General features: G+C 38.4%; 17 protein-coding genes, 5 long non-coding RNA genes and 2 other non-coding genes across 44 annotated transcripts in view; 12 read left to right on the top strand and 12 right to left on the bottom strand.

The window, feature by feature from the left end:
* The first annotated feature begins 6,020 nt into the window (after window positions 1-6,020).
* LOC110376175 (uncharacterized) lies at window positions 6,021-36,038 on the top strand. Of its 11 annotated transcripts, none has more exons than XR_010277850.1 (31): window positions 6,021-6,174; window positions 7,119-9,715; window positions 10,046-10,945; window positions 11,327-11,389; window positions 11,898-13,046; window positions 13,650-13,775; window positions 14,475-14,509; window positions 15,059-15,151; window positions 15,219-16,326; window positions 16,661-16,741; window positions 17,128-17,208; window positions 17,844-18,032; window positions 18,807-18,998; window positions 19,778-19,900; window positions 21,002-21,144; window positions 21,584-21,877; window positions 22,425-25,837; window positions 26,201-26,417; window positions 27,103-27,196; window positions 27,515-27,628; window positions 28,375-28,805; window positions 29,350-29,550; window positions 30,047-30,151; window positions 30,598-30,702; window positions 31,182-31,329; window positions 31,695-31,784; window positions 32,252-32,368; window positions 33,024-33,141; window positions 33,755-33,911; window positions 34,691-34,962; window positions 35,379-35,395. XR_010277850.1 is itself a non-coding variant. In XM_064042018.1 (31 exons), the coding sequence occupies exons 1-31, from the start codon at window positions 6,152-6,154 to the stop codon at window positions 35,456-35,458; spliced, it is 12,705 nt and encodes a 4,234-aa protein (XP_063898088.1). In that variant the 5' UTR covers window positions 6,021-6,151; the 3' UTR covers window positions 35,459-36,038. The 11 variants fall into 11 exon arrangements, 8 of the variants coding, with proteins under 8 accessions (XP_063898088.1, XP_063898087.1, XP_063898089.1 ...); XR_010277848.1 differs by having other exon boundaries at window positions 33,024-33,148; XM_064042018.1 differs by having other exon boundaries at window positions 10,067-10,945; window positions 33,024-33,148; window positions 34,831-34,962; window positions 35,379-36,038.
* A 3,714-nt stretch (window positions 36,039-39,752) lies between these two features.
* Window positions 39,753-56,394, bottom strand: LOC110376192 (BTB/POZ domain-containing protein 10). Its single transcript, XM_064042024.1, has 5 exons — window positions 55,863-56,394; window positions 44,940-45,136; window positions 44,173-44,426; window positions 43,487-43,802; window positions 39,753-42,900 (listed from the first exon to the last, which is right to left on the bottom strand). Exons 1-5 carry the CDS (start codon window positions 56,221-56,223, stop codon window positions 42,883-42,885), a joined length of 1,146 nt encoding a protein of 381 aa, XP_063898094.1. The 5' UTR covers window positions 56,224-56,394; the 3' UTR covers window positions 39,753-42,882.
* Window positions 56,395-56,585: 191 nt separating this feature from the next.
* On the top strand, window positions 56,586-64,017 carry LOC110376198 (uncharacterized). The gene is made up of 10 exons (XM_049845080.2): window positions 56,586-57,232; window positions 58,321-58,462; window positions 58,927-59,061; window positions 59,458-59,668; window positions 60,143-60,311; window positions 60,823-60,971; window positions 61,336-62,267; window positions 62,599-63,104; window positions 63,506-63,616; window positions 63,885-64,017. Exons 1-10 carry the CDS (start codon window positions 57,054-57,056, stop codon window positions 64,003-64,005), a joined length of 2,655 nt encoding a protein of 884 aa, XP_049701037.2. The 5' UTR covers window positions 56,586-57,053; the 3' UTR covers window positions 64,006-64,017.
* A 1,586-nt stretch (window positions 64,018-65,603) lies between these two features.
* On the bottom strand, window positions 65,604-72,854 carry LOC110376195 (uncharacterized). The gene is made up of 4 exons (XM_021334596.3): window positions 72,588-72,854; window positions 70,939-71,173; window positions 70,337-70,438; window positions 65,604-69,952 (listed from the first exon to the last, which is right to left on the bottom strand). Exons 2-4 carry the CDS (start codon window positions 71,171-71,173, stop codon window positions 68,637-68,639), a joined length of 1,653 nt encoding a protein of 550 aa, XP_021190271.3. The 5' UTR covers window positions 72,588-72,854; the 3' UTR covers window positions 65,604-68,636.
* A 6,213-nt stretch (window positions 72,855-79,067) lies between these two features.
* On the bottom strand, window positions 79,068-99,586 carry LOC110376179 (ATP-dependent zinc metalloprotease YME1L). The gene is made up of 17 exons (XM_064042016.1): window positions 99,381-99,586; window positions 99,102-99,280; window positions 96,174-96,350; window positions 95,514-95,653; window positions 94,565-94,711; window positions 93,309-93,441; window positions 92,592-92,694; window positions 91,801-92,011; window positions 91,077-91,177; window positions 90,384-90,512; window positions 89,310-89,473; window positions 88,185-88,350; window positions 87,776-87,858; window positions 87,021-87,121; window positions 81,918-82,069; window positions 80,975-81,081; window positions 79,068-80,480 (listed from the first exon to the last, which is right to left on the bottom strand). The coding sequence occupies exons 1-17, from the start codon at window positions 99,414-99,416 to the stop codon at window positions 80,318-80,320; spliced, it is 2,292 nt and encodes a 763-aa protein (XP_063898086.1). The 5' UTR covers window positions 99,417-99,586; the 3' UTR covers window positions 79,068-80,317.
* Window positions 99,587-100,253: 667 nt separating this feature from the next.
* On the top strand, window positions 100,254-237,113 carry Da (daughterless). 9 transcript variants are annotated; one of them, XM_021334589.3, is made up of 15 exons: window positions 100,254-100,383; window positions 132,585-132,637; window positions 144,163-144,270; window positions 219,653-219,821; window positions 220,293-220,429; window positions 220,926-221,111; window positions 221,822-221,950; window positions 224,155-224,220; window positions 225,334-225,454; window positions 225,960-226,046; window positions 226,416-226,524; window positions 227,510-227,623; window positions 231,129-231,274; window positions 232,004-232,113; window positions 232,622-237,113. In XM_021334589.3, the coding sequence occupies exons 1-15, from the start codon at window positions 100,302-100,304 to the stop codon at window positions 232,670-232,672; spliced, it is 1,668 nt and encodes a 555-aa protein (XP_021190264.3). In that variant the 5' UTR covers window positions 100,254-100,301; the 3' UTR covers window positions 232,673-237,113. The 9 variants fall into 9 exon arrangements, with proteins under 9 accessions (XP_021190264.3, XP_021190265.3, XP_021190257.3 ...); XM_021334590.3 differs by lacking the exon at window positions 144,163-144,270; XM_021334582.3 differs by lacking the exons at window positions 100,254-100,383; window positions 132,585-132,637; window positions 144,163-144,270 and adding exons at window positions 194,637-194,824; window positions 213,104-213,688.
* Window positions 118,135-122,794, top strand: LOC135118917 (uncharacterized). Of its 2 annotated transcripts, XR_010277862.1 has the most exons (4): window positions 118,135-118,730; window positions 120,098-120,177; window positions 120,246-120,345; window positions 120,446-122,794. It is a non-coding gene; the product is annotated as an uncharacterized LOC135118917 (long non-coding RNA). The 2 variants fall into 2 exon arrangements; XR_010277861.1 differs by lacking the exon at window positions 118,135-118,730 and having other exon boundaries at window positions 119,608-120,345.
* Window positions 203,893-207,606, top strand: LOC135118964 (uncharacterized). Its single transcript, XR_010277890.1, has 2 exons — window positions 203,893-204,630; window positions 205,094-207,606. It is a non-coding gene; the product is annotated as an uncharacterized LOC135118964 (long non-coding RNA).
* Window positions 237,114-240,184: 3,071 nt separating the features above from the next.
* On the bottom strand, window positions 240,185-253,945 carry LOC110376182 (nucleolar GTP-binding protein 1). Its single transcript, XM_021334575.3, has 15 exons — window positions 253,786-253,945; window positions 253,537-253,689; window positions 252,918-253,039; window positions 252,345-252,480; window positions 251,760-251,861; window positions 250,648-250,740; window positions 249,793-249,942; window positions 248,535-248,692; window positions 247,857-247,998; window positions 247,123-247,303; window positions 246,499-246,608; window positions 243,632-243,750; window positions 243,036-243,169; window positions 242,104-242,252; window positions 240,185-241,158 (listed from the first exon to the last, which is right to left on the bottom strand). The coding sequence occupies exons 1-15, from the start codon at window positions 253,831-253,833 to the stop codon at window positions 241,003-241,005; spliced, it is 1,953 nt and encodes a 650-aa protein (XP_021190250.3). The 5' UTR covers window positions 253,834-253,945; the 3' UTR covers window positions 240,185-241,002.
* Window positions 242,643-242,773, bottom strand: LOC135118986 (small nucleolar RNA SNORA16B/SNORA16A family). The gene has a single exon (XR_010277908.1). It is a non-coding gene; the product is annotated as a small nucleolar RNA SNORA16B/SNORA16A family (small nucleolar RNA).
* Window positions 244,218-244,348, bottom strand: LOC135118985 (small nucleolar RNA SNORA16B/SNORA16A family). The gene has a single exon (XR_010277907.1). It is a non-coding gene; the product is annotated as a small nucleolar RNA SNORA16B/SNORA16A family (small nucleolar RNA).
* Window positions 253,946-254,156: 211 nt separating the features above from the next.
* LOC110376207 (presequence protease, mitochondrial) lies at window positions 254,157-258,167 on the top strand. The gene is made up of 2 exons (XM_021334610.3): window positions 254,157-254,337; window positions 254,696-258,167. Exon 2 carries the CDS (start codon window positions 254,732-254,734, stop codon window positions 257,777-257,779), a length of 3,048 nt encoding a protein of 1,015 aa, XP_021190285.3. The 5' UTR covers window positions 254,157-254,337; window positions 254,696-254,731; the 3' UTR covers window positions 257,780-258,167.
* Window positions 258,168-264,581: 6,414 nt separating this feature from the next.
* Window positions 264,582-267,344, bottom strand: LOC110376196 (gastrula zinc finger protein XlCGF26.1-like). Its single transcript, XM_064042013.1, has one exon. It carries the CDS (start codon window positions 267,241-267,243, stop codon window positions 265,753-265,755), a length of 1,491 nt encoding a protein of 496 aa, XP_063898083.1. The 5' UTR covers window positions 267,244-267,344; the 3' UTR covers window positions 264,582-265,752.
* A 1,327-nt stretch (window positions 267,345-268,671) lies between these two features.
* Window positions 268,672-270,839, top strand: LOC110376181 (gastrula zinc finger protein XlCGF57.1). The gene is made up of 2 exons (XM_021334574.3): window positions 268,672-270,316; window positions 270,400-270,839. The coding sequence occupies exons 1-2, from the start codon at window positions 268,804-268,806 to the stop codon at window positions 270,447-270,449; spliced, it is 1,563 nt and encodes a 520-aa protein (XP_021190249.3). The 5' UTR covers window positions 268,672-268,803; the 3' UTR covers window positions 270,450-270,839.
* Window positions 270,840-271,164: 325 nt separating this feature from the next.
* LOC110376180 (gastrula zinc finger protein XlCGF26.1) lies at window positions 271,165-275,463 on the top strand. The gene is made up of 2 exons (XM_021334573.3): window positions 271,165-272,072; window positions 272,216-275,463. The coding sequence occupies exons 1-2, from the start codon at window positions 271,309-271,311 to the stop codon at window positions 273,102-273,104; spliced, it is 1,653 nt and encodes a 550-aa protein (XP_021190248.3). The 5' UTR covers window positions 271,165-271,308; the 3' UTR covers window positions 273,105-275,463.
* Window positions 275,464-287,872: 12,409 nt separating this feature from the next.
* LOC110376185 (uncharacterized) lies at window positions 287,873-297,990 on the bottom strand. Its single transcript, XM_064042211.1, has 5 exons — window positions 297,915-297,990; window positions 293,875-294,157; window positions 290,222-290,371; window positions 289,341-289,439; window positions 287,873-288,706 (listed from the first exon to the last, which is right to left on the bottom strand). Exons 2-5 carry the CDS (start codon window positions 294,155-294,157, stop codon window positions 288,546-288,548), a joined length of 693 nt encoding a protein of 230 aa, XP_063898281.1. The 5' UTR covers window positions 297,915-297,990; the 3' UTR covers window positions 287,873-288,545.
* A 6,891-nt stretch (window positions 297,991-304,881) lies between these two features.
* On the top strand, window positions 304,882-343,968 carry LOC110376183 (glutamate decarboxylase). 2 transcript variants are annotated; one of them, XM_064042123.1, is made up of 14 exons: window positions 304,882-305,108; window positions 305,376-305,462; window positions 306,180-306,255; window positions 319,458-319,567; window positions 320,266-320,392; window positions 328,753-328,950; window positions 329,436-329,554; window positions 330,513-330,653; window positions 331,236-331,346; window positions 331,980-332,047; window positions 336,316-336,394; window positions 339,429-339,578; window positions 340,020-340,214; window positions 340,689-343,968. In XM_064042123.1, exons 2-14 carry the CDS (start codon window positions 305,397-305,399, stop codon window positions 340,869-340,871), a joined length of 1,623 nt encoding a protein of 540 aa, XP_063898193.1. In that variant the 5' UTR covers window positions 304,882-305,108; window positions 305,376-305,396; the 3' UTR covers window positions 340,872-343,968. The 2 variants fall into 2 exon arrangements, with proteins under 2 accessions (XP_063898193.1, XP_063898194.1); XM_064042124.1 differs by lacking the exon at window positions 305,376-305,462.
* Window positions 343,969-346,826: 2,858 nt separating this feature from the next.
* Window positions 346,827-362,115, bottom strand: LOC110376174 (DAZ-associated protein 2). The gene is made up of 6 exons (XM_049845525.2): window positions 361,938-362,115; window positions 354,448-354,540; window positions 353,799-353,929; window positions 353,085-353,225; window positions 352,460-352,578; window positions 346,827-351,780 (listed from the first exon to the last, which is right to left on the bottom strand). Exons 1-6 carry the CDS (start codon window positions 361,951-361,953, stop codon window positions 351,771-351,773), a joined length of 510 nt encoding a protein of 169 aa, XP_049701482.1. The 5' UTR covers window positions 361,954-362,115; the 3' UTR covers window positions 346,827-351,770.
* A 1,033-nt stretch (window positions 362,116-363,148) lies between these two features.
* On the bottom strand, window positions 363,149-379,029 carry LOC110376200 (mediator of RNA polymerase II transcription subunit 16). Its single transcript, XM_064042136.1, has 20 exons — window positions 378,865-379,029; window positions 378,367-378,544; window positions 377,677-377,809; window positions 377,003-377,132; window positions 376,104-376,249; window positions 375,144-375,293; window positions 374,641-374,757; window positions 373,973-374,040; window positions 372,923-373,066; window positions 372,272-372,367; window positions 371,730-371,853; window positions 371,114-371,246; window positions 370,551-370,637; window positions 370,041-370,188; window positions 369,424-369,575; window positions 368,929-369,086; window positions 365,124-365,227; window positions 364,118-364,218; window positions 363,522-363,662; window positions 363,149-363,264 (listed from the first exon to the last, which is right to left on the bottom strand). The coding sequence occupies exons 1-20, from the start codon at window positions 378,924-378,926 to the stop codon at window positions 363,228-363,230; spliced, it is 2,409 nt and encodes an 802-aa protein (XP_063898206.1). The 5' UTR covers window positions 378,927-379,029; the 3' UTR covers window positions 363,149-363,227.
* A 316-nt stretch (window positions 379,030-379,345) lies between these two features.
* On the top strand, window positions 379,346-547,411 carry LOC110376201 (neogenin). The gene is made up of 36 exons (XM_064041912.1): window positions 379,346-379,664; window positions 498,679-498,868; window positions 499,401-499,531; window positions 502,677-502,858; window positions 503,092-503,246; window positions 504,142-504,242; window positions 505,016-505,103; window positions 505,463-505,604; window positions 506,223-506,389; window positions 507,040-507,161; window positions 507,560-507,896; window positions 508,183-508,306; window positions 508,646-508,798; window positions 509,625-510,215; window positions 510,497-510,709; window positions 516,133-516,253; window positions 516,638-516,793; window positions 517,135-517,319; window positions 517,480-517,545; window positions 517,866-518,010; window positions 518,496-518,666; window positions 518,984-519,326; window positions 529,775-529,890; window positions 530,426-530,674; window positions 531,027-531,254; window positions 531,382-532,058; window positions 532,187-532,412; window positions 533,546-533,695; window positions 534,123-534,205; window positions 535,283-535,373; window positions 535,704-535,760; window positions 535,866-535,971; window positions 540,731-540,927; window positions 541,269-541,346; window positions 543,311-543,498; window positions 543,878-547,411. Exons 1-35 carry the CDS (start codon window positions 379,580-379,582, stop codon window positions 543,451-543,453), a joined length of 6,369 nt encoding a protein of 2,122 aa, XP_063897982.1. The 5' UTR covers window positions 379,346-379,579; the 3' UTR covers window positions 543,454-543,498; window positions 543,878-547,411.
* LOC126056754 (uncharacterized) lies at window positions 436,211-442,184 on the bottom strand. The gene is made up of 2 exons (XR_010277831.1): window positions 441,282-442,184; window positions 436,211-436,672 (listed from the first exon to the last, which is right to left on the bottom strand). It is a non-coding gene; the product is annotated as an uncharacterized LOC126056754 (long non-coding RNA).
* LOC135118889 (uncharacterized) lies at window positions 467,420-483,902 on the top strand. Its single transcript, XR_010277834.1, has 3 exons — window positions 467,420-467,589; window positions 482,793-482,878; window positions 483,521-483,902. It is a non-coding gene; the product is annotated as an uncharacterized LOC135118889 (long non-coding RNA).
* LOC126056007 (uncharacterized) lies at window positions 468,035-474,129 on the bottom strand. Its single transcript, XR_010277833.1, has 2 exons — window positions 469,956-474,129; window positions 468,035-469,893 (listed from the first exon to the last, which is right to left on the bottom strand). It is a non-coding gene; the product is annotated as an uncharacterized LOC126056007 (long non-coding RNA).
* Window positions 547,412-560,959: 13,548 nt separating the features above from the next.
* Window positions 560,960-565,254, top strand: part of LOC126055285 (uncharacterized) — a 7,712-nt gene continuing 3,417 nt past the window's right edge. Inside the window, exon 1 of the mRNA XM_064041949.1 lies at window positions 560,960-561,050. The gene's annotated coding sequence lies outside the window, so the exon portion shown is untranslated. The remainder of the gene's footprint in view (window positions 561,051-565,254) is intronic.

Genomic DNA, 565,254 nt, shown 5'->3' with positions numbered 1-565,254 from the left:
ATTTTATTGTTTGAAAGGGCAAATAGTTCGCTGTTCATCGAAAGCTGGTCCAAGAAGGAAAGATGGCCGCCGCCGACTTATTTTTAACCGACTTCCCAAAAAGCGGAGGTTCTCAATTCGACCATTTTTTCGTATGTTTGTTACGCGATTACTCAGCCATTTATTTATCGATTTTGATGATTCTTTTTTTGTTTGATAGCGTATACTTCCGAGGTGGTCCCATTATCATCAGGTCAGGATCTGATGATGGAACCTTGAGAAATCGAGGGCGACTTTCGAAAGTTGCAGAAATACATAGGTTGAAATCTTATCACTCAGGTGTTTGCCTGGTAGCACTATTCAACAGTGAAGGCTTTGAGCTGACCTGATGATGGAGACCAGTGAAGGTCGAGGGAACTCGACAACTGAATATTTAAACTTTCTCGTGTTTGTGCTTATATTATTCGTATTTACGAGGCCTCTGCAACAGTGAAGGAGATGTAGACGAGAGAAGTTCGGTTGTCGAGTTCCCTCGACCTTCTCTGGTCTCCATCATCAGGTCAGCTCCAAACCTTTACTGTTTCATAGTGTTATCAGACATACATCTGAGTGTCAAGTTATAACCTTATCTATGCTTACAATTTTCGAGAGTTGCCCTCGATTTCTCAAGGTTTCCATCATCAGATCCTGGACCTAATAACAAATATGGGGAATATACCCTTTCGACCAAAAACAAACATCCAAATTGAGAACCACCTCCTTTTTGGGATTCGGTTAAAAATATTTGGTGACTTTAAAATCAATCAATTATTATTATTGTTTCTCATCATCAAATAAGTACATTACTTTGGTAGTTACAAATTGCATTATATTTCAGAACACCAGGCTTACCCTCCGCCGAAACAAAAATCTTAGAATTGTTGAGAAATAATATAAGAATAAATTAAAATTCCGTAATAGGTAATAAAAATTCAATTAAAGTTAAAAATTATTACAAATGACGCAACACCAAAATAAATAATACATATAAAAATTTAATGCTAAAAACTTTCATAAAACTTAAATATCTTTTTTCTTATAGTTCGGCCGTTCAGAGAATGCGTTCCTGACACCTATCAGTTAGTCAGGACTAGTGATGGGCACAACATAACACTGAGTTCGTTACCGTTCCCCCAAAATAAACCGCCGCATTATTTTAAGATTATTTTCGTTTTAAATTGGCGGAATCATTTAAAATTTATATTTTAGTTATTTAAGTGGAAACCAAAAAAAGGTAATATTCATATAATAAAATCGTTTTATTTATTCTTTGTTACAAAGTTACAATCTGTATTTCTATGCAATAAAGTAAGTACATTGAATTGAATGTGCGTACAGAATGTTAATCAGACTCCGATTCGCTTGAGGAGGTGGTGTCTTCATCATCATCTTCGCCTACGTGTATATTAGGTATTATCAATAACAGAATCAATCCTGATATCTCGGTCAAAATCTTCCAAAATCAGGTTTTTAGAGCTCTACCTCACTGGGACGCCATGGCGACGTCGCCAGCGGCACAGGTCTGGCTACTTCTGGCATCCAAATGTCGCCAAGTCGAGTGGCCATGGCGTCTCGACAGTCAATTGTTTACGTCGTCGCTCAAGAAATTGCAAGCTGACTGGCGACCACATTGGCGACTGTGTGAGGGAGGTGCGCTTTACCGTGTACATTATAGTGGCTACTGTGGCCACGTCGCCAAGTTGCCACGGTAGCCAGAAGCCACATAGGGAACTGTAGCTCGTGGCCACGCCTCCAATTTGGCGACGTTACCAAACCGTCGCCAAGTGAGTTAGGTTCCATACATTTCAATACTAACTGCTTGGATACGTAGCCGGCGACGTCGCCATTGGCGTCCTAATGAGGCAGGGCACTTAGTCTTAGCGCACGAAACGACAACAAATGACTATTTAGCGTCACAAAATGACGGCCCATGATGCCATTTGGGGTTACCATTTTCAACCTAAATATAAAAATGCTACTTTCTTTCGCGCGTTTAGTTTGATCATAGTTTTATTTTTATATTTCATAAAAAGTTATATTTTCAAATTCTTAAAAAGAAAAACCAAACGTATTATTTTATATTATAGGTATAACTGTATAAGAACCAGAACAGATTACGATACTTGCCTGTTATTTTTAGCACAGCACTACAAATATAAAGCGCTGACATAACCTTGTAATAGCGCAGTATAGATTTAGAAAAATATTGTTTACCAAGTTATTTGACACTCAATTTGGCACAAAATTACAACATTCATTGATTATTATTGATATAACAATGTTGTTTTAATGCTCAACAATTGTTAAAACGATAAACAACCAGCAAAAATATTTTTATCGTACTGCAACGCCATTACAAAGTTACGTCGTCAGTTCAATCGCGATGTGTCAGAAACGCATTCTCTGAGCGGCCGAACTATAACAACAAAAACAAATTGAACCTATAATTTAAAATTAATAAATAAAATTGAAATAAGTTGCTATTAAAAAATAGGTATGTATATATAAAATTGGTATTCGATTATTTATAATAAATATCCGATTTAGGTATCGAATGCACACCGCTGATTGAAAAAAAAAATACATACTCCATTCCAAAGTCTACTTCTCTTTGATCTTGTAAATTGTTCATTTTTATTGTGTATTTTATGTGCTGATTTTTTAGTTACTGAACATAAATAAGTGCACGAAATGTATTGCAACGGATTGAAAATGTTATAAATATGACGTTTGTGTTGTGTTTGAGAAAGTGATGCGATTATTTATTGGTAAGTTTTCACCAAATTTGAAATGCCTAACTTTTCGATAGACTTAAAAACACCGTAATTATTATCTTTTTCTGAATTAACTGACCCCATTTGACCTTTGCACGTTGTTGTCAAATAAGTGAGCTCTAAAGTTATAGTTAAAATACTTCTGATCAGGCATTACGGACTTAGAATTAATGTGTTGAAAGTTAGTACAAATTTTTGACTTCCATGTCGCGATTCAAAATATCCCGCCGAATCAACGGTAAAGTCATATGTCAAAATCTTGTCGAGCAGAGGGGTTAAAAAGTCGAAAATCGCCAGTATTTGTGGAGCCAGCGTGCCAGCTCATCTTCATTCTCTGTATGAGAAGAGGCCACAACTTCATGTCATCTCAGGAGCCTTTTTCCAACTATGTTGGGGTCAGCTACTAGTCTAACCGGATACAGCTGAATACTAGTGTGCCACAAGGAGCGACTGCCTATGTGATCTCCTAAACCCAGTTTAGGAGATTACCAGTTACCCAAGCAACCCGATACCCCTCGGTACCTAAGTCTGAGTGCCAATCTTATGGCTTCTGACTACCAGTAACGATCGTCAAAGATGTTTAATGACAGCCGCGACCTGTCAGTTTATCGTGCACAATCCGAAACACAGTCATTGGTGTCCAAGATATGTTGGGCTTTTGGATAATTAACTTGAGTTACCGCGGCGCTGGTACATAAAGGGATCCAGAAAGAACAGGGTTTAAGTCAGTAAGAGTCTGAGACTCGGGTTGGTCGGGCCGTAGTCGCAAGTCCAGACAATATCATAATATGAAATGCAGTCAGCGACATAATACCTCATATATTTTACCTACTTACAGGAAATGTGACTCAATCTTGTCTTTCAATATAATGTTAAAGTTCAACAAGGAGTGCTAATAAAAATAACAAGATCAACAAATAAACTGGTGTTTTGTCCTTCACAAGTTCTTTGATATACATAAATACTTTTTATGACAACATATCGAGTAAAATAATGTACCTATACTATATGTTATGGTCTATGTAGGTATCCTACTTATATTTACACTAGCTTCTGCCAGCGGTTTCACCCGCATCCCGTGGGAACTACTTCCCGTACCGGGATAAAAAGTATAGCCTATAGCCTTCCTCGATAAATGAGCTATCTGACACTGAAAGAAATTTTCAAATTGGACCAGCAGTTCCTGAGATTACCGCGTTCAAACAAACAAACAAACAAACTCTTCAGCTTTATAATATGAGTATAGATACCTACTAATATTATTAACTTAACGCGAGTTTGTATGTAGGTATGGATGTTTGTTACTCTTTCATGCAAAAAATTCTTAATGAATTTTGATGAGACTTGACAGTACACAAAAAGGCTACTTTTTGTCCATGTGCAGGTAGTATTTTCCTCGGGTCTTGGGTGAAACCGCGGACGTAACTTATAAGAGTAACTTATAATTCTGACACGAACTTCGCCATTCTTTAAAATGACAAAAAATCAAACTCGGACCACTACATGAGCCAGCAATTGTTTAAATTAATCTTATGAGACAACAGCATGCCAAACTGAACCATATTCCTTCAAAAATAAAGTTTAATTTCGACTAAATAGATTATATACCGATAGTACGTCATTTGTATCAAAGGTTTGGCTTATTTTCATAATAATTATTATGCATTAGTATTGTTAACAATTAGTGTTGACTAAAACCTGATGACCCAAATATGTTTAGAAACAGGAGCTGTGTAACTCATCGATATCAGCCATTTATTGTCCCGTTGCAGTGTACAAGCAAGCTGACAGGTTGCCCGGGTAACTGGGCTGAGGAGGTCAGATAGGCAGTCGCTTCTTGTAAAGCACTGGTACCTACTCAGCTAAATCCGGTTAGACTGGAAGCCGACCCCAACATAGTTGGGAAAAAGGCTCGAAGGATGATGATGCAGTGTACAAGCTTCTTCTCATGCAGAGAAGGGATGAGCATAAATCACCACTTGCGCTCCACGCAGATTTCAGAATTTTAAGTCCAGGTTTCCTCATGATATTTTCCTTGACTTTTACTCAGTTGGTGTCCAAGGTAATAGGTACGTAAAAAGTACATATCCTCGAAAAGCTACATTGGTACTCGAGAGGCTAATGATATATTGTAAAAAAGTGCTTTCATTCCATTCCACATCATCATCTGACTTGCCTCTTCCCAACTATGTTGGGGTTAGCTTCCAGTCTAACCGGATGAGAATCAGTGTTTGATGTAGTTCGACTGCCTATCTGACCTCTATCCAGTTACCCAGACTGCAAAAGATGTTCAAATGACATCCGGGACCCACCGATTTGTGGTGCCGTGTTTCGGAATACGGAGGAACTCATGACAAGATGGTCACCCAACCACGGACCTTATGATATGAGTTAAATCTTAAGTAATATAACTTATAAATAAGTTATATTACTATACTACTTATATATAAGTAATATAACTCATAAATAAGTTATATTATTTAACTCTTAAAACTCTTAAATGTAAGTAGATTATTATCATTTACTCCGTTTTCTTATCAATTCTTATAAAGGGTTCAAAGGCCACTCATTCTAGCTAGTAAATTATGAGTCATTCATGATTATCTGCTGAGCAGTTTCTCAAAACAATTGCGTTTCAAGGAATTCCCTTGAATGTGGAACTGAAAATAAACATGAGAAATCAAAGCATCATACCTAATTACGATTGTAGGCGTCATAGAATCTGTTTATTTTTCAAGATACGGGACTTTCTGTAATCCGAACAAATGTATGTTCCAAGTATTTTCCCCCTTAGAACATTACTTGAGACATGAGACTTGAGCTCTGCTTGTTCCAAGTTGCCTACGAGAAGTCAAAAGTCATAATGTATCTACATACATATATGCAAAATGTGCTTAGAAAATCCTACTGCTTACGCGAGAGGAAATATTGGCTAACTTAGAGAATGCAAAGTTATTTCACATTATATAATATGCTCTTTATATAGCCTTTAATATAATCAGTTTGAACGCCATTAAATTTATCCTAAAACAATCATTTCGAAATATATTTATATTCGTAATCACCATTCTGTATGTCTTCGAACGGCCAAAGGCCTTTATAAACACACATTACACAAACAAGGTGTAACCAAAAGTCCAAAAGTTCGAAAAACCTGACAACCTCTTTACCTTTCTAACCCAGCAACCATAGACCCGACATTCAAAGAAGTAAAACTTAGAACTGACATGCGAGAATGACAGAAAGAAAAACAATAGCAAATCGCACAGCGAACTTGGTTGTTATATTAAGTTTTATTTGTTAGTTCATCGACATTTACATGGTATCATGCAAGGAGCGAATTTTTTAATTAGTAGCCAATGTTATTTATCAATTTTTTATGGTAAGTTGTGACTTGGTATTTTCTTAGCTAGACAGACGTCGAGTCGGCCTTAGACGGTCGTCTCGCCGTTAGAGGCAGCTGCCCAGTGAATATTGCCCAAGAAAAACGCCAAAAAGACTGAGTTTTCTAAGACTGTTTTGTGGTAGATTTTGATGAAACTTTGCTGGACTTAGAAGGTATGTTTTGAGCAGTTAGACAGCTGTGGAGGATGGTGCATTTAGCTAGAAATTGAGTAAAGGTGAACAGTGGTGTGGTGTCAAACTGACAAGTCTTAGGAACCGCTTTGAAAATGACAGTGTGATAACATCAAATGTGATCCTACTAGGGCTAGGCCAATGTGTTTAGCAGTAGTATTATCTGGATAGTTAAAGCCAATATTTGATATGAGTATGTAAAAGATTTTAGTAGTTTTATTCTGCTGTACATTTGATGCGAAATAATTTTGTAAGAGTGTTGCTGAAAGATGATTGTCGCTGCAAGTTTTTAATTCCATTTTTTTTGGAACTTGCTGCTTATGAAATGGCAATTTTAACAAAGCTCCTAACTATAGACATGCCTAAAGAAATATCAACGAGAAGATAAATGTTTAGGATGTTACGTATTTCAAAGTTAAGCTTTTAGAACAGATTCTTCAAAACATTACTATCGTGGCAGGAAGTGTATTGTTTGACCCACAAATATTAGACCAGTTTGTCTGTTTGTTTTCGTAGTTTATGTCAATATATCTGAAGAAATACCACTTATCAAATGAAACCAGTTTTTGACTCACCATAATGACCATGTAACACTTTTGGCCATCTTATATTTTTAAGAAACTAAGGCACTTCAAATTCCATTTAATGATAAAGAGATATTTTCCCCTAAATAAATTATGCGAGAGCTTTCAACAGTTTCAACCAATTATAATAATATTCAGTTTAATATAAGTACAGTATTTGTTTCAGTTTATTATATCTGATGGTGCTTATCGACAGCCATACTATATCTAAAAGTATTGATAACGACGAAAAGGTAGATGACGTATTTGACTCCATTACCGATTTAGACCACACAAGGAACCCCAAGCTGAGGCGAGATAGGAACTTACACAAGTACAGGGCTGACTACAAGGACGAATATGTGAGACCAGAATCCTTCAAGATAACAAAACTATACGAGGAGCCTGAAAGATCGTCAGAAAGAACAACAGCCAAAGCGACAACCGAACATGGAAAACATCACAAGTCAGCCAAGAGAAGAGTCGGCAGTTTCTGGAAAAAAATCAGAGGTAAAGAAAAAAAGAACAAACTCGATGAAACTCAGAGGAAACGAAGAATACCAAAAAACAAGGAAATTGCAACGAAAGCTCCCTCTACCAAGGAATTTCGGAATCCCAGCCCAAGGAACAAAAGTAGACGAAAAAATGCAAATCCAGTACATAGAGGACAATCCAAAGCTAGGTTTGTTAAGAGAGATGTTAGCGCAACCTACGGAGTACTCTTCACGCCCAGAAGAGCCCACGATCACACAACCACTTACAAACTCGAAATTGGAATCACATCTGAGGTAGATGATCAGACTAAAAAATCTACTAAATTAACCCTCAAACCTATACCAGCAACAGCACCAGCATCACCAACATCACCAGCAGCCATAAGAGAGAAAGAGAAATCAGAAAAAAAAATGATAGATAAAATCACTGAAAGAGTAAATGTTAAACAGGATAATCTAACAGGAATGATAGATAGCATGACTACTCAGATTGGTCGTCTCAAACAAATATACGGACTCGAGAAATTCGGTTCAACTACTGAGAAGACGAGAAAATTTGACAACGATAGATTTGATACGAGTCATTTGTTTAATCCTTCTTCTACCGCGCAACCGACTGAAGCTGACTTTCCAGGCACAGCGCAAATAGAGCATTTACTAAATGATATAAAATCAAAGGCAATACAGATGGTTTCAGAGCAGAATCCATTAGTAACCGATATAATAACAAACACAGTCACCGAGGCTACTTTTGAAGCCGATCCCCTCCTTACACATATTGCGATGACCGTACCAGGGTATTACTTGAACACTTTTGTATCAATAAATGAGATTCTTAATGCAAATGAGAAAAGAACAGTCGGGACTACTGGAACTCCTTTAACGAGCGAGGTCTACCTTAATAGGTCAAAACCAGTTACAAATACAGAGTCACATTACATGGCCGCACGGTCGATCAAAGAGGACACGATGACCATCGCTCACAACGTTGAGGATATGCTACAGAGAGAGCTCAAGAACATTTACAACAAAGTGAAGCATAAAGTATCGGCTGACTTTCGTAAAGAAGTACATAGAGCCAAGTCTACTATAAAGGAAGGGCTTTGTAAAATAAGTAGCAGGACTTGTTCGCCTAACACGACTACAACTAGTGTTACAACTAAACCTACGACGACGACGAAGACTACGACTACAACTACAACGACGAAGCCATGCCATTGTAAAAACAACAGTTCGGACAAACCGAAATACAAAGAAGTAGAAACTACAGGACCAAGACACAATAGAGGAGATAATAAAGAAATAAAAGTGACCAACGACCTTTATACAGCAGAACCAACGAACCCTACCCCAACATATGACGACTACATGATGTTGACGCTATATGAGGAAATGCTAGCAAAAACTCACGAAAACAATGTAAGGAAACTACTTGCAACGTCCGAAACACCACTGAATTTGAAAAAAAGGAGAGAACATTACAGGTTATCGAAAAGAAACCCTGAGACTTTAACAGACGTGAAACTTAAAGAAGAAATTGCGAAGTTATATGATGATAATATGCCTGATTATGATTACATTGAACCTTCAGCGAACGTGAACTCGACGGCGCAGTCTTCTGCAGGACCTATGGATGTGAACATCGACAACCCTACTAGTAATATGGGCAACCTGCAACCAACGGAACCATCAGAACCGCCTTTCAAAGTAAGTGCTCCACCAACCACGGACAACCAAAACCTTGGAGACACCAGTTTCGAAGGTTTAAGCAACAAGATATCGTACAACGACTTCGTGAACGGCTACAGACATTACTTGAAGTTCCAAAAGGAGCAGAACAATCAGAATTTTTCTGCTCTCGTCAAATATCAAGCACATAGACACCACAGTGTTGATGATATTGGCAAATATATACTTAATAAGATCCCTCCACTGCCTTCTAATAATAGAATGAAGAGGTTTTTCGATGATACAGATATAGATTACCAAGAGATTACGACGAAGAGTGACGATTCTTGGTTTCGGAAGCACTTTTACCTGTTTATCGACAATGGGCCTCCTAAGAAGTTTCATACATCTCAGACTGTTGAACTAAAGTCCGCGGCGGGTGAAACCACGGCATTTGTCACGGAACCCATGCCTAAGATTGTTCCTAAAAGTAATTTATTTATAAAGCTTGGTACTGAACCACCGCCTAGAGCCAAAGATACCTCTGAGATGAGTTTGGATGATCTAGCGAAGATTCTAGACTCGATTAAGACTAAACAGTCGGCCAGTCCATTTTATCGAGGTATGTCTATTATTCTGAATTATTATTATTTATTTTTAAGCCTTTTTTTTATAGAATTTGATACAATTTTCCATAGCTCCGCGGAGTAAACGAACCAACATATACTTTTTTCATGTAATATTAGTGTAGATTTATTTATTATTCCGCTTTGATTCACCTCTTTTTTCATTTTATTCTTAATATAATGAAACATTATGAACTTATTTAGAGAAAACACTTCAATATCTCTGCAACCAAACTATTATCATGTAACATTATGACGATAGCCATCCTATCTGAACAAAAAAAAACCATTAAAACAGAGAAGGGCAGCTACAATTTCCTAAACAGACTCTTGGTTATTACTTCTAGGACCTACAAAGGGGCAAAAAGATTCACTGGTGTCAGCCCCACCCATCATCGGTACTGAAGATATACCTAAAAACCTACCACACAGCTTCATAGGAAAACTGTTCGGAGGGAAACGTCGACAAGCACCAAGGAAGGCACCAACTACAGTATTCTACGATATATTCAACGAGAACACTGAAGAAAGAATGAAAAGAACGGTCACAAAGGATGACCTTGATGTCACTTTAATAGACGATTATATTACCAAACCTTTAGAAGATAAAGTGTCTACAGTTGCCACGGAAGTGTTTGCTGAACCACCCAGTCTTCAACCTCCAGTGAGAACAAGTCGCAGAGAAACAAATAAATATGGCTACGTAGATATAGATCTAGTTCCAAGACAAACGGCCGTCGTGAAACTTCGAGACGACACCCGAAGGAGTAGATTCAAAAACTTTCTAAAAAAGTTTTCTTTAAAAAGGTTCAAACACAAGAAGAAACATGTGAAACGATCTTATTACGACACGAATATAATGTACACCAGAAAAACGAGGTTCAATCCTATTAAAAAGCTCAAAGATATATTTAAAGTTAAGGCAGATGAGAAAGAGGAAAAGTCAGGTGGTTTCCGCTTGCCAACTCTAATGCCAGATTATGATATGATGACTTCTCACATAGATACGTTTAAGCCAGTGAAGTATGATAAGCCAATGACCATTGATGAGATGCAGAGACAGATACCGAATATCAGTGATGTTATCTACGATGCGATGACTTCTAAGACTAAGAAAACGACCCATGTTTCTTCGTATATGTATCGTTTAGACGAAAATGATAGGAATCTGCTGTACAATTATCATGTGCCGACGTCTGCGGGGCAACTCGGTCAATCTATACTCGGTGAGTTTGATAGACCATTCATTTTTGTGTTATTACCACTTATACACCTATATATATTTAGGTATGCTCTTGCATAAGTTTTATTGCTTTAAGAAACGTCGGACCTGCATTGTTTATTCATTATTTGCAACAAGAATTGTGTCGCTGGGGAGTTTGTTCCACCACTTCTTCCTCCCAGTAAAAACGCATAGGAAGTGGTGAAGGGCGGGCGTTTTGGAGGCTGTCCTTTATAAATTTGACCTTCAAAAAGTGCTGATTTTCAGCCTACTTTGAATAAATGACTTTTATCTTTTTATTCAGCTTTCAAAAAGTAGGTTAGTCCCAATTAAAGCGCAGACATTTTTGGTAAAATTTTCTCAGTTTTTAATTATCATTCGGTAGGCGTCCGACCGGTCTGGCTGGCAGGAGGCATTCCGTTCACAGGATTGAGCGGCTTCCAAAAAGGTAAAATTATACTCAAAATCTTTGAACGAACAACATTTAGAAGTAGTTGCAAAATACCTTGGGGAAACGTCTCCTATTGACCAGACCGTTCGTAGCTTCATGGTGCCCTATATTTATGGTAAACTTTAGTACTTATAAACATAATTGAACCTGTGCTGAATTGCCAATAACAATGACTGTTACAGAGTTGATAATGCCAGTTGAAAAGTTCTTGCTCGACGCAACAATCTGGTCTTCAACAATGATGCTCAACTGTTGCTGTTGCATGTTCAAATGTTTACCATGAATACAGGGCTTTAGAGTTACTTCCTCCTACTCTTATAGATCCTGGTGACTGTATATTCATACCTTCATTCTTGTCACCCATCCTTTAATTTCGCATTTTGATTGCCCAATACCAAAATAATTAAAAAAATTGCGTCATGTAAAACCCTCAAATCAGACCTATAGAAAAAAGCATTTAGAATTTTAAAACTCCCAAGAATGACATAACATTTTCGTTCAACAGGCAAAGAAACAACATCTTTTAATACCGAAGCCACTACTACCACAACTTTAACCCCCACCACTACTGTATTCAGAAAACCGGCTTACACCACTTCAACTCCCTACAAAACTATTACGAGACACAAGTGCCCTCCCAGCAACGTCATGACAGTCAATGTGAAAACGTTGAAGAAAGGACGCCCCACGTCATTCCGCACGACCACGAAGCGAAAACCCGACGATACCACGACCTTAATGACTCTAGACGACATGAATTTCATCCTCAACAGAATACAGTCGAAATTACTGAAAACTATGAAACCATACCAAAAAGTTCCCACGCCATGCTACAAGAGAGGAACGTTGAATTTCAAGAAGAATCAGTACCACGTGAAACAACCCTTTGAGGAACTGACTATCAAGAGCAAACTGACGAGGATTGCCAAATTCCCAATTTCAAAACGACATTTCAAAACACGACACGCTAATGCCGAACCTATAGTCAACGTAGCCAATGACTATGCGAGTTTCCATGATGAAACAGGATTCAGAGAACATGTACATCCATTGAATAGCAGGAACGCCCCTGCTGATAGAAGAAAACCACAAAATAATAGAAAAGTTACCCCAGCTGGTATGCAAAAATATCATTTCAACGAAAAGTGGAGATACACTGATTATTTCAATGATTTGCTTATGTGGCATAACGATATACTCAATATGGATAAAGTTCCCAGTCCGCTTTGGAAGAATATACTGAATAATATACAGCCTGATAGTCACGATATGTACACGACTCCTAACATGAACAATCTATTGAAAGAACTCAATGATTTATCAGAGTTCTTGGGCAATGAACCACTAGATGCAAATAATCCTAACAATAAGAATATCGGTACGAATATTTCAATTAATTTAATGTCTAAAGAACCAAGAAATAATATACGAAGTTTACCTGATTTTGGTAAACAAGGGATTGCTAGAAGCGTGGCCATGAATGATAATACTTTGATGACAGGTAAAAACTACGTGATCCAAGGAGAGGCTAAATATTATCAATATAATCAACCGAAGTCCTCTGGGCAACTAAACTCTAATCATCTTCTTAATAACCTGAATAAAGTGGATGTCTATAATAATAATAAATACAAAGCATCTATGAAAAAGCTTGGTAAGAAATTTATAAAGTTATTTATTAATATCATGACTAGGTGTTTGATTAGTTTAAGAGGTTGCTCTTAGGACGGCTATTTTACATACAATTTTACCCATCTAAGACCCAGTTGCAACATTTACCTATAACGATAACCAACCTTGAACCAGCCGTGTACTTACCGCACATTGGTCAAACCAGCGATTTGTCAACTAACAATGTTTCTATTATCGTTAATAGTCAAATGGTGAAACTTACCGTAAGTATTTCCTTCTACCAAAATCACAATACCGCCAGTCAAACCCTGTCCGTATGTGCATCCTTGCTAGATGCTTTCAGTTTTGACCGTCACTTTGAAAAACCTCTAAATCAGTTTCATCTTCAAATAAGAAGATCTTTTATACTAAATATCTAGTATTAAGTCCATCACCTTATTTATTTATTTAGCTTATTAATTTTATATATCTTTATACCTCATTGCAAATACACTTTTGCAAAGATATATATTTTGGAAACTCGAGCTTAACCGAGAGTTGGATCATGTAACGGCAAAACGAAAGTAGGGATTTGATAGAGAAACAAATAAAATAGTGTAAAATATTAATGCTACTCTCATTTTAGGTGGCAACCGTCGCTCAAAACCATACTTTGAGAAGGAAGAGCCAGCTATCATCGTGGACACCACACTCTTCGCGTACGATGATGAGGCCGACAGCATCACTGAGGGAATGGCAATTAAGAAGCAGTGTAAGTACTAGATAATGTTATAAATGAGAATGTACCTCTATCTGTCGCCAAAACTGTAGAACCGATTCCAGTGAAAGGACAATGCTCATGAAGTATAAGAAAAAAACCCAGGCCCGGCGCAAAAGAAATGTAACTCAAAATATAGGTAATAATAAGTAATTAAATATTACATAGGGGGCATTATCGAAATCAGTGGCTATATGTGTGAAATTGCTATTCAAATGTTAACATTTGCGGTACATTGCTACTCAAGATTTTAGAGATAATATGTCATAATGTATTAGTAAAAAGAACAGCAAACAGATACAGTTGTGGTTTAAGAGTGTAGGTACATAATGACATGTTTCACTATTCTACCTACTTTTAAGGTAGAATTCCGTGGATAGCGGCTACGACAGCCGCGCGCGGCTTACGACAGTCGTCGGCCGCGCGCGACAATAGTCAACATATGAAAATGTATATTACCTATAATTTGAGTTACTTTTCGTTTGCGCCGGGCTTGGGTTTTTTTTGAGCATTGTCCTTTGGTTCAAATATACTCTAGAGATTGAGAAAGGACAAGGGCTATATTTTATCCGGATTCGGGATTGGGATGCTGGTGAAACCGTGGATGGAAGCTAGTTGGCAATAAAATTAAGTAATCTTAATATATAACTTCTTAAAATTTTTTTTCATAACTGTTACCTTTTCTGTTTGCAGCCAGAAACTCTCAGAAAATCGACACGGAAAAGCCTGTAAGTTTTATTAATTAGAAAATCATCATCATCTACCTAGTCTTTTCCCAACTATGTTGGGGTCGGCTCCCAGTCTAACTGTATGCAGATAAGTACCAGTGTTTTACAAGGAGCGACTGCCTGTCTGGCCTCCTCAACCCAGTTACCCGAACCCAATACTCCTTGGTAAGACTGATTGTAGGACTTACTGGCATCTGCCCAAGATGTTCAAAAGACAGCTGAGAGACCTACAGATTATCGTGTCCTCTGAAATATGATAATTAAATTAAAATGATGATGAATGAAATTATTTTTAAATAACCCCTCGTCTTATGGTGATTGGATGATGATAAACAAAGTTAAGACAAGGTTACAGTATAGAAATAATATCCAAGTACCTACTTATTTTTAAATGCTCTAAATAATGGTAGTGTATAATTTGCTTGAACTGGTAAATATACCTATGGCATAAAAAATGGCAATTTGTAATCTAATTAGACCATAATGAGACTAGTTTGTAAGATCTTTGTTCTCTTAATTACAAAATAATCGTTGTCATTGATGTGTCAGCCGAAAGACGTCCAGAGCTGGACTGCTGCCTCCCCCAAGGTTCGCCACTTCGCTCGATATTCAACATCCCGCATCCACTTGCCGGCAACCTTGGTGAGATCGTCCGTCCATACAGTAGGGGAACAAATCTAAATTGAATGTAACTTTATATGTATTTCAGCATTCAATACTAAAGACGAACAAACCTCCTCTGCAGTACTACACGACTCCTCTGCCGATGAAGTCGCAAGACTTCAACAACTTCCTCAAAGAAAATAAGATGGACGTCGAGTCTGTCACTTCCCCCATGATAGAACTACCGAGGATCTTAGAAAAATGGACCTCAACACATTCAAGGCACTTCGAACAAGAAGCGATCCCTGTTCATACCACCAAAGCGAATACCACATTATCAACGAAAAGAGTTCAACTGACTCAGAAACTTGCAAAACTTGCAAAAATACATGATACGAAGACAATAGATAAATCCATGAAATTCACTGACAAACTCATGGTGAAACCAATGTCGGTTTCACCCCAAAAGTTCCCAACGACACGTAAAAAGGCTAAAAACCCTTACTTCGACGATTTTGATAGATGCAAGAGGTATAGTCAGCTAAATAAGTTTGTGCGCTTCGCAACGACAACACCAGAATTCAACTACTATAATATTATTAAAAAGAAGATGAGAGGGCGATTGTTCGAGAAAAAGGCTCCGGATGCAATAGAAAAACCGACAACAGACATGTTTACAGTAGACCCACACAGCAAAGAAGTTGAAATCACAATAATAAACTTTGATGATATCGACAAAATAACGCCTGCTCAAATGTACGAGAATTTTGCAATTGCATCTAAGAAAGAGGAAGATGTGGCCGTAGAATATCCAGAACGGACAGAAGTTAGCAGTGAAATCCCACTTAAGGAGCTAACTTACGGAATTAAAGACTTTATACCGAAAGAGGAGATGCATAACGAACTTCTGTACAAAGATATATTTAAAGAACAAACGAGTAGTACGACCACAGAGTTCACTGCTAGAGATTGCTCTAAAAGTACTGAGTACATTGATCATTCTCTCAATGATATGCCTAGCGCTGCACAACACAAGCTTCGATACCCTTTTGATAAGATGCCACAGATTTACCCAAACATTTTAGGAAAGATCCCACATCATCCAAAAAACTTCAATGTACCCAAACGAGTTCATATAAGCAGCCACCACTATAAGTACGATATCTTCTACGACGACAATAGCAAAAAAACTATGAAGGGTGGAATTGAACAATGTAAGTTAAGAATATATTTTTTCTATCCAACCGACAGTTGCACAAAGCTCCATTAAAACTAAAGCTTCATTTTAATCTATTGCTGACACTTATCTTGTTGACAAAGAAAGAGTCAGCAATAGATTTAAAGAAGCTTTAACTTTAATGGAGCTTTGTGCAACTGACGGTGAATCAGTGACTTTTGTAATGTTACCTAAGATTTTGATTTTGAATTCATTACTATTCAAGACATGTGTTAGAATATTCTTATTCTTATCTCAGAGGATTTCCAAATGTTTAGTATAGATAATGTAAAAAGATGTGCAATCAATAATGAACCTTATTTCTTTGCCAGCACGGCCGAAACAGTCTATAGATCATAGAAAAAACCCTCCAGATTTGTTGGTGAAGATGAAAGTCATCAGAAACCCTACTAGTGAGTTCGTTGTACATTTATAATCATATTAATTGACATTTTTAGGTAAAATCCTGGTTCATTTGATAGCAAGCAATTATTTTATGCTACAGAAAAGTTTACCTAACTAAAGTCATCATTATCGACATCTGCCAAGCCTTTTCCCAACCATGACCGCATGCAGCTGGGTACCAGAATGCCACATGAAGCGACTGCCTATCTGACCTTCTCAACCCAGTCACCCGGGCCACCCAATACCCCTTAGTAAGATTGGCTTACCTGGTTACCTGATTACCCTGGGTATTACTTACCCTCAAACAGTTACCCCCAGAAATAACTTGTGTGTCCGTTAATTGTAAATGTGTTCTGAATAGTTCTGATATCACTTATAAGTAACTCATGTAAAGTTTTTAGAAAAGGCGAAACAAAAATGGAGATGATAAGGAAGATCGATAGAACTGCGAAGAGGTACAGACATGCGAGATCCGGTGAGTGTTTGTTCTACCACAAACTTTTAGAGTCCGTTCAGACAGACCGGCTCGGTGAGCTTCGGCTCGCATTTTTCTTTTAACACAGTCCCAAAACCGGCTCCGATTGGCTCTGATCGGCTGCGTGAGATGCAATCGGAGCTAAACGTCTGCAAGACCGAGAAAAAGATCGGAGCCGGTCGGCTCCCCTTATAATTTCACACCGAGCGCCTTCGAGAATTCTTAATGACGAAAGCAGTGCACATACAAAAATAAACCTTACTTCAAATACTAAGCCGATTTTCAACGTGTTAGGAATTTGCTTTCCTCTCCGAGCCGGTCTGTTTGAACGGACCCTTAGCCTAAATACTAATTCTACCTAGTGTACATAACTCGAGCATTAAAAAAATCATCGAAATCAATGTGTAACTGATTAAGAACTGCCTCGTTGGTCTAGCTGCTGCAAACGGCTGCTGTGCACGAAGTCGCTTGTTCAATTCCCGGGTCGGGCCGAATTCGCGGAATAGTGAGTGCACCTGAATCTTCGCAAATGCTTGTGCACAATAACATATCCTGCGCAGTTGGGTAGTCTCCTATATTTCCAAAACCCCTATGATTTACACGACTTCAAAAGTCAACTTCAAAATTTCCCGTAGTTTCAGCATCAGAAGACTCCCACGGTTCAACGCACAAGCGTCGTCTCTTCACATGGCGCGGCTGCAAGCCCAAGCCTGAAGGAGGGTTATCAGCTCCTGGCGAGGACCTGGACAGTCCTGGCGCTACTCCGGTCGACACCACCAGAGTCACAAGACATGCTGGATCTATAGAAACTACGGAAATTTCGGGTAAGGTCACAGATCCTCTTAAGGCTTAACAAAACCTATCCATGTTTTTTCCTTACTACTACTGTTCAATAATCAACCTTAAAATAGGCTAACTCTGGGTGTAAATCGTGGGTTTTAAGAAGCTCACAAAAACAGCTTAGAGTCTGGAAGTTGGTGATTGATACACCCGTGCATCGGAGAGCACGTTAATGTCGTTCCTGCGCCTGATCTCTCTCCGGTCGTGTCGAATTGTCGTCCCATCGGACTATGAAAGTGAAGGAATAGAGAGTCCACCTGTGTTTGAGCAAATGCTTATGCACTATTATATGTCCTGCAACTGGTTGCTCCCCTTGCGAAGAACAGCTACCATAATGAATATTCGCCTCTAAATGCCAATATACTTTAATCAGAGACCCATCAGAATTAACATAACACAGATTTATGTTTTATTTACTAGCAAATGTTGTATTATATAACGTACTAGCCGTATTCCCGCGGTTTCACCCGCGTCCTGTGGGAGCTACTGCCCGCACCAGGATAAAATATAGCCTATGTTACTCGCAGATAATATAGCTTTCTAATAGTGAAAGAATATTTAAAATCGGTCCAGTAGTTTTTGAGTTTATCCATTACAACCAAACAAACAAAGTTTCCCTCTTTATAATATTAGTATAGAAGTATAGACAAGTTTTGTATTATTTAAGGTAGGTGTATATCTATGGGCCATTGCTGCCTTTATGTTAAAGATTAAATAAATAAATAAAATTACATTTACCCCTCCTTAACTTGTCACAGCTAGTACGACATCGTCGCCTTCTTCAATAGCAGAGCCGACCCCCCAGCCGGGTTCACTCGTCTACGACTTAAAGCATATGAGGCGAACTACTTCTGCCGCTCCCGAGAGAGAGGAAGACAAGCAGAAAGACAAGGAGAAAGACAAAGACAAAGAATGTGAGAGACATAGGAGATTGTTCAAGATCTCTGCTTGTGAGTCTGTTTATATCATCCTACTAGCTTCCACCAGCGGTTTCATCCGCGTCACGTTTGAATTACTCGATGAGGGTCCGTTCAGATAGACGGGGTCGGAGAGCAGAGCAAATTCTTAACACATTGAAAATTGAGTACTTAGTATTTGAAGTAAGTAAGTTTATTTTTGCATGCGCACTGCTTTTGTCATTGAGAATGCTCGAATGCGCTCGGTGTGAAATAATAAGAGGAGCCGACCGGCTCCGATCGTGTATTTTTTCTTGACGTTTGGCTCCGTTTGCATGCTCTTTAATGCTCGCGCAGCCGATCAGCTCGTCTGTGTGAAAAGAAAATGCGCGCCGATGCTCTCCGACCCGGTCTATCTGAACGGACTCTGAGAAGTAGCTAATAGCTTGTAGCGAATACTGAAAGATTTTTTCAAATCCGGTCCAATTATTCCAGAAATTGGCGCATTCGAACAAAGACACTCTTCTTATCAATGCTTTTATCCACGTTTTCGTAAAAAAGCTTTTAATATCTTTGATAAATTTACTATTTAACAGGGAAATATTTTTTTAAATATACTCTAGGTAGTTAATGCTTAATCCTTCTCCATGTGAGAGGAGGCCTGTGCCCAGCAGTGGGACGATAAAAAGGCTGTAACAGTTCATAGCGTTAAAAAAAATTGGCATTCTTATGCAATAAATACCAAATTAGAGTATAAATGTATATAAGTCCATAATAAATAAAAAAAGGAACATACGAATACTAAAATAATAGCCAAACATTGAAATTTTCAGTGATACAGGACAGATTTAAGAGCTTGATGAAGAATTTGACAACGGTCAGGCGGTCGTCAGTGAACTCGACGAAACGCGCGGCGATCACTCCGCCCACATCGAAACGTACTTGCAATTGTACGCGTAAGTACCTACACTACATAATTACTATTCTTTATTGTACATAACAATATTTTAACTACATACATACATATATATACGCTACATAGAAACACACTGCTTGGTCAAACAAAAAACTGCATGCGAACTTCGCAAATCTATTGAGTATGTTTAAGATCACCAACCACGTGCTTTATCCCAATTTTTTAATTGTTTTCTTCCATACTCTTATGTCTGCCGTCATTTCACAAGTAACATTCTTTCTAGACAAGTCGACTTTCACACAATCCAACCATCGTTTCTTTGGACGGCCCCTTTCTCTATATTGGTCGACATCTATGTATGTTCATCACCTTGACTATGCATCATATGTCAGCACCATGACAGCCGGTTTCCACATAGCATTTCGGTTACCGGTGCCACTTTCAAACTTCCTCTTATATACTCATTCCTCACTCTATCCATTACCGTGCGAAATACTGCCCGTATCTGGATAAAATATAGTCTATGTTACTCTGGGATAATGTAGCTTCCCGACAAAGAAATATTTTTCCAAATTGGTTAAGTAGCTTCGGAACCTCCAGAGTACATACAGGTTAACAACATAATATAAAACTTTAAAATAACTTAGCTAAACATTTGAATATTATTTAAATCAGAGTAGGCAAATACTTGCAATCAGTATGTACAATCCTTGCAATGAAAACTTAAAATTAGCGATAATGATGATGATGATGTCCTCCCAGCCGATTATCGGCTATGGCGGCTGTTCTCATTTAAGGAGATCAGCCAATTGCGCAGGACATATTATAGTGCACAAGCATTTGCGCAGACACAGGTGCACTCCCTATTCCTTCACTCTCATAGCCCGATGGGACGGCAATCCGACACGACCGGAGAGAGATCAGGCGCAGGACCGACATTTACGTGCTCTCCGATGCACGGGTGTATCAATCACCAAATTCCAGGCTCCGGGCTGCTTTGTGAAAGTCTTCTAAAACCCACAAAGCGATTTCGGCCCGACTCGGGAATCGAACCCGAGACCCCGTGCTCAGCAGCCGCACTTGCGACAGCTAGACCAACGAGGTATTAGCGATAATATAAAGATATTAATTAAAATTACAGACTCTACAACATCTGCGATAACTAGTCGAACTAAACCAGAGAGCGACGAAGACGATGATGATGACACTCCCAGTGTACCAATCAGGGAAGACCTGAAACCTGAAGGATTTCGAATAACTTACGGGCCAGATCCAACAGAAAATGTAAGTTAATATTACATATCTTACGTAGAATTTAGGAAAATAGAGGAAGGACAACAAGTAGAGGAAAAATGGAGGAAGATGTCCTGGATAGAGCGAAGTGGAAGAAGAAGATACGGAAAGCGGACCCCGTCACAAGACGGGATAAACGTTAAGAAGAAGAAGAGGAAGGACAACAAGAAATACTGTTGATAAAGTAAGGTGAGTGCAGTAGTCAGTAGAAGTCGTTACAAGTTAGTGGAAGTCAGGAGAAGCCAAAAGCAGCCAGCAGAATTCAAGGCGACCTCCAATGATACAGGTGACCCCATCTCTTTAAAGGCCAATGATCGGAATTAGGTGAGCGCTTTTATTGTATTCGTACGACATTTTACAAAAAGAGATTATCAACTTGTCAATTCCATTACTAAAAGACCAGCTCACTAATTCCGATCATTGTTGATAGGTCAAGAAGTCCAAGCCTAAAACGACGAAATCGAAGAAAAAACATCGAAAGCATCATCATAAGAAGAAGCCGGTTGTCCACGACGATGTAGAAGCTGTCATTGAGGATTATGAGAATGAGAAGGGGAAAGAGGAAGAGGCAGAAGAAGAGAACGTGGAGGCACAGGAGAAACAGGAGATGACAACGCTGAAACATCGATGTCAAAGCCCCGGCATCAATCATAAAGGGAAGCAAATTTTTCAGGAGATGCCGGCTGAAGCCCTTTATGTTGAACCTAACACATACAATGATCAGGTAACGTAGAAATCATTTAATATTTTATTAAAGCTTGTTTAAATAACCTTCTTATGTAACACAAACGTTTTAATGTTAACTGGAAGAAATTGATAAATCTTTTCCGAAGGCCCTAGTACATAAAAGGCCTACGACGGAACACGAAGGTTTTTAGTCAGTAAGACTCTGACACTCCCGCACCGCTCTGCTAACCCACAGCGGGAGGGGTCATTTGAAAGTCCCAGTCTCCATCATATCAAAGCGGAAATAGTGGTTTAAACAGTCAAATGAATTAGTTAGATATTTTTTCTCCACCTACTAAATACGATCCCTGACCGAAGAAAATCTAAAGTTTATTGGTTATGTCAAAAGTACCCACTTCGTGTAAACTGTAGCACCCAGCTTCATCAAGGTAAATTGTAAGTTAATGATCTTCTTCCTCCGGCCCTGTCCCCAATTTTATTTGTAAGTTAATGATGTTAGGGAAAAAATAAGCAGTGTTAAATAAAGCACACGATGGTTTAAAAAAACTCATGATACCATTATTGATGATATTATTATTTCGCAGTCATACTACGAACTAGGAGCTCAAAAAAAGCCGCCAAGAACTACAATAACTGAAGACCCGGACTACTATGGAAAACATTACGAAATCAAGAGGGACCTACAAAATCAAAACACTTTTACAGCCAAAGATGTAGCCGCTCTCGAAGTAATCGTAGATCTCATGAAGAACACGCTCAGCTATGAAGAGAAAGATATAGCTAGTGTCTTCCAAAATAACAATTACATGGTCCAAAATCATGCAACGAAGTCAGTCATTAATCGTAATGACACCACGAATTCCATCCAGGTCCACATCGCTATACCTTTCGATTTCCAAAATGGAAAGAAACGATCACCTCTTGACCCTATCAGAGTAAGGAAAGTATTCTCAGCTAAAATGTCAACGCCAGTTGATTTGGAGTATCAAGTCCATTCGTTTGAAGGCACTATTCCACCGACCACGACAATTAAACCAACACAATCTAGTTCTAGTTTAAGCCCGAGCTCTAGCCCTGGCCTTAGCCCAAACGCTAGCTCAACCACCAGCCCTAACAATAATCCAACAATTAGCACTACCATTTGCCCTAATCTTAACTCTAACGCAAGCCTTTGTCCAACTACTAGTGCTAGCCTGGAAGATGGATTATCACCGGGAATGTACCTCCTCGTTGATAAACCAAAAAGCGGTTATGCTCTAAGACCAGTGAAAACTAAGGCAGACAATATGAAAACGAGGCAAGTTTCGGTAGCCAGTACAACTTCAATGCCAGACTCGACCAAACCAACAGAAACAAGGGATGAAACCACAAGCATAAAGAGTCTTGCTAAAGTGACGCTGAGCAAGGAATTCATAGCCGCTGTAAACAAACACTTGATAGAAATGTATGAGAACATGACGAGGGTTAACAAAGAGGTGAATAATAAAACAAGAAAAGGAAGGTCGGTTCGGAAGATACATAAGATTAGGGGTGGCGAGGAAGGGAGGGAAAGCGGGAAGAGATCTTCTGAAAGATACACGATCAAAAGACATATCGACTGGGAAGCTGTCAAGAAATACTTTGGACACGACAGAGTTTGCAATTGTAAATGTAGGTCTAACAAAGCTATGTGTAGAGCTTGTGCAGCCAGCGATGCAGTCATAGAAGAACTAATATTTGAATTCGATAACTTAGGACGCTACATGAGAGACCATTGTACAGAAATACAAACATTCTTTTGGATGAATCCTTTGGGTGGACAGAAATTGAGGGAATCCGTTAGCAGAATAGACAAGAGCTTAGGAGATTATTACAAACGAGTTAAAGGAAAATGCCAAGGCAGAACTTGCAAGACTTTTACGACTTACATAGATAAGAGACAGATAGTAAAATCATCGAAAGTGCCTAAAAAGGATGTGTTCTCCCATCTCGTTACCGATCTAACTAACATCGCGGAAGATTTGAACAGAACGATATCTCTTAAGACTTGCTTCAACGAGAAGTTGCTAGCTGAAGGAGAGAGATTCGTGAACGCTCTCAACAACTGTCTTTCACAAAAAACATTCGATAAACGCGCCACTTCTAACTCAACAAAGAAGAAGATGATAAAAAACGTCTATTCGCTAGATAATATAAATGTTAATATCATTTGTAATCCAGAAGTTTCTTCTTCTCCGTCAACGGAGGACTTTTACCGCACCACGGCAGCATTAGCGACCCATCTAGAGAGTTCGCACATGGTTACCGAACCAAACTTATTCGATTATGAAGTCACAGAACCGAAATTAAAAAAGCGTAAAGGATTTAAAAAGCTCTTTCCACGCAAAAACAAGAAAAAACTCTTTACTTATTGCACCTCAAGCTATGGGCGGAGGCAAAAGATTAATTTTAAACGTGAAATAGACGCTGAGTCGTATAACTTCGTCCCACCTTTGATATCAGACGGCGGTGGTTCATTTTGGCTCAACTATCTAAAAATTAGCACCAATGAGCCTCGCATTGTAAGAGAATCTCGTAAAAACAAGCCGAATATTGAAATAGCAGTCGTTCAAAAAGCACAAGATGGGACGTCGATGGTCCAAAAGATAACTGAACCATTAACTAAAGGAGAAAGGGAAAAAGAAAGAGATAAAGATGGAAAAAAGAAGGGTGCGACTCCAAACTCCATTTATATGACTATTAAAACTTCTCCAAAGAGAAAATATTATCGAGATACTGAATCCACAACAGACTACCTTACTCATAACATTAACCAGTTACTGCAATTATTTGGAAGTTTACAAGACATTGAAGCGATGAACCAACACTCGAACAGATCTACAATGTTTCTGAACCGTCCCACAACAAACAACGATGAGAGCAGTATACTGGATGAGGCGGAATCCAAACCAAGACCCAAAACTCCAAAGCCGGTCAAGAAACTCAAATGCAAGGATAAGGCACCTGATAAGAATGGTACTACCACCACCACACCAGCTCCCAAATTCCCAAAGAAGAAATTAAAGCCAAAAGAACCTGAGGATTCTTGTGACAACATAATAATACGTGGTACAACGGAGGACCCAAATCCTCGTACTTCTCTGAGTACTATTCGAAATATAACAAGCACTGAAAAGGCTGAATCTGAGATGAGTGAAACCCCCACTGAGGCGACAACGACTGCTCCCACGTCAGCCCTCGTTGACGTATCATTGACGAACGCCTTCGACACGTGGTCAAGCGGCACCATAGACTCGTCACTAGGAAATGAAAATGACCCAACGACAGCCAGCAATGCCAAAGACCTCAGTGACTCCGCTATAGCCCACACTGAAATTTCCACAGCACCTACGACAGCAAGAATAGTATCAAAAGGCGGTGAACTTAAGGAATCTTTGAAACCAATAATCACTACAAAGCCAGTGTCGACAAAGTCACCGAAGAAGCCACCGAAAGTGACAAAATCATCACCAAAACCGCAAGCAGAGTCTGACGATCCTAATAGACCGATATACCAAGACGACGAAGATGTGGTAACGACGACTACACAATCATCAGGCTTTTTCCACAAACTCAAAACTGCGACGCTGAGGTTTTTCGATGCCGTTGCGAAGTCGAGCATCGAGATACCAGAGCCTACGAGCTCGACTGCTGAAGCTCAGACAATGATGCCAAGTATAAGAGATAAATTGAGCACAGGGACTGATACTGCTGACTTAAAAGAACCTTCTCAGGTGACCACACGTCCGAGTCCTACTATTGTTATAATTAATGAATACGATAATCAAATTAGCAGTGATATATTGAATGATCCGAATAAAGATGCGGCTGGGTATAGGAATTTGCTACTTTCTATAATACAGTATGAAACAAATAAGTTGAATGATGAATGGCACCGGATAGCTTACGGTGGTGATAAGGACAAAGATGAGGGCAATGTTAGAAGAAGCGTCATTGAGTTTAGAAGGCCTGATATGAAGTAAGTATCTAATACAAATATAAACAGATCTTAGAATATTATAAGATTTCTGACAGCTTAATGCCAGTGGCAGTCATTAATAGCTTCAGGGCAAAAACCCAAGTTTCTATATTTTCCAAAACCTATCTATCCGGATTTCTAAAATCTATTTATCCGTTGGTTTGCGATTAGGCAGATGTTTTAAAAGAACATTTGCTATAATTTGCTCCTGTTCTATAAGGCTAATTGCTTATCCTTATACTTATTTTTCATCACGGACCCATTAGGGATTAATTGATTATGTACAAATGAATATAGATTTATAGGTACCAAGTATCCAAACCCTAACTCAGATCTTAAATAAATTCAGTCCACGATTTTCAGAGGTACCGCAAAACCAAGGAAAAATGCGTATAAACTGAAAGATGAGGCCGAAGAAGAATACGATATATTTCAAGGGATGAAATCATTGAAGAATCTTGAGATGCCCGAACCGTTACCTCTGCCGTGTCCGTGTACGAAATCGAAAAAAAAACAGCCGAGTTTGCTGGATAGGATAGCTAGCAAAATAGGCATCAAAGTCATTCCAGGAAAGAAAAAGGTAAATAATATTAACTATAATAATGTCGAAAAGTGCTGGAGTGTGGTCTCCACTCCACTGTGGACTAGCAAGCGCAGCGTAGGACGTTCACCAAGGTGGACAGACAACCTTATAAAGGTCGCCGGAAGACGCTGGATGCAGGTCGCCTCCAACAGGTATCTGTGGAGATCTAAGGGGGAGGGCTATGTTCAGCAGTGGACGTCCTATGGCTGAGATGATGATGATGATAATAATAAAACGGTGCTAAAAAAACTGTAAACTGTTGAACGCTTACCTCTTATTGTTATAAGTCAGAATCCACGGACTAAGGAAAGATATCGGAGATATCATAACGTATCATACGCTAACTTGACCTACAAGAACCTACCTGGTTCTTGTAGGTCAAGTTAGCGTAATCAATTATTAATACTAACGAACGAACTTCGAACGAATCTTTGACGGAATGAATTTCCGTCAAAGATTCGTTCGAAGTTCGTTAGATTAATTGATGATTATGTTTTGAAAATTGAAAATAATGGACGGGTTTCATATGCGGAGTTAGTAACGTTCCTCGTCCCCCCAAACACCGCTACTTTCTTAGGAGATTTTGCGTTATGACATTTCCGCTAGTCATTTTGTTCTCATGTATTGTATCATGGTTCTTGCTTGTTTGCTTTGCCAATTTAATGTCTTTTTTTGTCATCAGGATTCCAAGTCCTCTTTAACATCGACAATGCACACGACGGCATCGCCGCAGTTTCTGCAGCTACATATACGTTCTGATCTGCCTGAAATAGTAGGTATCCCTTTTCAGAAATAGTAGGTATCCCTTCCCAGAAATAGTAGGTATCTCATTCCAGAAATAGCAGGTATTCCTTTCCAGAAATAGTAGTATCCCTTTCAAGAAATAGTAGGTATCCTTTTCTTTTCTTCTGGATAAGAATTGCTACGTTTAAGTTTTTGGCTAGGCAGTTTTACGTTCTACACGTACGTTTTTTTAAAACTTAAACGTAGAACGTTAACCTTTATTCATGGCTGTAAGAGTGAAATAAAGTTAAAGATGATGTTAGACATAACAATAATGTAGGTATTTAATAACTTCTATTATCCAAAGGTAGGAAAAAAGCCGAGCGTCAGGGAAACATCCAAGAAGAAGAATTCGAAAAGAAGGAGAAAGCTAAGACTCAACAGTTTGAAGGCATCCCGCACGGCGACGGCGGCAGACAACCCAAGTAAGGAAAGCTAGTAATATTTCATGAAGGTGCGTCCTGCGTAGGCGAATCTATGATGAACGAATGCAAAGCGATCCCAAACGAATTCAAGGATGTAAGCTACGAAATGAAAAAGACGATTAAACGTTAGGATACGAAAAAAAGTTGGTTGATTTCGCATTCGCATAGGTCGTTCACGTAGGACGCGCCGTAAGTAGTGTGAATACTTTTCCTGTTGCGCTAAGGCTGGAAACAGTGCTCGGCCGACGGTCAGTGCAGACCGAATCACATACTAAATCACGCGCGTATCGTCAGCGTAGCTGTGTGCGCGTTCATAGACTTGCACAGATATAGCTACGTCGACTGACCGACGGTCAGCGCTGACCGTCGGCCGAGCACTGTTTCCAGCCTAAATCTTCTTCAACTAATCACTTGGTAGAATATTGCCTTAGTTCAGACCCTCTTAATACCTGGAACTCCTTTTTAATAGCTTGGCAAATTCTAGAAGCAAAGTATTTATTTATACAGACAAATATGTGTTTATAGTAGAAAGACAGTGTCTGACAAAACTATGTCGTCGAATAATAGTTCCATTTCAAGAATTTAAATCTAAAGAGTTGTCTGCTGTCTTTCTACTAGTTCTCAGTCGATTCTCAGGACGAGAAGCAACTGAACATTAACTAAACAGTTGTTTTTCTTCCCCAGATCGGCAAAGAAAAGTAGTGGTATTATATTTCCCGAATTTAACACACGTGCTTTGTTTCAAGAGGCCAGTGATTCTCGTCGGTCAACCGAATCAAGTCAAATTTGTGACATACAGGCCACACTTGACTACATCACGAATCTTCAAGGGAAGGTCCCGAAAGAAGATTTCGAGGCCCTAGTGAAAAACATCTCTTGTTACAAGTACAAACCTGTGGATACTAAGTTCTTTGTGCCTTATAAGAGAGAAGGCAAAAGATGGGACTGGATCAGAAACAAAAGATGTCTGAAATATCGTTTTGCGAGAGTAGAAGAATCAGATTTTGATGATGATGATGATGATGCCGTGGAATTTGATGATGAGAGTGATTCGTTCGAGAAATACGTTAAAGGAGAAGATGGTATTTATAAGATTGTTACGAGGAAGAAAAGGACTGCGGGATTAGATAATTTGGATATTGGCTTGAGGAATATACCGACTTTGATGCCTGGGCAGGTGAGTTTGTCACCGTAGTAAGAGCGTTCTCCACTTTTGAATCCATTAACGTCACAACTTTTGAAGATCGTGACCCTATCTATAAACATTAGAAAAGGGACGGATGTGAAGCAGAAGGGAGTGGATGTAAGTATGACGTCTGACAGAGAGGAATGGAAGAAAATGAATTGTTGCGCCGACCCCAAACGACTTGGGAACAGGGCAGGAAGATGATGATGTCCCATCTATACTAATTGTAAAAATGATGGAAAGGAAACATTTTCTTTATGTGTACCCTGAAGACTCATCTACCTAGCCTTTTTCTCAACTATGTTGGGGTCGGCTTCCAGTCTTACCGGACTCAGCTGAGTACCAGATCAGCGACTGCCTATCTGATCTCCTCAACCCAGTTACGCGGGCAAATCCTGAATACTACTGAACCTAAACTGAAGCTGCACTATCCCTGGATGACAGAGGCTATATTTCATCCAAGTTCGGAAAGTTATTCCCATCGTTAGACAGCCAGTAATAAATAACTTATTATAAGCGTAGTTTTTTCTTCTAGGATGAACTATACGTCATGGTTGGTGATACCGTGACTCTAGACTGTATACCGTATCCAAGTTTCCCTGATGCTGACGGCAAGTACAGTTGGAAGACTGACAGAAAACGGATGCTGAAGCAGGATAATGTTCAAGTCGAAGGCGTTAAAGTTACCATTCATAATGTTGAGCCGAGGAATGTTGGCAGTTATACTTGTAGTTTGGTGAGTTGGGATATTATGGAAATGGTATTTTGCTTAGTCGAAAGAATTATTTTAAATGACCTAACCTGAAATAGACAAAACGAATAAGACTCCTTAGGACGAGATACACTATTTAACTAAGTATAACGATACGATAATGTCGAACCGTTTTCAACCATCTTTACGTAAGCAATTTTACGGCTGGTCATCGTTTGGTTATCGTTATAGTGTAAACCACGATTTTATATACCCTAGTAGAATATGTTATAAAGTAATATGGAGTAGGTATAAATCTTGTCCAGATACATCAAAAATATCGCTCTGGATGCAAATAAAATGGCATAAAATAGCTAGTATTACGCAGGAAAATCATCAGGGAATATAAAAGGTTAATCACACACAATGAGCAATCCATTGGATGTAAATAGGTTTTAGTCAGCAAGAGTCCCATTGGCACATCAAAGAGTTATCGATGACGATATTAAAAAGTCCTTAATCTTAACTCCTACATCAACAGGACCAGACAGTGCAGAGGAACGTGAGGCTGGCCGTGATGACGGTGCCTGCCTTCGACGTGGTCTTCCTGCCCATCTACAAGACTGAAGAGACTTGTGCTTATGATGTGAGTATCAAAAAGCTGATGAATAATAGAGAAGACAGTAAGATGAAGTCTTTAGGGAGTAGATAGAAGAGAAAACCAGTTAGTTGAAGATAGAACCAGCTTAGACTGGTAAAGAAATTAATATACTTGGTGATACTGATTGTCAATTCTAAAATTGAGATCCAATCTGTTTTCAGCATGTACGCAAACGTTTCTTCTGGTCTACTCACTCTAGCAAACTGTAACCAATTGCGAGCGAGTATTTCTAAAAAGTCCCGATTTTCAAAACTTTTCGTGTAGACTGGTGAAGACGCATACATACATACTCATTTTTTGTTCACGAACAATTTTGGTGGAATCTCACAAAAGACCTTATTCTCTCCTGTCAATATGCATATATACGTACATCACACTCTAAATAATCGCTTTCTCCAGCATAATATTGGTATGATCTATTACATATTCAGGACCTCAAAGCTATCCAGAGCCTGGGTGGCATGATGTCTGAAGAAACTCGCTGCGGCAAAGCTTGCTCCGTAAGGATTGATGAGCCAGTCTGCCAGAGAGACCGGGTGAGTGTCTAGATGTTTAAGAACGCTGTCCTATCGAAGGAAAATACATTGCCAGAAGTTAGAGTTATTAGGCCTGAGATCTGGCAAAGAATAGGCAACGATCCGTCAATGGATCTTGGTGACTATCGATGTGACGCATTTCTCAGTGTTTCTCGATTGATGGCACGCCGTAGTTACTAAGCCAAAAAGTCTGACAACCGATCTTAACAAGGGGCATCGGATTACCCGGGTAATAGAGTTGAGGAGGTCAGATAGATAGTCGCTCTATGCGGCACCCTGTTACGCAGCTGTACCCGGCTAGAATGGGGGCCGACCTCAACATAGTTGGGAAAAGGATAGGCAGATGATGATGATCAAATTTTTTTCTAAGGTCCGTTCACGGCCATTCACGTCATCCACACCTACCTCCGTCAATGTTTCCAAGACCCTATTGTACCAATATCCTGATCTATTCCCCTAATCTTATTGTTTTCTTCCAGGGCACCAACAGCTCTCTGCTGAGGACGACGGCGGTGCTCTCCATGTCTCCCCTGAACGTGAACTGCAGCCTGCACTGCCGGAGGGACATCGTGTCCTCTCTCGTCATGCTGTCTGCCTTGAACACTCCCGCTTTGTCCAATATAGGAAGTTAGATAATCGCTTTTTTCCTATACTCTTACTAGCTTTTTATTCTTACAAATTTTTGATTGATCAACATTGTTGATGAGCAGCCAGACTGTTGCATCAAACTTGTCAACTGCCATTATCAAATCTGTAACACGCAATGTTTCAGAACCTTAATCTTTTTCTAGATTTTGTAACTGGTTATAATGTGTAATGGTTCTACTACATAATACTATGATGTGCACCCGGATAAAAAGTAGCTCAAACCTTCATGGATAGAACCTCAAACAATCAAGCAAACTTTTCTGCTTGATGACCTGTATTTTTAGAAGCATCTTATACTGTCCCTTCTGATTCTTCTGATTTCAAAGTTTTTATAATTATTTCAGTTGTGATGTCAAAGGATGGAGTTAATGAAACCCTGACGCCGTGGACAACGCTTGTCAGACCCGTTATCACTCATTCGCTAAGGAAAAAAGGTACTTTTACACAATATTGGGTTTACAGTTTTCTTTGTTTACCAATGTAGAACAATTGAAACGAGTTACATAAAATGTGATGTTATAGTGATAGGAAACTGTTACGGCAAAGTTCTTTTCCTTATGTATTCATTTATATACTCTCTCTATGTACTCGGTTATATACTGACCCTATACACCCCCTTTTATACTCAACTCTTAAGTACTTCCTTCTTTATTCCCCTGATGTATTCCCCTTTATACTTTCTCATGTATTTCTATGTACTCCCTCTATAGACGCCCCTATTTACTTCCTTATGTACTGTATATCCGTACGTACTGCTCCGATGTACTCCCTTTATGTATTCCCCTCATGTACTTCCCCTATATACTCCCTTATGTTCTTCCCTATATTTTCCCGTATGTACTCCCCCGATGTATTCTCCTTATGTAGTCGCACTATATACTCCATTATGTACATGTTACAGACACGAACGGTCACAAGGAGTACCACAAGTTGGTGAGCTCGCTGACACCCGGCAAGGTGGACGTGGTGCTCAACTGCCCCGCCGGCTACTACCTGCTGCCAGACTACAAGCTTTGTTGTGAGTACTTCTTTTATTATATACTGATAATTACTAATGATATTGGTTTAATCTAACAACAAAAACGGCCAGTGACCGATTACATTTGTTTGAAATAAAGTGCATCCATTTGCTCTTCCTACAGTACTCCAATTATACCGACAGTACTTATCATTTTCCAAGCGATAGAAGCATGATCTATGATTTTATAATTAAAGTGATCATAGCACAGCATAATACTGAAATTGAGAACTATTCCATCAAAAGGTAGGCCCAAAAATAGTACCTTGTGGGAAAACGTTAGTTGAAGCTATTTGCATTTGAGTTATGTCTAACCTCTTAGGATTGGGAACCTGGTAAATTATCCTAATTATTTAGGATAATGAAAATTAAGGTAAATACAATTATTAGCATGAATATGAAATAATTTTATTCTTGCGATATCAGGACTAGGAAGCACAACCAAAAGCTTCGGTAATATCCCTGCTCATTGCTTAAGGATAGCTTTCTTTGAGCAACCTTCTTAACTTTAAAGCGTTCTGATAATGTAGATGGATTAATTATTGAATACCTGATACATGCTAGGATGCCCTTACAGTTATATGTTTATATGTTTTGCTCACGTAAGTTACGTTACAAGAGTAAAGTCGTACCTGATTACAAAATCTCTCTACAGCGTCATGCCCAGCGAACACGCGTTCCCTCCGCGGCGACAACACGTGCACGCGGTGTCCGCGCGGAACGCACGCGCCGCCCGGCGCCACCGAGTGCCTGGCAGCAACACCCCCGCGCAGGTATGATGTACGTACTCTATCTTATCACTACCGACGTTTAGGGTAGATGACAGTAATTTAAGGAGGAAGTCAGATAGGGCAGTCGCTCCTTGTAAAACACTGGTACTCAGCTACATCCGGTTAGACTGGAAGCCGACCCCAACATAGTTGGGAAAAGGCTCGGAGGATGATGATGAGTAAGGAGGTAAACGAGTCTGTAGAAGTAAGGTTGCTGAAATGAGAAGATGAGATATGATGATAAGAAACACAGGGATGAAACACATCCTACAAGGAATGTGTTAACTATGCACGTAGATAGATAGGGAGAGCCATACCGGAAAAAAAATGATAGGCTGTCTGAAAGAGAACATGAATGAAAACATATTGCGCCGACTACATAAATTAGGAATAGGGCTGCTAGAAGAAGAGGAAGTATTAAGATTCAGAATTTCTCCAGTTTCAAACAAGTCTTAAAAACTGAAAGCAGTAGTATAATATAATAGGCATATGCTAATTAATAGGCAGTCGCTCTATATAAAACTAAGTAGTACCTACTTACCTGGTTAGACCGGAGACCTATCTCAAACCTCAAGGCTACTAGATGACGATGACTAATCTAGCATCCCACTTGCAGTGGTGGTGGTACCCCCCCTGTGGTTACCTGGTGGCTTGTGTTGGCCTCGTGTTGGGCTGCACGGTCTGTCTGGTGCTCTCCGTCATAGTACACTTCGTCTCCAAGGAGCATAAGCCCAAGAAAAAGAAGTCCGTCGAACGGGAGCTCGCGAATACACGTAAGTGTTAATTCAAACTCAAATTTTATTCAAACATTTATTCAAATGAGGCTGATAAATCAGCACTTTTCGAACGTCAAAAACAAAAGACAGCCCCCAAAACGTCCCCCCTTCACCACTTCCTATGTGTTTTTGCTGGGAAGAAGAAGTGGCGCAACAAACTCCCCAGCAACACAGACATGTCTGACTGGTTAGGTTGGAACAACCAGAACAAGTCAAATTAAAACTAGCTTCTGCTAGTTTCACCCGCAACCCGTGGGAACCTCTGCATGAACGGGTAAATGGCTTCCTCGATAAATGGGCTATCTGAAGCTGGAAGAATTTTTCAAATCGGATTAGTGGATCCTGAGATTAAGGCGTTCAAGTAAACAAACTCTTTAGCTTTATAATATGAAGTATAGATTTTGTTTCACTTTCGTGAAAGCAGACCGGATGGACTTAAAATATTTTTTTATATACTGAGTGCGGGAAGAAGTATATAGGTATTATGAGTACATAGGTGAAACAGTTGGTTCATCAGTAAGAAATGATTTTTAAGGAATTGAACAGTGTTTCCAAAGACAGAATTAGAAACTTGTTTCGCTCTAGAAGTATTGAGTAAGACTTATTCAGTGTTTAAGTATAATGTTTGATTTACATGTCATGGCCAGGCCCCGTCACCACATTATGAAAGTTAACAAGGCAATACCCCAAAATATCTTTCTATTTTTTGCTGGGACAAGTGGCCCAACCACCCAGCAGGATTTCAGCTTTTTGATGGCTTTTCCTTTTCTTTTTAGATTACGCGATAACGATCGGGTCACTGCATTCTAAATGGGGCAAGAAATTACGAAAGCCGCTGAAACAGATCAGGAAACAGTCCCGCCGTTTATGAGGCTTTAGATAGAAAAAGAGAAATAGTTGGTCAACTCGTTTGCAGCAAAGACGGGGACGAGCGTGACGGCTGCGTTTGCGCACGCCGCGCTGGCGCCTCACTCGCGGCCGCTGTCGCCGTCGCGTGTCATACTGCCGAGGTTCTTCAAGCCGTCGCTTACGTCTTCGAGAGCTACTGGTGAGTTTGGTTTCCGTAGTCCAGAAAAGCTTGCATACTTAATATTTAAGATTAATACCAATGGCTGATAAAAGGTGAAGGAAAACGTCGGACTATAAAGTCTGATATCACTTGCATGCGCACGCGGTGATGAACGCTCAAGCCTCTGTGTTGGTGTATGCCTAGCAGTGGGATGATAAAAAAAGCTGATGATGATTTTACATTATAAATGCGAAAGTAACTCTGTCTTTCTGTACGGCTTTCACGCACGACAAAACTACTGACTCGACTGAAATAAAATACTACTACTTTTCATCCGGGTGGGAAAAGTAGATCCCTAGGGACGTAGGTGGAACCGCGGATAACAGCTAGTATCTACCTTATACGGGTGCAAACTTGCCTAACTATGTATTGACACCTTGACCTCTTCATTACAGATTCTCAAGAAACCAAGTTTGAACTGTGGAAAGAAAGGAACAAACCACCGCCGTTGCCGCCAATTGATTTTGACTTTTGAAACCGTCGCCATTTTGTATGGCTTGTGCTTGATTGACACTGACAGTTTGAAACGTCAGAATAACTTACCGAGGCATTTGAAAATTGCATTGAATTGCAAGATGGATTAATTAGTTCTAGATTTAGGTATTCGATCAATTTTATTGAGTCGACTGGAGTGATAGTTTTTTTCCGGAATGCACGGAGCATTCTTGGAAAAATATTTTCGAAACCTACCTTTTAAACATTTTTATTTCGCAAGCAATCTACGGTGATTTGATTGTCTTGTATTTCCAAAACCAAGCAACATTTCGCCTTGTAGATTGTATGTGAAAATGCACCTTCATCGTATGTTTTTTTTAAACAAATGTCAGTATTATTTCAAAGATTATTTTGTTAGACTGTCCGCCGTAAGTTCGCCCGTATTCTGCCTAAACCTTCTATTTATATATCTGTGTACAAAACTCTTTTGTATTTAAGTGTATTGTTATTGTAATACTTTTAGATATAGTATTTTAAGAAAGCGCTATAGTTATGGTATATTTTATAAGTATTATTTTGTTCTCCGCACTGGTGCTTTTGGTAAGTTGTAATAAAGTTCAGTGGTGTTACTTTGCTGTTTTATTTTGACACTTTTTTAAAATAATAATCTGGTGGTTTGTCTAATCCTGGCTCTTCCCGTGCCCCTGCAAGGCTGCAACCCACGGAGGATGCGGATGAATTGACGTCATTGATACATGCGTGGCTTGCTCGAATAGGTGGTTACATTGCTCGACGTTGTCGACGTGGTCTACGTCTCCACTGGAGTAAGTACATGCATGAATATGAATGTGAAGCCCGTGTGCCGTGGATTGCTGTGGCACGTGCATAGCCTTTCCGTGCGCCGTGCCACGCTATACATAGTCGAGGGTCATATTCATGTACTCCAGTGGAAACCTAGACCCACGTTGTAGTACACGCAGCTAAAATGCGCCGCGGTGGGCCGCACGGAGGAGGGAAGGATAGGTATAGGTACGTGACAAGTACTCCCTTATGTATAGCTCTCCCACCTATGTACTCCCTAACCGACTTGTTAATAGAGTACCTACATATGCACTCCCTATGTAATCCATTTTAGACTGTTCAAGTGAGACTTTGTAGGACTTTTTGACCAAGTTTTTGTTATCAATGTGTTCTATTTTTTTTCCTTCCAAATCGGTTACCGATTATACCGGACATGGGTGGGGAGCCTTATGGACTCTTTAAAGATGCTCCCCGGACATCGGGATGTCAACCGTTGGGACACCCAGGCGTCCCTAGGTATTTATGTAGCTTCTCACACTACCGAACATCTACTTTCTTCAATCACTCACCTTCCAAATAAAACGAACGTACTCCTCAAAATAACTTTATTGGCGAATTAAATACAACATTAGTCCTTCTTGAATTCGTCCTTCACATCCTTCCATAGCTTCCGTTTGTTAAGTCTCTCGAATATCACTAACGAGACGGCATCCACTGCTCTTTCGAAGAAAAACGTGCAAAGGGATGCGGCTAGAAAATACGTCGATGTACGCTTGAATATTGAGCGGTTTAAAGACGCCCAGATCGACATTTTAAAATCTTATTTTACGTCTTCTTTCTTGTGCAAGAAATCGCCTCATATGGTTTTTTTAAAAAGACGCTTTGGCTGTCAGATTACTTGTCATTGTAAATGTGTCAAACTATGGAGGCTAAATAGATACTCCTTGGACTTTTTTCAGGAAGAAGCATGAAGGTTTTATCACGAAATTACAACAAAGGCTTTATTGATGCCTGAATATTTATACATAGATTTGTCATTTTCTATAATAACTTGTTTTAATTATTTCGTCATATGGGTACCGTTTAAATTTTTTGTACAAGTTGTCACGGTTTCTCATGCAGCGCAATAGCCCCACAGTGATCCACGGTTTTGTGATAAGTTGCCTTGATTTGGTTTTAATTGTTTGCGAGTTCTTTGCAATGGCATTTGAGAGGTACGTCATCATCAAATTAGTAGCCAAATTTGCATCCTGACAATCCAAGATTGGCTGGAAGTTAATGTTAAGCACGTCCCTGTCTAAGTTTTCCATGTTAACTTTACAATATGTTTTGTTGAGATAACTTAGTCGAGTTCTTCTTTTACAACTCAGACCCACACATTCATGGTCTGTGGTCGCCAATTCAAACACAAAACATTTGGCATCCATTTTAGTTTTAATGACCATGTGATCCAAACATGTTAAACCATGTCGTGTGGGCAGGGTATGTCCGGGGAGCATACCGTGGCTTGCTAGCATATTAAGGTAGTTTAATGAGCGTGGGTCGCGATTGGTAGGAACTATATCTATGTTGATATCGCCACAAAGAAAAATATTTTGAAAGATTTTCAGGTTTGTAAGCAGTTGATCTAAGGAGTTGAGGAAATCGGAAGTATTTTGTTGACTAGGGGGGCGATAAATAGCAACGATACAAGTGTCTTGCTCCAGTTTTAGGACAAGACAGTTAGCAACAGAAACCGTGACTTCTTCGCAAAAGGTATTAGGGTGAATTTCCCGGGACCAAAAATTGCGTGGCATCGATGAAATCGGTACTAAAAATCATTGTTATAATATTCTTATATTTTTTTCTAAGTAGGTTAAATAGTAATCTATGTGTAGCACTAAATATTTTGATAATAGGATTAATTGGTCCTCCAAAAAAAAAAAAAACTCAAAATCTTTCATTGCCGTGTTTGTCCACACGTCACCTTGATATGTTCTAGACCTTATTGATGAAAATGTATTAGTTATTTATATTAAAACCTACTTTTATTTGATTCGTGAATAGTTAAAGTATTGTTACGGAATACATTTATTCAAATATTTAAACAATACAACAAATGGTAAATAAAAAATAGTTTGTCCCAGAACTATTATTCATCGCCATGTCCTAAACATATTTGAGAATATTGCTTTTCCTAAGGGTTTGCGTCCCTCCCGCTGTGCGCTAAATGTTGCATATTAGTGGTCGTCAAGTGTTCGACGTGGAATGACGCGTGCACGTGCAAGCTGGGGTCCTTTCTTTTCTCTTTTGAGCTTAGTGTAGGATTTGAGGGCGGAGATTAGAGAATCCTTACGTTTTGTTGATACAAAGTCAACAACTAAGGTTTCAGACTTAGCGCGGTATACATCTCTTATCTCCGATTCTAAGATTGGTGGTTCCAGTTCCAAGGTTGAACCAATATTAAAGAGAATATCGGTGAGTAAGTTCTTATTTTCGCCTTCTTGTTTAGGTATGTTTCGAATTTGAACAGTTGTTGAACGTATATTTCTTTCTTGCTGGTCTAGCTGATTTTCTATCAATGTTAATCTATTTCTATATAATCCTTGTTTTCTAGTTCTAGGTTTTTAATTTTCAGCAATAAATCATTGTGTTGTGAGGAAAGTGCATCAACAGATTTTTGGATATCTTGATTTTGGTTAGTTATAGTTTTCAATGTTTCGTTTAGTTGTTCGAACTTTTTATCTTGTTGTGCTTGAAAGTCGTCAAATAAATCTCTAATCTCGGAGTTAGTAAATGGAGAAGATGGAGAAGAGGGTGGCGTGATATCTCCAAAATTACGCTTAAAGCGTTTTGCATTAAAATAATTTCCATGCTGAGAAGTTGAGTCTTCGTTAATTGCTGAGTCAGAGTTGTAATGTATAATAGGATTCGGAGATTGCAATTTGATAAGTTGCGTGGAAGGCGGTGAGCGCTGCACTGACATCTTGAATTTGTCGATTAATAGCCTCTATGGTACCAGGGCCGCAGCGGCGGACAGAGCTTGCGAACACGCAGTCCGATCAAGCGTTGGTTTTGTGGCTGTGTGCGTGAGGGGTGTGTCCTTGACCGAGTGGGAGGAGCGTCAGGTGTTAGATGAACTCACAAAATATGGCCGTCTTTTTCGCACGCAGACTGGTCTCGCTCTGCCGTCGATAAGTGTCCTCGAAGCTATGCACTCCTAGTACTTCGACGTATTTAAATGGTTTTATTTTGAAATAAAACTGCGAAAGGATTTCTTCCAACACGTCTTTACTGGCCAGAGTCCGAGGGGGAAGGAGGGGGGGGGAAATCTATTTTTTCTACTAGCTTCTGACTAGATCCTTTACCTGGTACTAAGTAAAAAAAACTGCAAAATTCATTCAGCCGTTCTTGAGTTATAAGTAGTGTTGCTGACAAGACTTTCTTTTATAGATATTTATTTATATAAAAAAATATATCATATTTAATTGTATTGGCGCTGTTAAAAACCTAGCCATAAATAAATAGGAAAAATTCAAAATAAAACACAAATATCAGCAGATATGTATAATTTTAATACAAAATCTAACATATGTTCCGTACAAATTACTTTCTAGTTGTTTTACAAAATCTAAATACAAGTAATAGTCTTACGAATAATAATCAATTCGTTATTATTATTATATTTTAATGTTGCGGTGTTTAGATTCAGAAATATTGTTCTAGATTAAGTACAATCGACAAAAAATAATTCCTCAGACGAATAGCTCCATTTCTGAGTAAAAAATAAGTTTTTCAATGAAAAAAATATGTGAAAATGATCTTGTTATTAAAACACAATTTTACAAAAACAAAAATACAAAAATTACAGATATTTAATTGTTTTGTCGAATGTACTTACACAAGTACAAAAAGCTTAGTAAGACGAATAATAGTATTAGTTATGTTTAACCAAATACGACACGGCTAGGCTAATAGCTTAATTGGCGATTGAAAGTTTACAGATAACACTGATTATTTTTCTTAAATCGGACCAGTAGTTTCTGAGATTACTGTGTACAAAAAAAGAATATATTCAGCTATATTAGTGTACCTAGATTTACCATTAAGATGTTTGCAAAAGCTCAATTAAAAAATAAATAAAGCAAAATGAAACCCTTCTACTAAAATATTAGCTAAGCCGTGCGTAGTCGCAACAATTTTGATGCTGAACACATAGGTTGGGCATCTATAGCTCAACTGAGCTAAAATGACACTACATTTACACACACATAATATAAACGCAATACATATAAAAATTGGTCATTCGGTCACCTCTCAAGTATGAGTGTGTGTTCAATTCCAGGTCAGGCAAGTACCAATGCAACTTTTCTAAGTTTGTATGTACTTTCTAAGTATATCTTAGACACCAATGACTGTGTTTCAGAGGGCACGTTAAATTGGAGGTCCCGGCTGTCATTGAACATCCTTGGCAGTCGTTACGGGTAGCCCGAAGCCAGTAAGCCTGGCAACCAGTCTTACCAAGGGTTTACCCGAGCAACCCTTGGTAACACTGGGTTGAGGAGGTCAGATAGGACAGTCGCTCTTTGTAAAACACTGGTACTCAGCTGCATCCGGTTAGACTGGAAGCCGACCCCAACATAGTTGGGAAAAGGCTCGGGAGACGATGATTCAGTGGTTGGTTTGACCATAGATATAGAAGAATATAGTTTTTGTTAGTAAATACCAATCGAATGATTTCTTGAGTGTGTGTAAATGTGTCATTTCAGCTTAGACGAGCATAACAATATTTGAAACTTACACTGCCGTGCAAAATAATTAGCCCAGTTTTCTATAGGAATGTTTCAGTACATTTTGTTTTTAATTTTAATTAAAACAGCGAATTATTTTGCACGATAGTTTCTTGGAAATTTTATTTTTTTTTTATAGTAAGATTTTTCTAGCAAACTTAAGACATGATAGCCCCCATAAGACTAGGTTAATGCACCACTTATGTAAAATTTCAAGTGTATTTATATTAAAAAAACATTTAAACAAAAACTTTTAAACGTCTGTTGAACACTTGTCTAAAATATGCCAGACTATGACGTTGAAATAAGGTCCGTTTTGCAGCCACACTTTTTTATTTAGATAAGTGTTCAAAAGGTGTTTAAGTTTTTGTAGAAAGGCTGTATATTTTTGTTTTAATGTAATATCGACCAAAAATAAACACAATAAGGTCGAAATTCGATTTGCACCGTAAAAGAGTAATGTTTGACAGTTTCCAACGATATTTTCGACAAATTGGATCATACATGTCATTGGTCGATAGTACATAATTGTAAAAAAAAATCAACATCTGTAATTTTTCGAGAATTTCAGAATAAAATGCTTAAAAGATATTTTTCGACATGTTTGAACCAGTGAGTGTCGTATATGAAATCACTGAAGTACTCATTAAAGTACACTATTTTTCGTTTCCAAAAAATCATAAAAAGTGGTGCATTACCAACAAAGACATTATTTACTCAAAATGATTGAACATGTTTTTTTTTTCCATTTCCATCCATTTTATTTAACCAAAAAAACGAGTAAAGACATAGAATAAAACTATATCGTAAAATAAAATGTTCTTCTAAACACGTAAGTATATTTCGGTTAACTAGGTTTTTTTTTTCAAAGTACAGTTTACACTGGCTTGCATAAAAAATGGGCACTTGGACATATTATCACAGAATCAACTTTACGTCACATTTTAGACTGCAATTTAAGTAATAATACAGTACCTATCCATTAATTTTCAAAAATGAGTCACCACCCAATGGAATAGATTTACATATTATTGTTATTTGTATTTTCCATAAGTACATTCAGACCATCTTTCTAGGCTAATAAGTTCACAAAAATACTTTTTGAACTAGCCTGCCTTTACAAATCGCTCCATTACAAAAAACTCGCAACAATCCCAAATAACCCATTTTATTTGCACGCCAGTGTAAAACTGTACCTATTTCAATGCACGCCACTGTACCAAAGCATACCGTACAATATGTGCGTATAAGTACAAAAGTCTCTCACCTCCTAAACGCGACACTTTTCCACTTTATTTTGACGTTTATCTATGTATGAGTGGGTTACATTTTCCAATAGTTGAATTTCAATTTCGAAATCGCCACATAAGACTCCGAACTTCGAATTCCAATTAAAATCGGAGATCTTCTCTCCAAAAAACCATTATTCCAATCTCAAACTCCGAATTCCAAAAACAAAATTAAATTCCAACCTTCCAAACCCCAAATTCGAATCACAAATCGGAGTTTCAAACTTAAACAGACACAATTCCAATTTCAAACTCCGAGTTTCATATAAAATTCGAAGCTCAAACAAATCGGAGTTTCAACCCTCGCAAACACAATTCCAATTTCAAACTTCGTATTGTGGTAAAATTCGAAGTTCAAACTCGGAATCCCAATTACAAATCCGAGTTTCAACTCCCCAAAACACAGAATTCCAATTTCAAACTCCGAATTCCAATTACAAATCGCCGTTTCAACTCCGGCTTCTAATAAAATTCGAAATTCAAACTCGATTCAAACTAGCGTTCCGTTCAGAAATGCGCCCACATCACACATAGAGGTACCCTCAGAGCCAACAAAGTAATCCTGTTAGAACCCGCGCTACCGCTCTCGAGGAGCGGCCTGATGATCACTGAGCCTCTTCCACCTGGAAGGGAGAAAATATACATTTAGATTTTATGAAAATAAATATTTGTTTGTACCTTAAAGGGGCCAATATTAATGAACCGTTGTCACACTTAACTAATATAATAAAGAAGATTTTTTATTTGTTTGTTTGAACTCCAAAAGCTGTGAAAGTACTGAACCGATTTGTTTTTTTTTTCACTTATGGGAAGCTACACTGTACCTGTAGCACCGCCCAGGATGGAATAACACAATTTTACCAGTAAAACGTCACCATAGGCTACATTTTATCCGAAAAGAAGATTGTTCACCATTTATAACTGCTGAGCTAAAAGGAGTATACATCGGTGACCGATTTTTTGCAGGAAAAAATAGTACACACTGATAGCAATAGTGCATCCCACACAAAAAGTTGGTCAGAAAATCATAGTTAGAACGTCCGACAAAAAATCGCTCAGATTATTATCTGTTCTACTAAAAGTCCGACGGAGATAGTTTAGCATCAGTTAAGTTCTGCCATTACACATGCCACATTACTCATGTCGAAATTCTATCTCTTATCTGTAATGAAGAGATATATTATAGAAACCCCGTTAACCATCACTCACCTCAGGTTCGGGAACAGGCTCAGGTACCTCCTCATCCCTGACCCTATTAGCGTCCAATTCAATCACAGGGTCCGCGGTCGCCTCCGCCAAATTAGTCACCGACTTCGACTTAAAACATTGGAAGTCGACATGACGCGACTTCGCCTCCTCCTTTTCCCAGGACATGTGTATGAAGGGGCGTTGGACATAGTTGTAGATGACTTCGGCTCGTCCCCCGGGGCGTTTCCGCACCTTTTCTTTGTAAGTCGGGTAACCTTCGACGCCGAGACGGATTTTCTTTAGACCACGCTCTTTCATTACCTGTTTGGCTACGTCCCTGGAAACAAAAGTAGTAATTAATACCCCACCGCACCTGGATAAAAAATGACAATTTCTGACATGAAAATACATATAGTCGATCAAAAAAATAACAAACGCACATACTCAACCAGTTTCTATGAATTTTGAACCGACTTAAAAAAAATGAGGTTCTAAGGTTGATCGGCATATATGTATCGTGCATGATTTAACCTGTCGTTTGGCTGAACCGATTTTGATGGGGTTTTCAGCATAGTATTAGTCAGACTTAGAAAAAGGTTTTAGGTATACTGTTGAAGTCAGTTTTATAGTTAAATTTTTCAGTAAAAAGTTCAAATTAAACAGTTGTTTTAAGAAAAAGGGACGTTCATATTGTCGGTGTCACTCACCTATTCTCAATATACTTGAAGAACCTATACAGAGGAGTAGACAGCACGGTTTGGGAGTACTCGTCCCCCATCTGCGGGGGGTACTGCTCGTCCCACTCCACTGAATCGTCATCCAGTAACACTACTACATGACACTCCCTGTCCCCTCGCTGTGCTGACTCCACCATGAGGGGAAGTATCAGTCTCTCGAGGAAGGACTCGAACTGACGGCGGGCACCCTCGTTTGATAGCTCGTGGAGGAGCCCTCGAAGGTTCTAGAAGAAAGATAAATAAAATATTAGTATAAAATAGGCCAGAAAGACTGACTAGGCAGCCAGTTGTACTAAGCGGTAAATAATAATAATGGCGTCCACGGCAGATTTCGGCCACGGCGGCTGTTCTCATTTTTAAGGAGATCAGCCAGCTGCGCAGGACATGTTATAGTGCACGAGCGTTTGCTTGGGCACAGGTGCACTCACTATTCCTTCACACTCATAGCGCGATGGGACGATAATCCGACACGACCGGAAAGTGATCAGGCGCAGGACCGACATTTACGTGCTCTCCGATGCACGGGTGAATCAATCACCAACTTCCAGACTACGGGCTGCTTTGTGAAAATTTAAGAAAACCAACAAAGCGATCGAACCCGAGACCTCGAGCACAGCAGCCGCGCTGGCGACCATTAGACCAACGAGGCAGTCAAATAATAATAAAAATGAAGACTTTGACTTGCTTCATCATCATCATCGTCATCGTCTTCGTCGTCATCATCATCAAAAACTCACCTGGCACCTAACAGTATTAGCATCGAAAGGCACGAGCAGATAGTCACAGGCCTCCCTCAACTCCTGCACGGAGACAGTGGGGGGGCACCTGATGCTGCCCAGCCTGTAGTACTCCAGGATGGCTCGGAAGACGGTCGCTGATATACCTTCGGCGACCTCGTATTCGCCGCGCTCGTTGGGGTGCGTGAATTCTAGGCCTGGAAGAGAAGAGATAAATTTTTCGTTAGGATTTTTTTTGAATAGTTGAAATGCTGTTGTATTTCGTGTTAAAAATGTTATCGAGTTATATTTGAATAATAACCCATTTAATAAATAATTAAACAAATAAATTGTATAAGCCAAGTTAAACAAAAACATCAAAAATTGCTTTGATGTATATTGTTACCGCGAATCTAACAAGTCAAATAAAATTAACTTAACACTTGTCGATTATATTTCGCATTGCCCGCTAACAGTCGAAACATTCAACTTAAAAAAAAAACAAGTGTGTCCTTATGAAACTACTAGCTTCGCACATCCGTATAAGAAGTAGCCTTAATTCTTCCTTGATAAGTAGACTAATAGATTTATGGATGTTAGAACATTAAGAGATTTTTTTTATCAGTCTAATAATTTCCTGAAATTAGCGCATTCTAACAAACTCTTTAACTTCATAATACTACATCAAATTATTTTAATAACCGAAAACCTAATTCCCAAATCAAAACCAAAATCAAATTCATAAACTGTAAAGGCACCCTAAAACTTCAAGGGTTCATTCAATCGTTCAATCGTCCCGTCTGGTCCCGACCGGAGTGAATGACCCCAGCTGGGAATCCGAGAACGGTATTGCTACTCATGAAGAGGTCAGGGTATAAGTTAGGGTTCTTTGACCAAGAGATGCAAAAAAAGTCTTATGTGTCTGCATAGTGTCTCGTCTCGTCGGTCAGGGGTTTTTTAGGACCTTAATGAGTCAATTTGTAAAAAAAAAACTTTCGAATTTAAGGTGTCAAAGTCAAAAATGTTTATTTAAACTAGTTTCTTTCACTTTTTCACGTCAAATTCACAAAAGGACAGCACCCCCAAAACGAACCCTAGTAGTTCACCACTTCCTAGTGTTATGGCTGGGAAGAAGTGGTGAAGAACAAACTTCCCAGCAACACAGCTGTCTATTGTAAAGAAAACTAAGTATATTATTTTCAAAAAACTTCCGATCGGCCAAAACACTCAATCGAAAGAAATACCCTTCACTTTGATAAGAAAATAAAGAATAATAGGAGGTTACAGACAAAAGAAAAAATATCTGTTATAGTTGAAATTGAAGGTCCCCTTTTTTAAGTAGGTCAGTAGCTTTCAAAGATTTATTGCAACTTTGCAAGGAGACTAGAATCTCTCTAGGGCAATAGTCTTATAACCTAAAATAGGACTCAAAGGACATAATTTCAGTTTTGAGTTACATAAATATTCAGTGGTTTTCGTTATAAGCAAAATTTTATGGTACGTATCATGGATAGCGCAGCGTAGGACGTCCACCAACGAGGTGGATAGACGACCTTATAAAGGTCGAAGTCGACGCTGGATGCAGGTCGCCTCCAACAGGTATCTGTGGAGATCAAAGGGGGAGCCTATGTTCAGCAGTGGACGTCCTATGGCTGAGATGATGATGATCATGGATTACGTATATGGACGATTTCCTTCGTGTTTCGGAAGGCTGGGTACTGGCTGTCATTTGACATCGTCACTCTTTCAGGCAGTCTTTACGGGTAGTCAGCAGCCAGTAAGTCTGACAACCACTTCTTCCAAGGACTATCAGGTTGCCCGGGTAAAATGGGAGATCATTACATACACATAGGGGAGGAACATTGGTTCATAGTTCTACATCCAGTTAGCCCAGACTTCGGCATATTAAGGCTAAGAAAAAAAATTGAAATATTTTCTACAACCCAACCCAAATCAATTTTCTTTTTCAAACAACCCACATTACGTTATATTCTTGAACTCTTGACCTGCAATGAATTCCCTAAAGGCTGGCATAGCCTCACCTACATAAATGTGTTACCTACAAGCGATCGATCTGCCTGCAAGGCTGGTTGGAGGTCGGCTGCAATTGCAGACGTACTTTGCAAACATATGTATTTCAAATGACACGTTATAGAGCCCCATGTAGTAGGATCCACGATGTCTACATATCTAGTCAAAAGGCTTTATACTCTTAAGGCTCCAAAGAGAACCGATTTGAAAAAATATTTTACTGTTAGGCTAAATTATAGTACGCGAGTAACATAGGCTACATTATATCCAGGTACGGGCAGTAGTTCCCACGGGATGCGGGTGCAATCGCTTAAAATAGGTAGAACACTAATATTTTAAAGGTTAATACGTTTCAACAACGATATTCCGTCACAGAAAAAAATGTCAAAATTACGAATGTCAATTTGCAAAATCCCAAATTAAACCTAGGATGACAATAAATTCAAAAATCTACGATCTACGTGAATAATTTCATACACAGGATTTCTATCTACTAATTTAATCTACATGTCTACTAATATTATAAACTGGAAGTAACTTTATCTGTCGCTCATCTATGTAACTTCTTAAAATATATTTTAGAGAACCTAAGAAAATATACTCTTTAAAAATAAACTTTTTATCCGGCAGCGACGAAGCTTTGTTGAACTGCGACAATTAGCTCTCTCGATACACGGGTAAAACCTCAAGAAACATCCAAGTATCTCAATGAAACAATGCCCTCTAAATAACAAAAGGTTTCTTAAAGACTTTCCCAATATACCCCGGGCCCGAACCCTAAGGTTATCGACCTGGACTCCATTCAGGGTTCAGCAGGGTGAACGCCCAGACTTCGCGCGTAACTTGAGAACGATTTTATACCTAATAAATGGGGTGTGAGGGAGCGCCCTAATTGCGGGTGTTGCAATTTCTAGAATATTATGGAATTGTAGATATATATCTTTTAAAGTAAATCTATACTAACATTATAAAGATCTACCGTCGTACAACAAAAACTTTTAAACTTCTGTTGAACACTTCTACATATCGCATCTAAAAAAATGACAAATTATGACGTAGAAATAAGTGGCTGCAATATCCATTTTGATTGGCGTGCACTTGGAGAGGCCTATGTCCAGCAGTGGACTGCGATAGGCTGATGATGATGATATCCATTTTGCAGCCATATTTTTTTAGACAAGTGTTCAACACATGTTTACATTTTTGTAGGAAGACTGCTATGTTTACCATTAGATGATCATTGAGAAATTCTGGTTTCGTTGGAAAAAGCAGGTTTTATGAGGTTTTACGAGTTAATCTCCGTACCTACTAAACCGATTTTGAAAATTCTTTTCTGAATAGGAAGCTACATTATTATTACTAAAAGCTACATTATTATTTTGCGATGCGACCAAAACGCAAACACACGGTATAAACCGCGCGACGAAGCTAGTAATTATTTAAAAAAAAATGATTATTTATGATTTAAAACTAAAAAAATCAAGACCAATACACGAGCATCTTTTTATGACACCACCAATCATAAATATTTTGCAACTGTCAAAATATCGTAGCGTTGAAATCGCTCGTACAATGGTTATGCAATTAGACCGACGCTTACTACATTCGCATACAATTAGCAATGCTAATAGCTATTATGTAATTAACTTGATATGCGTGGTGACAAACCATTATTTGAGATAAACTGTTTAAAATAATATCAAGATCTATCTTGTGTTCGGGTTCACCCGCGTACCGAGGGAACTATTTCGTGCAGCCGGGCAAAAAGTCTATGGCTATAAATGCAATCAAAATAATAAAGGAATTCTTTACTACTGACATAATTTTTCAAAGGTCTGAAGATTAGCGCGTTAAAGCAAGACTTTTCAGGTTTTTACTAACACCAAATATTAGTCTTTACCCTAAAGGCTCCAAAGCAAAAAATGCTTTGCAGCTTTATAATCTGAGACCAAATACATATTTGATTGTTTGTTAAAAGGGTTCAAAAGCACTGAACTGATTTGGAAAATTCTTTCACTGTTGGGAAGCTACCCTATCCCCGGATGACATACGCCATATTTTATTCAGATTTTTGAAGAAGTTCCCCCGAAACGCAAGTATTAGTACAGATTGATAAATTCAAAGGTAATCTTAAAATTCGACTATTTATTATAAATACAAGCTATGCAGACTTTTTCACACCAGACTTATAATATTATAACCAAGCGTTGAAAAAAAGTCCTTCGCTCCCAATCCCCTAAGGTCAGTGGAACTCAGACCTTACTCCTAACAGTTTAGAGTTCAAAGTTACAGTTCATTCCCACAGGTTGTCTGGGACGATGCAGTCAGACAGATCAGTTGTTTTATATACGTATTCCAGACGCGTTTTATATAATATATATGTATAAAGAGGTATTATAGCATCTGTCTGCGGGGTGGTGTCTAGATCGTTACGAAAATGAAATGTAAAATGCATCTGGGGTAGCATTTGACTTTAAAGTCGCGACCAACGGGGCTGCGGGATTGTTCGCGCGAGTTGCCGCGGCGCTGGTACATAAAGGGCTTAAGAAGGAACATGATGGGTTTTAGTCAGTAAGAGTCTGACACTCCCTCATGCTGCTAACCCACAACGGCAGGGGTAATTTGATGATTTCCCATAAAAAAAAAAAACAGAACCCGAAAGACACCAAAGAGGAGACGAGACGAGCGGAGAGATTTTTTTAAAGCAAGTAATAGAATTGTTTTATTGACAAATCTCCTCTCCGTTCAGCAAGAGTAGAGACAGCGATGCAGAGCGGAGGAAGCGATGGTAAGTAATTTCCGCAGCTAGATAAAAAAGTAGCCCATGCCCTTTTTCAGGCACTACCTATATCCCTTCCATTTAAATCAGTAAAGGAGTTTTGAGGTGACCGCGAATCAAACAGACAGAGTTACTTTTGCCTATCAGTGAAGATTTTCGTAAGTTTAAATTCAGTTTTGTCAAAAAAATCAACATACGACTTTTTCCAAAAATTACTTAGCTCAGAATCACATTGGATTTTCGATAATCCCAATCCGATTGGTTACAAATAGACCTTTAGGCTTCAGGTCTCTCAAGACGAACCTTTAGACATAATTGAAACCTTCTAGGGTTACAATGTTACAAGCTATTATTAGAAGCGAAGGAAAAAGTCCAAAAGCTAAATGGAAATGTGCGAGGGCGGACAATTTGACGTGGGGTTGGAGCGGGTTAATCCAGGGGTGGTTAGGTAGTCAATTTTGTTTAGTCACTTCTGCTAGTGGTTTCCCCCGTCGTGTGAGAACCTTTGTACAGAGATGATGTGGGATACATAACATGGGCATTACTGCTGCGTTTTCAGCGCAGTCAAACCTTGAGAAACCGCTAGTCTATACTAATTGTACGCTAAGAATCAGACACTACTGAACCGATTTGAAAAAATATTTGACTGTTGGGAAGCTACTAGCTAAAAAAAAATATATTCGAGTGATATAGGCTAAATTTTATCCAAGTACGGAAAGCAGTTTCGCGCGGGTGAAACCGCGGGAAAGGGCAAGTTCCATAAATGTATTCATTAACCTGCAATTTGAAGCCGAACCACGAAATAGGGTTGGCGATCATTAACCCTGCCATTTACCTCCCTAAATGGTGCTATTTTGAGCGACGACTGAAAGACGCCTTTGATTTATCTATATGCAAAAACTTAATAGTGTTACTACAGAAAAAACTTGCACTTGTTTAAGAAAATTCTTATTAATGGGAATTTTCTCCGATAAGACAATGTGCATGTACATTTACACACACATGTAAGGCTCATCCGCTTTCGTAAGATAAAACATCTATACAATCTAATGCATCGGGACGACCAGTCTAGGCATTAATGTCAAAAAAAATATCATTTGTGACTACATCTATTAGTACAAACAAGTATATCACGACTATCTCTACATAAATTTTAACATACATAACTACTAATTACACAATCAAACAAAACACAACACATTTCCACTGTGACGTCTTAACGTCATGTTGACAGTTTGACATACGTCATTACGTCAAACGTCAGTCGTGCGTCACTTGTGCATGTAATTCCACGTGCATGTCAGAGGTCATGCATGTAAGCAATGCATGTTATCTTGCGTTTTATTTTTGTTACATATAGATGTTAGGATTTGCACTGAGAGAAAATAATAAGACAAGTCATGGTGGCCTAGTCTGTAAAGAACCAACCTCTCAAGTATGAGAGTGGGTTCGCTACCAATGCTGCAAGATCTAAGTATGCATGTAATCTCTAAGCATATGTATGTGTATTTTGGACACCAGTAACCGTATTTCGGAGGGCAAGAAAAACTGTGGGTCGCGGCTGTCATTTGAACATCTTTGGCAGTCGTTACGGGTAGTCAGAAGCCAGAAAGTCTGACAACCAGTCTTAGGGTGCTTACATAAAGAAACAGGTTTCCGGTACAGACAAACCTGTACGGGTAGGTACCGATCAGTGCAGGTGTAATATTTCACTACTATTCACTCACTTATAAAGAAACAGATAAACTACACTGGGTTGCCCGGAAAACTGGGTTGAAAAGGTCAGATATGCAGTCGCTCCTTGTAAAACACTGGTACTCAGCTGCATCGAGTTAGACTGGAAGCCGACCCCAACATAGTTAGGAAAAGGCTTGGCAGATGAATTAAGGGGGCTATCATACAACAAACGAGATGGCGTTTTACAAAAAATATGTCCCATTTTTGCATGAGATAAACAATGCATAAGAAAGTATGTAAGTATATTAGATATTATTAGGCGCTTATCTTTGACTGTCTTTTTCAAAGATAACCAGGTAATCTTTTCCTCAATACCAGTAATCGATAAGGGAATCTGTGTCAGTGTTCTACTGATAACAGATAAATAAGATTGATTGTTCCGTTTCTTATTAATGCTATTGTTTACAATGATGTTATTTTGAGGTACAATAATAGGACCCGTTTCTGTCAGGGCTGCGGGATTGTTCGCGCGAGTTACCGCGGCGCTGGTACATAAAGGGCTTAAGAAGGAACGTGGTGGGTTTAGTCAGTAAGTGTCTGACACTCCCTCACGCTGCAGTGCACCCACAGCGGGAGCCGTCATTTGATGATGACAAAATAATGGGACCCATTAACTACGGGTCTTGCAATAATTACTGTAAATATGATAAAGAACAAAATTAGTAAACATACAGATAAAGTATTTATGAGTTACTAGCTGTTCCCTGTGATTCCACCTGCGTCCCAAGAAAACTACTTTTCGCAGCAGCGGGATAAATAGTAACCCTCGTCGTTTCTTTCTATCTTAGAACCAAATGTCATTTGAATCGGTTTAGTAGTTTGGCGTGAAAGCGAGACAGGCAGATACTTTCGCATTGATAATAATGATTTATTTAGATCTTCCGAATGTAAATATAAATCCCATTTCAGTCTCTTATCTTACCAAAATAAGATTACTGTTAAAGGTTAACATAAAGACATACTTTCCTATAACATTTGTAAGTATTTCTCTGAAATAGATATAATATAATGATTGATACATAATGATCGATCTATTCTAGATTTATCTAACCGCATGATATAACGAGACGTCTATTTTTAACCTACAATGTCAAAAAGTACACAAAATAATTCGTGACAGAACATTTAACGTTATTTTTATTACGTACATACATACTAATATAATAAAGAGGAATCATATTTTTGTTTGTCCCCTAAAGGCTCCGAAATTACAGAAACATTTGACAAATTCTTTCACAGTTAGAAAGCTACACTCTTCAAGAGTAACATAGGCTATATTTTATCCCGGTACGGGCAGTAGTTGCCACGAGACGCGGGTAAAACCGCGGGAAAACTGCTAGTATACAATAATAATAAACATGTATATTTATATACCTGCTAATTGAAGCTAAAAAAATTGTTTGTTTAAACGCATATATTACTGGAATTGTCAAATCTAAATAATTTTATTGAATAGGACTATTGTATTGGTTGGCTGTTTCACCGGTTTCGAAAGTGAGAACTATTCTGCCCACCTGGATGAAAAGTAGCCTATAGCCTTACTTGATAAATGGGCTATTTATCTTTGAAAGAAGTTTCTATATAGGTCCTGTATTTCCTGAGACTAGCGCGATCAAACGAAATTCTCAGCTGTATAATACTCGTAAGTATACATTTATGGGGTTGAGGGGATTGGTCGAAAGAGTTACCGCGGCCCTGGTACATAAAGGGCTTAAGAAGGAACATGGTGGGTTCCAGTCAATGAGAGTCTGACACTCCCTCACGCTACACCCACAGCGGGAGCCGTCATTTGATGAATTCCCATAAAAAAAGTATAAGTACGGTAGACTGCACATCAGTGGTAACTCTCATGCAACTTAACTCAGTAGTAATAAGTACGATTTTCCTATAAAACTGTTACCACTGACCTGAAGTTGACTGTACATTTATGTACCAAAATAGCAAATAAAAAAATATACTACCAGCTTTATACCAAGAAATCCATCAATTAAAAACAAAAAAGTAAATATTTACAAAACACTAAAACTGTGTAAAAAACATATTTTTCTTGCAATCCGTGGCAGAGTCAACAATAATTTCTATGACCATTGACCCTTCTGACCTAGAAATATGCTGACTCACACCTGACTCAAATCTTCATAGAGAAATTGAGCAATATAGTTGGAAGTTGCGGAAATGAACCTTATTACTGGTAATTATGATTGATTTTCTGTTGAGATGCTTGTGAGTTGTGATGTTTTGGTACCGGTAAAGTATGTATTGGTGGTTTAAGATGTGAAGGTGGGTATTGCTAATTGAAAATTTATGACTTTATAACTATGGTTTTAATATTTATAATATTTTATCTCATTTGTTTAAGACTATTAAATTTGGGAGTCATATTGTAGCTTACTGTGGAAACTGCATGAAATACCGTTCAGCAATTTTGCGGCTTAAACTTAGAGAAAACAGACCAACAGAATTAAAAAATTATAAGTAAATATTGCTGAGTTTTGCTTTATTTAATAACTGATTTCTACATTAAACAAGATCGGAACAAAGTAAATAAATGCTAATAAGAATCCCTACTAATATTATACATAAATGCGAATGTACCTCTGTCTGTCTGTCTGTTACGCTTTCACGTCTAAACCACTGAACTGATTTTAATAAAATTTGGTACAGAGATAGAATTGACCTTGAGAAAGAACATAGGATAGTTTTTATCCCGGACTTTTGAAGAATTCTCTTGGAAACGCGATATAATCGAACTCTAAGCGAGCGAAGCCGCGGGCGGAAGCTAGTAATGAAATAATTTGAAAGTATGTCTGAAAGTTTAAATAACCAAGTGCATTTCTGAAGATAGCAAAATCTATAAATGCTTAATACTAATTTTCAATTCCATCTCAATTCCTGAGTGATTATTCATAGAATTAAACATGTTGATTCTTGGAACGTATGACTAATGATGAGTGAAAGTATTTTGCATGTTTCTAACAACCATTTCCCAGTATTCATGGTAATTACAATGATTCTACAGTAGGTAATTGCTATAATTAGCATTCATAATGGGATTGGAAAATATTGGTATTGTGTTGCCCGGGTAACTGGGTTGAGGCGGTCAGATAGGGCAGTCGCTCCTTGTAAAGCACCGACCAAAATATAGTGGGGAAAAAGGCTCTGAGAAAACTTGTTGACTTGCTGAATTTTTAACCAACTTCAAAAAAAGGAGTTTCTCAGTTTAACCTCCTTAAAGGATGGTTGTTTATAAGTTTGTGTGTGATTATCTCATGTTTGGCTTAGAGTGGAATGAAAAAGTACCCATATATTTATAAGATTTTTCTAAGTCCCAAATCTCATGTACACTGTTTGCTTCACTTTGACCCATGTTTGGCTGATCCGATTTTGGCGAGTATTTGTGACTTTAGACTTTAGAAATATTGAAGAAGTGGGATTTATTTTTTTCTAAAAAGATAATTAGCAGGATTAAGAATAGAACTAAAGTACCCAATTAATAAAACAGAATTGTAAGCACAAAATGGTAAATAAAGAATTGTTTTGGTCCGAACTTGCTGGGATTTTCCATACAATTGTTAGAAAACAATTACTAATTCATTAATTGTACATTTTACTATCATTTGTTTTTCCTAATATTTCTATTTCTCTAATTGGTCTTTAATTTAATTGACCATTTCCATTTTAACTCTCATTAAAGTGTATTGTTATGATTTTAATAGAACAACTCAGAATATAATATTTTTAACCAACTTCCCAAAAGAAAGTTCTCAATTAAGATGTTTGTTTTATACTTAATACTGTTGAAATTGTCTTTTAAGTTCAAATGTTTTTGAATTGCAATTATTAAAAGTAGTCAAAATTCACTAGCATTAGAAAATTTGTATTTGAATTACCTACAATCTACTATAAAACATATTTTGACAAATGTGCAGATGGCTAACAATCCCTTTACCTACATAGAAATATGTTACATAGGGATTTTGATAAATAAACTAGATAAACACTAGAAATAACAAAAACAGGATCTAGAAGATAATCATGTTATTTCTATTTACTATTTATTGCAATTATTGTGCAATTGGAATGTACTTTGTCATTGTTTTTCTTTTTAAATAAGATTTACTTACACATAAGTATATATGTGGCTTATGTATAACTGTTGCAATCTATAAAGTTTATTTGCAAGAAACTCATTGCATTGCAACTAGTTTAAATAATGAATCTTTACAAGAAATAAACCAAAACAAGAAAACATAAAAAAGTTTTACAACAAAAAGTTTTGATTTGCTTTTAAGACCAAAGTGGCTTTATAAACTGTTGCCTTTGCCTAAGAACACTCCACAGTAAAAAAGCAACTTGAAAACTGGAAAATCCCACAAAAAAAGTAAAATAGAACTTACCAGAACTAAACATTCTGCCCAACATAGTGTTAGGATGAGCTGTGAACTGCGCCGGATCCACCACGAACCGCGTATTATCCACCACGAGCGTTATCCTGTCTTCTCCAAGCTGGTTTTGACTCTTCGGACCATTTCTTGGCGGTTCCTGAGCAGTAGACGTCGAAGGTGTAGGATTATTCGCGCTCAAATTCTTCGGCGGCATCGTAGGACGCGTTCGGATATTCGGGCCAGTGCGCTTCGATAATCGCTTGCGACGTTCCTCGTCTCTTCTGTACTCCTCCGTATCACTGCTGCTGTCTGGGTAGAAGAACGGACGTCTTTCTGTCATGGCCTCAGGGCCCTGTGTCTGGGAGTCTGACATAGGCGAGTGCTCGTCACCGCGAGCCCTTACATCACGGTCGACGCTCCGCTGTACTCGCGACGGTGACCCGTTACCGGAGGCCGTTGTAAAGTTTATTATAATTCCACTAAAATAAAGAAAGGATTTTCGCAAAAACGTCAACGTAACAAGTTTGACAGATTTGTAGGTTTATTGCTAGCTCGAAAAATTATGTTCAGGGCATCAGTGTTGCCAGTTTTTGTTGTTATAAAATAAATAAACTTTTTTGGATAAATGTTGAAAACGTTATTATTCTGCTATGTTATCGACCTAATATAATTCCTATGTTTTATATTACGATGTCTTATTTTTATAGTTTGCGAAAGTTTATTGTTTCGTAAATAACAACTCGCACGTGCGCTAGCCATGTGCAAACAAATTCTACGACCTTTTATTCAGTTATGGAATATTTCAACAATTTACTTCTATTGTTAAGATAATTTCAAGTCCGTGGAATACAAGAAAGCTGTTTAACTTTTAACCACCTCAAAACCGGACCAAATTAACGTCACAAAAATACCACCTGGGACAATCCGACCTATCTCTTGCTTGTATGCATTTAAAAAAAAAAGTTAAAAACTTGAATGAATCGGCTGTTGACCTTTCCTCTGTCAAATGCGGAAATTGGTTAAATACTACAATAGTTTTTTACTTAATATTGTTATTTATAACATCCCACCAAACCGAGCTGTGAATAATTGTGATAAACAACCAAAAACAAAAGTGCCGTGACTCCTACATTAGTGATAATAAGTGTAATTTTAAGACGACGCTTGGGCGTTACTCCTTTTTAACTGTAAAAATAGCTGGAAATGGATCTAAAAGAAGAATACCATGATCCTGATTACCCGGAGGCTCCTGTGTGCGTCAAGGAGGAGCCCCAGGCTGTCTCAGACGAGGAGAAAGTCGAGAAAATCAAAGATATTATCAGGCGGGAATTTTTGAATGAACTTGAGATTAGAGAAAATGAAGTAATGCTTATAGATCAAAGGTTTGTTGTGTTTTCTTAGTTTATTTATGTGCTTAACGACATAATTTTGAGGTTAATTAAACACTCACTTTTTAACACATAACGTATTTTTTGGAAAAACCATGTGGTGTTTTGTGAATCTGGTTTTTTCCCCCCGAACTTCAATGTGTCATTCATGTTATTATTAGTAGTTGGTTTTTTAAATATTTACCAATACAGTAAATAGGTATTTAGCCAAGTAAAGAATATATTCTATGAAGTTTTACACTTTAAAATCTTAAAACTGGTATTAACCTGAATCACACACAATACAGGTTTCAAACTATATTGAATACAGTCTATGTGGCCTGTACTTACCTTTATTCTTTACCACCGGTTTCCTGCGATTTCAGAAATGTCCCATGTGAACTTCAGATACCTGGATAAAATATATATAGCCTATGTTACTCGAGGATATTGTATCTTCCCAACAGTGAAATAATTTTTCAAATCGGTTCAGTAGTTGTGGAGTCTTTAAACTTGAAACAAACAAAATAAATCTGCTCCCTGTAAGATATTAAGTTTATTTCTACGTTAATCTTGTCCAAGTGCAGAGTAGAAATGTCTTCTTGTACGGAAAAGGCATGAGCTTCAATATCATAAAAATACTTAAATCAGAATCAATTTCAGAATTTTGACCATATTTACCCTGAACTCACAAAATTTTTCTGTCACCATGTATGTCGTGCTTCTAAGTAGAAACCTTGGAAACTTGTGTTGCTTATAGACGGTTGATTTTTTAATGTTAGAGACATATGTTAATGGACTAATAGTTTGAAATACAGGCAATTTTTTAACCAATTTCCCAAAAAAATAGTATACATTTATAAGGAAGGAGTAGGTAATTTGACTGCATATAATGTACTTATACCTTTATCCACATGTGAAAAGTGCTTCCCACAAAAAGCGAAAGACACAGAAAGCAAATATGTCTTTACATTTTTTTAAGAAACATCACACTATTTACATGGTTTCAAAACCTTGGTCTCATGGAAAAGAACACACAAAACTCCATGGACACTCTTTTTTAAATGGAAGCTGGTCTAACATATTCTCCACTCATATTCCAGGATGACAACATCCCGCCGTCTCCTGCACCGTCTCCGGTATGCGTTGGTGAACAGCTACTACAAGGATCAGAAGCTGTTACTCACCAATGGACAGATACAGGACGAGATCGCTGCACAGCCTGAGCCTAGGGCTAGGAATGAGGTGATTATCGCTTATTTATTCGCAATTTATTTTATATGGTAGAAGATCTTCATGGAACTGGAAAGGTGTGCTGGACTCTTACTCTACCAGCAAAAAATCTTGCCACCAAGTACCTTTTGACCAAGGCACTCCTATAATGGAACCACAGAAATCTATTTTTAAATATACATATTATGAAAGTGTGGAAAATAAACTTAAAAAATATTACTTTCGATTTGTGTTTTTAACCCATGTCTGGGAAAGCACATAAAGCCGGTGTCCCTGAATGCTACTATGTAGCAGTTGTTACAAGTTCACGTCATAGGCCGGCAGGGCTTTTTCAGTGATTAAACCTACAGCTCCCTCAATACGAAGAAGAAAAGGTGGTTTAGACTAAATTATGGCAATAATGGCATCCAGACGATTAAACCATGTGCATCATCTACACACAAGTATGGCTAACCAGCTTATAATTTTTCCACCAGGTATCAACAATCCTCCGTGAGGGCCAGCGGCGGCTTCACCCCTCAGTGCGCAAACTCCTCGGCAAGCAGACAGTAGACTTGGACGAGATCTTCAGGACCAGAGGACCCAGGAATAAGACCAGGAAGGATTACTCTGTGAGTACCAGGGTTGATATACTTCGTCGTGGTGGCCTAGTGGGTAAAGAGCAGTATGAGTGAGTGGGTTCAACTCCAGGTCAGGCGAGTACAAATGCAACTTTTCTAAGTTTGTATGTACTTTCTAGGTATATCTTGGACACCAATGACTGTGTTTCGGATGGCAAGTTAAACTGTAGTCTGACACCAGTCTAACCAAGGGGTATTGGGTGGCCCGGGTAACTGGGTTGAGGAGGTCATATAGGCAGTCGCTTCTTGTAAAGCACTGGTACTCAGCTGAATCCGGTTGGACTGGAAGCCAACCCCAACATAGCTGGGAAAAGGCTCAGAGGATGATGATGATGATGATGATGATGATAATAATAATACACGAATTTTCTTCTATTTTTCTCCCAGGCCATGCTCCAAAAACGCAACTACACCATCTCAGCAGACACGACAAAGACCCTCAGACCTGACCGGAAGCCGGATGAGATGGAACTCGAAGAAGCTTGCAGCAGCCGGCCTAAGAAGGTGCCTCGACATCTGGAGCCGAGGGTTCAGAATGTGGTGACGTTAGACGAGGTGACGAGGAATAAGATGAAGTATCGATATAGGATTGTTATTGGTAAGTGCTAGTTTGGTTATTGGGTTTAAGTTTTGGTTGGGTATAAGTTAAAGTGAATCTTTAAAGGAGTTTTTTACACTAATACATATTAGAGAAATAAACTATTGTTGTAAATGGTTGTTCAATTTATTAAATAATTGGTGTTATTGTTTTAACAATATTTTCAGATGAATTTAATTAAACTATGCATTTTTTTTTTATAAAATATCATGTATATATTATGTCTTTAGTTAAATACTTAACCAATTCGAATAAAGTAGTTGTTAGGGACATTGTGTAAGTTATATTGTTGTCAAGTTTAAACAAAATCTGTTCAGCTGTTTGGACGTAAAGAAGTATCAAAGTTACCTACACATATACTCAAAAGCCCTTATAATATTAGTGTTAAAGTGTGATTTACCGCAATAAATGCCGTTTATATCACAAACCTAAAAAAACATACATACTTACATAATAAAAATTAATATTTTTCAGGTAACACATCAAAATACGCGCCGGCAGCGTCTCGCGCGGACCGGTCTACCCACAAGTGGTTGCTATACATCCGCGGCCCCCCGGCGGCGCCCGACCTGTCCGCCATCGTCACCGCCGTGCGCGTGCGCCTGCATCACTCGTATGCGCCGCATCATACTGTGCATATACAGTGAGTATTGGTAATATAAAAGGAAAAAAAAACGAAAAAAAACTCGGAAAGATCTCGAAATAATCGAAATAAAAACTCGATAACATGGACTTCATGAAAATCTCAAAAAATACTAAAATACTTGTAAACATCTGTAGTATGACTTTAAAACTTAATTACATGTTTATTAGCCATTTATTTGTATTTTCGCCATAAATTACATTATCTAATGATTGTGTAAGGAAATAAGAACGCATCCAATTATTGTTTTGTAGTTAGCGTCTATTATTTTAGTGTGAACTTTGATAAAAATTAATAAATGATTTGATTTGATAAATCAATAAATGATTTGATATATTTTAATTTGCTTTATGCTTTCTTTTACCTTTTACTGACCCTTTTTTAAAATGATCTTATTGTATTATCTTCTCAAGTTCTACGTTATTTTATTCTCTCCAATATACCATCATTATATCAACATACTGTATCAAGTTTTAAACGGTTTATTTATACACTCTTAACCAAATTCCAGCAAACCCCCTTACCACGTGTCTCGTCGCGGCTGGGGCGAGTTCCCCGCTAAAGTGGAGCTCCACTTCGCGTTACCCGAGCGCAACAGGCCGGCCGCCGTAGAGCATACCATCAAGCTGGATAGGAACTATACTGGCTTGCAGACTTTGGGTAAGTCGGAAATAGAGGAAAATTCGGAAAAATTGGGAAATGTCGAAAAGTACAGAAAAATTACTGTATTGTGGCAATTAATAAAAAAAATGTAGAGAAAGCTGGGGAATAAACCCCCCTTATCATACTTGCCCTTATCATGCTTATCATACTAGCTATTTGCCCCAGTATTATAAAAATAAAAGATTTTAATTCTGACAGCATCCTTGGCCCCAGATAAAAAGACATATTCAGGACTCCACCTATTTCCGTCGCAAATTTCATCACAATCGGGTTGGCCGATTATCTGTAGTAAAGCGAAACGAAAGATACTGTTTACCCAATATTTCAACACAAAGTAACATTAAATTAAACCATTTTTCAGGTGCCGAAACAATAATAGATGTCTGGCTCTACAGTACACAAGAAATGTTACAATACGAGTTCAAAGAAACCAACCAACCAGAAATCACAAACTTACAAACAAACCCACAAACAGTTGAAGAACAGAAGGAAACGGAAATAGTACCAGAGACAATAGAAAATAATGAACCACATACAGATAATTGGATGGAATTCTTCTCCAAAGGTCCTACTGAAGTAGATGTCGATGAAATGATCATAAAACCTATTAAAAAAGAACCGGATGAACAGAAATCTGAGATTATTAATAATGCTGATAATATCACAGAAAATGTACAAGAATGTACACAGGAAGTTAGCATTAAGACTGAAAAAGATTGGGATAAAACGGACACAGATCTGCCGAATGAAATTTTGAACCAACCGGCTTCACCTAAGAAAAGAATTATGAAGTATATTGATCCTACCACAGGCAAAATTTATTACCTAGAAATGGATAGAGCTTTAGACTTAAGTAAAGTTCAAGAAATTGTCATTAATAATACAAAAACGGCTAAAATAAGTCCTGTTAAGTCAAATGGTATAAAAACAGTCAAGAAAAAAAAAGGTGTGTCTTTACTAAAACCAGAAGTTAAAAATATGTTGAAAAATGAAAGTGTGAAGACTCATAATTTTGCCCATATTGAGAATGATCATTGTTACCTGGCAACACCGAGGAAGTATGACAGTGTTGCCAGCGTGGAGGTGAAGAAAGAAAAGAGTTTGTTTAATACCCTGTGTGATAATGTTGCCAGATTAAATACTGTGAGATGTGGTGTAAATTATTTAATTAAGAAGATACCGTTGATTACCGATCAGGCGAGGGATCCGGATTTTGTGAAACATTTTCCGTTTGTTGTTGAGACGGAAGAAAAGTACTGGAAACTGGATTTTGCTAAGAGAAGAAATATTGAAGTAAGTAGTTTGATTTTTATTCTAATTTTTTCCAGTGGTTTTATTTTACCCGCTCATGGAAGGAAATTCTTCCCGCACCGGGATAAAAAGTACCTAATGTTTTTCTGATGTATAAGTTATATTTTTGTTTCATCAAAATCCAATCAGCGGTTTACGCGTGAACAAACATATGAACATACATAAAAATATAATTTATAGAAACTAAAGTGTGCCAAAAGTATTTTTGTCTACAGAAAATCTTGTACAAATAGTTTTAAATTATTTATATTTTTAAACACATATTCCTTTACATAACAAATCGAAACTAATTTACCAAAAACTTTAATTTCAGTGGTCCCGAGCAAAACTAATAAACAGAATACTAACAGACCATCTACCCACATCAGAACCAATATGGCGGACAAAACAGATTCTAACATACTGCAGACTTCACGGCTACTTCCCAATCAGAACAGACACCATGAATATAAAGTCAGAACCCGAAGAATGGTCATCATACACCGACCTTGATGCTATTAGAAATATGGAAACCAGTATCAAAGAATCTTACTCCAATCCGTCTGATATCAACACATTATCTGTCTTTGACAGTTCTGAGTATTCAGACCACAATGACAGTGTGTCAGACCAGATTTCTGACGATGAGGAAGTGGATGTGGTGTCTACAGGGGTCAGAAAGAGGATGCAGACGGATGATGGGGTGGATGTGGGAGTTCTGACTCCCCTGCCGGTGGAAGATGAGGATGATAGGATGCGGTTTCTGTATGTTGAGAGGAAATGTGCTGATATTGGGATCGAGTTGCGGAATGAGGATGTTGGTAATGGATATTCTTATAGGTGAGTTAATTAATCTTTATTTTTTCTAGTAGTTTGTATGTAATTATTTTCGTGGATAGACAAAGCCACGCTTGATCGATAAATACCCAGTAATTTGATACTCCTTGGTAGGACTGGTTATCAGAATTTCTGGCTTCTGACTATGTGTAACGACTGCCAAAGATGTTCAAAAGATAGCAGTGATCCACTAATTCTGTATCCATTAATTGTCATCATCATCTCCCGAGCCTATTCCCAACTATGTTGGGGTCGGCTTCCAATCTAACCAGATGTAGCTGAGTACCAGTGTGCCACAAGGAGCGACTGCCTATCTGACCTCCTCAACCCAGTTACCCGGGCAACCCAATACCCGTTGGTTAGACTGGTGTTCTAAATACCTATATCTGTGTTTATTCTTCCAGTGCTGCTCATGCAGTGATGGTATCAGCAATGCGTAGCTTCGCGGAGGAGCTGGTTCGTGGCGCATTAGCTGAGCGACTGCGGGAAGGTGGCCACCTATCTGTGTGGGCTGGGTAAGAATATATTCACTTGTTCATTTACTGTCTCTTTTTATAATAAAGAAGCTACTAAATTGATAGTTGCATTTTAATACTTAAGCACTGTCAGCTTAGGAATTTTTATATCAAAATGAGGTACAATGGTAAACGCGTTGTTTTATGGTGTCAATTTTGGAATGTTCGAAACTTTTTGTATGTTTAAAATATTTTGTAAATTATCGCTTTTTGCCCCATTTTCAGGGCTACAGAAAAAATGCTAACTACCCAAATTTTTTCCCCGCAGTTCGTCAGTTTCCCCAGTGGCGGTGTCCGCTTTGCACGTGCGGGGCGCGTGCTGCGGCCGTGCCCGCGTGCTCACCGCGGCGGGCTGCGGCGCTGCACCCACGCACATACACAATATATAACTGACACATTATGTATCATGTGTTTTATTTCTTATACCTGCGAGAATCATCCTCCGAGCCTTTTTCCCAACTATGTTGAGGTCGGCTTCCAATCTAACCGGATGTCCTTCCCCCTCGGACTCTGGCCAGTACAGACGTGTTGGAAGAAATCCTTTCGCAGTTTTATTTCTTAAACTAGCTGTTGCCCGCAACTTCGTCTGCGTGGGCAAGTTTCATACAAACTTTCATCCCCTATTTTATCCCCTTGGGGGTAGAATTGATCAAAATCCTTTCTTAGCGGATGCCTACGTCATAACATCTACCTGCATGCCAAATTTCAGCCCGATCCGTCCAGTGGTTTCAGCTGTGCGCTGATAGATCACTATGTCAGTCAGTCACCTTTGAGTTTTATATATTTAGATAATACAAAAATAAAATCATTTAAATTCGTCGAAGTACTAGGAGTGCATAGCTTCGAGGACACTTATCGACGGCAGAGCGAGACCAGTCTGCGTGCGAAAAAGACGGCCATATTTTGTGAGTTCATCTAACACCTGACGCTCCTCCCACTCGGTCAAGGACACACCCCTCACGCACACAGCCACAAAACCAACGCTTGATCGGACTGCGTGTTCGCAAGCTCTGTCCGCCGCTGCGGTCCTGGTACCATAGAGGCTATTAATCGACAAATTCAAGATGTCAGTGCAGCGCTCACCGCCTTCCACGCAACTTATCAAATTGCAATCTCCGAATCCTATTATACATTACAACTCTGACTCAGCAATTAACGAAGATTCAACTTCTCAGCATGGAAATTATTTTAATGCAACGCTTTAAGCGTAATTTTGGAGATATCACGCCACCCTCTTCTCCATCTTCTCCATTTACTAACTCCGAGATTAGAGATTTATTTGACGACTTTCAAGCACAACAAGATAAAAAGTTCGAACAACTAAACGAAACATTGAAAACTATAACCAACCAAAATCAAGATATCCAAAAATCTGTTGATGCACTTTCCTCACAACACAATGATTTATTGCTGAAAATTAAAAACCTAGAACTAGAAAACAAGGATTATATAGAAATAGATTAACATTGATAGAAAATCAGCTAGACCAGCAAGAAAGAAATATACGTTCAACAACTGTTCAAATTCGAAACATACCTAAACGAGAAGGCGAAAATAAGAACTTACTCACCGATATTCTCTTTAATATTGGTTCAACATTGGAACTGGAAGCACCAATCTTAGAATCGGAGATAAGAGATGTATACCGCGCATAGTCTGAAACCTTAGTTGTTGACTTTGTAACAACAAAACGTAAGGATTCTCTAATCTCCGCCCTCAAATCCTACACTAAGCTCAAAAGAGAAAAGAAAGAACCCCAGCTTAACTTATCATTCTTTACGAAGGAAAATGGTGGGTTTTAGTTAGTGAGTCTGACACTTTTTCAGAAGTCATTTGATGATTTAATACCAAAAAAAAGGGTAAGTATTGGGTGGTGAGAGGCTCCGTCGGTTAGACAGACAACAGGCCCGTGTCTACACGCGTTGTTCCACGCGTTCCTCAAAGAAAGTCATCAAACCCCAATAGGTAGTATTTGAAATAAAACAACTTTAATTAACATCAAAAATACTAGATTTTAATCTATATTTAAAAATTCACCATTTTTATTAAATAGCACATCGGATAAGTCATTAAAATAATAAAAATATACACCATTTGATAGGTACCTACTTAACTAAAGATAAACAAAATTAATATCTCTTATTAGGTATTTAAAAATAAAATTCGAGTTATGATCAAACTGCCGGGGCTGTGGGATTGTTCGAAAGAGATACCGCGGCCCTGGTACATAAAAGGCCTACGACGGAACACGACGGTTTTTAGTCAGTAAGAGTCTGACACTCCCTCTCCGCTGCTAACCCACAGCGGGAGGGGTCATTTGATGATTTTTGACATCGTTAAAAAAAAGGTTATGTTCAGATCTAAAAACATTAATTACAATAACTTAATCAATTGAAAAATTTTTTAAGCAGTAATTTAGTAGGTATGTATGAGTGTAAAATGTCCTATATAGATTGTTTACCCTTAGTTAAGTACCTAACAAATTGATATAGTAAATAAGTATGAAAAAGCAACATATAATACAAACAAAATTATTGATAAATCAGTAGGAAACCTACATATGGGAAAATCTAATAATCGAATAATATCAATATTGATAAATAGTGCCAAAGTTCAAAAAAAACAATCTGTATAGAAAAATAAATAAAACATAATTATGTCTATTTTATCTGAAGCACTGGGCTCAGGGCTAATTAGAAAAAGTATTTTAATTGTAGGTAGCCCATTACTAAAGAGGTATTTATGGTTCTTTTTATCTAGATATGCCTACCCGTTCACACTAGACGCAGATAATTAATAATAACAATTTTTTTTCGGTTACATTTCCTTTAAAATCTGTCCAGCCATTTCGGCAATAAAGCTCAAAAACTGTCATACATATTTGCCATTAAAGAGTTTTTATATACATACATAATGTATTTTTAATAAATAACAAAAAATGCATAATTTATAATATAATCTTAAATCTAGACACAATTAGTAACCCTGTTTGGGCACATAAAAACTTATAATTAGTTAAAACACTACCTATAATATTATAGAAGAGGTAACTTGGACTATTTTTAATTTTAAATTTAATTTTTTACACATACTTGTATATGTATAAATTCTAAAAATAACTTTTAAAGTCACGGTTACACCGCATAAATTTAATTTGAGAGCATAAAAAATACGAAACACATTTTAACATCGCCAAAATTTTGAATAATTTTTAATTTTACCAAAATTCTTCCAACAGAAATTCTTAAAACTAAAAAACTTAAAATTAAATGTCAAAAAAATATTGCTCGCCAGTGTACTATTACAAAATATGGCACATAGCTTAAAAATAACACTAGAAGTAACCTATAGTTACATATATGTAATAGTTTATTCATCATCATCTCCCGAGCCTTATCCCAACCATGTTGGGGTCGGCTTCCAGTCTAACCGGATGCAGCTGAGTACCAGTGCTTTACAAGGAGCGACTGCCTATCTGACCTCCTCAACCCAGTTATCCAGGCCACCCCTGGATAAGACTGGCTTCTGACTACCCGTAACGACTGCCAAAGATGTTCAAATGAGTCGGGACCTAAATTTCAAAGTGCCCTAGAAAACACAGTCACATTGTTTGACACCAATTTGTTTTCAATTCCCGCTCTATTCCGTTGCTATCTTTCATATTAGTCATACTGTAAAACCACGAAAACATATTAGTCACAAATCGGACTTCCCGTTTTCAATATAATATGGCAAACAAAAGGTTATCAGCCTTGACATTGATTAAGATAAAATTAATTTGTGCGTGTTTGAGACTCACATATTTTATATTATTAACTTACTAAGCTAGATATTAAATTCTTTAACAAAAATCAGCTTAGTAACTCAAGTTGTTAATTTAAAACCCAAATTCTAAATCTGTACTTAGATTTTTCAATTTACCTCATTATCATAAGCCAGTCATTTCAAAAGTTGGGTTTGGCTTCCAGACTGCCTATCTGACCTCCTTAACCCACTAGATTATTCTGTCACTAATAGCAAAAATAATACAAAAACAAAATTATGATAGGAATAACATTTTATCGATTAATTATTTAAGGCGGTTTGAAGTTCGCCGGGTCAAATTCAAGTAGATTAGACTTTTATCCCGGACTGATGCAATATTGCACACTTACTTATTTAACGAGGTAATCAAACTTAGTACCCGCAGACTAAACAGTCGGCCGACAGTTGCCCGATAGATGGCAAAAATTTTAAAAGAAAATCTTGATTCCAATCAAAGTTTTCAGTCGGTCTGATACCGGCTAAATACCTGATCTTTGTAATGTGCGTACTACTATTCATCTTCATACTGAGCCCGAACAAACTTTCGGCCGACTAAAAGTTTGCAGTGTGCGATGTATTCTGAAACTTACATCTTAAATATTATATGTACTTACCTAACATTAATTGCAGTAAAAAATTAGAAAAATATTGTCAAAGTTTTAAAATAAAAATGCCATATTGGTACCGGCCCTAGAGAGGTATCTTGTACCTATGTAGTTTATACCTATCTTATATAATGGAAGAATGGGACTTATTTCAGAAAGTTTTTGGCTAATAAATGCTTTTGTGTGAAGTAATTAGTAAGTATCAAAAATAATATTTTTTTACTACAAAGTCTTGTTTTAATTCGTTGCTATTTTAATAAAAAGTAATGTTTATAAAACACCTGTATGTTTGTAGAAAAATATTCAATAAAGAGCTATGTTGAAATACACCCGTATTAAAAAATGGTTTTCTTTTTCAATAAAGCAGCTTTTACGGATTTTATCGCGGTTATATTAATATTATTTAAATGTAGTCTGCCCGTGACCGTGGATACTGTAAAGGATCCGAAACGTCGGGATTAACTTATATTAATATAGGTACCTAATCGCGATAAAATCCGTAAAATTGTTTAAATGTTTAAAATTCACATAAGTGTCAGAAATCAACAAATGGTTTTCTGTAAATTATTCTTACATTATGCAAAGATTATTTATATAAAAATCGTTGAAATTCACTGTTTAAGTAAACAACAAGTACAATGCTGATCATTATTACCACAAATCTCTGGATAATCTAAATCATCATGCAAAACATCTCTTAAACTATGCAATATCAACTCAAACTCCATTTCTTTCCAACCAACTTGCTGTCCGTAGTCTATGGCAAAATTAACCAAAGCTATCTTAGCAGGAAAATACATCGGAGGCCTCATAATCTTACCTTCAATTTCAGCAGTATTATCTTCAGTAAAAACTTCAGACAACAAAGATTTGGCAAAAGATTCAACACTGTCCGATTTCTCTTTGCATTTTTTCAAACCGTCCGCACTAACATAGACACCAGCGTGTTTACCTAACTCTATTAAGTCTTTCCCAGGATCGGGGTGCTTGAGGATCCAGTTAATCTTTTCTCTTTTTCCATTCTCTTCTTTATCAGTGTTCGGTTCTCCTGTAGTTGAAGTTGGCAGCATCGGTGCATCTTCCCCTGTATTTTGTGTACTTGAAACCGGTATATTAGGATCGGCAGGCATTTCAACGTCTTGAGTGTTCCCAACATTTGATGTTCCTGGTTGCTGTTGGTCACCTGTGTCTGTTTCTATAGGCCCATAGGCCTCGATCATCTTGCCTAATGTATTCTTATTCTGAAGCACATTTTTGCACAGAATTTTGACAAACTCCACCAGAAGTCTGATGTTGTATACAGTTTTTGTATGTTCCGATTCCAAATTTATGATACATGCTCGGTCTTCAGGGGTCAATTTTGGAAAAGCTAGGTTCGCAGCTTTAGAGTTGTTTTCTACTTGCATTGCTAGGAGCTTAGCTATTTCTTCATTGTTAGTGTTCATTGGTATTTGTTGTAGTGTAGTGTCAGGCATAAGACTTTGTATTATTTCGTTCATTTTAACTTCAAATGGGGTTTTTTGTGGCACTGTGGTACTTTGGTTAACCGTACTTGAAGGAGTACTGGTGGAGGATGAGGAGAATTCAGTAGTCATGTTAGAGGTTTCAGCTGGCTGTGAGGAGATTTCTGTGGTCATGTTAGAGGTTTCAGGTGGCTGTGGAGAGATTTCTGTGGTCATGTTAGAGGTTTCAGGTGGCTGTGGAGAGATTTCTGTGGTCATGTTAAAGCTTTCCGCTGGCTGTGGGGAGATATTTTCTTCTCCATCAACAATATCCTCACTTACCGGTTCTTCTTCACTGCAAGCCGTAGGTTCGGTAATGATTGCATAGTCGGATGATCTTGATTTTTTCCTCTTTTTTTCTGAGCTTGGTTTGAGCAGCTTTATCCGAACTTTCAGTGATTCCTTTCGTTCTACATGTGGTTGTTCTGTAAAAATAGAAGAATAATATAACATTTTAGTATATTACTTAAAAAATGTGTGATTCAATTACTTTCTATACTTATATGGTAGACTGCACATCAGTGGTAACTGTCATGCCCCTTAACTCAATACTGATAAGTACGATTTTCCTATAAAACTGTTACCACTGACCTGAAGTTGACTGTACATACATATAGGTATACAGAAACTAATTCTAATATCCAAATAAAAAATAACAAGAATTTTTCAAATCAGATCAGTAGTTCCTAAGATTAGCATTGAATCAAACAAATAATGTCTTCAGTTTTATAATATTAATAAAGATTTTATAATTGTTGTAAATTATTTCATTCTTTCCTCTATATTTTTATGTATGTATATGTACTTACCTTCAGATTCCCTTTCCTTTCGTTTCCTATCGTTATCTTGGTTGTTAGTCTGTTTACAACCTGACTCTCTTTTAACGTAAGCAGAACAATACTCGTATGTGTCTGAAATAAACAGAATTCATTATTTTCAGTTGTTATTGTACACCTAGCTTAGCTGTTCATGGTATAGTCCTTTCCATCCTAAGGTTGTCTGGAAGAGATCGCTCTTAGCGATAAGAGCACCTATTATGTTTACTTTAATTTAGTTCTTAGATAAAAATTAAAATTGAGGTGCATAAAAAGAGATTTCTATTTAGATTATATATAGCTGTTTCCCTGCGGTGACACTCTTGTCTCAGAGGAATTTCTTCCAGTACCAGGAAAAGTACAGTAGTAGTAGTAATTATATATTATATACAGAGAGAGATAGAGCATCCCATCTAGCTATGAGAGTGAAGGAATAGTGAGTGCACTTGTGTCTGAGTATGAAGTAGTCTCCTTATTGAAAACAGTAGGTACCTGGTGAAATATAGTGGAGTATACTTTTAGAAAATTAATAAGGTGTCAAATGTCTTTAGGCAAACAAAGAAAGAAATTTCAAAATAAGAAATCAAATTACAAACTTTCTGCTTTTATATCTCCAATATAGAAGTCCCAGTCTTTATCAGCTGGCTCCATGTTCCTCACTCTGAGTTCCGTGCAAGTCTTGTCTTCACTAGGATACACTATTGAAACTCTATTGCCATGCATTTTCAATTGAACCCATGACTTTGGTACACAAACATGTCTGTTTTTTCTTCCATTTGGCGTCTTTTGGCATTCAACCACAATATGTGTGGCTTCAATAGGCTGCGGCATCTTAAAATCGAATAAAGACACTTATTTTTAATCAAAAATATGTATTATGCAAATTTTGTACATGTCTCAAGTCTCAGCAAGTTGTTAGCAATTTGAGTGGCGAATTTGACAATCCTAAATAGATTTTGACAACTTGCCAAGGTCATGTATTACTTTTTGTCTATGGACGGGGGAAACCTTGACCATAGATCGGAGCAAAATAATGTTGCCATATTACGTGATACATTACGATATACTACAAATAAAAGCATAGATTTGTTTGTATTTATTTGTTAGCTAGCCTAATGGTTAAACACAACTATATTTTTAAATAAATGGAGGAAATAAAACGAACAAAAGTTACCGGATATCGTAGTATTCGAGCAAATAATAATGCGCAAACCTATCACTGACGTTGTATTGTCTATCGCCATTTGTGAAAATAGAATACATTAATTCAAAGTCTAACCTTGAATTTGGTAAGGCAATGATGTTCCGCAATAATATTGCTCAGTAATAATCATTATTTCTATGTTAATCATAGAAATATCCCTGTTTATTCCGTCCCATCGCGCTATGAGAGTGAATTAATGGTGACTGAACCTCTGTCTGCGCAAATATTGTGAACTATAATATGTCCTGCGCAGCTGGATGAACTCATAATATGAGAACAGCTTCAATATCATCATCATCATCCTACTAAATAGTAACAGTAAGTACCTAAATTGCCACAAACTCGACAAATCATTGAATTATCTGAAGTCTAGGTTATATTCGCACTTCGGATGTTTAAAAGGAAGCGCTATTCCGCCATTTATATAACCTTAAGCATACAGCATCATTAAAATTGACAAGCATTACAATCTTTCAATAGCTCAGTATTATATCTTCACACAAATTCATTAAAAATAACTTCGATCCACCTTACGTATAGGATAGGCGTGGTTCAGGATTAGACACAAAGTCACAACCTTCATAGGTCATTTGGTCTACAATGTTTTCTACATGAAAGCACTGCTAATATTTGCATTAATTGAATATAATGAACTATCTAAAATACATTTCCTATACCTATTTAGTTAATTTCTCTAGAAATTCTTTCAAAAATATATTTATCATCATAAAGGGATGCATTGATCGCACGTTCGGTAACTGCGCATAAAATTCAAGTAAGTTTCGCCATTTGTTTTCGTTCAAAAGCTCGAAACCCTAATATATACAAAGATTTTTGTCTATTTTCCTAACCAGTATAGATTTTCCAAAAAAAAATATACCCTAGTCGCTAGGATTCTACAATAATAGGCTCGATAAACAATAGAAGCAAGAGGTTCAGTGACCCTAACCAATTAATTACTGAAACTAATGACCTACACAATAAAAATGATTTCAATATTATATAACCTTAAACATATAAATGAAAATAAAAGGTACTCACATTGCCACAATCAAGAACTAAGTCTATTTTTCACAGGAATAAAAATGGATCGATCACTTGGAAACGACTTTTCGCGCCGAATGATGTACTCAAAATGATGTTTTGATTCCGATCCACCCAATTTGTTTGCTGCCGATGTTATATATTTGTCTCTAGGTACAATAACATATATAATATGTCTAGTACATAAGCACATAATATAGGGATATCTACTTCCCGACGTTTTTAAGAAAACTGACCTCGAAAATGTTGCAGTTACATATTACAAGAGGTCAGTGATATGGTGATGCGAATTCTTCGACGTAAAAATTCCAGTTTTTTTTTTATTTTGCTGTCTGTTCGTCTACAGACCTACATTATGTTATTATAGGTATACTATGGGAACACTTACGTAAGATATGTGAGTCACAATTAGAATATTTTGACGTGAAAAGGGTCTAACAGTGTATGGTTTGTCTGGAGTTGAATCATCAATAGTATTTTGAACCGGTTTTTTTGCGTTGTAACTTAACCCTTCCCGAGGTCAAAATTCTGTTGAATGAACCAACATAATCCTTACGAAATAATGCAACTTTAGGTATTAATATTTTCTATAAGTACCTATTTTTTACCTACGCTTTTGCGATAAATGGCTGTATCAATTATTTATATTCATTTATTTATTTTACAACGTATTTTTTACATTTTTAAACATTGTATACCAAAAAATGTAAGTAAATAGGTGTCCTCAGATGTCGGACACATTGTCTTAGGTAGCGGTGGTTAGGGCCCCCGAGACAGAAACCTCTTCACAATACGCGCCGTATCTAGTAGTACCTTCTGTGTTCTGGGGCCCGATTCTCCTAAGTTAATAATGTCAAAATTTAATAAAAATTGAATCGCAATATGGTCGCAATAGCAGTTTTAACCATATCGGGCATTCTGCTACTCTAATATCTTCTAATGACATTCGATTGGTTTGCGATTGGTCTGCTATTTTGGTGATGTTGGCCTTTACTACCTATACGGTAGTTTGCTCTACAATCATATTGCAATCGTTAACCATTTGCAGACAAAATGATTCATTATTGAATCACAGGAACTGATAAAACGTTTATTTAAAGGAAAAAAATAGCGGAATGCCACATACGCTTCAATCGTAATCGAGTCGTGATTGGATCACAGTCGAATGTGAATCGTAGGTCGCTTAAGTAAAATCAGGAGAATCGGGCCCCTGTATTCTGGATCAATTTATTATTATAATATTAGTAGGCGCCTATCGAAATTTGAATAAGTAGCTGTAATGGGTAAGATGACTATTTATCCTTGACCTAACGATGTCAATTACAATTTATGTAGCTGGCCAAACCCAAGCCCATTGTCGGCCTTTCTTAATATGCTAGTTTTTGTCTACTGTTTTCCTTGTTGGGGACAGGAAGTTGACGTTGCTTATTAAATATGGCGCGGTGCGGGACTAAAGTCAAAATTATATCTCAAGTATGCAATCCAATAGATACATATATAGATTATTTATTTATTTCAATCAGGCAACAAAGGCCCATAGAAAATACTATAGGTACATAAATATTATAACATTAAATCATATAGGTACTATAGATGTAGATTATTGATACCCACGTTAAGAAGAAGGTTCCTTCCTTTTTTGTCAGAGCCTCCAAGGAGATTTAAGGTGGGTAAGGAAGGCTGACGCCTGACCAAAAGTCTGATGATGATCACTGAAAAATACGTATCCAGCTAAACATGTATCTTACGTCCAAGGCTAAAGCCATGGATAGTCATGGTAAACTTTAACAAAGTTGTCTCAACATGTTGCTGAGTTGCTGCGTTTTGCAGATTAAATAATAATAGGAAAAGTATTGAATTTTCTTTTCAACAACATTTTTCCATGTTACCCATCAAGAACGTTGCTAAAGAAATGTTTACAATGAATACGAAACTTTACAAGTTAAAGTTCTAATAATTTACTTCGCAATAGAAGCCTACAGAACCAATTTCATCATCAACGTCATCTCTGCCATAGGACGTCCACTGCCGAACATAGGCCTCCCCCTTAGATCTCCACAGATACCTGTTGGAAGCGACCTGCATCCAGCGTCTTCCGGCAATTTATTTGCAACAAAATTTAAATACTGTCTAGACGCATTTGTACCTAGACTTTTATTTTCGGACTGCTATAGTCAACCATCTTTGTTTTTTATGTGTTTAGCCTTGGCAATGATCTACGCTTAACCTTTTTTTTGTAGATTAGTCAAGTTGAATGACCCGAGCTGCATAGTGCATGCTTATGCGACTGTGCACGAATATAATAAAAACTTGCAGCAGTCTGGCCTTGTATTTTTATTTCCCTCTAGTTTGTTACGTAATTTCACTCATTTTTTGAGGGAATTGCTATACCTACGTATCGGGGTAAGATGTAGGTATATGACACTAGCAAAATGCGTAAATATACCTAGTCTCCTTATGATAAAAAGCTTTTTCAAAGTCCAGAACATTAAATGGTTGCCAACTTTACTTCTTTGTAATATTAGTAGAAAGTATAGACCAAAGTCATTTTTTTTAATCATATAGCCTATAAATGCTGTTTTGAAACGTCAATCTAGTTGCACAAATAAACAAAATCTCAATAAGGTAGCCTGTATAGTTAATTTAGTTAAATCAGAATAGGCTACAAAATAGTACTTAAGTATAAACTCGTAGACTTCTAGAATATCTGCTCTTCACAAAATACGCATATACCAAAGTGCCTTTAAGTACTATTTAGTAGATAAATAATCTAGTACTTCTGAAGGTGTCCTTAGTTTGCCCTAGGCCCTTGATAGAGCTCCTTACGTCACGCCCTGTTGAAATTATGGTGCTATTTCAAACTGCTTAGATCTAGCAACACAGCGGTGTATTTTAGGATCGATAAATATAAGAAACTGCGCATGCAAAAAAAATTGTTACCTTATTTTAAATTGTAATACACAATTTGTTATTTTTCACACCATGTTATTAATTCAAAAGTTTGAAAGTGTGTATGTTTGTTACTCTCAGGAAACTTGGCTTAAGATAATGCTATTAATATACCTACACACAAATTAGCATTAGAATATACCTAGGCACTTATTATCGGGTGCGAGAAGCACTTACCTCGAGTACTCTATTAAAGCCAAGTGTAACAGATACCTATTATAATAAAAATAGGAATGACAGTGTATGGAAAATAATGTAGTACCCTAAGTAAGCAGGTAAAATTGGATTTATTGAAGGACGCGAGTGAAACTGCTAGAGGCGTTTTTTATCAAAATAAACGCGATTATCATAAATATTGAATCTTTTAGTCTAGGTGGGAAATCCACAATGTTACGAAAACATATTCGTTTTCCATTTATTGAGTTGAATGATTTATGAACTGAAAGCTTTATATTATTCACACTACATAATACATAATGTATTAACTTATTTATATTTTATGGATTTCGGAAAAATTATGTTGAGGAAAATTGGGTGTTTTCTAAATTTTGTGTTCGTGTGTTGCCATTCAAAAAAATTGACTGAAAAGTACGGAATTTCTGGACAAATTGTTTTCAAAACCTTTTGGGACATTCGGATAATAACCTGTCTGACTTTTTTTCTCCTTTTATTCCCTATTTTCATCTTCTTTTTGTTGATGACAAATGTTTCGTTTGACGTTCCTAGGTCAGCGCCATCTAGTCATCAACTAGGAAAAGAATAAATAAAACCTTCATTTTGGCGGGAATTCTTTATTAGTGTCTGGTTAATTCTAATTTGGGCGGGAATGGTTTATTAGGCTGAATAATTTCATTTTAAGAACTTGCGAGTGTTCTAGCACAATAATTAAAGTCCAGACTAATTTACAATATGTACCTATCTTCTATCTTCTTCTATCTTCTATATCTTCTATATATATAAAAATGAATTGCTGTTCGTTAGTCTCGCTAAGGTGATCTTCACACTGCCCCGCATCACGCTGCATCTTGCGTGTCGACGCACCTACGCGCGTTCTTGCGGGAGTGCAGATCTGCATCATCGTGCGGGTTTTTCACGCACTCACGCGCGTAGGTGCGTTTTGTGAATTCACGCACAGCGGCTCTCATTGAGTTCCATTTTCAAATATACGCGTCACGCCCATTCAAAATCACGCGCGTCACTGCGGGATCAGTGTGCCATACCTTGCGTTTCGCCCCGCACCTACGCGCGGGGGTGCGTGTTTCTCCGCATGTATGTGCGTGATCCGCATGAACGCGCGTGGATGCATTGTCAGTGTGGTGGACTATGCGTGTTTTCCATACAAACGGAGATATTTACAAGCAACGGAAAAAAACGCATCCACGCACTACGCTGCATCATGCGGGGCAGTGTGATAATCGCCTAAAACTCGAGAACGGCTGGGCCGATTGAGCTGATTTTAGTTTTAAAATGTTTGTTGTAGTCCAGGGCCCCGATTCTCCTAAGTTAATAATGTCAAAATCTAATAGAAATCGAATCGCAATATGATCGTAATAGCAGTTTTAACCATATCGGGCATTCTGCTACTAATAAAAGACCAATCGTATTCGATTGACATTTGATTGGTGTGCGATTGGTCTGCTATTTTGATGATTTTAGTCTATACGGTAGTTTGCTGTACAATCATTTTGCAATCGTAAATCATTTGCAGACAAAATGATTCATTTTTGAATGACAGAAAAGGATAAAAACGTTTATTTCAAAGAAAAAATAGCGGAATGCCACATACGCTTCAATAGTAATCGAGTCGGGATTGGATCTCAGTCGAATCGAGTCGAACGTCAATCGAAGGTCGCTTAAGTAAAATTAGGAGAATCGGGCCCCAGGGTAGGTCTAAACGGTGAGCAAATAAGGAAAAAAAAATTGCGAGTAAGATTCCCGGGACGGGAGTGATTAGACAAAAACCAACTTACGGACACTTACGGAATGCCGCAGAACCACAAAAGTAAAGTACTAGGATAGCATAATTCACCGGAGTATAAGTATACCAATAACGAAATTTCGATGCAACTGCTTGTAGCATCTAAGCGAGATGCTCATAAGCGTACTACGCAGGCCTGAATAGGACTGTGTTTAATAAAAATGCTTCATCCCGATTGTAAAAGTATTGTAATCTGTCAGACTATTTTGAAGGAGAAAAATTAATAAAATATAAATCAAAACACACACACAAAAAGTTCCGACTATACAGGTTTTAGTCCGCCACATGCTCACCATGTACCAGGGTAGCATAACTTATATGAGTATAGCAATACCAAGTGTTTGCTCACCATGTACAACCCGTGCCGATAAAGAATGGGATTAGAAATCGCGACAGCTGTATTCAACTCTCGCTCATGTGCTATAGTGTATGAGCGAGAGGTAAATACAGCTGTCGCGATTTCTAATCCCATTCTTTATCGGCACGGGTAGTACCAGGGCGGAAAAAAATACACCGGGACGCGGGTAAAACCGCGGGGAACGGCTAGTTACAAATAATTATGTCGTTGTTTTGTTTGTGGATTATTCTTGTTACTATGGAAGTATATTATTTAGTAATACTTCGGGATTTTGACCAAGGTCTGCTAAGACGTGGTTTAGAACAATTTTTAAGACTCAGTGATGGTAAAAAGAGAATTGAAGGAAGCAGACAACGTTAGTATTATTGAATGGTAAGTCCGGTCAACTATATTTTATCCTCCTACCTAATTTGTTTTTATTCAGAGTAACGACTTTAAGCTTTCCTATTCATATATCTAAATAATTCAAGAATATAGGCTACTACTAGGCTTATTCTGTTGCGGGAAATAGTTCGCTCTGGATGCGGGTGGAAACACGGGGTAAGTTCACCTAGTTCTACTATATGTGTAGAATGATCCTGAAAAATACATGTACCTACTTAAAACGTACTTACTTGGTATGAAGGCTTTATACGACGAAGGCCTTAGGACGTCTCACCGAATAAAAGATCTTTTCATATTAAACAATTTATTGGTCACTAAAACAATAAAATCTTGCAATTTATAGACATTTTGAAATGAAACTTTTAATTTTATTTTGACAATTATTGCAGCTTTGGATTTTTGTTTTTTTTCTTATTAGAAATTAAGATTGATTTTGTATGCTAAAAATAATGTTGGATTCTTTGAGGTAAATGTAGGTATACTAATATAATAAAGAGGAATCATTTTTTGTTTGTACCCTGCCTTAAGGCTCCGGAACTACGGAACCGATTTGAAACTTTCATTATCCCCTAATAAGTAATAACATATTTTATTCAGGTACGAAAATTTAGAATATTTACGAGAAAAACGAAGTGAAACCGCGGGATGACAGTTACCTCACTATCAAAACGTATTCTCACGGTATTCGTACGTTTTTCTCATTCATAGTTCATTTATCAGTTTAAGATTTTTTTTGACCCTGTTATTGTAAACATTGATTTTTTGAGTCCATATTCGGTTCAAACCAAAAGAGGGTAAATAAATAACATTTACCAGTTTTAATTTTTTATTGATATTCCTCTTTACAAATACACAAAATATCTATTTAGACTATATATTTATCATATTGCTTCTTCCGTGTTTCTCAAATAAAAATAAAACTGGAAAATAATATTAAAGGTATAACCCATATATTATCTTGGGGATATTTTTTTTATCTTACTTATTAATTCTTAAGTCTTATTTAAGTAATAATCTGATTTTTGTAACTATTATTTTACACCAAGGAAATGAGCAAAAAAAATTTTTTTTGGCAAATCATTTTATAAGGAATGATTATTTTTGTAAGAAATATTACAAAAAGTCAGCAGAGTAGAGCCTGGGCGAAGATTTTTTAAAGAATAACATCAACATAAATATTAAATAGAAATGAAATGGAAACCCGAAAACGTCTGAACCGATTTCGACGATATTAACACAAATGATGCAAAGGTCTAGTTAATTTGTGCAAAAGTGATGATACTATACTTTCTATAGCTTTATCTCACTTTAACATTGGCACTTTTATTTATTTATTTTTCTGTTAGTATTGGTCAGTTAACTAAAATTATAACCGAACCATTTTCAGTTGTCAGATCGCCAATTTCAAATCAAAACAGTTTATTTTTCATCTCCACAAATTACAACAAGTTATAGAGTTGACAAGACAAATTGACGGAAAATTAGTAATTTGACCAATGGGCGGGAAGTATACGGCTGGTTATAGTTTGGTTTTTATTAAAATTAATCCCTCGTACCACAAAAACGTTTAAACGTCCGTTGAACACTTGTCTAAAAAAATAAGGCCCGTTTTGCAGCCATATTTTCTTTAGCTAGGTGTTCAACAGGTGTCTAAGATTTTGTAGTAAGGCCAAAAGAGTCTAAGGATGAAACTATTTTGTAAAACATAATTAATCCATATGTAGTGCTTCAAAATTAATAACAAATTCATATTTAAAGCACTTGAAAAATCTCATACACTCAGAAAAATAATGTTTTGGGAACTTTTTTCTTTACATAATTACTTTATACATATTTAAAGATCGTACATGAGTTATACCTCGACTGAACAGAACGTCTTAAAATTACAACTATTTTGTAACGGTCTCACTTCTCATTACCTGAAGGCATAAATTACAATATCTAGCTACAATCAAACTCTGACTAATCATAGCATGTTTTACTTATTTTTATTTTCAAATCTTTTACAGATGGTGCCTGCAAAATTTTCAATTTGCACATGTGGGGGTTGTGGGGTGGCTAGGCGGGGGCGGGGTGGGGGCTGCCGAGGAGCCCGGCCCCCGAGGGCGCGGAGGGGGCGGAGCTGGGGGAGGGCTCCTTGTTGGGCCGCCCATGACGTTCTACTTTGATTTTCTCGCCGTTCATTATGGCTTTTATGTCGTCTGCGTCTAGAGTTTCGTATCTGTGGATGAATTGAGATTATCGTTAATGTTACTACATAAGAAAAATTAAAAGAAATGAGGCTCGTGGCTGGTTTAATGGTACCACCAGAATGTTTGACACGGTTTGGTCCTAGATTAAAAAGTTGCCTTTATAAGCTGTTTCGAAGAGTAATATGTTACTAAATAGCTGGGTTCTGGCAGTTTACAGACAATCTTGATATGTCAAAATATTATCCTTAAAGTATCTATCTCTGCGTCTTCCGCGCTATTACGCCCAAAACTACTGAACCGATTTAAATAAAATTGGAATACAGGTAGAACATTTTACCCGTTTACTGGCAGTCATTTTCCACGAAACCACGGGGAACAGCTAGTTTGCAATTAATTAAAAAAAACTAAATTGTTTCCCTAAAATCAAGTAGTAGTATCAGTACTAAATGCTATCCCTGAAGTTGCCCTCTTTTATAGTTCCACAATCACAATATCAATTTATTAGTAGGAGCATAATCCGTACTTGAGTAGCGCCTCAGCTAGCGCCTTGTGCTCCTTGGCGTGGTTGCGCAGGATGGCCTTGGCGCGGTCGTAGCTGTCCGACAGGATCTTCTTGATTTCACCGTCCACCTGCACACACACAACACACTTATATAATAAAAAGATAATAAATTCATTATACCAAATAGTATATAGGCTATTTTTAACCAAGTGGGGAAATTTATATGTAAGCAGCTCTTTCTTTTAAAAATGTGCACCTATTCGTAGCGTGCATTAGCAGAAGCCATGCATATGTGGTGACTGACAACTAATTTTACCAAGGGGTATCGGGCTGCCCGGGTTGAGTGGTGATAGGTGTCGTAGTGGCCTAGTGGGTAAAGATCCAATCTTAGGCAAGTAGCAGTAAGTATAACTTGGACGATGACTGTGTTTAGGATGGCACGTTAAACTGTAGGTCCCCGCTTTCACATGAACACCATTGGCAGTCGTTACGGGTAGTCAGAAGACATACATTCTGGAAACCAGTTTCACCAAGGGGTATTGGGTTGCTTGGGTAACTGGGTTGAGTAGTCCTGATATTGCAGTCACTCCTTGTAAGACATTGGTACTCAGCTGCATTAGGTAAGTCTGGAAGCCAACCCCAACTTAGTTGGCAAAAAGGCTCGGATGAGATGATGACAGTGGGATACTACTCGTAAATGCCTTACTCCGAGATGGGCAGCAGCATCACCACAACTTAGCATATTCCACACTGCATTTACCAACAAAATCCTCAGCGTGGGGCAGGGAGAAGTCCAGCAACGGACAAGTTTGACCTGATGACCGTGTCTGATGATGAGGTATACTGCCTCGTTGGTCTAGTTGTCTCATAGTACGACTACTGTCCACGAGGTCCTGGGTCCGCAGCCCCACCTCCTCGCTCATGTGGCAGATGCTGCTGCAGGCTGATGCTGAGGTATACTGACCAGCTCGTTGGTGTAGGGGCCGAGCTGCTCGCTCTGCTGCAGCGCGGTGCGGGAGGACTCCATGGTCCGCAGCCCCACCTTCTCGCTCATGCCCCACTCACGCACCATGTGACATGCTATTGACGTCGCCTGCTTTAAGTCTGATGATGCGCCTGGAACACCGAAGACAGAAATATAAAAACGTGTTCAAAAAAATACTGAAGGAATTTCGCATAAGTAGGTATTTCCTCGAAAGACTCGTGGCTAGGTCAAAACCACCTGAATCGATCGATCATAAAGGTAAGAGGAGGCAGTCGCTTCTTGTAGAACACTGGATCCGGTTAGACTGAAAGCCGCCCGCAACGGAGTGGGTAGACCCCAAAAGGCTGAGCAGATAAGATGATTCGCGTACTTCTTCAGTATCCAGAACGCGGAATTACAAAAGCTATACTATTTGAATCACAAGTCAAACTGAAATTGGGGAGCTTTTTTACGCATATTAAATAACGACACATTTTGTTCTTTATATTAATGCCTTTGTGCTTTTACGGTTGTGAAAATACGATCCATTTCAGCCAGTTTTTTAAAGCGCAGCGAGTGCAACTTTTTTGTCTTATGTACAACTCTTCTATGAATACCTGCCTACCTACGCATTCAAGATAAAAATTCAGTCTTCGCGCTCGCGCACTAATGAGCGGTCGCTGCGAAATAAAGTTATGACAATGTCCGAGAATAGTGTAAATACACTTAAGTGTGTTAATTGTAACGTAGTAATCTGTGAGGTGCTAGCGTTTATTCGCAATAAACTCGATGTGATGGACAATGAAAGTTTAATAAGAGTTTGTGTATCGGCATTCTCTGAAGAAGATATTGACAATGCAAAAAAGTTACTGTTTTCGTCGTCTAAAACAAAACATAAGCTTGTGACGAGACGTAAACAGAAAAAGGAAAAGGATCTTGAAGATATGCTGATGGTGTTAAAAACAGCTGAGCCTGATCAATTACCGATTTTTGTGGCCTACAACTTAGAGAAATTACCTCCCGTTTGTTTCGATCATATCGACGTGACTAAGTTATTAAAAGATTTAGTGCTACTGCGTGAAGAAATAAATCAGATAAAAGTAAATTATGTGAAGAAAGAGGAATTAGAAATTCAACAAAAGAAGGATAAACCCTCCATAAATAGCCCCGTGTCATATATTAATTCGAATATTAATATGCGTAATAGAGGAGGGTATCTGTTAGACAGCGGACCGTTTGGACTGTCGCATGTTTCTGAGTCATCGCCACCGTCGCCGCCGTGTGAAGTAAACACCGTACCGCTGCAGTCGGCTCCGTTATCAAACACTCGTAGCGCTCGCACAGATAACAGCTTGCCAGACTTAAACAATACGATGCAATATCGTTCTCTCTGTCATGCAAGCGTGGCTGCGGATAGCTCTGTTGCACAAGCTCCCGTAAACTCAACTTTGTTGAATAGTAATGATGTGAATGTTACCGATATTGTGAGTAAACAATTAACTATGGCCGAAGTAGCAAGCAGGGGGGAATGGAAAGAAAGGGGACAGGATGTCCAATGGACAGTTGTTCAAAATAAAAGATTAAGGAATCGATTCACTGATAAGACCGGCAAGGCTCAGTCTACTCCAGCGGCAAATTTTAAAGCAGCGGAAACGTTTTTACCGCTTTTTATTTCGAATGTTGATAAACACACAAAAGATACTGACATTTGTGATTACATTAAAACTAAGACTGGGTTAAACGTAAAGCTGGAGAAAATAAACATGAAGACAGAAAGGACATATAATGCTTTTAAGGTATTTGTCTCCAAAAACAAACTAGACACCTTTTTAGACGACAGTCTTTGGCCTGAAGGAATACGTTTCAGTCGATTTGTGTTTTTTAAAAAGAATAATGATTCCGATAAGTCTCGGCTCCCATCTACAATAAAGACACCTTCAAAGAATGGCTGTGAATGATAGAAGTAGAATAATAATATCCACTTTTAATTGTAAAGGTGTGAATAGATCAGCAGATTGTGTAAGAACCCTATGCAAGAGTGCCGACATCATTGCACTCCAAGAGACCTGGATCTGGCCGCATGATGTAGGATTCCTAGGAAACCTAGACGACAACTTCGCGTACAACGGCAAGTCGGCTATCGACACGTCTGTCAAAGTGATTACAGGCAGACCTCACGGCGGCGTGGCACTGCTATGGAGAAAATCAGTGTTTTCATCAGTATCGATAGTGAAGTGCTTAAGTGACCGATTAGTGGCCATAAAAGTTGAATACGAAAACCGTGCTATGTTGATATTTTCAGTATATATGCCCTATGATAACGGTAAGAGTGAACATTTAACTTTATTCACACAAACACTCAGTGAGATCATAGCCATAATTGAAAGTAGTGGTATTGAGTGTGTAGTTATATTGGGAGACTTTAATGCTAACCCCGGCTCGCGATTTTTTTTGTGAACTTATGTCTGTATGTAATGAGCAGACGTGGTTTTGCGCCGACTATGAGCTTCTACCTAAGAATACGCATACGTTTGTTTGTCAGGCTAGCGGCTCGCGGCGTTGGCTAGATCATTGTTTGATAACAAGTGCAGCCAAAGACTTGGTGACTAATGCATCAGTCGCATATGGGGTGTACCAATCAGATCATTATCCTGTTTTGTTTGAATGTAACTTAACTAAAGTCAACCAGAAGTCAGTTTCAGCTCAAAATTCTTTTAGTAATAAAGTACGTTGGGGTGAAAGACGTAGTGAACAAATTAATAAATATTATAAGTATTGCAATGATAAATTAAAATTAATAGATTTCCCCAGTCAATGTATAGAGTGTTCTCGTAAAACATGTAATGATGAAGACCATTTTAAATTAATAGATAATTTGTATTTTGATATTGTATCGACCCTCCAAGACAGTGCCGTGTATACATATGTTGGCAGTGATCGCATTAGAAGGCACAAATATATCACAGGTTGGAACAAATATGTCAGCAGCGCTCATAGGGAGGCTCGTACACATTATCAGACTTGGCTATTGCATGGTTCCCCTACACAGGGGACTATATATCAGAAAATGCGTGAAACACGAAGAATATTTAAGACTAAATTAAAATGTGTTCAAAGCAATCAACGACAGATTAAATTAGATATTTTGGCAAATAGTCATACTAAAAAAGATTTTTCAACATTTTGGAAATCAACAAATAAATTAAAGCCCAAGCCGAGTCTCCCTGCGAGTGTGGGGGGTCTGAGTGAACCTAAAGAAATTGCCAACCTTTTTCAAAATCATTTTAGAGTTCAGTCTCTCTTGCAAACAGGGCGGCGGGTGTCCGATGGAGGGGGGTGTTCGGGTTCTGGTGAACTTGCCATAAGGTTTACAGCTAAACAGGTTGCGGCCGTTATAAAAAGCATGACAAGAGGTAAGTCGCCAGGCCACGACGGCCTTAGCATCGAGCACCTTAAACATGCTGGGCTACATCTGTATAGGGTTCTGGCTTTGCTTTTTAATTTGTGCCTAAGTCATCATTATTTACCTCAGGACCTTATGCAAACGGTGGTAGTGCCGGTTATTAAGGACAGGACGGGGGACGCCTCTGACGTGTCCAATTACAGGCCTATTTCGTTGGCCACGATAGTTGCGAAGATCTTGGACAGTTTGCTTGATCAACAGTTGGCTAAACACATTGAACTCCATGATGCGCAGTTTGGGTTCAAACCCGGTCTATCTACGGAGAGTGCCATTCTGTGCCTTAAGCAAACTGTCCAATATTATACTTCCCGAAAAACACCTGTTTTTGCTTGTTTTTTGGACCTGTCAAAGGCGTTTGACCTTGTGTCCTATGACGTACTGTGGGATAAATTGCAGAGCGATACTGAACTTCCGAATGAAGTAACATCCTTGTTTCGTTACTGGTATGATAACCAGAGAAACAGTGTTAGATGGGCGGAGGCTCATTCGGATGTGTACCGGCTGGAGTGCGGCGTGAGGCAGGGGGGGTTGAGCTCACCCCGCCTCTTTAACTTGTACATAAACCGACTGATCGGTGAGCTCAGCAGTACCAGAGTTGGATGTCATATTGATGACATTTGTATGAATAATATTAGTTATGCAGATGACATGGTGCTGCTGAGCCCATCGATTGGTGCTTTGAGGACACTTGTTGCGATCTGTGAGTCGTATGCAGTGGCCCATGGGCTCAAGTACAATGTGAAGAAGAGCGAGCTTATGATGTTTAAGGCGAGTGCCATTAATTATTCTGATGTCCCCGGTGTGCCACTCTGTGGCGCTTCCTTAGCTTGGGTTTCGAGGTTCAAGTACTTGGGTCACTGGGTCACTGAGGACCTCAGGGATAACGTAGATATAGAGAGGGAACGCAGATCGCTGGCCGTTCGATGTAATATGCTGGTTCGAAGATTTGCACGTTGTACTAATGACGTCAAAATAACTCTATTCAAAGCCTTCTGCCAGTCTTTTTACACGTGCAGTCTTTGGACCAGTTTTACGCAGAGGACATACAGTGATCTGCGTGTCCAATATAATAATGCGTTCAGGATACTGTTGGGGCGGGCGTGGCGTTGTAGTGCGTCCGGTATGTTTGCGGAGGCCCACACAGACGATTTCTACGCGATTATAAGAAAAAGAGCTGCCTCCATGAAAAGCCGGCTTCGCGCCGCCACCAACAGTCTCCTGAACGTGTTTTCTGATCGGTGGGACTCCCCTCTGCTGCGTCATTGGGTGAGGATCCACACAAATTATCGTCTTTAGTTGCTATTAATTATGTATTACTAACACTAGTCTTTAAGTTATTTTGTATACTAACACTATGGACACATGTCTGAAATAAATTATTTGAATTTGAATTTGAAAAAACAAACTATGGATGATTTTGACCAATTCATCTCAATATGTGTTTGCTGATAACATAAAATAATGAAGAAAAAACACTAAAAAGCAAAAAAAAAACCTTGAAGTTGGTGGCAAAATAAAGTTGATTGCATCCACCAGAAATTAACGTCTAGACCGAGGCACCTAAGTAGTTTTTCTTAATGACAATATTGAAAATAGTTTGTAGTACTGCCAATATTATAAAACTAGTATATCCCACTAACCGGATGTGATCTTCTCAGGTCCGAAGACGAGTTCCTCAGCGGCCCGGCCTCCCATCATGGTGTCCATCATCGCAAGCAGCTGCTGCTTCGTCACGTGGTATCTGACACACAAGCGCTACGGTTTTACTAAATAAAATTATATCTTTGTTTTTTTCTTGGTGTCTCTTCTTTAAGGTCTAAGGCTGCCTGTCCACCGGAGCGGAGCTAGGCTGCGGAGTGGAGAAACTGAGAAATATTCACAATATTTTGTGCAATCCTATTGGTTAATATTTCTCAGTTTCTCCACTCCGCAGCCTAGCTCCGCTCCGTGGACAGACAGCCTTATGTCCCGTGGAGGGTGTCCACAGTGCGGTTCTTGATGTATTATTCTACATATTTTTTTCTTAACAAAACATTTAAAAAGAAAGAAGTAAATCGAGACAGAAGAATTAAATGGATGCAAAAAAAAAAGACAGCTTGAAAAAAAAAGACCTTGGTTACTTCAAGTATTTAAAGGAACAAATGAAATTAACAAAGAATATGTGAACAGCCAACGTGCCTAAATGGTAATTCATTCATTCAAACGACTTGTATTAAACATTTGACATGACTTTGAGTTTAACATTCAACTAGACGACTCGTACTGAAATCGAAACTAGCTGATTAATTGATCCTGTTATCTAGGAGAAATACACAATTTAACTTGAGGAAGAATCTATAATACTTTCCATCTGAATATGTTCTAAATCTGTGAGTAACAAGTAAGTAATATTTACCTTTCTTTAGCAGGTATGTATGCGGTGTGTCCAAGTGAGGGGCCGCGCGGTATGATCGTCACCTTGTGTAGTGGATGTGAGTCCTACAACAAACAATTATTATTACTTTTTTAGTTATTGAAAGAAGACATGGATAGTGTTGATGTCTTCCAAGCAGATTACCGGCTACGGCGGCTGTTCTCATATAAGGAAATCAGCCAGCTGCGCAAGACATATTATAGTGCACAAGCATTTGCGCAGACACAAGAACCAATCCCGAGTGACGTCTATGACGCGATGCACTGCGGGCCAATCACCGCTTTAGCCCGCCCCCGCGCCTCACTTCATACCACAAAAGGGACCCAATAAATTACTTGACGTGAAGGTCAGAGCTCAAGATTCGTGCCGATAACTATATACTGCTGTATACCTTAGTGAAGTACGCCACAATAGCATGTCCGCCCTCGTGGTAGGCGGTGATAGTATTAGCTTCCTCGTCGGGCAGCCGCGAGCGTCGCTCGGGGCCCATCAGCACTTTATCCCGGGCGTCTTCTAAGTACTTCATCGTGACTGTCTTAGCGCCGTCTATTGCTGCCCTGGGGGAATAGCGGACTGTTTTATATGTGCAAACTAGCTTTTGCCCGCAACTTCGTTCGCGTGGAATAGTGACTACCAGCAGACTTTTGATTTGACCAATAGATGGCGCTATATGTCCGGAATAATTTTATTTTTATTTTATTTTTGTAATAAAAACTATCCTATGTCCTTTCTCAAGTTTCAAACTATGTCTGTACCAAATTTCACACAAATCGGTTCAGTAGTTTAGGCGTGAAGAAAAGACAGACAGACAGACAGAGTTACTTTCGCATTTATAATATTAGTTTGGATTTAAAAAAATATATCTGTATAGGTATGTTAAGGATCAAAAATAAAAGAATATTTTTTCAAACAAAGTTAAAAGAATAAAAATTTGCGAAAATTAGAACACCATATAAGAGTCAGTCAGTACCTACAGTCAACGGAAATTCTCCATTGAAAACTGACAGCTGTCAACTGGTCAAACATTCGATACTCCTAACCTATGTACTCCCTCATGTACTACCCCTATGTACTTCATTATATAGTACCCGTATGTACTCTATTATGTACTACCCCTATGTACTTCATTATGTACTCTATTATGTACTACCGATATGTACTCCATTATGTACTTCATTATTTACTACCCCTATGTACTCCATTATATGTATACTACACCTATGTACTTTTATCTCTGCCTTACACATGATGTTGTAAATTATGATAAAAACGATAAAGTGACTCCTGTGGCTAAACCACTAATTGCATTAGGTATTTTTTTACAATTCGCCATAGACTCTCATAGAGTATATGTGATAGGATTTTATGTGATTCGGTACGAAACACCCGATATAGTATACTAGCTTATTTCCCGTGGTTTCAATCGCGGCGAGTGGGAAAAACTGTATTCTTGTCTGTGTTTTGTATGTAACTGTGTACATAAACTGTTAAATAAATAGATGAGTAATATACTTACTTTAGCGCAGCCTGATTGACCATATTCTCCAAGTCGGCGCCAGTGAAGCCAGTGGTCCCTCTCGCCAGCACGTCGCAGTCCACCTCCGGATGTGCTCGAACCCGAGCGAGGTACAGTTCTAAGATCTCGCGACGACCTCCGTAGTCTGGGGTTGGTACGTTTACCTGGGAAGAAACGAATATATTTTAGTCTGCAAATACTTTATTAGCTATTAGAAAGCGGACCCCGTCACAAGACGGGATAAACGCTGAGAAGAAGAAGAAGAAGAAATACTTTATTAGCTTAACTTGTAACTATGTATGTTAGAAAATCTTGGAATCTAGATTAGACCCACTTCCTGGTCTTCGATTAGGATGAAATGCACACACACATGAATAGCTAAGAAACGTAATTACAAACCCAATATGGCGGCCTGCCCAAGATGGTGGACTGGCTGTTTGAAATCCACCCCGATGATATGGGCATCAAATTAAAGGGTTTGTTGTCAGAAATACGAAAAAAATGTCACGTGACTTAAATCCAACATTGCGGACATCCAAAATGTATAAAATAAAAATAATATACCCAATATTCTATCGATCTGTTGTTTTTTGCTTATCAAAGATAGAAATTTGGTATTAATTGGTCCAGGTCGTCGCGGCGGTGTTACACTGGCAACTATACAACATGGTAAGAGCTCTGCCTCATTAGGACGCCAATGGCGACGTCGCCGGCTACATATCGAAGCAGTTAATATTGAAATTTATGGAACCTAACTCACTTGGCGACGATTAAAATTTGGCGTTGTCGCCAAATTGGAAGCATGGCCATGAGCTACAGATCTCTACGTGGCTTCTGGATACTCTGGCAGCTATAATGTACACGGTAAAGTGCACCTCGCTTACTCAGTCGCCAGTGTGGTCGCCAGTCAGCGTGCGATTTCTTCAGCGACAACGTAAACAATGGACTGTCGAGACGCCATGGTCACTCGACTTGGCGACCTTCGAAGCCAGACGTGCGTCGCTGGCGACGTCGCCATGGCGTCTCAATGAGGCAGAGCTCTGAGGGCTAGCCGGCTGTTCAACTGGACAGTACCTCAACGTCGAAGCGTCCGGGCCGCAGCAGCGCCTGGTCCAGGTCGTCGCGGCGGTTGGTGGCGCCGAGCACTATGACGCCCTCGTTCTGGTGGAAGCCGTCCATCTCTGATAGTAGCTGGTTTATTGTCTGTAAAGAAATATATGGAAAATTATGTAAAGAAAATATTATATACAAGATGTTACGTAAAGTGGTCAAACAACATTTTTTTCAGAAGGAATCAACGGTACGTTTTAACTTTAAGAACACACAAATCAACCGGTTTGCTTGGACGTCCTCTTTCAATATAATATCCATCCACGTTCATACTCATCATCACTCACAGTTATTAATGAACATACTCTTTTTTCACATCAATTACATTTATCCCCCTATGTTACTATGGAGAACAAAATGATTAGCGGAGGTGCCATAACGGAAAACCTAAGAAAGTAGCGCGAGAACATGCGAGAGTGCAGGGGACGAGAAACGTTACCGTCTCCACCCGTAGACGCCTTCTTTCAACGCTATCATTTTTGTACAAAAAGCGTTGACAGATGTCTCGAATAACCCGAACGTCTTATTAGTTCATGTAACCGATCGTTTTGATCACCATATCCGCTCATCTTTCCTTACTCCGTTGACGGGTTTTAGTCCCATGAACCCATTGGCACCCTCTCCATCTTCAAAAAGCTCCCTTTCACCAACTCTTACCTGGTTAGCATATGGGTGTAGTACACTGTTGGTCCGCTTGGCACCGACGGAGTCTATCTCGTCTATGAATATCACGCACGGAGCACGTTCTTTGGCCGCTTCTACAAACAAAATATATTTACAAATAATTAGTATATATGCACTCGTATAGTAAATCTGAAAAGTTCATTTGTTGCTCATTTCAGGAATTATAGGAGCCTTTTCTTTGTGTGTTTTTCTAGTTTTTGTTGTTCTAGTTTAATTGAATGGAGTGATGACAAAACATATATTATGGCTTTAGTTTAATAACTTTTCTGATGAATTTGAAGTCAGTTGTTTTAGCGGGATCTATCAGGGCAAAAGCCTGCCGGGGCTGCGGGATTGTTTGAAAGAGTTAACGCGGCTCTGATGCATATAGGGCTTTCGAAGGAGCATGAACGTGGACGGGTATAGGGGAAGAGGAAGACCAAAGAAACGATGGATGGAGTGTGTAAAGTTAGAAAGAATGTTACTTGCGAGATGACGGCAGATAGAAGAGTATGGAAAGAGAAAACAAGCTGCGGGGACCCCAAATAAAATTGGGATAAGGGCAGGAGTATGATTTATGTTCTACACTTTACATTTTTACATGACTTTTGAGATGTATTATTAGTTAGTATTGTGCTTTTTTCGCCTGAAACGCAGGACTACCTAGTTCAGGCAATTACCTTATATAAGATATGTGAATTTAAGTAATTTGACTTACTGAACAAATCCCTAACACGCCTCGCCCCCTGGCCGACCAGTATCTCATCAAACTCAGGTCCTGCAGCGTGGAAGAAGGGCACCCTGGCCTCTCCAGCGACGGCCCGCGCCAGCAGCGTCTTGCCGGTGCCGGGGGGGCCCACCAGTAGCACCCCCTTGGGTAACTTGCCGCCGAGGGTCGAGAACTTTTCTGGAGACTTTAGGAATTCCACCTGGGGGAGATTGGAGTATGTATTAGTGTGTAATTCAGTGTTATAACATTTACCCTTAGGTGTTTGGGACAAATAAATAATTAAAAAAATAAAATAAATATGTTGAAGCAATATTGAGTCTGATTGTTGAGAAGCTTGTACATTTCAATTGATACTAAATACTATGATAAATGGTATTGAGACTAAATATTTAGCCAATTTTAACTTCAAAAGCTGCTTAAATAGTTATAATTCTATATCTTTCTTATATTTCAGAATAATTGCAACAGAAAGACTTTTAAGTAACACATCAGGTGATGCTTGGACTGTAAGCAAATTAAAATATAACGTCTATTTTTTTTACGTATGTTAACAGATGCGGCCTGATCTTTATAACTTCCGTCAAAAACAAACTAGTTTTTAACATATTTATTTTACTTTTAAAAGTTTATCAGGTTATATTTAAATTGTAAGAACTTTCTCACTGTACTGAGGCTTCACTAACCCACAATGTCATAGCCTATATTTCATCCGGGTGCACAAAATAATACCCACATAACACAGGTCAAATCGCAGTAAAACTTTAACTACATATACATACAACATCCTTAAGCTCCTGTTTAGCTTCGTCAGCGCCCTTGACGTCCTCGAAGGTGACGGAGATGTCCTCAGGGTCAACCTCCACCTGGTTGCCCAGCTGGATCCTGCACAAGTATCGAGAAATATTAAGTTATCAAAGAGACAACGGGATATAGGGACAGAGAACCGACTTTGTTTTATACCACCATGTAGTGATTAACTGTTTTACTCAACGAGTTTATTCCACCATATCTTTATTGGCAAAAACACATAGGAAGGGGTGAAGAGTGGACGGTTTTGGACTGTTTCTTGGTAATTTTGACGTTGAAAAAGTGCTGATTCAGTCTACTTAGAATGAATGGCTTTTTTACTATTTTTTTTTTATCTTGAGGCATCAAATAGCTACTTACTACAGCAGTACAAAATTACTTGATGTGAACTGTACTACAATTGTAAAGCATTTTCTATTATTTCCTATATCTGTGTTTCATCAAAAAAATAAATAAACTGTAGGTCCCGGCTGTCATTGACCATCCTTGGCAGTCGGTACGGGTAGTCAGAAGCTAGTCAGTCCGACGCTAGTCTAACCAAGGGGTATTGGGTTGTCCGGGTAACTGGGTTGAAGAGATCAGATAGGCAGTCGCTCCATGTGGCACACTGGTACTCAGCTGCATCCAGTTAGACTGGAAGCCGACCCCAACATAGTTGGGAAGGCTCAGAGCATGATGATGAGGTATACCTGAAGACAGTGCCGCTGACGGACGCCATGAGGCTGACGAAGATGGCTAGGAACAGCACGATGGTGAGGAGTTGCTGCACCAGCTTCAGGTATTTTGAGGCTTTAGTGCCGCGGACGTTGTCGGGGTGGGAACCTGGGGGAGACAAACAAAGTTCATGTAAAATTTTTTAATGAAAAACATAGTAACAAATAAATTAGGAAAATTATTTTATTTACTTCTTTCGCAATATAGATAATGCCAGCGTTTTCACCGGCATCCCGTGGGAACCTCGGCACGAACCCGGATAAAAAGTAGCCTATAGCTTTCCTCGATAAATGGGCTAGCTAATACTGAAAGAATTTTTCAAATCGGACCAGTAGTTCCTGAGATTAGCGCGTTCAAACAAACTCTTCAGCTTTATAATATTAGTATAGATGTCACTGCCAGGGATCATAATTTACAGTAATATAATAGCCAAAAAATAGGAATGGTCAAATCGCCAATTTGACTAATAAGCGGTAAGTATACGGCTGGATTTGATTTAGTTATTGTTATAGTTAAATAGTGAAACATATACATAATTGAGCCAATATACTAAGCAGCTGTCGTTTGAACATCTTCGGCAGTCATTACGTGTAGTCAGCAGCCAGTAAGTCTGACGTCAGTCTAACCAAGGGGTATCGGGTTGCCCGGGTAACTGGGTTGAGTAGTCCTGATATTGCAGTCACTCCTTGTAAAACACTGGTACACAGCTGAATCCAGTTAGACTGGAAACCCACCCCAACATAGTTGAGAAAAAAGGCTCGGAAGATGATGATGAAGTACATACCTGCAAGATACCCCTCAGCGAAGGCGATCTTGATCTTGTCCTTCTGCTGGTGCGTGAGATGTGAAGAGTCCTCGTTGAGCAGCTTGTCTAAGCGAGGAGCCACCTCCGGGCATTGCTGCTGCTTGTCAACTGGCTTGTTCACTACATACCTGCAAGATACCCCTCAGCGAAGGCGATCTTGATCTTGTCCTTCTGCTGGTGCGTGAGATGTGAAGAGTCCTCGTTGAGCAGCTTGTCTAAGCGAGGAGCCACCTCCGGGCATTGCTGCTGCTTGTCAACTGGCTTGTTCACTACATACCTGCAAGATACCCCTCAGCGAAGGCGATCTTGATCTTGTCCTTCTGCTGGTGCGTGAGATGTGAAGAGTCCTCGTTGAGCAGCTTGTCTAAGCGAGGAGCCACCTCCGGGCATTGCTGCTGCTTGTCAACTGGCTTGTTCACTACATACCTGCAAGATACCCCTCAGCGAAGGCGATCTTGATCTTGTCCTTCTGCTGGTGCGTGAGATGTGAAGAGTCCTCGTTGAGCAGCTTGTCTAAGCGAGGAGCCACCTCCGGGCATTGCTGCTGCTTGTCTGGCTCCTGGGCGCTCAGGCCTGGAAGTAAACGACAAATTAGATAAGGTAGGCTATGATAATTATTTCTGTTAGACTATGATAATTATTTCTGTTGGAACACTTTGTCCCATACAAAGCTGTAAGTCTCTACTAGACAGAAGGAACGCATTTCAACTGCTATCCAACCACAAATTGCAGTTCAAGTGCAGTTGTCACGTCTGCAATAGAACTGCAACCCAAACTTGCTGATTGCAGTTGAATTGCGGTCTAGAGCCTTAGGTGTATTCATGCTTCAGTGCAGTTTCAATTCTGTTTTATATATAAAACAGCATGTATGCCAAAAAATTCGACAGTAAAATCTTGGCTAGTATGTAATCTGTTAGTCAATTGACATAAAGTTAATTTCGCTACATTCTAGAAGAACGATTACATTATATTGCGCGCCAGTATCAATAAGCATTATAATTTCACAGCATAATTACAGTTTTCAGTCAACGTTTTTACACCGACTCCTAAAAAACGCTCAATTTATAACATACTAGGCGGTTTCTAGCGGTTGAATGTTCAGCATAAATAGTGTAGATCTTCCTAACAATGGAAGATATTTTCAAATCGGTTCATTATTTTTCGGAGCCTTTACGGTTCAAACAAAAAAACATTTCCTCTTTATTACGTACCGGTACCTACTACCAGTTTTGCTGCGGTTGCACCCGCGTCCCGTGGAAAGAATTTTGGAAATCCGACCAGCGGTTCCAAAGATTATTCCCGACATCACATCACCCGACAAACTTAAAAAGTTACCATTTCTTAATATGAATATAGATGCTAAATATAAACTCACGTAGCCTATTAATGAGGTTAGGGTTCCGCTTGAGGTCGGCGTGTATGCCGCGCTCGGTCTTGAACCCGCGCGTCTGCACGGCGAACTGGAACGTACCCCCGCCTAGTAGCAGGCGGCTGAAGTTCTCGTGTATGTTTAGTCTGTGGATTGAATTAATAAAAATGTTAAAAGAAATTAACAGTAACTATACACTTTTCTCTTGGGTTAGAATCTAGGATTGGACCAAATTAGCTCTGTAGGTATGAGAAACTTTCACGAAGCAATCTGGAAAGCCTAGAAGTTGGTGATTACCACACCCGTGCATTGGAAAGCACGTTCTCTCTCATCTCTCGTCCCATCAGGCTAAGAGTGAAGAAATAGTGACCACAGGTGCGCTCTCTCTTTCTGACTGGAAGCCGACATATTGGGAAGGAGGCTCGGAGGATGATGGTCCTGCGAAGTCAGCTAATCTTTTAAGGAAAAATTGTGGTAGCCCAGAAATTCTGTCAGTCCTTACAGATCACCCAGAAAGTCGGACAAATCCTACCAAGGATTAGGTACCTGGGTAACTGAGTTTAGGAGGTCAGATGGAATATGCTTTAGCTTTAATTATCTGTCTCCAGTTAAGACATTTTTGAGTTCTGAAAAGGCTAGGCCGATTATCAAACATATCAAACTCACCTCGTGCGTTTGCCAGTAAAGTCCACAGTGACCGCAGGCACATGTTGCCACCCATTCTTGTTCTGCTCGAAGCTGTCCGCGGATATGTGGGACACCTTCCGCGCGGACGCCAGGTCTCGCAGCCGCGGACGACACGCCCGAGTCGCCAGGGTACGAAACTCTATGGTTTTCATCTCACTAGAATATAAAAAAAAAATAAGTACATCAGCATCATGATTGACTGCCGGCCACTGCTAAACGTAGGCCTGAAAATCCCTACTAATATTATAAATGCGAAAGTAACTCTGTCTGTTACGCTTTCACCTCTAAACCACTGAACTGATTTTAATGAAATTTGGTACAGAGATAGAGTTGACCTTGAGAAAGAACATAGGATAGTTGTTATCCCGGACTTTAGAAGAGTTCTATTGGAAACACGATGTAACCGAACTCGATGCGGGCGAAGCCGCGGGCGGAAGCTAGTGAAGTTATCAGATTACATATGATCAACATCAATATTTTTGTGTATAGGAGGATTTGTACAATTAATAAACTTGTGTGTCCAAAGTGAATCATTTAACATCTTGCGTATGGTCAGTACTAGCTATCTATCTTTCCGACCGTGTACCACCAAGGTGTAGTTTTCACAAACGATGTATTACTATTGTTGAAACAAATACTAAAAACATGAATAAAATATTTTAAGAGGATATTCCCATACAAAGAACAATTTTTTGCCTCGTTTTGTTAATTAACATAAAATTATGAAATAAAAAACGCCAGTCATTGTTAATAATTGTATACACAATGTAATTTTATGTAAGTAAATTGAGACTCTAGAAAGTAAATAAGCAATACATAATTAGAACCATTACATTATCTCTCTCACTTTATGAGGTCACATAAACAAATAAGATACATAATACTATTATAATTATATGTATACAAAAATTGATGCAGAAAGAAAAAGAAAATCGATTTTGACTGCCCATCTGACCTCCACAACCCAGTTACAGATTACACTTAGGTAAAACTGATTATGAATTTAAAAAAGTTGCAAATCGCAGTAGTTTTCTTTTGAATTTGGAAAAAAACTGTCAATTTGATGATTATTTTATTTTGAAAATATAATCTAAAATAATATTTATGTGTAGTTGTTTTTGTTTCTTTATGTGTACCTACTAACAATAGTTTAATAAGTTTTAATGTATTTACTAACACTATGGACCTCGGTCTGCAAATAAATGAGTAATAATAATAAAATAATAATCAGTTTTTATGCAATATTTGTTAGTGTAGGTAGCTAGTATGTATGTATCAGGTCAATAACCTTTTCACCTTTCGTTGAATCAATATTTAAATGGTTGCTGGCATTCTTAATATCAATGACAGCATAAAATGTTAATTTCGACAATAAAAGACAATGACAACAAATGACTCATTGCTAGGTAACTGTATGTAAAGATACATTTTGAATATTAGCTACTGACTACAGCAACTGAACGCACAAGCAGCAACTGCATGAAAACAATTGACATCCAAAACTGTTACAGCGTCCCACTGCTGGGCAGAGGCCTCCTCTCACACGGAGAAGGATTGAGCATTAATCTCCACGCTTGCTCAATGCGGGTTGGTAATTTCAGACTTAATTTTCCAGGTTTCCTCAAGATGTTTTCCTTCACCTTTTTATCAGCCATTGGTGTCTAAGATATACTTAGAAAGTACATACAGACTTAGAAAAGTTCCATTGGTACTTGCCTGACCAATGCAACTTTGACCTGAATCGAACCCACACCCTCATACTCGAAAGGTTGGTTCTTTACCCACTAGGCCACCATGACTTCATCCAAAACAGTTTCATGTAATTACATACAAACCAGTAGTGCAGATATAACATACCTATTTACTAACAGTTCACCCAACTCTCAGATTCAACAGTTGTCATAAGATATTATAAATATACAATGACTTAGCTAAATAAAGTAACATTTTAGAATTAATATAGTAGTAAAAGTAGGATAGAACGTATTTTCAACCTTTAGTAGCCAAAGTTAAAGTCCAAAATAAATAAACTTTACTACACGAGAGGTCAATATACAGACAGAATTAAATATTCTCAAATTATTCAAATTTCAACCTTATTTCAATGTAAACAGCATTGACATTCATTTGTCTGGCCTCTTGTATTATTGTTGGCAAACATACATGTTTTTATATTATATTGTTTTACTGTGGTTTCACCTGCGTCTCTTGGGAACTACTGCCCGTAACGGGATAAAATATAGCCTGTGTTACTCGGGAAGAGTGTAGCTTTCTGATTGCGACCGAAGGTTTTGAAATCCGTTTGTTAGTTTCGGAGCCACAAACAAACTAAAAATGATTCCTCTTTATTATATTAGCATAGAAAATAGATTCAAATATAAACATCTCATAGTATCAATATAAGCATGAATAGATTGACTTATTTTCATCTAAAAACTTTATTTATACTAAGTCTTATTTACGTGTGCATGAAAGACATTAAAATTGAAACAATAAACAAGAACTATAATCACTCACTTTCATTGATTTTCAAGTACATTTTAAATGGTGTTACTATCACCTCTATACTATTTAAACGACTATTTGCAGCTATTTTAAAAGTCTATTCTGCTAAGGACAAAGTCAGTGTTGTAATAGAGAACATAGGCTAACAATAGACTCTGTTTACACACTAATGCCATCTCAAATGAAAACATTTGACTCTTTATGCTAATAACAAACCTACCTTACATAATACTAAGGCTATTCTTTCATTTCTAGCAAAATTTAATGCGAAATTATCATTTTAAAATGGTGCAACGTTTAAATTAGGATTGTTTTCATACGCCATCAACAATAATCTACAGTTGGTTTACATAACAAGCAAAAGCATAGCCTTATTCAGCCTTGTCGGTCACCCGTACGTACCTTAAGACATTCTTATCAAAGTTCCTGATAGTTTCCTCGAGACTTTCCTGACAAACTATTGCGTCATGTGCGACTGAACCCTCTTGCCCCCTCACATTTTTATTTTTCCCGCTGTTTTGCTTACGATGTCGAAAAACACTTGAATATCTTGAAGATAATTGGCTAAAACTAACTAAAATCTGCAATGACAAAAGGTTATATTTAGTGACAAAACAGTTTTGGTTTTTGCACAAGAAATTATTGTTTTACGACGTTAGACGGCTGCTAATGATTGTTTACCTGGTTTTGGGTGTTTAAAGAATTCAATGAGAACATGTTACATGTAGATGGTTATTGAGTGTTTTTTTCTATATTGAAGTGCACTCGAAAATTTTGTAGGCTCTCACGTCAAACTTAATTTTCGCAGAGAAAAAAAAATGGCTTTAGTGATGTGTTCGTGACTAACATAACGAAACTAATAAAATTACTAATTGGAAATTATCAAATGTCAAAATTCCCATTGAACTCTGTATTGCTTTTGGACAATAGGGTAGTTACAAAAAATACTTATTGAAATATAGATAATTAACAGATCTTTACGAACATAAAATCTTTGGATCTCTGTTCTGTGTGTAAGCTCAAAGTTATAAGCAAAATCTTGAAGTATAGTTTCTCATAAATTCACTTTTTAGAAGCTACAGCAAAGGTACGATAAATTAATTTAATAGTAGATTATTGTATCTGAAACAACACGTTGAGAATACATAAGTCAATCGACTTGAAATGATAAGTGCATCACTAAATAGCTGTCTATGGTTATTTTTATGAATGAGGTCACTCATCAAAAATAAAATTATTTTTAAAACTTTTGAATATCATATTTTTAATGCTTTTTGTTACTAATACTTACGAAAACATAAAAATGGATATTTATTTAATCAATAATAAACATATGTTTATTTTATTACATTATATTATAATTACGGTCGCGTAGCCTTATTTAGTCGAAGTAACGATGAATTCCACTTTGGGTAGTATTTCTTATAGTTGAAGTCTATTGTATTTAAATAGAAAAGAGCTACATTTTATTATAAGTTTCTAATTTCAAACTATGTAATAATAAAATATACTTTTTGATTATCTTCTATAGTTTTCGAACAGTCCGTCATTTAATTAGTGCTCTATATTGTCAATGCTTTATTTTGGACAGTAGAATCCAAAATGGCGACGAGCGATGACGAGCCTATGCATTTATATGAAGTTTTTCAAAACTGTTTCAATAAAATAGCTAATAAACAACAAGGTGAGTGAGAAAATGCATACCGTGGCTCGTCTCGCGTTCCTCGAACAAACTTTCGCGGTTCAGTGAATTGTTTCATTGTGAAAATCAGTCATAGTGTTTGCGTGTTATGCCATTACTGTGTTGAAAAGCAACAGCATTTTTTCAAAATACTTCCGAAAAATCCAACCTACGCGTACCAAAAGCAGTTGTTAACCTTCTGCAATCATTAACGTATGCGTTTTAATTATGTAGGATGCCTTAAGAACGCGTTTTAGGCGTATAGAGGCTATGTTTTGATCGTATACGACGACATCAAATGTGCCTGTACCATTGTGCTACAACGATTTCAGTGCGAATCTGAATTGTTTCACGGGATTTATTTACATTGGGGCCTTTATCCACGCTCCGGTAAGGTAATACTATCGTGTTTGATACGAAAAAGGGTAATTTTCGCATATATTTCTTAAGAAAAAGGTGGTCTTGGTGCGTGCAAGTGGCTTGATGCATTTTTTTTTTCTCGACCGTAAGTATCAATGGAGACAACGTTGTCAGCCTGTCCCGTAGAGGTGTTCACGGGTATTTAGTTCGCGAATCGTTGTTTTTATGTTCTCTTTGTGCCAGTGTTTACAGCGTAATTTTTTTGTTTATTTACACACATTAGGCGCGGGCATCGAGCGTCTATGGAATCGACTATGCGTGCTATGCATGCACTATTTTAAAAAAGATTTGCCTTGATGAATATAATGTTAGGAATTTTCTGCAATATAGAAATAAATGTTGATGGATGAATATATCTGCTTAATATGTCAGTCACATTATTTTTCTAATACATTTGATATTGATCTAGATACATAATGCAATGATTCAGTTTTACATTGTTGCAATATATTGAAATGAATCATTATGTACTTTGTATTTACTACTACTACACTTTTGTTATAATTTCAATAATTTCTTGTGTTCTAATATGATATCATGCTTGGCTATTTACTTCATGTACTGTAATAACCACTTCTTAATCAAATAATTATTCTATTTTTATTATATTTATCATTGATAATTAATTACCCAAATAAAAGAAGTATGAGCCCGTAGGTCTGTCAACCAGTTTTACCTAGGGGTATTGGGTTGCCCAAGTAACTGGGTCGAGGAGGTCAGATAGGCAGTCTCTCCTTGTAAAACACTGGTACTCAGCTGCATCCGGTTAGACTGAAAGCCGACCCCAACATAGTTGGGAAAAGGCTAAGCAGATGATGAGTTAATTACCCAGATATTTCAAGAACAACTATATTTTTAAGACATCATTAACATATAAACCTGACATAATTTCCTAGTTCTATGTCATCAACTATTTGTTTTTATGCAGCAAAGTGCAAAATTAGCACATTTTGCATTATAATTGAATTTTTTAAGACTTGAATAATAGCTTTTATAGTTTTTGAAGACATAATTGCTATTTTAAATGCACTGATTTACCTAATTCAGTGAGCTTTAAGCTCAGCCTTTTAAATACTTAATTATTACTTAATGGATTTCATTATTATTAGTTCTTCTATTTATATGCTTAGCCTTACCCAACTATGTTTAAGTTGGCTTCCAGTCTAAATTGATGCACCTGTATAAGTATGCTATGTGGAAAGACGTGTCTTCCTGATCCTCAACCCAGTTACCTGGGCAACTCAACACCTTGGTAAGAATAACTGGCTTTATAGTGCCCATAACAACTGCAGAAGATTTTGAATTACATGTATGTATATGTATAATCATGTCCGGTTGTCCCTCATCAGGGTCATAGGGTTCACTGACAATTTTTCAACTCTTTTCGACCTTGATCAGCAAGATTACATAATTTTAGTTTTTTTCAACATTTCAATGCCATTTCATACATTTTCCAATTGCGAATTTGACAAAAATCCCATTGAAAGTCCAAAGACATTGTTTGCCTACAATCTAGAGTCTTGATTGTACTCCTGTATCTGACCATTGTTTCGACAATATTTGTAAACATTCATTCATTATGCATAAGTAGTAACTAGTCAGTAAAATAATGTACAATGAAGATTAAGACTTGGTTGCACCAATAAACCATAACCAGCCGTTTAATTGCCGGCCATTGGTCAAGACAGCATTTTGACAGCGGAAAATGGTTCAGTTAAAGGTGGTTCACCATATAGGTGCAACTTGCCGTGAATGTCGAATTTATGTGACTACTAGCTTTCCGCCCGCGGCTTCGCCCGCGTGGAATTCGGTTATATTGCGGTATAAATCACAACTATAAGAAAACTTCTCATTCCCACGGAAAAATCTAAGAAGCGCGATGTAACGCTGGATACGATTAGTTGTTAAACCAAAACTGAATGGTACATTATATTATACGTTTTCCCTTGTGGAGCAAAAACATGCAGATTTTGGGCACTGGAAACCCGGGAACACGCTACATAGAGCTGACCATGCGAAAAACAATGTTTTTCAAAGTGTACTCCAGCAACCCTTAGAGTTTGGCCTTTAAGTTTGGCCAAAAACTCTCCATGCATCATGTTTCAAAACACCTTTTTTTTTTTAGCGACTTAAAATCATCAAATGACCCCTCCCGCTGTGGGTTAGCAGCGGTGAGGGAGTGTCAGACTCTTACTGACTAAAATCGTCGTGTTCCGTCCTAGGCCTTTTATATACCAGGGCCGCGGTATCTCTTTCGAACAACCCGCAGCCCCGGCTGGCCCTGGCTCTACTGGGCCCCACTGATTTCAAAACACCTTAACGGCCGGTTCACACATGTCTCCGTTTTACTGTTCTGTTTTATCGTGTACGTTTGTTTTCGTCGATGGCGTATGTTACAGGTTAAAGCGCGAGATATCATTGCACTTCTTACGTATCTTAAAAAAAACAACGTCACCACGTTTTAAAAAGCTATCATTCCACTTCTTACGTATTTTAAAAACCCATCGTTACCACGTTTTAAAAACAGCGCCATCTATCGCATACCTCAAGAACTAAATAACTTAACTAATACTTATACCAATTAGTAATTCGTTGAATTATAGTTATTTCAGGATAAGTAGATGTAAAAAAAACAGTTAAGACGATAAAACAAATTGTACGTCATCCCTCGGGAATTCCTCATTTTCGAGGATTCATTATCGTATCATTTAGCTTCTAAATTTAAATGTTCATATTCGTTTGCAATACATAAGTAGATGTAAAAAAAAACAGTTTAGACGATTAAACAAATTGTACATCATCCCTCGGGAATTCCTCATTTTCGGGGATTAATTATCGTATCATTTAGCTTCTAAATTTACATGTTTATATTCGTTTGCAATATATTACCTTGTTTTAAACGACACACAGCGCCATCTACAATCCATCCATCAAGCAAACAATATTTTTGTTTTCCCTCGGGAATATCTATTTTTTTCGGGATAAAAAGTACCCTATTATTTAATCCGGACTTCTAACTTTACGTCTGCAAAATTTCAAAGCAATCGGTTCAGTAGTTACGGCGTGAAAGCGGAACAAACAAACAAACAAACAAACAAACAAACAAACTCACTTTCCGATTTATAATATTAGTAAGGATGCCATAGATATTCTGTTGTGGTTAAAGATGCGCCATCTTGTGTCTAATTCGCGCCAATTTCGACTTCCTAGTTTTTAGGCTTTTTGGTTAAAGGAAACATACATTTTTTTACTTAGTCAAATTGCTGAATGGCAGATCAGTTTTTGTAACGTCATTTTCTGAAAATTCTTAATTGGAATGCTAACCGATAGTGTTCTCTTCCTTACTTATTAAAAATATAAACAAAAAGAATAATCCGAAAACCATAAAAACCAATATGCTTTTGTACGCATTACGAATTCATGTAATAAAACCTACTTACAGAAAATTGAGACTATTTAAAAGTAATAAATATCTAGAGAAAAATTCACTACACCCATCTATTTCATACCATAGAGAAGTTTCTCTTTATATGGGCCAAATACATATAAAAGTCCATGTGTAAATCATTGTGGATTTTGAATTTGTTATTAGCATGAAACACTTGAATAAATAATAATTCTTAGTACAATATAAATAAGTAGACTATGTTATATGAATTTGTGTATTAAAGCAATCAACGGAAGGTTGAAAATTGAGTGCAGGTTAGATAGGGTATTCTAGCTGGCTTTGCCTAGGTACAGTTTTGTCAGAAAGATAGTTGTTAGATTATAAGGATATCATGTTGAATATTCCCATCAAAGTAGGTATAAAATTTGCATTAAAACTTCTCAAAAAATAGTGCCTGTAATGTTTTCCAATGCCTTCTAAAAGTCATATTCTGTATCAACCCCAAACAGCTTCGAAAAATGAAACTACATTGATATCAGTCTTAGCTGAATACTCCTCCACCCAGTTACCCGACACCTCTTTCTAAGATTGGTTATCAGACTTTCCGCCTTGAGAGACGACTCCCGGCCACCGTAAGCCCGGGTGGTGAGGTTCGGGTGGCTCATCGTCTATCTGTCACCTAGGAGACAACATGCCCATGTCGGCGCGCGTTGTTCCACGCGAGAGTCAGAGTGTCAGCAAACCACAGAGGGGCCCACAAGGGCTAAAGCCTGCCGGGGCTGCGGAATTGTACGAAAGAGTTACCACTGCCCTGGTACTTAGAAGGAACATGGTCGGTTTGAGACAGTAAGAGACTGATTCCGTCACGCTGCTAACCACAGCATGCTGTCATTTGAAGATTAAAAAAAAAAATACTCCACCTTCTGACTGCCCATAACAACTGCTAAAGCTGTTCTAATAATGAAGAACTAACGACAAAATCATGTAGGTAGGTACATGTCCCATCAGTTCGCGAGATTTGTTTGTGCTCACAAACACATCGATAGCAATAAAATGTTTGAATCGTCCGAGCGACCTAGAAACGCCTATTAGCTATATTTTTAGTGTGACTGATGCGTCAACTATCATATTATATCAATTAATACGATTCTCACAGTTATGGCTGTCTATTGGGGAATAAGGATTTGAGAACATGTAACTTTATTTTGGCAGAAAATATACATACCTACTTATCATCATCTTTCTGCACTTCAAAATCCAAAAAAAAAAAAGAGATTTCCGCAGAAAAGTCGTTACGCATTAAAGATAGTATTAAAATCATTAGTATTGTAAAACTGAAGAGTTTGTGCCTGTGTTTGTATATTTGCTTGCTTAACGCGTTAATCTCAGCAACTACGGCTGATCAGAATTGCAAGATTCTTTCAGTGTTAGATAGCCCATTTATCGAGGAACGATGTAGGCTACTTACTTAGTTCCCTCGAAACCGCGGGAAACTAGTTACCTATTAGTTCTAGTAAGAAAATATATCAATAGTTTTGCGTTTCCATGTAAAATTGCAAATGCAAAAGTACCCACGAAACAGGAGAAATTGAACCATGAACCAAAAATGAAAGGTTTTCTACGTCAATGTCCGTCAATTATCTACCTCGCATGTTACCTTCTTTCTTTATCCTCAAGAAAACCGGTTCAGACAAAAGGCTGGTTATAAAAAAAAGTTATAATTTATGGCCATAACCAGGTTAGTCGATTTTCAAATTGAAATCGACTTCCTGCGCTCGAGCAGATGTTATTGTTTACCGTTTAGCACTTTATAATCTGTTGTATCCTGATTCAGTTATAAGTTTATAAGTAATACTGGTTTTGTTTTTGTAAAATTAGCGGTCTTTGTATTTGTATGGTTTATGCTACTTCGATTTTGTTTAGTGTGTATGTGACTGCCGTGACTGGTCTCTAACTTCTACATAATCGATAATTCCAATTGAAAATTAACTTACTCTTTATCAAAGTTCTTATAAAAGTTTGAAACCTTATATCTTATAAAGTTATACGATTATCGATCCAGGTTATTCAGTTCGAATACTGAGTATAAATTGAGCTAAAATGCATACTCTATTGCATTGCAAAATGCATGTTACTAATTCTTCAAAATCTTAATAACAATCGTGGATTATTTTTCTCAAAAGTATTTGTAAAAAAAATAGTGTTGTATTAAACGATATTGCATAATCGCCAAATCGATAGCACCTTAGTCGATTCGATGTATCGATATATTTATATTTTTTCTGCCGGCACAATTTTACGTGCGCCGTGTCCCGTTAAATTGATTTACTATCTTCAGACTACATCTATTTTGGTTCGGCATAATATTGGCTTTTTGTATTTTTGTAAAATGTAACTTTTTCCTATACAATATGTTTGAGATATTATGGTATGTTTGACGGTTCTTGTGTTTCTTTAGTCGTAATTAGTATTTATGTAAAACACGAGTATTTAGGTGCATTCGGTGAAAATTTAAGCCGGCCCTGAGGTAGTTTGGTAAAGGCTAGAAAGATGAGTATCTTTTGCTGTGATAACCGACTTATTTCACTTAAGACCCTAGTTCACAGTGTTACCGCGGCCCTGGGACATAAAAGGCCTAAGGAACATGGATTTTTAGTCAGTAGAAGTCTGACACTTCCTCATCGCTCTTAACCCACAGCTCAGCGGGATTATTTTTTTCATTTGATTTTTTGCCATCGCTAAAAAAGACCCTAGTTCACATGAACGTGCGATTTTCTTATTCTTAAAACACTCCTTTCCGTTACGTTCACCTACTTCAAAAATTTTGCGTGGAAATTCATTGTTTGTCAGTCGTGTTAAGAAAGCTGACGTTGATATTATCGGTGTACTTGGTTCTTACAACGTTTTACAGACTAGGCTTAGCACATTCGAAGCCTTACCTTACAATATAAGAGTGGATTTTCCTCAAAAATTCTTACTCAATTCCCACGGCTTATAAAGCTTGCTATAGATAGAACATACAGTAATGTTTACTCGGTCCAATCAATCAAATGGCTGGACAATCGTCATTGAACTATCTCGCCGTATTAGGCGTAAGATTATGATTGTACCCGTTACGTTATGTGGGTTAAGGTGTAAGAGATAGCGGGAGCGATTAGCGGGGGAAAGAGGGTTAAGCGGGCAAGGCCGCGGTTTCAAATGAAACCTAGCCTACGATTTTACTACTAAATGGTAGCTTGTATCCTTTTTCAGGCTTTAAAGCCTAAGAATACTGATAATTCTACCTAATATTATAAATGTGAAAGCTACTCTGTCGGTCTATCACCGCAAAAGTACTGAGCTGAGTTAAATGTGGTCACAGATAGTCTAAGCGTCAGACTGACTATAGGCTACATTTTATGACTGAAGTTTTGAGCGCGTCTTTCAAGTATAAGAACTATCGATTTTACACACAGTTATTGTCTAACTATTCTTATTGCATTCTCATCAAGATCAAAGGATGCTTGTTATTTTCACCAGTTTCTAGGAATCGCTTCGGCTTATAACTTAAGCCAGATAACTTTGTATAATGCAGTATTCAGTACCTGTATGAATTAATGTACCGCATTACTATGTTACATTGAGTTAGTTGTGTACCACTCATGAGATATATAGGGTGTTCACTATACATACGACATCACTTCATAGCATGATATCTAGTTTTGATTAAGGTATACATAGAAGACATGCACATTCGCCACCTCTCTTGCTCAAACGAATAAACAATGATTTTAAAAGTCCAAAAGATGAAAAGCTTATAGCCATGCCTCGAAAATAGGCTATGTACCACGGAAATAACTCTTCAAATTGGACCCGTAAGTTCCTGACATTAGATAGATAGAGCTTTCAAGCAAGCCAGAAAACTAACTCTTCAGATTTACAATATTGGTAAGATTCCTCACGACTCCGATAAAGTCGAATTTAATCTTCTTCTTCTTAGCGTTTATCCCGTCTTGTGACGAGGTCCGCTTTCCGTATCTTCTTCTTCCACTTCGCTCTATCCAGGACATCTTCCTCTTCGACTTCGCAGATCTTCATGTCTTTCTCGAAGTCGAATTTAACAATGATAGAAATAACATTCTCTTATTTAAATTAGTTCTCAGCCAAATTTCTAAGCCTTTTTATTCTTTGAATCTTATCAACTACCTACAGAATCTACATTGAGTCATCTTCAGCATACATACCTAAGTCTAGTAGCTGACGATTAGAAGAATTCAAGTCATGCGCTCGCTATACCTAATGAATATGCTAGTTTAACATTTACATATTATTATATGCCCATGTATTTGTCTGCGCAGTAGTTATCGTATTTTTCCATGTTTAAAAGGAAAATTGATGTCCTATGTGGTGGCTGAATTGCATCAGACTATGTGGTTTGGTGGTGTATGGGGATGAATGGTTTTTCAATGGGAAAGTCGTTTGTCCCTTTGCCTTAATACAGTACAGTAGTCGCGCTTTCTTAACCGAAAACAAAATCCTCTCTCAATGTTCGCACATTTGCTCGGTCTTCAGCAACTGGCATCCTCTGTTTCCCGGCGACCACAGCTAGCTTGTATATCTATTTAGTAGGGGGCCTGCTCACGAACTTTTCTACCCCATCATGGCCATCTGATCTCCTAGCTATGTGCCTTATCCATTGCCAGTTCAGCTTTGCAATTCTTCTAAAGGCGCAATTCTCTCAGTCAGGAACTACTGGACCGATTTGAAAAATTCTTTCAGTGGTATATGCCCACTTATCGATAGACTACTTTTTGAAGCAGATGAAACCCCTGGTGGAAGCCAGTATATGGCATATACGGTAGACAAGTATTTTGGAAACTGGTATTACATCCCATGTAGGCCGTATGACCTTATGACCATTTCTATGTTATTGTCTCACGTGAAAGCTGTTTTTATTGCACACATCATAAAGCATATCAGTTACTCGAAGGTTGCTCGCTCTATATTTTATCTGTGTTCGGGAAGAAGATCCCCCGTGTCTCAAACAGCTAGTGAATTAATAAATAAGTCTTACAACCACAGTTAAACGGTTTTCTAGAAGACATCATCCTATAGAATAACCCGACCAAATAAGGAGTGTCACGTATAATACGGCAAAGTGTTACATGGAGGGTATTAATCATTTTTGGACGGCTGTCGTGCGTTCAGCTTGAGCTTTGGTCAGGTTATTGAAGCCTCTATGGTCTGATTGTAAATGAGGGTATATTCTTTGGCGCAATAAGCCGAAAGCGACCAATGTGGTAATAGCAGAAAGTAAGACTTAGTAGTAAAAGGTATGTCTGCCATTTTTGTCACTGTGAGTGAAAATTTCAAGAGTGAGCAACTTCAACATTTTTGTTTGAAAGTGATGGTCACATCAACGAACTGACCGCAAGAGCTTGGGAATGTACCCCGCAGTAGCCATTTATTATTTTCAAACATTCTTAATCAGCAATCAACTCCTATTTATCTCTTTACCCGACTGCATAGAAGGTTTATCAAACCTTTTTATACTTGTCATAACTTCCAGAAGTTTCTGGTTTCCTCTAGTCATTTCTTACTCAAATTCAGCAATGAGTATTGCTGTAACTTTTGCGACGAATATGCCCAAAATTCCGTCCCACAATTATCATTGTTTTTAATAAACAAAATGTCAAGTTCGTAATTAAACGTAATCACGATAAAATTGAATAAAGTGTTGTGTAATTGAATTGTTATCGAGCGAGCTTCGAACCCGCTATCTCTCATTTACGAGTGACACTTGACTTTGTATTGTTTTGTTGTTTAAATACGCTCGCTAATTTGTTTTCTTAATCTACGTCTTAGTCAGATTTTTGCACTACTGTGAGATAAAAGGTTCCAGATGCATTTTCATTTATACTCCAAAATACTCTATATAGATCATCATATCTAAACGCTCTGTATTTTAGCTTATGAGGGTCCCAAGAGGTAAGGAAAACCATTTTGAGAATTTTACAATGATCAAAAATGTTGGCTCAGGTTGTCCCATTTTGACGAAGCGTGACACTATACAATTTCCTCTGGGGATTGCCACACTTGCTTCCTGTCAGACAGTGACTGTGTTTTTTAAAAAACTACATCTTGTTCAAAGCTCATCACATAGCCCTAATATAATAGTAAGCTCACTTGCTCACTGTAGTATTTTTCTACTTTTAAGAATCACTATCTGTCATCTGTTTAGCTCGATTTCAGGTGGAACTACTTTCCTTTCCTGAATGAAATATAACCGGGAATAATGTAATTGCCCAAAATTTAAAGAATCACACAAAAAGTCCTCTTCTAATGTCAGCCCTAAACTTAATCAAACACCAATATGAAATCCTGTAAATAGTACCCAAAGTCTTCCCAAAAACAAGCACATTAAATTATCAAACATCTAAAAATAAATTCGCCAAACAACCTTATCGCAGTTCAAAAACTATCCTTAGATTGGCAAAGACAAAGGAAACTACCACGCGTTCCTTATCTCATGACTTCTGACTCCTGACTCGCTGCGTGGTCAGGTTATCAAATGCGTGTAAGTAAGCAGTAATTATGATTTATAACCACAACCAACTGATATTGGTTATTGTTTTAGAACGAAACACGCCAGTTTGTCTGAGTATGTCTTGTGCGGATTTTAATAAGCTATCCATGTGTTGTTTTGTTTACTAGAATTTTACATTGCATGCTTGAATGTGGCTAATGTCAATATTGAATCTCTAATCGGAAATTAATTTATAGATACGTTATAGAACTTCAGCAGTAAGGTGAATTAGAAAATCATCTATCTAGCCTTTTCCCAACTATGTTGAGGCACAAAATACATAGGTACAGAAGTCAATCTACATACAAAGCGCGTTCGAGTCACGCAGACAAAGGTGTCTATGTGTGCGTGTTCACAGACGCGCTGTCTCAAAACAACTCAAAACAGTGCGAGCGCGGCTGCCGCTTTCTTGAGATAAGCGCGTCACACAAAGGTAGATAAATGTGCACGCGTTGTGATACCTACCTAACTGTAATTTGACTGTAATATTTTTAATTTTAATAACAAAAGAAAAAGTAATAATGGAGCAACAAAATTCGTATTATAATTGAACAAGTTGACGGTTGTTTTATACAACAATAAACAGTGAATTGTCGTTTTTTTAGCCTGCCGTATTACCTATGGTATGTACCTACTTATTTTCTCATATTTCGATGGTTCGTTTAATAAACGCAGTAGGTAGGTACAGTTAGGTGGGTAGGTAAGCGCCCCGGCGGCGGCCTCTGGCCCAATGCCGTAATAAGTTTTGCTAGTGTCGACCCAGGCGAACCTGCCTACCTACCCGCAAAGATTATTGCTAGTAGGAGTTGATAATTTTTGTGATCATGGCGAGACTATGTTGTAAGGTAGACGAAATAAAACTCGCACATCAAGTTTTCTGTAGGTAGAAGCAAGCTTAGATCAGGGACTGTACCAACCCATTACATACAAAAATATTTTTTTCACAAGTAAAGAGTAGGGTAAGTATATATGTATGAATAACAAAATTATAAATTGCGGTTTCTGAAAAACGGTATCTCGTTCAAACGAATTTCCGTTGAAAGTGTTTATTAACCTCTTGTATGCCACATTAAATATTTTATTATTATTGGTTTATATTTCATTTTTCCTGTTTTATTCTCAACAATACATCAAATAATTAGATACGAGTACCACTACCACGTTAGTTTTAGCGCATAAAACAGTTGACAACCCTAGCGCGACGGTCGAGTTTAGGCATGAAAAGTGAAGTACATACATCAGATTGACTTCTGTACCTATGTATTTTGTGGTTGAGGTCGGCTGAAATTCCAAGCGGAAACAGCTACCATTGTTTTATATGGAGCAATTTGCTATAAACTGAAAAACCCCTCTAGTGCAGTCATTGAAGCGAAAAATACGGTCTAACCTCCGAATTTTTTTACTGTGAACCGATTTGCATGAAATTTTGGAATTAGGTTCATCTTACCCTTAACTTCAAAAGTGAATATGATTTGAACTCCGCCACCCCCCCTGGGGGTGGTTAACACCCCTTCTTTGGGGTGAATATTTTTTTTGCAAAATAACCTCGGATATCGATAGAAGACCTAATTTTAAGCTAAAGTTGTCTTTGAAGTTTAAAAAAAAATCCAATACTTTTCAAGTTATTGGCAATTGAAAATTCGCAATTTTTTCACGTTTTTCATCGGTTTTTTGCAAATATCTCCAAAAATATAGGTTTTATCGAAAATTTATAAAGAACAAAATTGTAGCAGGTAAAACAACGAACAATTTGTTTTTTTTTAGAAGGTCCTAAGTGCAATATTAAGCTAGATATTAAAGATCAAAGCCGTTTTTTATTTTGTCTGAAATTTAATCGACGTAGTTTATGCCATCTATTATTTTAGTAAGTTGATCAATTTACCAGTTTTATTATTTTCCGGTGACATATATAGACATTACAATAGTTGTGACTCTTTATTATACTGCCTACTTTCACATTGCTCCAAATATTGACACTCCGAAGTTTTCAGTTACTAAGTAGAAAAAAATATGACAAGTTTTTGGGCCGTAACTCCTTCAATTTTCATGCTATCATAATTTATAAAAAACCACTGTAAAAGTAATTAAGAGAGCTACAACATCCATCATTGCAATATATAGTGAAGAACTTTTTTCTAAAACGGTGAAGGGTTAAAGGGCTTAAGAGAGGCTGTGATTGCGCTGCCACGCGCTCTTTAAACAATCATATCTCCGTCAATTTTTGTTCGACAGAAAAAACAAACAAACCAAATTGTTTGTCAGAAAAATACCTAATTTTTTTATCAGTACACTTTTATACGTATCTGTCGTAATTTTTGAGATATTATGAAAAACAAATGGGTTTTTCTTTAATTTGAAATTTTGTTCTTTTCGTTAATCGTGACTTTTTTGAAAAATATCTGTCCTGAAGCAGCCAAACTGATACTATCTATCAAACTCTTCATATTAAAGTTATTCCTAGGCGGAATACGATTAATTTTAATTTTGGTGGAAATGGCACTTATGAAACCCATTGATTTAAAAGAAAAAATATAAGATGCTCCCCTTATTTGCAATACAGCTCACTTATTTTACGCGCAAAAGACTTTTAATAGTGCTCATCTTAAAGCTTATTTCAAGCACTACAAAACCTATTTGTATTAGAATGTATAAAATGCATCTACTCGCCGCTACATGGCATTGACCACAACGATTAAATTTCAGACAAAATAAAAAACGGCTTTGATCTTTAATATCTAGCTTAATATTGCACTTAGGACCTTCTATAAAAAAACAAATTGTTCGTTGTTTTACCTGCTACAATTTTGTTCTTATAAATTTTCGATAAAACCTATATTTTTGGAGATATTTGCAAAAAACCGATGAAAAACGTGAAAAAATTGCGAATTTTCAATTGCCAATAACTTGAAAAGTATTGGATTTTTTTTAAAACTTTAATGACAACTTTAGCTTAAAATTAGGTCTTCTATCGATATTCGAGGTTATTTTGCAAAAAAAATATTCACCCCAAAGAAGGGGTGTTAACCACCCCCAGGGGGGGTGGCGGAGTTCAAGTCATATTGACTTTTGAAGTTAAGGGTAAGATGAACCTAATTCCAAAATTTCATGCAAATCGGTTCACAGTAAAAAAAATCGTAGCAATAATGCTTCAATGACTGCACTACTCGGTTGTCAGACTTTCTGGCTTTTGACTATCCTTATCGAGTGCCACAATATTGTTATCCTAATCCTGCTTATTTTATCTGTTTTGACAATTCAATCATCAATTTATATTGAATTAAATACTTCTATAAACTGAAGAGTTCCTGTCTTCATAATAAATAACATTACACGCTCAATCCAATTTTCTTCATTAATCAAAATTGAAATTTCGAAATTCGAACGTTCCACGATTGGCAGTGGCGCGGGCCAATAGGGGCTCGGCGCAGACGCAGCTGAGCAAATACACGTACGCGATATGAATTAGGTTGTAATGACGCGAGAAATGTATGTAGTATTTGTTATTGGGAATTTTTATATGTATTGTATATTTTTTTGTTTTGTATTTTAATTGGAGCAGAGGATCTTGTAGTCTTTGGTTATTGTCGTGAAAGGAATTTTTTACTATTTTGTCGAATGATATTCAGGACTGAAACTATCTACTTTAGCTTTTTCGCACTATTTTTCTATTTAAGAAGAATTAAATCTCAAATACGTAAATAAATTAATATCTTCATGTTTACTCGTTATGTCACATTATGTCTTCCATATAATAATTTCAGTCCAATGCCTGTCATACTTTTTGTAAAAAAATACATTTATTAGATTTTATTTTTCGAACTAGCGGTTTTCCACGGTGTCATCTACATCACGCGAAAATACTTAACCAAAAAAGTAGCTTATGTCCTTTCTCAAGCTATTGGCTATTCATTTACTTATCAAACTTTATTTAAATCGCTGCAGTAGTTTTGGAGAGAAAACATGACCGTCAGATTTACTTTCGCATTTGCAATATTAATAAAAATTCTTTTTATCACAGAAAGTTGCGAATTTTCACGGATAAGATACAAAATAAATGATCGATTTACAAATATTGATCAATAGAGCTACATCATGATGACATCCATATATGTGGGTAGTTATCAGGAATACCGGATCAATGACAAAGTTGTAACTCGATACAAATGATTGGGCGTCCCCTTTCGATAAATTAATGTGTTTGTTTATGATCGATTTCGTGACGTCATCGATAATCGGTCGTGATTTAGAATTTAGTCTTACTCTTACCTAGGGGTATTGGGTTGCCCGGGTAACTGGGTTGAGGAGGTCAGATAGGCAGTCGCTCCTTGTAAAACACTGGTACTCAGCTGCATTCGATTAGACTGGAAGCCGACCCCAACATAGTTGGGAAAAGGCTAGGCAAATAGGGCCTTACTACAAAAACTTTAAACCCTGTTTTACACTTGTCTAATAAAATTTTGGCTGCAAAATGAACCATATGTCAACGTCATAATTTGACATTTTTTTAGACAAGGCATAAACTGACGTTTAAAAGTTTTTGTGGTAAGACGGATAATGTTTAAGAGTTAAGTTGAGAAGGCCGAGTTTTTTTTTAATGTTTTGTTTTCTATTGGTGATAATAGATGGCGCTGCTTGTGATAAAAATGAAAAATAAAACGAGTTTTTTTAATGAATGAATGTTGTCACTTTTACATGCAAAGCATATAATGTGATATTATGAAAAAAAAACAAATATAAAAAATGACAAACCATTTTAAAAAAAGATATAAGTACAGTCGCTTAGAGAAGTGTTACGTTTGCTAGTAATGTAAAAAAAATCATAGTAAGTACATGTACATAATTGACATAAAAATAAGTATTTATATTTTTGTAATAACAAAATAAATCCTGCAGCATACAGCAGGAGATCTGTCTAATGACTGGTCATTTCATATACGCTCACTAACAAGCTTCAAGCTAATATATTATGAAAACGTCAAAGGTTTTTTCTACTCGACAATTAACTACGATGGCCCGATATGGTGAACGTCACTCGTTTTCGCACATACGATTAATTACGTCTAAATCTAAGGTCTTAGGCATGGCGTGTTCTTTATAGATCTTTGCGATGTGACAGCTTATATGTGTCTATCTTCTGCCAGCGTTTACACTCGTATCCCGTGGGAACTACTGCTTGTACCGTGATAAAAGTAGCCACCTTAGTATCGTATGCTTAGTTTAGTTACCTACTAGGTACTCTTGACGTTTTGTAAGAACCTATAATGAATCTATATGAAATAAAAACTTTTGACTTGTAGTCTTCCTCAGTAAATGGGACATCTGGCACTGAAAGATTTTAGCAAATAGGATAGTAGATAGTGAGATTAACGGCATCAAACAAACTCTTGAGTTCAATATAGTAGTAATAGTTGAAATTCAATATAAGGTTTTCAGGACTATTCGACTTAATAATTATGTCACTCAAGAAGACGATTCTTGATCAATTCACAAGAAGACTTTAAAAATATTAGTCTCTTTTAAACACAAACTATTAACAAGAGCATATAGGAATAAACTACACCATTTAAAAACCCACAAACATTCGCCCTCTAAAATCTACCTTATTGCCATATCAACAAGATTCAAAATTACATAAAAATAATATCCCATTATGGATACCAAACACAGCCTTTCGCACGTCGCTACAAGATGCGCAAGCGACGATTTTTTACCCATTAACATAGAAGTTTGGCTTGAAACTAATACTTATTTACTTGATCCTACTGTTTAATGGCATATTAAAGTAAATTATTGTCCTTTTTAATGAGAATTGTAAGTGATACTGAGTTATACAGGTTCTTGACAATTTTGCGTTGTTTTGAGGGGTCTGAACTTTTGAGAATTGTGGTAATATTGAGTATTGAATTGCACATTATTCATACTTAGAGGTACATATCTTAAGACCTCCTTTGCCATGCCATTTCTGATTGTTTTTTTTACTGTGTATGTATACATATTTGCTTGGAAACGCTAATCTCAGATAATACTGATCTGATTCGAAAAATGTTTTCAGTGTTACATAACCTATTTACAGCAGAAGGCTATAAGCTACTTTTATCCAGGTGCGCAAGGGATTACCTACGGGATGCTCGTGAAACTGCTGGTAAAAGCCAGAAAGCTTTAATGTGAACCTGAGTTCTTATTCCTTCAGATAAACAAAATTTTAACCCTGAACCACTTGATTTTCCCCTTATTCTAGTAGTCAAATTTCAAATTCTGGACACCCTACTCTAATCAAACAAAAAAAAAACCCAATCAGACCCCACTCGTAAAACCTAAAGCAACCACCAACGGGCCGTATTTAAAACGCCTCGTCTCAGTAAATAGAGTGAGCCACTGAAAGCCAGCCCTCTGTTTGTTCCTCAAACATGCTACCCCACCAGTGTTTTTTTTGACACATAGAGGGCTTAATTGAGCAATGGGCAGTATTTACTTTGAGGTACCTACTTGATGAATCTATCTTAGGGGTAGTTGTATTTTTTGTCGCTTGAATTTGTTTTGGTAAAGGTATACCGAATTTAAGCTTGAATTATTTATTTTTCGCAGAATTACTGTCAAATAACTTAACCGTTATGAAGTTGGCAACGGGTGACGTCAAGATAGTTTAGACTGTACGAATATAACTAGGTATAATTCTCGCCACATAGCTTTGCCGCTCTGAACTCAGCCACTTGGTCACTTACGCGTACGCTATGTACTAGTAACCCCACCAGTGTTTGCTTGACACATAGAGGGCTTAATTGAGCAATGGGCAGTATTTACTTTGAGGTACCTACGTGATGAATCTATCTTAGGGGTAGTTGTATTTTTTTGTTGTTGCCACTGGTTTAATTTGTTTTGGTAAAGGAATTTTCAGGTTTCCATTTATCGCTGACTTGGACCTATTACAGTTTCCTCAAATAACTTAATCGTTGTAGAGTTTGCTTCTAGTGACTTAAATGTATGTTGTTCAAAATGTACAAATAATAGATTCTCAGTATATAACTTTACCGCGTACCATTTGATGACTTGCGTATACGCAAGTATTACGTTGATCGTTTCACGTTACACATTAACTATGAACAGTATTTAAGTAACTTGAGAGCCATATGACACAGTAATTTCATGCCCGTTTCAAAGATATTAGGGTTTTCCTAAAAATGCCTTGTATTCATTTTTCTTTGGGATCTACATACCTACGTTCAAATCTGTCAATGAAAATAGAATTTAACATTGTACATTGCCGTCGACAAGTGTTAATCCATACGCTATAATAATTCCATAAAAATCCCCCACTATGCATTACTAAAAAAATAATTTCATAAAAACACTTGAGCGTTTGAGTGTACTGCCAAACAAAAGTGCATTAAGGACGCGTTTGCAGTTTGAGCAAAATTAAGCTGTTTTTCGGTACATTTTGCGACTAAACCAAGCCAAATCAAATATGACAAATAACTCCTAGTTATAGCTTGGGTCTTCAACTATAAACGCGAGGAAGGTTTTTTTTGAAAAAATAAATTTTTGATATCATAAAAAAGTTATTTCGTAACCCCTTTCTACAAAATTCATGATTCCGGGTCAAGTTTAGGTACAATTTTCTACTAAGAATAAAGTAATTTAATATTGATTTATTTTTTGTAAATAGGCAAACATAGTCAAGATTAAATGTGAGGAAAAAAAATACAGTATTGTGCTATGAATAAGGTTAGAAAAAATAAAAACAAAACCAATTTTTTTCACATATTTTGCTACTAACGATGAGTCTTAACAGCTTGAAATAGGGGTTATTTTATTTGTATTCCTTCCGACCCACGATTGTGCGAAAGCCTCATTCTGAGTCAGTCTGCGCTCGGCCGCCGTCGTGAGAGGACACTGTATCGCTCGTTTCCAGCTGCTCGTGTTGAAAAGATCGCTGTATAAATACAAAATATTCGACTAACCAAATTTGATCCTTCTAAGGTAAGATTATTGATTTTATCATTACACCAAAATATTATGCAATATTGTAAATATTTCACTAAAAAATAACGTTTCATCGCACGTGATCATGAAGTACTTTGGTGACTGCTAACGTGGAGTGACCTGAAGGTATATCCTCGGTGTCTGCTACTGGAACTCCGCGACGAATTGAGTCAGATGTACCGAGTTTGGACTCGTTTTGTGTGTTATGAAGAGACTTTACCACCGGACTTGATGGAGTAACCTGAAGGTATACCCTCGGTGTCTGCTACTGGAACTCCGCGACGAATAGATCTAGGTGTACCGAGTTTGGGCTCGTTTTGTTAGCTATGATGAGACCTTACCACCGGACTTGGTGAAGTGACCTGAAGGTATACCCTCGGTGTCTGCTACTGGAACTCCGCGACGAATAGATCTAGGTGTACCGAGTTTGGGCTCGTTTTGTTAGCTATGATGAGACCTTACCACCGGACTTGATGAAGTGACCTGAAGGTATACCCTCGGTGTCTGCTACTGGAACTCCGCGACGAATTGAGTCAGATGTACCGAGTTTGGACTCGTTTTGTGTGTTATGAAGAGACTTTACCACCGGACTTGATGGAGTAACCTGAAGGTATACCCTCGGTGTCTGCTACTGGAACTCCGCGACGAATAGATCTAGGTGTACCGAGTTTGGGCTCGTTTTGTTAGCTATGATGAGACCTTACCACCGGACTTGGTGAAGTGACCTGAAGGTATACCCTCGGTGTCTGCTACTGGAACTCCGCGACGAATAGATCTAGGTGTACCGAGTTTGGGCTCGTTTTGTTAGCTATGATGAGACCTTACCACCGGACTTGATGAAGTGACCTGAAGGTATACCCTCGGTGTCTGCTACTGGAACTCCGTGACGAATAGATCTAGGTGTACCGAGTTTGGGCTCGTTTTGTTAGCTATGATGAGACCTTACCACCGGACTTGATGAAGTGACCTGAAGGTATACCCTCGGTGTCTGCTACTGGAACTCCGCGACGAATAGATCTAGGTGTACCGAGTTTGGGCTCGTTTTGTTAGCTATGATGAGACCTTACCACCGGACTTGATGGAGTGACCTGAAGGTATACCCTCGGTGTCTGCTACTGGAACTCCGCGACGAATAGATCTAGGTGTACCGAGTTTGGGCTCGTTTTGTTAGCTATGATGAGACCTTACCACCGGACTAGATGAAGTGACCTGAAGGTATACCCTCGGTGTCTGCTACTGAAACTCTGCGACGAATAGAGTTAGGTGTACCGAGTTTGGACTCGTTTTTTTATTATTTTTTTTTTTTTTTTTATAATAAAATGTTTGAGTACATAATAACTATGAATATTCAATTGTTGTTATAGATGCCGAGAAGTCGAACGTTTGGCAAAAGCTCTCGTAAACAAGTGCTTTCCAGAAAAAATGCATTGGAAAATATAAGACGGTAATCATTTGTTTATGGAATGCTCATCATAATTGAGAACTGTCAAATTAATTCGTTTGTTTTCACAGACTTCGAGAAGTGAGTCGCAATTCTAGTGACATAAGTGAGGTGCATTCAGAAGAAACAGATTGTAGTACTTCCAATAACAATGACTTGGAGACATCTTACGTAAGTTATCATATTTCTTTACTACGACTTGTACATGTACTATTATTGTGTTTTGCTAACGTCCTTTGGTACAAATGACAAATTAAATATTTTTTTCTAGACCGCTGTGGATGAAGAAAAAGTAACCTATCAGATTTCAGGAAGAAGGCTTATTGAAATGGCTTATTTTATGGAGCAATTACAAGGAATCAGCAATCATAAGTCTATGTTTAATTGTAATTTGAGTACAATTGAACTATTGAGTGAAAAAAGGTCTGGGCTTCACTCGACCTTTTCAATTAAATGCAAAATGTGTGGTGCTGAATTCACGTTAGAATCATCCAAAAAAACTGAAAATAAAATGGACGTGAATGAAGAAATTGTCGCTGGTATAATGACGATTGGTGCTGGGGTTACACTACTGTTTTGTGTCATGTAAATATGCCACCAATGTCAGTACGATTGTACCAAGCTAAGCATGACATAATAAGTCGGTGGTGGAAAAAGGCTGCGCAGCACTACATGATCGAGGCGGGTAAAGAGGAGAAAGACAATGCTTTAGCTATTGGAAGTGTAAATACAGATGGGTTAGCTATGATACCTGTATCGGGTGATGCATGTTGGTCCAAGCGCTCTTATGGAACCAATTACAGTGCTTCCTCCGGTGTTGGTGCAATCGTAGGCATGCACTCAAAAAAAGTATTATATTATGGTGTCAAAAATAAATTCTGCAATATCTGTGCACGAGCAGAAAATAAAGGGGCATTACCTAGGAAACATGCTTGTTTTAAAAATTTTCAAGGTCCTTCTACCGCTATAGAAGCAGTTGTAATAACAGAGGGCTTCAAAAAGTCCATTGGTATGCATGGACTTATCTACCACCAGTTTATAGCAGATGGTGATTCAAGCACTTATGCTAGCATTAGGAACGCAAGGCCTTATGATAACATAACTGTGGGTAAAATCGAATGTAAAAATCATTTACTAAGAAATTACTGCAAAGGCCTGCTAGCAATTTGTAGTAATACTTCTTTCCACATAAGGGGCCGAAAGATTCTGAAAGAAAATTATTTGCGTATACGTTGGGGCATTGATAGTAGCGTCAAATATTGGTCCAATAAAAACGTTGCTTTCGAAGAAAAGGCAAGAGGTATCAAAAATGATATAATAAATGGTCCCTATCATATATTTGGTGATCACTCCAACTGCGCAACTTATTTTTGTAGTGATGACGTCAAAAAACGCAACGTGAATAATATGGTGCCAGAACTGACAGCTTACGGGTCTTTCAAAAGTTGAAGATTTGGCCCAACGTCTTTCACTGCATTCCTGTAGTTTTGTTTACAATGAAACAAATAATGCAGTGGAAAGTTTTAATGCACGAGTTGCAAAATTTATAGGAGGCAAAAGAGTGAACTTTACCCAGCGGGGGTCCTATCTTGCTCGTTGTGCTGCAGCCGTGGTGTCCTATAACACGGGTGTCCTTCAGTCGGCAGTACACAAATATATTTTGGCACAGATGCCAATCCCGAAATTGTTCGGCTAGAAAAATTACGCCAAAATTTAAATCAAAAAAGGCACAACAGAAAAATTAAAAAGAAAAAGAATCCAAAGCCATCTGCATCTAAAGATGCCTATTATGGTGAAAGTTGCCAAAAGGTGGACATGAACGAGGAAGAATTTGAAGAGGCCAAAAATAAATTTTTAAATGCATTAGAACTTTCGGAGACTGAAAAGGTAAATTTAGAAAGGGACACAGTTTTGCAGAGTGGCAGTACATTATGGCTAGAAACTAGAAGGAAACTGCTGACAGCGTCGTGGTTCGCAGCAGTCTGTAAACGTCGCATAACCACTGAGTGTGGACCACTAATAAAACAAATATTGTATCAGAAAGACTTAAGCAATATCCCGTCAATAAAACATGGCAGAAGCAATGAAGCGACTGCCATCCGCGAACTTGCAGCGATCTTGAATATGCCCATTGAAAAGTGCGGGTTGTTCATAGACCGAGAATTTCCCTTTCTTGGAGCAACCCCCGACGGAAAGTGTGAGATTGGAATAATAGAAATAAAATGTCCATCTTCGGCATATGGTTTGGAGCCAGACGATGCCATTAAACTCAAAAAAGTTGATTTTTGGTTGCCTAGTGATAATTTATTTACGGTAAACAAAAAACATAAATGGTATTACCAAATACAAGGACAGCTACGCATTACTAGGCAAGACACTTGCGTGTTTGCTATTTGGACGGGCCCTGGCAAAGTCAAATATGAGTACATACAAAGAGATGAACAATTTTGGAAGGAAAAAATGGAGATAAATTTAATTAGTTTTTACCAAAATTGTCTTCTTCCAGAATTGATTGACCCAAGAATGTCACGGAATATGAAGCTGAGGGTACATTCCTCGCACTTAAAAAAAAATATTCTAGGGCTGAAAAATTTGTGAATAAATTAAAATGAATCCAAAACCTTCTTTTATTTCACATGAAACCATCACTTGTATTAAATAAAATATATATTTATTCATTCTCATCATAACTTACAAAACGAGCCCAAACTCGGTATACCTAGATCTATTCGTCGCGGAGTTCCAGTAGCAGACACCGAGGGTATACCTTCAGGTTACTCCATAAGTCCGCCGGTAAAGTCTCTTCATAACACACAAAACGAGTCCAAACTCGGTACACCTGACTCTATTCGTCACGGAGTTCCAGTAGCAGACACCGAGGGTATACCTTCAGGTCACTTCATCAAGTCCGGTGGTAAGGTCTCATCATAGCTAACAAAACGAGCCCAAACTCGGTACACCTAGATCTATTCGTCGCGGAGTTCCAGTAGCAGACACCGAGGGTATACCTTCAGGTTACTCCATCAAGTCCGGTGGTAAAGTCTCTTCATAACACACAAAACGAGTCCAAACTCGGTACATCTGACTCTATTCGTCGCGGAGTTCCAGTAGCAGACACCGAGGGTATACCTTCAGGTTACTCCATCAAGTCCGGTGGTAAAGTCTCTTCATAACACACAAAACGAGTCCAAACTCGGTACATCTGACTCTATTCGTCGCGGAGTTCCAGTAGCAGACACCGAGGGTATACCTTCAGGTTACTCCATCAAGTCCGGTGGTAAAGTCTCTTCATAACACACAAAACGAGTCCAAACTCGGTACATCTGAATCTATTCGTCGCGGAGTTCCAGTAGCAGACACCGAGGGTATACCTTCAGGTTACTCCATCAAGTCCGGTGGTAAGGTCTCATCATAGCTAACAAAACGAGCCCAAACTCGGTACACCTAGATCTATTCGTCGCGGAGTTCCAGTAGCAGACACCGAGGGTATACCTTCAGGTCACTTCATCAAGTCCGGTGGTAAGGTCTCATCATAGCTAACAAAACGTGCCCAAACTCGGTACACCTAGATCTATTCGTAGCGGAGTTCCAGTAGCAGACACCGAGGATATACCTTCAGGTCACTGCATCAAGTCCGGTGGTCAGGTCTCATCATAGCTAACAAAACGAGCCCAAACTCGGTACACCTAACTCTATTCGTCGCGGAGTTCCAGTAGCAGACACCGACGATATACATTCAGGTCACTCCATCAAGACCGGAGGTAAAGTTTCATCATAGTCATCATACATAACCAACAAAACCAGTAAAATTTTTATGGTTATCTAAACGCAGATAAGTACTTGAGTACATAAAAAACAAAATAAATTATCCAAGTTTCAAAATTTGTTTATTTGACTATATTCTTGCAGCTAACAATGCCTACATTTGTGTGAGTGGGCCGTGTCAATGTAGTAGTTCGATTTCATGCCTATCAATTTTGCAAACGCGTCCTTAAAAATCCGAGCATGGTCCTCTGTAAGTACAGTGGAGTACGAAAGCGTTAAATTTTAGCGATTAATCATATTAGACTCGCGAGGGTACTAGTGGGGGTCGTATTCATAGTCGGGGTCATTTAATTTTGGAGTACCATATTGTATTTTTAATTTCGTAAAAAAAATACCTCGTTCAATATGCAATATTTAAACTTAGGTATTTACTTACATTTTAAATCTGTTTACACAAAAAATTTACAGTTTTGTCCTTTTGAGTTTTCAAAAATATGTCAACGTATTTGTGTAGTAGAAAAGTTATCAGTCTCTTCTAAATACATATTCTACATTTCACGTGGTATTTATAATCCCACCCAAAACAAAAATGTGAAAGACTGCCAAGTTCGATAATATGGGGATGCTTCGCCTGTAAAAGAAGTGAGATCTGAATAAGTACCAAGTTCCATACACATACCTCAGTTAAAAATAGTTACTTTTTAATGATGTTACATGGCAAGTTTTCATACATCTTGTTATTAACCTACTAAACGCAATGAATCAAGTATTTAATTTTCTATTAAAACTTGCCAAGTAACATCATTAAAAAGTAACTATTTTTAACTGAGGTATGTGTATGGAACTTGGTACTTATTCAGATCTCACTTCTTTTACAGGCGAAGCATCCCCATATTATCGAACTTGGCAGTCTTTCACATTTTTGTTTTGGGTGGGATTTCATTTATTTTTGTAAGGTTGTTTATTTTATTTTTTTCTTATGATGAAGTTAGTTAAAGAAATGTCTCATTTATACTATCTTTTAGATTTTTTAATATGCACTATGTTTCTTACAAAGAAATGAAGTAGATTAACTAAATGGACTAGATTTACCAACTGACTGACATGACATGTTATCACATATTATGTTCGTGGATCAAAGTTACACATTCGTTATTTTCGAAAGAGATTCACACTTGGCCGTTTTCAGATTTTTACTTTACTTTGACTAAATACAAACCTTTGTACCTTTCGAAGATATATTATATAAATATAGATAAATTTAGTTCGTTTTAGTTCCTTAGTGTTATAAATTTACACCGGGTATAAAACACCTTCATTATTTTGAAACCGACTCACACTTGGCCATTTTCAGATTTTTCCCTTTACCTTGACATAAAGACCTACCTCCATGCCAAATTTCAAGTCAATACGACCATTGGAAGTGGTCTAGGTTTTTGATGAGTGAGTCAGTCAGTCAGTCAGTCAGTCAATCAGTGAGTGTATAGTAAAAATAGCGATTTTCTGACGTCAATATCTCAAGACCTACAATAGGTATATTAGTGAAATTTTGTATTTTAGATAAGTGAGGGGGTCTCAACAGATACTAGAAATTTGATATGCGTGAATAAAATAGATTTTGAGTTACAGGGGGGTCGAATTTGGCCCGAAATGGTTCGTGTAATATAACCCACGGCCGGTGTGTCGCTTTTTTTGCTCGAACTTGGCGGACACACTGCCGTGTGTCTAGATAACGTAAGTTTTACTTAGGTACTCATATTTCAACAGGCTTTCTAAAATGATCTAGACTGCAGGCCAGTTTTATTTATAGTAAAAAAAAAGGATCTGAAATAAAAAAAGTCATAAATTATTTTTCATCAACCGTTTACTCTTTGTAATTATAATAATCATTGTTTTTAATTGCTATAGGCATAGGCTGAGGTGATGTAGCCATAAATTATGTACACATTCCTGAGTCATAATAGTTTCTATCTTTATAGAAAAAGTTAATTTCAATAATCATTACTTTATTCTAGAAAATAAGTCATCAGAACTAACCCTATCATTACAATTAAGTTAGTAGTTAAGAACCTAGGATTTTTTTGCCTTTGTTAAGTATCTGTTATAAATGTTTTTTTTTTTTTCAAAGATGTTGATGATTTTTTAAACTACTATTATCTTATGCTTGCGTTTGTCTTGTGCATGGGTACTGAAAATGCATAGGAAACGCAACCTCATCCCACTGCCAGCCAAAGAAATATGATTTATTTTTATCAATAGACTCCAAAAATCCGCACTACGAATACGGGTCCCTACACCCTCTAAATTCGCTCAGTTCACGGTCGACAATATTTGTAACATTAACGACAAAAACACGCCGACCGTACGGCGAGGGGACATTGGCTTTTTACTATTACCCCTATTTATAAGGCAGAGAAGGCAGAAGTCCCACTGGGTAGAACTTTTGATTCTAGTAACCCGCTGCTGGAAAATTAATTTACAAAATAATACCTGCCTCGCGTAGGCTCAATCCTTAGTGTTTTGTTCGTATTTCAGTAGAACTAAAATAAAATCTGATGAATTGACAGTCTCCTCTTTTTTGAAGTCGGTTAAAATCGGATAGCGCTTGTAGATCGGCGCTGGCTACCAGCTTTCTTACTGCAAACGGTCGTATTGACTGCTTGAATGCTCGCCGTGTAACATGTTGCAATATATCGCGTAACTGTGGTCAGTTTTACGTGTGTTTTATCCAACTTACAAAGCCATTAGTAGATATCATATATTATTTCCAGTAAAATGAGCTCCTAGTAAACTCCATACCTGGATTTTACCACTTGATGTTCGTTTCAAAATTCACCTTCTGAAATATCTTGATAGCTCTGACCGTAACACGCGTGACACGGCGTGAGTTAAACGCACTCGAAGCGTTGCACCCTCGTTGCACATTGATTTGTGTGTAGTGCGCGTTTATTGCAATATGTATTTTTGATAATTACTGGTCTTCCGAGGAGCTTTTGGTTAACAGTCCCACGAGAAGATCAATTAAGGGTAAAAGCAACGCTTCCATCTGACCATTTAGTGAGTTTGTGATTGCTATGTTGCGTTTCACTGTGTTTCAGAAGGCTTATTAAATGACTGGGTCCCGGTTGTAATTCAATCTCTTTCCCTCGTGTTAGCAAACACTAAGTAAAGTTAATCTAAGTCTAAACCAATAAAAAATCGTATTCCTTGATGTAAGAATCTAAGTATCTGTAATCTGTGTTAGATCTTTTTGTGAATGAGAGGGGGAGAGTTGGTTAATCAGAAGCCAGGATGATTGACAGCCAGTCTCACGGTGGTAGTCTGAAAGCCCAATATAGTTGGAAAAAACCTAGGCAGAACACAGGATTGTTTTTTAGATCTTTCACTAACTTCATAACCTATTACACTATATACCCTCGATTCACCATAAAATGTAATATCATTGCCCTAAAGCAATAAATAAAAGGGTGGCTTGTAATAAACCAGAGTCTTGCCTGACCAATCCACCGTGAAACTATGGGGATGAGGGATGGTGTATACTCGCTATAGATTCATATCTGTTCTCAGGGGATGATTTAGCGTTGGGGTTGAATGGGTGAATACTTACGTGTTTTTATTGAGTTATTTTTGGATTTTAATTACATACTGTGATTTTTTATGTCGTTTTGATGTGTGATTTTAGCCGATACAAGTGGTTAGGTTCAAGTTACATTTGAGATCTGTTTGAGTGCGGAAACAGCTAAGTAGTTAATTTCATATAGAAAGAAATGCAGTTGGATACGATATGGTTAGGTAGTCATTATTTGCAGTTCGCGCCAAATAAGTATGCCATTCTGAAGTTAGGCGTTTGACTCCTTGTAAACTTCCTAAAGATATTGTCGAGAACCTGCGCTTGTGCGAAAAATATGCGTGAAGCTACAATAGGCTAGTTTCCTAAAAAATAATAATTAGTCCGTCTTGTAGATTGTCCAAAATTAAGCGATACGTATTTTTTCTTTTTTAAATTGGATCAGAACTTGTTAAGATATAGCGTGTTAAAGTTGAGTGTGACGTCACAAGTTGCTACAATTCAGGACACTGTGTAAAAGGCCCCCACTCCTGATTTTTGAAGTGTATTATCTTTGTCATTTTATGTTTAATTAAAAAAAGAAAAAAATACGTATCCAATATTTTTTGATTATCTAAAAAGCGGACTAAATATTATTTCATTATTTCGACCCTGGAAACTACCCTATTAAGTGGCTAACTTCACAATTGCAAAGATATTTGGCGCGCACTAAACTTAAATGACTATACCTACATATAAATTGAAATCAAAAAGTACCTAGCATACTATTATACCAATTGAAGTTATTGACATAAAAGACTTGGAAATAATTATTCACATGGAATCAACAATTGAATCTTCGTTAACGAGTCTGTTTCACTCGCTATCAAAGTTTAAATTCCTAATACAATTCAATTATAATCCGCTTTGAAGTTAAACAATTATATTTCGGCTTTCGTTCACAAATTATACCAAGATTAACTGTTAATTAATTTCGATAAATAGGTAAAGTTGTACGTCATACAAAACCACCAAATTAAGTAGTACGTATCTCTTAGGTAACGATGTTATTTCAAGATTTAAGTATTTATTCACAATTCAAGAAAAACTTATTAGCCCCAGAATATGTACTAGCTTAGAAGTCACACAGAGGAAGAAAGGAACCTCAAATTTTTATATAAATAAGGTTTGGTCGAAATAAGTATCGTAATTTGTAAGGTTGAATTGTCTTGAAAGTGTCTACGATAAATGCTTTGACTTACACAAATACACAATGACAATACCGATCCATCTGTTAGTTTTCGATTAAATGACATTAGCTTCATATTATAAATTATGTCAAATTAATATAAAAAAAAACAATCTCTAATCGAAAAACAAAGGATCGATCGCTTATTGTAATCCGCAGTTGATCGCTACCCAAAGGCATAGATAGTTGAACATCTAATGTGACATATTGTCAATTAGGACCGTCTACATACAAACCGCGGCCACGCGTCAGTCGCGCGCCGTTCCAAGTGCGCGTATGTCACATTAATTTGTTAAGTAGCCCTAATTCTGAGGGTACTTCACAATTTGTTCGATGTTGTGTGAATTTTGGCGGCTATTTGTCAAAAAGGATCTCATTTATTTTTGCTACATTGATTGTTAGCGGGTTTTTCGACAGTAATAGGATAGTTTTTATTACAAAAATATATAAAAATAAAAAATAAAATTATTCCGGACATGTAGCGCCATCTAAACGTCAAACCAAAAATCTGCCGGAAGTCACTATTCCACGCGAACAAAGTCGCGGGCGAAAGCTAGTACACTAATATATTCACATAATCATACATGGGAAATCTCCTTGAAGAAAATGTATAGAACACTCACGCTTGACAAAAATTAGTACACTTTTTATAGAAAATCATCAATTGACGGGTCCCGCTGTGGGTGCAGCCTGAGGGAGTATCAGACTCTTACTGACCAACCCCACCATGTTCCTTCTTAAGCCCTTTATGTACCAGAGCCGTGGCGAAACTAAACATTAATTTCTTACTTTAACTTCATCCCTATAGTCCAAAATATAATAATTAGCGTGTCGTCAGTCGCCCTACCCTACATTTAGCACCGTATAATTTGTACGCGCAGAATACGGAACCCCCTAGCTTCAGCCAAGCGTAAAGATGGCACGACTGACGGGTACTAAGTTAGTATTATTTATTTGCGAATTGTAGCTTATGTTTTACAGTTTTTGTCTAATAATTTTGCGGCTCTGAAGTTAGACATTTGATGACTCGGACAAGCGCAATCAATAGCAGCAAAGTAAATACTTTATTTTCTGGGTGGTTACATTAGTACCAAGAAAATAATAACTGATTCATTTCATCATCATCATCATCATCTCAGCCATAGGAGGTCCACTGCTGAACATAGACCTGTTGATACAGATACCTGTTGGAGGCGACCTGCATCTAGCGTCTTCCGGCGACCTTTATAAGGTCGTCTGCCCACCTCGTTGGTGGACGTCCTACGCTGCGCTTGCTAGTCCGTGGACTCCACGATACGAAGGACGATATATTTACTCAAAACGAATTCTGTGCTCCATGTACTTTAACTAAATATACGATTAATAAAATTATTTACTAGGAAAAATATTTCATTCATTAATGAATTAAGTGGTCCAAATAGGACAATAAGTATGTTTTCAAAGCTTAAATCCGCAAATAAACATTATGCTTTCAAAATAAATTTTATCTACTGCTTATTGATTATCTTATCTCTCATCTTCTGTGCCAGATTAATTAATTGTGATATACCAGTTATTTTCTAAATAAAGCTAAATACATTATTCAAAGACTCCCCTCTATCTAGAAAGATCGATAAACTAAAAAAAACTGGTCAAGTAAGATTGGCATCGCGCACAGAGGGTTCCGTACCATTATCTGTGTATAAAAAGCTAAAAAAAAACATTTAGCCCTCTATAAATAATATCAACGTCTATTTCAGTAATTCTTGCAGAACCTGCAACAATAACACATCATCTATAAAAAATATAAATGTCTTAACTGTCACAGTTCATGAGATACAACCAGGAAAGACGGACATCGTCAAAAGTCCAAGTAATAGGGTCCCTTTTTCCCTTTACTTAATACTTTTATTGCTTTAGATACGGAACCCTAAAAACAACGTCAAACAATGACTGACAATCGTCGCACTCGTTCTGCCTACCCTCTGTTCGGTCACTGTATAATTTGGATTAAGCATTCGCTTTGTAGCTTGGGGTACTATTGTGTAGCAGAAATTACGTCGCGGGGGTAGGTGACAGCTATTCAAAATGATACGTGTAGAAAAATATGGGGGTCCAAAAAAGAAATTGTTTTTGGATTTTGTTTTGTGACTGGTGCTGGAGAAAATTGATCACCGTAATGATGAAGCGAAGAATAATATTAGCTATCCTAATTTTATTTCAATGTATGCCATATAGGTCCTCATTTTTGGAACAAGTAAGAAAATGCGTAAAAACGAGTTACTATTTCCTCTGACGCAGGCAGAATTGGTATTTGTATCCAAAAATCTAGTCTCCACTCACTCGTAGGAAGATCACTGAGCGGATAAATTCAGCGGTGGTTTAAAATCTTCTGCATTCTGCTCCGCTTTGGTAGAATCAAGGGTCTTAGACCTATTCTCTTAGCAATGTCATGTTATAAGTCGCTTGAAATCAAGCTGTTCGATTTTTTTTCTGGGGGGTTCGAATCTTTTTCTTTCTTTACACACCCATGTACATTCTTTACGCCACATGCCATTTACTTATTGGCTTACTAAAATATTGTATCTCCAAATAATTCACTTGAAACATTACCAAAACCTCTCTTACTTCAAATTTCTTCAGCATCAACACCATTCAGCTTCAAAATTGTCATTATACGCAAAGCTTTACTCAACCAAACAAAGGCTGATGATCGCAATTACTGTAATTAATGAGTTTTGTTAATAATATCTACCCCCAGTAGGCGTGAACTTCACAATTATAGAATTAATTTGAATAATTTTGAGCAACGACTTTGCTTAATTTTGAGGGTAGACTGAAACTGGGTTGTTTTTTAGGGTTAATTTTTTTCTGGATTAATTAGTTTGCTTTAGGATTGTTTAGCATAGTGCTGCTTCTAGTGTCTTCCAAAATTAATACTTCTTATTTTAAGTAAAAGGTAGGTAGACCACCACTTTTTTTTTGTCATGGGGAAATCCTCATGGACTGTACTCCACCTAGCAAATTAGGTTTCAGTATACAATATGAAATGTTAGTCGTTTTAAAATAAGATATAATTAATAATCTGAAGTTTTGTTTAAATAAGAATGCTTAGGTATATTATATCGAAATAATAAACCCGCACACAACAATATATCATTGACCAAAGAGCCAGTTCTAAAGCTTAACCCTTTTTTAACCAACTCACAACACAAATTCGGTACCCCATTAAAACAGAATCTACAAAAGATTTTTTTAATGGGTTTATCAAAATGGTGCGATTTTTAATTCACATTTTATTGTGTAAGGATTAGGGAAGAGTTTTTATTATTATAATGTTATTGTTGTGTTTGAAGTAATACGATTATATCGGTGAAATTGCTTTCCGAACTATTAAATTTCAATAGGTGTCGAAAATCTGCGGTCCCACGTTGGGCGCCAAAAATGTTTTTTTTTTATCCCTACTAATATTATAAATGCGAAAGTAACTCTGTCTGTCTGTTACGCTTTCACGTCTAAACCACTGTACTGATTTAAACAAAATTTGGTACAGAGATAAAGTTGACCTTGAGAGAGAACAGGATAGTTTTTATCCCGGACTTTTGAAGAATTCTCTTGAAAACGCGATATAACCGAACTCTACGCGGGCAAAGCCGCGGGCGGAACCTAGTTTTTTATAAAACGTAATAAAGTGTTGGATTTTTCAAAGTAAATGCTGAATTTAAGTTTTATTTCTATTAAAAATGGCATAATACGTATACAGAAACACTTTACTGTGTTTGTTCGAGGAACGCAGTGGCTACGATTTTGTAGTAACTTTAAATTAAATTATTATGAGTATGTAAAATAACTTAATAAATGTTTTTGCAGTCACAGAAAAGGCGGGATACCAATCGCCATATGGGGGAATGGACAATGGAATGGTAAGTCATTTTCTTTTTTTTTACTCTTTGCAAACTTGTCATTATTTGTGTGCAGAACTTTTTGGTGCTTTCATTTTGGACATATTTTGTATGTTGTTTTATGTTAAAAGGATTTTTATTTTGTAATTTTTATGTTATCGATTTTTTTTTAATGTTTTTTAATAAACATATAATATCATAAACATGACTGTACTTACCAGCTGATAAGTAGGTAGTATTTACAAAATCAAATGCTAAGGTCTCAGTTTCTGATTTATTAAAAAAAATACAATGCATCTGAACTGTTTCATACTATGTAATAAAACCCCATTAGATAAGCCTAATATTATGGTTAGTACTGTAATTTACTTTAATACTTATGTTAGTTATGCAAAAACTTTCAGCTGCTTATCGCATCCATTGAAGACTTGTATTCATTGCTTTAGGCGATATCCCATTACCACTAGGATAGTTGATCTTGTACACGTTTTAAAAAACCAATTAGTAATTGAGTCTAAACTGGTGACTATTGAACGGTGTCTTTCTTGTACTTGTGTTAAATTATCGTATATAACTACGTACCTAATATGATGAAGCTGAAGAGTACGGTTGTCTGATTGAATGCGCTATCTTTGGAACTACTAGCTTACAATTATTTCAGTGTCAGATTACCCATTTATCGAAAAAGGCTATAAGCTTTTTCCGGGTAGGCGAAGTCCCCACTTAATTAGTAATTTATAAAACTATAAATAGAATCTTTTAGTTATCAATTTGATTTAAAATGACTTTTATACCACGAATTATTACATACCTAAGTTAAAAAAACGCATAAAAATATATCGATGTCATTAAATGGTAATTTCTTTTACAACCGACCACCTGTTTGTATATTAAATAATAATAAACTTCAAATATGTAATGTACTGACTGGTATTTGTAAATCTAGTTCATGTATTTTAAATGCATAAAAAAAACTCGCTAATAGTCTAATAGTCTCGTTTTTTTATTTAAATATGCAATTAAAATTTAAATACCACCTAAAAAAAGAAACATGAGCAATGATATAAATAAACTATTTATTCAGTAGTATGAAAAAAACGGCCAAGTGCGACTTGGATTCGTTCTCGAATGATTCCGTACCATTATCTATAAAAAATCACGTTTTTCATATAGAAGCCTCATACAATATTGAATTTTAAGATAACAATTTCAAATAATTATATACTGGCGTATATTTAAACTGGTAAATGAATTATAACTTTGTGGAGATGATTAAATAAAAAACCAAGTCCGAGTCGGACTCGCTCACGAAGGGTTCCGTACCAGAGCAAAAATTAGCAAAAAAAATCCCAAATATTTATTTTATTCTAGTTTTCAGTATTTGTTGTTATGGCGGCAACAGAAATACATCATCTGTGAAAATTTCAGCTCTCTAACTATCACGGTTAATGAGATACAGCCTGGTGACAGACGGGCGGACGGACGGACGGACGGACAGAGGGGCGAAAGCAATAGGGTCCCTTTGGGTACGGAACCCTAAAAACAACTAGTTTTTAGTATTTTTGGTTGTTATAGTGGATACATTATCTGTGAAAATTTCAACTGTCTAGCTATCACGGTTCTTAAGATAAAGCTTGGTAACAGAGGGACAGCGAAGTCTTTCTAATATCTTTGACTACCGTTTGACTTTAGCTATGAAACCCTAAAAACTAACAAAAATACATAATATATTTATAACTTCACATACGTCAGCAAAAAAAGGATACGAATGCAAATCCAAGATGTGGTTACGCTCGGTTTTGCTGATGAAACAACAAAAAGGGCTCCAAGCGGGAATCGAATAAATCAGATACTGTGTACGTTTCAGGCTCTGTATTTATATTTTGAGGGTTGCTGTTAGAATTGTAGAATCCGTTTGTTTGTTTGGGTAGTGTTTGAATTTATAATAATACTAGCTAACGTCCGCGGTTTCACCTGCATTCCGAGATAACTGCTTCCAGTAGCCGAATGGTGACAAAAACTATCTTATATCCTTCTCTCGTGTTAAGCCATTCTTGAGTTAAAAGTAGTTTAACTAATATGACTTTACTGGCACTTGATGATGCCAATGATATTATGTTTTCAGTCCTCACTATCCTTTATGAATACGAAAGTAACTCTGTCTATCTGCTTGTCTGTTTTTCTCGCCAAAACTATTGAACCGATTGAAATGAATCTTGTAAGACTAAAAAAGGAAATAAGCCACCTTTTACCCGGTTGCATAAAGTGAGATATTGATGAAACCGCAGAGAATATCCAGTTCTTTATAAGATAATTCTAATAAGAAAATAAACTTTTTAACTATTTTTTTAGAACAGGTGTGTATAGAAAAGAAATATGATACTCTAATTTAATATTCAGTTAATATGACTAATCGGATGACTCAGTCGCCATTTTGAATGAAATCCGAAACTTTTCGATGTCGTCTCGAGAACTTCCCATACGAACAATACTGATAATGATATACTAATTAATTCCAAAACTATAATCGCCTATATTTAACTTGGTAAGTTTAATATAATAAACATGTCAATATTTTTTCGGTGTCGTCTGCTTAACGGAGTTGGTAGTAAATGGAGTGCTGATGTCGTTAGAATTTTGTAAGTCTTATGTCTTGGATGTAACTGTACAAGGGTTCAAAAAAGGGAGAAGATATTTTAGATATTACATTCTAAAATGTTTTATTTTATTCATTCTAAATTGGACTGATTTAATTAATACTGTTAATGCTTGATTTTGACTTTGTTACATTTAAAACATGGTATACATTTGACTCGGTTGAAATCTGGTCTGTTCTGGAGTCCCTGCAGCGTTGTCAAGTAGATTGGCGATACATCCAAGTGATGAGATGTCTCTACGAAGCCGCTACAATGTTCGTCCAAGTACAGAATCAGCAAACAAGGCCCATACCGTTGCATCGAGGAGTGAGACAAGGGGATGTTATTTCCCCGAAACTGTTCACTAATGCAATGGAGGATATGTTCAAGACGCTGAACTGGAAAGGGCGAGGCATCAACATCAATGGCGAACACATCTCTCACTTGCGATTTGCTGACGATATCGTCATCATGGCGGAAACACTGCAGGACCTACAACAGATGCTGAACGACCTGGCTGAATCTTCTCTACGCATCGGCCTACGGATGAACTTGGACAAAACCAAGGTCATGTTCAATGAACATGTTCTACCGGAACCGATAGCGATCGAAGAATATGTTTACCTCGGGCAGACATTGCAGTTAGGTAGAAACAACTTTGAGGACGAGGTGAATAGGAGAATTCAGTTGGGTTGGGCTGCATTTGGGAAGCTACGTCGAGTCCTAACATCGTCGATCCCACAGTGCCTAAAGACAAAAGTCTTCAATCAGTGCGTCCTACCTGTCATGACTTACGGAGCCGAAACGTGGACACTGTCGGTGCGGCCGGTTCACAAGTTTAAAGTCGCTCAGCGGGCTATGGAAAGGGCTATGCTCGGCATTTCTCTGAGGGATCGCATCAGAAATGAGGTAATCCGTCAGAGAACCAAGGTCATCGACATAGCCCACCGAATCAGCAAGCTGAAGTGGCAGTGGGCTGGCCATATTAGCCGAAGAACCGATAACCGTTGGGGTAAACGAGTTCTGGAGTGGAGACCACGCCTCGGCAAACGTAGTGTAGGACGTCCTCAGGCACGGTGGAGTGATGACTTGCGCAAGGCGGCTGGCAGGAGCTGGATGCGAGAAGCCGAAAATCGATCTCAGTGGCGTGCACTTGGAGAGGCCTATGTCCAGCAGTGGACTGCGATAGGCTGATGATGATGATGATGATGATACATTTGATCAAGATAAGTTTTGCTTAAAGTAAAGCACACGAGATGTTTCACATGGTTTATTTTCCAGGCATTGAATTCATATGGTAACAATTATTACCTTTAACCATTTTTCCATTTTGATTTAAGAACTTCAACATGTCACTAATTTTCTCATTTAAAAGTGGAATTGCTCTAGATTATTCTGACGTGAACTCAAAATTAAATCCTTGGCAACAAATACTAGCATTAACAGACCTTGGGCTTGACTTAATTAGCAAAATTCCTAGCAACCTATTTATAGATATTATAGAAATTCAAATTTTACGAAATCAACATAAACACCTACTAGGCTTTTGACCTCCATTGCAAAAATTTTAAATATTCAATCCGGGTTCACATTCGCACTCCATTTGCTACATACTCCGTCGAGTTTCAGAACCGGTCTGGCAATTGTCCGGACGATCGGACAGGTGGTCTGAAGATGTACCTATTGTGACGTACAAATAAACGAGTATTTTTATTTTACTATATGTATGACATTAGAAGACAGGTCTTCTGATCTACGGAATATAATGGCTTAGTCTAGTTTTGGGGTCGTGACTTTCAGAGGTGAGGGGTATTTTCCATTATTAATTTTTATAATAAGTAACTAATAACTAAGATGATGATAGAATCAATTAAAGATAGTGTTTGTAAAGTTTGTAAGCTGAACCCAGAATTGTTTTCCAATATTCAAAAGTTAAATGGTTTGCTTAAATAGGTACGCTAAGATAGGAACTGATCTGATTTGAAATAAATTATTTCAATTGCAGTTAACCAGTAGACCTATTGGCTTCTTTTTATCCATGTGCACTTGCAAAGTACCTACTACTTAATATTGGAAAGCTTTGTTTTTTTCTCGGGGGCTGATTTCAGTTAAAACCATTTTTCATGGTAACGCGGACGAAACCTCGGAATATATCTTCTAGTGTAGATGTATTTAATAAAGGCGATATACTTGATGATCAAACAAACTCTTCTTTAGTTAGCTTTATATTATTTATTTATAACCTTTGTATCCTATTTTTTATAAAAAAAATCGTCCGGGGAAAGACCGGGCGAGTTGAAAAAACGGACTTTAACCAGATGAGTTACTATAAGGTCTAAAATACAATAAATTATTCAGCAAATAAAATAAAAATTATCACACAGACATCATTATATTCTCATTTGTTTTTAAATCACTTTGCATACAGGAAAATACCAGTGTATGTCAAATGTTACATTTAAAAATTAGTTTTTAATCAGCATACTTATCTTATAGTAAAAAAAAACACGTCTTTTCAAGTTTTTTTTTTCTTATCGTTAAATTCAGGATTTGTTAAATTAATTCCAGGCTAATTAATATGTTGGTTGACGCTAAAATGTCTAGGACATATGGACCGGCTAGACTGATAGACGGCATTTGTGTTAAGCTTTGGTTTCCTAGGAAAGCGGTGCCGTCATATAGCGACCGTAATACAGCGGTGAAAGACATCACCAGAACGTTGTCTATGTAAACAAAATGGGGCGGTTTCCTAGAGAGCGGTAACTGACGCCGTAACTTCAAAAAGCGGTGCCGCCATTTGCATGACGGCCGTCTTGACGGTGTCAGATAGTTTGGTGAACGTTTTATTGAAAGCGGTGAAGCTTTTTTAATACGTATTTGTGTTTTTTGTTTCGAAACAACGTCAAAAATTTGTTACAACTCTTGGAGCAGCAAGAACGACGAAATTTTAATAGATTTCGTTCGAAACCATGAAGGCAATATCTAACATAAAAAGTAAAGATTATAGAAAAGTCAACTAAAACAGAATTGGTGTTGTGAAATTTGAGAAATATTAAATAAAACAGGTTAGTAAGTATGATACAACTAACAAAAAGTTCATGACGGTGTGTTAAAACGGCCGTGGAACTTTCCACATGTAATCACCGTAAAGACGACCGTCTATTTGCGTCCGTAATAAGACGGCCGCTATATGACGGCACCGCTTTCCTAGGAAACCCAAGCTTTAGGAAGTGCTGAAACTTAGTTCCGTTTGTTGCTCATAGATGGCGTTGTTTTCAATTAGCAGGTTAATAGACAAAATTGAATTGTTTTTATAATAAAGTTAACATCTTAAAGAGACTACTTGGAGTTTTTCAGGCAAGATTTTTATTTATTTGTTGAATTTATTTATCTAGTCTTAGATAAAAAGAGATTACCTATAGATAACTTGCATGAATCAAAAGTTTTTCTTTCACAAATATAAAATTCTAATTGATTCTGTTTCATACTTTTTTTTTAATTCAACAAAAAAAATATATATATTTATTAATAAAATTGGTACTAAAAATATGACACATATCATGACATACAAGTATATAAATGATTTTCACCTTGATACCTACCCCCCGCCAGTTTCTAGCGCGAATATACAACTGATTAACATATTCTACCAACTTAAGTATTAATTAAGTAAGGTTATTAATAGCTATTTAACGCTAATAAGCATATTTTATAGTTTTCTGGTCGGATCATTATGAATTTTGCATACTAGCTACTGTTTTTGGCTATGCTTGGGGCATTTTCCGAATTTAATAGAGAAATATAATGTTAATAAATATTAGAGGCTTAATTATTTTTGGAGGCTACTTTCGTAATAAAGGACGTTACTAGAGTTTTAATTTAAAAGCCATTTTCAAATAAAATGTGGCTAGATATACATACATAAGGAAGCCGACCCCAACATAGTTGGGAAAAAGGCACGGAGGATGATGATGAGATATACATACATACATATAGACCTACTCAATAGCTACTGATCCGATTTCTATGATATATTGGTAGACATATGTAAATAGGTACAAATTCGAGGAAGAACATAAGTTTTCACACGATTCTACAAAGTACATAGCTGCTTTAAATAAAAATATGCTTACTTGGATACTTAAATTTATTTGTAACGCTTTGACGCTAAAACTTCTGAATCAAAAGTCATGGATGTGGGTACTACCCTAGCCCCGTTGATTGGTTATTTCTTTATCCAGGTTTGGAATGTAGTTCCCTCAGGATGCGAAAGATGTGACGGTCTAAAACATGTATTTTTAACCGACATCAAAAAAGTAGATTACACATGCACAGTCTAACCATGGGGTACTGGGTTGCCCGGGAAACTAGGTTGATTAGGTCAGGCAATCGCAACTCGTAAAGCGCTGGTACTGAGCTGCATCCGGTTAGACTGGAAGCCGACCCCAACATAGTTGGGAAAAGGCTCGGGAGATGATGATGACGATGATCATATCAGGAGATTCTCAATTTTACCTGTGTGTTTGTTTGTGCGAGTTTATCTCACGCGTTGCTCAATGCGGGTTGCTGATTTCTATACTATAAGAGCCCAGGTTTCCTCAAGATGTTTTCCTTTTTATCAGCCATTGGTGTCCAAGATATACTTAGAAAGTACATACAAACTTAGAAAAGTTGCATTGGTACTCGCCTGAACTGGAACCGAACACATACCCTCATACTCGAGGGCTTGGTTCTTTGCCCACTAGGTCACCGCGACTTATCATAGTATAAAATTAGGTTAAAAAGGCTCAAAAGCAGTATATATCTCAATCCCGTCATGAGATCAGAAAGCGTACCAAACATTTGTAAGGTTGTAAGCAAATGTAGTGCTTACGGCAAACATCTGCTTGTCACACGACATTCTTACAACAGGTTGTGTTGTGTACTTGTGTAGTATGCTATAGTATGTATATTGTAGTGAGTACGTCATAATTATATGGTATTTCTGGGTCTTAAATGGTCCCGTTTGGGGGGAGTATATACTAAGTATATGTCCATATTTTTCCATGATACTATCACACCACAATAATATAATAAACGTGAAAGTTTGTTAGTGCGTAAGTTTGTAACTCCTTCACAGACAAACGGCCGCACAGATTATGATGAAACTTGTCTTTAATATATGTAAATTACATTAGGTAACCATGAAGAGTGCTTTTTGACCGAGTGCGGGAAGTAGTTTCCTTAGACAGCGGGTGCAACCGCTAGTGCAAGCTAGTAGATTATAAAGCTGAGGTTTCGTTTGCTCTTTTGCTTGAAGTCTTCAGGGACTGATGACTACTTTACCGATTTGTGAATTTTTTCAGTTTTAGACAGTTCATTTATCGATTATATCCGTGTGCACGGAGTAGTGTAATAGCCAAGGAATACAAGTAAAACCGCCGACGAAAGCCAGTTACAGCATAGACTTAAACTTTCAATTTTCATTACAATTTCCCTTTCGTACCCAGTCTGCTTACCCCCTAAACACTCGAGCTACAGCCTCCATACATAACAGGACGTATCTATTTATATCCTCGGCGAAAGGCAATAAAAGGGGATGGCTCGGAGTATGGGGGGTGGGGGTAAACACGAGGGGAGGGGGGTAAGTTGCTTTTAATTCGCCACATTGTCTTTGTTGCCTCTTAGTTTGAAGACGTACTGGTGGGGACAGAAGTGATAGGATTTTGTTTTTTTTACCCATTTTTTTTAGTATACCACCTAACTTGGTTGAAGTCTTATGAAGGGGTATTGGGTTGCCTGGGTATCTGGGTTGAGGAGGTCAGATAGACAGTCGCTCCGTGTGAAACACTAGTTCTCAGCTGCAGGCGGTTAGACTGGAAATTGATTCCAATGTAGTTGGGAAAAGGCTAGGCAGATGATGTCTTTAGGTGCGTAGGTTTGTAAAACGTTGCAAATGATTGAACAGATTTATATATTTTGTCAATTGAAAGCTAGTGAAATCTGGATTGTTTTAGAACTCCCTAAGCTAAAAGCGGGGTGTTATAATTTTGTTTGTCTATGGCACTGCATTTCTTGTGTATCTACCCGTATAACTTGACTGCAGTTATCAATTTTCTTAGTTATGTTTTCGCTTCTGTTTCTTTCAATTTGAAGTTATCAAAAGCGACAAGGATCTTGCATGCGTCTTAAATTACCCTTTCCACGAAAATGTACAAGATATACATATGTTGTTTATATTTTTTATCGATAACGATATAGTTTTTTATTTTTTGAGATAAAGGACAATGGGCGATTCCGGTCCAAATGTCCACCACGAACGAGACTTATATGGCTAGATAGCCCGTTAAATATAGAACATTTTTTGTTATGAAAGTAAAAAAAAATATAATGCCAGAAAAAAGTTATAGCAAAATCAAATAAAACATTTTATAGATTTTTTCAATTAAGTACTTTTCATGATGTTCGATTTTCGTACTTTCTGTAACTTCTGACAAAATAGCATTTGTTAATTATTAGAGAGAAGACAGCACCAGTTACATCTAACTTTCTTAGATCCAGGAACCGCTGAGTATATTCAAGCACTTCTGGCGCCTCAATTGGTTAGTGATTCGTACATCCATCGGGCAAAAAAATATGGGCTGTTTATATGCAAATGTGTCTTACTCATCTTAGTTTTCTTTAGATAAAGTGCGGAAATGGAAGTGGAATAAAATAAAATAAAAAATAATAATGATACCATACAAAAACTACTGAAAATTAAAAATACATTTTTGGCTATAACTTTTTTTTGGCATTGTTTTTTTTTACTTTCTTAGTAAAAGTTACTCTAAATTAAGTGGACTATTTAATTATATAGGTCTCGTTCGTGGTGGACATTTGGACCAAACTTTATACATTCTTGCCCAATCTCCTTTATAAAAAAAATGAAAGTCATTGTAAAATGCTGTCATCACGGAAATAAATTGAGTCAGTATAACAGGTGACTGCAAATCTTAACTTATCGGTTTTTACTAGACTTTTTTCTGTAGGTATTTCCCAAATAATTGTTTAAGTATAATTTGTTATCAAAGATAATTGGTTGATTGATTTATTTTCCTACTTATCCTAATAATTTTCTCTGTATTGATAAGTATATCTCAGTGTTGTAATGACCCTGGACGACTTAAACAAATAAGAAGGTTTAATCATGTAGTAGTTTTATATTAAGAAAAACCGAACCCCATCCAAGAGGACGAACTGAAAGTGTCAGACTTCTAGATTTTTCTTTACTCGTAACTAACATTCAAACGATTTTCCAGTATGTAGGTACCTAGTTTTTGATAATAGCGCGTTCAATTAAACAAGCTAATTTTCATACTTCCTACTTCCGCTGTGAAAAAAAATATCTCATGACTTTTTTGTCCTCGATTGTACAGTAAGACAGTCGTAGTGCTATAAAAGTGAAGCGAGTCGGCCGAGTGGCTCGCTAGTCGCTGCTACATATGTTTGTAGACGTAGGAGTATATGTAGTGCTACCTGATAGCCATATTCGAAAATACGGAATTTGTGACAATTTTGCGTATTTTTTGGAGGAAGTTGGTGTATAGCAATCTCACTAAGGCGTTCTTCATCAGCCTTTTTACTGCCCTACACTAAGGCTGTGGCCTCTTCTCACACAGAGAAGGAAAGAGTCTGGCTCCAGTCAGATTGGCGATTTGAGACTTTTACTTCCGCTTTGAAGATAAAGCATGGAACACAGAATTTGTGACAATTTTGCGCTTTTTTGGGAGGAAGTTGGAAGGAACTGATAATAGGTAAGATCACGTATTGCAATCTTTCTATCTCATTACTATTCCGTTATCAGCTTCCGGTGGGAAATACTTCGCGCACTCGGACAAAAAGTACAGTCAACTTCAGGTCAGTGGTAACAGTTTCATAGGAAAATCGTACTTATTACTATTGAGTTAAGGTGCATGACAGTTACCACTGATGTGCAGCCTACCGTACTCTATACTTAACATGTCTCGATAAATGGTCTATTTAACACTGATATACCCACTTCTACAAATCGTACCAGTAGTTCCTGACAAACACGTTTAAGCCAAAAATCTTCAGCTTTTAAACAACAAAGAAACGTTTAACGTTATAGTAAAGTTCTTAAGGGGTTGGATGAGGGTGAACAATTACATCGCTTGATAGTCCCCCTGCGATATTAGGCAGTAATAGTGAGGAGTTTAGGAGATCTGCCCTTTGAGGTAAATTGGGGGTGTATGTCGTTGATGAAGATTCAATTGGCTTGGGTGTTTAAAATTCAGATTAGGAACAAAATAAAGATGTGTAGTTTATATTAGGAAAAGAGAAATACATTTTAATTAATTACTACTTTCCGCTAGAGGTTTCATGTACGGCCAGTAGAATACTAATCTTCGCACTTGGATATAAAGTAGAATTATCACTTATGTTAAGTCATTTCTAGTTTTTCTTTTTGTAATTATTTTCATAATTTGGTTTGTTTTAATTTTATTTGTAACTATTGTACATTGTATTCATCACTTTTCAAAGTTGCAATATCTGTAACTGTTTGTATACTATGTCCAATTTACCTCTCAATGTATTTTTGTCATCACCAAATGTATTTTGTTTCTGTCTCATTTTTGTAAACACCTCAAATTCTCTTCAGCCATAAGCAGCCCAAAAGCAGGAATCTATTAACTCAACGAAACGATTCTTATATAAAAAAGAGCAGAGACTTATAGTTACTTTGGAGAATTTCCATCTGAAGTAATTTTTGCCGAAATATGTAGGTATCTGTCTAAAAAGCTTCGCAAATATTGCCGTAATTGTCGTTTCGTTGAGTTAAACTACACCTGTTTCTTTCAACATATCTTCGTCCACTTCACCCGTTCCTTTCAACCTATCGTCCACTTCACCCCACAATTTCTGCACCAGTACGGTGTGGCGGCGACGTCGTGCGCGGCGTCGAACGGCCACCACCAGCCAGACAGACGTCACCACCATCATCAGCACCATCAGCACGCAGATGTGCCCCCACAATGGGTGAGACGATAGCTGTGTTGTGAGCTTTTGTATTTGTTGTTAGGATTGGCCCTTTCACTGACAACATAAGGTCGGCAATACACAGACCGATTGAAACAGTCAGGGGCGACTGCTTCAAGCTGCGACTGCAGAGTTCTATGGACGCCCTTACGCGAACCGCTCGAGCAGTTGTGTGATTCGGCTCTTAGCTGTCGCCCCTGACTGTTTCAAGCGGTCCGTGTATTGCCGGCCTAAGATTGCCCACGGCAGATTTTTTGTAAGACTGATAATCGGATCGATTTTTTGTAGGACCTATGTGTTGCACTATTGCTATTAGTGTGATCTATTTTTCTCCTACGAAAAATTGGTCTCCGATTTATCTGACGTGGGATGGTCTAAACGTCAGCTTTATTAAAACAACTGTTTAGGTACTGAGTTTAGGTCAATTTTCAAAGTAAACAGTTGTTTTAATAAAAGCTGGTGTTTGTGTTGTATGTGGAAATGGGTCTTGAAGGGCCACAGACTGCTGACTTAACTGTTGGGCTATCGGCACATATTTAAGTTACCCTTCGAAGAGAGACTGCTCAACCATTTCTATACTGTAAAGCATTGGTCGTGAGTGGTTATTCGCAAGCCTCTACGAAGTGTAGCTTGAGTCTTATAAAATTCGAGTCGACTGATATCTTATTGTTGTAATGTGCATCTCCATACTGATTAAGAGCGATCCGATCACCCAGCTATAAGTTTGCAGTCTGTGTATCTCTATGTCCAGTTTCTATGAACTTGAAAGAAATCGTTCTGGTTACTGATACTTTTGCAAAAGACGAAGCCAAACGGATTGTTTCTTGTTTCTAAGGATTGACTTTAGTCATTGCACATCTTTTGTTTTAGTGTTGTTTTGGGTTAATAGTTGTTTTAATGCTTTTTGTCCTTTGACCATTGCACCGTCTACTCAAAATCTATTTTTATATTTTTGATCTGTTTGCACAATTTTTTTATATGTGACGTCTTTTGGTCAAATGGTTTTTTATTTTTGTTGTGTGTAATCTAATTTGTGTTTATTCTTTAGATTAGTTGTTTAAGTGTTTAGATCTAGTTGTGATATAATCATTTGTATTTTTGTCATTAACAAGTAATGTAGTAATAAGTGTGTTTGTTGATTTAAAGCACGCGTGCAGTTTTATGGCTTTTACACTGTTTTTGTTTGCTCACTGTTGGTTTTGTCTTTGTTTTGTTGTATGTAGTATTTTAGTTTAGTTAGTAAGTAACTTACTTTTTCTGTGATTTATGTATCGTAACTTATATGTGTTAAACCATTCTTGACGACTAAGGATGACGCTGATGAGTTTGCATCTGAATAACAGTCATACTGACCAGGTTTTTTTAATATGCCAGTAATGCAGATAACAATAGTTAACTTCTTATCATCATCAAGCTTACCTTCAGCGTAAGGCGTTCTGTAGCTTAGATAGATGCAGAGGTAGGGACGACCAAAGAAATGGATGGATTGTGTGAATGTCGATGTGGCTGGAAATAATGTTACTTGTGAGATGATAGCAGATAGAAGGGTATGGTAGAAGAAAACTTGCTATACCACAAATAAAGGCAAGACTCAGAATGATGATGATTGCTCTTCATCTTCCGAGCCTTTTTCCCAACTATGTTGGGGTCGGCTTCCAGTCTAACCGGATGTAGCTGAGTACCAGTGCTTTACAAGGAGCGACTGCCCTACCTGACCCCCTCAACCCAGTTACCCGGGCAACCCAATAAATACCCTTTGGTTAGACTGGTGTCAGACTTAATCGTTCAATTTCTTCATATTAAGAGGAATTCTGCTGTTTTTGCCGCGGTCATTGCTTCCATAGGAGACAATATAAATACGTCTAGTAAACGTCTTCCCGGATATACAAACCGGATTGCCCATCAATATTCCAGTCCAAGCTAAAGTTATCAGTATGCCAAATATTTAGCTATTTAATAGTGTTTTTGACTGCTTTTAGACTAAATTAAAACGTTTTGGTCACGACCCGGAGATAGACAACCAGTCTTAACAAGGATATGCTGAAATCAAATAAATTTTCCGTTCTGAAGTAGACAATCTGTAGGCTGCGGGAATGTTGGAAAAAGTTATTACTTCGCGAGATGACTTCCAGTCACCGTAGGCGTGGGTCTGGTGGCGGTGAGTTCGGGTGGCTCATCGTTGCTCCGACTGTATAGACAACAGACCCGTGTTGGCGGCGCGCGTTGTTCCACGCGCTCCTAAAAGAGACGTCAGCAACCCCAGCGGGGCCCAGCAGGGCCAAAGCCTGCCGGGGCTGCGGAATTGTTAGAAAGAGTAACCGCGGACCTGGTACATAAAAGGCGTATGACGGAACACGACGGTATTTAGACAATAAGAGTCTGACACTCCCTCACCGCTGTTAACCAACAGCGGTAGGGGTCATTTGATGATTTTTAACGTCGTTGTCGATTTATGCTGCTGGCTACAAATAGAAGTTGTGTGCAAGGTGAGGACTTTGAAGCAGGTTCAAATTCGCTTTATGAAAATGATAATGATTTCTTTTATATATCGTGGGTTTGTACGTGTAAGCACGTGTTTTGAAAAGGTGTGTTGTACCGTATTTTCCAATAATATTGTTTATTGTTTTATCAAACTCGGTTTGACGTAAGAGCTCTATCTTTACTTGTTTTGCATTGATTTATTAATCAGGTTTTATTGTAGTTTTGTTCATTTGGTTTTTAGATTTTGGTCTTGAGATGCCCCTGGAATTTTTATGTATAAATAATAGTTTGTTGCTGGGGAGATCACATAGTGCCGGTTTTTCTCTGTTTATATCCAGGTTCGGATTTCCTTGAATGCATTGCCAGTCGCTACGAGTGTACTAAAAGATAAGAGCCACAAAGAGTGTGTAGAGGTAGATACATTATTTGTATTTGGATTTATGGAGAGGGAGAGGAAGACCTAGAAAAAGATGGATGACTTGACATAAATACATAACATGACACACATAAAACAACAGAAAGAAATTCAACTTGGTGCAGAACGAAACAAAGATGGAGTCTTTGTCGTTCATGATTTACCGCGTAAACCTGATCAAACGTGCCAAAACATATTTCGCAGCAAGGGAAATCCTCCAAAACGGCTGTAGCACGAAGGTCAAGAGTCACACGTGTAAAATATTAATCACGGTTCACACAAAGTGCATTAATTAATATAAATAAAAACATGATACACTCATGTCATATGTACGTGCCTTATCGGGGACAGAAGTGTTGCTAAACTGATGGATAACATTTTTATGTAGTGTCTGAAGAGGAATTATTGTGATGTTTTGGGTATTATGTAGGTCGATGGTTAGATTCCAAGGGGCATCGGGTTGCCCGGGTAACTGGGTTGAGGAGGTCAGATAGGCAGTCGCTCCTTGTAAAGCACTGGTACTCAGCTGAATCCGGTTAGACTGGAAGCCGACCCCAACATAGTTGGGGAAAAGGCTCGGAGGATGATGATAGGTCGATGGTTAGATGGGCAGTCGGTGGATGTTCTAAGATCGTTAGTAGTTGGATTGAGGAAGCTGTAGGTACCTCAAGGGAGACTGATGGATCATGGGTGTTGAAGCGAGTCCATTGCTAGCATGTGGTTCGCCCCCAAAGGTTGCAATTTTGCAGACATTTTACAAATGTTCGCTCGCAATTTGTTACTGTTTGCTAGAGCGAGTAGATCAGAAGAAACATTTGTGTGGATTCTGTCCTTTATACACATTAAGTAACATTTTGAAACATGCGTTACTCAAATAATTATTATTTAAAGTTACTTAAATTCTCGTAGTAAATACGTGTTCCTGTGTACCCTAAAACGCAGATTGAGAACGTGTGACTGTCCTCCAACAGCAATCAATGAATTTCGTGTCGTTACCTCCTATTGGTGCAATATTTCGCAATATGTGATGACAAACGTGTGGTCAGCATGTAGGGTAACACGTGACTTTGTAAATATTTGTTGAAATGTCTTTCTTTAGTGTTACTATTGAAAGTAAAGATGGGGTTAGGGTTGGTGTCGCTTTGGGATTGTTACTGGAATATGAAGAAGTAGAACAGAACTATACAGGAAGTTGAGTGGGTCTTATATTATCGTGGTCTTCCTAATAACTTCAGTGTCCCATGAGACATATGTGAACATATCGATTGTTTTACTACTGTGTCTGCAAAAGTTCCGAAACTACTGAATCGATTTGAAAAAATCTTCCGCTTTTGAGAAGCTGCTACGCTATCTTCAGGGGACATTGGCTATATGCTATATTTCATTCGGTTACTCAAAGTAGTTTCCACGGGACGCTAGAGAAACCGCGGGAAACAGCAAGTTTTCAATAAACTTATAGTAACCACGTGTTCTTACTTACACCGTTACCGGCAAACACTGTGAGCGTCATAATTCTATAGAAATGCCGATAATAATCTATATCCACCTATTTTTGTCATCTATACCTGTGGCTATGGGCACGTACCATTTTTTTTGTAGCGCTAGGGATGGGGGTAGTATCGATGAACTTTGATGTCGATAAACTTATATTCAAAAGTCGTGGTGGCTTAATGGGCAAAGAACCAATCTCTCAAGTATGAGTGCGTGGGTTCGATTGCAGGTCATTCAAGTATCAATGCAACTTTTCTAAGTTTGTATGTACTTTCTAAGTATATCTTGGACCCCAATGACTGTGTTTCGGATGGCACGTTAAACTGTAGGTCCCGGCTGTCATTGAACATTTTTGGCAGTCGTTTGGTAGATGATTATAAACTTACAGATTCAATGGAATGTGTCAAAGCTGAATTTGTTATAGTTAATGGACTTTAGAACTTTGGGTCTGCTTATCTTATCTAACACTTAAATCAGTATGTATGGTAATTTTCTCACAAAACCAGGTGTTGTTGTTCTTGTATATTTAAATTAATCTACATATTAAGTTATATTGCATTTTTTGTTTCAAACAGCCGTGATGAATTACAAATTGATAATTTATTAAATGGATATTGATTTAAAGTAATTAGTATGCTAAAATCTAGATTTGAAGGATCCTGTATTAAATCTTTTCCACGGCTTCAGCCCAGCTGTGAAGTAGTTGCGACAGCATATTTTTTATTGAATTTTCTAGTTAATCTTGAGAAATAATTTATAAATATGCATGAGGGAGTCGTATTTTATATATTTAATATAATAGTCCTTCTGTGTGGTCTAATTCTGACGTAGTGAAATATGTTTTGTTTGTTTTGAACTTAATAATCACGAAATAATGTTTTTTTTGTCATATTCTGAGTCTATAATCATATATCTCATTTATTTCAACTATTAAGATTGCTAAAACACCTTAACACTTATGTATCTATCTGTCTGGATCTGTATTTCTCAAATAGATTTAAATTATTAAATTGTAAAACCAACAATACTTCTCTAAGTTGGTTTTAAACCACTGCAAGTTGTGTCCCAGTTTCCCTACAGTCGCGAATCCTCGCATTGTCTATTTTTAGCTTATTTCAAGCCAAGTAGTACTTGCATCAATTGATAATTGAACTGTCCGTCAATAAATAGGACACGTTAAGTTGATATGACCTCGGTGAACATTTAAATCATGTGTAATAAGTGTTATTTGGCCTAGGAAGCTGAAACTCAAATCACGGAAATTTTAGACACATATTACATTAAAACTGCAGTATTTACGATTAATAGAAAAATCCACTCTTTTCGCAAGCTCTTATAAAATTTTGTTATTTTAAAATGACACTTAATTTCTATCGATAATTTATTTTTTATCGATAACTTCCTCAAAAACAGTGCACCCCATCCCTAACTCTCGTAAAATCCCATTTCCCCCTACGCGGGGGTGCAGGGGTCGGGGTGTTGGCCCGAGCGACTCCCGCGCACCTGGCGCGTGCGGCGCCAATCGCGTGCGCCCGCGTTATAACCACGCTTGCATGTGTGCGTGTGAGTACAACTTATAATGCTATAGATATGGGAATGTTGAGTTAATCCGTAATAATTATTTTAAAAGGAAATGATAGAAGTAAAGTTTTGTTATTTTAGTTAAGCGTTTAATGTTGGTTTTGCTATGAGGAAGGAGCACATGTCTTCTTTTTACTATCGTTGTGTGTGTAATTCTGTTGTTTGTATAGATTCTATTCTTTCAAGTTAGTGATGATTGTGATGACTGATCAACAAAATTGTAAGGTTTACAATCGATGATTTATCAGCAGCTGTACGATTACGTCGTTTGTTTGTTACATTTTAAGATAACTTGTTCAAATTACAGTACAAGATATGCCTTGAAAGGTCATAATGGTCGATGGAGGTGATCTGCCAATACATAGCGTCTTTTCTCGTCTGTGTAGGCAAACTCAGGCTCCTATGCTTTTCAGCTTCTTACATGGGAATGAGAAGTGAATATTTAGTACATAGAAATCTGTTGATAATGTTGCTAAGTTCATATTTCTCTGACTTCTAAATAGGTGACTTATTTTTTGGAATCCGACCAGTAGTTCGTTCCGACAAACTCTTTCCATCTTACTTTAAAACGTGGTTTTAAGAAGTAATAAGTTTAGTCGCTTTAGTAATAAGTTCTCTATTCGGGATGATGGTTTAAACCTGGTACTTTTTTAAACCACCAAAAGCTGGTACTTTTTTAATCCGCGTTTCATTATAAAGTGGCTAAGCTTTATAAGATGCAAAGATAGAACTGTATCCTTCAACACCTATACCAAATACTATCTAACGAGTTCCTCAACCCCCCACCAGACCAATTACAAGTCTTCAATCAGCTGTAAATAGCATCCTGCAATAAAAGGACGTTACTCATTGTATTCAGAGCTTATCTTTAGATTACAGACAGGTGCTAGCCGAGCTAGTTTTATTCTATTCATCGTCAGAACATCAGACTAATTGTTTTTATAATCTAGTTTTGAAGCAATTCATTAATGTTTGTGGTCTTTGATAGATTTGGTGGCCTTTTTTGTTTTGGGAAGTTGATTGTTGTTAATTGTTTTTATGAGGTTGTCGATGACAGTTTAAATTGAAGAGACCTTTGGCTTTCTTTTTCCATTGCTAGGCTTTATAATGGACTTTTGTCTTTCACATCCTTTGCCTAGTGTCCTGAAAGTTAATCTTTACAAATGTTTGCCTTTGTCAAAACTTAAACATTAAAATCGCCATTTTCGTAACGTTTCGAATATTAATGTCATACAATGTCCGAGGTTCTTCAACCGAACTTCTCCTTGTTAAACATCAATATCGCCTAAGTTCCTAAATATCTTTATCCTGACTTCAAGCGACTAACGGCCGTTCCCAATATTCTATCTATCTGTTCTTTCGCTTTCCAGAGACAGTATTTGATATCACTTATTCGGGGCTGCTGTATGTCAAAAAATCTATCTCTACTAAGCAAATCAACAGATTCGATATTGGAAACAGCCATAACAGTTCTGCTCATACCACAAAATCCATAACAGTTAAACCAAAAAAAAAGAACATTACTTGCACCTAACGCCATGCACAAGCGAGATAGCGCTATACAATACCTTCGAAAGATAGAGAGAGATGGATGCGAGGGTGCGCCTGCGACCCTTTCCGTTGCAGGGTAATGCACCGTGGCTGGGGTGCAATGCATGCAGCCCCGGATCTAGGGGGGGGCAAGCCGGGGCCCATGCCCCGGGCGGCAAATTCAGGGGGCGGCAAAATCAGGCGGCTGCCTGATTTTAAATCCTACATCACAGATTACCATAATAGTTACCTACAGGGCCGTCTTAACCTATGGTGCAGTTTGGTGCAGTTGTGCGAACAGTAGTGGTTTTAGGGTAGGGCGCGGTTGGGCGACGGCCCAGGGCGCCGGATATAGGGGGCGCCACAGGCGCCCCCAACCATTCATTGATCACAATGTTACTCCTATTTTTGTTTTAAAGGACAATGGGCACAAATATATGGGACCTGGTATACCCCACCAATAGGAATGTCATATACATATATCATTGGATAGGCCTTTTTATGTAGAACAATATTTACTATGACAGCTTGCTGAAATGTTTGTCCGTTCTGAGATATAGATCAAAAACTGTGCAAAAGTTAGAACTAAGTAATCTATTGATACCTCAAGTTTTTAAAGGAAAATCTAAGTACTAATAACTTTAAGTCTTGTAAGTACTACTGTGCCCGTTAGGATCCATAATTGTTACTATTATGTAGCATTTCAACCTTTTATTGTACCAACTGGATGTTGGGCGTAGTGAGAAACCGCACCAATAGGAAAGTCATACATATCATTGGACAGGTCTTTTTAACTGGAACAACATTTACTATGACAGCTTTGTTCTATTGTTTGTCCGTTCTGAGATATAGATAACAAACAATCTTAAAACGGATGCTAATCAATACTGTACTGATTTTCTTTCATACAAGACTTACACTTAGTAGTTCTTAGATTTTCCTTCTTGAACTTGAGTTATCAATAGATTACTTAGTTCTAACTTTTGCACAGTTTTTGATCTATATCTCAGAACGGACAAACATTTCAGCAAAGCTGTCATAGTAAATATTGTTCTACATAAAAAGGCCTATCCAATGATATATATGACATTGCTATTGGTGGGGTATACCAATCTGCCCATTGTCCTTTCATCAAAGATCGCAACTTATAAGAACTGTATCCAAATGTATGGATAGCACCAGGGCTGTCTTAACCTTGGTGCAGGGTGTGCGAATAACACGGGCGCCACGGGCTCAGGTGCGCCGAAGCGAATTTGTGTTAAATTCCGCGTTAAATTTGAGAAATTCTCGAACAAACACTACTTTTATGTCCCAAAACTCAAAAATTTTCGCGCTCGCTTCGCTCGCGGCTTCTTTACACTTACATTTTTTATCACATACAGCTACTTTTAATGTCCCAATACTCAAAAAAATTCGCGCTCCCTTCGCTCGCGGCTTCTTCACGTCATAGTCTAGTCTCCTTTTATTATATACTAGCTGTTGCCCGCAACTTCGTCTGCGTGGGCAATATAGAATAGTCAAAATACTACTTATCCCGTAGGTGCATTCTTTCACGTGACAGTATAATTAGGATTAGCACTTAGCAGTCGCATAGATTCATTGATCAAGGTTGTGTTGTGGATGTGACCATTTATCTAAACAAAAGAAGTAAAGTTTGTGACGTTGTGGAAATCTCTGGATCTAGTCAGCCAATTTGGAAAATTATTACGTAAGTAATTTTCACAGGAAACAGCTATAATCTATGTCTATATGCTTTGAATCTGACAAAGCTGTCATTTGTACATTTTCTGCAGCTGCTGCGACTAATCAGAAGCCAGAAAGTCTGTCAGTCTTACCAGGGATATCGTCTTGTGTAGTTGACTGGATTGAAGATAGGTAGATAGGTAGTCGCTCCAAGCAAAATATTGGTACTCAAAAAGATTCTATAACTGGAAGCCAACACCAACATAGTTGGGGAATAGCTGGATGGATGATAAAATGAGTCATCATCATCAGCAGGCGCATAGGGTAGGATAGTTTCACTACTGGGGAGAAACACTTGTATGACTTGGGGATTTTCTGTGCAGACAAAAAACGCACGTGTGTGTGTGTGGCTGTGTGACAGAAAATTAGGCGTGCGACATTAGGCGTGCGTGATCCTCGGGCGTGTGAGTAGCGCGGGCGTCGCGAGCGCGCTGCGTGAACGTCGCGTTTTGTTGCCCTGCGGCATGTGTGAAGCGTGCAAGCGACGCGCTCGCGGCGAGCACGCGGCGCTCGAGTTGCGTTCTCACTCCTTCGCTCGCTATCCCCGCCGCCCGCTAAACGCCTTAGCAGTTAAACGTCAAGGAGAGCGGTGCGTGCGCGTCGCGAGCGCGCTGCAAATGCCGCAGGGCAGCAAAACGCGACGCTCACGCAACGCGCTCGCGACGCACGCGCGGCGCCCGCGCTACTCACACGCCCGAGGATCGCGCATGCCTAATGTGGTGGCCTAAGCCGGGACTCCACCGAAATGTTTGCATTAGTTCACGAATAGGCAAAATGTACGTATCTGTGAGAGTCCACTTCATGTGTTCGTACTTGAAACCTGCAGTTTTGCCAAGATTTTCAAAATGTACGTTCGCATTTTGTCATTTCTTGGTGGAGCCAGCAAATCAAAAGAAACATAAGTGTTGTATACTGTGCGTCACTGCCGCACACCGGGAAAATTTCGCTCTTGCGGAGGACGTTTATATACCATATTTTGTGTCACACGTAAACAGGACGACAGTAGTATCCACCGAAACACTTTCAAAGATCTGATGAACGAACAAATCAGACCTGACTTGGTCACCTGGGGCCAATCAGAGCTCTATGAAGCGATAATACGCTTTGGCTCCTACTGTTATTGTGGTTTCTGAAAATTTATTCACCTCATTCAACGATGAATGTAATTCTGATGGTACTATTAAGAACACTTGCTTAGCGCAGAAGCTGACGTTGGCAGGTCAACTCTTTTGACTTCTCGAATAGGATACCATTGGTTTTTGTGCAATGCACACCTGCAATGCATTCTGGATTAGGATAGGATATAGGTGGATAGGATTTGCAACAGAGAACGATTCTGTCTTTGTGATTAAATGACATCAAACGTAGTTTTATATAAAAGGTGTTTTTTTAGACTTGGCTCGGGTCTTACTGAGACTGTTCGTAATCGTGAACAGTGTATTTGCGATCAGAAGTTGAAAGTAAGCATGTCTCTGGTATGCGGCGCGTAATTTGTACGTTTTCAGACGCATAAAGCATTTTACGTGTGTATGGTATTAAATCTAGAAAGCTCCCATTTCTTATCTGCACTTTGTATCTGGGCTTGTTCTTAAAGCTACAGAATCCTACATTACCTACCTCACGCTTAGCAGCGCTTGCGAGAGATAGATCCTCATTTTTTCTAGGATTAAGTTTACATATTTTGCATCAGAAAAAATAATTAAGGTCTACTTAATACTACTCACTCAAAGTAATTTGTTTTAAGGCCACCAAATTAGTGGAAGATAAGCTAAACTATGTTTATGAAAAAATCCTGATATGAACTCCATCTGTAAGTTTAAATGATAATTAATTGTTCCACTAAAGTCATCATTTTTGACATAATGTTCAAAAAATAATTTAGATGGCACCGTTTTAAAATTGGCTGAGAACTATTAATTTTCCTTTCATCAAGGTAATAATTATAATTGGATTTTGATGTGGCACGGCAAACTGACAAACACTATTGAAATGTCTATCGAAAAATTACACTACGTGTTAAAATATGGTGAATTACGGAAAATACACAACTCCATCTGTTGAAATAATAATCCTCTATAAAGAATGTATGGTAATTAATTGTCATTTACCACCTCGCTCCTTTGACAAATTTTATGTATTTTATTTAACACAGATTACCACAGATGGAGCTACTTTAACCTTGGCTAAACAAAATTTTCATTTTTTTTTTTCTTCCGAAGTTCTTATGAAGGTGTGATTTTCTGTGTAAAGGTTAATAATAGGCCGATCAACTAATATAAGTACAACATTCAAATGCTCAGTTTTGACGAACAGATTGCTTGTCGTAATATTTTACATCTTGAATTCACAAAATTAATCATATCTTTTGATAGAGTGAATCGATTTCGATGAAACAAAAACTAAGTAATACCCCAAGTTACGTAGAATTTTTGTATATAAGCATTGTCTGCATTGAATTCGTAGATTTTACGTGAATCCCGAACGAACAAACAGACAAACAGACAAAAATGACAAAAATGATGGAAATGGGTTCTGTTAGTTATCCTTTAACATGCTGGCTATTTTTCTTGTCAATTTCTTCAATGTACAAAAATTACTTTTCTACAGATTTATTATATGTATAGATGTTTAGGAATTTTAGTGATCCAAAACTCAAAAATTTTCGGGCTTGCTTCACTTTACAGTTGTTTTTATTTTTCAAAAAGGTAGCGTCGTTTTTAAGTTATTTTATTAATAAGAAAGTAACTTCTAGTTTCCTTATTTACGGTACTACTTTAAGTCCCAAAATTTTAATACATAGGCGCCAGCACCAACAAAGAGTTATGTACGTTTGGGCTACATTTTAAGTAATTTTGTTTTGAGTTCTAAAATATAACAAAAAATTTCGCGCTCGCTTCGCTCGCGCAATCTAAAGCCATGTCCCCATGTTTTTGCATTCACCAACAAGCAATAACTTATGTACGATTGGGTTACATTTTACGTATTTTGACTTGGTAACAATATAAAAAATTCGCGCTCGCTTCGCTCGCGCAATCGACAACTACATATGTGTCTCGCCCAGGGCACTGGTAAAGTTAAAACCGGCACTGTGTGCGAATAACCCGGGCGCCTCGGTCTCAGGGGCGCCGCGGGACGCCCCATCTCCAGGAAATTTCGATGAAATTACACCCGTTTGATAAGGAAGTTCCATCGTATCACGATACTTTTTAATTGATCATTTAGATTATTTTTCACTTTTAACATCCTCGAACTAAATGAAAAAATTCTCGCTCGCTACGCTCGCGGCTAAATGATGATGTGTGTGCTATTTTTCTGATGGTTTATTATTTTTTTGACACCCGAATCAACGAACACAAATGGCATTCGCTCTAATCACGGTTTATTTTTATTTGTACATAATTCCCAGTTTAATTTGTAAGTAAACAAATATCTTTAAAAAATTCGTTACTTGACAATGTACTTGATCAGGTAATTTTGTGTCATAGGCTCAAAAAATTTCGCGCTCGCTTCGCTAGCGCAATGTTAAATGCGCTTCCGACTGCTTGTTACTTTACAGCGCTTTTTAAAACTTATTAACTTTTTGTGTACATTCATCCGTCTCGACTTTCATAACTTGGCCAACAGTTTGAGCCTACAATGATTTGGACACATTTTTTTAAGTCCTTTACCTACAAAAAAAAGTGACTTTCATTGGTGAAAATAAACATAAGTAGGTATGCGGGGCGGCATTTTTCAGTTTTTGCCCCGCCTAAAAAAAATTGAAGATCCGGGGCTGAATGCATGGTGCATTCTATGGTGTATGCGACGGTGTTATTGTCATGACCTTGCTGACTTGTTAGAGATGGGTAACGTACTCTGTTTCTACCAACTCATGCGCGTTTGGATCCTGAAATGAATTATCTAGTCTGGATAATTGAATTTGTTGTGGGGCTAGCTGTTTCCTGCGGTTTAAGTCGTAACTTATCATTCTATCTTAGTGAAATGTGGATTTACGTACAAGAGATAGGAATTGGACGTAACCCAAATGAATAGACAAATCACACATCGAATGATTCACTTTTCTATTCTGTGTGTCTTCATCTTTCAAATCCACGTGGCTTTACTAGTTTTGGTTACTAAATAAAAGATGCTGTCAAATCGAGAACCTCCTCCTTTTATTGAAGTCGGTTGAAAATTAATAAATATACTAGGAAATTATTAAAATTATCTCCACACATCGCCTGTACCAGTAACCCAATGATCTTTGAAACCTGGACATGACTCTCGCGAAATTCAGGTTGTCTACCTGCCAACTTAGAGAGAGAGATAGCTATACATGTGTGTCTGATGTCAGAGAGGGATGGAACACGCCCCCTATACTGACAGATGTTCAGAAAGTATTCGCTTTGTATGCGGGAGAGTTTTTTTTTTAGCGGGGGCGTTAGTGTGAGCGTGTGGTACGCTTGTGGAGGAAGCGAGTTGGTTATTAACGGATTGATATAGAATTGGGTGATGAGATAGGCAGAATATTCTTTGTTGCACACTAAAAAGAAGACATACATAAAAGTACGATATTATCGTCTGCTGCGCCTTTTCCCCAAACTTTGTTGGGGTAGCATAAGTTAATCGCATTTTTCTGAGTAGGTACTAGTGTTTCACATGGATTAACTGCCTGTCTGATCTACACAACCCAGTGGGCAACTCGATATCCCTTGTTACGACCCGTATCGACTGGCAAAATGTTCAAAAGACAGCCGTGACCCACCAATTTAACGTCCCCTTCGAATCGTGGTAGGATCTTGGTCTCGTCATGATAAAATTGACACCCACGGACCGACCGCGCCAAGAGTCACTTGTTGAAAAACTACTTACGTCTAATTTTTGGCAATTTCATGTAAAGTTGTCACCGCTTCTATAACCAAGCTACCATACCACCACCACTTCCCCGCTGTCACTAGGACCTCGCCTTACACTCTCTACCCATCACTTCCTGCTCGTGGGAACTATCTCCTCGTTATGGCTCCGTGACGCTCCTCCTAGCACTATTTATGGAATATCATGCTGGTGGAAGACCCATAGGTCATGGTTTCACCTTCTTACTGACTTTAATATGTCCTGGGCAGCTGGCTGATCTACTTAAATGAGAACAGGCGCCGTGTTCGACAATCGGCTCGGGTCATTATTAGTTCCTCCTAATACGCTTGTATAATCACTAGATCTTTATTCCATATATCAAAACGAAGATAATCATTATTTGTTTAGTGTTCACCTGAAAAGATAACTTGCATTTTTCATCTGAAAAGAATCGAGATCATGAAATTCTCTGAGTGCTATCCAAGCTCAACATATATTCTTACCTGCTGACTAAATTTCTCTTTGCTTGATTGAACTTTTCTGCTTCTTCAACTGCTAACTCTTTTAACAATGCATATGAGACTGCACAATCAAAGCTATATTTTCGCATCTCATCATCTGCCTAGCCTATTCCCGACTATGTTGGGGTCGGCTTCCAGTCAAGGTCCAATAAAAATTTCTCACCTATCCACCTGATAATACAGCATCATAAAATGTCACATTGCCGTGGGAATACACCCCCTAACAATAAGTTTATTGTTTATTTACATTTAGCGTTAAACAATAGCAACAGATGTTTAGACCTTATTGTTTTATTGTCGGCCATTACCGTTTAAAGGTAAAGGTATAGATATGGCAGGTCTTTCTTTTAAGTTATTAGTGAAATTGGCTTTAGTTATATTTTAATTGTTTGTTAGAGAATTGAAGAATGCAGTTATTGCTATGTGACAATAGTTTTATATTTTATCTTTAAATATCTGTGGAGGTCACTCCATGTGAGACTGGCACTCAGTTGCATCTGGGAAGACTGGAAGCCGATCCCAACATAATTTGGAAAAAAACTAGGCTGATGATGAAATAATTTTAGAAACTTCACTTTGAGTGCAATGCACATGCAATATTCTTTTTTATTACATAAAATATGTATCTGCCAAAAACTCTGCCACTAATCGTTTCACTCAGTAGAAATGTTTCCTTTAAAGGTATAAATTGCGATACTATAAAGAAAGTCCCAAAACTACATATAAAAACTCCGAACTCATTACCCAAAGCAGAAATACAAAATCTAAAAATCAAATAGCAGCCGAACGAAAAAAATAGAATATTTCGCCTATCAATTCATACCTGTTCCACGACCATATGCTCAAATCTCAAGCTCGCCTCCATTGTTGTACCCTTCAAGAAAAAAAAACAAGAATCTTCGAAACATCTGGCGTTGAACACCCTCTATACACCCCCGATATGAAACAGGTATATGGAGAATGTCCAAGAGAGAAAAGGACGCAACACAAAGAGCCCTATTGGGGAAAAAAAATCAAATGCGCCCGCGCCGTTTTCGTTCCGTTTCCGAATTCAAATTTTTGATTTTGAAGATGGTTGTAGTCTTGTATAATCGTTTGTAATAAAAAAATTGAGTCGTATGATGGTTTTTCTATACGTTTGTAGTCAGATTTAGCGTTGAATCGAGTAGGTATAATTTCTAAGTTATAGTCCGAAGGTTTACTTCTAGTTGTCCTAATTCGACGGCAGTATCACAAATATCGTAAATCTCTACTATTAAGTATCATAAAGCTGAAGAGTTTGTTAGCTTGAACGCGCTTATCTTGGAACCTATTGGTTTTTAGTGTTAGATAGTTCATTTATCAAGAAAAGACATAGGTTACATTTTATCTGATAGCGGAAAGTAGTTCCTTAGGGAGGCAGATGGAACCGCGTGGAACAGCGAGTTATTTTATACACAGAAAAAACACTGAACCTGAGATTTAGCATCAATAGAAAGCTGATCACGAATAAGACAGGTTAGACAAAAGAAATTCAATCGAGACTACAGCAATTTAACAATTAGGGTATCAAGCTAAACTCTGAACACGCGATGTCTGCTATTAACATTCTTGAACAAACAACGGGAGATTTCGGAGAACAAACTATGTATTGTAAGAGAGAAATTAGCAGTAGACCTTAAACTAAACTCTATATAACTACAACTCTTAAAAGACAGGTGTGATAACATGGTTAAAAATTATGTAAAAATAAATATTGTGTACATATATATGAATGAGTTCATAGTGTTTTGCATGAGACATTTTAGAAATACATTAGCTTTTGAAATGACTACACGTAGGGATATGAGTGTTGTCGACTATTAGAGACGAAGGATGGATTGTGTGAAATGAAACTGGAAAATATGTTGCTTGTGAGATGATGTCTGAAAGAGAAGTATAGAAGAAGATATGCTGCACCGACCACAAACAAATATTTAAGATTAGATCAGAAGGGTGAGATTTAAAAAGACGCTCCTCATTTGACGTTTGAAAACTGCTGTTTTTCAGTGTATTTTAAATGAATGCATTTTGATTTAATTTTGTGTAGTAGTTTTAGAGAAAATTCCCGTACAACGCTGTTAACTAATAACCATTTATTTTCAGTATAAATGAACATGTTACTAACCCAACTCTTTTCATTTTTCAGGTAAGTTTGAAACGCAAATTCCTTGAGGTATAGTATCATCGCGCTTCGCTCGTAAGGATACGGGCAGACATCGCGATATACTGTTAACACGTCCGGTGATCATGTGTAAGTTATAAGAGGTAGCGGGTTTTTGAAAAGGGGGACATCTTGTGGCCGGTTCAGGGCCAATTTTTTGAGGTCGGTTATCCCTTTATTTTAAAGGAAAATAGATAAACTGATGACTAGTATGCTCGGGAACCAGGTATGGACATGTAAATGAGGAATCTTACATACTTGCTGTGCGATTATATCTCATTCACATTTTTTTTTATATGTTTACTCTCCTCCCTGGTGTACTACATATATTTTTTTTTCGTGTATATCGCGTTATCAATTACTTGAGTTTTCTTTAATTGCCGGGAACATTGCTATAATTATCAACAATGACTAGAGATATAATTCAGTTTGACCAACTGCTTAAAACTTCATGCAAATAACGCTCATCATTCAAACTTTTCACGACGTTACTAAACTACAGTAACTAGTCCTTGAAATCGGTACAAAAAACTTCTTACAGCCACTTATTTCATAAAATTAACGACCTTAAAAGAACCCTCTTTATCGCATACTCCTCTCAATATACCCTAAGTTGGTGTTTATTGGTAATTGGCAATAGACGCGAACAGATGTCCTATGACTTAAACTTTGGTGTACTTAACATATCCGGTGCGTGTCTACAAGGTAGAAGCGGTAGCGATTTGTATTTTTGTGGTAATAGTTTTTGCTGTGTATTATGTTTGTATTTTCTATTTTCTTTAACAGTCAAATGGGACCTTCACTACACATTACGCAATAATAGTTAGCATTGGTTTGAATTATTACTCGAATGGTTTTTTGGGGTAACTTGTAAACATGAACATATTGTAAGGGTTTGTAAGGTGAAAAATCTTACAAGCTGTTGTGGTTGAAGGAATCTTTTCTCCCAAAATGTGTATCTTTATAGGATAATATAACTAAGATTCTACAGAGGTATAATAAATGTTTTCTAATCATTATTTGCGATAAAAGAAAACACAATAAATAAATGATCCAAGTAGTAAATATATGTGTGACACCCAAGTAAAACTAAAGCTTCTATTTATTAGAGGATTCAAACTCAGATAAATAAACCAGCAAAATTAAGATACTCTCCATATTAACTTTTAACACTGACCCGCTCACACTCATACCTTGCACCCCAATTCCAATACACGCTGACGCTCGAAGCGATAAAACGCCGTTTCGATTCCCAGTGCCGGAAATAGCTTCGGTCAAGAACCTGCGCGAAAAATTCGCTCGCTCGCTGCGTGTGCGCACGTTGCGGTAGTGTGCGTGAGCGCTTTGTTGTGCCTTTGTGAGTGGAGTAAAAGTAGTCCTGTTTGATGATTGTGCCGTGATAGGCTTGATTTGAGAGTGGTAGTTATGATTTTTATATTGGAGTCCTTATATTGGGCAATTGCACTCAGAATTAGTTCTTGCTAAGGTACAGTTTTATTTGTGAGTACATACTTCTTAGGTATGGCTTGATGGTGTATAGCTAGCGGTTTTTATATTGGAGTCCTTCTATTTTATCAACACATAAGAAACATAATTCAATCTTGCCAGTGTCCAAGGGCTGCAGAATTGTTCAAAAGAGTGACGGAACTCTGGAACACGAAAGGTTTATTGACATCAGACTTTGAGAAGACTCCAACACTAGGGCTCGTTAGGTGGTTAAATCTACACCTCACTCGATAAGAAGAAGTCCGCAAAATTCTGAAACTCTCACAATCCGTCCATAGCGAGTATTAGGTCTCAGTACCTACTTTATCTAATGAAATGTTCTTTGCCTAATCTTTCTTCTCCATAATTTACGATTTGAAGCTACTAATTAGCTACAACTTTCTAATAGCACCACTTTTTGACCATTAAAAATATCTGCCCGATGTTTAATTAAAATAGATAATTAAGAGGCTATATCATAATTAAAACTTGTATTACTTAACTGTATTTAATCATCAAGCCTCAGTATCAGAGTCAGGCTGGTTCTCAACCAAACAGCTGGATATTTATTCAAATCTGACAATACATCCACATAGAGAAAAAGGGACCTTGAAATTGAGATGTTCAGATCAGTTATAGACAATCTTCTTCCTCCTGCCCCGTTCCCAATTTTACTTGGGGTCGGCGCAATATGTCATTCTCTTCCATTTTCCCCTGTCACTCGTCATACTGACGCTCACTACCTTCCTATTCATGTCATCTTTCAGGCAATCCATCCATCTTTTCTTAGGTCTTCCTCTTCCTCTCCATCCATCTACATTCATACTTAGCACACACTTTGTTGCATGCGTATTATCCCTCATCAGTTATAGACAATCATAGCATCTAGATGGTAACCTTTTCAGTTCCTTACGATGAGTGAAAGAAGATGATGGTTTCTTACTATAGCAGGGTTAGGAAAAGGCTAGCCTGATGATTAAACTTAATTGTAACCTGATTTTTCAGCTGCTTGACATTTATTCAAATCCGGCAATACATTTAGGCCTTTGGGCATAAGGGTCTTTGTAATCGGGATCTTAAGAGGTCAGGTCGGTCTTTTTAAAATTGAGATGTTCAGATCAGTTATAGACAATCATAGCATCTAAATGGTAACCTCTTCAGTTCCTTACAATGAGTATAGGACGATGATGGTTTCTTTCTACTTTCTATATCCTCCGAGCCTTTTCCCAACTATGTTGGGGTCGGCTCAGTCACCGGATTTAGCTGAGTGCCTTACAAGAAGCGACTGCCTTTCTGACCTCCTCAACTCAGTTACCCGGGCATCCCAATACCCAATAAGACTGGTACCAGACTTACTGGCTTCTGACTACCCGTAACGACTGCCAAGGATGTTCAATGACAGCCGGGACCTACAGTTTAAAGTGCCATCTGAAACACAGCTAAGGTTCGTTTCTACAACAGGGTCAGGAAATGGCTAGCCCGATGATAAAACTGTATTGCAACCAGATTTTTCAGCTGCATCAAAAACTCGAAACTATAACTGTTGCAACACCTTTCTTTCGACACTACAAACTTGATTGTTTACGAAACGACCCACTTGCGTGTGTGCGTGAGGTACACTTGTACGCACACTTGCGCACGCGCTTCGAATGAATGGCGAGATCTCTTTGTTTTTAGTGCGCCGGAGTCGAATGCGTGGTGCTTATGTAAAGTTATTGTGGGGTATTGTTAATGACTAGTCGAAGGATTCTTTAGATCGAAGTAACCCCTAAGTTACACATTAAACCCTAAATTATGGACTTCAAAAAAGTACTCAAAATATATAACATTGCGGATTTTTGGTTCCATGCTCTAATAGCTATCTAGTTTCATTTATAGAATCTGGTATTCTTCTCCATTTTGAGTTTAAGCTTTTTGAATCATTTTATCCAATTATGCTGAAGTGTGAATCAGTGACACACCAAGGGATTTATTTTCCGTATCATAAGGTTATTCACTAGACCAACATTAAAATGAGTTTTTCCCTACTTAACCAAAACCCTTTTGATATGAAACCCCATGGTAAAGTTATGTAGCTGTGAGTAATATATAGATACAAACAAGAAGCCCAAATATTGACTGTGACTCAGTCGGCACGTGTTGGATAAGATTAACGTTTATCGCTAACCAGGAGTTACTTATTTATTTAATTTTTGTCGCGAAATATCGATATTTTTTCATCTAAATATACTTATGTAAAATCATTTTTTTGTTAGTTTGTTTGTACCCTTAAAAGCTCCGAAATTACTGAGCAGATTTGAAAAATTATGTCACTGTTAGAAAGCTGCACTCTTCCCGAGTAACGTAGGTTCTATTTTATCCCGTATTTAGTCAGTAGTTCCCAAGAAACGCGGGTGAAACTGCGATAAATGGCTAGTATAATATGAACCTTCGTATACATATCAGTATTGCTGTATCGATCTATCTTTTTTCTATCATGGGTAAAGTTTTTTTTGCATCAGAAACTGACTTTTTAGCTTTTGACTTATACATACTTATAAATCCGAAGAATTTGTTTGTTTGATCGCGAACATTCAGTCTTAAGTAATGGTAAGCCCATTTATCGAAGGTTTCAGACATCTAATCTTACATCCGGGTTTTCTCAAGATGTTATCGTTAAACCATTTATTATTTAATTAGATAAGAAAATATAATAATTTTCCCGCGATAAGTTATAACTTTACTTATTCTGCAATTGCAGTTCACTCTTCTTCCTACAGTTTTTATCAGAATAAATTGGCCTTTAGCTACTACTGCCGATATCATTCTCTCTACTACTTAATTTTTTACAAGGACTTAATTTTCTGTTGTCTTTACTTCTTCTATATCATCATTCATGTAACCTACCTCTCTTTCTTTCTTTTTTTCTCTCTTTAATAATCTGTTGTCACAAAATTATTCTCTATCATTATGACCCAACATTTTTGGAATTATTGGACAACATTTTTATTTGGAATATTTAAAATCGATATTTATAAGATTAAATACTTAAATATAAGTCATCATAATGTGCATGAATTTGTAGGAAGCACAGTCCTATAAAATGTTTATGCTGTCCACTGCTGCCTCTAGTTGTAGTAGATTCCTCTCGCCCTATCTAATATTCAAAGTATTTTTCAAATCGGAGTGGTATTTTCATTATATTCATTAGCATAAATGCATGAATTCACTAAGAATTTTGGATGCAAGAAACGCGTAAAACAGGTAGCTAGCTTACTCTAAAATGAAAATAAACTACTTAAGAAAAGAGCGCAAATAGAGATGACACCTTGAACTTCAAAAACGAAATTCAAATAAGTATATAACAGCGATTACATAATGTGACACGCACCGCCAACTTGTAACATGATACCCCGATACCTGGAGACGGAATATAAATGCCCCATTATAATGGCTGACCGAATAAATTGCTTGACAATGATGAGACTGCCTTACTAGCGATTCTCGATAGTCATGCAGAGGTTGAAAATGAGAAATTACACGTTTTACTCAATATTTTAATTTTTATGTCTTTTTCAAGTTTAGCTATCGCTAAAGAGTCTATAGGTGAGCCTACTGCGAGATGAAATATAGATGGAAATAGTTATGATGAAATGAAGAACATGTTGTTCTTTAGATAGTTCTGAAATAAAGTCACCTTCCGCATAAAAAACTTCATGCTTTCTCGTCTAGAGGATAGGACCTATGCCTTCCATAACGAAAGCACGCTATGCTCTCCCTATCAATAGGATACCCAAAAGAAAAGTATTCAATCCAACGATGATAATTTCACAGTGACAGTTTTCTTGTCTTTCATGGAAGTATATTTTTGTAATAAAACACCATAATAAACTCACAAAAACATATGGTAGCGTCGAAAAGCACGAAATAGTGTGGACAACGGTATCGATATGCAAATATTTCGGCCAGGTGTCTCCGTGACTGGCGGCCCGGCTAATTATACCGGTCACGTGGATACGAGTCTTCTGTGCGCAGGGTAAGCAGAGTTTTGCTAAATTGAGAGAAATTTTGGATGAGGGTTGTATGTAGACGATATATAGCTAACTATGAAAGTATGTGTGTAAGTATATCTTAGCCACCAATGACTGTGTTTCGGACGGCACGTTAAACTGTAGGTCCCGGATGTCATTGAACATGTAGCAGCAATGCAGGTAAAGTTGAAATAAAACAGCGATGATGGTGTAAAGTAGAAGAGTATAGTATATCGTATATATTCATTAAATGTAAATACAGAACGAGCTTAAGTATAAAATCACAGGGGCCGAAGTAGTGCTAACGCTCAGGCGAGAGCGTCGCGCGATCGTCCAATAAGAACGTTCTGATAAGACTCTGTGAGTACCTAAAAGAAACGAGACAGATGCGCGCGCGAGCGAGATAGCACACACGTAAATATAACGCGTTCGGCGCGAGCGGTCTTCAGTCCCATGTTGTGGGAGGTGTAGCGTAGCGTACCTCACAGTACCCCCCCCTTAGCGAAGCGTACGTTTGGCTTGCATACTCTGCCGGTCCTGGTGATGTAGGGTTGCTGTGAAGGTACAGGATCCACGATGCTCGGTGTACTTGCTGTGTTCGTAGGACACGTAGTGTTTGGCGAATCATTTTCGTTGCAGATGTATGCCGGTTTCAGTCTATCCAGCGATACAACTGTCTCTCGATTCGGTAGCTGAATTCTGAAGAATTTTTCGTGTCTCTGAAGTACTGGATACGGTCCATCGTAGGGTGGAGTCAGCGGCGCTCGCACGGTATCGTTCCTCACAAAGACGTGTGTGCACGTACCGAGGTCCTTATGTATGAAGGGACTGGCTGTTGTTCTCGCGGTAGTGCACGAAGGTGAGAGTGACGTCATCGTTTGTGTGAGACAGCGTACGTAATCTTCGTCCGACATGTTGGTCGTAGTAGTCGGCGCGAAGAAATCCGATGGCACACGTAGCGTAGAACCGTAGGTCATTAGCGCGGGACTTAAGTTGTTGTCTTCACGCAGCGCTGTTCGGAGGCCAAGTAGTACGGTGGGAAGTTCGTCACTCCAGTTGGTAGTTGCGCCTCTAGCCATTAACGCAGCTTTTAGCGTACGATGCCAGCGCTCTATTTGTCCATTTGATTGTGGATGGTAAGCGGTTGTACGTATGCGTGTAATGCCGAGTTTCTTCATTAGCGCGCTGAACAACGACGATTCAAACTGCCTGCCTTGATCGGTTGATATACGTAGTGGGCAGCCGAATCTAGCAATCCAGTTTTCATATAGTGCTTTTGCTACGATTTCAGCTGTTATTTCGCGCACTGGTACAGCTTCTGGCCATTTTGTGAATCTGTCCATGATAGTCACACAATATCGATAATCGTAAGATAGTCGAAGTGGGCCGACTATATCGATATGTATGTGTTCGAAGCGTTGAGATGGCGGGAAACTTCCTAGCGGCGTGACGACGTGTCGATGTACTTTTGCTCGCTGACAGCCGACGCAGTTTCTTGTCCACGTTGTTACGTCTTTGTTCATGGATGACCAGAAGAACTTCGATGTTACTTGCTTCCTAGTCGCCTTGATACCAGAGTGGCAGAGATCATGTTGCGCTTTGAATGCAGCAAAACGATGTGCCGGTGGTAGATATGGGCGAAGCGTGGACGTTGACATCTCGCACGTGATTGGTCGTTGCGTGCCAGGCAAAGTAACTGATATGAATTTTAAGTTCGGCTGCAGCTTCAATTGTTTCAGTTCGTCGTCTTGTTCTTGATCACGTGATAACTTGTCGTAGTCAATGTTTGACGGGCACTGAATTTCGTCAATACGAGACAAGGCGTCAGCGACTGAGTTCTCTTCTCCTTTTACGTACACGATGTTCTTGACGAATTGACTGATAAAGTGGAGTTGTCGTTCCCGTCGCTGAGTGTCGCTGCTACTTTGCGGCCTTGAGAGCGCATAGGACAGCGGTTTGTGATCAGTGTGGACGGTGACGTCACAGCCTTCGATGAGTCTTCGGAAATGTTTCACAGCCGCGTAGATCGCTAGTAGTTCGCGATCATACGTGCTGTATCGAGATTGCGTAGCACTCAATGCTTTGGAAAAGAATGCTAGCGGTTTCCAGGCTGCGTTGTCACGTTGTTGTAGCACAGCTCCAATGCCGTGGTCAGAAGCGTCCGTCATGATGCAGAGTGGGGTGCCGGCGATAGGGTGCGATAGTGTTGCACATTCCAGTATGCTTTGGCGGCATTTTTGAAATGCTTGTTCGGCGGCCGGCGTCCAAGTGATAGGCGTTTTGTCATTCTTTTTCCCATTGTGCAGATATTTGTTGAGTTCGCTCTGCATGTCGGCTTGATTTGGTAAACAATCTCGATAGAAGTTCAGCATGCCCAGGAAACGACGAAGCTCGATGATAGTTTTAGGTTGAGGATAACTGGATATGACTTTTATCCGTTCTTCAGTTGGTTTTATGCCGTCCGCTGTTACTTCAAAGCCGAGAAAGTTGATTTTCGTCTGTGCAAATTCACATTTGTTTACGTTGAGTGATACGCCGTATTGGTTCAGGCGATCAAGAACTCGATGCAGTAATTCCTTGTGTTCTTGTTCGTTATCTGAGTACAACAAGATATCGTCGATGTATGAGAAACAGCCTTCGATGCCGCGCAGAACCTCGTGCATGAATCGTTGAAAGGTTTGACTTGCGTTACGTAGGCCAAACGGCATGCAGGTGAATTCAAACAACCCGAAGGGTGTGATGATTGCCGTTTTCTGTGCATCTTCTTTGTTTATTGGTATTTTGTAATAGGCCATTTTCATGTCGAGTTTTGAAAAGATCTTCTTATTGTGTAGTTGATAGGTGAAGTCTTGTATGCGCGGAATCGGGTATTTATCTGGTAGCGTGACTGAGTTTAGACGTCTGTAGTCGCCGCACACTCGTAGACTGCCATCTTTCTTCTTAACCACATGGAGTGGGCTGGCCCACGGGCTCTTGGAAGGTTGACATATGCCCATTTCCATCATGCGTTCGAATTCGTCCTTAGCCGCTTTGTATTTGTCGGGCGGTAGGGGGCGAGCACGGGCGAAAACAGGTTGTCCCGTAGCCTCGATGTGATGCACGACGTTGTGTTTAGCGGGCGTTTTCAAGGACATAGGTCGCAGTAGATCTGGATACTGCTTGAGTATGTCTTGATATGTCTGCTTGTTACTAAGTACGTAAACGGCTTGTTGCATTGACGAGATTTCTACGGCGTTTATCGAGAGTTGTGTCACCTTGTCGATTAGCTTCTTTTGATGCAAGTCAACGAGGAGTTTGAAGTGGCGAAGGAAGTCAGCTCCGAGTATGGATGTTTTGACATCTGCGACTACAAATGACCAGCGAAATCGTCTTCTGAGGCCTAGGTCGATTTGTAGTTCTTTCTCGCCGTAGGTATTGATTGGTGAACTGTTCGCGGCGTATAATTTGTATGAAGTTGGCGAACATTTCTTCTTATGTAACGGGGTGGCGGCAAGGACAGAGATATCCGCACCGGTGTCAACGAGGAAACGGTGATTCGTGTTGCGATCGAAGACACATAGGCGGTTACTTGCCGTAGTTACACCGACGTCCGCCACGGTCGGTGCCGCTTCTAGTTTTCCGACTTCTTTTGAGTTCGCCTAGCGCACGGTGACACGCAGCGTCTCGCCTGATCTCCGAATCGGTAGTGGTAGTAACATACTCGATTGGGATCGTGTTGATGCCTTGCAGTGGACTTTGATCTTGAGCGAGAGCGCTGATGACGACGGTTTGATCTTCCACGGCTACAAAGTTCGGAGATTTCGAGCGTCAGATTCTCAAGTTGTTTTGAGAGAACTTGTATCTGCGCGGACATAATTTGTTGATTGACTGCCGCAGAATCTGGTTGAGATGAAGAGACAGCTGCGATATTTGCCGACTCGGAATATTCCATCATCTTGTCTGCCATTGCCGCGAGCATATCGAGTGATGAATCTGTGTTCACAGACAGCACAACTCGCATTTGCGGCGGAAGGTGGTTCATCCACTCTATCTTGATGCCATCTTCGGTGATCATGTTGCCGCCGAGTTCGCGCATACGTCGTAGCAACTGAGACGGTTTTTGGTTGCCAAGCTCCAATCCGCTGATGAGGTTCTTGAAATTTTTCACCTCGGACTGCTCGTACACGGAGAGAAGGCGTTGTTTGATGGCCTCGTACTTCTTAGTTTCTGGCGGCTTGATCACGATGTCTGTGACATGTTGAAGATCAGTCGGTTGTAGTTGGCCCAGGACGTAACGATATTTGTTTTCGTCACTGGACTTCTGCGGCTCGACGACGGCTTCAAATTGGATGAACCACATGCGTGGATATTCACGCCAGAAGGGAAGGAGACGCGACTGCACGGAGATGGCAGCGAGGTCTGTAGGCTCACTGACTTCTTGCTTGTGTTCCATCATTTTTCTCTCGGGGTCACCAAAATGTAGCAGCAATGCAGGTAAAGTTGAAATAAAACAGCGATGATGGTGTAAAGTAGAAGAGTATAGTATATCGTATATATTCATTAAATGTAAATACAGAACGAGCTTAAGTATAAAATCACAGGGGCCGAAGTAGTGCTAACGCTCAGGCGAGAGCGTCGCGCGATCGTCCAATAAGAACGTTCTGATAAGACTCTGTGAGTACCTAAAAGAAACGAGACAGATGCGCGCGCGAGCGAGATAGCACACACGTAAATATAACGCGTTCGGCGCGAGCGGTCTTCAGTCCCATGTTGTGGGAGGTGTAGCGTAGCGTACCTCACAAACATCCTTGGCAGTCGTTGCGGGTAGCCAGAGGCCAGTAAGTCTGACACCAGTCTAATCAAGAGTATTAGGTGCCCGGGTAACTGGGTTGAGGGTGTCAGATAGGGAAGTCGCTCCTTGTAAAGCACTAGTACTCAGCTTCAGCCGGTTAGACTGGAAGCCGACCCCAACATAGTTGGGAAAAAGGCTCGGAGGAAGAAGAGCGAAATTTTGGATAGGAGGGTGTATGTAGACGGTATCTATACAATTAACTATGATGGGTCCTGGTAAAGATTTTTTTTCCGCGACTTGTATCATCTTCACGTATTTATACACAAGTGGGACTTAATAGCAATGATATTATTCGTAAGGTACGATACCTTTTGTTTAGGTACATAAGACTTCTGTGTACGGGGTAAGCAGAGTACAAGCTTTTGCGGAAATTTTGGGCGAAATTTTGGATGGGAGATTATTTGTGGACGTTGTACATTTAAGTACGATAGCCTCTGGTAAAGGGTTTTAAACTTCGCGACTTGTCCCTACGGGTATTTATTATGACTCAATCGTGATTACTCTAAAGGCACGATACCTTTTTCTTTACACGAGATTTCGTCGGAATTGCACCGACCATGGTTACTAGTAATACATCGCGTTCCAGTTCTGAATGTGTATATATATAGCTCATGGCTAGTAAATGATATCGCAAAGTATAGTATACCTAGGATATTAACCAAAAAGACGTCGATTGGATATATGGCATAAAACGCCTTCTTAAGTTGAAGACCCGGATCTACGTTTCACAAATGTTGCTGAAGATATTTGGCATAAAACATCAACTAAACTGAATTTTAAGACCCGGATCTTCTTATTGCTGAAATCAGAAAACTGTTTCTTTCGCAACACCTTAAGTAAACACATTAATATTAATTAAAAATCAAAGTAATTAACAGATACATAATATTGACCTCGAATCTAGGCCGTGGCTTGCTTCAGATGTCAAAATTAAAATAATTTACGAGTTAGAAAATCAGCACTTTTCAAATGTCAGTTGAGATAAGACAGCCCCCAAACGCCCCCTTCACTGCTTTCGATGATTTTGATTGGACGAAGAAATTGTGTAACTTCTGAATATCTTATATCAGTCCGCAATCTTACAAAAACTCACCACTGGCCTTATGCATTTATTTATCAACCTCAATTTTTATCTATGTATCTGCAGATTTAACGCCCGCCATTTTATATTTTTGATCGACGCTTTCAAGTCGTAGATAGACAGAGATCTGTTAATATGCTTAGAAATTTGACATTACATATATAGGCTAAATGTCAGAATTATACCAGGCTATCTGTAGTTTGCAAAACAGTAGATGCATATCTACTATTCATTATAAGTCTACTAAGATCTACAAATAACAGTCTAGACCAGCGGTTCCCGAATTCTTTTGGCTTCGGAACCCTTTTCGTTTCAACATTTTTCGGCGGAACCCTAGCTTAAGTAAGAAGTAAACTAAAGACGAAAATACACTTAGGTACGGCACGTGGCGTGTGGTAGCGCACCAAATGGTTACATGGTTAGAGACATACTTAGGCGTAGCATGGCTATCTGCCGCAAGGGGCAGAAAACAATTTAGACGACCTTGACTTTATATATTATGTAAATAGTTTTCACTTTGAAGTAAACTCAAAAAGAAATAGTTTGGGTATTGTACAGGTGCGAGGTGAGCGAGCGCGATTTTGTTTTTAAAAGAAGTTCCAACCACCCGCTAGTATTGAAAGACATCCAGCGGTAGCCGTTATCGCGAGCGAAGCGAGCGCGAATTTTTTTTAGTTTGAGAACCTACACAAAATAAATAAAACCACTGTAAATTAATAAGGTCTCAAAAAGAACAATATCCACACGAAAAAGCAAATGCAAATGAATAAGAAGCAGCTAGCGAAGAAAGCGCTATTGCTTTTTCTGAACCAGAGAAATAAAAATAAACATATCAAAGGAAAATTGAATAAAAAACCTCGACGGAGGAGCGCGAAATTTTTTTGGAGTTGTGGAACGAACATAAAAGCATCACATAACATGGAGTCGCGAGCGAAGCGAGCGCGAAATTTTCTTAGTTTGGAGGGGCAAAAATTGGAATAAATGTCATACTTTCATTTATGGTAAAAATAGCATCTGGACATACTCGTATGCCGTGTCATGTCACGTCCTGTCAAATGTATGAAAACGTATAATCCTGGCGATGAAATAAGCCCAAAAAATGCAGTGATTTTTGGCCGACTTGCTACCTTCTTTTGCCGATTGCCGAAGACCTGGAGGTATTGAGTTAATCTACAATTTGTAAAAAAACGGAATTAAATTATCTGATGCCGTGGCCGTCCCCCGCCACTTGTCGCGAACTCGTACTTACACTCACGAGTGGTACCCACCTACATGGCACCTAAATGGATTTTTGGAATGCAATATTTTAAAACAATTTAATTTAAAATGAATAATAATTTAATATTGTCAAAAGTATATAGAAATCTTTCCGCGGAACCCCTGAGGGCCTGTCACGGAACCTCAGGGTTCCGCGGAACACCATTTGGGAACGGCTGGTCTAGACCACCAGTTCCGGTTTAAAGAAGTTTATTTTCTTATAAAAACTGTACAGTTCATTTAAAATAAGATGTGCATAACGAATTCAATTATTGTATATAGTATCTCTAGTTTCGATAAGGATCCTTAAAATCTCAACGTGATTTGAAACAGCCTCAACATTTGCAATATCAAATACAAAATCTTACGGGTCTCCAAAATTAGCACAATCCATTAAGCAATCCTTATCTTCGCAGATAAGGTTTATAGATTTACCAATAGATATTGACGATACATAACTTAAATTCTATCGTAGCAGATGTTAAAATACTTGATAAGCTCGATTGAGATGTAGTTTTGTATTGAAACAATGTGCTCAGCAACTGACTCAAGAATGTTGATTACCTGTGGTATGTGACTGGTCTCCATAGAAGGTGGAAAGCAATTACTGAGGGCAGTTTTCACGTAGTTGCTAGGCAAATGTTGTTTGATGAATGAGTAGCCTTTAAAGACTTTGGGTTCGATGTAAGTTTTAAGAAGATCATTACGAAAAAGGAAATGCTCTCAAAGAGTATAGATTTTTACCATCGCTCATGTTTTTGAGCTAAGTTCCAGAATATGGAAGTATTTTTGAATTAACGCTATGTCAAGAAAAGTTGTAAGAAATACCTTGTTAGAAGTTACTGGTATTCAGATGCATATAGTCAAAGTAGGAAATGTAACAAATGATTCAGGAAATCCTGTAACAAAAATAACAGCTGGTTCGATAAGACATCTTGGACAAAAGACATGTTTTTCAAAAATTGAGGAGACTTGCAAATACGTAGCTGTAATCTATAGTCAAACTCCAGATGCGCAGGAGTTGACAAAAAAATAATCTAAATGCATCTTTTTTCGCGTCTAATCATTTAAATTTTATTCAGAATCGGAGATTTGCACTTTAGAGCCATTTGTTTCGGGTTTTCTTGCGTCGACCTCTGTTCGGAAATGTCGAACTGGACAGGTTGACCGTTCGTTTTATACTTTTTAATTTCTGTGGGTATTTTGACATCTAGTTTATTGATGCTGTTTTTTTTCTTCGTTCTAGAATGATCTACTGTTTTTGTCTTATTTTTTGAGATCGTGTGACTTTTGGATGGTACTTTTTTGATGTGGAGTTTGGATTTTTGGACTTTGGTTTTTGTTATTATCTGTTTTTTGGAAATTAATTAGGTAGGTAGGAAAACCTTAGTTGTGATGTTGGATTTAAATTACCTGTCCTATTATTCTAAAGCTGAAGGAAGAGGTATGCTTGAACGCACTAATCTCAAGAACTACTGGTCCGATTTGTAAAATTATTACTGTGTAAGATAGCCCATTTATCGAGCCACGCTTCTCATTATCCTGGTGCGCATAATACATATTGACTATCACGCCCTCACTGGTAACCAAATTCCCACCAGCAAACTTATCTACCAATACCTAAACATCTATTTATTATTTTTTCCTTCCCCCACCTCAAAGCTTACAATAACATGTAAAACTTGCGTCTTAATCCACTCCCGCGCAGCTACGGAACAGGATTCGTCGCGCACCTGCCGTCGTGACCAATCAGGGTGCTCCTTTTATTTAGTTTCACTTAGTATTACGCTTGTTGGATTTTGTGGGGGTGGTAGGGTGCTGGGGTGCATTGGTTATTTCCAGGTTTTAAAGTATTAGCAATGAGTCCTAGCCTCGTACGCATATCTATACGTTCTATCATATATTATTCAAATGTGTAGATTATGTAATGCCTTCTTTTGCTGTGCCCCAACAGGGTCCATAATTGCACCTAGCTTTAAGCCTCTTTAACATCTATTGTAACGTTATGGAATTTTCATGCTTATTAATATATGAATGAGAATATTTTAATGTAATAATAAGTAACCTAAAGGCTCTGAAACTACTTAAGCAATTTGTTATATTCTTTCACTATTGGGAAACTACACTATCCCTTTTGGTGACAGGCTGTTTGGGTGCATCCAGGGTAAAAAGTAGCCTGCCTCAGACTATCTATGTACAAACATTAAATAAGTTCAGTAGTTTTGGCTTGATAGCCGAACTGACAAGAGTTACCTGCCCCTCTAAAACATAAGTAAGGATTCGATAGAGCATATGAGTATGAGGTACTTCATATTCAAATTGAAAGTATACAAAGAAAACTCTAGTGCAAGTAAAAATTGTCCTTAAAAATATGGGGTTAAAGTTCATATTATATTAACTTCAGAATTTAATTTAGATTCGTAATCCAACCCTTTTCAATTTCAGTTTAATTGTAATTGGTTCCGTATAGTCAGTTTTAAAGGGAATATATTATTTTTAATGAGTAGTTTAAAATGTTTAAACAAATCTATTCTTTTGACGTTTGTTTAGAGTTTTAAACCTTGTTTGATTTGATCATTGATATTTTCTTTATCAACTTTATTTATGTATAGAGAAAAAAATACTTTTAGAAGAAATAATCGCCTTATCAACAGAATATATTTATATTGAAATAAAACGATTTTAATTTTGTGGGCAATTCCTATCTTTATGGGAAAATCTATTAACGTCACAGAATTTCTAGTTTATTATAATCAATATCAGGTATAGTCTTATTAATCACATTTGCAAAAAATACAGTAAAAAATTAAGAACTATTCCACTAAAAAAAAAAACAAAACAAATTAAGAAGCGTCAAAATGGTCTGTAAGGTCTGCTAGTTTAATACATACATATCATCAATTTATTTATTTACTAGCTGTTCCCGCGAACTTCGTATCGTTTAAACCTTCCCTGGAACTCTACAAACATTTTAAAACCAAAAAAAGCCAAATCTGTCCAGCCATTCTCGAGTTTTAGTGAGACTAACGAATAGCTATTTATTTTTATATATAAGAAGATTTTTATTTATCATTAATATCACCTAAGGTCTATACCACCAACCCCACGGGTCCCCAACACCACATTAATGTAAATCCCATCAAAAGCCCAGGTTGAACGACCGTCACACAAAAAGGCGCGAGGGTCCGTTTGTATGGCGAATAGCACCGAACTCTGCTCAGGCGCAGGCGACCCGCTTTGTAGGGGGGTCGCCTATTGGTGGTACAGCCATTCAGTGGTAACAGTTTTATAGGAAAATCGTACTTATTACTATTGAGTTAAGGTGCATGACAGTTACCACTGTGACATTACCAATGTGCAGGCTACCGTACGTATTTGAAGAGGCACTGTAAAGTGCTGTCTGTTCTATTGAAGTTGATGTGTGCTTGCTGCGGTCTGATAATGGATGGGTGGCCATATTTTTTTATGGTAAATAGTAGTACTAGTTTCCGCCCGCGTAGAGTTCGGTTATATCGCGTTTCCAAGAGAATTCTTCAAAAGTCCGGGATAAGAACTATCCTATATTCTTTCTCAAGGTCAACTCTATCTCTGTACCAAATTTTATTAAAATCAGATCAGTGGGTTTGACGTGAAAGCGTAACAGACAGACAGATAGACAAAGTTACTTTCGCATTTATAATATTAATAGGGATTATTATGTGAGTTGACCAATAAACAGATGTAGGTAAAATAATGATGTGGAATGGTATGTAACAAGGAATGTTCAAGTTTTTTTTTTCAGGGGTTTAAAGCACATAACTGAGTGTATCTAATATTGCTTATATCTACATAATTATATTGAGTAGTTTCCTAATGTAACATATTTCACTGAAACAGGTTTGTCAGCCTCCCACGTAATTCGTATGTTAGTCTATTTATAATTTACGCAATGTCACATGTCAATTTACATGCACATACAATCAAATTAAATTCTAATTATCTCATTTAGATAAATCTACATATTCTTGCAAAAAATAGAACGACGCAAAAAAATATTTGTGTTCCGTTTGGTAAAAGAATTAGATAGGCTCTCGAACAAGCTGAGATTGTCGCCAAAATTAGGGTGATTCATTCGCATTATTTTTTCCTTAATAAATCAATCACCCTATTGCTATATAATTTTGCAAAACCTTATAAATAAACACAGTACACCAATTAATCCTTCGAAATAACTGCCCCACTTTAAACCACAACTTTCGAATAAAAACACCCTTAAATTCCTATAATGGCGAACCCGACGCCACCCGAAGCTTTCCGAAGATACCCGAACGCGCACATCTGTCGTTCCGTCGGCGCGTGCGTCGGGTAACCTGTATGTCCGAAGATTTGTACAGGTGGTGATCAGGGTAGCTAAAGAGGGGATATGTAATGGAATTTTATACATGTATATGTATGTTTGTGTATGTCGATGACCTTACGAACTGTTGCTACGATTGTGATAAGATTTTTTTTGAGTGTCAACAACGGTATTTTTGTGTTTTTGAGCTTTTTAAGTTGAAGGGTTGTTCAACTTTTGGTGTCTCCTTGATTTAGGTCGTGAATATTTTTTTATATATTTTGGCTTATGCAAATTCTTACCACGTGTTTACTTGAAATTATAACGAAGGGTGTTTTTCCATATTTCCTTCCTTCGTAGTTACCTCTCAATATATTTTTTGAGAACATTATAAAGCTGTAAAGTAATTAGAAGGTTTCTAAAACTATCTGTCTGAGACCTTTCAGCAATGTTATAGTGTCTACGTTATCAATTGTCGTCTTCCTGCCCTTTTCCTATTTTATTGTACACATTTCGCCATTGCACATCTCACAAGTAACATTCTTTCCATATACATATCGTCTTTCACTACGGCCGTTTGGGCATTGTTTTCCTCTATATGTGCTCAAAGATGGGCTTTCAACATGATTCTCATTCCTGTCAACTTGTAGCCTACTTTTCATGATAATAAAAGTGATAGCTTGAAGCAAGTATTGCAAAAAAACAATGTACGATTACAAGTTTTTTTCCAATACTTACGACAATTTGAAAGCAATCACCCCCCTTCCCCCACTTACAGGCCATATAGCCTGAAATAGGCATAACAGCCCATTGATAGATATAAAACTTAGTTAGCCGTGCGTGTTCCAGCCATTTCCTTTGAATGAAATTGTTAAACTATAGCCTAGGACTGAATTGATGTGGTGCTCAAAGAATTTTATACAATTCTTTGCATTTTGCAAATGGGTCATATTCAAAAAAATTGTATATTAAAACGTCCAACACAGTTATTCTTTTTTAAAAAATAGCTACTGGCCAATTACTCTTAAAAACAGAATAAACATTTATTTCAGCATTATGAAAAACAAAAATAACGCTCCATAATCCTCAATGAATGATTAATTAAAAGAAAACTACAACGTAGAACATTTGTTTTCATATAAGCAATGCGTGTCCACATTCTTGGCGCGACATTTAAAAAACATTTTATTATTCAATATTAGTATTTTAACTGACAAATAATTTATTTCTTAGCAGAGCATTGTGGAACCTGAAGGAATTTGCTAAAATTATCATGAATTATAGCACGCAGGATTCAGGAATAATTAATTAAAGCATGTCTTGATTTCACTTCATTTCTGTTATTCCTGTCTGTTACGTTAGTAATTTTAATCTTTTTGTAGTAGTTATCAAAATTATTTTACCTAAAACATTAGCAACTGAACTGTCAAAAGAATCGACGAATCAAAAATGTTCGGTAATTTTGTTAAGCGCAACAAGCACGAAATATTGTGGTGCAGTGATTATTCGACAGTTAAGTTACTTATTACTGTGAGACTTTTAAAGTATCGGTAAGTACTTTTACTGTTTTATAACTCAGCTTAGAATAAATGTATATTGATACTATCACTGTACTATACAAGTTTCGTATAAAGTAAGAATTAGCATTGAAAAAGAGTTTTTTTTTAGATTAGACACAAGCAATTTATTCATATCGGTTATCATATCGATTACTTTTTTCTGTGACGTAACAGATATGAGCGGTTAAGGTTTGCTCACAGTGTACGTACCGAGATAAAAACGTATTTAATCAAACCTACCACTTTTCTTTTTATTTTATAATTTTGTAAAGGTATCTTTACGAAAAGTCGACATGGACAAATTAAATAAAAATCAATCCACAAATAAAATTTAAAACTTGAACATGTATTCTATCGTTATACATTTTTACAATCGATATTTGCATGTATTATCGTGGGATAAGTTTGAGATAGTTGAGAAAAATAATTTTACCTACGTACTTCCTAGGGACGGCTTTAGTTCGGGTATAAGAATTACTGTGGGGTTTGTTGTAAAATATTTAATATTTACGTATTAAGGTTTTTTTTCTTCACAGGCAAAATGCTACTAACACCAGCTGAACGACAGCGAAATTATAGAGAACGATTACTACCTACTTATTTTCTTTTAAAATTATGTCGTTGTATACTAACCCTAATAATTCATCTCCGTTACTTTTCTGTTATAATAATATAGCTTTCCTATCTGTTTCATATCCGTTATTTACAATTATTTTGAAAACGACCCAAATACTTGAGTGTTATATGTATGTACCTATAGATATGATCTTTTTTATGGGAAATTATCTTATAATACCTCTCGCCTTGGGTACAGCGTGAGGGAGTGTCAGACTCTTATTAACTAAAACCCACCATGTTCCTTCTTAAGTCCCTTATGTAGTAGGGCCGCGGTAACTCTTTCGAACAATTCCGCAGCCTCGGCAGGTAGAAATCACGAAAGCGGTTGAGCCAAGCTTGTGTGTGTAAATATACATGCACATTGTCTTTGTATGCGTAAGCTCAGAAGCGCTCAGTAGTGGCCAACTCACACTAAGACAATGTGTAGATTCTACACACACAAGTAAAGTTCACCCGCTTTCATGAGATAAAACATCTATAGGTATACTTTTTATGAGTGGGCTTATAATGCCCAAGTGTAGGGATATTGTTTATTTAAAAGATGAATCAGTCTGATGGTATTTGTTCTTTAAGTAGATCGCGCATGTTTTCTCCTTATGCGTGGGTGTAAAAGGCACGTAGGTACCGAATTTTGCCGATAACCTTTTTATTTAAGTTGATGTAATTTGACTTCCTCGTAATATCCTGAAGTAACTGATCAGCAACGGTAGACTTCGTAGGAATCAAATTATAATAGCATCTTACCCTGAACATGCAACTAATAATCTACTTACTATCATACTAACAATAGAAACAAGAAAATTTTGTTTCTATTGTTAGTTCCTCTTTCACAGAAAAGCTGCCAATATAGCTTACATATCAGAATAGCATATAGGCTACTCTTCATACGAGTACGCGAAAGGGAAGAAGTTTCCTCGACGATGATGCAAGATTCCTTAGCAAGAATGAATTCACTGAAAACAAACCTTTTCCTACATCAATTTCACTTGAGAATTTTCGCTTTTACAATACTTTGAGAACCCCAGTTCTTCAATAACAGAATAACAGATAATTAGTAGCCAGAGCCGACCTTGGTGCACTTATAAACTTTGAGTTGACACGCTAGCTTGATACTATGAATAAAATGCAAGCTCTTTTTATTGGAAACGCTTAGAATTGCTGATTGGGCTTTGTAAATGAAATTATTGATCGTAGAAATTTTATAGTCACTCAATTTAAAGTAATTTTTTAAAGGGTTCGGGATTGTTCAGAAGAGTTACCGCGGCCCTGGTACATAAAGGGCTTAAGAAAGAACATGATGGGTTTTACTCAGTAAGAGTTAGACATTCGGAGGGGTCATTTCATGATTGCATATAAAAAAGTCAATTGATAAACCTACTTTAGCAAAGTTTTTGGGGCTAGGAAAGCTTCTTGGTTTTGTTTGTTAGATCCTTTTGTTGATGTGACAAAATTATTTCAGCCTAGTTCAAAAACTTGGGATCGTAGCAATCTGCCGTACAATCGTAGGTATCTAATTACCTGTATGTTAAAATCCAATCGTTTTCCTTGATTAAGTAATTTAAGAATCCTCCATCATCGTCAGCCTTTTTACTGTACCACTTTAGGGCAGATACCTCTTCTCATACAGAGAAATTATGAGCGACAATTCAATATAAGCTAACTTCGACATAATTTCTACTATGTACTCCTATAAAACCTTCAACATCTAAAACAAAAATACATTACCAATCACTTAATTCACATTAGCCTCTTCCTCCGACTTCATCCCCATCATTATATTATCTAAATCGCTCCATAGATCACTGGTCATAATGGCTGGACCCTCTGTAACGTCACCCATCCCCTCTGTAGGTACCACGGTAACGGTGGCTTCCAATAATGTATCTGTCTCTTGTTTTTGCTACTAGAGATACTAAATTTTGTACCTGGTCTTCTTGATAGGAAGCTACTTTTGGAATAGGTGACTAAAATCGAAATTTATTTATGTTTTTGACATTCATAAGTGCTTGTGAAGTCCTAAATGTGGTAAATAATTTGACTTTGATAGGAATTGGATCTTTTATAGACTTGGATTGGATCATAAAGACTTACACAGTTCAATATTTTTAGGATTGAATTAATAATTAAAATTCGTTTTAATTACTGAACATTTCTTTTATGAAGCTGAAGTCAAAGTTCTCTTAAATTATTTAACCAATAACCAACCACAAATTAAGCCAAAAAGTCTGCCAATTTGCTATCAAAAGCTCTATAAAGTTTCCTATCTAAGTGGAATGCCTTAAAGTAAATATGAAAATAACAGACAAACCGATTTTCTTTGTAGGAGAGCTTACTAATCGAATTCCGATCGGCTTAGGAGCCAATCAAAGAACTAAATATCACGGTGCATCGTTAATTTTGTAGCGGGTTCACACTGGTATAGTGTTATAATGTAGGGAGCTCGTGGCTGTGCGACAGCCACACGGATCGATCATGAGGTTAAGTAGCTTGGCACGGTCTGTGCATGTGTGACCGTCTTAGCATGTCGAGCCCTTCCGTGTTTCGCAAGGTACGTTAAATTGGTGGGTCCCAGATTTCATTTGAACATCTTTGGCAGTCGTTACATTAAGTCAGAAAGTCCGACTACTAGTCCTACTAAAAAGTACCGGATTGTCCAGGTATATGGGTTGCTGAGGACATATAAGCAGTCGCAGTCCATGTACAACACTGGTACTCACTTGCATCAAAACTGGAAGCCGACACCAATATAGCTTGGGAAAAGGCTAGGTTGTAGATATAGATGTACAGAGCCTGTGCAGTCCCAATTTTTTATATTCCCAACTATTGAATACTGTTCTCGTGTAAACTAGGCCTTACCCATATCGTGGAATGGCTAATACAGTTGGAATGGCGCTGTAATTGTTACCTGAATGTTTCATTCCGCTGAAGGGTTTTTAGACCAACGAACTCTGAAACTAACATTGTTGGGAACCAAAAGGAAATGGATTTTAGGAACATCCTGTAATACTGCTGCTATCCTTCTTAGATAAATAGGCTATTTAAGATTTCAAGAATTTGTAAAAGTACGCCAGAAGTTCAGGATACTAACGCGTCAAAAACAAGCTTTTCAACTTTGTAATATGACTTTGTTTGTTTTCTCAGGAACAGGTACGATTTGAAAAAATCTTTCAGTGTTAGATAGCCCGTTTATCGAGGAAGGTAATACACGACTTTTTATTATCCGGGTTCGTCCAGAGGTTCCTACGGATGAAACCGCTGACAGAAGCTAGTAACTAAATACACATAGAATTTTAGAGCGTATTTTTTTTCATGAAAACTGCAATTTTGAGACAAGTTGCTAAGTACCTAGGTTGTTTCATTAAACCTATTCAAATCTTCCCAATTTTCAAAACACACGAAGAGCCTACTAAATGAAAAGTAATAAAAGTCGTATAGCACGACGCTGAGGCAGTTTGGAACTCAGTTACACCACTTAGGGAGTTCAATCGGTGTTACCAACTACGGGCAGTTGTTACGTGTCGCGATAGAGATTGCTTATGTCACTTTAAATGTGGTAGCTTTTGTAATTGGTTTGAGAGTATCAATTATGTAGCTTCTGTAAACAGTGTCCCTTGGAAACTACATACTTCGCGCACTCGGATAAAAAGTAGCTTATAGCCTTAATCGATAAATGGGCTAACAAATCATGTTTTGTTTTGAATATTACGAAAATATACTTGACTGGCAGTTTCGAGGTTTCACCCGCGTCCCGGGAAGGGGGGGGGGGGTAATTTCTTCCCGCTTCCGGACCTAATATTGCCTATGCTAGTATTTTTCATATCGGTTTAGTAAGACGAAAAATATGAAAGTGTAAGAGTAGACATATGTAATTTTTCGATTTTCCTGTAATTTATTAAATTGTCTGTAATCATATCTATTAACATGAGTTCAGATTATCTTGTCAGTAATTGTAACTTTATGGAAAAAGGTGTTTAATCTATACTATCTTTTTGTGAATGATGTTATGTTGAAATTAGCGAGAGCAAAGTCCACCGTTATCTTATAAATATTGGTTTGATTGATAATTTCCGATCCAAAGCGTTGAATCATCCTTTTAATTGAGTAAAAGTCATATTTCTTTTAGGTAGTAACTGCTGGTCTGGTTATGGTTACAATATATCCAGTTTAAGTAAGCTTTTGGTTGTAGTTTTTCAATGTTATTATACTACTAGCCAAGCAGTAAGGTTTCACCCGCGTCCCGTGGGAACTACTGCCCGTACCGGGATAAAATACGGCCACTGTTACTCGGGAAGAGCGTAGCTTTCCAGCAGTAACATAATTTTTCGAATATGTTCAATTGTTCAGTAGTTTCGGAGCCATTAGGGTACAAAAAAAATTCCTCCATTGTATATGTAGGTGAAATTAATTAAATATTTGTTAATGTTATTATAAAAATTATACATAATTTACCTCAGGTAACAATAGCAATTCCCCAATAGCATCCACTTGCGATCGCCACACGTAATACCGCTCTCTTAGCTTCATATGTTACGAAGTTGTACGCGAAAGTTTCCCAAGTCGCCGAGCCCTATGCAGCGTGATAGCTTCTGCATTTTTTATTACCACCTAACGTTCACGACATGTTATATTCTTGGGGTAAGCAGAGGTATTAGGGCCAAGAGATTATTGAAGCCAGTTTCATCGGCTACTGATACTCTGATAGCCTGTCATTTAACATCCTTGGCAATCGTTACGGATAATCAGAAGCCAGTAAGTTTGAGTCCAGTGTTACCAATGGTGGCCCGGGTAACTGGGTTGAGGAGATCAGATAGGGCAGTGGCTCCATGTCAAAGACTGGTACTCAACTGCATCCGGATAGACTGGAAGCCGACCCCAAAAAAGTTGGGAAAAACCTAGGAAAATAATGTAATTAGTTAAAATTTATCTTATATTCTTGCGGTTTCACCCGCGTTCTAGGAGCCCCAAATTGAACTACTGCCGAACCAGGATACAAGGTAGTCAGTCTATTCTATATCTATCTACATATACTAAACAAAATTCGTTCAATAGGTTTTGCCTGATAAACTAACTAACATACATACCCACACATACATATACATTATTTCACGTTTACGTAAAATTATAACACGAGTATTATACATGTGTATTAGTTATTAATATGATAGTGTGATGTCACCAACCATGTATTTTATATTGATAGCATATTGTTTATCTCTTGCCTATCTATATCTTGTCTGCTTTCTTCACTTAATGAATTATACAAACGATAAGTTTTTTTTATTTTCTTTATCAATTCTGAACATACCACTTAAAACAAGTTTACAAAAATTCCCAACTTGCTTTCAGTAAGTAATTTGACATTTAAAAGTCACAGTAAGTTGGGTATTTGATTTGACGTCATAAGCTGATGTTAATCAACTAGCTTCTGCCAGCGGTTTCACCCGCATCCCGTGGGAACTACTTCCCGTACCGGGATAAAAAGCATATAACCTTCCTCGATAAATGGGCTATCTAACACTGAAAGAAATGTTCTAATCGGACCAGTAGTTCCTGAGATTAGCGCGTTCAAAGAAACAAACAAACAAACTCTTCAGCTTTATAATATTAGTATAGATTACAATTAAGACATATTATTCAATTTTAATAATATTATTTTTATGTAGAGCCACTTCCAAGCACATAAAAGTATGCTCATCAATTTACGGTCAAAACTTTTTCTTACATTATCCTCAATAATCGTAAGCTCCCTTACTCCTTGCGCTATCTCTTTCTAATCTATCTCTGTCTCTGTCTACAAAGCGGGGGGAGAAGTCTGGCAACGTCGCATTGTGACTCAAGCTCGTAATACGCGATTAAGTTCAGAAGTCATTCAGCCGTTGTGAGCTACGCACGTTTGTTGCGTTCTCAATTTGTCCGCGTTAACTTTTATATAGACAATAGACGCGTAATGGCTAATAATCCACTTGAATATATATTTTTTATATTGTAAACAATTCTGTTGGACGAGATTCTTAGTAATGATCGTTTGGATTATGTTGTGATGTCGTAAGAATCGGTTTTAACTTTGGGATTCTATTGTATCGCGATGTAAACAAACTTCTCATTGAATCGACGAAGGGGAAAATCTTTATCTTTACTAATACATTCCTTGGTTCCATTACCACAGGGAATCTTGGAACTATAGTACTCTTCTTAACCCCCCAATCAGAGACATTTAATGACTGAATTACTTAAGTCACTCCTTAGTCACAGATTTCCTTAGAAATGCTGCACTAAGGAACAGCTTAAGTAACCATTAAATGTCTCTGAGCATGTCCATTAGTTTACCTTGTCATTTATCTACATTCATACTTCATACACTCTTTGTAGCATGCGTTTCACGCCGTTTCATCACATGCCCATACCACGACAAACGCTGACCAATCATTTTCTCTGCCACTAATACTACATTGCCCCTGATATAGCTTATCTATGCATATTTCTAATTGATTGCAAAACCGATTAATTATATTCGTCACCTATAAACATTCGCTTTTCATATCTTAATCTGTTAGCATGATATCCACGGATGATAGATACCAGAAGCAATAGTGGTCGTTCCCAATAATTAATCCACCTGTGGATTTGGTTTGGATTTGGTATGGAGGCAAATGTAAAAATTCTATCTCTAGTAAGTAGTAAGTCAAAGAGCAGATAGGAAATCCCTACTAATATTATAAATGCAAAAGTAACTCTGTCTGTCCGTTTCGCTTTCACGTCTAAACCACTGAACTGATTTTAATAAAATTTGGTACAGAGATAGAGTTGACCTTGAAAAAGAACATAGGATAGTTGTTATCCCGGACTTTTGAAGAATTCTCTTGGAAACGCGGTATAACCGAACTCTGCGCGGGCGAAGCCGCGTGCCGAAGCTAGTTTGATATAAATCTCATCTTATTGTACAACTAACTATTACTTTTTATTATGTACTAGCTTCTGCCCGCGACTTCGTACGCGGATCCAGTCCCTTATGCCAGCGACTACGAAGTCAGCAAAATCAAAGATCTGAATCGTCTGATATTTAATTTTAAGGGCCCGTTGACTTGAAATCAACAGAATACGCATAACCATTAGAAACGTTCCATATATTTAATTTTTGTACTTCAACGGCAAAAGCACAGCAGACTAAACACAACGCTGCGAACTGAAGCGCAATAGGCGTGACCATAGGGATAAAAGTAGTGATTCTAATTAGTCCGCATTTAAGTTGTGTGTGATAAAAATATTGCACGTATTATTACGTAAAAAAAATTAAATATAACTAAGATGACTAAGTCGTGGTGACTTAGTGGAAGTCGTGGTGGTTTAGTGGGTAGAGAACCAATCTCTCAAGTATGAGCGTGTGACTTTGATTCCAGGTCTGGCAAGTACCTACCAATGCTACTTTTCTAAGTTCGTATGTATGTACTTTCTATGTATATTTTGGATACCAATGACCGTTATTTGGAGGGGATGTTAAACTGTAGGTCCCGGCTGTCATTGAACATTCTTGGCAGTCGTTATGGGTAGTCAGAAGCTAGTAAGTCTGACCAGTTTTTGTTGTTGGGTTGAGCGGGTAACCGGGTTGTGGAGGTCAGATAGGCATTCGCTCCTTGTAAAACACTGGTACTCAGTTGCATCGTGACTGGAAGTCGACCCTAACATAATTGGGACAAAGGCTCTTGAGATAATAACGACAATAATAATGAGATATAAGCACCGCAGGACATCTGAGGCTGATGACGGGGAGTAGCGTAAGATTACAAACATCGTTAGATTACAATCTATCTCGAGAGATTGTAAACTGTCGAATTATTGTGAACCGTAACATCTGATTGCAATTTAACGCATTATTTTTCGCTATATTATAATCTATCGATGAGAAATTGTCAAATTGTCAACTGTCCGAAAGCTCTCCCTGATTGGTCAGTCTTTTTATAAGATCGACCAATCACGACCAGCCGTTCTGTTGCCATGGAGTTCCCGTAGAGTTAGGAATGAATTTGTGTTTGAAGACAAACTACCTAATTATTTTGTTTCTTATAATTTTCCAATTTCATTTAAATAAAACTACTTTTACGGATTTTATCGCGGTCGGTTTTAAACGTCGGGATTAAATAGTAGCGAGTAGCCGAAAATCGATCTCAGTGGCGTGCACTTGGAGAGGCCTATGTCCAGCAGTGGACTGCGATAGGCTGATGATGATGATGATTAAATAATATAATATAACCGCGATAAAATCCGTAAAAGTAGTTTTATTTAAATGTCTAATATTCGCGTAAGTGTCAGAAATCAATATGTTTCCAATTTCAATTTGTGTTTGAAGAATAAATATTTCGTTACAATTTGTTCTCTCCATATGTCAGGAATATTAATTACATACTCGTACTAAATAATAAATACTTGAAGAATTTTTGAAGAGCATTTATTTTATTTAACTGACACCTCTATTTCATTCCTAACTCTACGGGAACTCCATGGGAACAGAACGGATTATTGGTCGATCTTACAAAAAGACTGACCAATCAGGGAGAGCTTTCGGACAGTTGACAATTTGACAATTTTTCGTCGATAGATTATAATATAGCGAAAAATAATGCGTTAAATTGCAATCAGATGTTACGGTTCACGATAATTCGACAGTTTACAATCTCTCGAGATAGATTGTAATCTAACGATGTTTGTAATCTTACGGTGACATATATACCGAGTGCTCCAGGGAGAGTATACTGTCTCCCATCTCCGGCCGGCCGGAGTGAACCATGACGGGGTAGGTCTCACGCCTCTGGCTTGGCTTGCCGTCCAGAGTGGGGTCGCTAGAGCATGGTTAGTAGCCCTTCTCGGAGGGCAGGTGCGTCCTGGTAAGTGGCGAGTGGGCCGGTGATGCTGGACCCACAGGGAGCGCGTGATCTGCGTTTTAAATCCGCCGAGATATCCTCGCCCTTCAGCCGCTCTGACTACGACTTAATTTTTGATTCACCATACCTATTTTGTAATATTCATTTATATACATTTCAAGTGTAGTAGGGCTCTTGAAGTTCCACATCAGGTGTTCCAGATCTTCGATTTTTATAAGTCATTAGAGAGTACTTATCAGATTGAACAACTTTTGCTAAGACGTCATACCTTTATATGCTATAGTCTAGCTGGGCTCCTGGAGTTCCACATCAGGTGTTCCAGATCTTCAAATTTATTATCTCAGCAGAAAATGCTCATCCCATGAAACAATTTTTGCCATGGCACCAATTTTGTATCTCTTATAGTTTTGTTGGTCTGTTGGAGTTCTGCATCAGGTCTTCAAGTTTCGAAGATAAATTATAGCCTATATGTTGACCAGGTTTAATACCAATACAACAAAGAAAGAATCATTGAAATCCGTTCAGTAGTTCCGAAGATTAGCGTGTACAAACAAACAGACATACAGACATACAGACATGCAGACATACAGACAAACAGACAGATTTTTTTTTTTGGATTTGTGCTCCATTACTGTTTCTAAACCCTACCCAATTATTATTTTTTTAATATATTCAATGTACAGACACACTTTTTTTACAGATTTATTATATGTATAGATGTAATTGTGTCGTTGTTTTTATGTACAAATAAACATTTCGTTTCGTTTGTAGCTACATATAATATGTAGAACGGCCTTTAGAAATACGCAACAAAAACGCAAAATACGATCTACTGACCGTTCCGAAATATCGATAGCTTATCGACTAATACGAATAATTAGGAATATCTGCCAGATAGCAATGGTGACATCATAGCCATAATCTGTTAGATAGCGCCATTAAATTTATTTAATTTGGTTTTTAACGGAACAGGATACTTTGATATTGATAGTGGTGTAAATTGGGTTAATTTGAAGGACTTTGCTTTTTGCCTGGTTATGAGGATCATGTATCCGATTTTGTAGGTCAGTGTGTTACAGTCAATCATTCTAAACGATTGATAAGGTTTGGAATATCGGTAGTTTTGCGGCGTTTCCCAATGTCTGTGGATCTGCTTATGAGACACAGTATTATGAAACTAGTCCTTTAAGCTTTGGTTTCCTAGGAAAGCGGTGCCGTCATATAGCGGCCGTAATACAGCGGTGAATGACGTCACCAGAACGTTGTCTATGTAAACAAAATGGGGCGGTTTCCTAGAGAGCGGTAACTGACGCCGTAACTTCAAAAAGCGGTGCCGCCATTTGCATGACGGCCGTCTTGACGGTGTCAGATAGTTTGGTGAACGTTTTATTGATAGCGGTGAAGCTTTTTTAATACGTATTTGTGTATTTTTTTTCGGAACAACGTCAAAAATTTGTTACAACTCTTGGAGCAGCGAGGACAACGAAATTTTAATAGATTTCGTTCGTAGCCACGAAGCAATAAATAATATAAAAAGTAAAGATTATAGAAAAAGTCAACTAAAACAGAATTGGTGTCGTGAAATTTGAGAAATATTAAATTAAGCAGGTTAGTAAGTATGATAAAACTAACAAAATCGACAAATATGTATATGAATAAAAAAAACATATAGGTAGGTATAGTAGCTCGACCTCCGTTATGTAGTTGGCAGATATGGGTCCAGGAGACTGTCCGACACACGTGACTGACTGACGTAATTTATATATTTATATGTATATAGAGGTAGATAGAGAATTGTGTAAAGGTAGCTTAGCACTGGGGGTGTAACAGGTAAGAGAATCAGGAAAGTTGAGGTGATTTTGATGAAAGTGAAATTATAGGTGACAACGTGTGCATAGTTCTTTCAATAGTTACCTTGAAGATCATCATCATCTTCCTGCCCTGTTCCCAAGTCATTTGTGGTCGGCGCAACATGTCTTTTCTTCCATTCCTGTCTGTCAGTCGTCATACTTACATCCACTCCCTTCTGCTTCATGTCCTCTTTCAGACAATCAATCCATCTTTTCCTCGGAGTTCTTATCCTCATAGTTATCACCTTGAAGATCAGAGTTTTATTTAAATCGAATAATTTTCTTGAAGACGAGAGGGTCTTCTATATTTTGTTGATATATTTATGTTTTTAAAGATTGCTTAGAGAAAAAAATAGGTAGGTATAATAGAAAAATATCATTTCAATTATGATAGCTAAATGGATTGTCCTTTTTTAATTTATATGGACTGCATCAAAAAACGGGAATTCCAAAACGCCCCTAAAATATGATGGGTTTTTCTACAATGTTATATAAATCATCAAAATTCAATTTAATTTGTATTTTCCTATATCAAAGCAAGATTTTTTTTACAAAAAATATATTTTAATTTAATCCACCTCTTCAGTAGTCAGATTATTTTCTGTCTGTCTTTGCTTAAAAATGTATTACTTGCCTATATTTTTTTTAAGTAACTTTTCTAAGTACATAACTCCAAATAAACTTAGTTATCAATGTGTCTTATGAATTTACACCAGACTTTATTTACACTGACAAAGTTTTTTTTAAATAGTTTTTAACTGATTACAAAATCTTTATCACAATCAACTTAATGACCTTGATAACATAAATCGAAAGCATTTCCAAAAAGAAAAGTGCTTTTCTTAAGTGGTTCCAAATCTAACACAAGATTAATACAAATCTTGTGTTTGATTTAGCCGACCCCTTAACAGTTGGTAAAACGCTAAGTAGAGGATGTAATTTTCACAAAATCCATTTTTCTCAAAATTTTACATTCATAATTTGAAGTTTTCCTTAGACCAACCAATCCTATCTGTTGATTCCCTAACTGGCTTCTGAAATTTAATTTTGATGTTAGCAAATAAGTAATGTCAAATCTTTAGTAAACAAAACAGTTACACGGGTTATCGAAATCCATCGTAAGTGTTTTCCTATCCTCATTTCGATGATGTAAAAAACAAAAGTTAATATTGGAAAAGTACTCAAAGACAAATTCAGTCTGTTTATTTATCGTCTGGATGGATACCGTGGAGTTTAAACGGCTATCTAATTCCATCAGTTTTATTGTCTGCTGAATGCTCGTAAACTATTGTTATTTATAGCTTGATGACCTAGTGTTCGGATACTTAGCTGCTTTTTATAATTGGTTTTCTTTTAACTATCTGTTTTTGAGAGTCTGCTTCACCGCTTGATCATCTAGACTAGATTGTTGCTTGAGATCTGTTGCTACAATTGATAAATGTTTGCAGAGTAGCTCCTAAACGACACTGTCCATGGAGTTTCTTGTCGGTTCTTCTCGATGGGATCCAACTTTTTGGAATTTCAACTAGTGTGTCGTTCTATAAGACCCTGCAAAGGCCTGTTTGAAATAAAAATATCTGACTTGGACTTTGGATTTTAATCATATTTGATAGTAGTTAGTTCAGCTATTAGATAGGAGTGTTTTATTTTAATTTTGCTTACGACAACTTCCATTATCTTTTCGCCAGTATTGGTCAAACTTCGTTGATTTATCTTGCGCCTAATGGTCGTCATTGGTTTCTAATGTTCACACCTTACATTGCTCAGGAATAATTTATATTACTTATGCGAAAACTAAAAATATCCTTGACCACCGTTTTTAATTAATTACCAAGATGTGTCGATAAGCTACGATAAAACAGCTTATCTTATAAATAGTTTTCTTATCTCGAACTGGCTGATTCAATAACGTTTTTGGTTTTAATCAGGGTTGTTAGCAACCGTTATCTATAAGGCGTCATATCTCATGATATCAAGATTTGCTATTTGAAGACGTACCTATACCTATAGTATTGTCTGTAGATAGTGGGTTATCAGGAATTTTACTTGGTTTGGTATCATCATCATCATCATATACAATGTTGTAATGATTGACATCTAGCAGTTTTATTCTATGTATCACACCCAGGATTATCTTCCAGTCTAATCAAGGGGTATTGGGTTGCCCGGGTAACTGGGTTGAGGAGGTCAGATAGGCAGTCGCTTCTTGTAAAGCACTGGTACTCAGCTGAATCTGGTTAGACTGGAAGCCGACCCCAACATGATTGGGAAAAGGCTCGGAGGATGATGACCCAGGATTATCTTCAGAACTCAAAGTTACTTATTTATTTTTGCGAATATGGGTACATGTGGATCTTATATTATTTAACAAATGGAGCATTATCACATATCCTACCATAAGGCTTGCAAAATTAAACTATTAAATATAAAAAGTAGATAAATATTCTTTGACACGTTTTATTAAGAAAATAATGTCGATGGTTTATATTAATACTGTGTAATTTCACAAAGTTATCTGTCAATGCGGATAAAAATTATAGTCATATTCTTATCAATTTCTATTAATTGATAATTTCACTGTAATATTTTTTCAGTATTTCCTGTGATCAGTTTTTTCAAATAAATTCTTCAGCTTTATAATATTTGTATAGATTATAGGTTTCGTCTTAATTACGACGTGTTTACAACGCTTGCTGAAAATTGCAGCTACCCAAGAAAATCTTATCATAAAAATACAATAGAAAACTACAATAAATAAGTTTGAAAGTTCGTCTGTATGTTAGCCTCAAATGATATCAACATCGCTTAGAAAGTTATGAGGGTAGCAACATACTACATCCATACATACATACGTTACAATGACTCGATAGAAAACCGAAAACATATAACTTTAACAATTGAACCAAGTTTGGTTACCTTCTAACTTATTCACACAAACTGACCTCTAAAACTTAACAAAACTTTTTTCTTAAACTAAAACTAAAAAACAAGAAAATAAAAACTCTTCAAATTTTAAATAATGAACGAAACCGTTTTTCGAGTTCGAATTTCGAAAAAAAGTACTCGTTGTAAAGTTGTGTAGTCGGAAACTTCAACCTCATTTGTTGTTACGTTTGCGCCCCGCGCCCCCCTAGAGAATTGGCAACGTCGCTTTTTGTGCTGGGTTGCTATACTCGGCGGAGCTTTCGTTGCTACATTGTGGGGAGAATTTGGTGGAGTTTTGGGTTTGGATTTTTGAAGTTTATGTTGGTAAAATGTGTTGAAAGATTTGGAATGATTGATATATGCTAAGAAAGATAACCTATGTAATATATTTTATGAAACCTCTCTCTGAATAGCAAAGGCATAACAAAAATGAAGGGACTAGTCGAAGTTAGGTTAGGTTTTTTAAGCCACTTTTGTTCAGCGTGAAATTGAAATTCTTGAATCTTTCCTAAAGAATTCCTCACGAATAAGACTAAAAATTACGAATTATGAAGACGAGATGTAAGCGTGATATCCCACTGAAACAATCTCACTTGCCACCTATTCAATGCTTATGACACTTTTTCTATGATTATTTTTCTATCTGTGCTTTAACATAATGTTACTTCCATGTTAACCTACAAATAACCTCTGAAATTGTCCTTTAAAGTCTTGAAAACCAAACAAGACGCTATGCTACTCGGGGAAGCCAACGATTCCCATCTAGCAACACCGAGCACTAAGTGAGCGGCAATCGGCCATGGCAATTCAGTAGTAGCCGCGACGCCACGCCGCGCGCACGTCCGGCGCCCCGCGCCGCTCCACGTACAAACTTCGTGTGATGTAACAAAGTGGCCGTGTTATCTCGTGTTGACGTTAGTGCTAGCATTGTCTCGCGTGTTTACGTTTCCATATGATTGTTCTAACCACGGTGAGAGAACCGATAGTGCTTTATTTTTCTTCCCCACGCAATTTCCTCTGGTTTTCTTCGGCCGTGCGGATCTGTTCGAAATTTGAAATTAAGAATTTGGTGCCTTTTTTTTTTCTTGTTTTAAATAGTGCGAAATTTTGAATTTCGAAGTGTGACAAAGGAGGTTTTGTTCGATGGTTGAAAGTTGTGTCAAAAGGACGGGAGTTTTTTTTCTTGTGTGTGATCTTTTGAATGTGGAATACAATGGATTTAAAGATGGAGTCCCAAAAGTTTTGTCGTCTGTAAAGTTATTTTCTAGTTTTATTAATATTGAGTATTGTCAGAGAATATCATCGTTATTATACTGAATGAAGTTTTCTTAAGAACTTTAAAAGTTAAGCTAATTTAAGTTTGGAGTAAAGTTTTAAGTTATATTGCTCAGCGAGTTTCAGTTAATTTATTAGAGACATAAACTTTGGGTGATTTAGAAGTTTTACTTGAGTATGTTGAATGTTATTATTATTTAAAGTTAAAGTAAGTAAATAATACATTTACAAAGACAATGTTAATACAATTTAGAAATTTTCAATTGCAATAGAATATCAATCATAATGATATCGAAATTACACCTTTCATAGCGTTATATCACGTTTCTAATACACATTTATTCCTTGATAATTGAGAGAAGGACTTTATATAGCTTAAACAGACTTCCTCAGTCAAGCCCGCGCATTTTATGGCTCGCTTGTATCACATAATAGAAGGGGCCCCATTGGGTTCTCCTATGTAGGGTGCACTACTAACATATAATCTATCTATACCTACTTAAACCCGGTTTCAATATTTGATCTATCTTTTGTGTTCCTTACTAACAGATAGGTAGGTGCCTATTATGTTCTAAAAAGAGTAACCATGGAGTTTCTTGCCCGTTCTTCTCCATAGGAAGCTACTTTTGGAATGGGCAAATAGAATCAAAAATATTTATAATTTTTGACGTTCATCAGTGCTTGTAAAGGCCTAAATGAAATAAATGATTTGACTTTTGATTTGATAGGAATAAGTATGGAGCTAATGTCTAAATTCTATCAGCAAGCAATTAACAGATATACATAAAATATTGGTAACAGCCTAATACTAATATCATTGATAGGCTCAGAAACTAATGGACCGATTTGAAAAATTATTTCACTATTAGAAAGCTAGACTTTTCCCGTGTAACATAGGCTATATTTTACCCTGGTACAGGCAGTAGTTCTCACGGGAAGCGGGTAAAACCGCGGGCAAACAGATAGTATAATATTATAAAGCTGACTTTGGTAGCGCTTATCCTAAGAACTATTAGTCCGATTTTAGAAATTATTTCAATGTTGGATGTCCTATATATCTAGGAATACTATAGTAACACTATTTCACAAAGATCGCAAAATCAACCCACTTTTGGTCCCTAACAATCAAATATTGTATCAAGGAGCATTCTAGGCTAATTTTTATCCGACTGCGCGATGTAGTTCCGACGGCATTTGAACGAAACCACGGGCAGTAGCTATGTACTAGCTACAATATACAACCGGTTATGGAGTTTAGTAGTTATTAATATTATAGAATTTAGGACGGCATACTATAAGTAGCTTAATGTTATTAATAGGAATAATTTATTGTTTGATCTAAATATTAGATGTTGGAAAGAGGTGAGCAGACTTCATGGCTGATAGATAACTTATTCTTTTTACGCGGTCAGGAATTTATCCATAATAATGTTAAAACGATGAAAAGCTTGCCTATTCGCGCTAATTTCAATTAAGAATGGACCGATTTGAAAAAAACAAGTGTTAAATAGCCCATTTATTAAGGAAGGCTATAAATAGACTACTCTTTATCCACGTGCGTGAAGTTGTTCCCACGGGACGTCAGTGAACTCGCTGGCTAACAGCTAGTTTTTAGAATATACTTCTAGATACACATGTAGGAATCACATGCGGTTTTTAGAAGTCCAAATCTCTTAAGCTTAGTTCCTAAATTGATGTTTTTGTCGGTACCTGTAAAAAAAATTGAAATCAAAATTCGTGTATTCAACCTTGGCTGCAAAATAGCACTTTTCGAACGTCAGAAATTGACGAAAGACAGCCCCCAAAACGCCCACCCTTCACCACTTCCTGTGTTTTTGCTGGGATGAAGAAGTGGTGCAACAAACTCCCCAGCAACAAAGTTATTTTGACCTATTTAAACCTTGTAGAGAGAAGATATCTCTACTTATAATTAAATAGAAAACTTCATCATAACCCTCGTTCTCCAACGCTTAACCCTGACGCTACACGCGTGGTCTCCGCCGTGACTAACGAGTAAAACAATGACAGTTATGTCATTTTGTATTAACACTATAGCTTTTTACTGCACTCCAGTTGCTAAATAACTACTGCTGAATATAAGCCTAAAATTGATTACCATATTTTTTTTTGCATTATTTAATTTCAAAATTAATCATTCGTTGTTTTGATTTTCACTACCGGTTAATTATCGAAACTTCTGTGCTATTGTCCTTTTTTATGTTTTCCTTGAGAAATGACTAAATTAACTATGCTTGCTGTGGAAACCACCGTACTGGAACAAAACATAGCCTATGTTGGGATAGTGTTCCTTCACAACAGTGAAACAATTCTTCAAATCAGTTCAGTAGCTTAGGAACTTTCAGGATACAAACAAATATTACCACAAGCAATGGTCCAAAGAGACTTTAAAATACAATATAGGTAATGAAAGTACAACTTTTATATTTACCCCTCTTGATTGTAAGGTATGTAGCTCATAATAAAAGTGAATTTATGATTACCCTCCATTAACAGATCAAGTTTATGACGCCATAACACCGCGTTAGTGTTAAATATTCACGTGCCGACGGAATTTTAGCTCAAAATCTAATTACCAGGAGTGGGTGAAAAACGGATTACTAAGTTTCTATGTTGGAAAGCAATTTGAGATAATTTTCATGTGGGTAGATCAAGTAGGTTTTATTGAAAGAATACTGACGCATCCTTCATATAGGGATAGGAATTTTCAAAATCTTCTCAACCAAAGGTATGAACTTCTCCATAGCCAATTTCATCAGAAAAACGGCCATGATCTTATTTAAAACGTGTAGAAAATTCGAAGTTCAAACGCATTTCAAATTCCTGCAAACTGTATTTTTTTATCCATAGATTTTTATGTAAAGGGGTACCGAATGTTTTGGGCAGTTGACACCTGTCAATTTTGAAAGACGGTCTGACCATGCACTCTTTTTGAATAAAGAACACCATCCATAGACATTATTATAGCAAAAAGTATAGTTACAATAAACGATGCTCCACGCCACAAGCTTTAGCCACCACAGAACCACCTTCTACCCAAGCCTTAATTAACTCTTCAATAATACTAGAAAATTACTAGCTGCAGCACAATTTCCCTGGACTGGGCTACTCACGAGCCACCACGTCAGCGTTCCCTACTGCTGAATATTTGATAAGATGTCGCAAATAAAATCGATGCCAGTTTGTTATGACATAATTAGAGCCTCTATTGGTATGCATTTTTTATGCAATAAGTGTAGGTGGTAAAGAAATAAGGTCGTTTTTTTTTGCTTTGATAGAACTTTCCAGAATTGTCGTTCTTGTAAGCTGTGGTGTGTAAAGCAGTAAAGTCATGCTGACTTGGCAATATTTTTATTAATTAACGACCTTTACAAGCTTCGATTTAAATGATTCAATTAAATTGTGTTGGCCAATTTCAAGCCATTGACTTTTAGTTTGATTGCTGGTCCTTCAGATTCGAAGGACAAAAATGATGACACAGTTCGCGCCAAATAATTTTAAAATTCTGAATAGACATTTGAGATCGGCATCCACAGTAGTCTATTGTGAACTCGATAGTAGCCATCTTCAAACGAGCATGGCTTCTCGACTGAAAATAATCTGCAAATGCGCGAAGATTGCAATGGCTAACTTCAAAATTGCAAAGATATTTGTCGCGAAGTATACTAAACTCAGAGGCCTCTTCCTCTTAACCACAAGTCTAAAACTAACCAATAAATATTCAGCCCACGTCCCGACGTCCGCTAACTCGATCATACGGTGGTACATAATAAAAATATTGATACAATACTCCTGTGAGATGCACGGAATAACATGTAAGTGCACGATGCTAGTCTTATTGTTTTGTGAATGACAAAGACCCGTAGATGAAACAACTTATAACAATGTGGTAGTATCGTCAATGTTAATGGAAAGTTGTTGGGTAATCTAAGTATTGCCTTGGGTGATTCCTGGGTGGTTCCTATCCAGTAAAGTGCTAGCCTAGTAGTTAAAGATCAGCCTCTTAATTTGAACGTGATAGTTCGATGTCAGGTCGTGCAAGAACCAATTTATGGTAATTTATGTCTATATCTTGGGCATCGCGGGAAAATATCTTGAGGAAACAAGGACTGAAAGCGTGATGATTGATGCGCATTTCTTCTCTGTATGAGAGGAGACCTAGCAGTGACAAGAAACATGACCTAAAACGGTTAAGTTAGAAGATAATTAGCAATCGCTATGTGTGTAGAATATCCCAAGATTTGTCACCTATAGAAAAACTTTAACGATTCTTAACTTCAAATGTCAGTTGCACTATTCAACTTGCACGATAGTTCTCTGGGATCCATTAAATTACCCTCACAACCTTTTGACATTCATAAAGACCTTACAGGTAATATCACCATCTCCAAAAATTCTCACGCCTCCCGTTTATAATATAATGAAAGAAGGGAGAAATAACGCTACAATCAATAAACTTGAACCGGACGTGAAAGCTAAAGGAAGTACCCTCGTGTCACGTTACCGGGACTCGAACCTGACACCCCGATGAGTGCTAACTCACAACACTGTTAAAACAAATAGTCTTTTGTGTGGAAAGAATTCGCTAGTTTGTTTGGTGTCTTATGAGCTGGTCATATGAATGTGGAACCATTCGTTTTGATTATCGACGGTAACTTCTTCATACATAATTGTTCTATGAGGCTTATGTCAGAAAACTATCGTCTGTAAGCTACTTGTACTAGCTGTTTCTCGCGGATTCACTCGCGTCCCAGGGGAACTGTTTCCCGTGCCCGGATAAAGTATAGTCTTCTAGCTTCCGCCCGCGGCTGCGCCCGCGTAGAGTTCGGTTATATCGCGTTTCCAAGAGAATTCTTCAAAAGTCCGGGATAAAAACTATCCTATGCTCTTTCTCAAGGTCAACCCTATGTCTGTTCTCTCCAAATTTCATCATTCATAAAATCAGTCCAGTGGTTAAGACGTGAAAGCGTAACAGACAGACACGAGTTACTTTCGCATTTATAATATTAGTAGGGATGGCCTCCAAGGATACTGTAACATCCCAGCTGTGAAAGAATTTATCAATTCAGTTCTGCAGATTGGAAGCCTTCAAATCACAAAGAAACAAAAAAAGATTTCCTCTTCATTATATTAGTATAGACTTTACATATTAAAAAACTTGTGAAATGTAAATTAACAGCCTAATCCGACAACTTCCAACATTTAATCAAAACCAGTCTCTTAAATAAATCAACACACAAAACTTCCTAGAACATCTCAAACTAGATTGTACAAGCCACCGACCTATTTGCAACCATCTATCAGACTGTATCACCATACATACATTATAGTTACTGTATAGGGCTGCCATCCGTCCGGGTTTCCCCGTAATTCTCCTCTTTTGGGGTCTGAAAGGGGGCCGTTTTGGGGGTGCTGTCCTTTTATAAATTTGACGTGAAAAAGTGCTAAAGCTCGAACGTTTTTGACTTTCGACTTCGACTTTGGCCGTCCGGGGGCCGTTCGGGCGGAGTTTCAATCAATGTCCGGTGAAAATCCGGACACGTTTCATGTAAGAAAGCACTACATTGAATTTCAGTATATGGTAATAGTAAATGGATTAAAAATTAGGTCTTGTTTTGTTTTTCTTCTTCCCAGTAAAACACAGGAAGTGGTGAAGGGCGGGCGTTTTGGGGACTGTCTTTTGTAAATTTGACCTTTAATAAGTGCTGATTATCAGCCCACTTTGAATAAATGACATTTTTATCGAATCTTTAAAAAATGATCTCATCCGGGAAAAAATGCGATTGACGCCAAATGTCCGGGTTTTTTTTAACATTTGTCCGGGTTTGGCGAAATTTCGATAGGCAGCCCTAGTTCTGTAACATCCGTGCGACGTCACCGGGCGGCGCGCGGTCTGCGCAGACGCACGCGTGATTTTATGCGCAGTACCTCACGATAGGAGAACGCTTGTTAGATAGTAATTATGTCAAGTGATGCGTAGTAGGTTCAATGGTTATACGCTATCGATTGATTGGTACGTGTTAGAGGTGGTGGCTTGTTATTGTAGAATAGTTTAAGTAGCTAGTTAGGTTGTAGATAAGTTGTTGTAGTGATCATTTTAATTGCTTTGTGAGATATGTAATTTTGGGCCAACTAGGTAAAAACTTGGATTGTAAATGTAATGTATTACTATTCTTTATTGCACACATAAATACATTTTGACACACTGAAAACAGAGAGATTATGTGCAATTTATTTCAACTACTTAAGCAGGAATAAAGAAGAAATAAGATACATTTATACAAGATCGTTTAAAAAGATACTAAAAATGTCTATTTAAAGTATGTAATTGCAATTAGAAAAATCAATGAAGAAATAAGATACATTTATTTACAAGATCATTTAAAAAGGCACTGAAAATCTTAATTAAAAGTATATACCTAATTGCAATTAGAAAAAACCTATTTCTAAGCTTTAACAGTACACATTAAAGTACACAAATATTTTAGAAAAGCTCCCAAAAAATTCTTGTAAGCGGGTCAAAATAATCGTAAAGTTAGGTGCGCCTGCGCCGACCGGTCCGCTTGTAGGCAGGTGTTGTTCGTTCGAACGAGTAACGGTCGAAGCTATGTGGCTTGGAAGAAAATATTCGAAAAAAAGAAGAAGAAAAAATACTTTCTTTGGGACACGTTCCTTGGTACAGAAATATCTGGGTTGGTTGGTAGTGAAATCAGCTTTATAAAATCTTGAAAATATAACTATGATTTTCAACGCATTGAAAAAAACTGGCTGCGAAGGATATCAATGTCTATAAAACGGTAAAAAAATTACGTATCTTCTTCCTCCCCCCTGTTCCCAATTTTATTTGGGGTCGGCGCAATATGTCAAAAAAATTTACGTATAACCCTAAAATACTTATTTATTTTATTCCACTTTTCAGTTTTTTATCAATATCTGTAAAAATCAAAACTGTAACTATCACAGTTCATAAGTTTCAGCTTGGTTGGCATAGGTACTGGCAGAGAAGTTTTAGTATTGAACGTCCCATTTTACCCTTTACGTAGGTACTGTAATCTTAAAAACGACGCTTTTTCGACAAGTTCCAAAAAAATCTGTATTAGTAAATGCTGAACAGTAAAATCATACCTTTAAACTATTTCCAAAAAAAAAAAGCGCCCAATTTCAAAATGAGGCCAAAAGACCCCCTTTCAGTACGCACGTTCCTTTACAATTAGCACTAAAAAGACCAGACCGGTCAAGTTGGAGCAGTCCCTTTGTACGAATGCAACAGGTGTGCTCTCAATGAACTGTAATGGCGGCTAATTATTGCATTAAGGCGGTATTTGGGCACTGAAAGGCTTTAACTTAAATATAGGTCCAAGGATTCCTGGGTTGGAAAAAAGATACTGGGAAAGGGAGATGTTGTGACAATTATTGTTTTAGCTAGTTTTTCCAGCGGTTTTACTTGTGTCCCGTGATAAATAGTTCTGGGTAAAAAGCCTTCCTCGATAAATGGGCTATCTAACACTAAGAAATTTTCTACTACTACGATTTAGTACTTTCTGAGATTAGCGCGTTCAAACTATTTCTCTTTATAATGTTAGTATACTTGTAGATAGGTTTCTGAATTTGAATATCGATGGAAGTCGATGTAATTTTAACCAGAAAGTCCCAAATAAATTATTTGTAAATACACCAAAACACTTCTTTTCGGGAACAAATATAATGACCACCATAAAATGCTTTGATACCCTAAGTTTTGCAACCAGAAATATCTACTGAACACCAGAAAAATAAAGTCTAAAAATGTAATAGTACCAGCTATTTTAGTCACGACTTCACTTTAAATTGTATTCGACCACCAAATTTAGTAAATGATCACCAACTCTTGACGACCAAATTAATGTATTATTTTTGCCTAAATAAGTCACTGTGATTGCCATAAAATGTAGGCTTATTACCAAATAAAGTATTATGATGCCATATTAAGTTATGTGTCCGGCTCGCAATGCATGCGTGAGTGTCAGTATGACGAGTGACAGGGGAAAATGGAAGAAAATGACATATTGCGCCGACGCCAAGTAAAATTGGGAACAGGGCAGGAGAAAGAAGAAGAAGAATGTGTTTCTCAATACACTCTTATCGCACTGTTTAGAGGCATGCAATAGACAATTTTGACACGCTAGTGCAGGAAAAGGGTCCCCATAATGTTATTACATTTATTTTATCAGGCCGAACTTATTTTTTTGGAGTCAGTTTACTTAAACAGGATAGCAAGATGTAAAAACTTTTTTGATGATCATTTACTACTTTTGGTGATCATTTACTACTTTTGGGATAACAATGATTTTTTTGGACTCATTTTGCTTAAATAGGATAGCAGAATTTAAAAACTTTGGTTATAATCTTACTTTAAAATGGTGGTTTAATTTTGGTGATCATTTACTATTTTTGGCTTACGCATGATTTATTTTGGAGTAATTTCACTTAAATAGGATAGCAAAGTGTTAAAACTTTGGTGATAGTTTTACATTAAAATGCGAGTTTCATTTTGGTGATCATTTATTATTTTTGTCTGCTGTTTGTTACTATATCTAGTGATCAGTTAAACATAAGCCCTTCTTTTCACCCTTTTGTAAAAAAATACATATTTATTCCTTACTACTTCCTTCCTTATTTACGTCCATGTAAATTATTTAAAACCCCTTTCTCATACACTTTTATATTTTCTAAAATATTCAACCCTTCATATATGAACAAGACACGTCAGTGTCAACCTAACCTTCCGTGGAAGTCCACGTCACACCATGTACAATCACGGACAAGTCCGGTGATACACTTTTCTTAAAAAATCCTTTAAACGACTCTCTCACGCACACAAGCATAATACGTTCCATATTTGTTATTCAAATAACGACCCTTGAGTAGTACAAATAGAGTTCTAAATAGCGTGTACCTACGCGTTGGATCCATGCTTTGCAAACGATACGTTTCGTAAGGGCTTTACTCTCTATACTTATCATTGAAATAATAACCCTTATGGATACTAGTATAGAGTTCTAAATAGCGTATAACCGCTAAATAGTTTACCGGAACTTTAAAAGAGTAAAAGAAAAAAGGTGTTTGTTTAATTAGTTGCAATTTGCATTTCGCCCGTGCCTATTGTCAACGCGTTTGTTTTTTTTAGTATCCTATTTACGTTGACCTGTGCTGTGATTGTGGACTGTTTATTGCTGAATCGAATTGACCCTTGCTTTGTTTTTGGACTGCTGATTGCCTACTTGATGACCCATGCTGTGTTTTTGGACTGTAGATTTCCTTCTCGTCGACTTGTGCTGTGTTTTTTGGACTTATATACAAAATATTGACTCCCTTTATGATTCATCTGTTACAAAGAATTTAAGGATGCCTCGAAATTTATCCAGGGAAGAGAGGAACCAAATATTGGTTCTTCATAATCTAGGACGAAACATTTTGCAAATATCGCAGGAATTAAATGTTACGGTAAGTTTGCAACCAACAAAATTTTTTTGACTAAATTAGGTATGTAATTAACTTAGAGAAAAACATTAAGTGACACTATTAATTTCAACAAAACTACATATTACCTCTATAAAAATTCTTAATAGTTTTCGGTAGGTAGACAATTTTTACCGCCTCATATGCCTAATACCTAAGTGTTCAATGACTAGAGTTTTAATGTAGTTTTATTAGGTATGAAAAATGTTGCGATATCGAATACTGAAATTGTTAATATATGCGATACTTTTCATTATTAAATAAAAAACAGAACTCATACTTACAATAATAACATGATAATAATTAATAGTATTCGTAGTTATTTCAGAGATCTTTGTATACCTTCACTATTCATTGTTTGTTGTTTTTTTTTGACACTATTAACAATAGCGAACTACCAAATCAAAAAAATTAAGTGTAGATATAATATCATCACATTTTATTACAGAGGGCTACAGTGCGACGGTGGATACACCGAGATTCAGAAGAGGGATCCGTGGAGGACAGACCGCGTGCTCCACCTCCACGGGTAATAACACCTGATCGTGTGGCTCATATGATAGACGTCTACAACTCAGAGCCGTTTACAAAACCTCACAATTCGCGTTGGAGTACGAATGTAATGAAAACTGTGAGACGTGCGCTCCATCAGGCCGGTATACATCATAGGCGTCCCGCAAAAAAGATAATCTTAAGCGAAGAATTAAAGCAAGCCAGGGTTCGATTTGCTCGAGACTACAGAGGCTTTGACTTTTCACATGCCATATTTTCCGACGAAAAATCTTTTAAATCTAGCCAATTAGGACGTCAGAATTTATGGCGTGTGAATAACACTAGATACCAGCCGAAAATGTGAGTCCCAACAATGAATCGGGGCGAATTATAGTAAATATGTGGGGGTGGATGAGTGCTGGTGGTCCGGGTGAACTGGCTTTCATTGACTCGAGAGCAACTGGACAGTCACATGCTGAGCTGCTGGAAGAAGTTATGTTGCCTACAATGCGCACGGTGTATCCTAGGGAGGAAGTTCCCTCATTTTACTTCTTCCAAGATAATTGTCCAATACACCGTGCGCGTGTCGTTCAAAATTGGCTCCAGCAGCATCCTGAAGTAAGAACTGTCCCTTGGCCGTCTCGGTCCCCAGACCTAAATCCCATAGAAAATTTATGGGCCATAATGGTCCAAAGATGGGATTTTAGAAACGAAAGAAGTAAATTAGCACTCGTCACTCATCATCCTCCGAGCCTTTTCCCAATCATGTTGGGGTCGGCTTCCAGTCTAACCGGATTCAGCTGAGTACCAGTGCTTTACAAGAAGCGACTGCCTATCTGACCTCCTCAACCCAGTAACCCGGGCAACCCGATACCCCTTGGTTAGACTGGTGTCAGACTTACTGGCTTCTGACTAACCGTAACGACTGCCAAGGATGTTCAATGACAGCCGGGACCTACAGTTTAACGTGCCATCCGAAACACAGCCAATGGTGTCTAAGATATAAGACTCATTGCAACGAAATATGGGACTCACTTCGCGGCTCGGATTTATGTCAAATACTCGTGTCGTCAATGAGAAATCGTCTAGACGCAGTAATAGACGCGGCCGGGGCTGCAACAAAATATTAAATTATACGTATGCTTATGTAATGGTATAGAATATATTTATACAAAAGTAAATGTGATATAGCTTAATTTAAGAGATTCTGATATTTTGACTAGGCTATCTATGATGGCAAATACACAAAATTTTGAATTGAAATTGAAAAAGCGTTTAACAAACAAGATTGTTATGAGATTCAGATTGAGCTTATAACGAAGGCAATTCAATCGTATCGTAATCATTAGACTGATATAGTGATTTTATAATAATATATAAAAATATACGGTTTCTTTGAGAAATTGAAGACTGATTCTTGTATTTTAAAATTAAGACTAATTGTTATTTGATATTATTTATTTACCATTACCACATTTATATCCTTTGTAGCTTTAAAAATATATCGGTATAAGTCAATGTGATATTAAAGACTGATTTTGAAGACTGATTAGCATTTTTGTAATTATTTTTTTCAGTTTTGTTATATTAATGTTATATAATTTGTTTTTAAAATTTCTATTTAAACTTATGCCTCATAAGTAAACCACATTATCCTAGTGGTGATATTTAGACTGATTTACTTCTTTAGAAATTTAAGACTAATAAGACATTTTTTTAATTACGTAGGTAATATGTGATTTTTCCATCTAAGTAAACTTTAAAAATCACTAAGCTTTTTAACTGTCTAGTATTTTAATGTCTACTAAAGTAGCACTAATGTTATTGTCCTAAATGTATTAACTATGCAGGAAAAAATACCTATGTGATTTATTAACGAATTCCATGTAATTTTTATAAATATTACTTTAAACCAAACAAAACAGTTGCGGTCACCGGCGCCGCTTGATCTATTGTTTTGTGAGAACAATAACACGAAGCTAGTCAAGTCTCTAAGAAAACCAGTTATTAAAGTATATTCGTATCTTCAAGCAAAATGTGAACTTATAGTTCGTGTGAAACTTTTTAGGTATTCCGGAACACTTAAGTAATAAGAATCTTTGATTGGCTCAAGTAAACTATCCTAGATAGAGCTTTTGTAAGTTTAATTTCTTATTACTACAATACCTAAAAATTTATACATATACACCGAGATTATTATTTTAGTCCGATATTGATATTAGTATTTTGTTTGAATTATAAATCTATTGTGTTTAATACTAACGGGTGCTTTGTTTTTTGTTTCAATCAAACATTACATTATAACAATGAAAATCTTCGAGTTATGTGCCCATCCACACCTACTTTTGACTATGTGAACGTGTCCATAGTTTAAGGAAAATATTTTATTGCAATTATTATATCATTTTTAATGTGTCTTATAGTTTTTTTATCTGTGTTTTATATTGAAATATAATATGTTAATCAATATACTTTTTGTTTTATTATCATTACATTTATAAAACGTTATTATAAAAATATATTTCCATAAATTTCGACAGCCCATATGACGTAGTGGTTGGTCACACTGACTACTGCGCTGCGTGTCGCAGGTTCCATTCCCGCACGGAACAACTAAAATTGTTTTGGGGTCTGGGTGTTGCATGTGATGAATGTTTGTAAACGCACCCACGATACAGGAGAATTTCCTAATGTGGGGCAATTTTTATTAAAAAAATAAAACTATTCCAACGTCCCTTTAAAAGCCTGCTGCTGAGCCTAAAATTACACAAGGTTTGTAAAAAATAGAAAGCTAATTTCATCATGATGGCCCATAATAATAATTTCGACTGTTTGCTAATTATGACTGAAAAGATTATGAGCTTCAAATCGATGTTATGATTGGTTTTATGTATAGAAAGGTAAAGCATACATTTTATAGACATAGCTAAACTGTATTTGTTGATGCTAAATATATCATTTTGAATTGGGTATACGTATATTTATTTATGTAATAAATCAAATAAAAACCCGATAATCATATCTACTTGTTGCTTACTAAGCATTTTCAGTAGATTAAATTAGGTAAGTATACACCTACTAGTTAAATTTTAGAGTTGTTTTTTATTAAATAGTTTTCATATTTTGATACGCGTGGATCCTAATACTTTCTCACTTGCACACCGACTATCTTACTTGCTTGCACACCGACTATCTGCTTCATTGCAACTCTGGCAGATTATAGCAAATATAAGTTTTAACAAAATAACAACCCCACGGTTGAAAATCACCCGAACATTTTTGTATCGTAACAATAATGAGCTTTATGATCATTATGCCAAAGTCTTAAGTCACTTGGCTGCTTGCTACATTATTAATATGCATATAGGTATATATCGCACCAAACGAGTTTAAGAAGGCTGTGATAGAGACAGAGATAGATATAGACAGAGAAGTGAAATACGTGCGCGTGTGTGCTGTATGTGTTTCACGTGAGCGCACGGGCACTTGCCAAGCGAATTTCACCTTTTGGTGGTCTACCGCCCGTGTCCCCTATTGTACATACCCCACACTTACAGAACACACACCCCTTCACTTGTTCCCATTGAAATAATAAAATTATACGGTGCCAGACAGTTTAAAAAAACCTGTAATAACGTTTAATGAGGTAGGCGGTACAAATAAATATTGTTTTAGTTGAATTCGAAATGTAATAGAAAGAAATGTAACGTGAATTATTCGTTAGATAGATGTAAAAATATGTTATGTCATGGTATGGGCATGTAATGAGGAGGGATGATACGCATGCAACAAAGTGTATGCTAAGTATGAATGTGGATGGATGGAGAGGAAGAGGAAGACCTAAGAAAAGATGGAGGGATTGCCTGAAAGATGACATGAATAGGAAGGGGAGTGAGTGTCAGTATGACGATTGACAGGGGAGAATGGAAGAGGATGACATATTGAGGAAGAAGAAGATGTAAAAATATGTTGTAAGGAAAGCCATTCAGGCGATTGTTGTCGTCTAAGTTTCGGACACGTGTGAGGTCTTCACCCATTCAGTTCAAGTTCTATAGTTGGCCATTTGACGCCTCACTCATACACAGTAGATTTATTTACCTACTAGCCGTTTTCCCGCGGTTCCACCCGCGTCCCGTGGGAGCTACCGCCCGCACCGGGATAAAATATAGCCTATGTTACTCGCAGATGATATAACTTTCTAATGGTGAAAGAATAGTTAAAATCGGTCCAGTTTATCCATTACAACTAAAGAAACAAAGTTTCCCTCTTTATATTTTCCTCTCTAATATTAAGTATAGAAAAACAAAACAAAATCGTCAAACCTTTGGCCAGGTGCAAGAACATAAAACTCTTGTTTATTTTGTGTCCAAACTCCAAACGGATCGAATCCAAAGTTCATCAAAACAACAACTAAAATACGAAAATAAAATTTCTTAATTTTTGGGACTATTTTAGTCAATAGTTATTTAAGTCAATAGTAGGCAACGGAAAAACAAAGACAATATATTATGTACGAACAAATGCATAAATCAAGATAGGCATAATTCAAGTTGCTAAAATTCTTAGATAGAAAGTCAGATTTTGATGAGCTTATACTGTTACAGTTACAGCCTTTTTATCGTCCCACTACTGGGCACAGGCCTCCTCTCACACGGAGAAGGATTGAGCATTAATCAAATGAATCATGATGAGCTTATAAAATAGTATATTAACATAGGAATTCGTTCCAATATTCCTAGTAAACAATATCCACAAGTACTATGTGAGAATATCTTCACGGCAGCTGACAGGTGGGTAGGCAGATATATAGAAGGTCAAGGACTCAGGTTCGACTCCAGGACGATGCATTTTTATTGCATTCTTTTCAATACTAATGTCTGTATTACAGTTGTTGTTTTGATGAACTTTGGAGTCGATCCTTTGGAGTTTGGACACAAAATAAATAAGTTTTTCTAAAAGTTTTTGCACCTGGCCAAAGGTATGATTATGTTATTATTATTTTAATATAATCTTGCACCTGTTTAACATGTCCTGAATGACCGATTTAATCTGTAAACACTCCTTTAAAATATAATTGTCACTGATTTGGTTTTTAATTTGATAAGTGATTTATTTAGTGTTTTTATCTTAATTCCTCTAGACTCCGAAACTAATAAACTGATTTGTAAATTCTTTTGCTTTAAGGAAGCTACACTATCCTCGGGTGATGTAAGCTTTTATCTGAGTACTTGAAGTAGGTCTCTCAGGAAGCGGTAAAAGTTCTGGTGTAAGCTAGTTTTAACCATTTCACTGTCCACGTTGCAGACAATAGTTACAATCAGTATGTATCACATATGACTCTTAGGACAGGGAAGTTATAAAATAAAAAGTACAGTTACAGCCTTTTATCGTCCCACTGCTGGGCACAGGCCTCCTCTCACATGAAGAAGGATTGAGCGTTAAAATAAAAAGTAGTAAACAAAATTCAAACACAAACCTATAAATCGAATAACCTAGCTCAACTATTCTCCCATTCAAGATCCTCCTGAATCTTACTTATATCAATCATGGTACTCCCAGAAATACTCACCCTATTTGAATACTGTACGTCACATTTTGAAGGGTTGTGACGTAATACTTACGTCTGGGGTGGTCGACGTCATCAGGGTTGAATGAATGGAAAGTTGTGCTTGGAGGAATATTAGTTCTAGAATGTTCTGGGCATTTTTTGGAAGCGTTATGTGGTCTGTTTTCATGCAGGTATATCTTTTTGAGAATCATGTGATGGGCTTATGAAGTCAAAGTGGAAGTGGACCAATAGATAGGGAGATAAGTGCGTTCGAAAAAACCCTGCTCCTTTATAATATTAGTATTGATTATGACTTGGTAAATGGCGTGGAATTTGAAATGGCTTGCGTACGTACGAGAGCTCTGAATTTTCTTTAAGATTTGAAACTTAAAAGAGAGGACTTCAACGAATGACTTAAAGTAAAACTTTGACTGCATTATTTGCGCACATACTTCTCATCTTTCGTGAGATAAAACATCTATTTTACTTACATACTAACTTCATAGGGCGTCATAATTGGAACCAGAAATAACCCAAAAGTGTTGAATCTTGACTTACAACCATCTATGACTTCCAAACTCCAAAATCTTTTCACTATAACCCCCCGAACACAACCAACCCGTATTTCTCACACAAGAGGATGTACAATATGCACATACATACCCACTACGTGAGAATCAGCTGATCGAGCGGTGTAGGGTTACCGGCCACGGTGGCGACCACCCGCGAGCTGCAGCGACGGGTTAGGTGGAAAGATTTGCACGCTTAGAGTTAGGCAACTATGTTGGCGTGATGTGGGTGGCTCGTGTTTTTGTAATTAGTTAGTTTGGTGTAGACTGGTTTTAAGTTTAACTCTATGAAGTGTACAAGTAGATTGTAATGTTTAGACAAAGATTTCATATTGAAAGACCAATACGTATTAGATTTCCAAGGTAGAAAAATTGTAATGATAGCCCTGTATAAGCATGCCTAGCACCAAAACGTTTCTTTCGCATCCCATACACACTAACACAGCAACTAATACAGGATTATTAGAATTAAGAAGAAGAATTATTATTATTACTTATAACTAATACAGGAACTACTTTGCGAACCCTAATAAAAATAGCTCCAGCTTTCGACAATGCGCTATAAACATTGAAAGAAAAATAGGACTAGTAGATCCTGATATTAGTGCTTTCAAACAAACAAATAAACGTGAGCTTTATAATATTCATTAAAGTTTAACATCATCAAGACCAAAACTCAAATTAATGCTCAATCCTTCTCCGTGTGAGAGGAGGCCTGTGCCGAGCAGTGGGACGATAAAAAAAAAAAAGGCTGTAACTGAACTGAACTGAAGACCAAAACAAGAAGCCATACTCTAGTCATCTGGTCATCTCACAAGTTCACAATACACTCAAAGTAACGAAACCTTACACCGTATCAAATCAGCTGTTGTTATATCCACAAAAACGACATCATATGGCGATTATTACGTAGAGATTGTTCTCAGGAGAGGGCAAAAAATATGCGTTTCACTCGTGAGGTTTCTGACCTCAGTTTTTGAGTAATCGAGTGTTTTTATCGAGCAGATGTTTTGAGGTTGGATAGTGAATTTGGAGCTTAAATAACTTTGAAGCAAGATAACTTTGCTTATGTTATAAAGCTGAAAATGTTTGTTTGGTTAAACTCATTAATCTCAGGAACTAGTCTGACTTGAAAATCTCGCCCGTAAGAATAAGACATCAGGACTAAATCAAGACTAGAGTCAATAGAATAGTCGACGACAATACAATCTTTGATTATTTTAACAAAAAAGATAACAATAACAAATATAGCCTAACTCCCGCCAAAATCACCATGCTTACGCCAATCGGTGATTGATTGAATCGACACTACAATGACCACACCTTGCCACTTTGACATACCGACCGATACATTGAAAGCACTTGTCAAAAAATATGACAATTGTCGTACCCTTTGAATCTTTACCTGGCCCTTTCTTCCGTCAAATTTCACCGACTGGTCCTTTCCTTTCGTTCCCAGGGGATTTAATGCAAGGTGCTAAATACAATTCTATGGGATCACAGACCGTGGATAATTTCGCTTTTTTTTCTCCCATTTTTGTCTTCGGGTTTTGCGGTTAGATTAGCTCTTTGGGGTGGTCGGTTAAGTGTTGGTAATTGGCGAATATTTGCTCATGTTGAAAATTGATTTTTTATTATATGCTTTTTTGTTTTGCAGAGGAAATTGTTTTGTGATAGATTTTTGGGTTTTAAAGAATGAAGATGTATGAATGTTAAAGAGGATGAATAAAGACTTGAGTTTGTTATACAAAGGTTGTTTTTTGGGTTTTGAAGTGATCCGCACGACTCGAGAATATCATATTGAGAATATATAATGAGATATTCTAACTGAAATTATTTTTACTTATAGCTTTACAAGGTTGAAACTTAAACACACATAACCTAATTTAAAAACAAGTGAACATTAAAATAAAACAAGTGAAAAACAAAACGAACGCAACAGTGATTCAAACAAACCAAAGTGATGCGTCCAAACAAATGCAAGAAATTCAAATTCAAATGATTCCATGACGTCACGATGGCTCTCAGGCATGATGTCAGCACCATGGAGGCAGCATACCTCCCAGCAGAACCGCCACCCATCGCAGAAATCATCTACGAACCACGTGACTTAGCTTCCGAATACTTCAACACATTCAACCAAATCTGTGAGAACTATAGAAGTGATTCTGATGTGAACCTTCGGCAAACCTCGGACAGTCTTCGGCTGTCCTCGGAAATCTTAGACGGTGTTCGCTCCGAATATGTTAGTACTGACTTTACAAGTAAAGACTATGATGTGAACGCTTCAAAAGTGTTTTCTAGTGCGAAGGACGAACATGTGTTTCAATTTGGACAGCCTGATGCCTCGGCCTTGTTGAGGCATAGGGCGAGGAGAAGATATAATGAGGAGCATGGTCTTCAGCCTCCAGCTACTACTAGTCAAGAAAGTGGGGTAAGTTCGGGTGGACATAATCTTCTAAGTCTTTAACAGAAGCTGTTTTTATGACTTGAAGCTGAGCTTTTAAATCATTTGCAGTAAAAACAGCCTTAGGTTTATGATACAAGTGTAATCTAATTGTGGTTACACTGCCTTGGCCTTTATTGAAGGTTTAAGGGAAGGTTCTGACGGAAAATGCGTTGAGCGTATCGTAGACGTATGGTCGACGCACTAACGCATCATCAGTTAGATGTAAATGATTGAATGTTTTATCGTATATTTGTCGATTTTGGCGTTACGCGACCGATAATACGCGACGTATTTTTCGTCAGATAAGTATGAACCTTCCGTAACTCTATTTACCGAGACCTGAGCAATCTTCTAAGTTTTAAAATCCAGTCCAACGTACTCTGACTCAATACTATTCTGTTCTTCTGTAATTACTGCCAAAAGATTAGTAGATAAAATAGATTCTTTAGCCAGTAATACATCTGCCAATTAACAATGTAAATACACTACAACTTGGCAATGAGAAAATAACAAAAACTAAACGTTTTCAACAGCAATTAGTCATATTTTCGTCCATGCTCCCGTGTCCATCATCTGTAGCCTGTAGCTCATTGCTCGGGTGTACTATCTCTAGTACTATTAGATAATCGCGGTTCGTCCCACGCAGTGTATATTTAGTGGCAGTCAATTATACTGGTCACAAATACACAAACAACGCTGCGTAAATAAAACGTAATGAAATTATGAGTTTGGTCGATGAAACATTTAATCGAAGACTTTGAGGAAATTGCAAAACAGTTAATGATACTATTATCAATTCTTGAGAGTCATAAGATGACAATAATGATTTTGATAAAAGAGAAAATCCATCAAAGCTGTAAAAATCAATGGGGTAAATAAGTCTCCAAAAATGAAGTAGGATAAAACAAAATACAATGAATCTAAAAACAAGGAGCTTTCATTCACAATCTATGTCATGATATAAATGTTTTATTTCACGAACGCGGATATGCCAAACTTGTGTGTGTGAACATGCACAGTTTCTTTATATGACTCGGCGACTCGACCACCGAGCGCTCCTGAACTTACGCATACTCAGACAATTTGCACACACACAAGCATATCCCACACGCTTTCGTGACATAAAACGTCTTTCTAACTTCAAACTTAAACAGGAGCCTACAATCAGTATTTTTTGTTAGAAACCATTTAGAAATTCTATATCCTCCCAACACCTTTGACATTGCTTAATGGATTTCTGTTATGTGATATACCGACGCCATCTTGTTTCTATACATTGTGTGCGTCTAGGGTCCGATGATTTTCCAAATTGTTTCAAAAAAACTACACAAGAGTGTGATAAAAAATCTGCATCTGCCGTTTGTTTAAGTAGTCATACGGTGATCTGATAGATAAGATGATCATCGTCCTTTTGTTATTTTGTAAGTTTCGTTATAGGGAAGATGTTTTTTTTTTTATTTTGTAGGCGGATGTTAATTTAAATTATCAATATTTATGGATAAGAACTTAGTTTTAACATCATCAGCCTTTCTACTTTAGGGCATCGGTCTCTTTTCATACACAGTAAGTAGGTTCATCACCACGTGTGCTCAAGGCTGATTTCATTTCAGACTTCCTCCAAGCCAGAAGTCCAAGTTTCCTCAAGATGATTTCCTTCACCTTTACTCAGTCATCGGTGTCCAAGCATATCTTAACATAGAAAGCACATATAACTTTGAAAAAGATACATTGGAACTTGTCTGACCTGGGATCATACTTGAAAATACTTTAAATCTTGTCTCTTCTACCGAGTTCACAACTTTATTATTTTCATATTATTAATTTCAGCTGTTTCACAAACTCCTTAACCACAAGCATATGATCATTCCTACCCACAATGCACTCAGCGATCCACTAGGAACGAATTATCCGAATCGAATGGTGACTCATTAAAACATCGCTAAGGCTAAAGTCTACTCTAAATCTGTTCCCGGGCTTATAATGAAAAATGATTTCATGTATTACGTTCTGATATTATATTGGGGCTAAGATGTAGGTGAAAGCGTTTGGGAATAAGCGGTAGCGTTTGAGAGAAATGGTATTTTCTGCTGCAGAAGATTTTGTTGCTGGATTTTAGAAGGCATAATAATGACAGGAAATATTTGTAATAATTGGAACCAATGATTTTTTATAGTATAGATTTGTTACAAGCGCGCGCGTTGTGAAGACTCAAATACCACCCAATTAGGACGTTTAGTAGTTAGTAATGAACTAGTAAACATTTGAAGCGCAATGACTAAAACAATTACTATCTCTTTCATTTGCGTGCTTTTACGCATCTTTTGTTTTACTCATCAGTAAAAGTTGTCAATGTGTGCAATTTTCGATTGCGCGGAACAGATTGAAAACTGCAATTACATGAAGGTAACATATCTGTACTATAAAAAATCATTGATTGGAACGAATAAAAGACAATTAGTTGAATTGAAGATACAGAATAAAAATAATCACTTTAAAGAAGGTATGCTGCCGCATAAGAATGGCATGTTGTATAAAGCATGTTGAAGGTAGATAGAAAAATCATTAGCCAATTATAGACAACTAATAAAACACATACTCAGGTTGAAATAAAATGTTTTGAATCCTTTTTTCTTTTTTTTACATGTCTTCAAATCTTCAAGATTAAACATAAAAAATCACATATATTCTATATTTTTTTGCAATTGTCAGTATCCTTTCGATAAATCGCTCATGCCTTAATCCAAAGGCTACCCGTTCGTAGCAGGAAGCGGGCGACGTTGTGGGAACAATGATTTAACATTGACTCATCGTCTGAACTGTTAATTAATTAGTTTATTTTTACTAGTTATGTTAGTTATGCGGATGTGGGTACATTCTGTGCGAGTGCATTGTCTTCAACTTATGTTCTGTCGTGTGGTTCGTTTTGATTTTCTTGTTCAGCCTTTGATGTAAGAAGTACATTATTACTGGTTATTTTTATTTGTTTACTGATATATCAATTTGACTTGTGTTAATCAGCTTTTTTTAGGAATTTCTATTGTCTAGTGTTAACATTCTTCTTCTTTCTCTGATCCCACGTTATTTGGTGAGGGCGTAAAATATTGTCCGCTTCCATTCCTCTCTGTCAGCCGTAATACCAACACCCACTCTTCTTCATGCCCTTTTAAGCAATCAATCCATCTTTGCCTTGGTCTACTTCTGCCTCCCCATTCTTCCACATTCATACTTAACACTCTTTGTAGCATGCGTTTTACACTTTCTGATCACATGTTCAGACCACAACAAGCACTCAAGTCTAGTGTTAAGATTTTAGCTTTTTTGCAAATGTCCTTTTCATAATATCTTCCTGCCTTTTCATGCCGATTTGCAGGATCTGTATGTCTTTCTATTTCTATACATTCATGAGTAATCCTATAATTTAGTTACACCTACAACTTTGAATTGTGGTTCAATTTACACTTCAATTTAATAGTGTCATTATTCAATTCGAAGAACTTCATTATTTAACAATTTGAGAACAACAGATTTTTCCTCGAAACTGAAGCCATTTTCTTAGAATATTGACGTCGTCATCTCTCCATTTATGTTAACACAGTTGTTTCTTTTGTATCTCTTGCCTGCAAACTTTTGCGGGGGTCAGATAGACATTCGCTCTATGTGACATGTGAGATAGTGGTACTCCTCAACATCAACTGTTTAGACTAGAAGCCGGTCCTAACATATTCAAGGAAAAGGCTGGGCAAATGATGTTGGACAAGTTACCTTATTGGGATGATTCTTTGTCTGTAATTGTATCACCTAATATTACAAAACCAAGTTCTCCGCTGCCTCTGTTTAAATGAACTTAAACTATTGAACGGATTTTCACCCTTAGGTAATTTATAGGTAGTTGGTTAACCTGTACTTGGCGACTGTGTAAGTCCTAGCAATAACAGAAATTGTACTCCAATATTATCTACACAGAAGCTGTTGGTAAACCCTTAAGTAAATAGGTGCTAATTTATATTGAAGCCAATCAATTGCTAATCACGAGTATTACTCAAAAAAGAAACCCACAATCCAACCCTCGGAGGGAATGTGAAAGTCTCAAGTCGTAATGAGCTCGTGGCGTGGTTCCAACATTCTTATTATGCCTAGCCGATGTATTATTAATTAACTAACGACAGTTACCAACGGGGTCTGAGACCATTGTCTTGTGTACGGTACTGCACGCATGATCTTTGTTAAATGAGGTGCTATCTTGATTAAAGAGCTTTGCTGAGCAGGATAAGATCTAGATACTCCTAATGCATGATCAAATGGAACTGAGGTCCTGTTTATTCCGGGGCTGTGGAGATTGTTCGAAAGAGTTACTGCGGCCCTGGTACATAAAGGGCTTAGAAGAAGCAATATGGTGGGTTTTAGTCAGTATGAGTCTGATACTTCCTCAAGCAGGTCCTAACTATTCATTCTTCCAGGGACATCCTAGATAGACTGGTGATCTTAAAACTGTTTCCATCATTGTTTTCAATTCAATCCTTGATCTGATCTATCTCTGGTGGTGTCGGTTTGTCGTCTCATCGCGCTATGGGTGTCAAGGAATGATGAGATATGTCCTGCGCAGTTGGCTGATCTCCTTAGAGTGAAGAGAGTTTTGTATGCTAAAGGGCGTACAGTTTAGGGTCGGGCTTCTTTAGACTTTATTGTTATACAGTTGCTCCGTAAATTAGCAAATAAACTTTCGTAAGCTAACTAAACAGCCTAATAAGCTTAATCAATACATCATCTACCTATACCATAACCAAAACCTCTCGTTCACGTTTACCACAACATCCATAGTCGAATCACCTAGTTTTCACCCCCATTGTTGCGTATCTACGCTCCGAAACAGTCGCAGCACCATAAGCGTCATCATCAACAATAGGAAACGCAAGTGCGCGCTGTTCCTTATTTGTGTTAGATGTCGAAAGCTTGTGTTGGGTCTAATTGCGATTATTGTGAGATTAGGTAGTCGTGTGTGTGTGGTTGTGCTTATTGGTGTTTTGTATAAGCACACACTTGCGTCTTATTGTTGAGAAGACCTATATGGCATGCACTTGCAATTAAAACGGTTTCTTTTCAAATTCATTTGAAATATGTATACCTGTCTTATCTACTTATCCTCTTCTTATTTTATAATGTAACCGTTATAAAGCAGCCCCGCTCAGGACTTAAATATTTTTAAGAGAAGAAGAATTAAGAGGCCCTAATCTATGTCCTCCCTAACACGGAAAGCCTTACATTTTCCTCTCCACATCTACTAACATTGCTAAATATCTCGACATATTAGGCCGAACCGAGGCCACTCTATTGTTCTATATACCTCTATATAAGTAAGCAGTCACTTACTCAGCACTGCTCGAAATAATTCGCTGATTACTCTGACTAATAGCACTTATTGGAATTGATCTATATTCGGTCCTGGTTAAGGAAATATTTTGCTGTATTCAAATTGAATTAAAATGTTTCAGGAATAAGTTATGGTCTTTCCTTCTTTAGTAAGTGTGAAAAAGTTGGTTGTTGAAACCACAGAGTTGATAAGAAAACTAAACTTAACGGAAATGAGTTACCTACTTGAAGTGATACACCAAAGGAATTTGATATATAGCTTAATTCATTACAATTGATACATTTTCCTGTTCACATACGTTTTAAATGAAAGTTAACCCCAATCTTTCTGAAGTGACCCGACCTTCGAACCTCCGTAGAAAAGAGCGTACATTGTTTTAAGGGCTGGCTCTGGAGCTACAAGTGTCATTAGATGGCAATAAGCGCTTACCATCAGACATTCCGTCTTCCTATTTACCCCATATCTCATAAAGAAAAGTCAGTCGAACTGAGAACCTTATTCTCGTTCAGAAGTCGTTTAAAAAACATCCTCCCTAATTTACAGTAACGATTGACTAATCTCCTATTTCTTTTCTTCCACAGTACGGCAGTGATGAATTCGGCCACGACTCCCCGAGCCGGTACGCGTCGCCGAAAGGCGCGGGCGCCGGGGCTCCCTACCAGGAGGCGTACTACGCGGGCGGGGAGTGGGGCGCGCCCTACTACCAGCCGCCGCCGGCGTACCAGCACGACCCCTATGCCACTTCTCCAGGTAACGCACATGGTCAAAAAATGTGACTATTTTAGTACTAGATTGGATCAGGTTAGACTCGATGCAGATTTCAATACAGATAATTGAAAAGACTTGGCCGAGATTAGGTGAATGACCATCTCAGCTTGACGAGATCTTCCTCGTTTCGGATGGTACCTTAAATTGGTGGGTCCCGGCTGTCGTTTGAACATCTTTGGCAGCCAGAAGGTAGTCAGAAAGTCTTACCTGACTTATGAAGGGATATCAGGTTACCCAGATAACTGGATCAGTTAGTTGATTCAAATACAATTATCAATGGAGAGTTTGTTGAACTGCACTCTCTGCTGAAAAGTAGACAAAGTTTTAAAGGGCAAAGGGAATAATAATGGTTTTATCCTTTGTAATACATACCTTTGATAGGATTTTAAGACTGCTACCGTAAAAAAGTTCCCTATATTGCTTTTCTTAACCAGCTGTCTTCTCTGTTTCCAGGCATAGCGGGCGCTCCGGTGGGCGAGGCGGGCGGCGGCGCGGAGCTGCCACTGCCGCCGATGTCGTCGTTCCGCGCGGCCGCTCCGCACCACTCGCCCACAGACCCCATGCTCGTCGCCAAGCCGCCGTTACAGCCTGTAAGTTGGTCTTATGATGTTGTATGTACTTTGAGAAGTGGGAAAAAAAGTCTTTGTCACTCATTGAGACTACGTTGGTTTGCATGGCATTAGTAAGCTTGCCATCATAGAGAGGTATAATCTCATATGTGTTAACGCCAAGTCAAATCCATTACCTGTGAAGATGATTGTCTGGTAGAGCCGGTATCTAACAGGGTTACGCTAAATATTAGAAGAGCATCAGAGAATTAATGAATAACCACCAGACCATAACTTTTCTCTGAGGACATATTGTAGTGCGCGAGCGTACACGCAGACGCAAGTGCATTCTTCATTTTGTAGACAGCTCTTCGGAACTATTCGAGTTGCATTACCCATCCTTTGCGTTCTAGACCGTGACTTTTGCACCTACTCTTTCATCACTTACCTACCTACTATTTGAGATCTCGTGCAATGCTTCTCAAATATATTTCACTATCACTATTATTCCTCACTGTTCATCTTCGTGTCACCACAGATGTACGGCGGCTCCGGCAGCACGCCAGTAGGTGCGGCCGAAGCCGGCAGCCTCTCCTCATACGGTTCGTCGCCGTCCACGCCGGTGCACTCCCCGCCGCCGCTGCACGCGCGGCTGTACCCGCCGCTGAAGCACTCGCCGCATCCCCACCCTCACGCTCATCATGTTATACACCACAATGGACAGGTAGGTTTATTATAAGACCCTAAGTTTTCCTGCCACTCTGTAATATGGAGCCCTCTTCTTAGACAGTAGACTTGCACCTTGCATCCCCACATGTAACACGAAAGACCTCGTCATGATAAAATGATCACCCAATCACGGATCGACCGTGCCATGAACGCCAATTAACGCATTTTGAAAAATTTTCACTTTTGGAAAGCTACGATTAGCACGCGGCTAAGTAACATCCGCATGAGCCGATCGATCATAAGATTAAGCAACCCTTGTCGTAGTCGCTTCGTTGTTCCACCATCTTATCACGTCGAGTTCCTCCATATTTCGAAGACACCTTCAATTGGTGCCTCCCGGCTGTCAATTGAACATCTTTGGCAGTCGTTGCTAAACAGCAGAGCGAGAAAGTTTAACAACCACTGGTTACCCTGGGTTAAAAAGGTCGACTACTCAACTGCATCCTATAGATAGTTATCGGCACGAATCTTGAACTCTGACCTTCACCTGCGCAGAAGTAATTTATTGGGTCCCTTTTGTGGTATGAAGTGAGGCGCGGGGGCGGGCTAAAGCAGTGATTGGCCCGCTGTTACTCGGGATTGGTTCTTTGCTGATAAATCACTTCTGCGCAGATGTAGGTCAGAGCTTAAGATTCGTGCCGATAACTATAACCATATCGAAGTCACCTCAACACATGAAATTAACCAACTCCTTCTTCCTTCCAGCAATCAAACTGGGTATCCTCAGGCGTGTCCTCCCCGCCGTCCGGCTCGACGCCGCACGCGCCCCTGCCGCCGCTGCCCAACGGTCACCACCAGCCCATGCCCGTGTTCCCACCTTCGGCTATGGTGAGTGTACGTGTTCTATTGTGTTTATGGGTTAATGTGGGTGAATGTGAGATTGATGTGGCTGGTAGTATGGGAATTCAACTCGTTAAAGTCATTAGAGAATTTTAGGCTTATGAATGTAGGAAGTGGTAAAGGAAAGAAAGTACAAATATTTTTTTGATACTAGACAAATAGGGGAAAAAAGTACATGGAGAAGAAATACAGTTCAGCATAATGCCAGATAGCTAGTGCCTGACGCACGTCAGAAGACATCGACAGTGGTTTGGTAAAGGATTTGCGTTTTGGGGGTTGCCTTTAGTTTTGTCATTTAATGCTGTTTTGCAGCCTTTGAATAAATGATTTTGAGTTGTGAGTCAGGTTAACTTTAAATTATCATTCGTAACAATTGTTACTTTATTACCAAGAAGACTTTTTGTGATGCCACTTTCAAGAAAATCTGCTTTACTTATACACCGTTTATTTGAAATGACTTCGAGTTGAATTTTTGTGCTAAAGTCTTACTAGATGGTAATTGTGATGGCATTTGTAATTAGAATTTGATATTATAGAAATAAAAAAACACATATTTTTATGAAAAATACAATTTCAAGTGTATATAAGTACAGTTGTCTTCACAATTCCCATCTTACCGTGTAAATACAATACTGATTTGATACATTTGCTCGCGATTGTACGTTTAGCCAGCATTTTATACTAGCAACACAAAATCTATGGAGATCAAGGAAGTTAGAGAAGTACTATCATTTTATGCTTAAACTGCTTTTCACTTTTAGACAATACTTATGTTATAAAGCGAAAAAAAAAGTTTGTTTGTATGTTTGCTTGAATGCGCTTCTCTCAGGAACTACATGGCCGAGTGTTTAACAGCCTTTTATTTAATCTAACTATATCTTGGACACCAATGACTGATAAAAAGGTGAAGGAAAACATCTTGAGGAAACCTGGACTATATAGTCTGAAATCACCAACCCGCATTGAGCAAGCGTGGTGATTAATGCTCAATCCTTCTCCGTGTGAGAGGAGGCCGCAGCCCAGTGGGACGATAAAAAAAGGCTGTAACAGTATTTATTTATCAAAGAAGGCCCGAAGTAGTTCGATGAAATCAAACCTAAAACATTACTTTGTTTGTCTGTACCAAGAGTAAAACCGCAGGAAACAGCCAGTTTTTAGATTTTGTATTTTTTTTTTAATAATTTGTAATGTCTGCAATTTGAAAGCAAATGTTGACGATTAGTAATATGCAATACATACCTGGTTTTTCAAAGCATAAACAGTTATATATAAATGGTTTTATATTTTAAGTATGATAAAATTTCGTGATCAAATAAATTAATAATATAGTTGCAAAATCTATTTATTTATAAAAGCTTTGAAAAACTAGGTTTGTATTTTATAAAATAAAAAATATAGATATCTAAGCATGACCCCCTTTTCCGCATGATTTGTAACTAATTTTACATTTTCCCCAATAATTTTGATATGAATTGTTTTTTCTGAATAATTGAAGCTTTGGATTTTTTCTTTTTTTTTCTGAATTAATATTCCGATAATGTAATACGAACTCTTTAGTCATTTAAAAACAATTTTAAAATTCGAATGGTGTTAATAAATATTGCCAGTTAAATTAATATGATGTTGCCATTTTAAAATAATATTCGTATTACATAATCTGTGTACATTTTTTGTGTTTTATGTTGTGTTAATAGTCAGCGAGAAGTGAGGACTAGCCATAGACTTTTATTTTGTTTTCTTTTTTATTTAGAACTAGTGTAGTTTGGTAGATAAATATTGTTGCATTGGTAGTTTTTTTGACAATTGGCTGTTGAATGAATAGAATTTTCTTGAATACTTACTAGAAACGTGGAATACGGTTTGTAAATATTAAAATACTCGTCTTTTGGAAATACGCTCAAAATTAACCCCAATATATTTTTTTTACTGACACAAAAGTAAATTCCTAATTAATCATTAAATCATTTCGAAAACGTGATTTTTGATCATAAATTATATTCCTTGCTATTTTACCAAAGCCTTTCTAAACCATCAATGGTTACTTTCAACTTCATAAACGAGGACTTTCAACTCCATAAACGTTAACTTTCAACTCCATAAATGCTGACTTCCAACTTCCAAGTCCATAAACGTCTTATTCCCAACACAACAAAGTCTATGAGATGTCCCTACGTCTCGCTGTAACGTGCGGTTGTTAGGGCGCTCCGGCCGAGCAGCGTCAGCTCGACGAGGCGATGGTGTTCCTGCGAGATCACAATGACTGCGTGAGTATCTGTACTGACTGGTCTTGTTACTGTTACGTGCTGTAGATGATCGTGTATGATGGTGTATGACTTTTTATGATGTTGAAAGTGAAACTTTAAATTAGAATGTGAATTGATATTTTATTAAACAGTTGTAAAGTCTATGTTAAAATTAAATTGCATCATCTACAGCACATAAACATCAATAATTACTATTTACTAAGTGTTACTGTCATCCTATTTAGTTACTGTAAATATAACTTCATATATTAGGAATTTAAAGCAAATTACAACCTTATTGTTATGCACATATAATTCCCACAAAATTATATGAATCCAAAAGAACAGTAAAAATCGAGACTAATACCTAATACGGGACTTCATTACCTTCAACTATTGAAAGTTGGGTGTCCCAGTGTAATGATAGTAACACATAGTACTATGTATGTATTTGTATATATTATGTAATGTATATTAGAGTGAATAGGTATGTATGTATTCAAGTATTGTGGCATGGGTTTATGCTGTATGTTTCTTTATTTGCGTTTGTTTGTCAATCTTGCGTTTGTTATTAGCTCTATTGTGATTCCTTTCTATAAAATCTGATAATACCCAATATGCTCTACTGAAACTGTGTATTAATATGTATATTGAAGTATTTAAACTTTGACCTATGAATTGTCTAAAATTCTGTCCACAATTCTGTCAATTAGCTACAAATATCTGCTCCTAAATACAAGAATACATTTGATATTTTCATCTGCTTACGAAGCGGGGAGGACGCTATATTATCTCTAAAAGTGTATAGAAATAAGACAGCACGGAAAAGATAGAATGAGTGGAAGTGCCCGTTTCCCCCATACAGTACGACAACCAGTGTTGCTAAATTTACACATGCAAAAATTATATTCTACATTTGAAAACACTCATTGGCCTTTAAATTAGGTCTAGCGTAAACACTTATTTATCGTTTATCAAAATAAGTCTCTACGCAATTTGGATAAGGTAGATAATTTGGCGCAGAAAGTTGCATCGGGCGCAACAGCCCAATGGCATTTCCACTCGTTCTTTCTCTTCCATGTAGGACAGCGTTTTTCTTCTCATATTAACGTGTGTACGCTAATGTACTACCAGGGAGCGCGTATGGAGGAGCGGCTGGACGACGCCATCAACGTGCTGCGCAACCACGCCGAGGCGCCCGACCTGTTCCCGCACGAGCTGCCGCATCCCATCGCCACGCACCAAGCGCCGCCAGGTTAGTACTGACTTCAGAACATAGCTTGTATCTTTAATAAGTCCTATCTTTGTTATACAGTTTTTTTTTTCAAGTCAAATAGTTCATTTTGCAAAGAATATGGGTACAAAACATTAAGTTTATTTAATATACAAAACATTTTATATAAAATGTATGAAAGACCGATTTTCGGCTATAGTAGCTGTTCTCTAAGGATATATAGTGCACAAGAGGTTGCTTGGACACAGGTGCATTCACTATCCCTCTCCATAGCTCGATGTGATGACACGACCGGAGAGAGCTCACAAGAAGATTGACATTAACGTGCTCTCTGTTGCACGTTTTCCAATCACCAACTTACGACTCCAACTTCCAGACTCTGAGCTGCCTTATGAAAGTTGCTTAAACCCACAAAGCGATTTCAGCCCGGCCTGGGAATCGAACCCGAGACCTCATGCATAGCAGTCGCACCAACGAGCAGCAGATCAACGAGGAAGTTATATTAATAAAATATGTTTGTCCGTAGTGTCGCGACTGGGCGTGGGCGGCGCGTTGCCGCAGCTACACTCGGAGCCGCCCATCAAGATGGAGCGGCACGTCTTGCCTAATACCAGTCAGTATAACAATTTATTTTAAGTTAATATTAGCTTATTAATGTGAAAACACTAACGGTTCCCGTTGTTAGTGAACTTACTCTTATTTGATTCCCTGTTTCATCTGCCAACCCTTTTCCCAACTATATTGAGGTCGGCTTCCATTCTAATCTTGTGCTGCTGAGTACCAGTGTTTTACACACGCCTGCTAATCTGACCTCCTTAACGCAGTTATCCGGGCAAACCGATACCTCTTGGTAAGACTGGTTATGAAACTTTCTTTCTTCTGACTACCCGTAATGACTGCCAAAGATGTTCAATGACAGCCGGGACCTGTTTAACGTGTTCTGCTAAACACACAATTTAATGTTTCTATCCGTAATTTGCAGAGAAACGCAAAGAGCCCCCGGACTCGGGCGTGGAGTCGAAGCCGTCGTCGTCCGGCTCGGCCGACGCGCTCGCCGCCAAGCCGCCCAGCTCCAAGCGCTCCAGGCGATAGTGAGTCTTAATGCTTTGTCACAAATACTAGATTTATGTGTATACTTGTCTTAATGATGTTAAAAGATAAATTTAACTCTATATTAGTTGTGAGAACGATCAAATATTTGCTTATGTGGTATGGTCATGTTTTGAAATCATTAAATTTGATAAAAAAAAATAGTAGATTCTATCAGTTTTATGAACTATCAAACTGGTATTCTTTTATACATTCATTTTGTATGACCAAGGGTCATGTTTCGTAGTAACTTATTTATATAAACTTTTTATTTATTAAAAAAGATCTAAACCTATAATTTTTCATTATATTTGAGACACATGAAGTTGGTTTCATGTGTAGAATTCCATTTCATTAAGACAAGTTTACACACAGTATACTAACAGATAAATCCTAATAAAGTCATAAAACATTTCTATGGCACTAAAAAACGTAATTTTCTTAGTAAGAAATACTATTCTATAAAAGGCACAATGCCTTATTGAAGTATTAATTTAAGATTGTTCTAACATTTGAGATGTCTACTTGCATCACTTATTTTAGACTAATCTACAATTAATCTATCTTTCTTGAAAGAATCGTTAAATACAGGCAGACGTAATAGCCTCACATTTTTAACCATCTATCCAAAAAAAGAGATTCTCACTTGGTTTTTAAGTAACTAAAGTCAATATATTGGTTCTCTGTACAAAAATATACATAGTATTATACAATAATAATAATTTAATAAAAGCGTTTACTTCTTCCTCCACAAATTACCCTTTATATTTTAAACTTAAAGACATTATGCATGATGATTATATTGGGTATTTGTGGGAGTCGGGTACTTGAACTAAGCCTAAGCCGCAGTCTGTTTTATATTATACTTATAGAAAATAAATTTAAAAAATAACCCTGTACTTAACGATTCTCCCTACATTTTATTGGTCTATTGTTAAAAATTATGCAAAATGAGTTGTGTAAGTGACACAAGTGGATATCTCAAAGCTCGACCAACCCCGCCATGCCCAGCTGCTCGTCGGCCGATGAGGATGACCTCGACCCTGACACCAAGGCAGCTCGCGAGAGAGAGAGGCGACAGGCCAACAATGTTAGAGAAAGGTAGTGAATGAAAAGGTTTTTTTAAAGGTGTATTGTCAATTTACGTGTATTTTAGGGAAGATAAAGCCACATTTTGCACTTGGTCCAGTTTGGAATTGGTCCAATTTGCGGTTGGATCGATTTGCAAATGGTCTCGTTTGAAACTGGTACAATTTGAAATTAATCTATTTGCGTTTGTCTCAATTCACAGTTTCGGGTCCCATTAAATTGACAACACACTCTTTTTGTACATTATAAACATTTTCTTTACTGTCAATACCAAAATAAATGAAATAGTAAGTTAAAGTTTATTTTTGAATTGTCAGTTTCTTGGTAAGAAAAATAACTGCAATGACAATAATCTCGTTGTATTTGTTTTTCTTGTAATACATTCACATATTTCATACTCTATATATATTACAATATTCACAAGACAATTTTACCATGGTAAACTCTGTTCTCCATCATTTTTCACTTCACTTTTGTATCTTCTTCATTTTCAGTCTAAATTGGTTTACCATGGTGTTCAGATGGACTGGACGGAAATCAAAGGGGCTTGGCAAAAACTTGATAATCGCTGCTGAGATAAAAATTACGAATGTTACTACTGACAACTAATTATGTTTTGAATTTCTCAATAGCAGCTATTTCATAGTCCATCTGTTAAGCCTGAAATAATATGTATCAATGTACATAGTATATTTCCGTCTATTCACACATACACAAATCACGTTATACAGGTTGAACAAAATATCGGCATGATTGAAATTTAATTTATTTCTAAGCAATATGCATATAACATAGAATTGAGTTACTTTCCCGAAGACAATTGTTCAGCCTGTATATGTAAATAAATACTAACATTGTGTTAAAGTTTCAGCCGCACGCCATTCTAACCGGGTCACAGTGTGTACAATGTCCTTATTTTGTATCTTATTGTCTTTGTAATAAAGCTCATTTCTGTGTGCCATCCCTAGGTAGGAGGCAGGTAAGTCGTAGCGAAACTAAATTATATGAAAATTGATTTTTTATTTTGCAGAAAATTTTGTAAAATATACAACAATGTTAAATGTTGTATGAAAAATATTGAAATTGGTTGTGTTTCTCTTCTAGGATTGGCAAGAAATACTAATATTTACTTAATAGTTCAATAGAATAGTTAGCGAGAATTCTTAATTTATTGGTATTTTTTTATATAAAACTTGGCGAATAATTTATCCATCCATAAAAAAAACTGTGTAAACATGTTCACAGGAATATAGCATTTCGTCTAATCAGTCATACTACAAAAATAAAATTGAAAAGAAGATATATGGTAGCATAATTCAGGTCAAGATATAAAACAATCTGTGTACATAAATCTCCCTACCTCCTAAACTGTAGATCCTCATCACATGTCATCCAGGAGTTCATATTAACAATACATACATTCATCTGCTTATTAATGAAGGAATTCACGGCTTGGACACTACGAAGGCACTTGAGTTTTGTGTGATAGCACCATTTTTGTAATGCACTACACTGTATTGACAGATTTTGCAAATATTATTTTAAAGCTATCATTGATAACACTATAATACGTTAGATTACTGAGTTCAATTAATCTTGAGCCCTTATTACCCGCATTTTGAAATCACAGATTTGAAAGCATGGATTGATATAATTAATTTTTATCCTGTTTTTTCTATCACAAGAGCTTTTTTTAAGCAAAAGCCGGTGCTTATTGCACAATTTTGAAATTAAAAATAGATTATAAAATAATTCACACATTTTAACTAATCATAAAATCTGCATATTCACTTCTAAGACTTTATTTAACTTTCTAGACAATTTGAAGAGCTGTATTAATTTATTAAAAACACCATAAAGTTTATTCAAGCTGCACACAAAACTCAAGTACATTCGTCCTAGTTTAGTATAATTTCTCTAGCTACAAATAAACAGGGGGTCGGCTGAACTCTCTCGCGCGCTGCCTTCGTCGTCGAGGAAACAGGTTCAGTTTTCTTTATATTATTTTACCAAGCAAAAATAGAGGGCAAGTCTGGTTGGTCGGATTTTGAGATACCGAGTGTGATGGGTGTTTTGAAAATACAAGATTTCTTATAAAATTAAAGCACACACAATAAGCTATTTCAGGCCAATTAATATCCATACTCCACAAAGCATTATTAAATTCTTACATTCGAAAGTAAACTCACAAAAATATAACTGTCCACCGGCGAATAACACATATTTCTGTACGTTTCAATCTTAGACAAAAATCTGTAGTTCATTGTAACTTGTATTTTCCACACGCTCCAATCAAAGCTAGACCTTCAACCGTCACAAAGCTTTAGCAAAGCCGCATTATCTAAGCTCAATATCTGGGTGTCAGTTGTTCCTCTGCGGACGAAGGAGATGACGAAGCGGACCCACAGGCCAAGGCGCTCAGGGAGAAAGAGAGGCGGCAGGCCAACAATGCGAGGGAAAGGTAAGACTGATAGAGAAGTGAAGTTATGCATACAAAGGAAAATAGGAGTTAGGGAGAAAAAAGAGAGAAATATAATCAGGCAGTCTTGTGAATTATATTTTTACCCGACTGCAAACAAAAGTTGTATTCCATGTTTTTTAAGAGAAAAATTAAAGTCGCGGGAGTTGAAAGTTTTTTATTGTTGATGTTTGATATGTGACACGGTTAAACAATAATATTTAACGATTATGTTTGTTGTTTTTTCTTGTCTTAATATTAACTAATTGAAGATAAGTAGCTAGATAAAAATTAAGTATTTGTCGTTTATACAAATTATGTTTCAGGAATTCTACACACTGTGGCCCATAAAATATGATATCATGCTTTTTGTTTTTTAGCCTATCATTAGTTTATTACAGTCAAATCAATCAACACTTTTATACTAAATGCTACAGATTTCAGGCAAGAAATAATTGTTATTTCATACCGATCGATTTGACTTATTAAATTATTGATACGAAACCGTACAAGTGCATACTGAGTCGGTACCCCTATCTTGCCCTAATTTGAAAATTAATATTGATTGATTCATCGAACAGTTGACGAAGAAAAGGAGCCTCTTCAATATGCACTTCTTTTGAGTTTAAACCCGGCACTCAGAGATATTTAATGATTACTTAAGTCGGAGTGACTTAGTGACAGATTCTCATAGAAATCCTTCACTAAGGAACGGCTTAAGTAGCTATTAAATGTCTCTGAGTGTGTCCATTAATGATGAAATTACTTAAAGAATTCGTTTAGTAATTCTCAATCATACACCATTTGAGTAGGCTCTTATCTAAAGGGTAACGATTTTGATAGGATTTTTTATAAAAATACATATCAAACAAATAAACGAATGCTTAAAACAATTACTAAATTGAAGAAATAACATTTATTTTTAGTTACATTTTATATTTCAACTGATTTTTAATGAAAAGTCATATTAATATTGTTTACCTTTAGTTCAATGCCTACCCAAATACTTTTTTAACCATCTTTACGAGTGTAAACTGACATCACATTACAAAACCACAGGATAAGAATACGAGATATAAACGAAGCACTGAAGGAGCTCGGCAGGATGTGCATGACCCACCTCAAGAGTGACAAGCCACAGACCAAGCTTGGTATCCTGAACATGGCCGTCGAGGTCATCATGACGCTCGAGCAGCAAGTCAGAGGTTAGTACCTTCTTCATGCTGCGGGTTGTTCGCGCGAGTTACCGCGGCCCTGGTACATAAAAGGCCTACGACGGAACACGACGGTTTTTAGTCAGTAAGAGTCTGACACTCCCTCACCGCTGCTAACTTACAGCGGGAGGGGTCATTTGATGATTTTTGACGTCGTTAAAGAAAAAAAAAGTACCTTTTTCATATTGACTGTGTGACTTCCCGGTACACCCAGTAAAAAGACCCAGCGGCACTCCGACCTCGGCTGAGTAGACGGCGACTGCCCGCCTTACGGCAGACCTCTCACACCTCCCCCCCAGTGGGGATGGGATATTGACTGTAGACCTAACCCAACATGATTCAACTACCCAGTCGGTCTAGTAGTCGCGTACTGCGACTGCTATGCACGGGCTCTCGGGTTCGATTCCCGGGTCGGGCTGAAATCGCTTCTTATGTTTCATAAAGTAGCCTGAAGTCTGGAAGTGCATTGAAGAGCGCGTTAATGTCGGCCCTGCTACTGATCTGATATGAGAGTGAAGGTATAGTGAGTGCGCCTGTGTCCAAGCAAATGTGCCTGCACTATAATATGTTCTGTACAGCTGGCTGATCTCTTCATATGAGAACAGCCGCCGTAGCCAAAATCGGCATCGGACGTATTATTATTATGGTCCGCGCAGCTGGTATGGCATTATACCCGTACTGGCAAACATCCTAACATGTTGATATTATCCTATTTTTCAGAACGTAACCTAAACCCGAAGGCGGCATGCCTGAAGCGGCGCGAGGAGGAGAAGGCGGAAGAGGCGCCCAAGCTGCTGCCCGCGCCGCTGCAGCACTACCAGCCCATGCCGGTCAGTATACAATACATAGGAACAGACTGTCTACAGATATAGTTGTGTATAGCATAGATACCAGAAGTCACTTGAAGTCGACAGAAGTCACTTGAAGTTAATAGAAGTCACTTGAAGTCGACAAAAGTCACTTGAAGTCGACAAAAGTCACTTGAAGTCGACAAAAGACAATTGAAGTGGACAAAAGTCACTTGAAGTCGACAGAAAACACTCAAAGTCAACCAAAGTCATAGATATATTAAAATACAGTAAATAAGTATTAAAAATATGTAGTACCTGATCAAAAATAGGGCGAGTACTTACGTATAAGATAAACATAGGATACGGAAGTACATAAGGGATTATAAAATGGTATTGCATAGCATCCCTTATGTACCAAATTTTATTTCAATCAGTTCAGTAATTCTAGCGTGAAAGCTGGACTGAGTATTGATTCACTTTCGCATTTTTTAAATTTGTTTTTTTTTTTTATTATTTAGTATTAATTTTCTATTTTTATTCCTTACAGGGCATGGGCCAGTTGCCCGGGCAGCCTCCCTCCGGAGCGCCGCCGCAATAGCGACGCGCCGCGCGCTAGCTACGCACTGCGACACGCGACACAATCGTGCGACATCGCACGACGCTGCGACAAACGCACCAACTTGCGACACATAGCTGTCGCACGAGCGACACACTTGAAACGGGCACGTGCACGTGAGAATACAAACTGTTGTGAATGGGTAATAACTGTTTATGTTTATGAGATAAAAATCATACGAATTTTGCAGAAATATGGTCGTATTTTTTATTTATTTTGTTATTAGTAAAAAAAATGGGAGATTAATGATTTTTCAGCCGTAATTTTAAGTCCCGTAAGGACGTATTCTTTTTTTTATTTATTTATCATGGTTTTTGTTTAAAAATTGGATATTTATGAGTTAAAAAAGAAAATAGAATTGAACTCGTCATAATTTCCAGAGTAATGTACAGGCTGTTGTTTATTTGTTCATCAAAATAATCAAATGTATTACATGATTTTTGATTGTTGTAAAAAGATCTGAATCTTGCATGAAATTTAATTGTGCATGACAATCGGTATTTGTTTAATTGAATAATACATATACATTAATTAAAATTGTCAGCCTGTATATTTTTAGAAAATTTTATTTTATATAAACATTGACAGTTGTTACCCATTAATTTTAATACTCGATATTAAAAAGAAGAGAGATATTTTTTGTAAACCAATCTCGCGATGCCACGTGGGCCAAAATCGTTGCATTTTATTTTTTCTTATTATTTTTGAAAGCCCGTTGAACGGGAGTGGGATACTGTCTTCCCGTCGGAAGAATGCCATAAGTAAAAGTTTACATTTTACTTTATTTAGTAAGTTTTATTTTATTTTATAAGTACACACTACATTAGCAGGTTTTTAATGAAAAATCAATCTTATTTTTGTGCCCAGTGACTGTTGGGTTTGAGTTGAAAATTACCGTTTTTTGATAGATTTTTTTGGCTCTCTATAAAATATTCTGGAATATAATCTTTTATTGAATGTTTTTCTACTATTTACAAATAGATCTTTAGTTCTTTTCATTCTTTTTCGGGTAAACTATTGGTCTGTTTGTAAATAAACTTTCCTCTTGATCTAAATGATTAAATTTTTCTCTATTTCACCTAACTAATATCAAAATAACGAATTTAAAAATCATGACAATTTACATTTAAAACTTTGAACATGACGGGACGGCAATTACATCACTGAACATTTTGTATCTTTTTCTACCCATCTCTTACTCTGGCACCATCAGAGTCCGCCTTAAATAATGGGTACTAACTGCTGTCTGCTGTCATCGTTATTACGTCATCACCGGTCGTTTTCAACTCAACCTCAGCTAAAAGCCTACATCGGACAAGAGTTCCAAAGAATTATTTAAATAAAACTAAAATTTAACTAAAAATAACTAAAAAATTGTAAACAGCAGTGCGTAGTGACTTATATTTCGGACTCTTTAGTACATAAGTGTGTATATTACTAGTATAGAAAATAGTTTTATAAAAAACTTAACATCAGACGACAGAGAAGATTTTTTATGTCTTAAATCCAAAGACATAATCCATGTAAAATATTAACTTAGTATATATGTATAGGTATATGATAGGTATAAAGAATTGAGAAAAAAATGAAAGATATTTTTAATTACGATTTTTTTTTGTATTTTTTCTCTATTTCGCTGCCATAGACACCACTTCACCGCTTTTTGCTGAGTTTAAGAAGCTAGACAATAAATAAAACGGTTTGTTGTTTTGTTATCCTTTCTCGAAAACAAGTGGTGTATATCTTCATGATATTTTTTTTGTAAATTTGTGAAAAAAAATGATTAAAAATGAAGGTAGTGATTGTGCTTGATAAATAATGAAAAATACTTATGAAAATAGTACTTATTGTATAATATTGTAATGGAGGTATTTAGATTGGTGATCTACAAATTTACAAAAGGAATATTATTAGTTAAAATAAATAAAATATGGCTGCTAACTTAAGATTGTACTTAGTGACACTTTTGTACCGAAACTCCAGTGAGTCATTGACACTAAAGCTGTTTTTTGACATAATTTTGGATAATTACCGCGGTCCATCTACGAGCTAAACGTAGTATTATATTATTTTTATTATAATTCTCTTTTTTTTAGAATATATTCGGTAGCTATTCGCCTTGAGATCGTAAACTTATGCAGTTTTTTGTGTAAGTTTTTTTTATATTATTTTGTTTTTATTTTTCTTTTAAATATTTGTCATTTGCTATTTTTTCTGAGACAGAGAAACAGTGACTTTTACGAAATAGAAGAATGGCAAATGAGATAATTTTTTATTCCGTTATCAAGATGTACTATTTTATGTTTTCAAACTTGCAATTTTTACGATTGAACTGCCTAAAAGTTGAATGAAATTGATATGTGTAATATGAAATAAAATCTGGAATATTTGGATCAAACTGTATTTATTGAAAAAAATCAATGCGCACAATATAGCCCAACAAAAAACTCGTCAAAATTGCAAGTTTGATAATCAAAATCACAATTTGATTATACCCTGTATATATTCATCAAAAATTCTATATTTTAGAAACCCGCTCATTGATTCAGTAATAAATCGATATCTGACTATTTTGATACTAAATTATGATTGTTATTATATTTGATGACATTATTATGTTTTTCCGAAACGACTATAATACGTACTTTTACAGTTGCTCACGTAATGAGTATAGTATAGTATCTTTAGTTGTTTCGAGTATATGTCGGGGTTAGTCGATTTTTTACGATTATCGAGTCATGATCACATCACTACACATATTTTCGGGCTGCAAAATTAAAAAAAAGATGATTTATTTATTTGGTATTATGAATTTTATGAAAGTTAAAAAATATGTGGATTATTATTTTTTTTAATCAAAGATACCAGTCACATGCTCGGTAATCAAGAAAATCCGATTAAAAGTTCGTCAAAATTATAAAATTTGAACAAATTGTTAAAATTCGGGAGTTAACATTTTGTTCCGAAGTTTATAGTTTTGTCGAACTACCCGACAAATCTATCCATCGTTTAGTTTAGACTAAATAGTACTCTGTATTATATAGCTTTAAGGTTGATTTTCCCTCAATCATTCAACATTAATGATCCTGTATATTTTGTAGAGCCCGACTTTGTTATAACTTTCTAAAAAAAAACTACAAAGTACTACTAAAAAGTATTTCATTATTATTTTCTTAAGAAAAAAGTTTTTTTATATCGTGTTTTAAAAATCTTGGTATTTTGTGTTTTTTTTTTTTTAGAAAATTATAACTAATTTGGGCTTTTAAAATTTATATTGATTATTCCAAATATTTTGCTTGAACACAATTATTATTCGATTGATTTGCTCGTCAACTGTCAATATTTTTCAAATTGCAAGTCCTGTTATAATATAACTGAATGCTGGTCATACTAACAAATGAAGAAAAATGAAAATCACATAGAAATGAGCTGTTTTTGTCGACAATTTTATTTCGTTATGTAGGGCCTTAGTTCACCGACAACGTAAAACGTCTCTTTTTCTTCAAACAAATGCTTACTTTGAAAATTGAACTTCACAATTTATAGTAAATCGTTGTTTTAAGAAAACTCAGGATCTTATTGTCGGTGAACTTGGGGCTAGTTCAAATATTTTAGAGACATGTCGGTGAAAATTCATTCAGGACAGCCTCAAAGTTTAACATGAAATAAAAAATATTGTAACTCGTTCAAAAGTATCAAAATTGTTTACCCAGAGGTATGAAATGTAAACGCATGCAACTTAGTTTTGGTTGAAGAAACAGAAATTATACAATTATTGTTTTTTTTAACAATGAATTCGTTTTGTATGTGATCTATTCGGTATCATGATTTTTGTGAGTGATTACTAGTTTAAAGTATAAACTTGCTCGTGAAATCTACTGCCAAAACTAAGTTCTGAAGTTCTCTAAAACTGAAATATGTAATGCGCCATCCAGACTTGCAACTTTAAGGACGTAAATGATCTTACAAAGTTCAAAATATCTTTTTAGTATTGTACGTTAGTTGTAAGTCTTACTATCGCCCTTTTAGTTTAGTTTAGTTGATTCCTCTTCCATTTAGCGATAATTAAGTTTTTTATTATTATTAATTATCTATAATTTGTTGTCTATGCGTACTATGTAGGTCTATTTTAAGATTTTTTTAAAAAGGTACGCATTCACCTGTAATTTATTCACATCGATGCTCACTACCGATGAATGGTTCGATTAGACACTCATGTATCCTGGAGATTGTGTACAAAATGAGGCTTTTTGTTATTTTATTTTTTGTTTTTGTCAATGGCAACCCCAGCAGCCTATGTAACATAGAGCATTTGTTTTCTTTTCCTGTTCAAATGCATAGATTAAAATATAACTACAAGAAAGGTCTAATTATAAAAATGAATAATATTAATTAAATATAAATGTGCCATTCATTTTGCTAATTTTGTGTTTTATTTTATGCCTGCGGCGTCCACCACCAGATTATACGAATCAATTCGAGACTGCTAGCGGTGAGTATAATAATAGATATAAACAAGGGAAGACGTAAAATGGGTTCCTTAAAGACCGCAAAAGGAACCACATATTCGTTCAGAATACAAAATTAACAACATGCCTTTGTACCAATGTAACCATGCACCTACTAGTATGTACTCTCCCTAAAAAAATTTGATGTGAATATCGAAAATTTCGAATATGTGAAAATACATTTAATATTCCTTTTGCTATTTGTAATAATTTTAGTTTTACTATTTGAAAGTATAGCAGTCTTGACCATTTCTATCAAAGCAAATGCAAAAGTATCGGGGTCTTTGAAATTATTAAAAAAGGATGTATCAATTTTTATTAAACTATTATAAGCATTTTCGTAGTTAACAACTGTTTTGTGCCTTTTAGATTTGTCATAATAATAATTATTCGTAATAGATAACAGAATCATACAGTGGTCTGTTACTGTAGTATTTAAGACTGCAGTAAATGCTATATTTTTTTGATTGTCAAGGCTAGACGTGGTTCAGGCATCCGTCGCCCCTAGTAGGTAAGTTGTGAGATGGTAAGAGTCCATGCGTTGATAGTGCATTTAGGTAATGTAATCTATTATTTCTTTCAGGACTGGTTTCATTTGGAGAAACAATAAGGTCAATATTTATGTCCCCTAGAATCAGAACATTTTTGCTAGGGGTAATATTATCAAGGTGATTGTTAAGGGATGTTATAAAATTACCTGCATATAAAAATGATGGGGAGCGGTAGATACCAAGTAGGTAACATTATCCTTAAGCGATATTCCTTCCCTACCTATTGATGAGAGTTCGATCCAGAGACGGGTCAGAGGAAAATTGTTGCATTTGAGACAAATTTTGGTCCGGTTTCGGTGAGCGTGAGGAACTTTTTTGCTCTGACATATTAACGTAAGTTTATTATGGTCAGTGCCGCCGACAGTTATAATATCAGCTAGGTAGTAGGCGGAGTCTTAGATAAGGACAGTAGATGCAGAATATTAGTCTGGGTTATATGTTTGTTTCACTCACTCGTGTACGGGCAGATTCAGACTCGTGGCCAGGCGTGCGCGCAGATAGCTGTCTTCTTTGTTCCTATATCTCGGTCTCACTCTCACGGTGTGGGCGGGGCCTGGTATTCGACGCGTGCGCTGTTGTTGTCTCGCTTGCGCACGTAGCGCTGTCTCATACGGACGAAGTGGGCGGGGCCGTAGTAGTCACAACGTTGCAACCACTAGCTCGTTATGTATTCCTGGTACACCGGGGGCCCAATTCTTCTAATTTTACTTAAGCAACGTACGATTCACGTTCGACTGCGATCCAATCCCGACTCGATTACGACTGAAACGTATGTGGCATTCCGCTATTTTTTCTTTGAAGTAAACGTTTTTATCCTTTTCTGTCATTCAATAACGAAACATTTTGTCTGCAAATGATTAACTATTGCAATATGTTGTAGAGCAAACTACCGTATAGACCAAAATCACCAAAATAGCAGACCAATCGCAAACCAATCAAATGTCAATCGAATACGATTGGTCTTTTATTAGTAGCAGAATGCCCGATATGGTTAAAACTGCTATTACGATCATATTGCGATTCGATTTTGAAATTATTAACTTAGGAGAATCGGGGCCCTGGTAGCTTGCACTCCAGATACCGTAAGATAGGTAGTAGGCGGAGTCTTAGATAAGGACAGTAGATGCAGAATATTAGTCTGGGTTATATATTTGTTTCACTCACTCGTGTACGGGCAGATTCAGACTCGTAGCCAGGCGTGCGCGCAGATAGCTGTCTTCTTTGTTCCTATATCTCGGTCTCACTCTCACGGTGTGGGCGGCGCCTGGTATTTGACGCGTGCGCTTGTTGTTGTCTCGCTTGCGCACGTAGCGCTGTCTCATACGGATGAAGTGGGTGGGGCCGTAGTAGTCACAACGTGGCAACCAGTAGCTCGTTATGTATTCCTGGTACACCGGGGGCCCGATTCTTCTAATTTTACTTAAGCAACGTATTCACGTTCGACTGCGGCCTCCCGACTCGATTACGACTGAAACGTATGTGGCATTCCGCTATTTTTTCTTTGCAGTAAACGTTTTTATCCTTTTCTGTCATTCAATAATGAATCATTTTGTCTGCAAATGATTAACTATTGCAATATGTTGTAGAGCAAACTACCGTATAGACCAAAATTACCAAAATAGCAGACCAATCGCAAACCAATCAAATGTCAATCGAATACGATTGGTCTTTTATTAGTAGCAGAATGCCCGATATGGTTAAAACTGCTATTACGATCATATTGCGATTCGATTTCTATTCGATTTTGACATTATTAACTTAGGAGAATCGGGGCCCTGACCAATCGCAAACCAATCGAATGTCATTGGAATACGATTGGTCTTGTGTTAAAACTACGTTTGATATCATTCAATTACAAAGATAATTATTGTTCTCTGTTGCAAATCCTATCCACCTATATCCTATCCTAATCTTCCTGCAATGCATGCTGCATTGTATGTACAAAAACCAATGTTATTCAAGAAGTCAAAAGAGTCGGCCTGCCAACTACAGCTTTTGCGCTAACCAAGTGTAAGTACCTTCAGAATTACATTCATCGTTGAATGACTGAATACATTTTTAGAAACCACTTTCTGATTAGTCGCAGCAGTTGCAGAAAATGTACAAATGACAGCTTTGTCAGACTCATGTATACCTAGATTATATCTGTTTCCTGTGAGAATTACTTACGCACCATACGTAATAATTGTCCAAATTGGCTGACTAGATCCAGAGATTTCCACAACGTTATTAGCTACTTCTTTTGTGTTTATAAATGGTCACACATCCACAACACAACCTTGATCAATGAATCTGTGCGGCTGCTAAGTAGTAATCCTAATTATACTGTCACGTGAAAGAATGCACCTACAGGATAAGTATTATTTTGACGATTCTATATTGCCCACGCAGACAAAGTCGCGGGCAACAGCTAGTAAAGAAATAAAACAATAATATTACGCTTAAATATAATTTATTTAAATTCAGCTCTATTACAAGTGGTTTGAGCAGTTACAGTGACAAGTTCCTGGCTTTTATTCTACAATAAGCCACACTGACTTTATATGATCGCCTTCGTTTAACGTACGGAATGGCGCCAATAGTTTAAACATTTCAATGTTTTTACTTAAATGGTCACAATCATAATCCCACATTTAGGAAATAGTTGGCAGTTACATACAATTTTCAAAATCAATATACTTATGTATAGTATATACTTATTTACATATTTGAAGGGTCGTGTGTAGGTTTCTTATAGAAATATAAATAACGATAAAGTTTATAATATTATAACGACACAAGCCTGTGAGGTTTGTTACTGTTTCACATAAAACTACTCAATGGATTCCGATTAAACTTGGCAGATATATAGTTTAGCATAAAAAGCCTGGAGGCTACTTTTTATACAGCTGGTTAAAAAATACTGATATTATTAAGCTCCAGTCCAAAAAAGGAGAGAATTAATCAATGTAATCTTACTTATATTATAAATGTGAAAGTTTGTGAGAATGTATGTTTGTTATTCAATCACGCAAAAACGGCTGGACCGATTTGATTGAAATTTGGTATGTAGATAGGTGTTACCCTGGATTAACACATAGGCTACTTTTTATCAATACACCACGCGGGCGACGCCGCTGGCGGAAGCTAGTTTACAATATTTGTACATATTTTATTTTTCTCAACACCAAAAAACTGCCACAAATCTTCAAAAACCCTACACACGAGCTCCACAAACGTACAGTTCTCCCTACAGCTCTTATATTGTCTATTTCTACCGTCTGTCTGTCTTGCCAACGCCGCGCTTGCCTGCGAACAGATGTTTGGGCATCTTGGTACCGATGAATCTGTCGGCCTCTCCTTTGAGACCCATCTTCTTGGTCTTCTTCGCGATGGCCACGTGAGCCAACTTCTTGGCTTTCTGTTGCATCTGTGGGTGAAATAATAGGAGTTAGATAATGTCATACTACCTATATTGACAGTGCGAGTTTGGATAGATGTACAACCCGTGCCGATAAAGAATGGGATTAGAAATCGCGACAGCTGTATTCAACTCTCGCTCATGTGCTATAGTGTATGAGCGAGAGGTAAATACAGCTGTCGCGATTTCTAATCCCATTCTCTATCGGCACGGGTAGTATCTATGTTATTCTTTCACGGGAAAATAACTGAATGAATTTTAATAAAATTTACAGTTATGCATCTGAATAAGACAAAAAAAAATTATAAAGCAAAATCGATTTCATTCGGCAGAAATCTGACACAGAACAGTAACAGATTTGGATGAAATTCGGAATAGAAATTGTTTAAAAAATGGCACGAATTTGCAAGAAGAGATACTTAACATGGTTTTTAAATAAAAAAGTGTCGTTGTCATGGGTAATGCGCGTCATGCACTACGCTTGCGCGCGACCATAATGACAATTATAATGTCGGCCGCGGTATGACTGACACACAGCAATATATACTGCAGACAGCTTCGAACGGGCCATTTATAAAGTTCGCGAAAAGTAGTGGTTGGATTTTGATGAAACTTGGCTGAATATAGCTTAGTTTCCAGGTTATCAAACTTTCTGGCTCCTGTCTACCCACAACAAGTACTAAAAATATTCTAATGTTAACCGGGACCAATCTTTCCCACTTGAAAAAATGGTAGGCAGATGATTTGAAGCAGTCCTCTCCATGGAGCAAATCATATAAGGGCGGAAACACTAACGTTCCTCGTCCTCCGAAGACCAGCATTTTGTTGACGCTTCCGTTTTACAAGTAGCGACTGCCTATCTGATTTTCTCAAACCAGGTTGTCAGACTACCCGTACCGACTGCCAAAGATGTTCAATGACAGTCCAAAGTCCTATATATCCTAGTATACTCACAAGAGGTCCTCCAACGCCGGTGGTATCTCTGGCAGGTCGGCTGACGGAGCGTCCGTCCTCTCCTCGTGCTCGCTTGGCGACGGGCGCGGAGCGAGAGCGCGAGCGGGAACGAGTGAAGTGAGCCTCTTTCGTGTCTGACATGTCCACTCCTGGGAAGAGAGAAGTTTTAGATGTTGAATTGTATGTACGTGTCATGTATACTACTAAATATAATATAATAAATATAAGAATATAAATATATATTATGTGCATGTAAAACTCGTTTTAATTTTAAGAAGAATACTGCGCAAAGCATTTTATATCATATTTCTTCCTTCAAGTTTTTTAGCTTGCAAGGTTTTCACTCTACAACCGCGATATATAAAAATTTACTGAAGATTTGGCATTTTGAAAGTTTCTAAGTTTGACCTGTATTTATTTCTGTTTCGCTGAACCGATCTTGATGCAGTTTTCAGCATAGTATTTGTCTAACTTAGAAGGCTTAAGTACATTATTGAAGTTGGTTTTATTTTTCTATAAAAAAGACTTTTGATTAAGAAAAATGTCGTTGTCATGGGTAATGCACGTCACGCACTGCGCATGCGCGCGACCTTATAACAACTATAATGTTGGCCGCGGTATGACTGACACACAGCAATATAAACTGTGGACAGCTTCGAACGGGCCAGTTAAACCACTCAGTAAATAAATCAATCAGAATTCTTATAACAAAGTGCGTACTCTGGTATACTTAATTCACTTTAATTAAAATTCAATTCAATTAAATAAATAAATAAGTTGAATTTGGAAGTGCTTAGTTACCAAAAACCATTTAACATTGGAATAACCCACTTCAGTCATCACATTCAATATATAACGACATTCTCCACTTTCCCCAACATTCTCCACTTTACCCATTATTCTCCACGTTCCCCAACATTGTCCACACATACCGAGTTTCTCCATCTCGTCCCTGAGCTTGTCGGTGGTGCGGTCCTTGGCTCTGGCTCGGCTGGTGCGCGGCATGACGGGCTTCGTCGACTGTTTGACGAGACGGGACTCATCCTTGAGAATTGCTTTCTTGTTGCTGTGAGTTAATATTATAGTAATTAGACATCATTGTATATTATAAAAAGCTCATCATCTCATCTCCCGAGCCTTTTCCCAACTATGTTGGGGTCAGCTTACAGTCTAACCGGATGCAGCTGAGTACCAGTGCTTTACAAGGAGCGACTGCCTATCTGACCTCCTCAACCCAGTTACCCGGGCAACCCAGTACCCCTTGGTACTTACAATTGTTACATATGTATGTACTACTAAATAAGTACTTTTAGTACTACCAGTTTTTGCTCGAGTTATATTGAGAAAGTTTTGAATCGTTATTCATGTGAAGAATCTTACTTTCTACTACTTACTTTCCTAACATTGTTTTTACTTAGAAAAGCTAATAAACAGTAACGAACTGCAATTTCTGTGTGAGAAAAAATGCCAGCAATGGACTCGGACCACATTTGTTTGCGAACAATAATATTATGGTGTAAAAACTCACCGTATCTGCCTGGCCAGTTCCCGGATCTCCTTCATGGTGTCGTCGAGCTCGATCTTGGGCACCGCGTACATGCCTCCCTCCGCGCGCAGCTCCTCCTCCTTCTCCAGCTCAGCCAGTTTCTGTTCAACAGAGTAATGGTTATTTATGTAAACTAATATTATATAGGTGAAAGTTTATGAGTATATGTTTTCATTTATTATTTATTTATTTAAACTTTATGCAACAAAAATATTACATAGGCGGACTTAATGCCATAGGCATTCTTTCCAGTCAACCTTAGGGTAATGCAGAGAAAACATGGTAGGTGCATTGTGTAATATTGTGTCCTATCTATCGCATTATGTTAAGATAAACCTGTAATGGTAGATTACTCGTGTAAATAAATAAATTTTAAATTTGACGACCTCGATGGCGCAATGGTCACCATGCCGGACTGCCGAACCTGAGGTCCCGGGTTCGATTCCCGGTTCGGTCGACATTTATGTGAAGAGCATGCTTGTTGGCCGTGGTCTAGGTGCTACTTTTTATCAACACACCACGCGGGCGAAGCCGCTGGCGGAAGCTAGTTGTTCATAAATATAAGGTTAAGTGTAGTTGTCATGGGTAATGCACGTCATGCACTGCGCATGCGCGCGACCTTATGACAACTATAATGTCGGCCGCGATTTGACTGACACACAGCAATATGTACTGCAGACAGCTTCGAACGGGCCATAAATCCTTACTAATATTATAAATCGGAAAGTGAGTTTGTTTGTTTGTTTGTTTGTTCCGCTTTCACGCCGTAACTACTGAACCGATTGCTTTAAAATTTTGCAGACGTAAAGTTAGAAGTCCGGATTCAATAATACGGTACTTTTTATCCCGAAAAAAATAGATATTCCCGAGCGAAAACAAAAATATTGTTTGCTTGATGGATGGATTGTAGATGGCGCTGTGTGTCGTTTAAAACAAGGTAATATATTGCAAACGAATATAAACATGTAAATTTAGAAGCTAAATGATACGATAATTAATCCCTATGCTCTATGTAGCGTGTTCCCGGGTTTCCAGTGCCCAAAATCTGCATGTTTTTGCTCCACAAGGGAAAACGTATAATATAGTGTACCATTCAGTTTTGGTTTAACAACTAATCGTATCCAGCGTTACATCGCGCTTCTTAGATTTTTCCGTGGGAATGAGAAGTTTTCTTATAGTTGTGATTTACACCGCAGTATAACCGAATTCCACGCGGGCGAAGCCGCGGGCGGAAAGCTAGTAAATTATAAAGTACGCGAATTAAATAGGAAATACGCGAACAAAATGTATGTATTATGAATTATTGTCATTTATTTATTTTCAAACATATTATTTACATTTTTAAATATTAAATATAAAAATAAAAAACATTTAAAAATATAAAAAATAGGTTGCCACCGATATCGGGCACAGGGTCCAAGGTACCGGTGGTTAGGGTCCCAGAGACAGAAACCTCCTCACAATACGTGCCGTATCAAGGAGTACTGCCTTCTGAATCAGTCCCTTGATCCAGCCGCCCAACGAGAGCCTCCTGAGGTGTTCGTCGAGGCTCTTGGCTATTAAACCATTGGCCGTAACGACAATCGGCACAACAACAGCCGTGTCGACACTCCACATGGCGACAACCTCGTGCGCTAAGTCGAGATACTTTATTTGTTTCTCTTTCTCGGCTTTCACAAGGTTCTCGTCATGCGGAACGGCGACATCGACTATCATCGCGCGGCGCGCTAATCGATCTATCACCACAATATCAGGCTTATTGGCTACAATAGTCCTGTCAGTGATGATAGATCGATCCCAGTACAACGTGATATGGTCCTTTTCGAGAACTGGGTCGGGCGCATACTTGTAGTACGGTACCTCAAGATCTACAAGTTTGTATTGCAGAGCAAGCTGCTGGTGGATGATCTTGGCCACTTGGTTATGCCTGTGCAAATATTCACTGTTAGCCAAACGAGAACAACCAGATATAATATGTCTGATAGACTCACCCGGATGGTGACATGCCCGACATATGTCAACCGTCCCGTCTTTCATAATATACCTCCGGTAGTTATTCGTCAGGATAACTTCGTCCATAATGGCACATACAAACCCTTCGGTTTCTCCAAACAAGTCACCGAAGCGTAGCCAAGCTACGGACGCATTGAAGTCTACATCGGGGCCATGAAGAGCCCCGAAGAAGCGTCCGTGTAGCTGTTTGCTCTGCCATACTTCCTTGCGATCATGGGTAGTTAGTACCACAGGTCTGCGCCAGTTCTCATTTGCCAACGATAGCATCTACGACAGCTGAATCGTTCAAGAGTACAAAGCTCTTAGGTACTGCTGTAGTGCGCTTGCGTCACTCAGATGGTTCTATGCAGTATGCTCGTGCGCTCATCGACAGCGGGTCGATGGATTCGTTGATCACAAACGAGTGCGCACGTTCATAGTATTATGAACATTGTTTGTAAGTTTTAGGGACAAACAACTCTGAACTAAAACACATAAATTAAAAATAGATCCGATTGCCTTTCGACCATGTCCAATGTCACTATTTAGAAGAATTCGAACGTAATGCGATACTTTTTAATGCAAAATATGAAAATATGAATATACTTTCGAACCCGAAACCCGAAATATTTTGGACATCAAAAATACATACTTAAAATACTTTGAAGAATATTATTTCCGCAATCGATAAGATCACGCCTCATACCGAACGAAAACATAAAAAAGCAATTTTATTTGTAATTTTCCGTTACCAGTCGAAGCTTATCAGTTACAAAATGTTGATTTAGTTATTTTGGTTTTTGAAGTGTATTCAAGGTCCAAGTGAACAATTTTTTTGGACTGAAACTAGTACTCACGTCGAATATATCTGGATCGATATAGTCCGCGATGTTGTGTCCCTCCCAGAACTCGGGGATGGGGTCGTGACGCTCCTCCTCAGGGATCTCCGCGTAGTTCTTCTGTAGGTCTGTGAGGAAATATATGAAGTTTATTAATTATGTAATAAACATTCATACAAAATAACAATATTACAGAGAAATATTCACACTAATATTATAAACGCAAACTACTTAAACGGATTTTGATGACTAATAATATAGTTTAAAATATATCAGAATAAAATATAGGTAAGTAGTTCCCCTCTGACGCGAGTGAAACCGCGGCTGGAAACTAGTTAATGTGATGAGAGGTTATAAATACGTATAACAAATGTAAAACTGTACATAACTGATGTAAAACTTAGTAAAACAAATGTAAAACTTAGTAAAACAAATGTAAAACTTAGTAAAACAAATGTAAAATTTAGTAAAACAAATGTAAAACTTAGTAAAACAACTGTAAAACTTAGTAAAACGTAGTAGTACAGGCCAGCTGGAAGAGATTTCTTATGAAATAAGCTGTGCCTTTGTACTATCTGCTCTATTTTTCTTCTTGTCTGAATTTTGTGTGTGTACATAAACTGTTCAATAAATTAAACTCACCGAGCACATAATCATCTCCCTCTTCGACCTCTATATCTCTCTCCAGCTTCCTCTTGCGGCTGAGTTTCTCGGCTTGCTGCTGCTTCTTGAGCGCTACGGATGGCGGGATGACGGGCGGCCGCGCCTTGCCGTCGCGCGGGGACGGGACAGCTACGTGCAGGCGGTTGAGGATGCCGTCCACCTGGGAGATCATTACAACTTTTAAAAAAGCCTTGTAATTTTTGTGTGTATTTATAAAAGGTTGTTTTTCTAATGTAAAAACTATTATTTAAAACTCACACTAATATTATAAAGGCGAAAATTCAGAATTTTAGTGAAAAAAAGTGTTTTTTTTTTAAATTTATTTGTATTATAATTTGAAACAATGTTGAATTGCATAAGTTGTAATTAAATTGTAATAGACAGCTGTGTTGCTGGGAAGTTTGTTCTTTAGCAAGTTCTTCTTTCGAGCCATAACATTCGTGCTGTCCTTTTGTAAATTTGACGTGAAAAAGTGCTAAAAACTAGCCTGGTTTTTGACTTTGGTATTGTTTTACAAAATTATTGTTTTAAAGATTATCATATTGATTTCTATGAACATTGCAGTATTATAGCTTACGCATCAGAATAAAGACAAAAAGGCTACTGGACAGATAAAAGAAACTATTAGAAAACTACACCATCCCTGGGATTCATACTGTGCATCAGCTAGTTTTATACATACTCCTCTGTGCCCACTAACCACTACAGCATACCTTCTTAGTCCTCATCTTCTCCGTGACCCTATGTCCCAGCAGTCGCTCGCAGGCTTCGATCTTCACCTCCTGCACGCCCTCCTCCGTGATGGTGGACATACGCATCACTGGGACCACTGACAAGTCTGAGTTGGGGTCCGCACTGAGGAACAAGTAAAGTTAAGATATCAATGATCAAGCACTGAGGGAACAAACAAACGGGTTAAATATTTGTGACCAAAAATGATAAGGTGTAACTTCTATGAACACAATTTTTTTTTTGTTTGTCCTCTAAAAGCTCCGGAACTATTAGATCAATTACATTTTTTTTTTCAAAAAGGAGGCACTTTTTTTATTTCAAATAGACCTTCGCAGGATCTTATGAAATGTGACACTAAATGCACAGCTCCAAAAAGTTGGTCTCATGGAGGATAGCCTTCAAGAAACTCCAATTCTTTGTTGGACCGTAGTAGTACCCCAGGGACCCGTGCGAAATCGCGGGAAACAGCTAGTTGTCTATAATACCAAAACATCACGTTTATTGTATGGGAGCCCCCCTAAATATTTTATTCTAGTTTACAGTATTTTTGATGTAGCGCCTAAAGATCATCATCAAGATCATCTGCGAAAATTGCACTGTCAAGCTATCACGTAACAGGTACCTGTTTCGTGGAACCATAAAAATTAAAACAAACTCACTTGACAAGATTGCCCTTAGAACAAGTGGTGACCAGGTCTTCAATGAGCTGCCTCTTGGGAGGCGGCAGGTCCTCGGGTTTGGTCACATCCATCTTATTCAGCACCACTATCAATGGCTTGTTGCTGAACAGTGGCTTTATGCTCTCGAACAGGGAAATCTGGAAGATAAACACAAACCTATATAACAAAAAATCTATAAAATCTAGGTACCATACTAATATAATAAAGAGGAAACATTATTTTCTTTGTTTGTACACTCAGGGCTCCGAAACTGATGAACCGATTTGAAAGATTTTTCCACTGTAGGGAAGCATCTTCAGGAAACCTGGACTATAAAATCTGACATCACCAACCCGCATTGAGCAAGCGTGGTGATTAATGCTCAAACCTTCTCCGTGTGAGAGGAGGCCGCAGCCCAGCAGTGGGACAATAAAAAGGCTGTAACAGTAGGGAAGCCACAATAGCTCCAGTTAACATAGGCTATATTTTAATCTGGTACGGGAAGTCGAAAAGTCGTGGTGGCCTAGTGGGTAAAGAACCAACCTTTCGAGTATGAGGGTGTGGGTTCGATTCCAGGGTCAGGCAAGTACCAATGCAACTTTTCTAAGTTTGTATGTACTTTCTAAGTATACTTAGACACCAATGGCTGATAAAAAGGTGAAGGAAAACATCTTGAGGAAACCTGGACTATAAAGTCTGAAATCACCAACCCGCATTGAGCAAGCGTGGTGATTAATGCTCAATCCTTCTCCATGTGAGAGGAGGCCGCAGCCCAGCAGTGGGACGATAAAAAGTCTGTAACAGTAACGGGAAGTAGATTCCACGACATGCGGGTCTTCTTATCGAGTGAGCTGCACCCAACAAGGCCCAGTGTCAGAGCCTTTTCAAATGCGCCTGACGTGGAATTGTAAAGACTGCTTCCAGGCCCGAGGGTTTTAACACCGCCAACTTCCACAGACTCCGGGCTGCTTTGTGAAAGAAAACGATTTTTTCCCATCCCGGGAATCAGCATTTGCGCTATGCTACTACTAGACCAACGCTGTGAAACAGGGAGGCAGGCGGGCGAAACCGCGAGACTCAGCCAGTACAGTACATAGTTATCGGCACGGATAATGAGCTCTCGGCGGAAGAGTGGGGACCGCTAGGCACACTGTTCACTAAGGTAATAAACCAATAAATCACTTCTGCGCAGGTGAAGGTCAGGGCTCAATATCCTTGCCGATGATTATAATAGCCTAGATTCGGAGATGGCACTGACCTGTTCCTCAATGCTGTGTCCGCACTGCTCGCTGGGATCGATGAAGTAGAGCACGGCGGCGCGGAGGTGAGCCAGCGCGGTCACCGCCTGCATCTCGATCACGTTGCGCTCCTCTAGCGGGTGGTCTAGGATACCCGGGGTGTCTATCACCTGGAAATTCAACGTTTTATATAGGTATAGAAAATAAGGTTTAGGGTCCGTTCACAGAGACCGGAACCGATCGGCTGCGTGAGCGCAAGCATGCAATCGGAGTCAAGCGTCTGCAAGACCGAGAAAAAGTACGCGATCGAAGCTGGTCTCCTCTTATTATTTCACTCCAAGCGCAAAGTAAATAATGAAGTGTACAGGAGAGTACATAACGAAAAGCTTAGGGAAGTACCTACATAAGGGAGTATACAACACCTGAAGTGCTTAGAAGGAATACGTAAGGAAGTACTTAAAGTGAGCAAAAGACATAGAGAAAGTATACAGGAATGAATTTTAAGCAGTGCAAAAAGACTGGTTGTCCAGAATCATTAACAGAACATATCTGCATCATGAGTATTTTTTTTATCCGCCCTAAAATCAGCAAAATATGGATACTGACTATTTTGACGATGCTATGACGACTGTGAACGTACAATTGGTTACAAAATAAACACCTTTCGCTATCAATAACTATTCTTTTTTGTACTAAAACATAACAAAATAAAAATATACATATCTATAAAACTTATTTAACTATAAGTTGACAAAGGTTGAATACATACAACGTATGAGTTTCAGAATAGTTTTTATCGTTCTTTATCAGCGATTTATCGGCATTTCAGGTAAAACTGAAAATTGTCGACAAAGATAGAATGTGTTGTTACTGACCTGCCATCTTAAATACTTGTAGTCGGTGTGTCCCACATACAAACTCTTTGTGGTGAAAGCGTACGGCTGCACTTCTACGTCGGCTCGAGTTATCTGAAAACATCATACTTGTTAACTTGGCGAGATCAAAAATAATAGTTATTTGTTATACAAGAATACAAAGTTGATTTTTAACCGCGGGCTCAATTTTGATGACCGAGCAAGCGAAGGATTCTAAAATTGAAACACTCGCTACGCTCGTGTTTCAATAATTAGAATCCTGAGCGATAGCGAGGGAATCAAAAGAGCACAAGGTGAAAAATCTTTGCACTCGAGTGCAACACGTAACTTTTCATCCCACCTCATCGAGGAAATTACTAAATGCAAAAAAAAACAAAATGGCGCGCACATACGAGTATCAAATTAAAAAGATGTACCTATTAAAGTTCATATATTTGAAAACTCACTTTAAAAATGTAACGACGTTAAAAATCTGTGTAAAAACAATAATAAAAAATAATTAATTAATTGAATAATTATTTTAAGCAGTATTTTATTTGTTTAATATGTATTTGTTTGAAAAGTCTTATCGAGATTATCACAAATGGAGTATTGCACACGATGTTCTAAATTCAAATCACTTTGCCGCTCTAGAGGATAAAAACGACTTTTGCGCTCAGATATCGAAGGGTAAAACTACTCTTTCCGAGATGGCGGGTTGAAAATAACATTGTCATATTTTGATATTCATTTGGTAGAGCATCTTAAAATAATGTCACTTTCATATATCATTTTGATAGAATAATTATTTTTTTCTTTTTATTTATAATTTATATCTCGTTAAACTGTATATGAAAAATCTGTGACGCCATAGCTTGCGATTTCATGCATATTGCAGAGAGAAACCATTTATGACAGTTCTATAAAAGTAATGAATTTGACTCGAAACATTTCTAACCCATAAAATTAACCAAATATGTGTTTGAAAAAAAAAACAAACACTGTACAAAATCAAATCTATTTTGATGAAATCTCGACTTTATCAATGTGTTTAATAAAGATGAAGCCTCCCGTGCGAAGATGGGGAGGGTCGCTAGTTTCTAATATATTCTTAAGAGTTGGGAAGAGCTTACCTTGTTAATAAAGCTGGATTTGCCGACATTAGGGAACCCGCAGATGATGATAGTACGAGTGTAAGGGTCGATGGACGGCAGACGCGACAAGTGTTGACGGACCTGTGACGAAATACTACAATTTAATATAGGATTGACTGATTTTACTATACTAATATAATAAAGAGGGAACAGTTTATAGTTTGCTTTTACTGCAAAGGCTCTGAAATGACTGAACCCATTTCAAAATTTATTTCACTGTTGGGAAGCTATACTATCCCGAGTATATTTCAGTAAGTATAGTAGTTTATTCTAGGTTCTCAGTTTGGTTATGCGCGATTATCTCACGTTTGGCTTTACAGATTTTAATGCGGTTTCAGCAGATTATTTGTAAGGTGTAGGGGAAAATTTTAGGTATAATATGGAACTCAGTTTTATTTTTTGGAATTTGCTGGCTGTTTTTGAGGTGGTACAGAATATAAGCACGACATGCGGCGTTCATCATCAGCTCCATCTCCCGAGCCTTTTTTCCAAGGTACAGAGTTATTACCAATTTTATGTAAATTAAACAGCTTTCTTATAAAACCAATATTCCCAATGCTATACCTGTTCCAAGTACGTAAGGTTGGCTGCCTGTCTCTTCATGATGGTGGCCATGCGACCCAGCGCTGCTCGCTTCAGCTGCTTGCATCGGTACAGCGAGTCTCCGTACTTCAGAAGACGGACATAGTCTTTTGCTACACTGTGAACAAAAGAAGTGTGTTTCGAAATACATTGTAAATGAATAGGATAGAAGTGGTCAAAGAGAGAGAATATAGGAATCTATACTTATATAATAAGGATGTTTTTTTTTGTGGAATAAAAGGCTTCAGAACTACTGAATTGTCTTTCTAAAATCTTTCAGTCATTATGGTGAGTCAGATGCCAGTGAGTCTGCAATCAGTCTTACCTATTAATAGGTAATGGGTTGCCCGGGTAACTGGGTGGGGTAGGTCAGCTAGGCAGTGGTTAATGTAAGACACTGTTACTCAGCCAGTTAGACTGGAAGCCAACCCTAATATAGTTGAGATAAAGCTAGGCAGATGATGAAGGGCATTGTAAGACCACCAGCTTTTCATTCGTATTTTTCTAAAATAATATTAAATGTTCAGTAAAGTAAATGAATTTCATAACACTTACGTATCAATAAGATGCCTGGCGGTGTTGAGCTGACCGAGACCAAGCTTGTAGTGATCCTTGTCATACAGTACGTTCATCAAGTCTGCATAGAAAGGGTGAACATCGTCTAGTTTGGGGAATTCCTGTTGAAATTATAAAAAAAAAAACTTTGAATAACTTAATATAAGAAGAGAATTATCTAACACAAATCACATAGTTTGTTTAATCTAGTTAAAACCCATTGTTTGACAAAAATATTGTTGATGAATAAATTGTACTATTATAGGTTTCTATGTATGGTTGTTCTATTAACACACAAAAACTACAGATTGGATTTAGATAGAACTTGGTAGTAATACAGTTTATTTATCAAAATAACATATGGGCTACTTTTAGTCTGGGTGTCTGATGCTGTTTCTTCAGAACCCTGGTGAAACCGCGGGTGGAATTAGTCAATATTACTTTTCTTAATTATTGAAACTTTAAAGACACGTTATTAAAACAATGTTGCGCAATTTATGAAATCTCATCAACATAGCCTTTACTGTTTACTTAACTTAAATAATATTATTTTTGAACACTTCATAAGTAATTTATAATACAGTACATAAATACAGTAAGATAAATCACAGTTTTTTACCTGAATAATCCTAGAAAGACGATCATGAAAGTTCTGTTGGGTAAACTTCACTTTTCTCATATAAAACCCACGTATCCGGGATATTTTGTAATGTTTGTGAACAACTGTGGGAGTTTTCCTCTGTGTCTTAGACAATATAATGTCTATAAAGTCCTGGAACATAAAAATAAGGCGTCATATGTGAGGTTATAACACATGATGTAAATAAACTTAACAAAAAACACAATAATGAGATTTTTAAACATTTACCTTTGCTGTAGGCACTACAGCGATCTTTTTAAAGTTGTATAAACTCATTTTGGATTATTTTATTACACTTAAAAATAAAACGGAGCTCGGCATGAGCTCAACACGTAAACACGTGTTTTTAAAAGAAATAGAAACGTCAACGTCAAAACCAAAATGTTTCTGAATATGGCGTTGTTGCCATTTTATTTTGTGTCTTGAAAAACCTTAATTCTTTCCAGTTTTCTACTGATTTCTTTCTCTTTAGATTAATTTACCATTTCATATTTTTACGTTGTATATAAGTATATCATTTTATTATGTCCCGTATGCAAGTTTTTAATTAAAACATTGAAAATCGACTAAAATAAAATGATTATTTTACATGGTAACTATGATAGTTTATGTCAAAATCCCCCAATAGCAAATGGCATTGGGAGGTTATGCTGGATTTGTAATTTATTAAAAAAATAATGCCGGTTAATCTGTTGGAACTATTACAATAACAAGGATAAAGCATTTACAAAATATTTATAATTCCAAACTATTCAAATCTCGACGATATTCTGATTAATTGTAAGTAGAATTATATTGCATCATATTTCATTTGTTTTTCTCACTCAAATTCATACAAAAATTTGTTGTGACAATTCATTTATGATATAATTTTAAGTGTACGCACCGCCTTTGCCGGCTTTTAGCCTTTACTTATTTAACAGACAATTTAAATTGGACTTTTAAGTTCCCCTTTTCATTTTACTTAATCACATGACGAGATGTGCCGAAAATCTGACTTAACGCACAAAAATACAGTACAATAGATAAACTAAACAGGTTTTTACATTATAATCAATAATCAAACGCGACATTCCCATTTATTTATCACACAATAATCGCTGTCATAAAAATAGTGAGTGGTGTATGTGTATTTCAGGATATTTTGCAAGAATAGTACCGAAAAAAAACAAAAATGTATTCAAGACTTTGCAAGTTCCGGTCCGGCGTCAGCCACAGATTAACTCCATGCAGCAATATGTACAGCAGCGGCATTCTAAAAAAGAAGGACGCAGTGACGAAAGCACTGCAACCCGGGAAGACCATGCACGGCTTCCTCGTCACCGAAGTCGAACCCATCAAAGAGTATAACATGACAGCATACTTCCTAATACACGAAAAGACTAAAACAGAGTACCTGCATCTAGAACGAGATGATTCCAATAACGTATTCTCAGTAGGTTTTCGTACAACACCATTAGATTCTATGGGCACACCGCATATTCTAGAACACACTGTATTATGTGGTTCCGAGAAATATCCAGTCCGAGATCCGTTCTTCAAAATGTTGAACCGATCACTAGCAACGTTCATGAACGCATTGACTGGCCCTGATTACACGTTTTACCCATTTTCGTCACAAAACGAGGTTGACTACAGGAATCTGCAGAAAGTCTACCTAGATGCTGTATTTAAACCTAATTTGTCTAGGCTAGACTTCTTACAAGAGGGCTGGAGATTAGAACATGCAAATGTGGAGGACAAATCATCTGAATTGAGCTTCAAAGGTGTTGTTTACAATGAAATGAAAGGTGCATTCTCAGAAACAAGTTCATTATTTGGACAAAAGTTCATAAACAAAATCTTACCGCAGGGTACTTACGGCTACGTCTCGGGGGGTGACCCTATATGCATTCCAGAACTAACACATGAGCATTTAAGAGATTTCCATGCAAGGTACTACCACCCAAGCAATGCTAGAATTTATTCCTATGGCAATTTCCCCCTCGAAGCAAACTTAAAGTTTGTGAATGAAGCTTACTTGAGCCAGTATGAGTTCTTAGACCCAAAACACACAATAGTAAAACCTCAACTGAGATGGAAGACTCCGGAGAAAAGTGAAATAACATGCAGAGTTGATCAGTATGGAGTTCCCATTGAAAGACAAAATCAAATCGCCATAGGATATGTTATGGCTGACATTACAAACATTTATGAAACATTCATGATGATGGCTTTGACTGAACTCATGATTATTGGACCAAATTCAGCTTTCTACAAAAGTTTGATTGAGAAAAACATTTCTGGGGGCTACAATTCTCTCACGGGTTATGACAACCAGATTAGAGACACTTTATTTGTAGTTGGATTAAGAGATGTCGAGAAATCTAAATTTGCATTGGTGGAAAGTATTGTCAATCAGACATTACAAGATATTCGCGATAAAGGTTTCGAAAAGGATCATATTCAGAGTGTCCTGCATGGTTTTGAGTTATCAATCAAGCATCAATCACCAAAATTCGGTCTCAATTTACTCTTCAATCTTATGCCCCTGTGGAACCATAACGGGCCAATTCTTAATGCATTAAAAGTCAACCAGTTGTTAGATCAACTTAAAACTAATCTAATGGAACCCGCCTATGTGAAGGAAGTAATTGATAAATACTTCATTTCAAATAAACACAAATTAACCATGACTATGGTACCTGACCACAAGTTCGATGATGCATTCAATGCAGCTGAAGCCAAACTGTTGCAAAAGAAAGTAAAAGCGCTGACAGATAGTGAAAAAGAAGAAATATATAATGAAGGAATAGAGCTGTCTAAAGCACAGAAGAAAATACAGAATTTGGATATTCTCCCTTGTCTAAAGATTGATGATATTACTCTGACCAAAACAGCCCCGCCACTGAAACATACGGTCGCTGATATCATTCCCTTACAAATGTGTGAAGCTAACACTAACGGCGTCACGTACTTCAAGGGGGTTGTGGGAACTGACTGTTTGAACGATCAACAGAGGTCCCTATTACCATTCTTTGAGTATGTAGTCAACAAGTTCGACACGAGGAACTACAACTACCGTGATTTTGACAAGTTTGTCAGCAAGTCCACATCTGGACTCGGCTTCCTCTCCCATATTACGGAACATATTGACCAACCTGGCCACTACGAACAAGGGATATTAATCAGCAGTCACTGCTTAGACGAGAACCTGCCCAAAATGATGGATATATGGGGTGAAATCTTCAGCAAACCTGACTTCAGTAATGATGAAAGAATGAGAATGCTCCTTACGAACTATTGCTCAGCTTTAAGTAACGGAATCGTTGACAGCGGACATACTTACGCAATGCAAGCAGCTAGGGCCTTGATCTCTTCTGTAGACGAGTGCAAAGAGAGCCTTATGGGTCTCCAACACATAGTGAATATGCAAGAACTCCAAAAAAACAAGTCAATAGACGATATCCAACTCATAATTGATACAATCGGCCAAAAAATTCTAAAGGGCAGCAATTTAAGGACAGCATTCCATTACTCGAACACAAACACGCAGATTCACGATGTCGTTGATCATTTTTGCAAAAACCTTTGTGTGAATGTGGATCAGAAGGAAATGAACAGGATTAACTGGACTGATGCTAAGAAGATGCCGCAAGAAAACCGCGGCGTACACATCGTTATGAACATCCCTGTGAATTTCTGCGCTAAGGTCGTCCCGACTGTATCTTACACCGACCCTGATTATGCTAAACTGAGAGTGCTGTCAAGATTCCTGACATCAAAGTACTTACACCCAATAGTCAGAGAGCAGAACGGAGCCTACGGAGGAGGCGCAATGCTTACATTAGACGGAGTTTTTAACTTCTACTCATACAGGGACCCCAATTCCAGAGTGACCATGAATGTTTTCGATCAAACTGCAGACTGGATGTCAAAGAACGTAAAACTCATTGATGACCAAAACCTGTTTGAAGCTAAACTGTCTATCCTGCAGCAGATGGATCAGCCCATTGCTGAGTACATGAAAGGAATCGACCTGTTCCTCTATGGATTATCCTACGACATTTGGAAGACTCAACGGGAGCGAGTTTTGGCAGTTAAGAAGGAAGATTTAGCAGAAATGTGCCAGAAATACTTTAAGAATGACAAGTGGAGTGGTAAATGCGTTATTGGAGAAGGCTCGAAAGACCTCAAAGAGGGTGACGAGATTTGGGAAACTATAAGCGGACCTCAGCAATAATTTGGGAGTATATTTCGAAATAACTCGCAAGCAAGTGTCGGATTTAGTTCATATTGTCCAGTCCAGCTTTTGAGTGAATTAAATGAGAATTGCTATGCAGTTAGCAAAATAAGGTTGGATTTTGGATCGAATGAAAGTTTCCACGCTGTCTCTTGCGCTAGTTATGCAAAAAAAATATCAACAAAAGAATCTGGAAATGTTACTCAAGTGACAATATATTTTACATTACCTGTATAAAACGTTGTCCTCCGCCCAGTCGGGTAAATGTTGGTCTGTTATAAAATACAAGATATTTTGAGATTGTTTGTCAGAACAACTTATTGTTAATTTATTGCTGAGCATGTGATGTTTAGACTGTTGTTAATAAATATGTATTATTTTTAATTTCTTACTGAATTTTAATTACTATCCAAATTAATGAACCAACCAAGCCTATTTCTAGCTAAATTGGCTCAAGAAGCAGCTAGTGTTTTGCATGGAGCGACTGCCAATCTAACCTCCTGACTAAACCCAAGTTAACTAGACAACACGAAATCCTTTAGAAAGACTGGGCTCCGACTTTCGACCACTCGTAAGGACAGCCAAAGGGATAAATATGACTGTTGGAACCAAGAATTTGTGCTTTTGGAAACAACATACAGTTCTCCCCACATTGATGGTGGATCAACTATTAATTTCCTACCACAAGCAGGCGCATGTAGCCCATACCCTTACGCACCTCCACCGCACATTCATATCTGCCTAGCCTTCCCCAACTAAGTTTGGGTCGGCTTCCAATCTAACCGAATGCCAGTGTTTTATAAGGAGTGACTGCCCATCTGATCTCCTCGACCCAATTACCCGGGCACCCCAATACCCCAGACTAACTGGCTTCTAGCTATCAGTAACGACTGCCAAAGATGTTCAAATTATGACAGCCAAGTCTAGGTACTGTTAAGATCCCAAGAATTAATTTAATATATTTCTTGCTCCAATTAGTTAAACATGTCACTGCCGGAATCCTTCGACAACCCCGAAGAATATTTTGAAGAGAGCCTCAAATTCTTTCACGAATACCAATATCTGTTTAACTATCCAAATACAGACATACTTGTTCACAACGTTTTGGATAAAATAACAATACAAGATGTAGATACAGACGTTTTTAATGACAATTTTGATTTGAGTGCAAGTGACGATGAATTCTTGAAGATATTTCTTGCTAGACTGGAAAAGATGCAGGTTTCTTACAAGGATATTGATGAGAACTTGGATAGTGATATAAATGTGCCGATCAGTGCTAAGAAGAAGCATGAGATAATATATCTGGCGAGGGAGATCAAGGAAATGTGTGATCATGTCGGCTGTGATGTCGTTGTGGATTTTGGATCTGGATTGGTAAGATTTTATTCTATGTACAGACGCAAGTCACCTACCGAATCTGTAAAATTTTACCAAGCGAACATTAACCTTTCACTATTGTGATAAGGTTGAAAATCTATTGAAGAAGTTTGACAGATTGAGAAAGGTTGATCTGCTGTCGTCTGATACTAATACAGCTCCGAAACTATTGAACCGTTTTGAAAAAATATTTTCTGTTCAAAAGTTACACTCTTCCCGAGTAACATAGGCTATATTTTATCTCGCTATTATTTTATATAATTCGAACTGTATCGTTCCTACTACGATTTTTCTTATCAAAGATAAGTTGGTTTTCAGTCAAGTAAATCCTACTAATATTATAAACGCGAAAGTTTGGATGTATGGATGTTTGTTACTCTTCCACGCAAAAACTACTGAATGGATTTTAATGAAACTTTACAATAATATAGCTTATACATCAGAATAACACATAGGCTACAATTTGTAAACATATTGTTCGAAATACTAAACCTGCGCAGACGAAGTCGCGGGCACCAGCTAGTAAGTTTATATTTTGTGTACACTTTCAGGGCTACCTCGATCAACGGCTGTTTGAAACAACCAACTACAAAATATTAGGACTTGAATGTAACGAGAGCCATTACGTTGGCGCCAAAATTAGACAGCGGAAGTACCACTCCAATTCTATAGACAACGTGAAATATATTAAGCACACTGTAACTGAAAGTTCCCATAAAAATATCGAAGAATTTCTCCAAGATAAGTTTGGGGACCATAGAGGATTTTGTATAACCGGCCTCCATGCTTGCGCCGACTTGACGATAGACGCGCTCAATTTATTTCTAAGCATGGCCGATGCAAAGGCCATGGTATTAATGCCTTGTTGCTACCACAAAATGGTAGAAAATGGGGGTTTTTTTAAGAATTTTCCTTTAAGTGATTGTTTGAAGAATATTTTTAAAAGGTTTAAAGGAGAAGAGTTTATGAAGGTGCCCTTTTTGAGGTTGGCTACTCAGCCGCCGTCTGTAGACAGTAGATTGGAGGAGCTGGTGTTCAATTTGTTGTCAAGAGCTGTGCTTCAGCTGTTTGCAGTACGTCGTAAGTGTTATTTTTTTACTTATATTATAAAGAGGAATATATTTTTGTTTTTGAGTTTATCCATTACAAAATGGATAAACTCAAAAACTAGTGAACCTATTTGAAAATTTCTTTCACTGTTCGAAAGCAAAACTCTTTCCGAGTAACATAGGCAAAATTTTATCCCGGTATGTACAGTAGTTCCCCCGGGACGCAGGTGAAACCGTGGGAACACGACTATATCTTCTATCTTCTTCTTCTATATATATAAAAGTGAAACCCGCTTTCCGTTGTCACGACATAACATGAAAACGGCTTGACCGATTTGGCTGAAAATTAGAGGGGAGGTGACTTAGACCCGCGAGAAGGTTTTAGGATAGTTTTTGTCACCATCCGGCTACGGGACGCGGGTGAAACCGCGGGCAAAAGCTAGTTAATAATAGTTCTGTTCCAGTAGATTTCTAATTCTCTCCCCATAAGAATACTACACTACCCTTAATTAACATAACATGAGGTACTAGTTGCGGGAAATTGAAATTATACGATGTTTCTCTATTTTACAGGCAACTGCAAGTTAAAAAGAAATAAAAGGAAAGCGGTTAAAACTAAAACCATGGACAGAAATTTTGAAACTTACATCCAAGATGCTACTACAAACGGATTCACGTTATTGAAAAATGATTCTTCGGCTAACAGCAATATGGTTGAAAAACCCCAATTTTGTTTATCAGAACTTACGACATTCTGGAACGAAATACCGGAAATGACGTTCAAAAAGGCGGGAGTATTTATTCTTTTACAAAATTATATGCAGCCAGTGTTAGAGAACTTTGTTTTATATGACAGAATAGTTTACTTAAAAGAGAATGGTGTAAGTAATTGTGAATTTAAAAAGATCTTGAATGTCAAAACATCACCTCGATGCTTAGCATTATTAGCTTATAAATAAGTTCTAACATTAACATGGTTTAATTTTTCTATTTATTTTACTGCTTGGTGAAATAGCTTGGGTCTTCTGTTATTGTAGTCGCGAAGTCTCGGGATCGATTTCCGGGAGGGCCAGGCCAGACATTGCTGGGTGTTAAAAATTGTGGGTAAAAAAAAAGTCAAAGTAATCCAGAGTTTGGACGGTAGTGCCTGGAGAGTATGTAAGTGGATTGTAGTGCCTGGAGAGTATGTAAGTGGGTGATCGTGCCTGGGTAGTATGTAAAAGCCAACAGGCGAGCACGGCTCGCTACAATATTTTCTCTTTTCTCATTGTACTCTTATTTCTATCCTAGTCCTATTCTGACTTCTAACAAAAAGGAAAGTTCGTACGAATCGAAAAAAAACCTAATAAGCTAAAAAATCCGGTTCCCTTTTGCACACTGCACTACCAATTGTCTTTGGACTCCTCATTGCTGTCACGGCTGTCAGTGTCACTGTGTCAAATGTCAACGATGGCTGACTGATGGCTTGTTTTCCCGGTGGTTACGGGAATTTATTTATAAATAAATAATAACGAACTGCTTCCAGTGATTTTCACACAAACATGAATGATTTAGAGAATTATTGTCGTTTGTGCGCGGACTTAAAAGATTCTAGCGACCTGATAAACATGGAATCCGACATCGAGAGACGCCGAGAACTCGCGAACAAATTGGCACGATTTAATGTAGCTGTGAACTTTGATAATATGTTGCCTAAAACGGTATGTGTTGGGTGTTTGAAGTCTTTAGACTTCGCTTATGACTTTGTGGCTGCTGTAGATGCTGCTCAAGAGGCATTTACGGACTATATTTCATCACCAGATATAAAAAAAGAAAATGATAACAATGTCTTCTCAGAGGACGATACGGATGATTACGAAGATCTTTACACAAATTCCGAAGACGATATTACAGTTAAAGACGAACCATTAAACAAGGAGACTCTAGATAAGATTGAAATTATATTTAAACCAGAAATTGAGAATGCTGATATCAAACCTGAAAATGAAAAAGATCCAGCTAAGATCGTTTCATTAAACAAAAAACAATCGAGCCTTCATTCAAAAAAGGTTATTAAAGCTATAGAAATAATAGAGCAATCAGACTCTTGGAACAACTATGACTGGATATGTGCGTTCTGCGACCGATGTTTTCGGTCTCCGAGCGAGTTGAGAGTACACTCTATGCAGTACCACAGTACTTGCAATGCCTACAGATGTTTTGACTGCAAAGCGAGAGGGATACACATAGATAACTTCATCGCACACATTTGCAGACACAGACCGTCCCTTTTACTTACATGTTATGTTTGTTCAGTCACTTGTAAGTCTTTAAAAGAGTTGAAAAAACATAAAGCAAGCCATCTGCTAACAGACTACAGATGTATCGGCTGTAATATGACATTTGCATGCCAAGAACAGTTAGACGAACATGACATCAATTATTATAAAAACGCTGAAGCAAATATTTTGCTGAAAGTGCCAGAAAACGATGATCTGACTTGTGTATTCTGTCAAAAGACATCTAAAGCAAAGTTTCTGCTTAACAGGCACTTGTTAATACATACCGACCGTAAACGGGAGCATGTTTGTGATGCTTGCGGTAAAAGCTTTTATCATAAGAAGGAATTAGCACAACATAGCGTTGTACACTCTGACGCAAGACCGTTCCAATGTGAAATATGTAAGTTCACATTCAAAGTGAAGTCGGAGCTGAAAAAACATGTAACTATACACTTTGGGCCTAAACAGTTTGAATGTGAAGAATGTGGAAGGTGTTTCAGACTTAGAAAAATGTTGGTCACACATAGAGCAGTCCATAGTGAGATTCGACCATACGTTTGCACCCACTGTAACAAAGGTTTCCGATTCAGACACTTACTACGGCAACACCTATTATTACATACGGACATTAAGCCGTATACATGTAGTTTATGTCCACAGAAGTTTAGAAACTGGTCAAATTATAATAAGCATTCTAAAGAGGTCCATGGAGTAGACAATTCAAGGAGGCGACGGACAGCAGACGGACTGTTTGGTATAGACCCGGATACTAAAGAGGTGATATACCCTGAGAAGGATAAAGTCCTCGAGTGGAAGAAGAAGATATTGGTGAAAGAAAAGACAGGCAGGCCGAGGAAGGACTTGGACTGTGAGGATCATATCACTGAGACCAAAAGCTGAGCTAATAATACTGGCTGAGTTGAATTGTGTACAGAAACTGTGATTAACCAACCATGTACAATTGACTTTGATTTGATGTTTAAACTGGTATCTAGGTGTATATCCTAAAAATATCTGTATAATATGGATATGCAGCTGATTCTCTCAATGGTTTAGTTACTAGCTAGAAGCTGTTAATATTACAGCTCTTCAAGATGCCAAATTCTGAATATATTTTCATTATAGAAAAGCAATAAAGAAATATTCATGTTCTTCCTTTTAAGAAGACTTTTATTTCAATTTTTGATGTAATTTTTAAATGTTCTACAGTATTCTGCACTACAAGAAATGTTCTCTATGTGTTACTGTAAACGAAATATGGTAAATCCTAAGATTTACCGACATGAGTTATTCAAGTAGGTACCCTACTGGTGAAGCGTCAATGTCTTTCTTTTTCAATGCAAATATTTATTCAATAATAAATTAAATACATAAGTTATTTTTCCCGCAACTTAAAACTTTATGTCGATCATTTTCATAATTATAATAACCCAATTGAGTCTCTGGTGATGATATCCGAACGACAATACTAGCTACCGTAGCGCCCATTGGTTCGTATCGAGTGTTCTAGAAGATACTCGCAACAAGCTAGCAGTGTTGCGTCTGGCCACCGCCAAGGACGGACGTAGTACTAATAACTATTATATAATCTGTGGTAGTACTTCTCCCGCCGCCATTCGAATACACACCGCTCCGCGTCATTATTTCCCGATATGTGGTTTCCTGGAGATTCTCGTGTAATAATTGAACCTGCAGTGCTGATTTCACGAGTTCATCCACCGGTGGATGAACCTAGATTTAGCTCGCCGGCCGGCAGCCCTTACCGCGACCACGCGCTCTGGAACGAGGCATCTTCACATCTCGCTGGTTCTAAGTGAGGTCCCTGGTCCCTGGATTCACAAGGTACGTGGGCTTTATTGCTGCAAATAGTTGTAGTGGGTATTGGTGTCTAACGGAATATCATCGGCAGGGATTTAATTGAATTACGATTTGAGTTTCACCGCCATATTTTTTTCCCGCATTCGATTTTCAAGATTTGAAATCACCGCTCTCGCATCCCGCACTTCTCTTTTCTTTCTTCATTCCACTTTTTAAATATGTCCCAATTAAATCCATTAATTTTTTATTATTTTTCCCCGATGAGGCTATTTACACGCCTCATCACCTACTAGGTATCCTAACTAATATTATAAATGTGAAAGTAACTCTGTCTGTCTTTTCTTCACGCCTAAACTACTGAACCGATTTGTGTGAAATTTGGTACAGACATAGTTTGGAACTTGAGAAAGGACATAGGATAGTTTTTATTTAAAAAAATATATATAAAAATAAAATTTATTCCGGACATATAGCGCCATCTATTGGTCAAACCAAAAATATGCCGGAAGTCACTATTCCATGCGAACGAAGTCGCGGGCAAAAGCTAGTATATTATATGTGCGAAAGTAACTGTCTGTTAAGCTTTAACATCTAAACCACTGAACTGATTTTAATAAAATTTGGTACAGAGATAGAGTTGACCTTGAGAAAGAACATAGGATAGTTTTTATCCCGGACTTTTGAAGAATTCTCTTGGAAACGCGATATAACCGAACTCTACGCGGGCGGAAGCTAGTTTTACCAATGTGGACTGGTAAATATAGGTTTTAGGAATAAAACAATGATTAATCAATTCCTCTTCATTTATTTTAAGTAACCATTAAAAACTTAGGTAAAACTGTTTACCCTTTACATTATTTTCATTTCGAAGTCGTAGGTATTAAAAAAAATTAGGAACAAGATTTTTTTAAATATGTTAAATACCTCCTAAAAACCTAATAACGCTTACGTTGGGTGATCAAACTGATTTTGTATAGTGTTTTATTACATTTTGGTGCTTAATTATAAATTGATACGCTACCCTGAAAGAGATATGACATGTTTTTTTTTATCGACATTAACCGGTACTTGGTAAAGGATTTACCTTTACCAAGTACCTAAGTAAACGATGGTAAAAGTTCGAATCGTAAACTTTTATGGACATTTACCCACGGATGGCATTGCTCAACCTGATGCATACCACATATTACATATTTGACAGTCATTATAGGTACCAAGAGGTATCAGGTTGCCCAGGTAACTGGATTTAGGATGTCAGACGATTAGGTCGGATTCCAGTCTAACCAGATGCAGGTGAGTACCAGCTTTTATTATATCAGTACCAATGTTTAGCAGTTCTAGACAAGATTTAAAAAGCTTTAAAAATGATCTGAAATCAATGCAATATTCACTCATTATCATTACAATTTTTTCCTTTTCCTTTAGCAGTCGCTGTATTTTTCTGGTGTCTATCTCTATCTCTCTGTTACAAAAGTTTTATCTTTTTTTCTAATTTTTTATCAGATATAACCTTCCCGGGGCCAGAGTCTATGGGTAAAGTTCCCTCAGGAGCACGTTTCGTCTTTGCCATATCTGTATTATGTCGTCTTTTCTTATGCTTATTGTAATTCGGAAAGTTAGTGAAGTCTCTTTGGCAAATTTCACATGAGTATGGCTTAACACCAGTGTGCTGGCGTATGTGCTGATTCATATACACCTTGCGACGGAAACCCTTATTGCAATAACTGCAGACATGAGGATAAGAATCTGTGTGAACAAAACTGTGGTCACCGAGTTGCCTTTTCAAACGGAAACATTTTCCGCACTGATCACAAGAGAATGGCTTCTCTGCACTATGGCTTTTTTTATGTGCACTTAACCGCTGTAAGGTTTGGAAGGTCGATTTACAAATTTCGCATTGATATGGCTTTGAATCGCTGTGCCGTATAATATGGTCCTCTAAGCTTCCTTTATGGTAGAAACTTTTGCCACAAATTTGACACAAGTAATCCTTTTGTCTGTGAGTGTGAATCAACTTATGTTTAGCCAAATTATGTTTTTTTGAGTATGTTTTGTTACACACTGTGCAAGTATGGCTACCTCTTACTGTTGCCAGTTTTCGTACTTTTTCCTGTCTTTTTTCAACACTGCAGTATGTGCTTCTGTGCTCGGCTAGTGCCTCTTGGCATTTAAAACTTTCATTGCATCCGCTACAAATATGATCCGTTACTTTATGTTCAGCCTGATGTTTTAAAGTGTCTTCTGAAGTCAAAAACTTCATGTGGCACTTGTAACATGAGAATTTCAAGTACTTTCTGTGCAGTTTCGAATGTTCTAGGAAGTGGTCGAGCTGAAAAATACTTTTTTTACAATCTGTACATTGGTATGTGTTACAGACCTTGTGGTATTTCATAGAGTGAGTATGAAGTTCCACAAATGTGGGGTATCGAGTTCTACAGAGCCGGCAGAGCCACTTGTAGTCCCTCCAGGTCATGTGCACCTGAGATAAAGGTAAATGTTCCACACTGATGCAAAGACGCATTTTTTCCACTTCTTTCGAAGACTTTTCAACATTATTTTCGAACGATTTTTCAGAAGCGGAATCTGTTTTATTAGTCTCGACTTTAATAATCGCGATTTCATTGTCGTTGTCCGCTGGACCCTCGTAACCAATGTTTTCATCATCAGAAAAAGGTTCTACCTTCACAAGCTGTGGCTGTAAAATTATTTCGTTTAGAGTAGATTGCGCTCGCTCAACAGCAGAAATGAAATCGAATGCTCGTTCTAGCGACACTACGCAAGTAATACAGGCCATTTTTGGCAAATTATAGTCGTTTAAGTTTATTTGAACGTTGAATCGGGACAACCACTTTACAATTTCTTGGCAATGTTCCTCCTCTGGTATTAGGTGTATTAGTGAGTGTTTGGGTTTGATATGAGCGCAAAGGCGACAGTGAATATATTCGCTATCATTCATGATGGAATGACTAAATAACTTGATTCATTTGTTGACACGACACCACAGTATAAAGCTCGCGCTTGCAACTCGCGTTTCCACGTTTATTTATTTTGCTTGTTGACATATGGTTGACATTGACACGCAAGGCCCACAGACTAGAGCTAGCTAGAGCATCGAGCTTAGAATTATATGTCAATGTTATATGTCAATAGTTATAGTTATAGTATTTTTATTTATAGTAAGTGTATATATTAGGTAATAAGTTAGTTGTATGTTGTATATATATTTATTACAATATAGGTTTGCTTATAAAATAATTTATCAATATTAGTTTGGAAAATTGGAATTAAAGAAATAAATAAATTCCATAATGAAATGAAAAAAAAAAAAAAAAAATTAGTTATATGTCAATGAGCTAGAGCAGCTATACTCAACCTTTTTTTACCCTGGGCCACATAATTGCTACTGTTTAACCTTGCGGGCCGCAGTAATTTACCTACATACCTATGTCACCTACGTCATCAGCGAATAGTCTATCCATGTACCAAATTTCATCAGAATCGATTCAGTGGTTTATTCACGAAAGCGTAACAGACAGACTGGGTTTCTTTCGCATTTGTTACTAGTGATGAAGCGAAGATTATGCGACAGTTATATAAAACTATATAATAAAAAAATTTGCATTTATTTCTGTCATAAAAATTAATGTGATTTTTGACATTGTAACAAATTTTTGTCAATTTTTGATAAATCAGGCACATAGTTACTGCATGCTACTCTCAAGACGTCGTCTAGGTGCGAATCGGTAAGCCGAGATCTGTAGACATTTTTTGCATATTTCATTTTTGAATATGAGGATTCACATAGGTAAGTTGATGCAAACAATGTCAAGAGTAAATGTGCGCAATTTTTTAACGTTTCATAGCTATCCGGTACTAATTTCCAAAATTCTTCATATTGAGCGCACTCAAGTGTGATCTGTGTGTACGCATTAAGGGAGAAAACATGAGTAAATGCGTGAATTAATAAATGCGTTAATTTTACGTAATTTTGGGCCCTTAACGTGGCTCGGGCCGCAAAGAAAAGCGCAGCGGGCCGCAGGCGGCCCGCGGGCCGCTGGTTGAGTATGGCTGAGCTAGAGTAAGTAATCAACAAGGGTTAGGCCCAGACGGTCAATAGCGTGTCGATAGGTATAATGATGCTTTGTGTTTCGTTCTCTATATTTTATTAAAACACTTGTTGCACAGATTTCCTTAATAGTTACTTGTGTAGTAACTGTAGACATGCTGTAGTCACGCATGCCTACAATGTCGCCACTATGCACTCAGTTCAATAAATTTTGTTGAATAAAGGGAGTTGTTAGGAATCTTCTTACATTCTTAAAAGGACTCAAACAGTAAAATAATGCTATTTATTATTATACCTATTATCCGTCTGTGACTAACCAATTTTGGATTGACACTTGTCTGTGGGCCGTGTCAATGTCAACAACAAAATAACAAACAAACGCGAGTCGCGAGCTTAAAATTGTGTTGCTGTATCTTGTTATAGTGAATCAAATTATTTACTTATTCCATCATGAATGATAGCGAATATATTCACTGTCGCCTTTGCGCTCATTTAAAGCCGAGACACGCATTAATACAGCTAATATCGGAGGAACCACATTGCCAAGATATTGTCAAATGGTTGTCCCGATTCAACGTTCAAATAAACTTAAACGACAATAATTTACCAAAAATGGCCTGTTTTACTTGTGTAGCGTCGCTAGAACGAGCATTTAAATTCATTGCTGCCGTGGAGCGAGCCCAGTCTACTCTAAACAAAATAATTTTACAGCCACAGCTTGTGAAGGAAGAACATTTTTCTGATGATGAAAACATTGTTTACGAGGGTCCAGCGGACTACGACGACATAATCGAGAATATTAAAATCGAAACGAATAAAACAGATTCCACTTCTGAAAAATCGGTAGAAAATAATGTTGAAAAACCTTCGGAAAAAATGGAAAAAAGGCGTCTTTGCATCAGTGTGGACCATTTACCTTTGTCTCAGGTGCACATGACTTGGAAAGATTATGAGTGGCTGTGCCGGCTCTGTGAGACACGATTCCCCACATTCGAAGAGCTTCATACTCACTCTGTGCAACACCACAAGGTCTGTAACCCATACCAGTGTACAGATTGTAAAAAGAGAATTTTTCAGCTCGACCGTTTCCTAAAACATGTCAAACTGCACAAAAAGTACTTGAAATTCTCATGTTACAAGTGCCACATGAAGTTTGTGACTACAAGAGACACTTTAAAACATCAGGCTGAACATAAAGTGACTGATCATGTTTGTAGCGGATGCAATGAAAGTTTTAAATGTCAAGAGGAACTAGCTGAACACAGTATCACATACCGCAGAGTTGGAAAAAGACAGGTGGGAGACAACATTGGAGGAGAACCGGCAATAGAAGGAGATAGCTATACTTGCACAGTTTGCAACAAAACATACCCAAACAAACAATGTTTGGCTAACCATCGGGCAATTCACATGCACAGACAAAAGAACCATGTATGTGAAATTTGTGGTAAAAGTTTCTACCAGAAAGGAAGCTTAGCGGACCATATTGTACAGCACAGCGATTCCAGGCCATATCAATGCGAAATTTGTAAAGCGTCATTCAAAACTTTACGCCGGTTACGCTCACATATAACAAGTCATGATGCAGAGAAGCCATTCTCTTGTGATCAGTGCGGAAAATGTTTCCGTTTGAAAAGGCAACTCAGTAATCACAGTATTGTTCACACAGATTCTTATCCTCATGTGTGCAGTTATTGCAATAAAGGTTTCCGTTTCAAGACGTTAATGACTCAGCATGTACGCCAGCATACTGGCGTGAAGCCGTACTCGTGTGAAATTTGTTATAGAGACTTCACTAACTGGCCGAATTATAATAAGCATATGAAAAGGCGACATAATACAGACATGGCAAAGAAGAAACGTGCTCCTCTGGGAGCTTTATCCAAAGACCCTGGCCCTGGGAAGGTTATATCTGATAAAACATTAGAAGAAAAGATAAAATTTTTGGAACAGAAAGATATAGGTAGATGCCTGAAAAATACAGCGACTGCTAAAAGACAAGACAAAAATAGTAATAATAATGAGTGAATGTTGCATTGATTTCAGATCCACAGAGGGCTTTAAGCTTGTCTAGAGCTGCTAAACATTGGTACTGATATAATAAAATGCTGGTACTCAGCTGCATCCCGTTAGACTGGAAGCAAACCCTATCGTCTGACATCCTATTCCTAAACCCAGTTCCCTAGGCAACCTGGTACCCATTGGTATTTCTCATCTGTAATGATTCCCAAATATGCTCAAATGACAGCTGGGAACCACCAGTATATAGTGCCTTCCGAAACTCGGAAGAATTTTTTATGACAAGATGGTCAGCAGCCATTTACGGACCAACCGCGCCAAGCTTTCGACTTGGCCACGATCTTGTAGCTTGTTGAAGATTACAAATATTGACAGTTTAAAATGTTAGAATGAATTTTTTATTTCAGAAAAGTTGTATTTTAATGTTTTATAGAAATAAAAATATTGAGTTTGATTTATTTACAAAAGTTTGCATTTTATTCGATCAGCACCAAAACGTCTAAGCCAATTTAGATGTATGGTATAATCATCGGCAAGGATTTTGAGCCCTGACCTTCATCTGCGCAGAAGTGATTTATTGGTTTATTGCCTTAGCAAGTACTTAAGTGTACAGTGTGCAAAGCGGTCCCCAATCTTCCACCGAGAGCTCATTATCCGTGCCGATAACTATATAAAATAAAAAATATTCGTAAAGTAATAGCTAGGCAGATGAGAAAATAATTAAAATATTAATAGTAAGTTTAAAAGAGTAAAATGTTAAAAACCGTAACTTTATCGGTAATAGATTTATATACCTGCAAGCACTAGTGTGCCACTCTTGGTTGTCTATAGTTTGTCTTGTTTGACAAAAAGGACGAAAATCTGAGTTTGACGGGAACTTTTTCTTATTTATTTTACGAAAACCAATGTTATTTAATGGGTTAATCAGAATAAAGAATGGAGAACTTGTACTGTCGTTTCTGTGCCGAGCCTAGAAGCTCTGAAAAGCTTCTAAACTTACAGAACGACTCCGAAAGACACGACGAAACAATCGTGAAGCTCGCATTTGTAAACGCCGTGTATGTCAACTTTAATAGCAATGATATGTTGCCGAAAACGGTTTGTTTCATTTGCTACGACAACCTAAACAAAGCATACGAGTTCCTAGACAATGTGAAACGCGCACAAGATGTTTTATCCAAGATGTTTACGAGTGCAGATGAAAACAAATGCGACCTTTCAGACGACGATAGAATGCCTGGCTTCGACGATTTTCTTTGCAATGACGACTCTGCGGCTGTAAAACTAGAGGATGATGCCCGCAACAAGTACTCAGAAGCTTCCGAACTTGAGATTAGTTTACACGTTAAACGTGAAATGAAAGAAGAGCCTGATATTGACGACCAAACGTATGACGACTCGCTAAACGTTCAAGATATTCTAGACGCGGCGATATGTAACGCATCCTTTAATTCTAACGTCACAATATACGCTAAAGAGGTTTCTGATCTGAGTAAAAAGGTTGTTAGATCATGGAAGGATTATCCTTGGGTTTGTGGCTACTGTAATATTGAGTTTCTGAATATAGATATGTTACGATCTCATTGCAAAGTGGTTCATGGCAAATGTTCGGCGTTCATGTGCATTGATTGTAAGGCAGGAAGGAATGAGGACTTTACTAGCTTTGTTAAACATGTTCGGAAACACAGGAAGATACTAAGGTATGTGGCAATTTAATTAGTATTATTTACAGAACATACACTACTGTAGAAGTTTTAATAAAAATATTTTATTCAAAATGTAACTCAAATTATATAGTTAGCTGTTTTTTCTGTTGCTAATAAAAGAATTTCTGCAATTTCAGGAACCATTGCTACTATTGTGACTTAGTATTAGACAAAACAGAAAACTTAACTACCCACATAAAAGAACACTTCTTAAAATCACAACTACCCTGCCCACTGTGCGGAGAAATACTTAAAAATGAGGACTCATTAAAACTACATTTACGAGACTTTAATATAACAAAACAGAAACGCAGGCCGAGAAGAAAACCCGGAACACCTATCACAATAGAAGATTTAACTTGTAAGTTATGTAAAAAGGTGTACAAGAATCCCAACAGTCTCCGAGACCACATGAAGCTGCACACGATAGACCGCAAACGCAATTACACTTGCGACAGATGCGGTAAAATGTTTTACAATAAAGGTACTCTCACATCACACATACTGTCACATGATAAGAACCGTCCGCATGTGTGTAGGATTTGTAACAAGTCTTTTCTGTACCCTAATATGTTAAGGCGGCATGTTGAAATGCATTCTGGGGTGAAACCGTTTTCTTGCGAGCAATGTGGAAGGTGTTTTAGACTGCAGTACCAATTAAATGCGCATAAAATCATACATACGGACTCCATGCCTTATGTATGCTCGTACTGTAATAAAGCTTTTAGATTTAAGCAGATATTAAAGAATCATGAGAGACAACACACGGGTGCGAAACCATATTCTTGCCAGCACTGCGGGATGGAATTTACCAACTGGTCGAATTACAATAAACATATGAAACGGAGACATAATACGGACACCTCTAAGAAGAAAATAACACCGGATGGAGTGTTCCCGGTGAATCCGCAAACAGGACAGATCATGCAAGTACAGGATCCAGTCGGTACTGAAGAATGGAAGACTAAAATTATGATTCCTGGCAAAAGAGGAAAAAAGAAAAGTATAAAACAGGAGGATATTTAGCTAGAATTTGTAAAAGATGTGTATATTTGGTGAAAGTTAAAAAAGAAGTTAGCACTATTTGTTTTTGAGCTAAAATGGCCTTTAAAGTATGAAGTTATAAGGTGCATTTTGAGGCTTGGCTCCTGAATTTATATGTAGATAGATGGTGACTCTAGTATTGTTGACAAAAGCAAGATCTTACAAATAATTACAATTAAATATAATTCATAAACCTAGTGGTGCGTATTTACCTTTCCGTGTTCAACTGGCGACTCCGATCTCGCGAAATCCACACGCTTTTGTTTTACTACGGAATCCTACGATCCCGTGTTCAATTCGCGTCAACTGAGCACGGTTTTGCGATAAAGTGGCGCTGGGTAAGGTTTTACAAAATCGTGTGCTCGACTCTTAGACTGTTTGAGTCTTCAAAAGCGTGTTGAATCAGCGACGGTATTATTCTATAGTAGACAGTAGGTTGTTATTAACTCAATATGATTTCAATGAAATATTACACACAATACAATTAATGAAACATTTATTATCAGCACAAAAATAACAAAACAAAAACACCAACAAGACAACTATTTTGTGGAACGTTCGTTTTGGTCTATGTTCACAGCGATATTGTGTGCACGTTTCTTTTTAACAGGACGGCCGGACTAAATTCTACCACTACCTACTGGGTAATTGTTTTTGATGCCGTCTCGAGATTATTTTTCGTGAACGTCATATTTTCTAATCATGCATGTATGAAACAATAGAGGAAGCAGTCTGCAAGCGCGCGAATCCAACTTCGGACGCTCTCGCCTGCTTCGGCTCGCACGAATAATCCCGAACATTTACGAACGCGTTAAATCAGTACGGATTTGTTTCGAATAGACAGGTTAAAAAACCGTGTTCAATTCAATTACACACTGTTTTGTAAAACTTCTTTTAAAGTTGCTTGATCGCAAAACCGTGCTCAGTTGACGCGAATTGAACACGGGATCGTAGGATTCCGTAGTAAAACAAAAGCGTGTGGATTTCGCGAGCTCGGCGTCGCCAGTTGAACACGGAAAGGGAAATACGCCCTAGTGGTAGGTTTGAAAACCGCGCGATTCGATGCACAAAAACCATTTTTACCCATACTATAAAGTTTGTGGTGGACCCCCATTAAGTTGGCCGAGAACTAATATTAATCAGAGAATTTTCTCAAGGTCGGCCCCATCCATAAAGCAATATGTTGTGAAAAAAATAGTACATAGTCTGATAGAAATCACATCACATGACACTGGCAGAGCTAATGTAATAATTTATGGAAAAAAGGGGGCAATGTAATAATTTTTGCTTGGATCAAAAACTCAACACTTTCACAATTAGAAATTTATAAAATGAGTAAATCCTATTATTTTTATCGCCAGTGTTAATTGTAATCATAGTATTATTAAATAGTGATTTATTTATGTTATCTACACTAATGTAATGAAGAGGAAATATTTTTTGTTTGTTTGTTTATACTGTAAAGGCTCCGAAACTACTGAACCGATTTCGAAAATTTTGACACTGCTGGGAAGCTGCACTCTTCACGAGTAACATAGGCTATATATTATCCCGGTACGGGCAGTAGTTCCCACGGGACGCGAGTGAAACCACGGGAAAACGGCTATCAACGGCTAGTAGATTATACAATATAGGTATACTATTAAGTTGCACTCTGCTTTCAAATAGGGAAATGCAATATATTTTTATTATTACATACATAATATGAAATGTAAAGCACACAGTATTAGTGTTATTAAAATGTTTGCTAAAATGTGAGATTTTTTATTTATTTACTATCTTGACTAGCTTTAGCTCCTATCACAAAAAATACCTCATGCCTTCTGCAGGGTATACCATATCTCTCTGCCTAATTATCTCAATTGGTTCAGCCGTTTTCGTATTGGTTGAATAACACAGACTTATGGGTAAATAAGTGAAACTATTTTTACTGACACAATATTTTTATTTCAATAAACCATAACCATTTTTGAGAAATAAAGCTTTTTAAAAGTTAACAATACTTGTTAAAGTACCCATTTAAAAATACCTTTTCTTTCTGATCATCAATTATGTTAGTTACAAATTATGAAGTTTATTGAGCTATAAGTACCTATACTCCATTCAAAATAACATTAGAAATTTAAGTAAACCTTTTTTACTGTTTGTTCAACCGATTTTGACTTCTATTGCGTTAGTAGTATGATTAATGGCGGCTGCAGTAAATACTTGGTATTGTAACCACTATTTTGCTTTCAATTCCGTTCTTTTGTCTACGGAATAGAAGTCAAAATCGGTTGAACAAACAGTAAAAAAGGTTTACTTAAATGTCTAATGTTATTTTGAATGGAGTATAGGCTATTTGAGTGAGCATTTATATAATTAATCCAAATAAAAAAATCAACATAATTTTTAGATTAAAAAAAAACAGTTTTTTAAACAAATTGAGGCAAAAAATCCTAAAAGTCTTTTTCAGATCAGAAATTAATGCCACATTACTCTTTATCATTACTATTTTTATCTTTTTCTTTAGCAGTAACTGCATTTTTCTTGCATCTACCTTTTTTACTCAGTTCCAGAATTTTCTTTTTTTCTTCAAATGCTTTATTAGAAGAACTCTTCCCAGTAACAGGATCTATGGGTAAATCTCTTTTAGGAGTACGTTTCGTCTTTGCCATATCTGTGTTATGTAGCCTTTTCATATGCTTGTTGTAATTAGACCAATTAGTGAATTCTCTTTGGCAACTCTCACACGAGTAGGGTTTAACACCAGTGTGCTGGTGTAAGTGCAGAGTCAATAACGGCTTGAAACGGAAACCTTTATTGCAATAACTGCATACATGAGGATAAGAATCTGTGTGAACAATACTGTGGCTACTCAGATGCTTTTTCAATCTGAAACATTTTCCGCACTGATCACAAGAGAATGGCTTCTCTGCATCATGACTTGTTATATGTGAGCGTAACCCGCGTTTGGTTTTGTAGGACGATTTACAAATTTCGCATTGATATGGCCTTGAATCGCTGTGGTGTAAAATATGGTCCTGTAAGTTTCCTTTCTGGTAGAAACTTTTACCACAAACATCACAAGTATAACTCTTTTGCTTGCGTGTGTGAAGCCACATGTGTGCAATCAAGCTCTTTTTGCTTGTATATGTTTTGTTACAAACTGTGCAAGTTAAGCTATCTCCTACTATAACCGGTTCTTCTCCAATGGTCTCCTTTCTTAGTGATCCTCTGCAGTACGTACTAGTGTGCTCGTCTACTTCCTCTTGGCGTTCAAAATTTTCATTGCATCCGCTACAAACATAATCCGTTTCTTTATGTTCATCTGTATGTTTTAAACAGTCTTTTGAAGTAAAAAACTTCAAGTGACATTTGTAACATGAGAATTTCAAGTACTTTCTGTGCAGTTTAACATGTTTTAGAAAGCGGTCGAGCCGAAATATTTTTGCTTTACAATCTGTACACTGGTATGGGTTACAGACCTTGTGGTGTTGCATAGAATGAATCTGAAGCTCCTCGGATGTGGGGTATTGTGTCTCACAGTGGCTGCACAGCCACTGAAAATCTTTCCAAGACATGTGCACCTGAGATAAAGGTAAATGGTCCATACTGGTGCAAAGAAGCCTTTTTTTCTTTTCCTCCGATGAATTTTCTACCGATTTTTCAGAAGTGGAATCCGTTTTAATAGATTCGACTTTAATAATCGCGATTTCATTGTCGTAGTCCGCTGGACCATCGTAAACAATGTTTTCATCATCAGAAAAATGTTCTTCCTTCACAAGCTGTGGCTGTAAAATTATTTCGTTTAGAGTAGACTGGGCTCGCTCCACGGCAGCAATGAAATCAAATGCTCGTTCTAGCGACGCTATGCAGGTAATACAAGCCATTTTTGGCAAATTATTGTCGTTTAAGTTTATTTGAACGTTGAATCGGGACAACCTTTCAATAATATCTTGACATTGTCCCTTCTTGTTAAGTAGGTGTGTTAATTTGTAATGTGGCTTTAAATCAGCGCAAAGGCGACAGTGAATATATTCATTATCATTCATGATTTTCACTATAAATACAACACGGCACCACTGAAACTCGCTCGCGTAAATTCACGTAAACTATTGTTTTTATTTATTTATTTATTGTCAGTGGCACATGTATACAGTTCACAGATTAGCAAGAGTCAAGAGTCTTAGGCGCTCCCTACACTGTCGATATAATTTCGTAATGTTACGGTAAAAAATTAAGGTAATTCAAATTTTCGTACTAAAATCATTGCGCAAACTTAATTATTAATAACCCTTAACGTCAATAAATAATATAATAATAGCACGTAATATTGAACAATTTAATTGTACGTCTAGGGAGTGACTTACCAATTACCAACATTAAGTTTATCACATGGCAACACTATTGTAGAAGCTAACAACCCTGCCCAACAAAAATGAAAAATTCCCCGATCCAAAGCAGACATTATAAATCTCCCTCACCCGCTCCGAATATTATATCTATCTGTTGTTTGGCTTACAACTAGGAAGCTTTCTGATTTTACAGAATAAAAACCGAAAAGCTCACTGTATTTCGGTTTCTAGGATTTCATGGCGGTTGTCATTTGAATATGTTTGGCTGTAAGTAGTTACGTGTAGCCAGAAGCAAAAATGTCTCACAAACTTTCTTACCAGGTATGTGGCATTCCGCTATTTTTTCTTTGAAATAAACGTTTTTATCCTTTTCTGTCATTCAATAATGAATCATTTTGTCTGCAAATGATTTACGATTGCAAAATGATTGTACAGCAAACTACCGTATTGACCAAAATCACCAAAATAGCAGACCAATCGCACACCAATCAAATGTCAATCGAATACCATTGGTTTTTTGTTAGTAGCAGAATGCCCGATATGGTTAAAACTGCTATTGCGATCATATTGCGATTCGATTTCTATTCGATTTTGACATTATTAACTTAGGAGAATCGGGCCCCTGGTGGCCGACCACAACATAGTTGGGAAAAGGCTAGGGAGATGATGATGAAAATAAAAGAACTAGGTAACATTACTCATTTATTGTACAACTAATCTAAACAGCGTTACACTTTGATGGGAGACATTTTTATTTAAATAATTAGCTTATATATCTATCACAATTTTATTCGCGTTATTTCATGATATGAGCAGCGGAGGTCCAAAGCGGCAACATGAACGTAAGTGGCAACAAAACACTATTTATTGTAAGTAGAAGTTAGCCAATTTTGTTCTCTAAGAAATCTTCTAATTTGAAGCTAAACCTCAAGTATGTAATGTAATTAAATTACAAACTGTTTTGTAAAGACAGAATTGCCAGATACTACACACTTCACACAACACATTTTTTCTTATGAAGAAAAACAAAAAAAAACAATACGTGTGCTGACGTTTTTAAGTTTTCATAGAACTATGTTAAAGTGACACGTGTGAGAAATCATGTGCTGAAGCTATCAATCGCCTATTAAGTCATGTTTTCATTTAACCATTTATTTGCTAAACGTTAAAAATTCATATGGTTTTACATTCTGAGACAATTTGTATCAACCTGCATTTCTTTTTCTTATTTTCGCGCAAATTTTTACTCATAAAATACAAGAATAGACAAGACAACATTACCACAAGAAAAAAATAACGTGAACAAAAATATCACAGGGTTTTCTAAACATATTTTAACTAACACCAATTAGGCGATTATAATATTTCTTAATTAGGTATTTACAAAAAGTTACACATTGCTAAAACACGTTATTATTTCATATTTACATTAACATCTATTAAATACCTAGGTAATACTCAAAAATAATAACACATATTTTATAATATCAGCAATCATAAAGGAAAGCCCACTTAGCCACGATTTATTTCTACAATCGTAAATGCTAAAATGACATTTCAAATCAATAAATCACTTTTGCATATCGCGCCTTCGAATCCCTCGACACCCTCAGGATTCTACTCTAGAATCACGATCATAGCGAGTGATTCAAAATTTGTAGGTAGATATAGTACTATAGCGTTTACGATTGTTTGAAAACCTGTTGGATACGGGGCAGGTACATGCATTTTTTGGTTCTTATAGCCACTATGGTTTATTAATTACGCATACAGCGAAGATATATTATGAATATATACGACACGATCTATCAATTAATTTTAAAATGGCTGACAGAAGAACGACAACGTAATTAAATTTCTATTTTTAGAAAACTGTCTATGCTGAGAAAACTTATGCTATTAACAGTTAAACACATAAGTATGTATATTGATTATTTTAATACTACACAAAACTATATTCACGACACAAATACTTACTCGTGTTAGGTAAGTATATTTCTTCGCCATAAAGTAAAAACAAAATGGCTGCCTTTCCAAAGAACATTCTAGTAATATTTTCTCCTTAGAAGTTACCTCTTTACACTAACGATGTTTTTTCTCTAAGGCGTCGATTTTCTAAGATCCTTTGCTTAAAATTAGTTATCTTAAATAGTAAAACATTGCATTTTATTATAAAAAATGTTGCTTATTGTCTTCACAACAGTTTGGTTGAGTTATTTTAATATTAATTTACTCACTAATATTATTTTAATAGAAAATTGTACAACTACTTTAATTATGAGACAAACAGTGCTAATAATGTTAGATTATTAAAACGCAATAAAAGCCTGTGCAAGTCATAGTTCTATTAACAGGCAATTTCTTGATGAACGTAATGCAAAATGTCAAAATAACAATTTGTTTTAGTCATAGCTACTCACCGCTAGATGGCGTTGCTATAAAATAAGTTTTATTTCCATATAATAACACCAAGTACATAGTTATTTGGTAGTTTATTTAAATGATAAGCATATAAAGCTTTTGAGTAACATAGTTAATAATATAGCGACTTAAAAAAACGAGAATTCTTACCTAATATTTAATTTGATATGGCTGTGATAGCACAACTACAAATAAGTAACAATTTATCATTTCTTATAAATACGAAGTTTTTTTTACAATTCATACAAATAACATAATGAGGTCATGTAGGAAACTACTTATCCTAAAATTTAGACTAAGGATAAAGATAATAATTTGAAAAACAATATATAATAGATTTAAAGATACAACCGCGATAGTGAATTTTCGAAAAGCAGTGATATTATTTATTCACTTTTTCAACTCATTTTCATTCAAGCACTCATTCGCTTTATAAAGAGTAATAATTTATTTGAAACTAGCTTCTGCCCGCGACTTCGTACGCGGATCCTGTCCCTTATGCCAGCGACTACGGGGTCAGCAAAATCAAAGATCTGTATCGTCTGATATTGAATTTTAAGGGCCCGTTGACTTGAAAACAACGGAATACGCATAGCCATTACAACAGAAACGTCTGAGGCTGATGACGGGGAGTAGCGACACCGCGGGGCTATATATACTGAGTCCTCCAAGGAGAGTATACTGTCCCCAATCTCCGGCCGGTCGGAGTGAACCATGACGGTGGTAGGTCTCACGCCTCTGGCTTGGCTTGGCCGTCCAGAGTGGAGTCGCTGAAGCAGGGTTAGTAGCCTTGCTCGGAGGATAGGTGCCTCGTGGTAAGTGACCCACAGGGAGCGCGTAATCTGCGTTTAAAATCCGCCGATGTATCCTCACACTTCAGTCGCTCATGATGTCCCTGTTGCCCTCTTGTTGCTATTCAGTGACTGATTCCCGGGGTTCTGAGTCTCCACCTGCCATTTTTTACATGTAGGTATCTAATACATTGTCATCGGCAGGTATCCATAGTACGCGTAGTTTCCCCATTCCTAGTCCATTAGCATCTCATCACAATAGCCCAATTATTTTTCATCCATAGTTAGCAATAGTTTCCGAGAAATCAGCGCTAGCACTGAAACGGGGATAGTCCTTGGATACATTCCTATAGTGTATAAAGGGATAATCGTCGGTTTTGTGTCACCATTTCATTAAAGTTGTCTCAAAAGGGCTTCAGCGTGTTGGCTTCGGCCCCATGTTTTCCTGCCGAAAATTCGGAACTCTGTAGTCCCGAGGTCTGGAAGAGACATACAAAATTATAATGAGATATAACGCAACAAATTCGGAAAGTGGGAGCTCGTGACGCCACATCTAGGTATGTAAAATTTGTACTAAGCAGTGACTTAACACAAAATTCAAGCGTGTTAGGTATATCTTCGTTATTATTTGTTTGTGAGAAGAAGAAACGAAAAAATACGTGTTCATTATTTTAGGGTTAACTAAAAGACGGACTAATTACTTTTTTAAATTCACCATACCTATTTCATAACATTCATTTCTATACATTTTAAGACAGTGTAGTATTGCTCTTGAAGTTCCACATCAGGTGTTCCAGATCTTCGATGTTTATTCGTCAATAGAGAGTGCTTTATCAGATTGAACCACTTTTGCTAAAACGTCATATTTTTGTATGCTATAGTCTAGCTGGGCTCCTAGGGTTCCACATCAGGTGTTTTAGATCTTCAATTTGTATAAGTCAATAGAAAGTGCTTATCAAATTGAACAACTTTTGCTAAAGCGTCATACCTGTATATGGTACAGAGAAGCTGGGCTCTTGGGGTTCCACATCAGGTGTTCCAGATCTTCAAATTTATTATCTCAGCTGAAAATGCTCATCACATGAAACAATTTTTGCCATGGCACCATTTTTGTATATCTTATAGTTTTGTTGGTCTGTTGGTGTTCTGCATCAGGTCTTCAAGTTTCGAAGATAAATTATAGCCTATATGTTGACCCGGCTTAATACTGACACAACAAAGAAAAAATCATTGAAATCCGTTCAGTAGTTCGGAAGATTAGCGTGTACAAACAAACAGACATACAGACATACAGACATACAGACAAACAGACAGAATTTTTTTTTTGGATTTGTGCTCCATTACTGTTTCTAAACCCCACCCAATTATTATTTTTTTAATATATTCAATGTACAGACACACTTTTTTTACAGATTTATTATATGTATATAGATATAGATAGATAGATACTTAAAAATAAAAGTTATTGTGCGTTAATTTCCAATTTCTATGTAAAAAGCGCGCATTTACTCTATTATTTTATTATTATATATATTTTTTTAATTATCCGTAATTTTGAAGAACGCTAAAAGCCTCAATTTTGAGAGGAAACGCACCCAAATATTTTGGGTAACGTCTGATTTTCATATACGAATTGGTAATGGTATTTACCCATACTTTGAGAAGGGTAAAATTCGTTATACGGTTACTAGGGTAACGTAAAATACCAAAAAGCGTTGTTGTATCTTAAGAATTAATCTATATTTATAATGCTGTAACAAGGATGTCTGAGTAGGTACTTATTTATTTGAAAAAACCGACTTCAATATACCTTAACCTTCTCCTAAGAACGACAACTGCTGTTCTACACTGAAAACCGCATCAAAATCGGTTCAGCAAAATACGAGATAATCACACACAAATATACATGTCAAATTGGGAACCGCCTTTTTTCAAGTCGATTAAAAATATAAGTTATATATTATAATACTTTGCGTTATTTCTTATTTCTAATAGATATGATTATATTAATTTATTTTACAAGCTAATCCTTAACTAATGGAAGACCTTTGTGATATTGTTTGTTGCGATTATTCTTGGTTGAATTAAAACTAAACTTTCATACTCACTCGCACGCATATACTCATATTATTCTGACATACCACATACAGCTGACTTACTCCACCGGCAATAAAGCTTAAAAGACTCCCTTCAAATAACTTTGCCTCTATGAAGTCAGCTCGTTGTCGCCATATTTGCTAATGTTTTGTTTCATATTTGGACCTTATACTTCTGAGGCCTGCCTCATTCACATAGCGCGACTGCTATGCACGAGGTTTCGGGTTCTACTCCCGGGCTGAAATCGCTTTGTGGATTTTAAAAACTTACACAAAGTAGCCCGGAGTCTGGAAGTTGTCTGTGTTACATCCTCGTGCCTGAGAGGGCGCGTAAAACCAGCTTCCTCAATTGTTACTAGTTACTAATTATTAGCAGTGGTTGTTACAATTCCAAGTCAGAGGCCGTCAGGCGGATTTGAGACTCTGACACCCGGGCTAGTTAGGTGATTAAATCTGCAGGTCACGCGATAAGAAGAAAATTTCTGAGGCAAAGTTATTTGACGAAATCTGTAAATTTTGCTTCGTATGTCCATCAGCTTGCATCTGTGATCATAGATCTCTTTTGTATCTCTTGCACACACACTCCATCTCACACAAACACACACGCCCATACACACACATTTACATACCTGTTACAAATCACATACATTTTTAAATTATTTTCTCATAATATTCCCATTTACAGATGCTCTCAAACATTCAAAATACAAGCATTGCCCTTATATGACCAATATCAATACAATAGATTTCACATTCATACCTTAAAATCTATTTTGGATCTTACTTATATTTTTTACACATAGCAATAATAATTTTATACAGAATACAATGATATATTTTCTTATTTACTTCTAGGTACTAAGATTTTTTATCTCACTTGCAAAAGCGCTTTTATAAATGTAGAAAGAACAGGCCAGCGAAGTGTCAGAAAATAATAAATTAGTACTAAAAATAGAAAAATATCTATAGACAATAGACATTTTACAATTATTTTTTGGGTAATACAGGAACTACTTAACCCATTTCATAGAACTGTTTTTTTATTATTATATATTTTTTACTTTCTATTTGTTTAATATTGGATATTTAAAGTACATAATTCTATTAATTTATTGTGATTATGGAGACTGGAATTAATGAAAATAGTACGCTTTAGGGACTGCACACTAAGACCGACAGTTGACCCAGTGCAAATGGTTGGATTTTTTTAGGAATATCACAAGATATTCCATCTCTCCGGTCATGTGGGATTGCCATCCCATTGCACTATGAGAGTGAGGGAATAGTGAGTGTACCTGTGTCGGCACAAATGCTTGTGCACTGTAATATGTCCCGCGCAGTTGGCTATCCTTACATGAGAACAGCCGCCGTAGCCGATAATCGGCTAGGAGGATACCATCATTCCATCAAAGTTTTGAGTCGATCTAATACCGGTCAAATAGCCAATCGTTATTACGTGCGCACTTCCATACATATCCGTACTTATCAAGCGCCCGATCAAACTGTCCGATTAAAAAGTATGCAGTGTGATACTCTTAAGCTTAACCAGTTATAAGATATTACACAGTCTTTCATGTATAATGACGTGTTTCATGATATAATGAAGATGAGCAATCACTCCACCCAGATGCTTGAAACACCACAAACGTGATTGAGTCGCTCTAATTAATCAATTTAGAATCTTAGACAGTGATACGAATAGACAGAGCTTTTATAATCACACTTTTAAAAACTTAAAAGTAAGTTTCATTCAAAGAAGGTGTGTAAGGGCGGAGTTAGTAACGTTCCTCGTTCCCCGCATTTTGGCGCGCCAATTTCTTAGGAGATTTTTCGTTATGACATTTCTGCTATTTATTTTGTTCTCCGTGGAATGAAGTCATTGATGCCAATTCTATCACATTAATATGTCTAAGATCAATTTCTAGTACTATATTTTAGTTATTTGTCGAGGTTCAGGTTTGTATCACGTTTGCGGGGTTTTAAACATTAAAAATGTTGTGTTTTGTTCAATAAGAGATCGATTTGAAATCGAAAGATTATAGTGATGGGTGAAGTGTGATTTATTATTTCTTGAAATGTTAAAAATGGTGCTAGATTGAAGAAACTCCTGTCATCATAGGTAAGATTTTGGTGAATATTGAATCTTATTTAGGCTCTGCATTTCTGAAGTTTTTTTGGCAATTTGAAAGTTGAATGTGATTTTTACCCTTATTTATCAAAAGCGCTTGGGTGTTTTATATTAAATACTTTTAAAATGTTTCTTCAGTAGGTTTTATATTTACAAGTTTGGTTATTATGTTATTATTAACATACGACTCTAAATTAGTAAAACGAATGAAATAGTGCATGAATTTTAAAACATTTTAGCAGACTTGCAACTTGGTAAGCACGGTAACGTAATGCCTATGTTCTTATATCTAAATTATGTTACCTTTAGGTAGTATTCATATTATGTTAACTTTAGGCTAGTTTTGCTGGCTATTTAAATCTAAAATTACAGTTTTTATTCTACGAAAATAACAAAAATATATTTTTACAATCATGTTTTAATCACGCTATATCTTTTTACTTTACCTTTTCTTTTTATTACCATGTTCTTTTTATGTCCATCAAAATTGAAGGCCCGTTATCTTTTGAGTAAATGGCTGGATCGTGGACCATACTTATCATATATTATATTAGTATTAGTATTGTATAATATACAGTCATGGACACATAATTAAAGACACTGTTGGAATCTTAAATTGCTGCCGCATTTCATCTGTATTTCTTTTTTCTGATTGCTACTGGAACTTTATTTTCTATTTTAAAATATTTAAGAGGGCATTGTGAAATATTAAAACTAAAGACTATCTTCAGTGATCCTTCGCGACAAGTTTTTTTTCGCTTTATCCGAATCTCGAGCGGTATGAACCATGACGTGGCCTGGCCATATAATTAAAGACACTCCATTTGCTCAGAGGAAGAAATGCAAATTATTAATATTATTGATGGTACTTTTCTATAACAACATTCCCTACACTGTAACTAAGCATACTAATGAGTACTAATATTTGGTTTATTTCCTTTTACCTCAATGACAGCACGACATCCCTAAGCGTGCAAGCGGTCAGTTTTGTTTTAAGTCGCTACGGGAATTTTCTTCCATGCTTCATAAAAATCTGTGTAAAATTGATCAATGTTTCATGTATGACTTATCGCCATTGTGTTTTCTGGCCGATCACCAATTTTATTTTTCTATTAAATTTGCGATGGGCCAAACCAAAACCGTCATAAGTTGCTCGATCAAAGAGTCCTTTTTACTACTCTTACAGTGTTTTTCAGAACTTTTCTAATTTGGAAAGCGCTAAGGACCGGTAAATTATGCTTAGCATATAACAAAATGCTATTTCTAAAATATTATAGTACTTGAATTCGCCTATTTTTAATAATATCTTTCTAAAATATCAGCACACCAAGTAGTGGAGAGAAGCCCCACACTATTACTTTTTCGCCTCCTATGTTTGAGAACTTTCTTAGTGTATTTTGGCTCCATCTCATGTTTTGGAGGCGACTAATTTCGATACATTATTTTAGAATTATTCGTATCCCTTTGTTTAATGAGAAAAAAAATACATTTTTGAACACTTGTTAACTGCACCTTTCACATTTGATAGAAATAGCCAACTACAGTATGGACACGCGGTGCTTTTCCAAAAGTAACATTTTCCGATACCCATGCCTTACGGCTTTTTCCGACCCGGTTGTAGTCTAAAAGTTCTGCAGACACAATTGTCGTCCTTTTAGCATCAGATAACTCCCAAAAAAACCAGTACCGAATCATGTAAATGGTTCACTATTTGCCTATAGCACCGCCTTAAAATCTGTTTGCGGACAAGTTTTCCTTGGGGTCGGTTTTGAGTTGTTCTCAAACCATGCCTTTTTTAGTGCCATTGATAAGAAATCTTTAATAATAAATTTATTACCATGTCCTTACTACAGATCAAGTGGTATGAATAAATCCGTATGTCAAAATATAATATTAAAAAGCCTAAAACATTTTACTTACCAGAATTTTTGTTCTAGTCTTTTTGATAGGACTAAAATGAAAATTTTTAATGAAATAAACCTAAATTATTACCTAATTCGAGTTTTTATAAGTATTTTACTCACTTCTAAAAAAAAGTATGGCAACTATTTGTATCTTTCGTTTTTTTTCTTAACTGGGCTTTAGCTGTCTTTAATTAGCTGACCAGCCAAGTATCAGCTACAAAAGTTAGTGTTCATTTCCCATAGAGCTTTATATCTAAAGTATTAAAGAAAGAAAATATTGTTTGTCCTTAATTTAAAGAACACAATGTAATGTTTGTTTTAATAATTATTACACTACAGTTTATACCGTGCTTAAGCTCATGTCAGTACCATAACTATTTATTTCACTTCGAGTCGGGGGGGTGTCTTTAATTATGTGTCCATGACTGTATTATGTATGTTAGTCTTTAAGGTATATATCTATGGGCCTATGCAGCCTGAGAATAAAGAGATTTGATTTGATTGATTGATTGATAAAGGGTTATTGTCATCAATGAGGCTATATTACCCTCATTTTCATTTTACGTAATGGCACAATGGTCGTTTTGACGTCCAAAAACTCCAAACCTAGAAGATTGAGAGCCATCATCATTTACTTAACGATATATGATAGGTACACGTATGTACGATACATGTATTTATCATCCGTTTGTATGGTGATACTGATACACATATAAACCTTTTTGGAGGTGTGAGTATCGGTAACCCCAGCGGGACCCAGCAGGGCCAAGGCCTGCCGGGGCTGCGGGATTGTTTGAAAGAGTTACGGCGGCCCTGGTACATAAAAGGCCTACGAAAAACACGATGGATTTTTAGTCAGTAAACGTCTGACAAACATACACCATGATTAAAACAGTATTTTGTAAAAACTACACACATTTTTGACGACACTGACTACACGACGTATTCTACACATCATTTTCACTATTTTTAACAACACGAATCATTAAAATTGAAAAATTTAGGGAGTCGAAACCAATAATTGACTGGTAGGTTCAAAACAAAAGGAGAAAGAAATAAAATAAAAACAAAAATAAATGAAAAATAAACTTTAATAAATCAAAATGTAAATCACATTAAATGGTATGTTACATTTAAGATTTTAGTTTTAATATTGTCTTTCGCGCAGATTTTTCTTTCTTATTTTTATAATTACATACAATTATTTTATAATGATTAAATATAGCTTAAAATATATCGATTAAACAGTACTTAGATTTAAACGAATTTAAGAATTAAAAACAATAAAAATCCTTACTGGCTAAGTTAATATTTTAATTTTTAAATATGTTTGATAACAAGCCATGTACTTTTTCAATTTAACTTTAATTGATTAAATGGTTAATAATGTGAATAGTATATTGATATAAATTCTAACATTTTTGTGAATTATGTGTGCATTTACATACTAGAGTAACTTATCCAAATTGTCGACAATTAAAAGCTAAAACATGTGGTAAGCACATTTCTATACTTTGTGCGACGGTGCGGGCAAACAATGTGTTATACACACAAATACTACTCTAATGAAACAAAAAAAAATCGCATTGACACTACTGTATCATAAATCATCAAAAAATCCCAAAAATATGAAGGGTAAAAACAGTTATTAACGTAATTTACCCTCTCCCCAAACAGAAGGTAACGTAGCTGCTTCTAAAGCGATTAAGTGGCTGGGGTAACAGTTATTAAGAAGGGTAATGTAGGTTACTGGAATGGGGCTCGATCACAGTTACAAGCAGCCCCACCCTGACCCTGCCTGCATTGCACGTTGCACCATGCTGACCAACCCTCGTAGGTGTTGAGTACCCGGGAAGAATGGAAGTGAATTGAAGCCTCTGTGGTCGTTGTCTCACAGGAGGGACAGCCTGTGGGGTAAAAATGGTTACTAAGAAATTGGTTGCACTTAGTCCAATATTGTGCTTGAGGCTGCGTTCACAGTAGGCAAATTGTTCGTAACCGACTGAGTAAGCCGCTGGCAAAATGTTGAGTTAGCTGCAAACTCTGATCACCTTTCCTGTTGTTTTTGCTGAGTCGGCGCACGTAACGCTACAAATTGCGCAAAATGAGCTCAAAGTAGCAAACTGTGGACACTCCACTTCAAATATGTTTTAAGGCGTACTAAACCAATACGCCGCAAACTCAGTCGGCTGCTAACAGTTTGCCTGCTCTTAGTTTATAACAGTCTAAGATACCCGAAACGGCCTAAGAAATACCCAGTTCATCACGATATAAAATGTTATCGAATTGATGAAATCTTTCTATTCTATACTTTTGACTCGAGAAGTATCGTCGCATAACCCGCATAAGTTGTAACTTAATATTGAGGAACACATGAGTATAAACATTTTCCGAAAACATACTACTAATATAAAGGCGAGATTCTACCAACAAGTTTTGCAAACAAAAAATTAGAGATAATGATATAAGATTTTTATCTTAACATGTAAATGTGTAGGTATCAATTGTAGCCAAATAAATAATCAAATGTCAGTAACTGACCGCTTAAAGCATATCCATCGTAGCAGAAAGCTGCGCACACGTCGGTCCAGTCCACAGCATGCGTGCCTTCAACCGTGGTGCAGTTGCAAAGCGGTTCACCTGTGTGGGACAGAATATATGTAGTACTGTTTCTGATTGTAAATGTCGGTCCTGCTTGTAATCTCTCTCCGTTCGTGTCGGATTACCGTCCCATTGCGCTATGCGAGTGAAGGAATAGAGAGTGCACCTGTGTCCAAGCAAATGCTTGTGCACTATAATATGTCCTGCGCAGACGGCTGATTTACTTATATGAGAACAGCCGCTGTGGACGACAATCAGTAGAATTGTATTACTATAGTGTACAATCGTTTGCATAGTCATGGTCCCCGTGTTTCGGAAATCAGAAGGCATATTCAATTTTTGGCTGTCATTACGAGTAGTCAGAAGCCAATAAGTCTGACAACCAGTTGTACCAAGGGGTACATAGGTGGAGGAAGTCAGATAGGCAGTCGCTACTTATAATCCAGTTAGACTGAAAATTGACCCAAAGTAGAAGGGATAAAGCTTGGCAGATGATGAGTCAATCAGACACGACCAGAGAGGCACCAGGCGCAGGAGCGATACCCGTAGATTGAAAAACAATAAAATCACTCGACTGCCATTCTATCTACTATTCTAAGGTATATCTAATATCCCCAGCGGGGCCCAGCAGGGCCAAGGCCTGCCGGGGCTGCGGGTTGTTCGAAAGAGATACCGCCCTGGTACATAAAAGGCCTATGAGGGAACACGACGATTTTTAGTCAGTAAGAGTGACACTCCCTCACCGCTGCTAACCCACAGCGGGAGGGGTCATTTGATGATTTTTGACGTCGTTAAAAAAAAGGTATATCTAATATCCTTACCAAGTTGGTTCCGACATAGCGCAGGGCATACATTGAAGCGCGGCTGTCCGTACTCCGCCTCCGTCGCGTTGGCTTCTTGGAGAGCCGTCTCCAGCCCCACTGGGGTCAGCTGGGAGCATGCTGTGAAGCCGCAAGCGTCGCCACCCAGTCCTGGTGGAGATAGGGGAAATTACCTGATGTTGTATGCCTGGCTACTTCTTTACACACTATTATACCCTACTAGCTTTTGCCCGCGTGACTTCCTTCAGATTTTTGTTTTGACCAATAGATGGCGGTGTATGTCCGGAATAGTTTTTTTTTGTTTTTTTTAATAATACAATCTATCCTATGTCCTTTCTCAAGTTCCAAACTATGTCTGTATGTGCTGTTTAAATATTGTGGGATTTTTTTGTGTTTTCAAAGTCCAATAGCATCCTGGGGGTTAAGTTAACTGTAGACGATTCTTGTGATAGTAAAAAATCTTCAGGGCATTATTCTCTACGAGAATCTACATTTTTTTTACTCTGGCCGGGACTTTTATTTTTGGGTACAAAATGTTCGAGACTTGAATGATCTTCTTTCAAACAAATCGGTTCAGCAGTTTAGTCGTGAAGACAGACAGACAGACAGTTACTTTCACATTTATAATATTAGTTTGGATTTAAGTCTGTAGAGTGCGTTCTGCGTGGGCGATTGATTCGTGAAGCGAACCGAAACCAATTCGCGTGACCTCACATAGGATACCTATTTGAACAGAAATTGTCGGTCTATTGTTTTCGCGTCGCGCTCCAGATCACACACATAGGACGCACCGTACAACACCTTTAATACGAAAAATACGAAAAGTCCAAAAAGCCACGATAAAACCGAGGTAGGTACGTCTGTTTTACGAAAATTAATTTAAATTACATAACATATCTAAACCTATGTACTTTTGAAGAGTTTTATTTAGAAGTTTTATTTTAGGTAAAGTCCGAAGCTATTTCCCTTACTTGGATAAGTTAGCACTATTAAGCTTTACAACAACTAAACCATTTTCAGTAGTCAAATCGCTGATAAACCAATGTGCGGCAAGTATTATATATTAAATTAAATGCGTTAATACATATAGGTACTGGTTAATATGTGTCGATTAGCACAAAGAAAAAAAATTAAAAACGTAAACATAAAACAATGATTTTTTCAAACTAAGTAAGTAGAATTAAAATGTGCGAGAATTAGAACACCATAATATGAGTCAGTCGTTACAAACAATGGAAATTCTCCCTTGAAAACTGACAGCTGTCAATTGGTCAAAACATTCGATACTCCTAACTTTGTCTCTGCTTTACACATGATCCTGTGGCTAAACCAATGTATGGATAAGGTTATTTTTTACAATTCGTCACAGAATATAATTTACATTTATGATAAAACGTGCTAAATCTGCCAACAAACTGTCATGCAATTTGGCAGACTTATAATTTAAGAATTTATGATTGAAGTTTTCTGAATAAATGCTTTTTCTTTTCTTTTCTTTCTTTTTTTTACCTATATCATAAAGTATATGTGATAGGATTTAATGTAATTAGGTACGACACACCCGATATAAAGCTGGTTGTGGTTAGGTTATATTTAGGCATATTAAAATGGTGCAATTGGGTTTCAGTATGGTGGCGCAATATAGCCACAAATAAAATGAATGGCTCTGTTTAGGTAAAATATGGCTAGGGCCTAGATTATTACAGTTTTCGTAAGATAAAATTAATGCTGAAGAACGATGAATTTATTTAAATTACAACAAGATACTGCCTACTTAAACTTTCGAATTAATTTATTTCTAAGGTTTGTCATGTTCATAAATAGAGAGACGATATGTTTTAGTTAGTAAAAGTATAATAACAAATATTACACTGTGATCACCTTCCTTCTATTCTCATATGGTTTGTAGATGGAAGTTATTTATTTTTAACCGACTTCCCAAAAAGGAGGAGGTTCTCAATTCGTCGGGATCTTTTTTTTAAATTCTTTATTGCTGCGATGTTAAACAACACAATTTCTCATCTATATTGGTAATTATTAGTTTTGTTTATACGCCGTAAGCTATTGAGATTAAGTGTCTGGAACATAAAAAATGGTGTTCGAGCCGGATTTCAATAAGTGATCTGTGTATTAAATGGAAAAATTAGACAACTTTTTGGTTGTCGCTCGGAAAACCGAGTGGGAAATCCGCTGGTACGAAAACAAGGTAAAATCTACATTTTGTATAAGTACCTTTGTGTTACAAATAAATACCGTATTGCCTTTGTTTTTGTTTAGAGGTACTTTTATCTATTATGCAGTTACTGGCTTCCGCCCGCGGCTTCGCCCGCGTATAGTTCGGTAATATCGCGTTTTCAAGGGAATTCTTCAAAAGTCCGGGATAAAAACTATCCTATGTTCTTTCTAAATGTCAACTCTACATCTGTAATTTTATTAAAATCAGTTTAGTTAGTTAGTCAGGTTAGGCGTGAAAGCGTAACAGACAGACAGATAGAGTTACTTTCGCATTTATAATATTAGTAGGAATAAAACGTGTAAGGATATGTGGACACATCGAATGATTTTTGAAATTACACTTTTACACAGGAATTTTGATATTTTCTACTGCTCGGGCTATACTTACAGGGTGTGTCGTAACTAATCACGTTAAATACTTTATGATATTCTATGGCCAATTGTAAAAAAATTGCCTAATCCATTCAGTGGGTTAGCCACATCATCTTATTCATTTTTCGTTTTCACAATTTACAACATCATGTCATTGTGTAAAGCAGAGATAAAGTTTGGAGTAGTGAATGTTTTGACCAGTTGACAGCTGTCAGTTAATGACTGACTCTTATATGGTGTTCTAATTCTCGCACATTTTTATTCTACATTATTTACTTTGTTTGAAAAATGCATTTTTTATTTTTACGTATTTTATTTTTTTCTTTACACAGTATTACAGTATATTAACGTACTTAATTTAATGGGATTAGGTACGCCACACTCGATATTTTACGTCTTTTCTGTTTCGATACACATTCTTACAAAATGTCATCAAGAGTCAAGACCGGTGCAGCAGTTTTTATTCATCAATGTTCAAAATGTTCGATAATTTCTACGTCAACAAACAATTTAGTAAAAAAACTTTAGCATTCCAGTAATACCTAAACTATCTTCCGCTAGCCGTTTCACCAGCTTCCCGGCGGAACTACTTAGATCGCGCACACGGATAAAAATAATGTATTTTGAAATATGCATTGAAAAAAATACCTAGATTAAGAAGCGAAAAATTTGCAATAATTAATTCCATATTCCATATTTTTTGTTATGCTAGAAGAGAATTTTAAGAAGTCAACTCGATATTTTTTAATAATTACTTTAGTACCTACACTACGTATTTATTTTTTCGACTACTCGGACCTATCTTGGTAAAAAAAGAACCAAAGCATTCTTAACAATTAAAAAGAGTCACGCATCTTAAACTACAAACAACAAAAATAAACAAAAAACATTCCTTACCCATCACTCCAAAATCGACAAAACTAACACAAAACAAAAAAAACTAAAAACAAAACACACACACTTTAAAACGTCACATTATCACAAAAACAAAATGGCCGCGTCAACAAACGCGAAGCACAGACAACGCTATACAGCCAAGTAACAACCTGCGTGGCAGAGGTCCGCACACAAGTTGTTCCTAGCCATCACTGACGGAACCCAAGGCTGCAAATCCTTGCGAAACTGCGTCAAATATATCCTATTCAGTTCTCCCCTATCATATTTCAATTGTAAAACGACCTCAGGAACTTCTACTCGTCTCGTTCCCACATTATTTTCTTGCGATCCTATTGGCCCGTTGTCGTTGGTCTCTCCTGATTGGCTGGGTGCGGAATTTGCTACCCCTAACGCCACGCCCAGTATGAGGGTGAATAATTTCATCTTAACCATCTGAAATGAGAGAGGTTTTAAGTTAGTTCTTTTTTGTAAAAGATTGAAAGTTATGCCTGGTTAGACGGGCCAAGTTTTTCCATTCCGAAGTTTTTTTTTTCTTGTCGCTTGAAAGAATGTTTTAATAAGATCTTTTGTATTTTTTTATTTAGTTCATAATGTTCACGATTGTATCAAATGTTCATTTAAAACATTATTTGATTAGATTTGAACTCATGTCTTATCAGAAACTAGGAATAGCCCCAAGATTAGGTAAATAAGGCGTTGCCCACATTCTAAAGACGGGATTTATTTGTCCACCATTTGTATTTGATTGTACTTTAGTTGAGATATGTTAGGGTTATAACACACAGCATAGTTATTTTGTGGTATTATTCTAATTGTGTTTTATGTGAATGCTTAACAGACATAAATATTTATTTTTAATGACTATAATTAGGAAGATATAATCAATTAATTTCGGTTATCTAAAAGAGGAACTAATTACTTGTTTTCATTGACCATGTTTATTCTATTCACTTTAACAGTTATGAAACAAAAGACATGACGCAATGGACGCATAGAGTAAACTAATTGACAGATGTTTCAAGAGTTTCAGTTCTCAGGCTACTCAACTAGATTTCCCTACCTACTTATTAACGGTACATGTTAAGGCTTTTAGAGGGCTCGTGTTAAACGTATAGGTATTGAGGCCACCCCTAAAGTTTGTCATATAATATTAGTTCTCAAATTGTCTATTCTATACTGCCTCATTGCGAATGGTCGCGTACTCGAATTGTCATCATCTCCCGAGCCTTTTCCTAACTATATTGGGGTCGGCTTCAAGTTTAACCGGATGCAACTGAGTACCAGTGTTTTACAAGGAGCGACTGCCTATCTGACACCCTCAAACCAGGTACTGGGTCGGACCGGCTGTGAGGGCTTTAATAAACTTTTACAAGCAGTAATTCATTGATTCACTCGTGCATCGGTGAGCACGTAAATGTCGGTTCTGTAGAGTGAAGGAATAGGAACATTATATATACTCTACGCAGCTGGCTGATCTCCTTGTATGAGAACTGCTGCCATGACCGATAGTGGGCTAGAAAGACATCATCTTCATCATAAAAGGTTTAAAGTAAAGCTAGACACAACTCTGATTAATGCTCAATCATTCTCCGTGCGAGAGGAGGCCTGTGCCCAGCAGTGGGACGATAAAAAAGGCTGTAGCAGTAACAGACACAACACACTAAATGATAATTCCTGTTAAGGCACTCTAAACACATTAATTAGAGAATGAAATTAACTTTGTAAAACCTTATTTGATGAATTTAAATTCAGTTAATATCCTACGATCAATTCGTCTTAATTTGTTTGAAAGTTGAAAGATTAACGCGTCAAGGAAGACAGTTTGTTTACGGAGTTAGGACCGCTCTTAATAAAGGGATTAAGATTAATTCATAACACAATGTTTTAACTGAATAATCTTCTGAATTGTTTGTAATTTTTCAGGGACCTACGCTGGCCTTATTAGATAGGCTAGTTAGATTTGAAACCTAATTTATCGAGAATTTTATTGTCAACAGCTCAGTTACACAAATATTTTTTTTTTTTAAGTTTTACCAAGGAGATAATAATGAAACAGTAAATAATAGAAAAATAAGACACTAAAAAGAAAAATGTAAGACAAGATTTAACATTATGAACACCGTTGATTAAATGGAATGGATTAAATTATTAAACACAATGGATTAAATTACTAAGGGGTTCACCCGCAACCCGTGGGAAATACTACGCTCACCCAGATAAACAGTATCCTATGTACGTACTTTGTATATACTTTCTAAGTACATAAATTATCTCTTGGACACTAGTGACTGATTCTAAGGTGAAGGAAAACATCTCGAGGAAACCTGGAGTATAAATAAAGTCTGAAATCACCAACTCGCATTGCAAGCGTTGTGATTAATGTTCAATCCTTCTCCGTGTGAGAGGAGGCCGCAGCCCAGCAGTGGGACGATAAAAAGGGTTGATGACGATACATAGATTATAATGTCACTTTAAATACCGTTTTGTCTACCCTATCATAACAGCCTTAATTCCCTAAGCGAAAATCTATAACCTACCCCCTCCCCCCACCCTTAGAAGCCTTCGTTAGAAAGAGACGGAGCTAGTTATATCCATGGAGAACAAAATGACTAGCGGAGGTGCCATAACGGAAAATCTCCTAAGAAAGTAGCGCGACAATATGCGGGTGTTCGGGGGACGAGGAACGTTACTGTCTTCGCTTTTATACGCCTTCTTTGGACCTGATCATTTTTTGTAATACCAAAAATTCGTTGGTAGATGATGCAAGGAACCCGAACGGCTCGTTATTTGACTCGCAACTGATCGTTTTGGTCATGCCTGCCGTGCGTATTTGAGCTAGAAGAAGGCGCGTGATCTACCTGCATTATGGCATCTCCGCTCAACTTTCTTTCATCATCTCCCAAGCCTTTTCCCAACTATGTTGGATTCGGCTTCCAGTATAACCGGTTGCGGCTGAGTACCAGTGTGCCACAAGGAGCGACTGCCTATCTGACCTCCTCAACCCAGTTACCCGTGCAACCCAATACCCCTTGGTAACATTGGTGTAAGATTTACTGGCTTCTGACTACCCGTAACGACTACCAAGGATGTTCATTGACAGCCGGGACCTACAGTTTACCTAACGTGCCATCCGAAACACAGTCATTGGTGTCCAAGATATACTTAGAAAGTACGTACAAACTTAGAAAAGTTGCATTGGTACTTGTCTGACCTCCACTCATCTTTCTTACTCCGTGGTAAAGCCTTTGAGGGAAAGAGAGGGGTGTGTTAGAGTGGGATAGAGCATCCGGTATTGATCCGCAGTGATTATGTAATGGTTTTATGTATTATGTGTTAGTGTGCGTATTTTATGTACAATCTGTGTGTTTGTGTGAGTGTAGAACAATGTAAGTGGTGGTTAAGTTTGTAGGTATTCTTTTAAGGGTTTTGTTATTTTTATTTATTGCTTTTAAGGTGAATGTTTCGACTGGTCACGGGAAATTCAGTATCAAATGGATTTTTGATGTTTTATTTACTTAATCGTTGTTGTCTTTAACTCCGACAGTTCTTTAAATTTAAACAGAATGACTATTGTCCTTTAAAAGGCTCTATATTATTTTTGGACCTATAGTTCAAATAGGTTTATTAGATTTTTCCTGAAAGCGTGACAGGCAGATTATAATATTGGTAAGAATAATTCTCTATTTGTCTTTACATTCAATATTTATAATGAATGTAAAGACAATATAATGTTTGTAATGAATAAATGTTTTATCTATCTATCTATCTAATATAAATAACGAGCAATAATTAGAAAGGCAGCTGACTACTGGTCCTAGACTTTTTTAATACAAGAATAGTTTACAAATAATATTAAAAGTACATTATTTGTTATTAATTTATGGATGGATTGTGTGAAAGTTGACATGGCTATAAAAATGTTACTTGCGAGATGACGGCATATAGAAGAGTATGGAAGAAGAAAACGTGCTGCGACCACAAAGAAAATGGGATAAGGGCAAGAGGATGATGTTGACGAATTTGTTATTAATTAATTCTTATTGGTTTTTACAAATAGGTTTCGTCAATATAAGCTGAATACCTATAATAAGTATAATTACTATGAATAGAAATTATAAAAAAAATATATATATAAAATCAAGAATATTTAAAATAAAAGCTTTCTAAATTACAAAAAATCATGACTCACTCAGTTTTGTAAGCAGTGTTATCAGTCGCACTTCATGAAGCATAATACTCTGAGCTTCTGTGCTGTACAACATTTAGTGCACCACAGAGTAGTGTGACGAGACAGAGAAGTAAAGACGAGGACGAAAAAAAGACACATAGGTACCTATATTTGCAAACAAATTGCAAAAAACTTCTTCTAAGCAAATGCTACTATAGCGTTGAAGAATACCTTGACGATAAAAAGATAGTCGAATGAATAACTTATAAAATAATTTTTCCCTTACATTCCTAAAAAAACATTTATCTATTATTGTATCTATATGTAATTAGACTTCCTAGCTTTCTTTTGCTGTGCCCTAACAGGGTCCATAATATGTACCTAGCTTTAAGCCCCTTGTAACATCATTGTAAGATTATGGTATGCAAATAAATATGAATATGAATAGGTTATACAGATGTGTAAGAAGAAATGGTTTGTGTAAGAACTCTGGCTGTAGTCTGACGACATATTTTTTACAATTTTGGCAAATGACAATTGTTGTAGGAACTGGAAAAAGGGCTGAAAGATTTCACGATCAGGTAAGGTTTACAACAGAAATACCGATTACCTAAATAAGAGAAAGATTAAATTATTGTAATCCAAGCTTCATCAAAATCAGTTAAGGTTGCTCCTGAAGAAATAGGCAACAAAAATAACACACACACACACACATGTATGCACAAACTTTATAATAATAGTATGATTTAAGTATACGAAAATCACTATTAAAAACAAATTCTCCCTCTTTCTCTGTTTCTACTTACTACTCTGTATCCACTTAACTCACTCACGATAAGGTTATCAGCGCAACTTCAGGGAAAAAGGCTTTTTATCGATAAACCTCAATAACCGGTCACGGATATTCAGCGCTAATTTTAGCACTTTTGACAGACCCTTTTTAAATACGACAAGCGACATAATGGCTTTTAGGTAAAATGGGTGTCTATTTAAGTGACACCGCAACGCTCAATCCTTCTCCATGTGAGAGGATGCCTGTGCCCAGCAGTGGGATGATAAAAAGTCTGTAACAACCGAAAAAAGACGTGTTGTGTTTGAATATTTGTATTTTATTCTCAAAATATCAAGGGGCTCGTGGTTTAGGGGGCAGGTTGTGGTTAAGTCATCATCATCTGCCCATCTTTTTCCAACTATGTTGGGGTTGGTTTCCAGTTTAACTGGATGCAGCTGACTACCAGTGTGCCATACGGAGCGGCTACCTATCTCCTCAGCCCGATTCCTATTAGAAAGAAATGAGTCGTTTTGCTTTGAAGGATGACATCTTCAGAAACCTGAACTTTAAAAGTCCGAAACCACCAATCCACCTAGAGCTTACTATGACCTTGGTGGTACAATAAAAAGGCTAATGATAATGATCCATGCTTAAAACCTTTCCCGCAACACGACCAGAAATATCTACTTAAAAATAAAACAAGCATTGTATTAAAACCACCAACGAAAAAAAAAAGAAAATCTCTTCAGAACTAAGTAGGTATATACATACATACATATTTACTATGACAAAACTACGTTTACCTACTATTGCTTAAGTTCGTCATATATAGGTAGGTACACTATACCCACACATCTTTAGATATACCTATATAATTATGTATACATATGCTTATAAAAAACCTGCGCAAACCAGTCTTACCAAGGGGTATTGGGTTGCCCACGTAACTGGGGTGAGGATAACAGCCTAGAGAGGCAATCGCTCCTTGTGCCACACTGGTACTCAGCCGCATCCAGTTAGGCTGGAAGCCGACCCCAACATAGTTGGAAAAAGGCTAGGCGTTTGGGCGTTCTTAGTTTATTTTCTTTAGCTGTAGGTTTCTCATGTAAATACATTATAAATATGATTTTACCTAAAACTTAAGATTGTCATACATAGTTACACTATACCCACACACCCATACCTATAGATATACTTTTAATAACCTGCGCAGTTCCCCCACTCCCCGGGGCGTGGCGTTGACGTCATACGCCCCACCCTCCCCCACTCTGCAGGGGTGGGAGTGGGGGTGGGGGTGAAAGTCTCCCTTCTGTAGAAGTATGCAGATTGAGGAATGTGCGCATCGAGAATTTGTTGTTTGAGCTGTTATTGAGAGGATTGTGATTAATATGGAGAAGAATAATTTTACCTATCTGTGGAATTAAGTAAAAGTATGATTAATTGTTTAATAGTTTTGTGATTTAATTGGGGTTCGATGCTAATGATTTTATTGAAAACTAATTAATTATCTATAGAATAGGGCATTTTAATGACAGAAAAAAATATATCCTGCTCCATTTAGATTCAGGGTTAACTTAAGATTTATTCATTAAATATTCCAGTAATTTTCGGATTTCATCTTGCAACATTTAATGCACATATAATGTTTCATTCATTTGAAAACAAGGTGTATGGAAAATCTTAATTGTAACAGGTGCTAGAAACAGACTCAACCATTTACAAATAGATATGATATCTACGACTCCAGGTACACGTCAGAAAAAAAAGAGAGAAACCTGATATTGAAGCTAAAACAACATTAAATGAAATATCTACATACAAAAAAAAAAAACATTTAAAAAAACCGTATAAAAAAGGCAAACACCAAACAAAAAACACCTCTTATCTCACAATTAAAAATACCCAGAGTTTATACAAATAATTTCAAAAAGAAAATGAAAGCAAAAAGCCACGGTCTCCTGAAACAAAGCTCTGTAAATATCAAAGGTAAGACGTGGGCGATGTATTGTGGGCGTTATACTTGTGAACTGTGACCTTTAGGCCTTAAAACTGCTGCCTATTTGTATGAACATACCGCCTACATGATAAAAGCAATGCCAAAAAACTGAAACACAAAATATTTTGAATCCGCTCGTTAAGGTAATTAGACATTATGTTAAAAATATTGCTTAAGTTCAGCTTAATGGTCTTTTTCAGGCTAAAATCATTTAATGAAACTGGGCTGAAAACCAGCACTTTTTGATCGTCAAAAAAATATACAAAGACTGTCTCCAAAACGCCCGCCCTGCACCACTTCCTATGTGTTTTTACTGGGAAGAAGTAGTGGAACAAATTCCCCAGCCACACAATTTTGTCTATATGGTTTGAAGAACCAGGAGGATAAAATATTTAGATAGAACTTTAGCTTCTCATCGGCTTGGTCTTTTTCCTAATCATAGGAAATTATGGTTTTTCAATTAAATCGGATTAGTAAAATTTAAAACAATTATTGTTTCACTTGGTTCCGAGTTTCCATAGGTCTGTAGGTACAAAAAATACGTAAAAATATCCAACTACACCCACTCATTTCCATTCAGTAGCTTACTGAACTCCGACCTTTGAAAATACCACACAATAGAAGCCAAACCGACCCGGTTTATACAGGTCAATTCCTATTTGTAAATACGAACGAATAGGTACTACTAATATAATAAAGATGAAACATTTTCTTGTCGGTTTGTTTGTACCCTAAAGGCTCCGAAACTAATGAATTGATTTGAAACATTCTTTCACTGTTGAGCTACACTCTTTTCGTGTAACATAGACTAGATATTTTATCGCGGTAACTCGGTACAGACAGTTCCCTAGGGACGCGGGTGAAACCGCGGAAAAACGGATAGTAATTTCTAAATTTTATAGGTATGTATGTATGCACGCAGAAGGTACAAGATGTATTTTGATAAAACTTGGCAGCAATATGTATTCTTTATCAGAATAACATACAGGCTAACATATTGTTTTCTCGGAAAGCGAGTGAAACCGCTAGCAGAAGGTAGTGTACAAATACCAGGTGAAGATGTATATCATAAATCTCTGGAATTAATGGAATGTCAGCAACATGGCTGCCTATTGGGCACTCAGCCAGAACTTGATCAGATGGTGGATTAGATATTTGTCTATTATAAGTAGGTATATTTTCCTACTTTATCATGTAAAAGAAAAGTATATTTTTAGCCTCCTGCCAAAAACATAGCTCCCCCACCCCACGTAAAAAGTTTTAAGTGTCTGCGATTTTGTCTATCTGTGTCATTGTAGCCTCCGAACGGATGAAGCGATTTTGATCTCAGTTTTTGAATTAGGTAGGAGCATACGTACCTACCTAAATGTACTTTGCTATAATTCATAAAATTCGCATTCCTGTTGTAGTGCATACAACATACAACAAGAATTAATGGAGCGACTTTGCAATTACCTGCAATTATATTATTATTATCTTACTTTGAAATTATCTTTGTTTTTGTCTTTGTATTTATTTCGCACTGGTTTCTTTTATCGCGCGGTTTTAGGTATCATCGTTTGTTCAAGTAGTCGTCTATTGCTTTCGCTAGTAAACGCGCGACACCATCCGTATAAGTCGAGCGTTGCCGCCCGGATAATGCACTAGTGTGACAGCCATCTATAAACTACATACTAAGTATACGTATTATTTACTCACCAAGTACATACCCACATATACTGAAAACTCAACATACCAATCTATTAGATCCTTTTACCACAAAACTCAGCAAATACAAATGTGCCCTCCATCTTGTATTACAACCCGTATGTACGTGACTTGCGTGTCAAATGTAGGTTCTTTACAAACTGACTGTTTTGTATAAGAACTTGAATGTATTTTGTAGACTTAAGTAGACAGAGAAAAATATATGCTGTTTCTTTTGAGTACATACTTACATTCTGTTAATCTGCTGTTAAAAAACAGGTTTTTCTTTTTAGAGTTCTGTAACTGTTTTCTGTGTATGAAGAAAGTCGTTATGATAATGTGTATAAGGTTTGCAGCATTTGACGTGATTATAAAATTATTTTGTACTAATTGTTCCACAAGGTCTCGTCTACATCCCGGGAAAACCATTTTTAACAACCGGGTAAAAAGTAGCGTAATATCCATCTTCAAGTTATTTCGTATTTATATAAGCTATAAGCTTATATAAGCTATCTACATTTTATAAAATAAATCATTTTATAAATTAATAACATATGTTATTCTGATACTACACATTAAAAAAAAAGTCCAAATTGAGAACCTTCACTTTTCTGGGAAGTCGTTTAGCAATACGTTAAGTAGTTATTACGTAATATGTTACAAACCACCCACAGATCCAAACTTCCACATGTATAATATTAATTAGATATGTTTCAACTTCCACGACCCTGTTTATTATAACCAGCCTACATACGCCACCCACTAACTGTCAAAGTTAATAATTAACTGTTATATCGCTGTAACATCCCACGTCAAGTTAGTTCAACTCATCATCTCCCGAGCCTTTTCCCAACTATGTTGGGGTCGGCTTCCAGTCTAATCAGATGCAGCTCAGGGGCCTGATTCTCCTAATTTTACTTAAGCGACAAACAATTCACATTCGACTGCGATCCAATCACGAATCGATTACGATTGAAGCGTATGTGGCATTCCGCTATTTTTTCTTTGAAATAAACGTTTTTATCTTTTTCTATCATTCAATAATGAATCATTTTGTCTGCAAATGATTAACTATTGCAATATGATTGTAGAGCAAACTATCGTATAGACCAAAATCACCAAAATAGCAGACCAATCGCAAACCAATCGAATTTCGTTGGAATACGATTGGTCTTATTAGTAGCAGAATGCCCGATATGGTTAAAACTGCTATTGCGATTATATTGCGATTCGATTTCTATTCAATTTTGACGTTATTAACTTAGGAAAATCGGGCCCCAGTACCAATGTTTTACAAGAACCGTCTGCCTATCTGACCCCCTCAAACCAGTTACTCGGGCAACCCGATACCCCTTGGTTAGACTGGTGTCAGACTTACTGGCTTCTGACTACCCGTAACGACTGCCAAGGATGTTCAATGACAGCCGGGACCTACAGTTTAACGTGCCATCCGAAACACAGTCATTGGTGTCTAAGATATACTTAGAAAGTACATACAAACTTAGAAAAGTTGCATTGGTACTTGCCTGACGTGGAATCGAACACACACTCATACTTGAGATGTTGGTTCTTCACCCACTAAGCTGAACAAGTTTCAAACTGTCAAAGTTAATAATTAACTGTTATATCGCAGTATAACATCATACGTGAAGTTAGTTTAACTCTGAATGAAACCCACGCTTTAGTTTGTATTGAACTAGTCGGTTATTCGAATTAATTTCCGCTACTGAAAATAAAGATATTCTATACTTTTATAAACATATTTAGTAGGTTTGATATCAGGTATTAGAGATTTAAAATCGTTCTATATCTATTGCCTCTTTGATCTTTTTTAAAATCATATTCCTAAGCATAAAGTTGTGAATTCAATACCTTTTTAACTAAAATCTTTTTTATACCATTTTAGTGAATCATACTAAAAAGATATAAAAAGATTTTTTCAATACGTTGAAATACGTTGTTTAGAATGATATTTTATCATGTAACTTTTACTATAATACACAATAATTGTAGTACCAACAAAATATGAATCCAAAATAAATTAATTTTAATTTCATATTACAACTATCATTGCTTGCCTTGCTACGACGCGCTACGGAGTGCTACGGGCGTAGCACGGTAAGCTACGCGTTTCTACGTATTTTTACCCGACAAGAAGAAATGGTCATTATTGTAATTGTGCTTAGAAATTACATTGGGTTTTCAATATTTGCAAATTACTATAATGCAAAGTAATTGACTTATTTTTGAAAAAAAATATTTCTTTGGACATACAATCTAACAGTCGATTATTCATTCTATGTTATCTTTACTTGAATTTTCCTCAATTTCCAGATACCTTAAAAAGCAATAAAGAACACAAAACAATTAAAAATTACCACCACTACCGAAAACCTTCAACAAAGACCTACGCCCCAGCTGACCTGATTTCCAATATTGACCAGCCCCCTCCCCTAGCCGGCCTAAATGTCATCCCCCACGACCTTTGCACCGCGCATGCGCCAACCCCTGAAACCTCGAGCCTCCCCCAGCCAGCCCAGATTTCAGTCTGCCTAAAACCTTCATACGAACACCCGTTCTTCAGCAGTCAGGCTGAAATTTGCAAATATTAAAAATCTTTCTCACATATATGAGAAATTTTGAATCAGTAATTCTCAATTTGTATTTTAGTAAATACATTTTCGGTTTGAGGCATATTGTTATCTGTTTTTCAACGAAAAATATATCTTACAAGTAGTTTTTTGTGGGAGATCTAGAACAGGTATGTGAATTAGTACTTTTTTTTCATTTATTTTTTCTTTAGTAAGGTAGATTTAGTTTATTGTTTCTTTTTTCTAGTTACATCTATCATAACATTTCTTTTCATATCTTCTATAGTAATTAATTAATATTAACAAATAAAAAAATGCCGTCGGTAATTTCTATACAAAAAAAAACTACCTTTCTACCAAAGTTATAATTTTTTTACTCTGGCAACATACAGTTAAGTGTCAGAATCATTAACGTATTTCTTTCTCTCTGTCCACAGAACATTCTAGAAGTTAGAGTTATGTCAAAGCTGAGTTTGGACGGCTTTTTTTCCTACTGCAAGCAAATAGCAGAACATATACAGTTGGTTCGTTCAATTCTCATCTTTTTAGTCCGCCATCTTGGATTTTGACACACCCTTTTTCGTTTCTTTGTTGCATGGAATATTATTTCTAGAAATCTACCTAAATGGTTATAACGCATGTTAAAAAAATATGATTTAATTAGTTTAGATGTACGAGTATATAATATTTTCCTAGTCGTTGTTTTTTTTTATTTATTACGTTTTCAATGGCTTGCAATTTATTTTCAAATCTAGAAATGCGTTCTTAACTTAGAGCTTGCTTAATATAGCATTGACTGACTTAACTATGAAGATTGCTTGATCAAGGATTTTTTTAAGTATTCAAATTATTTTTTATTCAATACTAAAATACTGGCAACATTTTACAAAAAATATTACTTTATCTACAATCATGTCTCGTAAATTGCCCCTTATAATTTGCAAACTGGATTTTATAAGAGCACACTGCAAACTTTGCGTCGGCCGATAGTTTCTTTAAGCTCATAATCTGTATAAAGATGAATGGTAGTAAGATCAGGTGTTTAGCCGGTATCGGACCGACTGAAAACTATGAAAAGAAATTCTTAAAAAAAAAATGCTAACCGTCGAGTCAACTCTCGGTCGACTGTTTAGTCTTCACTGTGCGGGTAGGCTTACCCACTAACACACATACATATACCTACATATGTAGCTTTATGCTTGTGTATACATATCTAATAATATGTTTGTCTGTGTGTACAGGGCGAGAGAATGGCGTCTTTATCGGGTCAAGGCACGCCCAAGCTGACATCTTCCGTCGGCAACCTTTACTATGATTGTAAGTACTAAAATATTATTATATACCCTTTATCTTTACTTTATGTATTAGTATATTAAGTATACTTTAAGTTATGTTTAACAATAATGACGTCAAGACCGATTATCGGCTACGGCGGCTGTTCTCATGTAAGGAGATCAGCCAGCTGCGCAGGACATGTTATAGTGCACGAGCATTTGCGCAGACACAGGTGCAATCACTATTCCTTCACTCTCTGCGCCCGATGGGACGGCAATCCGACACCACCGGAGAGAGATTAAAAAAAGACTGAGATTAACGTGCTCTCCGATGCACGGGTATATCAATCACCAACTTCCAGGCTATGCTCTGTTTTGTGAAAGTTACTTAAAACTAACTTGATAAATTACATAAAGAAGTTTAACAGTTTCCTTCAAGTTTAAATGGTGCAACTCACCTCTAGTTTTGAAAGTCTAAATTGACATTTACAATCAATTTTAAACCTGATGACAAATGACTAATTACTGCACATTAACTACACGAAATTGAACTTAACTTTATAATTAATAACAATGACAATACAAGCTCTCAGTTAAACAGTGATTAATTGATACAATGACTTTGTGGTTTAACTTGTATTGTGTGGAAAGGGTTAGGTTAGCTCACTGGGTATAAGAGTATGCAGTATGATATGCTTGATAGTTGTACATCCAAAACAAATCTAAATCATTTATTTGCGCAAATAAGGTACAGAAGGTACTTGAAAACACTCATTTACGGATCTCTCATTCTGCCATAAGTTTCCGCGTGCTACATAGTTATTTAGAAAACATTTTAATGCATGCAGTTTTTAAAAACAAATTATCACATGATAGCTTCGGTCTGAATGTCATGATGTATCAAGTTGTATGGTACTGATAGGCCATCGCTCCATGTAAAAATACCGGTACTCAGCTCAACATGGCGAACATGGGACTCACGAAAGAAGGAACAATAAGGGACTTCACGGGAGTCAAAGTCCATTATGTATTTTTTTCCTCTTCAACCAGTAACCAAAAGTTGTAACTACCCTCAACATTAATCCTAACTAATTACAACCTACTCACACTTGTTATCAGCCGACCGACGGAAGGCGTTACTTCCGACACGGGAAATGACTCGCGGGTGTCGGGGGGGAGGGAGTGTCACATTACATGATAGGAGGGTAGTTGTGTATGACGCGTCCGACAGGAGTTAGATAGTGTCAGATTTATTGACACGGTTTATGATCACATTTATCTATTTTGAAAGATCTGATTCTAGACATGAGAGGATCAAAAAAATAAGGCACACTGGAAGACTAGGCATATATTTTTGATCAGTTATCTGCATCATTCCCCGCAATAAAAACGATAATTTATAGAGTACGTTATCTTTTGATTTACTTCCCGACCATCGGGGCACAATCAAAAACTTCGAGGAATAGCTAGATGATAGACCAAATAATAGACTACTAATGAAATAAAAAATGGCCCAACAAGTAGGTACATAATATAATACTCAATACTCAATACTCAATAACTTTATTGCATTCCATAATGTGTACAGGCTGGTGGGTAAAATTAAAAGAAACAATTATGGACCCTGTCGGGCACAGCAAAGTTAGTTTTTAGAGGAGAGGACGAAGAGCGCTTTTTGAACATAATAATATTGAATTAAATGTAGAAAATCTTATTATATTTAGATATTTGAGTAGGTATTATTTCTGTGTAGATTTATTTACATTTTACTTATTTATAATTTATTAAATTTGTATTCGTTTATTTATATATTATTAATTTATATTATAAATATTCTATATTATGTATTAATCGTTATTAATTATTTTATTTATTTATAAATTAGCTGTAGTTTTTTTATTTATGACTCAATAGTAAGAATCTAATTAAAGGTATTGCACGGTAAGTAAGGTAAATAAATTGATATATTAAGTACTGCTTGTTTATTCCAGTTATCCTAGTTTCCCTAGTTGGTATTTATCTTTGAAATATTCGTCAATTGTGTAGTAGCTTTTATCTAAGAGAAATCGTTTTAGTTTATTGGTAAATATATTATTTGATTCAGTGTTTTTTATATATTCTGGTAATTTATTGTAGATTTTAATGGACGTAACAAACGCACTAGAGGAATGCATATTTAATCGTGAGGTTGGTAGATTGAGTCTATTTCCATGTCTAAGTTTGTGTTTTGTTTGGATGTCTGCTCTTTTACTGTAGAATTGTGGGTGCTTCCTTACAAATTTGCAAATTTCAAATATATAGAGGCAGGGTAGTGTTAAGATGTTTAGTTTTTTGAAATGTGGTTTACATGAGTCGGTGTCTTCAATGTTGGTTAATATTCTTATAAGTTTCTTCTGTATTGTAAATAGTGAAGGTGCGTCTGTACTGTTACCCCACCTTGTTTGTTAATGAATTAGAAACCTCCTTTGTGAACAAAAAACTGTCAAAACTAAAAAAGAATTTCCCAACATTACGAGAGGCTAACATACCCCAAAGAAATTGAAAAAAAAAAGCAATAAAACAAACAGGTCTCCCATTTTAAAATACTTGACTAAACAATAACAGAGCGCATGTAAAGCACAAATAATTTGCTGCAAGAATTCATCATTCACGTTTAACCCTCCACTGCTGGCGTGCCCGGATGGGAGCGCTGGTATTTTGTATCAGTGTACAAAATTGTGCAGAATTACCACTTTGGTAGACTGCGTAGTTTCACTATAATTTTTGGGAATATTTTACAATATTCATTTATTCATTTATTGACACACCAACGACTTGTTCACTAACACCTTGCATTAGGTATTAAGTTATATTAAATGGCGTTGCGGTGAATTCGTCACTTATATGCGTGCACAGCACTTCTATAATAAATAATAAATAAATAAAACAGTTTATTTCTTCAACTACTATAATGATAAATGAGAAAGAAAAAAATTTAATTACATGATGAAACAAAATTAAAACAATAACAGATACAGTATAGTAGTACAATAGTTGAGAAAGTTTTTAAAATTGGCGATAGGTGGTCACAATCATATTTTTATCTGGCATATAGAGGTAAATAAGTTGTATACCACAATTTAGGCGACAAAACTACAACTCTCATGAAATTACAACAAAATGAGTCTGTTGTTACCATTGAATGCAAAACAGTTAAAACAAGGATAGTCTGCAGTCTGTTGTTCGTATAATCTTAAATACTGCAATGTTGCTATTTGCTAAATTCGGAGCTGCAAATAACTACTTAGGTAAAGTCTTCACAAAAACACACTTTGTCATATAATCAAACAGTTTTTTCGCAACTACAAAAAATCACACAGCTACATACCAAATTCGTCCATGGCCCTTCTCGTCCGTGCCAGCCCCTCTCGTCCGATTAGTTCCGCGCGCGTGCCTTACATTGCACAACGCGCAGCTGCGGGTTACAGCCGCTAAGAATTTAATTAAAAATCCTCCTGTACGTATGTTTGCTTTGATAAATCGCTTGGTATTTGTAAGTCAGGATGATGGTGTTGTGATGGGTTTAGGGTTATATTTTGGTTTTAGTGGGCAACTCTCTCTTTTGAAAGGTGTTGGTAGTGTTATCTTGAATTATGTGTTTGTACAGCAAAAGTAGTTCGCGTAAACCTGGGTTTTAACCCATTGTAAATATAAAAGCAAAAGTGGCTCCCTTAAACCTGGGTTAAGTCGTCGTAAATATAAAAAAAATGCTACATAATATAAAAAAGCCGAAGAGTTTATTGTGTTTAATCAAATTTCATGTCACGGATTTCCGTAAATTAGCGCATGACTTCATAATTTATCTTAAGTTTCCTAACATTTTATTTTATTATTTGTTTGAACGTACTAAATGTCTCGAATTACTCTCCCTATTTGAAAAAATCTGGCTTATTACAAAGATTTAAAATATTTTAGAAATTTAGAAATTCTATTTATTGAGGAAGGCTAGTTAGTATGCTAGTTTTTCAAAATCAACGTTTTCACCGTACCGACACAATATTTGTTAGGAAAAGTACAAAAAAAAACGTAAATCTCAATATTTGCCAAACAATATTACTCTCCATCAAAAAAAAAATCTCGACCCCCCAAAAAACAGCAATAAATAGCCCAAACAAATTAAACTAATAAAATTCTAAATTCCCTTTATGACCGCGCCGTCAAACCCTAAGCCTGCTATTTATAATCGGCCGCTGCAGTCTCTTCATCTAGAGAGGTATTAGAAGACTGTCCTTGGGGGCACATCAGATAGGAAGGCCACAGAGGGAGGAATGATAGCGGAGGTGTCAAGGAGATAGGTCAAGCGCCTTCTTGTAGGTCAAGTAACGTATAGGCGTGATCGTTACTAGAACTAATATGGCGTTCGGGTTTATATCATATCACATCGTTTATTGCATTCTATAACGTACAGGAAAATATAAAATGAATGTCACAATTATGGACCGCGATGGGTACACCAAAATAGTCAGAAGAGAAAAAGGCGTTTAATGTAAGACAGTATCTATATTATTTACTGAGTTAATAATTTACTTGTCAAATCAAAACCAATTTGTCAAAACTTGTTTTCACATGACTTTAAAGTAAACTTAATCTATATTGAAACAAAAAACAATTTTGAAAGGGCGTCGAAAAATCTGTCATAGTCTTGTTTGATTAGTGATTTTATTTTGAAAACAATGAACGAGTTATAAGAAGGCATGTAAGAGTGGAGCTGGTTATGTTCCTCGATCCCCAAACAACCGCATGTTGTCACGCTACTTTCTTAAGAGGTTTTGCGATATGACATCTCTGCTAGTAATTTTGTTCTCCATGGGCAAGGCTGGGTGGATAGGGTATTGGTAGGGGCATATCAGTTAGGCTGGCTATAGTTGATAGACTGCGGGATTTAAAGGATTTACCAGACGTAATAGAATATTTTTTGTGTTTATTTTTCTTGGTTTTGTTATGTGGAGTGGGTTTTTTTGGTAGATGAATGAAGACATATATTTTGTTACCACTTTTACCTCTGGGTTTTATACGTATTTATAGAAAGTTGTGGCAAAAATATTTTATAATGATTAGAGTAGCTTTTAAAGTGAGGGAAAAACGAATCCTCGCCACAAACAAACCCTGCAAAGCCGGACAATACATATTATTTAATTTTAAAAAGCCCAATATTTCTAACAGAAACTTAACCTCTATCAGCCAAATTAAAAAGTTTTTTCTTACATTAAGTACGAATTTAACATCTTTAAATCTCCCCAACTCCACTGTATTCGTCTCCATCCTCCTCGAAGCCGCTGATCCTCACAAATGAGAGCTTTGCAGTAATACGCCATCATTACCGGGAGGATCACGCTGTCCCGACACGGCGAGTGGACTTAGATAATTGAAACTACTGGAGACGATATTGCTGTACCTTTACTTTGGCGAAGATACGAAAGCATTCATTATTCGCATATGGTTCATGTTTGCGCTTTTGTCAATTTATCGTGTCCCTGCGTAACATTGTAGACAATTGCACCTTTGGAGTTCATGGAGTTTCTTGTCGGCTCTCCTCCATCATCCTCCGAGCCTTTTTCCCAATCATGTTGGGGTCGGCTTCCAGTCTAACCGGATTCAGCTGAGTACCAGTGCTTTACAAGAAGCGACTGCCTATCTGACCTCCTCAACCCAGTAACCCGGGCAACCCGATACCCCTTGGTTAGACTGGTGTCAGACTTACTGGCTTCTGACTACCCGTAACGACTGCCAAGGATGTTCAATGACAGCCGGGACCTACAGTTTAACGTGCCATCCGAAACACAGCCAATGGTGTCTAAGATGTACTTAGAAAGTACATACAAACTTAGAAAAGTTGCATTGGTACTTGCCTGACCTGGGATCGAACCCGCGCTCTCGTACTTGAGGTTGGTCCTTTACCCACTAGGCCTCCTCCATGAGACCAAATTTTTCTTACCGTGCAACTAGTGTGGTGTTTCATAGAAGCCTGTAAAGGCTGTATCAAATAGGCCTTTAAAACATTCAAACTTGTAATGCAAAATCCCCATGCGCGCGAAATTTTCTGAGCGTTCTGTCGCTCGTTTTCAACATCTTTGGAATCGGGAGTTGTCAATATTTGCTATCGTGCGCATACGCTCGATACTGCCCGTATGAGTGGAAATATTTCCTGTTGTGCTCCATTCTTCTCATACAAACCGAGCGGAAAATGAGTTCGTGTGAAAACTCTGTAAATGCGTTATTACTATGGGTTGCATTGTATATATGTACATATTGGCATATCGGCTTTTTGCGATTGAGAGATGGCGGTGGCAGTACCCATGGCGGTTCCAACTGGTAACATATTCTTAGCCCTCGTACCGGTATTTAATGCACGCGAGCACAAAATACATAGGTACAGAAGTCAATCTCATGTATGTACTTCACTTTTCATGCCTAAACTCGGCGGTCGCGCTAGGGTTGTCAACTTTTTTATGCGCATAAAACTAACGTGGTAGTGGTACTCGTATCTAATTATTTATTTATTGTTGAAAATAAAACAGGAAAAATGAAATATAAACCAATAATAATAAAATATTTGATGTGGCATAGGTACAAGAGGTTAATAAACACTTTCAACGGAAATTAGTTTGAACGAGATACCGATCTGCAAAATAAATGATTTGATTTTGATTTGATTTGATCTTTTTCAGAAACAAATTTATAATTTTGTTATTCAGACGTATACAGGGTTATTTTTCATTCACCATCCAAATTTAAAAATCGAGGACTTTTAATTAATTTATTTTCATATGTGAAACATTATAATCAAATAATAACAAAAACAAAAAAAAACATCCAAAAGAAAATATCCGAAAATAAACAGAATGTAGAGACACGCAGCAAGGTTATTGACCTCGCTCGCTCGCTGCGATTGATGTAGGTACCTACGCGGTCTTACTTAAAAGGGTTGATTCCAATTTTCCCTTCATACTTTACGGGCTTAGGACCGACATAATAAAATAATGAATGTGAAATCACTGGTTTTTATTATGGCGTATTTAAAAAATTGGAATCAACTAGCTATTTACAATAATTCAACTTACCAAATAAACTCGATTAACCTACAAATTACGTGTACTTCAGTAATTGTTCAAAATGGAGTCCGTTTCTCTCAATACACAAACGTGCACGTTTTTCTAAACTATTTTTTAATAAGTTTAAAGTATCTGTTTGATTTTTAATTTCATTAAATGCATTTATTATTTTACTACGGAGGTCCTCAACACTTTGTGCTTCTTCAACGTAAACACGTCTTTTAACTTCACCCCATAAAAAATCAAGTGGCGTTAAATCTGGTGACCTGGCAGGCCATAGGACAGGCCCTCCGCGACCAATCCATCTATCGCCATACTTATTATTTAAAACTCACGCACTGCACTTGTGTAATGAGGTGGTGCACCGTCATGCTGATAATAATGATTGTTGTAGTATGAAAGTGGCACCTCGTCTATTAAGTCTTCAATAACACCACGTAACATGTTTAAATAATTAGTACCCGTCAAGCGTCCTTCAATAAAAATCGGTCCCACGATAACATTACCGATAATACCTGCCCAAACATTCGCACTAAAACGCACTTGATGGTAGTTATTTCTAATAACGTGGGGGTTGCTTAACGCCCAATAATGTTCGTTTCGGCTGTTATAAATTCCGATTCGCGTAAATAATGCTTCATCAGTCCACAAAATGTTACAATTAATGTTTCTTAACAGCCATTCACAAAACACGATTCTAGCGGGTCCATCGTTATCGTGAAGAGATTGCACTGGTTGGTAATGGTATGGGTGATAACCAGATGAATTCAGCAGCTTCCACACGTAATACTGACTGACACCGAAGCGCCGAGCAGCGTCGTTAGTGCTAGCGCAGGGTCACGTTCGAAAACTCGAGTACAGAATTTTCGACTGCTGGTGTTATTTCGTTGTGACCGCCACGACTTGTTGCATGGGCTGGTGTGATAAACTGCCCATAATCTAACAACCTTTGGTTTGCGGCTAAAATTGTTTGTCTATTAGGCACTCGCGAATTAATACCTCGTCTTTGTAAACGCGGTAAACTTTCTGCACTGTACATTCTTTGCGCACCATTTAAACTTTCGCCACTTAAAATGTAGCACCTGACCATTTCAAAATACTCTGCATTAGAATAAAAAGTCGCCATGTCGTGCGATGATAACCGACCGGAATTCGGAATCGAAAATGCAGCGAGAGCGACAAAAATATGGCACACGTTCGCACGTAACTAGGTCACGGTCAACTAAACAAAAAGTCACCGGCGCTTGGCCGACCGGGGGCTGTGCGGGGTGCGGGGTATGAGGGAGGGGGGCGTAGTGCCGGTAGTACGATGTCGGGCGTAGTGCATGCTGTTTTTTGTGTGCGTTTCCCGAATCTTGAGGCAAGCGCGCCATGTTCAACAACCGAACTGTGTGTATTCCACACGTTGTGATTTTAGTAGCGGACAATGATGAAAATCATCTAATATTTTTTATATTTTTTTATTTGATTAATTGATTAGGTTACCGATTCTAAATCATTTCTGAAAATTTGGATGGTGGTTGAAAATTAACCCTGTATACCATAAAACACTATGTAAAACAAAGTACCTCTTTACTTGCGAACAATTTTTTTTTGTATGTAGGTAATTGGTTGGTACAGTCCCTAATCTAAGCTTGCTTCTACCTACAGAAACCTTGAATGCGAGTCCGACTCGCACTTGACCGGTTTTATTTCGTCTACCTTACAACATACTCTCGCCATGATCACAAAAATTATTAACTCCTACTACCTAGTAATAATCTTTGAGGGTAGGTTGGCAGGTTCGCCTGGGTCGACACTAGCAAAACTTATTACGGCATTGGGCCAGAGACCGCCGGGGCTTACCTGCCCACCTAATTGTACCTACTGCGTTTATTAAACGAACCATCGAAATATAAGAAAATAAGTAGGTACATTACATACTATAGGTACTTACCCCTCTGAATCAACCGGCAGGCTAAAAAACGATAGTTCACTGTTTATTATTGTATTAAAACAACCGTCCACTGAACAGTTACAATACGACATTTTTGTTATTACTTTTTCTTTTGTTATTAAAATTAAAAATCAAATTACAGTTAGATATCACAACGCGTGCACATTTATCTACCTTGTGTGTGCCGCGCGTATCTCAAGAAAACGGCAGCCGCGCTCGCACTGTTTTGAGTTGTTTTGAGACAGCGCGTCTGTGAACACGCACACATAGACACCTGTGTCTGCGGGACTCGAACGCGCTTTGTATGTAGATTGACTTCTGTACCTATGTATTTTGTGACGCGAGCGTTGGAGGGTTGGACAACTAATTGAAATAACACACATAGTTCAGGAAACAATGAGTTCGTGAAAATGAGTTCTTGATTTATTTCGAGAAGTTTTTTTTGGCTTTGTGTTGAATTATATTTGTTTAGTTTTTCGTCAATATGAAGTTATAAAAAGTTAAAAGTTAATAACTTTTCAACTATTAAACCCAAGTTTACAAGTTTTCTTGTAACGACTGACTACTTACTATGATTTTTCACGTTTCATTTCCATAGTAAACAGCAGTTTTAAGAAAAAAACACGTTGATATTGTCTTTGAAGTTCCTAGGCCTTAATAATCGACCTTAAATCTAAACCTAGATTATAATCTACTGGACAACATTCCTTTAAGAAAAATAACTATACAAATATATGACTTACATTTAACAATACTTATAAGTTCATAATAAATATACCACTGCCCTTTTCCCTAAAATTCCCACTCGAAACGAGAAAACCTTTTAACTAAAGGGCAGCTTACTAGACAGACAGGCGTCCAGAAACTGTACAATCACCGACAATCGGCTTATGACGTCGACAACATGAATTCACACCAATCTTCATGACTGTACCACTTCTAACACACAACATAACCCTTATTACAACGGAATAAAGTCCAAAATTGCATAACACAGAGTTAAAAATAAAGTTGTTAGTAAATAACATCTGGAATGCGTTGTAATGCTTTGCAAATACTATTGAGAGTGTTAAAACTGTTTGCTCACACACTTCCACACCAAATTATACCCTAACGTCTACTATATACGGCTCAAATTCCCTTACAACTTACCAACACGCTTTTGCCAAATGATGACAACGGGATATGGACCTTAAGCTTTATATTTTAAGGTTGAGATTAGCGTGGGTTATTTTAAGGGTAGTTTTCCCTGAAAGTGACGTGAGTAGCTCTTAATATATAGTCGGTTAAAATGATAAGGGATGAAGCGATGTAGGGGCGCGCTAGTGTTGGGGAATGTTTTACTGTGGATGATAGGATTAGTTCGAAGAGTAGGAGTTTTATGGAGTATCTGTTTTTGTATGGAAAAGTTCAAGTCATCTAAAGCTATGAAAAAGTAATAGTATGTTGGATATTTTTCAGAAATTCTAAGATACCCAGTATTTTGAGTAGGCACTTTAAAAACTCAATAGGCATAAGAGCGCGTCTAGACTGGTACATTGCAACATTGCTAGGAGTTGCATACATATTGCAATAAATACATAGCTCAACCAATTGGCCAGACAATTCTTTGCAATCACAAATTGCACAAAAATGTAGCCCCTATAAACTTTCGTTGAAGGTGAAACAGCCGCTTAATAATATAAAGATTTAAACTGAGTTTTTAAAACAAACATAAACGTCCGTTTTTCACTTTGAAACACGGACAAGTGTTTACTTTGAAAATTAAACATAATTTATGGTAAAATGTTGTTTTAAGAAAACTGTCGTTTATGTTTTCGTTGACGTTGGGCCTAAATGAAAATTCATAATCATAAGTAGGTATGTTAACTTACTGGTATCTTCAGATAGTGCCCGTTAAACTTTTGTCTGTTTTTGTATCCGAACTTCTTTAGTTATTACTTGCAAGCTAAGATACACCATTAGAACCAGAGTATCAGGGTGTTATAATCCTCTAAGTTCCCACCACCATCGCGAGGGTCTGTCAGAGCGCGTGCGTTTGACAGCACTCGAACATTGTCCAGCGATGCGATATGCAGGGGGTTATGGATTGCCATAAATAAAAATAGAATAGAATAGAATAGATATGCAGGGGGTAGCTAAGTGCTGTGCTAAAGTATGGAGCTATGGGAAGTGTTACTAAGCTGTGTATTAATAAGTGTATAATATATTATACAAGTATTACTAAATGTGGGTTCAAATAGTAAGACGATCTAGATCCAAGCCTTAAACGTACGGTTTTCTTAAAACAACGGTTTACTTGAAAATTTAACGTGAAAATTCATAGGCTGTTTGACAACATAACTGTCTTCCGTCGAAACGTTTATATAAAAAGTTAAAGTGGGATATCCTTCGTGCACCCAGTTAAGTTGCATACCATCCAGAAATAAAATTATTGTTGCATCTAGAAAAAAAGTTTAAAATCGGACTGAAAAAACGTATGTACCATTGTATCTAGCAAAAATTTTAACTACCTAAATTCAATGAGTCTGGCATTTTAAACGTTGTTTCAGTTTATAACCATGATTGATGTTAAAATTACATTTAAATTAAAACTATCTTTTAATTTCTAATGTTCGACCCACTTTTTGCGAAAATTTTACAGAATCCAGTCTTATAAAATCCCCTCACAAACAAACATCTCTCATTCTTAACATTACTAAACAACAATAACAAGAGATTCCTAATTATTGCCGCATGCGTGCCCGACTCGTGCATCGAACCTGTTACCCGCACGTGCTACCCTCGGCGAGGGCGCTCTGATTAAAAAGTCAGCGCTTTTAATATCTGCCCTCCAGTGTCCAGGAATGTGCAACTGTGGGGTGTGGGGTGACTATGATGTAGCTCGTTTACAGGACAAAAAAAATACATGTACAAGTTTACTATAATCAAACTAAAAGAAATATTATGATCAAACAAAGTTCTCCAATTCGTCGGTATGTCTGTCTCTTGGCGATATGCTCAAAAACTCATTATTTTTACCTGACTGTCAAGAAGCATTTTGTTTTATCACAGTAGATAGGTATGCCAAGTTTGGTGAAGTTTGCATTGATTTGAAAAAAGACATCTAATATCATGTTTATGAAATCTGAAATTCAGGAATGAACTCTTCGAGACTATTTTATTGATTAGGTACCTATGTAAAATGTTTTAGTAGATATATGCTGGTTACATAATAGGAAAATCTCTGAAAATGCGAATTAACTGGACACCATACAAAATTCGCGTCATATTGTACTCCGAGCCCAGATGTGTTTGATTTATTCAACCATCCCATACCTCACTCCACATCCCATTCAAATATAATCCCGATTACCACACCATAAAGTCCATATTCCTATAAACACAACGCCAAAACATCTGAGCATCATTTCTCTAACAATACCTTACATTTTGATTTTCAATAAGGACTTACAAACTTATACTTGCGGCTGCGAAAATCAACTCTCGACCGTTCCTCCATACTTTGTCTTAAGCATTAAGGTTGTGTATAGAAAGTTAGAGGTGTAAATAAAAGTTGGTAAATATATGTATTGTAGTAGACAGTTACAAACTTATATTTGCGGCTGCGAAAATCAACTCTCAACTTTATATTCATACTTTGGCTTTAGCATTAAGGTTGAATAGTAAATAAGAGAGGTGTATATAAAAGTTGGTAAATGTACATATTGTAGTAGACACTATTGTCAGCTGATCAGTCAAGTTTTTGTCTTCAATGAAGGATTGTTTGCCCTTTGACTTCATACGGAATGAAAAATAAGGAATGTGTTGTTTTGGATTTTCTTTTCTGTTGGGGAAGAAAACACTTCCGAGTTTTTCATAGTTTATGAAACTACGAAAGTTTAATTTTTCACAATAAGCAAATTGTCATTGGTTAAGAGATTTATTGGTGGCAATGAATGGTTTGGAAAAGATCTCGGTTTCGATATCGAATCTTGTCGATGCCGACATAAATTTTGATACAACCTTTATCCTTAACATATAAGGAATTAAGAAAACATTTTAAAAACTTCGTACAATACAAAACAACTAACAGGATTCGTAGGTTGGTCGCCACTCGACAACTTTTCTACCACATCGGCTATACGTTCTGCGGGCTATGTACCATGAGTAACTTCATAACACTTCTTTGTTTTGAAGCACTTTTTCTGAATTAACATCAACTTCTGTTTCCTGTAGCCATCTTGCCGTACCGCGAGGACGCGCAGGCGCAGACGCGGGAGTTCCTCTCGCGCGTCGTCGACGTTCTGCTGGACTTCGTGCACCAGGTCAACGATAGGAATGAGAAGGTATGTAGCTTCTAGTGTCCGTCATCTCCCGAGCCTTTTCCCAAGTATGTTGGGGTCGGCTTCCAGTCTAACCGGATGCGGCTGAGTACCAGTGTGCCACAAGGAGCGACTGCCTATCTGATCTCCTCAAACCAGTTACCCGGGCAACCCAATACCCCTTGGTTAGACTGGTGTCAGACTTACTGGCTTCTGACTACCCGTAATGACTGCCAAGGATGTGCTACGACAGCCCAGCAGCAGTAACTTCTACTGTCCTTTAGTGAATACTTAAAGTCCGCTATGATGGGTTAGGAATGTTGAATTATGGAATAAAAGTGAAAACTTGAGGTACGTAGATAAATAACGACTTGGATGGTTCCATTAAATTATCCAAAACATCAGATCCGTATTTCACTAGTGGATTAAAAACTACCGTGAACCTACGTACGCCTACAAAAACCTCCAGTCTAACTAGTTTGAGTTCCAACTAGCGATCTATTTCAGTCAAAATGCTTTATTTCTGATGGTCACTACTAACAGTGCGTCCTATATGAGCGAAAATCTTTGAATTCACTTCGGATCGCTTCGCATTCGCGTTCAATTTGAACCGCCTACGTGGGACGCAATATTTAACCCATCAAACTGGACAGTTCAAAAGAATGGCGCGTTCAAACTCTTGATAGTAGCATAGATACTAACTTGTATGTCTATTCCTCTAGATCTTGGAGTTCAAGATGCCTGAGGAGATGAACAAGATGCTGGACTTCCAGCTGCACGACGAGCCGCTGCCGCTCAAGCAGCTGCTCGAGGACTGCAAGGTGGCGCTCAAGCACCAGGTCAAGACTGGTAAGTGGACCTAATGCCGACTTTCTATCATAAACATGAAACTTAAGACTATAAGTACAGACCTACGTAATAGGCAACCGGTAGGTTTCATCAAGGATTCCTATCCATGACATGATGATGATGTCCTCCTATCCGATTATCGGCTACGGCGGCTGTTCTCATGTAAGAAGAATAGCCAACCGTGCAGGAAATACATATTATAGTGCACAAGCAATATTTAGATACAGCCATAGCGACATGCCTCCATGTCTAGGAAAAGTTATTAGAGGTCTCAACTGACTTTTCCTTGACAAGGAAATGGATTGCCGGTAGTCAAAAGGTAGATAATCTGACAACTATGGTGAAGGAGGTCATAGGCAGGGAATATAGAAGCTGAAAACATATTGTACCAACCACAAATAAAACTAGGAACAGGGCAGGAAGGAGATAGGTAGACACTCCATATAGAACACTTGTACTTAACTTCAGCTATCATACATACAATTGGGTAAGTAAATTCCTACATATGTACGAAAAGGTTAAGCTACATATGCAAAATATTATAAACATAAAAAAAATATCAGCATTAAAAATCCCAATATTCCTTCCTGCGTTCCCACCCTTTATATCTCCACTGTATCTCTAGTCTAAGAATGCAATTAGGAACAACTACAGCTATTCTGCTCCACCGAGCGCGAGTATGAGCCATCATTCCGAAACATTTCGTCAAGTAATTGAATTGTTTGCTGAGGGCTCGGGTTAGATCGGGGGTGATCGGGGATGTTCGGGTGGCTTGGTTCAAGTGTGTAGTTCAGTGGGTGATTGCGGATTTTTAAGATTTTGATGAAAATATTGGTTGAAAAGTGTAGGTTATACTCATAAATTGTTGAGGTCAATATACGAAGAGGTAATACAGAATTTCCATATGATCTCGACAAATTAAAAATATTTTTGAGAGCTGTTTTAAATTTTATTTTCATTAGGTACATTATTTATCCTTTCATTTAATAATAAATTTTTCTACACACACATTATACATAAAAGGTAATGCTTATTTCTATAAAAATCTGTTCCAGCATACCTACTTGCGAAAGAATTTTTATGAGTGGCTGTATCGAAGTAGCGCAAATCGATATGTGCCGAAAATATCGGTGAACACAAAATAAAACATATTTTAACAGACCATAAAATCTCCTATGCATTCAAAAACAAATAACATTCCAAACATATTTCCCAGTATATATTTCTCCCTCTACAAATAATTACAGGCAACAGTACACGATGCGGGTAGGGGGGCAATCATTCCGATACATTTGCGGACCTAATTGAATTGTTTGATAGCGCCCGCGGATTGCTCGGCTGAATTCGGGAGTGCTCGGGTGGATTCAGAAGTTAGTGGGAATAAGTGTAACTTTGTCATTGAGGGTTTGAAGGATAATTTATTATTTTTTTGTTATAATATGTGTATACATATAATACATATATGTATTATTTATATATTTACTTTGTCAAGATTCTTTGTTTTGCAATCTCACTGGCTCTTACAATACATGTAATTTTGCAATAATTATTTATAGAATAAGAAAAGTTGACCTAGAGAGTTTACGTTTTATCTAAATCGACAGCAGTAGTTACGGGTAGTCAGAAGCCAGTAAGTCCGACACCAGTCTAACCAAGGTGTATTGGGTTGAGCGGGTAACTAGGTTGAGGAGGTCAGATAGGCAGTCGCTTCTTGTAAAGTACTGGTACTCAGCTGAATCAGGTTAGACTGGAAGCCGACCCCAACATAGTTGGGAAAAGGCTCGGAGGATGATGGTTAAGGAAAAATTAAATTTAAAAGAAGATTACCGATCCTAAATTCTACCCACTAAAAGATTATTCAGATTTTACCAAGACTAGTCTTACTTAAACATTAAAAACTTCACTCCTTCCGATGAAAAATCACTCAAAGCAATCAAACACATCAGCGTTCGTGGACACACATCAAACGCCGCCCTCGCATCACGCGCTCGGCGGAGCGTGAGACGCGTATCGTGGCTCTAGCGATGTGCTCTATAGCAGACAGTTCAAGCGAGGAATTACGTGGAGTGAAGAGTTGTAAAACAATAGGAGTAGTTTTTTTTTTGGATTGGAGAATGGGTTGGGAAAAGTGGAATTTAGAATATTTTACTGTTTGAAAATCTGTTTTTAAATAAAAAAATATAATTCTCAAAATAGTCTAACATAGATCTATATTGGTAAATGAAGTACTGATATTTTATATGCGATATTCTTTCTATCCATCGCAGAGCCTAACAAAACACAAAGGCAATTTTTTCCGGATGCGGGAAGTGGTTCCTTCGTAACAGTTGTAGATCCACGGGGAATATCTATTATTTACACAGGTCGAGTGCTTTTTAAAATCAAGATCAACACATACGTATCTACACAAACAAAAAGGTCATTCTCTAAAAATATGTAAAATATAATATATTTTGTTTGTACTATAAGGAAGATTGTTGTGGTCCGAATAAAAATGCTTAAAATATCACAATTTTCTCTTTACTCTAAGAACCTTCAGCCCAAAAACGAATAAATTCCAGCAACCTTTTAAAACAAATTCCCCCGCAAGACTTATAAGCTTAACCGCTAAGTCTGTAAAACTTAAAGTGTAGGCAGAAGCTATAAAAACAATAAATATGGCGCATAACTACCGGCCCGGGGTGCATGCGGGGCCCCGCTAATATCACGCAAATCATTGGATTAGAACACGCTGGAGTAGGGTTACCAGGCTGTTGGGAATTACTGGGATTCTTTTTATGTCATTTGAGTGTCATGGACTGACACACTAAGCTGTCCGGTTTTAAGTGGATATCTGTGGCTTGTCCTATCTGTCTGTCTGTTCAATTTTTTTGCTAACCAAAGATATTATTTTGACATTAGCACCGCACAAATAATGCCAAATTTCTATTTCTAATAAGGCAATCAATGGGTTGTTGAAACCGGCCGTTAGCAGGCAATAGGGTCAGGTTAGCTGAAATAAAATGCTTCTAATATCGTATTCAAAGCCATAATTTTTTATCACAATACCTTTGTGAAAAGAAAGAAGGTACCACATCAATAAAAACTCTATTTACAAGGTGAATTTTATCTCTATTATTCAAAACCGTTATCAAATCTTACCAGTCTTCATTATTTTCTTGTACAATACAAAATATCCACACGTTACCACAGATCACAGTCACCCTACCATCCCCCTTGGTCTCGTATTAACATAGTTTGATGGATCATCTCCCGTTGTTGGATTGAGATTAGATCCAACGTTATGGATTGATTTTATGGAGTCTGTGAGTGCAGAGGATAATAGCCGGATTTGTGAGAGGTTTGAAGGGTACGTCTTAAGTTTGAGTGGGATTTAGGAAGGTTTTTTAAGAATAGATAGTTTTTTTTAAAAGATTGTGGAAGTTTTCTTATATGTTTATTAATAAATACAAATAACCGAATTGATAATTTCCTGTTTGGGCAAGTTGGTTAGAAAATCACTTAATTAGAGAGTGTTATATAACAGAATCATTTTTTTTATATCTAGAACTAAAATTAAGACGCAATAACATACATATGTTTTAGTGAATTCTTGAACGAATATGTAAATTATTGTTTTATTGTAATCATATTAAAAGAGATATACTTCAATTATCCCTATGCAAACATTTTTAATTAAAAAATGTTAAATTAAAAAAAAAATACTATTCACGAACCTGCAAATTGACAAAATTCATAACCATGCACGTAACATAAAAAATAATCAACAATAGCCCTGATTGCGGTCACAACCACCCCAAACCGTCGCAAACCAGATTAAACCGGATACATCCGGAATAATCCGAATATTACTAGTGAATGGTCTCGTCAGTGCTCACGTGCTGCAAATTGAGTTATTTGAGAAGTTCTCGCATACTGAGTGGCTTGTGGACACCCTAGTGGTGTCATAGTTTAATTACTGACTTATTGTTGGTATTTTATTAAATGTATACCTATTCGGGAGCGTTGGATTTGAATTACAATTACGTTTGTAACTTTATACAGTCAAGCATAAGCAACATACAATTGCCAAACATTATTTGTGGTTTTTACATTATTTTTTTTGATAAATACATAGTTTGGTAGATAAATAAAATAATTGAGTAGTTATAGACATAGAGACTACTTAGACTCCCCCACACGTGAGCAAAATATTTTGAGATCAATCGGAGAATAATGTTCAGATCCTAAATGGTGATGGTTATACATAAGTACCTATCTAAGTCTGATATTCATCGTAAAAATAACAGTAGACATGGTTAATAGGGTGGAAGATGACAGATAGGCAGTCTTTCTATACATATAAAACACTGGTACTCAACTGCATTGGCAAAAGACTAGGCAGATGCTGACATAGTTAATTTCACATCCTACAATATTCACAAAAATAACATGGAGCGTTATACAAAATAGAAAATAACCCACTGCAATGACGGGCCCCCAAAAACTCCAATAGATATGAATATGTCAAAAGGAATTGAATAGTAATCCAGGCTCAGCCGCCAGATGGGGCTACCGTCAGGGGCCCGCGTCATGGGCCCGCATCAGGGGCCCGCGTCAGGTGGGGCCCGCCAATCTCAGGGGGAGGGTAGTTAATGTGGCTATGCGGCTTTTGTTTTAGATTTAGTTAAATGGCCAGGAAAATTAATTGTGACAGGATAGGTAATAAAAGGATAGCATAGGTTTAAGTTTGGAGTAGGCTATTTTTGAGAACGGCAGAAATATTTCGTAAGCAGAATGTAAATATTTAATTGAAAACAATATAAATATTTATGGTCACTTGTTATTTGGAAATAAGATTAGTAAGTAGTTTAAGTTACATAAGCTTGACATAATGTAAATAGCATAAAATTATCTTATCTTTACAAATCGTCGCAGTTTTAAAAAAGTGAGAGTGCGCTTAGACTTTGAAATGATGAAATGATGATGACTCCAGACCGATTTCGGTCACGGCGACTGCCTCAACTCCGTACAGATAATTGTCGCTGGTGTGCTCGCATATGACTACAGTAGCCAATCTTCTTTGAGAAGGTCCGCGCACATTGCGGACATGTGAGCACACCATTATCATAATTGTAACTGATTGCCGCGGGTGGTCGGGCTTTCAGTTCGTCGCGTCTAGAATCAAGCTCTGACCGACGACGCTCCTCAAAGTCAGAAACTTTGTTTCTAACTAGAGCTCTCCAATCAGGCCGTTGGGCTGCCAGCCCTTCCCATTGCGAAGGCTCAATGTCACATTTTTTCATGTGACGTTTTTGCACATCTTTATATCGGAGGAACTGTCCGCCCTGCTTTCGTTTTCCCTCCTTTAGTTCGGAATAAAAGATGCGCTTAGCCACTCGCTCCTCCGCCATACGTGACACGTGACCGCACCATCTAAGCTGTCGCCGCATAAGGTAAGCCTCAATGCCACCGACATTGGCTCGACTTAGACTTTAAAAAACATTCGAACTGAGAACCTCCTATTTTGGAAGTTGGTTAAAAATAATAGAGCTAGAGGTTAGTTCTGCCTCTAGAGTAGGTATTACTTCACACCATATAAGCATTCTTTCCTTATAACAGACGCTCAGAATTCTGTAATTGTTTCTCTAAAACAATTTAATTGGTGGAAATTGAGTAAGCAAATAATAAGACAGAAGATACATTCTTTGCTACTCACAATAAACATCTTTAAAGAGCCGGCAACAAAATAATATGTAGACCTTCTTTATATTAGCCACTTATTATAACTAAAACAACCAATATTTCTCTTACACTCTCTAACCCAAAATAACGAAATTAATCATACATTTCACTGGCTAATCTCACCCTACAACTTTAATCCCACTTTTAAAATTCCACCGCATAATCCAAAATCAGTTTTAAAACAATTCCCGACCCCTTATACTTAATCCCTGGGGTGGAACTGTGTTTACTGGCCCCACAGCTGTGGGCCGTGATAAACGCTCTCTTGGGGCACTAATCTATTTTCACACTTTTAAATGTTATAAGGAGTTTGGTTTTTTTAAGGGATATATGGCTATTTACGGAGTTCTTTTAACTTGATTGACATTTGACAAATACACTAATATAATAAAGAAAAACTGTATTTTTCTTTATACTATGCTTCGAAACTATTCAACCGATTTGAAAAATTCTGTCACTGTTGGAAAACTACACTCTTCCCGAGTAACATGGACCATATTTTATATTGGTACGGCCGCAGTAGTTACCACGGGACGCGGGTGAAACCGCGTTAAAACGGCTAGTAAGCTATATTACTGTATAGTTTTATGAATCCGTGTAGTCGTTTTTCCGGGATAAAGATAGAAATTGTTTATTCCGTGATAAAAATAAATTGAAGAAAAAGTATGACAGCGTTCTGTATCTTGTTACATTTGTATTTTTCTAAGTTCCTCTTTACCCTATATCTATACTTCAATTGAGTATATTTTTGTCACTCATCAACAGTTTATCTCTAAACACAAAACATAAAGATCTGACGCAACATCCCGCCCTCCACTTTCCCGCCACAAATCAATATAGTGCCACAGATAACACAACAATGTCGGCTTATCATTTCAATATGCTTTGTACAAACCACACACAAGATATATTCAGAAGTTTAACTCTCTAAAAAAACCTTTTTTTATATGTGGGATGATGCGGAACATTTAATGTGTGTTATTTCTGTTTTTGTGAAAGTTAATAAAAAGACATGTTAATTAATTGGATAAAATATTTGCCTTCTGTATTACTCCTTTTAGTTTTTGTCACTGACAGCCATTTGAGCAAAAAACTTATCTGAGCCACATTATTATTTAGTCCATATAATTAAATATTAGGATACCGGGCTGCTACTAAAAAAATACACATAACAAAACCATTAATTAGAATCTTGCCCAGAACTCATAAAAGGGATGAAAATCATTATACACAATCATTATAACATGACATTTTTATAGACTCACATTAGCCATAAATATTTTCCCAAAAAATCCTTTTCATAAATATCTATTACTGTATAAATCCCTTCAGTCTATCATCACTCCCCGCTTTCCCAAGAGGCCGGTACTCCACCATTTATATTTTTTATCTGTGCCCCGTGGGGATGTCACAAAAAATATGTGTTTCTGATAAACACTGCTAGGGGACCAAAGAGTTCTTATCTCGCATTTTGTGGTCTATGGAAGCTGTCAGAAACAACTTTTTATGGGGTATATTGAATTACTTGTAGGTATTGTGTTTATGATTAAAAATGTTGTGGGAAAATAACTGTACTTTTGCTTTATGCTTTATTGAAATATTTTAACGTTATCTACAGCTTATAATATACGTTGGATTAATAATTGGCAGAGTTATTAATTAAATAAACGACCATTATTCTTTCTTTTTTGCCATTTAGAAACAGGAAAAAAACTTATACTACAAAAAAAAGATAGGAAGAAGAAAATAAGTAAAAAATTGTTGCGTTTCCAAAAAGAAATCTGATGTTAATACTTTAAAAAAATATAAAACAAATACCTATATATTTGTTGGACACACTTGATTATCTCTACTACAGTTCAGCTTTTCACGAAACTGAATATATTTATTTCCAAAAACAAAACAAAAAACGATTTTCCTCCTTTATCAAAACCACATCAATTCAGAAAAAAATAAACAGAAATTGTAATTTTCACAATATCAAAGGAAAACACAAAATTCAATAGGTCCCGTCGTTGACCGCATCCGGCGACAAAACGGTAATATCGCGCGTGTAATGACGTGTGCTATTGCTTCCGAATCGGATAGCTGCCGGACCGGGGAATGAGGATGTTTTTGTTTGAGATACATTTTCGTAAAAGAAATGATGATTTTGTTTTGTTTTTGATTTTATTTAGACCATTTTTCAAACGTGTCAATACGGCCCAAGTTTGCCGACAACAACTGTTTACTATGAATTTAAGCGTTTAAAGTTTCAAAGTTACCAGTTGTTTTAAGAAAAACTGACGTTTATGTTGTTGGTGAACCTGACCTTTGATTCCGAAACTTGGCGTAATCGTATACGTACAGATCAGACCATTTAGGTACTCAAAGCAGAAACTCTTGCGATTTGAACTTAAATCGTTTTATTTATCATCGGAGATGAATCATAAAAGCTCAAACTGATAGTTGTATTTTGTGCTAATTACATGATTTCTCGTAATTTTCTACGTCACAGGATAGGATATAGAATTTTTTACAATTTTCTAATTGCACTAACCACATCCTTCTTGAATCCGCTTAGACTGGAAGCCGACCCCAACATGGCTAAGAAAAGGCTAGGCAAATGATACTTACATAGCCATTCTTCTCCCCAGGTCACCCCCACTTCTTCAACCAGCTCTCCTGCGGTCTGGACATCATCTCCCTCGCAGGCGAGTGGCTGACAGCCGCCGCCAACACCAACATGTTCACGTACGAGATCGCGCCCGTCTTCATCCTCATGGAGAATGTGGTGCTGGAGAAGATGAGGAGCATGATCGGGTGGAAGACTGGGGATTCTATATTGGCTCCTGGTAAGTTTTTTGTAGCCTGAGAAGTAGTGATGGTGTTCTAGAATATATTTTTTTAAGTTTTGAGGAGTTTGAATCGGGGATAGAAAAGAGTTTGCAAAATGAAAAAATACTCTAAAAGTATTTGCTATTATGTAGTCTGAAGTAGAAGAATTGAAGTATTGAAGTCACAATTGCTTGATAAAATGATGGTTTAAATAACTAAAAAACACACTTTAGCATGCATTACAATTTCTGGATTAATTGGATTTGTAATGACGTTTCTTAGCTAGGCATGACTGTATTGTCATCAGACCTCAGAGCGTGTGCAAAATTTCATCCTCATCGAACACCGGGAAGTGGGTCAAATTAAGATTCCAAGTTTTTCGTTCATACATAGTTACAAGCAAATGTAAATAAGCGTGTTAAAAAGAACCAAGATATACAAAGACGGCACATATACTGATTATCTTTATGACTATTACCTGACACATCCTGGTCTCCCGCAGGTGGTTCCATCTCGAACCTGTACGCGTTCCTGGCGGCGCGTCACCACAAGTTCCCGCAGTACAAGGAGAAGGGGCTCTCCAGCATCCCCGGACACCTCGTCATGTTCACCTCCGACCAGGTCAGTAGACAGACATACGACAATTTATCAACAAAAAAAAATCCTAATATTTATTCGGACCTAGAGGAAACTTTCATAGTAGATCTGCTAGATAATTCATAAAAATGGTCGATCATTACATAAAATGGTAGATAGCAATTTGGGTGCAGTCGGTCTGTGTAAGTTAGATTTCATAACCTCAAGGATCTCGGGACTTTGCATGAAATGGATGAGCATTTCATGAAGTGACGATATGGCTGCGATATAATAGAAACTTCTCTATTGCTACTATAAGGGTGCGTCTTGTGTGAGAGAATCAACGTGAACACGATACAACGCAATTCGAAGCGAATTCAAATACATATACGGGTGTGTCGTTCACAATCACATTAAATCATATCACATATACTTTATGATATTCTATGGCGAATTGTAAAAAAAATAACCTAATCCATTCAGTGGTTTAACCACAGGAGTCATTTTTCGTTTTTATAATTTACAACATCATGTGTAAAGCAGAGATAAAGTAAGGAGTATCGTATGTTTTGATCAGTTGACAGCTGTCAGTTTTCAAGAGAGAATTTCAGTTGTTTGTAAAGACTGACTTTTATATGGTGTTCTAATTTTTGCACATTTTTATTCCATTTACTTTGTTTGAAAAAACATTTTTTTTTATTTTTACGTATTTTTCTTCTATCTTTGTGTTAATCGACATATATTAACCAGTATATTAAAGCATTTCATTTAATGTGATTATGAACGACACACCCGATATATAAGCGTTGTGATGCGCTTGTATATTACGTATGCCACTTCAAATGAAATCGACTGTTTGTTGATTTCGCGCACAGCAGTTTTGCGTTCACAGTCAGACCTCTCACTTAAGAGACACCATTATTGACATAATGTGTATATAGGTAAATATAGCTTATTCTACCTTAACTTTTGGACCAAATACCCACCATTTTTCTTCTCCCAGTGCCATTACTCGGTGAAGTCCTGCGCGTCAGTTTGCGGTCTCGGCACGGACTACTGCATCTGCGTGCCGTCGGACGAGCGCGGGCGCATGATCCCCGCTGAGCTCGAGCGACTTGTCAAGTACCATAAGGATAGAGGCAATGTGAGTAGCTTTAAAAGTCCTATAAGTTTCTATGTAGTGATAAGTTTTGTATATAATTACATATACCTATGTTAGTCTTTGGTGTATCTAAAGACCAATGTTGCTTGAAAATAAAAGTATTTGATTTGATTTTACCGTAGATTTTAGGACATAAAAACGTGTGAAAAAGAGGCTTTTGAAGAATATCACCTTTACTGATATTGCTTTGGAATTGAGGCCTTTGTTATGTTGTATGAGTACTGGTGCTGTCTTCTAATTCAGCTCACTACACTGAAGTCATCGTCATTTTTGTCTAAGAACGATTTCACAAATTCAAGCTCGATTTTTCCACGTGACATCGCACGGTTCATACGGGCAATTGATAAGTACCCATGGAGTTAACATATGAATCGTGGGACAAATAGCTGCTCGAAATTCGTGCGTAGTAAAACCGAGTGCAAAATCCACCTCGTTATGTTTAATTTATTTATTTGTTTTTTTCCATCAGATTTCCTTTATACCAGGAGACAGCGAGCTCTTCTGTAAAATATCCATTGTATAAGATATAATATGTCGTCGTTCTAATCACCTCCGGTGCATCAGGTGCCGTTCTTCGTGAACGCGACGTCGGGCACGACGGTGCTGGGCGCGTTCGACCCGCTCGAGGACATCGCCGACATCTGTCAGAAGTACGACATGTGGATGCACGTCGATGTAAGTTTTATTGTTAACTGACTTTACAAAAATATAGAGGTTTTCAGATGCTCGTGTTTTTCGTATTAAAACAATTTACTATACACTGGGTGCCGTCGCAAAGTTTATGTGTGTATCAATTTAATCTCCTGGGGCCCGATTCTCCAAGTTAATAACGTTGCCACTAATGCTACTAATATAGGACCATTCTTATACCAATGACATTCGATTGATTTGCGATTGGTCTGCCATTTTGGCGATTTTCGTCTATACGGTAGTTTACTCTACAATCATATTGCAATCGTAAATAATTTGCAGACAATATGATTCATAATTGAATCCCAGAAAAAATAGCGGAATGCCACATACGCTTCAATCGTAATTGAGTCGTGATTGGATCTCAGTCGAATGTGAATCGCATGTCACTTAAGTAAAATTAGGAGAATCGGGCCCCTGGTATGTCTCTGTGGGTTGGAGAAACTTGCCCTATCGATTCCGTTTTGAAATGAATTCCTCCACTTCTCAAATACAAACCAATAGTAATGAGTTGACGACGACCAGAAAAACGTGTCATACCGTTTTAAATTCTTCGTCCACATTTAAATTGATCAGCAATTTGCACAAATGCATGTAAAATAATTGACTTGTGTTCAGGCTGCGTGGGGAGGTGGTCTGCTATTCTCTAAGAAGTACCGACACCCTCGTCTCACTGGCGTTGAGAGGTAAGACATTATTTTAACACTTATTAATATGTAAAATTTAGACATAGGACAAACAAAGACCATAATTGAAGACAAGACAGTTAATTATCATTTCGCTAAAAACCTTATGTTAATTTGTAAAATACAAATTATTGTAGGTGTAACCATGTAGTCATAAGTCGGAAATCCGTAACACTATATGTTGCAAAAATATTTAAGCAAAACACAGTCAACTCAAATTCAAAGACCTTCCTCTTTCAATAGACCAAAGCCTATTAATCGCGCTTACACTACCCACCTAATTGATATCCTACACTCTATACAAAATCCCCAGAAACAAGCCCAGTTGCTTATTATCCCGTATTAATCCTTACGCCATTAACGTCCATCAATCATGAGCGCTCGACGCTAAATGCCGGCGCTGTGAGTCGCGCGGGAGGTACCCCCGCGGGTGGGGATGGGTGAGGGGAGGGGGAGGGGAAATCTAGCTAAATGCAGCAGATGCGCGCGGTGGTGCGTGTGACAGATTGAGTAGGGTTGCCAGTTTTGGGTTTGTGGGAAATTAGGGTTATGAAGTTTTTCTTCTTCAGAGAAGTACGTGATTGTTTCTCTAAGTTAAAATTGTGTAACTTCATCAGGCAGTAGGTTAAACTGATGATTACATGTTCTTATTCGTACTTTATAAAGTCTAATGATATTCGATTTTATTATAAACCAAAACATAAGAATTATGCTACCCATCCTGCTTAACTCATACTATCAACCAATTTTGCTTCATCATCATCATCATCAGCCTATAGCAGTCCACTGCTGGACATAGGCCTCTCCAAGTGCACGCCACTGAGATCAATTTTGCTTACTACAGAACAACTTAATAAAAAGGCTGTAACACAATAGCACCATCTATTGTGTTACAGCCTTTTATCGTCCCATTGCTGAGCACAGGTCTCCTCTCACACGGAGAAGGATTGAGCATTAACTTAATATGATAATTCATCTAAAAATGTGTCCTGCTTACATATGCCTTACATAAAGCCTTAAGATATGGTCTCGTTAAGCCTTTATTTACACATAACTATATCATATTAAAAATTACGAATAACCAAACCAAAAATCTTCAAAAAATAAAACGAAACCAACCCTAGCCTACGCGCTACGGATTACACGTAGCTCGTAGCACCGTAGCGCGTAGCCTCGTAGCAGTCGTAGCATGCCGTCAGTTCTCATGTCAATCTTGTGAGCACTCAATCCCGGGGTTAAGCGTTACAGCTGATCGCGTTTAACCGACTTTGGAGAAGTGGTGTGCTGTGTTTTGTTTGTAATTATTGTTGAAATATAGCTCCTTTTAAGATAGGGTAAAGTTTAAAATGGTTTTAAGAGAAATATGGTATATTTAATTTGGCAAGGAAGTTAGAATATTTAGATTTAGCTATGTCAGACTTGGCTCGTTGAAAATGAGCCCTACCCTTATACCATATCCAAACTTGATTATCTGAAAAGACGATAAAATATAGAAATTTCATTTCGTTAAAACATAACAGCTATGAAAAATTACGCAGATAAGATTTACATAGGTACGTTAAAAATTAGTAGTCCAAAACATTTGTCTAAATTCTTTTACTAAAAACATACTTAAACCTAGCTCCATCTTCCCCAAAAATCCCAAAAAAAAAACAATAAAAAACACACCCTTAACTAAAAAAAAAGTGCACAAAACTCCATCCTTACACACACCCTTCAAGCGGGACTATTAAACCTCTTTTAAGATTAATTAAAACTTCCCTTCCCTTCCCCTCCCCTCGCCGTCGCCCCTCGTGCATAGCGCTGTAAGTAATAAAAAACAAAAAGTACAGGAACACACGTCTGCACTTGTCGCGAGCTCATTTATCATTTGGGACGCAAGTGGTTTCAACTTTGGGGTTGTGTTACACCGTATTGTAATAATATTGAAATGAAAAAATAGGTTCATACGCTTTTTTATTTTGCATATTGTAATATGAAAATGCTAAGATCGGTGTACTCATGAATGAATATGTTTTAATTCACAAATTGTCAGCTCAATGTAAGAAAATGTATATATGTATAATGTGTTTTTCTGCCAAACAAAACCCACAAGACGCCATTTGTTTATTCCAGTTTATCTACTTTCATACTTTGTAAGGCATATACATGTAATTTTTTCAAAGACAGATTTTTATACACCCATTTGGCATTTAGGATAAACAAGTTATACTACTTCCACAGTAATATTAAAATAAAATTGTCATGCTTAAAAACATTCTGTTCCAAGATTACACTTCGGTGTAAACGCATCCCTGCGACCCTCAAAGCTGTAAAAACAGGGGATTAGGCAAATCGTCGCGCGACTGTGTCAATACGATACACTCTGTTTAACTTTCTGCTTACAGCGTGCATGCATATAGAGTACTGTCTGATGGACTGTTTGTTACTCGTTCTAGAAGGATTAGCTGTTTTCATACACGAAAAAATACTTTAAAATGTATAGTTTAGAAGGAGTAAAAGAGGATAAGTAAAAGTTTTAAATAGCTGAGTTATTACCAAGTTTTCACTTCTTCTAAGGCGTCCTATGTCTGTTGATTTACAAATATGGGGCTTCGAGTAAAACTCCCGGGTTTCATCAGAAATATGCAGATTATTTAGCAATACTTAATATTAAAAGTAGACCAAAGGCTGTTAAATTAATATTAAAAGTAGACCAAAGGCTGTTAAATCATTATTATTTTCATGATATTTTACCATGCATCCACACTTTTACATCTGAAATAACCAAGATCACCAAAACATCGTTTATTTCAAAATTTTCAATTTCACCTAATATCCGTGGCTACCAAGCAATTGAGAACATTATCATCTTCAGGCATCAGGTCCTGGATACTACTACACACCCTTTATTTTCTCTATTTTACAAATTACACCAAAACAATATCCTTCACTTTTTGTTAAAATGCAAATCTTATTTACACTACAACCCCAAAATAATCTCAAAATCATAATCTGCGACAGTTTTCTAGCTCATCACACTCTCCCCTATGTGTGCCCACTCCGACCATCCCAGCGCCCCTATCCACTGGGAACATGGAGAAATAAATGACTAGCGGAGGAGCCATAACAGAAAATCTCTTAAGAAAGTAGCCCGTTACACGCGGGTGTTCGGAAGATGAGGAACATTACTGTCTTCGCCCTTATATGTCTCCTTTAGAACATTTCATTTTTTGTAATACTAAAAATCGTTGATAGATGACTCAAAGAACCTAAACGTCTGGTTATTTCACTCATAACTGATCATTTTGGTCCACCGTGCCTACCTACTTGAGCTAAAAGCAGCGCCTGACCAAGAGGTATTGGGTTGCATGAGTAACTGGGTTGAGGGTGTCAGATAGGACAGTCGCTCCTTGTGGCACACTGGTACTCAGCTGCATCCGGTTAGACTGGAAGCCGACCCCAACATAGTTGGGTTGGTAGGTAATGATGATGAAGGCGCCTGACCTACTTGCATAATGGTAACTCCGTTCTTTCCATACTCTATGGCTGGGAATCAATTCTGGCAAACAGAAGGGGTAGCTTGATTCACAATTGATTACCGCATTATGCAAATTACCCGATGTCACCCCGACTGACTAATAACCTTGGTTTTGTCAAAAATCAACATTGAATTTTACATTTAATTTACATAATAATTGTGTTAGAATTAGAGGGTAGATTACGCAGTGTGGTGTGTGTGAGTGTGGTTTATCAATTGCGTGCTTTGAGATTTTAAAAATAAGGGTGTTAGAAAAAGTTTTGCAAGTTATAGCGGGTGTAAAATCTGAGGCATGTAGGATATAATAAATATAAAGAAAATTGATTTTCCGTTGATCTAATTTTAATTGTTGCAAAATACCCTTAACTTATAGTAAGATTTAACTTAACCTATAAAAGATTGAAACAATGTTTACACGTGTCGTCAATTTCGCGGATATTTAGAAATGTTCACCCGCAATTCCTTATTGTTTGGTAGAACGAGCACACTAGAAGATACATATGTATACGTCACGTGGTGGAAGCTAGCCTTTACCTACTATATTTTATCTAAAATCGTTAACAAGTTTTGTATTAGAAATACCTACTGGTAATATTTGACCAAAACTTCTTTTGGGTACATTGCCAGGTGACAGCGTTGAGGACCAATTTTTCGACGCCCATTATTAGTTTGAAGCTTATTTTGTATGTAAATATAGATTAAGTTTACTTTAAAATTGAACGAATAGTATAAGAATGTCATGTTACAGGGCGGACTCGGTGACGTGGAACCCGCACAAGTTGATGGGCACTCTGCTGCAGTGCTCCACCGTGCACTTCAAGTATGAGGTCAGTAATACACTCAATTTTCATATCACACCTTTATATACTCTGGGTCCATAATTGTGACAAACATTTTATATTCTCCACCTAATGTACATTATGGAATGCAATAAACGATATGATGATGATAGATAACCGTTTTAGGATATTCTTCTTTTTCAAGTGAATAGGTTAAATGCCACATGTATTGCATTTCATGTGTAATTCTGTTCCAAAACCCCAATGTTTTAAAAAAAATAAGCATATTTTTGAAAAACTAATCATCTAAAATCTAATGTGTAAGTCCTACAGGTATTTTATATCTCAATTGTTATATGAGTTGAGCAAAAGTCAGAAAATTATGAAAGTACTTGAAAGTAGCCATTGCAGAAATGTTTATTTTAATCGAAACATTAATACAAGTAGTCATTATTTGCAGACGCGAGTGCGTTTAATGGTTGTTTTACGAGTTTCTGTGCTTCTGACGTGCGCAACGCTTTTGGTGATTAATATACCTACATCAATATAAAGTTGAAGTTGCTTATTATGCCCAGGTTCATTGACAAGATAAACGATCGTTTTTATTAAAACAATTGTTTACTTTTTATAATAAAAAGTTCTTTTATGAAACAGGCGCTTATGTTCTCGGTTAACTTAGTCCTCAATAGATCCTACTGATATTATAAATCCTATCCTACTGATGATTTGTGATTTTATAAATGTGAAAGTTTGTGAGAATGTATGGATGTACGTTTGTTATGCTTTCACGCAAAAACGGCTGGACCGATTTGGTTGAAAATTTATGTGTAGATAAGTGATACGCTGGATTAACACATAGGCTACTTTTTATCAACACACACACAGCAAGCGGAAGCTAGTAGCTTAATATTATTTAATTTATAATGTGTAGTGAAATGACAACAAAATTGACAATAATACCTTTTTGGTTAACAGAAAAACAAATTAGGCAATTCATAATTCGTACAACTTCAACAGGAATTTCTGAACATTGTTTCACATAACAAAACAATTTCAACTTTCCACCTCTGTAACAAAGTTTAATATCCTTTGTACACCAAACCATAACTCTGGCAGAAAATTTAATAACATTTAACCACAAGGGAATTTGGAACTTATGCCTTATGAAATAAAGCTGTTTTTTTGTGTGGCACAGTAATAAGGGTTGTTCGAAATTGGCAACATATGTTAGCAAGTGTCGCAAAGAGAAATTTCATTAAATGTTTGCGCCCTCAGCGCTGTGAGTAGGGATGTGCTCGCGGTTTTATCGATAAATGTTGAGTTTGGTTAGAGGTTTCGGGTTGTGGTTTGTCAGGTAGGTAGACGGTAAAATTAAAGTGGTATTATGTTATGTAAACAGTATTGGTATTTACCTACATTGTTCAAGTTATGAGGTACCCCAACAATTGGGTATGTTTAGTCTTCATTTTGTTCTTTAGAATTCTTAGGAGACGACAGAAAAATCTGGACTAAAATAGTTCTCAGTACTATTCTGCTTATATGAGTTATATTATTTACATACTTACAAACATTGGTACTAAGCTGTATCGTATCTGGTAAGAATGGAAGCCGATCGCAACACAGTTAGGAAAAGGCTAAGCAGAGGATGATTTTATCGTTTACCTTAAACTACTAATGTAACAATATTTTTCACACACTTCTTTGAATCTAACAACATATGATTTACGTATAATATTTTTTGTAATTATGTACCTTACAAAATATCGATACTTTATAATAAATATCGATATCGACATAGTCACATCACTAACCACAAAATGCCACAGAGGCGGGGTCCGGAGGAATTTATCATGAAGCATATTGTTGTGACGGCCGCAGCCACTTATTATTATAAAGGAATAGAGTCGACAGTCGCTTGGCTTGAAGATATTATACCTAGTCAAGTGTTGCATGGAAGAGACAATAACGTGCATTGATTTTTAAACTGTGTTTGTGAGTGTTTGTTTATTCTTTGTACCTAAATATAAGTCATACTAGAGACGTTATACGAAAAGCCAGTTTAGTAAAACTATTTTAAAATTCTGTAAAGTTTTGGACAGCTTCAAATAACCTTAGATTAACGTTAAAGTACATCGATGTCTGAGTGAGGCTCAAGTTCACCAACAAATATTAAACGTCAGTTTTCCGTTTTCCTAGAACAACTTTTTACAATGAATTAAGTTTCACTTTTTTTTAATTGATATAAATATTGCAATTAAATAAATAATATATTATATAGAAAGTTTCAAAACAAACTGTCGTTTTAAGAATAAATGGACGTTTATATTGTCGCTGACATTGCATTTTAAATTACAAGCTTACAGTAATATAAAATTACACTACAACAATTAGCATTTAACACTGCTTTTCATAAGTCCACACCATAAATCACCACACTACAATATGTCCTCCTTCATAAACTCCCATACACAAGGGTAGGGTTCAACTGCTTAGCATATAAATTCACACAAACAAGTGCGCGCGACAGATACGCCATCTGCAGGCCGATGCACAAACTGAAAGGTGCTGAACAAACATAGATTTGAGAAGTTGACTTTATCTCTGTCGTGGTTTTGAAAAAGGGGGTTTTGATAGCGGGTGTGTGTTTATGTAAAATGGATTTTGGAGTGTAAATATATGGAGGTGTCCAAGTTTAAATGTAATAAGAAAGGTTTTATTGAGTTGTGATTTAAATATCTGCTGATCATGAATCCTGAGACAGTTAATTGCACTGCTAGGCATAAGCTCCATACTGATGGCTTTCTTTTAAGACAAAACAGCCCTGTGTTGATATGATTCGATACCAACGTTCCCAACGTTTGGCCCGAAAAAAACGGTATTTAATGTGGACAATTTAGTGTCTACGCTCTGAAAAGGAGGCGTTTTCAACCGAAATAATCTATTTATTTAATTGTTTAAATATGTATATTATAAAGATATTTTTAATACTTATATGTACTAGACCTCAAGTTTAATGTTATATTGGCGAATTCTTATTTTCTCTTACACATCCAAAATTCTTCAAATCCATCTTCTCCGCCAGGGTATCCTGCTGAACTGCAACGCGATGTCAGCGGAGTACCTGTTCATGACGGACAAGATCTACGACCCCAAGTACGACACGGGAGACAAGGTCATCCAGTGCGGCAGACACAACGACATCTTCAAGCTGTGGCTGCAGTGGCGCGGGAAGGTACGTGCTGTAGGTCACTGGGGAATTAAGGGTACTTTTTACCTGTCTTTTATTTAATGTATACAGCAGTACGTATGCAGCTGAAATTAAAAGAAAATGATACAATTTCTACAATAATATCATTTTAAAGACGAAACATTTATTTGTTTATACCCTAAAGGCTCCGTAACTGCTGGAATGATTGAAAACTGACATTGTTGGGAAGATACACCCCTCTCGATAACATATAGGCTATATTTTATCCGAGCACGGTAAGATGTTCCCATAGGACGTAAGAAAAATCACGAGAAACAGCTAGTAACAATACAAAGCTGAAGAGTTTGTTTATTTGAACTACTGGACAATTTGAAAAAAAAAACACATTATTGAGCTACACAATAAGAATTGTAGGTAATTTTGAATTTGAAATATCGTGGTTTATTTACTGTGTACCACTCCCAGGGCACCTCCGGCTTCGAGCGCCACATGGACCGCCTGATGGAGCTGGCGGAGTACCAGGTGCGGCGCATCAAGGAGCAGCCCGACAAGTTCCACCTCATCCTCGAGCCCGAGATGGTGAACGTGTCCTTCTGGTACCTGCCCAAGCAGCTGCGGGGCATACCGCATGATGCGCACAAGGAGATCAAACTTGGCAAGGTAAGAAGTTCGATAGGCTGTGAAGGTAGACAAACGTGGCTATCAACACTGATTTGAGATTTTTAAACGACTTCCCAAAAAGTAGGAATTTCTCAATTCGGATCGTTCAAAATTGAGCAAGTGACGATATGAACTTTTGGAATTTTTAACACTTTCTTAGTTATTTTGATCTCCTCTAGAGATTTTGAGGAATACACTTTGCTAAACTGTAACTCTCTCTGGTCAATGGTTATTCCACCATTACTAGAAAGAATTCATTCATTTAGTTTAAAAATAGGTACTTAATTAAAGCCAGTTTTTTTTCGCATTTCTTTAGTTACTACGCCTATTAAGAAAAGTAGACCCATTTACAGAGTACATTATCATAATTTCCCAACCTTATAGGAAAAGCTACTCATAGGTAGGTACTAATAGTTCGTAAATAGTAACATTTGATTAACCTACCTATACCAATTCACTAAAATCTCGTTACAGGTTTGCGCCAAACTGAAAGGCAAGATGATGCAATCTGGCACGCTCATGGTTGGCTACCAGCCTGACGACCGCCGCCCCAACTTCTTCCGCAGCATCATCTCCTCAGCAGCCGTCACCGAGAAGGACGTCGACTTCATGCTGGCAGAGATGGACCGTCTCGGTCAGGACATTGTCGTCGACTAAATGTTACAAGCTTTAATTGTAGCGGGTGGGTGGTGACGGCTGGTTTTTCTTAACTTAGAAAGGATGATTTTGGACGGAAAATTTACAGGTTTGGGATTAATGAGGAGTGTAAAAAGGTTGATTGTTTATTCTCTAGGTGTTAAATATTTCTCCCAATAGTATATAAAACTTCGATGTTAATAATTCATGTTTCATGTTGATCAAAAACTGTTTTTTAAATGAGGAAACTGCCGTCATTACACCTACTTTTAAATTTAAATAATACATATGTTACGTAAATGTATCGAATGATCTAGTGTATTATTTATCTAGATGTTTTCTGCTGTAAAATATGCTCAGTCGTAGGTGTGAGAGGAGAAATAACGTTCACTCATTGATAACTTAACTACACGCTTCACTAACGCCATCTCTTGACGAGTAGCTGAACTAAGTTTCACGTAGTTTTACTAACATTGAGTATTTTTGTTGTCGTACTTTTACAAAACAAACGGAATTGATTGGTTTTTGAGTGAATTTTTATGGCCGAGTGTGTCTTGTTCGTTGGAATAAGTAATTTAAAGTTCATAGATTAATTTTAGTAATCGTTTAGGATTATATTCGGTAATTTCTCATTTGATTAGCTAAGCGACAAGTCTTGATGATAAGTCGTTATAGAATTTAGAATACTTTTTAGTAAATCAACAACGACACGTTTTTTATCTTTTAAATATGTAATAGTTGAACCTTGCTTGATCCTACTTTAATCAGATGTATTTTAAATAACAATAATATCCTTAAAGTTTTCGTGTATTGAATGACTCCTCTAAATAGCGGTCCACAGTCTTCCAAAATATAAAAATCATAATATAATTTGTTTAAGAGATTATAACGAGCCGTCTCTTCGTAATTAATTAATATAAAATAAATATATTTATTGAATGTTGGCCGTTCCCTTCGCATATAATATACTTATATAAATATATATTTAAAATATTTATCCATTATCGAAATTAAATATATTGACAATGAGAATATATTTTCAAATAGAAATAAGTAATAAATAATATTTAGATGGGATTAAAAAGCTCAAATTGGCCAGATGAATGTGCGATGAATGTAGATTATTTTTGTTGAATAGTTATGAGATTTGTGAGTGTGTGTGTGTAAGTGAGGCAATCTTAATGCATCTGTGAGTTTTGACGAACGACTGTAAATGTCTAGTAGGTATGTAATTATTTATTTATATATTGCTTATGTTACATTTAAAACGAGCTATGTAACTGAGCCTAAACATATTAAAAGGCAATGGTTGGTATACATTAAAACTATATATAGGAAATTATTTCTGTTAAAAGCTATACAAGTAGGTAAATATATTTGTTTTGGTGAGTGTAAGTGCGCCTAGCGTGTGAAGTGAATGGTAGATATACGTTATAAACATATTTTTAGATTTGTCGAATTTTATTTCACAATATTTAAAGTGTATGTTAAGTGTCAAATTGATATGTATACATATAAAAATATATATTGATATCAAAATCACTTGGCGCGTCTTCACTCAGATCATTTGGTCATGTGATTTTACAAGCGATAGTTAAGTATGAAGAAATTAACGAATTCAGAGGATTAAGGTTTATTAAAATTGCTCTAAATATGTCCATTGCCATAAAGTAAAAGCTCATTGTCGAATGATCAGTGTAGGCGCGCCCTTATACAAAACATATCTCCCGTTTTGCCAATTAACGAGTATTATTAAATTTTTATATGTTGTAAAGCGCAGTGTAGTTACAGCTTTTCGGGTGCTTATTGAAAAATTAAAATATTTTTAGTTAACGCCAAAGGCATGTCTCGGAGACAATAATAAAAAATATTTTTTAAATAAACGCATAGCGCCATCTTTTGACGAATAGCTTAAACAAAAGTTGAAGCTTTTCGCCGCTAGATGGCGCTTTAAAAATAATGTTAAGATGAATAATTTCATGTGTAATACGCAATAAATTATATTTATTCATTTTATCAGTGTTAGACGTACGTGTTTCGATGTTTAGATGTAAGTTAGATTAAGTGTTAATTTTGGTAAATTCTTTAATACGTTATATTGAATTTAATTCACATTTACTAATTTCAATTGTTAGTATTCAGTTGAGTCATACTCAACACGTAATTACTATTATTATGTGATTCATGTACCTATATCCTATCCTATACCTTTGTTAAAGTCCTATTACTCTTTTATTTGTTTAGTAAATAGTAAATCTTAGAATAAGATAAGTATGTAAATATAGTAAAAAATACGATGTGACGATGACAATAGAAAGAGTAGAATAGGATTTGCGGGAGAAAAATCTTCGTTTACGCGAAGATGGAGTAAAATAAGTATTAATTGGTGTTCGAGTATAAATTAGATAAATAAATGTTTTGTTTGTTGAGCAGGAATTGTATGTTAGGACTTATATCTAGCAGCCAATAGCAGATGTTTGAGAAATCTTAGTTTGAAATTGAAAATTGATACTATCCGTCAAATTATAAAATTAATAATGTGTAAATATGTAGTGCGTGAGTGTTGTAAGTGCTTCTGATGCACAGGTTTTTGAAAGTATTCTCTACATACTAATTCAGCAAAATTAAACAGTTTACTTCTTAAAAAACTTGTAATAAGTTATGAATAACAATTTAGCAAGATTGTTTGTAAGCACGCTGTATTCTTCAGTAAATTAATTCTTCTTCTTGATACCAGGTGGCAGTACGCTAGCAAAGTAGTACTCTTTGGATTATACTCTAAAATAAACAACCGAATCTCAGTGCTTCCAATTTATATAGTTCATAAGTATATTATAGGAATGGAAATATATTTTCAATGTCAAAATAATATCACGTATAATAAAATATATACTTTGAAGTCTTCCAAAATGTCTTCCGTTATATAATTTGTGTTCATAATATGTATGAATATATAATAGATATAGTATATACTAGAGTTTCGAAAGGTTTAGCGTTTAGAGGCAATATACTGTTCACTTTTTGATCACTTATAATGTGAGACAAAATTAGTAAAACTATCCTATTATTGTTGCTATATGTAAAAATCTGTATAACCAAATAAATGGTATTGTTGTTAGTTTGGTCTTGTTTTATTTCCAAATACTTTTATAACTGAAACGTCACACTCACTAAATATATTCTTATTAATCGATAACTATAAAAATGGTGTTCAAATGACACAAATTCACAAAGAGCTAATTTTGGTGGTCAGTATTATAAATAATTAATATACTAAAAGTCCACATGAATCCAGAGTACCTAAGATTCTGAATATATCTCTCCACCAAAATTAGCCTGTGCGATTTTTTGTTAAGATTGACTAGGCTGTTCCTCCTCATCCAAATATTATTTCGCTAACAGCATGAAGGCTCGTTTTTCTTAAAACAAATGTTTTCTTTTAAAAATTGTACGTGAAAATCTCATGGCAACAGCTGTTTAAAAAAAAAGGTTAACGTTGTCAATGGACTGAGTTATTCCCAATTTGTCATTAGTACCGATTGGTCACCAGCTATTTTTTCCATACTCCAAATCCCGATTGGTCATTCGAGCAAAATAAATAATTTAATATTTAAATTTTGAGTTCCGATTCGTCACCCGCATAAAATTTCACGTATCAGAGTACCGTCAGAAATAAAAGTGTTAGAAGAAATTTTAAATGAAACACTTCGATGTAGGTAGAGGTTTAAATAGCTCTCATATAAATATAATAAAATGTAGAACAAAACACAGGTGAAGACAACATAGAGCATTTTATAAACCCGAAAATGTGACTCGATACTTTTTGTACCGGTAACAAAAGTACCAGGAGCCCATAACTAGCAAAGAGATTGTATACAACCCGTGCCGATAAAGAATGGGATTAGAAATCGCGACAGCTGTATTCAACTCTCGCTCATGTGCTATAGTGTATGAGCGAGAGGTAAATACAGCTGTCGCGATTTCTAATCCCATTCTTAGTGTATGAGCGAGAGGTAAATACAGCTGTCGCGATTTCTAATCCCATTCTTAGTGTATGAGCGAGAGGTAAATACAGCTGTCGCGATTTCTAATCCCATTCTTAGTGTATGAGCGAGAGGTAAATACAGCTGTCGCGATTTCTAATCCCATTCTTAGTGTATGAGCGAGAGGTAAATACAACTGTCGCGATTTCTAATCCCATTCTTAGTGTATGAGCGAGAGGTAAATACAGCTGTCGCGATTTCTAATCCCATTCTTAGTGTATGAGCGAGAGGTAAATACAACTGTCGCGATTTCTAATCCCATTCTTAGTGTATGAGCGAGAGGTAAATACAGCTGTCGCGATTTCTAATCCCATTCTTAGTGTATGAGCGAGAGGTAAATACAGCTGTCGCGATTTCTAATCCCATTCTTAGTGTATGAGCGAGAGGTAAATACAGCTGTCGCGATTTCTAATCCCATTCTTAGTGTATGAGCGAGAGGTAAATACAGCTGTCGCGATTTCTAATCCCATTCTTAGTGTATGAGCGAGAGGTAAATACAGCTGTCGCGATTTCTAATCCCATTCTTTATCGGCACGGGTAATACCTACATATAATAAAATGTAGAATAAAACACAGGTGAAGACAACATAGGGCATTTTATAAACCCGAAAATGTGACTCGATACTTTTTGTACCGGTAACAAAAGTACCAGGAGCCCATAACTAGCAAAGAGATTGTATACCTACATATAATAAAATGTAGAATAAAACACAGGTGAAGACAACATAGAGCATTTTATAAACCCGAAAATGTGACTCGATACTTTTTGTACCGGTAACAAAAGTACCAGGAGCCCATAACTAGCAAAGAGATTGTATACATAAAAATATTCACAAACAAGAAAATAAATATAAAATTTAATTAACAAAAATAATTTGAATCTAGTCAGCAGTTGTGTTGCACATACTGCAGTGCTTTTTTAATTGGACCTTGTTCGTAGGTATAAACAGAACATTTCAGTTCAATTATCTTCTTAAACTTCTTGTTCTTACTATCCATACACAATTAAGAAAATATATTTATTTTATTTATGTATAGTGCTTATGTTTTGGTCACAAATTGTGCTATTTACTGTTTTTTCGGTATTCATTTTTACGAACTCACATTCAAGGGCGCTTAACAACCAACTAATAATGCATCTGCACCACATGTTTTTTTGCTAATACCGATAATAGTAAATAGTTACTTACACAAAACAATAGAAACCGGACCATACTTTGCCCCTTCTTCTATATTTTGTCTCTTTCTAGAAAACGAAAGGCTTCTGTTTTATTACCTGATTTTATATATAAAATAAGTTATACCGGGATTTTCAAAAAATTGGTTGATATACATAAAATACAATTCATCGACATGGTGTAAATTGGTATATTTATCTACAATTAGTATATAAAATGTAAAATCCTGACACTCTTGACTGCTATACTCCTGTAAGTTATGCGGTCCTAGTACATGGTGGGCAGTTCCATGGACACTCGATGATTGGTATATTACTCATCCGATTTATGCGACCCTGGTATCTTGGTTTTGGTCGTGCGTTGTGTGACGCCGTTGAAATCGCGATTTTATTAATAGCGTCTTGCCATATTCGGAAAAAAACATAACCAACATAAATAATTAAAAAAACATTACACAATATTGTAAAGCTTTTCTTGTTGACAGTACTTTTTACAAAATAAAGTACGGATGACCAATTGGGACTAAGCAAAATAAAATATTTTATGGAATGACAAATCGGGACACGTTTTTTATGGATGCCAAATCACTAAAATGACGAATTGGGCCTAACTCAATGGACTTAGGTCTTCTCCAGTCTGTCTCCAGCATTTTTGACACCATTGTATTTGTCGGCACCATAGCTCTTAAACGGATAAATTGATTTGGATTTCGTTTTAGATTATGTCGAAATGGAGTAAAGACAAAAACACAAAAATCGATTTTTAATAGTTTTATTGGAAACAAAATAATAATTATGCTATATATTGCACGTGACTCGCTAGTCTAGATCCACACTTTGAGCAAAACCCACTTTCACTTACTATGTACCCGACAAGTCGCTGCGACTTTTAAACGCAAAGTCGCAAACGCATGCAGTGTTTAGAACAAAAAATTTAACGTTAAAACTGCATACAAAGTTAATGAAACTTTATGGTGAATATAATTTATTAGTTAAACTATTATTACTTTTAGTAAGACTATATAGATGCCTGCATGACTATCAATATTCACTACAAAGTTTCATATTATTATCGACTTATAACTCATTACAAGAAAATTGTATTAGAAAAGACTTCATTGTTAGTTGAATCTGTATTTTCTTAAAATAGCCAAGTTTCTTTTGGTTACTTAAAATTATCAATACTTTCAATCAATTACGAATATAAATAATCCATTTTAGTTGTATTTTTTTAAATAGAAAATGTTTCAAATCATCTTTAGTTGAAATATATAATTTTCTAGCAAAAAGTTATAAGAACTATAGTTTTGTGGCATCGTAATAACTAAAGTTGAGTTGTTCTTAAAACAGTAAATATAACATTTATCTAAGTGACTCGTTAATACAAATTACAGATATTTGAAAAAAGACAACCTTTTCACATTTTGAACATTTCAAAAAGTTATATTTTTTCAAATCTGAACGTAAATAGTTGTTTTTTAGAAATAACACTGTCATCTTAAACATATGCTATGGACACAAAAGTTATTGTAATATAACAGTTTTATCATCAACATAACAAACAAAAAAACTGCTACAAAACGAACAAAAATAAATCAACTTTAGTTCGAACCAACACGAAATACCGCCAACACATTTCGCAGTATATTTAGTAAAAAAAAATAATAGAAAAAAAATGCACACACGAAATGAAAAGACGATATCTCTTGCTGTTATTCAGGTATTTTATGCTTTTTTGAAATTGGGTTTTGTATAACTAAATAATTAAATTTCGATCAATCAGGCAGTCAAGCACAAGACTGACGTCACCATTGCCGACGGGGGCTGTGACGTCATCGGTCCTTAGTGCGTTTTCCACTGGTCCCTCTTATATGGGATTATCTACCTCGTGGGTACCCTCCATCGCTAAAATGTTAGTGATTATACCATTTATAATAAATAAACTGCTGTTTCAAGGCGGATTTTTGTATAAATAATTTCATTGCTTTTGTCAATTTTGTGATAAACTTGTAGTCTTATTTACTATAAACACCGCAAAATATTTTTTTTCTTGTTTTGAATATAATCACTAACAAATTAGTTTAACATACAAATGACTCCCACAAATCACTCTTACAACAACATGATTTGATCAACAAAAAAAATGCAATATAATCAAAAAGGTTCAATATATAAACTAGTACAAAAAGATCTTACTTGCCCACTGCTGGGCAAACTTTGTTTGGGGCGAGGCGACCAACACTGCCCTTGACCAAATTGGGAATAAATCTTGTCTATAGTTATTTTTAGTGCCTAAAAAAGATATGCAGTACAGACTTTAAGTCTTATAATCTACAGACAAACTTGTTCTAAAGGTAAGGCAAGACTACGGTAGGACGAGTGTGGTCGGATCGCCCTCACACAAATATCTTATTGGCTCTGGAATCTCACGTAAATTATAATAAGTTTATAAGGCGAAAAATGAATTTCTGTGTTCAGTAGTAAGGTCTAACAACTTGGTAGTTTTAAACTGTGAAATTTGACAATTCTGTTTTTGCTTTAGGTATAAGTTAAGGTACGTTTTTGGTGCCAACCGCACATTCATGCAATCACGGCATGTCGGCCGCAGCTGCACTACTGGTTTCTATATATTTTACACGAAACCGTTTTGGATCAAGTTTTTTTAACATATCGGAAAAGCAGTAAGTTGTCAGACTCAAAATTATATAAATGACTTAAAGAAAACTCTAACTGGCAATAAAATCGCATAAAAATGCTTTTCAAATTCATCATTTGAACTTCATAACATTATTTTCGGGAAAATAATCACTGAATTCTATGTTAAGACTGTCAAGTTAGATTTTCGTATATTTTTGTATGATATATTCTAACGGAATATAATAGTTTCGGTACATATTTAATTCATGATAACATACCGAACCGTTTTTTGTATACGGTTAAAGAGCAGTTATTCCATTTTGGTTCATTACATATGCACCTACTTTAAAAATGGCCTAATACATTATGAAAAAAAGTTTGGAATTGTATATAAATTTTAGTAATATCTTCTATTTAACTTGAGAAAGATTTCATAGATTCGTGAGCAGTCTAAATGTGTAACTTAAAGCAAATATATGACAGAACAACTTAAAGTTGTAGAAAATAACATTTGTAAGAGATTCCTCACTTTCTCCAAGTGATATTAAAATCCATAGAAATGTACCAGTTTGTACGAAATTATATAAACTGGTAATCCATAGACTATACTAAGTGAGATTCTTGTAAAGCCCGTTTCTTAAGAATCACATGCATGCAACCTCTAAAATATTGGAATAATACAACTAACGGTTATTTTTTTCATAAATAGCAACACTGAACACAATGTCGCCAGTAACTATTTGGCATTGTATAGTAAAAATATTTTAAAGAATATTTTGATTTAGTATTTTCAAAAATACTATCTTTTTTATGACTTTTGTGAGCTGGCAACACGTGTTGAGTGTTGCCATGTATGAAAACTGGCAGTCGACGGACCAATCAGACGCGATTGGCTTACAATAATGCCTTTCATGCTGAAATATACATATAATATCATTGCGCTGCGTTCGCAGGGACGTGGGCAGGGAACCGAAAAAGCTTGTAACAATCATATACATATATTTAAAAACTTCCATATTTCATCTGTTTGAGACAATATTTAGCGAAGATTTGTGATAAGTTGTAACAAAAATAAATAACAAAACAAAATCATGATAAAAATGGCAGTCGCTTCATTGAAAATATATTCGGCAATCCTGTGCAAATTTCAAAGGCTAGTTCTGTAGTACATTATATATTTCCTTACGCTAGTCTATAATAATTTTAGTAACTTTTTGATATATATTTCGTTACTACCCTCCAACGCCCTAAACACAACGTAACTAACAGAAGTATGTCTGTCCCGCTCACACATCTCACTCGCGTCACGCACAACCGCTTTGCTTATATTTTTTATTTATTTATAATAACTAATACGTCGACGACTCATATTGTTTAATTATATAATTTTGTGCGTTACCCCTGAAGGGGGAAACTGACTTTTTAACTCGATTACTATTAAAAACTTTATTAAATTGATATATAATTCATTAATTTATTCGACTGACACTTAAAATATGGACAAAATATATCATTTCTGATGGCAATTTTCCTCAAATTTTTGATATTATTATTATTGAAAGCCGTCGACGCATCTAAACTAGTCTTACTCATGTGTCCGGAGTTGCCCGGCGATTTAATACTATAGCGTTGCGACAGCCGGCGGCTGCTACACGTGCGCCGCCCGCGGTAACACACACACTACTGACGAAATCACGACTACAGCGCCATCTAGCGCCGGAGACCACGAAACTAACTCCATTAAAAAAAAAACTTCCATGCCAGCATTTTCAAAACTAAACCTAAATTAGAGAGCATTAAAATAAAATTCTAAATTTAAAATATCGACAGATCTTTTTAACTGGACTTGGCACTTATAAAATACTTTTAAATCACGATGATAATAATACTATTTTGGATTCTATTTCACTGATTTTAGAGTCCATTTTTCGGTGTTCGTCAATTTGTTTTTTTGGATGATATTTTTTTTTATTTTGGACCTTATATTGATTGTTTTAAGGTTGTGTAGTGTGTGTGGATAACGCGGGTATCGCCCGTGACATCACAGACAGAATAACGTGTTACACTACCGACGTCTTCACTCGCACTCATAATATATACCGATATATAGTACTATATATTGATATTAATTTTGTGGCAATTGTGGTAGGAAATATACAGACAGAATTTACCGAAGTTTCAAATCACTGAGTAGAGAATTAATTTAAACATAACAGAGTATTTAACAATTAAAGTATTAATAATTCATTTTAGAAATATGGAACAAAAAATGTGGCTACAGTATTTTAAGTCAATTGAGAAAAATCATGCTTTTTAAATACCCAAATATGATGAATGATTGGTCTTTTCAACAGTCCAAGTATTTATTTTCGTATATTTCCTTACCACTATTGTCTTCAACGCACACAAACATTGCATATACTTATGTATGTAACAACACAATGATAGCATGTCTTTACAAATATATGAAATGTCTGTGTGAGTGTGAGATTTTAAAATACACTTTTGTATTGGAAAAATAAAGTACTGTTACAAACAGTAGTTTTTTTCCAAAAATTTGGAAAACAGCTTTTCAAACAGGCGACTGATTCGACGAAATTACATTATATTAATGTATTCATAAGATTTATACATTGCTTTTTTGAAATGATCACTAAGGTATTAACTTTTTACTATTTAACTGTCTAAGACCCATTTTTTTTTAAAAACAACTGTTTACTTTGAGATGAATTGAAAACACATAGTTAAATAGTTGTTTTACGAAAACTAACGTTTATATTGCCGACGAACTTGGGCCTTATTACATTTCAAAAATGTTGAATAATAATTTTACAAGTCACAGAATCACATTTACTATTGAAACATTAAAATATTCTTAGACCCATTGACACAATCCATCCCATATATATTCCCAGCTATTACCTACAAGTTACCTGTATCAGTCGCCTGAACTTCAGCTGTAAGCTTAGGGAATGAGCTAGTTATAGTAAACTGGTTCACTCGCTAAGGTAAGGCATCAAACTTAGTGCGGGGCTCCGACGTCGGTGGCGATCGATGCCTTGTCTAGCGCCAACTGGAATCAAGAACATGTTTTATGAAATCTTTGCTAATTTTGACAGGCAGAAATATGGTAAGTATACCACTTTAACTTGAATTTCGTTAGATATGTATCTTGGAGGAGTTGTAGCTACGTAACCATATGGGTCGAGTGATCATTCATAACGCTAAGCAATGTTTTGCGAGGCAGGTCCATCAGTGGGAGGGTGACCATCTTGTCATGACGAGTTCCTCCGTGTTTCGGAAGGCACTATAAATTGTAGTTCGCGGCTGTCATTTAAACATTTGGAAGTCGTTACGAGTAGACAGATGCCAGAAAGTCTGACAACCAATCTTATCATCGAGTAACGACTACCAGGTTTCCCGAATAGGTTAGTTCAGGTCAAATAGGCAGTTGCTCCATGCAAAAAACTGGTAGTACTCAATTGTAACACTGGAAACCTACCCCAAAATAGTGATAACCCCAATATAGTAGTAGATAAGGTTAGATATAGATAAAGTAAGGTAAGGTTGAGGTAGATAGTAGTAGGTAAGTAGATAAGGCTAGGTAGATGATGACCTGAAGGTACATTATAGATTTTTTTTATTATGCATTAAGCATAGTTATTACACTGGATTTATTTCTCCATGTATTAAGTAGAGGGATATAATACAAAACTAAAGCAGATAAATAAAATTAAGTAAAATAAACTCACAGCACTTGGTGCGGCTGTATGGCGGCGAGATGCGCGGGACTGGGCGGCACGCCGGGCGGCGCGGGCGGCAGCAGCGTCTGCGCCAGGCCCTCGAACCGACCGCCCGCCTCGAAGCCGTTCTGTACGAACATAAGATATTATACAGTGGGCTTAGGATTGTGCCTTGTGGCACTCTCGTGTAGGAATGGCAATAAATATATACAATTATGTAATTCTGATAGTCGTAATAAATCATGTTTGCTGGTGAACTTAAAGTAGATTTGTATAACTAGTGCTTTTGATGAAATCATGTGGATGTTGAAATATGTCTATACCATCGACTCTGGTCTCCTGTAATTAACAGTGTTGAAAGCTTTGGATAAGTCACAAATAGTGAAAGTTATTAAGGTGCTACACAATTTCAAGATTGAAATAAGCATCATCACATACAGACGTATATACTAGACGTTGATATTGATTGACTAAATTCTACTTAAATAATAACTGTAAGGCACCTTCTTCCAAAGAAATCGGAACAAAAACAAATAAGCCCATTTAACTAACACTGTAATCCGTTTTTCTATTTAACTTAAAGATTCCTAGTCAATGGAAATATCTATTGATCAAAAATAGCTAGTTTACTCACAGGAATCATAATAGTGGGCCGCAGCGGCTGTATGGAGGGCTGCACGGCGGTGGGGTAGTACGGGTAGTACTGCACGGGGTAGCCGATGTAGCCCGGGTAGCCGGCCGCCGCCGCGTACATCGCTGCTGCTGGACTGTACATCTGTGTAAACGACAGTCATAAGTCAAGGGGTATTATAGAACATCGTTAAGTTAAGAAACATTATTAAGGTGAGATATCTCGCTTCTAGAGGTATAAAACTGTTGAATTGACTAGATTGCGGGTTAAGTCATGCAGAATTTGATGTACAAACATTTTAAATAGTATAAAAAAATGTTATGATTGATAACGCCTCTGGCGTTTTGTTGATTTCAAACTCCTTGTATTCACCATCAGGTTTGAGCTTAGTTTTCTATTTCCATTAATCAGTTACCACAAAATACTTCTTTGGCGGCAGTCGGTATTACAATTCCTCTTATGTAGTAACCATGCAGTAGGAAACTTATAGCTTTGTGTAAACTGACACTAAGCTTTGCCACATTGGACTTATGATGGCCAGTCTCACCATTACTGATAAAAGTCTCTGATAGCCTGTCAGGAGCTTATCTGACTGTTTCACAGGGCTCGGATAGCAATAAACCTTTATCCGGCAAACAGCATTATCTACCACGTAACTAACTGACACTTCGCCGACAACTGGGCCTTTATCTAGATAAAATTAATATGTATACTCACAGGCAGCTGCTGGCTCAGCGCCGGTATAGCCTGGTGGTGCTGCAGCTGCTCGTAGGGCGGCGGCGCGTACACTCCGCCCGCGCCCGCGCCCGCGCCCCCGAACGTCACGCCGTACGGAGACCCGCCCGCCACTGTGGTAATGAGAGTGTTATGGAAAATTGTGATGGCAGGTTTGTGGGTGAAATATCCTTAGAGCACGTAAATGCCGGTCCTGTGCCTGATCTCTCTCCGGTCGTGTCAGATTGCCGTCCCATCGCGCTATGAGAGTGAAGGAATAGTGAGTGCACCTGTGTCCAAGCAAATGCGTGTGCACTATAATATGGCCTGCGTAGTTGGCTAATCTCCTTACATGAGAACAGCCACCGCCAAAAATCGGCTAGGAGGACATCAATAATCCTTTACGTACCTTAAAGGATTTTGAATGTATTTTATGCGATTGCTTCACAAAGATTTGTTTAAGATCTGTCATAAATGTCATTGGTATAGAACATGTTCCAGGCAAGCTCTCTGTTAAGTTATGGCTTCATCATATAGCAAAAGCTTTGTGCCATGTGTTTTCCTAGGCAAACACATGACAAGACAAACACATGATGACAAGATTTTCCTGAAAACAAATCAGTTCTCCCTCTAGTTAACACATAAGACTAACCTCCATACTGCGGCGCGGCTTGGTGCGGCGGCGCCGGCAGGAAAGGCCCCTGCGGCGGCTGCGGCTGTGGGTACGCGCCCAGCGGCGGCGTCACTGCAACAACGCCACGCTGTCACGCCGCCCCGCGCTCGCCACGCGCGTCCCACTCGCGAGCACCGCTCATCACTACTGACCGAACACCGCATATCGTGTTCTAATATACCACAAATCGTCTTTTGTTTTTGGGTAGTTCAACATTCTCTGACATGACAGTTCCACATTCAAATTTTTGACAGTTCGATATTCGTTTGTTTATTAAAATACCCTTACTACCTTGCCTTAATACAAAAACTTAAACATCTGTTGAAGACTTGTCAAAAAAAAGTGTGGTTGCAAAACGGATTTCAATGTCATAATCTTGACATTTTTTTAGACAATTGTTCAAGAGACGTTTAAAAGTTTTTGTGGTACGACGGATAGTGTTTTGGGCAGTTTAATGTACGGAATTTAAGTTTTGACGGTTGTTTGTTAAAATACCCGCTTTTTGGTAGTGATGTGACGGTGTGAGCGAGTGGGGCGCGGTTTGTGCGGGGCGCCGCAACCCAAGCCCGAGCATTCACGCTTGACGCAGTGTTGCCATGCTACTTGTATACTGCTATAACATTTAGTGTGACCAGTTCAAAAAATTGTGGTGTAAAAATCAAGTAAAAAAAATATTTTTGTCTCGTTTTTACATATCTACTGAGGAATGTGAAAATGAGACAATTGTTTTGAAATATACTATAGCAATATTTTTAGCAGGACCAGAACGTGGGTGAAATATTTCATTCTCTCAAGGATTTTCAGCGAATTAATTTTCATTACGACACAATATTTAAAGTAGATATTTTTAGTTTTATTTTGATATAATTTCAGCCACGCAATATTCACTAACGTCAGTGTTAACGACAAGCGATGCCCATACAACGCGTTACCACAAGACGGAGCCCTCCAAAATTTTCAACAAAAAAAAAACACATTTTGAAAGACTCCTCAATGTGGTGACAACACTTCGTTTCGACAAATATAAATACTTTTTTTGAACAAAAACGTATTTAAATTTCCGTTGCGAAGATTAAAATACAATAAATTTGGTAGGCCGAGTTAATGTTTCAACACGGTTTGTGAGTGCTGAAAGCCTGCCAAATTAGTTATTTACAATGCATTCCTTATTTTTAATGGTCACCCTAGCTGGACTGATTATATGAACTTATAGAGAAAAAAAAACACAAGAATTTACCAGTCGAATGCCCATCATTTTTGTAAATGAAGGACACTCGTTTCAAAATAATTGATAAATAAATTATAAAGTGACGCCAGTTTAGTGGTTTCCATATAATCAGTAAATATTAAATATCAAGCTTAGTGCACAGAAGCTAGTGTGACCATCCAAACGTTTGTCATGAAGAAAATTCTTAAATAACAAAACAATCATCACACGAGTAAGGAACCGTTTAAAAAGTACAATTATTTATTTATAATATGACCTTGAACTTTGAGGTCAAACCTGTCTCAGGTAATTACATGACAATGCACTACCGAGACAAATATTAATCGCTTTTAAGATTGCTTTAAGTTAAGCATTTATTTTCATTTTAATATGAAAATTCCTCTAAGTTCAGAGTCACAAATATTGATCGCCAAATTGACGACCAAATGTGTATACACGATGTGAACATTCCTTGAAATAAAAAAATATATTCATTTTCTATTCAGTTACTAACTATTCAACAAGTGTACCAAGATTTTTTGTTGATTTTTAACACGTTCATATACGATATTTTGCTGTTCAAATCTAAAAGCATTTCGATGCAGGAAAAGCAAAAACAAAGTATAAAGAGCTATGATATGAGTGCATTGAAGGACACAGAAACATGCGAGGTGACAACACAAAAATCTAACAATTCTTAAACATGCAACAACAAACAACAAGACTACTTAAAAAAAACTTATACACCTACTTAATTAGTAAAAAATGCATTTAAAAAACTATTAACTAGCAACAGTAAAACATCAAACGATAAATCTAAATCATTCGGAAGCGCACACAAACATAACACGGCGCATGCGCTAACAGAACAAAAATCAGCTGCTAAGTCAAAAACAGCAAAATGTTCATATTCATGGATGTTGGCAAACCACAAAAAACCTGGTAGCATCCTTCACCTAAACATTAATTACTAAATTATAAACCGATACCGAAAAGAATGCCTTCCATTTTAATGTTAAGAATAAGTTCTTGTGACAAAACTGCAAACTTTTCAATATGGCCGACACAAAATACTGTCAAATATTGTAAAAGCTTAATTTATTATTGAATTGCAACAAGCAGGGAGTTTACTGCTATATCTCCACAGATATAACAACAAACTGGAAATCGCACGTTTATGACTGCTGTGAATAAATTTAGTTAATAAAAATCATTTGAACATCCGGATCCCTGTAAAAGACTCGAAAGAACCGACATAGAGAAGACCAAAAAGAAGTTTGAGAAAAAGAATAAAATAAAAATTGTAAAAAATGTGGATCCTATAGTATGGTGTTGGATTATTAAGTCTGTGGGTGTGGTGTGTCTACCCGTCCAGTTCTAGCGCCCTCACAACTGGCATACTTCCCTGTCCTTCGTAAGCTTATGTTGCATGCATGGCTGGCTGCAGCACTCGAGCATGCTGCAGCCAGCTTCCACAAGTACACATCACCAGAGACATTAATCAGTATCGCTGAAAATTATTTAGCTCCATGTATTTTTAACTCCAAGAGAATTTAAACAAAAATAAATGGTTTTGAAGGTTTTTTTTTGGTGGTATGTACCTGTCAACTTACATCTATTCACACACGCACTAACAATGTGTCATTCCTGTTAACATAATTGAGACAGTGTTGACCTAAAATCCTTTCCTTTCACTCAATTAATTAATTAATAATTAACTAAAAAAACATAGTAAATCTCGGTAAGGATTGAACGTCACATTTTAGATAATGTACCACTATGAAAAAGATACATAATCTAAAACGTCAGTTAAACATTGTGTAAATTAAACATACAACTAGACAAATTGGCATTAACATTTTGAAAATCTTATTTTTTTACTTTATTGTAAATGAAATGCCAATTTCACCACCACCTTACATAAAAAATGTTTACAAACATACATTTGCAAACATTGACATTGCAAAATTGTAAAAATGACTTGTAAATTGTAAAAAATCAAATTTTATTTTATTTGTCATTTTATTGTTACTATTTTGCATTGCATTCGGTTAGTATTAGACACACGACCTTAAACAGTAATAGACACGACTTTTACTTTTTTAATCTATTTTTTAAATATAAATGAGATTTTATTCTTTAAAAAAATTATGAGTAAAAGTCGAATCTGTATGTCAGTAACAAAAATAGCTAGCTTTTTGTGCCAATTGTCACTAGATTCCAAAATTTTAAGAATCCAGAACAAAAAGAAAATAAATGACGGGTTTTTAATAGACCTTAATATTTTTCTAAGTATAGGTAATAAAAAATCGTATGTTGTTTTTTTTTTAAGAAATTGTTTTTAATTTTATTCGTCATTAATTTTCGATAAACATTAATGCTAAAAAGTTAGCTTAATCTAAATAAAGAAAAATGAAAATAAAACAAACACAAGACATCCCTATTAGATCAGTTAAAAAACAATCAATAGGGAAGCTTCTATAACTCATGGAGCAATTAATTATTTTTTCTATATTTATTTGTATCAAAAATCTTGTTAAAATTGCCTCATTGTTATATCAGGTGCACAAAACTAGCAACAATAATTACTGGTTCACTAAACAATTTTATATTAATTTATGCAATTTACAGAAATAGAAAAAGGAAGGGATTTTAGAAATTTTTGCCACCAGTAATTATTTCAACTTAAAATTAATGTGTTAAAACAATAAAAAAATAAGCTGTGAACTAAATATTCAGAAAGAAATCAAAGAAAAATAACAGTTAGCTAAGACACATATTTTAAAAGAAAGAGTCCCATCTTGATGCCAAGAAATTGGAATAAAATCTTTTTTTATCAATTAGACAGAACTCTATGACTTAGAACAACTTATTTTTTTAAGACATGGTTAACTAACCACTCAAGCGTCCGGGCGACTATAGTCGCCCAAAAATTTTTGGCGTTAAGCGTCCGGGCGACTATAGCAGCCTCTTTGACTTGTTCACTTTAAACGAATTTTTATCTATGACAAGTTTCAAAGAGCTTTACGAATGTTACGCTAGATGGATCTGTATTAAATAACGCATCTATGGGTCGGTAAAACAGTATGCCAGGTACAGCAAAAATATAAAAAATAATTGTTTACAAACTGTGTGTCAAGTTTTGTGAAGTGTTTAGGAACTCTGCATTTAAAATTTAATTATTTATTTATTTATCATCCTACTGTATTAGTGTTATATATTAAAATAATCCTCAAGATTCATTCTTTCAAAATATTAATAAGTGCTATCAATCCAAAATTTGATAGGTTGTCTTTACGTTTAAATAAAGTCGACATGCGAAAACTGCCTTTGTGTGCCAGTTTTTCGTTAAGTTTTTGTGTGAAATGTTCTATATTTTAATAAAATTCTTCTTGTAATTAAGAGAATAGGTCATAATTAACGTATAAAAAAATTATGCGGAAAAAAGAAACGGAAATAGTTAGGATTTAACGTTTTTATCGTCATTTCGTCATCCGAGGCGATAACAGATTGCTGCGGGAATGCCTTGTTTGTTTTGGTTTAATGTGCTACACTGTTCATTCCAAGTATATATAATATTGGTATCAAAAAAAAGCTTATTTAATCTAGTTTAATAATGAGTATAAATCAATGAAAAAAGTTAAATAACGTTTAGTTAAAACTTGTTAAAACAAATATTTTACTTGAATTTAGCCCGTTCTGTTAAGTTCAACTTTTTTTTATGCATTTGTGATTAATTTCTGTACTTTAATTAGTACATATTTTGATTCCCTAATAATTCAGCTTTATACTGGTATATTTTACTTTGCTATAGCTGCAATAGTTTGCTAGAAAATACACTTTAAATCGGTAACGGCATGGCGCGCTCGACGCGGTTCAACACAGATCGAGCGCGTGAACGTACAAGGCGTTGACAGGTGTCGCACGCGAACGCTTGAGTGGCTAAGAAACCTGACGAGTATTTATGTTTTTTTTTTTGTAACCACAAACCCAGGACTTTTTCATAACACTATACAAATAGTATCAAGCCAGAGTCTACTGTACAGCCAACCAATTAGCTTCATCACAGTCCCGCAGGGTTCGTGATCCGGAGAACACTCACTAATTCTACAAGAACATTTAAAAGCAAAAAATATACATTTAAACATAAATACTTGTGAGATTTGTATAGAAAAACATAATAGTGACTTGGCTGCTATAATTTTCTTCAAGGTCATTTTTTTTAAATTACCCATTTCAAGTTCAATATTTACAGAAGAGTGACACATTTGTGACATTTCATTAGTATTTGAATGCAAGATCAAGGATAACGAGGTTTTATTTCATCAATACCAGCCTTTTTTTTGTATAGGATAATTTGGTATTTGATGGTTTTTTGATATTATAGCAGCCAAGCCCACAAATGGGTTACAATCGAATTAATAACACATACGATCGCCCACACTCCGATACGCACATATCATATATTTGTCTCTCTTTAACTATGTTTCCAAAAAAAAAAGAAAAATAAAGAAAGAAAAATTCTATATGATTTCATTACATGATAGCGATTAGTCGACTGGCGCGCGGCGACTGCGCCGGCGGACTCGCGGCTCCTGTAGAGGGGGGGCGGCGGCTGGGAGTGGGAGGGTGCGGGTAACTTTGTATTATCATCTTGTCTCATGAGCCACGCAAGAGTCAACTGTCTCGCGCTCTCACCAGGGACAATCTCACCCTTACTGTGTCATTACTCTGATAGTTATAGGTCTTAATGCCAATCGTGGCCAGTGTGGCTGGAGATCAATCAAAATCAAAAGAAGCAGAAGTCAAAAAGCTAGAATAAGGCATCTCAAAAATAATATGGTCGGGTACTTTGATCTCCAACTATACCAGTGTCAATAACATGATGGATAACCAATGTTCAGTCTTATTTGCTTTATTACGTTAACATCAACAGTAAGGATGAGATTTCTCTGTGCTATCCAACGTTGGTGACCAATGCTGGTACCAACATTTGCCAAGTTCAATCTTAAGACAGTTTAACTCAGTGTGTAGCCAACCTTAGGCCTTAAATTTTAAAATATATTTTTATTTGACACAATATGTATTTCTGCATACAACCCGTGTCTTTTGTAATATACACAGTATTTGTATATTTAATGGAACTACTAAAGCTTATTATATGGAGTTTGGACGCTTGTTTTGACATTTGTAACGCCACCAAGGTTGTATACTAATATATCTTAAATATTATATTGAAGGCACACATTAAAATGTTCAGTAAATAATTATTTATGCATGTTGTAAGTTATGAGTTGTTTGACCTGAGCATGTTTCTCAATTTGAGATCAACAAGCTAATTTAAGATTTTACTCAACAGATTAAGAAAAATCTAGAAAGATTTTTGCCATTTTGTAATAAAAGTCTAAAGTCACTTTAATGTGGGTCACTATTTCCTTTATTGAAATCTATTAATCACTTCAGCATTAAAATAAAACTAAAGAAGTAATACATTAGGTATATATTGAACCAGTATTCTCTAGTTTTTTTTTCTAATAAGGAGGTAGTCAGCTAAATAACTTTCAAAGAGGAAATGTACTAAATGAGATACATTCCTCACTGTCTGCTTCACTTTACATAATGATGTTGAGTAGCCTGCAGTGATGTGAGCCACTCACACAAGCTACAATAATTAGCTATGCAGATGTGCTGACTGAATAATTACCATGATACAGTTGTATAAACTGCTGACCTACTTCCAGACAGGTCAGCTGCAGATCAAATATACACGATCCACTATCGATTCACAACCCCAGGTCAACATCCTGCTACACCCGTGCCGCGTACCGTGGCAGGTACATTTACAATGTAAAATGTACAACTTCTGAACAGATGTTCGTCTTACACGCCAAATTACGGCTCCTATATCAATGTGAAGTGAAAAGCCAACTGCAGCCGCAATAACGAGGGCTCATGAATCAGTTCTACTAATGAATGGACCTAAAATTAGAACAAAATAGATCCCGCCTCGCGAATCATAAGGGTGGTCAACCATCTTGAATTTATCGCGAGTATCGATCTACCGCGCAACATTTTTCTATCAATATTACATCTGAACTGAAGCTAAATAACCCCCGTCCGACGCATTAATCTAGCGTCCGGGGATTAAATCATTGTTATAATAGCGAAAACTTGTACTTCAAGGCCCTGCCGTGACGTTACTCATGTCAAAACGTATTATAAGAAAAGAACAAAGAAAATAATAAATCAACTGCATAAATACCTTTCTTGTCTGCCATTTATATAATAACTATGTGAATACTAGTTAAAACGTTAATATTTTGCGTAGGGTTGCGGGAATTACAGGAAATTCGCAATTTATCTCAGACGCAGTCGCAGCAAACGCTTCGCAACGATTCTCGCAACGACAACTAGTGATTCTATAGTGAGTGATGTCCCGCTGTCATGCTGTCAGTTCTTCAACGTTTAGTAATTTAGTCGATTTTTAACATTTTGTTTTATTGTTTTCTAAACTGATATAGGTTGTCGCTAATTGCAAGAACTAACGTTAATTTAAGACATTTTATTAGAAATTAATAAAAGGCCCTGTATTGCGCAAAAATCTAGAAATATTGATAATTCTTACGGTTAGTGGGTATAGTTTGGCTTAGTACAATCAGCTGTTTAGTTTCCCCAATCATTAAACAAGCATTGATGATAAGAATTTGCTTCTACTTGATAAGTTTTCAACTCGAGATTAGACAAAAGCAAACATAAAAACAAATAATCTCAATCTTTAAAGTTTTACATACTTTACTAACAACATAGTATACAGATTTATCTAAAAAACAAACTAGATTTTTACCCAACAAGATGATGAAGTAATCTATATTCAATCAATCACGGAAAACTATTAAGATTAGATCTTAGTAACGTCTCTAATTGACCTCGTAAAGCCTCATAAATCGATCGATGTCCACACAGCAGGCGCGATGATAGCTATACACATACAGATTGACGTACACAATGACATGCGCACAATGCAGTGGGCGGTGCATTATATCGCAGGAAATACAAATGATTGCTAAAATTTGAAGTGGGGTAGGTGGCTTGAATGATTGCTGAATTAATCGCTTGCAGCATTTTGGATGTAAAGTCTGATTATACTTTGATGTTGTTTTTCTTATTAGAATCAAATAATATTCCAAATGGAATTGTGTATTTATGGTTAGGGTAACAAGGTAAAAGGTTAGATGAATATCCATCGTGATCACATACGTTCATTTAAGTGAGTCAGAGAAATGAACTCACTTTCTTTTCTATAAAATTTATAAAAAAACTGCTTTATTATGAAGTGGCTGTACATTAACACACCACACAGCCACTTCATAATAAAGCAGTTTTTTAAAAAAAAAAGATGGTAGGTGCATATTCTTGCGGAAATAACTTGTAATGGGAATTATAAGGTTCAGGAAGTAAACAAACCAATATGGGTTTATGAGTAAAAAACATTGTATATTTTATTAAATATTTACATTATTTAAGTATTATTTCTTACACACTAATGAGAGAATTATATATTAGAAAATAATGTCCATTTTCCTCCGCATCTGAAATCAAAGGAAAATATTAATTACAATTGCTTTACTAGTCAAGTAATCTTTGCATATGGCATATCAAACTGCTGTCACATAGTAGAAAAGAGAGAGGTCTCGCATCGGCTCTTGCGGCAATTTAATTCTACAACTCCGTGATGCGATTTCATTCTGCAGATTGACTCTGCATCGAACATTAAAATTATTTCTATAATTTCCCATTACACAAAGATAAACTTTCCAATGTTATATGAAACAGTGGACATAATAACCTGCAAGCCGACAGAAACCGTCCATCATAGGCTCCCTGTAGAGGATGCTTGTTGGGATGCGCCGCGGCGAGTGCACGCGAGCCGCAGCGCGCGCACTGCCGCCAGCGCGCCGGGCGGGACCCGCCGCCCAGGTACATGTAGCTAGGAATGGAAATTATTTAGCTTTATTCAAAGATTAAAAGAATTCATTGCAATTTTGTTAAGGAACATTATTTAGTTCATTACTAAAACTAGTAACTTACTCAAAGATAGCTCTGATAGTCTGTAGTGGACTAATATTGAAATAGGGGCATTTACATTATTTAGAATGAAGCAAAATATTGTAAAATTATGTATCAACTGAAGTAATTAACGATTTATTTACAAAAAAAGAAATTGTTTGTTCAGAAAAAATCACGTCTTATCAAAACCAAAAAATCATGTTTTTCTGAGGATTAAGTGGCGTGCACTTGGAGAGGCCTATGTCCAGCAGTGGACTGCGATAGGCTGATGATGATGATGATGATGAAGTAGGTCAATTGAATTGAATTTAACCTGAAAGTATATCACACAGATAACGAAAAACGAGAAAATCACTGTTTACGTAAGATCTTTACCGTATAGCGTCCATAGTAATGGATGGCGTCGTTTCACATTGCGCGTACGCCGGCGGCTCGGGGTTATATCGTAACGCTTCGGGTTCTACACCGTGCTCCAACTAATTATAAAAATCATTAATAAATTAGATAAAATTAAAGTCATTAATAAATTAATATAAATCTTACTAAAGTAGGTATATGTAAAGGTAGTTAGTCGACTAATTAATTATTGATGTTGCACATCACTAGTTATAAGTTGCAAAAACTTTTGGCGGCAATTCGAAAATTTATTTTCTGACGTGACATCATACAAAATAGCCGTTTAGTTTTATAATATTATTTTTTTATTGATAATCTTATGAAAAAAAAATACATTAGGGCAAGAACATAATACGTATTTTCACTGGTTTCCTGCACATCAGATTTATACAAGGTAAGTGAGTCTGTTACGGGGAGGAAATACTACCTACCCCATTCCTCAATTCTTGACTTTTTACTAGCTGTTTCCTGCAGTTTAACCCGCGTCCCGGGGAACTTCTTCCCGTGCGCGGACAAAATAAAGCCTATGTTATTCAGGGATGGACTAGCTTACCAACAGTGCAAGATTTTTTTCAAATTAGTTCGGTAGTTTGAAAAATTGTTCCTTTAAAGTATCCAAAAATGTTTCTTAATTATATTAGCATAGATGTACTACCGAATTTCTGTGTTATTTATATTGGATGAACATACACAATTTAATTTTAAGTCACCATCATTCTCCAAGCCTTTTTCCCAACTATGTTGGGGTCGGCTTCCAGTCTCACCAGATGTAGCTGAGTACCAGTGCTTTACAAGAAGCGACTGCCCTGCCTGACCTCCTCAACCCAGTGACCCGGGCAACCCAATTCCCTTGGTTAGATTGGTGTCAGACTTACTGGCTTCTGACTACCCGTAACGACTGCCAAGGATGTTCAATGGCAGCCGTTAATTTAGCCGTTAATTTTAAGTAAGAAATAGAATAGTATATAAAGTACAGTATTCATACATATAGCGGCCATATCTTCCCGTGCGGCGCGGCGACGCTGCAGCGCGGCAGCGACTCCCACACGCGCGCGCCCGTCCACTGCGTGCTCAGCACAATGCACTCGTCTACGCAGAAATACATAGCATTATGCCTGGCTTTGGCTAAGGGTGCGTCTACACGGTGCATGTAGCTGGACCAAGCGACCCGCGAGCACGCTACAGAGCACGCGAGTCGCTAGATCCGCACGTTTTTAAAATGCAGGTAACCTGCGCTTGTGCCTCAACATGTGCAAGCTACCTGTACCGTGTAGACGCACCTTAACTTCATCATCTGTTTAGCCTTTTCCGAATTGTTAAGGGGTCTGCTTCCAAAAATTTACAGAAACATAGTGAATAAACTGTTGTACATTAATACCAAATTCAAAGGCGAACTTTTGCCTCCTAAACTAAGCTAGGAACCTGTGTTTTAAGAGACAATGAATGTCTAAATGACAGCTGGGAAGTCCAGGTCCAGACTTACCAACTAAATCTTGCTTGGGCTGCGGCGCAGTAGCGAGGCGGGCGAGCGGGCGGGCGAGCGCGTCGGCCGCTCGCGCCGCGCCGCGCCCCGCCGCCACGCGGCACAGCTTGCGCAGCACCGACACCGCGCCCGCGTCCAGCCACAGCTGTAGCTACACTCACCCACTAGGTCCTGCTTGGGCTGCGGCGCAGTAGCGAGGCGGGCGAGCGGGCGGGCGAGCGCGTCGGCCGCTCGCGCCGCGCCGCGCCCCGCCGCCCGCGCCACGCGGCACAGCTTGCGCAGCACCGACACCGCGCCCGCGTCCAGCCACAGCTGTAGCTACACTCACCCACTAGGTCCTGCTTGGGCTGCGGCGCAGTAGCGAGGCGGGCGAGCGGGCGGGCGAGCGCGTCGGCCGCTCGCGCCGCGCCGCGCCCCGCCGCCCGCGCCACGCGGCACAGCTTGCGCAGCACCGACACCGCGCCCGCGTCCAGCCACAGCTGTAGCTACACTCACCCACTAGGTCCTGCTTGGGCTGCGGCGCAGTAGCGAGGCGGGCGAGCGGGCGGGCGAGCGTCGGCCGCTCGCGCCGCGCCGCGCCCCGCCGCCCGCGCCACGCGGCACAGCTTGCGCAGCACCGACACCGCGCCCGCGTCCAGCCACAGCTGTAGCTACACTCACCCACTAGGTCCTGCTTGGGCTGCGGCGCAGTAGCGAGGCGGGCGAGCGGGCGGGCGAGCGCGTCGGCCGCTCGCGCCGCCGCGCCCCGCCGCCCGCGCCACGCGGCACAGCTTGCGCAGCACCGACACCGCGCCCGCGTCCAGCCACAGCTGTAGCTACACTCACCCACTAGGTCCTGCTTGGGCTGCGGCGCAGTAGCGAGGCGGGCGAGCGGGCGGGCGAGCGCGTCGGCCGCTCGCGCCGCGCCGCGCCCCGCCGCCCGCGCCACGCGGCACAGCTTGCGCAGCACCGACACCGCGCCCGCGTCCAGCCACAGCTGTAGCTACACTCACCCACTAGGTCCTGCTTGGGCTGCGGCGCAGTAGCGAGGCGGGCGAGCGGGCGGGCGAGCGCGTCGGCCGCGCGCCGCGCCGCGCCCCGCCGCCCGCGCCACGCGGCACAGCTTGCGCAGCACCGACACCGCGCCCGCGTCCAGCCACAGCTGTAGCTACACTCACCCACCAGGTCCTGCTTGGGCTGCGGCGCAGTAGCGAGGCGGGCGAGCGGGCGGGCGAGCGCGTCGGCCGCTCGCGCCGCCGCGCCCCGCCGCCCGCGCCACGCGGCACAGCTTGCGCAGCACCGACACCGCGCCCGCGTCCAGCCACAGCTGTAGCTACACTCACCCACTAGGTCCTGCTTGGGCTGCGGCGCAGTAGCGAGGCGGGCGAGCGGGCGGGCGAGCGCGTCGGCCGCTCGCGCCGCGCCGCGCCCCGCCGCCCGCGCCACGCGGCACAGCTTGCGCAGCACCGACACCGCGCCCGCGTCCAGCCACAGCTGTAGCTACACTCACCCACTAGGTCCTGCTTGGGCTGCGGCGCAGTAGCGAGGCGGGCGAGCGGGCGGGCGAGCGCGTCGGCCGCTCGCGCCGCGCCGCGCCCCGCCGCCCGCGCCACGCGGCACAGCTTGCGCAGCACCGACACCGCGCCCGCGTCCAGCCACAGCTGTAGCTACACTCACCCACTAGGTCCTGCTTGGGCTGCGGCGCAGTAGCGAGGCGGGCGAGCGGGCGGGCGAGCGCGTCGCTCGCGCCGCGCCGCGCCCCGCCGCCCGCGCCACGCGGCACAGCTTGCGCAGCACCGACACCGCGCCCGCGTCCAGCCACAGCTGTAGCTACACTCACCCACTAGGTCCTGCTTGGGCTGCGGCGCAGTAGCGAGGCGGGCGAGCGGGCGGGCGAGCGCGTCGGCCGCTCGCGCCGCGCCGCGCCCCGCCGCCCGCGCCACGCGGCACAGCTTGCGCAGCACCGACACCGCGCCCGCGTCCAGCCACAGCTGTAGCTACACTCACCCACTAGGTCCTGCTTGGGCTGCGGCGCAGTAGCGAGCGGGCGAGCGGGCGGGCGAGCGCGTCGGCCGCTCGCGCCGCGCCGCGCCCCGCCGCCCGCGCCACGCGGCACAGCTTGCGCAGCACCGACACCGCGCCCGCGTCCAGCCACAGCTGTAGCTACACTCACCCACTAGGTCCTGCTTGGCTGCGGCGCAGTAGCGAGGCGGGCGAGCGGGCGAGCGCGTCGGCCGCTCGCGCCGCGCCCCGCCGCCCGCGCCACGCGGCACAGCTTGCGCAGCACCGACACCGCGCCCGCGTCCAGCCACAGCTGTAGCTACACTCACCCACTAGGTCCTGCTTGGGCTGCGGCGCAGTAGCGAGGCGGGCGAGCGGGCGGGCGAGCGCGTCGGCCGCTCGCGCCGCGCCGCGCCCCGCCGCCCGCGCCACGCGGCACAGCTTGCGCAGCACCGACACCGCGCCCGCGTCCAGCCACAGCTGTAGCTACACTCACCCACTAGGTCCTGCTTGGGCTGCGGCGCAGTAGCGAGGCGGGCGAGCGGGCGGGCGAGCGCGTCGGCCGCTCGCGCCGCGCCGCGCCCCGCCGCCCGCGCCACGCGGCACAGCTTGCGCAGCACCGACACCGCGCCCGCGTCCAGCCACAGCTGTAGCTACACTCACCCACTAGGTCCTGCTTGGGCTGCGGCGCAGTAGCGAGGCGGGCGAGCGGGCGGGCGAGCGCGTCGGCCGCTCGCGCCGCGCCGCGCCCCGCCGCCCGCGCCACGCGGCACAGCTTGCGCAGCACCGACACCGCGCCCGCGTCCAGCCACAGCTGTAGCTACACTCACCCACTAGGTCCTGCTTGGGCTGCGGCGCAGCGAGGCGGGCGAGCGGGCGGGCGAGCGCGTCGGCCGCTCGCGCCGCGCCGCGCCCCGCCGCCCGCGCCACGCGGCACAGCTTGCGCAGCACCGACACCGCGCCCGCGTCCAGCCACAGCTGTAGCTACACTCACCCACCAGGTCCTGCTTGGGCTGCGGCGCAGTAGCGAGGCGGGCGAGCGGGCGGGCGAGCGCGTCGGCCGCTCGCGCCGCGCCGCGCCCCGCCGCCCGCGCCACGCGGCACAGCTTGCGCAGCACCGACACCGCGCCCGCGTCCAGCCACAGCTGTAGCTACACTCACCCACTAGGTCCTGCTTGGGCTGCGGCGCAGTAGCGAGCGGGCGAGCGGGCGGGCGAGCGCGTCGGCCGCTCGCGCCGCGCCGCGCCCCGCCGCCCGCGCCACGCGGCACAGCTTGCGCAGCACCGACACCGCGCCCGCGTCCAGCCACAGCTGTAGCTACACTCACCCACTAGGTCCTGCTTGGGCTGCGGCGCAGTAGCGAGGCGGGCGAGCGGGCGGGCGAGCGCGTCGGCCGCTCGCGCCGCGCCGCGCCCCGCCGCCCGCGCCACGCGGCACAGCTTGCGCAGCACCGACACCGCGCCCGCGTCCAGCCATAGCTCGTAGCTATAACATAGGTACATTATAAACGTATGCATCAAATACATCCAAAACTCGCTAAAATCAAACATAATTATTAATTTCTAACCTCATAAAAAATCGACCCGAAATCCCGAATTTTGAGTCCTGATAATTTTCCTTTTAAAAACCGAATCAATCCTAGTAGCTATCATGAACATGTGGTAGTCCACGGAGAAGAAAATGACTAGCGGAGATGCCAAAATGCGTATGTTACATAACGTTCCTCGTCCGAGATACGTTACCGTCTCCGCCTTTATACTTGACCTGCCTTACTATGGCATCTCCGCTCATCTTTCCTTACTCCATATCGTCGTATACTTACTGGTGCGGATGTATCTGATGCTGATGCTGGTGAGCGAGGGCCAGCAGGGCCGTCAGTCCGATGTCCAGGGCGCGTTGTAACGCTAGGCGTAGAGGCTGCAGCCATAAGGACTCCGGCAGGATCTCTGGCTTCGATTCTATTGCCAGCAGCGTCTGGGAGACGAGAATACGGTCGTTAGTTAAAGTATAGATTATATGAAAAGGTATAATTTGGAGAAGGAGGGAGATATTAATCTCTTCTCGCTTCAAGGAGTAGCTGTTTGTACCTGTGTTATTTCGTCTATGTAAATGTACCTGTGCAATTGTGCCTATGTTATTGTACCTATGCAATTGTACCTGTGTAACTATACCTGGGTAAATGTACCTGTGCAATTGTACCTGTGTAAGTATTCTTGGGTAAATGTACCTGTGTAATTGTGCCTATGTAAATGTACTTGTGTAATTGTACCTGTGCAATAGTACCTATGTAATTGTACCTGTGTATTTGTACCTATGTAACTGCAACTGTGTAATCGTACCTGTGTAACTGTCCTTGTGTAACTGTACATATGTAATTGTACCTGTGTAATTGTACCTTTGTAAATGTACCTGTGTATATGTACCTGTGCCTGTGCCTACCTTGTCGTGGTCGTCGAGCAGCGCCTGCAGCGGCGCGGCGTCGGGCTTGTCGTCCGGGCGCAGCGCCAGCGCCGCCGCCGCCCACGCCGCCTGCACGCTCTGCAGGCAGGTGAGCCACGACGCACTGCTCTGCGCAGTCGGGATCACTCTGGACCAAGCCACATAATATGTACCATTAAGACATGATACGAAAGTAAAGCTGAGGGTACGTCCAGCGTGGGCAAATCACGAACGCGAAGCGATCCGAAGCGAATTGACGGATATATGCCCCGTGACGTACTGCGTAACGTGACGTTGGCCACGTCAAATAGGAGTAGTACATAAGGGGAGTAGATAGGGGTAGTACATAAGGAGATTACATATATAACTAGAGTAGAAAGTGGTCGGTAAGATGTGTCATAAACCTACTAATTGCTTTAAACACATCTCTGCTTCATTCATCTCGACTTCTTTAAACTGGAACCTGGGCTAAAGTTAGTATAATACAAAATACACTATTTGCACCAGTACCTGCAAATTGCTATCCTCATCTTCAGCCAGCTGTGGAAGTAGTATTGTTGGAAGGCGGGCGGCTGCCGCTGGAATGATTCCGTCAGTCTGCGAAAATATAATATCTTCTTATTTTGAGAAGTGTCATAGAGGGTCGTGGATAAGAAGTAACTGCTGCACTTCGATTGCTCGTAAGGTTAAGCTTGGCGCAGTCGGTAAGTGGATTAAGTGATCTTGTAATAGCGAGTTCTTCTGTGTTTCAGAAGTCAAGTTAATGTTATAGGTCTCGGCTGTCGTTTGAATATCTTCTTAATCAGAAGGTCAGGTTGATCGGATAAATGGGTTTAGGAAGTCAGACAACAGCCGCTCCAAGTAAAACACTACTACTCAACTGCACAATAATATAGGTAAAATGCTGGGGAATTTCTTGCGCCTATTTTTCCATGCCCACAAAAACACAGAGGAAGTGGTATCTAAAGGGCCTTTTAGGGGGCTGTCTTTTCGATAAGTGCTGATTAGTCTAATTTTACTAAACATTTTCGAATTTCAGTTAAAAGGCTGTTCATCTGACATAAGGTACATACCTTTCGTATATAAGTTCGAGTATGTTATGCTTGTTGGCGCCGGTGCAAGCGAGTAAGACGTCCAGGCTATCGTACCCGGCCACTAAAGCGTATTCCAGTAGGTTCGTCGCGTGCTGCACTGCCATGGGGGTCGCTAGACATATAAATAAGTCGCTGTAGTTACTGTCAGAAGTGAAGACATGATCATGAGATCATCCCACTGTCCTTATGCCAATTTTGTTAGTGGGCAGGGTTCCATACTCTTCTAACTGCCGTCATCTCACAAGGAACATTCTTTCTTACCATTTCTACTTTCACACAATCCATTCATCGTATCTTTGGTTGACCTCGTCTAATTTACAGTTCTCAACTAATAACTTTGCCCAGAAGTTGGCTAACAGTTACTTTTCCAGAGTCAAAATGTAATCCTCCCTAGACAAGTTTTCATAGAGAAAATCAAATACAATAAGGTCGAAACTCAGCACGTAATGTAAAAGAGTCTTAGCAGTCTTTTATTGATCAGGCAGTTTCAAACTATTTTTAGACAGTGGATCACAATTGTCATGGATTAACGTACTTCATGTGGTACCAAAGTGGGTAATAGATTTATTAGCTTCAGGGGATGGGGTGTACTCACGTATGTCCTGCCAGGGCTGCGGCAGCTTGTAGAGGTGCAGCTGCGCGTGCGTGTCGACGGCGAGCACGGCGCCGCCCAGCGCAGACATCTCCACGCACGACACGATCGCGCATGCGCCGCCACTCTGCACATACAACAGTACAGTAGTAAAGTGATTCCGCAAAACTCGCTGAGGTCAACTAGATCTGAAGAACTGAGCCCAAGATCGCGCATAGCGGCATGCGCAATTCTACAAATGATAACAAAATTGGTGTCCGTGACGTCAGTTACAAAAATTTTGGCAAAAACTATGACAGCTGTTTCATGGACCTTAAGATAGACCGTAATATTGACGTATTCAGACCGAAAAGACTAGGTTTCCTCAAGATGTTGTCCTTTTTATCTACTCAAACATTATTGTCCTAAAACTTAGAATGTAAGTAAATGTACATTGAAACTTGGATGACCCGGTGACTCGGAATGACTTGGAAGTGATGGGGTTTGTAACCCTGAATAAAAATAACAAAAGTAATGGTGGGTGTAAGTAGCAAGTTGGTACTGACCGGTGCAGCGTTGGGTCCATACTTGGTTTTCTTGGGCGGCGTAGAAGCTGCCTCCACAGCACCAGCGCCGGCCGACACCACCGCGCGACTGCATAGCTGTAACAACGATTATTGCTACATTGTGTCTTCTTAGTAACAAAGAGTGCATTAGGTATGAATGTGGAGGGACAAAGGCAGAAGAAGACCGAGGAAAAGATGGATTGACTGCCTTGAAAGAGGACATGCAAAGAAAGGTAATGACTGTCAGTGTGACGAGTGACAGGGAAAAATGGAAGCGATACGCATATTGCGCCAACCCCAAATAAAATTGGAAACAGGGCATGAAGAAGAAGTGTCTCCTTAATAACAAAGAGTGCGAATGTGAATGTGGAAGGATGTAGAGGTAGACCGAGGAAAAGATGGATCGACTGCTTAGAGGACATGACTAAGAAGCCACTCCCTTCTTAGTCATGTCCTCTTTCATGGAGGAAGTCTGATAAAGAGAAATGACAGAAAAAAAATCATATTGCGCCGACGGTAAATAACTTGGGAAGAAGTCAGGAAGAAGAGGAAGATGTGTCTTAGAATACCAACATACAATAATAGAGATGGCGATATTTACTCGCCTTGGAGCCCACTGCGTCTGCTGCCATGCCTGGGGGGTATACTCACATAGTGGTGTGTATCCCTCGCCAGTAGATGTAGCGCGTGTGGCGTGGCGAGCACGGCGTGCGGCGCAGACGCGAGCCGCGCGCTGCACGCGCCCACTGCGTCTGCGCCGCCCTCCACACCCCATGCTGCTGTCTTCTGCCAAGCCTGTGGGTGTGGGGTGTACTCCATTTCAGAACTCTCTTAAACTAAGTGCTTCAACCGATAACGGGAAATAGCGGCAATAATACACCTCAAACTAATTTTGACGTTTGACGTGCAATTTTTTTATATCGTTTAGGACGTAAGGGTGTCAGACTCTGACTAAGCAATACTGACAATGCGATCGATGAACCACCCTTGGCTCACCGCCCACAGACTCACGCCAAAGGTGGCCGGGAGTCGTCACTCGACGATGACAAAAGTAGTGCACAGCACATGCAAAAATAAACCTTACTACGATACGAAGTACTCGATTTTCAACGAATTAACAATTTGCTCTCCTCTCTGTGCCGGTCTGTCTGAATGGACCCTTGGTAAAAAACACTCTTGAAATGTTTTAATTTTTTTAAACTGTTAAAGCATGAAATTCGGCTCCATTATTTACTGACCCCTTGCACTTCTTTATGTACTGGCTCTTGTGCTCTTAAGTACTCATAAATATGTAATAGACTACATATGTAGTCCCTTATCTACGTCCTCTATTTTTCTCTTTTGTACTCCCCTATATCCCACCAGTACGTATTACCGCTCCTATGTACTTCCTCATGTACCACCCCTATGTACTCCATTATGTACTACCCCTGCGTACTCCATTATGTACTACCCCTATGTACTCCATTATTTACTTCAATATGTTCCACCCCTATGTACTTCATTATGTACTAAAAACAACAAAATACTACAAAACTACCCCTCCGATTTTCATGCGGTTTTTTTAATAAATATATAGTATGATTAAAGAAGAACGTTCACATGTATAATAAATAACATTCATGAAATAGTGGGGATATACTATTATGCCCCGCGAAGCTGGGGCGGGTACTTAGTTGTAAATAAAGCGTTTGCACTTACCAATGTATTGAAACAGTCGCTTGCCGGCTTCGGTCCACCGCCCGGCGTGGTGCTGCCTTGTAGGGGACCTATCGACAATATATTCAGCGTATGAAATACAGGCTGTCCCTTGAAGTGGGTATCAAATGGAACAGGGGTGTTCAGGGTAGACAGGGTCGTTTATCACAGTTTTGACAAACAAAAACGCGATTATTCAAGTCAAAACTCTGTCCATAATACATGGAGTCCAGGGCCAAATTCGGCCATGACGGCTGTTCTCATATGTATCAGCCAGCTGTGCAGGACATATTATAGCTTAGTGCACGAGCATTTCATAAATACTTCGAGACACACAATAAACAATTTAACTTTGAAACTTTATTACATCATAAATATATGTCTACCGGCAACCTTTACAAGGTCTCTATATCAAATATCTGTCCACCTTGTTGGTGGATGTCCTACGCTGCGCTTGTTAGTCCGTGGTCTCCACTCCAGCACTTTTCGATGCCATCTGCTCTGCTAGCAATGTGGTCGATGCTATGTTACGCTGGATGTAGGTCGCTTCCAATTGGTATCTAAGGGGGAGGCCTCTGTTCAGCAGTGAATGTCTTATGGCTGAGATAATGATGATGACGAGTCCGCATCATGGCACCGACACTGGTACATACAACATGTGGTGTACTGACCCTTAGCGAAGAGCTTGTGCACCTGATGCGCCCGCTCCGTCAGCTTCCACATGGCGAGCGTGCTGCCCGCCACCAGCAGCGAGTCCGCGTCCTCGCGTCCGCACCACGTCACCGACACTGTAGTTTTAAAGTCATTATAAGAAGTTAGCATGTCCTCATTACATGATGAACATAATGTGATCCGGACACGGATTAAGGAAAGATAAGCGGAGATGCCATAATACAGGTAGGTCAGGCGCCTTCTTCTAGGTTAAATTTATACGGTGGGCATGATCAAAATGGTCAGTCACAAGTGAATTAACGAAGCGTTCAGGCCTTTGAGACACCTGTCAACAATTTTTGCTATTATAAAAATATATCGGGTCCAAAGAGGCGTATAAGGGAAAAGACAGTAACGTTTCTCTTCCCCTGAACACCCGCATTTTGGCACGCTACTTTCTTATGTGATTTACTGTTATGGCACCTCCGCTAGTCATTTTGTTCTCCATGTTTAGCGCACCTACCCGGTTGTTGCGGCAGATATATAGTAGGCAGAGGTTTAAGCGCGAGCGCAGGCGCGGGCGCGGACGCCACGGTCGCGCTGGCGCAGCGCACGCACCAGCGCCCCGCCGCGCCGCCCGCGCGGGACAGCGCTGCTATTACTATGCTGCCGTCTGAGGAAACAAAATCAAAATCAAAAATCATTTATTCAAACTTGGCTGCAAGACAGCACTTTTTGAACGTCAGGAATTTACAATAGACAGCCCCCAAAACGCCCACCCTTCACCACTTCCTATGTGTTTTTGCTGAGAAGAAGAAGTGGCGCAACAAACTCCCCAGCAACACATGTCTGTCTGTAGGTTAGAAGAACCTACAACAGAAGACAGAACAGAGTAATGATGTAGATCCTGTTCAACAACTACTTCAGTAAATATTTGAGTCTATGACGTATCTTGTCGGTTCTTCTCCACAAGATTACTACTGCTTTTAAAGGAGAGTTTGTGTTAGGTTAGTTTTTCCAGCATTTTTGACCAGCGTGTACAAAGAAAGCTTCTAGATAATAACTTTAAATAATTCATTTCTCTTTAGTCATTTGCTACTGACCATTATGCCCGGTTTATGGCTGGTTTACACGGGCTTAGTAGCTAAGTGCTCAGGACTTGTCAACGATTTGTCGCTTACAAATAGGATCGTTTTCTATTCTCTTGCACTATTCACAAATACAAATACTAAGCACTGATCAGCATGTTTACACATTAGGACTTAGTATTAGTACAAGTACTAAGCCCTTAGGCCTCGGCCTAGGCCTTAGCTACGAACCCCGTGAACGAATACCGGGCGTAAGTCATAGTAGAGTGATAACTGACCACCACTTTCAAAGACGGATTTTTTATTGTCGTAAGTTTTATCATAATAATAAAAAGCCGTTTCAAACATTCAATTTTGTGTTTGTTTATTTTATAAACTAACTTTAAAACACGTACTCTTATGCGCGATGCTAGCAGAAGTGATGTGGTCTCTGGTGGGACGGAGACAGTCGGTGGTGACGTGTGCTGACGTCCCATCGGGGGTGAGAGTCCCCACGAGACCTGTGGCTGTCAGGATGAGGGCGCCTTCGCATGGTACGCCGCTGGGGAGAAATATATTAGTTATGGTATTATCTACCACTGACTGTTCCACGTGTTTTCACTCGCGTCCCAGGGAAACTTCCCGCACCGGGATAAAACATATCCTACCTGTTTTACTCGGGAACAGTGTAGCTTTCCAACAGTGAAAGAATTATTCAAATAACTTCAATAGTTTAGGAGCCCTTAGGGTACAAACAAATTAAAAAAAAATCCTGTTTATTGTATTAGGAAAAACTATTGTTCTCTTATGATTTGACTTTTAAAAAGCTCGTGGCTTAATCAAAGCTGCACAGACAGATCGATCATAAGGTTAAGCAACGCTTGGCGCGGTCGGTCCGTAGTTGGTTGACCATCTTGTCATGACGAGTTCTTCTGTTTTTCGGAAGGCACGATAAGCTGTAGGTTCTGCGAGCTGGTGCCTAAGGGTCCGTTCAGATAGATCGGCTTGGAGAGCATCGGCGCGCATTTTTCTTTTCACACAGACCGGAATCGGCTCCGATCGGCTGCGTGAAATGCAATCAGAGCCAAGCGCCAGCAAGACCGAGAAAAAGTACGCGAACGGAGCCGGTCGACTCCTCTTATTATTTCACACCGAGCGCCTTCGAGCATTCTTAATGACAAAAGCAGTGCGCATGCAAAAATCAACCTTACTTCAAATACAAAGTACCCGATTTTTTGTTAAGAATTTGCTCTCCTCTCCGAGCCTGTCTGTCTGAACGCTCTCCCCTTAAGCATGTATCTATCACAAAACGTACCCAAATCCTTTTAGTGTAGGCGTGGAGCGCAGCACCTGTATCCTCTCAGTGATGGGCGCGTCGGGCTTCTTGTCTACCATGACCAGGCGTCGTCCGTTGTGGAAGAATGTCGCACGGATTATGTGCTCACCTGGGGATTATGGAAGGGTGTTTAATTCTCGAAAAAGTTTTTGTCGTCACGGGAGTTGGTGCGCAGAAACCATTTAAAATTATCAGCCGTTAACACAGGTGTGTTAGGGACCAAACGAGCGTACTTGTACACCAGTTGCAGACTGCCATTGAGTTTAGCAATAAATGTTTCTATTTTGTTGAGAGGTATTGAGAACTGGAAGACTGAAGTCATTATATGTTGTTTTAGAAGCTATGTAACATTATGTGATCCAGTTTGTAGTTGATCCAAAACATTCAAGCAGAATAAGTTCAAAGCTGTCACAAATTTTTATTGTGTTTGCAGGCTGGTATTAAATAGCAAAATACATTTAGAAAATATATTACATTCGTGTCATATTACAGTTGCGGCCTTTTTATCATCCCACTGCTGGGCACACGCCTCCTCTCACACAGAGAAGGATTGAGCTTTAATGTGTCATATTTGGCAAGTTAATTAATATACAAGACCATCTCTTCCTCCCTGTTATGTTATGTAGGTATAGTTATGTATAGTACCAACAAACCTGGAAAGCTAGCCGAGTACTCGCAGGTCCACTCATTGAGCAGGTAATCCTTCTGAGTGTAGACGGAGACGTCTCCCACAGTGGTGGCCACCAGCAGCTGCTTGCCTTCTATGTCCCACTCTAGTGCTGATATCTGTAAGAGTTATCAAATCAAATCAAATCATCTTTATAACAAAACAAAACAACAAAACATAACAACAAAACAAAACATATACCAAAACATATAACAAAAGATTTTATGGGATTGTTAAACAGGCTTTTAAAGCTGATAAGTATGGTTAGGTATTCACTTTAGTTCTAGCATTAGTCAACTATAACTAAGTAAAACCAGTACATATTCCACCTTATCGTAAAATGTGATTTTAAAAAGCTTTCATGCTAGATTTATACAATTCACAATTTCTTCAAGATAGTTTATAAATGATAAATAATAGGTGACCCAAGCCCATCTATTATTTTCAAGACCACGTTTTATAATAAGGAGAGCTATGTTTAAGAGTCAGTCAGTGTCAGATCTAGAGATTAGAATGTAGTGTTTCACTATTATTCATAAGCAAATCATAATAATCAATGCCTAACATTACCTAATATCTGTGCTGCAGGAAATTAGAACTATATAAATTAAGAAAAAGCTAAACTTATGCTTAACAGCCTTTCTTAGCATATAGAAGATTCGTAAGTTATACTCACAGGATGCACAGTGCTGGTAACTTTGTGGCTGTCCCAGGGTGTGTCAAGATCACACACATACACGTGACCACCCCACGTGTCTCCCTCCGTGTCGTCCAGCTCCGTGGGGGATGAGAACGCTATGATGTTGCATGTTGATATTGTGCAGATTGGTCGGACCACATCATGGTCTGTTACACTGGAAAAAACACAATTTTGGAGTAAAATAATGTGAAACCTTTTAAAATATGGTCTGTGGAATAGAATAAGATTCAAAATATTGTGTAATTAATGATCATTCGAGAGATATGATTAAGAAACTGGACTGTAACTTTCTTGATGTTTGATAATGTTTAGGATTGGATTCTCTCTTATATAAAGCCTCAATCTATTATATCTCAAAACTGTAAGCTATGAGACATGTATAACGTCTGCTTTAAGTACATTTGAACTTGTTATCCAATTATAACAGAGAAGAAAGTAGACCGATTGTAAACCCAAAACATAAACACTGTTTACCTTTCGAAGTGCGGTGGTTCGCATTTTAGAGGCTTACGCCTCATGGAGTATATTAATTCCATCTTGAGTTATATCACTACTAACTAGAGTCGATTTTATGCTGTGTATATAGTAAAGTTTTAAAGTAAATAGCAATGTAAACTGCACTGCTGTAGGCTGCTGCTTGCTGAGCATTTAGTGACACTGACATTACTGACAGCCATGAATTATGTCTTCATTGCGTTTCGTTCGGCCTTACTTTTTGCGTAAAGCAAGAAACGATACTATTAAATTTTTCACATCCTCATCATTATAACAAAAAACGTGATCTGTCAATGCTAAAGAATATAGTGATTACGTTTATTACTTAAATCTCATTAAATGAATAACCAGAATAACCTAATTTCATGCTGATAGTTTTATCGATAAATAACTAAACGCAACTATCGACTCGACGCGCTTGGGGATGCACTAGTACTGCGCCCAACTTCATAGCACAAGTAACGCGTAAACGCGGCTGCGTTCACATCACATAAACCCGGGGCGGGCATTGCCCTTTCATTATTGAGTTGTGTTTCCGAACGCAGAGGTGCTCGCTCAAAAATGGCGGATCGCCCGAAGTAACATCGACTTAACGCTGTGTGAATTTAAAGACAAATATTCGTGTATTTTATGTGAAAATGTGATTGGTATGAATTAAAACATATTGTGTAGTGTTGTTTGTGTGTTTTGCAACATGTGGCGGACAGGGATGTGTCGTTTCGGTGTCGGGAACTGGATATTCTTGTTCGCCTGTCTCCATTTGTTTACATACGCTCAAGGTAAGCTCCTTATAAATATTACCATTTACTATCGATCGTTGCTCTTGAAACTGTCGCTAATAACAGGATCTGTGTAATTATGCAGTAAATTGCATCTAGATGGAGTTTAAATGCTCGACAGTAGCATTTCGAGTGAAACGCTGAATTAAGTAGAAGTCGATTTCTCTCGAACTATAGGTAATTTGTGTAGATACATTGTTGTTTCAAACTTGAATGTCGAGCTTTGGGTTATTGTTTTATTAACTTTTTTCACCGCGGTCAACGCTTTTATTTAGTTTTGTATGTGTTTAATATTATTATAGGGCTCCGATGCGGCACTCCGCCCTGTTACAGTAACGACAGACGTAAATCTCACATTATTGACTGGCGCTGGTTAATTAGAGGGGTTAATTCCATTTGTAAAGGATTGTAAAGTTTAACGATTCCTATCGGAACGCTGGAAGGCGTCCAAGAGTCTCTCATTAAGCTCTAAGTTGTTTAGATAGTGATTAATTTATAGGCTTAGCATTGTGTTCGCCGCGGCCACGGAAATACCTACTTTGTTTCTGGGAATAGAACTTGATTCATATGGATATAAGCTGGTTAATAAATTAAGTTTTGTACCTACCTACTTACGTAAATCTATTTAGATCGATACCTAGGTCTATTTTGTTCAGAAGAAAGTAAGTTGAAGCATGTTTTTAGTTCTAAAGTTTTATCCAATAGCGTACCTACCTACAGGACCCTCGCACTAAAAATAATGATATGACAATAAAAAGTTTCCTAAAAGACCAGAAAATATGTAAAAACTGCGAAAATTGCTAATAACTACCTAGGTATATCGTCTCGATAAAAATAATAAGTAATGCCTTGTTCTGTTACCTAGCTGCCTGTTTAACTTAGCTTACCTTATTTACAAGCAAAATACCTATGAACACTTATTTTCCTTTCCATCTAAGTACTCTTACTCTCTCTGTAAGTAATCCTATCTTGAGTGAAACATCCAAAGAAAGCGGGCTTAATTAGGTACAACTTTATCAAAAAAAGTAAGTTTTTGCTCTCCTCTAAATACGTAAAACGAAAAAATACACAGGTGCAGTACTACCAAAGGTCGTAATAAAAACTAGAACATCACAAAAAATCTTTAATTTAGCTAATACAACCGTCCAATCTCACGGCTCTTAAACAAATAAAGCACGTAAAAATACATCGTTAGCAAAAACTAATATTGTAGTTCACAAGTGCAAATATCCCTCGTTTCAGTCGGCACAGTCGTGTTGACAATACCGGACTCCGCTTCCAAGTATTTAGAAAGCTAATACAAGGCGTTTTGACATGCTACACCTAGGTCCACTAACCAGTAGGTACCTATCTATAGTCAGGGGCCCGATTCTCCTAAGTTAAGGATGTCAAAATTGAATCGCAATTGCAGTTTTAATCATATCGGGCATTCTAATACTAATATAATACCGTTTGCGATTGGACTGCCATTTTGGTGATTTTGGTCTATACGGTAGTTTGCTCTACAATCATATTGCAATCGTAAATCATTTGCAGACAAAATGATTCTTTATTAATGACAGAAAAGGATAAAACCGTTTATTTCAAAGAAGAAATAGCGGAACCACATACGCTTCAATCGTAATTGAGTCGTGATTGGATCTCAGTCGAATGTGAATCGTATGTCACTTAAGTAAAATTAGGAGAATCGGGCTCCAGTCTAGCGAATTCTCGGCATAGTTATGCATACTCGGCTTAGGCGCTAAGGCATTTCGGTTATTTGCACGATTGACTGGCGAATGATCGATTATGCGATAGGTACCTAAATGCTTAACCTCTGTTTAGGTTGAGAAATCGTGAAAACCGGCTTATTATATTACCGGGAGATTATTGTTGCCAGTGAAGGAATGAAACACGATTATAATGAGTGTGACCTATGCTTGTGGATGGAAATGGAAGGAGAAGGAAAGGTGTACCAAAGAAAAAATTGATGACATGAAGAAGAGGAAAGTGAATTAGTATGAAGGCCCACAGATATGAATGGTAGCGTGAAAAGTGTGTCTGTCCATTTAGCAATATTGGTAAATTAGGAATAGGGCAGGAAGAAAAAGAAGACTTGAAAACCAATCTGCCTTAAAATTTATGAAACGAACTGGTTACACATGTCACGTACTCGAGTTAGGACATAAAGGTGCCACACGCAAAAAATAAAATGGTTGTGAACATAGCGATGTAATTAAATAAATAGGGTATTTTAGTCTAGATGAGAAAAAAATTAAAAGTGTATTACAATGATTGTTTAGAGGAAAAGCAATCGGGAAATGTTAGTTTCACTTCGTTAGGTACATAAATATATTTTTTATTGCAGTTTTAAGTTTTTAGGTTTTTTTATCTGTCTTTGAACACTACGAAATGTCGCCGCCATGCTAATGACGTCATTACGGTAGAAAACAACTTTTAACCAAGTGTTTCTCATATTTATATCCACTGGTACTTGAATCCATAATGTGTCTGGTGTTTTTACACTAGTGTTCTCACATTCAGAAACAACACACCAACGATACGGAGCATAATTACTCATGATGAAAATTTTCAATACATATCAAAATATGTATTACTGACAGCTGTAGTTTGATTAATAACGTAATGACGTCATGACCAAAAAACAATCATGGCGTCCGTTGTGTGCCGCGTTTTCGCGAAATACGCGCGAAATTTGAAATTATGATAAAACAATTAATTTATATTCGTACATAACGTGAGAAAAAAAATATTTTTAATTTTTTAGAGATATATTAAGACTAAAGAATTTATTTAAGATATATTTCAAAAATGCATGTAATACCCTATTGAGCTGAATTACGAAACTTTGAATAAGTCATTAGAAACTGAATCACTAATACTTACGACAAACAATCTTTCAAATCAAGTCCAAATAATCACCAGACTATCAAAAGACAGAATCAACATCAACCCCTCACCTCTAACGTAAAACCTATTGTCGACAGATTAAACTATTCAGAACCAACGACACTAAAAAACCATGTCGGTCATACAGTTCGTCTCTCTCATAAAATAGCTATTAATCAAGTCGGCTATAGCTTTCTATTCTGCGACAAGTCGACTCAGTGTTCATTCATATTCATTGAGCACTAAGTACCTACGTACGTAAGTACATTGGGTTCACGGACTTTGTAAGCTCTCGACCTTTGTAAGAAATCTGAATAATATTTGCTATAAAAAAAGTCTGGATAAGTACGAATAAGTACGAAGCTCTTCTAGTGTATTGAGGGTTTTTGAAAGGTAAAATTAAATAATAAATCTAGGTTTTTGTGTGTCTCCATTCTTCAAAATCAAAATCGTTTAATGCTGTAAAGTTAGCACTTGTCGAACTTCAATAGGCTGAATAGACTGACAGCCTCTAAGATACCCTAGTCTCGTTTCTATGTTTTCGCTGGAAAGCGCACTATGCTTCTTGAAATCCAGATAGGCGACGTATCGTATGTCACCATATAGGTTCCTCTGTAAACACGCCTTTTTTTCAATTTAGGTGCGGAACTCCAAAAACCTAATAAAATGGCAGACAGCCAACGCGTATGAGAATGATGTTATTTTTCGTGATTCGTACACTCCTTACGTCGTGTTGAGTCGGCGGAACTAAGTATTTTATTGCTACGTTAGTACTTCGATAAGAGTTTTACTGTAAGTTACGTTTGTGAAAGAAAGACTATTGTTTTCAGGTTCAATGAATAGAGGACTATCGTGGCGGCTTTCTCGTCTTGAACTTTTGTTTTATGCGATTTGACGGGAAAATAAAATGTTGTCTTTTGTTAGCAAAATCTGAAGCGCTCTTTTGAAAAAGTATTTTTTACTATCCTTCCTGTGAAATATAAATACGCATACTATCTATCATTAGTACATAAATCCTTCAAGGAAAATCGTATTTCTATTTACTTACAGTATTGGAGATATGTGACTCGTCTTTCTAAAAGCTTACAACATCTAACAGTCTTAGGATAAAATCGCCTTTGTCTACTCCCATTTCAGTATTACAGCTTGACCAATAGCTTTCGTAATAATTATCAATCATCAGCCTTCATTCGAGTTCTCTAATGCAATTTATGAGCTGTAAAATGGTCACTAAATTAGGATTTAAACACTTCAGACACCCAAGTTAGGTGTAACTTCCCAATCCGACATTTTCGTGTTAATCTGATAAAATATGAAATACCAAACGGGTGTTAATTAATGAAGCTCTCTAGGCTGTCTAGATGATTTCCCAGGAGTTCAGCCTACGCTGTATTTTATTTACCTAAACTGTCGGTGAAATTTTTAATGTTCTAGATTATTTCGAAAAATTACACTAGCTGAATATTAGTTATGTAGTAAAAGTAATATAGTATGCAGTGTTCTTTGTAATACATAGTAGTATGTGGTAGTAGTAATTGTAGCGTCGTCAGCCAATTTTCATTTAACCGTGACTATCATTTGCAGGCCTAGGTGTAAGATCATAAAATTAATATTAAGTAGTTAGTACACATAGGGATTTAACATGAGACTCGATAAGCTACCAAGTTATGAGCAGTACTTACTTATCTATTATCCCTTTCCCGTTAACTAGTGACGGTGTCTTTGTATCGGCTGTTAAACCGATGTTCAAGCTAGATTTCTACCTCGTTGCCATGGTTACGGTATAAATAAACGCAGTTCTAACGAGTACATGACAGCAGTTTCTAATATCTCATGTCGTATTGTCGTGTTTATGCTTTGTTTGTGTTAACTTAGGAAAGTTCCATGAAAGTATTTACCTACAAGTTGATATTTGATTTTATTTGAAGTAAATAATAATATTGGTTTCAGATGAGAATTTCATGAAAATTTTAGGTTTGATCGGGACTAATATTTACCTAACTGTGAAATAACTGAATCTATTCTGAACTGGATATTTTGAAGACGCTTTGAGTATTTTTATGTCTAGCAATGAAAGACTCCTTTACATTGAAATCACCCTAACACGTGTTTCGCAAAACTTCCAAGGTTGCGACACAAACCACAATTAATGTTCTCCTCAAAATATAGAAGCAAAGGCTTAAGTTCAGCTCTCTAAGGCAAGTTGTTGAACAAGTCTTCGACTAAGGTCCCCAGGGTACAGACAAAGGCTCCGAAGGTCACAGTCCTAACTCCTCCATTGTTCAGGAGTTTTCACTTAATCCACTAGGACTTGGAAAGTATAACGTTGATTTATTACGAAGTGAAAAGACTCCGTAAAATATTTTAAGAATTTTACAAGAAAGTCTTTGTGAGAAATTTTTAAGACCCTTTTCATTTCCTTTGTGTAGACAATCTATATTGATTTAATAAAGTAACGCAGACAGCTACACTGAGTTCGGAATTAGATTTTCCGACTTGTGTTAGATTGTTCCTGAGAAATGTTCAGTTTACGTTGTTATTTATAACGATAGTTGCACTGAAGTTCATGACCTCTGCCTACTGTTTTGAGTCTGAACTTTTTGCTTTTCTAGCAATTCTGTGCAAATAATATCTTAACCGAATCATCACATCTAACATAATTAGCCTATTTATTAGACTCCAAGCTTCTGACAGCGCTTTAATTACTTCGTGCACCCGGAAATAAAATAGCCTTCCCCCATAAATGGGATAATAAAAACTTTTGCAAATCAAATTGGTCTTCAGCTTTATAATATTAGAATGATAAAGCAAAATAAGATTTATTGCTTCCCCTGAGGTGTGTCACATCGCTCAGTCTTTAGATTGATCTATCCAAATCGGGACCACAGTCTTTCGCAATTTATCATTCGATCTATTTAAAAGTTAATAAGTACTCATATCTAATTAAATATTGATCAACTGCTACATGTCCAGTCAGCATGAACACTCGTTAGCAATAAGTAAACGCAAGAATGATGGCGACGAATAAACCCGTCAGTGTTCCCGCGTAAATTCACAATAATGGCGGCTGATGCACTCGCGCTCACGTTCGCGCGCTAAATCAATGATACAATGCATTTGTTTGTATTGTCGTGTTTATTCGGTGAGCTTTAGTGTTATGTGGCTTTAAAAAAAGTTCTTTGTTTGTTATGTTTTATTTGTCGGCATTATCGCAGTCCTCAGCCGCGTGGAAAAGTTAGCAGATTTCAGAAACCAATGATAGCTTTTCGTCAAGCTTGAACCTGTATAAAGGTCACAATAAATCTGAATGAAATTCGACTCATTTATCTCATGGGATACAAAAAATTACTACCTCAGTCGCAGATAAAACTTCAGTGTTCTGAATAATATTTTTCACAGAGAAACTGTTCAGCTGCATATTACAGTTTATTATAGGTAGTATCGTTGACCACAACGGGACCTCTTACAGGTCAATTTATTTATAATACTGTACAGTTTGAAAAGCAATAAACAATATTCTGCCATACAAAGCTATTCACTAATTAAGTTGCTCGAGCACCATCTGCATTTACGACCAATATATCGTTAACAGAGAAGAAGAAATTAGCAATCTCACGTTCTATTAAGCCTAAACAGTTTATGTTAATAGCTCTGAGTGAAACTAATTTAATAGAAAACTAGCAAATGGCTGTATCGCGGATGAAATAACGAGTTCTGCAGGCATCGGCTGACTGACAAGGCTAATGTGAGGTCTAATTGCCAAGCTGCTGGCGTTTTGTATGCTAAATACTCATTACTGTGTTAGACGGATCGCCTTTGTACCACGGAAAAGCTTGGAGCTTCTCAAAGAGGACAAAAAGTGCCAGAAGTAGGAGTATTAATACTGCTTCCTACTTTTGGATCCCTCAATGGAACCAATGTTGCCCCAAAGAGCCTGAGACACATCAAACACCATTCATTGGTTTCTGGGAGTTGTTCGGACTCAAAGGAATCTAATGGAGTATCGCAGCTAACTTCTTTTGCGAATACTGACGTGTCATGATCTTTAATATTATACGTATGTACTGAGAATCATATACTAGTGTAAAAGAAAGAAAAGAAAAGCAACCCATCTTTGCTGGCGCGGCAATACAACCCTTACTTCACGCAAAACGGAAACCATACTACATTTTACAAAATCTGCATGAAAAACATAACTTATCTGTCGTTTCCCGCGTCTGACATAACCGCGGCCATTTGCACGTGTTCCCGCGTTTATTGTTATGCACGGTAGCCATCTTGGAATCGGTTGTTAAGGATGAATGGTGCTCGAGTTTTGGACGATAAAGCTGTCTGGTTTTATGTGAGGGTGATGAGTGGGAGTATTATTTTGTTGGGAATTTCGAAGCCTTTTTAATCAGAGCAGTGTAATTTGTGATTCTGTATTTGTGCTTTGCTTTTGAGTTTTAGCACAGCTCAAAATGTAAAAGAACTGATGTTGGCAAAAGCAAATAGCCATTAAAGTTGGAGACTGAAAAACGACTTGTAAATCTAAAGCATAATTTAAAATTTCCTGCCCTCATTTAATATTCGTACTAAATTAATGCCAAACTACTCAACTCTTGCGTCTTAAAAGGTCACCGGCAAGCAATTTCTAAATGTAGTTCAAGCGGTATAATTAAAAAAATCCCTTCCAAAGGATTTACTTATAAAAATCCTCTCCGGGCAGCCGCGCGAATGCTTGATTGAATTTCAAATTTACATTTTACGAGAGCTAGGGGTGGCATTCAACGGGGATTGGTGGAGCTTCGTTTGATTAGGAGTACGTAAGCATGTGTTGTGTGTTTGCTTGTTTGTTTGCTGGTTGGATGATTTGTAGAGAGGTACTTTTGAGCGTAAAAGGAAATTTTTTTAAAGGGGAAATTCTCCTTTCGTTTTATGGAGGTATTTATTTAACTATTAGTCATTTAACAACTGATGATTCATCTCAATCTTAATCACGAGACATTGAAGTTTCTCCCTTCTCTGTGGTATTTGTTAAACAGTCAGCATTTTATGGGCGTGGGCGTGTCATAAGCACTTCGTGTACGAAATCGTGCACGCTCTCTAAAGCTACCCCTATAAACCTGTTTAATCCTTTTCCCATTAAAATAACGGCGAACCCTTTAAAAAACGCTTATCTAAAGCTTGATAAATGATTGGCAGTTTACCCTGATACTGAACAATTAAAAACTAATAACCTGCGCCAATCTGCGATACAGGGTCTGACCTGCTAGTACCCAGTTAGGCGAAGGATGATCAGCATTTTATTAATTGGGGCATCTTAAGCAGGGTTGATCAAAATTAATGAGCAACGCCTCACCTGTGATTAGGAATACTAATTAGCTGGAGTGTTTACTTTTAGAACATTTTATTCTCCCTCACTAGCCATAATTAGCAATCATTCATTACTGCGGGCGCAGATGGCCGCGTGGCTGTGAACATCAATCAATTTCCTTCAGAGACCCAATCGATTAGCTACGAACATTATTTTTTGTTCAAAATACTGTAGGAGCCGAGTAATGTATTAAGGGAGAAAATATGCTCATAACAAATTCTGTAAAACAGATGTTCGTCAACTTTGCAGGATTCTTTACTAAAAATATTCAAATAGCTGTATATTCGGAGTCTGAAAATCAGTGTCACCTTTTAGTGTGACTAAATAATATACGATGCGCGAATATTTCGATGCTTTTCTCCACCACTTTGTATCTTTACATTTTGAAGTACTTTGACAAAGAATACGTCGTACCTCTCATGGTCCTCAAATAAAAGATAAGAGAGAAAACTCAAGCCTCAGATTCTAGTCACGTGTGTCCCGTGCAAGCGTTATGGCACGTCATGGCATTTGCAATAATAACGAGACCTGGCACCTGACAGTATTAGCTTTAATATTGCGCCAGTGCTTAGTAGGGAAGCCGGGGCATCGCATACTTCTCATATTGTTGATGCTGAGGGTAGATTGGAAGGTGAGCTAGTAAAATAATTAGTGGAGCAAATATCGTAGAGTGTTCAGTAAGACTTATGGCACAGTGTGTAGTATGGGACTCTTTCCTACCATGTTTAAGGATATTTTATCCTCATTTTTTCTGTTATATGTCAGGACATTATCATATCTTATTATATATCCACTATGTGCGGTTGTCATGGTATCAACATCTTTTTATCCGTTTTCTGCTATCTCATTTCCAATTCTGTCTCGATCTATTCTCGTTTTTCATAAAAATAGCTACACGATCGCATCTACTTTCATAGTTAGTTGAGCTATGCGCTTTTGCCGTCTTGTATCATCAAGATGCCTCAAGTTTGCCTTAAATAAATCTGTTTCTAGATAAATATCTTCTAAGACAGGTTTGTCAAGGACTGGATGCCTACTCCTTGTGTGAAGCTGATGGACGGAATCGGATCGACTTGATTTAGATGACAACTTACTATGCAGCGCTCAGTGTTATCTGTGGGACTATTCCACGTTAATTGCTAAGGGAAATTAAGCTTTTATAGACGCGTGGGTTTATCAATTCTAGTTGATTTCCGGAAAATGCCGTTGCGTAGATATGTACCAAGGGAAACGGTCGCGTGTGTATTAAGTTGGGTGTACTTATTTAGAAGTTGAGAATTCCACAATCATGTTGTACCTATTTATTAATGTCAATTTAAAAGGAAATAATTTAATTAAAGACCGTCTTTAACACACATTACCGTCTCTTCCTCATCCACAGACTATTATTATCCTGATAAAATCAGAAGACCACAATATCAAAGTAACAGCTTCCAGATCCTAATCAGATCCATTTAAAGTGTTCTGATTAACTGTCTCGTCGAAGCAGTCGTTATACCCACACGGCCGAGCGAGTGTCCATCTGATGTTCTAATGACAATCTTGAGGCTGTGGCTTATTAAGAAGCAACCGGTTGCTGTAATTATTGCTCTTAAGTATGTACCGTGCGATCAGGTGCAGTGAGGTAATTTTAATGTGCTCCGGTTTTAAGTGGCTTGCTTTTAAGTATGTTTTAATTAATTTTGGTGGATGATTTTTTGGATGATAGCAGGCTCTTTACGGGTTTCGTTATGGTATAGGTACATATAAAAAGTTTAACTCCAAAATAACAGCCTAGTAGTCACTCGGAATGTTAAGAGTCAAAATTGTTAGAAACATTTAGTTTGACTGACAGCTAATGATTACTAAGAAAAGTCATAGACTTCCGAACTATCATGACTTTAAAAGTACTTTGAGTTAGCTGTAAGGTAAAACCGAAAGGTCCTGACTAATGGTGAAACTTAGTTATTATTACTAAAGACGAAACCACTTTACGAATAGATACGACAGTAATGGTCACCTAAACTGTATTGTAGTTGGAACATGAACGGTCAAACTGTATGAAACTACTTTATAGCAAGTTTCGTCATTAAGTGTTAGAGAGATGTCCGCACAAGACGGAAATAGATACCACGTACGTATGATTTTACCCCTTTTTAGCATACAGGCACAAAATAATAGAGAATGAGAAAATGTAGTCAATACATTGTAGTACGAAAACAATTGAGTTTCGCTAACAATATTACGCATTTTTCTGACTTGTCTTTATTGAACCTAAATGGATTTTGAAATAAATAATTTATATGTGAGAAAACGCCAAATAGATAATGATCTATTTACGAGTGAATCTGAAACTCAAAACCCCATTCATAGTGAAACAGCCCCTACACGAACTCATGTGTAAGTAACAAAACAACTGAAGTTTGTTACCCTAAAACTCCATTCTTGTCGCTTTACTACATTAAAAGTAGCAAAGCGTGCAAACTTCCATTAGCAGAGGATGTAGAGCCAGCAATTACGAGCTTATGATTACTGAAATGTGGAGCGATCGAGGTGAATGAAGGTCGGAGCTGGTTGAATGAACTATTTATGTCGCAAACCAGTCGCGGTAACGAACGACGGGTAGCTTCGATGGTAAGTGAGGATAAATGCTAAGTTATTGGACGTGTTATGGGCTTTCAAGTGGATCTTAATTAAATTAGGCTTTTTTATACATATATTTAAGGGCTTGTGTCGCTACATAATCAACTTATTTTATGCCTTATACATGTTGTCTCATTCAATCGTTTGCAATTGACAGTGACAGGACCATGTTTTAAACTTGGAACGATTGAATGTGAAGAAGCTCGGGACTAGATTAACACTCTCAGTTTAACCACAAGTACGAAACAAACTTAGAAAGTGACTTTAAAGTCCCAGAATACAGCGAAAAAATCCTTCTAAAACCCGCAACAAAATTCCTCCTCCCATCGTAAAGTGTTAGCCAACAAGGTACCAGGACCACAGAAGCATACAGCACGTCCAGTGTAACTCCGCTAATTGCCGCCGGTGTCCAGTGTCCGCACTTTCTCGACAAACTGCCGCGTTGTTGCAGTCTGGCCTGAGCTGTTTGTCGCACGGCTAATCGTTTGCTTTCAATAACGAGATATCGGAGAATTCTATGTGGAGGTTTTAACTTGACTAGGTTTATTGGAATTCTGTCACTTGTCTATGCCAATATTATAAAACTGAACAGTTGTTTGCTGGAACACGCTAATCACAGGATCTACTGGTCCAATTTGAAGAAATATTTCAGTGTTAGATAGTATTTATCAATGAGGGTTGTAAGTCCCTACGGGGTCTGGTGAAACCAGAAGCTAGTTATCCTGATATGACGACGAGAATTGGTAAAACTAGGATGAAAAATAAGAAAATGAATAAACCTATTAGTGGCCCAATGAATTCTTTCAATAAGAAGCTATACATAAAATATTTAATTTAAAAGAATCTTTGAATAAATGGGCCATGATAATAATCAATTCGTCCAGAGTAACCCTTTGTTCTGGTAACAAATGCTAACGCAAATGAATCGCAAGTTGTCTCATTTAAAATCATGTCCCTTTCTCCGCCGTTAGAATTACTTCCATTCTATTTCCTGGAGGAACAATTTAATGAATTCTCTCAACAATTTGTTAGAGGAAAGGCGATGCTTTTTGGCAAAGAAATGGACTCGTGAAATGTGAACTGGGATTGTTGGTGGAAGGACAAAGATTTAGAAGATTTGGGGGTATTTAGATCTTCTTGCTGTAATTGGGCTGTCGTAGTCTGATACAATGGATCTCTATATATCTTAACTAGGAGTTACATAACGCAGAACCTTTTTTATGTAATTATTGTTTAATGCCGAATCAATATGAGTAATTTTCTTCAATGCTATCTAACATTCGATTGGAAGGTACAAATTATAATGCAGTTTTCAATTTCTCCTTATCTTGAGATAAATTCCATCCGATCTTTATTATTTTTTAATTGAAAGTAGTGCTTCAAACAACTGTTGTCAATATGATAATTTAGTGAGCAATGAACCATTAAAGCAAATCTGTCAAATAATTATAATTTGTCGTCATCAACAATTTGGACATTAATTCATGAATTCGAAGGGGCGAAAATAAAGACAAGATATCTGACGCCGTTTCTGCTGGGGTTGAATGGTTTCATTTTAATGGGGAGGAGAAATTATTACAATTTGATTTATTTCGTCAATTGATCCTAATTATAATCATAGATTCATTAGGGTTATAAAGAGGCGGCGGTTATAAATAGCTATTTATTCCATTAAATAAATTGGATCGTCTGCCAATCTTAGCGAATAATAAGTAATGTAGTTAAGTAGGGTTTAAATGTCCTATCGTTAATGAAAGGTCCTATTGTAGACAATAAGTAGTAAAAGTAATAGAAAATTCAATCTTCACATTCGATGGAAATCTAGTCATAAAAGTGGACAGAAGTGACTTTGACCCCTATAAGACAGGCCTTCTTACACTTTTCCCGAAAAGTATCGGAAAAGGAATCGTTCGCTAAACGAAAGAACATTGGAGTCCTAAGCACGTCCGCACAAAGTTAACTTTGCAGTCCCAAGCCAACAGTTACTGAGCAAAAAAGTTTATTTTTGGCAGCATTGCTATTTTGGTAGGGTCCAGTCGGGATCTGAATTTTAATAAAAAATAAAGCCTCTTGTGATATGGGCTCTTCGGAGATTCTCAGCAAATAGGCAGCCATGTTATTGTTATTGTCTGACTGAGGAAAATCTGATAAACTTAACGTGGCCTTGGCAACATAAAAATTGCTACTTTTATATTAAAATTATTGTTCAATAAAATCTCTATTGTCTTTCTCGATAGTAAATAGATAGATATCTATTAATTTACGATTTGTTAGCGATGTCTAACATAATGAAAAGCGACGCTCTCCAATTTTACCAAACGCAATCAGATAGGGTGCAACTGAGAGTTTTCCAAATGAAAAACCCACACTACACGGCCGAATTTAATTGAAACTGCAGTTGACAGCCACTTTGACCACCTACTCCATAAAAAGTGGTTTATACCATGCGAAATAACGTACCTGGATGAAAAGCATCCCATAGTCTTTAAATAAAACTACTTTTACGGATTTTATCGCTGTTATATTAATATTATTTAATCCCGACATTTCGGATCCTTTACAGCATCCATGGTCACGGGGAGACTTTATTTATCTAATCTATATTCGCGTAAGTGTCAGAAATCAATATCCCCTAGTCTTGTTCTGGGTTCAAAATATTCTATAACAACCTTTATCTTATTCTGTTCATTCAGCCTTCATAAAAAGCACATTGACAACACAATATCTATTACACAGCCCCATCATCCGACTGTCTCAATACTCGGAACTCATTTATATCCCTTGGTAGGTATGGTCGGAGTATGTGCGAGGACTCTCAATGTGTCCTTTGACGTGAGGGTAAGATCTTCGTCCCTTGGAGCCCGGGAGATGAGGACACGTTCGCCGACTGATTTATCAATTATCTTGTGATATGCTCCTGAATGTAGATGGTTTTGTACCCTGAACATTGGTATGATGGGCACATATACAATTTTTGTACGATAATAAGATTTTTGTGGCTGATCATTCTGTTTTTGCGTGACTTTATCAAAGCGATACACCGAAGAGGCTTTTATAGTTACGGGCAGTTTGAGATTCCGACAAATAAGATTTCCAAAATGGGTCCAAAATGGACTTATGTGTATATGTATTTGTGTTTATTTTAATCAGATTATCAAAAGACAATTCACTACATAAAACTTATCCTACAGCTATTCAAGTAATGCTAAAGCCATGTTACTTATAATTGGCGTCTCGCACACATTTCTATTATAATCATGGACATTGCTAAGTAAATAAAGCACTTAAGATGTTACTGCAGTTACGCACAGCTCCTGGGTGGCAGCGCTCAGCAACTTGAATGCATAATTGTAGATTGTAGCAGGCATTTGCATTCACTGTTTGTCAATCCGCATAAGTTATTAATGATTTCATTCAATTCAGGACTAGCTGTGTGTGTCACATTGCTACTGGCACAACTTCTCATGTGGCTTTTGTTTCTCTAATAGGGTTCGTTTTATTTTTGTTCAGTTCATTTTATGTATCCACATCAAGCTCTGTGGCCTCAATGTCATTGTCTGTTATAACGGGATCCTGTGTGGCTTTAGGTTCTGTACTTCGAATTAGTATGTATGATATCAAAGTTTTCCTTCATCCATATTCTACGATATTACGAAAATGGCCTAAAGATTCCCTTATATTCATCCCAAACAAACTTTTGCCCCCCAAACAGTGGAACCGAGCTGAGTTGTGAAGTTAATCGTCCGCGAACAGTTTAATAGCCCATAGTTAACTCGAGGCTCGCCTTACAAAGGGTTACCGGAGACTTTCATAATTGAAACGGAGTTTAATTGACGGCCCGCTAAACGCTGGACAGTTATTGCTATCATGATGCAATGGATCCAATAGATTTCATTCCTTTGCCTTTCCCCATCATTTTATTAAGTAATTGGAAATGGCTTTCAGAATTGTATCAATAAATTGTGAAGGAGTTAAAAACGGTTTATAATAACTCTACTACAGAGATTGGTTTAAATGTGGTGATTCTCTTTACCGATGCGATACTGAGAGTGGTGCTAAATGAGATTTGTAGACTGATGCATTGAGCAACTAAACTCAAAGTTATTAATTTGTAGCAAAATCGAAACTAATGTGCCTAGCTGCTAACAGCTCGCACTTGACTATTCACACCTACTGCCCCAGCTTGTGGTTTTGCCTTCGATCGACAAATCGTCCACCAAGGTGAAATATCCCAACCGCAAGTCTGTACCAGTTTACGTATTTCTCGCTTCCGCTCGCTCCCATCACTGTAGCCGATCCCTACACCGCTGTAATTTAAAACTCGCACAAACATGAAAATAATGAAGCCCGAACAAATACGGTCAGTAAAGTCAATAGTGATCCTTTGAGAGTTGGCAATTAATCAATGCACGTTAATTAATCCTTTGCCGCGTGTGTTCAGCGCAAATATCGCCATATTAAGGGATGATGGAGAGCTATTACGGGCGAGCGTTTTTAAATGAGAGGTTATTAAGTTCGGAGTTCGGACTTGCTGATTAATTAATGGGGGTTATTGGTTATACCTGTTTTGGCTTGATAGGTGTAGCTTAAGTTTCTACTTATCGAAGGGTTCTTATAGTTAAGAAGGGAGGCATTAAAAACGACATTACCATGTTTCCCACGCTGACATCAACAAATCAACACCTTAATTAGTAACCTGACCTGGCTCATAATCCAGGGTCCACATTACTCCTTAATTTACGTCCTCACCTCACCAGCTCGTGGAATCTATTCCTGTCCCTCGTCTCTTTGACAGTTTACTTATTTATAAGCCGCTACTGTCTCGCAGGAATATTTAAAGCGGTCGGCGGCCATGTTGGCGGGTGTTTATGAAAATGGCGGGCTTTGCTGAAATGTTCAGGATCGGAAAAGATATGGTTATTGTATGTTTGGTGAAGCGTGGTGGCTGGTTGTAATGTGTGCAATTCATGATTGGGTTTTGTTTGTTTTGATGAGTTTTTGTGATAATTTATCGTGTTTGAATTACTTTAAAAATATGCATGTTGTTTTCCTTTATGTAGATCTTAAACAGAAACTGTTTGCTTCCCAATATGAATGTGTGGTTCTGGGAATCATTAAGTTTATCCGTAGTTTTGATGACAGTTGTAATATGGTTGTAGTCATTTGCAACAATTTTCTATTTTAATGTTTGTAATATGGTCTTAACGAAAAAACTAACTAAAGCCAATTCTAGCACAAACAAACTAGAAGCTTAGCAATATATCATTGACACGTCTGATTGTTAGAATTCTTTCTAATTAAACGAGGCTACTAATAAGTTAGAAGTGCGTCTAGAACCAGACAAACCTGTGTGGAGCTAGTTCTTGCGCACACGCAGCAAAGAAACGGCCGATGCAACCAGATTAACATGATAAAATATTCGATATGGTTACGATTACACGCGCTCCCACGGTCACTACGATAGGTTATGTGGATGCAAAGGTATATAAAAAAGTATAATTGTGTAGCATCTTCTAGCCTCCTTTTTACTTATTTAAAAGTTTTCTATGTATCCTGAAGGTGTCTGAGCCGTGGGGTTGTGATAACGGCAGCTATGAACTTACCAGCAAGGAAAAATGCTTTCATCCCAGATACGGGGTTGTGTAATATCTGGGCTGTAGTTCGCCAAATAAAATCTAATCACAGATGCGCACCTTACGCCTAGCGCCTAGCGCACCTTCGGACATTTATTTGCGCAAACATCAACGCCTGTCTTTTTTGTATATCTACTTGTTTAATTTTCCAAAATACACATATCTAGGTTGACTCTATCCAGTAATCGAAGGTAAGATTTTACAGGCACAAATGTGTATATTTATTTCTAACGTGACTGAGTGGCAGTCAATATAAACAGAATCTCGTACTAATGAACAGATTTCCTTGAAATCAGACAGTAAGGTTAGTAACCCCACTGCGGGATATTGCTCTGTATTATTTCTTTCGTCTCGCGTATAAATATTCAGAGAAAAATAATTGAATGGACGCCGTAAAGACATTGTTTGGTGCGGAAATTAAAGTTTTTATATTAAGCTCAGCTTTTTGCTTTGCGCTAGGTTTTTGTCCTTATTACCAAGAAAGAAAAAAGTTAGATGATTAGATAGATAAAAAAAAGTACGTTGTGTTAAATAAAATTTGATTTTATAAAATTAGGTGCTTCTTGTTTACATAATGTGCATAACATGAAAACTACTCAGTTTTAATCAACACTACAGTTCTTTTCACAAAAATTATACCACTGAAGTTAGCAATAGGATAGGTTTGTTGAAGTAAACCTGATTGGGTTAGTCGAGGCATTAAATAGCTGACTTCAGGACGACAAAGCTATTTATTTGACGTGAGCCGCAGAGTTTTTTCATACATTTTGGTTGTTCCATAGTTAAAGTTTAGTTCAATGTGTCGTTGCTTGTACTTATATCATCCGATACATTTCCGATCACAACATCTTACAACCTTGATCTCCTAGACGTGTATCTGTCTATCGATACAACGGCAATTTGAATACTATCCGCACACGTCGTGTTGTGGGGGCAACGTCCCGATTCGCGATAACCCGGGATTATATCTGCGCCATTTTGATTTTAACTAAGGTTATCGCGTATCTGATAGACATGACTGCGGTTTACGTTATGAGAGTTTGTCATACAATTATAAGGATCGTTCGAAAAAAATGCACAAAGGGCTTCAAAGGAACAAAGGTGGGTTTTAGTCAGTCTAATAAAATCTGACTGCTTCAACTGCACCAGAGGTGTCATATCCTCTCCCGCTGTGGTCAGATGAGAGGTCTACGTTCCATCCTAGTCTCTTTGTGTGAAAGGATTTTAATTCTTTACCCAAAGATACTCATAAATGTTGTCAATTCAATTATTAATCTATATCTCTGTTTTGTAGTAATGATATAGTTCGTGTGTTTCTTCGCAATAATCTTCTATTACTATAAGAGCGTTATATATCATTAGAGCGCTACTTTATGTCGAATCATTTCTATTGAATCTTCCCTTTTATTTCTATTTCAAAGCCTATAAAACGCATCAATCTCGATCCTTCTATCAAAAACTATCTGTGACATTATCTGCCCGACCGCCGACTCCCAGCAATTGGTCCCACGTCCTGCAACTAAGGGTGCGTCTACACGGTGCATGTAGCTGAAGCAAGATAACATGCGCAAGTGACAAGAGCACGCGCGTGGGTATTTTGCTTTGGTATATGCACGAGTCGCTGGACCCGCACGTTTTTAAATGCAATTTTATTGGGGTTCCGTACCCAATTATTGTTGCCACTATAGCAAAAAATACTGAAAACTAGAATTAAATAAATATTTTGGGGGGCTCCCATACAACAAACGTGATATTTTTAATCGTTTTCTAAATAATGGTACGGAACCCTTCGTGCGAGATTCCGACTCGCACTTTGCCGGTTTTTAAAATGCATGTAACCTGCGTAATTGCCTCAATATGCGCAAGCTATTTCCACCGTGTAGATGCACCCTAAGGTTATTTCCAGACGGACGCGGGCCGCAGCGTCGCAGATGGTATCTCGTTATCCGCAGAGCATCTGTCGTTACGTCACGCGCGTCATTTGTCTCGTCTTGTGTTGAACTTAGATTTGCATTGTGTGTGCTACAGATATGGATGGTGATTTTATTGTAGCTTTTGTCGTGTCTGTGTATAGGTTTGGTTACAAAAGGTTTTTTGTATTGGTATTTGTGTCTTCATTTGGCAAGCTTTTTTTGGTTGTGAAGCTATGTACTCGATTTTGAAGATATCCTATTTAAAGGCAATGTTGCCAAAGAGGTTTTTTTTGGCGTGTCCTCATTTGCTTTTATTATAGGTACCTTTAGCAACACACGACAACCAATTTTTTTTTTGAGTTGCAAACGTGGCCATTCAGAATATCGATACTCAATCAAAGTTCCCATTGATGTTATGAGACATACATACATTAATTACTAAATGTCTTCCGACTTTTTCAAAGGTATTATGACACATCACACAACACAGTCATGATGTTTTGTCTCCAAGCATATTTGTGAGTGGTCGCACCCTAAAAGACTGAATTAAACTTTGTCATCTTATTTTCTTCCTTTTTTCTTGAGACTGCAACAGTTTTGTTGCACCGCTTACGGAGGTGATTTCACCACAAAATGAACAATTGTCGCCGCGTTTGTAACGTGACTGTCTTGTCTGTGCGTTTGTTTTTGTTGTCGCGTGTTGCAGTTTCACGACTGGGGTGGCCTAAGAACTATATGTTATTATAATCTGTACCTATATGCTTGCTTTGAATTGATGAAGATTAAACTTAAGTTCCTTCATTACTTAAGATAGTATGAACCTGTATTATAAAAGAAAATGTAAATAAACCTCATTAAACGTGTGAAACTCATCACTATAGAATTACATAATCGATTAAAAGTTTTAACGTAGTAATCACGATCTATCAAGTTTTCACGCAACCTACGATTTGCTTGCCACAGAGTAAACACTGAATGGATCAATCATTCTCGCACATGCGACGCATAACAGAGAAAAGTTCGGTAGAGATTTTTTATTTCATGTATTAATTAGATAACTACTAACCAATTTTTTACTGCAACATCGTATAAAATATTACTGTAGTCACAACGTTTCCTATCTAAGCCAAGAGTAACTCTACGGACGCCATCTTAACACAGTCACCCATGTATTTAAGTACTCCATTAACTCCATACTCCATGGTCCGTCCCCTTTCTCATAAGCCACCTCACATTAGCGCGGAGAGTCCGAGATTCGCACCCGTACCTGTGAATATATGCTAATTAGTACCTTTGTTTGACTAACGGACATAACGGCATCAGCTGATGAACATTATTGTAAACCTGCCAAATTAACATAATACATAAGTTGTTACAAGTTTCTTTACGTGTTGCTTTGAAAGAAGTATCAATTTGGTGGTAGTACAGCGAAAAGCTTTGTTTCCTTTGTTTGCAAAAAAATAATTGATTTCGGTATTTTCAGCCAACACCCCGGTAGGTACTCAGTTGTATCCGGAATCCGGTTAGACTGGAAGCCGACCATAACATAGTTGTAAAAGTCTAGGCAGATGATATTTTCTGCTAATAAACGTATAAGTACTGCGTGAACCTTTATTTTTTTGGGTGGAACGACATTATTGGTCCACAAGAACTATTGATTACACCATATGACGGTGTTCAACAATGTTTACACAGTACATAGGAACCTAACACGAATACTAACCTAAATGACAGCTGGGTAGGTGACACAGCTTACCAACCAATAGGCAATGGAATCGAGACTTCCTACCGGATTACCGTATGGCATATTGCCATTAGAGTCAGTAATTATGCGCCCAGCTGCGTAACAAATACCTTTCGCCGTTTACCATACGCATATCCGCGTGGTCGCATATCCGTGCGCCACCGGAATCGAACCCGTGCTGTGTAACGGTGGTTTTCTTTCCCTTGATGGATAGATTAACTTTTGACACAAGCTGTATATAAATTACTAGCTGTTTTAACGCGGTTTACCCCATGTCGCGTGGAAATTCTGAATATGTAAAATGTAGCTTATGTCAACTGGGGATAATGTAGCTTCCCAACAAAGAAAGAATTTTTCAAATCGGTCCAGTAGTTTCGGAGCCTATTTATGTCAAACGAACAAACAACGTTATCCTTCGTATTTATACAATGTGTCCCGGGGATAAGTGACCGCCCGAAATTTTTTGAATATTTGTACAAAATTAAGGATATTTTTTTTATATTTTTGAAAAAAATCATTAAAAAAAATTATTGTCAGGCCTGTTAATAAACAGGCTTTGCTCTTTTTTTACCGAGTAGGAGTCAAATTTCAACTGACTGTATTTTTGCATTTGTTTGAAATAGCAGCAAACATTGTTCTGAGCTATTGTAGGAAATATCATGTAGTTTATTAATAAATTAAAAGAAAGTGATATTAAGGGGGCATTTATTGGACTTATTTTGGAAAAACTGAAAAAAAGGCGTTATTTTCTTTGAATTTTTATTTTCTTTTTTTTCTAATAAATGTTTTATTACATTTTTGTTATGTTTGATAATTTTAATTGATAAACTATGATGTCGGCTAGTCAATAAAGAAAAAGAATTTAAAAGATGTAAAACTTAGGAAATATCTTAAAAACTGCAGCACGTCACAGTATTTACTAAAAAATTAAAAATCATTAAAAAAAACCAAAGGCGGTAAGTCCCAAATATAAAGGAAATTATCCTTAATTTTGTACAAATATTCAAAAAATTTCGGGCGGTCACTTATCCCCGGGACACATTGTATATTAGTTTAGAACAATCTCTAATCGCTAAACAGCGGATAGATAGGATATAGAAATCAGCTGTATATGGGCATCGGTCACCGATACCTCGATGTGCTATTAACTCATTTTAATGTGAAACAGTAATAACTGCGAGTTATGAGTTATTAGGAATTATACTACATTTGTGACCGCAATGCTCCTGTAAATAGTGGTTGTTTCCTGCGGTTTCACTTGTCCTTCGTGGACCTCGATACATTCATATAGGTAATGTGCTTATATCTGGCTCTAGGTAAGAAAAAGCTATAAATACACTGCATATTTAGACATCCATCCATACGGAAATGATCCACACCAATAATGGAATGGAAGAAAAGAAAGCTGAAGACTTTGTTGTTTGTTTGTGCATTAATTTTATGATTTACTATTCAGATATGAAAAAAAATATTTCAGTACTTTGTAGCAGTGTGCGCGAAGAGACCCACAGGGTGCGGTTGAGACCTCGGTTGTAAAACTATTTCGTTCATCTGTTACACGAATGCAGCACAGTATACTTAACACTTGTTTTACACACAAAGTTAACACATTTTTCTCCTTAAACTAGTAATTAAAACAGTACAAAGTGTAGGCAATAAAAGTGAGTAGTTCTCACACGTTCCCATCCGTCACGCACATGCCGCCATCGTAAACAAGAATGTTTCTATCCAATACTCTTTAATGTAGATGTTAAATATTACTATGAATAAGACCAGTGTAAATGGGTCTCTAATTTTTGAAGATTTTTCACATATGCAACAGGATATTTGGTTTAACTTGCAAGTTTTCGACTGGAGCGGTATTCTTTCACGGAAAACCCTACTGAAAGGATTTTGATGCAATTTTCTCGTTCTCGTGCCTGTAGATAAAACTACAGAATAACATAATATACAAATAGGCAAATTTTCATCCTATAGTATGATACCGTCGCCTAGGCTTGCAGATAAATCCATAAGCAACAACTGCCAGGTGTTTTATTATGACTAACTAATAAGCCAATTTCTCTGCCAACATTAATGTGTAAGGCGGTGTATGACCAAACGAAACCCGCGAGCTTCGAGAATACATTGAACAATAGCACCCTAATGTATAGCTATAGCTTAAAACTACTGCTGTGATGTACGTACGATTACCAATAAACACTTTTTATAATCAGAGAAGTCGAGACCGCTCGCCATTGACCTGGTGGTCAAACATCGAAAGAGACCTTAAGAAAGCCCAATTGCCAAAACTGACAACCCAGGATAGACCAACTTGGCACCGTAGTGTGAGGAGACCCGACCCCAGATAACGGGAACAGGGACGGAAGAAGAAGAAGAAGGGAATCAGAAAATTCTATCCCCAAATAAATCATCACACAGAAGTTTACACTTCCCATTGAGAGTGCAAGCTACACTAGCCGCATTGGAAGAAAATAAATAATGTGGTGTGTAACAGCAGCCGACTGCGAGGCTAATTTGACTAACGTATATAAATTAACTCGCTTTGATGTTGTTGCTGTTAGACGAACAATTAGCGTTTTACTGCTACAAGACAGATTGGGGAATAGAGAAGGACAATTCGAATAAGAAAGCATTTTCTTATGGAAATGTGTATTTGTTTCATATAGAGTTTAAAAAAGAGATTATAGTTTTAATCTCTTATTTTTTATCCAATAAATACGTTTAAAAAATCCGATTTTTGCTAATATTAAATCACGTTATTAGTGTCATCAGCTATATGTTATCCTGGCTGTTTAGTTTGGCATTTACCTAACTTCGGTGATCAACCGCTGGCGGAGCTAGTTTATCATATACAAATCAGTGTTAGTATACTGCATATTCCTGCAATATGGTTCAGACAGCACAGACAGACGTCTCAACATGTTAGCTGAGCAGCGCGCCACGTGGCTGAGAGTGCAACATCAATATTGTCTCTATTTGTGCTGCAGCTGCAGTGCCAGCGACTAATAATACTTTTAGATTAAATAGATATATGTTTTTGGTACAGATAGGTAGATTATAGATAGGCACATATGTATTGAATACTAGCTCTTGCCGAGTCACCCGAATCCCATCGGAACTACTTCAATCAAACACTCAGTTAAGTAAAGATACCTATGAGAGCCTATAGATTTTGGATAGCCTTTCTCGATAAATGGATTATAATGAAACTAACATTAAAACATTTTTCAAGTCGATCCAGTAGCACCTAAGATTAGCGCATTGAAGCAAACTTAACTCTCGGGCTTTATGAAGTTATAACTATAGATCAAAAGTATTTTCGAAAAAGCTTCGCGAGCCATGTTTTTAGCAACCCTGCTTTAGGAGATAATCTCGAATTTTAACATCTCTTTCATCATACAAACATAACAGATATTTAGCAGTCAAGCCTTCTATATCGTTCCCCGGCTGTATGCGCACACGCACCTGGGCAGTTGTGCGCGCAAATTATACGTCGCGATGATTTAGTGCGCTAATTGATACGTAGCGCAAATTTATTGACGTGGGCCAATCGTTCCCTTCTCTAATTGTACGTGTGTGCCAATCTTAGTCAATTATATATTGAGATATTATAATTGTACTCGACAAGAAACGTGGAAAGCATTGAATGTAAGTAGATAGAATGTTCATGTCTTAAATTAAAGTACAAAATGTGAAAGCATATAAAATTGAAAATGTCTCAAATTAAATAGTATATCATATCTAATTAAGTTTTTAACCGCCTTTTAAAACCAGAAGGCTTCTTTAAATGACAAACTGAAAGAAAGAATAAAAAAATAGTGAAAGAAAAAAAATCATTTACTTTGTCAATGACTCAGTCAAAATTGCATAACTGTAACACATATTTTTAGCCTTCAAGATACACATGTGTGTATCGAGTGCAGGATTAAACAAAAAACGATCCCTCACTGTTAGCTCAGTTTTTGCTTCGGCCCACATTCCCGTGGTGACAGTCGGAGTTGTTCCTCAAATAGCCACTTGACTTACACTGCCTAATTGACAGGGCAGACATCAATTTGTGCTATTTGTGTTAGCTTGCTTTTGGCTGTTGAGTTTAAAAGGGTAGGGCAAAATACTAATGTGTTGGTCTAAATATTTTCGTAGGATAATTGGGGTGAATTTTGTCTTCGTTGGGAGTTGTTGTAGTGACGGATTATATAGTTTTTTATCGTTATCTGTATAACTGTAGTTTTTTTCTGTCTGAACTGGGTGGCAAATGCTCGTCTCTCATGAATTCAATTGATTTTTTTGTTATATGATCCTTTATTTAATTTTCGTTAATTTTTTACATACTTAGAATGAGGGTCTTCTCAATTTTTTCTGCCACAGGGTGGCGCCACGTATGCGTCTGGTCCAAACAGCTGTCAAATAGTATGGAATTGTAGGGTCCGAACTTATTGTTTATTGAAATTCTGTTATATTGGAAGTGTTATTGATTTTATTATGGACTACGGTCAGAATAAGGTTTCCGAACTAAAAATTGAGCTAAGAGAGAGGGTGCAAAAGTCACTGGTACTAAGGAAAAGCTTTGTTAACACAATATGATTTAGTTTTTTTTATTTACTCAACCGCAATAGTAAAACAATAATGCAGTGCTTTAATTATAAAATAAAAAAAATCACTAAAATCGTTCACTATTCATAGTAAAGATAAGCACTTTGACAGTTACCTGGACCTGACGACTCGGTGCTGCCACCTCGTGGACGCCATTTTAGAAAACCCTCATTGTATTGTAGTTTATAATCTATTTATTAACGCTACATATTCTTCCTAACATTGTATATCATGGATTTCCGCAAAGTAACGCCTGATTCAACAACTTATCACAAGTAGGCATACTCTATTTCACAATTGGCAGTCAGGAAGAGATAATTCCCACTGCTATCGTATTTCGCAAGTCCCGGTCCAGTGCGCGCCTCGCATCAACGGCTGACGAGTTGTGGAACCGCTACTGGTAATACTGGTCACTGTTAGGATGACAAACTGAAGGGAGGCTAGTAAAGCCACAATAGGGATAAAGCACAGATTACCTTGGTTAAAGCTACTGGGGCGGTATTACGTGTGTTTTAGGTTCGAATTGTAGCTTTGTCACGGCTATTAAGTGTGTTTTGGTTGGGATTGTTGCTTTGTTGTTACGTTTGGCAGTTTAAGAGATCGTTAATGTAGCTAGGCATGTAACTGATTCCTATATTACGTGGCAAATTGGCACAGTACCTATTAGTTTAAAGGTATATGACCTTTGTCGTTATGATACAGACTCGTGATATGGAGGAATTCTGTTAAGGGGATAGATTACGAGAGAAAAACGTTTTTTGAGCTTACCTTGTTGGAATGTTGGGATATTGGCTATCTAAACTTTGTATTCTAAAGCTGAAAAGTTTGTTTAAAAGCTCTATTCAGAAGAACTACTTGTTCAATTTAAAAATTCTTGCACTACTAGTCGAAGTTCTTGATTTCTTGCAGTGTGAGTAGATACCTAGCTGATTTATCGAAGGATGCTTTAAGCTACTGAGCTTTTTATCCGGGTGCCTGGAGTATAGTTCTCACAGGATGACGGTAAAGCCGAAGACGGAAGCTTCTTTGAACGTATGCCATATCCTTCGATTCCCAGTTGGACACTTCTTCCGATGAACTCGCAAGCCATCAAAATGAAGTACATACATTAGCACGGCGACCACACTTCTCGGTAGCTGCATTAATTCGTGCAATAATAGCTTTGACACAATTACCATTGAGTCGGCAGGACGGCAGGACGGCAGGACGGCTCGTATCCGGTGGAGCGGCGCCGGTCTGACATACGGTTCGCGAACCGATGCTAGGAATTATTGCCAGTTGTGTACTGAGCTTTTGTCTATTATGTATCTCGAAAACTCGTAAGTTTATTACCTTTTTCATTAAATATATTTTGTAGTAGTTTTGATTTTTTCGATGGAACACTAGTTAAGATAACTTAACGTATAGAATTTTTGATATTTTATGATGAAACTCTAGCTTCAGACACGTCAAGATATATCTGTCCTAAAATATCTATCGTTTGGTTAATTTTAAGACAATTGACTGGAGATTCATCATAGCAGTCTTGAAATTCTAGGATTATATTATAAATAAAACTAAACCTTCCTTATGAAAAACTTATGAAAATCCGATTTTATCCTGAAGAAGTATGGAAATTAACACGTAAGCACAGTGCATCTGCATACATAGTGCAGTAGCGACATATCGCATTAGCGGTCCCGGCTTAACTCGACATTCATTATGTAAGGAAGCGCGTCGGCTTACTGGCCACCGATACGCAGCCACGCTTGTGAGCTTTACTGAACACAGATCACTTTAACGAGGAGTACTAGTGACTTGTGTTTATTAGTTAATGAAATGTTTTTGACAATTTACCTACAGATTGCAGATCTTTCACCCAATGTGTGTAGACAATCTTTAAATATCTCTAGAAGTCCTTGCCAAATCAAAACAATCGAGAATTCGCCTCTAGTCTAACTAAATAAAGCACTGATAAGCTTTTCTATAGAGATGGTTATGTTTGTTTGTAAACCCTTCCCTGAAATACGCCCACGTCTGTAAAATACTAAACGGAAGATGAGAAAATGTGTGCAGAATACTCGTTTGTTACACGCTAATCGCCAAAAAAGTTTCTTCCATAAAAGTTTAATCTTCAGACATTTTAAATATCAGTTAATATTAACAGTTAAAACATCAACATGCGTCGGTAAATTGAGGTGTAACCGCCACTCCAGCTCACTTTGATGTCTCGAGTGTGTGTCTAGTGTTGTACCCGCGCCTCGGATATTCGCGGATATTATACGTAATTTGCGTGTAATGTAATTAAATTGTAAGTTTATAAGTTGTTATTCCTAATGATACGTTGCTATATGTAGTTTTAAGGTTATTTGCTGCAATAAAACTGCGTGATGTATGTACCTACATCTATGTGAGGAAGTCTGTAGGTACCTGTGTACATTATTATCTATGCAATACCTACATAAATAATTATATAAAGCTAGATTATAGCAAAAGCTAATTATATTTTTGAGAAAGTCACAAGGCAATATACTGAAAAGGAAATCTTTTCAGTACAGAGGGGACTTTATAAGATAGTTAAAGTAATTTCACCGCTAATATTATTCATAGCCTATTCAATTAAGCGTTTATTTGACAACGTCGTTAACTTCAATAACGATAAAATGACATCACTCATAAACCTTCCCCAAGATGACACATAAGATATTTGTTACTTAAGCAATTAATCGGATATGCGGATATCAGTATTGCAATAACATCCCTACACCCTACACGATCACATCAAATCAATTTAGTCTCTATCTCAATAAAGATAAGATCCAATTTCTATTAGCAGCGCAATTCCCTACAGATTTAACGAACTAACAGATAGGTACTTATTAGTATAATTGCTTCATAGTTTACTACAAGCTTAATTGCACCTTATGGGGTAATATTTAAGGTGTATTTTAGAACTGTGTACGAGATAATCAAACGGTGTAATTGCTCAGTTCATTTGCTTAGTGAAATTGAATCTTATGTGTATAGTGTAAAGGTGTGTATTAGAGTGTGTGTGAAAGGTTGTGTTGTCCAATTAAGTGTGTATGAACACTCTGTAGTAAATGTTTGTTAGAAATTATTGTTTTATTAGTTTTATAGATAGTTTTATTTAATTAAAACTTGTCGTTTCCTGTTTTTATTATGTTTGTCTACTTGATAGTTACTAATTAAATTAGATAATGTACTTAATGTAAAAGCGTGGCTATGAGATATGTATCTGTGATTCTAATTAAAATACATTAAGCTTTAAGTATATGCTTATATGAATGTTAATAAAACGCCTATCATCAGAACTGTTATAAAGATCAAATATTTCTTAGTAGATAACAAAAACGAATGCCGTGAAATAAATTTTGACTTTTACTGTATGAGATTTTTATAAAAAAGCGAAAGGTTCCGTAAACTACTAAATTCATACAATTAATGAAAATAGCGTTCACCTGTAATATTTAATTAATTACCCCATTTCACTCAAATATCTCAAACTGCCGAACATAACTTCACAACGCTTCAGAATAAACAACTATAAGTACCATTAACAGAACTAATTGTAATAAATTTTCATTAAAACTCCAACAATTATTATATTTCTATTAATTTTCTTTGAATTCCATACATACTGTGTTATTACGTACTACTCTCGGTTCTAAATTCACTATATTATTTACTCTAGTTATAGTAAATTGTACTCTTATTGTATGAAGTTAGGGTGTATTTTAGCTTGAAACAGTGAAATGGTACGAAATAATTATTCTTTCGCAATGGCAGCGATTAAGGGATGATGGGGTGGGGTGCCAGTGATCGCTGCTTGTTTTAATTAGGAGACAGTAATGGGGGTCTTGTTGGACTATGAAATTGGTGGATAGATTCTTTATATTTTATAACTACTTGTAGTGCTGTATAGGATAAGGAAAGCTACAGTTTTTTTTGTGAGCTGAACTGACTGTGTTTCGGAGGGCACGTTAAACTGTCTGTCCAGGCGCTCATTGAACATCTTTGGCAGTCGTTACGGGTAGTTAGAAAGAAGCGAGTAGGTCTGACACCAGTCTAACCAAAGAGTATCGGGTTGCATGGGTAACTGGGTTGAGGAGGTCAGATAGGCAGTCGCTTTTTGTAAAGCACTGGTGCTCAGCTACATCCGGTTAGACTGGAAGCCGACCCCAACATAATAGGTGTCTTTGAGCTACTTATTAGGTATATTTATTACGAACTAATTAAAATATTTACAACTTACACACAATGTCTCCCGTACCGCTGACAGAGGCGCCACACCCCACAAAGCTTAGAATCGCGTGTTGTAGCGCATTAGCGTGTTATCGACACTTCATAAGTCAACGCGCACCGCTCTACAGAACAACACTACTGCTAGCCGGTAGATACGTTACATCGCCACTTTACGAGTATTTGGTGCTCTGGGAGAGAAAGTAAAGACAGGCTTTCCTCAGGGGCCAGGGGTAACTGTAAGCGGAAGATATGTTTCTTTTTTCGGTTTTCGTATGTATTTTTTTATGTCAGCGGTTTCACAAGGGTCCCAGGACAAGGCTATATGGCTTCCTCGATAAATGAGCTATCTAATTATAAATATTTGTTTAATGGGACCAGTACTTCTTGAGATTGACGAGTTCAAACAACATATAGAAAGCAAACAAAGTCTTTAGCTTTATAAAAACAGTTTAGGAAACTTGGATAGTACGAGGTTTAACTCACCCGTTTACATAGCCAGATGTTGTGCAAATCATGTTTATGAACAAATATTGTTTTTACGGTGATGTATCGACTAATAAAAGTTTTTGTTTGTTCACAGGTACGTTATTGCAGTAATACGCTACGTAAAGTAGGTGAAAGAAAAGCGAGAGTATTTGGGGTTCTTTCAGTTCTGCCTAAATGTGTTGCTGGGGAGTTTGTTGTGCCACTTCTTCTTTCCAGCCAAAACACATAGGAAGTGCTAAAGGGTGGGCGTTTTGGGAACTGTCTTTTGTTCTGAAGTTAGAAAAGTGCTGATCTACCAGCCTAATTTGAATAAACGTTTGAGTTTTGAGTTTTTTTGAGTTATCTCTTTGCTCGATTACCCTAGCTGATGTCGGACAATAGTGCCATCCTGATGTCGCTCCGACTCATATAAACCTTCTCATTATTTTCAAAAAACATCAGCATTGGAATCTAGGTCTAAAAGCATTGGAATCTAACTCTAGTCCAACTTAATTTAGGTCTAGATTACACATGAAAGTTAAAAACTTTAGTTGACAATGAAAAGTTTGCCAACTCCAAACCTCGCCGGGGGTGATATGAGCCAGTTAGCAGTTAACTGAAAGTTACACACTACAGTTCATATTGGGTTGGCACACGGAGTAAGAAAATATGAGCGGATATGCCATAATGAAGGTACGTCAGGCGCCTTCTTCTAGCTCAAATACATATATGCGGCGGAAATAACCAAAACGATCAGTTACGAGTGAACTAACGAGGCGTTCGGGTTCTTTGACACATCTATCAACGATTTTTGGTATTACAATGGTCGGGTCCAAAGAATTCGTATAAAGGCGGAGACAGTAACGTTCCTCAACCCCGCACACCCGCATATTGGCGCGCTACTTTTCTTAGATTTTCCGTTATGTCACCTCCGCTAGTCATTTTGTTTTCCATGGGTCGGCACAACTCGCTGTTTGAGTTTTAATTCATGCAGTGTAGCTTTAGCTTCATTATTTACCAGTTAGCTTGGTAAGCACGGTCACTTGTGTGGGCATTGTGATTTGTATGTTTTAAGTTTGATTTCTACAGACCTTGAAGACGATATGACTATGAAAATTATAAATATTATAACTTGTTAGATAACGGCAGATAGGAGTTTTCCTACATGAAATTCTTCATTAATCATCATAACCATTTCTTAGGATTTAACATAGTTCTAAGTAGCTTTACCCTCGCTTGCACCCACGTTCTTGTATATTCCTCGCACCTGGATACATAGTAGTATATGTCCTTTCTCAGGCTCTTTCAGGTTCAATGTTTGGCCTGAAATCGAGGTTAAGTTACATTTTCATTTACCATATTAAGTAAGGATTTAACATCGTCTTTCTTTGTCTATGCCAAAGTTTTTGCTATATAGGATATACCCAAATCAACATCATCTTCCGAGCCTTTTCCCAACTATGTTGGGGTCGGCTTCCAGTCTAACCTGATGTAGCTGAGTACCAGTGCTTTACAAGGAGCGACTACCCTATCTGACCTCCTCTATACATATACCCAAATCTAAAGTTTATTTGTTTCAACATAATTCACTAACTTTAAACCCCTAGAGGCTTTCCTATACTACGCTCCGATTTCATTAGGTTTTGTTTCATAGCTAGTACTTGCCCCCCGGCGGCGTCTGTCGGGACGCGGCAACGGACGCCCCTGCAGATAACATACAAATAATATGTCTGAGTGTCTGTTTGTGTAGCATTGTAACTAAATATATAGGATTTGAAGATCAGGCGCTGGGCCAATAATTTTACTCAAATGAGGGTGGAAATTCATGAATTAAAACTTAAAAATTAGGCAAAACAGCCTGTATTGTATAAGAGAATTGAAGCATCAAAAAAGTGAACTAAATACTTGAATTGCAATGCATTTATTATAAGCAGTAGTATATTAACCTTATAATGTTGGGAATATTAGCTGAAAGCCGGTGGCAAAATCAACAGATCTACAAACACTAACTTCTAGAGACATTATTTTTGCTAAAAATATTTTAATTTTCCACATCAATGCCTAGTAACGTAACGTTCTTGGAGATAATAAACTGTAACTTCCTAGCAATGAAAGTCTTTATCAAATCGGTTCAGCCGTTTACAGTACCACTTAACAAAAAATATTAGATAAGCTGACCCATTCAGTTACTCAATGCTACACACACCTGGCCTTACGTGACACTCGACATTCCTCCCCGACACGTGTCACTGTTCCCTATTACCTACAAGTGTTAGCTAATGAATGATAACACTCTATTGTCTTCGGCCTTATGTGGATCACTGGCAGGTGCTGTTTAGTTAATAGCCTATTCTTTGTTAATTATTAGTAGAGGTAAAATAACTGTATGAGCTCGTGGCTAAATCGGATAGATCGATTTATAAATGTTAAGCAACGCTTGGAGCGGTCGGTCCGTGGGTTGCCATCTTGTTACGACGAGTTCTTCCTAGAGAGTATTGTATGTGTCGGTTGTCATTTGAACATCTTTGGCAGTCTTTACGGGTAGTCAAAAACCAGAAAGTTTGATAACCAGTTTTACCAAGGGGTGTTGGGTTGCCCGGGTTGAGGAGATCAGATAGGCAGTCGCTTCTTGTAAAACACTGGTACTCAGCTGCACCCGGTTAGACTGGAAGCCGACTCCAATATAGTTGGGAAAAGGCTCGGCAGATGATGATGGTTGTATGTTATTCTCTACCATACCACGGGAATATAGAGTCCCGGATATTTGGGAGGCGAACGTGGGGCCGAAGCGAACTCGCTGAAGACCTTTTGAGACAACTTTAATGAAATGGTGACACAAACCCGACGATTATTCCTGTATACACTATAGAAATGTAATTATTACTAACTTTCTAACCCAAATTCAAAACCTCAATATTTAGTATGTCTATCACATATCATAACCTATCCCATATAATAGTCCCATGTACATATCCATGGCACGATTATGTCGCATCGTTCAGAGGCGTCGATCTCCAAGTGAGATGACTCTGAAAATTGCTCGCCGTTGTACCGACGCATGAGGGAGCTATAGTCGTGAACTGATATAGCCTGCAGGATATAGGGAAAATATATATGTGTAGGAGCTTATGTTCGTGTTGTGGGCTTAGTGTAAGCTGGTTGGTACACAACATATGATTTTTATAGGAAACTGTCTGTTCCCCGTGATTTTACCCGCGTACCATGAGAACTACTTACATACTTAAGTACCCTATACCTGTTTCGATAAATGGGCTATCTAATATTGAAAAAATTTTTCAAATCGGTCGTTCAAAGTATAATAGTTGAAACAATTTCAGTAGCTTTATAAAAGTTACGTACTATTTTGACAATTGTCTCTAAATAAAATAAGCTATGTAAAAATATTAGATATATGTTCATAGATCTTGTTGGAGCCAAAACTTAGTCTATCTAATAATAATTGATTCCAAGTTCACTCCTGTCGTCCTTTGAGATTCTCAATAGCAGCATGTATAAGACAAAATCAAATTAAACCTCTGTAAATTATTACGTCTACGATGAACCGAAGCCATTAAGCCACGTAGCCACGAGCCTGCACCTAATGGCGCTCACACAATACAGTATTGAATCATTCACGAGCGTCTGGCAGCACGCGAATCTCCCCACGTCTGCGGTCGCGTGGGGCTCTCTCACCTACACTGTATCCAGTGTTAGGGTGTGTCCTACGTAGCTGAATCTACGCGTACGCGAGTGCCAAGCGAATTCAAAGATGAACCCTGCCTGCACCAAAGGTCACCTCAAAAAAAAAAACTTTCGTGTTTAGGGTTCCGTACCCATATGGTAAAACGGGACCCTATTGTTTTCGCTCCTCTGTCCGTCCGTCTGTCACCTGCTGTATCTCATGAACCGTGATAGTTAGAAAGCTAAAATTTTCACAGATGTTGTATTTTTGTTGCCGCTTTAACAACAAATACTGAAAACTAGAATTAAATAAATAAACTCTTTTGCAAAAAAAGCGGGCACCTATGCGAAATCTCAGTTTTCTGGATTTTACGTGTATTTCAAAGGGTTTTCATGATTGTAGTATGTTTCTAGCATCAAAAGGGTTAGCCAAGCATGCGTGAGAGAGTATTCTAAATTTGAATTTTATACAATTGCTAAGAAATTGGTTAACCCTTGCTTTTTGAATTATTGCTGGCAGAAAATTCGTCGGTGTTTTGAAGTGATTTTCAGAAAACTGATAATGCAGTTTTAATTAATGATTAATGTACGCACTCACGCATGCTTGGCTAACCCTTTTGATGCTAGAAACATACTACAATCATTAAAACCCTTTGAAATACACGTAAAGTCTTTTTTTGCAAAAGAGTGTATTTTGGGGGGCTCCCATACAACAAACGTGATTTTTTTGTCCTTTTTATGAATAATGGTACGGAACCCTACGTGCGCGAGTCCGACTCGCACTTGGCTGGTTTTTTTAGTTTTCGCGCCGTGTAGCGCTGCCTCGCGTTCGCTTCCAGATAGCTCGCGTAGGACTCACTACACCGCCGCCCCACCGGTTATATGCGTTAAAACAATGGGATGAAATCTGAATAAAGAATGATTTTGATGACTGGTATTGCGTTGGATTTTAAGCTTTAATTCGCTGGAATAGTGTTAGTTTTAGAGGTTCTTGCTGTTGAATAGAAAAATGTATGTTTAGGTCTCTTAAATAGGGGGCGCCTCTATTGTCACCAGTTAGATACAAATTGAGACTGAGTTGCTACGGAAAAAGCCTAACAGTTCTATTCAATATGAGTCTACAGGGAGTCCAGAATATAGAACAATAAGATATCTTGAGCCAGGTTGATAATCTTATTTTTAAGCTCTCCAACACAAATTACATGTGGTGAAAAGTTGCCGTTTTAGCTGCTTTGAATGATTTTGAAGTTTAGAGCGTGCTTCTTTTCAGCCCCTTTTACCAGTGATTTTAAATTTCACTCGCATGTGTATTTTACGTAATCCTAAATTGAGCGAGCTTCTAAAAGCTCTAATTCTCTAACGTATTGCCAGGCATCACATTTGCCTTACATATAAACTTGCAAACAACTCCCAATCTAAAGTATTCTAAAGCAAGACATTGTAAAGTAATTAACGCGCGCAAGTCTCAAGGCTTTCAGCTCGAACACTGGAACATGGAGAACGAAATCACTAGAGGAGATGTCATAACGCAAAATCGCCTAAGAGACTGGCGCGCCAACATGCGGGTGTTCGGGGGACGAGGAACGTTACTAGCTCCGCCCTTACATGCCTTCTCTGTGGACCCCGTACAATTGAGACGAATCTTTGATGCAGTGGTTTTAATTTTACCTAAAAGTCTCGTTAGCTCTAGTAACTGATCACGCCTATTGTATGTTGCTTGACCTACAAGAAGGCGCCTGACCTAACTTCCTTATATCATCTCCGCTAAGTATATTTCCTACCTCCGTGTTCTCGTGTTCTAAAACTTTGGCTAAAACAAATGAAACCAGTATGTGCTCGGAATAATGGTGGCCTTATTAGCACTCGCTTCAAACTCCACAGTTTTGTGCGAGAGTTTCTGTGAACAACTTTATTTGGGCACTGGTTTGGTTGCTTATATTGAGCAGAAAGTCTGAAAGTCAAGGCTGCTTGCTTAGTTAGAAGTGCTTCTTATATTCTACTCCCACACGTTAAGTTATTTAGGTATGTAATAGACTTAAGGCAAAATTATTAATTTCGATCATTCTGTAACAGTTATTAATGCGTAGAATTAGAAAATTGGAATTATGACAGTTATATTTTTGTCTTAAAGTTTCGACTCAAAATTTTATTTATACCAGAAATGGTTTTCTAAATACAAAATGATGAATGGTATATTTGTATGTACAATTCTGTCATCTGTATCCACAAACTTGAAGCTAGATAATTCACCCAATTTTATAATTCGGGAAGAAAATAAAGCTAATTCGTCTGAAGGCTGTATTAGACCGCACAGCGTAACTTGCATACTAATTTGTGGAACAATATTTATATCTATACTAACATATAAAGAGAAAAAATTTGATTGTTTGTTTGACACGAATATTCCCCGAGACTATTGAACGTATTTGAATAATTCTTTCACTGTTAGAAAGCTTCACTATCTGCGCTGAAAATGTTGCATGTGGCTATGTTTTATCCGGGTGATCATCTCCCGAGTCTTTTCATAAGTATGTTATGGTCGGCTTCCAGTCTTACCTCATGTAGCTGTATACCAGCGCTTTACAAGGAGAGACAGCCTATCTGACCTCAACCCAGTTACCCAATACCCCTTGGTAAGACTGGTTGTCAGTCTTACTGGCTTTTGACTACCAGTAACGACTGCCAAGGATGTTCAATGACAGCCACGTGAAGAAATTTCCTCGGGATGCGGGTGAAACCGCGAGACACAGCTAGTATTTATACAAACTCTGCTAGCATCAGTTTGAAAGCAAATAAAACTGGTACACGATACGAATATTTGAATAATTCGCAGCTGGGGAGCTGTGAACAATATACACTTTGTTTGTTCGTTCGTTTGTTTGTTTGTTTGTTGTGGTAATTTTTTAGCTATTGTGTGCGTTTGAAGGCTTTTATTTGAGGTTTTTGAGTAAATCTAACTTGATTGGCTTGTTTCGATAATAAATGCCTCGCTGGTTAGATTTTGAATAGATTTTTTTAGGTGCGTTGTGTTTTGATTTCTATTTATTTATTTTTTGTACCTTGTTCAATTTATTTTCAAAAAAACTGACCACGCTCAGAGTAGGGTTTCGTAGTTTCCCGATTGTAATTCGTACCAATCCCGACTCTATTTACTAAAAAAAAATCCTTATAGCGTTCAAAATACATAATTTAAAGATACATATACAACACTACATAGTTTAGTAAAGATACGTAATATGAAGTATTTAGTCGTCTGGGTACAATCTGATATAACCAAAATTTGTGATATAAACCTGATATTTTTCCATTATAAACAAGCACAAAATAAGTATAATATTTTCCTACATATTCATACAAAACTTCCCCTAGCGTCTCCGTGACCGAAGCAAATTCTACAATAGATACACGCAAGACGTGCTCGCTACGCCGTAGTCACGTAGCGCTACGACGCTACGCCGTAGCTGTGTCGCACTTTTATTTGGATTGAATTTTGTATGGTATTCTGTTGCGTTTTTTGAATATTATTTCTGTGTGCGTTATGGGAAATGACGTAATGGAGATACGTGATTGAAAATTCAAGATTTTGTTTATGGGTTATATGGGATAACTTATAAGGGCAGTACATGGCTTAGAAAGGATGTTAGGTACTTGTGAGATGATCTATGTATACTAATATTATAAAGCTGAAGAGTTTGTTTTTTTGTTTGTTTGAACGCGCTCATCTCAGGAACTACTGGTCCGATTTGAAAAATTCTTTCAGTGTTAGATAGCCCATTAATCGAGGAAGGCTATACTTTTTATCCGGGTTCGTGGAGAGGTTTCCACGGGATGCGGGTGAAACCGCTGGCAGAAGCTAGTGGTAGATAAAAGAGTTTGGAAAGATAAAAAAATTGCGATAAGGGCAGGAGGATGGATAAATTAAGGGGAAAACAGGTTTGACTTCGTTATTTAACTAAATCTTCCATCCCTTAAGAACTAAGAATACTCGCTCATTGGAAACCCATATGGAACGCCTAGCTAACATACATCTACCCGTAATATCGGTCACACCCCACATAATTTGACAGGCACCACTAATTGAAGGGATAATTTAATTGAATTAGCATTGAAACTGCAAGTCACGATCATGACTGGCTATCTACCGATACTCCTTGTTATATGACGTCACGGGTCACGCCTCGCGCCATCATGATGACAGTTGACAGCTGACAGCTGTCATTGTGACAGTAGTGTTGTGATGTCAAAAGTGGGGTAGGTAGGTTGGTAGGAATTATAATGATTTGATGATGGTTAATAAATTAATTGATAATAATAGAAATTAATTAATAATAAATTATGTTGCCCCTATGAAATTTTAATAGTGACGTTATTTGGTTTTATAGCATCATGTTGTTACATTAGATCAATGTCTTTGTGTGTATGTGTGTGTATTCAGGAGGAGTCCCCATTAATTTAGCTACAATTATGTAACACATCCGCAAAACTTTAAATAAAGAAAAAATAAGCTTCCGTGGTACGTATGGAAGGTTCGATCCTCGCACGAAACCGGTTCAAATTGCGTTTTAATAAAAGAAAGATTATTTGTTTGCTGTTTTAAAAATGCTCTCCGATATACCAAACACCCTTTTCTTTAGAATATATGAGCAAGTCAGTCTTTTGTGATTGACTACATATTTTAGCCTTTGTACTCATCCCAATAATAATGACAATGAGATACATGGCTACGCATATAAATTCCCGCTTTAAATATGACCTCCGTCACCTTGAAGCCGCATCATAATATTTATCCCAAAAATAAAACAAAAATACAAAATGTGCATAAAACCCGAGTTCACACGGTGCGCTTCGATCACAATACATTATTTTAGTTATGGTCGAACCACGAGGATAAAGGTGGGATTACACTTATTAAATGTAAATGTAATAAATTGTCGAATTCATTAAGTGTACTGAAGACATCGCGATCTTTTTTTGATCCAATGTAATCCTTGATAATACTAAAACTGTTCGCCTGTCCAGCATTCACGACAAAATTACTAGACCGAATTTTAGCCTACACTCTAGACTAGAGCTTGAGAAAGGACATAGGGTACTTATTTATTACTTTTTTTTTTATCCAGTTGCGGGAAATAGTTCCCTTGGTTCGCGGGGAACAGCTCTTACATATAAATCAAAATATCTACAAGCAGTAAATCGTCAACAATTCCAATGACAACAGTAAATCCTTATAAGAGTCGAAAATAAAATGGCCCAAGATATTCGATAAGTGTAATACCAGCACAAACTGGCGGGTTCGTTGACCGGCCGAAGTTTTGTTTTGTTTATTTGGTTTCGGAGATGTGAGCCCAACATACGCTAGTGTTGTGATTCCCTTTCATGTGTATTGTTTGATCCTTATTGTGGTGAAAAGAGATATGAATATAACTTTCTTCGTAGTTGAAATCTTGGTTAAATATGGACTTGATGGATTTATTAGGAAATCACGTCTCATTGATGTTATTTCATTCTTGAGAAGGGCGGATGGTGATGACCAATTAATGCGAACCTGTATAGCAGTACTATAGTTATTATCTAAGTAGGTAATGCAGTAATATCTACTAAGACTAATTTAGGCGAAACACTTACCTCTACATAACTAAAAAATTCAAAGAAAATAAAGGTATCCAGCCTTTTTCCCTCGCATCAGTATATTCGGTACAATATCGCTCACAAGTGTTGTAACATCCCCATTATGCTGACAGCGCTGTGCGCGCCTGTACGCCTTTCTTTCAATTTGCATAAATTCGCCAAATCTTCGCCTCAAACACAACACCGATAATGCAAAACAAACACTATATCCAAACCTTATCTTTATGACTATAAAGCTTACATTTGCGCAACCAATTTATTTATTTGTGATTGAAGCGGAGCGAATGCGTACGTTTTCAGAACAATGCATTTTGAGTTCAATGGTCATAAAGTTAAGGTGTTTATTTGTGTGATAAGGGCGGAATTTCGGCTGTATTGGCTATTTCGATGCGGCGTGGGTAGTTAGGCACGCTGCACGAGCGCGACTTGTTAGCTGAGTCGGCTCGTGTAGGCCGGCCCTTAGGCGGCAAATTAGGGGCTTAGTGCAGATAATAGAGTTGAGTATTCTGAATATTTAGCAGATATCTGATTGTTATTGCTAAACGATTAGGCACTGCTAAATAAGGCTAGGAGACTGACTCATTAAATACTCTTTAACAATTTTAACAGCAACAGTGTTTTCTGATATCAAAAACCACCAAGTCTTTACCTTTCCTGCAAACTGTTTTCGTACGTTTTGACCATGGAGAAATTAGTTTAGTACGTAGCACTGTAGAGTTGCAAAGTTAGTAAATGAGCAGCTACTATGTGTGGTGTTAGCATTACTTGGCAAATGTACGCTTTTCAGTAAGACTGGAAGCCGACGCAACTATAGTTAAGAATAGCCTAGGCTTTTTAAACTCTGCTCACTCCCAGTGATGCAGTGTAGTTAGCATTAATGGCACAATAAAACATAGCAACATTGCCGACTGCCTGCTACAGATTTATGCAACTCTACGCTCTGGGAATAACTATATAGTTTATATTACTTTAGACCAAAATCTAAGGGGATTTTGGAGGATATACAAGCTGGTTTTGAAATCAACTTAGTTGCATGTTAGTTCCTTATACTTTTACAAAAAAGAAAACGAAAAATCTTTTTTTGGTGTCGAATAGGTTTTGTCTACAATCTTACATTTCTTACAACCTTCAAAATAACCAACAAAGAAATATCCCAAATTCCAACCTCGTGGTCGGATAACCCATCTCCTGATTGGCTCTATTGTGGCAGCGAGGTGTCGGTCACCTGACCTCCGCTAGTGTCAATTAGCTGCCCTGCTGAAGAATTCCACCGTGACCACGTGCATTCAATAATAGATTATTGAATGTTTACGAGTAAAATATTGATAGATGCGCTTAAAGACAGTCGCACTCGCGCACGTAGGGTTCCGTATCATTATCTATAAGACTGACAAAAATCACGTTTGCTGTATGCTTTGTCACACACAGTGGCAACAAGATGTTATCATTACGATCTATGTTACTAGCACGGTTCACGAGATTTAGCTTATCTTACATTACCAAAAAGGGATGGTTCTCAGAAGCGTCAGCTTAATTTCTTAAACGGTATAAAGTTTTAATATTCAAATAACTTTTATGCTGTGTCATTTCTATTTATAAAAACTTGTACAAGGACTTATACTTTACTAAACAATTTCTCCTGATTCATACAACTCTCTGACCTGACAATGTACATTGTGAACTTCAATGTGGAACTATTTCAATATTATACGCGTGAACTGTATACATGTGCTGACCGACACGTTATAGTGGGTGTCAGTCGTCGGTCATGTAGTGCTGGACAATGGCTGAACAATACAAGAGGCTCTGGATGGTGTAAAGTTAGCATTTGAGCTAAGTAGTCAAAGAATGTATATATGCACTGACCTCTATATTTACACACTGGACAGGCTGTTCCGTACGTTTGACAGCAATTTTTTTGTGCCCATTTGAAGCGCCAATATCGTCTAAGCGAGTGTCCACAGAACTAATTTTGACGTATAATTTCAAATGGCTGTGAGAGAAGTGTTTGTTCATTGGTTCACTGTAAAATAATTTTAGTACCACGGACACTCGCTATATAAGTCTAACAGCACCAAAATGGCGATTATCAAACGGGCACAAAAGCACGTTGACAACAGCCTGTCCAGTGGTAAATATAGAGGTCAGTGTATATATGTATGGTTGTCTTATGTTTTAGAGTTCTATTCTATGATGGCTCCCGCTGTGTGTGCAGCGCGAGGGAGTGTCAGATTCTTACTGACTAAAACTCATCATGATCTTTCTTACATAATCCCGCGGTAACTTGCGCTTTTGATTGATTGATTGATTGATTGACAATCCCGCAACTCTATAAAGTTGTATTCTTGTCTATAAAAAAAATATTATGGCTTTTTCAGGCAGATTTAATCAATGTCAAGATACGCAGACAACTATACATACAATGTACGGAAATTAAACCTTTAAGATAAAATACGCCCCATTTCGTAACAATAAAATATTTTTACAATTTCTACTCCCTTACACTTACAACTACAAACAGTGGCTATTATTATCCAGAATATTTGAACGATGAGTATTGTGAGCGATGTCGCGGGGGATGGCGGGGGCGACGCGTGCGCACCTGGCGCGCACGTGGGGACGCATGCGCAAGAAGTAACTTCTGTGCAGAAGTACTACATGTAAACATAGGAGAATTACAATATCGTTGAAGCAAGATATCTGGGACCCTATTATTTTTGTATGAGCTTTTTAGGCAACTAAAAACTAATTACATATTAGAATTGACGACGTATAACTTATCGTAACAATTAAGTCTCTAAACGGTTCTGGAAACATGACTCTGGCCCCTTCTAGTAGATAAAATATGAACCAAAGGAATACCAAAACTGATTTTTTCTGCTCTAATATCAATCAACTATCTCTCTGTGACACTTACGTAAACTGTGACAGAAATACTTCTAAGAATAGCTTAAAGCATAGTACCGTTTGTGTCTAATCCAAGACTAGTTAAGCTGTCCTTCTGCACTTAATTTGTGCATGTATAACATGCATGTTATCCATCAATGTAGCTTCCACTCCATGTTGTTCATGTTGTAACGGAATGCTATTGTTGGCGCGCGGTGAATGTAAGCGACGCGCGCGCAGCCTCAGTTTATTGATGGTGAGGCAGATGTTGGTGCTTAGAGATTATTTATTTATGTTACACTTTATTGTAGTGCGAATTAATGAAAGTAGGTGAAGATACAATAAATAAATATAAATACATGTAATATATTCATCATAGTTTCTGTGAGTTTTAGAAAGCTGTCCTTCAGCACTTAATTTGTGCATGTAGCACATGCATGGTGTCCGTCAATGGAGCTTCCATTCCATGTTGTAAGGGAATGCTATTGTTGGCGCAGTGACTGTTGTGCGTCGCGCGCGCAGACGAGCTGTGTTCTGTAGCTTTAGAGCCCCCGCAGACCACAGACTTTTTATCGGCCGATAGTTTGGTCGGGCTCTTAATCAGTACGCAGATGTAAGCAACTGCGCACACTATGACGATTTGGTACCGGCCGATAAACAAGTTTGATGGGCTTCCCGATTCAATTCAAACTAAGCTGTCGGCAAACTATCGGCCGACCGTATAATCAGTATTGGCTCCCTACCACACGCGCACACATGACGATTTTTTAGTCGGCCGACTAAGCCGATAGTTCAGTTCGCTCCGAGCTTTGACAGCGAATGGTCGGGCGCGCGTGTTTTGTAAAATGGCGTCGCCCCATTCTCAGTCACTTATTTCGGAATCTTTGATCTAGGAAGTCGAAAAACGCCCTGCACTTTATAAGAAAAACTTAAAAGAGTACTCTGACGTAAATGTAAAGAAAAACCTGTGGGAGGAAGTTTGTGAAGCTGTTGTTCCTGATTGGAATGAGCTTTTTAATTTTCCTTCTCCGGTGTATGAGAGCAATAATAACATTTCTATGCAATGTTTTATTAATTTTCATTGTGCGGTGCGACCACTCTTTTCACCAGTTGGTTAGAAACTAGCAAATAGTCGGCAGACTGTTGGATAGTTTGCGCACTCATCACCGACTAAACTGTTTAGTTGGCTCGGTGTGCGTACTAGCAGGCCAACCCGACTAAACTATCGGCCGATAAAAAGTCTGTGGTCTGCGGGGGCTCTTACGGTTTATCGATATTGAGGCAGATGTTGATACTTAATCGATTGTTGAATTTATTTGTGTTTATTTATGTCGCAATGTGTTATAGTGCAAATCATTCAATGGATATGGATGAAAATAATATAAGGTCGACATTAAGATCACATGTTTAGGTTGTAAGCACCAACTAGACGTGAGTGTATCTTGGGATATAGAATAAACAAAAAGTAATGCATAAGAATAAAGGCTTTTTTACCCGACTGCCAAAGAAGGAGGGTAATGTTTTTCGAGTGTATGTAAGTATGTATGTATGTCTGTTCCTTTGTGACCTCCTGTAGCCTAAACGGCTTGATGGATTTTGATGTATGAGGTATCGTTAGATTTGTCTTGATTACGGGAGTGTCATAGGATACATTTTATCCTAAAAGTCCCACGGGATATTTTTTCTAAATTTCCCTTTAAAAAAATATGTATGCGGTATCATTAGATTCATTTCAATCACGGGAGTAATTAATATAGGATACGTTTTTTCTCAAAATTCCCACGGGAACATGTTAATTCTGCGTCAACGCAAAGCAACTCATGCGTTAGCAAGCAAAAAGATAGGGCGTGGCCTGGCATGCGGCGCGCGGCGCGGTGCGGAGGGGGATATGCTCGAGTATACAGCCCGAATGCGGGCACACGCATAAGGGCACACGTCGTTGACGGTCGTCTCTAAATAGCGATTTTTTCGATACTTCGTCGTCTGACGCGAAACTTATAAAGTATAAATAACTCGTTCTTTTTTTTTCTTTCGTGTTTCTCTCTTTAAATTTATTCGTTCTTTCTAATTAATTAACTCGTTCTTCCGTTCTTTTTTTTGGTTCTTTCTTAAATTCTTCATATTAATTAATAATATCTTCTTCTTCACTACCAACAGTCCAGATTGGCGGTAAATTTATGTTGCGGAGTAACATCACTCGTAATCTAAAGCCAAATGTCGTCGAAATAATTTAAAATGGTACTTACATATACATAGTCTTCTACATCTACAACATTTTCGTTAAATAAAACAGCTAAAAAGTTATAAATAAAAGAATTATTATTAAAATACCCGACTGCACACTAAAAGAACAAGTAATATTGATCAATCAAATGCTAAAACTAATTATAATACCGTTTAAACAATACCTATATTAAAATACACTACAATATGTGTTCGTAATCGATAGTTAAATAAACAGAAACTTATTTTGAATACAAATTTACTGAATATAATTTATAAGTATTGATGGAAAGCATCGCAGGCGGGGACCACCTTGACCGCCACCAACGAAAATTCTGCTAAATGGTGCACAACCGAAATGACTATAAATAAGCCTCTGTTGGTCCCCGCCTGCGATGCTTTCCATCAATATTTATAAATTATATTCAGTAAATTTGTATTCAAAATAAGTTTCTGTTTATTTAACTATCGATTACGAACACATATTGTAGTGTATTTTAATATAGGTATTGTTTAAACGGTATTACATAATTAGTTTTTAGCATTTGATTGATCAATATTATTGTGGGGCTTGTTTTACTCTTTTTTTAGTGTGCAGTCGGGTATTTTGTTTTTTTTGATAGCACCAACCACAAAATTTGAATCATTAAATCTCAATAATTAAACACGAAAATTATTATGTTAAAGAAAAATTTAGGAGAAGTGATTTTCAATCTTTCAAATTTTATATTCGTTCGATAATACCGCAGGCGACACTTCATTACACACACATTTTTGTACAAAAATAACATAGAAACAAGAGAAAACTTTTCCCCCACCTGATTAAAAACTCTCTGAACATTTCACCACGACTGACGTGAACAGTTCAAACAAAGAAAGCACACCTACATAAGTTGTGAAATTATCAATTTCCTTAGCTCACATCAATTTCCTTGCGTGTCGGTCATATCCGTGCATTAGTCGGCCAGTGTCGGCTGTCGGTGTCGAGTGTCGGCATTGATGGATGCGGTCACACGTGCGCTCGCCCTTATATACTGCTTGACGTAGAATATTTCTGTCTTTTGTGTGAACTTTTCGGAATTTTAATATGTGGTTTAAATACTCAGAAATATGTAGTTTTTATTGGATTTATAACATTCTTTTGGTTGCATAGTTTAGTTTTCTTTATTGAACATCAAATGTGTAAAAATATCAGGAATTCTGTGAAACGGCTGTTATGTAAGAAAGATGTAATTAATTAACATTGGTATGCGTTTGTTCACATATTAGTGGAAAATTCTTTCGAATAAGATTACGTATTTTTGTTAGATGAAGATAAAGATATCTTAAAAAAATACATAATTAGTAACTGGGTTCAGGATTTCAGATAGGCAGTCGCTTCATGCAAACTAGAAGTTGGCCCCTACATAGTTGAGAAAAGGCCTGGCTTTTGATGTTAAATATTATATATGGGTCCTCTACTATGCCACATAGAACATGCCATAACACTTCGTAACTTCATTTTCACTTTGGACGTAAAACACGCTATAACACTTTTTAACTTTTCTAACACTTTGAGACTCAATCCATTTACCTTTGAGAGTTACACCATTACACCAGCGTCAATATACAAGCTCAAACAACTAACCTGCATCAAAAAACTCCCATTTTATTTACCCGGTTGCAGATTTGAAGCAATACTTTTATCTCGCGGCTCAAAGGTGCAGTCAAATCCGCTGAATACTACAGCCTCTGCGCGCGTCAGCAATAGTAGGCTTTGAGCTGCCATAGAGCGTTGAACAAATAGACTCACTTTTAGGGGATGACGCTTTTGAACAAAAAAAAAAACACGCACAATATTGTGCTTGTTTGCTGTAAATATGTTGGTATTTGTAAGATATTGGATGGTGGTTTAATTGTAATGTTGTTTCTTTACATGAGAGACTTTCATATTATTTACTTGACAATGCCCGCGTGGGATAGTTTATTTTCAAGATGTAGGTATATGTAGTATAGGTTTAGGTACATGATAGCTCTTGCTCGCGGTTTTACTCGCTTCCGAAGGGAACTTCTTACAAACAATTCGATGCAATACTTTTATCTCGCGGCTCAAAGGTGCAGTGCAGCCAAATCCGTTGAATGCTACAGCCTCCACTCGCGTCAGCTATACCCGGCTTTCAGCTGTCTCAGAGTGTTGAACATATAGACCTGGCTTTTGACTCTTTTCAATAAAAGTGTGCTTGTTTTTCAAAAATATGTTAGTATTTGCAATATTGGATCGGGGCTTGATTGTAATGGTCTTCGTTTAATTCACGTAGAAGTTTCTTTGTTAGATGTGAGTATGCGATAGCACTATTGTTTTTCACGCGGTTTTACTAGGGATTAATAGTGACCTTCTGCCAATATACGCATAAAAAGTAAGGACTTCCATCTCCAAGGTTCAGCAGTGTTTGTTCTAATGGTACTTCTATATTTAAATAACTCTACGACACGTAACGTCAGCGGCATTGCAACGCGCGCTTTAGTCGATGCACTAACAATTGAGGGATTTATTCGCTCCTGTGAGGAGATCACGCGATAGTTTGTAGAAGCAATTTAATGGTCACGTGATTGTTGACTGATTGAAGGCACGTGTAGGTAACTGTTACATGTATGTAGTTTTTGGTAAAAGATTAAAGTTGGAGTATGAGTTAGCAGAGCAAGCATGTATATTCAATAGGCTTTTTGGTCACTGCTGGGCAAAGGCCTCTTCATCTCGTTTCCAGTCCATCAGTCTCAATGTTACACACCCAGCCAGGTAGAGCATTCAATTGTTTAATTAAATATTTCTTTTATTTAAAAAAGTGTAAGATTACGAATCGTTCATTCGCAAGAAATATTTTGGAATGATAAATATACGCACTGTCAAACGATTAAGCTTTGTAAAGAGGCATTCGTTTGTTGGCGTTTCTAGCTGTAGCAGAAACGACAAAAGACAACAAAAAGCACCTAATATTACTTACTATTCTCCTTCTATAAAGTCTAGCCATTCAACTGACTAGTCCTGTGACGTAGTAAATAGCATTTGGTGACGCATGCGCGCTGCAGTCCTGCTGAGCGTCGATAAGCTTCTCTGCTGTGTCCCGTCCCGAGCCGGTGAGCTCTGCTGAGCACCGACCGTGACAATACATAGGGTATTATACTGTGAAAACTTTGAAACATATAGTTTTTCAAATACATATTGGCTGAATAATAAAATTATTATTTACGTTCGGTATTGCAACTAACAGTGCGCTTTATATTTTGAAAACTCAGCTCATCAACAACTGGGTGTCTGTTGTGTTAAAACTACCTCCCAGAACTTTCGGAGCCTTTATGGTACCAACAAGTACAAACGAATAGTTTCTTTTTATAATAATGAGTTCAGATTACCCAGTTTGCTTGAAACTTCTTATTCACTGCTGTTTAATGTAATTGGAATCTCATCAGTTTAAGAGAAGCAAAGACATCTAAAGAATTAGACTTTGGGAAGTTTATTTTATAATACTTCTACCGTTTAAAACAACAAGATATACATAGAAATTTCTACACCAGCCAAACTAATCCCGTTCTAACTGGGTCCACCATACAAGCTGTATGTTTAAAGCTATATAATCCTTCAGCTTACCGTCACGTAAATCAGCGGAGATCGACGCGATGTGACGTCACCAGCCCGAACTGATCAACGTTATCAGTGATCTATCGGATTAGAGTACAAATTACTGATTTGTTGTGGGATGGAGATAGGACAAGTATTGGACTGTGGTGAAAAATGTATGTGTATTTCATGTAAAGGTATACAAAAGGATTTCATGAAAACACCGACCTTAATAATGCGTGAAAGAAGATCTCAATAAATATTTCTGAAACCACATAAGTCTGGAAAATACTATACTGAAAATCGTATTAAAATCGGTTCAGCCAAACATGAGATAATCGCGTACAAACACATACACATGTATAAAAATACATTAATATCAAACTGAGAACGTCTTTTTTTTGAAGTCGGTAAAAAATGTTGTCTTGATCAAAAGATGACTATAACATTTTCATATGTTTATCTATTTTTGAGACATACGTAGAGAAAAACACACATACAGTTTCGAGTTTGCGGGATTTCTTTACTGGAATGTCAAGAACCTGTCAAAGAAAACATTAAAATAAGCCCATCAAAATAGAACACTGATACATGAACAGTCGTCTGTCGTCACCAGGAGCGCATAGTTGCGCAGAGTCCCTTTCACACCGGCTCGCCCACGCGCCGGCTTTCTATTCGCAACTCCGCCCGATCATAGGCGCCTGGTACTTTGATGTCATATTACTATTGTTGTGCTTGTTTTCATTTGAAAATATCATTGGAAAATACCTTAACTGGACATACTAGGCTTCTTTCAACCGGTCTTTTTGGAAGTCAAATGGGAAGACCCTTTCACCAATTAACGTCATGTAGGAAAGATGATTGTATGTCGTCTGCTTGTTTTCATATGGACATTTAACAAGACTTATGCTCAATTGTTCACCCACAACATAAACGCCAGTTTAAAAAAAAACTGTTAACTGTGATTTTAAAAGTAAACAGTTGTTTTAAGGAAAACGGACATTATGTCATAGGTGAATTTGGGTCTAAGATGATTCCTTCCTTTACATAGTAAAAGCGACCTTAAAGTTTTATCTTCGGTACCTAGACTAGGTCTCAAAAAACGTGGTGAAACTGTACATTAGGGACTAGCTTAAAGTTTTTTTTTTCGGCATATTCAAGTAGTTTTATAAATCTTCGTATAATTAAAAGTAAGTCCACGTAGCAAAGGTTTTAAGTAATATTTAATATTCAGAGAGCGTTGTAATTAGTTGACGCGAGTGCTAAGTTACAGTTAAGCAGTGGAGTTACTTAGCCAAGTATGTACTTACTTACTTAGTACTGTTTACGTAATTCGTTTTACTTAAATAGATTCCGGCTAAGCTAATGAGTATATAAGTTATCATTGCGGATGTGTTAATGTACTAGTTTCGTTTGAGACTTGAATTTTATGCTTGTAAAGACATTTTGTAAGTCCGTTTGCATGTAGTTTCGATATTTTACGGGCTAATTTACCGTTGAGATATGAAAATCATGTCTTTAACTTAGGTACAATATAATCCTATCAAAAGTCCTTGAGAGTGTTGTCAATAATCAGTTGTCTCGTCACCTCTCCTCAAACAGCCTGCTGAGTCCGTACCAATCTGGCTTCCGCCCTGGTCATAGCACAGTGTCGGCTCTGGTTAAAATAACCGACGACATTCGGCTAGCTATGGAGAACAGGCGGTTGACAGTGTTGGTGTTACTGGATTTCAGCAGTGCTTTCAATTCAGTTGATTTTGACATCCTCTTAGCCATCCTATCGTCACTTAATATATCTTCTTCTGCAGGTGCGTGGTTCAGTTCTTATCTTCGGGGTCGCTCGCAGTCGGTCCGTACTCATGAGGTTTCCTCTGAGTGGTGTGATCTGGCTGCGGGTGTACCCCAGGGTGGTGTTCTCTCTCCTTTACTTTTCTCCGTTTTTATTAACGTAATCACAAAGTCACTTGTTTCGCACTATCATCTTTATGCAGACGACTTACAGCTTTATCAGCATTGTCAACCAGAAGAGCTCTCTAGGGTTATTGGCGCCATCAATAATGATCTTGAAAGTATAAGTCAATGGGCTAAAAATTTTGGACTCCTAGTTAACCCGAACAAATCTCAAGCTCTCATTATTGGTGCCAGATATTTCATAAATAGGCTGCAAACTCCCCCCCCACTTCTGTATGACGATGTAGTAATAGCCTACTCATCGCACGTTAAAAATTTGGGTGTCTTTATGGACTGCAACTTATCTTGGGCTAAACACATTGCAGAAGTAAGCAGGAGGGTATATTGCTCGTTTCAATCACTCAAGCGTCTCCAGAAGTTCCTGCCTTTTCCAACAAAGATTACTCTCGCTCAGTCGCTCCTCCTTCCTCTGTTAGACTATGCTGATGTCTGTTTCCTTGATGCGACTGAGGAGCTACTTGATAAACTCGAACGTCTGCAGAATTTGTGCATCCGCTTCATTTTTGGCCTCCGAAAGTACGATCATGTGTCGGAATTTCGGAACCAGTTGAAGTGGCTGCCTATTCGGCGGCGTAGAGACGCTCACGTTCTTTCTTTTCTTTACTCTGTTCTTCACAATCCTGTCACTCCAAGTTACCTTCGTGAACGCTTTGAGTTCCTCGTTCCCAGAGGCAAACCTTGTCGCTCTTCCTTAACTCTTCTGCTTCGTGTCCCATCCCACACTTCAAGTCGCTATGATGGATCATTCACTGTTCGTGCTGTTAGGCTGTGGAATACCCTTCCGCATTCTATACGCGAGAGCTCATCATTGGATATGTTTAAGAGACGAGTTAAGGAACATTATTTATCATTATGACCTGTGTATATATTTGTATATATTATATTGTATATATTTTATATAATTATAAAAGGTATATATTTAATTTATTAAGATATTATACATATATATTATTGTTATTAGTATAACGTTGCACATTCGCCCTACCCCATCAAATCACTCTTTCACTCTAAGGTTGGCTGTAAGAGAACCCAACACTGGGTTAAGCTCGCCGTTGTACATAATGTCTCCGTTTTCAGTGTGTCAAATGTATTTATGTGTGCAATAAAGAATAATAATAATACAATTTTACCTACCGGTAAACGGTTTGGTCGATTTTGTTAAAACTTGGTGATTAGATAGATGAATTCCTGTAGAAGGTCATTATAAGCCGTGCTCAAACCATAGGAATCAGTAAAGCAATACTTTATCATAGTACCTGTTTTCTGACAAGATAAACATAATAATACGGGTTTCCTTTTGGACAGGATTTGCCCATTTTCCTTTACATGACTCGAAACATATACTTCTTATAGCCAAGGGGGCAGTTACACCATATAATTTCGTTTCATGGTGGTGGCGAGAGATACCGATGACATCGGTCCCCCATAACTCATGGTGAGTCATGGTCAACGAGATATGTGTTATCGTAATTAACTCTCCATGCATCATGGAATATCGAAATGTTATTTACACGCGTATTATGAAACTATGGTGCTGATTTTTGACCACTACAATTATTATCTCAGTATTTGAACTGACTGTAGCCCCTTTCTGCTATTTTGTTTTTGCTATTGAGTTTCAATACAATAGAATAGATGAACTTTCAATTAATTAGCGTGGTCACCAAATAACTTTGCCGGTACAAAGTTGACTATTCCTGACTTGGTGTAGTCTGAATGCACCACAAAATATGTGCTTTAGCTTTAAAGTTATCCTTATTATATACGGATACGTAATTTAGAGCATAGAAGTTTTGTTTATAGATATTCAGACACAAAATTAATTAACACTAAAATAAATAAAGACTATTGCAAATAGTACAGACAATCTTACCAAAAAGCATCTTACTAAATTAATCAAATATCCTTTCCCACAAAATTGGAAAGCAAGTTTCATTTCACTTTTAAAACGGTTAGTAGCATTAGTATTAGCTAGATTTACTTTCATTACAGTCTCTTACATTAAACAGTACAGATTTACGTGTAAATGTGAAGAAAGACCGACATTCTTCAGCGGAGCTAGATGAACGTCGCGACATTTGCATATAATTGTCTATTGCGGGGAGTGGCGCGTGGGGCGAGTACTAGTGCACTCACCTCGAGAGATGGCATTAGTCCTGATTATTTTTAAGGATTGTAGATTCCATCTTGGTTTTTCTTTTAGTTACTGAATTTACCTAATGCTAGGAGAACATTGACGCTTGAGATATTTCTCTAACTTTTATGACATAAGTAAGAAACTAAGCATTTGATAATCGCTTTCGCTGTGCAATGGCTTTAGCAAAATGCTTTAGCAATGGCTAGAAAATATTGAATTGAAAACTCCCGTTTTTTGAGTAGATGGTTAAAAAATATTCGATATTCAGCATTGTACCTATGTTCTGTCAACCCATTAGTTGTAATCCATTTTCTGTATAATGTCAATGGAGATTTAGACACATTAGTAAAAATCTTAGACGAAATTAAACTTCGACCTTTACATTTTACTTGCTCAACAGTAAATACTGCAACTGTATCACATTCGGGCACTCAGGCACTGTTAAAAGTCAAGCACAAACATACATACATAGCACGTCCACATATAAGATGCTCTCAACTAACATATCAGTGTAAAGTGAAGCAAATGCGCGTGGTTCCGCCTGCACCCAGCAGCTTAGAACATACTCGTATAACTTTGAAAGCTTTTACTAGCAATACTGCTCTCTAAGAGCGCACACACTACGAACTTTTAGTCGGCCGATAGTTGTAGGTAGCTAATAAAAGAGTATGAAGATGAACGAAAGTCTTCTTCTTCTTCCTCCAGTCCTGTTCCAAATTGTATTTGGGGTCGGTGCAATATGTCATCCGCTTCCATTTTCCCCTGTCATTCGTCATACTGACATTCACTCCCTTCCTATTTCAGGCAATTCATCCATCTTTTCTTAGGTCTTGAATGAACGAAAGTATAAACTATAAAAAAGCTATTAACTAAGTAAATAATACAGGGACATGCAGTATCTTATATTAAACGCTTTCTTCTCTTCTAACTATTTTGCTGTGCCAATCAGGGTCCATAGTTGTGTCAATCATTTTATATTCTCCACCTAATGTACATTATGGAATGTAATAAACGATATGATATGATATGAAGTACCCATATAACAACGATCAGGTATTTGTTCGGTATGAGACCGACTAACGGTTTGATTGAAATCAAGATTTTTCTAAAAACAAAAAATCCTACCCACTTGACGGAAGTCGGCCGACTAAAAATTTGTGGTGTGCGCGCACTCTTACACGGTCAGGTAGACAGGGATGTATAGCAAGTTTTAAGGGTATTTAGCTTTATAGATACCATGTTTTAGTTGTAAGAATCTTTTATTTAGGTGTAGTAGGTATATAGAAGAGTAGGCTTTTCTGGTGAATTCGTTGCGAAAATAACTGTTGTATGGACGAGATCTCAAGTTTTGTGTGTAAATAGGAGTCGTGGTAGTCAGTGGTGTTAATCACTCGTGCTTGGGAGGGCGAAGCTTATAGTCACTAGACTGCTATCCTTATAACTATTGTTATAAAACCATGGCAGAGAACGTGGAGGGTTTGATTCAATTCAAGCATTTGACGAAAGCCTGAACTAAAACCATGGTAAACGACGTGAAGGGTTTGATTCAAGTCAAACATTTGACGAAAGCCTGAACACACTTCGGATGGATTTCTATGGATAACCAATATATCCGTTATTTGGCGAATAGCGAGTCTGCATTTTGACAGAAGCTCCATATAGATTGTCGAATTACGATATCTAATCTCAAAACAAACGATAGATCCGTTATAGAAACCCGCAGTATATGAACTAGTTGTGTATCTGTCTGTTTTCCTTTGAATTCACCTTTGAGCAAAATTAATTATGCTCTGCTTATAGAGTACCAGGAATTCTCGAAGATTTTCTAGGATTCCATGAATTCTCATTACATTTGCGTTTCAAAGAATATTTGTTTGTAACTTAGATGAAATAACTTGTGTTCTGAATAATTTATTTAGTATCAAATGTATGTTTATAATTACTCTGTCAAATTGTACCTGTTTGTGATGGCTTTACAATTGCCTTTTGTGTTATGTGAACTGGGGGTGGGCGGACTCTTATATAAGTCATGGTTCCTGTACTTAACGGGTATATATTATTTGTATTTTTAGACAACATTGATACCATAGGGAAAACCCTTAATACAGGTTGTTATAAAAGTAAATATACCTTATTGTCCGAAATATATTTACAGCTGAAATAAATCAGTGTTAAACATTGTTTTGGTTTAAGAAATGTACGGCTTATTTACTCCCTCTAAAGGTTATATGTTAATTGTTCAACAAACAAGAACCATGAAAATAAAGCAGCCTGAATAAGCATACGCAACATTCAAATACCCTCCCAGATTAAAAGCCATTTGGTGTGCAAATAAAACGGTCGAGTCGTTATCAGGCGCTCTATTCAACGTTGCATAATGTCGAGACGTGCGCCCGCCACCACGGCTGAAGCGCGACTAACTGGCGCGCCGCCAAAATGCTCCACAGACCATAGACACGGAAATCATTTAACTCTATGATGCTAATAAAGTTCTTTTCTTTTGTTGCAGGTACGTTACCTCTTCTTCGACGAAAAGGAAACATGGTTGTTCTTTTAAAAAGGTGATTCGTAGATTATACATAGTTCATTGATTGAACCCATTTGTCCATTGATGCGTATCACAGTTCATTAGACAAAGGTGTTGTTCTTATTGTTCTGTATCCGCTGATACAATGCGTTACGCCTCAGTGGGTACGAGGTATAATGAGTGCAATTACGATTACTGTTAGTCATTTTACAACTGATTAAACGTGAATAGTTTGCTGTAATGACAAATTAATATATGTCATTTTACGGTTTATATGAGAGCTTTTCTGTTTTTGCATGTAAAAATGTTTTACCAAATGCAATATGGATGTTAAACCTCGCAATTTATGAGAGGCTCTTGACGAATCGTCGACAGCTCACATGTAGCGGAGGATTTTTACTCGAAAAATGTAATGTAAAAATTACACATTTAACATTTCCTTTTGTCGGTTTGATGCTTTGATTTTAAGTTGGTACAGAAAGAGAGAATTATCTAAACGATTATGTATTTTTAATTATCTTACATAGATATAGGTATTAAGTGTATCCAAAATATGTATGTAGTTACTTGCCAAGAATGTCGTCTTAAGTTCCTGAGTACTGGGATGTAGGGCAGTCTATCTCTCGCGCCTGCCCACACAGCGCAGCTTCCTTATCACGAGAATGCGCCGCGCCTCGCGGGGCTAATGTCGCCGAATCAACGTGCATTATACATGGCAATGGTGGTAGTACTGGTAGTAGACGACAGAGTTTTATTGCTTCTGTGTTGCTCACTGTAGACTTCTGTAGTCTTCTTTGGCGAAGGACTTGTGACTTCTCACGTGGTAGCTGTCTACGGGTGGCGATAATTGCTTTCCGCCAGGCAATACTTCTGCTCATTTGCATAAAAGAACTCGTGCTTCCTAACGTCAATATGCGAAGCAGAAGAAGGTGTAGGTTCAAGTACACTCATATCTGATGTTAGGATGATATGAATTGCGATTCTAGTTCCCTTTACAAATACCTATACCTACATTTGTTTCACAAATTGCATGAAGGATTGAGAAAAGCTTTGCTAAAGCTTACAGTAAATAATATTATATTTTAGTCTCGGTTGTAGCGCAACTGTTACTCGTCTATAACCCGCGACTACTCCACGCTCTCGTATACGTGGGTACTTGATTGTCACATGCATGCTGCATTGACTCCACGTCCGCTCCCTGGAATAAGTCATGCCGATGACGGTGTTGTTCCGGGTTATAATATTCAGCTATTATGTCATAATTTATACCGAGCTGCCTCAGCCTTTATTCCCAAAGGAGCCTATGTACATCGAACCCGTTACGAGGGAACTACTTACTTTCCAAACAGGGATAAAAAGAAGTTCTTGCGTCTAATGTTCCAGATTAGTCGCAAGAAAAGTTGTGAAAACTCAATTTCATCTGATCCACTGTTTTGAAAAAAATCCGTAGAGTAGGTAATAAGTAAGTAATAAAACATTCCTCGTTCAGCACTTTCCTTTACAATATGCAGCCTCCTGCCATACAGTGACGTCACAGCAACTTCGCTATCGCGTCCCCTGAATACTGGATGTGTCATCTCGTGAATGAGTCAGCTGTGCCACTTCTAGAATGTTCGCGAGTGCACACAGATTTGTTCTGCATAGTGTATGCTGCAGCGCGTGACGGATGGTGCATGTTTAAAGGAATTGTCACATGTTAGGTGTTGTCATACGATCTGTTCTTCTTAAGTATTCTAGTGTGCTTTTTATGCTTTAGTTTTATGTCACCTTTAAAGGCTTAATCCATGAAATAGTAGGATCTTCAGTCATGTTTTTTCACCTAAGGCGGTCATTTTATTTAGCTTAAAGGTTTGCCACAATTCTTGTTATTTATGGTAAACTAGCTTCCGCCCGCGGCTTCATTCGCGTAGAGTTCGGTTATATCACGATTCCTAGAGAATTCTTCAAAAGTCCGGGATAAAAACTACCTATCCTATGTTCTTTCTCAAGGTCAACTCTATCTCTGTAGCAAATTTTATTAAAATCAGTTCAGTGGTTAAGACGTGAAAGCGTAACAGACAGACTTTCGCATTTATATTATTAGTAGGGATTAAACAAACAGCTGCTACTTTCATGTCAAATCAAAGGATTTATACAGATCTGTTAGACATTTTCAGGAAATCGAGCACGATAAACCTACTAGTAATAAATATATTCCATACCTTCTCAACAACCCTTCCCGTGTCATAACAGTTCCATTAAAATCGCGTTTAATTTGTATCTCTCGCAATATGTCTGCTTGCGTGCTTCGCCATGCGTGCGGATTGTAGGCTCTTCAATAAAACGCTGTAAGTGTATGCAAGCGACGTATTAACGTGCTTGTTCATAATTATGTCGTAGTTTTTACGTTTGTGGTGTTGTTAGGGAGAATTCTTGGGCTGTAGAAATGACTGAGGCTGTTTCCGAAATATAGGTACTGGTTTATTCCAACGGATGATTTGTAACAAATTATATAATTAAACGGCGCGCGACGCGTACAATTTTCACAGCTGATCGGTAAGGTGTGTGAGCGGCCCGCGATCCTCGTACGTGGCTGCCCCCCGCGCCGCGCTGTCCCCCCTCCGATGCCATCGCCGGTGGCGCCTCCATCGACGTCGTTCCTATGTTCTAGAGGTTTCCGAACATCCTGCCCGGGTTGAAACATCGTCTTCAATAGGTAAAGGACATATGTTGTTGAAGGCCCTTGTGATGTTGCCCTTCTTGGTTTTGATTTCCGCCACCCTCGTGATGCCGTCAGCACCAGGAAACACCTTGACGATACGGCCTAATAGCCAATGTAGTGGTGGTTGCGTTTTCTCTCTGATCAGAACTAACTGATTCAGCTTAATTTCGCCTGTGGACGCATGCCATCTGGTTCTCTGCTGCAACATGACAACATATTCATGACTGAATCGGTTCCAAAAGTGTTGCCGTAGATGCTCAATTCTTTGTAGCGGTCCAATCGAGTGATGTTGACGGAGTGTACCTGCGGCTGAGAAACGGATATTAGCGGTCGTCCAATTAAAAAGTGCGAAGGAGTGAGAGCGGTAAGGTCGTCAGGAGACGAAGAAAGAGCAACAAGGGGACGGGAATTTAATATAGCCTCAATTTGGACTAGGTATGTGTTCATCTCCTCATATGTTAGATGAGAAGAATGAACAATGGTTTTTAAGTGTCTTTTTGTAGACTTAACGGCGGCCTCTGTTATACCATTAAAATGTGGACTATAAGGAGGAGTAAAGCTAAACTTTATCGCTTCTTGTGCAAAATAGGTTTCTAAATTTGAATTAGCCAAGAATTGTGCAAGCTCATTAAATACGCCCACAAAAGCTGTGCCGTTATCAGAGAGGATACTGTGTGGTTTACCCCGACGAGCAACGAATCTCTTTAACGCGGCAAGATAGGCGTCTTTGGTGAGATCCGTCACAAGCTCCAGATGAACAGCCTTTACTGCCAAACAGACGAACACACAGATATAGGATTTAATGAGTCTGGCACCTCTGCCTTTACGGTCAGCTATCAGCATTGGTCCGGCGTAGTCGACACTACAATTATAAAACGGAAATTCAAGCTGTGTCCTCGTGCGTGGTAGCTGACCCATGACTGGTTGCACCGCTTGACACCTAAATCTGAAACATTTGACACATTCTCTGAATGTACCTTTAGATAAATTTCTACCTCCTAAAGGCCAGTAAGTTTGACGAATGTGTGATAAAAGAAGTTGTGGCCCTGCATGCATAAGCTTAAGATGTTCACAACGAAATAATATTTTCGTAATGTGATGTTTACTATCTAGCAATATTGGATGTTTTGTGTCGTAACTGTAGTTAGCGTTATCTAACCTGCCACCTACGCGAATTACACCTCGATCATCCATAAATGGAGACAGTGAAGCAAGCCTATTTTTGCTGGATAGTGGCCTTTTTAAACTAAGTGTTTTGTATTCGTCAGAAAACATTTCCATTTGACTAAAACGTAACATAACAGTAAATGCTTCATTTAATTCATCACAGGATAAATGACCACACAACCTGCTGTTAGGATTTTTTAAATTAAAAATGAACCTAAGTACATAAGCGAAAATACGTTTTAATTTGTTTATGTTAGATTTATTACTAATCAAACGACTGATAACTGATTGAGTTGATTGACAGTTATCTACTAAATGAACTTTAAATTCAGGTATGTCGGAATTAGAACCCGTATTTGGCATTTTAGGCCAACGATCTTCGCCTAATTTTAAAAACTCTGGGCCCGACCACCACAATTTACAGGTGCCGATTTGATCGGCCCTCAGCCCGCGAGATATGAAGTCGGCCGGGTTCTCTTTCGACGACACGTATCTCCAAGAATTTTCCCCGGTACTTTCTTGTATCTCACTGACACGGTTACGAACAAAAGGCTTTAATTTATTCGGCGATGCAGATAACCAACAGAGAACTATCGTCGAATCACACCAATAATAACACTTATTTATTTTAATAGTTAGTGAGTCTACTACCTTTGCACTCAGTCTTGCTCCCAACAAGGCCCCGCACAGTTCAAGACGGGGTATGGTTGTATGTTTAATGGGAGCTACCTTATTTTTCGAAGTTAAAAGGTGAACGGTTATAGTATCATCATTATTTAGGCAACGAACGTACACACATGCCCCATAGGCACACTCGGATGCATCTGTAAAAATGTGCAACTCAATTATTTTATGATTAACACTAAATGCATGCCGTGGTATGTTTAAATTATTCAAACACGATAACGTAGTGACGAATGACGACCAACATTCTTGAGTGTCACGAGAAACCGGTTCGTCCCACGAACATTTTTCTAACCATAATTTTTGCATTGTTATCTTTGCCAATACGACACACGGCCCTACTAGCCCTAATGGGTCAAAGATTTGACTAATGCAAGATAAAATGTAACGTTTAGTTATTTTATTAGTTGGAGGTAGATTTATAGAAAAGTTAACTGATCTAAATCGCGAACCCAGTTTAAGCCCAATACTTTAGCAGTGTTATGAGATTGATTACGATTTAAATCCAGAATGTTATTATCATTCTGATCAAGGGATGACAACATAGCCTTCATCACTTGTGGGCTATTAGATTGCCATTTTCTTAATTTGAATTGAGCTGATGCTAAAATCGAACTCACCTCCTTGCATAACAGTATGGTTGCTGACTCAGTGTCACTGCCTCCCAAATAATCATCAACGTACATGTCCCGTTGTATAGCTTGCTTTACGTCATCATTAGACGCCTGTGAAGCGAGACTTACGAGTGCCTTTGTCGCTAAGTATGGTGCCGAAGCGGTGCCATAAGTAACTGTATTAAGAACAAAGGTTTTAAGCGGTTCATGTTGATTAAATCTAAATAGGATTTTTTGTAAAGAGCGTTGAGATTTATTTAAATCTATAGCTCTATACATTTTCTCTACATCTCCTGATACAACGTATCTATGTTTTCGAAAACGAAGTAAAATAGAATAAAGATCGTCCTGTACAGTCGGACCGATCATTTGTAGGTGATTTAAAGAAATACCTGAAGTCGTCACAGCTGACGCGTCAAAGACAACTCTTAATTTAGTTGTAGTACTTTGCTCGCGCGTAACACCGTGATGTGGTAAATAGTAACTTATGTTATCATTTGAGTTACTAACTTCAGACATATGCCCTAATTGCAAGTACTCGTGCATAAAATCGATATACCTACCTTTGAATAAGGGATCACGTTCAAACCTACGTTCGAGCGAAAGAAATCGAACTTTCGCCATTTGGTATGAGTCACCTAAAACATCTGGTGACTGTTTAAATGGCATTTTAACAATAAAACGCCCGTCTTCGCCACGAGTAGTAGTGCGTAAAAAATGTTCCTCACATGCACGTTCCTCGGCTGACAACGAATGTTTTTCTGATATTGAATCTAGTTCCCAAAACCGAGTGAGTTCAGGTTTTATTTCCTGCACAAAATTACACACTGGTTGGTCACGGGATGGACTAGGTTGCGCAATAAACCCAGAAATAAGCCATCCTAATTTAGATTCGTATAACCTAGGTTGACATTTGCCTAGATTTATTGTGTTAGTACCTAAAATATTCCAGAACTGTTCAGCACCTAGTAAAATGTCTACGCTTGACGGTTTATAATAGTGAGGGTCAGCTAGACAGATGCCTGATGGAAGTGGAATAGTACTTATATCAATTAATGTCGATGGTAATGATTTGGTTATCTCTGGTAATACTAAACAATCAATTGTTGTTTTAAATTTACCCGAGTAAGATTCTAAGGTTAAGGAACAAGACTGTGTGCTTTTACAAGTTTGCTGGTTAATACCCGTTATTCTGGAGTTTACGTTACGTTTAAGTGAACCCAGCTTACCACACAGCTCCTCAGTTATAAAGTTTGCGGTACTGCCGTTGTCCAGCAGCACCCTCGCTACGTGGCTGCGGCCGCTGCTGTCGCGCACCTTCACCCTCGCTGTGGAAAGCAATACGGTGGACGAAGTAGTATTCTGTATAGCTTTGGCAGTTAAAGTAACATTATCTGTTATTTGACTACTGGTAGTCGGCTCACTGTCTTTGTCTACGTGTAACAGTGTATTATGTTTTGCCTTACAATACTTGCACCGAGCCCACAATTTGCATTTTTGTTCGGAATGGCCCGGGTTTAAACAGTTAAGACAAACCTTGTATTCTTTAGCCTTCTGATTACGAACATCTGACGTCAGTTTTCGAAAACTATCACACTTAAATAAAACATGACTTTGTTTGCACATTGGACAATTTGAGCTCGAAACCTTATTTGAAATATTATTATTATCAGTTGATGTTATGGCAAAACTTTTTTGCTTATTTGATTTATTGTTTGAGGTCTTGTTTTTAATAGCTTCAGAGTCCTCAACTGATTCCAACAAGTCTGCCCTGTTATTTAAAAAAGTTAAAAATTTAGACAATGTAGGTGCCTCGGATAACGTATTTCTAAATTCTTCCCAATGAACGTAAGTTTTAGTATCTAATTTGTGAGCCATTATATAAATAATTAAGGTGTCCCAGTGCTGCGTCGGTTGTCCTAAAATTGTTAAAGCTCTGAGATTTTTTGTAGTACTATCGACTAAATGACGTACTGCTTTACTGGACTCCTTTTCTATTTGATCGACATTAAATAACGATTGAACATGATTATTTACCAAAAGACGATTATTATTGTAACGTTTCGTCAATAAATCCCAGGCGATGCTGTAGTTACCAGAATTAAAATCCAAGCTTCTAATAATTAAGGCAGCAGCACCCTTTAACGAGGACCTCAGATAATGAAATTTACTTATGTCATCCAACAATGTGTTCTTGTGTATAAGAGAATCAAACGTGTCTCTAAACTCGAGCCAATGCTGATAGCTTCCATCAAAATGTGGTAAACTAATCTGTGGTAATTTCACAACACTATGTTTCGACTGTGTGGCGTCATTATTATCTGAAGCTTGTACGGAACTCACCAACACGCTGGCTCTTCGCTCGCTATGCTGACGTCGCACCTCGCGCGCCGATGACACCAAGGAGAAGTATTGGTTTTGAAAGGCTTCGCGATCAGCCAATGCCTCGGCGGAGTCCTCCATCAGCAGCTCGATATCCCCCTGTATTTTATCATAGTCATTGTATAATAAATCCATTTTATCAAGTCGGGTTTCCAGTTCTGTTACTTGTAAATCACTTAATCGTGAACAAGAAAGGACTACATTTAAATAATTGCTGAAAAGCGTAAGTTTAGCTTTACAGCTTGCACGTTTCTTAACTAATTCTTTAAGTTTAGAGTCCATTATTCAAATAAATAATAATTACGTTAATTCGTAACTAATGAGCAAGCACTGCGTTGAATAAATTGCAAAGCGACAGATGTTGACCTTGAGTGAATTAGCGGTCAAGCTAACACGTATCCGTGTAAACAGGTTTCTTATTTTTGCCTGCTACTAATTATGCAGCGATGCACCTACAATAATAGGCTTGAGCGATAACCAGGCTTGAAATATGTGCAACGAAATGAATGCGATGACTAATAAATATGGGGAAAAAAAATGGAACAGATTTAAATGGCCAACAAAGCGGGAAGAATTTAAGAAGTGATAAAGGGCAATGATTAATTGGAACGACACACTATTTACCGATCCGTAGCCACAGTTATCCGTTCTCGTCGATATATTTCTTGGAGTTTCTTGGATTTGTAACAAATTATATAATTAAACGGCGCGCGACGCGTACAATTTTCACAGCTGATCGGTAAGGTGTGTGAGCGGCCCGCGATCCTCGTACGTGGCTGCCCCCCGCGCCGCGCTGTCCCCCCTCCGATGCCATCGCCGGTGGCGCCTCCATCGACGTCGTTCCTATGTTCTAGAGGTTTCCGAACAGTGTTTTCTGATGGCACTTTTTCTTTAATTTTTTTAGGTTCACAATAGTTTTGGGTTTTAAACACGAAAAACACTGTACTCAGCTGCATCCGGTTAGACTGGAAGCCGACCACAACATAGTTGGGAAAAGGCTCGGGAGATGATGATAACAGTTGTTTTGGGATTCATTTGTAAGTTGGTGTGATGTTCATTTCTTTACGTCTAAGGGCTGAAACTGCGTTGAGCGGGCGATAGGAACACTTTTGTATAAAACTGTGACTGTGCCCGCTTCACGTTTCACATACTTTCTGGAATAAAGCATCAACACAAAATAAATTCTCAGTAGAAACTGTCCCTGTTATCTAAGATAAAAGATAGAAGAAGTAAGATAAAAGATATACTTCGTGCAAAGGCCAACATCTAATTACAAGAATAGCTGTAGCTTTAAAGCTGTAATATTATATCGTGTAGACATTGGATTAGCTTAGCTTAGCACTACGGATTCTCGCTTACAAATTTTCTATGTTTAGTATTATGTTTTTGTGTTCAGCGTCTTTTTAATTAAATGATAAGGATAGTTACTGCATATTGCCATGCTATTTAGAACACAACTCTTTATAAAAAACATTTTAAAACTCTCTCACGACAACCGAACGAAATTCACCAATAAATAAAACTTTAAGCAGAATATGCCGAAATTATGAAATAACTTATGTGACAGTAATGAGGATCAGAATGGCCGCTGACGTGAACTGACAGGATTCTTCGACAACTTTCCGTAATCTCGATAATAAAACCGAAGTCTGTAATTCCCTTATTGAGTTCCGATCAGCTTTATGAACAGGAGCACGATTCTGCTATTTTACTTAAGCGACATACGATTCATATCCGACTGAGATCCAATCACGACTCAATTAAGATTGAAGCGTATGTGGCATTCCGCAATTTTTCTTTTAAATCCATTTCTGTGTGTGTATTCATAATGAATAATGATTCATTATGAATACACACAACTTATTGACTGCAAATTATTTACGATTGCAATATGATTGTAGAGCAAACTACCGTATAGACCAAAATAGCAGACCAATCGCAAACCAATCGAATGTCGTTGGAATACGATTGGTTTTATATAATATTAGCAGCAGAATGCCCGATATGGTTAAAACTGCTATTGCGATCATATTGCGATTCAATTTTGACATTAATAACTTAGGAGAATCGGGCCCCAGATCTCGTAAATATTGCGTTAACTATACTCTGAGGAGTTTTAATACGATTTGCATTGACTTTTAAAAATGTTGTTTTATGTGGGAAGCTAAAATGAGGGATACGAGCGACGGCTGTTGTCCTATTATGCAAATTAAAGGACGGACATTTTAGATAATGAAGCGCGTTAACTTGGTTATCCCGGCGTTGTTTACTTCTGAGAACTGCTTTTAACATACGCAAGTTAAGAGTAAGTCATCAAATTTTTTTAACGAAATAAGATTATTCGTCGTTTCATTACATGGCCCACGTGGATCGCTTTTATAAGATAAAGTCCTTATTACATTCCGAGTAAAATTACTTTTCGTTGAACTTCCAAAGATCCGAAATGTCACCGTCAGATCCAATGAACATTCCCAAATTGTGTTCCATTAGTGAACTTGTAAATTCTCTCACAATGTACGGCAAGTGTTTTCAGTGAATTTATCGCGGTCGCCCATTGAATTCGTAATGTCTGACCGCGGTACAATGTTTTATGTATGTTGTCGACATGCTTGAGATTGCTTCTAAGTGACTGTTTGTGACCTTATGAATATGTTATCAAACGAACAACGAGGGACGAAGTTGCTTTTTTTTGTATTTTAGCTATTTATAGCATCGTTAGTCTTATAAATGTAAAGGTTTGTGCGCAAAGGTATTTGGTGAAAGGTGAGAGTGGAGGCAAGTGGGATTTAATTGCGGGAAAATGTAAATTATGGGGTTTGATAATTTCATGTTTCAATTTTATAATAATGAATTTAAAAGGACTATACGAGTATATAGTGAGTGTCAATATGACGAGTGACAGGGGAAAATGGAAGAGGATGACATATTGCGCCGACCCCAAATAAAATTGGGAACATGGCAGGAGGAAGAAGGAGAAGGACTATTAATAATAACGATCTGAATAGTTGATCCTTGCTTAGAGATTCACATTTACCCGATCTAGGATCATCATCATCATCATCAGCCTATCGCAGTCCACTGCTGGACATAGGCCTCTCCAAGTGCACGCCACTGAGATCGATTTTCGGCTTAGTATTTAATTGGGATGTATCAAATTCCATTCAGTAGTTATTCGTGTACGAGTAATGTAATGTATTTACTAAAATATTGAATATCTTTTTTGGTAGACATAACTATGTAGGCATATTTCAATATAATTTGTAGGCATGTTGACAGCGACGTAAGGGCACAATAAAAGAGGAATCATACAACTTTATGGAATGTCATTTTCATAACATTCGTTGGTTCTTTATTCATATGTAAATTGCGAATATTTCCCTGCCAACAGAATTTATATTGTAGCGTTTCGCCACAACGGAATAACACGTCTCATGTTTGAAGAATAACTAGGCGTTTACTCTAGACTCGGAGTAATATTGAAATAACCATATTCCCAGCTCTGCCGCGGTTTACTTTCAAACAGAAATATTTCCAACTAAATGAAATAAAAAGAGAAACATGTATTCCCTTGTTTGCTAAGCTAACATTTGCAGAGGTTACCAAGTAAAAAAATAACATAAATCCTTAGCGTTTGTTGTGAATAAAGAGTGAAGATAAAATATCACCTGCGCTAAGTACCAGGGCTTCATGAAACGCAGAAGCTCTTAATATAATTGTCAAACAAAACATTGTTGTTCTGTCCACCCTCCCTCTTGAATTTCAAACAATTTTGAACTCTATAGTGTACGCGTTTACAATTCATATTTGCTCATCACTCAACGAATGTTAATGATCCTCGCGTCCCTTATTTTCATGTTTTAAACATTTCTACATTTTATGAGCAAAATAACAAGGTTGATATTTCATCAGCAACTTTTATTTTTCTGTTCTTATCATGCGCATTTAAAATTGTACTTTATTGCTTAATAAATGAGGTCGAATTTACATTGGCAAGGTTGCTAGTCATCGGAGCCCTGGACTCGGGGGAAATAGTTCCGATAATGGTCAGCAAATATTGTCCTTCCTGAATCGTGTGTGTTATGACATTAAAGAATTAAATGCTCGGCTGAGCCTTTGTGAGCGAACACAAATATTAACGTTTCGCAATCAGTCCTATTGTCTTAATGAATATAATCAAGCAAAGTTATTGGTTGTTCTAAACTTATAATGATGATATTGTTCTGTTAATTTTACAGTCGTTCTTCCAATGATTCCACGAGTACACCAGAGAGTTATTTAGTTGAATAATCAATATACGTATATAACGGAATACTTAGATATGGAATTGTCATACTAATAGCACATTCAGGACCGTAAAAACCGTCACCAGAACGATGACATCGATCTACATAAGTAGGTTGGGGTGTGGTGATGATGAGCCGTTTACAGCTTATTACAGACGTAATGTCAATGTCTGTCATTACGAGTTTTTAAGTGAGTACGAGGGAATTCTCCTATTTTGAAAATGAAAGTCGTCATCAAAGAAATTCAAACATCAATGATGCGTATGTACTTCTTACAAATAAATGGCGAGTCCTCATAAAAGAACATAATCAGTGCTTGAAGTTTCACAAAATATAAAAAAGTTTTATGAGCAAACGGGGTAGGCCCACGTTGGGCGCCAATTCGGCTTTGCCAATTACAAGTTTTTATTTGTTTACATTATAATGTACAAGTTAGTATTCTGTTAAAGAATATTCATTATAAAGTTACAATCGTCCAAGTTAGAGATAGTAGAATGTTTCGCACAATTAAGAAATTGAGATATTGTTTTCATAATGATATTCAGTGTAGGCAGCGAGCGCCGACGGGCGCGTCTAGAATTTATAATTTTAATAAAACAAGATAGGAGCGTTGATGAGCCAAAATCTTATTGTGGAGCTCCATAACTCACGCTAAACTTAGATGAAGTATTTCTCGTAAATTCATCTCTTTAGCCGTAAGCGTAACTACCTGCGAGCGCACTGCAGTCGGCGTTAATGGAAGCAAAGGCTTCTGAAGTGTGGGATATCAAAGCAGTCAGCTTCAAAGAGCATTCACCGTATTAAGTAATGGATATTTAATCTATAAAATCCCCAGAAAATATCTTACTCAACGAGATTGCACTGTACTAAAAAGAGCAGAAGATATGTATAATTTTATTCTGTACATATGATCATTTCTACCAAAATAAAATTACACGTGCATGTTACACTAACACGAGTAATTTCGTCTGATAACATATTTACGTGTCTCTCGACTGTGTGAAGGCAAAAGCTGCGGGTTCGAGGCTACTAAAAGCACATTGGATTATGTGGGGTCAGGTATCCCCGGGGACCCGTAGCCGGGAACAGCGCGTTTTATTGTAGTCCCAGCTTGGGCGCCATTTGGCTCCACGCAATACTGCCCGCTTTGACGGCGTGAACTCGTGACGCACTAAATTAATGTATAAGGCGCGTTACGCTAGTTAGCTTTATAGGCATATAATTTCGTGCGTGTGAAGAATCTACGATTACCCTGAACGTATTTATCAAGCGTTAAAACCTCATATAAAGCGAACTACGTATATTAATGTTCTGGTGATCCATTTATTTCGTTAAAGCGTAACGCAGTTATGGTCCCACGGTGGGCGCCATTTATTTGCACGTAAGCGCGCTGTAAAATAGTGGAGGCGTGGCGGTCCCGCAATAAAACGATTTCACAATAAAAACTACAAACTGGATTCAAGCGAGTATTAGTTTAGTAGCGGTCTCTGTGCCACAGGGCTCAAATAAAAATAAACTCGTTTAAGTAGAAAATGTTTTACACGCAGATAAGAGACATATTGAGATTCTTTTTCTTGTTTCGCACACTTCAATCGTAAAGTGTAATCGAAAAGCTAACCCGACAGAACTCGTGTATATTTCAAAGTAATTCAGCTGAGACAGTAAAGCAAGTACTAAGACACATAGTGAATACATGAGCAGGGTTTATTTACGTCCCTGGTTTAAGGTTCGTAAACATTTACGTGGAGATTTCGCTCCAGCCTTATAAACCCGTAGTTTTGCAAGCTTCCGAAGATGAATAATTAATCAGAGTCAGGCGCCTGCCTGTCCTTATTGACCTAGTTCATTTTGACTCCACTTTATTTATTCAGAGATCCTCTGCTATATTACTGGAGGATACGACCATATTTCTTTCGGAATATTTAAGTGACGGAGGGTAGTTCAAACTTTGACGCTTCGTGTTCAACACTTTTAATAGGGCTTTTGTTCATGTATAAAATCACATATAGGGCTTTCAAATACCGGATTTTTTCAATTCCGGTATCAATACCGGTATTAGAAATTTCAATACCGTGATCACGTGATCACGGTATTGTCGGTCATGCAAATATTGCAATATTCCAGATATTAAAAGTCGTCGCTCCTTTATGCGTCTTCGAAGTACTTTTGCAAGATTTTATCTTAAGTCATTAGCTTGACCATCTAAGTTCGTCAACATAAATTTTAGCGCAATATCCGCTTTTAGTAAATTGGCATCCCGTTTACAAATTTCTAATACAGTTACTTTGACTACAGAAAGGCTGTTGTAAATATTTTTTAATATTGTCAAATGGAATTCGTCCAATTCGAAATCGGAGTTTAATTTTAAATCGATTAAAACTTTTAAAACACAATCCTTTAGTTTCAAAAAGCGTCCAATCATAACACCGACCCTATGACTATAAATGAGATTGACTTCATCATGACGAACAAGAAGCACATACTCAGAGAAGTCTCCGTGATCAATAGGTTTAATACCGGTAGCGATCACCGACTTGTGCGAAGCTCTCTGAATATCAACTTCAAGCCCGAACGTTTCCGTCTGATGAAGGCCAGGCTCCGACCAACACTGCTCCAAACCATTTCAGGATCTGACAAGTTCCAGTCAAATTTGGAGAACCGATTTGCCGCCCTGGAAACCACAACGTTAACCAGAACCACGAATATGTGGTTCGGATCCTCAGGGAGGAACGTTCGAGATTCTGTAACATGCAGAGTTATGGCAAGAAATCAAAGCTTTCGGAAGAAACATGGGGGCTTATGAAGAAACGACGTGAAAACCCGCCTGTCACTTCGTCAGCTAAGCGGGCTCTAAACCAAGAGATCAACAAGCACGTACGACGTGACCTCCGGTGCTCCAATACTCTTGAAATTGAAAGAGCAATTGAGCTGAATCGGGGTTCAAAAGTGTTCGTACAATCCACAAAGAAGCCACTTGACGAAGCTGACCACAACAAGTGGAGAAGTCATTTCTTCGGTGCCGGCAGTGCTTTCGGAAGTGGAAAACTTCTATGACCGGTTATACGCATCGCATGCATCTCGACCTGATCCCGGAAATAAGGATTCTAGAGCCACATTAACACGCCATTTCACCGAAGACCTGCTAGAAGTCAGCAGTGGCGAAATCGAGATCGCTCTGAGACAGCTCAAAAATGGAAAAACCCCTAGCGAGGATGGCATTACAACAGAGCTATTAAAAGCAGGTGGTAAGCCCGTACTGGGGGAGCTCCAGAAGCTTTTTAACGCCGTCCTGTTTGAAGGGAGAACTCCAGAGGCGTGGAGTAGGAGTGTTGTCGTCCTGTTCTTCAAAAAGGGAGACAAAACCCAGCTGAAGAACTATCGACCCATTTTCCTCCTAAGCCACGTATATAGGCTGTACTCAAGAGTGATCACGAACCTACTTACGCGAAGATTAGACGAATTCCAACCACCGGAGCGGGCTGGGTTTCGGAGCGGATACGGCACCATAGACCACATCCACACAGTGCGACAGATTATACAGAAGACCGAAGAGTATAATCAGCCCCTGTGTCTAGCATTTGTGGACTATGAGAAGGCCTTTGACTCGGTTGAAATCTGGTCTATTCTGGAGTCTCTGCAGCGTTGCCAAGTCGATTGGCGACACATCCTAGTGATGAGATGTCTCTTTACTAAGTACTGACTAACAAAACAATAACGCCGTTTAGCTCGCTGGACCGACTAAACCGATCGTTTAAGAAAGGTGCGGGCGGGTATGCTGGAGATAAAAGTTGGCGCTTAATACACAAGTGTGAGACTAATATTACGAGTACATACATCTTACGAGTATGTAGTTATTTATTTTATTTAATACAACTTCCTGCTACTTATTACAACAAACCACAATAATCAAAATTATAAAAAGATTGTAATACCGTAATCACGGTATTGGCTCGTCAATACCGGTATTGAAAAAAGACCAAAATATATCCGTGATCACGGTATTACGGGATCCCGTAATACCGGTATTGAAAGCCCTAATCACATAGCATTAGGTTGCAAAGTTCTAGTCTCGTCTCGGTCAAAAGTTAAATTTGTAGTTGAGCACAACCAAATCTACTAGTGGTACAATCGAATCCCATAACCAAATTCGATTTCCATACGGCAATATTCGTCAGCAGTATTCCTCACATTAGGTCGCGTTGATACTGGTCGTCGTTGACCGTCATTTCCTCGCTTCCTGTCCAACCCTCGCATTTGGGGGTACTTTAAAAGGTTCCGTCGCGCCCTCTCGACCGAGCCCACTCGAGCACTTGAGCCCCGGGCGCCGACATGTTACTGTCCGAATGAGATAGCTTCAGGTCACCAAATAATTGAAGACGTATGTATTTGTTGTGAACTAATTGGCTAATGTTGATTTATTTATCTAAAACGTTATTAATATACGTGAAATCAAACAATACGCGGGTATAACATGTTAAGAAAGTATGTATGAGAGTTCGCAACCATGTATTTGATGATTTGATTTGAGACTTTGCGCAGACTAAAGTTAATTCTATAACAGCACCATTCAAAAGCCCTCACTACACAAAACTGCAGTTGCACAAACAGCAATACATTTAGCTGTAAACCGATATTAAATAAACACGAAAATCAATTAGCGTCGCACATACGGGTATTTCATCAATCTAGGCGGCCAAAAATATTTGTGTGGCTTTTCTTGTTTTAAATGATGGAAATAATATATGTGTAATATATGCGGGCAATAAGTTTTATAATTTCATAAAAAAAGCAATAAAACACAAATTAAAAAAAAAAAACTGAAAATAGGCTATATAATTTACATACTCTTACGTACACTTATCTACATTAGACTATATATTGACATAAACTTACATACGCTTATATATACAACCATTACTATTTACATATTCATACATTACTTAATTAATTTACCAATAACAATACAATTTTTTCAAATTAATTCAACTCCTCGTTCAAACTTTCTGATTCTGTTGGGTTTGGTGTATACCAGACAGAAGCATGATTAATGTTTCAGGCAGAAACGAATACATCTTCTTTTCTTTATTATCCTTGAGGCACTAAGAAATGGATCTGAGCTTAAAAGAAGCCTATTTAAAATATGTCTATTACAGAACTCTAGAGAATTTCCTTCAGTAATCCTGTCTGTACGTCCTAAAATGTTTGTTCCGTGCCTCTGCTGCTTCCTCAGACTGTTGTCCTGTAGGTAACAATGCATTTTATTTTATCTGACCCGTGTACAAGTACTTTGTGCAGTGTGGGTGTCATTGGGTGCCATGGGTAGAGTTTTATGTATAAACAAGCAGTTTCTTCAGCATATTTTTCATATTTTCAACTTAATTACATCAATATTATCCCTTCCGTTCCGATCTCTTCCGTTTTTCTTCTTTTGGTTCTTTCGCTGGATTCCTCAAAAGATTTACAAGGGCGACCTGGACGATTTGCCGTTGCGACTGGAATTTCGAATGTACCTTCCGGCCAAAGTTCGTTGTTTTTCAAGAAAAAATCATCTTTTTTTTGTGAGATTTAATCCACCTTTGTTGTTATTTCCGATTTAAAATGAACAAAATTGATTTTCAGTGTTTTTAACTGATCTTCATTATTAAGAAGGTGGTCTCTCAAAAGACATAGTTTTTCTTCAAAATTGAGTAAATTTTCATTTTTCATAATATTAAAGAGAGGTTTACGAGTCACTATTCTCACTCCGGAAGTACACACTTATATCTGGAACAAGTAAATATTACTTTTAGACATTAAGATTTTTTTTCAAAAATTTTGCTTTTGTTGACCGTGAAATTCAATGTTCTAGGGTTTTGCGCATCCGCGGTATTCCGCGGCAAATTTTTTTAGTATTCGTTACTTGAGGGTCTATAGTTTACATATAAATTACAAAAGTTGCTGGATCTACCAGGATACTAAAACAAATAGCCTCGTAAACATAAATTTCTTTAAAAAAGTATCATAATTTCAGACGTGATTTCACGACCTCTAAAAGTACTTTAAAATAACGCAAATTTTAATAAATTTATTACAAGTAGATCATCACATACCTGTACTTTCCGAATCCATTGCTACTTTTCACTAGGTAAACACAGAAAACTTCAGTTTAACACACAAAGTTAACGATTTTGTAAATAGCCGACAACGGACACATGCACAAGAATCAATGATCAACTTTCGACTGATTTTTCCGGAAAACGCGCAACGGAAAAAGGGTGGGGGTGGCAGTCTATTGTTTCCTGGAATGTCCCCTGCCTCAGGTGATCAATGAAATTTGCGTTCCTAGAATTTTGTTATTTTGACTTTTGGCCGCCTAGATTGATGAAATACCCGTATGTGCGTCGAGCGCTCAAACGACTGCCATTCGGTCTTGCGGCTTAATTGGAGGGTAGTCGTAAAAATAATAGCTCTCTGTTGTGCGGCGTGGTGGAGGCGCGGTTGTGTCGACGTGTAGAAGTCTCGCTTATGTGTGACATAACTATGAAAGGTAGATTGTTGTGAGAGCACCTGTGAAGATATAATGTAGAAGTAAACGTTATTTACTGCTTAAGTTTGCTTCGGTAAACTATGAACTGAAATTATATTAATTTTTTGATTATACAACGTTGCAGTTGCACAATATGTTTTTAGTTTGCTTCAAAGTTGTAAACTTGTAGATAGTGTGAATGTGTTAAAAGACTTATTTAATTCAAACCATCTTGTTAAGTATTTAATCGCTCTTCTTTTATGTTTATCGTTATCGTGTTTATTGTCAACGCAGTAAACGTGTTATTTAATTATTTACTTACACAAGCATTTAAAAATAAACGTTAACTTCAGAGTTTTACTGTTCTCATGTATCCAACGAAATAAATATAGTTGAATGCAAACAGATAACGCTGACAGACAATAGCAAGTTTATTTTGCTAGCGATACGAAAAACAATACAAGTGAAGCTTTCACCGCTGGTAAGTAGAACTGCGGTGACTGCTGGGGTCAGGTGTCCCGCGGGGCCCATAGCGTCGTCTCCGCATACAGAGCGCGCTATTATCGGCCCCACGTTGGGCGCCAGTAGCCGGCCCCACGTTGGGCGCCAGTAGCCGGCCCCACGCGGGCGCCATTAACTCCTATTGATGTGCGCTGTGAGCCCCATGTGCGGATTGTTCGCTTGTATTTACTTCGGTTTATGAATGAGACTGTATTACGAGTTTTTTCTCTTTTGAATGAGGAATATAAAATAAGTTTTTTATTTGTAGAAGAAAAATAAACTTCGTTTGTGTGATAGAACTCAATTTTCCTGATTTCGAAGACAATATCTTAGTTATACAGTGTTACAAACTAACAGAATACTGAGAAACATGAATAACTTTACTATATCATAAATATGACAATTTACTTTATTCTGGCTCGCAGTCTATCCCTTTGGGATAATTCTGGGAGATTACCCACAAAAGTACGAGAGAATTGAATATGAGCACCGAAGTGAGCATCGCCCGGGGGACGACCGTCGTTTCGCGCAATGCTCTGCTCTGGCACATATCGATTGATTGTTTATATTTATATGAAGCATCAGTTTGTTCCACTTATCTATTCTGTTTTATTTTGTTCGGCTTCTCAGACAAATACGCAGTTTGGAGTAATGTGATAGGGCGAAATGACGATGATATTTCCATAAATATGTTTTGCGTTGTGATTGAGGAAATCTCGGCTTAACACAAGTCTACGCAAGTATTTTGTTATGTTGTTGCGTATGTTTTTTAACCATGCAGAACAAAATGACTTTCTCCGTAGTTTTAACAGAGCTATTCGACGCATTATAAACTCACTATTGTAGGAATTCAACCATCTCTACAGTTTCAATGTGCCAGCAAATTAAAAAAAATGTTTCTTTTCACCAGCCCTAACTCCGATTTCGCTACCGTATGTTTGGCAAGCGTTGACGCGTTGTTTGCAGTAGCACGTCGCCGCAAGTTTGATCGACCGATGACGGATTGCCTTTCAGACGGTCGTGTTCGACTGATCCGAGTGCCAACTTGTTTACTGAGGATTTAAGTGTTGCTGAAATGTTGGTTTTGATTGTATTATTGTGTGCTGTTTTATATCCGCATTGTATTTATTATAAGTTGGAATTCTTTGAATTTAATGCAATGTGGAATCTATTAGTTAATATTAGATAGCACATAGAACTGTCGTACATGTTACTGTTACAGCCAATTTTTGGTCGTCCCACTGCTGGGCACAGGCCTCCTCTCACACGAAGAAGGACTCACTCTCAATCGTACATAACTTATGTTAAAAGTCTTCTACTAAATTAATAACTTCCCTGTCCCATGAGTCATATGTGATACACACCGATTGTTTAACTATTGTGTCTGCATCATAGACAGTGAAGTGGTTAAGAATGTACCTACCACTATCTTTTCTACATGAAGTTTTAATAAATAATTTCAGATATGCACTCGAATTAACATGTGAACACCGGTAAGGTGTCCAACGCAAATGTCAATTCGAAACAAAAACGTTTTTGCAAGCTGCAGCTTCAAAAGCCATTGCCAAGATCCGCAACTCTCTCCTCTCGTATTAGATAATTGTAGGACATTATGATGCAATTACTTCTCCAGCTCGCCTCCACCGGCCACTCGCAATAGTTTCCGCTATTTCCGGCCATTAACTACGGAAAACACTTTTCTTTACCAGTTAGTAGTTCACAATACAATTAGTTTAATTATCTCCGCTGTTAACTAGCTACACTTGAGTTATTGTCTGGAGATGCTGTGGTTTTTAGAGGAATTCAAAGAAGCTGGCTTTATTACGCTATTAAGGTCTCTCATTTGTTTTACATTAGGGATTAAATATCTGTAATGTGTTAAAAAGTTATGTTCCTTTGGGGCTTGGTGCAATCATAGGCTTATAAGGAAGATAGCATGGTTCAATAAACACAGTGTTTCATCATACCAATTCAATATCCGTTAACAATCAAACGTTGATCGTTATTTTATCATTAAAAAGATATTATAAAACGTGCCGCACAGCAAAAAACCATCGACTATATTTCAAATTGACAAACAATTCCGCGCCGGTTTTTAACCGAATCGAAGCCATCAATTCGTGATACGATGTCTGGATAAAAAGCGCGGCAAACCGCAGCCATGACAGTAATGTGGAGGTCGACGCACTGTCGCGGTGGTGGGGGCGATGTTAACACAGTTGTCGCGTAGACAAGTAAATTACACGTCAACGTCACTGACGACCCGGCGATCGTTATCGTCGCATGTCCCAAATGTTGCCTTCCGAACATTATTTTGTTTGATTTAATGGAATCTGTATCGATATTTGATTCAGACATTTTACTTCGCTTTTATTCCTTCGATTTATGGATTTATTCAACTCTCTTTTGTTTTCAGATTTTCTGCAACGAAGTCTGTAGTTGGAATTTTTATTAACTGCGGATTTAAAAATGCTGGTTCTTATTTTTTAAAACCACCAACCTATAAAATGTTTGTTCATTTCTCTCGGATCGGAAATGAATTCCCTCTGGTAAACAGAATGAGTTCATTTTGTGAAGTAACTAGTTAAGTTGGAAGCTTCCTTATGCCTTTATTAAAATGTACACAGTTTTATTAATAATGCATTTTCGTATCGCAGTTCAATATAAAGCCATAAACAGAAGCAAAGCGATCATTTTATATCAAATCGGTGTGTTATTGAAACAAGTTCATAATATCATTGTTATTCCGATCGTGATTGATTAAACGATTGCGCCACATTTGGGGTGAAACGTGGTAATCGATGGAAAAAATACTTCGTCGTAATCACAGAATTCACAATGAGTTGACTCGTCTAATTAGCTGTCAGTTTGTAATTAATGATGTAACCCCTCACGTAATATAATGCCGGTTTCTTCTGGTAGCCACGTGAGGCCAAACATCTCCCGCTCTCGAAGGAGGTTACACGTGCCGGCCACGTGACTGGCTGTGTACCTTTCTTTCATGTTCCCTTTTAACTGGCTTTGATGTCTCCGTTTGATTCCAAGAACGTATTCCTACAAATTAATTACACGTTTGCGGCTATTCCGCTTAAAGGAAAAGGCAATGTGTATGTTAAATTCATATTTATTTTATTTATTTACCGTTATTAGCCAAAGGCATAATTAATTTCGCAAAATACATCCATCTTTATGAAGAGCTTCATTAGTCAACGTACCGCAGTGTTTTCTTAGCGTTGGCTTGTTGGCGCCCAACTGGGCCCCGTTATCAGTCACCTGTGAGTGACGCTGGCACGAACACATGGTGCTCACGTGAAGGATTATGCTGGCGTGGCTGACGTTCGTCTAGTTTCCTATACGTAGAACAAAAAATATGCACTTCACAAATTGGCGCCCAACGTGGGACTGGTTAATATTGGCTAGAGAGATTACATAATGTTTAAAACAGTTTATTTCCAAACTTAAGTTACCATTTTCATTTAATATTTGCCAAATTACCCTGTATGTGGGTCACTGTGATTAAAATTCCACAAGTTGGAAATAATATTTTTATCGTACAATAGTGCGGTCGACAGCAAAGCGGTTTTGCGATCTTTATTATACTCCTGGCTGTCACCGAACCCGAAAATAACATTTATGGCTTCATATCACGCTAGCTAAATTGTTAATAACATTTCCTGCGAAAACCTGCCGAACTATGGCCACTAGTAAATGCGATATTGAGAATTTCTGTATGGTTAGTACAGTTAATGTAACAATAATAATACCTAGTAGTTGCGAAAGCTCTGGCTCCTAAGGCACAGGCATTCCTAGTTTAAGGGTCAGGGTCTCAACATTTGTGTGCCTTTATTAAATTGTAAACCTGCTAGAATATTAAGTACAATTGTAAGGATTTGTTTGCATCAATAAAGTATTTACTTATCTGTGCAAGACAAGTCCCTTGAAATTTACCCGCACGTATAAAAGTAATGAGCACTGTTTCAGTCATTTCAATTCTCGATACTAAATCCTTTATCAGCATTCCATTTGTTATACAGGGGTGGTACATTTTATACTGTTTAGTATGGACCCTATAGGGCACAGCTTCAAGAAGTAGGAATCGTTGGGGTTTCTGAATAAATACTTCGATTTGATTTTCATTTATTCAACAATAGAATCTGTACAATACATAATGGAGTATTGCCGTGTAACATCAAGTTTATTCAGTAACATTTTCCCGGATTGTTAATTAGAAAAGTTCGCGACAATTGTGTCGCGGGATGTTTGCGCCGAGTTTTTTCCTCAACTTCAATTAGTTTGTGGTGCCAAATGTTACGCCGTTTTGTCCTCAGACAATATTACCTACTGTATTTTTGCTAACCTAATCAAGTGAAATGGGCGATGACGGGTAAAGCGAACAAGTTAGTACAATTTATACATGAAACACGTCAATGAATATTATTATTAGCTAGAAATATTAATAAACGCGTCTCAACAGAATTAGAATATCTATTTATTTTTGCGACCCCTATACACCGTCACAATACCCAAGCGTCAACATGACCGTTTTTAGGGTTCCGTAGCCAAAATGGCAAAAACGGAACCCTTATAGTTTTTATAAATACGCGATTATAAATATTCACGTCATTCACAAAATAAAATACTCATCAGGGCTTTGTTAACCTTAGGCTTATAGACGGATGGCTGTCCTAGTAAAATACATTTCACTTGTCATAATACAGTTTTATTCTTCTTTTATTTGTTAGAACGGTTGACTTGAACTTAATAGTCTGGGTTCCTAACCTTTCTTCACAATGAAGTCACTGAACTCTGAAGACTTATTTCCATGCTCCATTTCATATTATTCAATATCACATCTTGCTCCAATTGAATAGCCTAAAAGGGGATTGGCACGTCTATTAAAAATCCTTCGTCCAAAGCTATTTATAAAACTCTGTTGTTTATTTAGGCAGGTGGAGACATTTTTAGACTGAAAATTGACGTATTTAGGAGCTAAAAGACTTGAAAATAAATTCGGTCTTATAATAGAATAGTAGCAATAAAGTGCTATAATTCACGATAAAGTGCATTATGTCGTGTCTCCGGCACATAAACCGGTTTCCCGGCGTCGCGTCAATACTGTCCGGGGTTACCCGGCCGTCCGGCCCGTGATTGACATACCAGGCTTAGAATAGTCCTTTTTTACAACAAATATTTATTGCTATAGTGCTTCTATGGGCATGAATATTCATTTTTGGCTTCTATCGACTAACAAACGATGCTGTCAATTTTTTAGGCAATAATAGTTTTTTTTTTGAGTAGATAAAATAAATGAGTTGTAACCCGTTTTATGTTTTGAAAAGCTTTGAAAACATGTTCTAGATTTTACATCAATTTATTCATAAGAATACAAGCTCACAGTTAACACCGAAACGCATATATCTATAGTAAGCTTACAGAAAAATTGCTAAGATTACAATGCAATTAATCAATTGATTTCATTTAAATACAGAAGAACGGGTGTTCCAAAGTAGTGTTATACCAATACCTTAAGCAAAATACCCCATAAACTGAATAGAGCAAGGCGTAAAGTCCCCAATTGACTCGCTATAAAATCGTTCAGGATAGCACAGTACTCAGTAATGTACGCGAGCTCTCGTTCAATATGGATGCATTCACTCGCAGCATTGTACGTCTATAGATGACTTGTCAAACGATTTAGATAAGACTTGTAGTGTGTGGCGGGAGATGTCTGTCGTGTTACGTGAGTGTAAAGATGGTGGAATCTGCTGCTAGTGAATTGAAACATTGTACTATTGTTGTATTCTTATCATGTTTTGCTTCGATCGATAGTTTGTACTGGTATTGTTTCCTTAGCTTTAGGATTAAGTGTTTCATCTTCAAACTTTTCTTACCTTTCATAGACTTGTCTATGTTTGACTTTGCTGTTCTTGCCGTTAAATATGTGCTTTTTCAAACTATCTCCTACGCCAGTCTTGTCTTCACAAATGTGTATCTTATCCAGTTTGGTTCTAACACGGGGTTAGTAGAGATAACATCGCTAGTTTTGTAGACAACATGACAGCGCGTTAGAAGACACATAAGACACATAAAATATAGTGTTTCCTACACGTCACTGTTTAGTTGATTTATATCTTCTGAAGCAACAGCTGTGCTGGCTAAAGTAGCTGTAAATCTTAGTGTTTCTGTATGTTATGTAACACTGACAAAGATACAACAAATGTTATATTTAGTTTCCACTATTTATTGTAAAAATGCTCACACGTTGAAAGTTAAGGCCTTATGAAGTCCCTAGCGGGGCCGAGTAGGGCCAAAGCCTGTCGGGGCTGCGGGATTGTTCGCGCGTGTTACCGCGGCTCTGGTAAATAGAAGGCTTACCGACGGAACCCGACGGTTTTTAGTCAGTAAGAGTCTGACACTCCCTCACCGCTGCTGACCCACAGCGGGAGGGGTCATTTGATGATTATTGAGGTCGTTAAAAAAAAGGCCTTATGGAGTAATTTAGGCACGTAATTTCAATTTCAAACCAGGAAAAAATCATTTGCGCCATTCACAAATCACCTTTTCAGTGCTTACTTGCTTGTGTGTGTGTGTTTGAGTGCGTGTCATTAAACGCTCCCACGATTGAAGAACAATCCCGGTGTGGGACAAGTTTAGAACAAACACAAGTGCTCTCGTATTCTTGTTGAAAACCCTTCGCTTACTAGTCCGTAGGTCTGATATAAGTGATGTCACAATAAGTTGTAATGCAGAAGGTGAACTCTGTATAACACGTTAAAATGCAAGCGTGTATATAGGTTAAATACTTGAAAGATTTATTTCGAGGACGAATGATGGCGTGGATTTAAATCTTAAAGAATATTTTATACTAGGTTCTGCCGGCAGTTTGGTCAACATTCCGTGAGAACTACCTAATTCGCACACCCAGATTTAAAGGTAGATGGCCTGTCTATAGCCTTTCTCAATAAATAATTTAACGTTCAAACAGACTTTTCATCTTTGTAAAAATGGTCTAGATTAATACTTCTAACTAAACTTTGATGACTTAGTCAATCTGTGCTCTAACCATGCTTCGCGCCCACGCCAATCTGGAATACATTTCACTAATATACAACAAGCTTGAATTTCCATCTGATTGTATTTCTGCATGTCTGTATGTAGTGGTTGTATTACAATCCACACGTGCTGTGTGCATCGTTTGCGCTCATTATGAAGATTGTGTGCGCAGGATACAGCTTTGTTCCCGCGGGTTCGCGTAAGTGCTACATAAACGTACTGCGTTATCGTGGCGGGACGGTATACGTGAGAGGGTGGTGAAAGTTTTAACTTTTGAATATTTGGTTTGTCTTCTAAATGTCTTTGAAGATATCAATGTGTTATATGTACATTTGTAAATATGGTGCTTGACTTTAGTTACAATGCTATTTAATTTCGGCTAATGTTCTCCTAATACAACCAAAGTTATAGAACTGCTTCTATATTTTCTGCGTTGCAAAGTTCTTCGTTAGATTTCCAAGTCAGCACTAGAACACTTACATAGTTTCTGATTTAATATCAGATCAGAATATAAAGTGCTTTTGTCGTAGCATTCACCAGAATATAATCATCAGCATATAATCACAAATACATACAACACCTAGATCCGAAACCAATGCGAGAATAAAACCCGAATCTTTCTACGTCATACTAAAGTGTTACAACGAATTGATTGCAATAGCTAAGTACCTTCTATAAATATTTTATTTTTATATCTGTATGTTCCTTGTGCCCAACTTATAGATTTCCCAATTCTCCATTATTCATACCCCACTTACCCCTAAAGAAAGGCAGCAAGCCATAAAGCCTGCAATATTAGACGCGCGCAGTCAATGATTGCACATTGTGCAGCACGTGCGAGGGCGCGAGGGTGCATGCGTGCAGGGCGAAACTTAATACTTATGCAGTTTTACGGTTATCGCAGAATTAATGTGCGTATGATGTATCTGTTCCTGTGGTGTTCTGCATTGTAGAATCTACTCTATGAAACTTCTTAATAGTGTCTGTAGAGATCAGGTAATTTATGAGTTTCTTCTTATTTACCTTTAAATCTTACTCACTGGTACTCAGCTGCATCCGGTTAGACTGGAAGCCAACCCCAACATAGTTGGGAAAAAGGCTCGGAGGATGATGATGTGTTATAAAACTTACTCAATTAAATGCCTATTAAAGTCTATATCAAAACAATGATACATACCGTCAGATGCACAAAGCTTCATCAAATCTATTGCTGGCACTTTTTATCTTGTTGACAAATAAAGAGTCAGCAATAGATTTAGAGAAGCTTTAACTTTAATGGGGCTTTGTGCAACTGACGGATAGAGACCTACCTCTATGTATGATTATATATATGTATGTTTTTGTGCTCGTCTTTGGACGAGCCAGAATATTAACTGATTGAAAATGCACGTTTTACTAAAGCTTCGATGCAGTCAAGTCAAAAGTAGACTATAAAATCTTAAGTAATTTCCAAGTTTTGGTTTTACCACGCAAGTTCTTTGGATCACATGTTAAGATAAAGGTGTCTGCACATCCCACAATAGCACATAAAGTGGCCTACATACCCACCGAGACTTTAAGCGCAGTCACGTAAACTAATTCCTATTAAGATCCCGGGACGCGGGGTGCGGGGTGCGGGACGCGGGGTGCGGGGTGCAGGGTGCGGGGGGGGAGGTAACACTATTATAACGCGAACAATGTGTGGCAGTGTGTTAGGGGGTCGCGGGTTCGACCCCCGGGTCGTGCAGGGAGCGCTATTGTTGTCGAGATGTTTTGGAATATTATAAGCAGCTATGGCACTTGTATGTTCTTGTTTTGTAACAGGCTCATAAAGTTTTGGAGATATGTAGAATTGTATCAAAAGTTCGGATTAGAGAAAATTCTTTGGCAGTACATTAATTTCTTCTAAAAGCATATCTTCTGAAGCGAGGATATGTTCAGTTTTCTATTTGGATCCTGTTGGGCAGAATAACCCAGACTGTCCAAGTGGAAAACTATTTCTACCGGAATACCGAAATCATTCGAATCAACAGCAACATTGAAATAAATTGATCATTAAATCAAATATATAAAGTTTTCCAATTTTGTGCGAAACTGGACTGTTCGTTCCCGCAATAAAATACCTTTGTTAACTTTTACAGTTCCAAAAAACCTCAGTCGATATCTGTGTGCACGAGCAAAAATTTTGCGGAGTCGAGTCTGTCAATCCGGTCCAATGTCAAAGCTTGTCAATTGTTTGTAATAACCACGGAGCAAGGAAAGATGAGCGGAGATGCCATAATGCAGGTCGGTCTGGCGCCTTCTTCTAGCTCAAATTCGTACGGTGGACATGACTAAAACGATCAGTTACGAGTGAACGAACGAGGCGTTTGGGTTCTTTGAGATGTGTCAACGATTTTTTCTATGACAAAATTTCTCGTATCCAAAGAAGGCGTGTAAGTGCGAAAACAGTAACGTTCCTTATCCCCTTCTCTGACTCGCATTTTGGCGACGCTACTTTTTTAGGTGATTTTCCGCTATGGCACCTCCGCTAGTAATTTCGTTCTCCATGGTGCTAACACACACATGCACAGCTTCACCTGTGTGTTCATACGTGAGATGAGTCCTTTATCACAGGAGGCTGCGAGCAAGTGATCCGTATTGTTCGCTCAAAGAATATAGCGCTAACCCGTCTATTGTGACGTTTCAATCATTTCCCCTTTGTATTGTTTAGCTTTGAGGATTATTTTGAGGACACACTAGTGTATGCTTTTGCTTTTGGAAATATTTTTTGGAACGCATTGAATTTAAGTTTTGCATTTTTGTAATTGATACTCGGCGTCTTTGTAGCAACAGAACTTCCAAAGGCATTTGTAGCTTTAAAAATTTGTTTTTTTTTAAATGTAGGATAAAGGTCTTATGTCTGACCCCTAAGACGAAAGAACAGGTTCATTAAAAATATACTTAAAACTCCTACATTTATGCGAAGTGCTCTTACATTCCACATAACATTCGCGTTTCATTAATACCACCCCTAACATAAAACCGCCTAGCTAGCACGATTTATTGCAGTAAGAACTACCCTCCGAGGGTGCAACGAGCCGAGATATTAGCCAATAGCCGATTGTAGCCGATTGAAAGCCGATAGTCGATGGATAGCCGATAGACGAAGTGGATCGAGGGTAGAATGGTAATGTGTTCATATGAGTGAAGCGGTGTTAACTTATAGAATGGTCATTTTGATGTTCTGTAGGATTCAGCAAGATTATTGCTATATGATAGATTCGAAGACTGATGTTATTTTTCTTAAGTAAGCCGGAAATCGATCTCAGTGGGGCGTGCACTTGGAGAGGCCTATGTCCAGCAAGCAGTGGACTGCGATAGGCTAATGATGATGATGATTGCTGTATGATAGATTTGAAGACTGGTGTTATTTTTAATCATTTGAAAAAAGGAGGTTCTCTGTTTGACCTGTAGGTATGTATGTATGTGTGTTTGGGCGTGATTATCTCACGTTTGGCTGAACCGATATTTTGCTCATTAGAATATGCTTTCATATACTTTAAGTTTAAATATTTCAAAGATGGTTAACCTGTGTCTAAAAAACCGCAATCACAGGCTTTTAAATGCTACTACATTTTACATTGCACGGGAATCTAACACGGGACCGTTCATTAGTCTCCCTCGCCAAACCCAAATGTTATCGATCCAAAAACTTTTAGGGGTTGTTCCTTGCACGCGAGTGTAATCTTAAATATTTCACTCAAGTTATTTCGTAATATTGCGAACATTTTCAGTTCTTATCGAAGTTGAAGGAAGTTTTGACATTATCTTGTCACGGGTCTCAGAAGTGCAAAAGTGTAACTTTTTAAGTCGCCAGAGGTCGAAAGTTTTTGACCCTTAGAGTGTTTTCACAATAACAAATTTTTTTGCACTCATTTTTATTACGTCTGGCAAAAAACCTGTTGTGCGATTCAAGAAACCGATAGTTGTCATTTGTTGTTCCGTTTGGCTTCATAGAAATATCTTCAATCTATCGTAATATATATTTTTTCTTTTTTCTAAAAACTGATAACAATGCCTATTATTCTAGTTAATAAAACAGGTACCTCTGAGATCATTAAATCCAGTTAAAGAAACATCAACAGGCTTAAAAAATATCTCCCCAAACAAGTCGGTCCTCATTACACAGCACCCTGTAACTTATTACCAAATAAACATCCTGTATTTGCACTAAACATTACTTCGGAGGGCGCGACCCTCACTTCCAAACACATAACGAAAGTCAACTCTATCTATATGACGTTAAGAGTCAATATCGCTTGACAATACTACACTAATTGGCTCACTTGCCTTAACTAAATTTACTTACATATAAAAATGTACTTTGTGACTATAAAATAAGATAGAAATTAGCGTGATGAGGTTGTGCAGTAGATTGGCTTATTGACTAACATTTAGAGACAGAGTAAAATCAATCTTATCGCTGTGGGATTAGGGTTTATTATCAATATGATTATGTAAGATAGTCTAGGAAAAATTTGCTTACGTGTATGCAAGTACGAGGGGAGGATAGTATTAATTGATCCCTCCGTGCGGGGGATGAAGGGGGGGGGAGGGGATGAGACTTTCTTACTGCGTTGTTTAGTGAGATAGGCCCGGGATATAATTTAAGTGATTAGTTTAAGCACAATCTCGGCTTTGTGTCGACGAAGCAATTTAAATACGCATGATTTAATTATTGAATGCAATTTTTATGCAAAGGGTGATTGCAAAAATTATAACTTAAGTTTCATATAGACACAAATAAGTTTTTGTTTTGTAAGCCCGTTATTTGCAAGTAAGAAATTCGTAACTCTACTAGAGTTCTGATTTTGTTATGAAAATGTATAAACAACAAACTAAGAGTATTTTCACGCCAAAGTTAACCTTTGCATTGTTTGGAATATATTCGGAACAACAGTAATATTTGTGTTTGTGCTTTTCTATGTAAAGGTCGGGATATAACCTTTTCACTGAAACCTCCCACCAAACAGAATAACGCTTTCTTATTTACTATCACACTAAAACTATAAAGGCGAAAGTTTGTGAGTTTCTGTGTATGTTTGTCACTTCTTTAAGCATAAACTACTCAACGGCTTTTGATGAACCTTAGATGTCTGTCATATAGCATACATACGCCATTGAAGCCATTGAAGAACAGTTACAAACTAATTAGTCCATAGATTTTATTTATTATATTTAATACGTGGCTGAACAATTATTTAAAGTTGCATGTAAAAGAACAGGATTAGGTTTTTTATACTGAAGTTACACTTCGCCCTACGAGCTGGTACAATAAACGTCGAAATATCGAAATCAAGTTTTTCATTTGAGCAGACGAGAATCTCCCGGTCCTACACCATAATCACATATAGGCTACTTTTTATCCATATGTGGAAAGAAGTCCTCTCAAGAAGCGGGTAAAACCGGCTGGCGGTAGTTACTTTCGAAATAATTTATTCAAAACGCCCTAACCCTTTTCTTCCTTTAATATTTCGTTGCTCGACATCTTATCTTTTGACTCAGTTAATAAATTAAAAGCATCTCAAGTTACACCCGGAATAGTACCCGTCTGCTATACATAAACTTATTAAAAAGGGTTCCGTACTATTCACGAACACACCTATTATTTTTCTAATGAATATCTTTAACATAACCTAATATGAACCTTAAACTTTTACACATAAAGTCGAAAATAGCAACATTCATTTACATTGTACTTTTGTATGCAAGCAAATATCATCTCTATGCACATAATTTTAAAGTTTGAAGTAGATAAACACGCGATAATAATGCTATTTACGTGAAAATATACTGTCTGTATAATTAGTTTTGCGTTCAATCTCGCATAACGCGGTTTCATGCATTTTGTCTCTGTTACAGGATGATGAATCTAATGTGTTGGAGTTAGGGTTTATTATTGTTTGTTTGTTGACAATAACAATGAATTAGTTTCTATAGGAGTGCAGATGAGTTCTGTATGGGATTGTCGGAATATGTCAGATGTGGAGTAGGTCTTGTAATAGCTACTTTATGCAATCGGGTCACGTCGACGCTGTGACTGCTCTGTTACAGTTGGGATAAAAGTTGCGCATATTTTGATGTGATAGTCATCTTGTAAGAGTTAATCATCTGCCTTGCCCTTTCCCAACTATGTTGGGGTAGCTTCCAGTCTAACCGGATGCAGCTGAGTACCAGTGCTTTACAAGAAGCAACTGCCTATCTGACCTCCTCAACCCAGTTACCCGGGTAACCCGATACCCCGTGGTTAGACTGGTGTCAGACTTACTGGCTTCTGACGACCCGTAACGACTGCCAAGGATGTGCAATGACTAATTTTAATTTGAATTTGTAAGAGTTAATGATTACCAAGAATTCTGATATTTTTAACCTTTTGAAAATTAATTATGTATTTTCTATTTACAGGTACATTGTTATTGGTGACGAGTGTGTAAGTCTTTCAAAATCGTTTAATATCTGTTACTAAACAAAAGTGTTGACAGGAGCTTATTGTTCCTAATCATAGTAGTCACTATTCGCTAACTTCAAATCGGTAGAGTTATTTGATACGACACATACACACGATAGTGGCATTTTAGTATAATCATTGGCACGAATCTTGAGCTATGACCTTCACCTGCGCAGAAGTAATTTACTGGGTCCCTTTGGTGGTATGAAGTGAGGCGCGGGGGCGGAGTAAAGCGGTGATTGGCCCGCAGTGCATCGCGTCATAGCCGTCACTTGGGATTGGTTCTTTGCTAATAAATCACTTCTGCGCAGATGTAGGTCAGAGCTCAAGATTCGTGCCGATGATTCTAAAAGTTTTCGAAAAGGATTTAGAACTACATACAAGGCTCTTTCTTCACCCTTTTAAAGCTCTTTTCGTTTTCAGATATTAATGCAAATAATATCGCTCAGTAAAACAACTTAATCACTCTAGCCTATCGCGACTGACCGGCCAAGCGCCACAGTGCGTGGGTACACGAGCACAGCACTGGAGGCCGCTCAAGCCTCAAATAAATTACACAGCGAATAGAATGTAATAGTTATTACTCTAGGCCGTTCACCCCAGTTCTAATGCTTATTGAATTCCTTATAACGACCAATATACGTAAAATGGTTGAATGTTATGTAACCTTGTATTTTGACCCTAGTTTGATGAGGTCATTCTGATGGGGCTCAAATAGGCTTCAAATAACTTTGCTGATCTGAAGCAGAAAGCAAAATGTATTAATAAAACGATATTGTGCAGTCTCGAGGCATCACTAACTTAAGATCGGTTAGCTTACTTTGCGAGAGTTGCAGTGTGTTTATAGTTCCGTATCCAAAAATGACTCTATAAGGGACTGTGTACTATAACTACCTCATCATCATCATCATCTCAGCCATAGGACGTCCACTGCTGAACATAGGCCTCCCCCTTAGATCTCTACAGATACCTGTTGGAGACGACCTGCAACCAGCGTCTTCCGGCGACCTTTATAAGGTCGTCTGTCCACCTTGTTGGTGGACGTCCTACGCTGCGCTTGCTAATCCGTGGTCTCCACTCTAGCACTTTTCCTATATACATATACCTATATAGTAGATATCTAAGAAGTCCTTGTATATTATTTTCTTTAGGAAAAAGATTTGGTTTCTAACTTTGCAGTTAGGACTTTCAGAAAGGTCATAAAGATGAACCATTTTATTAGCTGTATAACTTAAATAAATTATTCAAAAAGTAATAATTTAAAGAATAAGCTGGCAACCCCAAGAGAGAGCGGGGGTGAAGAGGCGCGGGGGCGGCCATTCGAAGAGGCATGGCGGTTGCGATATTGTGAATTTGTGAAAATTGATTAAATTCGTATTAAACATATAATATCATTGAATTCGTAAGTGTTTTTCTAATATTTCAGAAGTGACAAGTACACATCGCTCCACGAACTTGGTATGTTATTGAACACATTTTATAAGTAGTATAATCGACAAAACAAAACTTGTTTTCTTTCTTCTAAGTATCGAATAATTAGTTAACTGCATTACTCCGTGTACACATTTATTTGTGTACGTAGAGGATTGAATATAGCAATAATATAATTACATCGATGTTCAGTAAATGGATCGACAACATTTGACTATCATATATTCCGAATTCCGAGAAGCCATCATAGAATAACATGTTGCATTCAAACGATTTAAGAAATACCACTCAAATAGTACACAATTAGTAACGAAACATATAACCCAAGTAATTATTCGTAATCATAGAAAATCGACGTGTCAAGTATGCATTTCGGTCAGTGGGTCGTCTTAGGGGCGGAGTTTCCTCTAGATTAGTACTATAAGCTAGGGTATGATCTCCTAGCCTTAATCAGAAATAAAACGTCAATTCGTATCACAATAACTTCTTGTATTCACTTTTAAAACACAATTTAATATCAATCGTAAGAAAACATAGTTTATCAGTCCACGAAGGAAGCGCATGTAAAGCGCGCGCTCTAACTGTCAAAATATCTTTTTAGTGTTGTCCTCACAGTAGAGGTAGTGTTGTCCGTATAAAACTAAAATGATTTAGTATACTTCGGTAAATATAGTATAGTTCCTTAATGTATGAAAAGAGAATATAACATACAGAACAACACAGGATAATATTAGTCTAACATTCGGCCATTCTGACCACTAAGTTTGTCCTCAAACTTCTCAAAGTCAAAGTCAAATCATTTATTTCATTTAGGCCTTTACAAGCACTTATGGACGTCAAAACCATAACTAAGTTTAATTCTAGTTGCCCATTCCAAAAGTAGCTTCCTATGGAGAAGAACGGGCAAGAAACTCCATGGTTACTCTTTTTAAAAATAATATAGTATTACAATTTGTATGTATTGATACATACAGTAAAAGCATGCGAAGATCATGTAGAATCGCAAAGACAAATGAGAGTAAAGTGACAATTAAAATGCTACATGGTGTTCACATTTACAAATTGGTTTATATTTTGGTACAAAGTCAAGGGGTTATTCGCCAGCAAGAATTCATGACTGTGCCACCTTTACAGAGCTGCGTTCCTAGGACTGCCTCGAGGCCTTCACTCTTACTGGAGCCATCCACGCCTTCCAGCCAATCTAAACTCACGACATCTGCATTTGACCCTCACCGCAAAGCCAAGAGGATGTCCACCAACAAGGCTTCACGATCGTGCCAACCTTCCAGAGTCGTATCTTTAACTAGGACGGACTGCATCGTGGCCTTCACTCCAACTGGAGCCATCCACGCCTTCCAGCCAATCTCAACTCACGACATCTGCATTTGACCCCTCACCGCAAAGCCAAGAGGATGTCCACCAACAAGGCTTCACGATCGTGCCAACCTTCCAGAGTCGTATCTTTAACTAGGACGGACTGCATCGTGGCCTTCACTCCAACTGGAGCCATCCACGCCTTCCAGCCAATCTCAACTCACGACATCTGCATTTGACCCCTCACCGCAAAGCCAAGAGGATGTCCACCAACAAGGCTTCACGATCGTGCCAACCTTCCAGAGTCGTATCTTTAACTAGGACGGACTGCATCGTGGCCTTCACTCCAACTGGAGCCATCCACGCCTTCCAGCCAATCTCAACTCACGACATCTGCATTTGACCCCTCACCGCAAAGCCAAGAGGATGTCCACCAACAAGGCTTCACGATCGTGCCAACCTTCCAGAGTCGTATCTTTAACTAGGACGGACTGCATCGTGGCCTTCACTCCAACTGGAGCCATCCACGCCTTCCAGCCAATCTCAACTCACGACATCTGCATTTGACCCCTCACCGCAAAGCCAAGAGGATGTCCACCAACAAGGCTTCACGATCGTGCCAACCTTCCAGAGTCGTATCTTTAACTAGGACGGACTGCATCGTGGCCTTCACTCCAACTGGAGCCATCCACGCCTTCCAGCCAATCTCAACTCACGACATCTGCATTTGACCCTCACCGCAAAGCCAAGAGGATGTCCACCAACAAGGCTTCACGATCGTGCCAACCTTCCAGAGTCGTATCTTTAACTAGGACGGACTGCATCGTGGCCTTCACTCCAACTGGAGCCATCCACGCCTTCCAGCCAATCTCAACTCACGACATCTGCATTTGACCCCTCACCGCAAAGCCAAGAGGATATCCACCAACAAGGCTTCACGATCGTGCCAACCTTCCAGAGTCGTATCTTTAACTAGGACTGCATCGTGGCCTTCACTCCAACTGGAGCCATCCACGCCTTCCAGCCATCTCTAACTATGACTGCATCGTGGCTTTCACTCCAACTGGAGCCATCCACGCCTTCCAGCCATGCTAACAAATCGTCAACAATATAATTGCATAAACTCTCACTACGATAAACAATTTCTGCGAATATTTTCATTTCATTTCATTTTGAATCCAAACTGTGACTTGTGTACATTGCCATTTTAACAAATTGGCAACCATATACTTGTACAAATTCTTACTACGGTAAACAACTTCACGTCTAGTATTTGGACTTGTATACTTTATCAAAACATTCAAGTTTAACAGAGTAAGTTAATCTTACTATCACTGTGACTGCAACGAGGAATTCACTCCTATTTGAGCTATCTACGTCTTCTAGTCATGTTAACAAATTGACATCAAGATCCTTCTATCAAGTCTCTCGACTTATGTACCTTATCAATACATTCAAATTTAACCATGACAAGTCAACATCAACATATTGGCATCTATATACTTATATATTTTCCTATTTAAATAATCGACTTGTTTTATATCCAGTCTCTGGATTTATATTCTTTATAAATACATTTTAATTCAGCCATTTCAAGCCAACATCAACATATTGATATCTATATACTTATATAATTTCCTATTTCAATAATCGACTTGTTTTATATCCAGTCTTTGGATTTATTTCTTTATAAATACATTCAAATTCAACCATTACAAGTAAACATCAACATATTGGCATCTATATACTTATATCATATCCTATTTCAATAATCAACTTTATTTATATCCAGTCTCTGGATCTATATTCTTTATAAATACATTCAAATTCAACCATTTCAAGTCAACATCAACATATTGGCATCTATATACTTATGTCATTTCCTATTTCAATAATCGACATGTTTTATATCCAGTCTCTGGATTTATTTCTTTATAAATACATTCAAATTCAACGATTACAAGGCAACATCAACATTTTGACATCAATATACTTTTATCATTCCCCATTAAATAAACAATTCTCTATATCCAGTCTCCGGACTTGTGTAGGTACCTTACCAATACATTCAAATTCAAGCAATACAAGTCAAAATCAACATATTGACATGAATTTATTTATATAGTTCCCCATCAAGTAAACAATTCCTTATATCCAGTCTCGGTTCTTATCTTACACATACTTTATCAATACATTCAAATTTCAATATTACAAGTCAATATGAACATATCGACGACAACATACTTATGTATATCACTAAATAAACTAAAGTCACAAACAAATATCATTAAATAAAGAATCCTATGTATCCAGTCTCTGGATTTGTGTACCTCATTCAAATTCAAGCAGTACAAGTCAACATCACCATATTGGCATCAAAATACTTATATCATTTCTTATTTCAATAGAAAACTTCTATTATACAAAGTCTCTGAACTTATGTTCCTTATTAACACATTAAAATTTATCACTATCATAATTCAAAGTGCAAATCAGTATTTACACATTGCTTCTGCTTATATAATTCTCATTACAGTAAACAACTTCTTTCTATCCAGTACCTGGACTACTGTACATTAACAATACAATATACAATTTCTTAATATCCAGCCTTAGATTCATAAACTGCGTCACTACACTTGTATTGATCTTCAATACAATATACAATTGCTTAATATCCTGTCTTATTTTATATACTTCACAATTACACTTTATTGGCACAATATATACAATTTATTTTTTAAGGACTTAGTTTCGAAGAATTGAGAGCTATGAAAATATACACAGCTTTTAAGTAGGTATGTGTCAATGAAGATCTCTATAAATATTGATTAATAATATTATCACAAGCGGCTCCTTACACAAAACCGTCCTTACACAATTCCTTCCGTGTATTAAATTCAGAATCATAAATGACTCGTAATTGTCAATATCCTCAAACTGGACAATATACAAATCTCTCAATTTATTACATCTTCTATCTCTGACTACAATATATATGTATACATATTTTATCTCGTTTAGTATCCATTAATCATCAATATGATCAAAGTAGCTAATACAAATTCTTTAGTCAGTTTCTCTGCCCATCTCTTATTTATATTCGTTATCTCACAACTAGTACAATATATCTTGTCTATTCAATACTCAATTCTTTATTAGCATTCCAGTCGCTAGTTTTAATAATTAACAACATAATAAAATGAGAAATGTACAAGTAATTACATTTTCTCTGTCCATCTCTTATTTGTATTAGAGCAATGCCTATGGTTGAACTAAATCAATACATGTCTTCTATTATTATTATTTAACAACACAATCAAACTCAATCAGACCACTACAAGTTACAATTGTTACAACATTACAATTGTTTCTGTTAATCCCTTATTGTAGTGGTTAAAATATATAAATACATAATATCCATTTTCTTCCTCGAGTTGTTTGTTTTCAGCAACAAACAATAGAACCAGCTAAAACAGTACATAGTGCATACCTTCCAACCTATGAACTTATCAAAAGTTTATTTATGTAGTCTTATTTCAATAATTCAACAATACAACCAAACTGAATTAGTATGAATCTTTCAATTCATTTCACATCTCAATACAGAGGCTCGTAAGAATTAATAACAGATAATCAAGGTAAAATTGTACAAATCTTTAATTTATTCATTCAATTTTCTTCGTCTGGTATTGTTTTATTAATTAACAATTCATTAAAATCACTACACTTCTCAATTTAAGCTTTTCTTTTTAGTTAATACCATTTAATCAAATTATAACTCTACAAGTTGTAAAGCGTGAGTGGAAAAGCTTTCTGCTCCTTCGGAACTATATCCCTGATGAGGGATACGAAAGCAGAATTGAAGGTGGTGCCGTAGAAACAATTTTAATACAAACAAAGTGACAACAAAGTACCCCTGAGCCTAGTTTAACTCATGGTTCTTTATTTATGGTGCCTTAAAGTATTGCCTTCTTTAGCTGTGCCCTAACAGGGCCTATAATGGTACCTACTTAGTTTTAAGCCTCTTCAACATCTATTGTAACATTATGGAATGCAAATAAATATATATGAATATAAACATAACCAGATGTCATCATCTTTAAATATAAGTTCCAATCACCATATAAATTGTTCTTTATCAGTCAGTTTTTTTTCAATTAATGGTTCAAAACTAATAAATACTAAGCAATGCTCTTTCTTAGTTGTTGACTGTAAAACACTTGTGGTTGTACTTACTGACTTGTTAAAGATGTTGTTGACACCCCACTGAATTCACTCTTCTGATCCTCCACAATCTTGGTTTCTATTTTATAAGTGGTCAGAATAGACTCACAACATCAATCAAGAAAATCATCATAAACTGTACATGTAATTTTCTGTGAGAGAAGGTCTAACATACAATATGTGCTGAAATTTAGTCTCAGAATAAAATGTCTTACCTCCCAGGAAATTACAAGATTTCCTGTCATAAAGAGAGTATAGAGAGAAATGTTAACTCGTATCGTTACCATCCATAAAAGTTCAGGTTCAGTTTATTTATAATAATCTATATGTTTTACTGAGTGCCCTGGTATGCATTCAACTTTTTAATGGGCTAGGACAAATTACTTATTAATTGCCTAGTCTTTTATTCTTTAACTGTCTCACATACTTCTTTTTCAGTATGGTATAATGTATTCTGATGGTATAGCTCCTGTGTAGTATCAGACAATTTTATGTATAACTAATGTTGTTTTGTTCCAACTCAAACCTATCTCTTATTGACCCAATTTATAATATTCATTTATTAAGTTAATAATATATAGACTGCTTTCGATTCAGATTTCAAAGCCGAAATTTCTTTATTTTGTATTTATTTGATTCTAGTATACATATCTTTAAGCAATTCGGGTTATTTTAATGGTTGAGAAAACTGGTCTCAGCATCAAGTGGTGGATTCCAAATTAAAATGAAATCTTTCAAAAAGAACATATCTGATCTGGCTACTCAGATTACTGACACTACTGAGTTATATTTTCTTCTGATTAATTGACACTACTGATTTATATTTATTTATTATGCTTCAGTCTGTAAAATCCTTTAAGTAAATAATATTTACTACAATTGCTGCATCTTTACTGTGATTAAACTATCCTTAATGTGTTACAGTCCTATAATGTACCTGTTAGCTGTAATATCATCCAACATTCATATAGAATAAGCAGTTTAACTTTTTCTAGGTGAGGCAATTTACAGTTAATAATATGGAAAAGATCATTTAAAAGATTACCATTTTATAATTTTCACTTTAGATACTCTTTAAAATAATAACAAGCAATGATATTTGCTTGGAATGAAGTTTTACTTAACAATGATGTATGCTATTGGCAGTACCAAGATATTGGTAAAACATACTTACTGTCTGAAACATACTGGCTTGAAGCATTTAGTTTCATAGTTACTTTATTAATAAAAACCAGTTTAGTGTTTATAGTACTTTAAAGTATTTGATTATCCATTATTAATACCTATTATCACCGCTTTGGATGTACATAGAATAGTCAAGAGCTGTGTCGCACGGTTTTTGTTGGTTGTCAATTAACCACTTTATTTTCTACCTCTATTTGTAAGTGATTATGACTATTTCAATTTTAATTATTGTAATATTGGCTTTATATCATGAATATCCTATTGTTATATCCTATTTACTTATTTTTATAGGTACTTCCTTTGTCTATTTCAGTAATGTATGTAAATAATGCATTAACACCAAATCGTTTGGCCATCATCCCCATGAACTATGCAATTAGCTTTACTTGCTTTATTTACTCTTTTCTCATGAATATTTTATGTATTCAATGTGTAGCAAAAATAACACCATACATAATTACTCAGGATATAAATGTTTACCTCAGAGTATCTGTCATGTTCCCAGCTGGTTTATGGATGTCTAATGAAATATATTGTTGTACATTTACTCACCTTAAAAATGTATGCATCAAATAGATCAATAGCAAACTCTGTTCACATCCATGTAAAACTGCACTTATGTGCTAAATTATATTTTGAATGGCACCCATTATGTACAACAAAATATCTATAACCTAGAGAAAACTCAGTACCGAAGCTCTGAAATGTCAGCTCAAATAGTTTTTAGTATATAGAGCTAAATGTTTCTGGTTTTATATTTGTATGCCATGACAAGTGGCAAACATGTTTTAAGCACATACCTTTAATAATTGATTATCCTACATGCATGCACCTGCGTGTGTATGCATGTATACACATGTTTGGGCAATTAAATGATTGTTTTCTATTCCATGGATTAATTGGAATGAGAAAAAAAAATATTAATGCTTATACCTGATTGTCCAATGTCTCGGGTACCTGTTGCATCGCGGCGGAGAAGGTGTCTAATCGCCATCAGGCGTAGTGTGTGTCAAGCAGTAATCTACACACAAGAATCTTGTCTGGTCGTCGTCATTATAGGCTCCACAAGTTGTTGACCATGTCGCTTTGTTTTCCTTGAGTAGATAAGTCCTTGATACATTATTGCGGTTGAGCAATCAGTGCTGTGGTCATCTCGTCTTCGTTTAAGTGTTTCGCATAGTGTGGCGTGATCATTAATTTTATTGTATTCGGAGCATTCGCGCCCCATTGGTAATTAGGCGTTTTCTGTTCTTCCCGCTTCTGATATAAGCTAGGGTATGATCTCCTAGCCTTAATCAGAAATAAAACGTCAATTCGTATCACAATAACTTCTTGTATTCACTTTTAAAACACAATTTAATATCAATCGTAAGAAAACATAGTTTATCAGTCCACGAAGGAAGCGCATGTAAAGCGCGCGCTCTAACTGTCAAAATATCTTTTTAGTGTTGTCCTCACAGTAGAGGTAGTGTTGTCCGTATAAAACTAAAATGATTTAGTATACTTCGGTAAATATAGTATAGTTCCTTAATGTATGAAAAGAGAATATAACATACAGAACAACACAGGATAATATTAGTCTAACAGTACCAAGTAAAAATAAATAGGTAATAGATAGAATCACAAAATATACGAAGTACTTACTTATTGAACTGCTTGTTTCGACTAGTATCTATGAAATTATAGTAATAGTTATAAAACAAGCTCCCACGGTCAAGCTCCTCTATGTTGCCGTGCCCTACAAGGTCCATAGTGTACCAAAACAACCTTCATGAAACTTATGGAGTGCAATAAAATATTGAATTGAATTGAAATAGCAACACAAGTGTTTTACAGCATGTATGTATCATTGTCATCTCCCTAGACCTTTATTTTTAACTACGTTGGGCTCGTCTTCCAGTCTAATGGGATTCACCTGGGTTATACCAATGTTTTACAAGGATCAACTGCTCTATCTGACCTTCTAAAACCTGTTACTAGGGGTACCCAATACCGCTTGCAGACCCGATGTCAGACTTACTGAATTCTAGCTACCCGTAACAACAAGGATGTTCGATGACAGCTGAGACTTACAGTTAACACTTCCTCCAAAACTCAGTAATCCTGGTGCAAGATATACTAAGATAGTACATTTAGATTTACAAAAAAAAAAACAAAAAGAGTTGGAATAGAGTAAACATTTTAGGTTAAACAAATAAAAAGTATTTACAAAATAATTAATAATAAAATAGCAATGGTACTCTCCTGACCTGGAATTGAACCCACACATTCATACCTGATAAGTTGGTTCTTTACCCACTAGGGCACCACAACTATTTAGTAGTATGTGTCTATAAATAAATACTAATTTATAGAAAGGATATTCCTTGATATTGATATGATATTTCTTCTATTATTTTATTGATAATAATTAATCATACTATGTTCACCGTAAAATTACATAGGCATGCTTGTTTACTTTCCTTAACCCAGTCTTCAAAGCAAAGTTTATTCAAAGCTACTTAAGCTAACTTTATTAACATATTGATTTGATCTTAAGTGTGGTAACTAATTAGCTGAACCTTGACTAAATCATTGTTATAAATTTGAGCTTGAGTTTAATAAATTTGTAGCATAAACATTAACATCTGAAATTATTGTTCCTACTTAAATTTACAGGGTATTTGAGCTATAATGCAAAAACTTTTGTCTCCATTTTTCCTTTAAGAATAAAAACAAAAACAATAAATAACTAAATTTCTGAACAAATTTAGAACGATAAATGGTGATCTATAACACAGAGGAGGTTTAATTCAAATACCTTTCTATAGATGCAACATAATAATGTATTTAGCATATAATAATTTAAAGAAAATAATGATTTCCTTTATTGTATTGTATAACTTTAGTATGGTTTCTCTTACTGCTTCTACCCCATTTGTCTCAGACATGTAAAGATGACTTGACTGATAAATGATGACCGACTTTTCATGAGAGGCTCTCATGCAGGCCTATTTAAAATAAAAAACTTTTGATTAACTTTTGACTGAATTATCTAAATATAGTTATTTATGTTTGACTTTATAGTGACTTATATTTTAGCTATTGGTTTTCTATTATTGTTTGCTTTTGCTAACAATCAATTTACTAATCGCACCAATTTATTTCCACCTTCCGCCTTCCACCTTTCTCTTCTTGATAATTATTTTACAAATATATATTTACGTTTCATTTTATACAATCTATATCACTTAACCATCAATTAATCTTACAAACTTATCCACTTAACGAATTGAACTTGGAATTTGCATTAAAAAAAATAGAGAGAGAAAGTAAATATATATATTTATCGCTAAGCCGATGGAGAATTACGCACGTGACGGTCTCACGCCGCCGTTACCTACGGGTAAAACATGTTCAAGGTCAACCAAGAGAAAAGACGATAGTTACATGTACTCTCGAAAGAAGCGTTGTAGGTCACGCAGCCCAAGTCGCGGACGACCACGTCGCAAAAGTGGTCATCATGAACGTCGCAGGCATCGACGTTCCGGATCTAGGCTGAGAACCACTAAAAGGAAAAGCAGGAGTAGGTCACGATCCACTTCAAGAAACCGCCGTTCACGGTACCGTCGTGACTCATCTCACAGCCGCCGGCGTAATAATAGTTATTTCTCAGACTCCACTAGTAACCGATCATACAGCCTACAGTCTAAGACTACTCATAGCTCTGACGAATGGAGCACCGGCTCGTCTACGTCGTCAGCTGAACGCGAATCACGATCGAGGTCAAGGGATAGCAGAACATACGACTCTCGGCGCCGTCATCGCGACCGTCGTACTAAACCAAGGCGATCCAGTCACTCAGAAATGGAAAGACTCGTTAGTGCGATTAGTAACCACAGCCGCAATACGTTTGTAGGAGCGCACGATATAATACCTAAATTCGATCCAGGACTGAAAACGCAAACCTCAAAATCGTGGATCAAAAAGGTTAACGAGACTGCTGATATGTACAACTGGAGTGATAAGCAGATTATCTTTCACGCATTGCCCAAACTCGACGGTCTAGCACGACGGTGGTATGAAGGTTTATCGTCAGTGAACCTTAGTTGGAGGGAATGGCAGCGGAAGATTCTAGAAAATTTTCCGGATGACAGGAATTACGCCGACCGTTTAGTAGAAATGCTGGATAGGAGGAGCAAGCGCGAAGAAACTCTCGAAGAATATTTTACGACAAAATTAAACTGATAAGCCACTGCAATATAAAGGAAAGGACGCAGTAGACTGCGTTATACATGGGATTTATGATAGTAATATTAGATTAAACGCGCAGGGTGCGAATTTTAGAAGCCCAAACAAGCTCCTAAGATATCTGCGCAGTATTACTGCTAAAACGTTTAAAGATAATCGGAAGACTCTAACGCAACCAAACAATAGAATAAATAAATCCAATTTTAACGGAAAAGGGCCGGATACAAGCAAAAATAGTAGAATTTCGGGTATTAAATGCTTTAACTGCTCCGAAAATGGGCATACTGCACCAAGATGCACAAAAGAATGGCAAAGATGTGTAAAGTGTAATCGTATGGGCCATATAGCAGAACACTGTAGGCGAGATCAAGCCAATAAGATTACTAAAACAACCACCGACGATAAGAAAGGAAGTTCAGAAAATAAAGTACTACATATTACCGGTAACAATGAAAAAACAAACATATATAATAAGATGGTGACCATCAACGGTCACCAGAAACATGCCTTCCTTGATTTTGGCAGCCAATGTACAATCGGCAAACAAAGTTTGGCTGACGAATTGTCCCTAAAACTAGATTCTAAGGATCTATTACACATTAGAGGTTTCGCATTTGGAACAATTCAGCCTATTGGGAAAGCAAAGGCTGAGATAGTACTGGATTTTGTGAAGGCTGAGGTAGACATATACATAGTGCCAGATGAGTATTTAAGTACAGATTTACTAATTGGCCAAAATTTTACGGAAAGACCAGGTGTGGTAGTATACAAAACCAGCACAAGCCTAACTCTATATTCCGATTTCCCCGAAAAGGTTGATTTGCTAATCGCGGAAGATACTACGGTTGGTAAAATGACTAACATCAAAATCCGCTACGCAAACCAACACACTGGATATATATACATACCTGGGAATATATCTTACAAGATGGACGAGGAAATTATTACAATTCCTGGCATATATCAGGTTGGTGATGGTGTAGGGATGTTGCCAGTAATTAATTACTCCGGAAAAGAAGTCCTTATGCGAAAAGACAAAGTTATAGCCCGTGCATTACCTATACCTAATATACCTACGCTTTTGCATACACCAGTTTTAGAGGTAAATAACATAATAGAGTCTGACAGTACTAATTCTTATAGTTATAAACCTTTGACTATGGACATGTTAAATATAGGTGCCGACGCTACGCATGACCAACGTGATAGACTACTAACACTACTGAACGACTATAGGGACTGTTTCGCGTTAGAATTAGACGAACTCGGTAGGACCTCTATTTCTGAAATGCATATCAAATTACAGGACGATGTACCTATATCCTATAAGCCTTACCGCTTACCCTATACAGAGAAACTGGTAGTTCGAAATTTGGTGAACGAGCTCCTTGATTCTGGCATTGTGAGGGAATCCAATTCATCGTATGCGAGCCCCATAGTCCTTGTTAAAAAGAAAAACGGCGAGTATCGTTTATGTGTGGACTACAGAGCCCTGAATAAGAAAACTATCAAGGATTCTTACCCAATGCCGGTCATAGATGACCAGTTAGATCGTTTGAGCGGTAAAAACTATTTTACCAGTCTCGACCTTAAGTCTGGGTACTATCAGATTCCCGTCGCGGAAGATTCCAAGCATTTAACCGCATTTATTACACCAGACGGACATTATGAGTACACCAGGATGCCGTTTGGCCTCGTGAACGCTCCTGCTGTATTCCAACATATGATCAACAAGGCTCTGGGTAAGGATAGATACGATCTGGCAATGCCTTACATGGATGATTTGTTATCCCCAGCCACGACGATAGATGACGGGTTGGACAAACTCAGGAAAATATTGGAGTCGTTACGCAAAGCAAGTTTGACACTCAATGTTAAGAAATGCTATTTCTTTCAAACATCTTTAGACTATCTGGGGTATGAGGTATCCAAAGACGGCCTAAGGCCTGGAAGCAATAAAATCGACGCCGTCGCGTCTTTTCCGGTCCCAACAAATATACATCATGTGAGACAATTTGTCGGTTTGGCAAGCTTCTTCCGAAGATTTATTCCGAACTTCGGTGCTATCGCCAAGCCGTTGACTAGTCTCACGAAGGCCAACGTGCCCTGGTCATGGGAACAACCTCAAGAAGAAGCGTTTAATACAATTAAAGCCAAATTGATTCAGCGGCCTTTATTGGCCCTTTATGACCCTAGTTTCATTACAGAAGTACACTGCGATGCAAGTAAGCACGGAGTAGGAGGCATTCTACTTCAAAAACCCGATGAAAAGTCACCTCTGAGACCGGTAGCTTATTTCAGTAAGCAGACTACTAAGGAAGAGGAGTTTTTGCACTCCTATGAGTTAGAAACTCTAGCCGTAGTTCTATCGTTGAAGAAGTTTCGCATATATCTCATCGGTATTAACTTTAAGGTATACACCGACTGTAATGCCCTTAGAACGACACTAACAAAGAGGGACTTAGTTCCTCGAATTGCACGATGGTGGCTTCTGCTTCAGGAGTACAACTTTACAATAGACTACAGACCTGGAGAGAGTATGAGACACGTGGACGCTTTAAGCCGCAATCCCATAACATCGGTAGATGACCCCGGATTGTTGGACGGGGACGAATTGGCGATCATGAATATTGGGACCACTGACTGGTTGCAGTCGGTACAATTGGCGGATCCACATCTGAAACTAGTCAGATCGATACTAAACACCGATAAGAGGGACATAAAGGATATTATGGAAAATTATGTTTTACGGAATGATAAGATATACCGAAAAATTGGAGATCAACTTAAATGGGTTGTCCCTAACGGGGCTAGGTGGCGCATCTGCCAGATGGGCCATGACGAATCTGGGCATTTCTCTGTAGATAAAACCCTCGACAAGATACAAAAAGATTTCTGGTTCCCCAAAATGACGAAATTCATCAAAAAATACGTGTCGTCGTGCCTCAACTGCGCTTACAACAAAGCGTCGACTGGCAAAAGCAGCGGCTACCTGCACCCTATCCCCAAAGGGCGCACCCCCTTTCATACCTTACATATGGACCACTTAGGTCCATTTGTAAGAAGCAAAAATGGAAACGAATACATTTTAGGGATTATTGACGGATATAGTAAATTTATATTCATTAAACCGGTACGAAATCTCAAAAGCAAGACGACTATAAAAGTTTTAAAGGACATTTTCTGTGTGGTAGGTGTCCCAAAAATCATAATCAGCGATAGGGGAACAAGTTTCACATCCCTACTGTTTAAACGATACGTCCAGTCTATAGGTGTAAAACATGTTCAAAACTCCGTGGCAACCCCGCGAGCAAATGGGCAGATCGAGAGATATAACCGGACCATACTGGAGTCTCTAGCCGCATCCAACCACGGTCAGGATGAACGAGATTGGGACATGCACATAGAAAATGTGCAGTGGAGCCTGAACAATACCCGAAACAAAACTACTGGAGTCTCTCCGTCCGAAATCGTGTTTGGTAAAAGAACGACTGGACCCAACGAAGGGAACATTCTTAACGCCTTACGGGAAGACGACAGCGTAAACACTGACAATGACGAGGAACCGAATACGGAAGAATCAACTGATAAAGAACCGAATGGAAACGAACCGAGTAGATACGAACTTGACAGAGAAAAACAAAGATCTATAATTCGCGAGCTAGCCAATAAAAATATAGAAGATAGTCAGAAACAGATGAAGTTAAGATATGACAGCAACAAGGCACCTACCAAGATGTTTAATTTAGGGGACTTAGTCATGATCCCCAACCATCATCTCCCCGCAACCGGAAAAAGTAAGAAGCTTCTTCCTAAATTTAGAGGACCATATAAAATATCGGCGGTACTCAAAAATGATCGGTATGAAATTTCCAGTATTGACGGTCTGTCAAAACGGAAATATAAAAGCATATATCCTGCTGATCAACTAAAGAAGTGGATCACGTTTAATACTGACAACAATAGTGACGCACACGACAGCGACTCCGACATTAACTGAATAGTGATTTCTGACACTTACTCGTTTACTGTATCAAACACTTAAATAAAACTACTCTTACAGATTTTATCGCGGTTTTATTATATTATTAGCTGAAACTAATACTTATATGTATCACTAGCTTATGATATCTTTCCCACCAGTTTACTCCTTTACCTAATATTTTACAGGCATCACACATCTAGATACATGTGTGTATTAATAATATGTACATACAACACTCACTATTATAATATAGTAGATATTACCTAGATAACTTCCCCCTTCCTCTAAGGCTACATTCCAGGATATACCGGAGTCAAGGGAGGAATAAAATCTGCCACTACGTTTACTTTGTTGGTGGAAATGGATACAAACCATGTACGTATAAATTGGTGGTGAAGGTCACCAACCGACATTTATAACACCTATTTGTCTGAGTGATGATGACTGAAGGATACCGTAGCGTAAGGTGCTCACTGAGACTAGTGAAGGATACCGAAACGCGCGGTGCTCGTCACATTACAAAGCAAACATTGGAGAAGGATGCTCATTTATTGTGGCGCTCTCCTATGACGTTCAACTCGTTAAAGAATACTGTGGCGTAAGGTGCTCACTGAAACTAGTGAAGGATACCGAAACACGCGATGCTCGTCACACTACAAAGAAAACGTTGGAGAAGGATGCTTATTTATCGGGGCGCTCTCCTAAGACGTTCAATTCGTCAAACTACAAGACGGCACTAATCGATGCAGATTTGTATCTTACTTACTAGTTGGCCTCTCTAATAATACGTTAGAGAACCATTAATTGTTATTGTAACTAACTAATCTAATAAATTAAATATTAGAGATAACACTACAAATCAACCTCAAGTATTTTACAATAATTGTAAAGATAATAATATATTATATTTTACTTCTGGAAATCATAAAATTTACTGAATTAGTGGCCAGACATTAACTTAAACTTGTTTGACTGACACCAAAACCTAACTAATGAATTTAATTCTCATATCCACAGACCCTTTACTGGATTAAACCAACCGAATCTCTGGATGACTACAAAAGGCGGATGGAGAAATAAACTTCAAAAGAGCGGAAGAAAATAGACAAAATTGTTATAGGAGTAAAGCAGTTAACTTGAAGAAATTATGGAAACTGATTTACTTCACAATCATTATCATGAAACTGTATGAGGACATACCACGTACAGCTCGAATGGCCGACACGGAATAGGGTCATTCCGTTAACAGGACGGCCGTCTATTAGCTGTATAACTTAAATAAATTATTCAAAAAGTAATAATTTAAAGAATAAGCTGGCAACCCCAAGAGAGAGCGGGGGTGAAGAGGCGCGGGGGCGGCCATTCGAAGAGGCATGGCGGTTGCGATATTGTGAATTTGTGAAAATTGATTAAATTCGTATTAAACATATAATATCATTGAATTCGTAAGTGTTTTTCTAATAATTTCCTTGCGGTTACAAAAAAATAATGAAAATTATTAGCATTCACATAAACCTGGTTATATGAAAACATCACGAATGGAACATCTTTTCATTTCGTCAGAAACCTCGGCGTATATTCTCCGTATAAGATGTTAAGTAGGTTATTGTCAAAGTATGCGCTCTGTGAGGCGGAGTTTATTAAATTTCGCCAGAGTATTGTTTTTGCGAAGCTCGTACTATATCTTATGCTAATGTTAGAATAATATTACAAGACTTGTAAGAAGTCATGTTGTATGAGAGTTAGAAAAACTGATAATTTTGGTCTCGATTTTTTTTAGAAAGATTTTGATTTCTATCTATGTATCACCTTTTTGGTATCGGGTTGCCCGGGTAACTGGGTAGGCAGTCGCTTCTTGTAAACCGCTGGTACTCAGCTGAATCCGGTTAGACTGGAAGCCGAGCCCAACATAGTTGAGAAAAAGGCTTGGGAAATGGACCTAAGTCAGCAATTGTTTGGTTTAGAAAATAAAGAACGAAATAAAGCCCATAATGACAGTTAAACTCTGAAGTTAACCTGTAGTTTCAACTGTATAAAACGATATCAAAATTGTACTCTTTCACCGCGAGAACTCGCGCAAAGCGTACAAACGGAGACATAATAACCCTCTTTAAGCGCAGCATCCATAGAGCACAGCAGTTTTCTTTTTAAAAAGACATTTATCCTCCTTAATTTATTCGCAACATTTTATTTTCCGGCGCGAGTAAGGCTGGGCGCACACGGGCGACGCGGCCGCAATTAGTCGCAAATTGTCGCGCGTCTAGACGCCGCCTATTTAGTTTTATTATGCAAGTCTTTCAGCACGAGCTGTGGGATATATGCACTATAAATGTTTTATTGCAAAAGGTCTATTTTATGCCAAAATTGTGGCTTCCATTTGAATATAGTCTACTTAACTGCCAATGATCATAAAACAGAAGCGTTTGTGTGTTTGTTTAGTTGCTTGAACGCGTACCTCAGAACTGCTGGGTCGATTTGACAAATTAATGGATGGATGGATGGCGTGGATTAGTTCAAGTGAAACTGCTGTCGGGAACTAGTTTATAAAATACAAGGATACCAAATGTTTATGTTTTAAAACTCTTTCAAAATTACAGTTTAGTTACAAATTACAATATTGATAAGACCATTAATTTCATCTGACATCATCATCATTTCTAGTAATCCTTATATTCTAATCTCGCGAACATTATTCTGTGAGGCTTCTGCCAACATTTTTTAATGTAGCATCCTTAGCTTTACTAATATAATCTAAGGACGTCGCCTTGAGATGTTTTAGTTATTCATCTTGCATGTTTCCCTTCTTGAGAATTAAGTAAAATGTCACACTTATTATGATAACGAAGACGAGTGATCGCGCTTAATGGCAAAGGGGTGAATTTTTAGGCTTAATGCTGAATTACGGATTTACATAAGGTGGTATATACTTAGGTGTATTTATCCACACGGAGTACATACTTCCAAAGTATGTCTTTACTTTAGTGATGACGTCATATAGAAAAGTTTACAAGTAAGACATGCTGCGCCGATCTTAAACAAAATTGAGATCAGGGCAAATGATGTTGGCAGAAAATTGACAATAAAAAAAATATTCTACGTTATCCGTCAATGTTTATCACCCTCGTCCAGTATCCCCAAAAGGCTAATAAGTTACTTTCTTTTCACACCCAATTGGCCAACCACTTCCCCAACGCTAGCCGATCAATCAGACAGCAACACTTGAAAAGGCCATTCAGTCATCATTCGCGTTCGACTCGTGAAGCTGTCACCACGTGTGACGGACGCGCTCCGACAAGAGACGCCTTGATTGATTGTTACACAGATGTGTTTGACAGCTCGATGTTATTGTCAGCCAGTAGGGCACGAGGTAGTTTTGGGGATCTTGTCTAACTGGAATGTTGAAGTGGACATTCCAACTGAGTTACTTGCTATTGAACTTAAACCTTTAAGTCCAAAATCGGAGAAAAATATTGATGAAATCCGAATATCCACATTTCGATAACTTGAAGCAAGCTTTATGTCGGTAACTTTCGAAAATGTATTTTTCATCACCATTCATTCTCAACACCAGTGACCACATCATGGACTTTTATCTATTTAAAACCCCTGAAAAAGAAGAAAGATTCAACATATTACGTAACCTAGTATCCCGTTGTATCATTCTATCTACAAGATACATATCCTCACATGACAAGTCGTCCACATAGGTCTGCCTCCGCCGCAAATTGTTCTGTAAAGGAAATAGCGATGTGACGTCACAGGCCGCGCCAATATCCGGCGCCGGCGAGCTTCCACCAGGAAATGGTCAAATGATCCTATGTTATAGTACTCTACTTACTATAGTGTACGTGTGTGTGTGTGTAGCTGATGGTAACCGCTCTGTTGTGCCTATAATTGGCCCCCATATTAACAACTAAGTCTTTGCGAAAGAGTTAAAGGGGAAAATTCACAGGACGTTAGGAATCAGTCCCAGTTCCTGCACTATTTGCAATAATTAGGATCATTTTCTTTAGGATCATCTCTATTTGGAATTTACTTTTTACAGTACATAGTATGTGTGGCCGTCTATGTCCTGCTGCATAAGCCTTCCAGTATATCGTCTTTACACTCCGTTTCCAAACATTCCAAGTTCAGCGAAACTCACCAATACTTCTCACACCTCTCACACGTGATACAATTTTTCACCAGCTTCCAACAAACCGAAAACTAAATTGAACGTCAGCATTGGCCCTTAATCTGCAGGGCCAGTGTGAAATATCCGCCGCAATCTCTATGGGTTCGCGGCCCGTATCCGTCACGGCAACGGTTCGGATACCCAGTGAAATATGTGCGGGTATCGGTGGCCGTCCGTCACGACATTGCACAGAGTTGGGTAGAAGGTTCGCGGCGTAAAGTGTGGAAGACGAGTGAGTGTTAACATCTGGTGATGTAGGTACTGTAGGATTTGCTAAAAATAAGACTAGTCTATATACCTTTTCGTACTCTTAAGCTAAAGTTAAGGCAGGTAGATTTGCTTCATCTTCAGCAAATAAGATATTTGTACCTGTACCCGGATTACCTGTATCAGTATTTGTCTGGTCCCTTAAATGCATGCTTCATTTATCACTCCCTGTAACCAACCTTCTGTATTGACTGTCATGTTGTCGGGTCGAAGGTGTCTCAATCACGTAGAATCAGGTAGCCGACCTCACCCGATTGTGATTTTGTTAACGGCTACAGGGCTGCCACTGTTTTGCATTCACAATAGTTTTCACAGAAATCGAGATTCAATTTCCCTTTTCCTTCTTGGAAAGCTGAAAGTTCAGGAAAAAGATTTCGTCAGATTTGGATCGAATATTGAAAATGTCGAAGAGGAATTAGATTAAGTTACTCATGATTCTAAAGTTTATTATAATGTTTTACAATATCTAATTCTTTAGTTTCACATTATTAATGCGGAAGAAATAAATTAGACCAAGGAGAATGTAACTTAATCTGCCTTCTTAAATAGTTATATATCAACGCTGAGTTTGTTATACGTTTGTGTTCAGATTTATATTAGTAACAGCTTAATCACGTTTAATCCCCAGACGATACACAGACGTTCTTAATTCGACCCATTTAGACCGACATGAATACAGAGTGCTCTCTAACAAACCTATTATTTATTCCTAGTTTATTTGCTTCTTATTTATAGCATCTTTAGTTATTTTCTGATACTAAACTAGCAATTATTTAAGTTTCTAGTAATTCATCATGCGTCTGTTTGGTTATAGAAAAATATACATATGTACTTCTAAATCTGTAACATAAAAAATAAACAGTTCAGTATCAGCCCTATAAATAATCACGCTAGAATCCTGAACACCTGCCGACGTGGCGTCTCGTGGGACGGCTCCGAGAGACGTGCGATACTTAGAGGAACAGACTACAGGAAACTAATGTACCCTGGGAATGTGAAGTACTAGGACGACATGAACGTAAAGAGTAATCCTTAGTTGTATTGGTGACGACAGATGTTTGTTTAATTCAATACATCCTTGCTTGCTATGTTCTCCTGGTACAAACTCCAGTCAAATGATGATGTGAGTTTCGAAACAGAATAATTTAATGTAATCTGACTGCACGAGCAACTCCTAAGACTTAGTAGTATTGTTCTGAGTTTACACAACATCCACTTTAAACTACAAACTATCTGTCTTCAGGAACTTGAAGTACTCCTATACCCTTCACCAGATCAATACTTTGAGAAACTTTGTGCTAATTTTCATACAATTGCGATCAGCTTCTCTCTAAAGAAAGCTCCAACCACATTTTGTATATTTATCCTACCCACACAAATACCTTAAACATGACAAAAATATTGAGAATTTTTGTTCATTTCCTTGATAAAAATATTGTAAGATTTTTCAGGCCAAAGTTATATCCACCATTTAGGATGACGCTCACAAAATCGCAGTACAAACACCAACCTGTAACCCATTGCCTTAGTTCTGCATATCTCCGTACATCGTATGCGCTCCTGGTACCTCGCCGAGCGTTCCGCCCACAAGTGACGGAGTAACTTTAATTGAAACTGTTGCATTCGGGAACGGTTTAACTTTAATTATTTCGAGCGCGTGGTAATGTACGGTTACATTGATGCTTTTGGGTTCGTAGGTAATGTCTGGGAAGATAGTCGTTACGAGATCGAAAGGTAACATTTATTTTACCTCTATGTGATATTTATGTACCTACCTTCCTATCCTTATGTACTAGCGATAGAAGGACTTGTATTAAGGTTCCTATAACATACGTTCTACTGGTGAAGAAAAGTGGTCGGTGACATAAGAGATAGTAAAATAAATCTTCGTTTTTCATAGACATCAATTAAGAAAACCTTTCAACTATCCATTTCGCTTGTAACCTAAAACTTTCAGTTTCATTCAGCACCTGTATTGCAATCTGCAGCACTCAACGTAAATAAAGGGCATATTACCCGAGTCCGGCTGTCCTACATCCCGCCATTTTTCAATCATGGCCGCCCGCTTTGTTTGACAGGTAGTTTTTCCCTCCATCGTGATTCGTGATCAAGGCGCATCCATTCTGCCTTTGTGTAGGCTGCGGCTGTGACACAGATATTGCGCTCTTTTATGTCAGATTGGGCCTTTTTTTAGGTCGATTGTGAATAGACTTTGAGATGAACTGTGGGCTTATTGGAAACTTTCAGATCTCCTATAAGTTTGTTCTTTAAAAATAAGACTATTGTGACTCTTTTACATTTGAATATGTTTCATCTGAATGTTGTGTGAAGTTTATATTCTAAGTTATAACAAGATGTCAGCGACACGGAGTTGTAACGAGTAAAGTAACTGCTGACGCGTCGTCGCCGTGTCGTTAATGTTCAGCTGACTGTACATATTCTACAAGTCTGAGCCTATATTGTATGTACTGAGTCTATTGTTGTTATTCTTTCTTTAGAAAAACCCTAAAGTATTCAAGTCCTTTTGGAGGGTTAAAAAAGGTTTCGTAATAATGTAGGTATTTTCTATATTGCTTACAATTGCTAACGAGTGTTCCAGACTTTCTAATGGACTTACATGAAATGTATGGAGATCTCATTATATTCGGACGGGATTCCGATGGGAATCGCTTGGACGAGAAACTTTCATTGTAACACATGGTATGATGATAATAAGGAAATATAACTGCTTCTAATAAGCAGACTATATGCTTAATCATTGTGAAGATGAGATTAAATGAGTTGCAGCATCTGACATCTGCCAACTGCTTACGCTTGTATTATGCAACGCAAAATGTGTTACGATCAGATTCTATCCTAGTCACATGATGCCGAGTAAGTATATGTATAAGTTGTATCTCTCGAAAGCGCGAAAGCCATACCTTTGTGTGTGTAAATGCTCAGTGTTTTCCTGTGACTCGGCGACTCAATCACTAATGATTGATTCTGATCTTTCGCTTGCAAAGACAATGTGCATGTACATTTACAAATACAAGTATAGCGGTCCCGTTTTAGTGAGATAAAACATTATGACCTATAGCTCACTTAATAGCTCGTATTAAGCACCTCGTTGATAACAAAGTGATCAGCACAAAGTTGTCGGCAGTTGAACAAGAGGCGGCCACTGCAACTCGATTGCAACTGATAACGAGTTGCGCAAAGGGCATGTGAGCGCAACTGTATAACTTAGATTAGCTCGGTAGTTTGTAGTTCCATACACAAAGTCGCTCGATACAGGTGAAGTTTAGGCCATATATTAATTGAAAGCCACTCGAATAATACAGGTAATTAGTGCTTAGTAGACCGTGGAGTGATTTCTTCTAATGTTCAATTTAGAATTACGTACGTGAAAGTTTGTAAGGAAGTATGTTTGGTTTGTGTATGGATGTTTGTTACTCTTTCACAAAAAAACTACTGCATAGATTTTGATGAAACTTGACAGTAACATAGTTTTGATTTCAACATAACATATAAACGGCTTTTATCTATGTGCAGAAAATAGTTCCCTTAGGACGCGGGTGAAAGGTCTGGCGGAAGCTACAACACAGGCGGAACAATCATCCTATCTCATCACCTTGACATCCCAAACCAATAAGACACTCACCTCTACTGATAACACCACTTTGTCCAACTTCACCCACATAACAAAAACTTGTCCCAACTGCTCCCGTATCGCTCACAAGTACGACTAATTCGCCCGTCTCTCCCCTATGTCTGGCAAGTTTTGACTGTGCACTATTATACCGGTTTGTACCACGGAATAAGGAAAGATGAGCGGAGATGCCATAATGCAGGCAGGTCCGGCGCCATCGTCTAGATAAAATTAGTACGGTAAACGATCAATTACGAGTGAACTAACGAGCCTTTCGGGTTCTTTAAGATGATTTTTGGTACTGCAAAAAATTATCGGGTCCAAGGAAGACGTATACACGCGAAAACAGCAACGTTCCTCATCCCCCGTATTCCCGCATTTTGGTGCGCTACTTTCTTAGACGATTTGCCGCTAAGGCACCTCCTCTAGTAACTTTGTTACTCCTTACATCGGTTTGTACGAGTTTTTACGATGCGATTCTGTCTGGTTGACGTGAGGTGTCGGCGGGTAGGGGTTGTATGTCAATGTTTACTTAAATTGACGATGATGACTGTCAGTACCTGAAAGCTGCGATTTTACTAAATTAAATTAGTTCATTTGTCTGATGTTTTCATGTAAGTATGCCGTATTTTACCTGTTGTTTATACAAACAGATAGCAAGAGTTTTTAATGCTATTTGATAAAGACTTGTTAAGGGGAAGACAAATAACATTAGGGTGTTCGGAGTGGTTTTTTCAGATACGCAAACAGAATTGAGCTTCCAGCTACAAGGGGGGAGTTAATTAATGATTTTAGCGCTGAAACTGCATCGTTACCACCCTCTTGTAAAAAAACATTATGGTGAAAATCCTAAAGAAACTTCTTTCACCTTTGAATCTGGCCGTAAAGCCTCTAGTGTTATGACGTGATAACACTCGCGGTTTGTGACGTCATACGCCACCGTTTGTAACCGACGCGTCATCAATGAGCGCTTTAGTGAGGGTCGTAGAGTAAGTACTGCAGAAATACTATACCCCGAGAAAATTTTGTAATCAAAGAATTATGGGAGAAAAGAGTACTAGGTATGATTCGATGGAACAGAAAGAAGAAGAAACAATATGAAAATCTGAATGTCAATTGGGTTGATATTTTTCTTATGTCGTCAATGTAGTTCATGTCAACAGGGGTTATAATGTGTCAAAAAATTTCAAAGGTAATAGGTGAAGGTTGCAAAGTCCTCTGCTTATACTCTGCATCTTAAACGAAGATTTAAATTAATAGCATAGCTAGTCCGTACACGAGTTAGTCGTCGTAGTTCTAGTCCGCATCATCACCCTTTTTTTTCGCAAAACAGACGCGCAGTTGACCTACTGCTGTGTTTACTCTGTGTCACGACCTCTTATAAATCATACGGTAACAAAGAGCTCGCATTAAGCTGCCATTACAAATATTGCTCGCCAAGCGAACACCCGCGCAGACGTGCCGACGATAACCAAACAATATTGTTACCAAAAATAATATACTTATACATAACGTCTTTGTGTTTCTAACTACGTATACTTATAGGCAATTATGTTTAAGACCTATGTAATAGACTAGCCTAGGTTTTAATGGGCGAAATGTGAGAAAATCTTGATATATCGAAATCGAAGGCAGCACCAATTAGTATTTCGTTCATTAGAAGCTTCACTTGTAACTATGTATGTAAGAAAATCTTGGAATATTAATGTGACCCACTTCCCGGTCTTCGATTAGGATGAAACTGTGTTGATGACAATACATGACTAGCTAAGAAACGTCATTACAAATCCAATTAAATCCAAAAATTTTGTGCGTGCTAAAAGCGTGTTTTTAAGTTTTGTAAACTATCAACTTTGTTATCGCGCAACTTTCCCGAACAACGGTCAACTCGTGGGGGATTACTAAACAACACTCTGCGTATATCGATTGGTGGCCGGTCGCGACCCCCATTTGCATAGTTCCCCAACTCCTCAGGAGGGTGAGAGGAATTTATCTTGCAATACTTTGTTTGACATGACAGCGGCTTGCTCTAAGAAGACCCTCGGGAGTTTTATGTTCTTCTGTTGCGAAGATTGGAGTTATTATCGACGTTACTTTGCTGGGATGTTAGTTTTTACTTGTTTTGTGATAAGCGCGTTTCATTCTGACCATAAAAAAAGTGAACTGGTTTTATTTATCAGATTTACAGATGGGTAACGGCGTTCTTTCCGAGGCATCCTGAAGCCTATTCTTTTCCAAATTATATTGGGGTCGGCTTTCAATCTAACCGAATGCCTATATGACCGCTTCATGAGCAATACATTAACATATACCCCTTGATAAGCCTGGTTGTCAGTCTTTTGTCATCCCGTAACGACTGCCAAAGATGTACAAATGACAGTCGGGACCTACCAATATTATACATACATGTCTTCCCAAGCTCGCATCCTGAATAAGACCTATCGGCATCTTACAGTAACATAGCAAAGCTCTTAAAGTCGGATATATGCAATTTCCTCATAATGCTGGTAGCTGGATGCGAGACTAATTGACCTGGTTCCGCTGCGTTACACATTGTGTGGCACACTCGCTGATGGAGATACGGCATGTGTTGCTCCCATTGTGTTGATGGCCAAAACCCAAGACAAAAGTAACGATACCTTAATATTCATATTGATTCATTTTAGTTCGAATTTTCAAACTAGATGGCGTTGTCTCGTTTAAAAGCACGCATCGACTTGCTTAACATTGTATATTTTTTTGTGTATTGAGATCAGATCAAAATATACACATCGACTTGCTTAACATTGTATATTTTTTTGTGTATTGAGATCAGATCAAAATATTATGTAAGAACCAACAGTTCAAGTAAGAACCTTCTTGCTGCGTGTTGACGACTCTATCAAATTCTTCAAGCAATGGAAATCTGTGAATTTGCAACAGTCCAACTATTTTGATTTTAAACTAAAAGCTTTCATATAATACGGGTTTGAACTGAAGAAATTAACCTAGGTATCGTACTTGTTATCTATAATCGTTAAGCACTAACAAATCCAATACACAGCTCATATCTGACAAGTCTCTATAAAAGTATCTGCAAACATACAAAAAGGCCCACATTCGAGTTCTATTACCACGTACACAATCTACGATGGCGCCACGCATAAACACGCCAGTGACAAATCAGAACAAACAGCATCGAGTGGACACACACGACGGACAGCTGTCCGTCAGGTAGCGGGGGTCAGCATTGACATAATGTAATGTGTCGGGCGTCGGACTGATGTTGACTCAGCACATATGCTGCAGTAACTGTTGGCTAAACAGTGTGTGTTATCAGTACTTGAATTTAATGTAGTTTTTGTGTAGTAGGCTGGATGGATGGGTAATGTATTTATTTAGTGTACGTTCGATTTTATGATATGCATGAGCTTCTCTTGTATTAATCGTGTTCGTATGTGCATTCAACTTTGGTGCGTGCACAGTGCAACGTGCACAGTTGGGCACTACCGCTTACAATAAAGCATTCTTTATAAACTTACTAGCTATAGTGAGACCCGAAGTATTCCATAGTTAGATCTTGCTGTAAATATCGTAAGAATATAAGAAGACATGCAATACGACGGATCCTTATTCTATAGTTTAAACTTTTTAATTAAAGGTATGACAGAAATTCCGCTAAAACTAAGTATATATCAGGGTCCAGTCATCCCCTTTACCCTCAAAATAATTGAGATAAATTACATCACTAGTACCCCGATAGTATCGATAGTCAATCAGCAGTGATCGTCGTTTAATGGGATGTCGTACGCTAGTGATTGACTGCGTGCGCGCGCGCATGCGGGCGGACGACGTCCACAGACGGTGGGTTATGGCTGTGTCACTGTGTAGGTGATGATAGAAGGTAAATAGTGAGGTTTTTTGATGTTGACATGCTAAGGGTTGTGAGTTAACTTTAATTATGTAAGTATGTATGGAAGTTATTGTCGCTGCACTTATCTTACAATAGTTTGTATACCCTGTAGATAAGTATATTTTCATGGTGATTTGCTTAGCCTTTTCTCTATTTGTATGTTTCTAAATTAAGTTGAAGATATGATTGAGATTTCTTACTACCAATTAAATATTTCAGTTTAATGTCTGAATTTTATGATATTCCTGCGATACCTTTTATTTCGTTAGGATTGTTTACGTTCCGAAAATAGAAACTATATATATAGAAAATATATATAGAAACTATATATATATATATATATATATATATATATAGAACTAAAATAGAAACAAAGGAATAAAGAAATTGTCTAATATGAAAAAGACCTTTGTAGTTTTAGACACATAAAACCGACTTGACTTTCTGTGTTTTACTGCCACGTGGTCGCCATTGACAATTGGCAGTATCGAGCCAGCAGATGTCGCTGATAGCGTGCTCACTGACACACGACTCCCCTGTATGTCGCGTCATGTAATCGGCTGCTGTTTGTATTGTTGGCTTATCTCTGGGTATGTGCTTTTGGGGATTTTCAACTGGTTTTTTTGGAGAAGGCAAGTGTGGTGAGGTGTGTACTGAATAGGCTGGCTATAAGTGTAGGTAGATTAGGTGTAACTATGCTACTGATTAGCACATGTATATGATGGAAGCTACGTTAATCTATACTAATAAAGTTTGTAGTGTTTCTAGCCCATTTACTGAAGAAGGCTATAGATAGGCTACATTTAATACGGGTCCGAGAAGTAGTTCCGTAGGGACGGTGAAATTGCTAGCAGAAGTACAAATACAAAGATTCAAATATGTAGATACTTAGTTATCCAAGCCCAGTGAATTTTGAACAGTGGCTTGTGTTAACAAATCTTTTTAAGGTTTTGTAGGCAAGGTTTAAAAATAAAAATCGTTCCTATTACAGCAGCTGCTCTCACGCATCATATTAACATTATCAATTTTCTATCTACCACTTACCACGACAATAGTCAAACACACACACACACACATAGGTGCATACAAACACACACAAGTGAAGCTGTCTCAAGTATAATGAACACGTGTCTTTCTGTCCACCTCTGAGATAATCGTTCGTACCTCGGGGTCGCGGCGCTATTGTCTCTTGATAGAAACTGTTGATGACTGTGGCTTGAAGCTTTAGTTATATGCTCTAGTTGTGAAGTTTTGTTGAAAGAAAGAAAGAAAAATTTATTTTTCAGAATGTAGTACAAATTATAGGTGTTTTATACATATTGAGTGGAATCTCACACATTCTACCGAATGGATTGATTGGGAAGGCACATGTATTTTATAAGCATTTCGCGATTATTTTGGTCCACGTCCCTAAATTGCTAGGTACTTTAGGCACCCGGATGAAACCGCTATCTAACATTGAACATTTTATTAGAAAGACCAGACTTTGCTGCACACAGTACTTTTAAGCTTTGTAGTAAGGATCAGCAGATTATTTTATCGCAAAATGCTCTTTTGAAAATTACTGACATAAGTTTAACTCACATAATTTTAGCGCTTTCTTTGATGTCCATTAACAAGCTGTTATAAAAAGTGCATTATGTTTACTACTGTTTGCATTGCACTTCACTGCAGATATCCTCTATTCCCGCTGTTTGCATGTGACGTGTCGGTTCCCACGCGGCTCGCAAGGACGTGTATGTGGGTCAATAGTTGCCTCAGATGATGAAGGATATAATATTGTGCAAACACGAGGTGCTATTGTTGTGTACATTGTGTGTAATACGTAATGTACGTATTGACTGTGATTATAAAATGTAAACACAATTATAGGATAGTATGTAAATGTATAATAGATAAAATATGGTATTTAAAAGTTTGATGTGTCAAAACTATGTAGTTGCTCATCAGTTAAGGGTTTCTCAATTTATATTATCTATACTGGTATGTACATTAATATTCTTAAGGTAAAAACTTGCTTTGTTTATTACTCTACTTGAATCGCGCTAATCTCAGAAACTACAGAAATGATCTAAAAATTAATTTCAGAGTAAGATACGCCATTTATTGATGAAGGCTATAAGGACATTGGCAGAATCAATGACGGTGTAAGCACAAAATGCATCATGCATGTCTGACTGACCCCTTCAACCCGAAATCTGCAGTGCGAAAATTATATTCACAAGTAGAAAAAATACTCCAACCATATTCTATTACACCACCTTTAAAGCCTATTGCAGTAATTAAACCTGCACTCAAACGGTTTAACTCCACAAATTTCTTTACAACATACCGCTTGGTCAGTGGGCTTTCCCGGCAATATTCCTGAAGCCAGCAGTTAAGTAATAGTCGCGATAACTGAGCACGCTATGGTTGTTGCCCCATATTTTGTTTGTGTTATTACTACTAAATGCGACGAATACACTAATTCCTACTTCACTACTACGTAGTATAAAACAAAGTCGCTTTCTCTGTCCCTATATCCGCGTGTAAGCTTAAATCTTCAGAACTATGCAACCAATTTTCATGCGTTTTTTTTTAGTAGACAGAATGATTAAAGTGGAAGGTTTATATGTAAAATAACGTACAAATAGTGGGGAAGTATACTGTTATCCCCTGAGAAGCAGTATCGGGTCTAAATTTTGTATACTCATGGGCCCCATATGTTTCATGTTAAATGTATCAATGTATTTTATTTATATGTTTTGCTTTCGCCGAATATGGAAGGATAAACATAACAGATTGAAGCCACAATATTTCTTCAGTTCCGTATTATGCGAGATGGCCCAATTCTTCTGAAAAAGGTGTAAAACGAAAGTAGTGGTACATTGTTGCAATACATTACAGCCTACTCGTGCCTTATACGGCGTACCTTACAACTCGACCATCTGATTCTGTCTTCCTCAAAACATACCTACATATTATAAAACAAAATCCTCTGCCACGTCTGTCTGTTTATCCGCGATAAACTCCAAAACTCCTGCATCGATTTACAAGCGGGTTTCGCCATTCGGTAGCGTGGTTCTCGAGGAAGATTTTGGTATATAATTTGTTAAGTTTTTATATCTATGTATTTACTATTTATTTACTTTACTTTTAGAAACGTCTGCGTATGGAGTCGCGGGCGACCGCTAGTGTGTTATATGTGAACAGATGTTCGATTGTTTTGATCAAGACTTGTGAGTAAATAGCGTGATCTCATGCCAGGGTCAATGTTTATGTTCTTCTTAAAGAATTCTTTTGAACCAAATATGAAGTTTTGAGGAAAAAATGTGCAAAATCAACACTTCTCATAATACCTACATGCATTTATTGGAGTGCTTGCAATGTTTGTAGGTTTTTGCTGATTTTAAAAACAGAAAGTTTCCTTGTGGTATAAATCGGGCCATATTGTCCTGTACTGCAATATACAAATAACATTAGATATATTTGTCGGAGACTGTCAATAGTACGGACACTAAACGTCACGCAAGCGCGCCCTCTAGCGGCGTTTCCGGTGAAACAACATTTTGGCGCGCTTGGCAGTCATGGCGGTCAGCGTGGCGTCCGCGGAGCTCAGTCTTGGTCGAGTCGTCGTGCTGCGCACATCTCGATATTGCCCTACGTCACGTCTAGTGTACCTAGTGTTATTGCCTAGTGTTGTAGTGCCGTTGTAGATCCATATTGTAAAGGTTATTGTAATGGTTCGTCTTACCTAACAGACAGACATGTGTTGCTGGGAAGTTTGTTCCGCCACTTCTTCTCCCCGGCCAAAACACATAGGAAGTGGCGAAGGGCGGGCGTTTTGGGGGCTGTCTTTTGTTCTGACTAATTTGAATAAACGTTTTTGAGTTTCTTTTAACTGATGTCGGACGATAGTGCCATCCTGATGACGCCTCCAACATATTTATAACAATTTGTATCAAACTATGTTTAAGGATCTTTTAATCTACAGACAGACATGTGTTGCTGGGGAGTTTGTTCCGTTTCTTCTTCCCAGCAAAAGCACATAGGAAGGAAGTGGTGAATGGTGGTAGTTTTAGGGCCTGTCTTTTGTAATTTTTTTTGACGTTCGAAAAGTGTTGTCTTGCAGCCATTATTGAAAAATCTTGATTTTGCTTGTGAAATCGTGGGATACAACTAGACTATGTATAACAGAATCCTTATTAACAGACTTATTCCTTGTCCCCCAGGTGGCGAGGACCCAGCAGACCCGGGGGTCCGCTTTACGACGGAGCCGGCGGACGCGGTGCTGGCGCCGGGCGAGGCGGCGCTGCTGCCGTGCTCGGCGACCTCGAGGCGCGCCATCCGCCTCGCGTGGCGACACAGCGTCTCCGCCACGCCGACCCGGGACCATGCCATTACGGATACTGATAAGTATAGGTGAGTTGTCATCATCTTCAGAGCCTTTTCCCAACTATGTTGGGGTCGGCTTCCAGTCTAACCAGATGTAGCTGAGTACCAGTGTTTTACAATAAGCGACTGCCTATCTGACCTTACTGACTTATAAAGCACTGGTACTCAGCTACATCCGGTTAGACTGGAAGCCGACCCCAACGTAGTTTGGGAAAAAGGCTCGGAGGATGATGACTGCCTATCTGACCTTCTCAACCCAGTTACCCGGACAACCCAATACCCCTTGATAAGACTGGTGTCAGATTTTACTGGCTTTTGACTATATGAAACGACTGCCAAGGATGTTCAGTGACAGCCGGGACCTACAGTTCAACGTGCCATCCGAAACACAGTCATTGCTCCCCAAGATTACATACTTACAAAGTACATACAAACTTAGAAAAGTTGCATTGGTAGGTACTTGCCTGACCTGGGATCGAATCCTCGTCCTCATATTCGAGAGGTTGGCTCTTCGCCGCGCCGACAGACTTTATATTAATTTGAAACACTTGCATTTCAGGAAGCAACTGCCAAACGGGTCGCTGTCAATAACGGAGATGTCAGCAGCGCTGGCGGGGCAGTACCAGTGCGTGGCCACCGTGGACGGGGTCGGCACCATCCTGTCGCGAGTCGCCAGCGTCTTCCTAGCCGGTGAGTGTACATGATAACGGAGATGTCAGCAGTGTGAGTGTACATTGTATGTTCTATGAGAGTTAATGAGAATCTACCAGGTTTTGTGCTGGTTAAGCTTCTTGAATAACCCTAACGATCTTGCATAATTTGTTGTGTAGTCGACCTCCTGTATTGGATGCTCAGTAATTATAACTAGTGTACATACAAAGTGATACATGGTTAAGTCATCATGTGCCCTTTGTCAAAGCAAAGACCGTTTACAATATACGGTGCCCTCAGTGACTTCAGATTTAGGCTAAGTGAGCCTTTTGCTGTGATCGTTTTCACTACTAGACTATCTAGAACTCGTCAGCACTATACAAACCAATTTACATCAAGCTTTAAGATCCTCACTTCAACGATATCAACCATTTACCTTACCTGTTTGTCACATCATCTGAGAGGTCGGACCCTACGAGATGCGCCGGACGTCGATAAGATAGCGCGGAGACATCGGTCGCCGGAACTCCGGCGCCGGGACCCGAGCTATTGTGTGCATTTGTCAGGGGATGTATTGTGACATAATGTTTCCACACTGGTATACGGGGGACATTATTAAAGATATAAAAATTAAAGCAAGGCTTCACAAGACTTTTAAAGCTACGAAAAAAAGGAGGATTATGACATGTTTTCTCAGTATAGAGCGCGAATAAAAAAAGCGATACAAACTGCTCACGTTCAACATCAAAACACTATCCAGCGTCAGTTTGCTAAAGACCCGAAGTCATTCTGGCAATACATACGGTCAAAAAGAAATACAAATAGTAGGCAGACTATTGTACAGGACGGTCGACACCTTTCGGACCAGGAATGTGCTGATCAATTCGCATCATACTTTCACTCGGTGTACAATTGCGAACCACCGCGTCTAGACCCTTCGCAGGCGGTGACCGGAGCGGGCAGTAGTGCTCACGTGCAGGTTAACTCTTTGAGTCTGAAAGACGTGAGAGATGCACTGGACCGCTTAAAACCAAAGCGCTCGGCAGGGCCGGACGGAATACCAGCGTTTCTGTTTAGAGACTGCAGTAGGGTATTGGCAGAGCCCTTGCACTATATATTTAACATCTGCCTCCGGACAGCAATGTTTCCCACCCGATGGAAGACAACGCGGGTCATTCCTGTACCAAAGGGGAAGGCCGGTACTGACATTAGTGGCTACAGACCAGTGGCTGTGCTGTCCACACCGGCCAAAGTTTTTGAATCTGCTATTCAACGTTGCATGCTGGGCCAGGTGAGCGCGCGACTTTCGAATGCGCAACATGGATTCAGACCGGGACATAGCACTGCTACAAATCTGCTAAACTTTATGACAAAGGTAGTACCCGTGGTAGACGCCGGGATGCAAGTAGATGTTGCGTATTTTGATTTAAAAAAAGCGTTTGATACTGTGGACAATGACTGCTTACTTAAGAAACTGGCAGACATCGGCTGCTCACCACATCTTTTACAGTTTTTTGCTAACTACATGCGTGACCGACAGCAGTACGTTGATTTTAATGGATGTGAGTCTGACGCATATTATACCTGGTCTGGGGTAAGTCAGGGCAGCAATTTGGGGCCTCTAGAATTCATTGTAATGATAAACGATCTACCGGAGGTTATCAAACATGGGTTTTGTTTGTTATTCGCAGATGACCTCAAGTTGCTGCTAAAGGTGACGAATGAATCTGACTGTGTGCGTTTGCAGGAGGATATAGATAGAATAGTGGAATGGAGTTATGCGAACAAGCTTTATTTCAACATATCTAAGTGTTCAGTGATTAGTTTCACTCGATCGCGTTCACCGCTAAACTATGAGTACGTGATAGAAAATACTCCGATGCGGCGCGTCACTCAGGTACGTGATTTAGGTGTCTCACTGACTCCTGACCTATCATTTCGAGAGCATATCGTTAAAATATGTAAAAAGGCCTATAGAAATTTAGGATTTGTGCTGAGGCAGTCGCGACACTTTACCAACATTACAGCGATCAAGGTACTATATGATGCGCTAGTCAGGAGTCAGTTAGAATACAATGCGGTCATATGGGCTCCACATGAGGTGAAATATTCCGTCATGTTGGAGCGTATTCAAAATAAGTTCACCAGATATTTATACCTGAAGTTGTACGGGGTCTATCCATTTTACCCACTAATGTACCCCACACTATTTGTGATAGGCATGGTCGGGTATAATGAGTTAAGGGTGCGGCGGGACTTCGCTCTGGTATTGTATTTGGTGAAGGTAATTCGGGGCCAGGAACATAACCCTGGGATTTTGGGTAGCCTAAACATTTGTGTTCCCGACCGTTATGTGTGGCGGCGCCGGAGCCCACCACTTCTGGTCACACCACCAGCCAGGACTAACCTTATGGCCAAGTCGCCTATTACCAGAGCGATAGTCAACATCAACGTGCTCCATACAAAGATGGACGTATTGACGTGTAACTTTGGTGAATTCGCAAGAGGACTATTGCATCTTTTGTGTTATAATAATTAATATTGTGTTGTATTTATTATTACTACTATTTGTCTGTTTTTATGTTTAATTTTAAAGCCGTTATAATTTTTTATTGTATGTCCTATTTTCCTGTCTAATTTTTATGTTTTGATGTTGTTGTGCATTGGCGTTATCTATGTTTTGTTATTATTTTGTAGTATTGTGTCCCGTCTATCGCATTAGGTTAAGATAAACCTGTAATGGTAGATAGTGGTGTAAATAAATAAATAAATAAATAATGTAGTCGAAATTGAAGTCTTAGAATTGGCAGGAATGATCGAGATGGGCGTTTTTGAAATGGTGTGATTGAGGTTCGTAAATTCTTAGTCAAAAGAAGGTCAAAAATGATTAATGTGTAGATGTAGTCGATTGTAGAGTATAGAACATCCACAGGATCCTCTCGATAGCGTTAGGGTGGTTAGTCCAATTTTCGTCAAGATAAATTGTGAAGATTTTCAGCTTCTTTGTTTTTCGGCTCCCATCACAAATACCTACATCTTCAAAACGAGTGAAAGTTTATTTTTCCAGGAGATGCAGAGCTATATTCTCATTGCATCATCTGGAACATTTTTCTCTTCAAACCGAGGTGCAATTGGCAATACCTTTTAAGTGTTCTCTAACCCTATGTCCTGTCTACGTTTACAGAGGTGCCGGAGCTAGTGGGCGGCGCCCGCTCAGTGCTGGGGTCTGCGGGGGGCGCCGCGCTGCTGTCGTGCGGGGTGCGCGCCCCGCCGCGGCTGGCGCTGCGCCTGCTGTCCGCCGCGCCCGACAGGAAGGTGTACGGCGCCGCCCGGCTGCACAACGCGCCGCCGCTGCTCAAGCTGAACGTGAGTACACTTGCCGGGGCTAGTGGGGGCGCCGCGCTGCTGTCGTGCGGGGTGCGCGCGAGGAGTACATAAGGAGATTACGTGGGTAGGCATATGGGGAGCACAAAAGGGAGTACATGACAAAGTACATAACGACGTACATATTCACGTTTTCCCTTTGAAGAAATAAGTGTGACGATCTTAGCCTCTAAACGTGCTGATGTATCTCTCACTAATGACCCGTAACGTTGCAGGTGACGTGGCTGAAGAACGGCCAGCCGCTGCGCATGGAGAGCACGCGCATGTGGGTGACACCCAGCGGAGCCCTAGAGCTGGAGCCGCTGCGGCACCACGACGCTGCCGTGTACGCCTGCCGCGTGTCGCTGGCGAACGCGCCCAGTCAACACAAGTATGTTGTAGTGTCGGGGAGTGAGTGTAACACCCAGGTGACGCACCACGACGCCGCCGTATAAGCCTGCCGCGTGTCGCTGGCGAACGCGCCCAGTCAACACAAGTATGTTGTAGTGTCGGGAGTGAGTGTAACACCCAGGTGACGCACCACGACGCCGCCGTATACGCCTGCCGCGTGTCGCTGGCGAACGCGCCCAGTCAACACAAGTATGTTGTAGTGTCGGGGAGTGAGTGTAACACCCAGGTGACGCACCACGACGCCGCCGTGTACGCCTGCCGCGTGTCGCTGGCGAACGCGCCCAGTCAACACAAGTATGTTGTAGTGTCGGGGAGTGAGTGTAACACCCAGGTGACGCACCACGACGCCGCCGTGTACGCCTGCCGCGTGTCGCTGGCGAACGCGCCCAGTCAACACAAGTATGTTGTAGTGTCGGGGAGTGAGTGTAACACCCAGGTGACGCACCACGACGCCGCCGTGTACGCCTGCCGCGTGTCGCTGGCGAACGCGCCCAGTCAACACAAGTATGTTGTAGTGTCGGGGAGTGAGTGTAACACCCAGGTGACGTGGCTGAAGAGCGGTCAGGTCGGTTCATGTGGTTGAAAATATTTAGTATTTTGAGACACGGAGAACAGGGAAACAGACAATAAGTATATTTTCTTTCATTAAAATGGCCCTTCCAATAATACCCACCATTTCCAATGGGAGTTGTACCTTAGAAAGTCAGACTGTCATATTATATGTCGATGCCAAAATATTGGGCAGCATGATATCTCAAGACCGCAAAGTAAATGAATTAAAAAAAAACAATTGTGTCCCCAAATAAGCATGAGATCAATTTTTGTTTCATCTGATGTTGTCAATGAGTATCTTACCGAGTGTCATGGTATCGCAGGATAAGCGCGGAGACGGAGCTGCGCGTGAGTGCGGAGCCGGCCAGCGCGGAGTCGCCGCCGCGCTTCATCGCCACGCCGCCGCCGCTCACCGTCATGGAAGGTAACCACTTATATGTATTGCGTGGCTTCTCTACTTAGCCACGAGGCTTGCCACTTAGAGCCCTGCCTCATTAGGACGCCAATGGCGACGTCGCCGGCTACGTGTCCAAGCAGTTAGTATTGAAATGTATGGAACCTAACTCACTTGGCGACGGTTTGGCAACGTCGCCAAATTGGAGGCGTGGCCACGAGCTACAGTTCCCTATGTGGCTTCTGGCTACTGTGGCAGCTTGGCGACGTGGCCACAGTAGCCACTATAATGTACACGGTAAAGCGCACCTCTCTCACACAGTCGCCAATGTGGTCACCAGTCAGCTTGCAATTTCTTGAGCGACGACGTAAACAATTGACTGTCAAGACGCCATGGCCACTCGACTTGGCGACATTTGGATGCCAGAAGTAGCCAGACCTGTGCCGCTGGCGACGTCGCCATGGCGTCCCAGTGAGGTAGAGCTCTTACAAACAACAATTTATTACGGTGCAGTAAATAGTTGACGTTGAGTAAACTCAAACAGGAGATATCAGCTGTATACCGTTGAAGAGTTATTGGATATTTTGTCGTCTCCGTCATCAGATCGACTCGGTTTCTATGGTTCTGTACATTGTCATGTTGATCTTCATTCTATCTCATTGTGCCTGTTTTCTCTGAGATCCCATCACGATATTTAGACCTGATGGTGATGAAACCTTTAAAACGAATATCTTGAAGAAGTTTTGGTAGCTATCAGAATCATTTGGAAACAACTGTCACTGACTGAAGGGAACATGTTTCAGGAGCGTCGGTGACGTTCGACTGCGCGGCGGTGGGTAACCCCAAGCCGGAGATGTCGTGGCTCAACAACGGCGCTGCTATCGATCTCAGGTAAACTTAACTTTTGTTGCATAGTTTCGGAAGTGAAGGTATTTGACATTCTGTGCATTCGTTCGTACAGCTATTGCCGAAAAGTTTTGCATGTTCGAAGTTAGCTTCTATTGACTTCACAATTGTCAAAAAATTTATGTAGAAAACATTGTAAGTTTTGATTTTGATTATTTAATTTCTGGGGGTCTTTAACAAGGGTGGGTTTCACCATTATGATTTTTAAAGGCGGTTTAGATAAACATAACCCTGCTTGGTATTAGGGCGATTTTTTAAATAGACGTGTATTTAACTTCCTTTTTTAAAATTTTTCCATCTTTTTGCCAAGATAGTCGTGTATCTAACCCGTGCTCTCCCCCCAGTGACCTGGACTCTCGCTTCTACCTGGTGGGGTCGGGCTCGCTGCGGGTGCAGTCCGCCCGCGCGCTGGACGCCGGCGCCTACACCTGCCGCGCGCACAACCGCCTCGACTCCGCCGACCACTCCACGCAGCTGCATGTGCTCGTATGTAACTAATTACTTCATATTTACGATTGTGGTCTTTACACAGCAAGATTCATCGTAATTCCTTGGTCATTGTATGATGTCCTACTAACCGATTATCTGCGATGGCGCCTGTTTTCATTCAGAGAGATGGCCCAGCTGCGCAGGACATATTACAGTTCACAGACATTTGTGCAGGCACAAGTGCACCCTTTATTTCGTCAGGCTACAGCCTGACGGGATGGTAATTTGAAAGATCACAAGCAGATTTGTCATTGGCCGTACCTGTGCCATATTCCAATTTAATGTTTCATGCAATCTGTGACGATCTTATACACATTGTTTTCTATAAACAAGCATGAGGAAATTGTTGCGTCGCTTCTTATTTCCAGCAAAACACATAGGAAGAAGTTAAGGGTGGGCGTTTTGAGGACAGTCTTTTATACATTTTGCCTTATTTTGCCAAGTTCTAATAAATCCACCCAACCGTAACGGGCCTGTTGGATGATTCTCATGAAATAAGCTGTGCCTTTGTACATATTATCTGTTCCATTTTTTTCTTGTCTGTATTCCTTGTGTACATAAATCATTAAATCAATGATTTTGACTTGTTTTTGAGACTATATTTTCCCTTTCTAGACCCCTCCCCGCGTCACCCTACCCGGCGGGCCTGTAGTAACAGCTCGTGCTCGCGGCGACGTGACGCTGCGCTGCGAGGCGCGAGGCAGGCCGCCGCCCAGCGTCGCGTGGCTCAAGGACGGAGACCCGCTCACGCCGAACAACCATGACATCGCGCTGGTGGATGGGTGAGTAAATGGCCACGGGAGGGGAGTGAGGAAAGATGAGCGGAGATGTCATAATGCAGGTAGATCTGGCGCCTTCTTTTAGGTCGAAAATGTACGGAGGGCATGACCAAAGTGAACTGACAAGGCGTACAGGATCTTTGAGACATCTATCAACGATTGAACTGTCAACATCTGTCGACGAAAGAAGGTGTAGGCACCCTTAGGTGAGATAGTGACGTTCCTCGTCCCTCGAACATTCGCGTTTTGGCGGACTACTTTTTTAGAAGATTTTCCGTTATGGCAGCTCCACCAGTTATTATGTTTTCCATGCTTCTGCCACAATTGCCAACCTCACCTGCCCGTGGTGCTGACGAGGTTTTGGAGACCGATTAGTATACATGTAGTATAATATAGTACATAACCCTACGCGATGACTAGAAAGAACATTTATTTACTAGAACATAGGTGGCACCAGTTTACATTCACAGTGGTTAAATGTTCGAGCTATATTCTGCCTAATTTGGCATGCAAAAAAAGTACTTATAGGACAGTATTCTAAGCGCTGGGGATTTTTTATGACAACAAAAAGTTTGTTGCCCTAGTAGGGCGGCAGCTTCAGTGACGTGTTTTATTCTGGCAAGTAAAAGACTTAACGTGATGTTCTATTGCAGGTCCTCCCTCCGTATCCAAGGCGTGCTGCGCGTGGACGCGGGCATGTTCCAGTGCGTGGCCAGCTCGCCGGCCGGCCAGGCCGTCGCCGCGCTGCGGCTGCGCGTGCTGCCGCCAGATGACGGTATGTTGATGAAAGCTAGTGTTTATCGTTTTGAACAGATTATAAGTCGTCAGTGTGTGGACACTTTAGCAATTCCTAAAGGCAGATGTTAATGAAAAACTGTTCTCTGCTACGTTGAGAATGCATTTATCGATTTAGTTAGGGTAAACCTCAGTTCCTATAGGTATCCCTATGAAACTTATCCTCAAAAAATATGAGTTTTTGTGTATTTTTTTTTATGTTTACGTTCTCTTTATGTTGTTAACAGAATATTTTTGTTTATTTCGTAATTTTTTTTTCAATTTATGTTGTTTTGTCATTATTTTTATTACAGACATATTTTTTTGTTCATTTATTATTTTTATGATTTCATTTTTTTTTATTTAAATTTTTCGTTTTCCTAATCCCGTTCCTTACAGAGCTGACCAACATCACAATAGACTCGTCGAACCACGACTCCGACCAGGACCTAGCCCCCCCACCTGGTGAAGACGAAGACTTCCTCGGAGAGACCTCCTCAGCGTACACGTCAGAGCCTGACGTGGAGTATGAGGAGTACACTGACGATGATGTGTTCCCCCGGGGCGAAGGGCTGGAGCTGGAGCGAGACAACGGCACGGCGGTGTCGGCGCCGCGGGGGCTGCGGGCTGTCATCGTCAAGCACCGCTTCGTGACGCTGAGCTGGGAGCCGCCCGCGCAGGCCGAGGGGGACCTCACGGGGTATGCTGTCGTGTATCGAGTGAAGGGGAGTGAGAGGTGAGAATATTATGTATACATTTTTTTTAGGTTTATTCTCATGTGCCTTTAGAAAAATATGTATTAAAATCCATTCTTAGTGCATAATTCGAAAAATACGTTAGTTCGTTTATAAAAGTTTGTAAATCTAATGAAAAACACTGAGTTTTCAGTTGGGCGTTGATCTATTAATAAGTCAGTGTTTTAAACATTGGACCAATACCTAAAATGCCAATCAGTTTTATTAATAACTTTAAACCTGTAAACTTTTGTTGGTTCTCATTTTAATGCCCATGTGTTATCCCAGAGAGCGCGTGTCCCGCGGCGTGGCGGGTCGGCACGAGATGAACGTGGCCTCGCTGCAGCCCAACACCACCTATCTATTCAGTGTTCGAGCGTATACTGACCAGCATACCTCGCCGCCTAGTGACGTATGTATATTGTTAACTGGCCGAATATCACATTAGAAAAGCAAATAAAAGCAACACATTTTAAACACTAAAGTTATAATCTTCCAAGACCCAAGCCTAGTTCACCGCAACCATAAACGATAGTTTTCTTAAAACAACGGTTTAGTTTAAAAATTGGCCAATTCTTTTAATAAAACTGACGACGTCTGTGAACTTGGGCTTAGATAGATAATACACTTTATCACGTATACTAATTTTTACATGTCTTATTTTAGAATTAATTAAAGTAGGTGACATAATGGCCGATCTTATCGCTAAGACAACCTTAAATAGTTCTGAACGAATGTTATATTATCGTAGACCATAGAAGTCCGCACCTCCGAGGAGGAGATAACGCACGGTCCCCCGGTGGGCCTGCGCGGCGAGGCGCTGGGCCCGCACGCGCTGCGCCTCGCGTGGGCGCCCCCGGTCGCTGCGCCGCCGCCCACCAAGTACTCCATACAGTATACTGAGGTAAGACTGATTTATCAGTACATAGTATAACTATAACACAAGGTCGCTTTTTCTGTCCCGTTGTTGATAGAATGATTAAAGAAGAAGGTTTATATGTGAAATAACATACATTAAATATTGGGGGAATACTGTAATCCCGTGCGAAGCCGGAGCGGGTCGCTGTTGATGTAAAAAACTTGGCGTGATAGTGATCCCACACTCCATTGTAAAGTGATAGGATATGGTAATAAAAAGTCTAAGTACTATAAAACAAATAGCTATACAATTACTAGCCTTTAACAGCAAGAAATAAGAAGTCAAAAATATGCAAACACAGACGTTAATATTAATCATATAAATATGTATAAAGAGAGGTGGGCCAAGTGCGCTTCCCTGTGGAACTCTATACTCAGTTGATCGGATTTCAGACAGTTGTGACTTTTTTTTTTACATTCTTTGTGATGTTTACTTTTTGTGAGGTTTATTTTTGTGATGCCCGTTATCCATCTTTGTGATATGACTTTATAATATTTAAAACATTTCTTCACTCTTCATATGACTGGAGTTTATTTAATGGCGACATAATCAAACGCTTATGCCGAATGGAATGTAATTTATCCTTCTAAATAAAGTTTGTATTTGTATTCTTATTCAGCCAAAATCGTCTTTTATTTTGAGAATGAAATGAAATTAACTATTCATTTCCGTGAAATCTTAACTATAGGAATAATTTATTCTTGGTTGTCTTGGCTACTTTTATCTAACGGAATCAAAAAGTGTCTTGGAATGTGTAGATTAATCTACGAGAATCAACTAACGATCTTGCACATTAATATCTGCCACCCAGGTGGATAGCGGTCGCGAGCAGTTCCAATGGGTGGAAGCCGACGCCAGTGCCACCAGCATCAGCAGCACTGTGAGCGGGCTCCGCGCGGCCAGCGCGTACTTACTGCGCGTGGCGGCGGCGGGCGGCGCGGCGGCCGAGCTGCGGCTGCGAACACCCAGCGACGCGCCCGCCGCGCCGCCCGCTAATGTCACTGTCGTCGCCACTAGTGCCACTGTGAGTATCACCAGCATCAGCAGCACCGTGAGCGGGCTCCGTGCGGCCGAGCTGCGGCTGCGAACACCCAGCGACGCGCCCGCCGCGCCGCCCGCTAATGTCACTGTCGTCGCCACTAGTGCCACTGTGAGTATCACCAGCATCAGCAGCACCGTGAGCGGGCTCCGTGCGGCCGAGCTGCGGCTGCGAACACCCAGCGACGCGCCCGCCGCGCCGCCCGCTAATGTCACTGTCGTCGCCACTAGTGCCACTGTGAGTATCACCAGCATCAGCAGCACCGTGAGCGGGCTCCGTGCGGCCGAGCTGCGGCTGCGAACACCCAGCGACGCGCCCGCCGCGCCGCCCGCTAATGTCACTGTCGTCGCCACTAGTGCCACTGTGAGTATCACCAGCATCAGCAGCACCGTGAGCGGGCTCCGTGCGGCCGAGCTGCGGCTGCGAACGCCCAGCGACTCGCCATAATTCTACGACTACACTTATTGTAAATGTCTTTTCGAAACTAAATTCCTCACTCAAATAAGCGCATATTGTGTCCATAACCCCACTCCCACCGCCCGTTGTAATACCTAGAATTGATATCTACGCAGCCATTCGCGCTATATTCTGTGAAGACAAAAACTTTGGAGAGAGCGACACCAACACAATATTTTTGTCCACAGTCGATCCTAGTCCGTTGGGAGGCCCCGCCAGCGCGCACACACCGCGGGCCCCTCACAGGCTACAAGGTGCGCTACCGGGCCGCAGCGCCGGAGTCGGGGCCCGCGCCGGCACCGGGGCCCGGGGGCCCGCGTCGCAAGGCCGACTCGCTCACCACGCCGGCCGACCAGAGGAGAGCCGAGCTCAGGGGACTTGATACTGCTACTACTTATCAGGTATGTGCGGAGTAATGTACAGGGTGACTTGTCATTCAAATATTGTTTTGTATGAAATATGATTTTATTATTATTATAAATGTATGTCTCTTTTTGACCTCGGGACTACAGAGTCCCGGATTTTTGGGAGGCGAACGTGGGGCCGAAGCCAACACGCTGAAGCCCTTTTGAGACAACTTTAATGAAATGGTGACACAAAACCGACGATTATCCCCGTATACACTATACAAATGTACCCAAGGACTATCCCCGGTTCTGTGCTAAACTATTGCTAACTATGGATGAAAACTACTTGGGCTATTGTGATGGGATGCTAATGGACTAGGAATGGGGAAACTACGGGAACTATGGCACCTGCCGATAACAATGTAATAAATACACGTAAAAATGGCAGGTGGAGACTCGCCAACTCACTTACTGGGCCCCCGGGAATCAGTCACTGAAAAGCAACAAGAGGGCAACAGGTACATGAGCGGCTGAGAAGGGTGAGGATACCTCGGCGGACTTTAAACGCAGATCACGCGCTCCCTGTGGGTCCAGCATCACCGGCCCACTCGCCACTTACCACGAGGCACCTACCCTCCGAGCATTGCTCTAGCGACTCCACTCTGACCGGCCGGTGAAGGCAAGCCAAGAGGCGGGAGACCTATCCCCCGTCATGCTTCACTCCGGCAAGCCGGAGATGGGGGACAGTATACTCTCCCTGGAGCACTCGGATATATGGCCCCGCGGGGTCGCTACTCCCCGTCATCCGCCTCAGATGCCCTGCGGGGCTTATTATTATTATTATTTAGGGGAAAACGTTTGCGTTTCTTAGCTCTTGGCTAGTTTTTTGCAACATTTACGGGCTGGTGCCAAGTAAATGTAGCATGTGTGGTGTGTTATGTGTGGTGTGGGGTTATTTCATTTTCTTCCAATTGCATGAATTTTCTAACAATTCGACAGGTGTTTAGTATTGCGGCTTTTTGTAGAAGGATGTATGTGGAGTCTTTTAGGTCTATTATTTTCAGGCTATGGTGAAGGTGGTTGGGTATAACACCCGTGGTGGAGACGACTATGGGAACTATGTAAACTTTATCTTGTCTCCAGATTCTGGTAACTTCTTCCTTAAGCTCTGCATATTTAGTTATTTTTTCGCCTATTGTTTTTTGCAGATTGTGTGTGTTGGGTATGGCAATATCAATAAGGTAGGTGATTTTGTTTACTTTATCCTGGAGTGTTATGTCTGGCCTATTGTAGTGAACTGTCCTGTCGGTGAGTATGGCGCGATCGTAATAAAGTTTGTGTGAAGTGTTTTCTAGAACTGTTTGTGGTGTGTATTTGTAGTAGGGTGTGTTTGTGTCTTGTATGAGTTTGTGTTTGAGTGCTAGTTTTTGATGAATGATGTTTGCAACCTGGTTGTGTCTGTGAGTGTAGTCTGTCTGTGTGAGTGTTGTGCATGCCCCTGTGATGTGTTGAATGGTCTCAGGTTGTGTGTGACACTTGCGACATTTATCATTGGTTACTGTGGGGTCTTTGATGATGTACTTTCGGTAATTCTTAGTGTTAATTATCTGGTCTTGAATCGCAATGATGAAACCTTCAGTTTCTGGGAATAAATTACCTATTTTAAGCCACTTGTTGGATGCTATTGTATCTATGTGAGATTGTTCTAGGTCATGAGGGTGCCGTCCGTGCAAGACCTTCTTTTTCCAGTCTTCTATCTTTTGTATTTGTGGGTCACTAATGTCGTTGTTGTGTTGTGTGTCTGTTTGTTCGTGTAGGTTAAGTGGAGTGAAGTTATGATCGTTTACAGCTACGGCTTTGTGAATGTTACTGGTGTGTGATTTAGTGCGGAAAAATGTTTTGAGTCTGTTAATTTGTTTTTGCCAAAGATTGTTAATGTCTATGAGGCCTCTCCCTCCATTTTGGCGTTTGATGGTGAGTCGTTCTATTGCGGATTTAGGGTGAAGGTTGTTATGTTTAGTAAGTGTAGTGCGTGTGGTTCTTTCTATTTGTTGGATATCAATTTTGGACCATTTAATAATGCCAAAAGAATAAGTTAATATTGGTATCGCGAAGGTGTTGAGTGCTTTGATGAGGTGTTTTCCAGTGAGTTGTGTTTTACATATCGCGGTCACTCTCCGCTTATATTCTGTATTTAAAGTATTCTTAATAGATGTGTGATCAATTCCTTTTAGTTGCTTGTATCCTAAATATTTGTATAAGTCTGTAGATTCCATAGCTGTAATTGTGTCTGTAGTGTTGATAGTGTAGTCGCCTGGTTTTATTTTTCCTCTAATTATGTGTAGTGTTTTGCATTTATCTAACCCGAACTCCATATTGATATCTTTACTGAACTCTGTCGTAGTGTCTATTAACTGTTTCATTTCCTTTTCTGTTTTGGTTTTCAAATTTAATTTGCTCAGGTTTATTGAAACCTGGTATTTGTAGTATCTTACGGGCCTAAGCCAAAGTGAGATACTAATTTATTGATGTGATAATTTGGGAAGAAGAATTTGGTACTGCACTGAAATTATTGTCTAGGTCTAGCTGTAGAAATTTTCTTACTATGCGACATGTGTTTAATATAGCTGCTTTTTGTAATGTGAGGTAAGTAAATTTAGATAGATTGAGGGCATTCAGGCTATTGAAAATTTGTTTTGGGATGACGCCTGTAGTTGAAATAACTATTGGGACTATTGTTACGCGGTTCATTTTCCAGACTCTAGTTATTTCTTCTTGTAGTTCTGTGTATTTCCTGATCTTCTCTGTAATCGTTTTTTGTATGTTGTTTGTATTTGGTACTGCTATATCTATTATGTATGTGTGTTTACTTTGCTTATCTATAAGTGTTATATCGGGTCTATTATTGTATATGGTGTGATCTGTGATGATAGTGCGGTCGTAGTACATCTTATATCGCTGATTCTCTAAAACCGATTTTGGTGAATATTTATAATATGGTGCGTATGGTTCTTGCGTGAGTTTGTGTTTGTCTGCTAGTTTTTGGTGTATGATATTGACGAGTTGGTTGTGTCTGTGTGTGTAATCGTTTTGTGTAAGTGTGCTACATGCTCCTGTGATATGTTGAATGGTCTCCGGCTTACTGTGACATTTTCTGCATAGGTCGTTTCTCATCGTGCTGTCTCTGATTATATATTTCCTATAGTTTTTCGTATTGATAACCTGGTCTTGTATCGCCAGCATAAATCCCTCGGTTTCTGGGAACAGTCCACTTAATTCTAACCATTTATTAGAAGCATCTTTATCTATGAATATCTGCTGTAGATCGTTCGGGTGCCTACCGTGTAGTTCTTTTTGTTTCCATTTTCTGTGTATGTCTTCTATATGTTGTGTTTTATTTTCTGTTTCTATGTTATCGTCGTTGCTTAAATTTAGTGGTGTGTATTGTTCATCTAAATCGCTTATAGCTTTGTGTAATGTACTATTGTTTTGTTTCCGTCTGAAGAATTGTTTAAGATTTATAATTTGTCGTTTGTGAAGATAGCTTATTTCAATTAACCCTCTCCCTCCATCTTTTCTAGATAAAATGACTCTTTCTATCGCAGACTTAGGATGGTGGTATCTATGTTGTGTTAGTATGGTTCTGGTTTTCACTTCTAGAGCATGCAGTTCCGTTTTTGTCCATTTAATTATACCGAATGAGTAAGTTAAAATAGGAATCGCGTATGTATTTATGGATTTGAATAAATGTTTACTAGCTAACCTCATTTTGCATAGGGAATGAACTCTGCTATAGTATTCTTTTTTTAATTTTTCTTTAATAGTTTTATGTTCTAAAAGTCGCGCTTGGTTATAACCTAAGTATTTGTATAATTCTTCATCTTTCATAGCTTCTATTACTTCTTCTGTATTAGTTAAATAATTTCCTTCTACAATCCTACCTTTTTCTATATTTAGTTTACGGCATTTGTCTAGCCCAAAATCCATTCCAATGTCTTTAGAAAATGTTGTTGTTTTATCTAATAAACTATTTAAATCTGCGCTTTTGTTGGCATATAATTTTAAGTCATCCATATATAACAAATGTGTCAGTTGGTGTACTTGTAATCTATTTATTTTAATATCAAAACCTAATTTGGATTCAATTAATAACCTTGAGAGTGGATTGAGGGCCAGACAAAACCATAGGGGACTTAAGGAGTCACCTTGGAATATGCCTTTTTTTATTGCTATTTCGTCTATAATTATGTTTGTGGTATTTGTTTGTAATTTAAGCGTAGTTCTCCAGGTTTGCATGGTAGTCTTCAGAAAATTTATTATAGTTGGGTGAATTTTATAGATTTTTAATACTTCTAGTAACCATGAATGTGGGACACTGTCGAACGCCTTTTTATAATCTATGTAAGCTATGTATATGTTTTTCTTGGATCTTTGGGCGTGTTTTAATATGGTGGAATCTATAATTAATTGTTCTTTACAGCCCATATGCCCGCGCCTACAGCCTTTTTGCTCTTCAGTTAAAATGTTATATTTTTCAGTGTGCGATATGATTTTATTAGTTAAACATGACGTTATAATTTTATATAGAGTTGGGAGACAAGTAATTGGTCTATATTGTGAGGGATCTTCGGTTCGGCTCGATTTTGGGATCATGTAAGTGATTCCCTTTGTTAGAAATTCTGGTAGAGGTTGGTCTCCTTTCAGAATGTCGTTTATTTGTTCCGCTAATATGTTGTGGAGTGATTGTAGTCGTTTTATCCAAAAGTTATGCAAACCGTCTATTCCTGCTGCTTTCCAATTGTGAGTTTTATTTACTATTGATGTTAATTCAAAACTATCTATATCTTCAAAGGCCATGTCATCAATTGAACCAGATCTAGCTGTTTCCTCGTGTATCCACTGTGCTTCTTTATTGTGTTCAGTGCTATCGGACCAAATGTCTTGCCAGAATTCTTTTAAAGATTATTATTATTATTATTGTATGAAATATGATTTTATAGTGACATAATTGATTGTAACTGCTTTACAACGTTTGTTTTTTGAATTAGATATCTAAAATAACGTTAGTATCAAAATCGAAGGATTTGGTAACGTAACTTCACCTTGTATATGAGGGCGCCACCGTCGATCTGTCAACGGTGGAGCTTATATAAAGCGGCGCGCGCGCACGACTCGGGTCATTCGTTCGCCGACCGTTGCCGAGTGCACACCTCCCACAAATTCGTGATAAATAATTGTAGTGACTAATACCTCTTTGTTTTATTTAACGATGTCGGATCCTGACGCCGACATATATAATAATTTAAGAATTGATTTCAAATTCTTGTACTACTGAAATGGTGGCTTCATAGCAGTGTCGGTAGTGCTGCGAATTTACGGTGACAAGTTGCACATGAACCTACGGTACTAACGTGGAGCCGCCATAAGGACATTTTCTTTGTCTGTTATGTGTCCTAACTTATATTCCCTCCCGTCAGATCCGCGTATGTGCGATCAACGCGAACGGCTCTGGTCCGTTCAGCGAGTGGGTGTCGGCGAGCACGCAGCGCCACGAGCTCGACGAGAGCCGCGTGCCGCCGCAGCCGCCGCCGCTCACCAGTACGTATACATTATATACTGCAGGAAAATACCGCATTATTGTCATTTTACTCGCATCATCTCAATATACCCCTCGTAGCCGGTGCGCAAATCTACGCGAGACACAATTGATTTTCTATTGCTCTCTAATTAGTGGCATTCAAGAGGTTAAAGAAATGTTTTTTCGTCATTTTTGCGCTCCTCTTGTAATCTAGAATGGCCATTAAAAGCTGTAACACGTAGCAATCATTAAATATTATAAAACATGCAGTAGGAAAAGCACGATTACGAATCACTTGAATATTTTTTTGACTTATTATACCGTCATACAACGTGAAACTAAATTGAAAACATCTCTCTACATACGTATAATACGTAATATTTAACAAATTATTCGCCCTATAGCCCGCGCGGGCCGCGACTGGATCTCGGTGTGGTGGGGCGAGGAGGTGGGCGGCGTGGTGGTGCGCGGCTACGTGCTGGGCTGGGGGCTGGGTGTACCTGATGACGCCGCGCGGGATCTGCCCGCGCATCTGCACTCGCATGTTATACGCGGTCTTGGTATGCGAAACATTTAAAAAATAAAAAATATTTATTTATATGGAAAAGTTTTTTTCGTTGTTTTGGGTAGAGTATTACGAGTAGAATCACTATGTAAAATTTTGTAGATAATAAAATTTTCAGCCTGTATGATGTTTACGCTTCGCGAGTGGGTTGTAGAGTTGAGCCATGACTTTTCTTGTGTTGTCTTTTGTTTTATTCTGTTTAAAATGCCTTTATCAAGTGTAATAATTTGATATGTAAGCTGATGATCAGGAAGTAGTTCTCTGAAGTAATACAGCGGAATACACCTAACAGTTTGTAAAACTTTCTTAACCAAATTCCAACTTGGTATTGTCTAGAATCGAACGCGGAGTACGTTATCTCTCTCCGTGCGTCGAACTCCCGCGGCCTGGGCCCCGCTGTGTACGCCACCGTGCGGACCCGGGCCCCGGCTGATGATGACGCCGAGCCTGACGACGAGGATGATGATGATGATGATGAAGTGGACGAGCCGCCGCCGCTCATACCGCCTGTGGGGGTGAAGGTGAGTCAGTGTACGAGCTATGAGCAGCATTTCAGGCACTGATGCATATGACATGTATTCGGTCCTAAGAAGGGCAAGGTTTATCCATCTAGTAATTGTTTTCTTCATATTAATGTAGCGGTTCCTCAGAAATAATTAGCTAAAAATATTTTTTTTATAGGTGATCATGCTAAGCGGAACAACAGCTGTGGTGTACTGGACGGATCCCACGCTACCCAAGGGACAGGTCAGTTATGTACTGTATATGATATTAGTCCTTCATGAGGAATATTTAATAAAATAAACGAAATCATTTACTATCAAAAATTATTTATTTGCAGTAAGTTTAATAACTGACCCTAAAATAGGCATTCTTATATTTTGGGTACCTATTTATTGTTCACAGGCTACTAGCTTTGTATAATAGAATAGTCGATTAAACAAGATACACTTAAATTGGTACTATTTCAAGAACTATTCTTTAGCCGGGGAACGTAGAATTTCCCAAAAATGTTTCTATAATTTTTAAGTCCATATCATCGTAATAAACTTCTTACTGTCATCCAGACGGCGACGGACGGTCGTCGCTACGTGGTGCGGTGGTCGAGCGCGGGCGGGCGAGCGCGCACGTTCAACGCGACCGACCTCAACTGCATGCTGGACGAGCTGCGCCCCTTCACGCAGTACGAGTTCGCTGTTAAACTTATTAAAGGTATGTCTTGTTGTAGAAATTACATCTTCATTATTTTGATTGTGAACTTGTTTTTGTGGTGTATTAAGTTTCAGGGTAAAAGCTCGAGTTAAGTTTTGTATGAAAGTGCTGGTTGTTTGCTGGCATCTTGAATTTTCTGTCTTCCTCAATCTTTTCTCTCAATACAGACAGTATGTCAACTGTTTTCTTCATAATATTAATTTGGCTATATCGTATAAGAGATCATCATTTACTTTAACTTCTAAAAGCTCTTAGAATAGAGTTTCATAACCTACGAGGTTTCCGTTAGCGGTCTCTCTCTTCCCACGGGAATTATTCTGATCTATATAACTACCGAGTTTCATCAAAATCCGCTCAGCCATTTGTGCGTAAAGAAGCAAACATGTCACAAACCTTCACATTTATAGTACCTATTACATGGTGTGATGTGATTAAGAACTAGCCAATCTTACGAAGATGATACAATTACGTATATATTACTGCAGGCGGTCGCGAGTCAGCGTGGTCGATGCTGGTCTCTAACACGACGCTGGAGGCGGCGCCCGGCTCCCCCCCGCGCGAGCTGCGCCCCGCGCCCGCGCCGCCGCCCGCCTCGCCCGCGCGGGCCGTCGACCTCACGTGGCAGCCGCCCGCCAAGCCGAATGGGGTCATTACTGGTATGTATTAGATATTATTACAGGTTGAAGCAGTAATACTAGGGTTTGAAGACCAGATGAAATGTGGGAGATTCATGTCTTTTGTGATGAGTGTTATTTGCTTATTAGAGTGAGTAATTGAGTGAGATTTTAATATTTATTGTGCTCATTGATCTTTATGATATTGATAGAAAACATAATATCCGTTTTAGTTGCCTTTTTATCATCATTGTAATCCGAACCTTAGGGATACCTCAGGGTTCAATTCTTGGCCCACTCTTATTTTGTATGAGGTATAAAAGCAATTGATCCGAGTATGATGTTCCCCCGCTCGTCAGGCTACGTGATAATGTATGCGGTGTCTCGCGGCGGTGCGGGCGGCGAGGAGTGGACGGCCGTGGCGGCGCTGGGCGAGCGGACCCGCACCAGGGTCGAGCGGCTCCGCCCCCGCACCACCTACCTGTTCAAGCTGCAGGCGCGGAACAGCAAGGGGCTCGGCCCCTTCTGCGCGCCCGTCGCCTACAGCACCGCGCCCGACGCGCCCGACGGGCTCGCCAGCGCCACCTCCGCCTGGCTGTGGGCCAGCGCCGGCGGCGCCTGCGCCGTGCTGGCGCTGGCCGCCGCGCTCGCGCTCTCGCTCTGCTGCCGCCGCGCGCAGCCGCCGCTGTCGCCCGACACCAGGTACAGCACACACAGCACACACAGCCACTCCGCCTGGCTGTGGGCCAGCGCCGGCTAACTAACACACATAATAACATAATATACACAAACACATGCTTTACCACAATGTAACGACTTTAGTGCAGGCTCCGACATCGTCACGCACTAAAAGGTTTGGTTTTTAGTTAAGCATAATATTATTTACTATTAAATAAAGAATCCAAAAACTGATGCAGCGTTATTTTTTACTTGTTAACTGGTTTTAACTTGACATAACTTGTATGGCTCAGAGCTAGTATGTTGATTGTAGTTAAGTTGAGTTGACGGTAAAACACGGCAGATCACTTGAAATAGTTTATTTCTTAAAGTCACAAATAGTTATAAGTTGGCTGCCCACCGTGCCAATCGCGATGAGTGAAAAATGTCAACTAAGTTTAAAATGAAGAATTATATTAAAGTAAATTGAGGTCGCATAGTCAGCAACCGAGTCATTGTACGGAAACCGTACATGCTCCCAAGGGAAAAAAGTGAGAAAAGAAACCCGAAAGGCGAGTTGGGCAACCATCACAAAGCAAATAAAAGTATTAATTAAAGTGTAAACATGTATAAAGGAAAAAATGTAGAGCGAATAATAAAATTAAGCAAATATAAAGTAAAACTATGTAAACATTAATTTGAAGATATGTCATCAAAACAAAATCCTTTTCTCGATTCCTGTGTAGTCGGGGACCGGATCTCTCGCATCTCGATGCATTCTTCTTCGTTGTCAGCTCCTTCCTGTTCCAGTTTAGTGCTTGGTGTAGTATTCGAAGAATTAATTTTTCTTCGCTTCTTGATAATAAGGTAGATGCCAACCACAGCAAATCCTCCCAACAACAAGGAAGTCGTGGAGTAAAAATACACATCGTGTGGCGAAACATTTGAAAGCTGAGGCAGTACTTCCTGTCGTTTCTGGTAGGCGATTTGACGCTCAATTTTGGCCACGTCTTCTACTCCACGCAATTCAGTAATGTTCAATTGTGCGTTCCTCCAACCTAGATCGAACATGTTGTTTATAGTTGAATTTATGGTCGGTACTTCGATATCCGATTCCTCCCATGTGATTGAAAGTAAATATCGTGGCATCTTTTTTCTGTAATAGACACTTTGGCGCCAAGGCGATAACTCCTGTCCCGTCAATGACCGCTGGTGTCACCTGATCGCTACATATTACGCGCATCAGCTGTTTGTTGCACAACGTAAACAACCAAACGTTGGGTTTATGTAGTTTTATCCAAGTTTCCTTGCAAGTTATGTCGTTAATGACGCACGCCAGCGATGTTTGTTGACTGAACACTTTAGCCTCACATGGTGCATCTTTATCATGGAAACTGTATACTGGTTGATTGGAGATGCAGGTGTATTCGTCTTCTCTGTAGGCGGTGCAATGACGCATGTCCTCTTCTTCCAATGTAATATACGAGTTTTTAATCAGATTGATTGCGATGAAGGCTGATAAAGGTTGCACAAGTTTCAAGTGTGTCTGTCTCATGAATGGAATTGGGATAACACGATATATTTTGTAGTTATCATCACTTAGTAGTGGAATGTGCAACTCGAATAATAAAAGTTACGTGTAATTCTGGCTTTAACGTGAATAAGTTCATAGATGTCTTGAAAATCCTTTGGATATCCTTAATGGGAGTGAAACTCCTTGCGGTAGTTTTCCTGATATGATGTTGAGCTGCTCAATCAGCTGAGAGGCTGAAAAAAGGTGCGTGTCTAAATGGCCTCGGTAGATATTGGCTAAGGCATTCATCAGCATGTCTTGAATTCGGTGTAAATCGTTAAGAATTAAAGTCGAAGTTACTGCGGCGGAATTAATATCACTAATCGTATATAACATTTGCGCTCTGTTTTCTATTTTTGTGATTGCGCTGCAAGTTCGATTCATGTAAACTTGAACGTTTTGTAGTTGTTTATCCATAAATTGCGAACTTCGCTTAATCATGTTATTTTCTGCTTCAACAATCAGTGTTTGATTTTTCATTAATTGAAGTAAATAATTATCACTTATTTGTAAGTGTTTTATATCCTGTTCGTATTTCTCGGCAAAATCTGCATCGAGGACACCGAACAGCGTCCTTGCTAATTTTCCGAACCCGTCAAAGTATCCTCGCCTCTGTCTTGAATGTTGCGATAGTAAAATGGAATTGTATTCCGTAAGGTAGTTCAATTCGTAACGCAGGTGATCGACGACAGTTTCACAGGGTTTGTATTCGTGGGCTATTTGTTGACAAAGTATATCCACTTGATCGATGTACAACTTTATCTTAGTCGTGGCTTGCCAATATGAAGTTAAATTGTAGAAGATTAGGAGCGACCATTCGTCGTGTATAAGTTGCAGCTTTCCTGCTTCATCAAAGTATATGGGTTGATTATTGCGTATCGAGGTCACCTTATAGTTGTTAGTCGTGACAGGCGCTGCTTGTGTGATTCCAAATATTGTCATCATACACAGTAGGAGCAGAGAGAGTAAACTATGTTTGTTCGTACTAGGGCTTCTCTCCTTTCTTTGTTTTTTAGGTTCCGGCGGTTCCTGTTTGTTTACTTCGTTTACTATTTCTTCCGTGCATGGTAAGTTGCGGCGTACCGGTAACGGCGATAATTTCACGATTGGTCGTTTTAGTTGACCTTTCTTAGTTTTTAAGGTGACGACGCGTACATTTCCGTCAGTTCCCGGATGAAGTTCCACCACTCTCCCGAGAGCCCATCTTCCCGGTGGTAAGTTTTCGTCTTTGACTAACACTAAATCTCCTTCTGCCAAGTTTTCTTTGGGTTGTTGCCATTTGCTGCGTACTTGTAGTTGCTGTAGATATTCGTTTGACCAGCGCTTCCAGATGTGTAAGTTTATTTGTTCTACGAGCCTCCATCTGTTTCTCAAGTCGTGCTGGTTGAAGTCTTCTTCCTCCTTGGCTGGGGACAGTAAGGGCCCGCCAACAAGGAAGTGCCCAGGTGTCAAGTATTCTAGATCTTCAACGTCTTCAGACAGTGGGCAAAGCGGGCGTGAATTTAAGCATGCTTCAATTTGAGTTAAAAGTGTTGTGAACTGTTCGTAAGTAAGCTTCTGTTCTCCCAAAACTCGCTTCAGATGATACTTCATAGATTTAACGGCGGCCTCCCAAAGTCCACCAGCAGAAGGCCATAGAGGGGCGTTAAAATGCCATTGTATTTTCATGTTGTTTATCTCGTCATAAAATTCGGATGTTTTGAAAGTTTTGTTTTGTTCGAAATCTTCATACAGTAATTTTGCGGCACCAACAAAATTAGTTCCATTATCGGAGAACATATGCTTCGGGGTACCTCTGCGTGCGCACATACGCTTGAAGGCGGCTAGAAAAGTTTGAGTTGTTAGGTCAGACACCAACTCGAGATGCACCGCCTTGGTGGTATGGTCACCAAACAAATGACAAATGAAGATGGCTATATAAGCTTTGCATGTCTTTACGCCTCTCCCCTTGTTGATCTTGATGTCCACATGGCCAGTAAAGTCCACGCCAGTATTCGTAAATGGCCTTGACGGTGTAACTCGTTCTTTAGGCAAGTCCGACATTATTTGCATGTTACGATGAGGCTTAAAACGGTGACATCGTATGCACTGCCTAAGTTCCTTTTTTACTGTCCTGTTTCCACCAATTATCCAGTACTTGAGACGTAAATATGCTAGTGTGAGTCGTGCGCCACCGTGGAGGGTATCACGGTGAGCTTCTTGAATGATCATTTCAGTAAATCTTCCAGTAGCAGGGAGAATAATTGGATGTTTTGATTCAGGAGGCAGCATTGAGTTTACAAGTCGCCCTTTGACGCGCAGTAGCCCATTCTTATCGAGAAATGGGGTTAACTTCAAAAGGTTACTCTTCGTAGGTATTGTTTTGTTTCTCTTTAAACAGTCAATTTCTTCACCAAAGTAAGTTCTTTGTACGTCTTTGATCACCATGTTCGTTGCTTCAGTTATTTCTTCAGAAGTTAAATACGTAATCCACTTATTCCTTTCGCAATCGGTTAATTTGTTTTGCCGGACGCGTGAAGTGATGAATCGTATAATCCACGCAAGTACTCGGATTACACGCTTGATACTGCTGTGCTTATTCAACAAGTTGGTTATTATTTCGCTGTTTTTGTAAGTTGCAACGCAGCATGTGTTGTTTACTGTTAGAGTGTCACATAGTTCATCGCCCTGTAATTGGAGGGCATTGTCTTGTTTACTATGTTTTATTTTTAGCCAAGAGGGACCCTCCCACCAGAGCTTGAAAGACAGAAGTTGCGATGGTAAGAGACCTCGAGTAGCACAGTCCGCAGAGTTCTCTTCCGACTTAACGTAGTCCCATTGTTTAGCAGGGATAATACTGTTTATTTGTGTCACTCTATTGGCGACGTACTTGTCCCACCTATTAATGTCTCCCTGTAGCCATGCTAAGACGACTTTCGAGTCACTCCAGCAATGTATTTGGAGATTTTTGTAAGAAAGAGTGCTCTTAATTTTCTCCATAAGTTTGGCGAGTAACAGTGCTCCACAGAGTTCCAGTCTAGGCAAAGACATCTTTTTACTAAGCGGCGCCACCTTTGTTTTAGCGGCGATTATCGTAGTTGTAAAGTCTCCATTGCTGTTTTTCACTCGACTATAAACGACACATGCGTATGCCTTTTCGCTTGCGTCGCAAAAGCCGTGAATCTCGATTGTATCCTCTGTACACTGAAGCCATCGTGTAACCGAAATCTTGTTGATAGAAGGAAATTCCTTTCTCAATTTTTCCCACTCTGCAGTTATGTCATACGGCAAACTGTCATCCCAGTTGGTCTTGCTGATCCAAACTTTTTGAAAAAGTAGTTTTGCTTTTATAGTCGCAGGCGATAATAGAGGATCGTATAATTTACTTATCTCACTCAATAATATTCGTTTCGTCAGAGATTTCTTCTCACATAGTCTCCATTGATAAGTAAATGTATCCTGTTTTTGATTCCACACCATCCCTAACATCTTCGTATTGGAGGTTTCAGGGCTGAATTCTATATTAGCTTTGGTGCTTTTCTGGTTATCTGGCAAGCCCTCTAGTATAGATGCTTCGTTACTCGTCCACTTTCTTAAGTTGAAACCGCCTTTTTTCAGTAGTGCAATGAGTTCAGCGACCACCCTCTTCGCATCCTCAATGCTGTTCTGGCCATGGACGAGATCGTCCATGTAGAAGTAATTTTGTAAGGCGTTGGCGCTCTCAGGATAATTATCCTTTTCATCTTGTGCTAGTTGATGTAATGTGCGCATGGCTAGAAAAGGCGCGCTTTTCATGCCGTAGGTTACAGTGCATAGTTGCCATTCACGTAAAGGTTCGTCCGTAGAAGATCGCCACACAATAGTTTGTAGATGCTGTTGTTCTTCTTTCAGCCATATATATCTAAACATCTTCTCGACATCTGCCGTGAAGACGTATCGACATGTACGCCAGTTAATAAGTAGGGTAAACATATCCTTTTGTAAGTTTGGGCCTGAATACATAAGATCGTTCAAGCTGTTGTTATTCTTCGCCTTGTAAGATGCGTTAAAAACAACTCTCAATTTTGTTGTTGTAGACTCTGCCCTTAGAACCCCGTGATGTGGTAAATATACTTGATTTTTACTACGCGTTTCCGCAGTTATGGGCTTCATGTGACCCAGGGAAATGTACTCCTCCATAAAACGATGATATTCCCTGCGTAGGTCACTGTTCCTTAGCATTTTCCTCTCGAGTTGTAGGAACTGAGCTTGGGCTTGCGACTTAGTAGCTCCTAGTTGAGCGCTGTAGTTTGCTTTCATGGGCATTTGCACCACGTATTTCCCGTCTGCTAATCTTTCCGTAGTGGATTTATAAAAGTCCTCACAATACTGATCTTCGTTAGTTAAGGCGGCAGTGTCTGAGATTTCTTCAGTTTCCCAGAATCGTGTCATGTTTTCGAGATCATTAAGTATTGCAAAGCAGCTAACTGTTTTGACATTCCCACATAGTATCCAGCCCACTCTTGTTTGTTGGGCTACGGGGAAGTTGTCCTCCTTTATGATTCCAGTCAGTATGAGTTCTGAATAAATGTCGGCGCCCAGTAACAAGTCAATCGGACCCGACTCATTGAAATGGGGATCTGCAAGTTTCAAGTTGTCTAGGTAGTCCCATTTTCGTATGGAGAAGGAGACTGTGGGTAAGTTATTTATGAGTTTCTTCATCACTAAAGTTTCCAATTTAAATTCGTAGTTGGAATGTATAGATTTGCAATCTAAGTTGATCGAACCTTTACAATTGCCAGACAGTGACCCGACACCCGACACAATAGCGCTGACTTTCCGTCTCGGTAATCTGAGGCTGCGCGGCGTCTTCGGTCACGAGACTTACTTGCGAACCTTGATCCAGCAAACCCCGTAAGTTTATGTAATCACCGTCGATGTTCTTAACCTTTAAAAGGACAGTTGTCAGCAGGACTTCCCTTGTCTCGTTCGTCAAGTTGTTCACAGCGTGTGATGTTGATGGTATGCTGCTACTATTAGGTGTGGAACGGTGGTTCTGCTGGTTTCCGTCATCATGCAGTAGTGTATGGTGTGCCTTATGACATAGTTTACAAGTTTTTCTCGAATTGCATTTACGTTCTCCGTGACTGTATAAACAATTTGGACAAATACGCAAATTCCGCACTGTGTCATTACGTTCCTTAGTGCTCATAGCCAAGAATTTGCCACATTGCATTAAAACATGTTCAGTTTTGCAAATCGGGCAATTCCATGCCATTGTAAACAAGGCTCGGGGCGACTTATTAAGTCTGTTAAAGTTTGATGACCCCTGGGTATTATATTTATAGTTATTGTTTCGAGCGAATGACACATTGTTGGCTGGTTTATATGACGTCAGATATCTAGGCGACGAGTGTGACCGTTGCTGATTATTCCCTTGTAAAGCTTCTAGGGCCATGAACTTGTTTTCCAAAAATTGGGTGAATTCCTCCAGGTCAGGGAATTCCCTCGGTTCTTTGAGATCTTTGACATACTCATTGTAAGTCACCTTGTCGAGTTTTTGAACTAAAAGATGGACGATTATCGGACCCGGGTTGCTTGTGTCCAGACCAATGTTGCCGAGTCCGTTCAGACACTCTAGTGTGACGTCGTGCAACTTCCGTAGGCTCGCAGCGCTTGCTTCTTGTATGGTAGGTTGATTTAGCAACGTGTTCATGTAGGACGTGAATAGCAGACGTTTGTTATCGTAACGATGTGTGAGTATCTCCCAGCAGGAATTATAGTTGTCCGCACTAATACCGAGATGCTGTACGATTTTTTCGGCTTCGCCCTTGAGTTTGGTCTTAAGGTGTTGCATTTTTTGCGCTTTCGACAGTGACGGATTGTTGTGCACACTCTCCATGTAAAGATCTTTGAAGGTAGGCCACTGATTATACACTCGGCGTCACAAAAATCGCACCTCTTCAATAATAAGTTTAAAGCATATCCCGCCAGCAATGAATACATTAAACCCAATTAATATTAGTATCAATTGAAAGCATGTTTAATGACCTTTAAATTAACAACAGTTAGAATTCCTAAACATAACAGATCTCATTAGCACGTAACGTTAAAAAAATGTTGTCAAAATACGCATTACAACGGCCACTAATTGAACCTCCCTACAAGGGTATAAAACGAGCGATCCAGGTTAAATGTGGGTCATTCGCTATTCAGCCTTTGAAGTGAACACACGTGATGAGTTAAAGCAAGAAAAATACCCCAGAAGATGGATACTACTGCAGCTGAAGCCGCTCAAGTCATTGCACTACTGCAATCAGGGATGCGGCAGTGTGATGTTGCTCGGCAGCTGAACTTGAGTCGTTTTGCCGTTCGACGAGTGTTCCAACGCGTCCAAGAGACTGGTGGCTATATCCGAAGACGTGGATCTGGAAGACAACGGTGCACATCCGAAAGAGACGATCGCTTCATTGTTACGACGTCTTTACGTAATCGGTTCTCCAATGCTGTTGAGCTGCAACAACAACTGCGATCAGCTCGCAGAACTTCTGTAAGCGTCTCCACGTTTAGAAGAAGGCTGCAGGAGAAGAAAATTGGAGCTCATAGGGCTGCCACAGGGCCAAAATTGACTGCACAGCATTGGAGAGACCGGTTGCAATTTGCCCGTGACCATGTGGATTGGACAATAGATCAATGGAGGGCTGTGCTTTTCTCGTATGAGACGAGGGTGTGTCTTTTCTGCAACGACAGGCGTCGAAGAGTGTATAGGAGGCAAGAGGAACGATTCGCGCAAGCCTGTATTCAAGAGACAATGGAATATGGGGGTGGCTCGTGTATGTTCTGGAGCGGCAAATCAATCGACGGCAAAACGAACCTTGTGTGTGTTTCTCGGACTGCAAGTGCTCGCGGGCAAGGGTCGCTGACTGCTGCTCGGTACGTAACAGAGATCTTAGAGGAGCAGGTTGTCCCTTATGCGGGTTTTGTTGGCAGTGGGTTCACGTTAATGCACGATAACGACCGCTGTCACACCGCTTTAATTGTAAGAGACTACCTCCATGAAGTTGGAATCCCTGTTATGCGCTGGCCGGCGCGAATTCCAGACCTGAACCCTATTGAGCATCTTTGGGATGAACTGAAATGGCGAGTACGGGCACGTGATTCTGCCCCTACCACTCTTCAAGACCTCCAAGGTGCCGTGGTTGCAGAATGGGACAACATTTCGCAAGAGACTGTTGTCACGTTAATCAGGTCCATGAGAGAACGCATGGAAGCAGAAATCATGGCCAGGGGGGGTAACACTAGGTTTTAAGTTGTTTTAAAGGACTTTGTTGTAATTTTTACTGATAAAATAAAATTTTCCTTTTTTAATGATTTGCATTAGCTCGCTTTTTTTATATCCATGTAAACAAATAACCACATCCATTGATTTATTCTGAAATTTAAATAAATTGCCTTTCCAATGATACCTCATAATCATATGTCTACCATTGATTAATAGGGTTAAAATGACTTTGAAGGGAATTTATAAAGAGGTGCGATTTTTGTGACGCCGAGTGTAGTTTCCGTAGAAGTCCGGTATCACAATTTTCGGTGTAGATTTTTCATAGTGAACGTTGTTCCAAATATGATGATGCAGTTTCTTTCGCAAGTTATCATAAAGGGTCTCTGTAGCTTCATATTTTCGTTTGTAAGTTGAATCTTCGTCATGTGAAATATAGTCTAGTTCCCAGTTAGTTTTCTCAATGTGTTCCCACTTGCCTTTCAAGATACAGAGATTATCCTCAAGCTCCCACTTTTCCATCGAGGAGTTTAAGTTCAGCTTCTCCACGGTACGCTCAAAAGCTCGAAAGTTACAGTATTGCTGTCGTAAAAGTTCCTGCTGTTTTTCACTAGTCTTGTCTAAATCGCGAGGAGGGACGTGAAAGTCGATATCATCGAAGAAAAATTTAGTCTTTACTTTACCTTCAGGTGCAGAGGGTGACAATTCTGCTTGAGTCTTGGAAGTCGATGGTAGCTCCGCTTTCCGTTTCAGTATATCTTGTAGAACGTCCTCGTACATCTTCTTAGTGTTGCTGAAAACGTCGTCGACGAAGTATTGGATGTCCGTTACGCCTATTTTTTCCAGTAGTTGGTGATTGAACACAAACTTCTCCCAGTTCGTGTTCAGTCGGGAAAGTCGCTCCTCCAAATACTCCAAGGTTTTTCTGCTTGTACTGTCTTTCTTGTAGTTAGTGCTGATTTGCTTCAAGTTGTTGAAAATTGTTTCTTGGCGACTGATTATTTCATTGATGTTCTGAGCCATTGTTATATATAGTCTAAGTTAAGTTGAATGTTGAAGTTTAAGTTGAAGTTCAGTTTACGATAGTACCACAGGATTACGTCACCGCAGGCACTAGTTCAGTAAATTGCGAGTATCGCAGTTAGTTTTCTAGATACTAAGTGTATTTTATCTCTATTAGAGATATGTGCGCCTTCTCAATCCTACTGGGGCGACCCGCTTCTGGGAGACCAGTAAGACCGATTCGCTATCGCTAATAGGGATTTTCACACACTTAGTATCCGGCTCGAAGGACCACTTTTTATGTATGGCTCAGAGCTAGTATGTTGATTGTAGTTAAGTTGAGTTGACGGTAAAACACGGCAGATCACTTGAAATAGTTTATTTCTTAAAGTCACAAATAGTTATAAGTTGGCTGCCCACCGTGCCAATCGCGATGAGTGAAAAATGTCAACTAAGTTTAAAATGAAGAATTATATTAAAGTAAATTGAGGTCGCATAGTCAGCAACCGAGTCATTGTACGGAAACCGTACATAACTGTAATAACCTTTATATACTGAAAGGAGTTCCACAAGGTTCTTTACCTTGGACCAACGCACTTTGCCTAAGCTTTCCTATCTACAACAATGTTTTCTGTGTTTAGCAATTATGTTTGCAGTATATATATTTACTCTCTCTTGCAGCACATACCAGAAGTCGTCAGCGTCAGCGGGCATCAAGCCGCCGGACCTGTGGATCCACCACGACCAGATGGAGCTGAAGCACATGGACAAGTCGCTGCACAGCTCCGCCAGTAAGAGTACGACATACTGACCACCTCTCTCTTCTCTCTTAGCACTCACTTCTCTCGTGTGGGGGTAGCATGAATGTACTACCTTGTTGTTAGATTCTTGTATTAAATCGGGGCTTTTAGTCGAAAAATCTTCCCCGTTGAATTCAACTAGAACATATTTTAATTTGGTTTTGTTCATAAAATCAACATCTGCGGTGTCGTAGCAGGCACTTTAGTGCCTTCGATATTAAAGTTTGGTAATCTTAAAAGTGCTGCATCTAGATGGTCAAATGTCTGAAAAACAGAAAGACGATATTCCTTAGTTTCAAGAGTTCCATTATATTAACATACTTTCGAAGCACTAATCTGTGATGAAACCTGTACATTCATGACACCCCCACTGTCTATTTTTAGTCCCTCTTTGTTCCATTATTTCGTCTTCCCAGCTCAAACACATAAGGAGTGGAGAAAAGCGGGCGTTTCTAGTCCTATCTTCTCTTCAAAAACTTCCGATTTTTAGCCTACAATATATAAATGATTTTCTGTACATCACGTTTCTCAGTATCAGCGGGCAGCGTGGAGGGCGGCGCGCTGATGTCCTCCACCCTCACACTGGGCCGCTCGGCGCCCGCCGAGTACGAGCCCGCGCGGCACCCGCCGCCGCCCGCCTCGCTCGACAGGCGGCATCATGTGCCTACATATGTCGGTCATATAGCATCATCACTGGGCCGCTCCGCGCCGCCGACGAGCCGCGCGGCACCCCCGCCGCCCGCCTCGCTCGACAGGCGGCATCATGTGCCTACATATGTCGGTCAGTATATAGCATCACCTCTCACACCGCTCCGCGCCCGCCGAGTACGAGCCGCGCGGCACCCGCCGCCGCCCGCCTCGCTCGACAGGCGGCATCATGTGCCTACATATGTCGGTCAGTATATAGCATCACCTCACACTGCCGCCCGCGCCCGCCGAGTACGAGCCGCGCGGCACCCGCCGCCGCCCGCCTCGCTCGACAGGCGGCATCATGTGCCTACATATGTCGGTCAGTATATAGCATCACCCTCACACTGGGCCGCTCCGCGCCCGCCGAGTACGAGCCCGCGCGGCACCCGCCGCCGCCCGCCTCGCTCGACAGGCGGCATCATGTGCCTACATATGTCGGTCAGTATATAGCATCACCTCACACTGCCGCTCCGCGCCCGCCGAGTACGAGCCCGCGCGGCACCCGCCGCCGCCCGCCTCGCTCGACAGGCGGCATCATGTGCCTACATATGTCGGTCAGTATATAGCATCACCCTCACACTGCCGCTCCGCGCCCGCCGAGTACGAGCCCGCGCGGCACCCGCCGCCGCCCGCCTCGCTCGACAGGCGGCATCATGTGCCTACATATGTCGGTCAGTATATAGCATCACCCTCACACTGCCGCTCCGCGCCCGCCGAGTACGCCCGCGCGGCACCCGCCGCCGCCCGCCTCGCTCGACAGGCGGCATCATGTGCCTACATATGTCGGTCAGTATATAGCATCACCCTCACACTGCCGCTCCGCGCCCGCCGAGTACGAGCCCGCGCGGCACCCGCCGCCGCCCGCCTCGCTCGACAGGCGGCATCATGTGCCTACATATGTCGGTCAGTATATAGCATCACCCTCACACTGCCGCTCCGCGCCCGCCGAGTACGAGCCCGCGCGGCACCCGCCGCCGCTCGCCTCGCTCGACAGGCGGCATCATGTGCCTACATATGTCGGTCAGTATATAGCATCACCTCACACTGCCGCCCGCGCCCGCCGAGTACGAGCCCGCGCGGCACCCGCCGCCGCCCGCCTCGCTCGACAGGCGGCATCATGTGCCTACATATGTCGGTCAGTATATAGCATCACCTCACACTGCCGCTCCGCGCCCGCCGAGTACGAGCCCGCGCGGCACCCGCCGCCGCCCGCCTCGCTCGACAGGCGGCATCATGTGCCTACATATGTCGGTCAGTATATAGCATCACTCACACTGCCGCTCCGCGCCCGCCGAGTACGAGCCCGCGCGGCACCCGCCGCCGCCCGCCTGCTCGACAGGCGGCATCATGTGCCTACATATGTCGGTCAGTATATAGCACCCTCACACTGCCGCTCCGCGCCCGCCGAGTACGAGCGCGCGGCACCCGCCGCCGCCCGCCTCGCTCGACAGGCGGCATCATGTGCCTACATGTCGGTCAGTATATAGCATCACCCTCACACTGCCGCTCCGCGCCCGCCGAGTACGAGCCGCGCGGCACCCGCCGCCGCCCGCCTCGCTCGACAGGCGGCATCATGTGCCTACATATGTCGGTCAGTATATAGCATCACCCTCACACTGGGCCGCTCCGCGCCCGCCGAGTACGAGCCCGCGCGGCACCCGCCGCCGCCCGCCTCGCTCGACAGGCGGCATCATGTGCCTACATATGTCGGTCAGTATATAGCATCACCCTCACACTGGGCCGCTCCGCGCCCGCCGAGTACGAGCCCGCGCGGCACCCGCCGCCGCCCGCCTCGCTCGACAGGCGGCATCATGTGCCTACATATGTCGGTTAGTACATGTCTTACTACTGTTTAGTGTTCTATGTTAGGTTTGAAGTTAGCTGATTGTATAACAGACGCAAAGTCTTAAATAAAAGTTTGCGAAACGTCAAGATAGATTTCGGTTCCAAAGTGGATGGGGGGAAGAAGAATCGGCAAGAAACTCTATATGTATAAACACACTTATCAAAAGACCATTTACCTATACATGATGAAGCTCCACTTACGTAATGAAGTCTACTTTATCCAAACTAATATTATAAATGCGAAAGTAACTCTGTCTGTCTGTCTGTCTGTCTTTCTGTCTGTCTGTCTGTCTTTCTGTCTGTCTGTCTGTCTTTTCTTCACGCCTAAACTACTGAACCGATTTGTGTGAAATTTGGTACAGACATAGTTTGAAACTTGAGAAAGGACATAGGATAGTTTTTATTACAAAAAAAAAATTAAAAAAAAAATATTCCGGACATATAGCGCCATCTATTGGTCAAATCAAAAATCTGCTGGTAGTCACTATTCCACGTGAACGAAGTTGCGGGCAAAAGCTAGTACTGAATAAATTGAAGAGTCGGGCTTATAATATACTCCAGTCTGGTTAAAGGGTTTAACAAGTCATTCAATAATGTTCAATCCAAACAGTTTCTCAACTTTAGGAAAAAATGAAGCCAATTACATAATAAATATGGTCATATCAGTCAGCTAACTTTAGACCCCCTAAAGTTCATCAGTAATGTATTATACTCGTCTAGTGGTTGTTCATGTTGCACGATAAGCTAGAAGCACATCACCTCATTATGGTCATTGTTTTATTTCCCCATTCATAGTTCACATATTGTTTTGTTATTATTTTTGTTGTTACGGTTTGGTAAGTTACGAGGTGTTTATATCTTCTTTAAAACGGGACATATCGTCAGATTTTTTTACTAATTGATCTGAATAATTTTGACGATACAATGCTTTATTATAATCATTTTGTTTTCTTAAAGCCAGTTTTTCTATGAGTATATAGGCTTTTACTACAAACATTAAAAACCTTTCTAACGTAACCGGTTTTCGTTCTTTAAAGTCATTTTTTCTTACAATATTTCTGAGTAACTTACCAAACCACCCCGCACCATTATTATAATTTGGCGTATCGCGCGTTAGAGTCGCGCTCGGTGTCGGCGGCGGGCTCGGACGACACGGCCGTGCTGCGCGCGTCGCCGTGCGAGCCGTGCCGCCGCTGCGAGCGCTGCGACTGCGACGACCGACACGACCGACTCGACCGACACGACCGCCTCGACTACATCACTAAACGTGAGCGCGATGCTTGTTCTTCCATGCTTTTTTTGCTTCTCATTCCATTTTGTGTAGTGTCCCTATTTTTTGTTTTGTGATTGTGAATAGAACTTCTTAATTTACTTGATTTGGTTTACAGAAAATAACGTATGAAAATTTTGGCTATGTATGATTGTGATTTTTGGGATTGTATGTAGACTTCATTTGTCTCTAATTTAGTTAAAGCCGGACAGTTATGCATTGCTAAACCGCTCGCGTAAACTTATGAGGCATGGAAATGTATCTCAAAAGTATATTCCGAATTGAACCTTCACATGTTCATACTACACCAAAAATCACTTCTACCATAGGTTGCCTTTTTTGCAGTCACCTATAATAAGGTTAGACTGGCAACCTAACCCAACATAGTAACACAGTTGATAATGAATTATGTTCCTCTCTCCAGCGATGACAGGCATGGGCGTGGGCGTGGGATGCGCGAACACGTGCGAGCGCCGCCCGCACGCGCGCATGCCGCATCCCGACCAGGTACGAGTACGTACTCACATATACTAACATACTAATAGCTTAACTTCTAATCTACGAAACTTGTACATCTTTTTAATAAATTAATAGTTAAAAAAAAACTAAAAAACACGCTTTAAAGCAAGCACTAAAAAATAATCCGAAACAGCCAGTGCGCCATCTTGGAGAGGCCGCCATATTGAATTTGTAATGACGTTTCTTAGTTAGTCATGTATTATCAACAGAACTCGGAGCATGTGCAAAATTGTATCCTAATCGAAGACCGAAAAGTGGGTCAAATATAATAGCTGTACTAGATTTTCTTACGATTTCTTATGTGTTTTTGTTAGAAAATAAATAAGTTGCCCCCTTTCCAACATGAACTTCATATGTGTTCCTATGTCAAGTTATAGAGAACACTAGTAATGAGGGTCTTCTCAATTTTTTCTGCCACCGGGTGGCGCCACGTATGCGTCTGGTCCAAACAGCTGTCAAATAGTATGGAATTGTAGGGTCCGAACTTATTGTTTATTGAAATTCTGTTATATTGGAAGTGTTACTGATTTTATTATGGACTACGGTCAGAATAAGGTTTCCGAACTAAAAATTGAGCTAAGAGAGAGGGTGCAAAAGTCACTGGTACTAAGGAAAAGCTTGTTGAAAAATTTGTTAACACAATATGATTTAGTTGTTTTTATTTACTCAACCGCAATAGTAAAACAATAATGCAGTGCTTTAATTATAAAATAAAAAAAAAACATTAAAATCGTTCACTATTCATAGTAAAGATAAGCACTTTGACAGTTACTTGGACCTGACGACTCGGTGCTGCCACCTCGTGGACGCGATTTTAGAAAACCATCATTCCATAGTCATTAATAGATCATGTTTTGAGTTTCCTGATCTAGACACAAAGCTAACGTAAAGTAAAGCAATATTATATGTCTCATCTTTAGCCGTGTGTTCGTAATAATTTCTAACTCGTCATTTAACTATAGACTAACAAAACTCTCACCCAATATTTCATTATATTACAAAGTTATGTCGAGACACTGGTTAAATATTGTACGTGTCTTCATAGAGAACATATGATATGTACAGAGTACGCCACTACTCGCGAACGTGGGTCCGCTGGGGTCACCGCAGTCATCGCTCGCGTCACTACAGCCGCTACACCCGCCGCCCGCGCCATGTAAGTGTGACAGCACCTTTATACTAAACTAGATTCTTCTAGCTTATGGTTTCAGTCGTGTGCCATCAAAATTCATGCAGCAGCTTTTATGTGAAACAGGAACGACATCCATGCATTGCGTAACAACATTCGCGTTTCTAATTGTTAGAAGAGTTGACATGTGTGAGTAGTGTGACGTGTCTACGCAATTAAAAACACGCACGTTGTGTCATAAGTAGTGACATTTCGTTTATTCAATCAATGTACACGGAGTCGTGTTGTCGTGTTTTTTATAAGACTATGTTGTTATGTGTCAATTTGATAATGCTAACTCTAGGTATATCTCTGTAGGCGGTTCGGGCACGTGTCCACTGGGCGCAGCGTGCTCGGCGCCGGGCGCGGGTGTGGGTACCGGCGACATCTACGCCTCGGCCGCGCGCGAGCGAGGGCACTATGTGGCGTATGAGCCGCTCGGACACTACACGCAGTGAGTATACACTACGTCTCCTCTAGGCGGCTCGGCGCCGGGCGCGGGTGTGGGTACCGGCGACATCTACGCCTCGGCCGCGCGCGAGCGAGGGCACTATGTGGCGTATGAGCCGCTCGGACACTACACGCAGTGAGTATACACTACGTCTCCTCTAGGCGGCTCGGCGCCGGGCGCGGGTGTGGGTACCGGCGACATCTACGCCTCGGCCGCGCGAGCGAGGGCACTATGGCGTATGAGCCGCTCGGACACTACACGCAGTGAGTATACACTACGTCTCCTCTAGGCGGCTCGGCGCCGGGCGCGGGTGTGGGTACCGGCGACATCTACGCCTCGGCCGCGCGCGAGCGAGGGCACTATGTGGCGTATGAGCCGCTCGGACACTACACGGTGAGTATACACTACGTCTCCTCTAGGCGGCTCGGCGCCGGGCGCGGGTGTGGGTACCGGCGACATCTACGCCTCGGCCGCGCGCGAGCGAGGGCACTATGTGGCGTATGAGCCGCTCGGACACTACACGCAGTGAGTATACACTACGTCTCCTCTAGGCGGCTCGGCGCCGGGCGCGGGTGTGGGTACCGGCGACATCTACGCCTCGGCGCGCGCGAGCGAGGGCACTATGTGGCGTATGAGCCGCTCGGACACTACACGCAGTGAGTATACACTACGTCTCCTCTAGGCGGCTCGGCGCCGGGCGCGGGTGGGTACCGGCGACATCTACGCCTCGGCCGCGCGCGAGCGAGGGCACTATGTGGCGTATGAGCCGCTCGGACACTACACGCAGTGAGTATACACTACGTCTCCTCTAGGCGGCTCGGCGCCGGGCGCGGTGTGGGTACCGGCGACATCTACGCCTCGGCCGCGCGCGAGCGAGGGCACTATGTGGCGTATGAGCCGCTCGGACACTACACGCAGTGAGTATACACTACGTCTCCTCTAGGCGGCTCGGCGCCGGGCGCGGGTGTGGGTACCGGCGACATCTACGCCTCGGCCGCGCGCGAGCGAGGGCACTATGTGGCGTATGAGCCGCTCGGACTACACGCAGTGAGTATACACTACGTCTCTCCAGGCGGCTCGGCGCCGGGCGCGGGTGTGGGTACCGGCGACATCTACGCCTCCGCGCGCGAGCGAGGGCACTATGTGGCGTATGAGCCGCTCGGACACTACACGCAGTGAGTATACACTACGTCTCCTCTAGGCGGCTCGGCGCCGGGCGCGGGTGTGGGTACCGGCGACATCTACGCCTCGGCCGCGCGAGCGAGGGCACTATGTGGCGTATGAGCCGCTCGGACACTACACGCAGTGAGTATACACTACGTCTCCTCTAGGCGGCTCGGCGCCGGGCGCGGGTGTGGGTACCGGCGACATCTACGCCTCGCGCGCGAGCGAGGGCACTATGTGGCGTATGAGCCGCTCGGACACTACACGCAGTGAGTATACACTACGTCTCCTCTAGGCGGCTCGGCGCCGGGCGCGGGTGGGTACCGGCGACATCTACGCCTCGGCCGCGCGCGAGCGAGGGCACTATGTGGCGTATGAGCCGCTCGGACACTACACGCAGTGAGTATACACTACGTCTCCTCCAGGCGGCTCGGCGCCGGGCGCGGGTGTGGGTACCGGCGACATCTACGCCTCGGCCGCGCGCGAGCGAGGGCACTATGTGGCGTATGAGCCGCTCGGACACTACACGCAGTGAGTATACACTACGTCTCCCTAGGCGGCTCGGCGCCGGGCGCGGGTGGGTACCGGCGACATCTACGCCTCGCGCGCGAGCGAGGGCACTATGTGGCGTATGAGCCGCTCGGACACTACACGCAGTGAGTATACACTACGTCTCCTCTAGGCGGCTCGGCGCCGGGAGCGGGTGTGGGTACCGGCGACATCTACGCCTCGGCCGCGCGCGAGCGAGGGCACTATGTGGCGTATGAGCCGCTCGGACACTACACGCAGTGAGTATACACTACGTCTCCTCTAGGCGGCTCGGCGCCGGGCGCGGGTGTGGGTACCGGCGACATCTACGCCTCGGCGCGCGAGCGAGGGCACTATGTGGCGTATGAGCCGCTCGACACTACACGCAGTGAGTATACACTACGTCTCCTCTAGGCGGCTCGGCGCCGGGCGCGGGTGTGGGTACCGGCGACATCTACGCCTCGGCCGCGCGCGAGCGAGGGCACTATGTGGCGTATGAGCCGCTCGGACACTACACGCAGTGAGTATACACTACGTCTCCTCTAGGCGGCTCGGCGCCGGGCGCGGGTGTGGGTACCGGCGACATCTACGCCTCGGCCGCGCGCGAGCGAGGGCACTATGTGGCGTATGAGCCGCTCGGACACTACACGCAGTGAGTATACACTACGTCTCCTCTAGGCGGCTCGGCGCCGGGCGCGGGTGTGGGTACCGGCGACATCTACGCCTCGGCGCGCGCGAGCGAGGGCACTATGTGGCGTATGAGCCGCTCGACACTACACGCAGTGAGTACACTACGTCTCCTCTGGCGGCTCGGCGCCGGGCGCGGGTGTGGGTACCGGCGACATCTACGCCTCGGCCGCGCGCGAGCGAGGGCACTATGTGGCGTATGAGCCGCTCGGACACTACACGCAGTGAGTATACACTACGTCTCCTCTGGCGGCTCGGCGCCGGGCGCGTGTGGGTACCGGCGACATCTACGCCTCGGCCGCGCGCGAGCGAGGGCACTATGTGGCGTATGAGCCGCTCGGACACTACACGCAGTGAGTATACACTACGTCTCCTCTAGGCGGCTCGGCGCCGGGCGCGGGGTGGGTACCGGCGACATCTACGCCTCGGCCGCGCGAGCGAGGGCACTATGTGGCGTATGAGCCGCTCGGACACTACACGCAGTGAGTATACACTACGTCTCCTCTAGGCGGCTCGGCGCCGGGCGCGGGTGTGGGTACCGGCGACATCTACGCCTCGGCCGCGCGCGAGCGAGGGCACTATGTGGCGTATGAGCCGCTCGGACACTACACGCAGTGAGTATACACTACGTCTCCTCTAGGCGGCTCGGCGCCGGGCGCGGGTGTGGGTACCGGCGACATCTACGCCTCGGCCGCGCGCGAGCGAGGGCACTATGTGGCGTATGAGCCGCTCGGACACTACACGCAGTGAGTATACACTACGTCTCCTCTAGGCGGCTCGGCGCCGGGAGCGGTGTGGGTACCGGCGACATCTACGCCTCGGCCGCGCGCGAGCGAGGGCACTATGTGGCGTATGAGCCGCTCGGACACTACACGCAGTGAGTATACACTACGTCTCCTCTAGGCGGCTCGGCGCCGGGCGCGGGTGTGGGTACCGGCGACATCTACGCCTCGGCCGCGCGCGAGCGAGGGCACTATGTGGCGTATGAGCCGCTCGGACACTACACGCAGTGAGTATACACTACGTCTCCTCTGGGCGGCTCGGCGCCGGGCGCGGTGTGGGTACCGGCGACATCTACGCCTCGGCCGCGCGCGAGCGAGGGCACTATGTGGCGTATGAGCCGCTCGGACACTACACGCAGTGAGTATACACTACGTCTCCTCTAGGCGGCTCGGCGCCGGGCGCGGGTGTGGGTACCGGCGACATCTACGCCTCGGCCCGCGCGAGCGAGGGCACTATGTGGCGTATGAGCCGCTCGGACACTACACGCAGTGAGTATACACTACGTCTCCTCTAGGCGGCTCGGCGCCGGGCGCGGTGTGGGTACCGGCGACATCTACGCCTCGGCGCGCGAGCGAGGGCACTATGTGGCGTATGAGCCGCTCGGACACTACACGCAGTGAGTATACACTACGTCTCCTCTGAGCGGCTCGGCGCCGGGCGCGGGTGTGGGTACCGGCGACATCTACGCCTCGGCCGCGCGCGAGCGAGGGCACTATGTGGCGTATGAGCCGCTCGGACACTACACGCAGTGAGTATACACTACGTCTCCTCTAGGCGGCTCGGCGCCGGGCGCGGGTGTGGGTACCGGCGACATCTACGCCTCGGCCGCGCGAGCGAGGGCACTATGTGGCGTATGAGCCGCTCGGACACTACACGCAGTGAGTATACACTACGTCTCCTCTGAGGCTCGGCGCCGGGCGCGGTGTGGGTACCGGCGACATCTACGCCCTCGGCCGCGCGCGAGCGGGCACTATGTGGCGTATGAGCCGCTCGGACACTACACGCAGTGAGTATACACTACGTCTCCTCTAGGAGGGCTCGGCGCCGGGCGCGGGTGTGGGTACCGGCGACATCTACGCCTCGGCCGCGCGCGAGCGAGGGCACTATGGCGTATGAGCCGCTCGGACACTACACGCAGTGAGTATACACTACGTCTCCCAGGCGGCTCGGCGCCGGGCGCGGTGTGGGTACCGGCGACATCTACGCCTCGGCGCGCGCGAGCGAGGGCACTATGTGGCGTATGAGCCGCTCGGACACTACACGCAGTGAGTATACACTACGTCTCCTCTAGGCGGCTCGGCGCCGGGCGCGGTGTGGGTACCGGCGACATCTACGCCTCGGCCGCGCGCGAGCGGGCACTATGTGGCGTATGAGCCGCTCGGACACTACACGCAGTGAGTATACACTACGTCTCCTCTAGGCGGCTCGGCGCCGGGCGCGGGTGTGGGTACCGGCGACATCTACGCCTCGGCCGCGCGCGAGCGAGGGCACTATGTGGCGTATGAGCCGCTCGGACACTACACGCAGTGAGTATACACTACGTCTCCTCTAGGCGGCTCGGCGCCGGGCGCGGGTGTGGGTACCGGCGACATCTACGCCTCGGCCGCGCATAAGAATTGGCCCAAGCATAGTTCTCTGTGGTATACCAAATGGTATAATGGAACACCGCCTTTCCTAAATCTAAGATTGTCAAGACGTGTACCAGAATGTATATCATGTTATCCTTCCACAGTCGTGACTCGCTAAGCAGCGAGGCGGGTGGCGGCGCGGTGAGCGCGGGCGGGTCCCTGCAGCGGCGGCACGGGGGCCCGCATGGGCCCGCACTGGGGGGCCCGCACGGGGCCCCGGGGCCGCACGGCGCGCTGCACAGCTTCGCGCTGTCGGACAACGCGTCGGACCACTCCACGCCCACGCACTCGCACTCACGAGGTCAGGACCTATGTATGTACTGCGCTCTTACTCAATACACACTATCTCGTCTACTCAATTATACAAAACATAGTGCACTAATATGAGACATAGACGTATATATAGTTATATTATATCGCTACATAGATTTTACCTCGTTTTACTTATTATGTATGTACGTTTTACGAGCAAGGCATATTGATTTAATAATATATTTTTAATTTTATTATAGACTAACACCTCTGTAACCTATGAACACAGAATAAAGAGCTTTGACTTTTGACATATATTTCCTTGTTCTCTATACTCGATTGACATGTAAAGGCTTTACTATAACAAGTGTGTGTATGTGTGTGCAGCAGGCAGCGTCCGCGACACGTCGCCGTACAAGAAGAGCGCCAGCTCCTCGCCCGGACACATCCCCAACCGGCTGCAGCTCGGTATGTATCATCCGCCCAGGGCCGCGCCGCCCCTGTGTGCGAAGTGTGCGGCGCACACAGGCGCCAAGACAATAGGGGCGCCGCGCCGCCACTGCCACCTAAATTATTTTTGTTACCTATATGATTGTTTTTTGTAGTGGAGTACAATCGACGTGACATTGTAGTGTTATATCGACAAGTAGGTACAATACGCGCAACATAGGCCTTGTAAACTACAAAACAACTATAACGCTTATTGAACAAGTCTCTCAATATTTAAATGTTTATTATTATTCACGTTTATGGTTTCATTTTACGTTTAGGGTTTTAGTTTACATTCCTTACGAGCTCAACGTTAAAACGGCGGCAGTTCTTTGAACCAGGGAAAAAGTACTAGTTATTTAAAACCGTAGAGGCGCCGAGTTTGTATGAGTATGAGTGAGTTTCTGAACGCAGCCCGATGCGATCACGGGTATTCCTCGATTTTAACGAACGAGATAGCTAAGGTAAAACAAAACAAATGAACAATCATTTGATTGAAAGTGTGTGTCATACTAGTAGTATGGCCTCCTCTATGGATATTGTTGCTAAATTAGTTAATCTTTCCTGACTCATTGTAGAGCGCAGGTAATTTTTTATAAGTTTTAGTTTAGAAAAGGACCTTTCCGCGCTTGCTACTGTAACTGGCATAGTTAGCATAATTCGTAATGCTATTGTACGAGTAATGTTAGGGCATACAGCTGTCAAATTGTTTATATATTGTCTAAATTAAAACTTATAAAAAATTTGGTAGAAAGCGATGCGTACGATGCGGACAGGTGGACGCACTTGTTTGAGTTTCTATATAAATAATACTACGATCCGTTGCGTGCGATACGTCCGTTGCGTACGATACCGACAAGTGGACGCTTAGCTTTAACAAACAATTTTAAAATTTTCGCGCTCGCTGCGCTCGCGGCTATTCGCTTGTCGGTACCGTTCATTCTAACATGATTAGAGTACTTTTATGTCCCAAAACTCAAAAATTTTCGCGCTCGTTGCGCTCGCGGCTATTCGCTTGTCCGTACCGTTCATTCTAACATGATTAGAGTACTTTTATGTCCCAAAACTCAAAAATTTTCGCGCTCGCTGCGCTCGCGACTGCACCTTGCACCGTTCTTTAATATACAAGTTTAGGCGCTTTAGTGACCCAAAGCTCAAAAATTTTTGCGCTCGCTACGCTCTGCTTTATTTTCCACTTCTTTTATTTATTCAATCCTTTTTTAGCCGAACCTAGAAGGTAGCGCCGCTTGTAAGTCCTTTTATTAACAAGAAAATAACTCCTAGCTCACAACAGACTTTTCACGTAGAACGCACGTAGCCTCGCAATGGCTAGGGCCGCCGCTGACTGGAGAACATTTATTTCAGTCAAATTTAACAATTAAAAATATTCATTCAAAAATTAAATTCGTTTTATGATGATTCGTTAAAAAAGAGGCGCTTCATAGGTTTCGCACACAGGCGCTGCCGGGGGTCGGCGCGGCCCTGCATCCGCCTAGCCTTTTCCTTTAACCTTATGTAGCTGAGTGCAAGTGTGACAGAAGGAGCGACTATCTATCTGACCTCAACCCAGTCACTGGGACAACACGATATGTGAGACTAGTTGTCAGACTCTGGCTTCTGATTACCCGTGACGATCGCCAAAGATGTTCAAACAGCCTGATTGTGGGTTCAGTGGGTGTGGGTTTATTGTGCCTTGTGAAACATGGTATAACTTCATAATATCATAAACATCATAATAAGATAGTCACCCATTCACGGACCGACCGCGTCAATCTTTGCATTACCTTATGACTGAACAATCGACGAGTGGCTTTGACATAGCACGAGATTTTCATCATCAGTTCGAATTAGCACTGTTCCCAGGAAGATGTCTACATAGCATCATAGAACCATCTTCCGCAGTTTAGCAAACATTTAATGTAATCTATATCTTTCCATTCCAGGTGGTGCAGTAGGGCACTGTCCCTCCGAGCTGGAGCCGCTGACCCCCTCGCGCTCGACGGAGCGGCTGCACCGCGAGATGCAGAACCTGGAGGGGCTGATGAAGGACCTGTCCGCCATCACGCAGCAGCAGTTCCACTGCTAGCGCCGCCACTCCGCCTGCACCTGCAGACACTCGCTCACTGACCAGGTATTACTATCTTTACTCTCTAGAGCATTCATTATTTCATACCATCATCTTCATCTCCCAAGCCTTTTTCCTAACTATGTTGGGGTCGGCTTCCGGTATAACCGGCTGTAGCTGTGTACCAGTGTTTTACAAAGAGCGACTGCCCTATCTGACCTCCTCAACCCAGTTACCCTGGCAACCCAACACCCCTTAATAAGACTGGTTACAGACTTACCGGCTTCTGACTACCCGTAACAACTGCCAAGGATGTCAATATTTCATACCATACACTAGCTGTCTAACATAATGCTGAACTGGATCTTCATATTTGGTGCAACTTTTTGTTAATTCTGTGTGTATGTATGTCTTTTGTTGTGTCAATAATGTTTGCTTCTTTTAGGTGATGTGTCAGGCGTCCCCGCCCGTATGTACTTGTCGCTACTGACTGACCGACCGCGTGCAGCGCCAGTTACCGCCGTACCTCTGCACTTGTAGGTATTGACTGCTAGCATTAGACATGGAGACAACATGGTGTGATCAGAGCAGCTATACGCCAGGGTCCAGTGAAACCTCTGATGACCTCTAGTTCTATGTAAAACTTTGTGGGACCTAAAAAGAGAAAGATGTAATTATGATTATCTACGTCAAAGTTTCAATAGACGGAGTGACCATCGAGCAAGATAATTTTGCTACCTCAGGTCTAATAGGTCTCATACATTCATAGTGAGTGACTGTTTGACTACTACAACATTATTGAAGATTTATAAATTAGAGCGTATTGAGCAGGGGTGTCACAAAGCAGTCATAGGTATGTCGATAATCAGGTGTGATGGCGGTCAGTCAATGAGTACAAGTAACAACACTAGCAGTACTTACGAGATAAAATGGTGGTGTTGACGCGTTGTTCGTGTATTAAATTACCGTTTGTGAGAAATATGAACTATTACATATATGTACAGAACAGATGTTCTGTCGGACGGAATATAATCAAAGACTACAAGTAAGAAGTGACGAGTATTTGTAATAACTAGATGTAACACCAAGGTTTTTTTTACTGAAATATGTAAAACACAACGCCATGAAGTTTTTTTATACTTATAGACAAATGTGACATTTTAGCAGCTTTATTATTTTAGATGAGTTTTATACAATTGTCCCCGCGGGTGCCATCTCTCGATACTTAATATTAATTTATATTAATAGGTTAATTAACTACAAACATATTTAAAATTAATGATTTCTACACTTTTGTGTCATCACTGCCTTTTCTTATAACTTTATATGTTTTATTTAGTTTTCTTGCAATGTACACTAAACGTAAAGAGATGTACCACGCATCGATAACTTTCATATCGATAAAGTGACTATCGATAAGTTTAATCGATATCGATATATGTATGTTATTAGAAAACTAAATGAAACGTAATTATATGTACATTGTGATCTTATATTTAGTTAATATTGTGTATATACGTAGTTTAGTTATCCGTGTATACCCCTTAGAGTAAGTTTAGTTTTCTAATTGTTTGACTGATATTATTGCTAAAGGCCGTCGCACACTGCAGCGCAACATTACCTTATATCCAGTTACTGAACGCAAAACTGAAATATTATTCTTATACATTTTGAGATGATTAAAAATGATATGAAAAATAATAATTATTAATTATGTAGGTGCTGAGCAAAGTGGTACTTTTTGCTTTTTTTCAAGTGAATGAACTTAACATCATTCCAATATTTTTATAGAAAATATCACTGGTTTAATATGATAAAACAATGCTACACTGCAGTGCGCGCAAAATGGAACAAAAACAACTAAAGGTGGTTACACACTTTTTGACTTAAATCAAGTGTGTAACTGCCCTAACTCGCTCAACAGTAATAGTGTAGCCTCGGCCTACTCCGCTCAACCGGTTACAGTTAACTTTAACTACATAGTTATAAAGCTCGTGTATATGTTTATGTAAAGAACTAGTCACGTAAATATATACTTAAGTACTGTAAGTAGCTAGGCAGGTGCGTACCATACTGTGACGTCATCGATACTAAAATACATTTGGTTGCAAACATATTGGGTCAGTTGCAAAACTACGATATTGAATAAACTTGTGAATAAGTACTTTCTTTATAAATAAATTAATCTAAAAATCGTTCAGTCTTTCAATTTCTATTTAATATAAAAATGTGTGGTAGTTTTTGTGACTGATCCGATATGGGTATGTTTCAATTAGCAATCTTTTTCTTCTACAAGTTTGTGTAAAAAGTTAAAGAAGTGTTTCCGACTTATTTGTATAAATATCGGAACTATCGTTGTGTAAAAACCTTAAATTTTCGATGCAATAATACTAAAAATGCGTACTTTTAAATTCTACTTAATTCAAAGTAGTGATATTATAAGTACATATGTATGTGGATAGAAGTAATTGTGATACTAGTATCGACGACGTCACAGCACTCGAAGCGTACATAAAACAATGTTTTCCCATAATTGGATGTAGATTACATTTATATACATTTACTAAACGCGACTCTTCCTACTTTAAGTAAATTATTGTAAAAACATCTTTTGATACTAGTAAGTATATTTGTAAATTTGCAATTTCCTACACAACACGTATTTTGAATAATATTAGGGTGTCGACACACTGGTGCGTCACGCAGTGGTCGCAGTGTGTCGATGCCCTAGCACTCACGTTTGCATCGTCAAGTTGAAGTTATGTGGCTGCAGATCTGTGGAATAACTTATCTATCTATCAATTTTTTGCGGTTGCAGATGGAAATTATCATTCTAATGCGAAAATTCAAACTCTAGTCGCAAATTAACTTTAGATATGTTATAGAAATGCAGCCTTACACATCGATAAATTCATTCTTAAATATTAATTTCAAAAAATTATGTGCATAAATCGCTGAAGGTGCCCTTAATTTTGCATACCTAATATTTTATCTAGAGATTGTACATACAGTGTTCCAGTGTTCCACAGATCTGATGTCACTACGATACATTTTTGTAAAAATTTTGTAATTTGAGTGGTCGGCGTTAACTTGCATTCTCTTATATACCTGTCTGTACATAGCGCTGTAAGTATGTACTCATGTCACGCGCGCGCCTGAACATACTCGGTTATATAGTTCGTGCGATAATCAACTCTATTCGTGAAGGAATAGAGTGTATATCAGTATGGCCACTGTAAGGAATTGCACGAGAATTGATTATGTAAATCGTATCGTTATATTGACAGCTTGGAGATATATTTTTTATTTAGTAAAATAACTCGCTCTTCGCTGTCAATGTGATTGTACCGAACCGAACTTCCTCAATAGTATATGATGTAATTTTTAACAATAAAGATTTCCGAAAATATTATAATTTGAAAGTCAAATGTTGGAACCAATATTGACGACTTTCTTTGTTTTACTGGAATGGTAATATCGATATTTTGACTTATCGAATTCGACATTATTGGTATTTACACATGCTTATATCAATGATATTTGGTTAAAAAGATTTGGGTAAGCATGTATGTAAAACGAGTTAGGCCCAATTCGTCATTTTAGTGATTTGGCATCCATAAAAAACGTGTCCCGATTTGTCATTCCATAAAATATTTTATTTTGCTTAGTCCCAATTGGTCATCCGTACTTTATTTTGTAAAAAGTACTGTCAACAAGAAAAGCTTTACAATATTGTGTAATGTTTTTTTAATTTATATTAATAAAATCGCGATTTCAACGGCGTCACACAACGCACGACCAAAACCAAGACACCAGGGTCGCATAAATCGGATGAGTAATATACCAATCATCGAGTGTCCATGGAACTGCCCACCATGTACTAGGACCGCATAACTTACAGGAGTATAGCAGTCAAGAGTGTCAGGATTTTACATTTTATATACTAATTGTAGATAAATATACCAATTTACACCATGTCGATGAATTGTATTTTATGTATATCAAATAATTTTTTGAAAATCCCGGTATAACTTATTTTATATATAAAATCAGGTAATAAAACAGAAGCCTTTCGTTTTCTAGAAAGAGACAAAATATAGAAGAAGGGGCAAAGTATGGTCCGGTTTCTATTGTTTTGTGTAAGTAACTATTTACTATTATCGGTATTAGCAATAAAACATGTGGTGCAGATGCATTACTAGTTGGTTGTTAAGCGCCCTTGAATGTGAATTCGTAAAAATGAATACCGAAAAAAGAGTAAATAGCACAATTTGTGACCAAAACATAAGCACTATACATAAATAAAATAAATATATTTTCTTAATTGTGTATGGATAGTAAGAACAAGAAGTTTAAGAAGATAATTGAACTGAAACGTTCTGTTTATACCTACGAACAAGGTCCAATTAAAAAAGCACTGCAGTATGTGCAACACAACTGCTGACTAGATTCAAATTATTTTTGTTAATTAAATTTTATATATATTTTCTTGTTTGTGAATATTTTTATGTATACAATCTCTTTGCTAGTTATGGGCTCCTGGTACTTTTGTTACCGGTACGGTAGGCTGCACATCAGTGGTAACTGTCATGCACCTTAACTCAATAGTAATAAGTACGATTTTCCCATAAAACTGTTACCACTGACCTGAAGTTGACTGTACAAAAAGTATCGAGTCACATTTCGGGTTTATAAAATGCTCTATGTTGTCTTCACCTGTGTTTATTCTACATTTTATTATATGTAGGTATACAATCTCTTTGCTAGTTATGGGCTCCTGGTACTTTTATTATTATTATTTTGTATGTCTCTACCAGACCTCGGGACTACAGAGTCCCGGATTTTTGGGAGGCGAACGTGGGGCCGAAGCCAACACGCTGAAGCCCTTTTGAGACAACTTTAATGAAATGGTGACACAAAACCGACGATTATCCCCGTATACACTATAGAAATGTACCCAAGGACAATCCCCGGTTCTGTGCTAAACTATTGCTAACTATGGATGAAAACTACTTGGGCTATTGTGATGGGATGCTAGTGGACTAGGAATGGGAAAACTACGGGAACTATGGCACCTGCCGATAACAATGTAATAAATACACGTAAAAATGGCAGGTGGAGACTCGCCAACTCACTTACTGGGCCCCCGGGAATCAGTCGCTAAATCGCAACAAGGGGGCAACAGGTACATGAGCGGCTGAGAAGGGTGAGGATACCTCGGCGGACTTTAAACGCAGATCACGCGCTCCCTGTGGGTCCAGCATCACCGGCCCACTCGCCACTTACCACGAGGCACCTACCCTCCGAGCATTGCTCTAGCGACTCCACTCTGACCGGCCGGTGAAGGCAAGCCAAGAGGCGGGAGACCTATCCCCCGTCATGCTTCACTCCGGCAAGCCGGAGATGGGGACAGTATACTCCCTGGAGCACTCGGATATATAGCCCCGCGGGGTCGCTACTCCCCGTCATCCGCCTCAGATGCCCTGCGGGGCTTATTATTATTACTATCTTGTATGTCTCTACCAGATCTCGGGACTATAGAGTCCCGGATTTTTGGGAGGCGAACGTGGGGCCGAAGCCAACACGCTGAAGCCCTTTTGAGACAACTTTAATGAAATGGTGACACAAAACCGACGATTATCCCTGTATACACTATAGAAATGTACCCAAGGACAATCCCCGGTTCTGTGCTAAACTATTGCTAACTATGGATGAAAACTACTTGGGCTATTGTGATGGGATGCTAGTGGACTAGGAATGGGAAACTACGGGAACTATGGCACCTGCCGATAACAATGTAATAAATACACGTAAAATGGCAGGTGGAGACTCGCCAACTCACTTACTGGGCCCCGGGAATCAGTCACTGAAAAGCAACAAGAGGGCAACAGGTACATGAGCGGCTGAGAAGGGTGAGGATACCTCGGCGGACTTTAAACGCAGATCACGCGCTCCCTGTGGGTCCAGCATCACCGGCCCACTCGCCACTTACCACGAGGCACCTACCCTCCGAGCATTGCTCTAGCGACTCCACTCTGACCGGCCGGTGAAGGCAAGCCAAGAGGCGGGAGACCTATCCCCCGTCATGCTTCACTCCGGCAAGCCGGAGATGGGGGACAGTATACTCTCCCTGGAGCACTCGGATATATAGCCCCGCGGGGTCGCTACTCCCCGTCATCCGCCTCAGATGCCCTGCGGGGCTTATTATTATTATTATTACTCATTTATTTGCAGACCGAGGTCCATAGTGTTAGTAAATACATTAAAACTTATTAAACTATTGTTAGTAGGTACACATAAAGAAACAAAAACAACTACACATAAATATTTTTAAATACACACTCATCCAACTCCGACCCGTGTGTGCAGTCTCACCCATCGGCCTAACATTGGACAGTCCCACCGATCGCTCAATGCTCTGAGTATGCTGTGGGAGCTGCCGCGTATTCTATGCCTTAGAGAGGCGCAACGCTTACGCATAATTGCGTAGAAATCATCGACTTTTGTTACCGGTACAAAAAGTATCGAGTCACATTTTCGGGTTTATAAAATGCTCTATGTTGTCTTCACCTGTGTTTTATTCTACATTTTATTATATGTAGGTATACAATCTCTTTGCTAGTTATGGGCTCCTGGTACTTTTGTTACCGGTACAAAAAGTATCGAGTCACATTTTCGGGTTTATAAAATGCCCTATGTTGTCTTTATCGGCACGGGTTGTACTACAGTTAACTCTATGCAGTTCCTACCGTCTTCTGCGCGCCTAGTACTCGACCAACGCAGCTCTCAGTCGTCCGCACCCCAGCACGCACGCATTACCATGATGCCCATACAGGTTACTATCTAACTCCTTCTGTCTTTTGCGACCCTAGTTTTCTGAGCTCCATTTAACTAGAGTTTATCTAGCCGTTAGCGTTACCCGTGCCGATAAAGAATGGGATTAGAAATCGCGACAGCTGTATTCAACTCTCGCTCATGTGCTATAGTGTATGAGCGAGAGGTAAATACAGCTGTCGCGATTTCTAATCCCATTCTTAGTGTATGAGCGAGAGGTAAATACAGCTGTCGCGATTTCTAATCCCATTCTTAGTGTATGAGCGAGAGGTAAATACAGCTGTCGCGATTTCTAATCCCATTCTTTATCGGCACGGGTTGTACTACAGTTAACTCTATGCAGTTCCTACCGTCTTCTGCGCGCCTAGTACTCGACCAACGCAGCTCTCAGTCGTCCGCACCCCAGCACGCACGCATTACCATGATGCCCATACAGGTTACTATCTAACTCCTTCTGTCTTTTGCGACCCTAGTTTTCTGAGCTCCATTTAACTAGAGTTTATCTAGCCGTTAGCGTTACCCGTGCCGATAAAGAATGGGATTAGAAATCGCGACAGCTGTATTCAACTCTCGCTCATGTGCTATAGTGTATGAGCGAGAGGTAAATACAGCTGTCGCGATTTCTAATCCCATTCTTTATCGGCACGGGTTGTACTACAGTTAACTCTATGCAGTTCCTACCGTCTTCTGCGCGCCTAGTACTCGACCAACGCAGCTCTCAGTCGTCCGCACCCCAGCACGCACGCATTACCATGATGCCCATACAGGTTACTATCTAACTCCTTCTGTCTTCTGCGACCCTAGTTTTCTGAGCTCCATTTAACTAGAGTTTATCTAGCCGTTATTTGTAGGTATACAATCTCTTTGCTAGTTATGGGCTCCTGGTACTTTTGTTACCGGTACAAAAAGAATCGAGTCACATTTTCGGGTTTATAAAATGCTCTATGTTGTCTTCACCTGTGTTTATTCTACATTTTATTATATATGTAGGTATACAATCTCTTTGCTAGTTATGGGCTCCTGGTACTTTTGTTACCGGTACAAAAAGTATCGAGTCACATTTTCGGGTTTATAAAATGCCCTATGTTGTCTTCACCTGTGTTTTATTCTACATTTTATTATATGTAGGTGTTCCCCACAAAATTGAATAATTAGCTTCTTCGATAGTGCTGGTGTGGTGAAAATGGGAACATAAAAGAAACAGGCTTTCCAAGTGGTAAATAGGTATAAATAACTTTTATTGTAGAAGAAATTATATAAACGTGCTCACAGGAAAACAAATGTGTACAGAGTAACAGTCATTTCTTTTGTTCTTGACAATTAAGAAAAAATAAAAATAAATACATCCTCCAATGAGGTTTTATATGTCATGAACATGCTGGGGCCTCAGCCACAAGGTAACCTCATCATTGCCAGTATGACAATTAAATTAAAACATTTAAAATAACTACCCAAATGGATTAGTAAAGAAATTAAAGATAAACTAAACCCAAGAGGAATTCTTGCTTTAAAAATAAAGGGTAGATACATTAATTATAATCAATAGGTAATGGACACACTTTCATAACACTTGTTCTTACAATGTGACCTTTGCTAGTTTTTACCTCCACTGCACGTGTGCGTTCGCGCAGCGGAATGTTGTTGAATTTAAAGATTTTAATTATGCAGATAATTAGTGTATGACGTCCTATAATTGTGTATGGTAAATAAAAATTTGTGTATGCAGCCATTGTGGAGAAATTCACCAAAAACAGATTCCGCTGGGCTAACGTTGGCGAACGTTGTCCTGGCGGAACTAATCCATAGACTTTAGAAGAAGAGATGTGTCCAAAATTTGTGTATTTGTGTATAATTGATTATGTATGAATGAAATCAGTGCATGCATTAACTTCGGAGAAATTCAAGTTTCCGCTACGCGAACGTTTGGCCATTAGCTTTTCATATAAAGCGCATAGAGAGCTGTAGATTTTTACATACGTTGTTTTGAATTTGTTTATATTTGTTTAAAAACAGATTTAGAAAAGTCGTAGGGTTTAAAAGATAAAAATATAAACGTAAAATACACTTATTAGGTCTTAGTTCTTAAAGTATGCAGTTTGGGGTCTAGATTTTCACGTTTACATAAACCTTAAGTCTCCAACATGTTGCCAGTATCAATGATGTTCCGTTAGTAATTAAAAAGTTATAGGATATTTTATCATGATATATGATGAATAGATCACTGTTTACAAAGCAGTCGAATATCACGACGTTCTAAAGGAATTGCATGGTAAAATGTATGCCAATAATTAGTTTAATCATTCAACTATTCACTTGCAAAATTTCATGTCATTAAATTCAGTAATTAAAGAAAGACAATTATAATACTGACGGAGCATCGAAAACCTACATAATCCGACCAAGTTCGGATAGCTACAAAAAAGCGGCCGTGCCATATGTCTAAGAAACGTTCTTAACTTGGAAGGTTAGTATTTATTAATATGGCACAGTTGCGTACACAAGCGTTAGGAAAAAATAAAACAATGCTTCTTGAATGAAAAATATTTTTTTAATAATAATGCCACTATCTACGATAAAAATAAATCTTCAATTAACAAGTACTTCTCTATTTAAATATCCGTGTACAAAAATATTTTTATTATCGTTACTTACATAAATTACTTAACTACGTGATTAAAAATAACGTTAATAAACGTTACGTATTTTAACTAAAATGTCGTAGACAGTGGCGTTATTATTAAAAAAAATATTTTTCATTCAAGAAATGCAATTGTTTTATTTTTTCCTAACGCTTGTGTACGCAACTGTATCATATTAATAATTATATTAACCTTCTAAGTTAAGAACGTTTCTTAGACATATGGCACGGCCGCTTTTTTGTAGCTATCCGAACTTGGTCGGATTATGTAGGTTTTCGATGCTCCGTCAGTATTATAATTGTCTTTCTTTAATTACTGAATTTAATGACATGAAATTTTGCAAGTGAATAGTTGAATGATTAAACTAATTATTGGCATACATTTTACCATGCAATTCCTTTAGAACGTCGTGATATTCGACTGCTTTGTAAACAGTGATCTATTCATCATATATCATGATAAAATATCCTATAACTTTTTAATTACTAACGGAACATCATTGATACTTGGCAACATGTTGGAGACACTTACAAGGTTTATGTAAACGTGAAAATCTAGACCCCAAACTGCATACTTTAAGAACTAAGACCTAATAAGTGTATTTTACGTTTATATTTTTATCTTTTAAACCCTACGACTTTTTCTAAATCTGTTTTTTAAACAAATATAAACAAATTCAAAACAACGTATGTAAAAATCTACAGCTCTCTATGTAAGCGCTTTATATGAAAACTAGCTAATGGCCAAACGTTCGCGTAGCGGAAACTTGAATTTCTCCGAAGTTAATGCATGCACTGATTTCATTCATACATAATCAATTATACACAAATACACACTAATTTTGGACACATCTCTTTCTTCTAAAGTCTATGGAAAAGTTCCGCCAGGACAACGTTCGCCAACGTTCGCCCAGCGGAATCTGTTTTGGTGAATTTCTCCACAATGGCTGCATACACAAATTTTTATTTACCATACACAATTATAGGACGTCATACACTAATTATCTGCATAATTAAAATCTTTAAATTCAACAACATTCCGCTGCGCGAACGCACACCCACTGCACGAACTAAATCATCATTTCCTGGAATGACCTTTACAATTCTACCTACAGGCCAGTTCAATGGAGATACATTATCAGATTTAAACAATGCCATATTGCCTATTTCTAAATTAGGTAGTTGAGTTTTCCATTTAGGTCGACTCTGCAACATAACTAAATATTGTTTATGCCATTGATTCCAAAAATGCTGTTGCATTTGAGAACATTGTTTCCAAAAACTAAGCCTTCCTACATTTACATCAGTCAAGTTAAGCTCTGGATATGAAGTCAATGGTGAGCCAGTAAGGAAATGTGCAGGTGTCAGGTAAGACATGTCATCACAATCTCTTGACATGGGAGTTAATGGTCTAGAATTTAAAATACTTTCTATGTGCACTAACACTGTATACAGCTCTTCATAAGTACACTGTGAGTAATTACACGTTTCATATGATATTTTATACTTTTTACTCCTGCCTCCCACAGGCCACCAAATACAGGGGAATATGAAGGAATAAATTGAAACTGTATTCTCTCTGAACAACCATAATCAAACACTTTGTTTTGATGATCTGTGGAATTCAGTAGCTTATGCAAATCTTTGAGTGCATTATCAGCACCTCTATAATAACTAGCATTATCACAATATATTTTTGTAGGCTTATTTCTATGGCTTATAAACCTTTTTAAACAAGCTAAGAAAGTATTAGTTGTCATGTCTGACGCCAATTCTATGTGAATTGCTTTAGTAATAAAACATATGAAAATAACAACATAAGCCTTGGTTATAACAGGATTTCTTACTCTAGTTTGTTTAACATTGAAAGGACCTGCATAATCAGTGCCTACAATTTGAAAAGGACGTGTAATATTGACTCTGTCAAGTGGTAATGAACCCATAAGTTGACTGGAAGCTTTAGCCTTAAATCTGAAACATAATACACACTTGTGCAATATTAGATGCATCAGCATAACCAACTAACTCTAGCCTTTTATGTAGATATACATTGATATTTCTAGGAACAGATATACAAGACATATTTATCAAACCTTCAACAAATTGAAGAAATTTTTATTTAAAGCATCAGGGAGAATATCATCCCACTTTAACTTTTCAAACCAGACTTGTTGCATTAAGTATTTAGCTTGCACCAAAATAGGACCTACCAAACCCAAAGGATCAAAAAATTTGCTAATAAAACTTAACATTTGTCTCTTAGTAGAAGGTTTTTGTATTTCAGCGCTTGGACACTTCATATTTAAAGTATCAGAAGTCACATCATATAACAAGCCTAAAGTTTTCACAAAAGTATTTGTTTTATCAAACTTTAAACCATATGTTACAGTTTGTAACTGAAGACATTGCACACTTTGATCAGCAGAATCTCGCCAAAGAATATTTTGCAAGCAGAAATGGTCTTTACCCACTATTATACCCCTATACATAGCCTTTATATTACAAAGCAAAACATATTTAAAACTCCTTTTAAATAGTGTCAAAATATCATATAAATCATTTTGCACAACAGGCCCATTAAGCATCATGCCATTTAGACGAATACCATTATTGGTTTTCATGCCCGCGTCAAAGACAGCTCGAACCGGAGTAGTTTTACAATTTAAATTGATGACTGGGTGGTGAGGTAAGAAATACACATTACCTGCCCTAGGATCATAGTTAGATATATCAAAGTACATGGCATGGCCTTGCTCAAGATAAACATGAATGAACTTCTTAGACTGTTGATACAACTTATCATCTTTAGCGAAACGCCTTTCTAAATTATGAAAACGATGCAATGCCTGATTAAATGAGTTACCCATCTGGATATCATTTAAATTAAGTTTTAAAGGTAAATCTACACAAAACTTTCCATCAACAAGTTTGACAGAGTTTTGAAAACATTCCTCAGCTAGTTGATGTTCAGTAATAACCTTCCTTATAAATTTCAGGTACTTTTTCACATTTCCAAAAATTTGAAATAGTATGTTCAATACTATCAAGTTGATCATTATGAGAATTATGAGAAATATTATGGGGGGTACCTTGAACTGTTACACACAAATTTGAAGAATGGATGTTTCCAACAGATACTGGTAGGCTGCCTGCCACAATGTAACCTAGGCTGGTACTAACCAGGTAGGGACCTTGCGGCGTTACAGGCAGTGATTCCCTCTGAAGCACCTGGAAAAATACATCACACCCTAATAACAAAGAAATTCCACCAGTTTTATTAAAGTTTTTATCAGCCAAATAGACATGCGAAGGAATATTAAACCCAACATTATAAAAACTCTGTTGTGGCAGTTCACAAGTTATATTCTTAGCTATATAACAGTTTAAGGCTAATTTAAAGTTGCTATTAGCAGCATAAATATCAAAATTTGCCCTCTGGTGCATATTACTAGTGCCTTGTAGAATACCTGTAATGAGCTGATTTGCCGGTGTAATCTTGCAATCAATTTGATCAGCAAGCTTTTCTGTAATAAAAGATACCTGGCTACCCGTGTCCAGCAAAGCGCGTGCATGGATAAATGTACCATTTTTGGTGATAATACGCACTATAGCGGTAGGTAGCAGCACATCCTTCACAGGCGAGGTACTAGACATAGCTACTGCACTGTCAGACCTTCCAACATCAGCACAGGGCACTGCGGCAGTAGAACTGGCAGTGGCGACATTGCTCGCCTCCTTCTTAGCCATTTCCACACCATGCAGAAGCGTATTGTGCCGTTGCTGACAGATAGAGCATTTCAAACGCAGCTTGCATTTACCACCATGCGCATTCAAACAAACAATGCATAATTTATGTTTTTTAACAAATTGACCCTTGTCATTATCAGCAGCAAGTTTAAATTTGGCACACATGTATAATCTATGATTAGTATTGCAATACTTACATGAGACTGCTGCTGCTGTATTACATGCAGGCTTGCCAGGCTTCACACCACTGGGAGTACTCACAGGCATTGTTTCCATTGCATTCTCCCTGGCCAACGCTCTGGACTCCAAAAAATCTATGAATTCCTGCATAGAAGGCTAGAGTTAGTTGGTTATGCTGATGCATCTAATATTGCACAAGTGTGTATTATGTTTCAGATTTAAGGCTAAAGCTTCCAGTCAACTTATGGGTTCATTACCACTTGACAGAGTCAATATTACACGTCCTTTTCAAATTGTATATATATATATGTATATACAATCTCTTTGCTAGTTATGGGCTCCTGGTACTTTTGTTACCGGTACAAAAAGTATCGAGTCACATTTTCGGGTTTATAAAATGCTCTATGTTGTCTTCACCTGTGTTTTATTCTACATTTTATTATATTTAAATGAGAGCTATTTAAACCTCTACCTACATCGAAGTGTTTCATTTAAAATTTCTTCTAACACTTTTATTTCTGACGGTACTCTGATACGTGAAATTTTATGCGGGTGACGAATCGGAACTCAAAATTTAAATATTAAATTATTTATTTTGCTCGAATGACCAATCGGGATTTGGAGTATGGAAAAAATAGCTGGTGACCAATCGGTACTTGTGACAAATTGGGAATAACTCTGTAAAACAATACTGAAATATTTATAAGAAGCATGTAATGTTGGCGCCAACGTTTGCCTGTCCAGTGCTGTATTATAATAAATTGTATTAAGTGTAACTAATTAGACTGATTTATACTTTATTTTAGGTATGTATTCTTTCAGCGCAATTATTGTTAGCTCTTGATGTTTCTACTATAATTGTAATATGGATTCTCTTTAAACACAAATGAGTTTGCTAATAAGAGACAAAAAGATGGTTTAAAGAGTCAAGCGACCATAATAAGTGAATATCATTGCTAATAATGAGTATGATGCAAGTGCGTCAGTCTGCTATTTCTCAGCGTCGTGTCAGTGAAGGCGCGCGCACTCTGTACAATCACAATATACTTGTATTATTTATTGAGAGTATTCGTTTTATTTGTACCCCAGTTATTTATAAGAAAAGTGCGTACATGCATCAGCTGGCTAAGCTGAACAATGTAATGAAATCTAATCAATACGAAGCTGAAGAGTTTGTTTGAACGGGCTTGCCTCAGGAACTACTGGAACGATATTCATAATATTGCAATGTTAGATAACCCATTCATTGACGACGGCTAAAAGCTTTTATCTAGGTGCATAGTTGTTTCCACAGGATGCCGTTAAAGCCGCTGGCTGAAGCTAGTTAGTCAAAACTTAATTCTAACTTCCCGAATGACTGTTTAATATCAAAATAAAATCCCGAGAACAACAGCAGCTGTCTGGTTGTGAATTCAATAAGTGATCATTCACACATAGGAGGCTTCACGACAAGAGCCCTTCATACTCCACAAGGAAGGGATAGAGATGCATCGTAACGAGGTGGCTGTTAATGCAAGTAACGTAAAGAAAGTATGATTCATGTTACAAACCAGGCTCAGCAGATAAGCTCACAAGTATTACTGCTACGTACGGTCTGGGTTCGAATCCCCGATTGAGCGGTGTTTGTACTAATTTGCACTCAGTTAAGCTTTTTCAGTGTCTCAAACACAAGTAGTTACGAGCAACGATGAAAGGCAACATTGTCATTATTCATCAAGCTCTATTATTTTCAGTAAGTGTGGGCGTAGTTATCTAAGAGTTCTTTGCTCAGTAGTAGTCTATTAAGGGCGAATAAGTACCTATTTAATAGGAAGACCTGTGAGGGTTTTCTCATTGTAAACTGTTCTAATCGAACTGCAATACTAGTAAAATGTGAGGTTTATTAAAAATAACTTACCTACCATAGGTGGGACGTCTCGGCAAAAACAAAACACGGATCTGGCTAACACGACATGGCGAAAATAAAATATTTAACATCTTTCTAAACATTTGCCACAGGTCCTTAGTTTTATTTTATTCTCATACTAATAAAAAAAAGATACGGCAGGACGATATTACTATAAGGATTGCAGGAGATTATTGCTAAAGTATATACCTACATGATGTCCTCCTAGCCGATTATCGGCTACGGCGGCTGTTCTCATGTAAGGAGATTAGCCAACTACGCAGGACATATTATAGTGCACGAGTATTTGCGCAGACACAGGTGCACTCCCTATTCCTTCCCTCTCATAACCCGATGGGACGGCAATCCGACACGACCGGTGAGAGATCAGGCGCAGGACCAACATTTACGTGCTCTCCGATGCACGGGTGTAGATATCAATCACCAGCTTCCAGGCTCCGGGCTGCTTTGTGAAAGTCTTCTAAAACCCACAAAGCGATTTCGGCCCGACTCGGGAATCGAACCCGAGACCTCGTGCTCAGCAGCCGCACTTGCGACAGCTAGACCAACGAGGCAGTTAATACCTACATACATACTATCTAAATAATATATCTGAGTGTTATGTTTAGCGGTCGCGGCGTGGGCGCGTCACGTCACAGATACTTTAATTAAGTTTTTAATTTCGTTTATAAGCACTCGTACAGCGGTGTTCAGCGGTGCTCGGTGGTGCTCAGCGGTGCTCAGTGGTGTACGGTGGCCGGCGGTGGGAGTAATCAGCGATGTCCGAGCACTCGAGCGCAGCCGCGCAGCGACGCGTGTCGTGTCGCGGACACAAGCACTCATTATCTGTGCTAATAAGGATTTTTTTTTGTCAAAACAGCAACTGTTTACAATATACGCTTGATAAAGCTTGAATGATAATTCTGTATCTATCAACGCTAGCTATAACTTTCTCAAGGAAACATCAATCTGTTTATTTGATTAACTAAATAAAATAAAACTACAACATAGCCCGTTTTAGTATTCGGGTACCATCATCATCCACGGAGTCTTTTTCCCAACTATGTTGGGGTCGGCTTCCAGTCTAACCGGATTCAGCTGAGTATCAATGTTTTACTAGGAGCGACTGCCTATCTGACCTCCTCAACCCAGTTACCCGGGCAACCCAGTACCCCTTGGTTAGACTGGTGTCAGACTTACTGACTTCTGACTACCCGTAACGACTGCCAAGGATGTTCAATGACAGCCGGGACCTGCAGTTTAACGTGCCATCCGAAACGCAGTCATTGGTGTCTAAGATATAATTAGAAAGTACATACAAATAAAAAAAGTTGTATTGGTACTAACCTGACCTGGAATCGAACGCACGCCCTCTTGAGAGGTTGGTTGTTTACGCACTACGGGGCTCCTACTGGGCCACCACGACATAAATTCTATCAAGTACTTACAATAAACGCTATTGTCAATACATTGCCAACCAAGTTTAGCCGAAACTGCAACTACCTCGCTAACTAGCTACGTTTGTAAAGTTACTACGATTGCAGCTCGGAGCTCATTGCTGACAGATGCATACTTTCTAGGGTGAGTTCGAGCTAGATACTCATTAAAACTGATTCATTAATAGTAACCGAGCCTATTTGAGTGCTCGCGGTGTTGAGTTCCGTAACTGCTGACATAAGCCTCAAGAATTTGTTTGTTTAAAGCTTGCGCCAATATCAAGACTGATTTCAAACTTCGGCGTTATCCATTCAATTCATGCAGTTGTCAGCCCATTTTTATTGAAAGTAATATGCTACTTTTTATAGTTCATATGGGAAAACAAAAAAAAGCTGCCGGCCAAGGTTAGTTGATGAATGAAGCACCTGGAGCGATACTGTTTTTCAATAATTAACTTACATTGACAACTAACTGATTTGATATTAGAAGAACATGAAAATAATAAGTAGTAGTTTTTCAATGACGCCACCTTTTACCCACCCACATAACTACGATAATTCAAAGGTTAAAATCTCAACAACTCGTAATATTATTGTTGGACATTTTCTGATTAAATATTGACATTGCTTTTGAAGACCACTTCCCATATGTAAATGCATTGAAAATGGTCAACCTTACCTACTTTAAAGGTAATTCTATTATCATTTCTCCTGCTTTCGGGTACGGAACCTGCAGTAGCGAACAGCATCTTCCTGCGAAGCCTCCGTGCGTAGGGCGGGCGGGTGTAGGGCGGCGTAGGGCGGCGTGAGGGCGGGCGGCGCATAAATAGGGCGGCTTGCTGGGAGCCGGCACAGTCCGCGACGCGCCGCGGCCTCGCTGACACTACTGTGTTTACTGGTAATGTACCCATTAGTTATTCATTACGATTCATTTATATGTGTAGGTTTTATTTTAAAAAATATGAAAATTAACTTGAATTGGCAGTATTTTTGGTGTGATTTAATTAAAGCTAATAATTTCTCAAATACGTACAGTAGTTTAGGGAAATATAAAATAGGAATTTTAAAAAAGATGCGTTAAATTAAAGGCAATAAATAATTAAGAACTATTACAATACCAGATGTTCACTAATGTAGACAGTTTACTGAAATTGTATTTTTAAATAACAATAATATGATATAATACATAAATTACGTTATTATAACTTTCATGTAATCTTATGACAAACGTAGTCAGATAAACCCTGATCTAATGCTTAAGTCATGCTTATTTTCAAATGTAATATCTTTACGTTTTTTACAAGTTATTAAAATCATAATATCAGAACACGTATATTACAACTATGTCATCCTAACATAACGCAAAAATTATAAGTTCCGTAGGAAAATTGCTATCAAACGCGTTGATGTCTTTTGTTTGCTACGAACAACGGCGCGGAGATTGTTCAGAAATAACTACCCGAACATTAATACAGTGTGAAATATTCATTCCAATAATTATCATTTTGAACGATTGTAGATAATTTTAAAATAAATTATGTGCAAATATCATTAAAATCGGATGATTAATTTATGAAATATCATAGTTTAAAGTCATGATTTAACAAAAAACCCAGTTAAAGAATATCACTAATTGTTAAGCAATAGGTCAGATGTTAGAAGACAAATGGCTAATAAAGCAAATGTTTTAATTTAGAAGTATTACATTCGTATCAGTTAGGGTGCTATCAAATTTCGTTTTATATGTATTTTATTTGAGTGCGGTCGCGGGCACGGGGGGCGCGGGGTGCGGGGCGAGGGGATAGCTTGTATTAAAATGAGGGTAAAATGTCAATGAGTGAGACCAGGATAAAATGTTAAGATATTACACGTGGCCGAGCGCTGACAGTTTGATCAAAGTCTGAAAAACTGGGGCTTTATGATGTTTTTGCATTCAACTGTTTTTAAACTAAAGTTGCAAATAATTACATAATGTAATATGATATAGTTTTTGGGTTATTTAGTATGGGTGAATGTCTTATTGTTTCCCAGTTTTTACATAAATCAAATTCTGCGTTTTACTTGTATATTTCCATGCGATATCCTCCTCGCAAATCATCTATTATAAGTCTACCCAAATGGAAACCGGTAAAAATGTTGTAAGAATTAGGATCAAATTATTCAGAACGGTTCTAACAAAGTATTCCTGCACTAGGGCGATTGCCATTTAGTCCCTAATATGTGTAGGTGTTATTATAATAATTTCTGTCAGTCATCACTCATCTATTAGGTCCATGACAACGCTACGCACTAGTAATGACGTACAGTGTGACAGACAGACTGACGGCGCGTCCCTCGCGGCTCGCTGTAATGTAGTTAGCTAGTTCACTGATTGAATGTAAGCATATCATTATGTTAGTAAGTACTGAACATTCCTGAGCCGGAGGTTAGTGTTATGATGCAGAAACAAGGCATGTAATGCTCTCAGAGTCAGCTTGTATTGTCCGGTTACTTGATTGGCATAAGCTATCAAAAATTTTTGTCGAAATAAAAAAGCTAGAAGGAATAAAAAAATATGCCGCGTGCAAATGCATTTAGCGGTGATGAGACTTTAATAGAACATTTCTACTCAAAGTCTTACAAAACAATTAATTTATTCCGATTTTGTTTCTACTACACGGTTTGAATTAATTCCTTAGGTAGTGTCAGCACGTCTAGGTTTTTGAGTTTGACGAGGAAAAGGAGTGAGTTTTATCATTTCCAAGGACAAGTAACGTAAGCTCGATTATTGAGATTCGCATTTCCTTTGAGCAATTTATACAATCACCAACCGATACTGTAACTACACCGGAGCGCACACCCGTGCCCGCATACACTCAGTTTACGCAGGAATGTTGAGCAAGAACATTACACGAGGAAATATTATTTTTATTTATATCAAATGGTGTTACAGGATTTTGAAAAAAAAAGAAAATCAGTTTTTCCTTTAGCACGGGTCAAACGTCTGTTTATCTACTTTGTAATTACACACCTAAAATATTTTCATTAATTTTGTAGATGTACTTTTTAAGTTAATCTTGTAGATCAATGTTGAAATTACATATTGCGTGGAGATACTGGACTTAAAATGTATGAAATCACGATTGAGCAATTGTCGAATCGATAAAGAATAATCTTTGTCGGACCGAAAAAAAGGCAGATGATGATGGTAAAATATTTGAGATTCCAAAAGTTAGTTTAATATATCTCGTAGAAAACAATTAGTGCATGCTAACGCTAAGTAAACCTTTAATTTACTTAGTAACAAACTATATATTTAACCGCCGCCCACGTACCAATATCCCACTGATTGCTCATCTGTCGCAATACGTGGGCAGTGGACAGCATGGCCATCGGCAACTAATCACTCGGACAACTATAAACACTGGTGCCGGACGCCCCCGGCCGGACACGCGCCGGACGCCCTCCCGGCCGGACACGCGCCGGACGCCCCCCCCCTCCCGGCCGGACGATAGAAAAAACATGCTTCCGGCGAAAAAACAGCACAGCCTCCGGATATTGTCGCTTCCGTCGAGCGGAGGCTGTATACCGACCGACACCTCAACGAGATTACGATACGGACGTGACGACGGAGCGGGACGGAGATATGCGTCATGTAGCGCGCTGTCTCGCTCTACTAATACTAGCTTTAATTCTTAATCGATCTGTGATTATATTTTGACGAGGAGACATTGAAAAATGCCAACTGAGGTACAGTCGCAGAGATTTCGTAAAATCATATTAATGATAATAGGTATCCACTGTATGATAATTAAATACTCGTACAAAACAGTGCTTAGTATTATTTTAGGACAAAATAAATATACTTATCCCTAGAATTACAATTAAATAAGGATAACAGCTGGCTAATATTGTTTGTATAAAATCCCTGTTTAACATTAAAATAATAAACACAACATTATAAAATAAATGAAAAACATAACATATAAAGTTCTGCGTATGCCTTCTAACTGCGGAGGTGATCGCTAACAAAACACCAAATGTTTTAATATTCATATGTTCTAACAAAGTTGTGTTATCCCCCCCCCCCCTCACTAACTGGTAAGTAATCAGAGTTACAGTTGTAGCGGCGTGTGGCGTGTAGTGTGTGTAGTTGCGTAGTGCGTGTAATTGACCAATTACGACACGTACCGCGGATTAGCATCACATTATATTCACGTGTATTTGGTGGTGTAGAGGTCGCTTCGCGTGGTTCTGTGAACCAGGTGTTGGGTTTGATTCCTGGGTGAATAATATTACTTTAAGGATAGACACATTTAATGGTATAGTCGGGGGCAGAGCCGTCGTCTAGGGCATGCATACACGATGACAAAAACAAAACTATTTGCAATTCAAAGTCAAAAGTTTTTTTATTTGATGCGGACCTTTGCGGGTTCTTATGAAATGACAGATATGATACTGTCAGTAATCCTTGTAACGAAGTCGGTTACAGAATAAACCACAATGTTGTTATTCTGAAGCAAGTTGCTCTATAAATAGTAAACAAGATAGTTTGTTTCTTGTAAAACTACTTACAGGTATTGTTAGTCTGAATCTGCTAAGAATATTTCACTCTATTTTGGTCAGTATATTATTTCATGACGGTTTTGATTGCAGCAACTGAGTTGTTTATTGTACAAAATTGTTCAATATTTTTTTCGTCATACAAATTTTAATCTTATCACGACGATTACAAAAACAATACAAAAGTTTTTTTTTTCATTTAGTGCAGCTCATGACTTCTTGAATTGTGGTTTGACGTCACCTGTTGGACCTATCTGTATAATATGCATAAGTGTGTAGTAGTCTACGCCATAGTCTACTATGCCGTGGTCTACTACGCCGTAGCAGGCCTCCGTCACACCATGTACTTGCGCGCTATAAGTGCCTACCGCCCAGCCGAGCGGTCTCGGTCCGCCGGCGGATCTAATTCAGTTGCGGTTTTCACAAGCAAAGCGCGCGCACGCCGTTCAATTTTTAACCGACTTCTAATAGTGCTGTTCGTTCGTACGTGCATTACGATGCCGTGTCGTGCCTTATGTGCTGTAACTTTAAAGATTTTTTTATTTTACTTACACACTGAT

This window comes from Helicoverpa armigera, chromosome 27, assembly GCF_030705265.1.
Source record: "Helicoverpa armigera isolate CAAS_96S chromosome 27, ASM3070526v1, whole genome shotgun sequence".
Classification (NCBI taxonomy): domain Eukaryota; kingdom Metazoa; phylum Arthropoda; class Insecta; order Lepidoptera; family Noctuidae; genus Helicoverpa; species Helicoverpa armigera.
Note: the sequence above shows the minus strand (reverse complement) of the source record. Positions and strands in the feature narration are given on the sequence as shown.

What these genes read in the sequence shown, in the direction of transcription:
- LOC110376180 (XM_021334573.3), top strand. Translation starts at nt 271,309, where the DNA reads ATGGAGAACTTGTACTGTCGTTTCTGTGCCGAGCCTAGAAGCTCTGAA. An exon ending in AAACACAGGAAGATACTAAG is followed by an intron (nt 272,073 to 272,215) that starts GTATGTGGCAAT and finishes CTGCAATTTCAG; the next exon opens with GAACCATTGCTACTATTGTG.
- LOC110376196 (XM_064042013.1), bottom strand. Translation starts at nt 267,243, where the DNA reads ATGAATGATAGCGAATATATTCACTGTCGCCTTTGCGCTCATATCAAA.
- LOC110376207 (XM_021334610.3), top strand. Translation starts at nt 254,732, where the DNA reads ATGTATTCAAGACTTTGCAAGTTCCGGTCCGGCGTCAGCCACAGATTA.
- LOC110376175 (XM_064042017.1), top strand. Translation starts at nt 6,152, where the DNA reads ATGTTATTTATCAATTTTTTATG. An exon ending in ACTCGGTCAATCTATACTCG is followed by an intron (nt 10,946 to 11,326) that starts GTGAGTTTGATA and finishes ATCATTCGGTAG; the next exon opens with GCGTCCGACCGGTCTGGCTG. An exon ending in TCATTCGCTAAGGAAAAAAG is followed by an intron (nt 31,785 to 32,251) that starts GTACTTTTACAC and finishes TACATGTTACAG; the next exon opens with ACACGAACGGTCACAAGGAG.
- LOC110376200 (XM_064042136.1), bottom strand. Translation starts at nt 378,926, where the DNA reads ATGGAATTAATATACTCCATGAGGCGTAAGCCTCTAAAATGCGAACCA. An exon ending in GAACCACCGCACTTCGAAAG is followed by an intron (nt 378,545 to 378,864) that starts GTAAACAGTGTT and finishes TGTTTTTTCCAG; the next exon opens with TGTAACAGACCATGATGTGG. An exon ending in CGGTTTCTGTCGGCTTGCAG is followed by an intron (nt 363,265 to 363,521) that starts GTTATTATGTCC and finishes CTTTGATTTCAG; the next exon opens with ATGCGGAGGAAAATGGACAT.
- LOC110376198 (XM_049845080.2), top strand. Translation starts at nt 57,054, where the DNA reads ATGGATCTAAAAGAAGAATACCATGATCCTGATTACCCGGAGGCTCCT. An exon ending in GTAATGCTTATAGATCAAAG is followed by an intron (nt 57,233 to 58,320) that starts GTTTGTTGTGTT and finishes CTCATATTCCAG; the next exon opens with GATGACAACATCCCGCCGTC. An exon ending in AGCCTAGGGCTAGGAATGAG is followed by an intron (nt 58,463 to 58,926) that starts GTGATTATCGCT and finishes TTTTTCCACCAG; the next exon opens with GTATCAACAATCCTCCGTGA.
- LOC110376192 (XM_064042024.1), bottom strand. Translation starts at nt 56,223, where the DNA reads ATGTCAGACTCCCAGACACAGGGCCCTGAGGCCATGACAGAAAGACGT. An exon ending in CTAATACTGTTAGGTGCCAG is followed by an intron (nt 44,427 to 44,939) that starts GTGAGTTTTTGA and finishes TCTTTCTTCTAG; the next exon opens with AACCTTCGAGGGCTCCTCCA. An exon ending in TTCAAGTATATTGAGAATAG is followed by an intron (nt 43,803 to 44,172) that starts GTGAGTGACACC and finishes TTTTGTTTCCAG; the next exon opens with GGACGTAGCCAAACAGGTAA.
- LOC110376181 (XM_021334574.3), top strand. Translation starts at nt 268,804, where the DNA reads ATGAATGATAGCGAATATATTCACTGTCGCCTTTGCGCTCATTTAAAG. An exon ending in TTTGGAACAGAAAGATATAG is followed by an intron (nt 270,317 to 270,399) that starts GTAGATGCCTGA and finishes CATTGATTTCAG; the next exon opens with ATCCACAGAGGGCTTTAAGC.
- LOC110376179 (XM_064042016.1), bottom strand. Translation starts at nt 99,416, where the DNA reads ATGTTCTCATTGAATTCTTTAAACACCCAAAACCAG. An exon ending in TTTGATAAGAATGTCTTAAG is followed by an intron (nt 96,351 to 99,101) that starts GTACGTACGGGT and finishes TTTATATTCTAG; the next exon opens with TGAGATGAAAACCATAGAGT. An exon ending in CCGGACGCTTCGACGTTGAG is followed by an intron (nt 89,474 to 90,383) that starts GTACTGTCCAGT and finishes GTTTCTTCCCAG; the next exon opens with GTAAACGTACCAACCCCAGA.
- LOC110376195 (XM_021334596.3), bottom strand. Translation starts at nt 71,173, where the DNA reads ATGCCGCAGCCTATTGAAGCCACACATATTGTGGTTGAATGCCAAAAG. An exon ending in TGGAGATATAAAAGCAGAAA is followed by an intron (nt 70,439 to 70,938) that starts GTTTGTAATTTG and finishes TGTTTATTTCAG; the next exon opens with ACACATACGAGTATTGTTCT. An exon ending in AAAGGAAAGGGAATCTGAAG is followed by an intron (nt 69,953 to 70,336) that starts GTAAGTACATAT and finishes CTATTTTTACAG; the next exon opens with AACAACCACATGTAGAACGA.
- LOC110376201 (XM_064041912.1), top strand. Translation starts at nt 379,580, where the DNA reads ATGTGGCGGACAGGGATGTGTCGTTTCGGTGTCGGGAACTGGATATTC. An exon ending in GCCGCTCACCGTCATGGAAG is followed by an intron (nt 504,243 to 505,015) that starts GTAACCACTTAT and finishes AACATGTTTCAG; the next exon opens with GAGCGTCGGTGACGTTCGAC. An exon ending in CCACGCTACCCAAGGGACAG is followed by an intron (nt 517,546 to 517,865) that starts GTCAGTTATGTA and finishes ACTGTCATCCAG; the next exon opens with ACGGCGACGGACGGTCGTCG.
- LOC110376182 (XM_021334575.3), bottom strand. Translation starts at nt 253,833, where the DNA reads ATGAGTTTATACAACTTTAAAAAGATCGCTGTAGTGCCTACAGCAAAG. An exon ending in CTGTAGTGCCTACAGCAAAG is followed by an intron (nt 253,690 to 253,785) that starts GTAAATGTTTAA and finishes TTTATGTTCCAG; the next exon opens with GACTTTATAGACATTATATT. An exon ending in GTCTTTCTAGGATTATTCAG is followed by an intron (nt 253,040 to 253,536) that starts GTAAAAAACTGT and finishes TAATTTCAACAG; the next exon opens with GAATTCCCCAAACTAGACGA.
- LOC110376174 (XM_049845525.2), bottom strand. An exon ending in AGCCGCGCCGCAGTATGGAG is followed by an intron (nt 353,930 to 354,447) that starts GTTAGTCTTATG and finishes TCATTACCACAG; the next exon opens with TGGCGGGCGGGTCTCCGTAC. An exon ending in GGCCCACTATTATGATTCCT is followed by an intron (nt 352,579 to 353,084) that starts GTGAGTAAACTA and finishes ATGTTCGTACAG; the next exon opens with AACGGCTTCGAGGCGGGCGG.
- LOC110376183 (XM_064042123.1), top strand. Translation starts at nt 305,397, where the DNA reads ATGTCAAAGCTGAGTTTGGACGGCTTTTTTTCCTACTGCAAGCAAATA. An exon ending in CAAGCACCAGGTCAAGACTG is followed by an intron (nt 320,393 to 328,752) that starts GTAAGTGGACCT and finishes TCTTCTCCCCAG; the next exon opens with GTCACCCCCACTTCTTCAAC. An exon ending in AGGAGATCAAACTTGGCAAG is followed by an intron (nt 340,215 to 340,688) that starts GTAAGAAGTTCG and finishes ATCTCGTTACAG; the next exon opens with GTTTGCGCCAAACTGAAAGG.
- LOC110376185 (XM_064042211.1), bottom strand. Translation starts at nt 294,157, where the DNA reads ATGGTTAAGATGAAATTATTCACCCTCATACTGGGCGTGGCGTTAGGG. An exon ending in TGCGGACCTCTGCCACGCAG is followed by an intron (nt 290,372 to 293,874) that starts GTTGTTACTTGG and finishes TATCTCCACCAG; the next exon opens with GACTGGGTGGCGACGCTTGC. An exon ending in GCTATGTCGGAACCAACTTG is followed by an intron (nt 289,440 to 290,221) that starts GTAAGGATATTA and finishes TGTCCCACACAG; the next exon opens with GTGAACCGCTTTGCAACTGC.
- Da (XM_021334582.3), top strand. Translation starts at nt 213,272, where the DNA reads ATGGCTCTCAGGCATGATGTCAGCACCATGGAGGCAGCATACCTCCCA. An exon ending in GCCAACAATGTTAGAGAAAG is followed by an intron (nt 227,624 to 231,128) that starts GTAGTGAATGAA and finishes ACAAAACCACAG; the next exon opens with GATAAGAATACGAGATATAA. An exon ending in GCTCGAGCAGCAAGTCAGAG is followed by an intron (nt 231,275 to 232,003) that starts GTTAGTACCTTC and finishes CCTATTTTTCAG; the next exon opens with AACGTAACCTAAACCCGAAG.